This window comes from Schistocerca nitens, chromosome 11 (genome assembly GCF_023898315.1).
Source record: "Schistocerca nitens isolate TAMUIC-IGC-003100 chromosome 11, iqSchNite1.1, whole genome shotgun sequence".
In the NCBI taxonomy this organism is placed as follows: Eukaryota; Metazoa; Arthropoda; class Insecta; order Orthoptera; family Acrididae; genus Schistocerca; species Schistocerca nitens.
Genome location: NC_064624.1, coordinates 48,100,988 through 48,636,279, shown reverse-complemented (window position 1 = coordinate 48,636,279; position 535,292 = coordinate 48,100,988). Strand labels below are relative to the sequence as shown.

General features: G+C 41.1%; 2 protein-coding genes across 7 annotated transcripts; one reads left to right on the top strand and one right to left on the bottom strand.

Annotated features, from left to right (window-relative positions):
• Positions 1 to 190,264: 190,264 nt before the first annotated feature.
• Positions 190,265 to 331,884, bottom strand: LOC126213402 (zinc finger protein 99-like). Of its 6 annotated transcripts, none has more exons than XM_049941120.1 (8): positions 331,810 to 331,884; positions 330,079 to 330,167; positions 313,202 to 313,264; positions 272,937 to 273,029; positions 271,933 to 272,013; positions 224,639 to 224,676; positions 191,516 to 192,613; positions 190,265 to 191,011 (listed from the first exon to the last, which is right to left on the bottom strand). In XM_049941120.1, the coding sequence occupies exons 2-8, from the start codon at positions 330,148 to 330,150 to the stop codon at positions 190,624 to 190,626; spliced, it is 1,833 nt and encodes a 610-aa protein (XP_049797077.1). In that variant the 5' UTR covers positions 330,151 to 330,167; positions 331,810 to 331,884; the 3' UTR covers positions 190,265 to 190,623. The 6 variants fall into 6 exon arrangements, with proteins under 6 accessions (XP_049797077.1, XP_049797074.1, XP_049797073.1 ...); XM_049941117.1 differs by adding an exon at positions 331,337 to 331,527 and having other exon boundaries at positions 190,265 to 192,613; positions 331,810 to 331,867; XM_049941116.1 differs by having other exon boundaries at positions 190,265 to 192,613.
• Positions 331,885 to 331,946: 62 nt separating this feature from the next.
• Positions 331,947 to 510,730, top strand: LOC126212601 (uncharacterized). The gene is made up of 7 exons (XM_049940029.1): positions 331,947 to 331,975; positions 362,643 to 362,720; positions 365,627 to 365,691; positions 401,749 to 401,828; positions 459,247 to 459,353; positions 490,957 to 491,049; positions 510,516 to 510,730. Exons 5-7 carry the CDS (start codon positions 459,284 to 459,286, stop codon positions 510,728 to 510,730), a joined length of 378 nt encoding a protein of 125 aa, XP_049795986.1. The 5' UTR covers positions 331,947 to 331,975; positions 362,643 to 362,720; positions 365,627 to 365,691; positions 401,749 to 401,828; positions 459,247 to 459,283.
• Positions 510,731 to 535,292: the final 24,562 nt, after the last annotated feature.

Sequence of the window (535,292 nt, the reverse complement as noted above, 5' to 3'; positions counted from 1 at the left end):
ATCATAGACAAAGCCTTGCAGACAAACAAAGATTACATGAAGCGAAATGTCGTGTAAGGAGGGCTATGCGAGAGGCATTCAACGAATTCGAAAGTAAAGTTGTATGCACTGACTTGGCAGAAAGTCCTAAGAAATTTTGGTCTTATGTCAAAGTGGTAGGTGGATCAAAACAAAATGTCCAGACACACTGTGACCAAAATGGTACTGAAACAGAGGATGACAGACTAAAGGCCGATATACTAAATGTCTTTTTCCAAAGCTGTTTCACAGAGGAAGACCAGTTCCCTCTCTTGATTGTCGCACAGATGACAAAATGGTAGATATCGAAATAGACGACAGAGGGACAGAGAAACAATTAAAATCGCCCAAAAGAGGAAAGTCCACTGGACCTGATGGGATACCAGTTCGATTTTACACAGAGTACGCGAAGGAAGTTGCCCCCTTCTTGCAGCGGTGTACTGTAGGTCTCTAGAAAAGTGTAGCATTCCAAAAGATTGGAAAAGGGCACAGGTCATCCCTGTTTTCAAGAAGGGACGTCGAACAGATGTGCAGAACTATAGACATTATCTCTAACGTCGATCAGTTGTAGAATTTTGGAAAACTTATTATGTTCGAGCATAATGACTTTTCTGGAGCCTAGAAATCTACTCTGTAGGAATCGCCATGGGTTTCGAAAAAGACGATCGTGTGAAACGCAGCTCGCACTATTCGTCCACGAGACACAGAGGGCAATAGACACGGGTTCACAGGTAGATGCAGTGATTCATGACTTCCACAAGACGTTTGGTACAGTTCCCCACAGTCGTTTAATGACCAAAGTAAGAGCATATGGAGTATCAGATCAGTTGTGTGATTGGATTGAAGAGTTCCTAGATAACAGAAAGCAGTATGTCGTTCTCAATGGAGAGAAGTCTTCGAAAGTAAGAGTGATTTCAGATGTGCCACAGGGGAATGTCGTAGGACCATTGCTATTCACAATATACATAAATGACCTTGTGGATAACATCAGAAATTCACTGAGGCGTTTGGCGGATGATGCTGTAGAATATCTATAGGTTGTAACAATGGAAAATTGTGCTGAAATGCAGGAGGATCTGCAACAAATTGACGCATGGTGCAGGAAATGGCAATTGAATCTCAATGTAGACAAGTTTAATGTGCTGCAAATACATAGAAAGAAAGATCCTTTGTCATTTAGCTGCATTATAGCAGGTCAGCAACTGGAAGCAGTTAATTCCATAAATTGTCTGGGAGTAGGCACTAGCAAAGGAAGTAGGTTACTGTAAACTTGTTCGCCCCTGCTTGAATACTGCTCACCTGTATGAGATCTCTACCAGATAGGGTTGATAGAAGAGACAGAGAAGATCCAATGGAGAGCAGCGCACTTTGTTACAGGATAATTAAGTAATCGCAAAAGCGTCACAGAGATGATAGATAAACTCCAGTGGAAGACTCTGCAAGAGAGACGCCCAGTAGCTCGGTAAGGGTTTTTGTTGAAGTTTCAAGAACATACCTTCACCAAGGAGTCAGGCCGTATATTGCTCCCTCCTATGTATATCTCGTGAAGAGACCATGAGGATAAAATCAGAGAGATTAGAGCCCACACAGAAGCATACAGGCAATCTTTCTTTCCACAAACAATGCGAGACTGGAATAGAAGGGAGAACTGATAGAGGTACTCAAGGTACCCTCCTCCACACACTGTCAGGTGGTTTGCGGAGTATGGATGTAGATGTAGATGTAGAGTGACATGGCCCAGATGAGCTCAGACTAGTCCCTTCTTAACAGAAGAACAGAACAGATTGAGGAACATGGTAGTATGGACAGGAATAACATGGAAGGATGAAGAAACTAACTTCAATGATATGTGACTACAGAATTTCTCCAGCAGTACAGAATGACTGTTCGTTGTGCCTTAGCAGTAGTTAAGAAAACATGTCATTGAGAAGTTGTCCCTATTCCTCCTCGTTCACTGAGGATGAGAACCAATGTCTATACATACATTTTTTTAGCAGATAGCCAGATTAAAAGAGGACAGCATAATGTACAGTATCACGTGCCAGCACCATAGGATTGTCTAACAGCAAAATGGTACAACCATGGATCCATGCACACATTTATTCATGTCTGTGGGGTTCTATCAAAATTATGTCCACATGGACATTAACCATTTGTAATATAGGTAAATACCACAAGGTCTTGTGGGAACAACTCGTTTTAATTATGGCTACACATCCGAATAGTGAGAGATGCAGTAGAAGTGCATCTATTATATTACTTGGTCAGAGTACACGCAGTGTAGTTCATGATTCCAAAAGTAGATGAAGAGATAAAATGTGTCACTGTAGTGCACATAGTAAGTAGGTTTTCCCAGGAGGATATTAAATCACAAGCACTGGGTTACCCATAAACGAAAGAAATAAAATCACTGGCCGATCAGAGTATTTCAAATGAAATACTATGTTGAAGCTAAAAGGAAGGTAATCTACCACATACTAGTACAACAAACTAGTTCACTGGTTTTGGCTAGTGTCAGGGGAGAGTGACTCTCATGACATCATTTCTATTACACATGAAATACAGTAAACAAAATACAGAAAAAGTAACACAAAGCATAAAAAGAGGTACTCACGGAAATATTTAAAGTAAAATACTTTCAGAATAACTGTAGCAGTGATAAGAGCTGTTAGCCCATCACTGTGTAATTACAACAATCAACGCATCTACCCTTCTTTGCAGAACCATAAGTAATTCTAATTCATCCATATGACAGTGAAGGTGCTACTGTTGTTTACAAATTGTTTGTCTCTGAACTTCATATACAACTGGGCATAATAAAACATTACCTTTCTCAAACCATTGCTTGGAAACTACATTTGACACCTTCTATATCTTTAGTGGCTTTCCAGTATCATTGTTTGGTAATGAAGTTAAGTCATTCGTGATACAGAAGTAGTATATAATTTAAATTATCTATGCTCTCTTTCTCCTGACCTACCATTGATACCCTATATTTTTGTCATGCTGAATCTGTGGTCTCGACATGTAGCAGTGTCTTCTGACAGTGGACTTATCTGTGATGTTCAGGATTTCACATCTGAAGTCTATTGTAAATTAGGTGGAGAATCGAGAAAAGTGTAGTTGTTAAAGGCATAATACATTTCCTAGACTAGCATATGGCAAAATTCGTAACCATAACTAGCTTGTTTCACCAGACCAACCCACGTAAGGTATGATTCATTCCACCACAAATTACAGAGACCAGGACTTACTTTTGGTGTGTTATCCTTTACATACAAAGAATATAGATCATTTGACGTGCAACGGTTCTGACAAACAGTCACGTATACTACACTGTATGCATGCATTGGCCTGACTACTAGTGAAATGTTGCAGTGTGAGTTATTCTTTGTTTACAAAAGGCTAACACAACCCCCAGATAATATTGTTTTATACACTCCTGGAAATGGAAAAAAGAACACATTGACACCGGTGTGTCAGACCCACCATACTTGCTCCGGACACTGCGAGAGGGCTGTACAAGCAATGATCACACGCACGGCACAGCGGACACACCAGGAACCGCGGTGTTGGCCGTCGAATGGCGCTAGCTGCGCAGCATTTGTGCACCGCCGCCGTCAGTGTCAGCCAGTTTGCCGTGGCATACGGGGCTCCATCGCAGTCTTTAACACTGGTAGCATGCCGCGACAGCGTGGACGTGAACCGTATGTGCAGTTGACGGACTTTGAGCGAGGGCGTATAGTGGGCATGCGGGAGGCCGGGTGGACGTACCGCCGAATTGCTCAACACGTGGGACGTGACGTCTCCACAGTACATCGATGTTGTCGCCAGTGGTCGGCGGAAGGTGCACGTGCCCGTCGACCTGGGACCGGACCGCAGCGACGCACGGATGCACGCCAAGACCGTAGGATCCTACGCAGTGCCGTAGGGGACCGCACCGCCACTTCCCAGCAAATTAGGGACACTGTTGCTCCTGGGGTATCGGCGAGGACCATTCGCAACCGTCTCCATGAAGCTGGGCTACGGTCCCGCACACCGTTAGGCCGTCTTCCGCTCACGCCCCAACATCGTGCAGCCCGCCTCCAGTGGTGTCGCGACAGATGTGAATGGAGGGACGAATGGAGACGTGTCGTCTTCAGCGATGAGAGTCGCTTCTGCCTTGGTGCCACTGATGGTCGTATGCGTGTTTGGCGCCGTGCAGGTGAGCGCCACAATCAGGACTGCATACGACCGAGGCACACAGGGCCAACACCCGGCATCATGGTGTGGGGAGCGATCTCCTACACTGGCCGTACACCACTGGTGATCGTCGAGGGGACACTGAATAGTGCACGGTACATCCAAACCGTCATCGAACCCATCGTTCTACCATTCCTAGACCGGCAAGGGAACTTGCTGTTCCAACAGGACAATGGACGTCCGCATGTATCCCGTGCCACCCAACGTGCTCTAGAAGGTGTAAGTCAACTACCCTGGCCAGCAAGATCTCCGGATCTGTCCCCCATTGAGCATGTTTGGGACTGGATGAAGCGTCGTCTCACGCGGTCTGCACGTCCAGCACGAACGCTGGTCCAACTGAGGCGCCAGGTGGAAATGGCATGGCAAGCCGTTCCACAGGACTACATCCAGCATCTCTACGATCGTCTCCATGGGAGAATAGCAGCCTGCATTGCTGCGAAAGGTGGATATACACTGTACTAGTGCCGACATTGTGCATGCTCTGTTGCCTGTGTCTATGTGCCTGTGGTTCTGTCAGTGTGATCATGTGATGTATCTGACCCCAGGAATGTGTCAATAAAGTTTCCCCTTCCTGGGACAATGAATTCACGGTGTTCTTATTTCAATTTCCAGGAGTGTACATTATAACTTCCCACCTGTGTGTACTACCAGTGTTTTGGATAATTTCAAGTAGCTGTGGTTTGCATATATTAGGCGAGTATAGCAAGTACATGATTTCTGTAGGTTATTCATGGGAGGAGTTAGCCTTTAGTGTTAACTCCAAACACTTGACATAGAGGTCATCTGGTTGTTGCAAATTTGGTTCTTAACTATTATATAAATGAATGCACTTATCTCTTGTCTCTTCATGCATTTAATTAAGTAGTTTACTTGCGTATTGTGGACAAGAGAACTATGAATTCTAGCTCTGAGCACTATGGGACTTAACAGCTGAGGACATCAGTCCCCTAGAACTTAAGACTACTCAAACCTAACTAACCTAAGGAGGAGGAGGAGGTTAGTGTTTAACATCCCATCGACAACGAGGGCATTAGAGACGGAGCGCAAGCTCAGGTTAGGGAAAGATGGGGAAGGAAATCGGCCGTGCCCTTGCAAAGGAAACATCGCGGCATTTGCCTGAACCGATTTAGGGAAATCACAGAAAATCAGGATGGCTGGAGACGGGATTGAACCGTCGTCCTCCCGAATGCGAATCCAGTGCGCTAACCTAAGGACATCACACACATCCATGCCGAGGCAGGATTCGAACATGCGACCGTAGCGGTCGCGCAGTTCCAGACTGAAGCGCCCAGAACCGCTCGGCCACTCTGGCCGGCTTCTAAAGTATATTTTGACAGTAAAGTGGAAATAGCATGACATCTGATAATAAGTGAAAATATAACTATTTGGTGTGTGTGTTTTTCTTAAGAAACTCGGCGAAAGAAAAATATTTATTGCTGTAAAGAAACCATTCGATTATTAGCAGCTACTGGAAAGACAGTTTGTTACTTAACGTCTCCAGTTATCTATTTCACTTCAACACTGCTTATGATATGGTTAATTAAAACATTCTACCACCTCAAAACTGTAATTCTCATCCCATAACAATGTAATATTGATTAAACCTCGTTTGCAATAGTGTAAATGCCTTCGTAAAAAGTCTGTTTTACATTATGTAAAGCCTTTAGTGCACATAACGCAAAACTAACAGTTATTTCATGTATCACCACAGTGCGTTTATCACTTGAAGGAATGTCTAAAGCTTTACTGAGCAACATTGTAACCTACTGATGATGTTGAATAGTAGCCCCTCACATTCTCTTTGACTGGCACATCATTATTATAAAACACCTGATCTCTCTAAACTCTTGTCCACTGTATAAGCAATTAGTTCTGGTCACACTTTAATCATTTACATTATCACTGCTCTCGTTACTTTGCTGTTGATATATAGTAAGTTATAATACAGCAAGGCACACTTCTGTTTTAGAAAGCAATTCTTGCAGCTTCTTGCATAAAAAAAACTGCAAAAGGACAATGGAGACTGGTTCTACAGTATAGCACAATTTGTTTGTACTAGTCAGTCAAAATGACTGGCTGAACAACAGAATTATTATTCACAACTGCATCAATAAAAAACATCCCCCCCCCCCCCCATAGTGAAACCACTCCATGACAGAATAAAATATCACATGGAATTCGTTCAAACAAACAATACCTTAATACCATAACCTCGAGCATAAAGGTGCTTATTTCCCAAGGCACACTGAGGATAATCTGACAGCAACTTGTCCTTTTTTTCCTGATTTTCTGCCTGATAGTACATGCACCTTGTCATAAATTATTTTGAGCTGGACTAAGTGACACTGCTGAGGGTGGCAGAGCTTGACCATGGTACAGCTGTAAACAGTCAGAATGTACTGCCACTGTATGGTCAGCCAATCAATATCTGCATTAATAGAAGTCACTTGTATGATGGAATAAAGGGTTTCATATCGAGGCATGAATTTCGTAGTCTTCCCTTTCCCAATTGTGGGGTTACGAATCAAACGTAGTTCCGTAGGTTCGTACTGAGAAAGCACAGCTCCTTTGTTACTTTGTTCATCTTGTTTCTGGGTAGCTTTACATTTATTTTACTTTATCTGCTTCCAGATAGGCTTGATGTGACAACTTCTGCCAGATCCAGGACAGATGGGAGTTTATTATGTTCAAATGAAGAGTTATATGCCGTCCATATACTTCGTCGTAGGATGTATACCTAGTTGATTAATGTACATGACTATTTTACGCAGCAGTTACATAGGTGACCTACCTGTCCCAGTCATTGAGTGGTTTATGTAGTAAGACAACAGCCAAACTGATGTCTGATGAACGCGTTAGAGGTGGGTATTAGCTTTTGGATGAAAACAATTGTTTCTCTATTTTTTGGTTCATAGTAATTTGTACTCTTGTAAAATCATGGTGTGCATGAAATTAGTCCTCTGATCAGTGAAACTGTCATCAGGACTTCCAAATGATAAAACTTAACTATTGACAAAGGCACTTGTTACTATTCCTGTAGTCATATCTGGAACTTGTACTAGAATTAGATATCTAGAAAAAGATCAGTGATATATAAGATATATTTATTGTTTTGTGTACTCTGTGGGAAACGTCTGACAGTGTCTAAGGCAACATCCTGAAATGGGTTTGTAGTGTCTGTAAGTGTCTGCAAGGCAATTGAAGTTCATGGTGGGACTGACCACTAACCACAAGGCAAATAGTTTTGTATGTACTTCTGAAAACCAGTCTGTCTAACTTCCCATAAATACCGTGTGTCTATTCTGGCATTCATGGCTTTTTGTCCATTATGCAGACTGTCATGATACTGCGCTATTATACATGCTTGCAACTTTTTCTGCAATTACGACTCTAAAACTTTCATCGATTCTGGATTTGGAACACTGCGACTGTCTTGTTAAAGGTTTCTGGAATGACTGCAACCAATCACCATTTATTTCTTAAATTTTTATTTATCATGACCGGTTCCGAATCGCCTGGCGATGATTCATCATCAAATGATACAATTTAGTTCGGAGTATTACAGGGGTCCTGCACCTGTGGTAAATACAGAGACGAAAAAGTGAGCACTGTGGGTGGGAAGAATATTAAGATTCTAAGATTAATTTGATGGTATTACTCACTGTTATTGTGGCATGCACTGCTGTGGAAAACATAATGTATGCTTTCCAGTATCGTTAAATATCAAGAGAAACAGGCACTTCCGCACAGTTGGCGACTCGCACATACCTTACAAAGTATAAACAAACCAAAGAGTCTGGCTGTTGTTGTCTCCAAAGAGTTTTAGGGAAGCAGAGATTTTCTTTGCTCAGTGTTCGTTTTGTGTGCCATTCGTAATAAAATATATATTTATTAAAGAAATTCTTCCAATCCATATGTGGTATACAGCAAGCCAATCTTAACAATATTGGTTAAAAACAGTCTTGGTAGCAGTTTTAGTTTTTTGTTTTTCAACAACACATTTCGTTTTATTTAGGCATCTTCAGGTTATCTTTTCTAGACGGACACGAGAGACACCAAGATCTACATAACGCATTCGCATTCGCAGGAGTGAGTAACAGATAACCTGAAGATGCCTAAATAAGGCAAAACGCATCACTGGAAAATAAAAAACTAAAATTGCTACCAAGACTGTTTTTAACCAATACTATTTATTTATTACATTACCTTCTTCATAAAAATTAGTATTATGTTTTTACATTACAAAATTTTCTTATGCTATCTACAAAATCTATAACAAAGTGTCTAGGACAACATTTCTGGTAGTGAAGTTATGTTTGGCATGTTTCTCATTGCTCAATAAACAGGGTAGTATACATATGGGGAGGGAGAGAGAGAGAGATAGAGAGAGATAGAGAGAGAGAGAGGGGGGGGGGACACATTGTGTGTATGTATGTAAAAAGAGAGGTAGAGAGGATGGTGTTTATGTGTGGTATGAGCAAGGTGGGGAATGGGTATGGGAGTATGGGAGTGGATGAGTACAGTATTTACTAGTTTTTCAAATTTAATGACTCTTTAAAATTTTGGAAGAATGGGTTATTTACTAAATCAATTTGTTCATTTAAGATGGTGTGGGGTGTTTTGTTGTTATGCATGAAAATTTCTAATTGCTCCAAGAGGTCCATTTTTATTCCTTTGTATATAGTGTGTAGAATTTGGAGATTGGTTTTTATATCTGTGATTGAAAGACTGCTTTGGGCTAGATGGGCTGAAAGAGTGGATTTATTTAAATTTTTTAAACAGTGTGTGCCAGTATGCTCTTTGTATAAGATTTCAAAATTTCTTCCCGTCTGTCCTATGTAGTAGCAAGAACCGCTATCATAAGTTAATTTGTATATACCAGATTTGTGATATAGTGGGCTGGTTGTGTTAAAGTAGTGAATTACTTTGTTTTGTATTTTGTTGTTTGTGTGGTAACTGATTTTGACTTTGTGTGGTTTAAATAGTTTTGCAAGTTGATACGATACATTACCAAGGAAAGGCATACACACATATTTAGTTTCTTTTGGTGCTAAAGAAAGGTCTGTTGATGGTTTTTGTTTAGTTTTCATTTTTGCATCTAGTTTGTCAACTATGGTTGGGTCATAAGCATTGTTGTAGGCACTGTTTTCAAAATGTCTAGTTCCTTGGTTTTTACAAGAGGTTCACCATGAATTTTGTTTACATGGTTGAGTGCTGATCCGAAAAATGCTAGTTTATGCTGATTTGGGTGGCTTGATGAATTATTTATAAGAACATCTGTTGTGGTGGGTTTCCTGTAAATTTTGAATTTCTGTTTGGTGTTGTGACATGTTTCACTTAAGTCATGAAATTAATTCCCCGTTGTGTTTGGTGTTTAAATGTAAACCGTATTTCTGGAGGTATACCATTTTTTGATGCAATAAGTTGTCTTTGATGATTTGGAGTGTTTCTGTTATAGGAATGTTGGTGTTTACTATGTACAGGGATGTAAATTTTGCTATTGTGAGAACATAGATGTCTTTTATGCTGTGAATTAGTTGATAGCTGTTCTTTATGGAGTAGTTGTTTGTAGATGTGCTGATGATGAATCACCAGGAGATTCTAAACTGCTCGTGAATAAATAAAAATTGAAAGAAGAAACAGCAATTGGTTGCAGTAATTCCTGAAACCTTTAACAAGACAGTCGCAATGTTCCAAATCCAGAATGGATAAAAGTTTTATTTCGCTACACAGGAACTACACAGGAACAATGAATTCATACAGAAGCGTAAACTTAAGTTAATGAAAAATGTTCTTGCTATTAAATTCAGTAAGCAGTGCATATTAGAAAACGTTGCTCCTAATTATGTCAAAGTTGTAATCAATGACCAAAGTAAATCAGCTCAGGCAGCCAAAAGCAAATGTAAAGTCACACTGATCAATAACGAAATTAGGTCTCATTATAAATAAAAAGCCTTACTCAACAAAGACATCTACAGGCTGCACTTAGTGTTAAGCAGTCGCCTTATGCTGTCCCAAATGGTAACGTTCATTGAGTTAGCTCAACAATCTGTGGATAAAGAAATGTTGAAAAGTTCATTTAACAAAAAGAAAACGCTCTCAAACCTCATTGCCAAAAAATCAAACAACTCCTACTCCCACTTATCTGATGGAAAACATAATTCTTCTGAGAGGGTGGTAAACACAACAAACATTAATTTCAACAACACAGAACTAAATTTGCTAAATAAAGGGCTTAAACACAATATTTCCACCAAACTTGATGAAAACACTGTCAAAGACCCAATAACTAACACTAAAGTAGCCTGCCTATCAGCAAAACTAAATCAAAATGACCAAAATGCTCTAGCACTTGAATCCAATAAAATAATAAAGAAAAATGGGAAAACTCCACAAGATTATTCATAATGAGGCTACAACATTATAACAAATTAATAAAAATCTAGTTGATAATAATACTCTTGTTGTTATGCCTGACGAAAGCAATATAGCTGTAATAATGTATGGTTCAGAGTACATTAACAAAATATATGAATTTTCAAAATAACAACATAAATGAACTAGAATCTGATACTACCCCAAAATACCAAAACAAAATAAGATACCTGCTAAATAACTGCAACTTCCCCCCAACAACTGAAGCCAAACACTGCATAACAACGAACCCCACAACCCCAAAGCGCATATCACAAACCAAGGTCTATGAACAAGACCACTCACTACACCCAATAGTCAACTTAATAAACAGTCCTGGATACAAAATAACCACAAAGCTTCATGAAATTCTCAGTAAATCCTACACATTTGCAAACAAGTACTCCATAAAGAATAGCTATGAATTAATTGGCAGCATAAAAGGAATCACTATTCCTACAACAGCAAAATTTACATCTATCGACATAGTAAACCTGTACACCAACATACCTATAACAGAAACACTCCAAATAATCAAAGACAACTTATTGCATCATAAAAAGCTAAGTAACATAGAAATATATGAACTGATGGATTTGCTTGCGTTAGTGTTCTCTCACAATTACTTTTCTTTTAATAAGAAAATCTATATTCAGAAGGATAGATTAGCAATGGACAGTAGTTCAGCTGGCCTACTAGCTGACATCTATATTAATGATCTGGAAAACAAATTCTTTAAAGATAAGCCAATAGAAAAAGACAAAATCATTTATTAGAAACACCATGAAGGTGACCCATTGATACTATACAATGGAACAACAACTGAAATAGGAAACTTAACCACTAAACTAAATAATATACATCCCAAAATACGGTTTACAGTTGAACACTGAACACAGCAGGGAATTAATTTCTTGACTTAAATAAAACATGTCAGAACAGCAGACACAAATTCAAAATTTATAGGTAACACACCACAACAGATGTTCTTATAAATAAAACATCATGTCACCCAAAACAGTATAAACTAGCATTTTTCAGATCAGCACCCACCTGTGTAAACAAAATTCATGGTGAACGTGCTGTAACAACCAAGGAACTAAACATTTTAAAAACAACAGCCCACAACAATGCTTATGACCCAACCATAGTTGACAAACTAGGTGCAAAAATGAAAACTAAGCAAAAACCATCAACAAACCTTTCCTCAGCACCAGAAGAAACTAAATATGTGTGTATGCCTTTCCTTGGTAATGTATCGTATCAACTTGCAAAACTATTTAAACAACACAAAGTCAAAATCAGTTTCCACACAAACAACAAAATACAAAACAAAATAATTCACAATATTAAAACAACCAGCCCACTACATCACAAATCTGGTATATACAAATTAACTTATGATAGCGGTTCTTGCTACTACATAGGACAGACGGGAAGAAATTTTGAAAGCTTATTCAAAGAGCACACTGACGCACTCCATTTGAAAAATTTAAATAAATTATTTTGCAGCCTATTTAGCCCAAAATAGTCATTCAATCACAGATATAAAAACCAACCTCCACATACTACACACTGTAGACAAAGGAATGAAAATGGACTTCTTGGAACAATTAGAGATTTTCATGCATAACATGCAGACAAACAAAAACTACGCGAAACGAAATGTGGTGTGAGGAGGGCTATGCGAGAGGCGTTCAATGAATTCGAAAGTAAAGTTCTATGTACTGACTTGGCAGAAAATCCTAAGAAATTTTGGTCTTATGTCAAAGCGGTAGGTGGAACAAAACAAAATGTCCAGACACTCTGTGACCAAAATGGTACTGAAACAGAGGATGACAGACTAAAGGCCGATATACTAAATGTCTTTTTCCAAAGCTGTTTCACAGAGGAAGACTGAACTGTAGTTCCTTCTCTAGATTGTCGTACAGATGACAAAATAGTAGATATCGAAATAGACGACAGAGGGATAGAGATACAATTAAAATCGCTCAAAAGAGGAAAGGCCGCTGGATCTCGTGGGATACCAGTTCGATTTTACACAGAGTACGTGAAGAAACTTGCCCCCCTTCTTGCAGCGGTGTACCGTAGGTCTCTAGAAGAGCGTAGCGTTCCAAAGGATTGGAAAAGGGCACAGGTCATCCCCGTTTTCAAGAAGGGACGTCGAACAGATGTGCAGAACTATAGACATTATCTCTAACGTCGATCAGTTGTAGAATTTTGGAACATTATGTTCGAAAATAATGACTTTTCTGGAGACTATAAATCTACTCTGTAGGAATCAGCATGGGTTTCGAAAAAGACGGTCGTGTGAAACCCAGCTCGCGCTATTCGTCCACGAGACTCAGATGGCCATAGACACGGGTTCACAGGTAGATGCCGTGTTTCTTGACTTCCGCAAGGCGTTCGATACAGTTCCCCACAGTCGTTTAATCACCAAAGTAAGAGCATATGGACTATCAGACCAATTGTGTGATTGGATTGAAGAGTTCCTAGATAACAGAACGCAGCATGTCATTCTCAATGGAGAGAAGTCATCCGAAGTAAGAGTGATTTCAGGTGTGCCGCAAGGGAGTGTCATAGGACCGTTGCTATTCACAATATACATAAATGACCTTGTGGATGACATCGGAAGTTCACTGAGGCTTTTTGCAGATGATGCTGTGGTGTATCGAGAGGTTGTAACAATGGAAAATTGTATTGAAATGCTGGAGGATCTGCAGCGAATTGACGCATGGTGCAGGGATTGGCAATTCAATCTCAATGTAGACAAGTATAATGTGCTGCGAATACATAGAAAGATAGATCCCTTATCATTTAGCTACAAAATAGCAGGTCAGCAACTGGAAGCAGTTAATTTCATAAATTATCTGGGAGTACGCATTAGGAGTGATTTAAAATGGAATGATCGTATAAAGTTGATCGTTGGTAAAGCAGACGGCAGACTGAGATTCATTGGAAGAATCCTAAGGAAATGCAATCCGAAAACAATGGAAGTAGGTTACAGTACGCTTGTTCGCCCACTGCTTGAATACTGCTCAGCAGTGTGGGATCCGTACCAGATAGGGTTGATAGAAGAGATAGAGAAGATCCAACAGAGAGCAGCGCGCTTCGTTACAGGATCATTTAGCAAACGCGAAAGCGTTACGGAGATGATAGATAAACTGCAGTGGAAGACTCTGCAGGAGAGACGCTCACTAGCTCGGTACGGGCTTTTGTTAAAGTTTCGAGAACATACCTTCACCGAAGAGTCAAGCAGTATATTGCTCCCTCCTAAGTATATCTCGCGAAGAGACCATGAGGATAAAATCAGAGAGATTAGAGCCCACACAGAAGCATACCGACAATCCTTCTTTCCACGAACAATACGAGACTGGAATAGAAGTGTGAACCGATAGAGGTACTCAGGGTATCCTCCGCTACACACCGCAGGTGGCTTGCGGGGTATGGAAGTAGATGTACATGTAGAAAACACCCCACACCATCTTAAATGAACAAATTGATTTAGTAAATAACCCATTCTTCCAAAATTTTAAAGAGTCATTAAATTTGAAAAACTAGTAAATGCTGTACTCATCGACTCCCATACCCATTCCTCACCTTGCTCATACCACACCTAAGCACTGTCCTCTCTACCTCTCTTTTTACACACATGCACACAATCTCTCTCTCTCTCTCTCTCTCTCTCTCTCTCTCCCTCCCTCCCCCTCTCCCTCTCCCCCCTCCCTCCCCCCTCCAATGCCTCTCTCCCTCCTCCTCCCCCCCCCACTCCCCTCCCCATATGTATACTATCCTGTTTATTGAGCAATGAGAAACATGCCAAACATAACTTCACTACCAGAAATGTTGTCCTAGACACTTTGTTATAGATTTTGTAGATAGCATAAGAAAATTTTGTAATGTAAAAACATAATACTAATTTTTATAAATAAAGTTATGTAATTAATATATATTTTATTACAAATGGCACACAAAACGAAAAATTAGCAAAGAAAATCTCTGCCTCCACAAATCTCTTTGGAGACAATGGCCACTCTCTTTGGTATGTTTATATTTTTTGAAGTATGTGGGAGTCGCCATTTGTGGAGAAGTGCCTGTTCGCTTGATATTTAACGATACTGGAAAGTAAACATTATGTTTTCCAGAGCAATGCCTGCCACAAAAACAGTGAGTAATACCATCAAATTAATCTTATAATCTTAATATTCTTCCCACATATGGTACTCACATTTTCGTCTCTGTATTTGCGACAGATGTACGACCCTCACAATAGTCCAAACTAAATTGTGTCATATGATGATGAAGAGCCAGGTGATTCGGAACCAGTCATGAATAAACAAAATTTGAAGAAAAAAACGGCATTGCAGTAATTCCTGAAACCTTTCCTTATGACTCTTTTGCTCAGGGGGATTTATGTAGCATAGAATACAATCAACTGTCACAAAATGTGAAAGGGAATTGCACCAGTGACATTATACATCTCTCAGTTCTTCTATTAAAGCATTGTCAGTCTGGATTATTTTGAGCCTATGGCTCAGTTCATCAGCATTCAGGTGTGAACAGATTGGTTTGTGGCATACGTCATAATCCTACTTTGAAAGTCTTAATGCCCAACGAGATGAATGACTACTGGGGTCCTTTAAACTGAGCCTTTACAAAATAACAGTATAATCAGGGACCACAGTGAATTTTCTTCTGTGCAAATAACATCTGAAATAGTTGACCCCGAATATGATTGCTAGCAATTCCTTCTCACTGGTATTATAATTAGCCCTGCTTGGTTCTTCTGTGTAGAAACACAACCTGCGAGGCTTCCCCAACATTATATTTCTGACAAAGAACAGCACTGATAGCGTATTCGAGGTGTCTGTTCAAAGGATAAAAGGCTTTTCTGAATCGGTATATAAATAATGTGATCCTCTCAAATCATATTTATGTTTCCTCATGGCCAATTCAAATCTTTCTTTCCGCTCAAACATCGCACCTTTCTTTGACAACTTGGTTAATCGTTTGGTTGTCATAGCATAATCCTTTACCAAAGACGATAATAACTAGTGAGGCCAAGAAAAGTTGCATCTCCTTAATGTTAGTGTGCCTGGAAGAGTCTCAACTGGTTTGGTAAACTGTGGATCTGTCTTAATCCCATCTGAACTGATAATATATCACATGTACTTAGCCTGTGACTGTGCAGAAAAACACTTTAGGTTCAAATGTGTATGCTGTAACCTTGATAAAACGTATGTATAAGTACATGATGAAAGGCTCCATGGATTTTTTAAGATAAAGTAATGCGAATAGACATAAGTGATTCTTTTGATTTGTACACGTAGGCATAAAAATTAACAGCAACGAGAAGTGACATATCACTTCATGCCAAGCATAAGTATAAACAAATTTAGCTTATGGCTCAGCTGTCACGCGCTCAACAGGATGACGTAAAATTAAGATTTAGTAAGCAGGGGGTTGGCAGAGACGTTAATTATGAATGTGCGGTAAGGTGCAGACGAACGAAAACATTTTCTCATTCATTTTGTTGTACAGGTTTTTTTGTTTTATTTTAGGCAGACACAGACAGAGTCTTTCGTATGTAGAAAGACGATGGGGTGTGTGATTTTAGAGATGAATTATTGAGATCTCGATGTGTTCTATGTGTGGGTGAACAATATAATGTTACAGAACCGTATCAAGTATTTTATTTATTGAAGTAAGTCAAGAGGAAAATTACAGGAAGAGGATTTTCGTGATTACGACAAGCGCCAGTGTCCCTGGAATCCTCCGCTCCCTGCAGCTTCAACAAAAATGTGAGGAAGTCCGATGCCCAACAGATTACGAACAAGCACGGAATATTTTAACAACCATATTCATTATTATATATTGTTTTGTAAAAAATAATTATATAGAAATATTACACGTACCTCATTCTCACCAAATGTTCCGCAGTGCTCCTTAAAAATGTGGTACCATCCAAAAACACTAAAGACGTTGTAGGCTTTAATGATCTTAGTAACAAGTTAGTGAATCTCTGGAAAGTGACAGGCGCATTTCTAAGGCTAAAAGGCATGTGTGAAAACTCACACAAACCTCATGGAACCACAAATGTTGTTTTTTAGGTATTCTGGTGCAATCGGAATTTGGTGGTAATCTGTCCAGTGTTTCGTCGATGTGGGGTACAGGGTAAATATCAGTGGTAGTCACCTTGTTTATTGCTTGTACGTTAATGCATAGGCGATAGGCTTTCTCTCTACTGATTGTCTTTTTGTATACAACTACTATAGGGGGCCGGCCGCGGTGGCCGTGCGGTTCTAGGCGCTTCAGTCGGCATCCTGCCGTGCTAGTGAGAGGTTCGTGCTGCACTCCGTTGAGTTACTGTGACTGTCTGAAATGTCAGCGTTAATTGAAAATGCCGCGAAGTGTGAAGTGCATGCTGTAATAAGGTTTCTGACTGCAAAAAACTATACACCGATAGAAATCTATCGGCAGCTTTATGAAGTGTATGGGGACAACGTAAGCACTGAAGGTGGAGTGCGTCAATGGGTCATAAAATTTAAAAATGGCCGAACTAACGTTCACGATGAAGAGCGAAGTGGAAGGCCCAGCACAGTGACTGCCGAACTTGTCGAAAAAGTCTATGCCGCGGTCCGTGAAAACCGTAATTTCACAATAACGGAACTCTCTATGAGTTATCCACAAATTTCACGAAGTTTGTTGCACGAAATCATTGCCGAAAAGCTTGGTTACCACAAGTTTCGTGCAAGATGTATACCAAAAATCTTGACAGAGATTCATAAAAATCGGCGAATGGCTGCAACGTTAACGTTTTTGGACGCTTACGAGAAAGATGGTGACTCATTACTCGATCACATCGTTACTGGTGACGAAACGTGGGTTAAGCATGTGAACTGAGAGACGAAATTGCAGTCAATGCAGTAGGGGCACACAAATTTCCTCCACAAACCCAAGAAATACATGCAAACAATGTCGGCAAGGGAGGTATGGCGACTGTCTTTTGGGACAGAAAGGTGTGATTTTTGTGGATTTCCTGGAAAGAGGTACTACAATAAACTCTCAAAGGTATTGACAAACTCTGCAAAACCTCAGAAGAGCAATACAAAACAAGCGCAGCGGAAAGTTGGGCTCAAAGATGTTGCTGATTCACGACAACGCCCGGGCCCACACGGGAAATGAAGTTCTCGAATCTTTTAAGTGGGAGTTGTTTCCTCATCCGCCGTACAGTCCCGACCTGACACCGAGCGACTTCCACTTATTCCCAGAAATAAAGAAGTGGTAGGCTACGCAGCGTTTTGATGACGACGCACAGCTTCAAGAAGAGGTAACCACGTGGTTGAAGGCGCAGGCGGCCGAATTTTACGACGAAGGAATTTCCAAGCTCGTCCATCGCTGCAATAAGTGCCTTAATTTAAATGGCAACTATGTAGAAAAGTAGTATTTAAGTGTGACTTTCATCTGTATATAATAAAAAAAAATTCCAATACTTTATTTATTTTTAATTCCAAAACGTATTGTACTTTATGGATAGCCCTCGTATACTGCTGTTCATCGAACAACCAAGCATATTCCTTTAATACCGAGTACAAAAGATTTCACTGACACTGGGACGTGTGCTAACTTCACATAGGCCTGATTTTTAAGTAAGATCGCGACTGTGCAAATTTTCCTTCTGTCAGCTGCTTCTTGCTCTTACACTTTAACTTATTTTCACACTGAAATTCTTCCCCGACAACTTCCTGACCACTAGCAAGTATTGTTTACTTGTAATCTCTATATCTCCTTACCGAAAATCATCAATAAATAATGGAGCACAAAACTTCTTTCCCAGTGCCTCTATTTAATTTTTACTTCTTCTCACATGAATCAACGACCTGTCGAGAATGTTGTTTAGGCCGAGTGTATCAAACAGAAAGTCAAATGTAGTCAGCATTTGGATTGTGAAGTCTTTCCTGTGGCACCGTGGTTATTACCAGTTGTGTAAGTTTCAAATGCCCATGTGTGTGGTTCCGTTGGAGGTTCTGGAGGAGACCTCATTCCACAAATTCCTAGTGACTGAGGGTCGCGAGTTCCACCGAAATAGTTAGTTGCCTCACTGAATCGAACAATATGCGTCCCATAATACGCCACCACCCAGTACCGGTCTAGGACATCCTTCTCTAGAATGACACTGAAATCCCTTCTGTGTCTTCTCACAACTTACCCATCAAAACCATAATTCTTACCATCCATCTCCAAGTTACAAACCATATTCCTGCGGGCAGTATCACTTCTTCTCATAATCCACTAATGTTACAGCGCAACGATTAAGTGCACTCTTATCGTTAAGAAAAACAAATAATGCACTAATTTGAGCCGCTGTAACTGCTGATACTTTGGCAGCTCTTCCTCTGATATTGGCTTATAAAATTATATTAGCCACCTCATTTTCCCTTCTACCTTGGGCTTGATACATTACCCATGTTACGTGGAGGATGGGTGGTGGGGTCTGATCCCTGACAGTATCCCCACCGTGTACTCACATTTTAACTATTACCACGTGGTGCATTCCGTTATTGAAGAGTCTGTCTCTGATCTTTTGGGCAGGCAGTACTTGCATATCAGCGTTTGGAATTCGTGTCATTTACAGAAACGTGGCGCAGCTTATTGCTTTGCGACAGAGTAGAGACGAATCTTACAGCCTCATTCCAAAAACGTGTCTGTCTTACTGCCTAATGTAGTGAAGTAGGTGAGGCTACCTTTACTTCAGTACATATTTGCAGATTTATTCCACGTATGAAGATGTCAATTGTTCTGGCTCCAGCTGCCTCAATTAACACGTCATTACATGTGGCATCCCAAAACAAACGTGTGCCACCTGACACAGCTCGTATTTGACCAGCAAAATCTTCATTCAGCTTGTGCCTTAAAGTGGATAAATGGTCTCTGTGGTAGCTGACTTCTCATTTGTCAGAATAGTGCTCTGCTAAACCGTATGCCAGGGCTTTAGGGAAAGATATTTGAAAAGGTTACCAATGGCTGCCCACAAGGTTCTGTAACTAGTCCACTGGTTTGGGATATTAGTATTGAACTCTGTTACATCAGGGGCAGATGCTATTGTAGGTGTTGTAGCATACGCAGGTGACATCCCAGAAGGTGTGTCTGCAGACTCCAGGGCGAGACTTAAGGCAAAGGCGAGTGACTTGCTTGCTCTGATACAGTGTCGGTCCAAGAGCAACAAACTGACTACAGCTGTTCATACAGCCTTATACATACTTCTGAAGGGAAGGCTTTCTCTTAGTAGGAATCCTTCCCTGAGGCTTGACGGAATACCTACAAAATGCAGCACTGCTAGTAGATATTTAGGCTTTCTTCTAGTCGAGAAGAGATACTATCTAAAAAACTAAAAATCTGTTACTCTGAAAGCGGCCAAAATTATGCATAATATTGCCTGTGCTGGGACTGATGACTATAAATTACCATTTCATGTGGTGTGGTCATATCACGAAGCTAACTCCGACACCATTATGGACTTTACTGCCAGCGTCTTGACACATCATCTTAGACTAAGGAGCAACAAAACAATACTGCCACGAATTTAGTGGAGCATACTTCTGAAGCTCACTGTGCCTTTCTCACTACATCTGTAGAAGGTTTATTGGTGACAATTTGGATGGGTATCGTGGTTTGTTACAGGGCAGTGCTGTTTTGGTTAAGGTGTGAGCGATATGATCATGTGTATGAGATCACAGGGATGGATATTACTGATAAAAGATATTTATGAGCCTGGAAGTTAGATGAATAGCACTCTGATTGGGACGCTAGGAGCACTACAATGAGTGTTTAACGCATATTGCCAAGTGTGACAAGGTATGGTGCACGAGTTCGAGGTTGAGGTCGAGGGCATGGTCCATATCCCATCTGCACTATGTGGGATGTAGTAAACACACAAATCTGTGAATGTGGAGAGGAAGATTATGGTGACCATGTCGGTCTCAGATGTCCCCTTTTTCAGGTAGAGAGAGATTGCAGATAAATAGACTGCAATCTGCAAACAATTGCAAGTGACCAAAATTTTAAGTCTAAAGTCAGTATGATAGCACATCATATATCCAAAAGGCAAATGCTTACCTTTCAGTCTACAGACCTTGTAGACTCTGTGAGTATCAAAATAATGTCAACAGTTCACAAAAAGTATTTTCTCAGTTATAGATAATAATAGCTGCATACACATGTAATGCATTGGCTTGAGGATTGTCGAAGCATGCACACACCAATGTGGGTGATGTAGAATAGGGTATCAACAAAAGGTTTAGCAGTAGGAGTAGATGTAATTAGTTGGCAAACCTGAGGTTCTTGAGATTTTGAGTTATTCCTCTTATTTTAACTTTTTTTAAATTAATCCTTATTTTTTAAATTTTCTGCTTCAATTCTACGTTAATATTGCCAGTGGTTGATGTTAACATGATTTACTACTACATATATAATATGAAACATTGTATGTAACCATTATTAACGAATATGTACGACCTGTTTAGAGTTCCTAGAAAATTGATCTAAAATTCGTAGTAATAAACTGAATTCAATTGCTTCAGATTTTATTGCATCTTTCTTCACTCTATTCCTGTAACACTAACTTCTGACAGGTAAATATATTAATTTGTTCAGCTGACGTATCGAAAGGGTCCGTGTTGGCACTCCAAGCAGCGGCTACTTCCGTCTCTGTTTCACTCGAATCCCTCCATAATGATTATAATGGATGATTACAAAACACGGGAAAAACAGTTACTTGAAAACCACGTAACTTTGTCAAGAAATGTTCCACAATATTCGAATGGAAATTAGGTCCTAACTACAATGATTTACAACGACGGTAACTCGCAGAGAAGCGGCGACACCGCGCAACTGAACATGGATAACGGGACTTACTTTAATTTCTTGGCAGGGAAAGGTGCGCCAACGCGACGGCATCGGCGTCAATAACGGCACGTCGACGGCAGGGACGACGACTGAGACCCTCGAAAATGTGGCACCGGCCCACGGTGGTCACTGGAACTCTCGCTGAATGAAGGCATAGCGACGGAGGCGGTGGCTCGGGCGGGGCTGCCACCCACAACGATGTGGTGGCAGTGTGGCGTAGAGGATATGCCTCTGTGGCCGGAACGTTAGGGAGTAGCGCCCAACGCGAGTTTTCACGCACCGCGGCATATGTGGACGCATCCGAACGACAAGAAAAGTTGGGAAAACGATTTACAGCGTAGTCTGGCCGAGCTCATCACGTGTATTGGACAGTGTAGTGTTACTATGAGCTAAAGACTAGCAGCAAGCTGTCTAACAGAGATGTGGCATTCATCTGCAAAACAAAATATTCGTATGTCGAAATGGATAGTGTATTCGAATCCTGCAGATGACATCTGCGTACAGGAATTGGTGAGGGCAAGGCAATTTTAGGATGTGGGCGTCTGGGAGTGCATGAAAATCAAGGGAATTTTTCAAAAATGACAAGTGGATTGTGGTTCAAAACAACTGCCTGAGTTTGATTTCTAAAATCAACAAGTGGCGCTTGGGCGGCTTTTAACAGACTGAGGGGGGCATATTGCTCAAGACAGGGATGGATGATCCAGTCGAAGGCTAGCTGCCAAGAACGAGTCAGGTCAGACCTCATATTACCATTTGCAGCTCTCTGATTGGTTGCTGGCTGGTTTTCTACAAGAGTTCCCTTATCAGCAACGCTTCACCTAATGATCGTCTTGTCAGCATTCTCGCTGTCAGAATGATATGAATGTGGCCAAAGTGTAGGCTGGTGACCATATCCAGTGGTAACTGGTACCAAACCAGCAATCCCTGCCTAAGCATGGCTCTGCAGCGAAACACAGTTTGGCTGTATAAAGAAGGAAACTTTTGAATAATTAAAATATCACCACACCCCATTATGGAAGAGAGAACTAGTGTGAACTCCAAGGAAATGATAGATGGCAGAAGCAAGAGTAAAAATACAGCAATATTAATCTAAATATTGAATACTGACACCGCTTATTCTTTATAGAGAGTGTGGGTTTCTCTATTAGAAAGCAATACTCTGAAAACAGTTTATACAGTTATTAAACAGGCTATAACGCTTTAATTTAGATTGTTCCTTACGGGCACTCTTTGCATAGATAGTTTTGCATTTTATGGTTTCAATTTCTTTCAAGAACTGAAGCATCAGGCGTCTAGGTTGTATATACAAGTTTTCTTCCCTAACGTCATGTAAGCTATGGTTGTTAAATCATAGGTACAGAGAAAGGGCTGACGGGATTATTCACTACAGTGTGCTGTTTATATTGGTATGGAACCTTTTTCCCATTTGTCTACATATTTGCAATCACACTGTAGGCACTTAATCTGATAAACACGTATGTTACCATAGGTTGAACCGGTCAGTCTTCATGTATAAACTGTTGTAGATATTTCTTGGGGATAAAATATGCAGGTATGACGTTTAAGGCACTCATTCGCCTATCTGCCTTACCAAAGATTGATCTACAATACGTTAGACTACAATATCTTTCCTTATCATCAAACTAACGATAACCAACAGCTTGTTAAAATTACAAAGAAGAAGTTAGGTGAGAACGTAGCCCTCTGTATGCGGTCAGATAGGGATATAACCACTGTTGTACTATCTCAAGTTGAGTAAAAACAGAAAGCAGAGACGTTTATTGTGGGTAACGATGTATAACTGGTTAAATGTGGTCTTATTGGCAAATACGTGGATCAAATCACAAAAGAGTGTAAATGTATCAAACTGGTGTTCAATCAGTGCCACCACATTAACGGGTATATTCAAGAGACATAACCCCTTCAAGACCTATTATTAACACCACTGATAGTCTGGGATGTCAATTGGCTAGGTACCTCAATGATATCCTTAAACGAGGATTTTTTTTAATTTTTGGAATATATGTACTTGAAAAGCAGAAGGAAGTTACTGAGCATCTACAGGAGCTGAACATACCTAAACGAGCGATACTAGTGCCCTTTGATACAGAAAGTATGTATTGCAACATCTGAACTTCTGAAGTTCTTGAGATCGTAGGCAATAATCTGCAATAATCTCCAGGATTAGAGTAATTTCGTGTATCTCTAAAAGGGTGTGCTGAAGAATATTGTCTCAGAATTATTTATGTGAAAACTCTTAAAGCTTTTTAAATAAAACATACTTTGTTAATATTATGCATCTTTATCCTTCACGTTTCTCAACATAGTCACCCTGGTGACAAACACATTTATCCCACAAGAGACCGTTTTGTTGATGGTATCACAATAGAATGTTATACTTTGTTGACAGAGCCTCAGACCCACTTCTGCTTGCACCAATTCATCATTAACAAATTGGTGCCCCCGAAGGTGTGTTTTTATTTTTGGAAACAGATGAAAATCAGATGGAGCCAAGTCGGGATTGTGTGGAGGATGACTGATGACAGTGAGCTCAAGGCGTCGGATTATTCCATATGCCACAGCCCTCGTGTGTGGTCTGGCAGTGTCATGCTGAAGGTCATGATCCATGTCAGGACGCTCCATCTGTGGGCAAACTCTTAGAATTCGTGCTTCCTGTTTTTTTGGGATTTTCACGCATTGACATAGTTGTGTTACATGCTGTCATGATACACGCTACAATTAGGAATCCTCTAGTAGCAGAGGTTGCAGCTTGTGTCAGAAAAGCGGGAAGGTTGACTGAGTACTATGAATGACATGTAAAATCTCCACCGACATTGAGAACAGAATAAAAAATTTGGAGACACTACTTTTCAAGACGTCTGCGAACTATACTGATCTTATGAAACTATAATTGGTAGCTCTATTTCTAATTAGAGGAACAAGCTTATGAATGAAATATGGGGTTGGCCAAGGGTTCCTCCACAGCCACTGCCTCACATGGCACATTTTGACCAAAGATTCTCTAATGCACAGCCACAGTTTAACGACAAGACAATGGACTATAACGGGTATACTAACGATATAATTGCGATTTTTACAGTAATGAGGATCAGTTAGATGAAATGTGTAAGGCTTAATATATAACATTCTCATATTAAATTTACTGTCGAATTATCACAGGAAGATAAGATACCCCATTTGGATTTAATCATCTCTTTGAATGAAAGAAAAAATAATATTCAGTATTTATCATATGACCACCACAACAGATAATTTGACACAAAGTTTTTCTGCACATCCTACGTCACTTAAACATGGTGCCTTTAGAGAAATCCCCTATAGAGTGCAGGAAATGCCGTTAAGCAGTAGAGAGATAAAGATATGTGGCCCAGGTGAAAGATTACCCTTTGGAGATGGTTAACAAATAGAATAGAATATTGACACAGGGAGTACGAAAAAGGGATCAGAGGGTAGTATCCTCCTTAGGTAGGATGTGGACGACAAGAAGAAGAGATATTGCAGAGTATCTTGACGTCGACCAGTCTCAGATAAGGTGGGTCGGTGGCTGAGAGCCTTAAATGTCACAGCTGCTTATTTAATACCCAAGAAAAATGGTTAATTGTTTATACACAATGAAGAACGACAGGTTCACCTTATGGCAATATGGGTGTTCATGAGATTAAGAGACCTCAGTGTGACTGCAGATTCGCAAGCCAATTGAGTGAAGTTTACATATCACATATAAGTAGCATGGTGCAGTGAATAATCCTGCCAGTCGTTTCCTTCCACCTAGCGCTCAATAACCAAAACTTACAGGATGTTAGCGAAGATTCAGATATCTGGCACAAGTGGCCTATAGGCCCGACACTGACATCTTGGAAGAAATTGATATCATGAAATGTAAGATCAAGCGTCGAGAGAGTGATGTTAACGAACTACGTTAAGGCTTTATGGAATGCTTCGTATCTGCATATAAAATTTCTGAGAGTGTATCCCAGTAGACGAACCCTATTTTCTGTAAAAGGTAAAGAGTCTCAGTGTTTTGCGTTTAGATTTATATTATCATATACGTTTCATTTACTTTCGCCACGAATTTTTTCTCTGGAGCTTGCGCTAAAGCACTCATGTGTGTTGATGTGTAATTATGCGAACAAGAGAAAGCCACTGGCTTTTTAAACTAAGTAAATGGTGCATAGTTCAAGTGCTTTCCTCTGCGTGAATTAAACAAGTGTAGTAGGTATTAAGGAGGTTTTGGACTTGTTCACCTCAGCACAGTTGATTAGTTCTTATATTATGCATTTGTTGCTTACAGGCTTCCTTGCTGAAGGTTCTCCTTTCTTAATATGTTCTTCTTCATACATTTATTCCTAATATGTGGTTGTTAACTGAATTTTTATTCATGTTGCCATTGTAGCAGCGATCTTTATATGTTGGTGGTTTTAAAAAATTCATTTAAAGTTTGGGTCCAAGAGGTATTAGCTTTCTGAAAACTCAGACTGGGTATAACTCAGTGACAATCTTTTGTCTGTGTTGATAAATTGTGGTAGCTGAACGTATTAGAGGTGTTACATGGTGGTATCTGCCCTTACTAGTGGTGTTATGTGGTGGTATACTATTACTGGCATTGTAGGGGATATGTCCACTTACTTTTTATCACATCTGTTAGTGGTGTGACTGGTTTACTGCAGGTGTTACTATATATAATAATAGTGCATCTCTTGTTCATGGGCGGTTTTAGTGTGTTAGTGATAGTGCTTTTCTATGGCGTTTGAGATATGACGATAGCAGGGATTTTAGTTTACAGCTTTCCCATGAGATGCCAGCCATTGTGCACTTGGCCTAGTACATTGACCATCATATGACACTTTAATTTTGGTGTTTGGCTGGTATGGTGTTCTGTATGTGCATGAATGCAGTATTGGTAAGTCGGAATCTTTACTTAAAGGGGAGATATCATGTATGAACTGACATCTACATGTGCAGGCACTTTGTACTATCTCTTTTTATAATGTTAGTGTGTGGAACTCTGGTTAGCTCACTGTATGAGAATACATATTACTGACAAGCCTAGCCCATGAGTGTGTAAGTTTGTATTGGTTTTATGGGTTGTTTGGCCGTGATCAGTGTATGTTATGATATCAGTGGGCGTGATTACAATCTTTTATTTATGGGTCTCTGTTATGTATTATATAGACCTAGTTCTCTGAACGGTTTTCTGTACATCCACGAAATATATGTGATGTATTTTCTGCTTACATGGCGTGTACAAGAGAATCATTATATTTCCCCCTTTTAGATAACTTCTGTGTATATTCAGTATGTATTGAGGTATCCTTTTAAATATATTACTACAATTTTTTTTGTTTTTCTTAGAGTTTCATAGTACACTGACTTAAAAATAATTGCAACACCAAGAAGGAGTTGTACACCATAAACGAATGTTGGTAGCCGTGTTTCTATGCCTGAAAGATGGTGCCTATTCACCTTTTGCGCCAATCATGTAAGAGAGGAGTAAGTAGCGCCACTACAAGAATCCAAATCATATTTGTTTTTGATACACACTGTAATGGTCTTGAGTGTTACTTACTTTTGAAGCCGGATGTGGTGAGCCAATATTAGTCAAGAATGCTTTTAAGGCGACAAACACACCATTACCAAGATCTCACTGAGTTTAAGCAAGGTCATTTTTTATTTGTTTATTTATTGATTTATTTAACCTGGCAAGATTAGGGCCATCAGGCGCTCTCTTACATCTAACCAGGCATTCTACTTATTTTACATTCATATGTTTTAGTAGGCATGTTAAACTACATCTAGTACAAAAAGTGAAATAAACAATTTGAAAGGTACACCTGGAAAAATACATACATATAGAGTTTATATTCTTAGATCACAAGTACTGTTATAATTAGACATTATTGAACAGACAGATTTGAGGTAGGCGTGCTGGCAGCAGGGAGTATGAGGGAGACTCATGGTGAAGGGAGGAGAAGAATAAAGAGACATGATGAAACATAATTAAGGAAATATAAAGGAAAAGAATATTGCGTGGCTAATAGAGATAGATGAAGAGGAAGGCATCTCAGGAGCAAGGTAGGAGACGCTAGCTTTGCTGTTTGACAGATGAGGGGATTGCCCTTGTACATTAATTTTGTGGAGAACTTTATGAGGACGATAGTAGGAAATGCTTCAACTTCTTCTTAAAAGCAGCAGGAGATTGAATTTTGCGCAAGGTAAGGGGCAGTTTGTTCCAGAGGCGGACAGCGGCAGCTGAGAAGGAGTTTGCAAAAGTTTTTGTTTTGTGAGTGGGCACAGTTAGGATACCAAATAAGAGTGACCTCGTGTTTCGATTATGATGACATGACAGGTTTTTAATCTCTGAAGCAAGGTACTGGGGTGCTTGCGCGACGAGGAGTCGGTGGAGTAGACATAGAGTGTGGTAGTCACGCAATTTGTCCGGCCGCAGCCACCCTAGCTCGGAGTATGAAGCACTAACATGATCGTATCGGCGAATGTTGCAGGTGTAACGCACACAGGCATTCATGGTTAGCTCTAGCCGTCTTTTGTTTTCACTACTCATGCCTTGTTGAATCACATCACAATAGTGGAGGTTCGGTAGAACGAGTGCTTGCACGAGCTGGCGTTTCAAGTCCTGTGGAAATATGTTCCGAAACTTTTTGAGAGCATAGAGACAAGCAGACGTCTTTCGGCACACTGCGACTGTATTCTCCGCCCAGTTGAGATGCTCATCCAAAGTTACACCCAAATTCTTCACTGTTTTCTGATATGGTATTGGAGTACCGTCGAGCAGAATAGGAGGTAGCCGTTCGCGGAAATCTGAACTTATTAATTTCTGATGGGCTATTATGATTACTTGCGTCTTTTTTGCATTTAATTTAAGCCCCAGGTTTTTCGCCCATGTCACTACTGAAGTAAGATCATCATTCATCTGAGCGATTGCAGTGTTTACATCTTCAGGTCTGACGCTTAGGTAGAGCTGGAGGTCGTCGGCATAGAAATGATATTTACAGGAGGACAGAACCGACGAAATATCATTGACATATAACGAAAACAAAAGTGGTCCTAAGACTGATCCTTGTGGCACTCCCGAGGAAACATGTTTCCAGGAAGATTTTTCATTTACGCAGACAACACATTGCTGTCTGTCTTTTAAGTAGCTTTCAAACCATCTCATTGCACTATCAGAGAAATTAAGCTGTTGCATTTTTCTGAGCAATATGTCAAAGTTAACAGTGTCAAAAGCTTTGCTGAAGTCCAGTAGCGTCAATATTGTTGCCTTTCGATTGTCGATGGCATATTTCAGGTCATCAGTTACTTTAATTAGAGCAGTGTTTGTGCTGTGATGTTTACGGAAACCGGATTGAAATTTGTCATATAGGCTGAATTCATGCAAGTGTTCAGTGATTTGGTCATGAACAATATATTCAAGTGCTTTGGAAACGGCAGGCAGTATGCTAATTGGTCGGTAATCACTAGGCAGTTGCGGGTTTTCGATCTTAGGGATGGGTCGAATTAGGCTTCTTTTCCATGCAGTGGGATATATTCCGTTCACGAGGGAAAAATTAAATATGTCAGTTAAGACAGGCACTAAGATATCGGCAACATTCTTAATCATGGTTATACCGATACTGTCGTTGCCTATTGCATCAGAAGAGATTCTCATTATTGCTTTTCTTGCCGTATTTGTTGTTACATGTTTTAGATGGAAGGTATCGTTGTTAGTTATCCTGTTTAGGGATTCTTGTGGACGGTAATTATCAGCTGTGCTGGTATTCAGAGGTGCAGAGAAGAATTCATTTAATTCGTTAGCTGACACATGAAAAGTAGTTTCCGATTTTGCCTTTCCGACCCCCAAGCTACGGAGATTCTTCCATAGAGTCGTGGGCGTCAGATCGCTGCATACAAGGGAGCGAGCATGCCTGATTTTAGCATTGCGAATGCATTGTTTCACTCTGTTCCGTAGCTTTCTATATTCTTCGAAACGCTCGGGTTTCGGATCTGCCTTGAAACGCCTGTGGGCAGCATCCCTATTAGTCATCATTTGACGTAATTCAGCTGTCAGCCATGGAGCAGGAGATTTTCTTACACGGACTGTGCGCACAGGTGCATGTTTGTCATAGAGGGCAGTGAGTTTATCACCAAGTTCATTAAGTTTGCCGTCGATTGTGGGTTTTCTGATTATTTGATGCCATGAGATTTCTGAGCAATCGGCTGTTAGAGCGTCAAGGTCAATACGTTTCATGTTCCTACAAGTTATGTAACGCGATTTGATCCTTGGGGGCTGCACAGAGTAGGCCAGGAATATTACATCATGTGCTGAGAGGCCAGGGGCCGATGTTTGACCAACATCTCTTACTTTGTCAGTCTGTTTCGTTGCGATTACGTCTATAAGAGTATGACTGTGCGCCGTATGGTGTGTAGGTTGTAATGGAAGAATGTTCATGCTATTGCAACTAAACAGTCTTCTTAGGTTTATTGCGGAGGGAGTGTCTCTTAGCAGGTCTATGTTCAAGTCACCCATTACGATTACATGTTCGTATTGACACTGAAGTGAATGTAATTCCGACTGGAAGGAACTCATTGAGCTTATTTTTGGCGGCTTGTACACGACGCCAGTCAAGAATTTCCGACTTTGTATATTTATTTCAATGAACATGAATTCAGCCTCTTTTTCCTCAGCAGGATTTGACGTACATAAGACTTTCGCTTTGAGATCTGCTCGTATATATGCGCCGACCCCGCCACCTCGCTTTTTTGATCTGTCTGCCCTAAGAAATGTGTACCCTGGGAGATGAATAGATGCAGAGGATATGTGTGGTTTCAACCACGTTTCGGATAAGAGGATTACGTGGTAGTTTAGTTGGTTGAAGAGGAGGCTAAGTTCTTCATAATGTGCAGGTAAAGACTGGATGTTGCAGTGAGCTGCTAAAAGCTCTGACGCGTTCCGCTGAGCAGCCTGGAGTAGGGTGGCAGACTGGTTTGTCCCTTTGTTAGGCACTACCTGCCGCGAGGGGCACTGGCCGCTGCTTCCGCCAAGTGACATAACACAGGGGTGTCCGAGATTTTGCGCGCCCTGTGTGTGACACCGCGAGTGCCGAAAGAAAGGCGACTGCTAGAGATTTCCTGAGGTTGCAGGAGTATAGAAAATGGATTAGTGGTATTCGGTGCAAGGAGAATAACCAAAATAGTGACGGCTGTGTGTCACTGTGTATCCTCTGTCGTAAGAGGAGAAATGTAATTAGCGTATTTGAAACAGCTTAGGGTGGAAATAAGGGAAAAGGGAGTGATTTAAGAGGCCGATGCTGCCAGCAGAGAGAAGTAAGCTTAATAATTAATAGATTATCGTAGGAAGCTAGAATTAAATTGAAATTTACTAAAGTGATACTGGTAGTGATTATCGTAGGGAGCTACAATTAGATTGAGATTTGCTAAAGTGATACTGATAGTGATTTTTCTTATGAACAATTTAAACCGAAGAGATGGGTGATTAATGAACTAAAGGAGAGACTAATAATTGCAATAGAAGTAATTCAGAACGGAAGAGAATAAACTGAGAAAATGAAAAAAGTATTAGCAGTAACTAAAATTAAGTAATGGTTAGAGCTACAGACACAAAAAATATAGTGAAAAGTTAATACAGTTACAAAAACAATTAGTTGAAGGTACAAATATGGGTATTATTAAAACATTAATAAAATTACAAGACTATATCTGCGTATAGGGCTGTTACAATTTGCAAATGGTGTTAAGTTTGGACTTTTGGCTCGAGTAGCTTCACTTAATACTATTCAGTTCTGTCATGTTTGTGACTGTCTTCTTTCCAGCTGCCGTCTTAATGATTACTCTGCCATCCTGAGTCCACACATTCTGAAGACCGAAATGGGATATGGCACTGTTTAAAATCTTTAGCCGTTCGTGTGTCAGATCTTCCCTTATTGTAAGCCCTGTCCTTGCTAACTTCTTCTTCTGGGTAAAGATCTCTGCCCTTTTTCGGTACGAGATAAATTTAATTATTATTGGACGAGGTTTGGTGGCCCCTGGTAGTTTTCGTCCCACCCGATGGCTCCTGTCAATGTCTGCCTTGGTCACTTCAACGCCTAATTTTTCACGCGCAACCTGTATAAGCAGGTTGTCCGTGTCTTCTTCCTTATTTTCTACTACTCCAAACAGTCGTAGACTGTTTCGTCTTTGGTACTGTTCTAGTTCGTCTGTTGCGGCAGATAGTTTCATTTCCAACTCTCGTGCCTTTTTCTCGTATTCAGACACAGACTTTTTTAGTGCTGTAATTTCGGCAGTATTGGCCTCAACAGTTTCACGCATTTTGGCCAATACTGCTGCCGTTACAGTATCTGATATAGTGCCTGCTATCAGATCGATATTGTTTTTATCGCGAAGCGCAGCGTTTACCTCAGAGCGGACCAGCTCCGCTATACCGGGAGCCGCGGCCGCACCTTCCGCCAAGAGCGGGCCCGCCGCACCTGCTGCTCCCCCGCTGCTGGACGCGCTGCTGTTCACTCTTCTGTTTACCATTTTCTCGAAGATATTGGCGGAGCACAGAAAAAAAATAGCACTGCTGCACAGAACACTGTTGTTTACACGATTTCCACTTGTACTAGACAACACCACCTGCGAGAACACCTTCGAATTCAACTAAATTTCGCGAGCCGAACTTAACACGTGTTACACTGCAGCCGCCATTACACATGTGACAGGGCTATGAGAAGCTGGATGTTCCTTCTGTGATATTGCTGAAAGACTTGGCAGGGATTTTGCCACTGTACATGATTGGTGATATCGGTGGTTATGGGAATGTATGGTCGTAAGTAGACTGGGTTCCAGATTTTCATGTGGCACTAATGACAGAAAAGACGATCATGTTTGGCGTATGGCTCTGGGCCATTGTACTGCATCTGCAGTAGAAATACCATCACCATTTAGCACCACATTCACACAATGAACAGTTATAAATCGGTTACTTCATTGACAACTTCGAGCCAGCTGCCCTGTAGCATGCATTTCACTGACCCCAGACCACCGCCATTTGCGACTTCAGTGGTGTCAGTGGTAGCTCATCAGAGAGCAGGGTGCAGGTCTCTTGTGTTTACTGATGAGAGCTGGTTCTGTCTTGGTACCAGTGACAGCTTTGTGTTGGTTAGCAGGTGGCCAGTTGAGTGCCTGGAACCAACCAGTCTGCTTGTTACACACACTGGACCTACAGCTGGAGTTATGGCCAAGGGTTTGTTTTCGTATGACAGCAAGAGCCGTCTCATGGTTATCCCACACAACCTGACTGCAAATCTGTACGTCAGTCTGTTGATTCGATTTGTTGTGCTGCCATTCATCTATAGCGTTTCAAGGGGGGTCTTTCAACAGGATAACACTTGCTCACATACTGCGCTGTTGCAACCCAATGTGCCCTACTGTGTGTTGACATGTTGCCTTGGTCTGCACAATCACCAGATCTATCCCACAGTCGATCACATATGGGACATTATTGGACGATAACTCCAGTGTCACACACAACAGCATTAACCAACTCTGTATTGATCGACCACGTGCAACAGGCACCGAACTCCATCCCACAGACTGACATCTGATACCTGTACAACGCAATGCACACACATTTGCTTGCTTGTATTCAACATTCTGGCGGTTACAGCGGTTTTTAATGTACTAGCATTTCACATTTGCGATGGATTTTGTTGCACTTACATTAACCTGTGATCTTCCAGTATTAATAAATATGCTACTTACCTAAATGTATTCCTGAAATTTCAATAGCCTTCATTAATTATTTTTAGGTGTTTTATTTTCTTCCATCAGCTTATGTTTGATCATCACATTTATTAGTAATTTTTATTTAATTAAACATGAATAATATTTATATTTTATTGTTTTTGTTCTAGCAATTTAATACTGGCTGCTATCTCAAGTATTACAGTAAGTTTTCGCTATTAAAATAATGTTGATCCGCTTGCTATTTTTGTTGTCTTTCTTCGTTCACACATGATAATAAATTTTGGCAGTGACTGGGAGTTGAACTGCATAAATATTTGTAATTTTTCTTAATGTAATGTTGTTACATTATTGTGCACAGTTATTTATTCACACATTTTTTCTTGAGTCCTTGTTAATACAACACCTCTAATGGGTAGTGTACTTCAGTAATAAGACAAATATAAGTTGTTTTCTCAGTAATGTCATGTTGAAACAGTAAATATAACCATAATTTCTAAATTTAAAAAAATACACAACCCCTAATTTTCACACTTCTAATGCAACATCTTACTATGAAGTTTAAATTTTGCCCAATAACTCTTCAATTTTAGCAATATCTACACTGAAAATATTAGTACGAAGTTTCTCAGTGGAAATGAAATAAAGTAACCATCAATGCAGTTTTAAAATAGATACTTAAAATGACAAAATGGATTGGAGCTGTTAACAGTATTAATTTTCATAGTAAAATTACCACTAATAATGTACATTTTAAAGTGGTATTGAGAGAATAATGCTATTACAAATCTCATTATGAGTAACTGTATGAGGCAAAGGCCTGGCAAGCTCTTATATGTAGGAAGAGTATCCAGTAATCTGTGTGCGGCGATATGGCACTGTCTGGATAGATTAAAATGGTGTAATTGATCAGTGATTGGGACATGGTACTGAAACGTATCTTACGACTGGCAGCATACACGTAATTGTACTGTGGGTCGAGTTTCGGACATTAGTCCGCTGCCTTGAATAGGGAGAGACTCCAATGTTTCTCTTAATCAGATAAACGGATTTACGTCTGTTTTTCTCGTGGAAGATCGCATTTTGCATATAAATTATAAAGATATGTTGTGCACCTAATACTACTGAAGATGTACCCGGTAAAAGCGGCCCAAGTTTGAAAGGTACACGAAATTTACTTGACGCTTACTGATTGTACAATCAGGGAAGGTGGCAACTAACGAATAAGTACCCGCCCAAAATTGAATGTAAACTTGTTAATAATCATGCCGCTCGTAAAGAAGTATTTTACATAGCGTTTAAATTGATTATATTGATACCGGGAAAGTATACTGGTGTTCAAAGGTGAGAAAATATCGAAATGTTCGATAAAGAGTAATAAATGATTATATAGAGCGAAACACATCGCGCGTGGTATACGGAGACAGGGGTGCCATGTGACGTCACACGTCAGTGTGGACTGCTGCTAACTCTGTAAACGAGCCTCAGCCGCTGTGGTCACCACTGAGGTTTCACGAGCGACTTAGATGTCACTACAGCTCTATGACGGCAGACACCTGTAGCTGAGTCTTGGTATTTTGTGATTGTTCATCGTTGTTGCTGTCAAAATTGCAGCATTCATTCGCACTATGCAGTACGTAATTCGGTTCCCCTGTTTACTAAATTTCAGTTTACAAAGTTAAATATGAATTACGTGTAGAGGTAATTGTAAAATCATCCTTGTGTCGCAACAGGAAATGCTCTGGCCGGAGGAATTGTTTCCTGGGTGATTGCAAGATAGACGCAAGATTGCTACACCGTGTCAGCGTTTTGTTCATTCTTTACCAAAGAAAAATACGAGACTAGTAATATTAATAGCCAACTTCGTCATGAATTACAGGCTCAGTTATGCGTAGTTCATAAAAAATAGTCTTATTCAGTTGTGTGCAAAATGAAACGTGGCAAGGACGATAACTTTGGTGAGTTTGTCTGTGGATGGCGCAGCTTGAGACCTGGGTTTGTGCAATTGCTGTCAACTCAACCGCAGCACGAAAGTTATCATTCAAAATTATCATCTCATCAAACTACCAGATACGTACTGCTTGATTCCTGGTTGCCCCGTTCGTTACTGCTTTCTGTTTTCATTCCTCTAATAGTATCCCGATTACTGCGGAGAAAGTCTGAATCTAACTGCTTTCATTCCGTGGCGCCAACAGCAACAATCGACCGCTGACGCAGCGACAGAGCTCTGTGGTCTGCAGGAGACGGAGATTTAACGGAAAGATAAACTTAGCCTCCACATTACTACGATCTACATTTGCGATTAATGTCTGAATGTGCTTACAATCAGAACAGTGTCACTATGCCAATCTGGCGCTGGTTTCGTGATTTTGTGGATCGCGTGCTGGCTTTCCAATGACGTGGCGGAATGTAGCAGGATAACCTGACTGGCTGTCATTGAATGAGATATGTGTAACGAACGTAAAATGTGAGTAATTTAAACAGTGCTGTTTGAGTGGGGTTTGGCATCCAGCGCCGTTTCACGGGGCGTGGAAAAACAAGTTGACCAAAAATGCAAGGCGGAAGGACAGCTTGAAACATGGGAATTTGTCTAAGGCAACTAAGGGTCATAAATGCATATTTTCAGCGCTACTGGAACGTACTTGAAATCTGTCATACGGAGGTTCTTATCCAAAATGACAGATAATTTACAGAAAATCTATACGTAAACAAAATGTTTGGACTAACGAATCCTCACGATGAGCGCAAGATAAATTCAAATCATCACTAACACGTGTATCGTATTTAGCTAACAAACCCGATAGTACTTCTTCAGAAATGAAGATAATCACATTTCCATATTTCCTCTTTGGATGCATCTTCATAAGGTCTAAATGAGTGAAAAATAGTCACCACTTAATTGAAATGAGTATGTATAGAAAATATTGAAACTGACCACCGTTTTCATGCTGGCATAGCACCTAAAATATTCAACCCGACCTCTAGTTTCTACATTCAGACTCCTTCATTTGATACTGTCTTTCTTCCCTCCACTTTTGGTCAAATTGTTTTTCCGTACCCTGTAGATGCCAGACGATGCATTACAGAATGTTGTTCGAATTCTCATGAGTCCAGTACACTAAATCTTCGGTAGAAAATGCTAACAACGACAAAATGGCGGAATGCGTTGGTAGTGATTTGTAACTGTAAAATTCAGTAGACAATAACTACGTAAAACGAAATGTATAACGAAGCACTACGGAATTAGATGTGAAATACGTTTCTTGATTACAAAAAGTCTTCCAGTAGAGTGGTAAACTCATAAATGTCGTGACAAGAGTGTCTGTCACGCTATTATGGGGAAACATATGAGACCCCACAGAAAGCGTGCACCGTTGGTCAGTTGCCAAAGCGTTTAAAATTAAACAAAACATTTAACTGGGTCGATCACATTGCATCTATCATCGTGCATGAAGACAAAATACATCTATAGCGTCTGTGATGTGAAAGTAATGATTCAGGGACTGGTGAAAACTTTGAAATTAATTCCTCTTTGTTAGTTCGATATACACATACGACACAAGGACGATACTCTATACAACCAAGTAGCCCTTATTTCTTCTCCTGAGCAGAGGCGAACACTATTGTACTTATTAACTGTTTTGACTGTACTGAAATGTGGTGAATTTTGCTTCTCGCCCTCCATCAAGGTGGGCCATCAGAACCTGATACATGTTGCGAGTTTCCATGTTTGTACTGAGCAGTCAAGACAAACGGTGCGAAAGAGATGGCGACTACGCAGGACACGACATTAAGATGACCAAAATTTCGGAAACCAATTTTCTGCAGTCATGTTTACATGTTAACCCTTAATCGATTCTACTAGCCGGAACGAACGTCTGCGGTACGTTCCAAGCTTCATACGTTCGAACTTGGCGGTGTTTTCGTATTGTGAAAGGGAGACATCAACAGATAATGCAGAGCACGAATTCGTTACGGACGCCAGTGAAAATATGAGGTGGAGGAGTGGGATGAGGAGACCACACGTAAAGGGGTGTCCAAAAGTGTTATCCAGGCCCATTATAGCGTTCGCGGCTGCTCTATTAACCGGCCAGGATTACGCTCGTTGTGGAAAGAAGTGCGAGGTGGACACTGGTTGGAGCGTATTGCACCTGAAAAGATTAGGCGTTTAGGAACAGCCAGAAAACTTCTGACCGAGTAAAGACACATTCATACTCCTGTTCACGAGGTTTGTCACCAGCCGCTGTTGTGTGTGGGAGCCGTTGCCAATAAGCGAGAGGTTGTCTGTGGTTGTAAGCACTTTTCCAGGCTCGATATCACAGTGTTTACGTGATAAAACAGAACTCCTATTGGCAGATAGATTTGCAAAGACGGCCCTATGTGTAATGTATTAACAGTACTACTATTTTACTGTCAGAGAAACGATTTGAAGACCGCACACACCTAAGTATGTATATTACCGACAAATCAGATTCGAATGCTACATAATAGTTGTATCATAACAAATTTCCCGTAGATGTGTTTGTTCCATACTGGGCAATGATTTAGAAAGAGTGCGTAGGTACACAAATCTCACTCACTTGTGTGACGACTTTGCGATGTCGACTATTGAAACACGACAGATAGCACATTTAATAACAGGAAATCAAAATGATAACTTTTGTTTTACGTTATAATCAAAAAAATTGTCAGATTCTTTTAATGTATGGCAGGAATATGACGGACACTACGGCAGAATTTCGAGATTGGCCGAAGGTACAGCACATGATGTGTGTCCAAAGTTTTACACAGGTCGACGAGAAGCATATAACGCATTCAGGCACCGTAAAATAAAGCTTTGGTGGCATTCGTTGTCGCGACCGGCGCTGCCCAGCAACAGAACAAAAGAACATGGCTGACACAAGTTCTTTGTTTTAATTTTCTACCGTCTTATCAGTGTTGCTGTTTGACTTGAACGTGCTCTTTGTCCTCACAAGAGCAGTGTGTGAAGGTCCTGACTAGATCTTTTTTTTATCTGAAACCAGTTACGAATGGAACCTGTCGAAACAGAAAAGCAACTGCTGGACACATTGCCCCATGAAAGGAAACAGGTTCTCACACTGCATTTAAATTTCGCATCGGCACAAAACAGATGATGTTGTGGACTGTTTTTGTTACATCTTCACAATCGATGCCTGCTCACAAAATATATGCTGATAATGGGCATATGATTAAGATTCCTCCGCCTTGAATCAAGATAAAACTTTCTAGCCGTTGCAAGTCTTCATAACCTTGGAGCGCAAATACGTTACACCTCTTACCACGCAACGCGCGTGATCCAGGCGAATGTCATGGAACAGAATCACATGCATTAACTGGCGCGTATAAAAATGTTTTCACAGTATTTTTTTACGATTTCTGTACGTGTTTTCTGGAAGATTTCCTCACACAACCTCCTCCTCCTCCTCAGAAGTTTAGGACAGCCTCAGCTGCAGGCGGCTGTGACAGAAGGCCGGCCATGAATGTGCGGACTGCGAAACAGCTCTGTCCGCGTGCTTTAAAATGGTGCAACGCGCCAGCGACTAGGAGAGTGATTATGGCGTGTGGGAATGGACACGCATACCGCAAATGGCGGACGACGTGACTGTCTGGTGTGGGCAGATTTTAAAAAATTCTCCCGCTTTCAGTTACGTCAGAAGACCGCCATTACTCGCGCGGGAGTTGAACTGCCGACCTTTCGGAGCGCCAGCAGTCGCTGAGGCAGTGGCAAAGTTCTGTCGGCCGCAGGAGACGGAGAACCGACGGAGATATAATTTCGGCTTACCTATGTATAACAGTTCGCTCTTGTGTTTTAGAAAAACATTTACAGTATTGTTATCAACGCAAAACCGAAGGATACGGATTTTTTTTTATATCATAAAAAAGCTTTACATATTCTGTCATCAAAGAGGTCGCAAAGATCAGATTTCGCAACTGTAATTTCAACCTGGACGGGGGCTGTTGTCCAGAGAAATTCGTCGAATCATTTACGTCCCGACGTGGGGAAACAGCGTCGCAGACATTCACATGTTCCCTGACAGCACGTCGACAGTGATACGGTCCCGAAAAACAGGGCGATGCTCCTTTTTAAAATAATCCCGAACTACTACTAAAGAACCTAACCTAACCTTACCTTACCTTAACCTTAACCTAATTAACTCGGTAACAACACGGACAGCGTCTGACGCAAGAATGTCGTCGCGAGCAACTCCGTTGCCAGTTGTAACAGAAGTTTCAACCCACAGGAGGTTTCGCGGAAATTTAAAAGACCGCATCATTTTAATTGTTCGTTTATCTCATACTGACGAATCACAGAGGTGTGACGCGGAGAGAAATGCGATTACGATGACGAGCTGTAGGATTTTCTCAGCTGCAGCTTAATCGGAAGAGCGTAACATTTGTTATCGTGTTTTCCGTGGGTTAAGGCAGACAACACCACGCTCTTCCAGTCTATTCCCCTAAGCAATGAAATTAAAAACCAGAAGATATACCCAGAGTTGGTCAAATTGTTTCGTCGCCTCGCTAGTAAGGGCGACCTCACTTCATGGTGTCACTGGTTTGGAAACAGAGTTTCAACTGTGGGCAAAAGTTTGCAACCTTTACTAACTAGAGACGCGTCCTTACTTCACAAATAAAGCATTGCATACAGCGAGAGGTGAATACCATCCACAGAAATCAGTGAATGACAGGAACTTATAAGTAATGATTTCATAGTTTTTTTCCTTTCTGGTCTCAATATATACTTGCGGCACAAGACTAGCATGAGGTGTGTGAGGTTGTGATCCACGTGGAGGAACGGTTAAGCATAATCTGCCGGAACAAAGAGGTGCTGTTAGTTTCTCAAGACCAGAAGGCAACGTAGCTTCATCTTGATTAGACTGAACGCTGCTACATATTGCCTCGGGAGCCGTTTGTGGATAAATTCGAAAACAGTAACTGCAAGCTTTCATATTTACTTCGAAGCATCGGTCTGAACCAAATAAAAGTTTGCTCTGACTGAACCCCTTGTTTACTTTGAATGTTAATGGAATTAATTACTCCAATTTTAAATCGCGACTAATAACACAGAAATCATAATAAAATTTAAAAAAAATAGTATCGTCAAAAAGTTGAGGGAGCAAAAACGCAATGTTTTCAACAGTTTTTCGCGGAGCACATATTCACTCTTCGCGGGACACCAGAGTTCCGCGGAATACAGTTTGGAAACCCTGATCTAAGAAAATGTCCTGTGTTTAGTGCGGAGTGGAAGACCGCCGGTTGGTTTGAGAAAGAGTGCAAAGCTGGTTGTCATCCTCAGGCAACTAACAAAACACGGCTGCACAGATGTGTCTAATTTTTACTCACTGTAAACGATGCACCGTTCAAAATGCAGGGTGAAACTTCATTAACTGGATAAAATTGGAGTATCGTTTCTGTAAATACGGAGGACTAGTATCATCAACGTAGTTGTTTTAAAATCGACAGTTCACTTTGGTTTTTATTTAGATTGACAATAAACATTTAATGACGTTCGCTACGCGGCAGCACTGTAACAAATACTGTACGGAAAGGCCACGTGGATAATCGTGGCTTTTTTTTTGGGGGGGGGGGTGTTGTGGGAGTCATGGTGTTTGGTTCCCATCTCATCTAGCAACAAAGAGTTAAATGCTTTTGGTTTAGTTCGAACCAGTCACCGTTTGTGTAGCCATTCAATGCGTGTCTTAATGCAGCTATGTTACAGTATACTGGATTAAGCAAGCTTAGAACGACGAACCCGAGATGGCACCCGGACAAAATGAGCGATTCGATTAATTCGTTTTGCGGAAGATTTGAATTGGGTTGAAATTAATGCTCAGACAATGGCATCATTTGGACGTGCACCGTTAGGGTTTTGCATAACATTGGAGAAAACAACACGTTTTGCTTGGAAGTTTTAAAGCGTACATGCAGCTTCTGTACTTTAAACTTGTACGGATCGGTTCAAATTTTTGCACAAAGGCAGATAAATGGATAAAGTTAAAACGAAATTTTTTCATCCAATAATATTTATCCGTTGTAGACATATGGATTTAAAGTCGAGCTAAATGTAGCTCGTGAAAGTCGTTCTAACGTGAACTGAATGTGCACAAACGGTTTAAAGTGAACCAAATTTTAAAAAATGCATTCTTACGATGAAATTGAAAACTCGCTTTCTAACCTCTAACTTTATTCGGATTATATATGCAAAATACAAGATTTTAGTTAGTTTTCTGTGCATGCCAATTGTATGTTTCAGACTTGTGCGAATCAGTTGTAGTTTTGTAAGAAGGAAGACAAATACATGTAACTAAAGGTGCTATGATCGTACTGTTGTTTTGCGAACGCTCTATGCATTGTCACGATACGAGCAGCACGGTTCGGCAGATAATAAAAAAAGTCCGGTACAGATCAGTCGTCAGCCGAGTCAACAGAAACCCACATCGGCAGTCTAATGCTAAATTATGGCGGACTGGCAAGCGGAGTGGGAAGTGCTCCTGTCGTAGCACAGAAGGAAAAGGTGATAGAGTCCTGGGCAGAGTAGGGACGTAAAATAAGGGAACTAGTTTTTCGACTTATCTGGCAGCTTCGAAGACATTTAAATCAAAACATGTTGACACATTCAAATTTCCTTACGAGTTAATCCTACTTACCCGATGCAAAGAGGTCTGTTAGGTGCAAGGTATTGGCACAACCACATCTTGCAGTTTATAGGCTGAAGTCCTTGAACCTGTGCCCAAAATGTGGAAGATTCGCCAGCCGTAGTAAATGTGACATGATGGCGAGTGTCGTCTTGTAACACGACAGAACCTATTTGTATCACGTTACTTTACTTGACATGCTGCATTATACTGCATGACGTGGGTACCGACACTAAAGCCTAGTTTACACGACGACACTAGGTTACAGGCAACTGCGCTACCGATACGCGCTTGCGAAACTCGTCGGTGAAACTAAACACTTTCGTAACACTAGTTGCATGAATTTTGAGGTTATGTGTGTTCGTAGAGTGTAGACAAACTGAAATATGAAGTGGGGGACGGAAAATAATGTTCACTTTCTGGATAGCTATGCTTTTCGTAGATGTTTGTGGGATGTCAGTGACGCCGATTACAAAAATAAGGAAAATATTGCTGCTCCTGAGACCTTCACGTGCGATCAGAACATAGGAAGATTGAAAATATCTGAGCTCTAGGGCGAAATTTATTGAATTAGGAGCACATATACAACTGAATGAAGAAAAATACAAGCAAATGTAATTCTAGCTGTGGAAATGCTCTCATCTACAAGAGTAAAATCCCATCGTTACAGTTGGCCGACTCTTGTTTTTTTAAGGAGCATTGTTGACAGGAGGGAAGGCTACACAAATCAAGAAGCTGCAATCTTTATTCATTATTTATCTATTTAAAACGACGCAAAAGTGCTCCCCTTTCACATAAGTTTGAATTTTGAAATATTGCCACTACACAGGTATATCTTCAAGAGAGTAGTTTGCAAACCATTCTCTTCTTAATGCGGCCTGCTTCGAATAATTACTGCTGTTAATGTTAATAATCATTACTCATAATGTTAGTAATTATTGGTGTTAATGAAAAAGCGCCATGACCAACTAAAACCGCATCTTATAGCATGCCGAGTGTTCTCGATTGTAATGCACGAAATGTGATTTGTAATTTCAGTTTTGGCGACAGTGCTTCATGCATTACAATATTTTTATTCCGTATCGCATAATTAACTCTATTTAGAACAAACATGAACAGTTCAGTTGACATTCTAAGACGATTAAAAGAACTTCTTGGGTCTTTCAGTGTAAATTATTACACCAAGGATGCTAAGAAGCCGAGCTGACATCTTTCCTTCATCCAGTCACGAATCGAAACACGTTCCTTATTTTTTTCTTATGCAGCGATTCCACTCAACAAGCTTTAACTTCATCGCAACTAGTGAGACGTGCAGCTGCTAAAACTTTCATTTCACACACGGCTCAGGAACCCACAAAATGACGAAATTGAGGTATATACTGGTTTCACCGTGTCTACAATCAAATATGAAGTCATTTGCGTGCAACTCATTCCACGCAACGAGTGGCGCAATCCAATGTCGTCGTGTAAACTGGGCTTAACAAGTGAAAAAGCGCGAATATGTCAAGATATTTTGATTTAAATTGTAAGGTGGCAGAATAAATGAAGGTCAGAAATTTAGAAAATTTGTGTTACTAAATGTTTGTGATTGTGTAAAAGTAGCTTGTGCATGACCTTGCTAACGCGCGCGACGTTCTTCTCGGCGTTGTTGGTTTGAAATTCTACAAACAGTGAACTGTGTTGCTAATGATGTGTACATAGACTAAGAAACTTTCTATGATATTTTGGAGACGTGTAAAATCTGATAACTTGATGTTGACGAGAACGCAAGCTCGCGCAGTAGGAGAAAGACAGAGGTTAGGCAGACGATCAGAGTTGGCGGAAGAATGGAGAGTCATCGCAGATAGGTCAAACTGAAGATCTTGACAATATAGAGATTGATGTACAACAAAAGGTATTGAGTGCGAGTAATGGAACGGAACGTAGTGATAGTGCAGAGGGAATGGAAGCAGTTTCACGATTAGTATCTCAGTCTGAGAATGCACAACAACGAACAAATGACGGATCTAGTGGGTCAGAAATAGAATCACAGGACGAGGAACCTTGGTATGTTGAACCGAATATAGTAATTTTTAACCGAACAGGACAGTTTCCAACAGAAAGAGATCGGTGAGATGCCGCGTGGAAGACGCGAACGGCAAAATTTTCATCAAATGGGGACAGGTGACGATGGCGAAGAGTCAGATAGTGTGTTGACATTATTGAAGCAACGCACTATGGTCGTAAAGCAAACGAGTGAAACAACAAATGCAAGGTTAGCAGACTTGAAACTTGAAGCAAATTCAGGGTTAGCAGACTTAAGATTTGAAACAAATGCATGGTTAGCAGAATTAAAAACAAACAGCGAATATAAAGATAGCAACAGATGCGGCATTAGCAGACTTAAGAACTGAAACAAATGCAAGGCTAACGAATTTAAAAACAGAAACAAATGAAAGGTTAGAAGACTTAGAAACCGAAATGGCGAAGTTAAAAGCAGAGCTAAATACTACCTTGAATAGTCTCTAATTTGAAACCTATCCTGGATTCGAAAAAGTCAGCGAAGATCAGCAAAAACTACGAACGGAAGTTAATGAACAGTTTACTGAAATCCCGAGACTCACGTGAGCTTATACAGTCGTTAATCGCTGACCATAGAAAGATGCGTTCTGACGTTGACCAGGTGTAGGATGCAGTGTCTAATGTTAATCAAAGAGTGGATAAGTTAGCATGCAAGATGTTTGGTAAGGCGCAACAAATCGTGGAAGAGCTCAATGTCAAAAAACGTGTCACGCGAGCCGCATTAAAACGATTCGACACACGCAATGAAAACATAGTCTCGAAAAACCAAAAACAGTATGAACACCTTCGTACAGAATTGAAACGGTGTATCGAGAACCGTACATAAATCAATAGCGGAATCAGTGATATCATCCGACATAGTGATGGACAGAAATCCAAAATCAAAGAAGTCAGTTGTGGAATCTTCCGTAGCAGTTCGGTAGCGGAAACACCAAAACGTCATGAAATTCCAGTCGTATATCCACAAGAGGTTGCGTCAATAATTACCGAAACGAAACAAGACCAAATACGAAAAGAACAGTTAATACAGGTGAGCGAAGCAGGTAATGTGCGGTCACGGCAGTCAATGGAGCGAGAAATGGTAAATGCGTGGATTCCAACGTACGCGAGTGAAGCGAGAACAGGGCAAGTTACGGTGACACATGTACCGTTTCCCCTATTTCCAAGTTACAGTACAACAGGTAATAGACTGCAAGTGAATATGAATCAAATAGGGAGGCAAAACACTGAACCAGTAACGGGAAATGTAAACGAATCTTTCAGTCCGATACACGAGGAACGGTGCGGTTTAGGTACCTGCACGGCACTGCGTAGATACGATGCTAGATGGGACGTAAATATGTCATCTCAAGACCCGAAAGTGGTAGAACCAATACAAGAAAATATTACGCAGTTGAAGGGAACGGGTAACCTTGAGAAAACACAAACGCCGTATGGTGGAAGAGTAAAATTTGACAATAATCATTTTTTGACAGTCAGAAAATTTCAACATTACAAAGAAAGCGGGAACGGCTTACAACCACGCACGTTTATAAATCAGTTTCAGATCGTTTTACCAGAGCATTGGCCTCTTAGCCATAAACTGGACTTCATTTGTGGGCATTTGGAGGGAGAAATAGCATAAAACATGCAAAGAGTAGCTATAAACTGTCAGTCGTATGAGCAATTTAAATCCGCATTCTTGGAACGATACTGGTCCACAGAAACACAAAATATAATGAAGTATGGGTTGTTACAGAAAGAGTTGTTCGAGAATTCAGGAGAAAAGAAACCTGTTTGTCTTTTCTTCGAAAAATTTAAGAAAAATCAGTGTGTAGATAATCCTTACAGTGATGGGAAACTGATACGTATGTGCACAATGAAGTTACCGTTACGTTATCAGCAGTCATTGGTTGGTGGGACACGAGATAATATACAAGCATTCAAAGGAGTGGTAAGAGAAATGGAATTAATTTTCAGTGAAGGTGACGCGAAGAAACTACTCACAGTCAGACAAACAATAGCAGGGGGAATAACACCAACCGTTTAGGCTTTATTAATAATAATTACAGTGGCAATAGTAAGGTAGGAAAAGGCAATCGTTTCCATGGGATAACAATAATAACTATGAAACTTCCTGGCAGTTTAAAACTATGTGCTGGACCGAGACTCGAAGGTAGGAGACGAGGTACTGGCAGAATTGAAGCTGTGGGGACGGGGCGTGAGTCGTGCTTGGGTAGCTCAGTTGGTAGAGCACTTGCCTGCGATAGGCAAAGGTCCCGAGTTCGAGTCTCGGTCTGACATACAGTTTTAATCTGCCAGGAAGTTTCATATCAGCGCACACTCCGCTGCAGAATGAAAATCTCATTCTGGAATAATAACTATGATTTTGGAAACGCACAGATGGCAAAAAATAATTATAGTTTTGGCGGACCGCGGAATTGCAATAGTGGATTTGGTCCTAGAAACTACGGTGGTTACTATGATCCGAGATTTAATCCCCATGAAAACGAAGCTGGAAGGTTTAGAGTTTTTCAGCAGAAAAATCCAGGTTATTAAGGTGGAAATGGCTGGCCAGAACGCAGAAAGGTTGAGAAAATCAGGCTTCAGCGGACCAAAACACGCGAAATGAACCGGTACAGGAAGTCGAGTTGAGATCACCAAACCCAGGTAAAGACAGAATTGACGAGATGAACAGTACGAAGACCAGTCACAATTGATTCAATCGAATAATGAAGTAAACATAATGAAACATGTAAATAGACTTAGTTTTGAGCAGCAAGATTCTGAAGTAGGTTTAGGGGGTTATCAGATACAAATACCAGTATACTGGGATTCAATTGACTGGGAATCGACCGACGATGAGGAACAGGAGTTATTAACGGTGAATATAGACAGTAGTATAAAAATTGAGGATGTGGATCAAATTGTAAACGAAACGGAGAGAGAAAATAGTATGCCAAGAGGATAAAGCAACACCGATAACACCAATAGTGATACCCAAGTTAGAAGTGAAGCCCCACCAGTACCCAAAGAAAAACATCGACATCAAGTAAATTTAGCACCAAGCAACAGGAAGGCTACGGCGTTGAAATTAAATTCTTTTCTACATACAAAGGCCCCATGGAAGTGAGTAAAGTAGTCCATGATAATGCAGTCGATTTCTTTAATAGAAAAACGACAACATCATTGGATTTGCACTATGTGAGTCATTTAAAATATATAAAGCGTAGACAAAAGAAAAAAGAGTAACTCCGCAAGAGAATTTAGTTCTATTAAATGTTCAGAAATCAAAGAGTATGAAAGATAACAAAATGCACACAGATAAAATTTTTATTGAGTACTTATCTCAGTTAAATAAATAAAATAAATTTCATAAGAAGATAAAAAAAATGTTATGAAGAAAAGACAGGAAAGTAAGAACTAAAGATACCCTTCTGCAAACAAAATGTGATCTGGGGAAAGAGTTAAAAACGAGGAGGAAAATAGATATCAGCATGTGGATAGTTTGACTAAATAATAGTAGATTCTCTCTTAAAGACGTAGTGTGAAGGAGGAGGAAGTTGATTTTTTTAGAAGGAAGTAAGTAAAGAAGTAGGAAGGAAATAGATAATTAGGTAGGAAAGAGACAGGCATTTCTAATTTGTTCCGTGGAGGATGGTGAACAAATAACTGAGGAGATATTTTTGGGGAATCAGTGAAGCATATCATAGATGCTTTATGAAAGGTACCACAAACTGATGCTGAAAGAGAGATATGATGGAAATAAATATAAGAAGTCGTTAGGAGATAAAAATTAGGAAAGAGAATTGAATTATTAAGCAAAGCAAGATATGTGATATTTCGTGGAAGGAGGTAAACAGTGGGAAGTAAGATTAACCCAGAAAAAATTTCAATAAGGAAGAGTATGATGAGGGAAGAAAGGAATACAAAAATTTGCTATCGAGAAAAAGAAGAAAGGGATAAGTACAACTGAGAAAAAACATTTAAGCTTTAAAAAGAACTCAATAGTACAACAGAGAAAATTTTTAGAAGGGAAAATAACAATTGAAGAGATAAAGTATATTTTGAAGTTCTGTTACAGCTAATGCAAAAAAGAAGAGATTGCAGAGGAAAAGACGCTGGAGTCGGAGTCAAGATGCAAAGTATTCAAAATAACATAATATACTTGTAGTTAGAAAACTAAAAATAAGGGATATTGGGAAAAATTCACTAACTTACTGACATCACCATCAATCTCACTCTTACTATCCATCGTGATGAAGATGAGGAAACCACGACCTTTATCTTAAGGAAGAATTAAATAAAATGAGGAAAAGATAAATAAGAAAAAGTAGTGATAAGAAAAACATTTTTATAGAATTAATTATGCTTTTTGTAAAGTTATTAAAAAATTAACGTTTGTAAAGTTTGTAGCGTAGTTTAAAGCAGTAAGGGTTTTAAAACTAGGTAAGGATGTAAGGAAAGTAAAATTATCATCTCAAGGACAAACATTATATTAGATATTAAGTCAGCAGACAAGGTGCAGCATCAATGCAGCCAGATCGACGACAAGACTGAGGAGACAGGTTAGGCGTGAGAGGAAGGAACACTGAGTGTGGGTGCCTGGTACGTCAGCTTACGAGATAACAAAAGAAGAGGCCTTGGTGGAAGCGACGTTCCTAGAGTATAACTCCTCTGTGGAAAAGTCTGGAGAGCTACAACGTATCCTGGACACAACAACATGTACCATGACGTGAGCTTTATTCATACAAAAGCCACACAAAAGCGTGATAACAATGGTTTTGCGAAAGTTTTAGATACTTGGCACTTCTATCGCGAACTGTTTAAAGCGTCACATCGAGAGACTAAGGATGTCCACCGAACCGGAACAGGGGCGGACATATTACGGCGAGGATGATTAGATTCACCACAGGAAGAAGAAGAAGAAGTACATTTCTGTAACTTAATATACAGAATAGCGAAAACTGTTATCAGACCATACGAAATCCAACAACTACGAAACAATCCCTGAACACTCATGGGACGGAGCAAGAAAACGATGGAAGGCTGTCCAACCTATCTAGATGAACAACTGAGTACGATAAGGAATACGCAACAATTTCAAAGAAGACGCCTTAAGAACGGATTAACGATAGCGAGGTTAAACAGGTCTCCAATCCCAATACCTGGTCCAGAGAAGAACGAAGACACAAGTGAGAAGACAGCAAGATGTACCAAGAACAGAAGATGCAACACAGAAGATTTGGAAGTAAGAAGAACCAGGACCAGAAGAGATCAAGAAACCTTTTCAAATCCCTTCCCATACAAGAACGGTATAGCATTTAACTACCAACGAGAATCCAATTTAACTGTTGTAGCAGTTGTTGTTGTTGTGGTCTTCAGTCCTGAGACTGGTTTGATGCAGCTCTCCATGCTACTCTATCCTGTGCAAGCTTCTTCATCTCCCAATATGTACTGCAACCTACATCCTTCTGAATATGCTTAGTGTATTCATCCCTTGGTCTCCCTCTACGATTATTACCCTCCACTCTGCCCTCCAATACTAAATTGGTGATCCCTTGATGCCTCAGAACATGTTCTACCAACCGATCCCTTCTTCTAGTCCAGTTGTACCACAAACTCCTCTTCTCCCCAATCCTATTCAGTACCTCCTCATTAGTTATGTGATCTACCCTTCTAATCTTCAGCATTCTTCTGTAGCACCACATTTCCAAAGCTTCTATTCTCTTCTTGTCCAAACAATTTATCGTCCATGTTTCACTTCCATACATGGCTACACTCCATACAAATACTTTCAGGGACGACTTCCGGACACTTAAATCTATACTTGATGTTAACAAATTTCACTTCTTCAGAAACGCTTTCCTTGCCATTGCCAGTCTACATTTTATATCCTCTCTACTTCGACCATCATCAGTTATTTTGCTCCCCAAATAGCAAAACTCCTTTACTACTTTAAGTGTCTCATTTCCCAATCTAATTCCCACAGCATCACCCGACTTAGGTCGACTACATTCCATTATCCTCGTTTTGCTTTTGTTGATGTTCATCTTATATCCTCCTTTCAAGACACTGGCCATTCCATTCAACTGCTCTTCCAATTCCTTTGCTGTCTCTGGATGCGTATGCCCATGGTGACGTTGCATTGGAGATACTTTTTTTTTTTTTGCAGCATAAAACTTTTCTTCATTATTCGTCGACTCTTTATGCTAGTTCATCGTCAGTCAATTCGTCTTTAGGTTTCCATACGAGTAGCCATCTCCCATTTCTCGGTATGACGTCTGAAGATGTTGCAATTTGCCATAAGGACTTTTGAATATTTATAGCACACATTCACGACACGCTCAGACCTTCAGCAACGTTCCTCGCTGCCGACCGTCATTCCATGCTCAGCGGACACACGGCGAGGCGCGTACCGACCGTCATTCCATGCTCAACGCAAACGCAGCGAGGCGCAAGCCAACTCTCATTCCATGCTCAGCGGAAATGCGGGCGAGGCACATACGAAGCGTCATTCCAGGCTCAACAGAAACACAGCAACGCACACAGATGACTGTCATTCCATGTTCGATGGAGACACATCGAAACACATGAAGGAAAAAGCGACAATTTTAATGAATCATGTTAAAGATGTAGGAGAAAGAACTGTCTCTGACAGACTACTAACCGTACAAACTGAAAAAACAAACAATTAAAATTTTTGATTGTGTTTAAAAATATCTGAAATTGAAAACTTTTATGTGTTAGCAATAGATCTTTATTAACTATGTTCTTTGTTTATCTTGACATATCAATAACATTTCCCTGCATTCCATATTTTTCAACATGCTTAAGTTAAGAAAAACTAATATTAACCTTTTGAGAAGTTGAGATTCTAGTATAATGTGTTCGTTAAAAATATAGGATAGCTAAATATGGACGGGTTTAGCTATTCCAAGATGTCATGTAAATTTTATTAAGTAATTAGTAGGCTTAGAAATTTAATATGCTTGTAAAAGTCAAATTTAAAAATTTTTCTAAAGTTATAATGCATAGAGTTAAGATTTTTGGGGAATATAACCATGATTATATATAGGATTATGCCTTTAAAGTCATGGGAGTAGCTCTTAAAGCTTTATTGTAAGAGATTAAACTGTCATAATAATAATTGAAATGAAAGTTAGAGAAAAGCAAAATTTGTTATAAGAGGTGAGCATAATGTTAAATGAAAGTTTCCTCAACTTTAATACATATCCATCATCATTTAACATAAATTAGGTAAGCAAACAACCGATAAGTCCCAAAAAAGAAACGTGTTAGAGATGCCAAAAAGTTACATATATATACTCAAATTGCTTGAATTTAAATTAAAATTAAAAATGTACCTTCCATTAATTAAATAGAATTATATAAAAATCAGAAAATTAGAGTCAATGTTAAATTTTAAAAGAAAAAAGAAAATCACTTATGAGGTCTAATCCGTAATCATGAAATCGAGTACAATGTAAAATAAAAATGGTAAAGAGACTGATTCGAACCACTATTTAAGTTATGCAAAATATTAAAATAGGAAATTGGTCAGTAAATATGTCAGTTGCTACAGTCAGCAGTTGCAAACAATTTTGCACTGACTTCAATCAATTTCTCAATCATTGATCGACCCAGCACAAAATTGAACGTGGAAGGAGGAGTATATGTAAGGTGGCAGAATAAATAAAGGTCGGTTTCGCATCTTACATAAGAGCACTGGAAGGTGAATATGACACCTACCTTACTTTGGCAGTAATGACCAAATTTGCCCATAAATATGTAATGCAAAAGGGATGACACTCAACCGACGATAATTAACGCACCGATCATATATAATGCATGTCTATGAGCAGAAGGTGAAACAAGCATGGAGAAGAAACATTTTGGTTTGGAATTTCAGAGGACAAGAGCAGAGGCAAGGCCGCGCCATGGGAGGTACAACCGAAATCACTTAGGACGCGTCCCTAGGTGAGTCAATGACCGTCTAACCAGGTGACTCTGACGGGAGTGCAGATAATGGTCCACCTGAGGGATGACAGGAAAAAAAGCTTTAGAAAACTGCGTTTCGGAATTCCAAATGGACATGAACGAAACCATTGACTCATTTTGATCAAATCCCCAGTGAGTGGTAGACACATGAGAGACAATGTATGCATTTAGGCATCTGGAGAGGGCACAAAACGTCCAACTGGGGGAAACGCATTAGGAAGGAGTAAAGAGCCAAAGTTTCGACACAGTTTAATGGCAGGACGCTTGCAATTGGTAGACAGTTTCCATAAAATAAGAGGAACGGTCCTATTGGGCGAAAAAAGCCGTGACGTGGAGACCAAAAGAACCCAGGTGGGGAGACAGCTTGGCCTGAAAAACACAAGACGAAAATTTTCGAGGGCTCTACTTTGAACTGGCATCTAGTACAGAACGGGGCGCATAATTCTCTGTGCGATGCAGAGGAGAAATTTTGTGACCACTGCGTTGACAGTGACTGACATCCAGCTAGAAATTAGCTGTAGCGCCATTGAGCTCTAACTGTAGAGTAACGAACCAGCAAGTTAGTTAATTGTTATTGCGAGAACTGAGAGGGCATTATAACATGTACACGGCTCCAGCCATGTGCGTGCATATCGCCACATTCCAAGACTAGGGATGAGTACATGTTTTCTCATAAACGAGAAACATAGGGAGAGTTTCTGCTGGAAAAATCAGCAAAGATTTTAATTAGTTTAATAGGAATTCCAGAGGACGAGAGCAGCCATGCAGACGACGGCTCGTCGTAGCTGAGGTAAATACCGCATGCAGAGGTGTAACTTGTTCGTTCACCAGCTTGTGTCCACTGTAAACTCGAGCGACCTTGGGTAATCTTTTGCTCAACTTGTCACGAAACTAACCATCCTATGTAGACTTGATTGTCATCCTAAATAGTACCAAACGTTTAACCAGAATCGGATGATTTATCATAGTACTGGCCAACATCATAACGTAATTGTAAGAATAATTGTTGTAAAGATACTTCTAGTTAAATTTTAATATTGTTGTGTTTAGGATTATTTAACATTATTGTGTTTAAGATTAGTTCACTTTCAGATGTTGACGAGATGCGTTATTCTGACAACCGTCTTAACGTTGTCACATTGTAAACTGTGTAAAAGCGTGTATTTCTGTGCAAATATTGAGACATTGAACATGTCAATACAGCTTACACACTTGTGTCCTCAGTCGTAGAATCTAAAGCAACCCCTTTCACATTACAAAGTGTATTTGACAGTGCCAGGGAGTCGAAAAGGTAGTTTCCTTTTCTAGTACCCTAACTTCGGCTGGACATATTCGCCTTTTGATGTTCTGTGACAGCAGCATTTATCATTCTGGTTATTATCTGAGTGTTTACTTTCGACACAGTAACTCGACATTCTAACCAACATAAACTGCCCTGAGCGGGAAAAAGCGAGCCATAAGGTAAATAGTTGTTTTTAATATTTCTACTCAATTAAAGGAATAGTTACTATGTATTTGCGTTACAATCAGTGGCATATTATGAGGAGACATGAAGGATCGTGAAGTAAATGTAAAAACAGACGAATCTCACTGATTCAGTAACGTACCGTACAACAGATTCCAGAAGAAATAGGTTGGAACACAAAATACACTTGAGTGAAAACAGTCATTGGGGTACCTCCTAATATCGTGTCAGATCTCCTTTTCCCCGGCTTAGTGCTGCAACGCGCTTGAAATTTACAGAATGTTATATAAATCAAGTGCGAACAGTTGTGGCCCAGTGAGTAATGCATTGCCATCCACAAAAATTCCATCGTTGTATAGGAACACGACGTCCTGGAATGGCTGTAAGTGTTCTGCAAGCAGCCGAATAATCAGAGGACCCAGTGCATCCCGTGTAAACACAGTGCAAGCCATTATCGATCCACCACCTTGCCCTGTTGATTACTCGGGTCCCTGACTGTATGGGGTCTGTGCCACACTCGAACCCTAACACCAGCTCTTACCAGCTGAAATCGGAACTCACATGACTAGGCCAACATTTTCCAGGCGCCTAGGGTCCAACCGACGCGGTCACGAGTCCAGGAGAGCCGCTGCAGCCGACGTCGTGCTGTTAGCGAAGGCACTCCCGTCGTTCGTCTGCTGCCACAGCCCGCTGACGCCAAATTTCGATGCGTCGTCCTGACAGACACGTTCGTAGTTAAATCCCACACTGATTTTTGCGGTTATTTCACGCAGTGTTACTTGCCTATTAGCACTGACAACTCTACACAAACGCCCTTGCTATCGGTCGTTAAGTGAACGCCGTCGGCCACTTTGTCCTCCACGGTGAGAGGTAATGCCTGAAATGTGGTATACTCGGCGCACTCTTAGCACTGTGGATCTGGGCATATTGGATTCCCGAGCGGTTTCCAAAATCGAATGTCCCATATGTCGAGCTCCAACTTCCATTCCGCGTTCAAAGTCTGTTAACCCCGCCGTGTAGACATAATCACGTCGGAAACCTTTCCACATGATTCATCCGAGTATGAACGACAGCTCCGACAACGCAGTGCCCTTTTGTACCATCTGTACACCACACTGCCGCCTTCTGTATAAGTGCACGTCGCTATCGCATGAATTTCATCACCTCGGTGTAACTGCAGCTTCCTCTGCTGAAAACAACAGCACACATTTCTGCTGCTGTTTGTTCTGATTATGGTAGCCATTATTCTTGACGTGTATTCTAACAATTTGGCGTGGTGCCTAAGGATTACACCCCGACAGGTCTGTTAATAAGCGAATGTTGCCCGAATGGAATTACTTTTTCTCCAGAAGGTGACTCTGTTGAACAGTCTTGCTATCCGTGGCTCAGAGGAGGCAACAACTGTAGCTTTGGTTTCTTCCTTGACGAAAAACTGTTTTGTTCTTTAGAGGGTTTTTTTTGTCGCGTCTTTGTGATTTTCTCTTCAGCCAGAGTTATGGTGGCTTATTTAGTACGTTAAATAAAGTACATATTTCACACGTGTTTCCTATGTTCCACATTCACTGGACTGTCTGGAAGTTGAGACGTAGCGCTTCACATCGCACCTGTGTTAACTAAGGGACGATAGCGAACAGACAGCTTCACACAGCGAGTCGTGGTCCACTGACTGCTTGCAGGTAGTTACAGCTGCGATCGAAAGGTGTCAGCTTCTTATGGACTAGGAAACTATCAAGAGTTTAAAACATATTTAGCAAAAAAACTGAGGTTATTATGATTATTATGACTGTCATTAATTATTGGCTCTGAGCACTATGGGACATAACATCTATGGTCATCAGTCCATTAATTATTACTGGATTGTTTGTTAATATGAATGATCGAGTTAATGGAAAATGAGATAGTAAATGACTACTGTTATATCCATTAACTGAGTTAGCGTGAGAGCTGTGACTGCACAGAAAAAGTGGATTATACTCTCAGGAGAATTTTGTGATGTAGGACCAGTCAGTTTATGGGACCGGTGTAACTATACACATTTTTATGATAATTCTGTTGTTTAAAGCGGGAGTTATCTTGAAGATTGTGCAGTTCCTAAATTTATTCATTTAGTAAACTGTTCACAAAAGCTATTAAGTTGTGATTGGTCAAATGTGAAAAACGCTTACGCGGTTTGATACTAATATCGGATGGACTGTGATGCGTATCAGGCAATCAGAGGACAGTACGTTCGTGCCTATTTTGTTGGCTAAAGAATCGCCCTGTGAAGCCTAAGGAGTTCAGCTGGGAGCTCAGCCATCATCTTGTTCGGATGCGGATTTAAGGAGCTATGAATACGTGTGATAATGCTGCAGGATAAAGATTGAAAGTTGACCGTGGAGTGCCGCAAAGTGCATGCGAACATGTGAGAAACGAAAATGTCAAATTTCGATTTTAATATGCAAACAGTGACTTTTGTGTAACCAAGATGCGCCTGGGTACTTATAAGAGGTTCTTCTGTAAAAGGCCAAGTCTTCTGCTGATTACTAGCACGTTTTCGTCCTTAAACGAAAGCACCATTCATCGGTAAATATCTGTAATATACAACACAATGAAATGTGCGTGTAGCGTTAATGGCCGGCGGACCTCTTCCGGGAGGTTCGACCGCTTCGTGGAAGTCTTTTCAGCTGACGCGTCGCTGATACACACACCCTGTACCGGGAGGTGGAAATTCGCCACACTGGCGGAAATCGAACCCGGAGCCCCGTGATCGAGAGTCAGTAACGCCGCTATGAGATCACGAGCTGGTGACAGGACGTCGCGAGGGAGTCGTAAGCAAACTGTCCCATAAAGCGGCGTTTACTCGGGCATGTTTTCGTGCGCCTGTGACCTCGCACGCGAGTGTGAGAATTTTGAGTCCAAGCAAGTACAGCTTAGGTTTTCAACGTGGCGCCAACTGAATTAATAAAAGTGGAGTTATAGACCCCTCGTGCAGGGAAAGAGAAGATGCAGATGATGGGTCCGAAAGTGGATTGCGAGGAGATATGAGTTGGGAGTGTCTAGAAGCTAAAAGGAAGATGGAAAACTGAGGACGAAGCTTCCTTCGAAAACCATTGTCGAATGAGCAGATGTAGTTTTCTTCTATTGACACTCTCAGGAACTCCTATTCAGAGAAAAGATTCTCTAATGTGGTTCACAATTCCTGCTCGTCTAAAGTTTAATGCTGTCGTGACGTACCTTGCTTCAGGCGATTCATTTACCTCATTCCATTATACTTGCAGTATAGACTGTATGAGCAGAGAGAAGTGCAACTCCATGCATAGAATGGTCAAATCACTGTATTTTAGGTGTCTTGTTTAAAGCGAGGAATCTAAATTTGCAACAAACTGCGTCATATGGTACTGCATTATGCAATTAAAATTTGGAATGACTGCTGCAGTACATTAAAATGCTTCTTTGGTGTACCAGATCTGTTAAAGCATCTGTTAAAGCAGATTGTGGGGGACTGTTGTAACATGCAGCACTTAAATTTGCATAAATAGCATATAACTGCATTATTGTTTTAACAAAGAAGAGGCCACATGCCTAGTAAATATTACTGTTTAATATATGCTGCTTTCACATACCGAAATTATCAAAGAAAGTGGTTGAATGATATTTTTGTAACGTTTGAAGAAGTGACCCACGGTACACAAACAAACACCGTTCGAACAGGCTTTGAAGGCCCAATGGAACCGACCGGCCGCCGTGTCATTCTCACACATTAGGCGTCACCGGATACGGCAATGGAGGAGCATGTGGTCAGCACACCACTCTTCCAGTTGTTTTCAGTTTTCGTGACCGGAGCCACTACTTCTCAATCACATAGCTCCTCAACTGGCCTCACAAGGGCAGAGCGCACCCCGCTTGGCAGCAGCACCCAGCAGGCCTAGACGGTCACCAATCCAAGTGCTAGCCAAGCCCGACAGCGCTTAATTTTGGTGATCTGACAGGAACCGGTGTTACCACTGCGGCGAGGCCGTTGGCATGGTACACAGTACTATACAGTTTCATCACTGTGTGAGGCATTTTCCCTCATTCCGTTTACAGTGTCAGTTACTGCTTCTTCCTTCATGTTTCTGACTTTATAAGTACCGAGATTAATGTTCCACAAACGCGGATGTTCCCCGTAGAGTTCCAGAAATCGCACAACATTCTGTAACGGCCAAGTCCCAGTCACAGCCGTTGCATATCAGACCTCGGAAACGAAATTTGCACGATGTCAACTCTCAAAAGGTCAAAAACAGGCTGTGTGCAATACAGCAAGAAGCTCCATCACGTGAAGACGACGGGTTGGGGAGAGGGGAGAGAGGAGGGGGGAGGGAAGAACGAGCCAATGTGCGCAAGTAGGTACACCTGGTTTCAACTTTTATTTCGACGTGCATCACTTGCGACGACGTGCTGTTTTGGGCGTTCACACGCACATTTTTACGTGTGTAAGTCAACTTGCGCAACCGACATGTGCACTTGTAAACCCCGCTTAATGTACCACTCCGAACCTCCTAGGATCCTTAGCAAACTAAAGAGAGACAAATACCCCGTAATTTTGTAGTCAATGTTCCCTTTTACTGCACTAAATACGCTCGCTTTTGTGAAGACTATGTTGTCAGACAAACATATACGATAATGCCCGCACTCATCCCTTGTGGTATTCAGAAGTGCAGCGTCTGTTCGCTTAGAACCCTGCCGTCGCAGTGCATTACAAAAACGGACACCAGTGTGGTGAGTGTACCTGTTAGACTACACTGTGGTTAGACTGCACAGCGTCTCTTAGCCGCTGCGACGCGATGTACACAAATACACGTCAGTTGTGTCGTAAGATTTTGAATGCCTTCTGATCTCCCGGCAAACGGCTTTACCGCAGTGGTATCACCTGTTCCCATCAGATCACCTAAGTTAAGCGCTGTCGGGTTTGGCTAGCACTTGGATTGCTGACCGCCCAGGTCCGCCGAGTTCTGTTGGTCAGTGGGATGTACTCAGCCCTCGTGAGGTCAATTGAGGAGCTACTTGAGTGAGAAATAGCAGCTCCGGTCACCAAAACTGACAACAGCTCGGAGAGTGGTGTGCTCACCACATGCCCATTGTATCTACATCCAGTAATACCTGTGAGCTCAGGATGACACTGTGGCCGGTCGGAACCGTTGAGCCTTCGGGCGGAGTTTGTTTCGTTCCCATCTTCAGCAGATATCACATCTAGACCATACAAAACGTATCGCCAAATCTTTTCTTGGAATCGCCCAATTCGTAAGAAATCACCCATCGTTATACATTACTATACGCATTGTAATTAAAAAACGTATTTTATCAACATAATGTGTTCGCTTTTCTACGTCTGGGAAAAAAGGTCATATGCAATGGTGTCACGAAAGTTTGAAACGTAAGTTGGTGTGCCCCAGAGTCGAAAAGTTCGAGAAACGCGGCTCTAACACATAGCAAATCTGCTTTTCGTCACTTGCCATGGTTGTTCTGTTATCGACACCTGCAGAAAAAGAGAATTCGAAGTTTCCAGTTTTCGTTTAAACACATCGGTAACACGAGATTTGAATTTCAGTTCTCAGTGTGGGCAAGGAAGTCTTCTCGGCGCAAAGGTAAGAATAATCCAGCAGTCAGTGAGAGAGCTTAGATAGTTGTGATGCTGACCAGTCGCCGTTGTGAATTTTTGCGGTGTGAGTTACTTGCCCCCAGATCAGTTGGGAAATGTGCTGAAATGCTCGTAGGTAGTTCGTGACATTTGTATTGTGCCAGTGAACATGTATGATTGATATATGTTCTCGAAACGCAGATAGCTTTCAGCGTTCTGTCTCTCTCTCTCTCTCTCTTTTTCTCCTTCTTCCACAAGAGTTTTTATCGATTACAGTTACTCATAGGCAGAACCCATACTATAACCATTGATTGTGTTTCGCAACAAGTAGAAAAGTTTGATGTGTTGCCGTCAGTGCCAAAACAGCATGCCTTTCTAGTCGTTTCGAATATCTTTTGTGGCTTGGGTTTCTCTGATATGTGAATCAGAAAATTTGGTACAAATTTGATGACACCTACTTTGACACTGACGATAGTTTTATCTTCATCATATGCTGTGTGACACACGAATGACCTTGTTTCGAAAACGCTATACTGAACGAAACGATAGCTGCGATGCTGTGGTGTCGTGTTGGTGATAACCAGTTGGTGCGACAGAACCGCGAACTGCGAAATGTGACACACGGAAATGCACATGGTGTCTCAGGAGGAATGTTCGGTAGTCAGGGATATTCCGACAAAGATTACTGAAAACAAAAAAGGCTTAGCAAACGTGTACTTTAAAACGCATACCTTAAGAGCTGTGACCGCTTCTTCATCTTTGATACTGTGAACCAAATCGCTTTTACTACCAGCTCTTTGCTTTCCATATTTTCGAGGAGGTGTAAATGTTGTTGTTGTGGTCTTCAGTCCTCAGACTGGTTTGATACAGCTCTCCATGCTACTCTATCCTGTGGAAGATTCTTCATCTCCCAGTACTTACTGCAATCTACATCCTTCTGAATCTGCTTAGTGTATTCATCCCTTGGTCTCCATCTACGATTTTTACCCTCCACGCTGCCCTCCAATGCTAATTTTGTGATCCCTTGATGCCTCAGAACATGTCCTACCAACCGGTCCCTTCTTCTTTTCAAGTTGTGCCACAAACTCCTCTTCTCCCCAGTTCTATTCAATACCTCCTCATTAGTTATGTGATCTACCCATCTAATCTTCAACATTCTTCTGTAGCACCACATTTAGAAAGATTCTATTCTCTTCTTGTCCAAACTATGTATCGTCCATGTTTCACTTCCATACATGGCTACAATCCATACAAATATTTTCAGAAACGACGTCATGACACTTAAATCTATACTCGATGTTAACAAATTTCTCTTCTTCAGAAACGCTTTCCTTTCCATTGCCAGTCTACATTTTATATCCTATCTACTTCGACCATCATCAGTTATTTTGCTCCCCAAATAGCAAAACTCCTTTACTACTTTAAGTGTTTCATTTCCTAATCTAATTCCCTCAGCATCACCCGACTTGGTTCGACTACATTCCATTATCCTCGTTCTGCTTTTGTTGATGTTCACCTTATATCCTCCTTTCAAGACACTGTCCATTCTGTTTAACTGCTCTTCCAAGTCCTTTGCTGTCTCTGACAGAATTACAATATCATCGGCGAACCTCAAAGTTTTTATTTCTTTTCCATGGATTTTAATACCTACTCCGAACTTTTCTTTTGTTTCCTTCACTGCTTGCTCAATATCGAAATTGAATAAGATCGCGGAGAGGCTACAACCCTGTCTCACTCCCTTCCCAATCACTGCTTCCCTTTCATGTCCCTCGACTCTTATAACTGCCATCTGGATTCTGTACAAATTGTAAATAGCCTTTCGCTCCCTGTATTTTACCCCTGCCACCTTCAGAATTTGAAAGAGAGTATTTCAGGCAACATTGTCAAAAGGTTTCTCTAAGTCTACAAATGCTAGAAACGTAGGTTTGCCTTTCCTTAATCTAGCTTCTAAGATAAGTCGTAGGGTCAATATTGCCTCACGTGTTCCTATATTTGTACGGAATCCAAACTGATCTTCCCCGAGGTCGGCTTCTACTAGTTTTTCCATTCGTCTTTAAAGAGTTCGTGTTAGTTTTTTGCAGCCGTGACTTATTAAACTGATACTTCCGTAATTTTCACATCTGTCAACACCTGCTTTCTTTGGGATTGGAATTATTATATTCTTCTTGAAGTCTGAGGGTATTTCGCCTGTCTCGTACATCTTGCTCACCAGATGGTAGAGTTTTGTCAGGACTGGCTCGCCCAAGGCCGTCAGTACTTCTAATGGAATGATGTCTACTTTCGGGGCCTTGTTTCGATCAGGTCTTTCAGTGCTCTGTCAGACTCTTCACGCAGTATCATATCTCCCATTTCATCTTCATCTACATCCTCTTCAATTTCCATAACATTGTCCTCAAGTACATCGCCCTTGTATAGACCCTCTATATACTCCTTCCACCTTTCTGCTTTCCCTTATTTGCTTAGAACTGGGTTTCCATCTGAGCTCTTGATATTCATACAAGTGGTTCTCTTTTCTCCAAATGTCTCTTTAATTTTCCTGTAGGCAGTATCTATCTTACCCCTAGTGAGATAAGCCTCTACATCCTTACATTTGTCCTCTAGCCGTCCCTGCTTAGCCATTTTGCACTTCCTGTCGATCTCATTTTTGAGACGTTTCTATTCCTTTTTGCCTGCTTCATTTTTGTATTTCCTCCTTTCGTCAATTGAATTCAATATTTCTTCTGTTACCCAAGGATTTCTACTAGCCCTCGTCTTTTTACCCACTTGATCCTCTGCTGCCTTCACTACTTCATCCCTCAGAGCTACCAATTCTTCTTCTACTGTATTTCTTTCCCCCATTCCTGTCAATTATTCCCTTATGCACTCCCTGAAACTCTGTACAACCTCTGGTTTAGTCATTTCATCCGGGTCCCATCTCCTTAAATTCCCTCCTTTCTGCAGTTTCTTCAGTTTTAATCTATAGTTCATAACCAATAGATTGTGGTCAGAGTCCACATCTGCTCCTGGAAATGTCTTACAATTTAAAACCTGGTTCCTAAATCTTTGTCTTACCATTATAAAATCTATCTGATACCTTCTCGTATCTCCAGGATTCTTCCATATATCCAACCTTCTTTTATGATTCTTGAACCAAGTGTTAGCTATGATTAAGTTATGTTGTGTGCAAAATTCTACCAGACGGCTTCCTCTTTCATTTCTTCCCCCCAATCCATATTCACCTACTATGTTTCCTTCTCTCCCTTTTCCTACTGTCGAATTCCAGTCACCCATGACTATTAAGTTTTTGTCTCCATTCACTACCTGAATAATTACTTTGATCTCAACATACATTTCATCAATTTCATCATCTGCAGAGCTAGTTGGCATATAAGCTTGTACTACTGTGGTAGCCATGGGCTTCGTGTCTATCTTGGCCACAATAATGTGTTCACTATGCTGTTTATAGTAGTTTACCTGCACTCCAATTTTTTATTCATTATTAATCCTACTCCTGCATTACCCCTATTTGACTTTGTATTTATAACCCTGTATTCACATGACCAAAAGTCTTGTTCCTCCTGCCACCGAACTTCACTAATTCCCACTATATCTAACTTCAACCTATCCATGTCCCTTTTTAAATTTTCTAACCTACCTGCCCGCTTAAGGGATCTGACATTCCACGCTCCGATCCGTAGAACGCCAGTTTTCTTTCTCCTGATAACGGCGTCCTCTTGAGAAGTGCCCCCCCCTCCCCCCCCCCCCCCGCAGAGATCCGAATGGGGGACTATTTTACCTCCGGAATATTTTACTCAAGAGGACGCCATCATCATTTAACCATACAGTAAAGCAGTATGCCCTCGGGAAAAATTATGGCTTAAGCTGTTCGCAGTACCAGCACAGCAAAGCCATTTTGGTTAATGTTATAAGGCCAGATCCGTCAATCATCCAGACTGTTGCCCCTGCGACTACTGAAAAGGATGCTGCCCGTCTTCAGGAACCACACGTTTGTCTGGCCTCTCAACAGATACCCCTCCATTGTGGTTGCACCTACATTACGGCCATCTGGATCGCTGAGGTACGCAAGCCTCCCCACCAACGGCAAGGTCCATGGTTCATGGGGGAAACGAGGTGTAAATAGCGATCAAAAAGTTTCAGTATAAGGGTGTTGCTGCAGCGTATTTGCAACTCAGTGTGACTCCGATGCTCGTATATAATCACGTGTATGCAAGGATGTAGTGTGTTAATACAAAGCTGCAGTAGCCGACTGAGACAGACGCAGCAACAGGGAAGTAAACGGCTTTTGTCACTTACGAGTTACTAATCATAAACGAATTTTATTATATCATCTGTGTTGTAATAGTTCTGTTTTTTTGTGTTTCTGCGTGTAAATTTAATATCTAATAGAAACAGTTGTCACGTTTTTGTTTGGGTCGGAAATTAAACCGATTTTGTTGCATATTAAAAGTTCCTAATCGGGGACAAATTATTTAGTTTCACTTGAGTGCTTCGGTAGATAGGTTTTTGAATATCTGCGTATTACTAGATACAGTTCGTGCGTTTTCGTCGGGGTCTACAGTATAGTTGCACAGCACTTGCTGACAGTCCGTTTATCTGCATAGTTTAGTTTTCCATGGCCTTTAGTATGGACAGGGACTGCGATTGTTGTGTGCGGATGCGAGCCGAGTTCGCTCTCAGCTTCAGGCTGTGATGGCTTCAGTTACACAGCTTGAGGCTGCAGTGGATGGGCACCACTGTTGTGGGCCGCCTGTGGGGATCCAACGGACGTCCAGCACGTCAGAGTCCTCGGATCGGTCCTCACTGGTGGCCAACCCAGTTACTGCTCGAGCTGAGGCTGACCCCTCACCTGTAGTCGAGTGGGAGGTCGCCCTGGGGCTGTCGCAGAAACAACGAAACAAACATGCCAAATTTAAACAGACCCAAAATCCCCAAGATTGGCGATCCTTTACAGAAGCTCGAAATTTAGTGCGGACTTCTATGCGAGATGCCTATAACAGCATCCACAACGAAACTTTATCTCTAAACCTGGCAGAAAATCCAAAGAGACTCTGGTCGTATGTGAAGTATGTTAGTGGCAAGAAACAATTAGTGCCTTCTCCGCACGATAGCAATGGAGATACTATCGAAGACATTGCTGCCAACGTAGAGTTACTAAACACAGCCTTCCGGAATGCCTTCACAAAAGAAGACGAAGTAAATATTCCAGAATTCGAATCGAGAACGGCTGCCAACATGAGTAACGTAGAAGTAAATATCCTTGGAGTAGTGAAGCAACTTAAATCACTTAACAAAAGCAAGTCTTCTGGTCCAGTCTGTATACCAATTAGGTTCCTTTCGGAGTATGCTGATGCATTAGTTCCATACTTAACAAACATACACAACCGTTAGCTCGACGAAAGATCCGTACCCAAAGACTGGAAAATTGCGCAAGTCACACCAATATTCAAGAAAGGTAGTAGGAGTAATTCACTAAATTACAGGCCCATATCGTTATCGTCGATATGCAAGAGGATTTTAGAACATATATTCTGTTCGAACATTGTCAATAGACCGTTTTCATCAAGGTAATTCATAAACAGTCAACATTGGTTTAGAAAACATCGTTCCGGTGAAACACAACTATCTCTTCATTCACATGAAGTGTTGAGTGCTATTGACAAGGGATTTCAGATCGATTCCGTATTTCTGGATTTCCGGAAAGCTTTTGACACTGTACCACACAAGCGGCTCATAGTGAAATTGCATGCTTATGGAATATCGTCTCAGTTATGTGACTGGATTTGTGATTTCCTGTCAGTGAGGACACAGTTCGTAGTAATTGACGGGAAGTCGTAGAATAAAACAGAAGTGATTTATGGCGTTTCCGAAGGTAGTGTTATAGGCCCTTCGCTGTTCCTTATCTATTTTAACGATTTTGGAGACAATCTGAGCAGCCGTCTTCAGTTGTTTGCAGATGACGCTGTCGTTTATCGACAAATAAAGTCATCAGAAAACCAAAACAAACTGAAAAACGATATAGAAAAGATATATGAATGGAGCCAAAAGTGGCAGTTGACCCTAATTAACGAAAAGTGTGAGGTCATCCACATGAGTGCTAAAAGGAACTCGTTAAACTTCGCTTACACGATAAATCAGTCTAACCTAAAAGCCATAAATTCTAGTACCTAGGTATCACAATTACGAACAACTTAAATTGGAAGGAACACACAGAAGATGTTGTGGGGAAGGCTAACCAACGACTGCGTTTTATTGGCAGGACACTTAGAAAATGTAACAGACCTACTAAGGAGACGCTTGTCCGTCCTCTTTTAGAATACTGCTGCTCGGTGTGGGATCCTTACCAGATAGGACTGACGGAGTACACCGAAAAAGTTCAAAGAAAGGCAGCACGTTTTGTATTATCGCTAAATATGGGAGAGACTGACACAGAAATGATACAGGATTTGCGCTGGACATCATTAAAAGAAAGGCGTTCTTTGTTGCGACGGAAACGTCTCACGCAATTCCAATCACCAACTTTCTCCTCCGAATGCGAAAATATTTTGTTGACACCGACCTACATAGGGAGGAACGATCACCACGATAAAATAAGGGAAATGAAAGCTCGTACGGAAAGATATAGGTGTTCGTTCTTAACGCGCGCTATGCGAAATTGGAATAATAGACAATTGTGAAGGTGGTTCGATGAACCCTCTGCCAGGCACTTAAATGTGATTTGCTGAGTATCCATGTAGATGTAGAAATGTAGTTAACTGATTAAGTTGATATTTCCTTGTGCCTTCTTTCGAATCGTTATCTAATAGCTGGACTGCGTCACGCCGAATTCAATTCGTGAAGCAGGACTGGGTCAGTTAAACATCTGAATTCCTAACGTACGTTTCCAGACGTGGGTTCCTATTCAAAATATTATGTACTCACTCCCTTCTACAAGTCCCAGAAATTTGTAACGGGAATTTCCGTACATCCTGTAGCCCAGTGCAATTAATAAACCGCGATCGCAATTATTTCGGTAATTTCAGTTTTTCAGTACGTTATATGAACTTCCCCCCAGTTGTAAAATCTAAGGTCTTAACATTGGAGCGCACGTGTGCATATGGCCACATTCGAAAAACCAAACGAAATAACGACAAAAATCGTTTCCCCCAGCTGTCTACTTTCCAGTGGAAATTTCGGTTAAACAAATTTTGAAGAGCATAAAATTTTCTACAAACTTATATCTATAATTTTGTTCTCTCATTATGGGTTCCTAGATATTATGCCTTAAAAATGCGTGTCAGTTAGCAAACACACACACATTTTTCACGAATAGATTTCTCATGAGTAGTTCTTTCCCAGGACAATTTTGAGGAAAATGAACTGACAACAATGTTATACAGCATAAAATATACTATAAGACATATAAGTTGCAGTGGCGTAATACTGAGCCCTTCCTAGAAATGCCGAAACTGAACACCATTTTAGTTGATATGTTACAGTTTCCAGTCGGAAACGTACTAATACAACTGTAATACATTTCATCTCTGTTTTACTACGAGTTTTAATCGACATACAGAGTTATGCTAATCACTGCAGATAATTTTCGATAGATGTTCCAGACCTACTGCCGTACAAATTACCAATTAAAATTGCTATATAAATTGCTGATGTGTTTTGTGACCAATTGCAAGCAATAATTGCTCTCGTCATTACCAGCGATATACGATTCGTGTGTGGGCTGCTAGATGAATTCGTCGTCGATGAACCTATCAGATCATGGGATACACAACTGCGTAAGAGGTCACGTGTAACTGATCCTCACTGCTACAAGTTACGTATCACCAAAACAGAACCCAGCATTAAGCTATGACAAGCATAGCTTTTGAGTAATAATAACATAGAATAAGGAAGTTTGTACAGTCAGAAGGCATAAACCTCATGATTTTGGCCTTAAGTCATTATCAAGTTCAACAATGTTGGGTATAATTAGAGATTTGTAAGTGAAGTCATCGTCAAGTTCTATTGATATGGATGTCCCAGCGCGCAGGCAAGTACAAAATTGTCTCAACCTATGACAGACAGGTAGCAAACATGTTTTCCAGTCATTAAACAATCGAGCCATAGAATGAACGTCAGTGCAGTACTTAGATGTATAGTGAATTTGGTCTGAAAATAGATTATGGAAGATACTGGTTGACTGATGGTCAAAGATGAATAGCGTAGGTTGTAAGTCCACGTTCGATAATCCATGTTCACAGGAAGGTCATAGGTACATAAAACCATACATCTTTGGAAGAACTATGTTATCTGTGAATACATTTATAAATATATCTTTGGAAGAACAATGTTATTTGTGATCACAAGGTGTAAATAGTATGTTCTTAGTAGAAAAATATGACATCATGCCGAAAGGAATACCCACATCGTATGCAAGTTTAAATGACAAACATGTCCATTACTCATACATACAATGGTACAGAAAATTGCGAAAGTATGCCATTAAAATATTTTGCACTGTAACAAACATGTTGCAGACCACTATAGTGTCACGACTATGACCTGAATGCCAAAGTTGACAGCGAAATGAATCAACATATCAGCAGCTCAAATTCGCGCAGTATCTACCAATTCAGCCGTAGGAAGATGAGATGCCAAGATAATGCGACAGTACTGCCCTGATGTTAAGGATGAGAATTACATTGTCACAAGGACGATAAAGACGCCTTATTTAATGATCAAACAGAAAAAAAAACAGCGAATAAATTCTAGTGTCCACTTTCATCCTCGGCTTAGACCACACAGCGAGCATTCAGATACACAGAACTGATCCTCTGTTGTCGACACACACTACCACTGTGGTCATGTGATGTTGGAGTGCCACACGTTCGTCTGTAAAACGTCCTGTATGTTGTGAATGTCGCCATGTCGTTAGTTCAGATAGATGCCCTCCGTATGTGCTGTGTGTTTGGGAAAGGCGTTTTGTAGACACCGTAACAGTTTCCATTTGATACCTGGACTAAATTGTTCTCTTAGCTGTGATGAGCAAAATTAGCGGGCATCACGTCACGGCACCGCCACGTCAGCGTGTATTCACACTGTCCATCATGTCATGTCATGTCAGATAGCTTAGTCCGTGTCAGAGTGTATTTCAAAATGGTTCAAATGGCTCTGAGCACTATGGAACTTAACTTCTGAGGTCATCAGTCCCCTAGAACTTAGAACTACTTAAACCTAACTAACCTAAGGACATCACAAACATACATGCCAGAGGCAGGATTCGAACCTGCGACTGTAGCAGTTGTGTGGTTCCAGAGTGAAGTGCCTAGAACAGCTCGGTCACAGCGGCCGGCAGAACAGAGTATAGTATTGCAATTGAGGAACTAAGGTTATTTATGGCCAAAGAAAAACTCATAACGCATTTTCTCGATCATTTTTGTTTGAAGTGCTGAGACGTGAAACAACATCTCAAAACATCGACATTTCTTGGTATGGGAAAGTGGGCGCTGTCTGTTCTGTTGTTGTCAAACCTAAGTAATTTTCCGCTTTCCGATATCTCACATTGCTTGTGTAAGAAAATCCAATGAAAAAACATCCAAGCTGGCATGCAACATTTACAATTTGCCACAAAAAGAAAGAACAATAATTAAATAAAGATTAAGAAGGTACAAAACACAATATCCAGTACTATAACACGAGTGAGTACGGCAAAATAGGTTAACTTGCAATGTTAGCAGAAGATGATACTATCGACACTTCCTTCCCAGGAAAACCTGACCTGCCGTGACGTGATGTCATGGTATGCTGACGACTTGTCTGAATGCTGCCATTTCAGATACATTGTGAATTGTTATGACTTGACATGACGGGTCTTGACGGCCAAGGTGATTGGTCTTAAAAAGAGTCATCCCGAGATCACGTGAAAATTTCAGCTTACTGTTGACAACATATGCAGCACACAGTGCTCATTCTAGAGATGTTTCTACTCTATGGCTTTGACCGACGTCATATGTGAGTCACAGAAGCTACTTAGAGGCAACATCTGAAGAGAATGAGGTTTATTCCTAAACCAAAGAATGTATCAGAGAACAGAAAGATTCTACACATACATACGAGGGTGAGTCAAATGAAAGCCTTAAATATTTTTTAAAATATTACTTATTCTGCAGAAGTGATACAAAGCTGTACCACATTTCAACATAATCTTCTCCAATGCAAGTCCTCCTGCGATTACAAAGTGCATAAATTCCTTTAGAAAAAAATTCTTTTGGTAGTCTGCGCAACCACTCACGCACCGCATGGCGTACCTCTTCATCAGAACGGAACTTCTTTGGTCCCGTTGCGTCTCTGAGTGGTCCAAACATATGAAAATCACTTGGAGCAAGGCCTGGAGAGTATGGTGGTTGAGGAAGATACTCAAAATGCAGGTATCTGATTGTTGCAACTGTTGTACGGGCAGTGTGGGGCTTACATTGTCATGCTGCAAAGGGACACCTGCTGACAGCAATCCACGTCGCTTTGATTTGATTGCAGGCCGCAGATGATTTTTAGGAGATCTGTGTATGATGCACTGGTGACAGTGGTCCCTCTAGGCATGTAATGCTCCAAAATGACGCCTTTTTCGTCCCAAAAGACAGTCAGCATAACCTTCGCTGCTGATGGTCCTGTTCGAAACTTCTTTGGTTTTGGTGATGAGGAATGGCACCATTCCTTGCTCGCTCTCTTCGTTTTCGGTTGGTAGAAGTGAATCCAGGTTTTGTCCCCAGTAACGATTCTTGCAAGGAAGCGATCACCTTCTCGTTCAAAGCGCCGAAGAAGTTCTTCACAAGCATCAACACATCGTTCTCTCATTTCAGGAGTCAGCTGCCGTGGCACCCATCTTGCAGACACTTTGACAAACTGGGGCACATCATGCACAATGTGGTGTGCTGACCCATGACTAATCTGTAAACATGTTGCAATGTTATTCAGTGTCACTCGGCAGTTTTCCTTCACTATGGCTTCAACTGTTGCAATGTTCTGTGGAGTCACAACTCTTTGTGCCTGACCTGGACGAGGAGCATCTTCCACTGAAGTCACACCATTTGCGATCTTCCTACTGCATTCGCAGACTTGCTGCTGTGACAAACATGCATCAGCGTACTGAACCTTCATTAGTCGATGAATTTCAATAGGTTTCACACCTTCACTACGCAAAAGCCGAATAACACAACGCTGTTCTTCCCTGGTACAAGTCTCAAATGGGGTGGCCATCTTTATACTGATACTGCGACGGTATGTGTGCATCTGCACTATGCTGCCACCTACAGGCCATTCTGCACGTTGTTTGTAGCACGCTTTCCGACTTACAGTATAACAAATTTCGATTTGTTATTACAAATTTAAGGTTTTCAGTTGACTCGCCCTCGTACAATAAAATTCCATTGCAGCTCACGCTGTTAATTACATAGCCACAAGTTATATCCCAAAGAAATTGAGGTAACAGAAAAGAAAATAACAACACAAAAAACATACATGCACCAAATAAATTATTATCACAGTTTACGCAAGCAAGTGAAAGAGTCATAGACGGCCTTTAAAGCCCACTATAATATCACCCCTAGTAAACTTGTACTCTGCATGTACGTCTACATGGATACTTTGCAAATCGCACTTACGTGCTTGGCAAACGTTTCATCAAACCGCCTTGACAATAATCCTCTATTATTCCAGTCTCAAATACCTATATCTTTCCGAGCGAGCCCTGATTTCCTTATTTTATGATGATGATCGTTTCTCCCTGTGGATCGGCGTCAACAAAATATTTCCGCATTCGAAGCAGAATGTTTCCGTTGCAACGAAAAACGCCTTTGTGTCACTGATGACCACCCCAAATCCTGTAACACGTGACACTCTTTCACCTATTTCTCGACAATACAAAACGTGCTTCTCTTCTTTGAACATTCTCCATGTACTCCGTTAATTATAACTTGTAGGGATCCCACATTACGCAGAAATGCTCCAACGGAGGACAGACAAGCGTAGTGTAGGCAGTATCTTTAGTAGATCTGTTACATTTTATAAGTGTTCAGCCAACTCAGTCTTTGATTCGCCTTCCCCAAAGCGTTTCGTAAGTGTTCTCTCTAATTTATGTTGTTCAGAATAGTGATTATTAGGTATTTATTTCAATTTACGGCCCTTAGATTTGACTGATTTATCGTTTAGCCTAAGTTTAACCGACTCCTTATAGAACTCATATGGATGAACTCAAACTTTTTGTTATTTAGGGTCAACTGCCAATTTTCGCACCATTCATATATCTTTTCTAAATCGTTTCGCAATTTGTTTTCATCTTCTGACGACTTTACTGAACGGTAATTGACAGCATCATCTGCAAAAAACTAAGACGGCTGCTCAGATTGTCTCGGAAATCGTATACATAGATAAGGAACAGCATTACCTTGGGAAACGTTGGACATCACTTCCGTTTCACTCTATGAGTTTCCGCCAATTACTACGAATTGTTAACTCTGTGACAGGGAATCACGAATCCAGTCACAGTTCAGCCTGTGACGACATTCCGTAAGCACGCAATTTGACTACAAGCCACTTGTGAGGTACAGTGTCAAATGCCTTCTGAAAATCTAGAGAGACGAAATCAATTGGAAATCCCTTGTCAATAGCACTCAATGCTTCGTGTGAATAAAGAGCTAGTTGTGTTTCACAAGAACAATGTTTTCTAAATCCGTGTTGAATGTGTGTCAGTAGACCCTTCTCTTCGAGATAATTCATAATTGCCCCAAAACCTGCTGCAAATCAACGTTAGTAATATGGCCATGTAATTTTATTGATTACTCCTACTGCATTTCTTGAGTATTGGTGTGACCTGTGCAAGTTTCTAGTCTTTGGGTTACGGATCTTTCGCTACGACAATCCTGTGTTCACTAATCTCAGTATACGTTTTGGTGCTCGTTATTAGCTCAGGATTATTTGTTGCTAAGAGATCAAGTGTGTTTCCACAACCGTTTACTTTTCGAGTGGGCTCATGAACTTACTGCTCGAAATAATTTTGAGAGAATGTGTTCAGCACAATTTATTTCGAATGATAAGCTCCACATATACCTCTGGATTTAAACATGGATTTTCGCCAATATATCGAGGGTAAACTGAAGTCGCAACCAACTATGGTTGTGTGAGTCAGGTACGTGTTTGAAATAAGACACAAATTTTCTTTGAACGTTTCAGCAATTGTATCATCGGAGTTCGGAAGTCGATAAAAGGATCCAATTATTATTTTATTCCAGTTGCCAAGAATGACCTCTACCCATACTACCTCACGGGAACTACATACTTCAATTTTACTAAAAGCACTTTCTGTATTTCTCTGAAATCCTCTAACCTAAATAACTGACCAGTCCACGCCACACAGTCCCTGCTACCCGTGTAGCCGCTCCTGCGTGTAGTGGCTCTTCACCTATTTAGCGGAATTTTATGGAACACCGGCAATTTGTAATAATAGTAACTATCGAATCTAAGGTGATATCGCGGGAAAGTGGGGGTTTTGGAAGGGGACAAACTAAATCTGACAACAACGGCAAAATGACATACGAGGGCTATTCAGAAAGTAGGGAACGTTTTGGCATAAAAAAAAACTAAGTATAAGAAATATATTTTTTTATCTACATCTGAAAGAGCGACTGACATACTGCTTTTCCACATAGTCAACAAACACATTGAGGCACTTATCACAGCGGTGGACAAGCTTTGAAAGACCTGCGTCATAAAATTTTGCCGCCTGAGACTTCAGCTAGTGAGTGTTGCCTGATTGGAGTTCCGTGTCATCATCAAAGCATTGCGTTGCAAGCCAATTCTTCATCTTGGTAAACAAGTGGAAGTAGCTTGGTGCAAGATCGGGGCTCCAGAGCTGATGAGTGATTTTCCCCATTTGAATGAATTAAGGAGTTCTTTAGTGCGGTTTGCCGTGTGAGGTCGGGCATTGTCGTGCAAAAACACAACTTCAGCTTTCTTCAGCATTTATTTGACCTGCTCTTCTAAGGCTGTGGAAAAGTTTGACAGTACCGGGCAGAATTTATGGTTTTTCCACGTTCGAGAAAACCATTAAGAAGCACACTCTGCATATCTCAAAATACTGTCGCTATCAACTTCCTTGCTGACAAGATTTGTAAACATTGTCTGGGTTTTTTGGAAGACCTTGTGTGCTTCCACTCCGTGGACTGTAATTTTGTGTTTCACCGTAGTCTTGTCACTGGTTACGATTAGATCAAGTAATGAATCACCATGTTTGTGGTAGGCCTCCAGAAATGTCAACGTTGCCCCTATTCACTGTTCTTTGTGGTGCTCTGTAAGCATTTTGGGCACCCATCGTGCACAAAATTTGTGGTAGCCTAGCTTTTGAGTGACAATTGCAAGCAATAAAGTCCGTGAAACTTGCGGAAAAGAAAGCGAAAGCTACGTTATTGTGAAGCGACGGTTTTCACGAATCGTTTCATCAATTTTAGCGACCAGATCGCCAGTCACAGTGCTCGGGCTTCCACTCGTCTCTTCATCATGAGCGTTGATTCGGCCATTTTTAAACAGAATGCACCATTTCCGGACGGGACATTCACTCATTACGATCTTTCCGTACACTTTGCACAGTCCATGATTAGTTTCTGTACGTTTTAGGTTTTTTGCCAACAAAAACCGTATCACAGACCCCACCTCACAACTGGCGGGATTTTCGATTGCAGCGCACATTTCAAATTCGAATATCGAAAGAAACCAGACACGCAGAGACGTGCCCGCTGTCACGCATGGATGCCGACTGAGGTACCGAGCAAGCACATACCAAAATACACGCGATCGGCGCGAACCTAGCGGCGTCAGACGGACACGTTCCCTACTTTGTGGTTGGTTGGTTGGTTTTGGGGAAGACACCAAACAGCGAGGTCATCAGTCTCATCGGATTAGGGAAGGACGGGGAAGGAAGTCGGCCGTGCCCTTTCAGAGGAACCATCCCGGCATTTGCCTGGAGCGATTTAGGGAAATCACGGAAAACCTAAATCAGGATGGCCGGACGCGGGATTGAACCGTCATCCTCCCGAATGCGAGTCCAGTGTGCTAGCCACTGCGCCACCTCGCTCGGTCCTACTTTGTGGGCCGTGCGGTTAAAGGCGCTGCAGTCTGGAACCGCAGGACCGCTACGGTCGCAGGTTCGAATCCTGCCTCGGGCATGGATGTTTGTGATGTCCTTAGGTTAGTTAGGTTTAACTAGTTCTAAGTTCTAGGGGACTGATGACCTCAGAAGTTGAGTCCCATAGTGCTCAGAGCCAGCCTACTTTGTGAATAGCCCTTGTAAATAGTAACATATGGGAATTGTATAGATACAGACTTCATACAGAAAAACGCACGGGAATTCTGAACAGTTTTCAAAGAAGTAATAAAAGGCTACGAACAAGTGGACCTTCACTACAGAGATACAACAGGCAAGCTGATCACCAACAACAAACACGACTCTGTATTACAAGCAAAATGCTTCAAAAATCTTCTAAATTGCAGAGGAACCAGCCCAACGACTAATTTTTAGACAGCCTAAAAAAAAGAAACCCACCTTCAGAGCCATTGTACCGCATTAGACTGAACAACAAACTGGCCAGCCGAGAAAGAACAGAGCGCTAGAAGAGGACGGTATATTGGCTGAGATGTGAAAAGTAGGAGGCAGCTGAAACCGTTTACGAGGTTATGAAACATTGCTGGGAGGAAGGAGGAATATCGGACGACTGGAAGCAAGCCATAATCCATCCGCCATAGAAGAAAAGAGACAGGACAGACACCGACATTTATCCAACTCCATTCTAAGACCTCTGCTGGCGAATGCCAAGCGGGGTTGAGGAAAAATAGTTTTTGCCCAGAGCAACTTGAAAACAATCCTCAGGACCAGAACAGTGCAGAACTTCAACACAGTAGTTGCATTCACTGATTTCAAAAAAAGCCTACGATTCTGTAGACGGACAGACAGTATCCTTAACACTGGGAGAAGCAGCTGCTGACAAAATCAGCAGACAGTCAGTTACAGACACAACTTAAAAAGTTAAATTATTAGGAGAAGTTTTTGAAGCCTTCACAATTAACACAGGAGTCTGGCAGGACGATGGACTCTCGCCGGTTGTCTTCTGTGTGATCTCAGATAAGAGCATGAGAGAGAGGCATAAAGAGCTACAAGAGAAAAACATTGAAGGATTCCATCTGGAACAAGGAAGAGGAAGATCTGAGATCAAATATTTTGTTTTCGCTGACGACATTGCTATGATTTGTAAGGACGAAACAGGTGAACAGATAATGATAGAAACACAGTACAAAATTACAGATACAACCTGACTACAAATATCGAAAGCGAAAACGGAATACGTTGAACATAAACACAATAGAGATAATGGCTCTGAGCACTATGTGACATAAACATCTGAGGTCATCAGTCCCCTAGAATATAGCTACTTAAACCTAACTCACCCAAGGACATCACACACAACCATGCCCGAAGCAGGATTCGATCCTGCGACCGTAGCGGCCGCGTGGTTCCAGACTGAGGAGCCTAGAACCGCTCGGCCACACCGGCCGGCCAGAATAGAGAAAAATAGATACAAACACAAGACGGAAACGTCGAAAGAGTTGATAAGTTTAAGTATCTGGGAGAGTGGATACAATCAAATGGGTTAGATAATGCCACAAGTAAAGAAAGATCGAAGGAAATGAAATTAGAAAACAAACTGACCCAAAACCGATATAATAAAAAATCAGTATCATCCCAGGCAAAAATTAAACACTACGCTACAGTAATTAAACCGGATGCACTATGCAGATCTGAACGCCTAACACCTATTACAAGAGGTGAACAAGAAGAACTGGAAAAGCAGAAAACCTTCAGGGCCACAAAAAAATAAAGCTAATAGCTTGATGAAGAGAAGAAATGGGACCAATCGCTGACACAATAAGAAAGAGGAGATGAAAGTTTTACGGTCATATTTACAGAATGAATAACAACAGCTAACGAAGAAAACGTTTAATTTCATTTCCAAATTAAAAAACACCACGAGATGGCTGGAAGACACAAGAAAGGATACGAGAAAACTTAACGTCACAGAAGACACCAGATGGGACAGGGAAGATTTGAGACTACTGATCAATACTGCGATATTTGTTACCCGGCAACAAAACTCACGATCTAGGAAGGTGATGTCAAATGAACAAAGGCAGGCCGTCAGCCAATGCATAAAGAGATTCTGGGAAGAAAGAAATAACGTACCATTGTCTTAGTTTCTAAGCTATCTATAGTTGATAAAATTCTGTAATAAAAAAATAGGAAACTTAAGCAGGACGTAAGCAGGAAATAAGGGAAATCAACACAGAATTCCTAAAAGAAGAACTACAGAGGTAAGTAAAATTCACGTAAAAGTGACATATGTTGAAACTGGTCACTAGAATTGAACTATATACTTCAGTTCTAGACATAGAGTCCAAGTTTCATATCTTCAGTGTTTCTATAGCAGGTGAATGCAGTTCTTTGTTACAGGATTTCTGTTGTTGGCGTTGCATTCTGTACTACTGCGACAAATAATAAATTCTTGAATCGACAACTAAAGTTGATCTAGATAACTCAAGTACAGAGACAAGAATAAAAAAAAATCCTAAAAAATAATAGCAATACACACTTAATGAAATGTCAGGAAAAATAACGAACAATGGAATGGACAAGTTCTAATATATTTACCTATATGGGCCTAGCTGTCCACTTAGGTTCCCGCCTGACCTCACCCTCATAAATCGTGCCGTTTGTGGTAAAATACAAATATTTGTGAGAATCAAGGTTATAAATACGACTGCTAATCATTCTATTCACAGCAATTTAAGCTGTTTTCTTAGCTTCCTTCCCGACCCCACCTTCGGAGATCATGTCTTTTTGGAAAAGAAGTGGCCAAATACATATTTTACAAAAACCAAGATTACAAATACGTTGCTGCTTGATTCACCAGCAGCAGTTTAAGTTGTGCGCCTAGGTTGCTGGCTAAACACGCTCTCGGAAATGGCTACATATTTACAATAAATGGCACAGTTTACGTCAAGCATTAAGACAACAGCAGATAACATGTAACAACAGGACACTTTCATGTTGCGCATCGTAGACCGATGATGTCACGACGTCGCCGGTCAAAGCTGATGGGTGGAATAGGACACTAAAATCGAACCAACGTAGTACTTAATGCCTGAAATTCATCTGTAGGTCGGCGGAAAATCTTGTAAAACTAAATTATGTCTTACGATAGGGTCATGGAGGAGGTGTGTTTCAACAAACCTCAACCTTGTACTAACCTTGTCGAGCATTATCCAAACGAGCGTATGAAGAAAGCACGTGACATGGCAGCTTTGTAGGAGCATTTGTAATTTGCAGACGCCACATCTTCCTGTAATTAAAAGATACGTAAAATTAATGTTTCTCCTACACAGATTGCCTTAGACAGTTTCGTATGAATAATCCGCTCGTCTGGTTTGCAAAAATAAATTACTCTCAATATAAATGCTGTGACGAAGATCTCCATATTTATTAAACATACACGAACCGAGAATTAATGTCATACATCAGCAAAAGGTACAATCGATTTGATGCCCGTGCTTCGGCAGAAACCGGACGCTGGTTGATGACTTACCAGATGCCTCACTGCAGTCGCTGCTAAGTGCTGTGGCCGCATTTCTCTGTTTTTTAAGGCTTTGCTGGGAATGGCGACAGGAACAGTCGTCTTGCTCGCCTTTCGACTCAAACCGTTGCTAAGCTACGGCGTGGGACGTTGAGGAGAGGCGTGTATTGTTGACAAGAGCGTCACGTCACCACGATTTGTCGTCTTGTTTACTCTTAGAGGGTACAGTTTATTGATACAGTCATTTTCGAAAGGGCCTTACTCCAAATTTTGACAAAATGAAGTACGAAAGGTAACAGATCCTATACACATAGATACATATTTTTTCATGAAAAGGTCCTTATTCAAGATATTGTAAATGAGTTTTGGCGACTGAGTTACAGCGACGTCATTTATGAAAGGGCTTTACTCCTAGAATAGCGCCCTTTCATTGGTGATCATATTCGCATGCCATCTATCGAATACTTAATGCACTATATCTTACATTTCGCTTTTCATAGTTCAATTGTTATTTCTGAACACGTGTTGTGAAATGTAAAATGACTTCTGGTACTTAGTTGTAACGTAGTGAAAGTACTAAGAAAAGAAAGAAGTAAGAAAGAAAGACGTAATGTTGGAAATTATGGGTTGTTTGGGGGAAGAGACCAAACAGCGAGGTCATCAGTCTCATCGTATTAGGGAAGGACGCGGAAAGAAGTCGGCCGTGCCCTTTCGAAGGAACCATCCCGGCATTTGCCTGGAGCGATTTAGGGAAATCACGGAAAACCTAAATCAGAATGGCCGGACACTGTATTGAACCGTCGTCCTCCCGAATGCGAGTCCAGTGTGCTAACCACTGCGCCACCTCGCTCGGTTGGATATTACGAACAGAATGTTATAGAAACAGTAATAGTGAACTGTCATGAATGTACTACTCATAAAAACAATAAATAGGTCAGTCAAGGCGAGTCTTTCATTAGGTTAAAGTGATGGAAGTCATGTATCTATTTTTGTTTTGTTGCACACGTCTAGGTTGATTAGCAAGTCTCTACGGTGATGAAACGAATCGGTACATCAAACTAACATCTGAGACCTTAATAACAGATAAAATTTACACGAATAGTACCCAGATATCAAGCCTCTAAGTAATACTTAGTGTAATAAACAATAGAGCTCATGACTTTGCTTAGTTATTCTCCAAGGCTTCACGTCAGTGCAGAAGGAAAATCTTCAGATCAGGCTTGAAAGTGCGTGGATTCTTGTTAAGATTTTTTAATTCTTGTGATAATTTATTGAAAATGAAGAATACTGTAGGTCCAAGGTATGAGATGCGGTCGAAATGCAGGGTCTGATAAAAAGTCAGTTTTTACAGTTTCTGGCGAACAACTGAACTAAAACAGAGTCTTATTTTGATGTAGCATCAAATTATTTTCTTGAATCCATGAACTTACGCCCTGAACTGCCCTATTTGATACACTGCTTATGCTGCACTCAGTATCCTTCTCTACCAAAAAATCAGTCAGAAGACAGCTATATCTTAGAATTTGCTGTAATACCCACATCTACAGTAATACTCAACAAGCCACCAGATGGTGTGTGGCAGAGGGTACTTCTGGATCCACTCGTGAATGGCGCGTGTGAAGAGTGGCTGTCGGTAAGCCTCTGTGTTGACTCTAATTTCTAGAATTTTCTCGTCGTGCTCGTTTCGCGAGGTCTATGTGGAAAGAAGTAATATGTTATCCGGCGCTTTCTGAAAAGTGCTGTCCGAAAATAAACGATCCCGTGACGAAACGCGCCGTTCTTCGATGGATCTTCTGTATCTCTTCTGTCAGTCCTACCTGGTAAGGACCTCAGATGAAAGAATCGGTGGAACAAGCGTGGGTTCTTGTATCTGCGTCCACACTTCGCCGCTTCTCTGTATGAACAAAGCGTCCCGTGATCAGCTAATGTGGTTCCTCGCGACAGATACACAGCAGTCCTTTTCGGATCTGTTTTCATACAACAAAGTTAGAAGGTTACTCCCCCACTATTTTAACTGCGAGAGATAATTGTTTAAAAAAAAATGGTTCAAATGGCTCTGAGCACTATGGGACTCAACTGCTGTGGTTATTAGTCCCCTAGAACTTAGAACTATTTAAACCTAACTAACCTAAGGACATCACACACATCCATGCCCGAGGCAGGATTCGAACCTGCGACCGTAGCAGTCCCACGGTTCCGGACTGCGCGCCTAGAACCGCGAGACCACCGAGGCCGGCGATAATTGTTTCACCTACCGTTTAATTATTCCCTATTGACTTATGTGCCTTATGAACCGTCCAATTCCAACAAATTCCGATATGAAGAAAGTTACGTGTGCAAAAACATAAACTGCATTATCCGTGTAAGAATCGCTCACGGACCAGGTTTCTTGGTCACTCGCCTAGCGCCGCTTTTGCTGGAGCATGTTTACCTCCATGCGTGTCAAAGCGGCAGTCGTAAAGGTTTATTTTCTTGATTTCTCGAAAATAGACGTTTTCGGACAACATATACGATGATGAAAAATGCTCAATTTACAATTATCTCTCGACCCAGTTAATTTTGAGTAGATTTAGTGTTATGAACTTTAAGGTCGTTTTCTCAACTTCTGGAAGGTAATGAGCCAATATGTCTTATACTCTTTATTTTCCGCTCATACTTAATACCTACCATTTCGATGTTCGGACAATGACTGAAAGCTGGGATCGTATTCCGACCATCCACAGTGAAACACTTTGGGAAGAACGAATTCAGTATTTCGGTCTTCTCTCTGTTTTGTTCCGTTTCGGTGCCAGTTTGGTCTCTGAGTGACTGAATAGATAATTTAGAACCGCTTACTGATTGTACGTAAGACCAAAATTTGTAAGGGCTTTTAGTCAAATCGGTTGCCAAAATTTTACTGTCAAAGTCATTAAACACCTGTGTAATTTTCCTGTTTTTGCTCACTTTCGCTTCGTCCGGCTTTTGTTTGTCAGCTAGATTTTCACTTCTGTTAAATCTGTGACGGAGGTCTCTTTGCTTACACAGCAGTTGTCTAATACGGCTTCAGACCTCTGGCAGGATACTCGTACAGTGGAGCCAGTCTAAAAACGGTACTGGTTACGAAACACATGTGGGTCCCATCATAGAATGATACTCCAGTGTGTGGGACCCGTACCAGGTGGCACCGACAGGGGCTACTGAACCTATACAGAGAACAGCAGCACGAATCGTCACAGGTTTCTCTGACCCACGGGAGAGTGCCACGGAAGTGTTGAAAAAACTCAGTCGGCAGACGCCTGAAGAAAGACGCAAGCTATCCCACGAAACGCCGCTCACGAAATTCAGCAGATGACCGCTGAGCGAGGAGTCCAGAGGCGCTCTCCAGCCACCACGCGTCGCCGCCGTGAGCAGCCTGGAGGCAGAGCCAGGCCGGCCACAGCGCGGGGCCGCCTCAGCACTCGCCCTTGCCGCGCACTCCGTCCGCCACGGGAACGGAAATAAGTTTCGAGACTAGTTGCCGTGCAAAGTGCCCTCTGCAATGCGCTACACTGTGCTTTGCAGCCGACGTAAGGGGTGTAGCTGCAGACTTGAGGGTGAAATAAGTCGTGTGAGTGGACGATTTGACGTCACAATTGTGCACAATCGCGTGAGACATGCAGCCATCAGTGGAAATACGTGGCAGTTTTCTGAAGTACACCTTTTACGTCTCCGTATGCGTTTTAGAGGCTGGTACGAGTTCTCGGCACCGCATGTGACGTAACTGCTTGCCGATTCACAGAGACAAATGTGAAAACACTGATCAGTACTAAGAAACTGAACATATGTAACACAAATCAAGCGAAAGGAATAGGTAATTCTGGGAAGAGAGACGAATTTCTAACATTTCGCGTCGTTTTCTACTTAGCACGTATAACAATTCGCAAAACCGAGCAATATAGCTATTCGGTTAACTAACAAAACGGTTTTTCATTTCCGAGATCAGATCGCCCAGCCATAACTTCAACACGGACGGCCGCTGTTTATCTTAGTGTTGAGAGACTACAGAGGAATTCCGCCACTTATTTACGCACCAGCGTGGGAGGAACAGCTTCGCAGGCATCGACACCTTATCTGCCAACACAAGGGCGCTGAGATGGTCCCGAAAAAAAGGCGACGGAGATTTTCGTCCTTATCTCGATTTGCTGTTCGAATCTAACGCGGCGAGAATACAGAGAGCGTCTGTCACAAGAATGGCGTCGCGACAGACTCCGTAGCCGGCTGCAACGGAATTGGCCGGCCGAAGTGGCCGTGCGGTTAAAGGCGCTGCAGTCTGGAACCGCAAGACCGCTACGGTCGCAGGTTCGAATCCTGCCTCGGGCATGGATGTTTGTGATGTCCTTAGGTTAGTTAGGTTTAACTAGTTCTAAGTTCTAGGGGACTAATGACCTCAGCAGTTGAGTCCCATAGTGCTCAGAGCCATTTGAACCATTTTTTTGCAACGGAATTTTCGGCACAGAGTTGTTTAGCTAAGCTTTGCAAATTGCTCGTCAGTTAAAGTGTTTGTTTTCTCTGTGGCTGACGACATGAAAACTACTAAACTGAACAGAAATGTGATGATGATGATTTGGCTTTCCAAACACACCTGTTATCGGAAAAATTGCTACCGACGTGTTTGCTTGCATTTTACGTGTAGTACACGAACTGGAAACGCGATCGGTGCTAACCAAATAAGTGTTCCGATTACGGCCGATGCTGAAATGCAATCGACTCCCTTTTTGCGATGACGGTACTTCATTCTGTTATCAGACAAAGGGGAGGCGGCGGAAAAGAATCCCAACAAAGAAAAGCAGAATTCCGGAAACAGTTTTTATCATGTAAAACCTGAACCGCTTTCGCTAACAAAATGACGTATCTATTTTGTGGAGGTGTAGTTACTTTACGCTAATGCTGTCTGTGGAACAGCTGACCTATTTCGCTTGTGCGATGAGGGAAGTTTAGCAGCACTTCGCTAATAATTTAAATAAAGGGAGAGAAAAGTTTCTTTATGTATGTCAGTCGCGTCGTGATGAGGAGGACGAAGAGAATATTTGTTCGGAATCGATGTGTAAAAATCTCTTCTTTTCCTGTTAATTCTTCTAGGCGCGCAGTCCGGAACCGTGCGACTGCTACGGTCAAAGGTTCGAATCCTGCCTCGGGCATGGATGTGTGTGATGTCCTTAGGTTAGTTAGGTTCAACTAGTTCTACGTTCTAGGGGACTAATGACCTCAGCTGTTGAGTCCCATAGTGCTCAGAGCCATTTGAACCATTTGAACCTGTTAATTCTTTCGAAGCATTTTCATCCTCCGAACTCAGTTACGCACTTCGTACAAACAGTGGGAAGCAGTCGCTGGTGGAAGATTTTCTGTGGACGTCGGAACTGCTCTGTATGGATGGACTCAAATGTGATAAAGAGATCCTCTTGTCGTTAGATTTTTCAGGAATTAGTTCGTTGCGTTGTAGTGGTTAATAAAAAAAAGAAAAATAAGAAGAGAAGAAAAGGTTGAAAATGTGGAAGAAATCGTGAATATAAATGGTTTTTTCAAAATCGTTAATGACCGTGAAAAAAGGGAAAGAAAGAAAGAAATGCAGATCGGACTTCGTTATTCGGAAAAGCTATTGTTGGGGTGGTCCTTGTGGCGTTTTTGAGCAAAAGTTAAACCAATTTCCACGACAAAAATTACTGAAAAGAAACAGAGAATAACAGAATGTAACTGACAGGGGGAAGTGGCGTAGATGAGAGAGCATCCTTTACCAGGTTAACTTATCTTCTTTCGGGTGGCGTCCAGGTCTTCAAAAATCTCCTTCATTTCTGCGTGAAAAATCTGCTCCGAAATCTTGCAATAGTCCAGGAATCACTAATTTATACCAATTAAAATCATCTTGATACTGTATGCAATTTAATTCACTTTGCTACTTCCATCCTCCGAATTTCTTAACAACTTCCACAATGTCTACACATTATAATCAGATCAATATTAGCCATTAAGTTTTTTACGTCAGCATCAGATCACGTCTGCCTAAAACTTTGGCTAACAAGAGACAATTGAAACGGAATAAAAAACAAAAAAGTTACCATTTTAGTATTTTCTCTGCCGTCGAGCGCTCATACCGCTGCGACGGGATATTTTTTATCTGAATTTCGCCGCGCTACACTCGTTCCCTCAAAGTCCCGCTACAGCGTCAAGCAGGGACTCTCTCTCACTTGCATCATTAACGTTTGCATGTAAATGTATGAAGTGTGTACAAACTGATATCACTACAGATGTTCTGCTTGGTAAATGCGAGCTACATTTCAGAGATGCTGGTACGTCGCTTCTCACATCTTTCAGTGAAGCGAAATGACTCTGCATGTGGAGATAGCTAATCTGGAAATAAAACACTACGGCTGGCCCTCTCAGTCTCAACATTTAAGCGAGTTGGTCAGACTGCTGCCTCGCCTCGTTAGTGATGACGGACTCTTTTAACAGCGTTTCTGGTTGTCGAGTGGTGCTCCGACCGTTATTAAAGCTTTGCTACGTCACTGACTGGAGATGAGGTCTTGGTTCAAGAATAAACCAGAGCTGAGTATCATTCAAAAATATGAATCAGGCGTCATTAAATACATGGATGTAAAGCAATTTTTCTTTACGGTTTCAGTATATACTTACGTCACAATTTAACGTTATGTGTGTGACGCAGTGCTGATCATAATCTGTCGCAAATAACGGGTGCCATCAATTTATTCTCACTAGAACCAAACGTAGTTTCATGTGTTACCAATATTGCCTCAGCGTAAAGCCGTTAAATATTGCCTCCAGAACCGTACAAGGATAAGCTCTAAAACTTTAAACTTGGCTAGAAGTTTCGATGTTCACGTCAAAACACTGGTGTGAGCAAAACGAAAGAGTCGTTCCTTAGTATGTGTCATTCATAGAAATACTCGGAGTAACAGATGAGATTCCTTATAAAAATTTGGTGTATTTATTAGAAAGCGCACAGTACTTCTGCCGTAGCAGATGTGTTTGCGCTAGGTGGGACATAGTTTTGTGAGATTAAATACATTTACGATTCGGGCCAATTACTAACACAGTCTGGGACACCCTGCAGACCACGTTACTAAAGTGCTGTAACTCGACCTGCAATTAACTTAGAGAGAAAAACTGAAGTTTGTCTGACGAACCTATTGTTTCGTCGTTAAAATTTGTTTCTTACGGACTCGTCAGCGTAAGAGACATTTAAGTGAGGAACGGGTGCTGTAGCGTGTGGAAATGTTTCTGCTTCACAGAGGGACAGCGTGTCACAGGAACAGAAGCCAGGAGCTGACGTGGGGAGCTGACGTCAGGCTGCAGTCTCGGCTTCTTAGGCGGCACTGATATTGCGTAAGGTGACTCAAGTAAAGTTCAAACTTTGTTTATTTATGGAGCTGAAAATATGTGCGTTTATAAGTGCTTTTGAGGAGAGCAATTATTGTATAACAGGACCCTACAGGGATCCGATATAGCATACTATTCGGAAAGATGTTGATCACATTTACCTGCAAGATTTTGCATAAACCGACAGCTCTCGGAACAGGTGGGCAGAGCGACAAGAGCCCTACGTTACGCCCACTTCCTTCTGAAGTTTTTTATCAACGATCAATCGCAGTTTGGAAACGAGAGAAGATTTCTGACTGGCGACCTAGGATAGAAAGAATACTAACTGCCGAGATGGCGTCATTTTCCACAACAGTTACTAATGAGAACTGCACACCGCACTGGGTTTAAAAAAAACTGTGTCATTTTCACTTAATTTTATTTCGGTTTGTTACAGAAAATTACGAACTACTGACAACAAGTGAGGAGAGGTGTTCTGTGAGGAAAACCACAGGTCTGCGGCTCTACGTCTGCGTCTACAGTACGTTCCGCAAGCCACCTAACGGTGTATGGCAGAGCGTAGTTCGTGAACAGGTGTCACTCCCCCCTTTCCTGTTCCAGTCGCACATCGTTCGAGGGAGGAACGATTGCTGGTAAGCCTCTACAATTTTATCCTCGTGGCCTCTTCGGGAGATATAGCTTAGGAAGATGTAATGTCGTGGTCGACTCTTATAGCGATGTACGCTCTTCGAACTTTAACAGTAGACCATAACGTGATGCAGAACGCCTCTCTTGCAGCGTCTGCCATGGGAGTTGCTGAGCATCTCCGAGACGCTTTGGGGCTTTCTAGACGAACCTGTGACGAAACGCGCTGCTCTTCTCTGGATTTTCTCTGTCTCCTCTATCAGTCCTGTCTGATGAACAGTATTCAAGCGTAGGTCGAACGAGTGTTTTGTGAGCTGCTGCCTTTGTTGATGGACTACATTCTTCCAATGTATCTCAGTCTGGCATCTGCCTTGCCCCCTTTCTTCCAGCAGGTGGAGCGGGGGGTATATAGCGACTGGAGAAAAGTGCCACTCATTCCCGTTTGCAAGAAGGGTCGTGCGATAGATGCACACAATTATTTACTTATAGCCGGCCGGTTTGGCCGAGCGGTTCTAGGCGCTACAGTCTGGGACCGCGCTGCTGCTATGGTCGCAGGTTCGAATCCTGCCTCGGGCATGGATGTGTGTGATGTCCTTAGGTTGGTTAGGTTTAAGTAGTTCTAAGTTCTAGGCGACTGATGACCTAAGATGTTAAGCCCCATAGTGCTCAGAGCCATTTTTTTTATTTACTTATATTGTTGATGTCAATCTGTTGCATAATTTGGGGACATGTCTTGTGCTGAGGTATTATGAAATTCTTGGATAGTGAAAATCTTCACTATAAAAATGAAAGTGGATTCCGCAAACAGGGACCTTGCGAAACTCAGCCCGCTCTGTTCCTCCATGAGACACCGGCTCTCAGTTTCGCGCCGTGTTCGTTGACTGCGGGAAGGCGTTTGGCAGCGTCCCGCTGTGCCGTTCAGTGAAAAGATCCGAGCTTGGGCGAATATCGCACTAGATCTGCCACAGGGTAAGAGACTTCCTTGAAGACGGAACTCAACGCGTCGCATTTAACCGAATAAAATCGACAGGTGTAACGGTAATTGCCGGAGTACCGCCGGTAAGTGTCATAGGCTGTTTCTATTTACAAAGTATGTAAGTGATGTAGCAGAAAGCTTCGCCTGGGGTACATGTCACATCGCTGCCGACGTGTACGTATTACATTTTATTGCCATGTTTTAATCCACAGAATAGGAAGTTTTTATTACGGCAGTCTGGCGAGTAGGTGGGGTGACAAGGCAGACTCGTCGGACGACGCGCCAGATGGTCGCACAGCCTGAGAACGGCCGGGCGAGCGAGAGCCGTGTCGTGCTGCAGCAGTGGGGACTCACCCACCACGCTTTCATCATTTGCATTCACTGTTTAAGTACCACCATACAGCTCCAACTGTGCGTTACCTGCACTGAGAACTTGTTAATAATAATTGCAGTATCAATCAATTCTTCAAGACATGCTAATTCCAAATTTTAGTTACTGTCAGAGCTTATTGATGTAAAGGATGGACCAAAAGGTAGGCGCCAAACTGTTCATATACCTCGCGAGTAGTCTACGATCGGTTTTCGAAGTGGTAACAGGGTGAGCTACAGCTCCGCATAAATATAAAGTTAATTGTTACAGTTACCTCGGAAAATGTATTACCTCAGGTTGATTGTAAGAGCGTGTGAAGAATTTTTGTGACTTTCTCGTTGCTCGGGAACTACTGATTGATGACCGGGTATCTTCTTATAAATATTAACGATAGACTGACTCTAGGAATCGTCTTATTAACTTTGCGATTGGTGAAATAAAACAAAATTAGTTGGCACCCTTCCACGACTCTTATTATGTTTAGCATTTAAGGCTACGCACTTGTCACGTTATTATGCACTGTTTATGGCCCAAGCGTCAGAGCTCCCGACCGACGGAGGAGAAACCTTTTCGGGCAACTTCTATGAGACGCGAGGTAAGAAGCTTGGTTACCAACCAGTTGCGAGAAATGTGCGGTGGACACACTGGCCTTTCATGCGTAAATCACTCTTAGCATCACAGTGCGTGCCCGTGTACGTATTGAGGCAGACTAAATTGCGGAACATTCACTCCCCTGTCTGCTGTGATAGAGTTACTCTTGACATCCCTGTGCGTGGATGTGTGTCTAAAGCGGCGGACTACGTTTTGAACAAGTGCTTCTGTAGGCTTCATGTTATAGTGTTATAGGTAGAAGTTCTTTAAAACTGTTCGCTGACGATAAAGGTTGTATATAAGGAAATATCGACGGCAGAAAAATGGTTCAAATGACTCTGAGCACTATGGGACTTAACATCTGAGGTCATCAGTACCCTACAACTCAGAACTACGTAAACCTAACCAACCTAAGGACATCACACACACATCCATGCCCAAGGCAGGATTCGAACCTGCGACCGTAGCATTCGGGCGGTTCCGGACAGAAGCGCCTAGAACCGCTCGGTCACCGCGGCCGGCTACGACAGCAGAAGACAGTATCGATTTTCGATGTGCTCAATCACCTGGAGAGGGTTGATGAATGGTGCAGTCTACATCTACATCTACATGGTTACTCTGCAATTCACTCTTAAGTGCCTGGCAGAGGGTTCATCGAATCATTTTCATACTACTTCTGTACCATTCCACTCTCGAATGGCGCGTGGGAAAAAGGAACACCTAAATTTCTCCGTTCGAGCTCCGATTTCTCTTATTTTATTATGATGATCATTTCTCCCTACGTAAGTGGGTGTCAACAAAATATTTTCGCATTCGGAAGAGAAAGTTGGTGACTGAAAATTCGTAAATAGATCTCGCGGCAAAGAAAACCGCCTTTGTTTTAGTGACTGCCACCCCAACTCGCGTATCATATCAGTGACACTCTCACCCCTATTGCGCGATAGCACGAAACGAGCTGCCCTTCTTTGCACTTCTTCGATGTCCTCCGTCAATCCTACCTGGTAAGGTTTCCATACCGCGCAGCAATATTCCAGCACAGGACGGACAAGTGTAAAGTAGGCTGTCTCTTTAGTGGGTTTGTCGCATCTACATCTACATCTACATCTACATCTATACTCCGCGAGCCACCTTACGGTGTGTGGCGGAGGGTACTTATTGTACCACTATCTGATCCCCCCTTCCCTGTTCCATTCACGAATTGTGCGTGGGAAGAACGACTGCTTGTAAGTCTCCGTATTTGCTCTAATTTCTCGGATCTTTTCGTTGTGATCATTACGCGAGATATATGTGGGCGGTAGTAATATGTTGCCCATCTCTTCCCGGAATGTGCTCTCTCGTAATTTCGATAATAAACCTCTCCGTATTGCGTAACGCCTTTCTTGAAGTGTCCGCCACTGGAGCTTGTTCAGCATCTCCGTAACGCTCTCGCGCTGACTAAATGTCCCCATGACGAATCGCGCTGCTTTTCGCTGGATCATGTCTATCTCTTCTATTAATCCAACCTGGTAAGGGTCCCATACTGATGAGCAATACTCAAGAATCGGACGAACAAGCGTTTTGTAAGCTACTTCTTTCGTCGATGAGTCACATTTTCTTAGAATTCTTCCTATGAATCTCAACCTGGCGCCTGCTTTTCCCACTATTTGTTTTATGTGATCATTCCACTTCAGATCGCTCCGGATAGTAACTCCTAAGTATTTTACGGTCGTTACCGCTTCCAATGATTTACCACCTATGGCATAATCGTACTGGAATGGATTTCTGCCCCTATGTATGCGCATTATATTACATTTATCTACGTTTAGGGAAAGCTGCCAGCTGTCGCACCATTCATTAATCCTCTGCAGGTCTTCCTGGAGTACGTACGAGTCTTCTGATGTTGCTACTTTCTTGTAGACAACCGTGTCATCTGCAAATAGCCTCACGGAGCTACCGATGTTGTCAACTAAGTCATTTATGTATATTGTAAACAATAAAGGTCCTATCACGCTTCCTTGCGGTACTCCCGAAATTACCTCTACATCTGCAGATTTTGAACCGTTAAGAATGACATGTTGTGTTCTTTCTTCTAGGAAATCCTGAATCCAATCACAAACCTGGTCCGATATTCCGTAAGCTCGTATTTTTTTCACTAAACGTAAGTGCGGAACCGTATCAAATGCCTTCCTGAAGTCCAGGAATACGGCATCAATCTGCTCGCCAGTGTCTACGGCACTGTGAATTTCTTGGACAAATAGGGCGAGCTGAGTTTCACATGATCTCTGTTTGCGGAATCCATGTTGGTTATGATGAAGGAGATTTGTATTATCTAAGAACGTCATAATACGAGAACATAAAACATGTTCCATTATTCTACAACAGATTGACGTAAGCGAAATAGGCCTATAATTATTCGCATCTGATTTATGACCCTTCTTGAAAATGGGAACGACCTGCGCTTTCTTCCAGTCGCTAGGTACTTTACGTTCTTCCAGAGATCTACGATAAATTGCTGATAGAAAGGGGGCAAGTTCTTTAGCATAATCACTGTAGAATCTTACGGGTATCTCGTCTGGTCCGGATGCTTTTCCGCTACTAAGTGATAGCAGTTGTTTTTCAATTCCGATATCGTTTATTTCAATATTTTCCATTTTGGCGTCCGTGCGACGGCTGAAGTCAGGGACCGTGTTACGATTTTCCGCAGTGAAACAGTTTCGGAACACTGAATTCAGTATTTCTGCCTTTCTTCGGTCGTCCTCTGTTTCGGTGCCATCGTGGTCAACGAGTGACTGAATAGGGGATTTAGATCCGCTTACCGATTTTACATATGACCAAAACTTTTTAGGGTTCTTGTTTAGATTGTTTGCCAATGTTTTATGTTCGAATTCGTTGAATGCTTCTCTCATTGCTCTCTTTACGCTCTTTTTCGCTTCGTTCAGCTTTTCCTTATCAGCTATGATTCGACTACTCTTAAACCTATGATGAAGCTTTCTTTGTTTCCGTAGTACCTTTCGTACATGATTGTTATACCACGGTGGATCTTTCCCCTCGCTTTGGACCTTAGTCGGTACGAACTTATCTAAGGCGTACTGGACGATGTTTCTGAATTTTTTCCATTTTTGTTCCACATCCTCTTCCTCAGAAATGAACGTTTGATGGTGGTCACTCAGATATTCTGCGATTTGTGCCCTATCACTCTTGTTAAGCAAATATATTTTCCTTCCTTTCTTGGCATTTCTTATTACACTTGTAGTCATTGATGCAACCACTGACTTATGATCACTGATACCCTCTTCTACATTCACGGAGTCGAAAAGTTCCGGTCTATTTGTTGCTATGAGGTCTAAAACGTTAGCTTCACGAGTTGGTTCTCTAACTATCTGCTCGAAGTAATTCTCGGACAAGGCAGTCAGGATAATGTCACAAGAGTCTCTGTCCCTGGCTCCAGTTCTGATTGTGTGACTATCCCATTCTATACCTGGTAGATTGAAGTCTCCCCCTATTACAATAGTATGATCACGAAACTTCTTCACGACGTTCTGCAGGTTCTCTCTGAGGCGCTCAACTACTACGGTTGCTGATGCAGGTGGTCTATAGAAGCATCCGACTATCATATCTGACCCACCTTTGATACTTAACTTAACCCAGATTATTTCACATTCGCATTCGCTAATAACTTCACTGGATATTATTGAATTCTTTACTGCTATAAATACTCCTCCACCATTGGCGTTTATCCTATCCTTGCGGTATATATTCCATTCTGTGTCTAGGATTTCGTTACTGTTCACTTCCGGTTTTAACCAACTTTCCGTTCCTAATACTATATGCGCACTATTTCCTTCAATAAGCGATACTAATTCAGGAACCTTGCCCTGGATACTCCTGCAGTTTACCAATATTACGTTAACTTTTCCTGTTTTTGGTCTCTGAGGACGGACGTTCTTTATCAACGATGCTGATGTTCTCTCTGGTAAGCCGTCAGGTATTTTATCGTTTCGCCCAAGGGGGGGTCCCTCTAACCTAAAAAACCCCCGTGTGCACGCCACACGTACTCTGCTACCCTAGTAGCTGCTTCCGGTGTGTAGTGCACGCCTGACCTGTCTAGGGGGGCCCTACAGTTCTCCACCCAATAACGGAGGTCGATGAATTTGCAACCATTATAGTCGCAGAGTCGTCTGAGCCTCTGGTTTAGACCCTCCACACGGCTCCAAACCAGAGGACCGCGATCGACTCTGGGCACTATGCTGCAGATATTAAGCTCAGCTTGCACTCCGCGTGCGATGCTGGTTGTCTTCACCAAATCAGCCAGCCGCCGGAAGGAACCAAGGATGGCCTCAGAACCCAAGCGGCAGGCGTCATTCGTTCCGACATGTGCTACTATCTGCAGCCGGTCACACCCAGTGCGTTCAATAGCTGCCGGAAGGGCCTCCTCCACATTACGGACGAGACCCCCCGGCAAGCACACCGAGTGCACACTGGCATTCTTCCCCGACCTACCCGCTATTTTCCTGAGGGGCTCCATAACCCGCCTAACGTTGGAGCTCCCTATAACTAATAGGCCCGCCCTCTGTGACTGTCGGGACCTTGCCGGAGAATCGGCCACTGGCCCAACAGGCGAGGCATCCTGTGGTGGCTCGGAAACGATGTCATCACCACTAGGAAGCACCCCGTACCTGTTGGAAAGGGGTAAGGCAGCTGCCACGCGGCCAGATCCCACCTTCGCCTTTCGGCCAGGCACGCGCGAGCCCACCACTGTCCGCCATTCACCCTGGAGTGATGGCTGACCGGTAAGATGCTCACTGCCGGAAGACGCAGCGACATCAGGGGTTCCATGTGATTCCAAGGCCACCGAAGTAGGCATAGGTCTCACCACAGTTGCCCCAACGCCACTACGAGCCGACGCCTGCGCCTCGAGCTCGATGAGCCTAACAGACAAAGCCTCCACCTGCCCCCGAAGAGTGGCCAATTCTCCTTGCGTCCGCTCACAACAACCACAGTCCCTACACATGACTATGTTTACCCTACTCTATACGGTGACAAATTCCCAAGATAATCTTCTGATGAGCTACTCTGATAATCAAGAAACACTCACTGAAATACGAGACGCGAAAACTACGCTAGGTTTTCCCAGAAAAACTATTTAAAAGCTAAGCGCAGCAAATAAGTACAAAATAAATTTCTCTCCTAACGATCAAGAACTGTTAGTTTCTATGCAGAGCAGATAAACACTAATAGAATCCCTTCCTTAGTGGAAGGTCGTATACAAAATGCAAAATAAACGCTTTATACAAACAGTACTCGCTGCTGCTGGTGCTCTCGCTCTGGCTGTCACAAGTCTTCTGCCACCAAAGCGCAGTCTTTGTTTCGCCTTCCCCACAATATTACCTATGTGGTCATTCCAATTTAAGTTGCTCGTAATTGTAATTCCTAGGTATTTAGTGGAACTGACAGCTCTTAGATTTGTGCAATTTATCGTATACCCTAAATTTATCAGATTTCTATAGTACCCACGCGGATGACCTCACACTTTCCCTTGTTTAGTGCCAATTGCCACTTTTCCCACCATACAGAAATTCTCTCTAGATCATTTTGTAATTGGAATTGATAGTCTGATGATTTTACTAGACGGTAAATTACAGCGTTAGCTGCGAACAGTCTAAGGGGGCTGCTCAGATTGTCACCCAGATTATTTATGTAAATCAGGAACAGCAGAGGACCTATGACACTACGTTGCCGAATGCCGGCTATCACTTCTGTTCTACTCAATGATTTACCGTCTGTCACTACAAACTGTGACCTCTCTGAGAGGAAATCACGAATCCAGTCACACAACTGAGACGATACTCCATATGCACGCAATTTGATTAATAGTCGCTTGTGAGGAACGGTATCAAAAGCCTTCTGGAAATCTAGGAATATGGAATCGATCTGAGATCCTTTGTCGACAGCGCTCAATACTTCATGGGTATAAAGTTGTGTTGCACAAGAACGATATTTTCTGAATCCGTTTTGGTTCTGTATCAATAAGTCATTTGTTTCAAGGTGATTCATAATATTCGAGTACAGTATGTGCTCCAAAATCCTACTGCAAATTGATGTCAGTGATATGGGTCTGTAATTCAATGGGTAGCTCCTAATTCCTTTCTTGAATATTGGCGTGACCTGTGCTACTTTCCAGTCTTTAGGAACAGACCTTCCGTCAAGTGAGCAGTTGTATATGATTGCTAAGTAAGGCGCTATTGTGTCTGCATACTCTGAAAGGAACCTAATTGGTATACCATCTGGACCGCAGGACTTGCCTTTCTTAAGCGATTAATTTCGCAACACCTAAGATATCTACTTTTAGGTCACTCATGTTAATAGATGTTCTGGTTTCGAATTCTGGAACATTTACTTCGTCTTCTTACCTGAAGGAATTACGGAAAACTGCATTTTGTAACTCCGCTTTAATGGCACCATCATCGGTAACATTTCCATCACTATCGAGCAGTGACGGTATTAACTGTTTTTTGCCACTGGTGTACTTTACATACGACCAGAATCTCTTTGGGTTCTCTACCATATTTTGAGAAAATGTTTCATTGTGGAAACTATTAAAAGTATCTCGCATTGACGTCCACACTAAATTTCGAGCTTCCGTGAAATAGAGCAAAATCCCCAAGACTGGCTACGTCAGTTGACCTTGAACGTAAATAAATGTAACATACTGCGCATACATAGGAAAAGAAATCGACTACTGTAGAACTGCAGTACTGATGACAAATTAATGGCTCTGAGCACTATGGGACTCAACTTCTGAGGTGATCAGTCCCCTAGAACTTAGAACTACTTAAACGTAACTAACCTAAGGACATCACACACATCCATGCCCGAGGCAGGATTCGAACCTGCGACCGTAGCGGTCTCGCGGTTGCAGACTGTAGCGCCTAGAACCGCACGGCCACTCCGGCCGGTGATGACAAATTAATGGAAACAGTGTCTGCCGTAAAATATCTAGGAGAAACTATCCAGGGCGACCCTGTATAGAATGATCAAATAAAGCAGTTAGTAGGAAAAGCGAATGCCAGAGAGATTCATAGGGAGAATCTTAAGGAAATGTATCCCAACCACGAAACATGTTGCTTACAAAGAGCTTGTGCGTTCGGCTCTTCAACATTGTTCACCAATCTGGTACGCTTACCAAATAAAACGGACGGAGAAGATCCAACGGAGAGAGGCGCTTTGCGTCACGGAATCGCCTGGTCGACGCGAGAACGTCGCAGAGATGATCAACAAACCCGAGCGGCAGGCGCTGTGGAACACGGAGAGGTTTCCTATTGAAATTCCGAGAGAGCACTTTCCCGAATAATCGGACGACATGTTACTTCCTCCCCCATACGTCTGGCGAAATGACCACGGCGAGAAAATTCGGAAAGTTAGAGCTGATACTGCCGACAATCATTTTTCTGAAGCGCCGTTCGCGACAGGAAGGGGGGAGGGAGATTGTTTTGTCAGCGGTACCAGAGGTAGGCTCCTCTTGAGGAGTGTGACGTAGACGCAGGTTAATTTCGTGTGGTCGTTCCACTTCAACTCGCTGTATACGCCTACTCCTAGATATTTTAGGTGAGTAACTGTTTACAGTGACTGTTCTGTAATTTAGTAATCACACACTAAAGGGTCTCCCAGGGTATATACTGGCAGTACGTTGCGTTTGTTCGTGTTGAGGGTCCGTCGCGACTCCCTGGACAAAGCGTCGGTCCTCCGCACGCCTTCCTGCGCTTCGCTGCAGTTTTCTACAGTCGTGACTCGTCTGCATACAACACCACCGACCGCGGAGTGCCTCCTTCAACTTCCGACGTCGTATGTTAGGTTCTTGATATCTACTGTGGAAAAATAACGGTACTATAACGCTGCACTGGGGCACTCCCGAAGTTACTTGTACGTCTGAAGACTTCTCTCCCTGCAGAATGACACGTTGTGTTCCGTTTGCTAGACACTCTTCAGTCCAGTCAGACAGCTGATCTGATATTCCGCACGCTCCTATGTTGTTGATAAGGCGGGCGTACGAAACTGTACCGAAAACCTTTCGCAAGACAAGGAAGAATTTAGAATGAAAACCAGGTGCCTTTGTCCCATAGTGGTCAACGGTTTTGAAAGAAGAAGTAGACATACCAATCGCGCCGATATGTGAAACAATTTTGTGATGTCCACTATTTAAGGACGACGGATGGCACAGTTTATGTGAGTAGAATTCGTTACACAAAACTACGTAACTGTTTTAATGTACGTTCGGAATATGGAGCAGACTTGAGCAGAATTTCAAGATGGAAGATGCTACAGCAATGGTGACATGTAGCCAGCGCAGGTCACGTGGTCAGATTGTCGAAACAAGAATAAAGCAGTAAAAAGGTATACGTTCGGCGCTTTTAACCCGGTGCGTAAGAAACGGTCGGACAGATTTCCATCGTTTGTTTTCAATGTGTAGCAGAACTATATTATAACAGAACGTAGACACATTCAAGTCGAAAGACAACTTGATTTCGTCATGAAATTAGTAATCTTTCAGAGTGCTAACTGTGTTACCTTGGTGAGAGGAATAGAAAGCCAAGCTCACTACAGTATACGTCACACTGCAGAATTGCTCGTGGTAAATACTTCGTGGTAGTCCATATTATGACGTCATCGTAGGTCTATCACAGAGACAGGACTTTCGCGATCAGTAGCTTCTGATATACTGTCGCAAAACAAAGCTGCAGAAATACTCAATAAGGTCGTGAAAAGATTACGAAGCGGTACAAAGATTGTCACTTCACTTACAATGTACAGGAATGTGAAACTGCGCACTTAGCGAGCATCGTATGAATGCCAGATCTATGATCAACAGTTGGAATGGGCCAACTCGCGCAAATATCCGGGAGCAGCTGTTTGTAGGTACGTGGAATGTGACGACCACAGAGGGCCAGTAGCAGCCGAGACGCGAGCCACACTTGGGATCGTAGGCAGGACACTGGCGAGGCGCGGTCAGCCCAGGGAGAGCGACCGTTCTCAAGTCGCTCGCGCGTCCCGTCTTGGAATGTGGTCCAGGCGTGTGGGAGCCGCACCAAAGAGGACAAGCAAGGGGCTCTGGAAGGCCGCAAGGACCGTTTCTGTCACTCGTGGGAGATCGCGTCAGAAACGTCGAGAAACCCGAACTTGCAGACTCTTGAAGACATACGCAAACTGTCCCACGACAGCCCGCTTACAACGTTTCACAGACGACCGTCAAGTGATGATTACAGACACATTATTCGTCTGTGACGTGTCACTACCGACCTCATCCGTCATATGCGACTGGAACGGGAAAAAATTCTAACAGGTGTCACGGTGCCTTGTACCCCCTGCCATACACTTCGCAATGGTTTGCAGGGTTCCATCGTCGATATGGTGAATACTCTGTTTCTACATACGACCGGAATGTGCAAAAGACCACAGCACCATTTTGGCAAAGATGTCCCAGAAGTGTAAATATGTCGTCTACGTGATGCTTTTGCTGAGTCGCAACATAAAATGATTAATTATTATGTAGTTGGCAGCTGTATCCAGCTGAGTTAAAACCGATCGGAAAGCTGTCCGCCGTTTGCGTTTTCAAGGCGTATTAGGCGTATACTAGAGCAAAAAAGAGGCGCATTAAAATGGAAAATAATTGTTTCTTCAGATTAATCTTTTAAAGTACTCAATGCATCACTTTAGTAAGAAGATTGTCAGGCCAGACACATTCGATTGCAGGGGCAGCATAGGCGGCAGTGCAGGACCGTTCGTAATGAATGAGTCGCCCCAGTGCCGATGTAATGACGTCACCACAGTGTGTCAGCAACAGACGCCCCCCGAGACCTGAGTACATGTAACGCAACTGAAGCGAAGGGAACAGTTAATTCTGGTAAGCATGTCATATTTCTAACATTCTTCGTCATTTTCTACTTGACTTAACTAATTACAACAGTACACACCACTGTTTTAGACAGAATCACCTACAGTACTGTTATCAACGTAATATCGAGGGATGCAGATATTGTTTTACGTAATAAAAGGGCTTTGCATTTTCTGTCATCAGAGAGGCCTCAGAGAACAGATTTAGCAACAGTAGTTCCAACCTGGACAGCGCCTATTGTCTTAGCGTCTGAGCAACTGGCCGAATTTATTGTCTCATTGTGGGGAAACAGCGTCGCAGACATCGACACCTTCTCTAGCAGCACGGCGGCAGTGATACGGTCCCGAAAAGAAAAGACGACGGACGTTTTCAAAGAAATCTAGAATTGTTATTCACGTTTAACTCGCCAAGAATACGGACGGCGTCTGACGCAAGTATGCCGTCGCGAGCAGCTCCGTTCCCAGCTGTTCACTCGGAAACTGATACACGTCGCATCATTTTAATTGTTCGTTTATCTCATACTCACGAATTACAGAGCTGTGATGCGGAGAGAAATGTGATTACGACGATGAGAGATGAAGGACTTTAGTTAGCAGTAGATTAATCACAAGCACGTAACATTTCTTATTGTGTTTTCTGTCAGTTAAGGGAGACAGCACTATGTACTTTCAGTTGATTCCTCTAACCAATGGAAGTAAAAAGTAGAACATCTAACCGAGTTTGTCAAATTACATCTTCGCCTCATTATATACGGGGACCCGATTTGATAGCGTGTCTGGTTTGCAAACGGAGATTCAGCCGTGGGCAAAAGTTTGCTACCGTTGCTAACTAGAGACGCGTCCTTACTTCCCAAATAACGCAGTGCACACAGCGAGAGCTGAATAACATGCGCAACAATAAATAAGACGAAGTTACAATATCGATTTCGTCGGTTTTTTTCTGGCTTCAATATATGTCAGTGGCACAAGACTAACATAGCGTGTGTGACGTTATGGTGTACGCTGAGGAACGGTTAAGCATAATATGTCGGAACAAATGGGTGCTATCGGTTCCTTACAACCTGACAACGACGTAGCTTCATTTGTTACCAATACTGACTAAGCTGAAAGCTGCTAAATATTCAATCCAGAACCGTAAGTGGATAATCTCCAAAACAACAGCTGCAAGTTTCGATATTTACATCAAAGCATCGAAACAAAAGTAGTATGCGGCATTCACAGAAATGTTCTGTGTACGAGAGAAAATTTACTACATAAAGCCAGTGTATTAAAGAGAAATTAAAGACGCCAATAGTACATAGTAGTTTAAGCTTAGCAACTCTGCCCTAATTTGGATGTGGTTTCAAAGATCAGGTACACTTGACAGCAAAAAAAGTACAAAGGTCTTTATGGCAGTCAGTCTAAGCGTCAACTACTATCGTCATACAAAACATATTAGAAAACAGGTTCTTAGCGATGAGACACCCCATAACACTCGTAAACTAACCTTAATTACAACAAGTGACATTCCAAAAGTTCTGAGAAAACGGATTATTTTACACATATCGTACAGAAATCCTTAGTCAAAATTAAATACTTGAGACAATATATGGAGTTACAAAGCTGTACAGCAATTGGAAAAAAGTTTTTCGCTCTCGAAAAGGTTTTCCATACACGTGCCGAACGTTGCTCAACGGCGAGTGGCTCTAGAAACTGGGTATTGGACGAACAAGTAAAAAAATGCGATTAAAGGCAACACGCACTCTACGGAAATCTCAACATTAACAGCGAATCACCAGTAATATCATTGTTCTCGTAACACACCAACAGCTACGTGAACACATATTTGAACTTTAAATGACATGACCAACGTCGTAGTTCTGGACCTGGATTCAAACCCATCACCTATAGCCATTGCTAACTAAGCTAAGCTTTGTTTGGGCCTTTTTGAGACCTGATCACTAGGCATAAAGAGACGTGAAGTATAGACGTTTGCACCAGTATCAGTTATCAATTCAGATCCTGAAAATAAATGACGAAAATTTTCGTACTGTACTGGGAATCTTGTCATAACAGTTACCTTCAAGGGAACTACCCCCGATGACGATTAATATGGTGTCATTCACAAGGAACAAGGTATGCTCAGGTTTAAAATTGAAATGCCATCATGTAAAGCTTGTGAGAGGGATGTGAACCCAGCACCTAATCGGTTTGTTAACGAAGTACATAAAATCAGAAGTTAAATATCAAATGTTTTCACCAATACCGAGATGTTGGAACCTTAAATGGCGATAGAATTGTTTTTGCCTGACTGGGATTCGAACCCAGCATCTAGCGCCGTCTTTTTTTAGCCAGGAACAGACGATAGCTACTGTTGGTTCACCAGTAGCGAGATGTGCGCATGTTTAGCTAGACATCAGGCGACGAAAAGTTCTGTGCTGAATGGAATTCAAACCCCGCACACGTGGTCATGAAGGCATTTCAACTATCAAATTCTTTTCCACTAATAGCTAGGAGTGGTATGTTTGTACTTTCAATGATGTGATGGAAAATACTCTGCTGGCTAGAAGCTGAATCAACAACATATCGTCGTTGGTGATCACAACGAAGACAACGTTAAACCCAAATCCGTTTTCGCCAGTAGGATGGAGAGGAAAGTTTGAACTTGAAAAGATGTAAGGAAACGTTTGATCTTGTTATGTTGTAATAGAAAGCTCATCATGTGGCTGTGAGTTGAAACGAACACGCTACAGCTGACAACGCACGAAGAGACGTTGAAAATGCAACTATTTTTCACTAGTAGTTCGGAGTGCACATGCCAGGGCTTGAAATGAAATAATGAATATTTTGTGCTGATTAGGATTCGAAACCAGATAGGTGACTTTCGAGGAGGCCTAGAAGAGTTTGCAATCTTGGGGAACACAGTGAAATCGAATTCGAATCCCAGTCCAGCACCACAATTTTCAACGTCTCAGTTTCAAATAAAGTAAGAGCCTTGTGAACTTGCATGACCATTGGTTCATTAAATGAAATACGTTTTCTAGTTTACGACGGCTTGCGGGTGACAGAGTCTCTGCCTTCCGGGGTTTCTCCATCTGTCACAGCTCAAACGAATGCCGCTCTGCCCCAGTCGGCAGCGAAGGGATGTTATCTTTACTGCGGATATTGAACTACGGAGCTTAGTGGCGTTCTGAACTTGGCGTTGCTAGGGGTGAAGGAGAGTTACTTGTGTGCGTTAAAAATCTTCACCTGACGTGAGATGTGAACCTACACGTTTTACACATCAGTACAAGATTAATCCAACAGCCCACAGAACCCCCTGCCAAGCACATAATTATCAATTGCAGAGTATTCATTTAGATGTAGATGCAGACGTCAAGTGACGGGTAACAGGAAGGAGAGCGGGATCTGGGAATGGATAGAAGTGCAGAAGTGCAAAACATAAGCGTGAAATGCTTGCAGAGTTTTTGCTTACTTAGATGTGTGCCACAGTTCGTTTTATCTTAGGACCGAGAGATAAGGAGGGACTGTTTTCAGAACGAAGAATGGGTTACAGGTAAGGGGAGATCAAAGAATACGGTTTCATAGGTGTTGAGAGGAATGACAGAGAGTAAAGACAGCAGCAATTAGAAGAGAAAATGTAGCGTCAATGGAAACCCCCTAGATTTGTTTATAAAGTTTTGGGGGAATGAAATAGAAGGGCACTTGCGGCGGTAGTGTCAGAGAGAGAGAGAGAGAGAGAGAGAGAGAGAGAGAGAGAGAGAGAGTGTGTGTGTGTGTGTGTGTGTGTGTGTTTGAGAGAGAATAGAGGAGATATTAACAACGAGTAAACATAATATTAAATCATTTGCGTATTGTGTGGAGGATGGAGGGTGTATTCATGGATGGAAGGGAAGAGAGAGATGTATTTGAAATAATTAAACTACTGTGACTCAGTCCATCTACGCTGGTTAGTTTGTAAGTATCTAGACAGGGTATAAATGAAATCAAAGTAGAATATTTAATAAACTGTATATTCAAAAGAAACCCACTTGAATTAAAAAGGCAGCTCAAAGGAAAACTAACCCATATTGTATCTTTTCTGTTGCCACGCGATCTTCCACTAGCTACTAATGAGGAAAAATAACGAAAAAGAAGACATAAGAAAACATTTTAAGGACTCTAATATTTTATCCAGAATCCTTCATTATTTTGTACTTCTATCATGCGTCTTGGCATAGAACGTATAAGGCGTCGGATGTAACATCCTGAAGAAGCAACTTTCTCCCAGGCTTCCAGGACGCAGTCCCAAAGAGCGTCCGCAGTAGTTGGTTGGTTTCGTGGCCAGTTCTCTGTTAATGTTCTGGCGACCTCAGCCCACATGTTTTCCGTGGAGTTCATATCAGCCGACCGTGGCGGCCAGTCCATGACGTTGACGCCAATCCTGGAGAGCCGCTGCTGAACAAATGCAGACTTGTGAATGGGACAATGGTCCTCTTGCAATGTGACGTCCCCTTCTGCGTACAGCATTCGCACTGACGGAATCATCACATTTTCCAATATGTGGACATACTGCACGCTGTCCAGAGTTCCTTCTGTTGTGTGAAGAATTCCCGCCCCTCTCGCAGAAATCCAACCCCAGCAGGTAACAGATAGCCAGCCACTTCTTCTCGTCGTGGTTACATATTCGCGTCGATGGCGAGACCCTTGCATCCTGTAAACGATTCGTGGACCGTCGTTACTGGTGGAAAACACCTTCTCATCAGTGAAAATGACATTGTCCCACGACGCCCTCATATGGAGCTCCGCCAATGCTAGCCGGTATAAAACTTTGTCTTCACTGAGCTCTTGTTTCACGGCAGATCGTCGTGCATGCAGTCCAGCGTCTCTCAGCCTTCGGCGAATCGTCTCACTGGAGCCGGGGAAGTTGGTCTCCCGCCGCAACAGCTTCGCGTTCAGGAAGGGATTTTCTCTGCTCCTAGACACTAGGTCCCTGTCTTTCTGCTGTGAGCTCACTCTCTTCCTGCCTGAGCCAGGAGCCCTGTTGCTGGTGCCTCTTTCAAGGCAGATCCTCCACCATCTCGTTGCAGTGGTATGTGGTACGCCATACCGTCTGCCAGCTTCTCTGATGGAACATCGTCCTCCTTCAGTGAGAGCGACATCTCGACTAGACCTCTCCCAGTGAGCCATTATGGCAGACAGCCTGATGTGTATTTCTGCTTGCTGCTCTTATACTGATTCCAGGAGAGGAGGTAAACATATTTACGTCAAACGGAGCGGCAGAGGCTGAGGCATGCGGCGCAGCCGTGCTGGCTCGTTCCGGGCTGTTGGCCCACCAACGCCACCGCCAGCTCGCTCACTTGCGTCTCGCCTCGGCCAGCCTGGCTGGCCCGTAGCTCGCGAGCCGCGGCTAGTACAGACCCGGGCCGCAAGGCCACGATCACCCCTTGAAGGATCAAAAGTTACACCTAACCTACCCAAGTCTGTAGTGTAAACTGACGCAGCTGCAGCTGTTATGCTATAGCATGTGCAGGCACACCTACAGTTGACGATTCATACAAATATTTGACGAACAATACGTTCAAAAATACATTTATTTTAAACATAGTTACCACAAAATATTTCACCTAGCTAGCAGTAGCATGAAGCAGGAAACAATTCTTTCTTGTAAGCGCTCTGCATTAGATGTAGCCTTAAGAAAACGTGTATTCAACCACGACAGCTAAGCGGAATGTAAAAGTAAACAGGTTTGGCGGCAGCTTCTCCAAATAGTAGTATATACGTAGTATATAATAGACTTTTGTGCACTTATAACATGTACTCAGTTTCTCTGAAACAATACGTGCTTAGGTAAGTTAGGTTTAAGTAGTTCTAAGTTCTAGGGGACTGATGACCTCCGAAGTTAAGTCCCATAGTCCTCAGAGCCATTTGCACCTCTTTTTTTTTTTTTTAGAAAGGCCTTAAGATTTGCAACTAAGCATGCTACTCCTAGTTACTACTGAATACGAATTTGATTATTAACGTGTCTTCATAACCATGTGTGTGGCGTTCGACTCTGTCAGCATGGACGTTTTCGTCGCTTTATTTCTAGTTAAACGTGCGCACATCTCGCTGATGGTGGACCAACAGTGGACATGTCTCGTCTGTTCCTGGTTAGACAACGACGGCGGTAGGCGCCGGGTTCGAATCCCGGTCACGCCCGGGTTCCCGGGTTCGATTCCCGGCGGGGTCAGGGATTTTCTCTGCCTCGTGATGACTGGGTGTTGTGTGAAGTCCTTAGGTTAGTTAGGTTTAAGTAGTTCTAAGTTCTAGGCGACTGATGACCATAGATGTTAAGTCCCATAGTGCTCAGAGCCATTTTGAATCCCGGTCAGGAATACAACTTCAGTCGTCCTTTAAAGTTCCAACCTCACTACTGTGATATCAACATTCTGATTTTATGTACTTATTCAACAATCCGATTAGGTGCTGGGTTCGCATTCTTGTCACCAGCATTACATGATGTCATTTCAATTTTAAACATGTGCATCGTTTGTTCCTTGACTATGCAACACTGTACAGCCGGCCGCGGTGGTCTCGCGGTTCTAGGCGCGCAGTCCAGAACCGTGCGACTGCTACGGTCGCAGGTTCGAATCCTGCCTCGGGCATGGATGTGTGTGATGTCTTTAGGTTAGTTAGGTTTAAGTAGTTCTAAGTTCTAGGGGACTTATGACCACAGCAGTTGAGTCCCATAGTGCTCAGAGCCATTTGAACCAACACTGTACAACGTCTTTCGAGGTTAATTACCAAGAAGGTAATTGTCATGTTAGGGTTCCTGGTTTCGTACAAACATTATCCTCATTGACGTTCAAGTTGAGAATTGATAACTGATACTGGTGCAAACGTCAATATTTGAGGTCTCTTTCTGCCTAATGCTCGAGTCTCGATAAGGCACAAAGCTTTGCTTGGTTAACAATGGCTTTATGTTCTGGGTTTGCATTCCGGATCCAGAACGAAGACGTTGGTCATGTCATTCAAGGTACAACTTTGCGTACAAGTAACTGTTGACGAGTAATGTGAACAATGATATTACTTGTGATTCGCTGTTAATGTTGGGATTTCCGTAGAGTGATTGCCGCCGTTAATCACGTTTTCTTTTAACTGCTTAGTATTACATAAAGTTGATGCGAAACCACTCCCCATTAAACGTTGAACGACGTTCAGCATGTGTTGGGTAAACCTTTTGGACAGCAAAGAATTTGTTTCCAATTGCCATACAACTTTATAAATCCATATACTGTCTCAAATATTTAATTGTGCCTAAGGATTACTGAACGATTTATGTGACAAAATTAGTTTTCCCATAACGTTTGAAATGTCACTTATTGTAATTAAGTTTAGTTTACAAACGTTAAGGACTGTCTGCTCTCTTCTGTACTATCATGGTGTTGCTTTACATCTGGACGGGCTGTCATAAAGACCGGTGTTCTCCAGTAGTCTCTCGCGGTATCCATTGTGTATCTTACAATGACTGTACTGTGTAGGGTTGCGACGATGTGCAACACAGATATGCTATGTTCGTTGCATACAGTCAGGTGCAACCTACACGTTGGAATTCAGGGGAGACCCACTTTTTCTGCTGTCTAGTGTACATGTACTCTCAGATGCAGTGATAAGAGTGTAGTGATTCGACTTATGAGGACCAAAGTTAAGTTGTCCAGCCAATAACATAAAATAAAGCTCCACAAGCTCACGTCTCGACAACAGTGTTTCAATTATTTAGACGAGTCAGGAGACACGGACGAAGACTTTGACTTATTACCAACACATGAAGAATTATTGACGAAGGCTAATGAATCTGATGGATTAGGTGACCGACAAAGAAAGGAACTATACGACCTGTTGACACAGTTTATCAATGCCTTTTCTAAGAAACCGGGAATCATAGCCAACTATGTATTCGACATGAAAGTTTAGCCCCACAGCACCTCCTGTAAAACCACTTATGCAGTTCCGCAATCCCGCAAGGAAGCAGTACGACAGGAAAGCCCCAAAATGTTAAACTGGAGAATAGTTGGGCCGTCTGACTCTCTATATTCGAGCCCATTATTGTCTATATTTAAACAGGACGGAAGTGTTAGGCTTGTTCTAGACGCTAGGAACATCATCAGAATTATTGTTACTGTGTGTACCCGACCGGAAGCATTGGAGGAGCAACTAAAAAGGTTTTATGGTATCAAATTTCTAACCTCCATCGACCTTCGAAGTAGCTATTGGTAGGTGAAGTTATCGCCATCTTCAAGGAAGTACACAGCCTTTATCTTTGCGGGTCGGTCATATCAATTTTGTGTTGTACCCTTTGGCTTGAATATTAGTTCAGCTGTCTTTATTTCGGGATTTGACCATGTCTTAGGTCATGATTTACTGTCTATGTCGATAATCTCTTCGTACCCTCGACTTCATGGGAGGAACATTGTGGTGTCACCGCCAGACACCACACTTGCTAGGTGGTAGCTTAAATCGGCCGCGGTCCATTAATACATGTTGGGCCCGCGTGCCGCCACTGTCAGGATCGCAGACCGTGCGCCACCACACGGCAGGTCTCGAGAGCCTGACTAGCACTCGCCCCAGTTGTACGGACGACTTAGCTAGCGACTACATGGACGAAGCCTCGCTCATTTGCAGAGCAGATAGTTAGAATAGCCTTCAGCTAAGTCCATGTCTACGACCTAGCAAGGCGCCATTAGCCTTAGATAGCTTGTATCTAAAGAGTCTCACTTGTATCGCCACAATCTCCAGATGTCTCATCAAGAACGATGTATACAAAGGATGGATTAAAGTTAAGTAGTCCAGAAGCTACGTACTTTTCTTTATAGCATTCATTACGTATTCTGTTTCAGACCTCACTCCATCCTTCGTGAGTTAGCGCGTGCATCTTGGCCGCCTCTTTCAATTAGTGTGCGTAGTGTTGGCAAGTCTGCCGACACTACAAACATCTTGACTTGATTTGAAAAATCTTCGTGATGCTTGCTAACTTTGGCGTTACTGCCAATTTACAGAAATCAAAGTTTGTTAGGATTGGGAGAAATTCCCTCAGAAGAGATGATATGACCATGGAATTTTACTTCTTTTTTTACAAACTGTTTGCAATAAGGATCTTCCCTGTGCCCTCTACCAAAAGACAATGAAAAGGTTTTCTAGGGTTAACGTCTTTCTTTCGTCGCTTTATACCAAATAAATCCATGAACCATCCAGTGTTGCACAATCTACTAAAGACAAACGTTCATTGGTTATGGACCTCTGGATGTCAACCAGCCTTTGAAAAACTTAAACAAGCTCTTCTGAATAGCAATATCCTCACTCATCCAGATACGAACTCAGAATTCTGACGCCTCATTTCAAGGCTTGGGCGCTTGTTTGTTCCAGCTAAAGAAAACTGGCGATAAAGAAGAGATTAGGACAGATAATTTCGCCAGTCGTGTGCTGACGGAGTGCGAGAGATCTTACTCTGTTACGGAGTTAGAAGGATTGGCAGTTGTATGGGCGTTACGCCGTTTCAATTATTACATTTATGGTCATCCGATCAAAGTATATTGCGACCATCAAGCTCTTAGTTTTCTCCTCTCGTGTGAGCTCTATCATCCGAGTCTTACACGCTGGTGCCTATTTCTGCAAGGCTACAATTTCGAAATTGTTTACGTAAAAGCAAGAACAACATCGTTTCAGATGCATTGTCACGCATGCCGGAAGGTATGCCGGAGCCTACAGAACTTGTAGAACAGGTTTCCAATCACAAGATACTCCTTGATCCCTTGAATCGTAGTTATTTTCTATGTCTTTGCTGACAGATGGGTACTCTGCAAGAAAGTGACCGTAAATGGAAGAGTGTCAAACAGCTTCTACAAGACAACCCTAACAATCGTTTGTCGAAATTTTATAAATCACACAATGGTGTTTTATTTCATCGCACATCTATGTTGACGGAGCAATGGTGTGTTTGTATTCCTGAGGAGTGCGTTGAATATCTCATATGGTACACACACCTATCCTGGGGACATTATGGCCCTGAGAAGTGTAAAAGAAAGATTTCTGCCTATTGCTACGTTCCCAATCTGCATAAGAGAATTCATGAACTGCTAAGCACTTGTTTAACCTGTCAGAAGGCAAGGCCCTTCAATCTTTCGAATGCCATACCTTTGAATCCTATCTACACCGAGCGTCGTAAGCAAATAGTCAGTCTCGACTATGCAGGTCCACTTCCGAGAGGAAGAGGAGGTGCTAAGTACCTTGTTGTTTTGCTAGACCTCTTCACTAAGCGCGTGCGTTTATACGTGATGAAGTCTTCCAGTGCAAAATCTTTAATAAGACGAATGGAAAAGGATTATTTTCCTCGTTTTGGTAAGCCAGAAACCATGTTGTCTGATAATGCTTCAAACTTCGTTGGAAAAAAGTGGAGGCTGTTTCTTGCCAGTAATGGTATTTCAATTTCAAGATTTAGATCCCAAAGTAACCTGACAGAATGAATCTTCAAAGAATATAATCGATTTATTCGCACCTATGTACCGAATCAGCAAACACGGTGGGTCGATTTCGTTACTCCATTTGAAGAGAGTGTAAATAACCTTCCACACACTTCGACCGTTTTGACACCTTCAGGCAAAAGGAAAGCAATGAATGGACTGATCCTATCCACAAGATACAAGGTCCAGAAGTAAATCTAGATAATAAGTTAAGACAAGCCCTGATCTCTATCACAACTCATGCTAATTTAAGAAAAAAGGCATTTGACAAGCATGTCAAAAAAGTTCTGTCGTATCGCTTGAACGAGCGTGTTCTTCTGAAGCACATTTCAAACCATCTCTCAACTTACGTAAAAATCGTAATTGGCAACACCTATACGAAGGACCGTTTATTATAGTCAGGCAGCCACATATTGGTTGTTATTTGTTGGCGGATCCAGTTAGTGGACGAGTAAAAGGACTTTACCACCATGTAGACCTAAAGAATTACCATGAAAAACATTTAAAAAATCATTTGTTATGTTAAGCAGCAACTTGAAGCAAGAGTGTGATCTGCTTAGAAAGTATGTGAGTCAACAGCATGCACATGTATTCTGTAGGTGACGTAATCATTTGAGTGAGGTGGACGCAAAGTAATGATGGAGCTTGAAGGATATGAAGTGATTGAACAAGGTATTTCGAAAATAAGATTTCCCTTAATATTTTCTTAAGCCATAGATGGTTGCAGTCTTTGAACTGAGTAAGGGATGTGGCGAAGTGCCACCTCCTGCTTTAGTTTTAAGTTATGACAAATCTCCCTTCTACCAAGTAGTAAAGGTTTTCTTTAAATTCCTCATTTTATTTAATACTACGAGACATCCAGAAATGTGCATTTATGATGATAATTAGGTCCTGTATTGGAGAAACTTAGAGAGACTATTCCTATGCCACGAGTATCATATAGAAACCTTCGATACTAAGATACCTAGTTGAGGGCCGAGATAATCTGCTAATATTCTACTGCTATGTCAGCATGGCGTGATTTTGAGATACATTTGACGATGCTTTGGAAGTGGATTTGTGCGACATTTTAATACTGAAGTCAAGATATGCGGCGTGGATGACATTAAAAGCGGTGTAGCCAAAGAATTAATTTGCTAAACTGATTATTTCACCTATTATGCATCTTCGTATCTTTTATTTCTTTGCATTATCCTACTGTAGTTTTCTTCTTTAGCATTCTTACCTTTCTACCTTACCCGACAGGGGAAGAAATTTGGAAATTGGTTCAAAACACTTGACGTGTGTATATTGTGTGTACTGACGATCGTGGTTCATTGGTTAATGCGTATCTGCAGTTACTTATCGAAATATGATGTAAATCTGATTTGCTGTGAGCAAAAGCAGCCTAGGAAATATGAATAATTTTCCCGATTTCTATTAGATGAAGTTTTGAACGTGAACTGTTCGGCACACAAAAGAGGGTATATTTTACTGATTATTGATGTAACGGACTAAATTAACAAAGAAACTAAAAAAAGGCTGATAGAGAACAATAAGAAGAAAAGAATCAGATTTAAAATACATATAAAATCTAAAGTGCTTGAGAAGCACCATTCATAATAGCAAACACGACTTTCGTTAGGTCTTGGACAGTAGTTAAAAAAGCTATGTATATTTTGTAAATGATCCTTTTATGATAAGTAATTTTAACATTATCTGTGCTACTCTGTGGTATAAAGACACCTATATGGATACGTATGGACTGCTGCGTATGACTCACTTAATGACAAAATGATGGACACATATATAAATATGTGCGTGTAAAATCGTAATCTGACACATGTTGTTGTTGTTGTGGTCTTCAGTCCTGAGACTGGTTTGATGCAGCTCTCCATGCTACTCTATCCTGTGCAAGCTTCTTCATCTCCCAGTACCTACTGCAACCTACATCCTACTGAATCTGCTTAGTGTATTCATCTCTTGGTCTCCCTCTACGATTTTTACCCTCCACGCTGCCCTCCAATGCTAAATTTGTGATCCCTTGATGCCTCAAAACATGTCCTACCAACCGATCCCTTCTTCTAGTCAAGTTGTGCCACAAACTTCTCTTCTCCCGAATTCTATTCAATACCTCCTCATTAGTTACGTGATCTACCCACCTTATCTTCAGCATTCTTCTGTAGCACCACATTTCGAAAGCTTCTATTCTCTTCTTGTCCAAACTAGTTATCGTCCATGTTTCACTTCCATACATGGCTACACTCCATACAAATACTTTCAGAAACGACTTCCTGACACTTAAATCTATACTCGCTGTTAACAAATTTCTCTTCTTCATAAACGTTTTCCTTCCCATTGCCAGTCTACATTTTATATCCTCTCTACTTCGACCATCATCAGTTATTTTGCTCCCTAAATAGCAAAACTCCTTTACTACTTTAAGTGTCTCATTTCCTAGTCTAATTCCCTCTGCATCACCCGACTTAGTTCGACTACATTCCATTATCCTCGTTTTGCTTTCGTTGATGTTCATCTTATATCCTCCTTTCAAGACACTGTCCATTCCGTTCAACTGCTCTTCCAAGTCCTTTGCTGTCTCTGACAGAATTACAATGTCATCGGCGAACCTCAAAGTTTTTTCTTCTTCTCCATGAATTTTAATACCTACTCCAAATTTTTCTTTTGTTTCCTTTACTGCTTGCTCAATATACAGATTGAATAACATCGGGGATAGGCTACAACCCTGTCTCACTCCTTTCCCAACCACTGCTTCCCTTTCATGCCCCTCGACTCTTATAACTGCCATCTGGTTTCTGTACAAATTGTAAATAGCCTTTCGCTCCCTGTATTTTACCCCTGCCACCTTCAGAATTTCAAAGAGAGTATTCCAGTTAACATTGTCAAAAGCTTTCTCTAAGTCTACAAATGCTAGGAACGTAGGTTTGCCTTTTCTTAATCTTTCTTCTAAGATAAGTCGTAAGGTTAGTATTGCCTCACGTGTTCCAACATATCTACGGAATCCAAACTGATCTTCCCCGAGGTCCGCTTCTACCAGTTGTTCCATTCGTCTGTAAAGAATTCGCGTTAGTATTTTGCAGCTGTGACTTATTAAACTGATAGTTCGGTAATTTTCACATCTGTCAACACCTGCTTTCTTTGGGATTGGAATTATTATATTCTTCTTGAAGTCTGAGGGTATTTCGCCTGTCTCATACATCTTGCTCACCAGATGGGACACGAAAAACTAGTTATCTCTTGTATGAATCAAAACTGAGATAAACTTATGGACACGTCGGATATTCCGCGGGTGAAGTAGCATTATAAGTATTCTCACGTTGCAACGACTGTACAGTGGTTATCAGACAAAGGATAGACAAGCTATTGTGCACTTTGTTGAAACATGGGTACTGGAGCAGCTCGTCAAGGCGACATGGTCAACCTGGACGGTAAATTGACTGCACCAGCGACGAAGAACCGTCGTCGATGAAAATGACTACGTTTACCCATTGCAGTAAGTACAAGTTATAAAACGATTGGTAGCCACTGAACTATCTGCCTCGTGCAGGACGCGGACTGCCAACGCTGTTAAACCTCCAGTTCGTTACCACGTGACTGCGAAGCACTGTGGCAACATTCAATGACTGCTTGCCGGCCCGCGCTCAACAATAAGCACTCCTCTCCATAACAGGCGCGAGCATGCTCCAGATTTGAGATGAAAATGGAAATAAAAATAATAAAACGGTTAATAAACTACGCGCGATTTTACTATATTTACATGAAAAGTACACTAATGATGACTTTTCCCTAACTATGAAAATTGATACGGCAATATTGCTAAATACATTACTTAAAAAAGACCTGTACAAGACGAAATGTGTTTTGCTCAGGGTTGCTAATGAAAGAATATGAAACCTAGACATAAGCCATGAATAATATATAATACATATGTGCATAGTATGTATAGTAATTTTTATTCTCTTAAATTCTTACTCCATATTCCCTTAGATTAAAATACTAGTTAATGAGCAAGACCTAATACAGATTTTTTTTCTCTGTATTTTCATGTGCTGAAACATGAATTGGAATGAGATTAAGACAGCCCCCAAACTGACACATTCTTCATTGAACCAGTCATCAACTTTCCTGACTCCCGACACGACCCGATGGATCGTTGAGTCAAGAAATATCTCGTACCCCTTCACATAGTGAAATTCCCAGTGTTTTCCACCAGAATGTGAAAAGGCGATCCCCAGTTATAGTGCAGTGAAAATGAAAGGTGATGAAAGAACTCCGCTGTGAAAATCACCCGACTTCATAAGAAATACTCCCAACCACCAAGTGAAGAGTGACATCGCTACGAAAAAGACTGATGGAAGTTTTACTTTCTGTTCAAAATTTTCCTCTTGGTTCAGATTAATGTACTGGATCTTTTTAGAGAAAAAGATTTTGGGTAGCCTGCGATTCATTTGAAACTTGGTGCTTTTTAAATCTTATTTGGCGAAAGTTTTATTTATTTCGTTTATCTATAGTATTTTGTCTAGGTATTGGTAAAATCTTCTTCAATTAAGCCATAGACAAAGGTCAGATTTTTATCTGATTTAAGACCCATTCTAGCATCGTTACTTGTATTTCAAATTATATTACAGAAAAAGGTTCACCGTCTTTTACCAAGGGGGTTTTGTTTAAAAGGCTTTAATTGCTTATTCTATTTTAAGGCATGTTCTATCATACTTGCTCTTCTGTGTGTTTTAGATCACTGAAGAGTGTGATCCCCTCTGTTTTATAATTGATATCTGTTTGAGAAGGGAACATGTTTGGACTACCAGACACAGCAGTTCCTGTGTAAAAGCTGCTGAAAAATGTGGCAACAACAGAGGAATTATTATCTAATTTAATGTTTAAACTTTACAGGTTTTAGAGAAACATGACTGACTAATAACAATAAAAGCCACGAGAAATAAGCAAATTTCTAAAATGGCCGTCTTTCTATGAGTTACTTGGTAAAATGAAATTGTGAACAGGTATTGTAATATTATTGGGCTTCCCGTCGTATGAAAGGTGTGAGTACCCTTGGAAAGGCATTCACCTAGCTGTGTATTAAATGATCAACTTACGAGGTGAAACCTATCCTTTGAAAGACATTTGTTTTAAATAATTTACGTAACTATAAAGATTCACATCTAGCGCTAACGCTAATACATCGATTGCGCAGTCAAAGAAATACTTTAACAGAAGCAGAACTGAGCATTCTGCTTCGATATAAATAAATTTAAAAAATTGTAGTTCTTCAGATTTTATCGTACTTCTGCTTGTAATGTGAAAGCGTAAAGAAGGTCGTCTTTAAGCCATAAAAGTGAGCGGTCTTACCAGCATGCAGACAATAGTTATAAATTAATAAAATTCAAGTAATTTATGTTCGAGACTGTAAATCGGCAAGTTATTGTTATGAAAGTGTTGAACAGTGCAAGAATTGTCTTTAACGAAGGAGAAAAGTAATGACTGTAATTTGTGACAAAAACGTGAACCAAGAAGCTAGCATAGGACAGGCTGAAATCTGATCGCACTATACAGTCAGAAAATTACTTATGTAAAATATATTGTGTATAAATAAACCCAAATTGCTTGTGAGAATTATTTGAATATACACTCCTGGAAATTGAAATAACAACACCGTGAATTCATTGTCCCAGGAAGGGGAAACTTTATTGACACATTCCTGGGGTCAGATACATCACATGATCACACTGACAGAACCACAGGCACATAGACACAGGCAACAGAGCATGCACAATGTCGGCACTAGTACAGTGTATATCCACCTTTCGCAGCAATGCAGGCTGCTATTCTCCCATGGAGACGATCGTAGAGATGCTGGATGTAGTCCTGTGGAACGGCTTGCCATGCCATTTCCACCTGGCGCCTCAGTTGGACCAGCGTTCGTGCTGGACGTGCAGACCGCGTGAGACGACGCTTCATCCAGTCCCAAACATGCTCAATGGGGGACAGATCCGTAGATCTTACTGGCCAGGGTAGTTGACTTACACCTTCTAGAGCACGTTGGGTGGCACGGGATACATGCGGACGTGCATTGTCCTGTTGGAACAGCAAGTTCCCTTGCCGGTCTAGGAATGGTAGAACGATGGGTTCGATGACGGTTTGGATGTACCGTGCACTATTCAGTGTCCCCTGACGATCACCAGTGGTGTACGGCCAGTGTAGGAGATCGCTCCCCACACCATGATGCCGGGTGTTGGCCCTGTGTGCCTTGGTCGTATGCAGTCCTGATTGTGGCGCTCACCTGCACGGCGCCAAACACGCATACGACCATCATTGGCACCAAGGCAGAAGCGACTCTCATCGCTGAAGACGACACGTCTCCATTCGTCCCTCCATTCACGCCTGTCGCGACACCACTGGAGGCGGGCTGCACGGTGTTGGGGCGTGAGCGGAAGACGGCCTAACGGTGTGCGGGACCGTAGCCCAGCTTCATGGAGACGGTTGCGAATGGTCCTCGCCGATACCCCAGGAGCAACAGTGTCCCTAATTTGCTGGGAAGTGGCGGTGCGGTCCCCTACGGCACTGCGTAGGATCCTACGGTCTTGGCGTGCATCCGTGCGTCGCTGCGGTCCGGTCCCAGGTCGACGGGCACGTGCACCTTCCGCCGACCACTGGCGACAACATCGATGTACTGTGGATACCTCACGCCCCACGTGTTGAGCAATTCGGCGGTACGTCCACCCGGCCTCCCGCATGCCCACTATACGCCCTCGCTCAAAGTCCGTCAACTGCACATACGGTTCACGTCCACGCTGTCGCGGCATGCGACCAGTGTTAAAGACTGCGATGGAGCTCCGTATGCCACGGCAAACTGGCTGACACTGACGGCGGCGGTGCACAAATGCTGCGCAGCTAGCGCCATTCGACGGCCAACACCGCGGTTCCTGGTGTGTCCGCTGTGCCGTGCGTGTGATCATTGCTTGTACAGCCCTCTCGCAGTGTCCGGAGCAAGTATGGTGGGTCTGACACACCGGTGTCAATGTGTTCTTTTTTCCATTTCCAGGAGTGTATTTAGTGTTTACCAGACTTCTTATTCTGTTCTTTTCCTTTATTTTTTTACCTCTATGTCATATTATTTTTATAAATGTCAAAACAGCCTGTACTACAGCAGCGAATACTGCGGCATCCTGGTCGTAGACAGAAGGCCGCTCCTTGTCGTCTATACAACTCATAGCTGCCACATTTACTAATGATTTCATCTGCAAATGCAATTTATTATTGTTTCTTGTTAAAGGTCCCTTACGTAATTATAAAATTCATACTGATTACGTAAAGGAGTCCGGGTTGTTCTTTTCCAAATGATAGAAGCCTTTGCATAATCAAAAACTAACCTCCTTCTCAAAACGATCAGGAACCGACCAGAAGATGGACGTCTTCGGCCTCTTCCGTGTTTCCCGTGACAAAGCTGTGCCAAACTGGGAGCACAACAATCTAGTATGAAACACAATATATATATATATATATATATATATATATATATATATATATATATATATAACTATCAGGTTAAAATTGAATCAACTGAAATACATTTAATTAATTTTTTTCTTTTATCATACTAGAGTGTATGTGTTTTTTTCTGAGTACATGCACTTCATACCTTCTACTATGGAATGATGCATATTTTCTTGAGGTAATTTTATGATAGCTGAGATAGAATATTAAAAGACCTGTACTTCTTTCTAAAAATACGCTTGTTAGTGATTTTGTGAAGAAAATTGTTGATGATTGTGCTAATGTTAAAGAGAGGAGGGACTTACACATCTTAACTTAAAAAATACTGGAAATGTCGCTGTAATTACATTATAATCGATAAGAATGGAGGCCCCATGTTTTAAATTAAAAATGTTTAGGTCATGGGGTTGGGAGAACCTTTGTTTTTCTCTCTACTCCAAGTCCTATGCTGACAGAAATATAAGGGAGAAGCTCATACAGAACTAACTTGATCTAGAAGCTGCTAAAACAAGTGTGGTTTTAGGTGTGTGTTTGACAGGGGAAGGGGTGATAATTCGGGTAGTTGAGTAATGTCCAACACAGTATACAGCAAATCTATGATGAACCTCACAGATAAGAAAATGGAGGTTAAGGTTGTGGTGGTTAGTGTTCAACACATGGTGTTCCAAGTGGCTTATGCAAACAAAACAATATGTAATATATTACATCTCTTCACAAAGTGTATACTGCCGTACCTAAATTTCATTGTGCAAAACCAAGACACTTGTTGTTGCTTACACATCACTAGTGCATTTTATAAAGGAAATTATTCTGTGCTGGGTGGTTCCTGCAACAGATTACAGCCACAATTGTGCTCTTCTATAGCTATCTCGGTTGATCTGTGGAGTGAGAAGTTTTGAACAGGTTTGGATGTTAATGAAATGACATTTGTAGTGCGTTTAGATATTTGGAGCAGAGGGGGGAAGGTGTTGAAGGAGAAAAAGAAACACAGAGATAGATATTTGTTATATTTCATAGAATTCTGTTGGTAACAAATTTAATCCATTAAGCTGTAAGATGTGAATATTTATCTTTTACTGCGTGCATTTTTAAGTGTTAGGATATAGGAATTTTTTTTCTGTTACATTCATAATAATGGCGTTTCATCTCTCTTAAACAATAATATGTGAAATTTCTGGTGATAAGTGATCAACACATGATGGTCTAAGTAACTTGTGCAACAGTATAAGTATGTAATTCATTACAGCTCTTAGTAAAGCATTTGCTACCATATTAAATTTCATAGTTCAATGCCAACAGACTGATGCTGCTGATACATCACCAACACAGGAGGTAGTTAAGTCCGTTCTGGGTTACGTCTGCAACAGACTATGGACCTATCTGTGCACTTCTTCAGGTATCTTGGTTGATAAGTGAGGAGATTTAGTTCCTAATTAAGTGAAATTTATTGCAACTGTACACGTTTCATGGAGGGGATATATGGAAAGAGAAGGTGAGAAATAGAGACAGATTTTATTTCACAAAATTATTTTAGCTCATAAAGCTTCTCCTTCTTGCTGTAAGATGTGAATATTTATGATTAATAGCACACGTTTTCTTATAGGCTACGGGGTACAGCCTTTGTCTAAACAGATGAGTACTGCTTGACCTCTCCTTTTCTCTCAATTCTCTGTATTACTGTTTGTACGATATTACAATGCCTGTGTTGTTCAGAAATACGATACAGAGTTCCTCTGGACATGGACGCATGTCCTTAGGAACAGGCACTGCAGCGACTAAAGCAGTTATGAAATACATGAAATTCATTCACAGTTGCAAATGTAGGCAACCGTCAGCTGCATACCCGAATGACAACAGGGAAAATTTGTGGCAGACCTCGGCTCGAAGCAGGATTTCCCGCTTATCGCAAGCAGTCGCCTGACCATTAGGCTACGCAAGCACGAGTCACGGCCAAACCCAAACCTCCATATGTCGTCAACCATGTGTCTACAATCTGCACTCGAATATCCGTTATGTATATTCCCACAGAGAAGAGGCATTTTTAATTTAAAGTTGCTTGCCCTGTTTCAGCTTGTGTGGCTTACAAGTACGATAGAAAGTGGAGGCTTGTGGCCATCGTCTTCTTGAATCTCCTGCTCGCTCTGATTACGCGCATAAATTATGCCAGAATGTGCTTCGTCTCTGTCACGTACCACTGCAGATCGTTGTAACGTTACAAGTCATCGTTTGGCACAAATCTCTCCTGTACTTGGAATTTTGCGCTCAAGTAACTTATTTCTGCGCTGTAGGAAACCAGATTTTTTTTCTGTTTTCGTTATAGCCGTTTCAAGTTCATTTTTATTTCCCATAATTTTGTGATTAATATCCCGTAGGCCTTCGATCTTGAGAAAAAGTAAATATGAAAGAAAACATGAAACGCCTAAGCAATTCTGTAAGGTGAGCTTTGAATACAGAATAAGGTAATACGTTAGTTTCCTTTTTTTCATTTTTTTTGTCATACATGATAAACGAATGATAATGGTTTATTCTATGACTACTACTGTGGTCATCTATTTGTTGTATGCGTTATTGGATTACATTATTTGTTACTTATCTACCTAAATGTGACTATGTGATATATAATGGTTACGATCTTTGATAATGATGTTTGATGGTTTTTCATACTTGTTTACATTTATAATGATGTTTTCCTTTTACTTAAATGCTCTGTTCAACTGTGCTTGGTCTAGTTTCATTTGAGTATTAGGTTTTACCGCAACAGAGTTTGATAACATTTTCACAATGAGGTGCAACTTTCCTTTGTGTTACCATTGAACTGAAATAATTCTCGTTTTTCATTTCCAGGGATCTAATTATATAATGGTTATGTAGTGGCAGCTATTAAGGTCAAGACGTTTGGCGAGACATACTTGTTTCTCAGTTTCTGTGAACGCTCAGTGAGATTTTCTACTTTCATCTTAACGTATCATGGACTAAACACCGGCTAAAAAAATCTTAAAATTCGGCCAATTTTTAAAAGTACTGTACCTTCTGGACAGTGCAAAGTATTCTGAGCATTTTACGTCTGCTGTGTGGGTCCCTTATTAGTTTTGATTAATGTTAATTCCCACTCTTAAAATAGAAACTGCTTAATATTCTTATTCATTAGTGTTGACATAGTGTATTCATTTGCCTTTCTATTACGAACCTCATTATGATCATCCAAGTGTCTGAGATATTGTACCTTTTCAGCAGCTCACTTTAGAATATCATATCACCTAAACCAGATATTGTAAAGGCGAGCAAACCATTTTGTAACGCTCATACGTTTTTATATTTCTGTTATTGCAAAGTGAAGTGAACTGAGTCTGACCAAACTCAGTTACACTTTAAATAGAAGTTACTTACAGGATCCCTTCAGCTACGTCTCATATGTCTTTTCGAAAGTGTGAATGATGAGCAACTCTAGATGTCAGTCGTCGAAACAGTGATTCCTTAAAGTTAATTTTTATCTTTTCGTTTCTCATAAAGTTTCATCTTCTGTGGCCAATTGTTGTAGCGATGGAAATATGCCGCTACATGAGTTCTGTTGTGGGTGTATCAAAGTTCAAGGGCAGCACTGAGACATAGAAAAGTTACAGCATAGGTCAGTATTTATTCAATAACTAAACAGAATGGATAGGGAGAACGCCTCCCATACGTACCTGCGCATACTTGTGAGCTCTTCTTTTGTAATTTGATTCTGCTAAAGGGAAGATGTCTTACGCCAAGGGTTTTCAGCTTAGCTAGTAGCACAGGCCACAAACTCCTCACTGTGACTATGTAAGGATCGCAGCAAGTTAAGAAAAGTCGATGTCATTTGTTTCACAAAGATTCATTTTAATTATTTTTTATGCTTTTGTTATTATAATACATGTTTGGTGGGCTAATGACATAAAGTGAAGAATTTCACTGACGCAAAGCATGTACTCTATAATACCCAACCCACTACAACTAAACAACGCTGTTCCCCACAGGCCCACGTGCAGCTCTTGTTACAGGAACTGCTCTGTTGTGGAAGTGTGCCACTTCAGAAATAATTTTCAGTAAAATAAGTTATTATATCGAATGTGGATTCCTCTGCCGCAGTACCAGCTATATTGGCGTGACTCAAAAGTTGTACAAGGGCTGAGCCACTCCTTTCCAGGCAAGAGTGAAAGGTAGGTAATAAAGTTTACTAGAATCAACAGTGAGCGGTGTGCCACCATCATATCAATTGTGCGAGCTGCGGTTTGTCCATACATGGTTTAGGCCATCTGCAACAGTCGCTTTCGTGTTTTGTCTCTGTTACGGAGCAGAAGACAAAACCTTGATGTTCTTGAGATGGGGAACTCCACCTTATGAAGTGTCCCAATGTAACCTATGTTAGTGCTGTAATCACAGACTGTAGTGATAACTCCCAACTGCCTTTGACACAGAATTCTTTGACTGTAATTATGTCTCAGTGGACCTCGTGACAAACATTAGTTCTATTCTACCCTCAAGGCACATGGCAGGCTTTACATTGCAGAAACTCGTATAGTCCCACGAACACAGGTGACAGGATTTCGTACTGAGGTTTGATGAGTTTTTCCTAAGGATATAATGTTTCATTGTTAATATCACAATGCTGAAAGCCTTCTACCTTGGTGCCTCTTCCACAAATGATACAGATTTGTTCCCCAGAAGTTATTATTTTAGACGAAACTTTAATTTTGCCTGAAGAGAAAACGGTTAGTGGTAGTAACAGAAAAAGACAATGGATGTTTAACAATTTGAATTATAACAATATATGTTAAAATCAGGTGATCATACGCTACAAAAAGAAGCTTAACTTCAAGAACCACTGCAGTGGGATACTCATGTACCCCGGGCACATATTTTTACATGAAATGACTACATCAGATACCTCTCTCATGAGCCATGAACTGTAACCAAAGACATAAAACTACACAGATGTACAACTTTGCTGCTCCACCTTGCAGAAATTTATACGAATAATAGATGAGTGGCCTACGTAAGTAGCCTATGTAGTGCAAAGAATTATCTCACCCCTTACAAATGAAACACAATTAATTAATGAAATAATTAATTTAACCTTTTAAATTGACAACTACCTCATTAACATCAATAAAGGGAGAATTTTAATAACAGGAACAACAGTTATACACAAAACGTAAATGAGTAACATGCATCAGAAATTACTTTTCTACTTTTACATTTTAATGAGGGACCGTTTTTTTATCTTCGAGTGGCACTTGTATCATCTTCCAGTAAACTTAGTTCAATCAAGTAATTCCAAACGAAGCGAACTGCAGTTCTGCAAAGGACACAATGTACGACGGTAAGTCAAAATTATCCAAATCTTCCTAAAAATAACCTTTTTGCGGTAGTCTGTGAAATCATACTTACCGTTGGTACTACTATCGTGGCATGCAATTCACTTGAACTTTATCGCAACTGAAGTGAGCTGGCAGTGGCAGCGTAAAAATATCCCCTCCATTAGCAACATGCGCAAACGAAGAACAAGTACCAGTGATACGGTTAATTGGTCATAAGGAGTGAAAGGGGCTAAAATTCATGGTAGACTATTAGCACAGAACAGGGACATTACACTGCCAAGGTCAAGTTCTTTCAAGTGGGTCGAGAATTCAAATGTGGCTGGACAAAACTGACTCATAAACAGGAAGCAGGGCGCCTGTCAACGTCCAAAGCGGTCGACAAAATGGAGCAAGCTCAGTTGACGGTTTTGACGAATGGGCGGATTACTATCGACGGCATAGCGCCTACACTGAACATCAGTCAAGGTTCTGCTGATACCATCATCCGTTATGAACTTGGTTTCCATAAAATTTGTTTGTCATGGACGCCATGACAACTCACTGAAGAACACAAACTTCGGCGTCTTCAGGTCAGCCAGTAAGTACTCGACCATTACATTAGAGAAGGCGAGCAATTTTTGGGAATAATAGTGATGCGTGATGAAACGTGGGCTCATCAGTATGAGCCAGAATCAAAACACCAGAGTATGGAGTGGAAGCACCCAGAATCACCAGTGAAGAAAAAATTCTAGTCTGCAACATCAGCAAGAAAGGTTATGCAAACCGTGTTTTTCGATGCAAAAGGAATATTACATGGAGGAGGGGAAAACCATCAACATAGTCTATTGTTGTGCATTGTTGGCTAAGAAACTTAATCCAGCAATTCGCAATAAAGGATAAGGTCTTTTGTCATGGTACGTTTCACCGTTACGTATTAGGCCTAACGCCCATCCTCACATGACTCGCCTCATCCTTGACACAATCCAGAAACTGTTTTTCGAGCCACTGGAACATCCACCTAACAATCAAGATCATTTTCCATCAGACTTTTATTCGTTTGGGCCGCTGATAGACGCTTTGCGAGGTCACCGATTTTCCTGGGACACACAGGTGCCAGAAGTGTCGCATCAGTGGCTTCACAACCAACCGCAAACCAGTGGCTTCTCAACCATCACAAACCTTTTCGGCAGACATACACAAGCTTGTGGACGGCTGGACCAAGCGCATTTCACAGAAAGAAGACTATATTGAAAAATAATGTGTAAATCAAATTCTATTTTTCAAGTAAATGGAGTGTCTCATTAAAAGTCCGAATAATTTTTGACTTACCCTCATGAAACTGTATCCTCGTCATTTATGTTGCAATCTGGACTCCAGTGAGCAACTATGTTGGTCTAACCATGTATTGACTCATGCTTTAAAATTAAACAGGACCATTAAGACAGAACTGCCAGTCGCTCTGAACTCATTTATGGAACAGTTACGTCACCTATTATCGTCTGTTGGAAAATTTTTGTTAGTACTTCTAGGTTGGTTACATGACAAAAATGTTGGCTTTACTACAACGGTGTGTGTGTGTGTGTGTGTGTGTGTGTGTGTGTGTGTGTGTGTTTATGAAATAAACAAGTGTGAAATTAATGGTGTTTTTTTTTAATTAATAGCTTGACATTCAGTTACTGTATAATTCCCACACAGTGGACTATGTACTTCCTGTAGCGTATCGACTGTATTCGGTAAAAAAATACGTCAGAGCTGCAACAAAGACAGACGCAGGTGGGCGAGAGCATTATGCATTGCAAAGCAAAACTCGGCCAACTGGCGTTGTGAAGCAGAGCCATCTGGGCGCGGTATAGCAACCATCGGTTGTGAAAATATACTTGACCTCTTAGCAACAAATAATCCTGAGTTAATAACGAGGATAAAAACGGATACAGGGATCAGCAAACACAGGGTTGTCATAGCAACACTGAATATGGTTACCCCCAAGGGCAGCAATTAAGAGATATATACCAAATAAATTAACAAACAACGGAGCAGATCCTCCTTGGTATACAAATCGGGTCATAGCACTATTGCAGAAACAACGAAACAAAGATGCCAAATTTAAACAGACACAAAATCCCCATTATTGGCGATCTTTTACAGAAGCTCGGAAGTTAGCGCGGACTTCAATGCGAGATATTTATAACGGTTTCCACAACGAAACATTGTCTCGAAACCTGCCAGAAAATCCAAAGAGTTACTGGTCGTACGTGAAGTATGTTGGCGGAAAGAAACAATCAATGCCTTCTCTGCATGATAGCAATGGAGATACTATCGAAGACAGTGCTGCAAAAACAGCCTTCCGAAATGCGTTCACATAAGGAGAGGAAGTATATATTACAGAATTCGAATCAAGAACAGCTGCCAAAATGTGTAATGTAGAAGTAAATATCCTCGCAGTTGTGAAGCAACTTAAATCACTTAATAAAAGCAAGTCTTCTGGTCCAGACTGTATACCAATTAGGTTCCTTTCAGAGTATTCTGATGCATTAGCTCCATACTTATCAGTCATATACAACCATTTGCTCGACGGAAGATTCGTACCCCAAGACTGTAAAGTTGCACAGGTCACAGCAATATTTAAGAAATGCAGTAAGAGTAAGCCACTAAATTACATGCCCATATCATTAACATCGATATGCAGTAGCATTTTGGAACATACGATATCTGAATGGTGCGAAAATTGGCAGTTAACCCTAAATAATGGAACGTGTGAAGTCATCCACATTAGTGCTAAAAGGAATTCGTTAAACTTCAGTCACACGATAAATCAGTCAAATCTAAAGGAATACATAGAAAATGTTGTGGGGAAGGCGAACCAAAGGCTGCGCTTTATTGGCAGGACACTTAGAAAATGTAACAGATCTACTAAGGAGACTGCTTACACTACGCTTGTCCGTCCTCTTTTAGAAAATAACTGCGCCGTGTGGGATCCTTACCAGATAGGACTGACAGATTACATCGAAAAAGTTCAAAGAAGGGCAGCACGTTTTGTATTATCGCGAAATATGGGAGAGAGTGTCACTGAAATGATACAGGATTTGGCTTGGACACCATTAAAGAAAGGCGTTTTCCGTTGCGACAGAATCTTCTCACGAAATTCCAATCACCAACTTCCTCCTCTGAATGCGAAAATATTTTTTTGACACCGACCTACACAGGTAGAAACGATCACCAAGATAAAATAAGGGAAACCAGAGCTCGTATGGAAAGAAATAGATGTTCATTCTTTCCACGCGCTGTACGAGATTGGAATAATAGAAAATTGTGAAGGTGGTTCGATGAACCCTCGCCTAGGCACTTAAATGTGATTCGCACAGTATCCACGTAGATATGGATGTAGATGTAGAAGCCTTTCCTCACTTGCAACTAAGGAAGAGTCTAGAGCACGTGCCTTAAGCGTTCAATTTCTCAGTCATTCCCATTCACGTACTAAATGATTCTCGTCTCAGTATCAGCCTAAACCACGACCCTGTGACACCCATAGCGACATCCCAGAGTGCAGTATGGGGCCCGCTGTTATACCACGAGCCAGGGCAGCCTGCCATGAGTCACAAGGGAGGCGCTCGGGTCGCTGCCAGAGATGTGACTGACAGCAGCATTCGAGTGACGCCCTGCTAGGCCTCGCTCTCTGCGTATTCAGAAGTAATGGACGTCAATTTTTTACACGAGAGGCAACTGGAGGCCTCCACCAAGCTGCTCCTGATGTACTACGGCCGAGGGCCAGAAGAAAGAAATTAATTGAAAAAATCTACTGTCGTACTGATGTCTCATTTCAACTTGCACGGGAGACAATGTAAGGGTCTTTAAACACTGGTGTCAGAACACTGATGTCACTTTCTCAGATCAGAGTATGAACCTGCAATCTTTGGTACAGTGATTCAAAAAAAAATTATTTTATTTTGGTCACGGAGAAGAAGTTTGATGGTCATGCATTTTGTAAAGTAGATATTATTGCAAGTAGGGTTTAATTGCTGCTTTTTTCCCGCAAGGCACAAAGGATGTGCAGGCCTTTGTGGGAGACTTTCGAAATCTGGCTCAGATGGAAGTTTGGTCTGATAAGGAATTATTGAGTGTTGCAAAACTGAGACTAACAGGGGAAGCATAAACTTATGTAGGTATACAGAAGCACTTAATAGAGCCTCAACATTCGAAGGATTTAAAGAAAGGTCAATTCAAAGACATACGGAACGAAATAGTGCCAGATACTATAGGGAACAATTAGGGCTGATAACTAAGAAGAATATGGAAACCGTGGAACAATTTGCATATGGGCTAAGGAAAATTAATGGATGTACCTATGAATTGGGATAGAAAGTGAAATTATTTTCCAAGAAACTAAGCACAGAGTGCTCGATGCTTTTTTTAAGAAAGTTGCATGCAGAAATATCAAGACATGTGTGGGCTGGGGTCAGACGGATTTGCACACAGCAGTTCAGCTAGCTATAGAATGTGAAGAGAGCGACTTGTTGATTGGAATGTTCAGGAAACAGACAGTGTTGGCAGCTAATATAAAATGTTTCAGGTTTGGGCAAATGGGGCATGTAAGGAGGCAGTGTCACCAGCGTCCAGATGATGTGAATAAGAGAAAGTAATAGTTTTAGAAGTAGAGGACCAGGCAGGAATAGCCCCAGGCCCACCTACGATCCATCCCAGTAAGATTGGATGCTACGAAATCGTATGCAGAGGGGTAATAGTAGGAAAGACAGGTCGCAGGAAAATGATGGACACAGGGACGCATGTGTTGGTCGCCAGTAGTGATCTGGTGAAATGTAAGCAACACAGTACAGACTGAATGGAAAGGGGGGACAAGAAGTGACAGTATTAGAATCGGTGGACACAGACTTCTGCCTGGATACAGTACAGTTAAACAATGTGTAGAGATTGTGCTACACATGAGTAGGGGCTATGACAGGATCCTGGAATTTGATTTCTTATATCAGTATTGTGCCAGCTACATAGAGTGGAACTTGATCGAAACATTTTTAGTTAGGAGAAGCCATAGTCAGCGTAGCGATATCGCGACGGAATTCTGTCATCAAAGACAAACCGACTAAACCACAAACGACCAAACTAAAGCTTGTTTCAGACAATTGTTTACCTAAGGGTATTGCGAAACCGCTTTGGGTGAGTACTGAATCTAGCTTGCCAGTAGGACTTTTGTGAGTGGTGGAACCCTTAGAAAAATGAAGTATTAGGTCAAGTGTGCTGCTTAGTTAAAAGAGGTATTGTATACATTCAAAAAATAAGGCATGAAGAGAAGTATCTGTTTCTACAGATAATTTTAGCGCAGAGGACATAGGATTAACAAAGAGGTTGCTAATCGCTAGTATGGAGCAAGAAGAATGGGATATGAGGGGTGTCATTGAAACTGCATAATGGAAAAAGTGAAGCATATTACACACCACTGCATATCAATTGGAAATAAATCACCTTTCTAGCGCAAATCATTCAGAATACCAAGGTACTTGCAGCCAGTTTTGGAGGAATTTATCCATCAACAGCTGAAAGATGGAATAATTGAAGAAAGTAATAGTCCATGTGGGTCAGGAACAGTCGTCATGTCAAAAAAATCATTCAATGGGTCGCAGAAACATTCTCCTTTGATTACAGACACCTAAATGCGAAAACTATAATAGACGTCTACGCGTTACCAATTATTACAGAACCTTGGATCACTTAGCGTAATGCAAATTTTTTCAACAATGTATTTGAAGAGCGATTTTCACCAGATAGAAGCTTCACGCCTGGATCGACATAAATGAGCTTATTCAGCATAGTGCGGACAGTACCAATTCAGAAGAGTACCATACGGATTAAAAAATGCACCTGCAACATTTCAGAGGTTGTTGGACTGAGTACTCAGAGGTTTGAAACCATGGCAGTTGTTAGTGTATCTTGATGACACAATCGTCTATGGGAGTCATATGGGACAGCATATGCAGCAATTAAAGGAAGTTTTCCTAAGGTTAAATTTAGCATACTTAACACAGTACAGCAAAGCGCAACTTTGTGATAGAACAGATAGCATACTTACGTCACATCATAAGTAAAAATGATTTTCCGGCATATGTGAATTTCCTGTACCAGAATCTGTAAAGGAGCTGTAATCGTTCTTGGCACTAGCAAACTATTACCGGTGGTTCAGAAAAGGGTTTGTGGATACTACCATACCATTGACACAGTTCAGTTGTTAAAAACGGGTACTAAATTTTTGTGGTCAGAAGAGTGCCAGCGTGCTTTGGATGAGTTAAAAGAAGCTTTAACAACGAGTCCGATATTGGTATTTCCGGATTTTAATAGAGAATTTCTTTTATCATGTGATGCATGAAACCATACACTAGACTGTGTTGTAAAAGAGGTAGAAGTCGTTTAGACACTTGATTAGGTTAGAACTTGTTCCATAGATCATGAATACGACACTTCGTAATGATGTGAAACGTATCAGGTTAATAAAAGGTGTCTATCCAAGATATTAAATTACACAAAATATTACATGACACTTAATTTTTTTTTTGGGTAGGGGGTGGGAAAATTACTGACTTAGTATATCCAAAAATTCATCTAATGAGTAGAAGGAGTTACCATTAAGAAATTCTTTTAATTTCCTTTTAAATGCTATATGGCTATCTGTCAGAGTTTGATGCTATTAGGTAAGTGACCAAAGACTTTTGTGGCAGCATAATTTATCACCTTCTGAGCCAAAGTTAGATTTAACCTTGAGTAGTGAAGATGATCCTTTCTCCTAGTTTTGTAGCCATGTACACTGCTATTACTTTTGAATTCGTTCAGATTGTTAATAACAAATTTCGTAAGTAATGTATACATTGTGAGGCTACTGTGAGGATCCCTAACTCTTTAAATAAGTGTCTGCAGGATGATATTGGATGAGCTCCAGAACTTATTCTGATTACACGCTTTTGTGCAATGAACACTCTTTTACTCAATGATGAGTTACCCCAGAATATGATGCCATACGAAAGCAGAGAATGAAAATAGGCGTGGTAAGCTAATTTACTGAGATGCATATTGCCAAAATTTGCAGTGATCCTAATAGCATAAGTGGCTGAGCTCAAACGTCTCAGCAGAGCTTCAGTGTGTTTTTTCCAGTTCAACCGCTCATCAATGCATACACCTAGAAATTTTGAATATTCTACCTTAGCTACCGATTTCTGATCGAAGTCTATATTTATTAATGGTGTCTTTACATTTACTGGGTGGAACTATATATACCATGTTTTGTCAAATTTTAATGAGAGCCCATTTGCAGAGAACCACTTAATGATTTTCTGAAAATCATCGTTTACAATTTCATCAGTTAATTCCTGTCTGTTGGGTGTGATAGCTATACTTGTATCATCAGCAAGAAGTACCAGCTTTGCATCTTCGTGAATACAGAATGGCAAGTCATTAATATACACTCCTGGAAATGGAAAAAAGAACACATTGACACCGGTGTGTCAGACCCACCATACTTGCTCCGGACACTGCGAGAGGGCTGTACAAGCAATGATCACACGCACGGCACAGCGGACACACCAGGAACCGCGGTGTTGGCCGTCGAATGGCGCTAGCTGCGCAGCATTTGTGCACCGCCGCCGTCAGTGTCAGCCAGTTTTCCGTGGCATACGGAGCTCCATCGCAGTCTTTAACACTGGTAGCATGCCGCGACAGCGTGGACGTGAACCGTATGTGCAGTTGACGGACTTTGAGCGAGGGCGTATAGTGGGCATGCGGGAGGCCGGGTGGACGTACCGCCGAATTGCTCAACACGTGGGGCGTGAGGTCTCCACAGTACATCGATGTTGTCGCCAGTGATCGGCGGAAGGTGCACGTGCCCGTCGACCTGGGACCGGACCGCAGCGACGCACGGATGCACGCCAAGACCGTAGGATCCTACGCAGTGCCGTAGGGGACCGCACCGCCACTTCCCAGCAAATTAGGGACACTGTTGCTCCTGGGGTATCGGCGAGGACCATTCGCAACCGTCTCCATGAAGCTGGGCTACGGTCCCGCACACCGTTAGGCCGTCTTCCGCTCACGCCCCAACATCGTGCAGCCCGCCTCCAGTGGTGTCGCGACAGGCGTGAATGGAGGGACGAATGGAGACGTGTCGTCTTCAGCGATGAGAGTCGCTTCTGCCTTGGTGCCAATGATGGTCGTATGCGTGTTTGGCGCCGTGCAGGTGAGCGCCACAATCAGGACTGCATACGACCGAGGCACACAGGGCCAACACCCGGCATCATGGTGTGGGGAGCGATCTTCTACACTGGCCGTACACCACTGGTGATCGTCGAGGGGACACTGAATAGTGCACGGTACATCCAAACCGTCATCGAACCCAACGTTCTACCATTCCTAGACCGGCAAGGGAACTTGCTGTTCCAACAGGACAATGCACGTCCGCATGTATCCCGTGTCACCCAACGTGCTCTAGAAGGTGTAAGTCAACTACCCTGGCCAGCAAGATCTCCGGATCTGTCCCCCATTGAGCATGTTTGGGACTGGATGAAGCGTCGTCTCACGCGGTCTGCACGTCCAGCACGATCGCTGGTCCAACTGAGGCGCCAGGTGGAAATGGCATGGCAAGCCGTTCCACAGGACTACATCCAGCATCTCTACGATCGTCTCCATGGGAGAATAGCAGCCTGCATTGCTGCGAAAGGTGGATATACACTGTACTAGTGCCGACATTGTGCATGCTCTGTTGCCTGTGTCTATGTGCCTGTGGTTCTGTCAGTGTGATCATGTGATGTATCTGACCCCAGGAATGTGTCAATAAAGTTTCCCCTTCCTGGGACAATGAATTCACGGTGTTCTTATTTCAATTTCCAGGAGTGTATATTAAGAACAGCAGAGGACCCAAGCCCGAACCTTGTGCCACCCCATTCTTGATTGTTCCCCAGTTTGGGATATCGCAAGTTTTTTGCATATTATGTGAACTGCTTATTTCAACTTTCTGCACTCTTCCAGTTAGGTAAGATTTAAACCATTTGAGCGCTGTCCCATTCATACCACAGTACTTGAGCTCATCTAGGAGTATTCCATGATATACACAATCAAAAGCCTTTGAGAGATCACAAAAAATCCCAACGGGTGACTTCAGCATTTAATATTTCATTAGTGAAAGTATATATAGCATTTTCTGTCGAAAAACCTTTCTGGAAACCAAACTGACATTCTGTTAAAACTTTATTTTTACAAAGCTGTGAAGCTACTGTACAATACATTATTTTTCCAAGAATTTTGGATAAGGCAGTCACAAGGGAGAATGGGCGGTAGTTGTTGACATCAGACGTATCCCCTTTTTTATGCAGTGGTTTAACAATGCCATACTTCAGCCTATCTGGGAAAATACCCCGCTTCAGAGAGCTATTACATATGTGGCTAAGAATCCCACTTACCTCTTGGGAACAAGCTTTTATTATCCTGCTGGAAATGCCATCAATTCCATGTGAGCTTTTATTCTTGAGAGAGTTTATTATCTTATAAATTTCAGGAGAGGTGGGTAGAATTTCAGTTGTATCAAATTGTGTGGGTAAGGCCTCTTCCTTTAACTGTCTTGCTTCTTCTAATAAACATTTAGATCCTATTTTCTCTACAACATTTAAAAAATGATTATTCAAAAGGTTTTCGAATTCCGGTTTGTTGTTTGTCAAGTTTCCATTCGCTTTGATGGTAATGCCATAATCTTGTACTCTTGGTTGCCCTGTCTCTCTTGCAATAATATTCCAAATTGTTTTGATTTTGCTATCAGAGGTATTAATCTCAGATATGATGCACATACTTCTGGACTTTGTAATAGCCTTTCTTAATGTAGCACAGTAGTTTTTATAATTTTGGCTGTTTCTGTTTCATTACTCTTTCTTGTTGTTAGGTACAGTTCCCTTTTGTGGTTATGAGATATTTTTATTGCTTTAGTAAGCCAAGGTTTTTTGCTAGGTTTCTTATAATTAGATTTAACTATTTTCTTGGGGAAACGGTTTTCAAATTATCTTACAAGTGTATCATGAAAGTTATATTTTAAATTAGCATTGGGTTCCTTGTACACCTCATCCCTGTCTAACTGCTGAAGATCTTCCCTGAAATTTCTAATTGCTGAGTCATTAATTGTATGCACAACTTTGGAGGGTAGTTTTGAATTACTGAATGAAGCTACGTCATATACTGTAACTAGCTAGTAGCCTATGTATCAGGGCAACTAAATTCTCTGGAAAGAAATTATTCCACAACATAGAAAGACATGTTAAGAGTTATTTAAGGAACAACACATTTCAAACGTTATCTGTACCGTAAAAAGGTTAGAGTTGTAACAGATTATGCGGCATTAAAATGGTTGTTGGAATTAAAGAATACTTCCAATAGGTTGTCACGTTGGGCAGTAAGACTAAGTGAAATTGATTTTGAAGTTATTCATAAATCTGGGAAGAACCACAGAAATATGGGCAGGTTAAGTAGAAAAGTAGCAGTATTACATGTTGGGGGTAATAAGCATAAGAATGACAAGCTGCACAAAAAGTAGATGAAGCATTAAGCAGTATTTTAAGCAGTCATAGTTTTGTATGGAGGATGGGTCGGTATATAAAGAAACCAAGTTGGGGCCACAGGTGAAGCTAAGGAATAGCGTGATACAACAAGCTCAAAATCACATATTAGTGGGTCATGGAGGTTGCAGATCTACCAACAGAAGAGTAGTGAAAAGATATTGATAGAGGAACAGGCAGACAGACGTAAACCAGTATGCGTGGAACTGCATACAGTGCACACAGAGAGCGGATTTGTGTCCAATGAGAGTACCATTGCAGGGTTACCTGAAACATAAGGTTTTTCTGTAGATTGATGTTTAGGTCCATTAATAAAAAAACACCTGCAGGGAATAAGTACATACTCACAACCATAAATCATTTTTCATGATACTTAGAAATTGTCACAATGCCAAACTAACAGGCAGAAACAGTGGCACAAGCTCTTTTGAATAATTGGATACTGATTTTGTATTGCCTGAAACAATAACGATAGACCAGGGAACGAATTCCATGTCAGATCTATCCAAGAACTTGTGTACGTTACTGAATGTGAAGAAGTTAAGAATGAACTCTCTCCATCGACAAGCCAATGGAAGAAGTGAAAGAGTGCACAGGACGATCAGGGACATGCTTGGATACTGCAATGACTCACATCAAACCAACCAGGATGTCTATTTGAACTATATCATCTCCACCTTCGACTTAAAGCAGCATACAAATCCAGGAGTATGGCTATATGAAATAGCAAATACCTTATGAGACTCTCTAGTCCTCCCTTTCGTCACTTTCCATATGTCAAATGGTGATGTCGTTTTACGACCATATTGAAAGTGAAGAACGGGAAGACTAGAGAGCCTGTTAAGGAATTTTCCAGAGCGATTAGGGAAATTTGGAATACAGTACAGAATGCAAATACATGAGCACTGGAGAAACAGGAAGAAGCAGTGTACTATACAGTAAGAATGCCACAGTATAAGGTTGATCAGTGGCGATGCTGCCAACTTTGTGTACGCCTAAGAGAAAGATAAAAAAAAGTTTCTTGAGAAGTATCAGGGGCCATACCAAGTGGTAGACACTACGTTACCAGTAAATGTCAAGATTAAATTGTCGAGGAGACCGATAATTGTGCGTGTAGGGCGGTTGAAAGCTTTTCAATGGAGTACGGAAGTAATTCCAGGGATAGGAATGTGAATCAGAAAGGGAGAGTGAGGCGAAAGGTATTAGAAGAGGAAAAAAGAAGTTGTGAAAGAAACAGTAATGAGGAACCCATATGGATTAAGGCCTAGAAAACGTACATTAATATTTTTTTAGTTATGTTTACATTTAGTGCGTTTAGTGTAAGCAGCTGTGGGGCAGCAAAGAACTAAAGGGGGAGGGTAGTAATAGGTACTCCTGCTGATAGGTGAGGTTTAGAAAAGGACGTATTGAATAACATACGACTACTACAACTCACCTGAGAAGTAAAGCGGCGAGTTGCAGAAGAGGCACTTGATCACCAGGGAGCTACAAACTGAAGTGGAAGTCTTAGACAGGGAAGTAGTAATGACAAAGTGGTTGCAGTTCGTGTATGTTAGTGTTTGTGAAGCACAAGGGAAAGTGAGAGAACTATAGGAGGTTATGTAGCAGGCTGTAAGGGATCAGTTAGGTGCAAATTCGCTATCGGCAGAGCAGTATTTAAAGGGTCTAATTAAAGTACAGAAGGAATTACCACCGGAGTTTCTACTGCTTTTCTGACGACCGCAGACTGTGTGGTACTGGTGTGCAAGACTCGCACGTCTCTCGCGGTTGACTTACGTATTGTGCGCAGCTGATCTTCTTCTCAAGGCAGACGGATGCGTCGATCTCCACAATGCTTCTTCTCCGAAGATTTCGTACTGGTTGCGGGAATTATACTGAACTACTTCTCTACTTTGGAAATGATCTCTTACTCTCAGAATACTTTCATATTATCTTGTCTGTATTTTCCTCTTCGCTATATAACAAATACACAAGTTTCACATTCTTTTCCATTTCTCGCAAATTAACCCCGTCCGGAAAACATTAGTACTTATTATATAACACTACAGACTCTTTTGGTTTTAATAACCTCTTTTAAAACAGTTCTTGCTCCTAGTAAGTCAAACAACAGAGTATCTAGAGTTTCTAGATAAAAATATATTTCATTTGTTCCAAACAGTCATTACTATTTCACTGTCAAAGAATGTCCCTTGATCACTCCTTGGACCAGACATATGGCTTCCAAGGCGTACGTGGCCCCCACTAGTCAGGGCCGCTCGTCTGACGCCGCTCCAGGCTTCTGGTGACAGCTGTCCTACCTGCGCACACAAATACGTGTGGCGCAGTAAAAAGGCTCTCTCACCTTCGTCGTTAAAATACCGGGTGTTCGAAATGGTGGACAGCCAAGTGTTTCTAGAATTTACCCTGAAATTCTAGAAGCACTATATATCCCACCCTTTAGATTGAACGCGCAACATTTTACACATATGCATTCTATATATTAATATTACACAAGATGATACCACAATTACAAACTGTGAACCTTTCAATCCAGGTTGGAGTTATCTCTGTTTTTTGTTCCTCTTCCAATCGTAAATTCCAGGTGCACATGATTCATGAACATTCTTTTGCTTTGTTCTTACTTCTCGTACTATTTTTTCTAAGTGTGTACTTAATTATAACTTATTGTAATCTGGAGAAACTCTGGGTAGAATAAAAGTGTTCTCTTCCTGGATGTTTGTAAACCTGACAAGGCTAGTGGAATAGAGAATTCAAACTTACCACAATAATCTCTGTGAACGTGTGACTTCTGTCACGATACTGCCCCTTTTTCCCTTTTGGAACAGTACCGATATCTCACATGAGTTGATCCTAGGAGTACCCTTTCTACTTCCGTTTGGGTAGGTACACCCCTTTTTAATTCCTAATCTATGGCACACAGGTCATCCCCATCTTGGTGCCCCTGCTGCACAGTATAGGTCAGCCTCTCTTGGGTCTGCCTATCTGCACCTTACGATCCAATAAATGCTGGCTGCGCCCTCCTTCTCCTTCCTGATTAGGCCTCCTGGTTCATTGCCCTAGTATACATCTTTATGTATACTATTCTTAAATATTCTCTGGTCAGATTACCAATCTACTTTACACCCATATTCCATTTTCTAATGCATCATCTTACACCCTAGAGTCCTCTTTCACTCCTCACTTTTACTATATAAATAGAGATCATGCACACACCTAGTAGGTGCTATGTCTATGTGTATTTACTAACTTTCCTCCAATGGCAAATGTAAATATATGTTAGAGCTACAAAATTAACGATGCAGTACCATCACATATCAACAATATAATATGAGCATCGATTCAGATGGACATATATCTATATTCCTATACATCTCTTGGCGGGTCTGCCATCGCTTTTAGCTTTCTAATTCGTAATTTTCATGTTTGTGTCTAAGTTTAATTTTGTGTGTATGTCGATATGTTTTCATGCAGCCTGGTTCTTCGGCCTACTTATTTTAAATAAGTTGAAGGTTATAAGAAACCACAGAAACTAAGAAGGACTTCAGCAATAGAAGTGTATGCATATGGAAAGAGGGAAAGATGGACCGGTACTCAGAAGATAAGTAAGAAAGGGAGAAGTAGAAACGGTTGCTAAGATCGAAGAAGAGAAAGAAGATAGCCCTAAAGACAGGAAACCCTTCCCACCGCCCTTCCCCAGGATCCCCACTTCACCGATACTTAAGTGAGGAACCGGAGAGTGTATGATGTTAAACGTCACCTAAAGAATGGACATTCTCACCTTCACCTTTGAAGTCCCCGAAGAAAGATCTTAGCAACTCCTATGGAATAGCAAATGGTGAAGAATCAGTCACACTTGTCTGCGAGGGTTGTGTGAAAGGTGTGGTGTGTGTGTGTAGCGTTAATGTTGTGTACCTACACTAACAACCCCATTTCAAAATTGGTACAATCCCTCCCCATTCATGTGCTATCTCACCAAAAGGTATAAAATACTCTATAAAAATAGAAAATTATACACTAAAGTCAAATCGTTGTTTTACCAGTTAGTCACTTCACATTATATATTATACACACATAACATACCCTGTTCGCTTTATTCATCTAGGTATCATACAGTACCATCATATTATATCTTCTTCTAGAATGTTATTCTGTTAGTTTTACCTCATGCTTAGATGCTACTGTTTACTGTGACTCCTTAAAGTAGTCATAACGGTGCAGTCACAATCAGTCACTTAAATACTAAAATGATAGGATAGTTTATGAGGCTATAAATAGATTACAGAATTGTCGAAGATTTGAAGGGAATTCAGTGTAAGAAAACTAATTGTGGAAGTAACACTGCACCCAACTCAAGAATCGATGGTCATCACTCCCCCGTTAACACAGAATGTTAACGTTCGTGGGGAATACACCACTTTATATCTTTAACATTATATTTTCCTTTTTCTTCTCCAGTTGTATGATTCACTAAGTATAAGGTTTTTGGGTGGATTACCCATTGTACTCGATAAGGCTCCACACACTTTTGAAAAAAATTATGCGTTTCTCTCTTCAAAGCAGAGCTCTGAAGATGTTGTTTTACTAAGACTAGATCATCTAACTTATATTGAGGTTCTATACCATTCTCGTTCCTCCCCCCATGAATCATGGACCTTGCCATTGGTGGGGAGGCTTGCGTGCCTCAGCGATACAGATAGCCGTACCGTAGGTGCAACCACAAGAGGAGGGGTATCTGTTGAGCGGCCAGACAAACATGTGGTTCCTGAAGAGGGGCAGCAGCCTTTTCAGTAGTTGCAAGGACAACAGTGTGGATGATTGACTGATCTGGCCTTGTAACACTAACCAAAACGGCCTTGCTGTGCTGGTACTGCGAACGGCTGAAAGCAAGGGGAAACTACAGCCGTAATTTTTCCCGAGGGCATACAGCTTTACTGTATGGTTAAATGATGATGGCGTCCTCTTGGGTAAAATATAAGGGAGGTAAAATAGTCCCCCATTCGGATCTCCGGGCGGGGACTACTCAAGAGGATGTCGTTATCAGGAGAAAGAAAAATGGCGTTCTACGGATCGGAACGTGGAATGTCAGATCCCTTAATCGGGTAGGTAGGTTAGAACATTTAAAAAGGGAAATGGATAGGTTAAAGTTACATATAATGGGAATTAGTGAAGTTCGATGGCAGGAGGAACAAGACTTCTGGTCAGGTGACTACAGGGTTATAAACACAAAATCAAATAGGGGTAATGCAGGAGTAGGTTTAATAATGAATAGGAAAATAGGAAAGCGGATAAGCTACTACAAACAGCATAGTGAACGCAGCCCACATCTACTACAGTAGTACAAGTTTATATGTCAACTAGCTCCGCAGATGACGAAGAAATTGAAGTAATGTATGATGAAATAAAAGAAATTATTCAGATAGTGAAGGGTAACGAAAATTTAATAGTCATGGGTGACTGGAATTCGGTAGTAGGAAAAGGGAGAGAAGGGAACGTAATAGGTGAATATGGATTGGGGCTCAGGAATGAAAGAGGAAGCCACCTGGAAGAATTTTGCACAGAGCACAACATAATCATAGCTAACACTTAGTTCAAGAATCATAAAAGAAGGCTGTATACGTGGAAGAAGCCTGGAGATACTGACAGGTTCCAGATAGATTATATAATGGTAAGACAGAGATTTCGGAATCAAGTTTTAAATTGTAAGACTATTCCAGGGGCAGATGTGGATTCTGACCACAATCTATTGGTTATGACATGTAGATTAAAACTGAAGAAACTGCAAAAAGATGGGAATTTAAGGATATGGGACCTTGATAAACTGACTAAACCAGAGGTTGTATAGAGTTTCAGGGAGAGCATAAGGGAACAACTGACAGGAATGGGGGAAAGAAATACAGTAGAAGAAGAATGGGTAGCTTTGAGGGATGAAGTAGTGAAGGCAGCAGAGGACCAAGCAGGTAAAAAGACGAGGGCTAATAGAAATCCTTGGGCAACAGAAGAGATATTGAATTTAATTGATGAAAGGAGAAAATATAAAAATGCAGTAAATGAAGCAGGCAAAAAGGAATACAGACGTCTCAAAAATGAGAGCGACAGGAAGTGCAAAATAAGCAGGGATGGCTAGAGGACAAATGTAAGGATGTAGAGGCATATCTCACTAGGGGTAAGATAGATACTGCCTACAGGAAAATTAAAGAGACCTTTGGAGAAAAGAGAACCACTTGTATGAATATCAAGAGCTCAGATGGAAACCCAGTTCTAAGCATAGAAGGGAAAGCAGAAAGGTGGAAGGAGTATATAGAGGTTCTATACAAGGACAATGTACTTGAGGACAATATAATGGAAATGGAGGATGTAGATGAAGATGAAATGGGAGATATAATACTGCGTGAAGAGTTTGACAGAGCACTGAAAGACCTGAGTCGAAACAAGGCCCCCAGAGTAGACAACATTCCATTAGAACTATTGACGGCCTTGGAAGAACTCGTCCTGACAAAACTCTACCATCTGATGAGCAAGGTGTATGAAACAGGCGAAATACCCTCGGACTTCAAGAAGAATATAATAATTCCAATACCAAAGAAAGCAGGTTTTGACAGATGTGAAAATTACCGAACTATCAGTTTAATAAGTCACAGCTGCAAAATACTAACGCGAATTCTTTACAGACGAATGGAAAAACTAGTAGAAGCCGACCTCGGGGAAGATCAGTTTGGATTCCGTAGAAATGTGGGGACACGTGAGGCAATACTGACCCTGCGACTTATTTTAGAAGCTAGATTAAGGAAGGGCAAACCTACGTTTCTAGCATTTGTAGACTTAGAGAAAGCTTTTGACAGTGTTGACTGGAATACTCTATTTCAAATTCTGAAGCTGGCAGGGGTAAAGTACAGGGAGCGAAAGGCTATTTACAATTTGTACAGAAACCAGATGGCAGTTGTAAGAGCCGAGGGACATGAAAGGGAAGCAGTGGTTGGGAAGGGAGTGAGACAGAGTTGTAGTCTCTTCCCGATGGTATTCAATCTGTATATTGAGCAAGCAGTAAAGGAAACAAAAGAAATATTCGGAGTAGGTATTAAAATCCATGGAGAAGAAATAAAAACTTTGAGGTTCGCTGATGACATTGTAATTCTGTCAGAGACAGCAAAGGACTTGGAAGAGCAGTTGAACGGAATGGATAGTGTCTTGAAAGGAGGGTACAAGATGAACATCAACAAAAGAAAAACGAGGATAATGGAATGTAGTCGAATTAAGTCGGGTGATGCTGAGGGGAATTAGATTAGGAAATGAGACACTTAAAGTAGTAAAGCAGTTTTGCTATTTGGGGAGCAAAATAACTGATGATGGTCGAAATAGAGAGGATATAAAATGTAGACTGGAAATGGCAAGGAAAGTGTTTCTGAAGAAGAGAAATTTGTTAACATCGAGTATAGATTTAAGTGTCAGGAAGTCATTTCTGAAAGTATTTGTATGGAGTGTAGCCATGTATGGAAGTGAAACATGGACGATAAATAATTTGGACAAGAAGGGAATAGAAGCTTTTGAAATGTGGTGCTACAGAAGAATGCTGAAGATTATATGGGTAGATCACATAACTAATGAGGAACTATTGAATAGGATTGTGGAGAAGGGCACAACTTGACTAGAAGAAGGGATCGGTTGGTAGGACATGTTCTTAGGCATTAAGGGCTCACCAATTTAGTATTGGAGGGCAGCGTGGAGGGTGAAAATCGTAGAGGGAGACCAAGAGATGAATACGCCAAGCAGATTCAGAAAGATGTAGGTTGCAATAGGAAGATGAAGAAGCTTGCACGGGATAGAGTATCATGGAGAGCTGCATCAAACCAGTTTAGGACTGAAGACCACAACAACAGCCTTCTCGTTATGTTTGCTTACTAGTTGTTGGGTTCTCTTAATTAAGTTCTTAGCAACTGTCGTTTGGTCCAGTTCGTCATCAGTAGTATGTTGTTCAGACCACGTACACATTTAATAGGTGATTCACCTATAAAGGGTTTACCTATTACTTCTAATGGTGTTAGTCCAGTTGATAGATACGTCAGCTGAACAAATTAATATACTTACCTGTCAGAAGTTAGTGTTACAGGAATAGTGTGAAGAATTGGTGCAAAGGGATTAAACTGAGCACAAAGCTTGTCAGATAGCTGCAAGTTTTTCAGGAACCCCTCCAGCTAGTTCTGCAGCATCTGTAGCAATCATTCCAAACAACTCCTCTGCCGTCTCTTTTATACCTACATTTTTGGGAAAGCCGAATGGAGGTGTTACCAATTTCTTACAGAATGTTCGCGATCTGGGGCATTTTTGGACTTGGCCGAATGGAATATTACTGAACATAGTGAGGTCAAAGTTGCCAGATGACAGACGTAAGTACGTTTAATATGTTGATGCATTATAAAACGCAATAAAATCTGAAGCAGTTCAGTTCAATTCAATTTAGTTTATTACTACGAATTTTAGATCTGTTTTCTGGAAACTCCAAACAGGTCGTACATATTGGTTAATAATGGTGACACTTCCAGGCTCATAAATGTCTTTTATCACTAATATGCATTCTTGTGATCTCATACACATGATCATATGGCTCACACCCTAACCAAAACAGCGCTGCCCTGTAACATACCACGATATTCATCAGACATAGCCCGACTATCACCAATGAACCCTCTACAGGTGTAGTGCGAAAGTCACAGTGACCTGCAGAAGTATGCTCCACAGACTTCGTCGCAGTATTGTTTTGTTGCTGACCAGTCTAAGATGATGTGTCAAGATGCTGGCAGTGAAGTCCATAATGGTGTCGAAGTTAGCTTCGTGATATGACCACACCACATGAAATGGTAATTTATAGTCAGCACAGGCAATATTATGCATAATTTCTGAGTAACAGATTTTTAGCGTTCTAGACAGTTTCTTTTCTCGCCTAGAATAAAGCCTAAATATATACTAGCAGAGCTGCATTTTGCAGGTATTCTGTCAAGCCTCAGGGAAGGATTCCGACTAAGAGAAAACCTTCCCTTCAAAAGTATGTATGTGGTTTTATGAACAGATGTAGTCAGTTTGTTGCTCATGCACCAACGCTGCAACTGAGCAAGCCCATCGCTCGCCTTTGCCTTAAGTCTCGCCCTGGAGTCTGCAGACACACCTACTAGGATGTCACCTGCGTATGCGACAACACTTTCAATAGCATCTGCCCCAGATGTAACAGGGTCAATACTAAGATCCCAAACCAGTGGACCACTTACATAACTTTGACGACAGTCCTTGGTAATCTTTTTAATTACTTTTCTCTGAAGCCCTGGCACACGATTTAGCAGAGCACTATTCCGACAAATAAGAAGTCAGCTACTACAGAGACCATTTATCCACGTTAAGGCACAAGGTGAATGAAGATTTTGTTGATCAAATACGAGCCATGTCAGGCGGCACATATGTGTTAGGGTGGGATGCCACATGTAATGACATGTTAATTGAGCTAGCTAGAGCCAGAACAATTGACGTCTTCATACGTGGAATAGATCTGCAGATATGTAGTGAAGTAAAGGTGGCCTCACATACTTCACTGCACGAGGCAGTAAGACTGACACATTTTTGCAAGAAGGCTGCAAGGTTCATCTCTACTCTGTCACAAAGCAATAAGCTGCGCCACGTTTTTGTAAACGACACGAATTCCAAACGCTGATATACACGTAGGGGATCAGGCCCCACCACCCATCCTCAACGTAACGTGGGTAATGTATCCAGACCAAGACAGAAGTGTAAATGCGGTGACTTACATAATTTTAAAGGACAATATGAGAGGAAGAGTTGCCAAAGTGTCAGTAGATACAGGGGCTCAAATTAGAGCATTATTTGTTTCTCTTCATGATAAGAGTGCACTTAAATCGTTTCGCTGTAACATTAGTGGATTAAGAGAAGAAGTAATACTGCCCACAGGAAAATGTTTTGTAAACCTGCAGATGGATGATAAGAACTATGGTTTTGATAGGTAAGTTGGGAGAAGACGCAGAAGGGATTTCAGTGTCATTCTACAGAAGGATATCCTACATCAGTACTGGGTGGTGGTAGATTATTGGGTGCATATTGTTATATTCAGTGAGGCAACTATTTCGGCGAAATTCGCGACCCTCAATCACTAGGAACTTGTAGAATGAGGCCTCTTCCACAACCTCCAACAGAATCACATACATGGACATTTGAAACTTACACAACTGGTAACAATCAGCAGTGGCACAGGACCGACTTCACAATCCAAATGTTGCCTAGATTAGACTTTCTCGTTGATACACTCGGTCTAAACAAAGTTCTCTACAGGTTGTTGATTCCTGTGAGAAGAAGTACAAATAAAATAGAGACACTGGTACAGAAGTTTTGTGCTCCAGTATTTATTGATGATTTTCGGTAAGAAGATATAGAGATTACACCTGGAACAATACTTGATAGTGCTCAGGAAGTTGAAGAATTTCAGTGTGAAAATAAGTTAAAGTGTAAGAGCAAGAAGCAGCTGATAGAAGGAGAATTTGCACAGTAGCGACCTTACTTAAAAATCAGGCCTATGAGAAGTTAGCACAATTGCCAGTGTAAGTGAAATCTTTTGTACTCGGTAGTAAATGAATATGCTTGGTTGTTCGAGGAACAGCAGTATATGTGAGTCACTGACGTTGTACAACACGAAATTCAAACTTAAGACATTAGGCCAATTGCTTAGAAACTGGACAGGGTCGGAACTGGGCAGATTCCTATTTTATCTACAATCCATTGTTCAGGATGTTACACAACAACAGCTGGCTGCAGGGATAGATCATTCCTCTGCGAACCCCTGTTTGGTCCCTATCGTTGTGGGACCAGAAAAAGGCAATCAGCAGAGAGAAAGCCTGTCACCTATGCATTAACGTACAAGCAGTAAACAAGATAACTGCCACTGATACCTACCCTCTACCCCATATCGACGAAACATTGGAGAGATTGGGAAACTGTAGGTATTTTATTACATTTTACATGTATTCTAATTACCACCAAATTCTGATTGCACCAGAATACCTAAAATACCGCATTTGTGGTTCCATGAGGATTGTATGAGTTTTTACAGATGCCTTTCAGCCTTAGAAATGCGCCTGTCACTTTCCAAAGACTCGATGACTTGTTAATAAGATGATTGAAGCCTACAACATCTTTTGTGTATTTGGATGACATGATATTTTCAAGGAGTACTGAGGAACATTTGGTGAGATTGAGGTACGTTTTATCAAGATTACAACATACACATTTGAATTTAAAAGTTTTTTTTCTGCACAATCAAAGGTTAAGTACCTGAGACATATCATCAGTTAAGATGAAGTTAAGACAGATCCACAGCTAACCAAAGCAGTTGAGACTCTTCCGGGCCCACTAACGATAAGGAAATGCAACTTTTCTTGCCTCCATTAATTATTATCGTCTTTGGTAAAGGATTTTGCTATGACAGCCAAACGATTAACTAAGTTGTTAAACTTTGGTGCAGTGCTTGAGCGGACAGAAGGATATGAATAGGCTATGAGGAAACTTAAATATGATTTGACAGGTTCACATTATTAATACACTGATTCTGAAAACCTTTTTATCCTTTGAACAGACACCTCGAATATGCTATAAGTACCGTTCTTTTTCAGGAATAATTGCTAGCACTTAAATTCGGAGTCAACTATTGCAGATGTTATTTCTACAGAAGAAAATTCACTGTGGTCTCTGATTATACTGCTCTTTTGTAGAGGCGCAGTTTAAAGGACCCCAGTAGTCATTTGACTCGTTGGGCATTAAAACTATCAAAATAGGATTATGACACATGCCACAAACCAGGCTGTTCATACCTGAATGTTGATGCACTGGGCCATAAGGTCAAAATGATTCATACTGACAATGTTTTAATAGAAGAATTGAGAGATGTACAATGTAACTGGTACAATTCTCTTCAACATTTTGTCACAGTTGATTATATTGTATGCCACATAAATTCCCCTGAGCAACAGAGTCATAATTGCAGAAAGAGTTGCAAGAATGTATAATAGCTCAGTATCATGACAGTTTGCAGGCATGTCATAATGGACAAAAAGCCATGAATGCCAGAATAGACACACAGTATTGATGAGAAGCTAGACAGACTGATGTTCATAAGTATATACAAAACTACTTGCCTTGTGGTCAGAGTTCAGTCCCACAATGGACTTAAATTGCCTTGCAAAGACTTATAGACGCTACAAACCCATTTCAGAATGTTGCCTTAGACAGTGTCAGACCGTTCCCACAGACCACACAGAATTATTAATATATCCTATCTACCAGTGATCTACATATCTAAGTCTAGTACAAGTTCCAGGTATGACTATAGGAATAGTAATGAGTGCCTTTGTAAATACTTAACCTTTACCATTCGGAGGCCATGATGATATTTTGACTGAACAGAGGACTAATTTAATGTACACCCTGTTTCTACAAGTGTACAAATTACTATGAACCCAAAAATACAGAAACACTCCTTATCATCCAAAAGCTAATAGCCACCTTCAATGTGTTCATCAAACAGCAGTTCAGATTTGGTCTTACTACATAAACCACTCAATGACTGGGACAGGTAGGTTGCCTATGTAACTTCTGCATGAAATAGTCATATACATGAATCAACTAGGTATACATCCTATGAGGAAGTATATAGATGGCCTATGAGCTCCCCATTTGAACATGATAAACACCCATCTGCCGTGGATCTGGCAGAAGTTGTCACCTAAAGGCTATCTGGAAGCAGATAAAGCAAAATAAATATAAGCTACCCAGAAACAAGATGAACGAAGTAACAAAGGGACTGTGCTTTCTCAGTGTAAACTTGGGGACCTACTGTTGATTTGTAACCCCATGATTAAGAAAGGGAAGACTAAGAAATTCATGTCTCAATACGAAATGCCTTATGCCATCACACGAGTGACTTCTGTTTATGCAGATATTCATTTTCTGACCATACAGTGGTAGTATATTCTGACTGGTTACAGCTGTACCATGGTCAAGCTCTGCCACCCTCTGCAGTGTCACTTGCTTCAGTTCAAAATTATTTATGACAAGTCACAGGTACTATCATGCAGAAATGCAGGAAGAAAAGGACAAGTTGCTGTCAGCTCATCCTCTGTATGCCTTGAGAAATAAGCACCCTTATGCCTTGAGGTCATGGGATTGAGGTAACGTTTGTTCGAACGAGTTTTATGTGGTATTTTATTCTGTGTAAGAGTGATTTCACTATAGGAAGGAATTTATTTTATTGATGCTGTTTTGAGTAATAATTCTGCCATTCAGTCAGTCATTTTGACTGGCTAGTGCAAACGAATTGTGCTAGACTATAGAACCAGTCCCCAGTTGAGGCTAGTTGGCCATCTTTCTTTTGCAGTTTTTTATGCAAGATGTTGCCAAAATTGCTTTCTAAAGTAAGAGTGTGCCTTGCTGTATTATAAGTTACTGTATATTAACAGCAAAGTAACGAGAGAAGTGATAATGTAAATGATTAAAGTGTGACCAGAAGTAATTGCTTATACAGTGGACACGAGTTTAGAGAGATCAGTTGTTTTATAATAATCAAGTACCAGTAAAAGAGAATGTGAGGGGCTACAATTCAACATCATCAAGAGATTACTATGTTACTCGGTAAAGCTGTAAACTTTCCTATATGTGAGAACCGTACTGTGGTGATACATGAAATAACTGTTAGTTTTACATTATGTGCACTAGAGACTTTACATCATGTGAAATGGACTTTTTACGAACGCATTTACACTATTGAAAACGAGGTTTACTCAGTACTACATTGTTATAAGATGAGAATTACAGTTTTGAGGTAGAGCGATGTTTTACTTAACCAACTCATAAGCAGCATTGAAGTGAAATAGATAATTGGAGACGTTAAGTAACGAAGTCTCTTTCCAGTAGCTGATATTGATCGAATGGTTTCTTTACAGCAATACATATTTTTCTTTTGCCGAGTTTCGTACGACAAACACATACAACAAATTTTCACTTATTATCAGATGTCATGCTATTACCACTTTACTATCAAAATTTACTTTAAAATTCACAGTTATATTGTCCACAATAGGCAAGTAAACTCCTTAATTTAATACATGAAGAGACAAGAGATAAGTGCATTCACTTATATAACAGTTAAGAACCAAATCTGCAACAACCTGGCGACCTCTATATAAGTGCTTTGAGTTAATACTAAAGACTCATGCATGCAATGAGTACCCTACAGAGATCATGTACTTACACTCGCCTAAAATCTGCAAATCACAGCTATGAAATTACCCAAGACTCTCATAGTATACACTAGTGGGAAGTTATAATGTATAAGACAGTATTATCTCAAAGTTTTGTTAGCGTTTTGTAAACAAAGAATAACTCACACTGCAAGATATTACTAGCAGTCAGGCCAACACATGCACATAGAGCAGCATAAGTTACTGTTTGGCAGGACTTTTGCACGTCAGATGATCTATATTCTTTGTATGTGAAGGATAACACAACAAAAATAAGTCCTGGCCTTCGTAATTTGTGGTAGAATGTATAGTACCTTGTTGTAACGGCAGGAACAAGCCAAGTCTAATTGCAGTACCTTGAGAATAGTACGTAGGAAGAAGTTGTAGCGCTGGACGCCAGGCGTGGCCGAGGGGTCAGCCGAGGCGGCAGTCAAACTGCTGGGCAGCGGCGCTTGATAAGAAAGCAAACAGCCATCAGATACAAACGAAGGTCTGTGTAGGGACTCATGATAAGCAATCAATTAAGAAGTATCAACAGTAAGCATTCCTGGCTAGAGAGAGAGGTCTGGGAGTGGAGAGAGAAAGAAAGAGGGCCATTGGTTGGGACAGCGCTACGTCATAAGGAGCCAATGAAGGGCTCAGGACGCATTGCGTGACCATATAGGGAGAGGCGCCTCTATTCCTCCACTCAGCCTCTGAAGAACAATAGCAACAACAATGTTTTAACGATACCAAATAAGGACAAGTTGCCTTCGACGCTACGTCATGCCAAGCGCTGGCGGGGTCGAAGGGGAAACGCTAACAAAACCCGAGAGCACGCGGCTCTGGGGTCTTGTCGGGTCTTGTCTGGTCGGGTCGAGTAGTTAGAGAGTGATAGCAGCAGCCGACTTGGGCTGAGGGACGGGCTGTAGGCAGGCAGCCGGAGATGGTCGCTGGAGAGCGTTAGGGCGTAGCCGCGGGACTCTAACGTAGGGTGCTAGAAATATTGCACAACTTCTAGTAGGCAGTCGGAACGGTGGAGTCAGTCACCGTCTCTGTGTTAGACTTGGCCTTCCTGTGAATGCAACCACCGCGCAGTTAGGCTGAGCTGTATTCATTCAGAATAAACTGCAGTTTGTTAAAGTTATCAAGACTTTAATTCTACCCGCTTCACACCAGGGATTTCTACATCTTAGCCAGATCAAAAAGTCTCCCTCTCACTAAGGTCAACCGGCTAAATCCCATCCACGAACCGTGTCGCTCAATCCCTCGCAATACCCACGCTTGGGACGCGACATAAATAAAACTTTTTGGTGCCAGGTGTGGGGTTATCACAAAGGCGCATAGGCAAATAGGAGGTAGGAGCCATTAGATTTTGCTACAGCGACTGTGGCAATTGGCAGGAAGTTGTGGCGACTCGCAACTTTCAGCATTAGTAGCACCAGTACGTCAGAGTCCAGAAAGGTAGTCCTCGCGGGTGCAGGGCAACGCAGGACAGCGGCTGCGCGACGCGGAGCGACGAGGCACAGAGGTGCCTGAGCAGCCAGCGTTCGAGTCCGAGGGTCCGGGCCGAGCAGCAGCAGAAGCGGCAGCAGCCGTAGCAGCGGCAGCCGAGGAGAGCGACGGGGTCGGCACAGCCCAGCAGAGCGGCGGCCGGCGCATCGCAGCAGCGCGGGACAGCGCGGGCGCAGAGACAGCGCGGAGCAGCGCGGGCACAAAGAAAGCGCGGAGCAGCGCGGGACGACGCGGATCAACAGAGCAGACGACGCACCACAAGAGAAGCCGTACTTGTAAAATTGTCTTAAGAATATTGTATCTTTGTTGTGTAAAGTATTAACTTAGTTAAGATGCCCCAAAATAATGTAGTTGCGTCATCCTCCACTAATGGTAAGATGTCAGTGAAGGAGGCCCTATGTATTGTGTCGAAAGTGTTCGAAGGGAACAAGAAGGATTTAAGGGAATTTATCGAAAATGTAGATGCGGCTTTTGAATTAGTAAAGCCAGAGGAACACGAAACGTTATTGAAGTTCGTTAAAGCAAAGATAACCGGTGAGGCCAGGTCGAGATTGCAGGTGCGGGAACGCACAGGTACGTGGCAAGAGGTGAAACGCGTTTTAGAAGAAAACTATGCCAGTAAGCGTACCATAGACCACTATGCATGTAAGATTTTCCAAGCAAGACAGGGACAAGGGGAACCAATAGCAACGTGGGCAAGCCGAATTGATGAAATGCAGAGAGATTTTCGAGAAGCAGTAAACAGAGTTACGGCCAGAGAAAACTTGACGGGTGCGATAGAACTAGTTGATTCCTTAGAAAGAGCGTACTTTATACAGGGTTTAAGTAATGATAGAATACAAACAATAGTGAGAAGCAGAGGCGATGAAATTACGTTGGCAGCAGCAGTTGAGTTGGCATTGCAGGAAGAGAGTGTGATATTGTCCATGAAAGAGCGGGGACTAGCCCCGAGGCTAACGTACACTCGAAATAAGGAAGCGGTAAAAAAAGCGAGAGAAATTAAAGAGATGAGATGTTTCAATTGTGGGTTGAGAGGCCACATAGCAAGCAGGTGTAGAAAAAACAGGCCAGAGCATAGAGTACGGGCCATGACGGGCAAAGAGTTTACAAACTTTTGCTATGAGTGTGACAAGCCGGGACACACAGACATGGAATGCCGGGTGCGGTTAAGAAAAGTTCACCCGATAGATGTAAGGGAATTCAGAGGAAATCACAGAGAAACCGATGGAGGGTTACGAGAGTGGAGATGTCCACAGTGTAATTTACCAGGGAACTGCGGAGTTCCGTGCACGAGAGTAAAAGATGTTGCGTGTTTTAAGTGTAAGCGGCAGGGCCACTACGCGAAAGACTGCCACGAAGGGCCCTGGCACGCCTGGAGAAAAGGCAGGGTGCCAGTATCGAGTAAAACAGGAAAGGTGGTACAGGGAAACTAAGAGGCGGCAAGGCCGCGCAGTCGGGCCTTGTTGCGATAGGTAAACCCACAGTGAGGGTAATCGACTGTGCAACAGAAAACGACGTGGTAGTGTAGTACTGCGTAGAGTTATAGAAGTATTTGAAGCTACTAATAGACACAGGAGCACAATTGTGTTTGCTAAAGAGGACGAGTATTCCGGTAAACAATATGCTTGGAATCAGCGAAGGAGAAAGGCTTCGGTTAAAAGGTGTAACGAGTGAAGCCGTTAGCACAATAGGCACGGTACAAATAAACTTAAGTATAGACTGATCTGAAAAGGTGAGACAGAAATTTCACGTGTACGGTAGAGGTCTAGACATTCCGTACGATGGACTGATAGGAAGAAATTTCTTAACAGAGCATAGAGTCAAGCTTGACTATGCAGGTAAAGTAATACAGCTACAAGGGCGAGATATACCCTTAGTAGTAGAGGAAGAACCAAAGGGACAAGAGATAGAAGCAGATTCAGAAATAGGCGGGGAGATAGGGCCCCGGGAAGAAAGAATAATGTTGTTGAAAGTGGACGGAAAGGTACCACGGGGGATCGAAAGAGAAATGGTCATACCAAGGCAGGAGATTGCACAAGGGGTGCATGTACCTGAGTCCTTAGTAAAAGTGCGAAATGGGAAATGCATAGTAAGTGCACTGAACGTGTCAGAGGACAGAGTTCGACTAGGAAATGTCAGATTAATAACGGAAGAATTAGAAAGAATAGCGAAAGTACGCGAAGTAAAATGTAGCACTGATGCAGTAGGTAAGACGGAAAGCCGTGCTAGTGTGTTGCGAAGGCAACTCAGAATGGTTCATTTGAACGTCGAAGAAAAGAGCGCTCTAGCAGAGGTCTGCACGGAGTACGGAGATGTATTTCATCTACCAGGGGACAAACTGTCCTATACTTCTGCAGTGAAACATAGAATACCGATTGCGCCGGAACACGCGGGGAAGGTAGTGAACGCTAGACCGTACAGGATCCCTGAAGCGCAAAAGGAAGTGCTAAAAGAGCAAATAGAGCAGATGCTGAAGGATCACATAATTGTCGAAAGCAAGAGCGCATGGAACACACCGTTACTGTTAGTTCCAAAGAAGTTAGATACCAGTGGCAAGCAGAAATGGAGAATCGTAGTGGACTACCGACAATTAAATGACATCACGGTAGGCGACTCATTTCCACTGCCGAATATCTCCGATATCCTGGATCAATTAGGGCAAGCCAAGTACTTCTCGACGCTTGACCTCGCAAGCGGGTACCATCAAATATTGACGGACGAGAAGGACAGAGAGAAAACGGCATTCAGCTCAAACTATCAACATTACGAATACAAAAGAATGCCGATGGGACTGAAGGGAGCCCCAGGATGTTTCCAGAGACTGATGAACACAGTATTGGCAGGTTTACAAGGTGTTAAATGTTTTGTCTATTTGGACGACATAGTATGTTATGGGAAAAACCTGCAGGAGCATAACGAAAAACTCCGGGAAATATTTGACAGGTTGCGAGAGCACAATTTGAAGTTGCAACGAGACAAGTGTGAATTTCTGAGGAAGGAAGTAATCTTCTTAGGTCATTGTATCACGGACAAGGGAATATCACCGGATATGGCAAAGGTGGAGAAGGTGAAGTTCTTCCCACAGCCGAGAACAACAAAAGAACTAAAAGGGTTTCTACGATTGATAGGGTACTATCGACGTTTCATTGCAAATTTCAGCAAAGTTGCGAAACCTCTCCATGAGCTCTTAAAGAAAGGAGTAGAGTACCAATGGGGAGAACGACAGAAGAATGCGTTCGAGGAACTGAAAGAGAAATTAGTGAATCCTCCGTTACTTCAGTATCCTGACTTTACGAAACCGTTTATAATCACAACGGATGCGAGTAACGCAGCGTTGGGCGCCGTGTTATCGCAAGGGAAAAAGATTGGCGAAGACTTGCCGATTGCATATGCATCCAGAGCGCTTAACAAAGCAGAACTGAACTATAGTACAACGGAAAAAGAGTTGTTGGCTATAGTGTATGCAGTAAAGCAGTTTAGACCATACGTGTATGGGCGAAAATTCACAGTGGTGACAGACCATAAGCCACTAACATGAATATTTAGTGTGAAGGATCAGAGTTCGAGGCTCCTAAAGTGGAGACTGAAGCTCGAAGAGTACGACTACGAGGTAGTATATAAGCCAGGAAGGCTAAACAGTAATGCGGACGCATTAAGCCGGATAAGGCATGAAGGAAAGGAAGAGATAAGTTCAAAGCGAAATGCGGAGGCAGAAAGAACCTCCGTAGCACAAGCAAAGGCGGAACAGAGTTCCGTAAACGTGCGGCAAGCGCAAGTGTCAGGTGAGATAGACCAGGAAACAAATACACTCCTGGAAATGGAAAAAAGAACACATTGACACCGGTGTGTCAGACCCACCATACTTGCTCCGGACACTGCCAGAGGGCTGTACAAGCAATGATCACACGCACGGCACAGCGGACACACCAGGAACCGCGGGGTTGGCCGTCGAATGGCGCTAGCTGCGCAGCATTTGTGCACCGCCGCCGTCAGTGCCAGCCAGTTTGCCGTGGCATACGGAGCTCCATCGCAGTCTTTAACACTGGTAGCATGCCGCGACAGCTGGACGTGAACCGTATGTGCAGTTGACGGACTTTGAGCGAGGGCGTATAGTGGGCATGCGGGAGGCCGGGTGGACGTACCGCCGAATTGCTCAACACGTGGGGCGTGAGGTCTCCACACAGTACATCGATGTTGTCGCCAGTGGTCGGCGGAAGGTGCACGTGCCCGTCGACCTGGGACCGGACCGCAGCGACGCACGGATGCACGCCAAGACCGTAGGATCCTACGCAGTGCCGTAGGGGACCGCACCGCCACTTCCCAGCAAATTAGGGACACTGTTGCTCCTGGGGTATCGGCGAGGACCATTCGCAACCGTCTCCATGAAGCTGGGCTACGGTCCCGCACACCGTTAGGCCGTCTTCCGCTCACGCCCCAACATCGTGCAGCCCGCCTCCAGTGGTGTCGCGACAGGCGTGAATGGAGGGACGAATGGAGACGTGTCGTCTTCAGCGATGAGAGTCGCTTCTGCCTTGGTGCCAATGATGGCCGTATGCGTCTTTGGCGCCGTGCAGGTGAGCGCCACAATCAGGACTGCATACGACCGAGGCACACAGGGCCAACACCCGGCATCATGGTGTGGGGAGCGATCTCCTACACTGGCCGTACACCACTGGTGATCGTCGAGGGGACACTGGATAGTGCACGGTACATCCAAACCGTCATCGAACCCATCGTTCTACCATTCCTAGATCGGCAAGGGAACTTGCTGTTCCAACAGGACAATGCACGTCCGCATGTATCCCGTGCCACCCAACGTGCTCTAGAAGGTGTAAGTCAACTACCCTGGCCAGCAAGATCTCCGGATCTGTCCCCCATTGAGCATGTTTGGGACTGGATGAAGCGTCGTCTCACGCGGTCTGCACGTCCGGCACGAACGCTGGTCCAACTGAGGCGCCAGGTGGAAATGGCATGGCAAGCCGTTCCACAGGACTACATCCAGCATCTCTACGATCGTCTCCATGGGAGAATAGCAGCCTGCATTGCTGCGAAAGGTGGATATACACTGTACTAGTGCCGACATTGTGCATGCTCTGTTGCCTGTGTCTATGTGCCTGTGGTTCTGTCAGTGCGATCATGTGATGTATCTGACCCCAGGAATGTGTCAATAAAGTTTCCCCTTCCTGGGACAATGAATTCACGGTGTTCTTATTTCAATTTCCAGGAGTGTAGTAGTGAGGAAATTAGCCCCGAGAAAAAGGAGAGTATATTAAAAGAAATGCACGATAATCCCTTGGGAGGGCACCAAGGAATGCATAGAACATTCGAAAGGATAAAAGCGTACAAGCAGTAGCACGGAATGAAGCGGGACATTGAAAATTATATTAGGAAGTGTCCATCATGTCAAAAGAACAAAAACACACAAATGAAAACAAGGATGCCCTTAGAAATTACAGACACAGCTGAAACAGTATTTGCAAAATGTGCAATGGATATAGTGGGTCCACTAGATGTATCTAGTACAGGGAAAAGATACATGTTGACATTCCAAGACGATCTGAGCAAATTCACCGTAGCAGTCCCGGTTGACAAGCAAGACGCTGAAACTGTAGCGGAAGCATTTGTAGAAAATATAGTACTAAGATATGGGATTCCATCAGTTTTGTTAACAGACCAAGGATCGAATTTTCTGAGTGACGTGTTTAAAAGTGTATGTAAATTGTTGAAGGTAAAACGTATAAATACCGCAGCGTACAACCCTGAGTCAAATGGTGCTCTAGAAAGGAGTCATAGAACAATTGTAGAATATCTCAGACACTTTGTAACAGGAGATCAAAGTTCATGGGACAAATGGGTGCCGTATGCAATTTTTGTGTTCAACACTACACCACACAGCAGCACAGGTTATACGCCATTCGAGTTAATTTACGGAAGAAAGGTTAACATTCCAGGAGTACTGCAGCAAGAAACACCGCAGGTAAGTTACGATTATGATTCGTATGTCAATAAGTTAAGAGCAAGAATGCAGGAAGCCGACAGAGTGGCTAGGGATTCTATTATAAGGAGTAAGGTGATCAGTAAAGGACAGTATGATCTGAAGCAGAACCCAAAAGAATTCAATGTAGGGGACAAGGTGTTATTACACGACGAATCAGTGAGACGTGGTAGATCTCGGAAACTAGATTCGCAATGGAGAGGTCCATTTGAAGTGTTAAAAGTGGAAGGTCCTAACGTAGTTATAAGAGTTAAGAGAAATAAGGAAACAAAAGTACATGCCAACAGGCTGAAGCAGTTCTTTTAAATTTCAGGTATGGCACTCAAGTGGCAAGTTGTGCAACTCACCATAGTGATAACAACATACAGCTTTGTTGCATCAGGATACGAAACGAACGATTTCAAAGTGACCCCAATACCAAGTTCATCAGGACTTTATTACGATAACGTAGGACAAGTAGAAATATACAGTACCACATGGAGAATAGTCACATATGTTAACTTAGATGTAATAACAGAAAGATTTCAGAAAGCAGAGAGGTACGGTAAGGCAGCGGTACAGAGGTGCCGTGACACATTGAAACAATTAAATGTACGATTAATAGAATGTAGAGTACTAGATCAACAAGTTACACATCACGTGGAAAAGATTAAAGATCTGCAGCAACTCGTACAGCAACTCACAAAACACGAAAACAGAAGAAAGAGAGGAGTATTCAACTTCGTCGGACAGGTAAGAAAGATACTGTTCGGGACGTTGGACGAAGCGGACGCAGCGTACTATAAAGAAAGAATAGACGCTATGGAGAGGAACTCTGAAGGGTTGCTGAGGTTAACTAAGGAACGGGTGGCAGTGGTAAGGGCCACATTAGCGGGAGTAAACAGAACAGTATATGCACTAGAATCAAATGAACACATTCTAAGGACAGGCATGCAGAGACTAGAAAGGTTCATGAAAGAATACGTGAAGGAAACATATATGGGTTTCAAACGAGTAGCATCTTTCGCCACTGTAACGGAACAAGTATTACAATTAGCGGCAGTGTTTGGCCAAATCGAAGAGGAATACGAGCAGATGATAAATGCCATTGTAAATGCTCAAAAGGGAATACTGCAGCCTCACATCATTAATCCAGTGCAAATTGTGAAGTATCTAAGTTTAATACGAGACGAATTAAAGGACGTGAAGTTTCCTGTTCCTCTCGCGGAGTCATCAGGCTACCTCTTGTTAAGAATAATTGATTTAGATGTTTTCATTTCCGGTAGCATACTAGGTACGTAATTAATATTCCTTTAATAGATAATAATAATTATAATCTGTACAGAGTTCTTCCATTACCACAGGAGATCCCAGATATGAAAGGAAGGTACGTATACATAGAGCCAGAGAAAGAATTTCTACTGATAGATGAATCCAAAAGGCAGTACGCGAAACTTTCTGCGGATGATCTAAAATGTAAAGAACTGAGTAAGAACAGAAGACTGTGCAGACAGTCATTCGCATTGCTATCGACATTCGACCATGAGGAATGCGAAGCCAAATTATTACAACCGGTAAGAGAAATTCCGGAAGATTGTGTGCGAAAAATAGTCGCACTGAATCAGAGCCTTTGGACCGATCTAAACAGTAACGAATGGCTATATGTAGCTCCTAAGGAAGAAGGACTGACAGTATTATGTGGAAAGGAACCCCCGAAGGACTTATTAATGAAAGGGGTAGGAAAGATAAGTTTTTATAGTAAATGTAAAGGGTATGGAACGAGAGTGTTCATACAAACAGATAGAGTAATTCATAGTAACGTAACAAAGAAAGATATAATACCTCAAATTAATTTAGAATTTGACTGTTGTGTTGTAAACGAAGAAAAGAAAAATGTCTCAATGCTAACGTTAGATTTACCCTTGGAGCACATAGTAACACCATTAGACGACTTGAAAGTTGCGGGGAAAAGACTGGATGATGTCCAGCGAATGGCAGAAAGGCAGGAGGAAGAACTAAAATATTCCAGATATTTTACACATTACTCAATAACTGCATACGTAGCTATAGCGATAGTCATTTTTATTGTAATAACATGTTGTTGTAAAAATTGTAGATGCTGTAAAAAATGCTTCAAAAGGTTATGGAAGTACTTTGACGATAATAACTGTTGTGGTAAAGTATGTATAAGAAACACCATAGTAAATCAATACCTAGAGACTAGCTTAAGCAGAAGGCAAGCTAATAAAGAAACTGAAGATGTAGTAATATATGAAAGATGTGGGAATAACCAAGAAGAGTCAGTTCTGTTCAGAAACAGGCGTTAAGTAAAATCAAAAGATAAAAATATATTAAAAGTGTCTTATAAAAAGGTGTAATCAATTTTAGTGTTTTGTCCATTTTTTATGAAACTGTACATACTTGTAATTACCAATGTTGAATTAAAATGGTAGTTTGTAGCAATGCTTTTAAAAATGTACCTTGATAAACGTATGTTTGTTAATTGTAACTGTATCAATGATTTGAAAAAAAATGTGTACCTCGATAAACGTATTGTGTCTAACAAAGAAGTTAATGGAATTAAGTGTACCGAATGTATATGAAAGGAAAAGAAAACATATGAAGTGCTGATGTAACAAAAGAAAATGTAAGCAAATAAAATGAGAGAATCACAATTGACGCTACTCTGAGGAGTAACGCCAATTTCCCTGGCGGAGGAGGTGTTGTAACCGCAGGAACAAGCCAAGTCTAATTGCAGTACCTTGAGAATAGTACGTAGGAAGAAGTTAAAGTTGTAGCGCTGGACGCCAAGCGTGGCCGAGGGGTCAGCCGAGGCGGCAGTCAAACTGCTGGGCAGCGGCGCTTGATAAGAAAGCAAACAGCCATCAGATACAAACGAAGGTCTGTGTAGGGACTCATGGTAAGCAATCAATTAAGAAGTATCAACAGTAAGCCTTCCTGGCTAGAGAGAGAGGTCTGGGAGTGGAGAGAGAAAGAAAGAGGGCCATTGGTTGGGACAGCGCTACGCCATAAGGAGCCAATGAAGGGCTCAGGACGCATTGCGTGACCATATAGGGAGAGGCGCCTCTATTCCTCCACTCAGCCTCTGAAGAACAATAGCAACAACAATGTTTTAACGATACCAAATAAGGACAAGTTGCCTTCGACGCTACGTCATGCCATGCGCTGGCGGGGTCGAAGGGGAAACGCTAACAAAACCCGAGAGCACGCGGCTCTGGGGTCTTGTCGGGTCTTGTCTGGTCGGGTCGAGTAGTTAGAGAGTGATAGCAGCAGCCGACTTGGGCTGAGGGACGGGCTGTAGGCAGGCAGCCGGAGATGGTCGCTGGAGAGCGTTAGGGCGTAGCCGCGGGACTCTAACGTAGGGTGCTAGAAATATTGCACAACTTCTAGTAGGCAGTCGGAACGGTGGAGTCAGTCACCGTCTCTGTGTTAGACTTGGCCTTCCTGTGAATGCAACCACCGCGCAGTTAGGCTGAGCTGTATTCATTCAGAATAAACTGCAGTTTGTTAAAGTTATCAAGACTTTAATTCTACCCGCTTCCTAGCCTTGTACCTTCACACCAGGGATTTCTACATCTTAGCCAGATCAAAAAGTCTCCCTCTCACTAAGGTCAACCGGCTAAATCCCATCCACGAACCATGTCGCTCAATCCCTCGCAATACCCACGCTTGGTACATGACAACCTCATGTCGATTGATCTGGTGAAACAAGCGATTTATGGTTACGAATTTTGCCATATGCCATTATAGGAAATGTATTACGCCTTTAAAAACTATCCTTTCCTCCATGCTCCACCTAAGTTACAATAGACTTCAGACGTGAAATCCTGAACATCACAGTTATGTGCATTGTCAGAAGACACTGCTACATGTCGAGACCACAGATCCAGCATGACAAAAATATAGGATATCAAGGGTAGGTCAGGAGAACGAAAGCATAGATAAGTTGAATCATATACTACTTCTGTATCACAAATGACTTAACTTCATTACCAAACAATGATACCTGAAAGGCACTAAAGACACAGAAGGTGTCAAATGTAGTTTCACAGCAATGGTTTGTGAAAGGTAATGTGTAATTATGCCCCATTCTATATGAAGTTAAGAGACAAACAATTTTCAAACAGTAGCATCATCACTGTGATATGGACGAATAAGAATTACATACGGTTCTGCAAAGAAGGGTAAATGCATTGATTGTTGTAATTGCACAGTGATGGACTAACTGCTCTTGTCACTGTGACAGTTACTCCAAAAACAGGCATGCCATTCAAAATGTTTCAAATGGCTCTAAGCACTATGGGAGCATCTGAGGTCATCAGTCCCCTAGAACTGCTGTGGACATCAGTCCCCTGGAACTTAGAACTACTTAAACCTAACTAACCTAAGGACATCACACACAGCCATGCCCAAGGCAAGATTCGAGCCTGCGACCATAGCAGTCGCGCAGTTCCATACTGAAACGCCTAGAACCGCTCGCTCACGTCGGCCAGCTGTTCTACATTACTCGTCGCCATTGTGCAAAAGCGGACCTCAGATATTATCTACATCCTCCATTGAATAAAATGTGGCATTCATCAGTACAAAATCACATTTCTCAAGCAGTTCCTGGCTGATGCACCTAGCACCACACCAATTTCAGCCTTGCTCACTCCTTCAAGAAGAAATATGAATAATTAAGTCTTTTCCCAATGTGGCCGCCACCAATGTTATCAGTTACAATCATTAATTAAATACTCACTAAGCCACAATTTTGTGCATCTGTCCCTCTAGTGATGTGTTTTACCTGCCAGTTAGGCTCTGCTATTTTGATGACGTGAATGCGAACGCATCTGATGCCTACCATTCCGTTTATGGGAATATTTAGAATGCTTCATGCAATCTGTTCAAATTCTCTGTGCTTCCCCATCTCTCACTAACCAATAGAGCAGTGGATATGCATACATTACTGATACAGGTTTCTTTTGCGACCCTTTCATATCCACTGATACGTACCACATTATGCATTCACATGTAGTACACTATAAGTAACTATACAATTGGATACACCACAGCGCCTTACACACCTACAAAGTTAACGTACTACTTGTCAGCACTGCATCCCTGAGAAAAACTTTAAATGCTTCGACTCTTTTAACTCATTCACTTAACTCACGTATCTACAGGCGTTTCTGCTCATTTCACATTCCTTTACCATATTTAGCTTTGACATACTTTTATAGCAGCAGAATAAAATTCTATGGCTTCATGACACAAATCTTGTATGGAAGCAGCACACTCTTTTCGATTCCTACCACTTGTAAGTTCATTACACCTTGATATCTTGATGAGATGACGAAAAACGTCTGATTCATCTAGAAACGAGCTCCTGCCATTCCTTTAGCTTCCCTTTATGATTAAGTTGCAGTAACTGTAGTGCATGATGTCACCTCTTTTCCTGTTAATGTATTTCTGTTTTCCAGTTCATATTGTCATGTTCTGCGATCTGTTTTTATCACCTAATTTAACCAGTTAGGTCCCTCAACAGTCACAAGACTACAGTCCTAGCCATCATGAGTTTGGACAGTTAATCATGATTCCCTTCCTAGTTCACCTCTCACTCTCATTGCACCACCCATTATACACTCCTGGAAATTGAAATAAGAACACCGTGAATTCATTGTCCCAGGAAGGGGAAACTTTATTGACACATTCCTGGGGTCAGATACATCACATGATCACACTGACAGAACCACAGGCACATAGACACAGGCAACAGAGCATGCACAATGTCGGCACTAGTACAGTGTATATCCACCTTTCGCAGCAATGCAGGCTGCTATTCTCCCATGGAGACGATCGTAGAGATGCTGGATGTAGTCCTGTGGAACGGCTTGCCATGCCATTTCCACCTGGCGCCTCAGTTGGACCAGCGTTCGTGCTGGACGTGCAGACCGCGCGAGACGACGCTTCATCCAGTCCCAAACATGCTCAATGGGGGACAGATCCGGAGATCTTGCTGGCCAGGGTAGTTGACTTACACCTTCTAGAGCACGTTGGGTGGCACGGGATACATGGGGACGTGCATTGTCCTGTTGGAACAGCAAGTTCCCTTGCCGGTCTAGGAATGGTAGAACGATGGGTTCGATGACGGTTTGGATGTACCGTGCACTATTCAGTGTCCCCTCGACGATCACCAGTGGTGTACGGCCAGTGTAGGAGATCGCTCCCCACACCATGATGCCGGGTGTTGGCCCTGTGTGCCTCGGTGGTATGCAGTCCTGATTGTGGCGCTCACCTGCACGGCGCCAAACACGCATACGACCATCATTGGCACCAAGGCAGAAGCGACTCTCATCGCTGAAGACGACACGTCTCCATTCGTCCCTCCATTCACGCCTGTCGCGACACCACTGGAGGCGGGCTGCACGATGTTGGGGCGTGAGCGGAAGACGGCCTAACGGTGTGCGGGACCGTAGCCCAGCTTCATGGAGACGGTTGCGAATGGTCCTCGCCGATACCCCAGGAGCAACAGTGTCCCTAATTTGCTGGGAAGTGGCAGTGCGGTCCCCTACGGCACTGCGTAGGATCCTACGGTCTTGACGCGCATCCGTGCGTCGCTGCGGTCCGGTCCCAGGTCGACGGGCACGTGCACCTTCCGCCGACCACTGGCGACAACATCGATGTACTGTGGAGACCTCACGCCCCACGTGTTGAGCAATTCGGCGGTACGTCCACCCGGCCTCCCGCATGCCCACTATACGCCCTCGCTCAAAGTCCGTCAACTGCACATACGGTTCACGTCCACGCTGTCGCGGCATGCTACCAGTGTTAAAGACTGCGATGGAGCTCCGTATGCCACGGCAAACTGGCTGACACTGACGGCGGCGGTGTACAAATGCTGCGCAGCTAGCGCCATTCGACGGCCAACACCGCGGTTCCTGGTGTGTCCGCTGTGCCGTGCGTGTGATCATTGCTTGTACAGCCCTCTCACAGTGTCCGGAGCAAGTATGGTGGGTCTGACACACCGGTGTCAATGTGTTCTTTTTTCCATTTCCAGGAGTGTATTTTAATGCATTACAATTATAAATGTAACCAATACTCTCAATTTTAATTTCGTTACAGATAACTGAAGCTGGTTTGGCCATTTTCCTAACAGCTAAGCCCTCTATTCTTTCTCATAGCTCACCAAGGAAGTTATCACTACTGGGTATGTCTACTGGCTCCCATTTTGACATCCTTGTCCTAAATCTAACATTTCCATATTCATGCCAGTTTACATAATGGACGCTTCGAAAATGTGGTTTCATTCTCACCAATTTTCAGAAAAGTGGTGATAGAAACTCACATTTATTTTCTCAACAATGTATATAATTAGCACACTACAGTGAATCATTCACATTAGCCAACTGTTGACCTAATTCTGGAACATAGAAGGCTATAACGTCTTCTGTTCTTTCTAAAAAGCATGCCAAAAACAACTGGCTGTGAATTCAGTCCCCTCAAAATTCAGCCCTGCTCAACATACTTCATCAGTATTTTTTCAAAAGAATAATGATCTTTTAAACTTTTGCAAAGTTTCAAGACAACTAGCACCTGTGAACACTCTATAAATACTCCCGATCAATCATCTTGATTGCGAAGTCGTCGAACCTTGGTACCCTGTTGCTATTGCCTCTACACGAGTGCTATCTCTGGCAGCATGCAAGCAGAAACGACCAGACAATGTGTACTACCAACTCTGTCTTTTCACAGATTTAATTCTCCTTCACTGCATTACAAACACTGTTCATCCTGTCAACAAACAGTTACAGTACCACTCCGCATTGCTATGCAAGTTTGGTTTAATAGAAGTACAGCTGTGCTGAAAACAAATTTGGTACTCCTGATCAGACTGATGATGATCGCTGTGATAAAGCTCCCCAGCGAGCTTAGTTCTTTGTTACGCAGTATCATGAAATCCTAGTATCCTGGCATGCGCAGCTCAATCACATTGAAGACAACTTTTGGTTACCAACTGACAAATCCATAATATAGCCGCTGTGCTAATACTGAAAAACGAAGAACTTAAAAACGCGATCCAGCGTGACTTAATAACTGCACACATGGAACTGTGCAAACTGACTGCTACTTTGGAAGGGACCAAAGCCTTACAGATCTTGTTGTATAACACCCACGCAATACTTGCATGTTAACACTGTGCACACTACCATTCAGTCAAGACTGCAACAGAGCCTCAGCCCTACTCCATCTAGGAATCAACCTTGCTGTATTATTGCACTGCTGCTATTGTACAACTGTCATGGTCTACAGATGTTTTAAATGTGCAGATATCCCTACCCATAACTTGCACCAGTCGCAAATTTGAGTGTTACCACCTTCTCTTTCTCTGTCGCCTGTGTGGCTGCCTATGAACGCACTGTGTTGCAAACGGGCATCCTGATTGTTTCCAAGGGTTGTCCATCACACTATCATGTAGTTCGAGTTTCAACTGTGCATTCACACTAATTATTACAAGCCTCGTACCTTATTACTCTACATTAGTGCATTGTGAAATTGCATTGCTTTTAGGGAAAACTACAGAATTCCCTTGCTCTCACATTGTTGTTGCAATGCACAAACCTTTATTTATGCCCACTGGGAACAGATAACTGTATTTGGTAGCACAGTCGACTATAGTAGCAGTTCTCTGCTGTGACCATGCATTTACACTCCAGACTTCTCGAGTTTCTCTAACAGTAGACTTTTATTCAATGTTCTTATTATGATGTATCACACCCACCATTAGGTTATTTGCTCATTTATCTTATACACAGAATAGCATTTAAATTTTTCTTCTAATTTTCCTCAAACACCTTTTGTGCTGGCACCCAATCGACAGCCTGCCTACACTATCAAAAAAATCAAAGACTCACCTTCTGCAAACCTTTGATGAATACTAGCTTGGGAAAATTGCAAGTTACCATTGACCACGGCATTGCACACATCACTGAGTGGAGTGAGCTGGAATTCCTACATAGAGTGGTTGCCCCGGTGTCATGTATCTTCCAGCCACTGTAGTTATCCTCAGAATGGTTATATGGATCATATGTTATCCAGGATACTGTGAACTATTCAGATCACCAAACCAGTGGTGCACAAGCAGCAGCTGTTGGGTAATTTTATACGCAAGTGGATTTTGGATCCTGGCGCAATTCAGTCACGACTCTCGTTTATGACTAAGCATTAGGAGAAGGGATGCTAATATGTATTAGATCGTTTCCATTGTATAATTTTGTTATTTTTCGTATTTTGCAACATGGGCGAGCATTAAATTCCACTTAGTTAAGGACCAAACCAATGATATAGGATTTAATAACCAATATCAATTAAGTTAGTTAGTTATTGAGTTAGTTACGTGTTCCATTGATCAATAGCATGGAAAAACCATTATGATGTGGAACGTGTCAAATGCACAAGAAATGCGCACAGGACACAAGTTGCTTTTTTTGTTTACATTATAGTGTTTACATTACCTAAATATTTCTATTATCTACCCCATTCCCTTAAATGGCACAAAATGCATATATTATATCTCCAGATTTATTTACTCATATTCAAGAATTCATCTATGGTATAGAAGGAGTTGTCAAGGAGTTATGATTTCAATTTGTTTTTGAAACTATCACTGCTGTCTATCAGACATTTTATTTCATCTGGTAATTTATCGAAAACTTTTATAGCAGCACATTTTACCCCTTTCTGTGCCAAAAATAGGTTAAGTAAAGGATAGTGTAGGTCTTTCTTTTTTCTGGTATTGTAATCATGAATGTCACTGTTGATTTTAAACTGGTCCATGTTGTTGAGAAAAAATTTCATTGCTGAGTAAATGTACTGTGAAGCAGTTGTAAGAATTCCTAACCTTTTAAACAGATGCCTACAAGATGTGCGACTATGAACCCCACATATTATTTTAACTACTTTCCTTTGACCATTGAATACCTTTTGCCTAAGTGTTGAGTTGCCCCAGAATATTATTCTGTATGACATCAGAGTGGAAGTATGCAAAGTATGTTAGCTTACTAATTTCTACATCCTCAAAATTGGCAACTATTCTGATTGCAAAAGTTGCTGAACCTAGTCGCTTTCGGAGATCCAAAACACGAATTTTCCAATTAAGATTATCATCTATATGTACACCCAAAAACTTAGTATGCTCTACCCTGGCTACAGACTTCTTTTGATGTGTTATGTTTATTGAAGGAATTAAACTTTTTGCAGCAGAAAATTGGATTATATTTTCATAGTTCAGAGGAAACCCATTCACAGAATACCAATTAATAACTTTTCAAAAGACCTTATTTGTATCATTTTCTATTGGACTTTCCTTTACTGGATTAATAATTATGCTTGTATCACCAGCAAACAGTGTCAGTTCAACATCTTGTTTCACATAAGAAGGGAGGTCATTCACATATATCAAGAACAGGAGGAGACCCATGATCAAACCTTGTGGAACACCTAATGTAATTTCATTCCAGTTAGATGAAGTGGCAAACTCCTTCCAATCACTAGAAGCATACAGGGAGACTTTTTGCTTCCTGTTCTGTAGATATGACTTAAACCACTCATTTGCTTTTCCATTTATACCATAGAATTGTAATTTCTCTAACATAATGTCATGGTTCACACAATCAAATGCTTTGGATGAGTCACAGAATATTCCTACTGGTGACATTTTATTATTTAAACACTCTATTATGTAGACAATGAAATTGCATATTGCTGTCTCAGTGGAACAGCATTTCTGAAATCCCAACTGTGATTTACTAAGTATCCCATTACTGTTGACATAGCTAACCACTCTTGAGTACATTACTTTCTCAAACATTTTTGAAAATGCTGTAAGCTAGGATACTGGCCGATAATTATTGGCATCTGTGGTTTCCCCTTTATGTAGGGAGGCCTGACAATGGATATATTTTAACCTGTCTGGAAAAAATCCCTGAGTCAGTGATGCATTACATATGTGACTCAAAATATCAGCTGTAATCGCTCCAAATTGTTTTGATGTCGTCTACTCTTAAAGAACATTTATTTTTCAATGATTTAATAATTTTCCTTATTTCACAAGAGTTTGTTAGATGAAACCTAATCTGACTAAAATTTTTCAAAACTGACTCTTCCATGTGCTGCCTGGCTTTTTCTTTTGAACTATTCTCACCAATTTTTTCTCCTACGCTTAAGAAATGATTGTTAAATACATTGGCTACCTGTGTAATGTTGGTTAAGATGGTCTCATTCTCTTTATCAGTAATACTACCTACCCCACTGGTTACTTTTCCTGTCTCCCTTCTAACAACATTCCATATTGATTTGATTTTATTGCTGGAGTTGTTAATTTGTTCTCTAACATATATATTTCTTGATTTCCTTACAACTATTCTCAGTGTGTTACAATAATTGTTATAGTGTAAAACTACTTCTTGCTGTCTCATACAGTTTTCTTTTTCTTTCTGAAGACACATTAATACCTACAATAATCCAAGGTTTCTTTAAAAATATTGTGGTGTTACATTTAGTAATTTTCTTTGGAAAACAATGTTCAAAAAGGGATATAAATTTATTAGAAAATATGCTGCATTTATCATTAGCATTTGGATCATTATATATATCTTCCCAGTTTACATTTCCTAAACTCTCTCTGAAGTGATCTATAGATACCGGGTTGAGCACCCTCACACTTTTACTTAATGGTTTCTGAAGTGTACACCCCATTATGTTTTGTAAGTTAATCAGTTGTGCATCATGGTCAGATAATCCATTAACCACAGGGAAAGCATGTGTTTGTTCTACATACAAATACATTATCTATTAGAGTACTACTGTCTTGAGCTATACGTGTAGGGATACTGATTACTGATTCTAAGTTATATGTTGTTAACAACACTTCTAGTTCACTTTTCCTATCAGGATTGCTTAGAAAAGTTAACACTGAAATCACCCCAGATTAATAACTTCTTTTTGTCTGACAGACAGCATAATAGGGAGTCAAACTTTTTTATGAATAGCTCCCAATCTCCTAGTGGAAACCTGTACACTGTTGCTAATATCAACATTGTCTAGCTGAAGTTAACATGCACAAACCTCAAAGTGCTGATCAACACAAAATTTGCTCACTTCGACAGTTTTGTATTAATACCCTTGTTTTATGAAAATGGGAACTCCTTCTTTATCCATACTAGGTCTACAAGTGTAAGATGCTAACTGATACCCATTTATACTGACATTTTCCATCCCCACAGTTACATGGTGCTCAGACAGACAAAGTATATCAATCTCATTCTTATTTTCGAGATCATCTAAATACATTATCAGCTCACCTACTTTTTTCTATTCCTCTGATATTTTGGTGAAGTTGATATCATCCTTAGCTTTATCCTTGTTTGCTGTGCATGAAGTTTCTTTTCTTCTATTTTCCTTGGTTGTTGTCTGTCTGGAAATTGACTTTAACCTAAAAAAAACTGTCTGCCTTGGTCGCAATAACCACAGGGATCACCCCTTGTGTGACTGTGGCCCCCCTTACAGTATCTGCTAATAGAGAAGCTAATTTATCTTCCCCCTTCCTAATAAGGCACAGGCCATGTGTAGTGTAGCCCCACCTACCAATAGCATCAACTGGACCAACACTCATGTGAGACTTTGCCGGTGTCTGGAGCATCCTGTTCAGTTCTGTGTTAACACGCGATACCCAGGGCTGATCATAGCGCTGAAATACCTCCAAAAACCCAACATTCGTGTGCCCAGTTTCTGTTCCTATTTCATCCAGATCACTCCTAATACTATACCCTGGATTCATAGCCAGGCTGCTTACTGCTCCCCCAACTATAATTACCTGATTTTCCTTCTCAAAGTCCTTGCATAGCTGACATAAGTTTTCTGTCACCTGGCTAAGACTAGCACTTGGTTTCACAAAACTTGTGACCTGGTACTCTGTCCCTAATTTCTCCTGTAGCTGTTGGCCCACACCCCTCCCATGACTGCTACCTATAAGCAGAATTTTTCTTTTCCTATTCTGGTTTGATCCCGACCTGTCTTTTTTCTTTAAGCTAATATTCTGCTTCAATCTACATTCAACTAAATCTGGATATGGCCCTTCCTCCACTACTTCAGATAGCAAGCCAAACTGATTTCCTAACTGAATTTTATAAGTTTTATCAACTGTTTCCCTTCTTCGCCCTTTGCTTGCTACCTTTTACCAGCGCCCAGAGTCCTTTTCCTCCCTTAGCTTAAATAATTCCAAATTCGCGATTTCTAATTCAGCCTTAAGTGCACAAATCTTTGCCGCCAGTTCCGCGATTTTTCTATCCTTTCTATGTAACCTACACTGCAATGGAAGAGCCTCATTATCTATCCTTGTTTCCTCTCCGCTACACTCTCCCCAATGAAACCACAACCTACAGTCTATACAGAACACTCCCTCTTTCAAATTTCTACAGCAACCACCACACTTGTCACACATGGTTTGATAGTAAAACGTACCACAAAAGCAGAAAATAACTTCAACAGCAGAATAGTTTTTTAACCTGTCCTAGTATGTAACTAAACATTAATGTAAACAAACTTATAAACTTGGCTCACAAATTTTTAATCAACCACACAAATTCTGGATGAGAGACACGAATTAATTTATCTTTGAAGAGCTAAGTCTAGTCAAAAACAAATATTTACACTCATACGAAATTTACGCCAAAATATGTAAACAACAACGCAACTGCCGGCCTTTACAAAATATTTCCTTTTCGATGTAATTACGTTTAGAAAAGTAAAACCTTCAATACATAGATTAGATAAGAAGTAAATGCACTAGTCTAAAATGTAATATTAACTAAATTAGCTCTTATTCCAATATTAATCGCTTAACTTAGTGAGAGCTTCATACACGCACATCTGCCTGGCTACAGGGTTGTCAACCTAAGTACATGAAATAAGATTTAATAAAAAATGAAAGTGTTACAGTTGTCTTAATGAGATTAGTTTATTATGGATGTATAATCAGTTTGAATGTATCCTTCAATAACTTTGTAATTTTAACTTTTATACTACAAACTGCAGAGATTATAGGAAAAGTAATAAATCTTATTAATATTATTGAGCTAGGCCTCCTTTTGTATGGAAATAACCAATCAACCTTTGATGATGCACCCATCTGATGCAGTGTTACAGCCTTTCATGATCTGCGAGGCTAGACCTTCACAACTGGTAACAACATTTGCTGGCCCCAATGCTGTCATTCTGAACCACAATACTCCATCACTGTCCACTAGCATCACCATTGCACCAGCTTAGCCACTGCCCAGCTGATGTATCTTGGCAGCCCTCACGCTGTCCCTGCTGGCTCAGTACATGGTCAGCACAGCTGTTGCCTCGGCACCACCACACCACTGTATCAGTGCATCATTTCAGTTGGCTGCGTATATTCCTACAATAGTCAAAATTATTTCTACAATAGCCAAAATTGGCCAATTCGAACTCTAAATTATTGTACTATTATTTGTCACTTCTGCAATACTTTTAGTTTTCTATTCATGTCCACTTTTTTTACTGCATTTTGGAAATTATTTGTTTCCCCTATTAGAACGTTGCATCCTTTAGCAAGACCCACCGGTCCAAAGGAGCATTTTCAAACATCAAACTACTACTTTTGTAATTTTGAAATAATTAGCCTGCTGCTATGGAGGGGGAGTGAAGTGTGTGTGGTAGATTGATAGACCGAGTGGGGAACACTTTATAAAATACGTTTCACTTCAGAGCTGTGGCTAGTCAGGGGCTAGTTCTGTATCAGTTACCACTGTATATGCCTTGTTCACATTCATACAATTCTGACAGAGGATACTGATGAGGAGACACTTCCGAGAAGCATCCTTAGTGAGGAAAACCTAGAAAACCATCCAGCAACCAATGAGACCACTGTTAATGGTCACATGGGGCCATAGGCCATAGCCGGGATAAATTTGGCTCACTATTGGCAACCAGCTTTCAGTCTGATCAGAGGTGTGCTTCTATTCCATTCTCCAGCACTATGCCCCTCAGTCTGTTAGTGGCCTTAGAAGTAAAGTTCTGATGTAAATACCAGTTAGTTGTTTTAAAGTACTCCTCATTGTTGTTTATTTTAAACAATATGCTTGGTTACCCTTACTCCTGGATCCAAAACCTACAACTGACTTGTCCTTGACAATTCTTATACAACTGTTTATTCTGTAGTGATTAGCTTAGGTTATTATTTTAATAGGTGCAGTTACACTCTTTAATTTATGGCTATGTACAGTGTTTATGTAGACTCAGTTCTTTGGATGGTTTTCCACACAACCACTGAATATGTTTATTTTCTGCTTACATCTCATGTACCAGAGAAACACCATATGACCCATCCTTAGCTGACGCCTATAGATATTCATTCCATATTGTGTACCTTTTTTTAACATGTTACTACAAATTTTACTGTTTCTTAGAGATTCATATTATGTATAGTCGCCACACTTTGTAGTACATTTTCATATTCATTGGAATATAAGGCTATTGTCCAGAAACCCCGATTTTTCTTTCCTTTTATTGGAAAATAATATTCAATACAAATGTATGCGGATGTTGTCTATTATGAATAACCCACACAGCAGTTGTGGATGTACTATCATGGGAAAGATGAAATACAATGTAATCATATCACTACAAAGTGTCACAGCTGAAGTGTAGCAACACAGAACAGTGCCAATCACGTAATTATAACTATCTCCCATTGTTACACATATGATGAAACATACTAAACCACTTTCAACAATAACAAATAGGTAGGAAATCAAAATTAAAAACAATCGTTCTGAAATTGAAACTGAAGCATAAGTACAATTTTCCAAAAACCTCATGTATATTTACCACAAATTAAGAAAAATACCCACAATGGAAACATCTTTGAATATAACACAAGAAATATTTAGTGCTCACGTTCTGAGCTCTCCCAAGTGTTGTTCTTGTGTATAAAACAAAACTGGAATCAAATCATAACACCTAATGTTTGTTTACCTATTTCTTTTTTTTTATTATTTTTAGAACTTTCGCAGTATTAGATGCTGAACAAGTAATTAAGAGCTTTGTTGGATAACACTTACCTATATTATCTCTGAATTATGTACAGAGCTTTGTGAAACAAAAATATTTCACAAAAAATATAGCTATTGTGCACTAGTGTAAATGGCAACCAAGCATGATGAATTTCTTAGATTACACAATTCCACATCTGACCCATTTACATGAAGAAGCACTGATGGGCAAAAATGTCATGAACACTGTTCATGAGGAGAATGAATGCCACGTTGTATGCACATGATGCAGTAAGCAGATTACAAGTATATAAGCAGACCAGAGATTTACACTTTTTGTTCTATCAGTAAGATGAGCTGCAAACATGTACACTCTTTGACATAAAACTTGACCGGCGGCCGGCCGCTTCAGAGGCTAAGTCCGCGCCGATCGCGACATGGGACAAAAAAACTGGCCAACTCGCTAATTCTCTAAGTCCGGTTATCTGCACAATCTGGCAACACTGTAGACTGCGGCACTTCCTGGAGGAAAACTTGTCCCATGATAGAGAATCTGTAGGCTGATTACGCCTGTGGTCTAGCGGTAGCGTGCGTTGTTTCTGTTCATAATGTCAGTGGATCGAGAGCAGCTGGCACAAAATATTTTTATAGCCTCTTCTGTCTGAATGCTGAAGACGTGAATGTAATGGTAGCGCAGATTCAATCTATTTCGCTTTGTGACACACCGATATCAAAATTTTATCCAGTAACGATTTTGCGGCAGATTTCCTGCAGACTGTCCTCCTCTGGACGCCGTATGCGGCAAAGCTCCGGGATCCATTTGCTGGCTACTGGCAGCGGCCGTGGCGACAGCAGCGGCGCTGCACTCCCCCGTTCTTTATCGAAAGCGCCTGCTACCGCTCATCGCTTTTGATGATTTAAAACGCTTTATTATTAAATGTTGCTCCACAGAAAATTTCTACAATTTCCATTCACGCTCAAAAGCAACGGAGACAGACGCCCTGATTAGTAGGCGGGTATTATATTACATTAATCGGCAAGAGCTGAGTATGGCCCGAAATTAATTTTATAGACTGGGACGAAATTAAACCACCTCACTACATTCGATGAATTTATAAATGCTTCATACCTCGTTTCTTTTCCTTTCAAACTCAATTATTTGTGCAACTTTTGGTCAATGTTTGGATGTTTTCGTCAAGCCAGAGTGAGCGTCTGTGGTGTAAAGTGTATTACAGTTCTTGTTTCATTCCTTATGGTAAGTCTATGCGACAAACTGTGTGACTACCTTGCAATGCATGGTCTGTAGCAGTGCAGGAACACTGCACATTTGGAGTTCCATGTATGGGTTCATGAAGTATTTATTGTTGATCGGAAGTGATAGTTAAGGTCATCAGATTTAAACCAGAAAAATTTGTCGTTTTGAAGGTTTCAGAGAACGGAAAGGAATTGCTAACGCCGGTGTTAGAAAACGTCTACAGTTAAATGCTATTGCAAAAATTTAGAAGAAGGGAACTATATTAATGAACATGTGCACTTCATAAACAACCTTCTGACATGTTAGACCTATATGACGAACAAAGCTCAAATTTATATCGTTGACAGTCGGTTTGAATCTTTTCAGGGTCTATTTTACAGTGAAGCACCTTGGAATTTGCAAAGCAGAAATCTATGATATTAACTTAATTTACTAAGTCGAAATCGGACGAAGATTGATGTTTAAAGGCATTCTTCAGATTTCGCATAAGAAATTTTTACTAGCAGTTTGCAACTCCATTAGTTAAAATGGAAAATAAAAGGTTGTAGTCAGCGGCTTCTACCGTGATTCGAACTGCTATGTCTTATAGTACAAGCACTGCAACGCACAAGGGAACCTCTGAGCTAACGACACACTGGCGGCCAGAGGCGGAATATAGTCACTGCGATGTTGCCTGAGCCTCAAAACGCAACCTTAAACACACGAACAGAGGAGGTGGAGATTACTGTTTTAACGTCCCGTCGACAATGATGTCATTAGAGACGGAGCACAAGCTCGGATTAGGGAAGGATGGGGAAGGAAATCGGCCGTGCCCTTCCTAAGGAACCATCCCGCCATTTGCCTGAAGCGATTTAGGGAAATCATTGAAAACCTAAATCAGGATGGCCGGGCGCGGGATTGCACCGTCGTCCTCCCAAATGCACACACAAACAGGTGTTTCTTATGTGAAGAACGCCGTTCTTGGAGTCCAGAAATTAAATATACTTTCTAATTGTGTCATCTTGCAGTGGATTATATCGTACGAGTCTTCGATGTGGAAAACGAATGTCAAGTGAATTCAGCTAGGTAACGCCGACCTACACCCGGAAGTAAATGCACTATCAGAGTGTTGACAAATACTTGCTACGACGCTGCCATTTCTAGGCTCTCTGACGAGGCAGCTCTTCAGCGAAATGCTTGCCGTGATTCTCCGATACGGTTCTTCAGAGTGGAGACGCGCGCGCACGTTTGGTTTTTATGCGGCGTTCTCCCCTGATGCTTTCTGACGTCGCCTTGTGGGCTATGTATACATATGAGACATTCAATTATCATTAATCCAGAATCATACAAGTTTCAGCTTCCGGCGTGGAAGAAGGCTGTTGACGCCGACATTATATCATTTCAACGTAGGGAAAGCAAAACGGATCATTCAATGTTTCTCATTCAACATAAAGCATGTGAGATAATTTTCCGTAACGTTCATAATCATCTAAAAATACAAACGAAGTAAAAATACACCGGAAGCTTATTCGAATTGAATATAACGCTTTGCACCTCGATGTCGAATTTGTCCACTTGCAATCTTTTGCAGCATACACATAGAATGTCATGATTACCACGAGAATGAAGAAATATGTTGGTAAGGATGGAAGCAAGAAGAGACGCAGTCAACAAATATTCTATTCCTCATGGCATTCATTTCATTTGACACGTAAGAAGAGGTAAAGCGGGAATTTACTTTCGTTAACACGAAAGATATGCCGCACATATTGATAACGAGGAAGTCTGCGTCTTCATACGTTTCCTCCTTGAAATCTGTATGCTCTATTATATACTAAGTAGCCCGATCATTGTTTCAGTAATGTTACCCTCTTGTTCGACCCCGTAACGATGAACAGATTCCAAATGCATGTCTCCCTTCCTGGGTTGTTTTTTGTGTTTTATTGCTTGGAATTCCTGAAGCAGACCACTGTGCCTTCCCCCCTCGTGGGTTAGGTCTCAAAACTAAACCGCTTTGTATCCAATGGCATAATTTATTCAGACAGCATCAGCATAAGACTATCAAACAAAGCCTTCCATTTACAGTTGCAGCACTCTAACCAGCACTGACCAAAGTGTAATCCACGGTCATGGTCCTAAATTACCAGCTGTCTGCTACTGTGGCAAAGTCCGTACTACACTTTCGATTCCGCAGCACCATTTTATCTGGTAACACTGTGTAGTTGCACAGTTGTGCTACCAGGTCTGTCCTCACACTGTCAACTTTATGTATCTCACTTCTCCTGTAGCGTAGATCACGAGGAGCCGAAGTAAATGAGTGTATTCTGCATGACGTAACATTCAGTATTCCCTTCTTTCATAGCCACTCTTCATGTGCATCGATACCAAATAGGAATGCGAAAAGTCTTGCGAGTGAGAGAATGACAATAACAATCGTAACAAGAACAAGCAAATAATGAATGATGTTTATTCCAACGCAGAACGAGAATGGCTTTGAATATAAAAATCTGTATCTATATCTATATCCATATCTATTGATCTTTGAGTTGGCACAATGCAAATATATTCTTAGCATTTAGTTACTGAATTTAGTTATGGATGTTTGCAGAGAAAAGGAAAAGTCGGTACTTCTCGCTAGTGTAATATAATGTGAACCAGCAACTACCCTTTCCTTAGAACACGACTCAAGCAGGTCCTCAAGTAGGTAGCAAGGCACTGCTGCATTCTGTTCCCTGACATTGCTCTGATGACGGTTAATGCAGATAGTTCCGATTATGAAATACAAAACGTATTACAGGTCAGTTCCTAGGATAGTAACATTACATTTGCGTTGTAGACGGCACATGAACGTGACGACTATCCATATTACTCATCAATATAAAAAGACAATATTTTGGGAATTGAGCAGGATTACTCAAAATGAATTCTGAAATTGGGTGACTGACTGCACAGGTGCTAAGCGTCGTCAAGAGTATACGATGTCCTAATCGCATTAGGAATATGAAGATCGTCTTCGACAGCTCGCAACTTTCACATTGCTATCTCCACCCTACTCCAGACAGCCCTCGGTGGAGTTGCACTACGTTGCCGATGTTATGGAAGGCCTTCAAACCGACAACAGACCACATATTGAAAAATAGAAGCGAATTCCCTTGCAGCGTAAGCTTATTGTAACTAATCTAAAAATTATTGGAGAGGAACATTATCCTATTCAAAAAAAGTAAAATGTTACACACTGTTGACGTCAAACGGACATTATCTATGTCCTGTCTTGTGTCCTACTCATCTATAATATCAAGTGTACTATGAAAATGATTATATATAATGGATGACAGGGTAATGCATTGATACCAGATGGTGGGGGCCGGCCGGTGTGGCCGTGCGGTTCTAGGCGCTTCAGTCTGGAACCGCGTGACCGCTACGGTCGCAGGTTCGAATCCTGCCTCGGGCATGGATGTGAGTGATGTCCTTAGGTTAGTTAGGTTTAAGTAGTTCTAAGTTCTAGGGGACTGATGACCTTAGAAGTTAAGTCCCATAGTGCTCAGAGCCATTTGAACCATTTGAACTATTTAACACAAAATGACATTAAAAATTAAAGTTATTCACGAGCAGCTAGCTGAGAATATGTATGAACATTAAATGACACGACGAACTGAAATAATATGACGAAGAGTTCAGCGCTCACTGGGAATAGAGCCCCACACATATCGTTGTTGACTACACACAAAGAGACGTCAGCTACCGAATTTTTATCCACCAGCTGCTCAGAATTGCATCTTGAACTTACGGTCATCTCGCAAATAGTTCTGTGTCTCACTGGGAGTTAAAAACGTCAGATATCGTTAGTGTTGACAACGAATGAAAATACATTAAAAATCAAAATTATTATCCACCAGCAGATAGGTGTTCTCATGATAGAGCTTGATAATACATAATTAAATCTTTAGTGCCGGGCCAGGATTCGATCCCATTCACGCGTAATATGTGAAGGTGTTGGGGAATCTGCAGTTTTGAACAAACAACAAATTGTAGCCGAGCTGTATTGCCACGAAGGGATCAAATTCCGCGTTAAGGGCGGTCTGAGTTGCATTCCCAGTTTAGAACCAATTTTATCGACATACAGAAGCTCAAATAAAAGATGGAATAAGTGTCCTGTGACCATACATAGCGTTTGTGTCGTCACTTGAAATAAATAGCTAGTATAAGAAAGGTTACTGGTGATAGAGTTTCTACATGTCGCCACTCCAGACTTTATTGTGGTTCAACCTACCGTCTACTTGGTAAAGAAGGAATATCATCTTGAATGTGAATTTTCAGACCACGCAGCCATTATATCTCCTTCACTTGGTGTAGCCAGGAGAGAATGGAATCTGTCTCTCCCTATCTAAAATCATTGACGGAAGTGGGAATCGAACCCAGACCATAGGTATAACAACCTACCATTCGTCCAACAGACCACGAAATCCTCTTCTCTGCGAGTCATTTTTCTATCGTAACGCAGTTGCGCCACACTGGATGAGAATTCTGACACACAGGCTCCCTGTAGTAATTTGCAGCATGTTCAGTAAATTCATTTACTTGGTTGACCGAATCACCATGAACTAGCTGCCTCGGCTACCCAGTGCATACATTCGACTATTTTGTAATCACAGAAATAAAATCACGTAACTGCCACCTACACACAACTGCCAACAGTGTAGGATGCAGAAGTTTAAATAGGAAGTGTTCCTTTCCACTTGAGCTATTCTATTGCGCTATCTGTTACTAGAAAACGTCGTTCAGTCCAAAAGAAAAGCTGTAACTGTTTGTCTCTCAGAAGTCAAGACCTGGCCATATGCATAATCTCACAGTGCTGTGGAATCCAAAAGTTCTGGAGGAATAGTTGCCGAGCTCTGGAGCTGCTGTAGCTACGTGTCAGCTTGTAGCATAGATAAGATGTCGCGAGTTCGAATACATTCAGTGCTACATTGTTTAAAACGCAATTCTGCTCTCTGCTGAAGGTATCAATCTAATGGAACTTTGAACATAATTCCCTTCACTTCTCAACCCAAAGTAGTCGCATGTGGAAAAAGGGCTAACTACTGTGACATTTTGTTCTATTCAGGTTTAATAGACAGCAGGCAGCAGATGCATCTCGAAGATGTGCAGGGAGAGCGCATCGTACCATAATATGTCAGAAAAGTATTTTCTACATTAGCCGTCGTGTGGTAGTGATATTTTATTCTTCTTCAAACTTTGTTTGACAGCTTTAACTCAGAACAAGTTTTCTACATGCATGTAATCAATAAACCGCATGTGCATTGTCAGACTGTCATAGGTAACATCAGAGAATTCGCATATATCGTTGATGATTAATTTCTCTCTCATGTTTACTATTGTTTTAACAACACTAAAGGAAACCTTACGAAAATTGTGCACTGTATTATAAGAAATGAAATAAAACTAACCATGATAACCTTACGACGAAAGTATCTGTACACAAGCATGCCTCTATCGACACGAATTAGTAAAATACTACTCACTTAGATTTTGATTGGGTCTGTGTTTAATTGGTATGCTGTGTCATACTCAAGAGGTATGCAAATGTGGCATTTCATAAATATAGTTACGTATTCCTAGAAACCCAAAATTCGCTTGGCAGCAGCGGAAAGAGGCCTTACCTGTTGTGCAGCATTGTAAGTTTTTCAACATTGCACTATGAGCTGAAAGCATTTTCTTGCGATTTCCTTATTGATGTTTGATCTGACTGCTTGTAGCTCTTTCACAGAAGGGATAAAAACGTTACAGTCAGTGAGACTGGAACTGCGAACCGTAACAGACGCTTTTTCACAGGGCAGCACGTTACCACAGAGCTGGCGAGGAGGTATGGGTCTTAGCTTCCTATTACGAGGGCAATAGTAACTAGAACTCGTAAACCGCTATTTGAAGGTCGAGATTAGTTGCGGTTTCCACCTGCAACGACTTTCCTGGGCTGAAAACCGTAAATTTTCAATCTTTTGTTACCCTTCAAGCGATAATAACTCAGATTATTCAATGGAAATGACAGGTAAAATCAAGTGAACTTTGAGGCTTAATTCCGTGCACACCAGGAAGTAACTCGTCGATCACAGAGTTGCCAAACATACGTTGCCTTGTTGCCAAATCTCAGTTACAGTACCAGCAGGAAGAAGACGAACCGATGTGATCCTACAGCGGTCTGGGAAGTGACCATAGCTGGTGTCTCCAAGTCGCGGCTGCTACGGCCTGGAATACGTAATGCGTCTGATTCGCTTTCTGTAACTAGGTTTAGGGACTGGAGCGTAGTTACTAATAATACTCAGAACTGACTGAAAACTGAGCATCATAAATCAGTAACTCTCATTGTTATTTTTATATTTCTTTCGTAACTGTACTCAAAACTAAGAAAGTCATTCACAGGCGTTTTCGTGCCTCGCCGATAGTCGAGCACAACATACAAATAAAAATAAAAAAGAATGTGTGTGTGTGTGTGTTTGTGAGAGAGAGAGAGAGAGAGAGAGAGATAAATAAAAAGCAATGAGAGAGAGTGTAAAAAATTGTTGTAAAGAAATTGAATCATGGTATTTAAAGAAATCTTTCATTAAAATGACACGTTCCACATCATTACGAAATGTCGTATTCATGATCTATGGCACAAGAGTTAATCTAATGTAATCTAATCTAATCTAATCACATCATATTGATGATTAGCCATGAAGAGTCATGAATTACCGAAATTTTGGCCAATACCAGTAACCAAATCTGAACTTGAAAATAAAAGACGACAATTTTTGTAATAAACCGTGACTCCTATCAAGACCCTTTCGTCCCTGTTATCTAACCACGAAAGATGTCTGATATACCTCCATTCTGAAGTAACAAAGTGTGCATGCATTTAAAGATGAAGTGCATGATGTGAAGTTCTGTGATGGAGATATGAACCCAACACGTAATCCGATTGTTAACTAAGAAAAATCAAATGTTACGTATCGGTTTTTCTTACGAGCCGCTAGGTGTCTGAATCCAAAATAAGGATACACACTTTTGTGCCTAAGCGACAATCGAACTGCACACCTACCGTGCATCCACGAATATAGCTTAAGTATCAGTTGCTTACTCATGAACAGTAAGATGTGTGCGTGTTTGACCAGAAATAACGACACCTGTTGCGATTGTTGGAAACACATGAACAGACATTGAAATTGCGTGTTAATTTTCACTAGCAGGTGGGTGTGCACTTGATAAAGCTAGAAATGAGATTATGAATATTTTTGTACTGGATCAGGTTTCAGACCCACATACTTACCTTTGGAGGAGACCTAGAGAAGATTGCAGTCTTGGGAAAAGGAACGAAATGACTGAACTATACTGTTCCGAGAGATTCAGATCCTCGAAAGAGGAGATACGAATTCGAATCACAGTCCAGCACCAAATTTTTAAACTTCTCTAGTTCAATCAAGTACAAGTAAAATAAGAGCCCTGTCCCTTTAAATGGCTATCGGTTCATCAAATAAAATAAAATTTCCTAATGTAAGTAAGCTTACTGGCGACTGTATTTCTGTTTACCATGACTTCCGCTGTGTCATTTCCCAACGTAAACCGGCTCTGCCCAGTTGGTAATGAAGGAACGTGATGTTTAATGCGGATTCTGGATTATAACGTCTTTCTCTTGAGGTTACCAGAGGTAAAATAAATCTGTTTGTGCCTCTTAAAAGTAAATGCCTGAACCCACGCATTGCACCTGTGATAGCTCGTTCCACCATACCATTGTGGCCACATTACCCACCCCCAAGAGTGTGCTGTAACGGATGATGTGCTTAGCTTACAAAATTAGTCACGGTGGAAAAAATGCGAGTCTATTAAATGGTCAAGTAGAAGCAAGCTTGTGACGCAGAGATTATGCTGTTCTCATGTCAGCAGGATGTAAAGACTCTTCTACGCATCATAGGCTGGATGTGAAGCCATTTTGATTTTTCACAAATTCAGCAAATTTCTTAGTTCGAGAAAATCCACTGTGAAGTGTGAAGTTGCCGGATAATTCGATTATTACTGTTATTATTAATATCATTCTATTCATACCGCTGCTGGAACACGACCGTAGTCTTCAGGTAAAACGCGAGACCAGCTAATATGACGTCTGGCGACCGAAAGCACATGTCGACAAAATTTTTATCGCCCCTTTCCTCTCGGTGCTGAAGCTATGAGTGTAATTCAAGCGAATCTACAATATCATATTAGCTGGTCTCGCGTTTTACCTCAAGACTACGGTCGTAGTCAAGAGTAATGTACTAAGACTGGAGTCAAGACTTCCTTTGGGAAGTGCCGCAGTCTACATGTTGCTAGATCGAGCATATTGCCAGACATAGAATTCTGAGAGGAGCACGACTGTATGGTCCACCTTACGTGAACGACTCGGCGGTCAATTTTTTGGTCTGAGACTGTATCTACAACACATATTGCACGCTGAAGACCCAGAAGAATTTAAAAAAAAAAGTAGTTTATGAGAGCAACGTTAACCATAGCGTTCGAAGTATTCATAGTATTGTATACGTGTGTGTAAACGCCTTCCAATGACCACTCAAGAAAGACAAGGATACACAGTCTAGCTCCAATATTATAAATACGCCTCAGTTTGTGGATGAAAGACTTAGGTTGATAATAATTGTGAAAATTTATAAGCACTGTACCCATTGGTGTTAAACTCGTTTTCAACCAATGATTCCCACAGCTACAGGGATCCTACTTGTGATACCTCTTAGACAAAATACTTAAGCAGTGTTATCAGACGAAAAGATCAACCTGACACAAACTGTGGGAAGTTTGTTTTACAACCTTCGTACCTGGATATTCAGCTTTTTCCTATTTGAGCTATCTGTGAACGTTGCTGCTTATGACGATTTAAGCAGAAACTAAATTCCTTCAGCTTCGACAATGTTTAAAGAAATCGTCTTATTGGCACTAAATCGTGGTTTGTGAATTGTTTACCGGCCGTACTCTGCCATATTTTGCCGGTTGGAAGGCAAACGCTTACTGACAAATTTCACACACAATTACTGTTACAGTGTACTTATGGAGCCAAATGAGTGAATTCCGTATTTTCCGGTGAGAAAGAGCACTGGCAAACAGTCTTCGCTACATTAGGTTATTTAAACTGGTGTCACTCTGAGCTAGAATGTATGGTCAGCGACTAAGTGTAAGGTCAACGTTTCGGATGCGAGTTTTGCGACTGTGAAATACTTTCCTACATTATAGAAGCGAATATTAAATTTGAACTAATATTACGAAAATTTTGTACTTCGACAGCTTAGAATGAAAATACTTCTGTTTATTTCAAAGGGAAACAATAGATTGTCGAAAACACTGTCTGACATACACAACTTGAAACAGGTCATGTCGACCAAATCATGTGGAAGAACTAACAGCAACGTATATCGGAAGGCAGTAAGATCTCTTGCCTTTTGGTTTGTCAGTACTCGATAGCCATTTCTAGGCGAAAGTAAATGAAGAAAGGCAGTGCATTTTTGTTACCAAGTAACGTCTTCGTCAATTACTTTAGTTTTAAAGTAATCTACGAGTAATTGCTGGTGTTTGATTTTAACATGAAAAGGATTCCGTAGACAGGGAAAGAACCTGTTCTTGGGATACTACATCTATAGTGACCAAAAGGCATTAAATGATGTTCAAGCACTTGTGTTATAGCAGCGGTATGAATAGAATGATATTAATAATAACAGTAATAATCGAATTATCCGGCAACTTCACACTTCACAGTGGATTTTCTCGAACTAAGAAATTTGCTGAATTTGTGAAAAATCAAAATGGCTTCACATCCAGCCTATGATGCGTAGAAGAGTCTTTACATCCTGCTGACATGAGAACAGCATAATCTCTGCGTCACAAGCTTGCTTCTACTTGACCATTTAATAGACTCGCATTTTTTCCACCGTGACTAATTTTGTAAGCTAAGCACATCATCCGTTACAGCACACTCTTGGGGGTGGGTAATGTGGCCACAATGGTATGGTGGAACGAGCTATCACAGGTGCAATGCGTGGGTTCAGGCATTTACTTTTAAGAGGCACAAACAGATTTATTTTACCTCTGGTAACCTCAAGAGAAAGACGTTATAATCCAGAATCCGCATTAAACATCACGTTCCTTCATTACCAACTGGGCAGAGCCGGTTTACGTTGGGAAATGACACAGCGGAAGTCATGGTAAACAGAAATACAGTCGCCAGTAAGCTTACTTACATTAGGAAATTTTATTTTATTTGATGAACCGATAGCCATTTAAAGGGACAGGGCTCTTATTTTACTTGTACTTGATTGAACTAGAGAAGTTTAAAAATTTGGTGCTGGACTGTGATTCGAATTCGTATCTCCTCTTTCGAGGATCTGAATCTCTCGGAACAGTATAGTTCAGTCATTTCGTTCCTTTTCCCAAGACTGCAATCTTCTCTAGGTCTCCTCCAAAGGTAAGTATGTGGGTCTGAAACCTGATCCAGTACAAAAATATTCATAATCTCATTTCTAGCTTTATCAAGTGCACACCCACCTGCTAGTGAAAATTAACACGCAATTTCAATGTCTGTTCATGTGTTTCCAACAATCGCAACAGGTGTCGTTATTTCTGGTCAAACACGCACACATCTTACTGTTCATGAGTAAGCAACTGATACTTAAGCTATATTCGTGGATGCACGGTAGGTGTGCAGTTCGATTGTCGCTTAGGCACAAAAGTGTGTATCCTTATTTTGGATTCAGACACCTAGCGGCTCGTAAGAAAAACCGATACGTAACATTTGATTTTTCTTAGTTAACAATCGGATTACGTGTTGGGTTCATATCTCCATCACAGAACTTCACATCATGCACTTCATCTTTAAATGCATGCACACTTTGTTACTTCAGAATGGAGGTATATCAGACATCTTTCGTGGTTAGATAACAGGGACGAAAGGGTCTTGATAGGAGTCACGGTTTATTACAAAAATTGTCGTCTTTTATTTTCAAGTTCAGATTTGGTTACTGGTATTGGCCAAAATTTCGGTAATTCATGACTCTTCATGGCTAATCATCAATATGATGTGATTAGATTAGATTAGATTACATTAGATTAACTCTTGTGCCATAGATCATGAATACGACATTTCGTAATGATGTGGAACGTGTCATTTTAATGAAAGATTTCTTTAAATACCATGATTCAATTTCTTTACAACAATTTTTTACACTCTCTCTCATTGCTTTTTATTTATCTCTCTCTCTCTCTCTCTCTCTCTCTCTCTCACAAACACACACACACACACATTCTTTTTTATTTTTATTTGTATGTTGTGCTCGACTATCGGCGAGGCACGAAAACGCCTGTGAATGACTTTCTTAGTTTTGAGTACAGTTACGAAAGAAATATAAAAATAACAATGAGAGTTACTGATTTATGATGCTCAGTTTTCAGTCAGTTCTGAGTATTATTAGTAACTACGCTCCAGTCCCTAAACCTAGTTACAGAAAGCGAATCAGACGCATTACGTATTCCAGGCCGTAGCAGCCGCGACTTGGAGACACCAGCTATGGTCACTTCCCAGACCGCTGTAGGATCACATCGGTTCGTCTTCTTCCTGCTGGTACTGTAACTGAGATTTGGCAACAAGGCAACGTATGTTTGGCAACTCTGTGATCGACGAGTTACTTCCTGGTGTGCACGGAATTAAGCCTCAAAGTTCACTTGATTTTACCTGTCATTTCCATTGAATAATCTGAGTTATTATCGCTTGAAGGGTAACAAAAGATTGAAAATTTACGGTTTTCAGCCCAGGAAAGTCGTTGCAGGTGGAAACCGCAACTAATCTCGACCTTCAAATAGCGGTTTACGAGTTCTAGTTACTATTGCCCTCGTAATAGGAAGCTAAGACCCATACCTCCTCGCCAGCTCTGTGGTAACGTGCTGCCCTGTGAAAAAGCGTCTGTTACGGTTCGCAGTTCCAGTCTCACTGACTGTAACGTTTTTATCCCTTCTGTGAAAGAGCTACAAGCAGTCAGATCAAACATCAATAAGGAAATCGCAAGAAAATGCTTTCAGCTCATAGTGCAATGTTGAAAAACTTACAATGCTGCACAACAGGTAAGGCCTCTTTCCGCTGCTGCCAAGCGAATTTTGGGTTTCTAGGAATACGTAACTATATTTATGAAATGCCACATTTGCATACCTCTTGAGTATGACACAGCATACCAATTAAACACAGACCCAATCAAAATCTAAGTGAGTAGTATTTTACTAATTCGTGTCGATAGAGGCATGCTTGTGTACAGATACTTTCGTCGTAAGGTTATCATGGTTAGTTTTATTTCATTTCTTATAATACAGTGCACAATTTTCGTAAGGTTTCCTTTAGTGTTGTTAAAACAATAGTAAACATGAGAGAGAAATTAATCATCAACGATATATGCGAATTCTCTGATGTTACCTATGACAGTCTGACAATGCACATGCGGTTTATTGATTACATGCATGTAGAAAACTTGTTCTGAGTTAAAGCTGTCAAACAAAGTTTGAAGAAGAATAAAATATCACTACCACACGACGGCTAATGTAGAAAATACTTTTCTGACATATTATGGTACGATGCGCTCTCCCTGCACATCTTCGAGATGCATCTGCTGCCTGCTGTCTATTAAACCTGAATAGAACAAAATGTCACAGTAGTTAGCCCTTTTTCCACATGCGACTACTTTGGGTTGAGAAGTGAAGGGAATTATGTTCAAAGTTCCATTAGATTGATACCTTCAGCAGAGAGCAGAATTGCGTTTTAAACAATGTAGCACTGAATGTATTCGAACTCGCGACATCTTATCTATGCTACAAGCTGACACGTAGCTACAGCAGCTCCAGAGCTCGGCAACTATTCCTCCAGAACTTTTGGATTCCACAGCACTGTGAGATTATGCATATGGCCAGGTCTTGACTTCTGAGAGACAAACAGTTACAGCTTTTCTTTTGGACTGAACGACGTTTTCTAGTAACAGATAGCGCAATAGAATAGCTCAAGTGGAAAGGAACACTTCCTATTTAAACTTCTGCATCCTACACTGTTGGCAGTTGTGTGTAGGTGGCAGTTACGTGATTTTATTTCTGTGATTACAAAATAGTCGAATGTATGCACTGGGTAGCCGAGGCAGCTAGTTCATGGTGATTCGGTCAACCAAGTAAATGAATTTACTGAACATGCTGCAAATTACTACAGGGAGCCTGTGTGTCAGAATTCTCATCCAGTGTGGCGCAACTGCGTTACGATAGAAAAATGACTCGCAGAGAAGAGGATTTCGTGGTCTGTTGGACGAATGGTAGGTTGTTATACCTATGGTCTGGGTTCGATTCCCACTTCCGTCAATGATTTTAGATAGGGAGAGACAGATTCCATTCTCTCCTGGCTACACCAAGTGAAGGAGATATAATGGCTGCGTGGTCTGAAAATTCACATTCAAGATGATATTCCTTCTTTACCAAGTAGACGGTAGGTTGAACCACAATAAAGTCTGGAGTGGCGACATGTAGAAACTCTATCACCAGTAACCTTTCTTATACTAGCTATTTATTTCAAGTGACGACACAAACGCTATGTATGGTCACAGGACACTTATTCCATCTTTTATTTGAGCTTCTGTATGTCGATAAAATTGGTTCTAAACTGGGAATGCAACTCAGACCGCCCTTAACGCGGAATTTGATCCCTTCGTGGCAATACAGCTCGGCTACAATTTGTTGTTTGTTCAAAACTGCAGATTCCTCAACACCTTCACATATTACGCGTGAATGGGATCGAATCCTGGCCCGGCACTAAAGATTTAATTATGTATTATCAAGCTCTATCATGAGAACACCTATCTGCTGGTGGATAATAATTTTGATTTTTAATGTATTTTCATTCGTTGTCAACACTAACGATATCTGACGTTTTTAACTCCCAGTGAGACACAGAACTATTTGCGAGATGACCTTAAGTTCAAGATGCAATTCTGAGCAGCTGGTGGATAAAAATTCGGTAGCTGACGTCTCTTTGTATGTAGTCAACAACGATATGTGTGGGGCTCTATTCCCAGTGAGCGCTGAACTCTTCGTCATATTATTTCAGTTCGTCGTGTCATTTAATGTTCATACATATTCTCAGCTAGCTGCTCGTGAATAACTTTAATTTTTAATGTCATTTTGTGTTAAATAGTTCAAATGGTTCAAATGGCTCTGAGCACTATGGGACTTAACTTCTAAGGTCATCAGTCCCCTAGAACTTAGAACTACTTAAACCTAACTAACCTAAGGACATCACTCACATCCATGCCCGAGGCAGGATTCGAACCTGCGACCGTAGCGGTCACGCGGTTCCAGACCGAAGCGCCTAGAACCGCACGGCCACACCGGCCGGCCCCCACCATCTGGTATCAATGCACTACCCTGTCATCCATTATATATAATCATTTTCATAGTACACTTGATGTTATAGATGAGTAGGACACAAGACAGGACATAGATAATGTCCGTTTGACGTCAACAGTGTGTAACATTTTACTTTTTTTGAATAGGATAATGTTCCTCTCCAATAATTTTTAGATTAGTTACAATAAGCTTACGCTGCAAGGGAATTCGCTTGTATTTTTCAATATGTGGTCTGTTGTCGGTTTGAAGGCCTTCCATAACATCGGCAACGTAGTGCAACTCCACCGAGGGCTGTCTGGAGTAGGGTGGAGATAGCAATGTGAAAGTTGCGAGCTGTCGAAGACGATCTTCATATTCCTAATGCGATTAGGACATCGTATACTCTTGACGACGCTTAGCACCTGTGCAGTCAGTCACCCAATTTCAGAATTCATTTTGAGTAATCCTGCTCAATTCCCAAAATATTGTCTTTTTATATTGATGAGTAATATGGATAGTCGTCACGTTCATGTGCCGTCTACAACGCAAATGTAATGTTACTATCCTAGGAACTAACCTGTAATACGTTTTGTATTTCATAATCGGAACTATCTGCATTAACCGTCATCAGAGCAATGTCAGGGAACAGAATGCAACAGTGCCTTGCTACCTACATGAGGACCTGCTTGAGTCGTGTTCTAAGGAAAGGGTAGTTGCTGGTTCACATTATATTACACTAGCGAGAAGTACCGACTTTTCCTTTTCTCTGCAAACATCCATAACTAAATTCAGTAACTAAATGCTAAGAATATATTTGCATTGTGCCAACTCAAAGATCAATAGATATGGATATAGATATAGATACAGATTTTTATATTCAAAGCCATTCTCGTTCTGCGTTGGAATAAACATCATTCATTATTTGCTTGTTCTTGTTACGATTGTTATTGTCATTCTCTCACTCGCAAGACTTTTCGCATTCCTATTTGGTATCGATGCACATGAAGAGTGGCTATGAAAGAAGGGAATACTGAATGTTACGTCATGCAGAATACACTCATTTACTTCGGCTCCTCGTGATCTACGCTACAGGAGAAGTGAGATACATAAAGTTGACAGTGTGAGGACAGACCTGGTAGCACAACTGTGCAACTACACAGTGTTACCAGATAAAATGGTGCTGCGGAATCGAAAGTGTAGTACGGACTTTGCCACAGTAGCAGACAGCTGGTAATTTAGGACCATGACCGTGGATTACACTTTGGTCAGTGCTGGTTAGAGTGCTGCAACTGTAAATGGAAGGCTTTGTTTGATAGTCTTATGCTGATGCTGTCTGAATAAATTATGCCATTGGATACAAAGCGGTTTAGTTTTGAGACCTAACCCACGAGGGGGGAAGGCACAGTGGTCTGCTTCAGGAATTCCAAGCAATAAAACACAAAAAACAACCCAGGAAGGGAGACATGCATTTGGAATCTGTTCATCGTTACGGGGTCGAACAAGAGGGTAACATTACTGAAACAATGATCGGGCTACTTAGTATATAATAGAGCATACAGATTTCAAGGAGGAAACGTATGAAGACGCAGACTTCCTCGTTATCAATATGTGCGGCATATCTTTCGTGTTAACGAAAGTAAATTCCCGCTTTACCTCTTCTTACGTGTCAAATGAAATGAATGCCATGAGGAATAGAATATTTGTTGACTGCGTCTCTTCTTGCTTCCATCCTTACCAACATATTTCTTCATTCTCGTGGTAATCATGACATTCTATGTGTATGCTGCAAAAGATTGCAAGTGGACAAATTCGACATCGAGGTGCAAAGCGTTATATTCAATTCGAATAAGCTTCCGGTGTATTTTTACTTCGTTTGTATTTTTAGATGATTATGAACGTTACGGAAAATTATCTCACATGCTTTATGTTGAATGAGAAACATTGAATGATCCGTTTTGCTTTCCCTACGTTGAAATGATATAATGTCGGCGTCAACAGCTTTCTTCCACGCCGGAAGCTGAAACTTGTATGATTCTGGATTAATGATAATTGAATGTCTCATATGTATACATAGCCCACAAGGCGACGTCAGAAACCATCAGGGGAGAACGCCGCATAAAAACCAAACGTGCGCGCGCGTCTCCACTCTGAAGAACCGTATCGGAGAATCACGGCAAGCATTTCGCTGAAGAGCTGCCTCGTCAGAGAGCCTAGAAATGGCAGCGTCGTAGCAAGTATTTGTCAACACTCTGATAGTGCATTTACTTCCGGGTGTAGGTCGGCGTTACCTCGCTAAATTCACTTGACATTCGTTTTCCACATCGAAGACTCGTACGATATAATCCACTGCAAGATGACACAATTAGAAAGTATATTTAATTTCTGGACTCCAAGAACGGCGTTCTTCACATAAGAAACACCTGTTTGTGTGTGCATTTGGGAGGACGACGGTGCAATCCCGCGCCCGGCCATCCTGATTTAGGTTTTCAATGATTTCCCTAAATCGCTTCAGGCAAATGGCGGGATGGTTCCTTAGGAAGGGCACGGCCGATTTCCTTCCCCATCCTTCCCTAATCCGAGCTTGTGCTCCGTCTCTAATGACATCGTTGTCGACGGGACGTTAAAACAGTAATCTCCACCTCCTCTGTTCGTGTGTTTAAGGTTGCGTTTTGAGGCTCAGGCAACATCGCAGTGACTATATTCCGCCTCTGGCCGCCAGTGTGTCGTTAGCTCAGAGGTTCCCTTGTGCGTTGCAGTGCTTGTACTATAAGACATAGCAGTTCGAATTACGGTAGAAGCCGCTGACTACAACCTTTTATTTTCCATTTTAACTAATGGAGTTGCAAACTGCTAGTAAAAATTTCTTATGCGAAATCTGAAGAATGCCTTTAAACATCAATCTTCGTCCGATTTCGACTTAGTAAATTAAGTTAATATCATAGATTTCTGCTTTGCAAATTCCAAGGTGCTTCACTGTAAAATAGACCCTGAAAAGATTCAAACCGACTGTCAACGATATAAATTTGAGCTTTGTTCGTCATATAGGTCTAACATGTCAGAAGGTTGTTTATGAAGTGCACATGTTCATTAATATAGTTCCCTTCTTCTAAATTTTTGCAATAGCATTTAACTGTAGACGTTTTCTAACACCGGCGTTAGCAATTCCTTTCCGTTCTCTGAAACCTTCAAAACGACAAATTTTTCTGGTTTAAATCTGATGACCTTAACTATCACTTCCGATCAACAATAAATACTTCATGAACCCATACATGGAACTCCAAATGTGCAGTGTTCCTGCACTGCTACAGACCATGCATTGCAAGGTAGTCACACAGTTTATCGCATAGACTTACCATAAGGAATGAAACAAGAACTGTAATACACTTTACACCACAGACGCTCACTCTGGCTTGACGAAAACATCCAAACATTGACCAAAAGTTGCACAAATAATTGAGTTTGAAAGGAAAAGAAACGAGGTATGAAGCATTTATAAATTCATCGAATGTAGTGAGGTGGTTTAATTTCGTCCCAGTCTATAAAATTAATTTCGGGCCATACTCAGCTCTTGCCGATTAATGTAATATAATACCCGCCTACTAATCAGGGCGTCTGTCTCCGTTGCTTTTGAGCGTGAATGGAAATTGTAGAAATTTTCTGTGGAGCAACATTTAATAATAAAGCGTTTTAAATCATCAAAAGCGATGAGCGGTAGCAGGCGCTTTCGATAAAGAACGGGGGAGTGCAGCGCTGCTGCTGTCGCCACGGCCGCTGCCAGTAGCCAGCAAATGGATCCCGGAGCTTTGCCGCATACGGCGTCCAGAGGAGGACAGTCTGCAGGAAATCTGCCGCAAAATCGTTACTGGATAAAATTTTGATATCGGTGTGTCACAAAGCGAAATAGATTGAATCTGCGCTACCATTACATTCACGTCTTCAGCATTCAGACAGAAGAGGCTATAAAAATATTTTATGCCAGCTGCTCTCGATCCACTGACATTATGAACAGAAACAACGCACGCTACCGCTAGACCACAGGCGTAATCAGCCTACAGATTCTCTATCATGGGACAAGTTTTCCTCCAGGAAGTGCCGCAGTCTACAGTGTTGCCAGATTGTGCAGATAACCGGACTTAGAGAATTAGCGAGTTGGCCAGTTTTTTTGTCCCATGTCGCGATCGGCGCGGACTTAGCCTCTGAAGCGGCCGGCCGCCGGTCAAGTTTTATGTCAAAGAGTGTACATTTAATGATGTAAATGACTTTAGCAAAGGGCAAGTTAAAGTGACATTGCAGTTGGGAACTAGAACCTCAAAAGTGGTTAAGTTGCTACAATGGATCTATGCTACTGTTGTGAACATCTGAGGAAAGTGGCTGAAAGGTAATAAGTCCATCACATTATGATAAGATGTAATACATCTATACTTCTTCACAAAGTATGGAGGTCAGAAGCTTGCCTGCTCTGTAAAGCTGGAGATGTGGCAATATGTGGCATATCTAATGACAGAAAACAACGCTGGGGCAGCCATACACGTTTTGGAACCCACAGTTCAATGTACATTGTTGAATGTGTGGCTCTGGAACATATGGTCACTGTATGTTTCCATACCAATCCACCAAAATGTTCACTTGCAACTGCAGTGTGCAAGGGATCATTGAGGCTGGAGTGAAGGTCAATTCAAATGTTAACTGTCAGGATGGGTGACATTTCCTGTTACACCAGGTCAGTTGCACATCCAGATATGCTATCATCTAAATGAATGGCACCAAATAGAGGGGCCATTATGCTTTGGGGGCAGTCACTTTGGCTCCTGTGGGACACCTGTTAGCAACAGAAGGCATCATGACAGTTGCAGACTACGTGACATTCATTGCAACTGCATGCATTCCTTCATTCCTGGATGTGCTGTCCCATAGTGGAGGCATCTTTCAGCAGGATAATTGTCCATGTCACATGTGCATGGTCTGAGTAGCATGGTAACTAACACTGATGTCTTGACCATACCATTTAGCTAATCTGAACGTGTGGAATACAACTGGTGCAACATACACCCAGAAGCATGTAAATGATGTGTCAAGTCCATATCACATAGAATTGTCAAAGTACTGTATTCCAAAGGTGGACAAACATGCTATTAAGCAGGTTATTATATTTGTTGTTATGTTTGTTATGTTTACTAATGCAGGATTAGTACCAACAGAACATAAATATACACACTATTAATGACACACCAAGTCTCTTGAGAAAACATATCTGAGTAAAATAATTGTTATAATCATGTTTCTCCAGTATTGAGTTCACTAGCCTCAATGAAGCAAGTGCCATGAATATATTTTTACTGTCACTGTTTCTAAAATACAGTTACAAGTACTACATGATGACTTTGTTTGGAATATTAAGCAGCAAGTCATCACATTTCCTTGGCCTTATACTGAATATTGCAAGCTACTTATGATTACTGACAAATGTAAGGATTTATCACAATTCACAATCTTCTTGTCGCAAGATCAATAGGAAAAAGCAGCAGTGCTAATGACAAAAACACTTTTGATTCATGTTTCTTGAGTATTTGGTAATACCATTTCTTGACATCTGAAGCTACAGATATGAATTTTTTGTCACATCTGTTAGCACTCTATAGTACACATCATTACAAGTTTTTTCACAATTCTACCAGATTTTAAAGTTATTTCGCCGAAAGTACAATTTATTGTCCCCTGGTACATACATTATTTTATAGGCCTTGAGGGCACCAACCACGAAAACCTATTTGCATAAACTAACACATACTTACATTTTCTTTCTGACATGAAGTAATGCATGTGTCTTGAGAGTATTCAAGTAAGTGAAACTTTTGTCACAGATACCACATTTGTGAGGTCCACTTCCAGTGTGTTGAAATGCATGTGTCTTGAGATCACCTGATGTAGCAAAAGATTCCCCACAGATCTCACATTTGTGAGGTTTCTTTCCAGTGTGAATTAATAAATGTTTGTTAAGATTGCCTAATATAGTAAAATATTTCCCACAAATCTCACATTTGTGAGGTTTCTTTCCAGTGTAAATTAATGAATGTCTCTTGAGAGAGCCTGACGCAGCAAAAGATTTCCCACAAATCTCACATTTGTGAGGTTTCTTTCCAGTGTGAATTAATAAGTGTTGCTTGAGATCACCTAACCTAGTACAAGATTTCCCACAAATCTCACATTTGTGAGGTTTATTTCCAGTGTGAATTAATGATTGTTGCTTGAGATCACCTAACCTAGTAAAAGATTTCCCACAAATCTCACATTTGTGAGGTTTCTTTCCAGTGTGAATTAATAAATGTTTCTTGAGAGAACCTGACACAGCAAAAGATTTCCCACAAATCTCACATTTGTGAGGTTCCTTTCCAGTGTGAATTAAAACTTGATTCTTGAGATAGCTTGACGCAGCAAAAGATTTCCCACAAATCTCACATTTGTGAGGTTTATTTCCAGTGTGAATTAATGAGTGTTTCTCGAGATCACCTAACACAGTAAAAGATTTCCCACAACTCTCGCACATGTAAGGTTTCTTCACAGTGTGAATTAATGTGTGAGCCTTTAGATAACGTGACTGGGCAAACCATTTGTCACAAATCTCACATTTGTGAGGTTTGTTTCCAGTGTGAATTAATGAGTGTTGCTTGAGATTATCTAACTTAGTAAAAGATTTCCCACAAATCTCACATTTGTGAGGTTTATTTCCAGTGTGAATTAATGATTGTTTCTTGAGAGAGCCTGACACCGCAAAAGATATCCCACAAATCTCACATTTGTGAGGTTCCTTTCCAGTGTGAATTAAAACATGATTCTTGAGATAGCTTGATGCAGCGAAAGATTTCCCACAAATCTCACATTTGTGAGGTTTATTTCCAGTGTGAATTAATGAGTGTTTCTCGAGATCACCTAACATAGTAAAAGATTTCCCACAACTCTCGCACATGTAAGGTTTCTTCACAGTGTGAATTAATGTGTGAGTCTTTAGATAACGTGACTGGGCAAACCATTTGTCACAAATATCACATTTGTGAAGTCTTTTCCCAGTATGAATGGAAACATGTCTGTTGAGATCACCAACCCTAGCAAACAATTTGCCACAAATGCCACATCTGTGAGTTCTGTTTGCAGTAAGTAGATCAGCCTGGGCACTGACATTAACAGCTATAGACAAAGTTCCACAATTACTTGTTTTCTCTCTATCATTTGTCATATGTGTGTTACATATGTCATTAGAGGGCTTGTTTGAATCTTTCCAAGTTTCCTTACATGAAGACTGGTCATTGTGTTCTGTGACAGAAACTTCTGCCTCGCTATCCAACGAGGTAGTGGTTTGATGCTCATCACTATGTCCATATTTTTCATGACTGTCTGCAGTTAAAACTCGACAATTCTCACTCATTCTCATATGCTTTTTCAAGCCAACATTACTGTTAAATACCTCACCACACCACTTACAAATATACGAAGGTGGTTGCGTTCCACCAATGTGCATAAACACATGCATTATGAGTCTGTATTTTGAAGAAAAGCTCTGTTGGCAGAAATTACAGCTATATACATGGAATTCCTTTTCCCTCGTACTACAGACATATTGGGTGGCAACTGAGCATTCCTTATCAACAGTCATATCTTCTGTATTGGTACTGAACCCATGTGTTGACTTCTCCATGTCTATCACCAACTCATCCTGGACCAGTCTATGGTGACAAGGTTCTTCACATGATATGCTGCACCTCCCACCAGTAGTCTGAGTAAATCTGAAGAGTGAGGAGGATATTGTTAAATATTGAGATATACAACAAAGAAAAAATATTTGAGTGACCATAAATCCAGTACTATAAGCCACAAATCATAAAAGTGCATACGAATTGACATATTCAGTAACTGTTACTGATTTAAAATTATAATATTCCACCAGAAGTAAAGAACTGATGAGGTAAAAGTGGTTTAAAACGAAAATAACCAGAGGTAATTCAATAATGATTATTCTGAGTCACTGCCATTTGATCTGAAATTTTTAGATTAGAACAAAAATACTTCACTTTCACGTGTTACAATCTTTTTAAAATACAGTGCTACAAGTCAATAGTCTACAACAATTTATGAAATGTATCAAAAAATTAATCAGTTACATGTTTTAATTCAAAATTTTTAAGTTCAAGGTATTTCAGATTTATTTAAGAGAAATAATTTCTAAATGTTCCTCTTCGATTATGTTAGCTCTGTAAGTGCATTCTCCTTGTTTCGCCAACACTTTCACCTCTACGAATGGTAAATTTATTTCACCTGGTAAACAATTTTTTTGTTGGATTCCAAATAAATCAATTACTAGTGCAAGCATCAATATTTTCATTCGTTATCTTCAATGGTTGTTGATCAGCTGGACAATAACTGTTCATGAACAAGAATCAATGTGACATCAATCAAGGGAATTAATTTGCATACTGAAGAATGAATGTGAATGACACACGTGCAGATGGTTTTAATCTAAAACTGTTTTTGGCACTGCAACTTATATGAAGCCTTCCACAAATGGAAATGGTTGCAAATTTTCCAGTACACTTGGAGTGAGCCTTCTTGAAAATTTTTACATCTTCCCAACATCTGGTCTCCTGGCACTGCAGAACACCGTTGACTGAAGGACACACACACAAATGGTCACATCATCACCCATTAAGTACTGAAGGGTAACACTACAAACTGAGTGGCGGTGATAACAGCTGATGCATGAGCTACACCTGTAGTATCTGGGTTTCATTATTATACCTGCAGTTAAACCCTTTCCCACAGAAAAGAACTGTAATGCTTTTCAGGTCCCCAGTACGTACATAGGTGGATATGAAAGATTACAAACTACTGAAGGTGTGCAGGCTCCAGAGTTTTCTCTTGTTCTGACTGTATCTTTTGACTTTTTTCCATTTTGTTGAGTATATAGTTTTGTTAGGCATGGTATCTGGTAAATTTCGAGTGTTTTTGAACAATTAATTGGATCACATGACTTTTTTAAATGTAACTGGTATCATGGTGTGTCAGATTCTAGAAGTTGACAACTGAAACACTAAATATTGTAACTTTTATAACTCAATAATTTACAACTTGTATTTTCATACACATGAAAGTCAAGTAACTGAACACCAATAATGATAAAACACATCAGAAAAATATGCAAATAAGATTTCAAACAAATACCTTTCTGTCTGTCGAAGTACTAGAAACAAAACACAATTAAAATTTTACAATTGCCAGTCAACCATAAACCAACCAGAATAAGAAACAGAATTTCTGGAAAGCTTTAGCAATAAATAAATTTTGAGGTTTTTATTTATAAATTGTTTTAGAGACCACCACGTAAGCATTGTGTAGATACTGGGTGCTTCTGTCATATCCCTAACCTTCACTGCACAGCATTTCGTGTGGCAGGTACATTGATAAACTATTCATCTACATCTACACGATTACTCTGCTATTCACAATAAAGTGCCTCGCAGATGGTTCAATGAAGCACTTTCAAACTCACTGTCTACCATTCCAATGTCGAACGGCGCACAGGAAAAACGAGCACTTAAATTTTTCTGTGCGAGCCCTGATTTCTCTTATTTTATCGTGATGATCATTTCTCCAAATTTAAGTGGGTGCCAACAGAATGTTTTCCCAATCGGACGAGAAAACTGGTGATTGAAATTTCATGAGAATATCCTGTCACAACGAAAAACGCTTTTGTTTTCATGATTGCCACTCCAATTCAAATACCATGTCTGTGACACTATGTCCCCTATTTCGCGATAATACAGAACGAGCTGCCATTTGTTTTACTTTTTCAGTGTCATCCGTCAGTCCCACCTGACGCAGATCCCACACCACACAGCAATACTCCAGAAAAGGGCGGACAAGCGTGGTGTAAGCAGTCTCTTTAGTAGACCTGTTGCACCTTCTAAGTGTTTTGGCAATGAATTGCAGTCTTTGGTTTGCTCTGTTGTTGTTGTCATCTTCAGTCCTGAAACTGGTTTGATGCAGCTCTCCATGATACTCTATCCTGTGCAAGCTTCTTCATCTCCCAGTACCTACTGCAACCTACATCCTTCTGAATCAGCTAGTGTATTCATCTCTTGGTCTCCCTCTACGAATTTTACCCTCCACGCAGCACTCCAATGCTAAATTTGTGATCCCTTGATGCCTCAAAACATGTCCTACCAACCGGTCCTTCTCCTTGTCAAGTTGTGCCACAACTCTTCTTCTCCCCAATTCTAGTCAATACCTCCTCATTAGTTATGTGATCTACCCATCTAATCTTCAGCATTCTTCTGTAGCAGCACATTTCGAAAGCTTCTATTCTCTTTTTGTCCGAACTATTTATCCTTCATATTTCACTTCCATACATGGCTACATTCCATACAAATACTTTCAGAAACGACTTCCTGATAGTTAAATCTATACTCGATGTTAACAAATTTCTCTTCTTCAGAAACACTTTCCTTGCCATTGCCAGTCTACATTTTGTATCCTATTTACTTTGTCCATCGTTAGTTATTTTTCCCCCCAAATAGCAAAACTCACCTACTACTTTAAATGGCTCATTAGCTAATCTAATTCCCTCAGCATCACCCGATTACATTCCATTATCCTAGTTTTGCTTTTGTTGATGTTCATCTTATATCCTCCTTTCAAGACCCTGTCCATTCTGTTCAGCTGCTCTTCCCAGTCCTTTGCTGTCTCCGACAGAATTACAATGTCATCGGCGAACCTGAAAGTTTTTATTTCTTCTCCATGGATTTTAATACTTACTCCGAAGTTTTCTTTTGTTTCCTTTACTGCTCGCTCAATATACAGATTAAATAACATCGGGGAGAGGCTACAACCCTGTCTCAGTCCCTTCCCAACCACTGCTTACCTTTCATGCCCCTCTACTCTTAATTGCCATCTGATTTCTATACAAAATGTAAATAGCCTTCAACTCCCTGTATTTTACCCCTGCCACCTTTAGAATTTGAAAGAGAGTATTCCAGTCAACATTGTCAAAAGCTTTCTCTAAGTCTACAAATGCTAGAAACATAGGTTTGCCTTTTCTTAATCTTTCCTCTAAGATAAGTCGTAGAGTCAGTATTCCTCACGTGTTCCAATATTTCTACGGAATCCAAACTGATCTTCTCAGAGGCCGACCTGTACCAGTTTTTCCATTCATCTATAAAGAATTCGCGTTAGTACTTTGCAGCTGTGACTTATTAAACTGAAAGTTCGGTAATTTTCACATCTGTCAACACCTGCTTTCTTTGGGCTTGGAATTATTATATTCTTCTTGAAGTCTGAAGGTATTTCGCCTGTCTCATACATTTTGCTCACCAGATGGTAGAGTTTTGTCATGACTGGCTCTTCCAAGGCCATCAGTAGTTCTAATGGAATGTTGTCCACTCCCGGGGCCTTGTTTGAACTCAGATCTTTCAGTGCTCTGTCAAACTCTTTATGCAGTATCGTATCTCCCATTTCATCTTCATCTAAATCCTCTTCCATTTCCATAATATTGTCCTCAAGCACATCGCCCTTGTATAGACCCTCATATACAAGGTGTTACAAAAAGGTACGGCCAAACTTTCAGGAAACATTTCTCTCACACAAATAAAGGAAAGGGGTTATGTGGACATGTGTCCGAAAATGCTTAATTTCCATGTTAGAGCTCATTTTAGTTTGGTCAGTATGTACTGTACTTCCTCGATTCACCACCAGTCGGCCCAATTGAAGGAAGGTAATGTTGAATTTGGTGCTTGTGTTGACATGCGACTCATTGCTCTACAGTACTAGCATCGAGCACATCAGTACGTAGCATCAACAGGTTAGTGTTCATCACGAATGTGGTTTTGCAGTCAGTGCAATGTTTACAAATGTGGAGTTCGCAGATGCCCACTTGATGTATGGATTAGCATGGGGCAATGGCCGTGGCGTGGTACGTTTGTATCGATACAGATTTCCAGAATGAAGGTGTCCCGACAGGAAGACGTTCGAAGCAATGGATCGGCGTCTTAGGGAGCACGGAACATTCCAGCCTATGACTCGCGACTGGGGAAGACCTAGAATGACGAGGAGAATGGATGAGGCAATTCTTTGTGCGGTTAACGATAACTCTAATGTCAGCGTCAGAGACGTTGCTGCTGTACAAGGTAATGTTGACCATGTCACTGAATGGAGAGCGCTATGGTAGAACCAGTTGTTTCGGTACCACGTACAGCATGTGCAGGCACCATCAGCAGCTGATTGGCCTCCACAGGTACATTTCTGCGAATGGTTCCTCCAACAATGTGTGAATCCTCATTTCAGTGCAAATGTTCTCTTTACGGATGAGGCTTCATTTCAACGTGATCAAATTGTAAATTTTCACAATCAACATGTGTGGGCTGACGAGAATCCGCACGCAATTGTGAAATCACTTCATCAACACAAATTTTCTGTGAACATTTGGGCAGGCATTGTTGGTGATGTCTTTATTGGGCCCCATGTTCTTCCACCTACGCTCAATGGAGCACGTTATCATGATTTCATACAGGATACTCTACCTGTGCTGCTAGAACATGTGCCTTTACAAGTATGACACAACATGTGGTTCATGTACGATGGAGCTCTTGCACTTTTCAGTCGAAGTGTTTGTACACTTCTCAACAACAGATTTGGTGAGCGATGGATTGGTAGAGGCAGACCAATTCCATGGCTTCCACGCTCTCCTGACCTCAACCCTCATGACTTTCATTTATGGGGGCATTTGAAAGCTCTTGTCTATGCAACCCTGGTACCAAATGTAGAGACTCTTCATGCTCGTATTGTGGACAGCTGTGTTACAATATGCCATTCTCCAGGGATGCATCAGCGCATCAGGGATTCCATGCGACGGAGGGTGGATGCATGTATCCCCGCTAACTGAGGACATTTTGAACATTTCCTGTAACAAAGTGTTTGAAGTCACGCTTGGTATGTTCTGTTGCTGTGTGTTTCCATTCCATGATTAATGTGATTTGAAGAGAAGTAATAAAATGAGCTCTAACATGGCAAGTAAGCGTTTCCGGACATATGTCCACATAACATATTTTCTTTCTTTGTGTGTGAGGAATGTTTCCTGAAAGTTTGGCCGTACCTTTTTGTAACACCCTGTATACTCCTTCCACCTTTCTGCTTTCCCTTCTTTGCTTACGACTGGGTTTCCATCTGAGCTCTTTATATTCATGCAAGTGGCTCTCTTTTCTCCGAAGGTCTCTCTAATTTTCCTGTAGGCAGTATCTACCTTACCCCTCATGAGATGACCCTTTACAGCCTTACATTTGTCCCTGATTAGCTATTTTGCACTTCCTGTCAATCTCATTTTTGAGACGTTTGTATTCCTTTTTGCCTGCTTCATTTACTGCATTTTAATATTTTCTCCTTTCATCAATTACACTCAATATTTCTTCTGTTACCCTAGGATTTCTACTAGCCCTCGTCTTTTTACCTACTTGATCCTCAGCTGCCTTCACTATTTCATTCCTCAAAGCTACCTATTCTTCTTCTACTGTATTTCTTTCCCCCATTCGTGACAATTGTTCCCTTATCCTCTCCCTGAAACTGTACGACCTCCGATTTAGTCTGTTTATCCAGGTCCCATCTCCTTAAATTCCCATTGCAGTTTCTTCAGTTTTAATATACAGTTCATAACCAATAGATTGTGGTCAGAGTCCACGTCTGCCCCTGGAAATGTCTTACAATTTAAAACCTGGTTCATAAGTCTCTGTCTTACCATTATATAATCTATCTGATCCCTTCTAGTATCTCCAGGATTCTTCCATGTGTACAACCATCTTTTATGATTCTTTAACTAAGTGTTAGCTATGATTAAGTTATGTTCTGTGCAAAATTCTACCAGACGGCTTCCTCTTTCATTTCTTACCCCCTATCCATATTCACCTACTATGTTTCCTTCTCTCCCTTTTTCTCTATCCACAATATTATCTATGTGATCGTTCGAATTCAGGTTATTTGTAATCCGTAAGTATTTAGTTGAATTTACAGCCTTCAGTTTTGTGTGACTATCGTGTAATCGTAATTTAGCACACTTCTTATAGGACTCATGTGAATAACTTCATACTTTCCCTTATTCAGGGTCAGTTGCCACTTTTTGCACCATACAGATATCTTATCTAAATCATTTTGTAAGTCGTTTTTATCATGTGATGACTTTACAAGACGGTAAATGACAATCATCTGCAAACAATTTAAGACGGCTACCCAGATTGTCTCTTGTGTTGTTAATATAGATCAGGAACAATATGGTTCAAATGGCTCTGAGCACTACGGGACTCAACTGCTGTGGTCATAAGTCCCCTAGAACTTAGAACTACTTAAACCTAACTAACCTAAGGACATCACACACATCCATGCCCGAGGCAAGATTCGAACCTGCGACCGTAGCGGTCGCATGGTTCCGGACTGCGCGCCTAGAACCGCGAGACCACCGCGGCCGGCTCGAGGAACAATAGTGGGGAACGCCGGATAATACTTGTTTTACTCAATGACTTTCTGGCAATTAGTACGAACTGTGACCTTTATGACATGAAATCACGAATCCAGTCGCACAACTGAGGCGATACTCCATAGGCACACAGTTTGGTTGGAAGACGCCTGTGAGAAACAGTGTCGAAAGCCTTCTGTAAATCTAAAAATATGGAATCAATTTGACATTCCTTGTCAATAACACTTATTACTTCAGAGTATAAAGAGTCAGTTGTGTCTCACAAGAACGATATTTTTCTGAAAACATGCTGACTGTGTCAATAAATCGTTTTGTTCGAGGTACTTCATAATGTTTGAATACAGTAATGTTCCAAAACCCTACTGCAAATCGACGTTAGTGATATAGGCCTTAAATTTAGCGAATTACTCCTACTTCCCTTTTTGGGTATTTGTGTGACTTGAGCAATTTTCCAGTCTTTAGGTAAGGATCTTTCGGTGAGCGAGTTGTCGTATATTATTGCTAAATATGGAGCTATTTTATCAGCATACTCTGAGAGGAACCTGACTGGTATACAGTCCGGACCAGAGGCTTTGCCATTATTAAGTGATTTAAGCTGCTTTGTTACTCCGAGGATATCTACTTCTATGTTTCTCATCTTGGCAGTTGTTCTTGATTGGAATTCAGGAATATTTACTTCGTCTTCTTTGGTGAAGGAGTTTCGGAAAACCGTGTTTAATAAATCTGCTTTAGTGGCACTATCTTCAGTGACTTCACCGTTGTTATCGCACAGTGAAGGTATTGCGTGTTGCCACTGGTGTGCCTTATGTATGACCAGAATCTCTTTTGGTTTTCTGCCAGATTTCGAGAAAGAATTTCGTTGTGGAAATTATCGAAAGCATCTCGCATTGAAGTACGCGCCATATTTCGAACTTCTGTAAAACTTTGTCAATCTTGAGGATTTTGCGCTCTTTTAAATTTGGCATGCTTTTCTCGTTGCTTCTGCAACAACGATCTGACCCACCTAGTGTACCATGGCGGATGAGTCCCATCACTTATTACTTTATGTGGTATTTATATCTCAATTGCTGTCGATACTATCTCTTTGAAAACATACCACAACTTTTCTACACTTACATGATCAGATCGGAAGGAGTGAAGACTGTCTCTTAAGAGGGCGTTAAGAGCATTCTTATCAGCTTTTTAAAATAGATATACTTCGTGTTTCTTTTTGATGGTTGCAGTGATGATGGAAGTGCACATGTATTTTATCAACACACATACTACAGCCTGGACAGTAACACTGCTGATGGTTTACACCACATTTGTTAAAAATTTTGGGATGATAGCTGTTACCTCTATTTTATTCCTTCCTTTGTTCTCTCAGTTTTCCAACCAAAGGGCTGTCATTATGAACAAAAACAGTTTCTTACATTCGATTTATCTACGCCAGTACTCCTCTATCCAACAACTAGTTGGGTTGGCAGATCAATGGGACTTCGCAACCTTTACTCAGTCTTTTGGCTGAGGCTGATTGCAAAGTGCCATTACATATTATACAGGCTAGTATTACGATGGGGTCGCCATTCCCAAAGTCCCTCCCCCCGTTCCGGGACATAATTAGTGAATTAGTGTTCCCCAACCGTTTCCATCCAGTGTAATCCATGGGAAAATGCGAATGTCTGCAAGCTGTGTAACTGAAGTGGAATGTGGGGACCAGCCTGCTATTCACCTAGCAGGGTGAAGAAAACCACCTAAAAACCACATCCAGGATGGCTGGCACACTGGCCCTTCGTCGTTAATCTGCCATGTGGATTCGATCCGGGGTCAGCACGCCTACTAGAATACAGGAAGCAGTGTGTTAGTGCTCTCGGCTACCCTGGTGGGTCGTTTCTTACATCACCGTAAAACTATTACATCTGGTTCCACCTACTAAGGAGGGAGGGAGGGAGGGAGGGAGGGAGGGAGTGAGGGAGAGAGATCCTGTGAGAACGCTAGCGTTTACTGCAGAATTTGAGGCATCTGCTGCATGATTAGCTGTAGCTAAAATCAACTTCAACAACCGCTATGGCAATCTGCTGCACCACCCAATTCACTTATTTCTTCAAATTCCTTGATTGTATTCTTCAACACATTTATTGACATGGGGCCTCTTCACAGCCATTTATTTCAATGATATTCCTGCAATGCAGTGCTGCTGTTCTGATAAAACAGCTGTACCACCTGTGCATGGCATTTCTTCTCAATAGGCACTTCATTTCATACGAAAGAGATACCTTCTTAACTTGGTGTATATACAAACAAGAAAAAATTTCCAGATTTCCCAACTAGAAACGCGCTTCCTAAGGTGAAAAACTTTTTATTGGGTGGAAGTACATTTTTCCATGTTAAAAGATGGTATCGTTTCGATAGGAGCTATAAACCTTATCAATACATTGAACGGTTATGGATTTATAAGCCTGTATAGAATTTTCTGGCAGTTTAGGAATCTCAACCTACCTGGAGATACGGGCTGGGGAGATACATGGGAGACAGAGAGAGGAAGGGAGGGTGGGAGAGTTAGACAGAAAACAGGAAAGGAACTAGTGCCTGAGGTGCACAGGATGGAAAGGGGATATGGGAGGGGAGGGGAGAAGGGGAGGGATGAGAGGACCCTTGTGCCTCCTCCCTGTGCTTCTGCTACTTGTAGATATAGCAGCTCCTGTTCGAAGTGCCCTCGGCTCTGCATGAACAGGACCAAGATTTCAGTACAGTTCAAATGCATATTCACTGTTATGAGCATAAGCATCCAGCCATGAACACCTCCACTCCCATGGCAGGTGCTCCATCAACTATCATGCAGCACACTTTGCCCCGTGGACCATACACCTCTGAGCCCATTATGTCGTATGACGTTACTGCAATTAACATGTATGAAGTGTTGCATATGTTCGAATTGTATAAAATGCCTGTCCATACAAGAAACGTTTAAAAACTGGTCTACCTGTAACTTGTAAGGGGTCCGTAGGCCCTTACTATAAGTTTGCAATCGGCATAGGTCGATAGGGCGAACAATCGATTGTGTCATGTTGCGAGAGCGAGTGTGGAGTTGAGTCAGTCCCATGTTGCGCGGGCAGAGGTGTGTGGAGGCCAGTTGTTGTAATGCAAGGCTTTAACGACAAAGGGAGTTGCCATCGCCGCGGTTTAACCCCTTTGTGCTAGAATAATACCGGGGAAGTGAAGAAGTATTATTACGCAAGTGATTAGTGATATTCTAGTGCTGATATTTTGGTTTCGCGTCTACCGCGCCGGCATCTCTTTGGATTGCAGTGTTGGATTGCAGTGATGGATTAATGTGTGACGATAATGAGAAATGAAGAGGCCTGTGCTGAGATTAGCCGTATTTAGATATGTATGACGAAGGCAGTGGCTGTCTCCTCCTTTTGTGTTTTTGAGACGAATATAGGTTCGTGATTAGTGAAACTGTGTTGGTGTTTTTCTTGTTACCAGACATTTCACTATTACAGCATTTGAGAAGGACGAACTGGAAAGTAACAACTTCCGTAGCAGTCAATTCCGATTGCCAGCCCCATTAGGTACACGGTCACATTAATAATAATTATTGGGCTGCTATTCGATCAGATCAGGTCGGGTCGAAATAAATCGGAGGTGTTACAAACCCTCATTATGTTTTGTTACTATTGTATCAGTAGGAGGTTCTACTTTCTTTTTTAAACATCTATGCACAGCACTCTCTCAGCATTTGCATCTTGACAATGACTGATTAAGACGTCGACTGTACATATTAAAAACAAAAAAGAAATCTCACTGCTAAGCATCCGATTTTCTATATTCAGTTAATTAACTTTTTGTCCATGGTAAACTGTAACGTGAGTGCTGATGATGAAGATATTGACACAATTTGCTGTTGTTGCTAAGGTGTAATGAGAACAGTGTCAGTAAATATGTGTGGAGCAAGTGGCTCTGAGACAATTATCAGCCACATCACCTAAATGTCCGAAGCCCATAAGCATATATGTAAGATGACGATGATGCCTGATGATCTATATCTACATGGTAACTCTGCAATTCACGATTAAGGGCCTGGCAGATGGGCATCGAACCATAATTTTTTATTTACTTCTCTACCATTCCACTCTCATTGCGAGCAGGGTTACATATTTCCATGTGAGCTCTGATTTCTCGTAATTTACTATGATGATAATTTCTCCCTACATAGATGGGCGCCAACAAAATATTATCAAACTCTGACGACAAAATTCGTGTTTGAAATTTCACGTAAATCTCTGGCTCTAGCGAAAAACGCCTTTGTTCTAATTACCGCCATCCCAGTTCATGTATCGTATCCATAGCACTCTCTCCCTGATTTCGTGATAATAGAAAAACAGCTGCTATCCTTTAAATTTCTTTGATGTCCCACACCACACTGCAATACTCCACAAGAGGACAGACAAGCACAGTGTAAGCAGTTTCTTTAGTAGACTTGTTACATTTTCCAAGTTGTCTGCCAAAAAACCAATCTTTGGTTTGCTTCCTCCAGAGCATTATCTATATGAATCTTATGATTTAATTTACTCATAAGTGTAATCCCTATGTATTTAGTTGAGTTCACAGCTTTTAGGTTTGTATGATTTATCGTGGTAACGAAATTTAGCACATTTATTTCAATACTCATGTGGTTTACTTCATACTTTCCATTATTTACAGTCAAATGTCATTTTTTACATCTTAAAGACATCTTTATCACTTCACAATTCGTTTTGATCATCTGATGACTTTACAATAAGGTAAATGACAGCATAATCTGCAAACAATCAAAGAGAGCTTCTCAGATGCTCTCTTAAATCGTGTACATAGATCAGGTACAAGAAAGGGCCTATAACACTTACTTGGGAAACGTCAGATATTACTTCGATGACTTTGTCAGATATTACGAACTGTTACCTTCCTGGTACAAAATCACGAATAAGTGCAAACAACTAGGATGATACTCCAGGGGCACACAACGTAATCGGAAATCACTTGTGAGGAACAGAGTCAAAAGCTTTCTGTAAAACAAAAAATATGGAATCAATGTAATATCATCTGCCCAAATCAGTCATTATTTTGCGAGAATAAAGAGCTTGTTGTGTTTCACAAGAATTATGTTCTCTGAATATGTGTTGGTTATTTGTCCATAAATGATATCTTGAAGGTCATTCACTATGTTCAAACAGATTATATTTTCCAAAATCCTACTGCAAAGTGACGCTAGTGGTATGGGTGGGCATTTCATCGGATTACTCCCATTTCCTTTCTTGGGTTCCGGTCTAGTTTGTGCTACTTTCCTGTCTTTGGGTACTGATCTTTCTGCAATTGAAGAGTTGCATATGACTGCTAAGTATGGAGCTATTGTATCAGCAATTCTGAAAGGAACCTGGGTGGTGTATAGTCTGCCCCAGGGGCATTGCCTTTCTTAACGTGGGTGGTGTACAGTCTGCCCCAGAGGCGTTGCCTTTCTTAACATGGGTGGTGTACAGTCTGCCCCAGAGGCATTGCCTTTCTTAAGTGTTAAGCTACTCCAACACATTTAGGATACCCACTTCTAAGTTACTCATATAGGCAGTTATTCTTAATTAGAATTCTGGAATACTTTGCTTTTCCTGTGAAGGAATTGATAAAATCCGTCTTCAGTAACTCGCTTTAGTAGCACTGTCGTCAATAACTTTACCATTGTTATCGTGCAGTGAAGGTATTAATGCACCTTGTCAATTGTATACTTTACATACAACCAGAATTTCTTTGGGTTTTCTGCCAGATTTCGACACAGAGTGTTGTTCTGGAAACTATTAAAAGCCTCTCTCATTGAAGTTTGCACTAAATTTCGAGCTTCTGTAAAACTTCGCCAATCCTGTGGATTTTGGATTCTTTTAAATTTGGCATGTGTATTTCATTGCTTCTGAAACACTGGTCTGACCTGTTGTGTGTCAGTACCACTTATTAATTTATTTGATATGTATCTCTCAGTTATTACTTATTTTACTTTAAACCACATCTGGACTATGCTTAGAAAGACTTATCTGAAGGAGTCGAAACTCTCTCTTTGGGATGTGTCAAGTGAATTTTTATCTGCTTTTTCAAGGGCATGTATTATGCGTTTATTTTGGAGAGTTTTGATGTTACAGTATTCACTCTTGTGAACTTTTCATGGCTCAACAACATTGTGGTCACTAATTCCCGTACCTGTTACGCTCCCTGTTTGGCCATGGTTATTAAGAAGTCAAAGATGTTTTCTCAACCATTTACACTTTCAGTGCGTTTCTGAACTCACTGTGCAAAATAATTTTCAGACACACCATTCAGTTCGGTTTTCGAGGACGTTTTATGCCTACCACTGACATTGTATTTTCGCCAATATATCGAGGGTAGACGAAAGTCCCCACCAACTCTAATTCTACGAGTGGCATACCTATTTCAAATGACAAGTTTTCTTTGAACTGTTCAGCATGTTTCATCGAAGTCAGAGCATTGGTGAAGGGAACTTATTAATTTATTCCAGTTCGTAGGTGTAAGCTCCACCCGTACTTATCATACTGTATAGGCTTTCACAGTCAGCATCCCCATTAGTTAAAACTTATGGCCTGAGAGGCCATGGTCAATCTGTAAAACTACTACTTCCTGACGTTTCGTTACCAACTGCGGGTAGCAGTGAGTCAATGACTGGCTGCCAGGCTATGGAGGTCCCAACATTGCCTGTCAATGATTTATTTGGCTCTGAGCACTATGGGACTTAACATCTCAGTTCATCAGTCCGCTAGAACTTAGAACTACGTAAACCTAACTAACCTAAGGACATCATACACATCCATGCCCAAGGCAGGATTCGAACCTGCGACTGTAGCGGTCGCGCGGTTCCAGACTGAAGCGCCTTCCAGTATGATAATGAGTTTCACGAACAAACAGACGGCGTGGCCATGGGCAGCCCTCTCAGTCCAGCTGTTGCTAATCTTTTCACGGAATTTTTTGAACAGTAAGCACTGCAGTCAGGCAGAAAAAGTCCTTGAAAGTGGTGTCGGTACGTGGATGGGACTTTTGTGATATGGAATCACAGTAGAGATGAACTGTACGGTTTCTTGGTGTATCTGAATAGTATTAATCCAAAGATACAATTTACTATGGAGAAACAGAGAAATGGCAACTAAATTTTTTGGACGTATCAGCAATTAAACAGGCAATGGGATTCTAGGGCACAAGGTGTATACAAAAGAAACACACATCGACTAATACCTCCATAAGCATTCGAACCATCATCCCAGGAAGAAGAGAGGTGTCATTAAAACATTGGTGGACAGAGCTAGTAAGTTTATTTTCAAGTTGATCTAAATCATTTACGAATGGCTGTTAAGAAAAATGGATACGCCGACAACGACATCGTGCGAGCACTTCATCCTAGAAGAGAAGTGTGTGACAACATGCAGCAACAACTGTCAGCTGGAAAAGTTTTTCTTCCATTTATTCACAATATTACGGACCGTATTGGGAAAGTTTTGGCCAACTGAACACAAAAGCAACTGTAGACTGGGATATACCGACAATCAGCTGTACCGAAACATGTTTTTAAGGAAGGTGGTCATGAAATAAAATTTAGTGAGACAAGCGTGTTAGCCAGAACATCGATTATTATGCACGTATGTATAGGAAAGCTATAGAAATTCTGGAACACCACAATGATTTCATCACAAAAGAGGACGTCTTGAAGTTAGACAGGATATTGTGGTCGACTTTGTTCCAATGATGTGACGATCGATTACATTCATTCAAGAATAATGATGTTAGTCAGAGATAGACTTATAGTCTGCCCCACGTGACATATGTTGGTGCCCTCTATGCACACTATATAAATGGGGAATCCATGGCCTGGCAGTCATCGTTTACTCACCTCCGAAGATGTTGGCTGCAGTAGGCAACGAAACGTCAGGAAGAGGTAGTTTTACAGATAGACCATGACATCTGAGATCAGAACTTTTAATTGATCGCTACCCTTACTACCTCACAGGAGCTATCTACTTAAATTTCACTACAAGGTAAACTACTCCGAACAGCAATGAACACTACACCACCAAATGTATTTCATCTATTCTTTGTGAACATGCTTAGGTCTCTTCAAAAATTTCGGCTGAACTTATTTAAATACCTATAACGATTTGAGATTCAGTGCTTTCTGTTAGCACTTTGAGCCCTCGTTCTTTTCTAATGCAACTACGGCAATTTACAGCTACGATACTTACTGTGTTGTATCTACCCTCTTTCGGTGTTCTACTTGCAGCCTTTGAAACTGAAGCACTTTCTGCACTTACCAAATACCCTCTAATTTAAAAAAAGCCCAGTCCCCTCTACACATCTGCATACCCGTGGAACTGCTTCCTTTGTGTAGTTGACTCCTGAGCCATTTAGCTGAATCTGTAAATCCACCACCTTCTGACGCTAGTTGGGGAATCTGCAACCTACACAGCTGCAGAACTGTCTGGGACTCTGATTCAGACTTCACTCCACTCTGTATAGAAGAACCACCTTCAGTTCTGCCCATGATGCTTCAGATGGTGAGCTATGCCTTCATCTCGCACACAAGACTGGCAGTCTTTACTAGCCAGTCACCTGAAACCTGAGAGAACCTCTTCCAATCCAATGTGGCACATATTGTTAGCACCAACGTGAGCCACCACCTACTGCTGTCTATTCCATGTCTTTCATGGCATCCAGAAGCACCCATTTCTTATCTGTAAAGACTCCTCCCAGTATGCACATTGGATTCCTTCCCCTCCTATAGAGTCGTTTCTCTAAATGGTCCCATTACACACCTAACACCGGAGCTTCCAATCACCAGTAATACTACCCTCTGTCCTGCCTTGCACACTGAGAGGCTTTCTCTGGAACATGGCAAGCGACTTCATCTGGCTCATGGATTTCATCAGCCATAGACAGAAATCAAATTGTTCATCAGACGAACTGAGCAGGCTCTCCGATCAGCAAGATGGAAATTCTTTCACTGCCACCCACACACTGGAATGACTTCCCACTCGACCACAAATGAGAGGTTCAAATGGCTCTGAGCACTATGGGACTTACCATCTATGGTCATCAGTCCCCTAGAACTTAGAACTACTTAAACCTAACTAACCTAAGGACAGCACACAACACCCAGTCATTATGAGGCAGAGAAAATCCCTGACCCCGCCGGGAATCGAACCCGGGAATCAGGGCGCGGGAAGCGAGAACGCTACTGCACGACCACGAGCTGCGGACCAAGTGAGAGGTCAATCTCAGTATAGGCAGTACCCAAGGTGACCGCAGCAGTGGACCAATTGGTGGACAACACTACCTGGAGCTGTGAGCGAAGAATCACCAACGTCATTCACATCTGAACACAGCAATTACTATATCTGTCCATACCAGAGTTGGCATAAATAAACAGACATATACGAAGTATAGGAGTTGAAGGTAAGGAACACAGACAACATTTAAAATAAGTCGCTTCTTATGAAAACATGTCAGCTCTCAGTACTCTGATGTACTACTGCTGCTACTATGAGAGCTTCCACTGGATTGGGCGATCTAAGCGCTGCAAGTAACACAAAACAAAGGAGTGATGCAATTCAGCCAGTGGTTCTATGGACCACACAGTTTATAAGGCTTATAAATGTGCCTGATAAATACACACATGTGCACAAAATACGGGATTTGAAGCAAAATAACAATAATAACAATAACAATAATAATACCATTAAAACTATAATAGTAGTAGATGTCGCGAAAATATACTTACAGCAATTGATAAATAATTCGCTCACTTGTGACAAACATCGAAAGGATAAGGACGTCAAGTCATGCATCAAAAGTCCCCATTGTGACCCAATTTAGGTATTAATGCTGACGAGGAGAGAAAATGAGCAATTAAGCTTCTAACAAACACTATATGCTTTCCTTGGAGCAAAGGTGAAGTCGTTGCAGCAGCAGGCATCTGGTGTCAACATAATGCTGTTCAATCAAATCTACTGTTTGAATACCAGTGGGCGTAAGCATGTTACTGTCAGTGTAACATCGAATAGGGAGTTCTAGTATGTGGAATTTCTTGAAAACCATCGATTTTGTGATGAAAAAGTAATATTCGCTTTGCATCAATGACACTGACAATGCAATGTCTCAAAGCAGATGTCAGCCTTGTTCCACAGAAAAGTTTGTCCTCCCCTGATGTTACCAGGTGATCATACCATCTCTGTAGGGGATAGAGTTGGTACAGTTAAAATATTTAACAACAGAGGGAGCACAGATCTACAGGAGCTGATTTTTAACATTTTAATGAAATGCGGTACAGGATGAGCTAGAGTGTTGGCAAAGATGGCAGTCACATATACTACAAGTAATTTACTGTCGATAGCTTGCCAAAATCTCCACTCATTGGAAACTACCATAGCTCGACTCCATGATGCATTCCGTGCATTGATGGAAGTGGAAATGTATGAATCATCATTACCAGATGTGGGCACTGAATTACGATCTAATTTAAGTTTGTTTATATACCCAGCTGTAAGCAAGAGTTTATAAAAACCCTCCATTTCAAAGTACATAAACAGTTACCACTATAACCAAGTGGACGAAACAGTATCACCACAAGGGTTTTTAAATGACTGGTCCTGCAGTGATGAAGGTAGAAACCTGAAGAACGAGACGAATGGACCATTACTTCCTGATATTAGAGGTGCTTTGGTTATTGGGGTTTCATGCTGCGGAAAATAATTACTTTTTACACTGTTGACATATCCTGTGGGAGTCCACTTAGAGCATGTATATATTTTTCAAAAATTCTGTTTCAATCAAAATATCAGCTACTGCAGGAGATTTTGCATGGAGTTAAGGTACTAACATACTAAACTGCCAACAAAAGCAGTGATATTCCACCACCTGAAAACGTAAAACCAAACAGCATATTCATTTTTGGCAACATCTCTGTGGAAAATCAGGATATCCGCCGACATTTCTGCTTAGCTCGGCACATGGAAGTGAATATAATTTATTTGAGCGAGACATACTTAAGCATACCAAAGCTGTTGGTCTGGGATACACCAACCTTATAACAATCGAACAGGACAATCTGAATTTAAAGCATATTTTCCAAGTACACGTAGGAACTGACATGCCACTCAATGAATTCGTTATATGCGAGGATTGCTGGAGTAACTCTCAGTATAGCTTGCTGGTTACAGATCAAACTACTAAACTGAATGAGAGCCAAAACTTCAAAATGATTCTTCAAAAAGGCAATGCACCAAAACGCACCTGTCAGTATATTGTACACTATGTACAAATTTACACGTGTTGCACATTCATTCAGAGGATGCAAAGCACGTGCGTTCGACAAAAAATGGAGGTAATCAACACTAAAGTAATGGAACTGAATGTCTTGTCAAGGAAGGTGCTATGAATGGTGAGGTGTTGATTGCACAAATTCAACAATATGACCTGTGCGTCAACGAGAAAATTGAAGGAGTCAATGTAAAACCAACGCATATGTGGAACAAGAATGTGATAGCTAAGGCACTTCACGCCCATCACCACCACCGACTGTCTCAGAATATACGTAAGTTGTAAACTGTCTCAAAAATGGATGAGTATGCAGCAGCATGTTGTCAAAGGAGTGTAATGTTAAAAACTGGGGTGTGGAAGACAATTTGACAGAAGTTACTTTCGTGAAAGTTAGGTCAACTGCAACGAGACCAGTGTCCCTCAGCAACATTTCAGCCAGTAACTGACAGGCTGAAAGAGCTGTCATGGACTATGGATGAAACCAGGAGGAGGAGGAGGAGTGCCGAGTTAAGAAAGAACATATGAGGTCATCAGGGCAAAACCGTATTTGTTAGGTAAGCACTCAATATGTTTAAGCAAGAAGGCTATAAGAATTGGGAACAAGGAATCTGAAAGATTGCCTATGCTGTTACAGTTAATAATTTTGAAAATGTCGACTGTTAAAAATATACCCTGAAACTAGAAAAACACGTGGTCCAATATCACATATGACCAGTGTTGTTGTGGTCTGTTGTTGTGGTCTTCAGTCCTGAGACTGGTTTGATGCAGCTCTCCATGCTACTCTATCCTGTGCAAGCTTCTTCATCTCCCAGTACCTACTGCAACCTACATCCTTCTGAATCTGCTTAGTGTATTGATCTCTTGGTCTCCCTCTACGATTTTTACCCTCCACGCTGCCCTCCAATGCTAAATTTGTGATCCCTTGATGCCTCAAAACATGTCCTACCAACCGATCCCTTCTTCTAGTCAAGTTGTGCCACAAACTTCTCTTCTCCCCAATCCTATTCAATACCTCCTCACTAGTTACGTGATCTACCCACCTTATCTTCAGCATTCTTCTGTAGCACCACATTTCGAAAGCTTCTATTCTCTTCTTGTCCAAACTGGTTATCGTCCATGTTTCACTTCCATACATGGCTACACTCCATACGAATACTTTCAGAAACGACTTCCTGACACTTAAATCTATACTCGATGTTAACAAATTTCTCTTCTTCAGAAACGATTTCCTTGCCATTGCCAGTCTACATTTTATATCCTCTCTACTTCGACCATCATCAGTTATTTTACTCCCTAAATAGCAAAACTCCTTTACTACTTTAAGTGTCTCATTTCCTAATCTAATCCCCTCAGCATCACCCAATTTAATTTGACTACATTCCATTATCCTCGTTTTGCTTTTGTTGATGTTCATCTTATATCCTCCCTTCAAGACACCATCCATTCCGTTCAACTGCTCTTCCAAGTCCTTTGCTGTCTCTGACAGAATTACAATGTCATCGGCGAACCTCAAAGTTTTTACTTCTTCTCCATGAATTTTAATACCTACTCCGAATTTTTCTTTTGTTTCCTTTACTGCTTGCTCAATATACAGATTGAATAACATCGGGGAGAGGCTACAACCCTGTCTCACTCCTTTCCCAACCACTGCTTCCCTTTCATGCCCCTCGACTCTTATAACTGCCATCTGGTTTCTGTACAAATTGTAAATAGCCTTTCGCTCCCTGTATTTTACCCCTGCCACCTTCAGAATTTCAAAGAGAGTATTCCAGTTAACGTTGTCAAAAGCTTTCTCTAAGTCTACAAATGCTAGAAACGTAGGTTTGCCTTTTCTTAATCTTTCTTCTAAGATAAGTCGTAAGGTTAGTATTGCCTCACGTGTTCCAACATTTCTACAGAATCCAAACTGATCTTCCCCGAGGTCCGCTTCTACCAGTTTTTCCATTCGTCTGTAAAGAATTCGCGTTAGTATTTTGCAGCTGTGACTTATTAAACTGATAGTTCGGTAATTTTCACATCTGTCAACACCTGCTTTCTTTGGTATTGGAATTATTATATTCTTCTTGAAGTCTGTGGGTATTTCGCCAGTCTCATACATCTTGCTCACCAGACGGTAGAGTTTTGTCATGACTGGCTCTCCCAAGGCCATCAGTAGTTCTAATGGAATGTTGTCTACTCCCGGGGCCTTGTTTCGACTCAGGTCTTTCAGTGCTCTGTCAAACTCTTCAGATGACCAACGCATGTAAAACCCCAAAAGGATGAATGGAAGTCTCATAGAGCGACAAATACAGGATTTTAACTGAACCAGCATCAGCAGCTCCACCTAGTGCAGGTAAAATAGTCGAAGTTCAGCCTGAAACACTAAACAGTCTACATCTAGAATATATAAATTATGGTAACTAAATGGAATCATAGATCGATTACGACTGTTTACAGCTTTAGCTGGTGCAGAGATTGCAGATCACATGAACAAAATATTATCGATCTTACCTGGGCTACGAAAATTATGCATCGTCGAGTAAGTGTGGAGAGAGTTGTTCATGAGCTTTACAGACCTGCATGCAGAATATATCTGATAATACGAGGAATGGATTATGCATGGCAGACTGATCTCTTGGATATGCAAAACTACTTACAATCAAATAATGGCGTCAAGTACGTCTCGCAGTCACAGACATATTCCAATTTCGCTTGGGCCTTACCTTTGAGTGTAAAGACAGGGAAGGAGGTTTGAGAGGTTTCTGAACAGTTGTTGCAGACAGGACTAAATCGACTGTCCATCAACCTTGAAGACAGATGATGGAAGGGAATTTTACGATAGACATTTCAAAGCAGAATTCGAATTAAGTGGGATAAACCACTACTCAACATTCTCATATTTGGAAACTAGTATTGCCAAATGGTTGAACTGGACCATCAAAAATGGAATGTGGAAGCAATTTAATCTTCAATGTATGTGCAAATGGCTGAACATACAGCCAAAAATCATCGACGAGTATAATCGCATTATTCACCACAGAATTAAGAGCAAACCTATTGAAGTCACAAAGGAATTACAGGAAAGCTTTGAACCCGTTATGTTCCTCATTGAGCAGGTCATATGATGTCAAAGGAACAGGGCATTGATGAAATGGCTTAGTTTCTCATCAAAGCTCAACAGCTGAGTGAACACCCACAATTTGCTATGTAATTCGAAAAGCAAAGCTGAAACCATGCAGTAGTGTGACATGAGTGCCATGAAACGTATCAACAAAGTCGGAGGTGGTATTCCCGAGAATCTGCCATCAGAAGTGTATATCTCTGGATACAATTTCTGTGGAGCTGGAACAAAACTAAAATAGCACCTAGCTTATGGTGATAAGGGCTTTAATGCATTGGACAATGTATACAAAGTGCACATCATTGCCTACACTACAGACAAAGATCACCGTATTGCAGAGCAAATATTCATTGATAAGGCTACACAGGTATGTCAGGGAACAGATATTCATGCAGCACAAGCTATTTCTGAATAAGTGGTTGATACGGAAATGTTTGCTCGAACTTAAATGGGGTACTGGACAAACCTTCAAGCATTACTGAATTAAGTTCACTGTATACTAAAGAAGAGGAAAAGCCTATGGGATATTTAAAAGATTGGTGAAAGCTGCAAACGGTGCCTTTCGGCAGAAAGAAGGAAGGAAATGATGTGGTAAAACGCCCACATTCCTACAAAAATCAAAGACAGCTGGTGGAATAATTCTGTTTCTGATACCTGCATTTGCTGGGCTGTCAGCTACTGGTTTCATTAGCTAGGAGAGCTGATATAATTCAAGCAGTACAGAACGCCCGAAAAAGCGAAAAGTAATTACAAGCAGCTGAAAGGCATAATATGACCATGGAGGCCATTGCTATAGGTAAAGGCCTATATTTACATGGCTTTGGTTGTACATAAAGGCCCACAGCAATGATACTGGAAAAAAGGATTAATAACACAGATCTGGTTAAACTCGTCAGCAAACTTAAAATCACGAGATTTTACAGCGTGTTTATAAAGGATACATTGCCTAAGACAATGTGGAAACCCAAGAAACATGGAACTGTCAATTTAGATGTTGTTTGGGGTATGGAGCTCTTGGTGATTTAAGGCCACCTGAAGAACTGTGTTGTCACTTGACCAATAGGAACCAGCTGATGTACAATGTTCGACGCTACCATGACTTCAGTTCATACCTCTGAGGATATTTCTGCATGATATTTTTCCTGAAAATTGCATAAAAACAAGCAGTATGCAAGTCTCCACGTCATTTGAATCTGCGATGAAATTATGTTCACTCTAATCCTAATTGGTTTAAATTGAAAGCAAACTACTTTCCTCCAATATATGTGCAGGGGGTAGCAATGTACAGCATTGACTGGCTGGAAACATACGAAAGCATAGCTAACGTCACTGAATTAATAATAAATTGCATCTAGAGAATTGGGAAGTTGTGTCAATGCCTCTTGGCACTTGCAACACTGACAATTCACATGTATACTTGAAACGTTTTGTTAAGGGATTTGAGGTATGAGGTGAAGGCAAACGTTAATATGTTTAAATAAAAGATAGAAACAAAACACATTGCGGACTTCAGTCACAAATATTTAATAGGATGGCTACTAGGTTTCTCAGAGGGACAAGTGATGGTGCATAATACTGATAAAATTTCTGAGTTATCAACTGGTGAACCGACTGCCAGTCAGTACAATTCGTGTAGAGTGTAATATTGTAATGAATTTTGTACCTCGACGACAGATTAGTCCATATTATTTATGCGTTTTTTCCTATAGTGAGTCTTGCTTACAAAAGTGAAGAAAATGACGTCCACAATGAATATGGGCTGCTACATGAAGCCAAGGTGGCGAAGGGTTCACAACCATCAGGAATGTGGCAGGTACTGTGAAATTAAGCTGCAAAGCAGAAGCCAAAAGTGAACTCCACGAGGTAACTGAGATGAATGGCATGACCCATACTAGAAGATAAGGGAGTCATGGAATAAGAGGGAATAAGGTGAGTGGTCAGGCGTCAAAGAGAAACGGCATGCCTATCCACTGAGGACATCATGCCAGTATGACTAGTTGTTCAGCATATTCTGCATAGACTCTCAACCGGGCTCGCGTAAAAGCCACCAGTGGTGAAACATATTCCATGATGGTGGAGCGTGTTAAGACAGCAAATGATGAACAGAAGTGCAGAGGAATGAACTAAACACCCACAGTCTAGTTATGAATGGACATGGGATAAAAAAATGGAGGAGGGTGGTCTCATCCGCTCCCCTGGAAGTACCACTTATGAGATGTAGGACACTGAGGAACTGGGTACCATGTACAGCTAGGTAAGAATACATGGGAGGACCAAGTAAGTTTCCTATCAGATATTAGCTACAGGAATTTTCTAGTTTCAATGAATGGAAGAACGAAAGGTGCAAGATGTAAAGATGGTGTAAGAAACTCATTACGCAGCCAAATATTCATACAAAAGGTTTTGGCAGTGGAAAAGTGAAAGCCACTGTCCATGCTTCACGAGAAAAGAAGATAGGAACGACGCTGAAGACGCCACACATGGAGACACGTTTGTGTGGAACTGTAACAGAGTGTAAAATCCTTGGCGAAAAGGGAGCTGAGACGCCTGTTGGTGATTCCATAATATGGTTACTTGGGATAGCAAAGACAATGATACCCAGGACGAGCATTCAGGCAACCCGTTTTCGTGGATAAATGTGTGTGACAAGTCAAACCATATAAACCTTTAGACAACTTTGTCTTTCAAAACTTCCTCTAGTAAATGGGGCAGACAGCTTCTAAAGTCCCAAATGTACGGACTACAGAGGATACCAGCCCTCTAGCAGATGTATCAGGACGATGGTTCAAAATGTGGAGAGCATATCTCCCCAAGCGAATCATATCGCTGCATGCCTCAGTCCACCAGGGACCAAGACACACTACAGTAAACTTGAAGTAAACGGTATGGAACATTCTTCGGCGATAAGGATAACATTTGGAAGATACTTTACGTGGTCTTCACAGCTGTATAAAGGTCGTGAGGGAGGGGTATAGCCTCCAGTCGGCCTTAGGATGTCAAAGTTAGCGTAAGGAGGGCTATGCGTGAAGTGTTCAGTGAATTCGAAAGTAAAATTCTATGTACCGATTTGACAGAAAACCCTAGGAAGTTCTGGTCTTACGTTAAATCAGTAAGTGTATCGAAAAAGCATATCCTGACACTCTGGGATGATGATGGCCTTGAAACAGAGGATGACACACTTAAAGCTGAAATACTAAACACCTTTTTCCAAAGCTGTTTCACAGACGAAGACCGCACTGCAGTTCCTTCTCTAAATCCTCGCACGAACGAAAGTGTAGCTGACATCGAAATAAGTATCCAAGGAATAGAAAAGCAACTGAAATCACTCAACACAGGAAAGTCCACTGGACCTGACAAGATACCAATTCGATTCTACACAGAGTACATGAAAGAACTTGCCCCATTTCTAACAGCCCTGTACAGCAAGTCTCTAGAGGAATGGAAGGTTCCAAATGATTGGAAAAGAGCACAGGTAGCCCCAGTTTTCAAGAAGGGTCGTCGAGCAGAAGCGCAAAACTATAGGCCTATATCTCTGACATCGATCTCTTGTAGAATTTTAGAACATGTTTTTTGCTCGTGTATTATGTCATTTCTGGAAACCCAGAATCTACTCTGTAGGAATCAACATGGATTCCGGAAACAGCGATCGTGTGAGACCCAACTCGCTTTATTTGTTCATGAGACCCAGAAAACATTAGACACAGGCTCCCAGGTAGATGCCATTTTCCTTGACTTCCAGAAGGCGTTCGATACAGTTCTGCATTGTCGCCTGATAAAGTAAGAGCCTACGGAATATCAGACCAGCTGTGTGGCTGGATTGAAGAGTTTTTAGCAAACAGAACACAGCATGTTGTTCTCAATGGAGAGACGTCTACAGACAAAGTAGCCTCTGGCGTGCAACAGGGGAGTGTTATGGGACCATTGCATTTCACAATATGTATAAATGACCTAGTAGTGTCTGAAGTTCCATGCAGATGATGCTGTAGTATACAGAGAAGTTGCAGCATTAGAAAATTGCAGCGAAATGCAGGAAGATCTGCAGCAGATAGGCACATGGTGCAGGGAGTGGCAACTGACCTCTAACATAGACACACATAATGTATTGCGAATACATAGAAAGAAGGATCCTTTATTGTATGATTATATGATGGCGGAACAAACACTGGTAGCAGTTACTTCTGTACAATGTCTGGGAGTATGTGTACGGAACGATCTGAAGTGGAATGATCATATAAAATTAATTGTTGGTAAGGCGGGTGCCAGGTTGAGATTCATTGGGAGAGTCCTTAGAAAATGTAGTCCATCAACAAAGGAGGTGGCTTACAAAACACTCGTTCGACCTATACTCGAGTATTGCTCATCAGTGTGGGATCCGTACCAGGTCAGGTAGACAGAGGAGATAGAGAACATCCAAAGAAGAGCGGCGCGTTTCATCACAGGGTAATTTGATAAGCATGATAGCGTTATGGAGATGTTTAGCAAAATCAAGTGGCAGACTCTGCAAGAGAGGCGCTCTGCATCACGGTGTAGCTTGCTGTCCAGGTTTCGAGAGGGTGCGTTTCTGGATGAGGTATCGAATATATTATTGCTTCCCCCTACTTATACCTCCCAAGGAGATCACGAATGTAAAATTAGAGAGATTCGAGCGCGCACGGAGGCTTTCCGGCAGTCCTTCCTGCGAACCATACGTGACTGGAACAGAAAAGGGAGGTAATGACAGTGGCACGTAAAGTGCCCACCGCCACACACCATTGGGTGGCTTGCGGAGTATAATGTAGATGTAGAAATTTGCCAATTGGATTTGCACTCAGGTGGGGTAGGAGTCGGCGCATGGATGCACACAGGAAGTGATCACTTCAATATGTGTCAGAGGGAATGGGTCATTTCAGGTTGATACAGCGCGCGCCGCTATCATGTGATCTTGTTTTGAGCGCGCACTATAATCGATTATAGTTCGCTGTTCTAGTGCTGGTGGGGCTCCGGTGGTGATTTGCTATTACGTCGCTGGCGTGTGTTCGTGGTGGCTGGTGGAAAGTGAGAGGGTAGTCTGTTTCTGGATATTGCACGGAACGTGAAGTTCGCTCTGCCTGACCTGCTGGTGACTAGCGCTAAGGTGGTTGTACCTCGCAATATGAGCAGAGTGGTCTGGGGCGGATCAACTTGCTGCTGTGCTGGCCATGCGGTAGTGATTAATTGGCGTCGGGGTACTTGTTCTGCCTGCCTGTCCGATGTGGAGGTCCGGTGGGGTCCTGTGATACTCTGGCCTGGAGACAACCAGTTGCTAAATTTTGGAGTCGTATGCCAGGTTAGGGTGTGAGCACGGTTGGCTCGTCAGATTTTCCGCTGGAAGCTCCAGCTGCGGTTTCTGAACTTCATTCTGACGTGGGACGGCGTTATTGGAACTTTATGCTGTGTGTGTGTGTGTGTGTGTGTGTGTGTGTGTGTGTGTGTGGCACATTACGATATTCATTGGTACTAATTTATTTGCTCAACTGGAGTATCTTTTGTTTATACCACTGAGTGGGTCGTTACCCACGCGGTCTGCTCAGCGTAACCTTTGGTGGTGCCTGTATGTTCCTTTTTGAAGGAATTCATGTTGGTGGATCCTGTTAACTGCCCGGAGTTGCGTTCATGTATGGTATACACTCCTGGAAATGGAAAAAACAACACATTGTCACCGGTGTGTCAGACCCACCATACTTGCTCCGGACACTGCGAGAGGGCTGTACAAGCAATGATCACACGCACGGCACAGCGGACACACCAGGAACCGCGGTGTTGGCCGTCGAATGGCGCTAGATGCGCAGCATTTGTGCACCGCCGCCGTCAGTGTCAGCCAGTTTGCCGTGGCATACGGAGCTCCATCGCAGTCTTTAACACTGGTAGCATGCCACGACAGCATGGACGTGAACCGTATGTGCAGTTGACGGACTTTGAGCGAGGGCGTATAGTGGGCATACAGGAGGCCGGGTGGACGTACCGCCGAATTGCTCAACACGTGGGGCGTGAGGTCTCCACAGTACATCGATGTTGTCGCCAGTGGTCGGCGGAAGGTGCACGTGCCCGTCGACCTGGGACCGGACTGCAGCGACACACGAATGCATGCCAAGACCGTAGGATCCTACGCAGTGCCGTAGGGGACCGCACCGCCACTTCCCAGCAAATTAGGGACACTGTTGCTTCTGGGGTATCGGCGAGGACCATTCGCAACCGTCTCCATGAAGCTGGGCTACGGTCCCGCACACCGTTAGGCCGTCTTCCGCTCACGCCCCAACATCGTGCAGCCCGCCTCCAGTGGTGTCGCGACAGGCATGAATGGAGGGACGAATGGAGACGTGTCGTCTTCAGCGATGAGAGTCACTTCTGCCTTGGGGCCAATGATGGTCATATGCGTCTTTGGCGCCGTGCAGGTGAGCGCCACAATCAGGACTGCATACGACCGAGGCACACAGGGCCAACACCCGGCATCATGGTGTGGGGAGCAATCTCCTACACTGGCCGTACACCACTGGTGATCGTCGAGGGGACACTGAATAGTGCACGGTACATCCAAACCGTCATCGAACCCATCGTTCTACCATTCCTAGACTGGCAAGGGAACATGCTGTTCCAACAGGACAATGCACGTCCGCATGTATCCCGTGCCACCCAACGTGCTCTAGAAGGTGTAAGTCAACTACCCTGGCCAGCAAGATCTCCGGATCTGTCCCCCATTGAGCATGTTTGGGACTTGATGAAGCGATGTCTCATGCGGTCTGCACGTCCAGCACGAACGCTGGTCCAACTGAGGCGCCAGGTGGAAATGGCATGGCAAGTCGTTCCACAGGACTACATCCAGCATCTCTACGATCGTCTCCATGGGAGAATAGCAGCCTGCATTGCTGCGAAAGGTGGATATACACTGTACTAGTGCCGACATTGTGCATGCTCTGTTGCCTGTGTCTATGTGACTGTGGTTCTGTCAGTGAGATCATGTGATGTATCTGACCCCAGGAATGTGTCAATAAAGTTTCCCCTTCCTGGGACAATGAATTCACGGTGTTCTTATTTCAATTTCCAGGAGTGTATTTGGCATTTGACATGTTAGGTAAAGTCTGCCTAAGGAAGGCGGTTTTGGACAGTATACGCATAGTGAATTACTTCTGCTTAGTATATATGGTCTTCTGGGACCTGAACAACACGATCTCGTCAATTTTGTTTGTGTCACAGCATTTAGTGGTATGTTCCGTATTTTTATCTTACTGTGTTATTATTAACTTGGTGGAATAGTCGCGTTTGGTGTTGTTAAGGCACTTCTAAGACTGTGGTTTGGCTATTTATGTGTGCTTGGCTTTTATTGTTTTGTTTATTAAGATTTGTGTGTGTTGGCTTCTGGCACCTGTTAAGAGTGCCTGAGTTAACGGCGCTGTGGTTATCATGTGCTGTCGGGATGTTATATTGTTATTCCATTTTTTAATTTTATCTTGTGTTGATATTTTCTGTCGTGTGTTACAAAACATAACCAACATGCGTATGTGATGGGCAGTTGTGGGAGGCATGTTGGGGAGCTCTCAGCATTTATTTCGGGGACCGTTTCTAGTGGGAAGGCTCTGAAGTGTGAGAGCTCGGCCATCTGTGATTGTGTTGGGAGTTGCCCTTGCCCTTTGGTTGTATCAAATTATTATTTTGTTATTATATTTATTGGTTGTGTGTTGCGCTTCTTTTATTTTATGGTGCCAAGTGCCATTATCTTTCTCAAAGTTCTTTTATATAAATGATTTTAAATTGTAATGCCAAGTTAACTTATTATTGGATCTTGGTCTGTGTTGTAAAATCTTTTAAAGCACCATTGTAATTTGTTCTTGCAGAATAAATTTCTCTTATTTTATGGTGCCAAGTTGCCATTATTATTAATGTTTTTTAGTTTATTGCTGCTCTTAATGTTTTCCATATTTATGGTGCCAACTGTCATCATTCTTGAAGGTTTTCGTAAATGATCTTAAGTTGTATTGCCAAGTTAACTTATTATTGGATTTTGTCTCTCGGCTAAACTCTAAAAGCTGTTTGGGGATTATTGGGTGGAAATCCTTGGATAGTTGTCCTATAAGAACACACATTCCAAAGATGACAGGCGAGCTGGACAGTGCAGAACGAGAAGTCCAAATGGTAAGAAATGTGCATGGAATCTGAAAGGAACGTGGGTGCTCTAGTGGTAAGAGATGATTCAGAAGGTCAGCTAAGAGGGAACCTCTTGGACAGGTTCTCTAAGAGCCCCAAAGCAGATGGTGGGCAGTGAAGTTGCCAAGCAGCAAAAAGGAGTGAGGGAGCTGACCAAATGAGCTAGGGTAAGTCCGACTTGGTAACAGCAAATGATGGAGAGGTGTAGATGTTGCAAAGAGAAAAGGTGAAATGAGGAAGGGCAATGCTGACTGCAACAGCTAGCAGTCGCATGTTAAATGAGATGGATGGCCAGCATGGCTCCCACATGAGGTGGAATGCTGTCCTTGGAGGTAAAGGTCACAGAGGACCAGAAAGAAACATGAAACGTCAAATGGGTTGTGAGGATAATTTTTTTTCTTGGAAGCAGAAAACAAGCGGACACTGCAATTCCAAGAGCAGCTGTAATCCCTCCTGGGATTTAATGCCATGAATTTTCCATTGCAGAAGTCATAATGGGGATTGGGGAAGAGGGAACAAATGAAGATTAGTGACCTTGGTGGCTGCTGAGTGCAAGCCTTCAAAAATCCACTGTTACAGGGGGAAGAGGCTGAAGTATCCTGTTCCATGAGATCTACAAACATATTGGCACTCTCCCTGGGTCAGTCTGAATTCCACAGCAGAAAATCAGTAGGCAGTGGGCACCAGCAAAATGGAGGTCAGCCAGGTAAGGGTACATATGCCAACACCACTGAAGTGGATCTCCAAGTCAGGGAAGGAGAAGACCATTTGTTTTTGTTAGAGTTCTTAGAACTTTCTAGTTGACAGATGAAGAGTATGTTTTTAGCTGTAGAAAGTCTTTGCAGGAGTATTGCTTTTGTCCTTTCAGCCTGATAGTTGTGTAGCACGTGATTCTGCCACCAAATGTAAAGATCTGATTGCTTGTTGCGTAGCTGTAGTAGGAGACAGGGATGCTATTGTGACCTGTGTGATTTCACTACTGCAACACTGACTTGAAGTTGGAAGTCTTCGTGGGCATATCCTCCGTTATGCACGGCATAGCAAAAATGGCACTGTAAATGCCAGATGGAAAATGCACGGATTTCGACTAGCTAACAATTTCAAGTGACAGGGTGGGGTTTAATGGCCTTCAATCAGATCTCCTGGATGCTTGCTCATTAAGACACTTGGGACATTCACGGGATTACAATTAATACAGCAGAGAGGAGGCGAACAGCTGCCCTCGTGAGCATCTCTGCCAAAAGTAACACACTTGGCCATGTTTTGACTGGATACACGTTTTATCATAATGTTGACACTTGTATGAACGCATCTGGTTTGGAATGTATGGTTGGACTGTGATTACTTCACAGCCTCCCTTAATCTTTGAGGCAAAAACTACTCGAGCAAATGGTAGAAAATGAGTGCATGTGGGTCCACAGCTCATGGTCGTGCAGTAGCGTTCTCGCTTCCCGCGCCCGGGTTCCCGGGTTCGATTCCCGGCGGGGTCAGGGATTTTCTCTGCCTCGTGAAGACTGGGTGTTGTGTGCTGCCCTTAGGTTAGTTACGTTTAAGTAGTTCTAAGTTCTAGGGGACTGATGACCATAGATGTTAAGTCCCATAGTGCTCAGAGACATTTGAATTATTTTTTTTTTTAGTGCATGTGGGCATTAAGTTTGCATCCATCTTTATCATAAATGAGAAAAATTTCACAGAGTCTCCAACTGCAACACCTTCCAGAATAAGGCATGCATTAACTGTAGCAAAGAAATGACCCTCTTCAGTATGTGACACCATGAGGAACCAAGGTGCATTTGGGAGGGCCTTCAAATCTATAGCCTCATTTTGTTTATGTTTAGTAGACACACGCTAAGATGGTGATTGATACATTGCAAAAGAATCCCCCATGATTGCCAACATCTCCAATGGCATGCTCTTTCCAACTGGGAACCCCCTCAGAGGGGGATTCACCCACCGTAACTGATTGTTCGCACCTCAGGTCACACCCCCCAAACTCCTGACAGAGGGACCAATTGGCATTTGGGAAGGTAACAGCTCAGTCACTCACCCTTCTGGGCCTGATCTGTATCAGAGGGTACGAGAACCCTACCCGTTGACCTGGAGCTGCCAATTATGCATTACCTTGTCACCTGTAATGTGTCTGATGAATGGGACAGCCTTCAGGAACACACCAGGACGAAGGAGAAACAAAGAGAATGAGGATTCACCAGTTAAGTCTCCACAGCCTTACTGAAAGTGGCACCAGCTACTTATGTTTCTTCTTGATGGTGGTCTGTAAACCACTACAAGCTTGTGCATTACCTGAGCACCACTGTGGCACCGAATTGAGAGAGGTGTTCAACACTATATTCATTAATCTGAAAGGCTGGGAATCAGCTCCAATTTTTGGATATATAGCCATTCACCCTTTCGTCTAACTTGTTCTACTGCAGTATGATATTAGCTTGTGCCCATCAAGATGAATCTGTTGAATTTAAGTGATTTCATGTGACATTCTGCATTAAACACAATACAGCTGCTGATATGCCACCTGAAATTTTATTTTCCTGTATGGATATCAGACATTTGCTCTATTTATCTAGGAATAGTCACATAACGGTTGTTGCAAAGAATAGTATTAATGAATCATTACAGTAGTGCATTTTATAATTGAAGTACTCTCACAATTAATAAACAAAAATTTATATTTCTGAGAAAGTTCTGCAGTGAATTATGAAAACTTACCTTGCAATATCAGATGCACATCTTATTGAGGTTTCCACCTGAAATATTTGAAGAAATGGCCAGTGATTTACAACTGATGAGACAGTAAATACATAGAATTCTATTAACGCCCACCAACATGTGATTGGTCCACAAAATGCTGCAAGTTAGGCTCGAAAATATCATTTAAGAGGACATGATAAACTGTTGCAGTTAATGAAACAGAATGTTAGTAAGAATTCATTCTCCATTTTCTCACTGTCTTCAGTACTGTAAATAACTACACAAGCCAGTAATTTGGTTGTAGCCATACTTCCTACTAGACACTTCACAAAGGAAAGTGACCAATAACATCTTTAATCTGTTATGCACTTACACTTTGTGTAAAGTTTTCTTTCACTTTTTTTCTGTTATGAAAACTGCCATGCACTGACAGATGAATCCATCATCGTAAGTGACACATTTGGACCTTTGTGCTCTGGGCAGCCCAGACCAACTTGCAGAGGTGAGGAGTGACTCGTAAACCCAACCTTAAGTTAACACCCAGAACTACATACAGGCTTGGACCATTAAATATACAAACATTAATAAATATTGGCAAACTCAAAATAGTTTCACACATTGTAAATGGACAAGTTAAAATTGGCATTACAAAATATCACATTCACTGATGAAGAAATACCACAATCAGAGAACTGTAGATTCTTCACAGAGAACACAGGGAAGAAATTCGCGAAACTACTACAGAACTAGGCTCTGCATTCATAAATGGCAATTATGTTGCAAACGGTGCCAAATTTTTTGGGAGGACAACGGTTCAATCCCACACCCGACCATCCGGATTTAGGTTTTCCATGATTTCCCTAAATCACTCCAGGCAAATGCCGGGATGGTTCCATTGAAAGGGCATGGCCGACTTCCTTCCCCATCCTTTCCTAATCCGATTAGACCAATGACCTCGCTGTTTGGCCTCTTCCCCCAAACAATCCAAAATCCAAATTTTTCATTACCTCCAGAAGTCTCTCTCCCTGCAATAATTCAATATTTAGGTGAGAGGTACACAATAATTAATGCACATGCACCAATAGATCAGGATAACAATGCAGAAGGTAAAACAGTCCTCAGAACAATGTTGAGAAGCATCTGATGAAGTTCCAGAGGAAAACATACAGATTTTATTTAACTTTTATCCTCAGACTGGCACAGAATGGAGATGAGAACATTATCTGCCCAAACTGCTATTAAATGAATTTATTCACAACTGGAATTTTGACTGTTATGCCATTCTCAAGTGACAGCTTACTATGAACTAAGTCAGTGTTATTAAATGTCATGCCTAGTGCTTGGGGAGTGGATATTAAGATGTGCAGTACGACATGACTTTGATAGAAATTAGTACATGAAGTACTACCAATTTCTAGGCATACAGATTACAAAGACTCCCATCTTGTAAAGAAAATGGAATTTGTAAACATGGTTAACACAAAAGTATTACCTCAAAAGTATTACCTCAAAAGGAATTATAAAGGATTCAGACATCACACTGAGCTACCACTTGAGAATTGTACAACTGCCAAATTAATTTTAAATAAGTACATTCCATATCAGCCCTGGTAGAAAATGTTTTCATTTATGAATGTCTGCCTGACTAGATGTAAGAAAAAAGGAAAACTGCAAAGAAAAAGACATTTAGCATACACCACTAAAAAGATACGAGGACAACAATAATATGATTTGAGAATATCAGACAGCTTGTGTGCCAGTAACAAAGCACAATTCCGAAAAGATGATGAATTCCAGAGTCAGACATAGATATCTGTTGAAATTGACCATTACCACTGAATAATAAAAGTAAGATTCCTGGCCTAGAAAACTGATAACCATGTTCACATAAGATTCAATGAAATTCCATGAAAAGTTCAAGGAGACAACAGCAGAATTCTAAAATACAAGATATATCAGAGATGGCTTAGGACAGGATGGTCCTGTGAAGGCCAAATTGATAGAGGACTAAAGGAGCAAAATACTATTGGAATACATCTGTAACATTTTAGAAGGCTTATGACTATAAAGCAAGAATGCTTTATTTCAAAATTCTTAAAGAATCTGAAATACAGATGACAACACGGGTCTTCTTAAAAGAACTACAGCCTCATTTGAGATAAGAACAGACTTTAGCCAAGGCAATGTACTAACTCCATTCTTCTTTCAGACTATACTAGAAAAGTGAATATTGAACAGATGGAGCTGTTCTCAGAATCTACTATCAGAAGTTGAATACTACTTGGTTAGAAAATTGATAATTTCAAAATTGTTTGTTCAACTTTTGTAGATAATTTAGCAATGCTGACAATGTAGAGAAACCACAGAACAGAGAGAAAAAAAACAGTGGGAAAAGCATGACTAGTCGTCTCCTCTGATAAGCAGCAGTGAAGCAGTAATGGGTAACTACAGGACTGCAACATCCCTATCAAATACGAAGTGTGGGAGGGTCAGGGGAAGACAAATTTAAGGATCTATGAGAAGTCATGTAGCCAAATGGTGGGGAAAATGGAACCACAAGAGGAAGACTATAAAAGATGGACTCTGCATTTCAGTTAACAGAAGATGTTTATAGTAAAAATTCATTCTCCAAAATTGCAGAACCTCCAACTTGCAAGGTAGTCATTTGGCCAAAATACACATCTGTATCACACAGAATACACATCTGTATCACAAATACTAATTTTAGAATCAACAAAAGATAGTGAAAATTACGAAAAAGAAAAGATATTAGGAAACAGAATACCACCACAAACATTTAAATTCAGAAACAATACAAAAGTATAGATAAATATGTAGGAAAATAACTGGAGACAAAATTTGGCATACAAGGTTAATGAGTCTTAGCATACTGAAAAGAAAAACTCTGTAGCAGTACTAAAACCATTAAAAAATCTCAATGCCTTACAAGAATGCACAAAGACCTACAAGAAACTTGTATAAATTAGCAAGATATTTAAAACCAAACCAAATACAGAAACAGGATTGAGTTGGTAAATTCTCCACAGCATAACAGTTCCAAAAAGACAAGATAGAAACTGAACGTCAGGTGCGTGGAAAGAAAAATGTGTACAGAAGGAGGAGTAGCATAAATAAATGTAAAACCTTAGCTGGCCTGTAATTGATCAGGAAAAAAAATTGTTCCATATTTGTAGTACCTTCTCAGTAAAGCATAGCAATCGTATATGTACTGCAAACAAGTTGCAGCAAGCAGCTCAAAGAGTCTCTGCAAATATGCAGATAACAGTATTTGGGGTGTTTTGTTAGGCTACAGCAGTGTTCAGAAATATTTTGCAATGGTGTTGTTATGCTGTCAGTACTGCTTGCATGCAGTCAAAAAAGAGCAATGCATTCAAGTGTCACTCCATCAAGAGCTGCACACTGCTGTGGTTACATATCTAGTGAACAAATACGATCATACAACAACAATGTACGTATGTATTCCTTTAGCTCGAAAGTTTGTAACTTGCCTTGATGGTATGGTATCCAGTAACTACTATGACTGAGGTATTCACCCAGTGATTGTTTACTTGCAGAGAACTAGAAGTATAGCAAAACAGAACACTCGCTTGATGTGAGACAAGCTGTTTTGCATGTCTTCAAGATTGGGAGTACTTCTAGGGACTATGGCATATCACAACCACAAACCAGTGTGCACAGTCAATAGCAAAAACATGAAACAACAGTAACCAATAAGCCAAGGTCAGGTCATCCCTGAAGAGAGAGGAGGAAGGACAGAATGATTTGTACGCAATCAGCTGGTGTTCCAAGAGAAACATCTCAACAAAACTTGTGAATCCCTGTAACATGTTCATTGCACTGGTGCATGTCTTCTGCCAATTGAATCCAATGTTACTAGATAGAAATAGATTTCCTGCAGCATTGAATATATGGCCATTTTTAAGGCAACCGGGAATTTTGACTGGAACACTGGACTTGTTATATTAAATTTGAGTGTAACACACCTCAATTTTGGAGGCAGTTTTTTGAAGAAACAAATCAATTTTATAAACTGCAATGTATGGTATCAAGTCTTTGTAAGCACCACTGGAAATTAATTTGAACAAATAATGAAGGTAACTGAAAATCTGTCATGCATTCAAACTTTCAAATATTATATGTGAGATAGTAATGTGAATCTACCATCAAATGCACAGGATTGATTGACACTGAACATTTCCCATTTAACATTGAAACATGAAAATCTATACATTTAATATTTTGCTCTGGTGAACTACGTTCCTTCTAAGTCAAGAGAAATGCCCTTAACCTACTATCCATTGGGGTTACTTTCCTGTGAGAAAAGGCCGAGAACTGTGAGGCAGTATTTAAATTCACATTCATGTAACTTTTGCACTTGAATCTTTAAGCAATTTTAGGAATTTCCCAAGGTCAGTGCTATGATGGCAAGTAGCATTTTTGTCACACATTTAAACATAATCATAAACTCATTGACAAACAAAAGATGAATGCAGCCAAAATTAGTGAGGGACAGCAATAAACAAAGGATGCAACAAATCAAATATTCTAACTCTGCTGACTGATCTCTCAAAAAATCAGATGCATAGCCAACTGCTAATTTGCCACTTTCCTGCTATAAAATATTATTCACAAATATTATATAGAAAAACACTAAAATTGAATTCAACAGTACTATTTCAAACTGTGCAGCCCAACTTCAGGAGTTAAATAGAGCCCTGTATAGTTTTTCATTAATTAATTTTATAAACACTGATTACAATAATGCTAAATAGTACTACATGTAAGCCAAAACTGCCACAAGCATAAACAATACATCAAACTGTACAGTGAATACATAGTTTGACTGGAACTCAACTGGATCCAGGATATCTACAATTTGATTAGAACTACTCAATTAATTTGACCAGAGCTAAATGTACTCCACAATTCCATACACCAAAAGACAGCATATTTTACACTACACCCTTATCCTTATCAAATGTGTATTAGATATGTTTTTGACAAATTAACTATTATGCAGTGTGATCAAGATGTGTCAAGTTCAATTGGTTGTAATTCAAACTTGGTAAGTGCTACGTAGTAACCTAAAGCACCATGTAAATGAGCAGGAAATTACAATCTTACCTGATATGACACGTTTGTTTGTATAGAAATATTTCCTTGTATTTAATTACTGTAACAGTTGCATATGATGGCAATTTATCATGATTTCACTGATAATTAATGTAATATTTATCTCAGAATGTTTCTTAAGGTTCTAAAGTGACCAGCATGGGAAGATGCTTATCTCAAGCCAGGCTTCACAAAATCCTCACCAGAGTACCAACTAATCCAGGAGGTTAATTGAGGAAGGACGATGGGGAAAATACAGAGACAGCACATGAGACACTGGAACTGCTCCTCAAAACTCATTTTCCTCAATATGCTCTGGCAGATAACATAGAGCAGAATGCGACCCCTGAAAGACAATGATTCTCAGGCACTCAAAGAGAGGACTGGGAATCAGCCAAGGAGTGTGTCAATTTCAGTAAAATCCAATGGGTGGTGGCAACATTCTAATTGGTCAAGTCACCTGGTCCAGATGGAATCTTTCCAGCTCTCTTAAAACAAATAGGAGACAATCTTATGAGAGTCCTCTACACGTTATTCCGGGTTAGCCTAGCAGTGGGAGTCATTCCCAATGCCTGGAGGGCAGTGAAGGTTGTCTTTATTCCAAAGCCAGGGAGAATTGATCATACGAAGGCCAAGGATATGAGACCAATCAGTCGAGTTAATGTAAATGCTGGGGAGAGGAGGCTAACTAGGGCTCCTCTACATTCTAACTAACACACATAACCAGGTAAATCACCGAGCGGGGTGGCGCAGTGGTTAGACACTGGACTCGCATTCGGGAGGACGACGGTTCAATCCCGCGTCCGGCCATCCTGATTTAGGTTTTCCGTGATTTCCCTAAATCACTCCAGGCAAATGCCGGGATGGTTCCTCTGAAAGGGCACGGCCGACTTCTTTCCCAATCCTTCCCTAACCCGATGAGACCGATGACCACGCTGTCTGGTCTCCTTCCCCAAACCAACCAACCAACCAACCAACCAGGTAAATCAAGTGAGACAGCTCTCCAACTATTTGTTGGGAGGGTGGAGAAAGCACTTTCCTTTCAAGAAACAGCCCTCTGCTTCTTCCTGGGCGTCAAGGGGGCTTTTAGTAACACAACCTTTGATTCCATGGTTAGGTCAACAGAGGTGCATGACCTAGTGACCACTATATGTAGGTGGACTAGGGCCATGCTTAGTGGAAGGAGGATAGAGGCCACATGATGAATGAAAAAATAGTAATTAACACCACTAGAGGTTGTCCAGGAGTTTTGTCCACTTTATTGTGGAATCTACTGGAGAACGAACTCACTGAGGAACTAAATTACAGACAATGCTTTTGCCACGGATACGCAGATGACCTTGTCATAGTAATACCTGGCAAATTTGCTGACAAGGTTAGGAATATGGCACAAGGTGCACTGGACATTGTGCAAGACTGGTACATTACATAGGACCTAAACGTTAATCCTAACAAGACTGTTGTGGTACCAATCACGAAGAAGGACATCTAAAGCTTTTTGATGAAACTCTATCTGTGAAGGGGATAGTGAAATATCTAGAGATAATCTTAGATGAGAAACTAACATGGACCCTTCACATTAAGAGCATCTGCTCCACGGCGAATTGTACTCTAGTGAGTACCAGAAGGCCTTGTGGCAAAAACTGGGGCCTAAGATCCTGATGTATGCACTGGACACACACAACAGTGGTTAGACTTAGGATCTCCTATGGGGCCGTAGTGTCGTGGAAGAATGTACAACAGCAGGCTGCAGCTAAGGAGCTTGCTAAGGTGCACAAACTGGCCTGCTTTGCCACAACAGGCAGAATTAGTAGCACACCAACCACTGGGATGTAAGTCATGCTGGACATGCCTCCACTACATCTTTGGGTTAAGATGAAGGCAGCAGCTGGTGCATACACACTCAAAACTGGTAAAAACTGGATCACATTGGATATCCAGACACACACACTAAAATATAGGAATGGCTTGAGAAATGCCGCCTGACTATGTAACAACTCCCAACTGCTTCAACAAGCCTTACAATACAATAATTGGAAGCAGGGAGCAGTGGGAAAACAGTTTGACACCATGCAGAGCACACTGTCTGGTTCACTGATGGGTCAAAATCAGACCAAGGCGCTGGGGGCGGGGTGTACAGGGTTCAGCCGAAACTGGAGGGCATCATCTCTCTAGGAAAACTGGCCTTGGTATTCCAAGCTGAAATTACTGCAATCAAGGTGTGTGTGGAGGAGAATATATATAGGTGCTACAAGGATCATAGCATCTACATCTATTCAGACAGCAAGGTAGCCCTGAAATTATTGGGAGCTCCTGCAGCACAATATATTATTATTGCAGAATGTCACAGGGCTTTGGTGGAGTTAGCGGATTCAATAGCAAAAACTTAATATGGGTCCTTGGTCACTCAGGGATCAGTGGCAATAAAGAAGCTGACAGGTTGGCCAGGATGGGGGCAAAGACTCCATTCAGTGGACCAGTACCTGTTCTGATAATCACCAATGCTATGATCAAACGAACTATGGAACTGGCTTAGAAGAAGCACATAGAATACTAGACCAATGTCTATAAGCAAAAACATAGTAAGGTAACGATGCCAAAGTTGTGCTTTAAAAGATGCTCTGTAACCCTGGGCTCGAAGAGGAAAGAGATTAAACTCATGTTTGGACTGATGACCAGTCATGGGAATTTAAAAAAAAAAAACACCTACATACAAAGGGTATAATGGAAGAAGACCATAAATGTAGCATCTGTGATGAGAGTGAAGAAACTGCATCACACCTAATGTTCCAATGCATGACATTGGAGAGCAAAGAGACAGAATTTTCAGTGCAACTAGAAGTGAAGAAATTGTGTCTAACAAATAATGGGCAGAGAGACTCCTTGCACTATCTAAGGGCACTAGTTGGCTTTACTAGATATACAGCGAGCAATACTGCACAATAAACTGTTTCAGTGCCAGGTTAGACCAAAGCTGTCTTAGCTTCTCTGCCAAAATCAAATTAAATCCATCATCCTTAGTGGATTTGTGTTCAGGTATTTTTGACAAATTAACTATTAAGCAGTGTGATCAAGATGGGTCCAGTTCAACTGGTTGTACTTCGAATTTGGTATGTGCTACATAGTACCTTAAAGCACTATGTAAATGAGCAGGAAATTATGATCTCATCTGATATGACAAACTCGTTTCTATAGTAATATTTCCTTGTATTGACTTATTTTAACAGTTGCATATGATGGCTGTTTATCATGTTTTCACTGATATTTAATGTTAATATTTATCTTAGAATGTTTGGTAAGCTTCCAAAGTGACCAGTATGGGAAGGTGTTTATTTCAAGTTGATTAGTTTCAATAAGAACAATGTAATTTCAATCACTTATTTTAATTAAGTTTTGTAAGATGTTTTGAAAATGACTAGCATGGTATGGTTTCTTGAGGTTTTAAATAAACAGTGCTGTTGTGCCTCATAGTCTTTGGTAATGTATGTGTGTTTCTCACATAGTCTGGGCTGTTACTGTTAAGTCTGCATAGGTTTTGACAGTAGTTGAACCGAAGTCTCTGGGCAGCCAACCAGTTGTGTCATTTCAGCTCTCTAAAATTGTATGGATGATAAGATTTTGAGCAATACATGAGGGTTTTGGCATTTTCTCATTACATTAAATTGTTGTATGTTTTTGTGACTGACGAACTATCACTTTGCGCAACTGATAGATCTGTTTTGTACTAAACTTTGATTGACACTGACACAGCATCACTGATGATTACACCCAGCTGGACTTAGTTCCGATTTCACATTAGCTTATGTAACTGGGGAATCTGTCAAATATTCACAATTATTCACATAATTGAACTGCATTATCTTCAATCTGAAGTGTTCACCCTTGCTATGTGATCCTATATAATTCAATTTAATGATTTTAAGGATGGCCATTTCTATTTTTGTGTCTTACATTGACAGTACACCATTCAACTTAACTTTGTCACTGTGTTTACATTTCCTTATTTAGCTGTCACTGCATTTAAATTCGTTCAAACAACTTGTTTAAGTATACATTAACTATTACAATATATGCCTAACTTCATACTTTTAGATGTTGCTTGACTGACAGGCAGCTGGTGGTTTTAACAGGGTAGATACTCAGTGGTAGATGGCCTTGACCCATGCAAGGGACTGTAGAGAGACATTCTGAAATCAGCTCTGTTCACTACCCTGAAACTCAGTACATCATAGGACCAATTTCAAAGCATTAACATTACACATCTTGATTGAATTTTCACAGTAAGCAATCAGCACACAGTGTCAGTAGCTGGACTGAAATCACTATCAGTTGCCCTATTGGCATACAAACTGAAGATAACAGACACAAGGCCAAATATTCAATTTTCTCTTTCAAATATATTTCATTGTGGAATATCATAATGGAGTTCCTCCTTTCAGTACCGGCATAAACATCATAATGACAGATTCTGAGATGATCAATTTTTGTTGATTTTATACTGTGTACTCACTTAATAGAGAAAAGGCACCCAGGCAATATGGGATGGCAGTACAATACCACTCATATTACACTAAACTTGTTCCTTCTCTAACAGCAGCATATCAAACACCTCTGAGCCCATGGAAGTTTCCTAGTGGCTGGAAGAAGGTACCAATCAATCTTATTCTCAATTAGTGTCACCTGATAGATGCACATAATCATAGCAAAATGAAGCATGTGCATGAATAACGCTGTATGGTATATTTCCAAGTTTTTAGGAAATCGACAAAAACTGTTAATAAAATTGTAATAGCAGATATTTATTGTTTGCAGATGCAGACTGTTGAAAATCGTTGGTTGTGCTTTTTAAAATTGCACTAAGGATAGGTTTTAGAAAATACATAACTATTAAAATGGAAAAACAGTGTATAGCAACTGATATACAGCATTGCTGTATATCACACTCTACTAGAACTATAAGGTTGCCTAGAGTCTCAAAGTTTTAAATAAAAAAATTATATCACGATACAAACTAATATTTATAGTAAACTGATTGCTTTGGTCTTAAATAAGTAATAGAACATGAGTTTGTTATGAAGTTGAGCCCAAAGCTGGCACATTACACTCAGTTGGCACACTGAATGTTTTCATAAAATGCCTGGATTTTGATTCCCCGTATTTCGTCACATCCAATAGATTGCCTTTCTTCTCCTTACAAGTTTCAGTACCCATTGTAGAGCAACCAAAAACCAAAATGCAACAGAATTTCTTTTACTTCGTGTTCAAAAACATGTTTCACAATACAATGTCTTTCACATGGATGAAACTGCTTATGCCTTGAGGATCATCACTGCATCGCTTCAACCAGAGCACAGCAGTAATTTTCAAAGTAGGTGGCATTTTGAGAACCAGCTCAACAGATCCAATGCCCTTGTCTTCCATCATCTCCTGTATGGTCAACTTCGACGGTTCTACAGTGGCCTAAGCAATGGCATGCTTCCATTCTAAAGGAGCCATAACTTTTGACACTTTCTTTCCTCAATCACTGCAAAGTTCCTGTCACAAGGCAGGAAACTATCACTCTAACATAAAAACTTTTTATGTATTTCTACACAGTACTTGCAGTTGACCAGATAGAAATAAAGTGCTAAAATTCTCCAGTTATCGTTCTGCCCAACATGGTGGTCCGACCATATAATTAGTTTGTGTCCCATACCTTTTTCAAGCATCGCAAATTTAATCAGACAGAAAACTATTTTGGCTGAACCACACCTTGCACCAGATCCATCCCCTAAATTTACCATGTTAGTTAAGTACCAAAGTCATGAACCATGAAATTATATGACGACAACTGTCTCTGGCAGAATACCATGTAATGTGCCAATTTATGACAAAGTACCACGTGTTGTACGTCCATGCATGTAACATATATATTGTTCCTTTGTAGCCATTTCTGTGTTATTTTTTAGCAGTTTGTATGCTCAGTCTGCTTTTGCATAACAACTGACTAAGTTCTATGTTGTGCATTTGTATCTCATCTGAAGCTCTGATCATAAAGAATCATTAATTTCTGCACAGATTGAGATTGTGGTACAGACATTCTTTCAAAGATTTATTCTTACTTCGAGAAACTCAAACTGAGTTCTTGAATCAGGGACCTGTCATCATTTGATATGACATGTGGCCTACACAAATATTTTCCTCAACCATCTTCAGGAGTGGTCACTCCACTTTCCAGTTTATGTTGAAGAGAGAGTTTTCATTGCTGGGTGATGCAAAATATGTCAAGCAATGTTTTTTGACACACTTCTTTTGACTGGACTTCATATTTGAAAGCAGCTTGTTTCAATGAAGTACTGTCTGTCTTACCTTCCTTTCGTCTGCCTGGCACACCTATTTACGTAGAGTTTATCGAGTAAATTGCCTTTTCATTGTGCATCAAGGCATGGTATTCTCTGTACAGCCTTAACTTAATTTACATATTTATGTCCTAGAATCCTTCTTTTGAACACACTACTGTGTTGCACACACGGTCCTGAATCATGCTGTCAGTACTACTACCCAATATTCAACTGAATTATCATACTCCACATTCTCTTTCAATATAGCAGTGTGTTTTCTACCTTTTCATCACTGATAAAGACAGAACTGCAGTTAGTTTTATTCATGGTCTTAGAATTGTTGGGCAAATTTCAATGTTGGATCAACAACAATGGAAAATCCGGGAAGGAATGTAACAATATTATAAAGAGCAAACTTGATTGGTTGGTTGGTTTTGAGTATAAAGGCACCAAACTACAGGGTCATCAGACCCTTTTTTCCCTGACGGAAGCAAGGCTCAAGGTACAAAAACACTCAGCAGCACACCTAAAAAGAAAATGAATGGAATGAACAAAAAATGGGGAAAACACACACCACAAAGAAAAGCAGAAGAAGGTATTAAAACCATAGAGCATATAGTCTGGGCTGGCTGATCACAATAATAAATGAGGATGAGCCAGCCACTCTGCAACACATTAAAACGTCCACCCCAAAAAGACAAGGCGAGAAGAGCACATGTAGGGAAAAGATGACAATGAAGACAAACAAATGCAAAGAAAGTGCGACAGAGTTACAATGGAGGGAGGGTGGCGACCTCAGAGAGAACGCTAAATGCCCACCCTTGGATTGTATGACGAAACCCCCTAACAAATAAAACCTAAAATTAAATCTGCGGTTTGAAACATTGTTACCCAACACCGAAGGTGGGATTCTACGAAGGTTAAAAGTCTGCCGTAGAGTGGTTAAAAGTCAGCAGTCCAGCAAGATGTGGATGACACTCATATGTGAGCCACAGTGACACCGACGTGGGTCCTCACGACAGAGGAAGTAGCTATGTGTTAGCCATGTATGGCCGGCATTTGTTTGGTTTGGTTTGTTTTGGAGGAGGAGACCAGACAGCAAGGTCATCAGTCTCATAGGATTAGGGAAGGAAGTCTGCCGTGCCCTTTCAAAGGAACCATCCCGGCATTTGCCTGGAGCGATTTAGGGCATGTATGGCCAATGCGGAGTCAGCAGAGAACCACAGAGTCCCTGCGACAGGCTTGCATGGAGTCTTTTACACATTTGTAGTCTCCTTAAGGGCGCAGAGTTTGTTGTGCATACTGAGATTATGCCATTCGGTCTCCCAAACCTGAAAAACCTTGTGGTGTAATAATGATCACAGGTCAGTTACAGGGATGCCGACCTCCATAAGTGGTTTCCGTTTACCCCATTTGGCCAGCCTGTCAGAAAGTTCACTTCCTGGGGTTCCAATGTGGCCTGGGGTCCACACAAACAACACGGAATGACCGGACCATTCAAGGGCATAGATGGATTCTTGGATGGTCGCTACCAAACGATGGTGCAGGTAGCACTGGTCGATAGCTTGTAGGCTGCTCAAGGAGTCAGCACAGAGACGAAACGACTTGCTATGGCACATTGGATGTGCTCAAGAGCACGAGAAATGGCTGCTAGCCTTGCAGTCCAAACACTGCAGCCATTTGACAAGGAGTGCTGTTCAGTATGCTCTCCATGAACATATGCAAAGACAATGTGACCATCACCCATGGAGCAGTCCGAGTAAACCACTTCACGGTCCGGTACTTGTCAAGAATCGAGAGGAAGTGACAGCCGAGAGCTGCAGAGTTAACTCATCCATTAGCAACCTGTGAATGGTCCAGGCAAAGCTTCAGCTTCGGTGTACACCATGGAGGTGTACATGAATGGACCTTGAGCATAGGTGGTAAAAGCAAGGACTCCAGACAGACAAGATCAGTTGCGAACTGCAGTCATAAGCCCTGACCTGGGCCTCCGATGCAGGAGATGAAATACCGTGTATGGGATAAGGAGATGGTAATGTGGATGCTCTGGAGAACTATGAATGTGTGCAACATACCTGGCGAGCAGTTGTGCATGTCTAACCTTCAATGGAGGGACTCCAACCTGGTCACTGGACTCGTCCTGAAACCTCCTGTTACCAGTCAACCAGGTAGAGTAAACATATCGCTGAGGGCACCACCAAACAATAAACCAGTTTCCCATAGTCAAGACGAGATTGAACAAGGGCTCTATAGAGCTGCAGCAGCTTAGTGCGATCTGCACTCCAGTTGGTGTTGCTCAGGCACCAGAGGGCATTGAAGTGCTGCCAGCAGTTCCACTTCAGCTGACCAAGATGAGAAAGCCACGTCAATCACGTGTTGAAATCCTGTCTAAGAATCGATATGTCTCCATTACAGTGAGTGGATCATCCTTAATGTAAAGTTCTGGCTCCGGATGAATGGTACGACACCGACAGAAGGGCATGACACACAACTTCGCAGCTGAAAACCAGAACCTGTGGGCTAGACCCCATGACTGCACCTTGCGAATGGTTCCCTGTAGGCACTGCTCAGCAACACCAGTACTGGAGGAGCTGCATGAAATGCATAAGTCATCTGCGTACAGAGAAGGCGAGACCGATGGCCTGACAGTTGCTGCAAGGCAGTTAATGGTCACTAAAAATAGATATACACTCAATACAGAGTCCTGCAGGACCCCATTCTCCTGAATGTGGGGCAAACTACGGGAGGCAGCAACTTGGACACGGACAGTACAGATCGATAGGAGATTTTGCATAAAAATCTGGCATGGGCTCTGGAGACCCCACTCATATAATGTGGCAATGATATGATTTCGCCAGGTCGTGTCTTAAGCTTTTCATAAATCAAAAAAGACAGCAACCAGGTGTTAGCGTCTGGAAAAGGCTGTTCAGATGGGAGACTCAAGGGAAACTAGATTATCAAAGGTAATGACCCTGGCGGAAACTGCCCTGGCATGGAGCCAGTAGGCCACATGACTCCAGGACCCAACACAACTGTCGACTTACCATACATTCTAACAGCTTAAAAAGAACGTTGGTGAGGCTGATGGGCCAATAGCTATCCACATCAAGTGGGTTTTTACCGGTTTGAGCACTGGAATAATGGTGCTCTCCCACCATTGCGATGGAAAGATGCCATCGCACCAGATCCAGTTGAAGATGATAACGAGATGGCACTTTTAGTCAAACAATAGATGTTTCATCATCTGACTGTGGATCTGATCTGGCCCAGGAGCTGTGTCAGGGCAATGTGCAAGGGCGCTGAGGAACTCCCACTCTGTAAATCGAGCATTATAGGGTTCAATGTGACATTCAGTGAACTAGAGTGCTTTCCTTTCCATCTGCCATTTGAGGGTGCAGAGGCTCAACCGTAGTGCTCGGCAATTGCCTTTGTGTCGGTAGATAACAAACAACTGATGTTAGTGCCAGTAACACTTGTCGTGGTCTGGTACGCACATACAGAGTTAGGAAGGTGACATATGGCACCAATGGTCGAGACGTACCTCTCCCAACATGCCTGTTTCCGTCTTTTTATAAGTTGGAGAATGCGAGCATGAGCCCTTCCAAAGCTATTAACTGTGCTAGGGAAGAGTGTCACTTACGTCACTGTAGAGCTTGTCGATGCTCTTTAATGGCCTTAACGATTTCTGGCGACCACCAAGGTTTTCGCTGGAGCACTATAAAGAACAAGGGATCGTTAATTCTGTCAAAGAAACGACCGTTCTAGTGACCTGCTCAACTACCACATTGATGGTACCATGTGATGGAGTTTCGATGGTGACAGCAGAGGTGAAAGCTTCCAGTCTGCATTGTTTAAAGACCATCTTGGTAGACATCTGGGGGGAATGGTGCTGGGGGAGTGACAGGAAGATGGGGAAGTGGTCACTACCACACAAGGCATCACGGGCTCTCCAGTGGACAGATGGGAGAAGTCCTGGGATGCAGAGGGATAAAGCAATGGCCGAGTAAGTGCCATGAGCCACACTGAAACGTGTAGGGGCCCCTACTATTTAAGAGGCAGAGGTCGAGTTTCGACATCTCTAACTTGACCAGTAAGCATAGTGCCACCCCACAAGGGGTTATGGACGATAAAATCTCCCATAAGTAGGAAAGGTTTAGGGAGTTGATGAATCAGTGCAGCCAATGCTTTCAGGGGTACTGCACCATCTGGATGATGATATATGTTGCAGGCAGTTATTTCCTGCTTTGTCCTTATCCTGACAGCCACAGTTTCAAGAGTGGTTTGAAGGGGCACAGGTTAACTGCATACTGAGTTCAGGCCATAGACAAAAACTCCACCTGACGCACTATTATAGTTGCTACAGTTCTTGTAATATCCCTATAGTCATGAAGGGCAGGGGTCCGCATTGCCAGGAACCAGATTTCCTGGAGGGCAATGCAGAAAGCAGGTGTAAACCTAAACATTTGCTGTAGCTCAGTCGGGTGGTGGAAAAAGCCACTGCTGTTCCACTGGAGGATGAGGTTATTGTGAGGCTGGGAAGGCATGAAGCATGCAAGGAGGCAGGTTACACATCGGCATCATCTGCTACCACCGATTGAGTATTTGTATCCATTCCTATTGTGGATGAGGCATCAAGTGAGATCCAGGTCCTCAGTAGATGCTGAGATCTCCACCTCATCCGCAGGTATAGAACTGGTAGCTAGTAGTGGTGTTGAGGCCACCTGAGGGTTCTCTTTCTTAGCAGACTTCTTTTTTTTTTGTTTGCCCTGTCATTTCTCTTTAGGGGCTTGCTGAGAGGACTTCTCTGAAGTAGCTTCAGGCATGGAGGAAGACCGTGCAGCTCTTTGACCAGCAGCTTTTGGCTCCTTTAGCCACTGGCGAGTGTCTGCTGTAGCATTAGTGGAGACCTTGGGAGAGAGACTCCCAAGCGACCGCTTCCACACAAGATGAGCCAGAGGAGGCTGTTGCTTCTCTGGCTGGTGGGTGGGGACTGATGTCCACTGCATTTGGGGAGGAGGGGGGGGGGGCTTGCTCCTAAACTAGGTACTTGTGATGGCGATGGTAATGTAGCTGCAGCATATGTCGACGTCAACCATATGGGTTGTAATCGTTCAAATTTACATTCAGCTTCTTGGTAAGTCAATCTGTCCAGGGTCTTGTACTTCATGATTTTCCACTCCTTTTGGAGTACTGTGCAGTCTGGCGCGCCGGGGGAGTGCTGCTTTCCGTAGCTGATACAAGTGAGAAGGGGCACACAGGGCGTATCTGGATGCAGTGGACATCCGCAGTCTCGACATGTGGCATTGGAAGTGCAGCGGGAAGACATGTGCCCTAATTTCCAGCACATAAAGCACCGCATATGGGGAGGAACATTTGGTTTAACATCACAGTGGTAAATCATCATGTTGACCTTCTCAGGCAATGAATCATCCTCAAAGGCCAAGATGAAAGCACCAGTAGTGACCCTGTTGTCTTTGGGTCCCCTGTAAATGCGCCAGATGAAAAAAACACCCCACCATTCTACATTGGCAGAGAGCTTGTCAGACTGCAAGAGGAGGTCGCAATGCAAAATAATCCCCTCGACATGTTGAGGATTTTATGGGGAGTGACAGAAACAGGATTATCACCCAGAGGGTCACAAGTGAGTAATGCCCGGGATTGGGCTGGAGATGCTGTCTGAATCGAGACTGCACTGCTTCTCATCTTGGACAGTGCTGCCACTTCCTCAAACTTATCCTCAAGATATTAAAAATCTGAGGCTTCATGGCTAGAAAGAGTCCCTGTCCATTCTGCTACAGACTAAATACCGAGGCGAATATGGCTATCTTCTTTCTGTAGCCCTATGTTTCTCCCATGGTGTAGCAAGGGAGGGAAAAGATTTAGGATCATATCTGTCAGCTTTGTACTCGATCTTGCCTTCTTGGAGACAGCTGGTGTCTTAGTCACCAGCAAGGGATGACTTCATTCATTGTGGGTCATCTGCCCTGATGCCACCCATTCCGATCATGGGCTCTTCCCATGGGTGCCACCCAGCGACAGCAAAGGCCACATGGCATGCTGGCCATTGCCAGGAGTGCTGATGCCCCAGGAAGACAGGCATCTACTCCTTGGCATACATGGGTAGTTTACAGCTCAGGCATCAGCAGTGCGATCCCTGTGTTGTCAGGGGACTACCACCAAATGGGTACATGATTGCCCCACCACAACGTACTGGCTACCATGCTGGATATTGGGCGCAGAGAAATCCAAACTGCCATGAGGGTGAAAGAGTACAGGAGAAAATGGAAGAAGATGACATACCCCGCAAAGTGTGCTCATCCAAATAGTTGAATTGCAGGTGGAGATGCAAAGCCAAGACAATAGGCTCAGGACATCCAATCTAGGGGAACTACGGATAACTCATGCGCCACATAAGGCATCCTTCCCCATATGGCCCGCACTTCTGTAGAATTTGGAAAGTGGCAGGTCAAACCATAAAATGGGACCTGAAGTTATAGGGTCGAAGAGTGAGAGACTCCTTTTAGTCACGTCTTACGACAGGCAGGTATACCTTAAGCCTATTCTAACCCCCAGACCTGCAGGGGGAAGCAAAGTTGACATTTTCCATATTGCAGAGATGCTAAGTTGCAGATAGGAACAACAAAAAGAGTGTGACAAATAAAACTTTTGGCCCATAAGCCTTTCGTCAAAAATAGATGACCTACACACACACGACTGCAGTCTCGGCAACTTTACCCACACTGTGAGTAGCAGCACCACTGCATGATGAGAGTGGTGACTGGGCAGGGGTAACGAGGAGGCTGGAGTGGGGAGGGATAGTTGGGTAGGGGTGACTTACAGTGCAGTGCTGCTGGGGAGCATGCAAGGATGAGGTGGAAAGAGGGTAGGGCAGCTACGTGCTGTCAGGCAATTAGACAGTGGGCAGGGGAGAGGTGGGAAGGGGGGAACCAGCAAAGGAGACAAGTAAAAAGACTGGGTGCAATGGTGGAATGATGAGGGCTGCATGGTGCTGGAATGGAACAGGAGGCTGAATGGGTGAGGACAATGACTAATGAATGTTTAGGCCAAGAGGGTTACGTGAATGTAGGGGAAGTTCTCCCTGCACAATTCAGAAAAGCTGGTGTTGGTGTGAAGGATCCATATGGCACAGACTTTGAAGCAGTCACCGAAACAAAGGATGTCATGAATAGCAGCATTCTCAGCAACCAGGTGGTCCACTTTTTTCGCTGGCCATTCACGCAGACAGATGGCTTGTCAGGTGTCATGCCCACATAGAATGCAGCACAGTGGTTGCAGCTTAGCTTGTAGATAACATGACTAGTTTCACAGATAGCCCTGTCTTTGGTGGGATAGGTGATGTTTGTGATGGTGGTGGGAGTATGTATGGGACAAGTCTTACATCTACATCTATTACAGGGGTACGAGCCATGAGGTACGGGGTTGGAAGCAGGGGTTGTGTAGGGATGGGTGAGTAGATTGTGTAGGTTTGGTGGATGGTGGAATACCACTGTGGGGTGTGTGGGAAGGATAGTGGCCAGAACATTTCTCACTTCAGGGCAAGACAAGAGGTAGTCAAAACCCTATTGGGGAATGTAATTCAGTTGCTCCAGTCCTGGGTGGTACTGAGTTACATGGGGAATGATCCTCTGTGGCCATACAATGTGAGACTGGAAAGATAAAGCATGATATATTTAATTTTGTAGAAGGCTGGGAGGATAATTACGATCAGTGAGGGTCCTCAGTATATTTTACAAACTGTAAGATGCTGCAGGCTATAGGGTACACATTCATACTTAAGCACTTTTTAAAAAGTAACATTTTTACAATTTGGAATATTAGATTGCAAAGCCAGGCTAACAACAATTCTGTGTATAGAACTGCACTGACCAAAGGCCCCTGAATATCAAAATTGAACTTCTCCTTCATAACGACTGTCTTCTTCATATAAGAGATGGTCTTCACTGCCCACCAGAGCATTACCTATGCAGTACTTCTTGAAAGATTTGACCAAAATGTCTTCTCTTAAAGTAGACAACAACTTTTTTCCAGTGACACACTGGTGTGATTGTAGGCCCTTTCAATGCTCTCTCTGGTGTAAGTCCTTGTTGGGTTTCGTCTGTAGCATGTCAACTGAATTTGGTCAGAAAATACACCAGAGCAGAAGTGAGCTGCAACAGTGCCAGCTGCAGGTGGGTGGGAGTATTACATGCTGCAAAGCAATACACAACCAACTGGTGTTGCGAAGCTGAGTCAGTTGGGCGTGATACAGCAACAGTCAATGCTGGAGTGCATTAGCAGAAGGTCGGGAGCCTTTCCTCACCTGCCACCAGTCGTGTTTAAAATATTTGCCTGAAGCCCTATATGAACATAGTCTGGAACGAATAAACATTCAGCTATTTGTGTACTAAATGATTCTTGTCTCAATATCAGAGCGAACAACACCCACAAGCCTGTGACACCCAGAGTGACATCCTAGAATGCACTATGGGGTCTGCCGTTTGACCACTACACAGGGTAGCCTGCTGTGAGGCACAAGGGAGCTGGCTGCTCACTGGAGGAAGTTTACGGCCATCATCAGCTGCATCGCTGTCGCAGCCAGAGTGACTGCTGACAGCAACACTGAGTGACCCCATATTCAGCCTTGCTCCTTGACCTGTCAGCAATGACAGATGCCTACTATTTCACTTAAGAAGCAACTGGGAGCCTCTACCAAGCTGTTCCTGATTTACTACAGCTGAGGGCTGGAAAAAAGAAAGTAATTAAACATATCTACTGTCGCCCTGACACCTCATTTCACCCTCCACATGTGACAATCCAAGGGTCATGCAACATTGATGTCAGAACTTTGCCATCACTTCTTAGAGCAATGTTTGAACTTACACCCTATGTTACAGTGAATTAAAGAAAAAGAAAATCCTTATATTTTGGTCATAGAAAAGCCATCTGACAGTCGTGAATTTTATAACGTAGATTTTATTACGAATAGAGAACCAGTGGATTTTTCTACTCTTAGAGGTAATGGAAGGTAGGACTAGTTAGTGACTGTTAGATGTGCACAGTGTAACCTCAAGGGTCATAAGTGCAATGTATGAAATCACTTCTAGGAAAATGTTACACATGTAATCATTTGGGCCATATGGCTAGACAGTGCTGGGAGACAATATGGCTCATAATTACATGTAAGAATTAAGTTAATGTATTTTGTCTTCTTGTCTTGTGAATGTTAGTTCTCGAAGTGAGTGTTGTCAAGGACAAAGCTTGAATAGAACCAGAGACACAATATGTACCACAATCAGAAGTAGTATGCATATTGTTCAAGAAGGTAACAGAATTACCAGCAGAAAATAAGGAACTTTGTGGGTTGACAGGATCACGATCATTCAACACAGTGTAAATTTGTCAGACAAAAGTTTAATTGGTCCTTGTCCTGGTAAAACAACCAACAATGAGCATGTCTTCACCTTCAATATCTGGCTCAGATGCACGGTTGGTCTAATGAAGTATTATTGACTGTTACAATACTGATACTAACAAAGGAAGTAAAAACATATTTAGGGTATACAGGGGCTGTGAAGGGAGCCAAAATATTTGTAGAATTTAAAGAAGGGTTAATTCTAAGATATATCGATCAAAATAGTGCCAGACACTATAGGGAACAATTCACAGCAATAACTAAGAGAAATAAAGAAACTGTGGAAGAATTTGCAGATAGGATAAGGAAAATCAATGGACATACCTGTGCATTGGGGCAGTATGCTGAAGTTAATGACATTATTTTGCAAGAAGCATAGCAGAGGGTCTTCAAAGCTTTTTTAAGAGGGCTGCATGCAGAAATGTCAGAATGTGTGTAGACAGGGTGTCTGACAGATTTGCGCACAGCAGTGCGGTAACTACAGTGTGTGAGGAGATCAATTTGTCTACTGGAATACAGGGCAAATGGACACTGTTTGCAGCTAATATAAAACATTTCAAGTTTGGACAAACAGGCCATGTAAGGACGAAGTGTTGCCAGCCTCAGGGTGATGTGAATAAAGAAAGAAGAAGTAACAGTTTTAAAAGTAGAGGAGCAGGTAGAAATAAGGTATTGAACACTAGCTGGGACCCCTGGTCCACCTATGGTCTTCCCAGTAAGACTAGATACAAAATTGTATGCAGATGTGGATGCCATAAGGTCTGTATGGGATAAGAAGAATAGGAACAAAAATGATTCCATGATATCATTGGACACAGGGGAGAATGTTTCAGTCACCAGCAGTGATCTGGTGAAATGTATGCAATTGGACCCACCACAGTACAGACTGCATGGAGTGGGAATAAAGACATCATCACATCATTAGGACTGTGGACACAGGCATCCACCTGAATACGGCTTAATTTAAACAATGACTAGAGATTGTGTCACATTCAATTGAGGGGTACAACATGATACTGGATTAGATTTCCGTATCAGCATTGTGCCATACTCAACTTCCAGCTACATAGGGTGGAACATGGCAGAAAAATGCTTCAGTTAGGTTAAGTCATGATAGAGAAGTGGCAAGAAGAGTCTATTGCGAAATATGAACCAATTAAACCATGAAAACTATACTAAGACTCGATTCACATGATTATGTATCTAAGGGTACTAGGAAATTTCTTTGGGTCAGTGTCAAGTCCAGCTTGCCGGCAGGAATTTTGTGTGTGATGGAACCATTATAAGAGAATTAAGTATTAGATCAGGTGGGTTGTTTATTTAACAGACATATCATGTCCATACCTGTTTCTATGTACCATTTCAGCACAGAGGGCACATGATTAACACACCAGTTGTTAATCTCCAATATGAATATCTTGCAGGAAGAAGAATGGAACATACAGGGTGTCTGCCACAGAGAATTACCAGACATCACATAAACTGTATGAGGAGCAAAAGTGAAGCATCTAGAGGGAAGCAAGAGCAAACAGATGACAAAACTACTTTTGGAATTCAATGGTTCATTTTTTCCAAAAGAACCTTTATCAGGTACGCATATTGCACAACATTGCATACCAATATGAAATGAGTCATCAGTCTACCACAAACCATACAGAAGAGCTAGCAACTTTCACCCAATTTTGAAGTTTTAAATCGATCAACAGCTGAAAGATGGAATACTTGAAGAATGTGATGTCGACAGTGGACTCGAATATTTGTGCCAAAAATATAGGTTTGGTTTGATTACAGACACCTAAATGAGAAAACCATAATGGATGCCTACCGTTTCCCAAACATCACAGAAACTATGGATCATTTAGAGCTATCCTAATATTTTTCAACAATGGATTTGCAGAGTGAGTATCACCAGATAGAGCCTGTATCACAGGACTGACACAAAACAGCATTTCTGGAACCATGGGGACACTACCAAATCAGAAGGATGCCATCCTCATTAAAAATGCACCTGTATAACATTTCAGAGATTGTTGGACACAATTCTCAGAAGTCTGAAACCATGGAAATGCTGGGTATCTTGATGGAATAATCGTCTATGGAAGTGACAGCAGACAGTATATGCAGTGCTTAAGGGAAGTATTCCTAAGGTTAACAGCAGTGAAGTTAACAGTGAGTACAAAAAAGTGTGACTTTTTGATGGAATAGATAGTATACCTAGGACATATCAAAAGATGGATGTAACACAGACCAAAATTAGAGCTGTATGGGAATATCCCGTACCACAATCTGTAAAAGAGTTGCAGTCACTCTGGACTTGTGAACTATTACCACCAGTTCGTAAAAGGGTGTGTTGATACTGCTAAAATGTTGACAATTGTTAGAAGAAGGGTACTAAATTTGTGTGGTCAGAACAGTGCCACCATGCTTTTGAGGAGCTAAAAGAAGCTTAAACATTGAGTCCAATTGTAGCATTTCCAGATTTTAATACAGAATTTGTCTTATTATATGATGCGTAAACTCATGCACCAGCCTGTCTCTTATCAGAAGAGGTAGAATGTGTAGAACATCCAGTAGCTTACGCTCAAGGCAACTGAATTCTGAAGAATGAAATTATTCCACAATGGAGAATGGGAAGTTAACCTTATTTATGGACTTTCATACTTCAAATTTTATCTGTACAGTAAAACATTCAGAGTAATAACAGATCATATGGCATTAAAATAGTTGTTGGGGTTAAAGAATCCTTCCCAATAGGTTGACATGATGGGCAGCAAGGCTAAGCAAATTTGATTTTGAACTTATTCATAAAACTGAGAAGAAGCATGGGAATGTAGATAGCTGAAGTAGAAAACCAGCAGCATTACATATTACTCAGAATATCGAAGAACTACAAATCCAAGTAGAAGTCTTAGAGAGGGAAGTAGTTATTAAAATGGTTGCAGTCCATAGAAGATAGTGTTCCAGCTAGGGGTAAATTTGTTGCAAGAAGGGAAGTATTTAAAGGGTCTAAGGAAAGTACAGAAGGAACTATCGCTGAAGTTGAGGTTGGTTTCAGAACCTGAGCACAAAGGCATGCCCTTTAATTTGGAGTAGCCACAGCATCATTGAGAACTGATAGAAGAAAAGTTTCTATTTCCATTTCTGTAACAGTAGCAGGGAAACAAGAACATCATGAGTGCTACATAATTCATGCATAACTCGTCACGAGGGGAACACTGAAGAAATTTGTAAGAGTAAAAACTCGGCGACTGTCATTAACTGCAAAAGATGAAGGAAGATATGTAGAAATGGAGGAAGCAAAGTTACAAAAATGCCACCAAGAGAAAATCATAGTCAGTCTGCGTATGGGGGCAGGATTCCTGTGCAGTGAAATTGATAATGGGAGAAAGGAGGAAAGAGAATACAATTAAAAAGTGGTCCAGCCAGAATTGTACTTTCAGCATGTCGAGGCACATGGGCTTTGTCAAGATGGTAGTAGCATCTAGTTGTTACAAGAAGTGGAGGGGTACATCAGCAACGAGGGTAGAATGAAAGGTGAATGCTTTCTTATTAAATGGAACAGCGTCCAAAGTATTGGGGTTTACTTTCTGCCTGTCCATCATGATTGCAGGGATAACTCACTTGAGCATTTCCCAGCCACATTTGTACTGGCCAGAAGAGCCCATGGAAGTGCCACCTGCCGCAAACCACCCAGCTTAAATCAAACTCTAGGGCCAGAACTAATGTAATCTGTAAACACACTTCTGAACTGGCAGGAGGGACCAATCTCCCTGGAAACGTTATTGCAACATGTAAATTCATATTGTGAAAATCAGCATCAGAATGAGACAACACTCACCATTGTCATACCAACCACTGCAGCGGCACTTGTTCTGCTGAGCCTGGAGTTCTTCTGGTACACAAAAGACAAAGAACACGACCGAGTTCGGACCCAGCCATAGTTCAGGTTCCACTGCATTGGATAACCCACGCATAAAAGCAGCAGAATGCACAGTGATATAGTATGAAGAATAATCGATTTATTTTCGCTTTTAAGTGAGACGTATAGAGTTGGAAAAAATTGTGCAAGAAGCACAGTAATGAAATTAGTACCATGGTGTTTGAGTCAAGGTGCAGGGCAAGGGGCCCTATGGAAAGTTTTGAGATTCAGTGAAAGGGTTAAGGTAACTAATTGTTAGGGCAATACATAAGTGGCGAAATAAGGCCGGAAATACTTGTCGCCAGTAACTCTGGTTTAATGGGTAGTATAGTTTGGTCAATCTGAGAGACAGAGTCTTGATAAAAAGGTCAATGTAGCGTATTGACCATAATTGGTCAAAAAATATGCTAGAGCAGAAGAACAGCCAGCTGCACATGGGTGACAGTGTTATGCATTGAAAAGCAAAACATGGCCAACTTGCTTTGCAAAGCAGAGCCACCTGGGCATAGTATAGCAACAGCCAATGCTGCAATATGCTAGTGGAAAGACGGAAGTTTTTCATCACTTGCCACCAGATTAGTATTTACAATACATGCCTTAAACACTAAACAAACAATCTGAAGTGTAGAAGTACTTAGCAGTTCGTATGATACTTGTCCCACTATCACAGCCAACACCACACACCTGTGACACCCACAGTGACATCCTGGAATGCAGCATGGAGTCCACCATTCAAACACAAGACAGGGCAGGCTGCCCTTAGTCACAAGCAAGCTGCCTGCTCACTCTTGACATTGCCTTCTATGAAGATGTGTCAGAGGTAGACATACAGCAGGTCTCCAACAATAAAGGCCACTCTGCCAAAGCCATCTGCACACAGTTTACCTTGATACAACACATCCAGCGGATGCTGCAGGCTTATTTGCCAGCTACCGTGCAGTACAAAGGCAGTCTGTTGTGATCTTGCAGCAAAATAACAGTCCTGTCACATGTGGTCAACCCTGCCCTGGACTTTGGGATACAGTTTCAGTCTCTATGAACTGTCATTACATCCAAGAAACAACAGCACAATTCACACTAAGCCATCAGGCCACATCAATTTTTGACTGTCCTGCTTCCTTTCTTTCTATGGCCCTCCAATGCCAAGTCTAGTAGGCATTTTCTCTGTGTCAAACTGCACTGTCTGTAGCTGTGTACATGGTGATTGTGAATGTGAGGTTACCCAACAAACACTACCTCATTTCATACGTCCCCTGACATCATTGGCAAAGTTGTCAGTTGACCGGAATGCCATCTTCCATGCAGAACACGATCATACGGACTTCTGGTTACAGTTTGTAGGATTGTATTGTGAATGAAACACAGGATGGGGAAGTAGTAGTTTGTTGCTATAATTCTGGATATAAGATTAGTTTAGGCCATTTTGCATTCAGTCCTCAATTGGCACATATAGTCTTACTCATTTTTTCAGTTCTTCCTTACTGGCAAGCCAATCACGAATGGCTCTTTCTGTTAGAGGAGGACCAAAATGCCACTCAGCTGCTCTGTTTCCATATTGGTCTGCATATGTTATTATCTTCAATTTATAGCCCACATCATATGAAACCCCTATTTTTTTAAAATAAACTACTAAAGAAAATACTCTTCTGTTATCAATAATACAAATCACTTTCAGTTTAAGTTTACTGGCACTGTAGACTGCTGTGATACATCATAGGCCTGACAGTGTTCTAGGTTTGTGATGGCAGAGCAGGAGGGCGACAGTGTTAACAAGCTTGTTAAGCTCTACAGCTCACGTTCATTGCATCGGTGCACTGCTGCTGCCAGTTGAATCGTGTTGCCAGATAGTTATAGGTTTCCCACAGCATTGAATATATGGCCTTCTTTAAGCCTTGCAGGAATTTTAAATCAAACACAGGACATTTTAAAATTAATTTTGAGTATAAGACACACCTGAATGATGTAAGAATTTTTTTTAAGAAAGAAGTGTGTCGTAGTCCATAAAACATTGTATGCTTTTGTTCTGTATAAAATATAAAGTCAAATTGGTGATGTTTCCTTGTGAGTAACACACTTTAGGTCTCAGTGACCTGCCCTTCTTTCCTAACCTTCCTGTATCTGTTACTAACTCTTTCCAGAAGAAGGAAATAATAATTCCAAAAGCTAGGGAAGTTCCTTGTACCTTTGTGTGCATGTATTGTCAGTACTAGCTATTTCAACTCCTGAAGTTAAGTGAAGACCAGCCATTTTGTCTGACAAATTTGTAGTTTTGAGCCAATCCAAAATGTGAACACGAGAGTAAAATATAATTTTCTGAACCTTATCTGTGTTTTTGCATCAAGGTTTATCTGTAGTATCTATTTTCCTGTCTGAAGAGCAAAAATGTAAATAATTTCCCACATCTTTTTTTTTGAAAGTTACAAGTATTACAATGATATGAAGAATCTTTGTCTTCACATTACATACCTGATGTACTGATCAGTATGACAATTCCTGTGTGCTGATTTGAATTGCGTAGACCATGTTACAAAACACATTTTGTTTGGCTACAGTGTTAGAGGCATTTTAAGTTTAAATTCATCATGTTTGCTGCCAGATATGGAACTAAAAATACTGATTAAGTTGTGATATCCAAAGAAGAATTTAACATCAAGGATTCTTACAGAAGGTAGGTCAGGAAGAATGTTTAAATTTTTTGTTAGGTAACTTTAACCTAAACAATTTAAAAAAGATGTGCTGTAAAGCAAAGAATTTATGGCGGAATTATTTTGTGGATGAAACAATAAAAGTTTCATTTACTGAATAATTTACATAGTAATACATCTGTATATGAAGGCTGGTGCATTGTTACACATTATTATTACTAGCTTTCTGTTAAAGATAATGGATAGTAAATTTGAGAGAGAGAGAGAGAGAGAGAGAAATTTTGCAAAACTGTAAGCAAATCAATTACAATTGGTTCAGTGTAGAGAAAAAGACAAGTAAATATCACAAGACTCCAGAAGAAAGGGAAGAGAACAACTTCGCAAATGTCTAGATTTAAAATTAAGGTAAAGAGGAAAAGAGTTGTGAAGATTATGTACAAGTAATGTAAATGCACAACCACTCATGTCACTGGACTGTAACCATCAGAACCCTATTTACATTCATACTAATCCCCATAAACTTTAGGAAAAGCAGTGAAAAGATTGAAATAACTACATCCAGAGAGCCCAACATGGAAATATGCAGTAACAACCAAATTAATTGTTCCAGTGGAACAACTTCCATAATGTTTAAGCACACATTAACAACACAAACTGGATAACAAGGTTTCAGAAAAAAAAGAAGCAAACAGTTTATTTTTTTTTATAACAGAGATGACAATCTGTCAAGCACCTGACAGATTATTTAAAGGTCAGAAGACAAAGATGCACAGAGTTTTGCAAAAAGTACTACATGGTATTTTCAGCTCAGGGAGCTTATAAGCAATTTTAGGCAGATACAGAAATAGGACAAATAAAAAATACTTTCATTTATTACACATTTTGTTCGTTTTGAATACACCTCAATGTATGTATGAAGGTATCATGCCAACTCTTATTATCTGGTCAATGCACTGAAAAGAGCATTTTTTTAATGAGGTAAGGAGTTACTGGAACATGTAGTCTACTGATAATTCATGTGTACTACGAATTCATGTATAAAGTGTAAAAACTGTAACTCCTAAACTTCACTCCACATTAAAGAATGAAGTTGACTGACAAACAAGTGAAATGGAAAAAAATGGATTGATGTTGACAGGCAACAAAAATATGCAGAAGTTAATGGTAGCATCACTGACGTAGTGTCAGAAATTTATAAGGAAATTTTATATTTAATATTTCACTGCTTCATAGAAAACTCACAATCTGCTGAATTGGGGATATGTGCAAAATGGATTTCTCAAATCTGGAAATCTACAGACTGACTTTGTAGATAGTGTGTCTATGATTAACGAAGACCAAAGTCAAAGTGCTCATTCATAACATGAATAAGTACAGGCTTTGCAGGTTGTGCCTGGATGCTGCAGGAACATTTTATCATGCCATCATCACTAATGAGATCTAACACATGAAACAGTTTCTGTTGCTGTGTTCTCATATAAATAATACCTGATGTAAATAAGAAGATTTCACATGTAACAAAATTTGACAATTCGTTGAGATGGCTGTACTTCTTCTAAATTTGAAAAGAAAAAAAAAGTACACATTATACAGTTTGTGTTCAAAAGTATTTAAAGTGGAAATGGACTGTTATTCTTTGCTGCGTGACATGGTAAAGTTGTCATGGATGCTATTTGTGGTACAATGAGGAGAGGAGTGTGGAACCAGATGAAACACAGAAAATGGTATGCTGGCTGAGCTACAGATTTTTATAAATGGCACAAACTCAGATTCAAGTAAAAACCATATTTTATGGTACTGGCAGATGGTTTCTGGACAACTGAGTGAGTGTAACTCACATTCAAGGTCAAACGTTTTTGCTCATATTCAAAACTATTATTATTTTTTACCTTAAGGTATCATAATACTGTTGTCACAACAACCATGAAGCTTGAAAAAACCAAACATCTTCTTGTAACTAAGGATGCAACCCATCAAAGATGTGCTTGGTATTCAGAGGTGGAAAATGATTCTTGCGGGGATCAAATGCTGCAGACGAAGACACTATAGCAACAGATGCTGTCAAGAATGTGCATATTGATCTGATAAATCCTGGACTGTTTGTCACTGTAGAAATTTTAAATGAGAGAGGTATAAAACAATTTCTATGGCATCTCTGAAAATGCAGAACCTATGGTAATGTTTTTGAAACCCATTCCAAAGGCTACAATTTTTTCACAAAATGCAAAAGTGACAGCACTTTTTTTAGAACTGAACAAATTTGAACATTAATAAATTAACCAATGATCATTTAAAAAGCATCAGATATTACTTATGTCTTTATAATTGGGACCTATGACTGTGTTGCAAGATGAATTTTTTTTATCTTTTTTTTTTCTAAGAAGAAAATGTAATATAATGAAAAACCGAAAGACTCGTGTATTTAAATCGTATGATTTATGTATAGTTTTAGTTTTTTTGAGTATCAAAAATTGCATTATGACTAATGCTATTTGTGTGAGCTGTGTATAGAATCTATGGTGTCCCAAATGCAATTAGTTTTTGACTTTTATCTTCAAGATGCATGCCTAATTTAACATATTCCTTATGTATTTGGATTTTAAAGGAAGGGTGCAATTCAAATAATTTCTGATTTAAACATAATTTTAAGAAATTCTTTCAGAAGCTATCTTTAATTCCACACGGCCAATTGTGTGAACCCATTATCAATCATTTAGAAAAGGAACTGTTACTATAACAATGAATGAAACTCACTTTTCAAACATGTGATTGCCCAAGAGAAAACTTGGAATCGCTCTTTCCTCAGCTGAATTGTACTTTCGATTCAACTACCATTTAATGAGTAACTATACTGTTGTATTCCATTAAGAAATAATTGTATCTCTATCCACTGCAACTACCAGGCCTACTGATCATACAACAAAATCAAATTATTTCCAACATCAATTGGTGGATATTTAGTAGTTCAGTCATTTCTACAACGAAGTAAACACATTTAGTTGATAACCTACAAAATATTTCAATGCACCCTATGGGTTGTTCATTAAAATTATTTTAACCGATACTTCACAACAAGAGTAATTAACTTTTATGTTGGTTAACTGTCACAACACAGCTGACCCAAACACTACTCCTCAAATATTATGAGAATCAATAGTGGACAGATTACATTAACCTCTCAACAGAGCCACATCATTTTACAACAAGAAATTAAGAATGTTCGGCCATTTACTCAGCCATAACCTTACTTGTAGATCAGAATCGTTTTGAGAAAATATTAAATTCTTTATAAACTTGAAAACTAAAGACAATATGATTCATCATTGAAGACTTAGCATAAATCCATTGAGTTAACTGTGCTGCAAAAGATATGTACAATACCAATCCGTGTTTGCAACATCTGTATTCAGACACTGGGCTTAACAGACCACGTATTGTTTTGAACATTATACATACTGGTTAGACAGTGATGAAAGGAAACACAGTTTACCAATAAAATGAAAAAAGGTAAGGCATATGTACCCATTTCCAGCAATTATTTGGTTGGTATATGGTTCATGGCATATTTACCTAATTGTAATATATAACAGATACAAATAAGAGACTTAAATAATCAACAAAATGTTCTTCGTCACTATTTACAGCAGTCCCCCAATGCTGGGATGACTTTTTCATTCTGTAACTGTACAAGGCACATAGAAGTGGAGAAAACTTATTGGCATCACATTAAAGCCTTAATATTCCTTTACTCAGGGAAACTAGAAGTGTTGTCATGTTAAATGAATTACACTTACAAGAACTGAATCTTAGCTTAGCAACAATAAACTGGGTCATAGTGATAAATGATACCTTGGGAGGAAAACTGAATACAGAATCGGGAAACAATACATATGATGTCCCACAGGGTTGACCTACATAAATGTTGTGCTAAAGCCATTGGAGATGCCTTCAAAATCTGCAATGCTTGCCGATAATTAGTACACTGATAATGGCCAAACACATTCATACTAGAAACAGCCAGGAGAATAATGGAACATGCTTGCAACTGGTTTACAGGCAACAGCACAAAAATTCAACCTTTATACTTACAAAAACATACATCATGCAATTCCAAACAAATTCGAATGACTTACAGATACAAGGAGATATCAATGACAGACACTGGATGAGGTTCCAAGAGTTAAGTTCTTAGGCATTCAGATCGATAATAAATTAAGGAGGCACCAGCATGAGAATGAGATAACCAAAAAGCTCATCTCTCTCTGCCCTGCAATTAATGAAAGTTCCTCCAGAATGTCTACATGCAGAAATGCTTCCCAGCACGCTTTCTCTCAGTCCTAGCCTATAGGATAATCTTATAGGACATGTCAGCAATGAACAAATTAGTATTTATCCTATACAAGCTTGTAGTAGGAACGTGATGTGAACACTTTGCATCTACATGTCACTATGGAACTCCCTATTGCCTTTCACAAATAACATTAATATTTTATTTATTTCTATTTGGCTTTCCCAGAACATAATTCCAAAAACAAGTGAAAACTCCAAAAGATGCCATTGAAATTGCCTGTAAGTGAGTAATGCTGAGGGGATCAACTTGACAATTTTACCAATTTGTGGACCCCATTTCAATTGAAACCCAAGCAGACACCAAGGAATTGGATGCCGTATGTTTCATTTAGTGTGTGACCAGTAGTGTCTACTTCTAGTAGCAGGCCATTTCTGATTGCTTTTCCATCTTATAAAACGAGTCTTCAAGGGATGACTTCAACTGGTAGCTGCAACATTAATAAGGGTAAAGTGCTGTGCAATATGGGGCAGGAAGTTTGTTGTTGGTAGTGATCAGGAGTTATTACAAAATGTAAGTAATGTGATGAACAGTTTGATGAGATTATCACTGAACTGAATCTGAAGAGGAGCAAATTCTGTAACAAATTGAAGAAAGTTTACAATGTTAGAAAACACATAGATGGTCAAAAAACCGAAGAGATGGGAAATTATCAGACATATAATTTTTCATACAGATGGTATACCACTGCATTGGAACCAGCATTGATGAGCTAAAGGGTCTGCAGACCTGACCATGAAATTTGCTTCATCTCACAGTATGGTATCTTTTTTATTGGTGGGTGTTTGTGGCAGGCTCCACCTATGTGTACCAATACCACTGGATGAACTATGATGCTACATGGGAACAGCATGAGTTTCCTAAACTGACATGCTTGCAAATGCATGGATCAAGTCTATTGTCTGGATGCTTAAATGTGTAGAAAAGGATTTTGATATTTGTGATCAGTAAATGACGAATCTGGTCCTAAACATAGCTGTGAAAAGTACCTTAATGTTTTATGTGCACACACACACACAAAATGTGAGCAACATTAAAATCATATGGTTCCTTTGGAAAGAAAGGCTTTGCAGACATGTATAGAAATAAAAATTTGACCCCAATTCTGTACCTTTGTAATAAATAAAGTTATAGTCTTGTGAAATCTGATGATTTTAAGCATCCTTGAGGAATTGCTTATACAGGTATAACTTCTTTCGGTGAAATATGATTATCTTAATTTGTGTTGATGGGTTGCACCTATTATTGAATGTTTCACAATGTTTTTCAGAAAATTAAATTTGCTTTCAACACTGTAATCTCTGCCCTGGCTAGAGATATGGTGTGAATGTTATTCATTTATTCATTCTTTAATTTACACATTGTATTCCATAAATGAAGACGTGGATGGATGTGGGATGAGCCACACTGCAAATCTTAAGGCAGAAGCTCCCACAGGGATTTATCTCTGTGAAGTGTAGTGACAACCAGCTGTTTGTGACTAGTGCTAATCTACTCGCACGGCTAATTAAGGGAACTAGTAATAGATTATTTTGTATGTATGTATATGTACATTTACTACTATGAAAAATATCATTGTTGCTCCTACTACATTGGTCAGCTACTTATTTTACCTAGAATTTCCACATACATCTATACTCCGCTATCCACTTAATGGCACATCACAAAGGGTACCCCATAACCCTGCTGGTGATTTCCGTTCCCATTCCACTCACAAATATGAGTGAAAAAGACTGTATATGTGCCTCTCAATCAGCCCTGACTTCTCAAATTTCACCTTCATAGTCCTTATGTGCTGTGTATGTTGGAAACAACAAAATCGTTCACCAGTCAGCTTCAAATGGCAGTTTTCTAAATTTTCTCAATAGTGTTTCTAGAAAGAACATCATCTTCCCTCTGGGAATTCTCATTTGAGTTCCTGAAGGATCTCTGTTACACTTGTGTGTTGTTTCAATCTACCAGTAACAGATGTAGCAGCCTCGCACTGAACTGCTTCTCCAACAAAGTATTAATTTGCTATCTTGCTAGCTTGCTCTAGCTTCTCATGCAATTACCTAATAAAACTCCCAATTCCACAATTACTACAGACTCCTGCTGGCCATGTGCCAGTATCAAAATGGTCAGCCCTATTTTTCTGCATCATTATTAAGCTCTTGCATTTTATGCTACCGAGACCACAAAGGTTGCATGTCCACTCTAGCTGACAGAGCTAAGATATTTACTGCACAACTGCATGTACTACTCAGCATCACTGTTATGGTCACACATCTTATTCATAGACTTCTCAGGTGTCTACCACCGTTTACTCTAAGTTACGTATTTTCAAAGTTGGTTGGTTGGTTTGTGGGATTAAAGGGACCAGACTGCTACGGTCATCGGTCCCTTTTTCCAAATACTAAAAACACCCACAGAGAATAAAAACGAATAACAGAATAGATCACAGACGACACAGAACAAGAGAAACTTAGACAAAGACCATACAAAAAGGACTAAAATCACACAGAGTGTGACGGTGGATGGCCGACCATAGAAATAAAAAAGGAAAAGCCAACCACTTAGAAACACATTAAAAAATCAGTTTAAAATCATAGGCCAAAGACAAGAATCAACACAAAACAATAAAATAAAACAGAAACACTTAGATTAAATGGTAAAAACCCCCTGCCCGAATAAAACGTAAAACTAAGTCAGCCATAGCAGAGTCATCTGTTAAAAAGGCAGGGAGCGTGTCAGGCAGTGCGAACGACTGCCTGAGCACAGCTAAAAGTGGACAGTCCAATAAAATGTGGACCACTGTCAAAACGGAGCCGCAGCGACATAAAGGTGGGTCCTCACGTCGCAATAAGTGGCCGTGCGTCATCCATGTGTGCCCAATGCGCAGCCGGCAGAGGACAACAGACTCCTTGCGAGAGACCTGCAAGGAGGAGCTCCACACACCGGTAGCCTCCTTGATGGCCCGAAGTTTGTTTCGTGAAGGCAGGGCGCGCCATTCAGTGCCCAAAAGGTCCAGAATTTTGCTGCGTAGGAACGCTCGCAAATCTGTCTCCGGGAGGCCAATGTCCAGAAATGGTGTACTGGTGGCCTCTTTTGCCAGGCGGTCAACATTTTCATTTCCGGGTATCCCAACATGGCCCGGGGTCCAAACAAAGACCACAGAGCGGCCGCAACGCAAAAGAGTATGCAGGGACTCCTGGTTAGCCATCACCAGACGAGAATGAGGAAAACACTGGTCGAGAGTTCGTAAACTGCTCAGGGAATCGCTAGAGATCACGAAGGACTCACCCGAGCAGGAGCAGATATACTCTAGGGTACGAAAGATGGCGACCAGCTCAGCAGTGTAAACGCTGCAGCCAGCCAGCAATGAACATTGTTCGGAATGGTCGCCTAGAGTAAGCGCATAACCGACACGACCAGCAACCATCGAGCCGTCAGTGTACGCAATGCCAGAGCCCTGATACATTGCAAGGAGGGAAAGAAAGCAGCGGCGGAAGGCCTCCGGAGGACTGAGTCCTTCGGGCCCTGGGCCAAGTCGAGCCGAAGGCAAGGGCGAGGAACACACCATGGGGGTGTACGCAAAGTGGTCCGAAAAGGAGGTGGAACAGTGAAAACCCTAAGCCTGGAGAGAAGCTCTTTGACGCGGACCGCGATCGTACAACCTGATCGGGGCCGACATTCTGGCAGATGGACAACCGATTGCGGGAACAGGAGACGGTAGTGCGGATGCCCGGGCACACTAAAAACACGGGCAGCATAAGCGGCCAGCAAACGTTGGCGCCGTAACCGCAGTGGAGGGACACCAGTGGCAAGGCGTATCACGCTGTGTAGTATTGGGTCCAGCACCCCCAGCACAGATGGGGATGCTGAGCCGTAAGCCAGGCTCCCATAATCCAGACGAGACTGGATTAACGCTTGGTAGAGCCGTAACAGGATAGATCAGTCGGCGCCCCAGCTGGTGTGGCTCAAGCATCTCAGAGCATTTAGATGCCTCCAACACGCCTGTTTAAGCTGCCGAATATGAGACAGCCAAGTCAACTGAGCATCAAAAACTACCCCCAAAAACCTGTGGGTCTCCACCACAGCAAGGAGTTCGTCGGCAAGATAAAGCCTTGGCTCAGGATGGACTGTTCGGCGCCGGAAGAAATGCATAACATGGGTCTTGGCAGCCGAAAACTGAAAGCCATGTGCTACAGCCCAAGACTGCGCCTTGCGGATAGCGCCCTGTAGCTGACGTTCAACAGCTGCAATGCCAGTAGACCTGTAGTAAAGGCAGAAGTCGTCAGCATATAGGGAAGTGGAGACAGAATTTCCAACCGCTGCAGCAAGCCCATTTATTGCGATTAACAACAGGCAGACACTGAGGACAGATCCCTGTGGTACCCCATTCTCCTGGACTCGGGAGGAACTACGAGAGGCCGCGACTTGCACGCGGAAGGTACGATACGACAGAAAATTGCGGATAAAGATCGGCAGAGGGCCCCGAAGACCCCATCCATGAAGAGTAGATAGGATGTGACGGCGCCATGTCGTATCGTACGCCTTCCGCATGTCGAAAAAGACAGCGACCAGGTGCTGACGGTGGGCAAAGGCAGTACGGATGGCCAACTCCAGGCTCACCAGCTTGTCGGCGGCGGAGCGGCCTTTACGGAACCCATCCTGAGATGGAGCCAGAAGGCCCCGTGACTCCAGTACCCAGTTCAACCGCCGGCTCACCATCCGTTCAAGCAACTTGCAAAGAACATTGGTGAGGCTAATGGGATGGCAGCTGTCCACTTCCAAAGGGTTCTTCGCAGGTTTCAGAATGGGGATAACAATACTTTCCCGCCATTGCGACGGAAACTCACCCTCGACCCAAATGCGGTGGTAAAGGTCGAGGAGGCGTTGCGTGCAGTCCACTGAAAGGTGTTTCAGCTTCTGACAGTGGATGCGATCTGGCCCAGGAGCGGTATCAGGGCAAGCGGCAAGGGCGCTGCGAAATTCCCACTCACTGAATGGAGCACTGTAGGATTCAGAATGGTGGATACGAAAAGAAAGGCTCCGATGTTCCATCCACTCTTTAATGGAGCGGAAGGCCAGTGGGTAATTGGAAGAAGCGGAACTAAGAGCAAAATGCTCTGCCAAGCTGTTGGCAATTTCGTCGAAGTCTGTACAAACTGCTCCATTCAGTGAAAGGGCAGGGATTCTGACAGGGGTCCGATAGCCGTAGAGGCGGCGGATCTTGGCCCAGACCTGCGATGGAGAGACATGGAGGCAAATGGCGGACACATACCGCTCCCAGCACTCCTGCTTGCTTTGGCGGATAAGGCGGCGGGCCCGCGCACGCAGCTGTTTGAAGGTGATGAGTTGTTCAATGCAGGAATGTAGGGATGTCGCTTGTGACACTGTAGCGCCCGACGGCGATCTTTAATCGCCTCAGCGATCTCAGGCGACCACCAAGGCACAGTCTGCCGCCGAGGGGTCCCAGAAGAACTGGGAATGGCTGATTCGGCGGCAGTAACGATGCTGTTGGTGACTGAGTGAACCACCGCATCAATGTCGTCACTAGAGAGAGGCTCAATAGCGGCAGTGGAGGAGAACAAGTCCCAGTCAACCTTATTCATAGCCCACCTGCAAGGGCGCAGAGAAGACTGACGCTGTGGCAGTGACAGAAAGATCGGAAAGTGGCCACTACCACACAGGTCGTCATGCACTCTCCATTGGACAGACGGTAAGAGGCTAGGGCTGCAGATCGAAAGGTCGATGGCGGAGTATGTGCCATTCGCCACGCTAAAGTGTGTGGAGGAACCATCATTTAAAAGCGAAAGATCGAGCTGTGCTAATAAATGCTCAATGGTGGCGCCTCGACCTGTCGCCACTGACCCACCCCACAGAGGGTTATGGGCGTTGAAGTCGCCCAGTAACAAGAAAGGTGGCGGCAATTGGGCTATCAGAGCAGCCAGGACATGCTGCGCGACAGCACCATCTGGTGGAAGGTAAAGACTGCAGACGGTAACAACCTGTGGCGTCCACACCCGAACAGCGACAGCCTCTAAAGCTGTTTGTATAGGTACAAACTCGCTGTGAAGACAGTTAAGGACATATATGCAGACGCCACCAGACACCCTTTCATAAGCTGCCCGGTTCTTATAATAACCCCAATAGCCACGGAGGGTGGGGGTTCGCATTGCTGGAAACCAAGTTTCCTGAATAGCAATGCAGAAGAAAGGGTGAAGGCTGATAAGTTGTCTGAGCTCAGCTAGATGGTGGAAGAAACCGCTGCAGTTCCACTGGAGAATGATATTGTCCATAGCTGAGAAAGGCGTGAAGGGACTGGGGAGGCAGATTACGCCTCCTGGGCCCCTGCTGCTACTGAGTCACCACCTGTACAACAGCCGTCCATTGCGTCCGAGTGACTGGCGAGATCCAGGTCCTCAGTGGACACCAGAATCTCCACCTCATCTTCAGACGCAGAGTTAGAAGGTGGCGGTGGGACAGGTGCCACCGCAATGTCAGGATGCTTGGGAGCCTTTTTCTTGGACTGCTTTGCGCGCTGTGCCTTCAGTGGTTCTGGCTGGGAGGGCCTCACTGGGTCAGTCTCAGGGACTGAAGATGACCGTGACGCCCTATGACCAGCGACCGTTGGTTGTTTGAGATACTTGCTGGTGTCTGCTTTGGCACTGGGCAAAGCCTGGGATGGGAGGGCCCCAAGGGACCCCTTCTGGGCAAGAGGCGCTGAAAAAGGCTCACGCTTCTCCAGCTGGGAAGGGGAAACAGATGTCCCCGATGGTTGGGGTGGTGTTGCTCCTGAAGTAGATGGATCAGGAGCAACAGGGAGTGAAGTGCCCCCCACAACCAAGGGGCCGATGAATTCTGACAGAGCTGAGGTCGAACTGTAGGTGACGACATGGTAGAGGTTCGAACTGGTGTTGCAGCAGCGGCATAGGTGGATGTCATGGGCACAGGAGGGTTTTTTTTTTTTTTGGTGGGGTTTAAGGGCGCTCAACTACGGAGGTCATTAGCGCCCAGTCACAAGTGTTAGAGCACATGGAATCTAGTAAAACTCAAGGGGAGGGGGGACACTAGGAAGTCCGTACAAAGATGCAGATAAAATAAGTAAAAAAGTTAGATGTCTTTGGACAAGCCAGTCAAAGGTATAAAACGCAGAACACGAGCAGCTGCTCGAGTGTCATCAGCTAAAATATCCGGTAAAGTAGATGGCAGGGACAGGACAACACGAGATTGACTAAAGCGGGGACACGACAATAAAACATGGCGCACTGTTAATGCTTGACCACAAGGGCACTGCGGGGCTGGGTCACCGGGGAGCAGGTAGCGATGGCTAAACCGGCAATGCCCAATCCGCAACCTGGTCAGAAGGACCTCTTCTCGCCGAGACGGTCGGGAGGAGGTCGTCCAAGCAGTTGGGAGCGGTTTTACTGCCCGGAGCTTGTTTCCTTGGAGGGATGACCAAGCATCCCACCACAACGACAGAAGCCTCTTACAAACAACCCCACGAACGTCAGATGACGGGACACAATGAGAGGCTGGCTGAGGCAGGAGGACTGCAGCCTTGGCTGCAGCATCCGCAGCCTCATTCCCAGGCACTCCTACATGTCCGGGAACCCACAGAAAGCTGACAAGAGAACCATTATCAGCGAAAGAATGGAGGGACTGCTGGATCCGTTGTACCAAGGGATGGACCGGATAGGGAGCTCCAAGGCTCTGAAGAGCACTGAGTGAATCAGAGCAGAGTACATACGATGAATGGCGGTGGCGGCGGGCATAATGAACGGTCTGATGGAGAGCAAAAAGCTCGGCCGTAAAGCTGGAACATTGGTTGAGGAGCCGGTATTTAAAGGTGACGGCCCCGACGACAAAGGCACAGCCGACACCATCGTCAGTTTTGGAGCCATCGGTGTAAATAAAGGTGTGACCAGCAAGTTGAGCACGAAGTTCGACAAACTGTGAGCAATACACTGCAGCCGGAGAACCCTCCTTCGGGAGTGAGCTGAGGTCGAGATAAATATGAACCGGAGCCTGGAGCCAAGGTGGTGTCGGGCTCTCACCCTCTCTGAAAGTGGTAGGGAGGGCAAAATCCAATTGTCGAAGCAGGCGACGGAAGCGGACTCCAGGGCCAGCAGGTCAGACACATACAACCCGTACTGACGGTCGAGAGAATCGGCGAAGAAGGACTGATAAGAGGGGTGGTCGGGCATTGACAACAGCCAGCAGGCATACCGACACAGCAGTACGTCGCGTCGGGAGGTCAATGGTAATTCGGCAGCTTCAGCATAAAGACTCTCGACGGGACTAGTGTAGAAGGCTCCAGTCGCAAGACGTAACCCCGATGGTGGATGGAGTTGAGACGGCGTAAGAGGGATGGCCGAGCAGACGAGTAGACGAAGCTCCCATAATCAAGCTTCGATCGGACTATGGACCGATACAAGCGAAGCAGGACAGTGCGATCCGCTCCCCAAGATGAACCACTAAGAACTCGGAGGACATTAAGGGAACGTGTACAATGGGCCGCCAAATAAGACGTGCGGAGACCAACAAAGTTTCCTGTCCAATGTGAGCCCTAGAAACCTAGTTGTTTCCACGAATGGGAGAACAGCGGGACCGAGATGTAAGGATGACGGAAGGAACGCTTTATATCGCAAAAAGTTGATACAAACCGTCTTCTCTTCAGAGAACCGGAAGCCATTTGCCACGCTCCATGAGTATAGGCTGTCTAGACAACGCTGAAGGCAGCGCTCCAGGAGGCATGTTCTCCGGGCACTGCAGTAGGCGACCGCGTAGGCCCCACCTGTGCATAGTGCGGAGGATACCTCCTCTCCAACAGGTATCATAAGCCTTCTCCAAATCGAAGAACACGGATACCGTTTGGCGCCTTTGCAAAAAGTTGTTCATGATGAATGTCGAAAAGGTCACAAGGGGGTCAACAGCGGAGCAGCGGCGACGAAAGCCGCATCGAACATTGGTAAGTAGCCGTCGAGATTCAAGAATCCAAACTAACCGAGCATTAACCACCATCACCTTACAGACACAGCTTGTAAGAGAAATGGGGCGGTAACTAGAAGGAAGGTGTCTATCCTTCCCGGGTTTGGGTATAGGAACAACGACGGCATCACGCCAACGCATGGGGACCTGACCTTCGGTCCAGACGCGATTGTAGGTACGAAGAAGGAAGCTTTTGTCCGCCAGAGAAAGGTGTGCCAGCATCTGAACGTGAATGGCATCTGGCCCCGGAGCAGAGGACTTGGACAGTGCAAGCGCACGTTCGAGTTCCCGCATAGTAAAGGGGGCATTATAAGTTTCCAGATTCAGCGAGTGGAAGGAAGGTCGCCGAGCCTCTTCTGCCTCTTTCCTGGGAAGGAAGGCAGGGTGGTAATGGTCGGAGCTTGAAACCTCCGCGAAAAAGCGGCCGAAGGCATTGGAGACAGCCACAGGATCAACAAGGACCTCATTACCTGAGGTAGGATGGCGGCGAATGGTGCGTAAAGCATGTCATCGAGAACGGATAGCGTCTCTACAAGCCTCATTCCACCAGGGGACGGAAACGCGACGTGAAGAAGAGGTAGTATGAGGAATGGAACGTTCGGCAGCATTGATGATAACAGCCGTGAGGTATTCGACCTGACTGTCACAACTGAGAAAATCATGGTCCGGAAAGGTCGCCAGGGAGGAGTAAAGTCCCCAGTCAGCTTTCGGTATGTTCCAGCTCGAAGGATGTGGGGATGGGGTGTGGTGCAGGAGACGAACGACACAGGGGAAGTGGTCGCTCGAATAGGTGTCAGAAAGGACATACCACTCAAACCGACGGGCAAGAGTGGTACAACAGATCGAAAGGTCCAAGTGGGAGTAGGTATGAGTAGAGTCCGAGGGGAAAGTCGGGGCGCCAGTATTGAGGCAGACGAGACTGAGATGGTTGAAGACATCCGCCAAGAGGGAGCCTCGTTGACAGGATGCAGGAGAGCCCCAAAGGGGATGATGGGCATTGAAGTCGCCAAACAATAAAAACGGCGGAGGAAGCTGAATTATCAGGTGCATCATGTCAGCCAGACTAACTGCGGATGACGATGGAGTGTAGATGGTACAAACTGAAAAAGTAAAAGCAGAAAGAGTTAATACGGACAGCTATTGCTTGGAGTGGGGTGGTCAGTGGGATGGGATGGTGATACACATCATCCCGAACGAGCAACATGACCCCACCGTGAGCTGGGATACCGTCCACAGGGGTGAGGTCATACCGCTCCGAGGTATAGTGGGTAAAGGCAATACGGTCAGTTGGGCGCAACTTGGTTTCCTGGAGACCAAGGACAAGCGGACAGTGCAGGTGGAGGAGCAGTTGTAATTCCACCCGATTAGATCAAATACCTCTTATGTTCCAATGTAACAAGGCCATCGCTAGTCAAAAAAAAAAAAAAAAAAAAAAAAAAAGGGGAACGAGACGGGGGAAGAGCTGGTCACCTCGACGGCCGTGGAGGGCCAGGTTTCGAGGGAACAATGCTACAACTGGTGGGAGGCGGATCCTGTTCCATCGAGTCGTCGCCAACTGCGGCCGCTGTCCCGGGTTGCGAAGGAGGGGCAGCATCAGTTGCCGACGAGAGGCCAGCTGAGCGCCTGGTAGCAGAGCGTCCCGGCGAAACCGAGGACAGCCGGGAGCAGCGACTCACGGATGGAGCGTCTGACGAAACGCGCCAGGGTGGAGAGGGGGATAGAGACTTCTTCTTGGAAGTCCGAGGAGGCACAGGGATGGTGGGCTGGACCCGAAGGAGGTCCTCACGCGCGGGGTCCGTTTTGGAACGCCGGACCTCGGAAGCCGGGGTCCGGAACGTTTCGCCGATGGACGCCTGAGAAGAGGATCGCTTCTCAGGTGTAGGGGGGGAGGAGGAGGTAGGGTGGCCCCTGGGGCAGAGGGGGCGGGGGCCGCGGGGGAGGAGGATTTGGAAGGGAGGGATTTGGGAGGCGGAGGCATAGACCCTGGATTGGGGGAGGAGGTGGAGGGGGGACAGGATAGGGGTGAGGATACTGTGGAAGGAGTGGACACGACTGAGGCAAACGAAGTGGTCAACGTCATGGGATGGAGGCGGTCATACTTCTTCCTGGCCTCAGAATAAGAGAGACGATCCAAAGTTTTGAGTTCATGAATCTTCTTCTCCTTCTGATACGCGGGGCAGTCTAAGGATCTAGGCGAGTGGATGCCAGGACAATTAACGCACCGAGGCGGTGGGGTGCATGTATGTTCCTCATGAAGAGGATGTCCACAATCGCCACAAAGGGGCTCAGCCTCACACCGTGACGACATGTGCCCAAAGCGCAAACACCGAAAACAGTGCATAGGAGGCGGGACGTAAGGTCACACGTCGCACCGGTAGCACATCACCTTTACCTTCTCCGGGAGAACGTCCCCGTCGAAGGCAAGGATAAAGGCCCCGGTGTCGATGCGACGGTCTTTGGGGCCGCGCTGGACCCACCGGACGAAATGCACGCCTCGGCAGTCCAGGTTGGCCCTGAGCTCCTCATCAGATTGCAGCAGGAGGTCCCGATGAAAAATAACACCCTGCGTCCTATTCAGTGCCAGATGCGGGACAATGGACACTGGGATGTCCCCTAGTCGGTCGCACGTCTGGAGCGCCGCCGACTGTGTGGCGGAGGTGGTCTTTATAAGAACGGACCCCGAACGCATTTTGCTGAGAGCCTTGATTTCCCCGAAGATGTCCTCGATGTGCTGAAGAAAGAACATGGGCTTGGAGGTGGCGAACGTCCCCCCATCGGTCCGAAAACAGACCAAATAGCGGGGGAAGTACTTCGCCCCAAGCTGGCGGGCCTGTCCTTCCTCCCAGTGAGTGGCCAAGGGAGAAAGGGCAAGAGAACCAGAACCAGAGACAGTACTTTTCTTTTTGAAAGACTCAGCCGCAGAGCGACCTGATACATGTTGACGTTTCATCTGCGCCGCCCCGATACCACCCACTCCGACCAGGGGCTCTCCCCACGGGCACCACCCAGCCTCAGCAAGGGCCACCTGGCAGGATGACCGTTGCTGGGAGTCCTGATGCCCCAAGGAGACGGGCATCTACTCCTTGGCCGACGTGGGGAGGGTGCAGCTCAGGTATTGGCAGTACGATCCCTGTGTTGTCAGGGGGCTACAACCTATAGGGTACATGACGACACCATCACAACGGGCTGGCTACCGTGCTGGATTTCGGGTGCCATGGAAAGTCCATCATGATCGTAGGTGCAGATGGGGACGCACTATGGGCGTAACTTTTACAACCCATCAGGCGTTTAGGCCCAATTTGTTGAATTGTGGGTATGGTTACAACGCCGTTACAATGCTGAGTGCCAAGGTCTTAGTGCACGGAGGACCAGTGATACACCACATAAGGTGTCCTTCCCCAAAAGGCTAGTACTTCTGTAGCATTTAGAAAAATGGAGGTCAAACCCCAAGGGGGACCATTACATGGAAGGCCGAAACGGTTGAAACTCCTTTTAGTCGCCTCTTACGACAGGCAGGAATACCTCGGGCCTATTCTTACCCCGGACCCACAGGGGGAGGGCACAGGATGTAGCCACTCATATTTCCGCCTTGCCTCGGTGTAGGTCAGGCGGTCCAGGGTCTTATATTCCATTATCTTCCTTTCCTTCTGGAAGATCCTACAGTCCGGTGAGCAGGGGGAATGGTGTTCTCCGCAGTTAACACAGATGGGAGGCGGAGCACATGGAGTATTGGGATGCGAAGGACATCCACAATCTTGACATGTGATGCCGGAAGTACAGCGAGATGACATGTGCCCGAACTTCCAGCATTTAAAACACCGCATCGGAGGAGGGATATATGGCTAACACATCACAACGGTAAACCATCACCTTGACCTTTTCGGGTAAAACATCACCTTCGAAGGCCAAGATGAAGGCACCGGTGGCTACCTGATTATCCCTCGGACCCCAATGGATGCGCCGGACGAAGTGAACACCTCGTCGTTCTAGGTTGGCACGTAGTTCATCATCGGACTGCAGAAGAAGATCCCTGTGGAATATAATACCCTGGACCATGTTGAGACTCTTATGCGGCGTGATGCTAACAGAAACATCCCCCAACTTGTCACGATTGAGCAACCTCCGTGACTGGGCAGAGGATGCTGTTTTGATGAGTACTGAACCTGAGCGCATTTTGGACAAGCCCTCCACCTCCCCGAACTTGTCCTCTAAATGCTCCACAAAAAACTGGGACTTGGTTGACATAAACGATTCCCCATCAACTCGCGTACACACGAGGTACCGGGCTGACTATTCTCCACTGCCTTCTTTAGCCACACGTTCCTCCCATGGAGTGGCCAGGGAGGGAAATGATCTTGGTTCGTATTCCTTACCGTTGAGGTTAGACCTCGATCACTTAGAGACTGCTGGTGGAGGCCCACCAGCGAGAGATGATGTACCACACTTCATTGTGGGTCATCCGACCTGATGCCACCCACTCCAACCAGGGGCTCTCCCCACGGGCACCACCCAGCCACAGCAAAGACCACCTGGCAGGATGGCCTTTGCCGGGAGTCCCGATGCCCCAGAGGGATAGGCATCTACTCCTCGGCATACGTGGGGAGGTAGCAGCTCTGGCATCAGCAGTGCGATCCCTGTGTAGTCAGGGGGCTACCACCAAGAGGGTACATGACGACCCCACCACAACGGACTGGCTACCGTGCTGGATGTCGGGTGTCGAAATATCCATGCACATCACGAGGGCAAAGATGGAAGTGCACAATGGAGGGAATGTATGCTATCCGGAACACACTCCAGCGGATGTGGCCGGAAGCTCAATTGAAATCCAACTCCATCACAATATCGGGTGTGCCACATCTTAGGGCAAGATGAATTGAAGATGCATCACGTAAGGTGTCCTTCCCCAAATGGTACGCACTAACGGAAAAATTTGGAAAGGAAGTGGTCAAACCCCTTAGGGGACCATCATATTAAAGGCCGAAACAGATGAGACTCCTTTTAGTCGCCTCTTACGACAGGCAGGAATACCGCGGGCCTATTCTAACCCCCGAACCCGCAGGGGGAATTTTCAAAGTAACAAGTGGGGTACATCAGTGATTTCAGTGCCAACCACATGACATGGTATTCCAGACCACACAATCAGCAACACACTGTTCTTCACACTTGCTATGGGAGCAGCACTCCATGCAGTGGACACTATCCCTGAACCTCTGGCCCTGGTGCCATGGAGACATCTTGTTTGACCTGTGATCTCTTGGGCTGCATATGAAGGCCAGTATGGCCTTTTGTATTTTCATGGTAAGTGGTCACCAACTACAATCCAGCCACTTTGACAACTACAGCTATGCCCTAGGACACCCTACAGATCACTGTTTTAACCAAACTCCTCATATGCAGATCCCTGACTACTATGTGCAGCATTCTCATTTCTGTAAAACCCTTCTTGTGGAACAACACTACTACTGTTTCACTTACTGTCCTGTCTACTTGTGATGCCAAGGCATCCCTTTCATTTGTTTAAAATGGCATAACATGAGTCCCTGTGACATTTAAGTCTTGGCCTGTTAGCTGTGAATCAGCTACACTCCTTTATATACTCTCTGAGCTGTCTCTAGCATGATAGTTTGGATCCTAGACCTGTATGCTTGTATAATCACCACACATTCCAGTGTCTGAAGAAGCTAACATTTCAGTGCCTGAAAAATCCTTTAAAACTTCAGGAAGTTTGTTTATGAACAATCAGATCAAGAGTGAGCCAGTACCTAACCTTCGCAAATGTGTGTTGAATGTTCCCCAATATTTGTCTAATTTCATTCTTGTGACGTGTTTATCAATGTGAGCTTCTCCTTCCCTTAGCAAGGTCATAAAGCATATTTAAAAAAATAATCTTTCTTCTTCAGATCTGCCAGGACTCGCATGGTGAGGCCATACATGGCTTCAGCTATGTACAATCATTCACTAAAAGCTATAAGAGTTTTTCTATTAATGAAAATTTTATAAGTAATAGAACAGGTACCACAGAAGCTGCCACAATATGTACAGGTTGTGGCCAACACATCGGGGCTGATCTAGAACCCACAAATTTCATCTCTGTTTTTCAAATCCCAAAAAAAAAAATTTAGGGCAAACTCAAGAATAACTATGATTCATACAAAAGATAAGAACAGCCAGTGTTATTTTGAATTCTATTATCAGAAGTTGTTGAAAGTAGGAATATTTCTCAAATTATCTACACTATTAGAACTTACACTTCATCTAAATGTGAATTTCGCGACCATCACAGACAACCATTATACAATGTAGTTGATAACAACAAGGGCTACTGAGAACAGGATTATACCAGCCACTAGTCCCCTTCCACTACTATTTAAAACAGTCAGAATGTAAGAGGTGATATGAAAGTCAAGTGCAGGAGTACAAGAATACTCTAAAATTACGAACAGCAACAAATTCCAGAGAACTGACAATCTGTGACAATTCCACTGCAATGCATCTTTTACTCTACACACTTAACAAAATACTTGAATACATGCAATACATCAGAGATGTAAATACTTACAGTATTCTCAGTTATATTTAATTCAGGATCCTCCTTGATAAAATCAGTGGACAAAGATATTCCCAATGGATCTTCAACAGACTGAAAGAAGAACACAATCTGTGAATTATAACTGCTTGCTATCTTCTGTGTGTATATGACAACTCTCAATATTCTTTTCTCATTAGTATCATCCAACTTTGAAGAGATTCTTATCAATTGGGAAGAGAGTGTGTCAGAATGCATTCAAATCAGTTCTATTGCCCCTGATTTTGCTATCAGCCATTGTGCAGTACTTATATGGCATACTTTCACTTTCTATTCCTGTCACATAATCCACTCTGATTTCAGAGGCACTATGGCCTACTCTATCGGATGGTTGTACTCCCATATACAAATTTGATATACGTGTGTGGCAACATTTCAAAATTAAACTCAGATAATATAAAGATGCAAATAATCTTCCAACAGTAAACCCATAAACAAGAGGAATTTTTGGTCATTAATCAAATGAATGTGGCATTCCACACATTACCATCAAAATTACCCAAATTTAATGTTATTTACACAGCTTCTTGCCATATCACCATGTATTTTCAGTGCCTGCTCTTTAGGGAACAATGCAAATTTATGTCATGTGTACTGGAGGAAAATCATAAGGAACTCCACAGCAGGATTTCAGTAATGATGTAAATACTACAGTGAATAGTGACTGGGAACTCTAGAATATACACCCATCACATGTCATAGTTCCACATATGTTACAGCACTGACACAGAGGTGTAACAAGATTAACAATTAGTTCCAAGAGGAAGTCTTCCTTGCTCCGTTTACACCAAATATGTACTTAAGGCATTCATTACATAGAATCACAATAAAAAATTAATGCAACAGTAATGGTTCATAAAGATATGCTTGTTACAAGTGCTGTTAAAATACTATTGGTAATACCCTACAAATAACACATCTAACTAGAGTTTCTTACTTCACTTCCTGCACAATACAGTGCTTGTGTGAAAACTTACATTATGCTCAGATCCAGAAGCATGGTGTTTCAGTTCGGGGTCTTGCTTTACGCAAACACTAGGGTCGCCAGCCTTTAATGGGTCTTCAAGAAACTGAAAAACAAATAAAGTGACGTATCAGGGCATCTGTCTCTTGTTCCTACATGGCACTGTCATACAGGGGGAGAGAGGAGGACGAGACCGGGCGGTGGTGGTGGGGAGGGCGGAATGGGAGACAGGGCGTGAGGGCGGGAAACAGGGTGTGGAGGGGGTGGGAGACAGGGCGTGGGGGTGGGGGAGGGGTAGTGAGGGGGGGTAGTGAGGGGGTGTAGAGAGGGGGGGTAGTGGGGGGGGTAGTGGGAGACAGGGCGTGAGGGGGGTAGTGGGAGACGGGGCGTGGGACGGTGGGGGCTTATGTGAAACGGGGCGTGGGACGGGGGGGGCTTATGTGAGACGGGACGGGGGGCAGGGGGGGGTAGTGGTAGACCGGACGGGGAGACGGGGCGTGTAGGGGAGTGCGAGACGGGGCGTGTAGGGGAGGGCGAGACGGGGCGTGGTGGCGGGTGCGGGGAGGCGGGGCGTGGTGGCGGGTGCGGGGAGGCGGGGCGTGGTGGCGTGGGCGGCGGGCGGGGAAACGGGGCGTGGTGGCGGGGGCGGGGAGGCGGGGCGTGGTGGCGGGGGCGGGGAGGCGGGTCATGGGGGTGGGAGGCGGGGCGGGGGGGCAGGGAGGGGGGAGCGAGACAGGGCGGGGGGGTGCGGGGGCAGCGAGACAGGGCGCGAGGGCCCCTAGACAGGGAGGGGGCATGGAGACGGGGCGGGGGGGGCATGGAGACGGGGCGGGGGGGCAGGGAGACGGGGGGGGCAGGGAGACGGGGCGAGGGGGGGGGCAGGGAGACGGGGCGGGGGGGCAGGGTGACCGGGCGGGGGGGCAGGGTGACGGGGCGGGGGGGGCAGGGAGACGGGGCGGGGGGGCAGGGAGAGGGGGCGGGGGGGCAGGGAGAGGGGGCGGGGGGGCAGGGAGACGGGGCGGGGGGCAGGGAGAAGGGGCGGGGGGCAGGGAGACGGGGCGGGGGGGCAGGGAGACGGGGCGGGGGGGCAGGGAGACGGGGCGGGGGGGGCAGGGAGACGGGGCGGGGGGGCAGGGAGACGGGGCGGGGGGGCAGGGAGACGGGGCGGGGGGGCAGGGAGACGGGGCGGGGGGGCAGGGAGACGGGGCGGGGGGGCAGGGAGACGGGGCGGGGGGCAGGGAGACGGGGCGGGGGGCAGGGAGACGGGGCGGGGGGCAGGGAGACGGGGCGGGGCGGCAGGGAGACGGGGCGGGGCGGCAGGGAGACGGGGCGGGGCGGCAGGGAGACGGGGCGGGGGGCGGGGCAGGGAGACGGAGCGGGGGGCGGGGCAGGGAGACGGGGCGGGGGGGGGGGCAGTGAGACGGGGCGGGGGGGGGGGGCATGGAGACGGGGCGGGGGGGGGCATGGAGACGGGGCGGGGGGGGCATGGAGACGGGGGGGCTTGGAGACAGGGGGGGCTTGGAGACGGGGCGGGGGGGGCGCATGGAGACGGGGCGGGGGGGGGCATGGAGACGGGGCGGGGGGGCATGGAGACGGAGCGGGGGGGGCATGGAGACGGGGCGGGGGGGGCATGGAGACGGGGCGGGGGGGGGCATGGAGACGGGGCGGGGGGGCATGGAGACGGGGCGCGGGGGGCATGGAGACGGGGCGCGGGGGGCATGGAGACGGGGCGCGGGGGGCATGGAGACGGGGCGCGGGGGGCATGGAGACGGGGCGCGGGGGGCATGGAGACGGGGCGCGGGGGGCATGGAGACGGGGCGCGGGGGGCATGGAGACGGGGCCGGGGGGCATGGAGACGGGGCCGGGGGGCATGGAGACGGGGCCGGGGGGCATGGAGACGGGGCCGGGGGGCATGGAGACGGGGCCGGGGGGCATGGAGACGGGGCCGGGGGGCACGGAGACGGGGCCGGGGGGGCACGGAGACGGGGCCGGGGGGGCACGGAGACGGGGCCGGGGGGCACGGAGACGGGGCCGGGGGGGCACGGAGACGGGGCCGGGGGGGCACGGAGACGGGGCGGAGGTGGGGCACGGAGACGGGGCGGAGGTGGGGCACGGAGACGGGGCGGAGGTGGGGCACGGAGGTGGGGCACGGAGACGGGGCGGGGGGGGCACGGAGACGGGGCGGGGGGGCACGGAGACGGGGCGGGGGGGCACGGAGACGGGGCGGGGGGGCACGGAGACGGGGCGGGGGGGCACGGAGACGGGGCGGGTGGGGCACGGAGACGGGGCGGGGGGGGCACGGAGACGGGGCGGGGGGGGCACGGAGACGGGGCGGGGGGGGCACGCAACGGGGCGGGGGGGCACGGAGACGGGGCGGGGGGGCACGGAGACGGGGCGGGGGGGCACGGAGACGGGGCGGGGGGGCACGGAGACGGGGCGGGGGGGCACGGAGACGGGGGGGCACGGAGACGGGGCGGGGGGCACGGAGACGGGGCGGGGGGCACGGAGACGGGGCGGGGGGCAGGCAGACGGGGCGGGGGGGCAGGGAGACGGGGCGGGGGGGCAGGGAGACGGGGCGGGGGGGCAGGGAGACGGGGCGGGGGGGCAGGGAGACGGGGCGGGGGGGCAGGGAGACGGGGCGGGGGGGCAGGGAGACGGGGCGGGGGGGCAGGGAGACGGGGCGGGGGGGCAGGGAGACGGGGCGGGGGGGCAGGGAGACGGGGCGGGGGGGCAGGGAGACGGGGCGGGGGGGCAGGGAGACGGGGCGGGGGGGCAGGGAGACGGGGCGGGGGGGCAGGGAGACGGGGCGGGGGGGCAGGGAGACGGGGCGGGGGGCAGGGAGACGGGGCGGGGCGGCAGGGAGACGGGGCGGGGCGGCAGGGAGACGGGGCGGGGCGGCAGGGAGACGGGGCGGGGCGGCAGGGAGACGGGGCGGGGGGGCAGGGAGACGGGGCGGGGGGGGCAGGGAGACGGGGCGGGGGGGGCATGGAGACGGGGCGGGGGGGGGCATGGAGACGGGGCGGGGGGGGGCATGGAGACGGGGCGGTGGGGGCATGGAGACGGGGGGGCTTGGAGACAGGGGGGCTTGGAGACGGGGCGGGGGGTCGCATGGAGACGGGGCGGGGGGGGCATGGAGACGGGGCGGGGGGGGCATGGAGACGGGGCGGGGGGGGCATGGAGACGGGGGGGCTTGGAGACAGGGGGGCTTGGAGACGGGGCGGGGGGGGGGGCGCATGGAGACGGGGCGGGGGGGGCATGGAGACGGGGCGGGGGGGGCATGGAGACGGGGCGGGGGGGGCATGGAGACGGGGCGGGGGGGGCATGGAGACGGGGCGGGGGGGGCATGGAGACGGGGCGGGGGGGGGCATGGAGACGGGGCGGGGGGCATGGAGACGGGGCGCGGGGGGCATGGAGACGGGGCGCGGGGGGCATGGAGACGGGGCGCGGGGGGCATGGAGACGGGGCGCGGGGGGCATGGAGACGGGGCCGGGGGGCATGGAGACGGGGCCGGGGGGCATGGAGACGGGGCCGGGGGGCAAGGAGACGGGGCCGGGGGGGCACGGAGACGGGGCCGGGGGGGCACGGAGACGGGGCCGGGGGGCACGGAGACGGGGCCGGGGGGGCACGGAGACGGGGCGGAGGTGGGGCACGGAGACGGGGCGGAGGTGGGGCACGGAGACGGGGCGGAGGTGGGGCACGGAGACGGGGCGGAGGTGGGGCACGGAGACGGGGCGGAGGTGGGGCACGGAGACGGGGCGGAGGTGGGGCACGGAGACGGGGCGGAGGTGGGGCACGGAGACGGGGCGGGGGGGGGCACGGAGACGGGGCGGGGGGGCACGGAGACGGGGCGGGGGGGCACGGAGACGGGGCGGGGGGGCACGGAGACGGGGCGGGGGGGGCACGGAGACGGGGCGGCGGGGCACGGAGACGGGGCGGGGGGGCACGGAGACGGGGCGGGGGGGCACGGAGACGGGGCGGGGGGGCACGGAGACGGGGCGGGGGGGCACGGAGACGGGGCGGGGGGGCACGGAGACGGGGCGGGGGGCACGGAGACGGGGCGGGGGGCACGGAGACGGGGCGGGGGGGCACGGAGACGGGGCGGGGGGGCAGGGAGACAGGGCGGGGGGGCAGGGAGACAGGGCGGGGGGGCAGGGAGACAGGGCGGGGGGGCAGGGAGACAGGGCGGAGGGGCAGGGAGACAGGGCGGGGGGGCAGGGGGGCAGGGCGGGGGGGCAGGTAGACAGGGCGGGGGGGCAGGGAGACAGAGCGGGGGGGGGCAGGGAGACAGGGCGGGGGGCAGTGAGACAGGGCGGGGGGGCAGGGAGACAGGGCGGGGGGCAGGGAGACAGGGCGGGGGGCAGGGAGACAGGGCGGGGGGGCAGGGAGACAGGGCGGGGGGGCAGGGAGACAGGGCGGGGGGGCAGGGAGACAGGGCGGGGGGGCAGGGAGACAGGGTGGGGGGGCAGGGAGACAGGGCGGGGGGCAGGGAGACAGGGCGGGGGGGCAGGGAGACAGGGCGGGGGGCAGGGAGACAGGGCGGGGGGCAGGGAGACAGGGCGGGGGGGCAGGGAGACAGGGCGGGGGGGGCAGGGAGACAGGGCGGGGGGCAGGGAGACAGGGCGGGGGGCAGGGAGACAGGGCGGGGGGGCAGGGAGACAGGGCGGGGGGCAGGGAGACAGGGCGGGGGGCAGGGAGACAGGGCGGGGGGCAGGGAGACAGGGCGGGGGGCAGGGAGACAGGGCGGGGGGCAGGCAGACAGGGCGGGGGGCAGGGAGACAGGGCGGGGGCAGGGAGACAGGGCGGGGGCAGGGAGACAGGGCGGGGGGGCAGGGAGACAGGGCGGGGGGGGCAGGGAGACAGGGCAGGGGGGGCAGGGAGACAGGGCAGGGGGGCAGGTAGAAAGGGCGGGGGGGCAGGGAGACAGGGCAGGGGGGGCAGGGAGACAGGGCGGGGGGCAGGGGTCAGGGCAGGGGGCAGGGGTCAGGGCAGGGGGCAGGGGTCAGGGCAGGGGGCAGGGGTCAGGGCGGGGGGCAGGGAGGGTGGGGGTAGAGAAGGGGGAGAAAAGGGTAGTTTCTTATTAATCTATTTACACTAGGTGACATGCACATAACATATCCAGTCAGCAAAATCTTACAAGACCATATCTTGGGCGTTGGGCAATGGCAAAAGCAAAATTAGATTCGACGTTCATCATAATGCGATCATAATAATGATGCTATGACATATTAGAAAGTAACTTTTTATTCCAACACTGGACCATGTTACGACTGGTATGAGAGAGCGTTTTGCTGAAGATGATATTTATCATTTTAAATTCAACATCCTTTTTCCATCACAATTACTGAAACATGATGCTAATGATCTTGTGCACAAACTAAATCATTGCTTACCCGAACTACTGTATTTTGAATGCGACTCACACTTTGTGGTTAAAAAGAGACTAATGGGACAGTCTCTTCAATACAAGCAACGAGCATAAATGCTCTTAATGATTGTTTTTTTGTTATGCAAGCATTGTCTCTCTATCCTATATCTGACTATCCTACTTTGCACACGCTGTACAAAATATTTGTCTACCTGCATCTATTGCTGCAGTAGAAAGAAGTTTTTCAACACTGCAGTGTACAAAGACATGGCTGAGGTCAACAGTGAAGGAGGATCGACTTAATGGCTTAGCTCTCTTGGACACTCACCCTGAAATTGCGTCATGCTGACAATGTAATTAACCAATTTGTCAGGAAGAGTAGGTGCATAGAATTCATCATTTAAAGTACAGAACCACAACTATAACTTTTTTATATCATGTATATGTGTATAATCAGTTTAAATAAAACTTTCTTACACTTTCCATATGACTTGATTAGCTTTTATTACAGTAAAAGTAAAGGTAGCTCAAGGTATCTTTAGTGAGCCCTCCTTGAGGTTTTTCTGTATCTGCCACTGTCTCATATGAGATATGGTGTAAGTTCTATTGGCCAGCTGTGAACTGAGGCTCGTGTGCAACAACAAAATCTGTTGGTTGGGCTCAGAGGACATCCTAGGCACACTTTTTGGCTGTTGGCTGAAGAGGCAATGAACATTTGTAAGTGAGGCAAGAGAACATCTTTGTAGAGTCAAGCTGTGGATGAACTACTATCACCTAATTTTGAGCAGAGTTTAAGACTCAGATCAGACCTTTCATTAGTTTTGTGACCTTCACTACATATTCTCTGGAAAATGGTAGGGTCCCTATGTAGCAACAATGAGTAAGTTTCAGAGATGTAATCTCACATTTACAAAACTGTAATGCATAGATTCGTGCAGTCTATTACAGAGTTGTCTTTTGTTTGTTTTGAATGGCCAGCAACTGCTTGTCTCAGGGGCTCAAACTGCAGTATGTGACACCAGCATAGCACAGTAGGGGATGCATAATTACCTACTGAAAGGTAAGCATATTTTATTCAAACCAGTAGAAAATACAATGTATCGGTAGTCAATCACTTAATGCTCCCAGTATGCACTGTTGCCCCTTTCAGATGCATTGATGAAGCTGCACAATGAGTGAGTGTTGACCATAATGGCACAGTGAGAGGAGGAATACCACACTGGCTGAATGTTTGTCCCCATTGTTGTGGGTTGATCCCAGCAAGCACAATTATACCATATTGTGACAATTGTTTTTACCAAGAAATGATCACAAACAGGGAATGCTGATATTACACATTCATGTCCACAACGCTGAACAAATGATTGCAGTAAGGAAAACATGTTCAGATTGTTTGAACAGGATGTGACGATACATCGACATATCCGAAAGAATGGACACCACATATATAATTAAGGTGATGTCAGCCAATGATCCTTTCAGTGTAGATGCACACCACACTACCTCTTACAGGAACCAGTGAGACACCATGTGTAAGGAGGATCATGAGCACTGCATCAGTGGTGAGTAAGTTCAGAATTTGGGTATGACAGGAAGCATGCTAGAGTAGACCATGCAGATGTGATGACCACTGTGTCCAGATGGCATAGTCATCACTGCAAGTGCCCAGTCCACATGAGACTTGGGTTCAATTCCTGGTCCAGCACAAATTTTCAACCATCCCCATTGATGTAAATTAATGCCCACAGACAACTAATGTCTCTACCTCCTTTGTCCCTGAGTCAGTGTGGCTGCAGGATCAAAATGCTGTCTGTCCCCTTGGACATGTCCAAAAGAACAGACAACACATGCATATTTGACATTCTGAGATTAGATATGAATAAAAATTCATTTTGCAGCGATAGTGATTCCTTCCATTTATGTTTAACCAAAAATATGTAACTTTACCTCGGGCTAACTTTCATGACCTCCTTTAGTCAACAATCCCTGCTCCTTGAATATAGCATTATTGAGCAGCCAAATTCTGCCTGAAATAACACCCATAGCACTCAAAATCAATTAGCATGTATGCATTAGGTTACCGTTACTTGAAACAAAGGTGAAGCCCGTACATTATTTGACTGCTAACAATACCCTGATTTAATCAGGGTTGTTTCAGAACCAAGTTACATATGAAGGGCTTATTTCAATAGTGGTAAAAGTCCATTTTTGTTCATCTTGAGATACAGAGTCCTAAAGTTAAATGAGTGCTGCAAAATCTGCAGTTGAGATACCACTAATATATTCAAGCATATGGGTTCTTGCTAGACACGAACCTTTCTTTCTCTTTGTTTGGATCATTAATTTCAGAAGCATTATAGGCAGATAAGTGGAGGTAATGGACTTGTACCACTATTGAAATAAGCCCTTCATATGTATCTCTCTCTCTCTCTCTCTTTTTATGATTACATTCCTTCCATGCTTTTGTAGTGAAGAGGTGCAATCCCATATTTTAGTAACTTTAAAGTGTATTCATGGTCTGTTGCACAGATCTTAATTCTTTTGAATGAAAAGCTACACAGTGCAATAATGCATTAGCCTCCACTGGTGAAACATCAGAACAATAGCAAGCTACATATATAGCTTTCTCTGTGTGTTTTACTGTTAATTCTTGAATAGTAGTACTGGAATGGATATAATGTGTGCACACTGTGTGCAGATGGAGGAGCTGGCCTCAGTTCACCAACAGCTGAAGATGCGTTTTGCCATATTCAGCAGCATTCAGGCTGCTGCCTATTGTAGTAGTGGGGGCCGAGAATCTGGCTCATCACATAGGATGCCTAAGGTGTCACCTATTTTGCCCACTGGCTCTGTTGCCAAGACACCTTGTGGTGTACCCAATGTGGCTGAGTTGTCCTCACCAAATGGTTAGGGATGGGTCGTAACAGCGCTGTTTGAGGCAGAGAGTGATGTGGAGGCTGCCTCACCCATTGACCCTGTGAGTGGACTGGCAGGTGTTCATTCATCAGGGTCCAGACAGGCCCAAGTGGAGAGAAGTTTTCTAGTTTATCAGGACCTCCAACGTCAAACGCATTATGGAGCTCCTTAGGGAAATGGCATCCAGACTGGAAATGAATCCTATGTGTACTGAATATGTCTGCCATGGAGCCTCATCTGAGATGTGGAAAATGTCCTGCCTGTGGCTACGAAACACACAGGGTGTGGCTGTCTACAAGTTGTGGCTGATGTTGGTGCCAATGATACCCATCATTTGGGTTCTGAGGCCACCTTCAGTTTATATTGAGAGATAGCACAAATGGCGAAGAGCACTTGTGTTACACCTGAGTGCATGCAGCGCACACAGTTTGTATCAGCATTCCCAGAATTGATTCAAGTCCTTTGGTTTGGCGTGAGTGGAGGGTCTCAACCAAAGGCTTCATCGATTCTCTGACTGCCCAAACTGCAGACTGCTGGAAATGCATTATGAGGTGAAGATTTGTAGAAATACTTGATGGGTCAGTGGTGCACTACACAAAGCAAGCGTTTTTTGGGCTAGGCAGTTGTTTGAGGTCCTCTGATGAATGCACGCTAGTCAGACTGCATACAAAGTAAAGACTATACTACCATCAACATGTTAACAGTAAATTCTTGATGTATTTGTAGTTCCAGAATGTAATGCCCTCCAAGAAAGCTGTTATGTTCAAAATACGTTTGGACCAAAGCTGGCTGAAACATTGAGCAGAAACCCCTGAACTATTTAGCAAGCCATGGTATGTACAGTCTTAGACAATAAAACTGACCGCCGGCCGGCCGCCACCGAGACTAAGTCCGAGTCATTCACTTAAGGTGGCCAATAAAACTGACCGCCCCTGACAACTCTAAGTCCGGCCATATGCACAATCTGGCAACACTGTAAGATGCGGAAGTGTTAGGAGGAAGTATTATCTACTTCCGAGACGTTGTCGGACTATGTGAGCCCGTGGTCTAGTGGCAAGCGTCGTGCGTTCTAAGCTTACAGTCGCCTGTTCGCGTCCAACTGTTTTTTTTTTTTTTTTTTTTTTTTTCCACAGTCGGTCTAAAGTTATGAGTCTGACTGAACATCAAAGATAATTCGCTTAACATTCTACCCACCAGCAATAACAAGTATTCCAGAAACAATTCCGCAGGACAGCTCGTGGCTGCGTCGCGATCATAACAGCTTACGCTCGAGCGTTTCCTCGCGCTGCAGCGGCTACCGGCCACCGGCCAGGCGCCACCCGTCGCCTGAAATCCGGCACCGCTCAGGTGAACGCGGCGCGACGCTGTCAGTGTATGTATCAACTGTCATTTTCGAATTTGAAGTTCTAGTTATCATCTTGCAGTTAAGCATTGGATTTTGCATACTTGAGAATCATGAACTACAGTTAAGCATTGTAAAATTGAATCGTAAGTGGAAATAGGTGTAACATCTGCAACACAACGTTTACTTTTGGTATAACAGAGGGGTGAATGCAGAGGAGGCAGCTAGAAAGATTTGAATTGTGTGTGGAGCGAGTGCTTTTGGGAAAAATACGCCAGAAAAAGATATTCTTGTTTCAACAAAGATCGTTCTGGCATCAATGATTTTCCACATTAAGCAAGTCTCGACTACTGATGTATGTGATAGATTACCATTTTACCATCATGCGACATTTGCATTCAACAGGCAAAATTCAGAAGTCTGGTGTACGAGTACTACATGCTCTAATTCGAAACAACAAAAATCAACGGAGTGACTATTATTGAACGTCATCAGGTCGCTCATTGAGCATTCGTATGCAGTACTGTAACTGGTGACGTGTTATGATGCCTTTATCATTAACTTCCTAAGAAGAAATGAAAGGCTGAGCCCCTCCAAAAGACATAAACTCGAGCAAAGAGTAGTGTGAACATAATATTTTACATCTGATAGCTCCAAAAGTGAGTTTTGGGCTACGAATTCTACCAAAACACAGCTGGAATTTGTTGCCAACAACTGAGACACCTTTCGGTCTCAGCGTAAGAAAATCGAGCAACACAACTACATCACATGTTCTACTGCATGATAACGCACTTCTTGATTTGAGAAACAAAACTATCCAGGAGATTGAAATTAAAGTCGTCTCTCAGGAACTTGTATTGATAGAGAAGTCCTCTCTCAAGCACTTGTCCCTCTCGTCATATATTCGTTAAGCTTTACCTTTCCCGCTCTTGATCGATCAACCGTCGACGCAATTCATTTCTAGACGAAAATACTCTTAAAACTACTCTGGTATAATTATATCGTTGAAACCAGTAGGTTTCTACTGGCGTAGAATTTGTAAACAACTTTAGCATTGTCAGATCGTTTTAGATATCGTGAAAGAAAATTCTTTTGCTGATTAATTTCTGATTGATGATTACTGTTGCGTTTAGTAAACTATCGGAAAATCCAATTAAAATATTCACTGTACTAATACAAAATAAATTCAGCTTACTACAGAAACATCACGACGGCAGACTATCTTAATAAAGCATTAAGTATCTGTGAGACGATTGAGCGTATTTTAACACGAATTAGTAGGACATTACCGACTTTTGACTTCGAAAAGATCCGTATTTACTTCATTTCCTGTATCATCCGCTATTATTATGAAAAGTGGCATTTCATAGATATAATTATGTATTCACAACAACAAAAAATATGTCGTCATTATGAATTTGGCAGTACCGTAAGGTTTTCGCTCTGACACTAAGGGTTACTGAAAGTAGCAAGGCGCGTTGTCTTACGATTCCCTTATTGCGTTTGTATCTGCCTGCTTGTAGCCCTGCTACAAAAGAATTAAAAATCTGGCTTTCAGCGAGTCTCGAAAGGCGAACGAAAGCAGCTTGCACCTGGTAGCCAAACATGTTTCTTGGGAACAGGCTACTTCCTAAGTGGGAAGACATTCTTTTGTGGTTGAATTGTTGGCAAATGTCAGTCAGACGTGTGCTGTTGGTCTAAGCGTTTCGGTGTGTTGAATTTGTACCAATGATTTTTCTACAGGTTTTTTCTGTCCCAAATAGAGAGTTGAAGCCTCCCATTAGTATTTTCACGTCATCTTGGTAAATTTTGCTCATAGTATTTTCGAGTGTGTTCCACAATTTTTCGACATTTTCGGTGTTTTCCTTATTTTCGATGTTGGTGGGGGCATGTGCATTTATGAGTGTATATTTTTTATAGGGGCTCTGAATGAGCATAGTCATAACTCGATTGTTGATGAGTGTGATTTCTTCGACAGAGTTGTTGATAGATCTGTGTTCGAGAAATGCAATGCCGAGGATTGGTGCGAGTTTCGCTACCTTTTGTTGTATTTTGAAGATGCCATGGTTTGCGTAATGCAAGTTTTAATTGTCAATTAATCGTGGTTCTTGAAGAGCAAGGATGAGAATTTTTTGGCGGACGATTTCTTTTGTGAGATTATTTAGGTTTCTTGTTTGGATCAATGTATCGATGTTTAGTTTTCAAATGAATGTTTTCTGCTTGTAGGGAAATTTACCAGAGATCTTCTATATTCTCTGCCGTGCTAACCTGGACTCCCCAGAGTGCGAAAATCCAACTGCCGCCTATCGGTGGCCAGGTTGTGTACCACCTGGGATAAAGTTACCTTTGCTTGCATAGTTCATGTTTTCTTGTGTTTCATTGGTTTGGCCTGGGTGATACCAGGACCGGACAGGACCAGAGGGTGTTGAAGCCTTTGGAAGCAAATATTTTCAGCCAAGCTCATTGAGCTAACAGACGGTGACCAGAGTAGCGGTGATTTTCACTCAGATGTGTCTGGATTTTGGGTTCAACGGATTGAGTAGCCGTTCAGGATTGTGTTAGTATTTGGTTCACCACAAGTATTTGATTTCCACGGTACCATCCATATGGGGGAGGGTTTCCCCTATCGGCCACACGGGATTTTTATTATTATTGTCATTATGTCATCAGCAAATCCGATATGGTGTATCTTCCCTCCACTGAAATAGATGTGTGTTGTTCGATTCAGTATTTCCATCACATAAACATGGTTTATAATTACGTTACATTGCTGCTAGTAGACATATTTCTCACTTTTTCTTAGACAGTTGCTAGCTGTTACCCCATCATAGGAATTTATGTGCGCAGCATTGTTGCAATACAGACGTTCAAATTATCCGATTTCTGTAATTTCATTTCGATACAAGATCGTCCTAATCGGATTCAGCCAGTCAGTCTTAATGTGGCTATCCGACTACGACGCTCATCATATGATAGACTGGGTGAACCACATGCTTAATCGGACTGTTGAATCCAGGTCACTTATCTATGACAGGGAATGAATTCTTAAACACTGTGCTTATTACAAATACGTTATTTAAATATAAATATATGAACTAACGACATAACAATGTATTTACAGGAGCAGAGACCCATCCATCATAGTAGAGCAGTGCGAGATTGATTTCAGGGCCAAGAGAGGATGAAGCTGTAGCCGTTTGTTCCACGATCACCGAACATCAACCAGATAGAGAATATGTGGGCAGAGGTAACAAGGTCATTGCCATGTGTCCCTACAAATGCAAGCGACCTTTGGACGAATATAGAAAACGTATGGTGGGAAGTAAACCATCACGCTACACTGTCGACGACTTAATGAAATCAATTTCCCTACGCCCTCGAGAAATCTTACGTAATGATCGTGGGTGGGTTGGTTACTAAAAGTATACTCGTCCACAAAGCCCATGTGGACAGTTATCTGATAATCGGTCAAGCTTTGCTTTGTCGCAGCCCTTTAGCATACATCAAGTCCATTTACTTTCAGTCCCCTCCTTACAATTCTTGCAGTGCAAGGTAATTGAAAAATCTCATCCACTCGACGCCAACTGAGGAACTGACTGGTGCATGTGTTGTTCAACACACAGTAGTTGTCACCCTCACAGGAATCAAATGGTTCAAATGGCTCTGAGCACTATGGGACTCAACTGCTGTGGTCATAAGTCCCCTAGAACTTAGAACTACTTAAACCTAACTAACCTAAGGACAGCACACAACACCCAGCCATCACGAGGCAGAGAAAATCCCTGACCCCGCCGGGAATCGAACCCGGGAACCCGGGCGTGGGAAGCGAGAACGCTACCGCACGACCACGAGATGCGGGCTCACAGGAATCAATGACTGTTTGTGTGTGTGTGTGTGTGTGTGTGTGTGTGTGTGTGTGTGTGTGTGTGTGTGTGTTTTCGTGTTAACGTACGATGTGAATCAATACTATTAACATTAGAGAGACAACCAACAATAAATATTGCATCAAATATGACTGTAAAGTATTTTAATGCGATGGGAAGCTACAAACTGAATTTTTACCCATCCCACGTCCTGCGTATTCCGTTAAGTAAGATCTATTAACTCCATAGTATCGTTAGCAGAGACAGTGCGCTCTTGTTGTCGAGGCTCGCGACAAGTGCAGCGATTAGCAGTGCCCAATGCCGCCGCGATTTGTTTATGTTGGCTGAGCGTGGACACTGCAGCAGACGCTTCGCCCTAAACAGAAAGAAATCACCTTGGCTCTGACTCCAGTGAGCGGATATCACTGCCTGCGTGTTCTTATAGTAACCAACGTGAGACTCTACTCACAGGTGCCATGGAGCAATTGCAACGGGTATCATGTCATTAGTCATCAGAATATTAACCAGTGATGAAACGTCCACTCTATTTGAATCCCAAGACAATAGGAACCTTGTCACAAAGGAATGTGAGGTGATATCAAAACTTATCCAACATACAAAAATTAACTGCAGGGCTTTCATGTTTTCAGTAATAGCACACAAGGAAATATTATGTCTTGGAAGCGTATATTTCATTTCCTCTTCTCATATTAACGCCCTTGTTTTAATATGAAGTGAGAAAATAAACACGAAAAACTAAAGTTCCTGAGAAGCATATAAGTCATTTCCTCGTCTCATATCACAACTTTTGTTTTAGTATGAAGTAAAAAAATAAACAGTTTAGAGTTCTGAAGCATAATATGACACCAGATTCTTATCGTAGGCGCTATCGGAAACGCCAAAAGCAGGGAGCTGTCCATTCTTTCGTCCAACAGTCTGTTTCCTTTCATGTATTTATTCCTCCCGCTAGGAGATTATTATTTAAGGACTTGTGGGCATCAAGTTCTTCAGCAGAACAAGCCTTATGTTATTGTGCTAATTACCGTATGGAAAAAATGCAACAAAGACGAGTTCCGCTGGAGCAGTGAGGTTATTTGCACATGTGTGTATTCAGCAATGACTGCCAGCTGCCACAACACTTCACAGAATCTTTGCGGCAGGCAACACAACTGTGCGTGCACTTCAGACTTCATTCAGTGAGACGTCAGGAGATGGATGAAAACGTCAAATTAACGTCGCTTTCCGAGTCGTATTCAATGCAGAATGAGGTGTTATTAAGGTAGTTGGGTGATCTAGCAATTCCACTTTTATGATTCCCATATGAGTATTTCGATAGCCAAAAGAACCCGTTAGTGTGAAACTATCGGGAACTGCATTATATCAAACTGCAAGAACTTCAGACAATACGTGGACTCTACTCTTCGCTGGGTGACCTATTACTGTTATTTAGCATTCTCTCCGTCCTAGTCAAATGGTTCAAATGGTTCTGAGCACTATTGGACTTAACATCTGTGGTCATCAATCCCCTAGAACTTAGAACTACTTAAACCTAAGTAACCTAAGGACATCACACACATCCATGCCCGAGTCAGGATTCGAACCTGCGACCGTAGCAGTCGCGCGGTTCCGGACTGAGCGCCTAGAACCGCTAGACCACCGCGGCCGGCCACGTGCTAGTCGTAATGCAAATGGAACTTCAGAGGCGCTTTCCGCTATTCTTGACAAACATCAGTAACCTGTAATCACTGAAAGTCACAACTGCGTTCTAGGCGCTCAGTCAGGAACCGCGCGACTGCTACGGTCGCAGGTTCGAATCCTGCCTCGGGCATGGATGTGTGTGATGTCCTTAGGTTAGTTAGGTTTAAGTAGTTCTAAGTTCTAGGGGACTTATGACCACAGATGTTGAGTCCCATAGTGCTCAGAGCCATTTGAACCATTTGTCACAACTGCGTGATGATAATGGTTCAGGTTGTCAGTAGTTGTGGTGGTGTTACGTTGTCAAACTGCTTACAGTAACGTTAATGGTGGCGCACATACTTTAGCGCTGACTACCTACTTAAGTAAAGATAGTGTTGTGGCGTCGTCGCTTGTCTTTATTTGGCCTCAGCTTGAGTAATCCCATTTAACGAACATGGTACTCCAATCGCGGGCTCCTAATAAAGTATGACTGCAGAGATTATCGTGCGGATATTACATTAATTCTGCAATGAAATGCTTAACAAATCTTACCCTCAGATATGCAGCTGGAATGACTAATTACACAGGTACTCCATGTTGCACTAAGTGATCAGTTCGCTGCAATCCTGCTTGTACTGTTCGTAAATACTCTTATACTTCAGAAATGGTTCTAATGGCTCTGAGCACTATGGGACTTAACTTCTGAGGTTATCAGTCCGCTAGAACTTAGAACTACTTAAACCTAACTAGCCTAAGGACCTCAGACACACCATGTCCGAGACAGGACTCGAACCTGCGACCGTAGCGGTCGCGCGGTTCCAGACTGTAGCGCCCAGAACCGCACGGCCACTCCGGCCGGCTTGCCATATGAACCATTTGAACTATGTAACACAAAATGACATTAAAAATTTAAGTTATTCACGAGCAGCTAGTTGAGAATATGTATGAACATTAAATGACACGACGAACCGTCTTGTTCTGCATATGGATTCAAACCCAGCTCATGCAGACTAAGCAAAGATTTCGTGACTGACGGAAACTAACAGTCATTCCTGATTAGGCATACAGAGAGTGATATACCTCGATTTTAGACAGTATCAGTTAGCAAATATCAACTTTAAATTGCATAACGCAAACATTTTTAACAGACGCGAATTCCTACCCAGCATCTATTGTCCCTGTTAACGAACTACGAGAGATGTTAAATATTGCTTCTTCACAAGTAACTTACTTGAAATGCCGTGAGGTAAAGCTGTGTGTTGGACACGGATTCGAACCCGGAACCTAATCGGATTGCTATCGAAGCACAGTCAAATGTGACATATCGGAATTTCGCGGCAGTAGCTAGATGTTTTAACTGAAATGACGAGACGAAACATTAATTTTTTCCTTCCCAGGACTCCAACCCGGCACCTATCGCTGTTATATTCTAGAGAAAACGAACGTTAAATATGGGTTTGTTGCACCAGCAGTGACATGTGAGCATGTTTGAACTGAAATAATATGACGAAGAGTTCAGCGGTCACTGGGAATAGAGCCCCACACATATCGTTGTTGACTACACACAAAGAGACGTCAGCTACCGAATTTTTCTCCACCAGCTGCTCAGAATAGCATCTTGAACTTACAGTCATCTCGCAAATAGTTCTGTGTCTCACTGGGAGTTAAAAACGTCAGATATCGTTAGTGTTGACAGCGAATGAAAATACATTAAAAATCGAAATTATTATCCACCAACTGATATGTGTTCTCATGCTAGAGCTTGATAATACATAATTAAATCTTTAGTACCTGGCCAGGATTCGATCCCATTCACGCGTAATATGTGAAGGTGTTGATGAATCTGCAGTTTTGAACAAACAACAAATTGTAGCCGAGCTGTACTGCCACGAAGGGACCAAATTCCGCGTTAAGGGCGGTCTGAGTTGCATTCCCAGTTCAGAACCAATTTTATCGACATACAGAAGCTCAAATAAAAGATGGAATAAGTGTCGTCACTTGAAACAAATAACTAGTATAAGAAAGGTTACTGGTGATAGAGTTTCTACATGTCGCCACCAGACTTTATTGTGGTTCAACCTACCGTCTACTTGGTAAAGAAGGAATATCATCTTTAATGTGAATTTCCAGACCACGCAGCCATTATATCTCCTTCACTTGGTGTAGCCAGGAGAGAATGGAATCTGTCTCTCCCTATCTAAAATCATTGACAGAAGTGGGAATCGAACCCAGACCATAGGTATAACAACCTACCATCCGTCCAACAGACCACGAAATCCTCGTCTCTGCGAGTCATTTTTCTATCGTAACGCATTTGCGCCACACTGGATGAAAATTCTGACACACAGGCTCCCTGTAGTAATTTGCAGCATGTTCAGTAAATTCATTTACTTGGTTGACCGAATCACCATGAACTAGCTACCTCGCCTACCCGGTGCATACATTCGACTATTTTGTAATCACAGAAATAAAATCACGTAACTGCCACCTACACACAACTGCCAACAGTGTAGGATGCAGAAGTTTAGCTCAAGTGGAAAGGAACACTTCCTATTTATTCTATTGCGCTATCTGTTACTAGAAAACGTCGTTCAGTCCAAAAGAAAAGCTGTAACTGTTTGTCTCTCAGAAGTCAAGACCTGGCCATATGCATAATCTCACAGTGCTGTGGAATCCAAAAGTTCTGGAGGAATAGTTGCCGAGCTCTGGAGCTGTTGTAGCTACGTGTCAGCTTGTAGCATAGATAAGATGTCGCGAGTTCGAATACATTCAGTGCTACATTTTTTAAAACGCAATTCTGCTCTCTGCTGAAGTTATCAATCTAATGGAACTTTGAACATAATTCCCTTCACTTCTCAACCCAAAGTAGTCGCATGTGGAGAAAGGACTATTAAACCTGAATAGAGCAAAATGTCACAGTAGTTAGACAGCAGGCAGCAGATGCATCTCGAAGATGTGCAGGGAGAGCGCATCGTGCCATAATATGTCAGAAAAGTATTTTCTACATTAGCCGTCGTGTGGTAGTGATATTTTAGTCTTCTTCAAACTTTGTTTGACAGCTTTAACTCAGTCTGACAATGCACATGCAGTTTATTGATTACATGCATGTAGAAAACTTGTTCTGTTATAGGTAACATCAGAGAATTCGCATATATCGTTGATGGTTAATGTCTCTCTCATGTTTACTATTGTTTTAACAACACTAAAGGAAACCTTACGAAAATTGTGCACTGTATTATAAGAAATGAAATAAAACTAACCATGATAACCTTACGACGAAAGTATCTGTACACAAGCATGCCTCTATCGACACGAATTAGTAAAATACTACTCACTTAGATTTTGATTGGGTCTGTGTTTAATTGGTATGCTGTGTCATACTCAAGAGGGATGCAAATGTGGCATTTCATAAATATAGTTACGTATTCCTAGAAACCCAAAATTCGCTTGTCAGCAGTGGAAAGAGGCGTTACCTGTTGTGCAGCATTGTAAGGTTTTCAACATTGCACTATGAGCTGAAAGCATTTTCTTGCGATTTCCTTATTGATGTTTGATCTGACTGCTTGTAGCTCTTTCACAGAAGGGATAAAAACGTTACCAGTCAGTGAGACTGGAACTGCGAACCGTAAAAGACGCTGTTTCACAGGTCAGCACGTTACCACAGAGCTGGCGAGGAGGTATGGGTCTCAGCTTCCTATTACGAGGGCAATAGTAACTAGAACTCGTAAACCGCTATTTAAAGGTCGAGATTAGTTGCGATTTCCACTTGCAACGACTTTCCTGGGCTGAAAACCGTAAATTTTCAATCTTTTGTTACCCTTCAAGCGATAATAACTCAGATTATTCAATGGAAATGACAGGTAAAAATCAAGTGAACTTTGAGGCTTAATTCCGTGCACACCAGGAAGTAACTCGTCGATCACAGAGTTGCCAAACATACGTTGCCTTGTTGCCAAATTTCAGTTACAGTACCAGCAGGAAGAAGACGAACCGATGTGATCCTACAGCGGTCTGGGAAGTGACCATAGCTGGTGTCTCCAAGTCGCGGCTGCTACGGCCTGGAATACGTAATGCGTCTGATTCGCTTTCTGTAACTAGGTTTAGGGACTGGAGCGTAGTTACTAATAATACTCAGAACTGACTGCAAACTGAGCATCATAAATCAGCAACTCTCATTGTTGTTTTTATATTTCTTTCGTAAGTGTACTCAAAACTAAGAAAGTCATTCACAGGCGTTTTCGTGCCTCGCCGATAGTCGAGCACAACATACAAATAAAAATAAAAAAGAATGTGTGTTTGTGTGTGTGTGTGTGTGAGAGAGAGAGAGGGAGAGAGAGAGGGGGAGAGAGAGAGAGAGAGATAGAGAGAAAAAGCAATGAGAGAGAGTGTAAAAAATTGTTGTAAAGAAATTGAATCATGGTATTTAAAGAAATCTTTCATTAAAATGACACGTTCCACATCATTACGAAATGTCGTATTCATGATCTATGGAACAAGAGTTAATCTAATGTAATCTAATGTAATCTTCTCACATCATATTGATGATTAGCCATGAAGAGTCATGAATTACCGAAATTTTTGCCAATACCAGTAACCAAATCTAAACTTGACAATAAAAGACGACAATTTTTGTAGTAAACCGTGACTCCTATCAAGACCCTTTCGTCCCTGTTATCTAACCACGAAAGATGTCTGATATACCTCCATTCTGAAGTAACAAAGTGTGCATGCATTTAAAGATGAAGTGCATGATGTGAAGTTCTGTGACGGAGATACGAACCCAACACGTAATCCGATTGTTAACTAAGAAAAATCAAATGTTACGTATCGGTTTTTCTTACGAGCCGCTAGGTGTCTGAATCTAAAATAAGGATACAAACTTTTGTGCCTAAGCGACAATCGAACTGCACACCTACCGTGCATCCACGAATATAGCTTAAGTATCAGTTGCCTACTCATGAACAGTAAGATGTGTGCGTGTTTGACCAGAAATAACGACACCTGTTGCGATTGTTGGCAACACATGAACAGACATTGAAATTGCGCGTTAATTTTCACTAGCAGGTGGGTGTGCACTTGATAAAGCTAGAAATGAAATTATGAATATTTTTGTACTGGATCAGGTTTCAGACCCACATACTTACCTTTGGAGGAGACCTAGAGAAGATTGCAGTCTTGGGAAAAGGAACGAAATGACTGAACTACTGTTCCGAGAGAGTCAGATCCTCGAAAGAGGAGATACGAATTCGAATCACAGTCCAGCACCAAATGTTTAAACGTCTCTAGTTCAATCAAGTACAAGTAAAATAACAGCCCTGTCCCTTTAAATGGCTATCGGTTCATCAAATAAAATAAAATTTTCTAATGTAAGTCAGCTTACTGGCGACTGTATTTCTGGTTACCATGACTTCCGCTGTGTCATTTCCCAACGTAAACCGGCTCTGCCTAGTTGGTAATGAAGGAACGTGATGTTTAATGCGGATTCTGGATTATAACGTCTTTCTCTTGTGGTTACCAGAGGTAAAATAAATCTGTTTGTGCCTCTTAAAAGTAAATGTCTGAACCCACGCATTGCACCTGTGATAGTTCGTTCCACCAGACCATTGTGACCACATTACCCAGCCCCAGGAGTGTGCTGTAACGGATGATGTGCTTAGCTTACAAAATTAGTCACCGGTGGAAAAAATGCGAGTCTATTAAATGGTCAAGTAGAAGCAAGCTTCTGACGCAGAGATTATGCTATTCTCATGTCAGCAGGATGTAAAGACTCTTCTAGGCATCATAGGCTGGATGTGAAGCCATTTTGATTTTTCACAAATTCAACAAATTTCTTAGTTCGAGAAAATCCACTGTGAAGCGTGAAGTTGCCGGATAATTCGATTATTACTGTTATTATTAATATCATTTTATTCATACCGCCGCTGGAACACGACCGTAGTCTTGAGGTAAAACGCGAGACCAGCTAATATGACGTCTGGCGATCGAAAGCACATATCGACAAAATTTTTATCACCTCTTTCCTCTCTGTGCTGAAGCTATGAGTGTAATTCAAGCGAATCTACAATATCATATTAGCTGGTCTCGCGTTTTACCTCAAGACTACGGTCGTAGTCAAGAGTAATGTACTAAGACCGGAGTCAAGACCTCCTCTGGGAAGTGCCGCAGTCTATATGTTGCCAGATCGAGCATATTGCCGGACATAGATTTCTGAGAGGAGCACGACTGTATTGTCCACCTTACGTGAACGACTCGGCGGTCAATTTTTTGGTCTGAGACTGTATCTACAACACATATTGCACACTGAAGACCCAGAAGAATTTTAAAAAAAAGTAGTTTATGAGAGCAACGTTAACCATAGCGTTCGAAGTATCCATAGTATTGTATACGTGTGTGTAAACGCCTTCCAATGACCACTCAAGGAAGACAAGGATACACAGTCTAGCTTCAATATTACAAATACGCCTCAGTTTGTGGATGAACTCAGACTTAGGTTGATAATAATTTTGAAAATTTAGCAGCACTGTACCCATTGGTGTTAAACTCGTTTTCAACCAATGATTCCCATAGCTACAGGGATACTACTTGTGATACCTCTTAGACAAAATACTTAAGCAGTTTTATTAGACGAAAAGATCAACCTGACACAAACTGTGGGACGTTTGTTTTACAACCTTCGTACCTGGATATTCAGCTTTTTCCTATTTGAGATATCTGTGAACGTTGCTGCTTAAGACGATTTAAGCAGAAACTAAATTCCCTCAGCTTCGACAATGTTTAAAGAAATCGTCTTATCGGCACTAAATCGTGGTTTGTGAATTGTTTACCGGCCGTACTCTTCCGTATTTTGCCGGTTGGAAGGCGAAAGCATACTGAAAAATGTCACACAGAAATTACTGTTACAGTGTACTTATGGAGCCAAATGAGTGAATTGCGTATTTTCCGGGGAGTAAGAGCACTGGCAAACAGTCTTCGCTACATTAGGTTATTTAAACTGGCGTCACTCTGAGCTAGAATTTATGGTCAGCGACTAAGTGTAAGGTCAACGTTTCGGATGCGAGTTTTGCGACTGTGAAATACTTTCCTACATTATAGAAGCGAATATTAAATTTGAACTAATATTGCGAAAATTTTGTACTTGGACAGCTTAGAATGAAAATACTTCTGTTTATTGCAAAGGGAAACAATAGATTTTCTAAAACACTGTCTGTCATACACAACTTGAAACAGGTCATGTCGACCAAATCATGTGGCAGAACTGACAGCAACGTATATCGGAAGGCAGTAAGATCTCTTGCCTTTTGGTTTGTCAGTACTCGATAGCCATTTCTAGGCGAAAGTAAATGAAGAAAGGCAGTGCGTTTGTGTTACCAAGTAACGTCTTCGTCAATTACTTTAGTTTTATTGTAATCTACGAGTAATTGCTGGTGTTTGATATTAACATGAAAAGGATTCCGTAGACAGGGAAAGAACCTGTTCTTGGGAAACTACTTCTATAGTGACCAAAAGGCATTAAATGATGTTCAAGCACTTGTGTTACAGCAGCGGTATGAATAAAATGATATTAATAATAACAGTAATAATCGAATTATCCGGCAACTTCACGCTTCACAGTGGATTTTCTCGAACTAAGAAATTTGTTGAATTTGTGAAAAATCAAAATGGCTTCACATCCAGCCTATGATGCCTAGAAGAGTCTTTACATCCTGCTGACATGAGAATAGCATAATCTCTGCGTCAGAAGCTTGCTTCTACTTGACCATTTAATATCCTCGCATTTTTTCCACCGGTGACTAATTTTGTAAGCTAAGCACATCATCCGTTACAGCACACTCCTGGGGCTGGGTAATGTGGTCACAATGGTCTGGTGGAACGAACTATCACAGGTGCAATGCGTGGGTTCAGGCATTTACTTTTAAGAGGCACAAACAGATTTATTTTACCTCTGGTAACCTCAAGAGAAAGACGTTATAATCCAGAATCCGCATTAAACATCACGTTCCTTCATTACCAACTAGGCAGAGCCGGTTTACGTTGGGAAATGACACAGCGGAAGTCATGGTAACCAGAAATACAGTCGCCAGTAAGCTTACTTACATTAGAAAATTTTATTTTATTTGATGAACCGATAGCCATTTAAAGGGACAGGGCTGTTATTTTACTTATACTTGATTGAACTAGAGACGTTTAAACATTTGGTGCTGGACTGTGATTCGAATTCGTATCTCCTCTTTCGAGGATCTGACTCTCTCGGAACAGTAGTTCAGTCATTTCGTTCCTTTTCCCAAGACTGCAATCTTCTCTAGGTCTCCTCCAAAGGTAAGTATGTGGGTCTGAAACCTGATCCAGTACAAAAATATTCATAATTTCATTTCTAGCTTTATCAAGTGCACACCCACCTGCTAGTGAAAATTAACGCGCAATTTCAATGTCTGTTCATGTGTTGCCAACAATCGCAACAGGTGTCATTATTTCTGGTCAAACACGCACACATCTTATTGTTCATGGGTAGGCAACTGATACTTAAGCTATATTCGTGGATGCACGGTAGGTGTGCAGTTCGATTGTCGCTTAGGCACAAAAGTTTGTATCCTTATTTTAGATTCAGACACCTAGCGGCTCGTAAGAAAAACCGATACGTAACATTTGATTTTTCTTAGTTAACAATCGGATTACGTGTTGGGTTCGTATCTCCGTCACAGAACTTCACATCATGCACTTCATCTTTAAATGCATGCACACTTTGTTACTTCAGAATGGAGGTTTATCAGACATCTTTCGTGGTTAGATAACAGGGACGAAAGGGTCTTGATAGGAGTCACGGTTTATTACAAAAATTGTCGTCTTTTATTGTCAAGTTTAGATTTGGTTACTGGTATTGGCAAAAATTTCGGTAATTCATGACTCTTCATGGCTAATCATCAATATGATGTGAGAAGATTACATTAGATTAACTCTTGTTCCATAGATCATGAATACGACATTTCGTAATGATGTGGAACGTGTCATTTTAATGAAAGATTTCTTTAAATACCATGATTCAATTTCTTTACAACAATTTTTTACACTCTCTCTCATTGCTTTTTATTTCTCTCTCTCTCTTTCTCTCTCTCTCTCTCTCTCTCTCTCCCTCTCTCTCTCTCCCTCTCTCTCTCTCACACACACACACACACACACAAACACACACACACACACACACACACACACACACACACACACACACACACACATTCTTTTTTATTTTTATTTGTATGTTGTGCTCGACTATCGGCGAGGCACGAAAACGCCTGTGAATGACTTTCTTAGTTTTGAGTACACTTACGAAAGAAATATAAAAACAACAATGAGAGTTGCTGATTTATGATGCTCAGTTTGCAGTCAGTTCTGAGTATTATTAGTAACTACGCTCCAGTCCCTAAACCTAGTTACAGAAAGCGAATCAGACGCATTACGTATTCCAGGCCGTAGCAGCCGCGACTTGGAGACACCAGCTATGGTCACTTCCCAGACCGCTGTAGGATCACATCGGTTCGTCTTCTTCCTGCTGGTACTGTAACTGAAATTTGGCAACAAGGCAACGTATGTTTGGCAACTCTGTGATCGACGAGTTACTTCCTGGTGTGCACGGAATTAAGCCTCAAAGTTCACTTGATTTTTACCTGTCATTTCCATTGAATAATCTGAGTTATTATCGCTTGAAGGGTAACAAAAGATTGAAAATTTACGGTTTTCAGCCCAGGAAAGTCGTTGCAAGTGGAAATCGCAACTAATCTCGACCTTTAAATAGCGGTTTACGAGTTCTAGTTACTATTGCCCTCGTAATAGGAAGCTGAGACCCATACCTCCTCGCCAGCTCTGTGGTAACGTGCTGACCTGTGAAACAGCGTCTTTTACGGTTCGCAGTTCCAGTCTCACTGACTGGTAACGTTTTTATCCCTTCTGTGAAAGAGCTACAAGCAGTCAGATCAAACATCAATAAGGAAATCGCAAGAAAATGCTTTCAGCTCATAGTGCAATGTTGAAAACCTTACAATGCTGCACAACAGGTAACGCCTCTTTCCACTGCTGACAAGCGAATTTTGGGTTTCTAGGAATACGTAACTATATTTATGAAATGCCACATTTGCATCCCTCTTGAGTATGACGCAGCATACCAATTAAACACAGACCCAATCAAAATCTAAGTGAGTAGTATTTTACTAATTCGTGTCGATAGAGGCATGCTTGTGTACAGATACTTTCGTCGTAAGGTTATCATGGTTAGTTTTATTTCATTTCTTATAATACAGTGCACAATTTTCGTAAGGTTTCCTTTAGTGTTGTTAAAACAATAGTAAACATGAGAGAGACATTAACCATCAACGATATATGCGAATTCTCTGATGTTACCTATAACAGAACAAGTTTTCTACATGCATGTAATCAATAAACTGCATGTGCATTGTCAGACTGAGTTAAAGCTGCCAAACAAAGTTTGAAGAAGACTAAAATATCACTACCACACGACGGCTAATGTAGAAAATACTTTTCTGACATATTATGGCACGATGCGCTCTCCCTGCACATCTTCGAGATGCATCTGCTGCCTGCTGTCTAACTACTGTGACATTTTGCTCTATTCAGGTTTAATAGTCCTTTTTCCACATGCGACTACTTTGGGTTGAGAGGTGAAGGGAATTATGTTCAAAGTTCCATTAGATTGATAACTTCAGCAGAGAGCAGAATTGCGTTTTAAAAAATGTAGCACTGAATGTATTCGAACTCGCGACATCTTATCTATGCTACAAGCTGACACGTAGCTACAACAGCTCCAGAGCTCGGCAACTATTCCTCCAGAACTTTTGGATTCCACAGCACTGTGAGATTATGCATATGGCCAGGTCTTGACTTCTGAGAGACAAACAGTTACAGCTTTTCTTTTGGACTGAACGACGTTTTCTAGTAACAGATAGCGCAATAGAATAAATAGGAAGTGTTCCTTTCCACTTGAGCTAAACTTCTGCATCCTACACTGTTGGCAGTTGTGTGTAGGTGGCAGTTACGTGATTTTATTTCTGTGATTACAAAATAGTCGAATGTATGCACTGGGTAGGCGAGGTAGCTAGTTCATGGTGATTCGGTCAACCAAGTAAATGAATTTACTGAACATGCTGCAAATTACTACAGGGAGCCTGTGTGTCAGAATTTTCATCCAGTGTGGCGCAAATGCGTTACGATAGAAAAATGACTCGCAGAGACGAGGATTTCGTGGTCTGTTGGACGGATGGTAGGTTGTTATACCTATGGTCTGGGTTCGATTCCCACTTCTGTCAATGATTTTAGATAGGGAGAGACAGATTCCATTCTCTCCTGGCTACACCAAGTGAAGGAGATATAATGGCTGCGTGGTCTGGAAATTCACATTAAAGATGATATTCCTTCTTTACCAAGTAGACGGTAGGTTGAACCACAATAAAGTCTGGTGGCGACATGTAGAAACTCTATCACCAGTAACCTTTCTTATACTAGTTATTTATTTCAAGTGACGACACTTATTCCATCTTTTATTTGAGCTTCTGTATGTCGATAAAATTGGTTCTGAACTGGGAATGCAACTCAGACCGCCCTTAACGCGGAATTTGGTCCCTTCGTGGCAATACAGCTCGGCTACAATTTGTTGTTTGTGCAAAACTGCAGATTCATCAACACCTTCACATATTACGCGTGAATGGGATCGAATCCTGGCCCGGCACTAAAGATTTAATTATGTATTATCAAGCTCTAGCATGAGAACACATATCTGTTGGTGGATAATAATTTCGATTTTTAATGTATTTTCATTCGCTGTCAACACTAACGATATCTGACGTTTTTAACTCCCAGTGAGACACAGAACTACACTCCTGGAAATTGAAATAAGAACACCGTGAATTCATTGTCCCAGGAAGGGGAAACTTTATTGACACATTCCTGGGGTCAGATACATCACATGATCACACTGACAGAACCACAGGCACATAGATACAGGCAACAGAGCATGCACAATGTCGGCACTAGTACAGTGTATATCCACCTTTCGCAGCAATGCAGGCTGCTATTCTCCCATGGAGACGATCGTAGAGATGCTGGATGTAGTCCTGTGGAACGGCTTGCCATGCCATTTCCACCTGGCGCCTCAGTTGGACCAGCGTTCGTGCCGGACGTGCAGACCGCGTGAGACGACGCTTCATCCAGTCCCAAACATGCTCAATGGAGGACAGATCCGGAGATCTTGCTGGCCAGGGTAGTTGACTTACAACTTCTAGAGCACGTTGGGTGGCACGGGATACATGCGGACGTGCACTGTCCTGTTGGAACAGCAAGTTCCCTGCCAGTCTAGGAATGGTAGAACGATGGGTTTGATGACGGTTTGGATGTACCGTGCACTATTCAGTGTCCCCTCGACGATCACCAGTGGTGTACGGCCAGTGTAGGAGATCGCTCCCCACACCGTGATGCCGGGTGTTGGCCCTGTGTGCCTCGGTCGTATGCAGTCCTGATTGTGGCGCTCACCTGCACGGCGCCAAACACGCATACGACCGTCATTGGCACCAAGGCAGAAGCGACTCTCATCGCTGAAGGCGACACGTCTCCATTCGTCCCTCCATTCACGCCTGTCGCGACACCACTGGAGGCGGGCTGCACGATGTTGGGGCGTGAGCGGAAGACGGCCTAACGGTGTGCGGGACCGTAGCCCAGCTTCATGGAGACGGTTGCGAATGGTCCTCGCCGATACCCCAGGAGCAACAGTGTCACTAATTTGCTGGGAAGTGGCGGTGCGGTCCCCTACGGCACTGCGTAGGATCCTACGGTCTTGGCGTGCATCCGTGCGTCGCTGCGGTCCGGTCCCAGGTCGACGGGCACGTGCACCTTCCGCCGACCACTGGCGACAACATCGATGTACTGTGGAGACCTCACGCCCCACGTGTTGAGCAATTCGGCGGTACGTCCACCCGGCCTCCCGCATGCCCACTATACGCCCTCGCTCAAAGTCCGTCAACTGCACATACGGTTCACTTCCACGCTGTCGCGGCATGCTACCAGTGTTAAAGACTGCGATGGAGCTCCGTATGCCACGGCAAACTGGCTGACACTGACGGCGGCGGTGCACAAATGCTGCGCAGCTAGCGCCATTCGACGGCCAACACCGCGGTTCCTGGTATGTCCGCTGTGCCGTGCGTGTGATCATTGCTTGTACAGCCCTCTCGCAGTGTCCGGAGCAAGTATGGTGGGTCTGACACACCGGTGTCAATGTGTTCTTTTTTCCATTTCCTGGAGTGTATTTGCGAGATGACTGTAAGTTCAAGATGCTATTCTGAGCAGCTGGTGGAGAAAAATTCGGTAGCTGACGTCTCTTTGTGTGTAGTCAACAACGATATGTGTGGGGCTCTATTCCCAGTGACCGCTGAACTCTTCGTCATATTATTTCAGTTCAAACATGCTCACATGTCACTGCTGGTGCAACAAACCCATATTTAACGTTCGTTTTCTCTAGAATATAACAGCGATAGGTGCCGGGTTGGAGTCCTGGGAAGGAAAAAATTAATGTTTCGTCTCGTCATTTCAGTTAAAACATCTAGCTACTGCCGCGAAATTCCGATATGTCACATTTGACTGTGCTTCGATAGCAATCCGATTAGGTTCCGGGTTCGAATCCGTGTCCAACACACAGCTTTACCTCACGGCATTTCAAGTAAGTTACTTGTGAAGAAGCAATATTTAACATCTCTCGTAGTTCGTTAACAGGGACAATAGATGCTGGGTAGGAATTCGCGTCTGTTAAAAATGTTTGCGTTATGCAATTTAAAGTTGATATTTGCTAACTGATACTGTCTAAAATCGAGGTATATCACTCTCTGTATGCCTAATCAGGAATGACTGTTAGTTTCCGTCAGTCACGAAATCTTTGCTTAGTCTGCATGAGCTGGGTTTGAATCCATATGCAGAACAAGACGGTTCGTCGTGTCATTTAATGTTCATACATATTCTCAACTAGCTGCTCGTGAATAACTTAAATTTTTAATGTCATTTTGTGTTAAATAGTTCAAATGGTTCATATGGCAAGCCGGCCGGAGTGGCCGTGCGGTTCTGGGCGCTACAGTCTGGAACCGCGCGACCGCTACGGTCGCAGGTTCGAGTCCTGTCTCGGACATGGTGTGTCTGAGGTCCTTAGGCTAGTTAGGTTTAAGTAGTTCTAAGTTCTAGCGGACTGATAACCTCAGAAGTTAAGTCCCATAGTGCTCAGAGCCATTAGAACCATTTCTGAAGTATAAGAGTATTTACGAACAGTACAAGCAGGATTGCAGCGAACTGATCACTTAGTGCAACATGGAGTACCTGTGTAATTAGTCATTCCAGCTGCATATCTGAGGGTAAGATTTGTTAAGCATTTCATTGCAGAATTAATGTAATATCCGCACGATAATCTCTGCAGTCATACTTTATTAGGAGCCCGCGATTGGAGTACCATGTTCGTTAAATGGGATTACTCAAGCTGAGGCCAAATAAAGACAAGCGACGACGCCACAACACTATCTTTACTTAAGTAGGTAGTCAGCGCTAAAGTATGTGCGCCACCATTAACGTTACTGTAAGCAGTTTGACAACGTAACACCACCACAACTACTGACAACCTGAACCATTATCATCACGCAGTTGTGACAAATGGTTCAAATGGCTCTGAGCACTATGGGACTCAACATCTGTGGTCATAAGTCCCCTAGAACTTAGAACTACTTAAACCTAACTAACCTAAGGACATCACACACATCCATGCCCGAGGCAGGATTCGAACCTGCGACCGTAGCAGTCGCGCGGTTCCTGACTGAGCGCCTAGAACGCAGTTGTGACTTTCAGTGATTACAGGTTACTGATGTTTGTCAAGAATAGCGGAAAGCGCCTCTGAAGTTCCATTTGCATTACGACTAGCACGTGGCCGGCCGCGGTGGTCTAGCGGTTCTAGGCGCTCAGTCCGGAACCGCGCGACTGCTACGGTCGCAGGTTCGAATCCTGACTCGGGCATGGATGTGTGTGATGTCCTTAGGTTACTTAGGTTTAAGTAGTTCTAAGTTCTAGGGGATTGATGACCACAGATGTTAAGTCCAATAGTGCTCAGAACCATTTGAACCATTTGACTAGGACGGAGAGAATGCTAAATAACAGTAATAGGTCACCCAGCGAAGAGTAGAGTCCACGTATTGTCTGAAGTTCTTGCAGTTTGATATAATGCAGTTCCCGATAGTTTCACACTAACGGGTTCTTTTGGCTATCGAAATACTCATATGGGAATCATAAAAGTGGAATTGCTAGATCACCCAACTACCTTAATAACACCTCATTCTGCATTGAATACGACTCGGAAAGCGACGTTAATTTGACGTTTTCATCCATCTCCTGACGTCTCACTGAATGAAGTCTGAAGTGCACGCACAGTTGTGTTGCCTGCCGCAAAGATTCTGTGAAGTGTTGTGGCAGCTGGCAGTCATTGCTGAATACACACATGTGCAAATAACCTCACTGCTCTAGCGGAACTCGTCTTTGTTGCATTTTTTCCATACGGTAATTAGCACAATAACATAAGGCTTGTTCTGCTGAAGAACTTGATGCCCACAAGTCCTTAAATAATAATCTCCTAGCGGGAGGAATAAATACATGAAAGGAAACAGACTGTTGGACGAAAGAATGGACAGCTCCCTGCTTTTGGCGTTTCCGATAGCGCCTACGATAAGAATCTGGTGTCATATTATGCTTCAGAACTCTAAACTGTTTATTTTTTTACTTCATACTAAAACAAAAGTTGTGATATGAGACGAGGAAATGACTTATATGCTTCTCAGGAACTTTAGTTTTTCGTGTTTATTTTCTCACTTCATATTAAAACAAGGGCGTTAATATGAGAAGAGGAAATGAAATATACGCTTCCAAGACATAATATTTCCTTGTGTGCTATTACTGAAAACATGAAAGCCCTGCAGTTAATTTTTGTATGTTGGATAAGTTTTGATATCACCTCACATTCCTTTGTGACAAGGTTCCTATTGTCTTGGGATTCAAATAGAGTGGACGTTTCATCACTGGTTAATATTCTGATGACTAATGACATGATACCCGTTGCAATTGCTCCATGGCACCTGTGAGTAGAGTCTCACGTTGGTTACTATAAGAACACGCAGGCAGTGATATCCGCTCACTGGAGTCAGAGCCAAGGTGATTTCTTTCTGTTTAGGGCGAAGCGTCTGCTGCAGTGTCCACGCTCAGCCAACATAAACAAATCGCGGCGGCATTGGGCACTGCTAATCGCTGCACTTGTCGCGAGCCTCGACAACAAGAGCGCACTGTCTCTGCTAACGATACTATGGAGTTAATAGATCTTACTTAACGGAATACGTAGGACGTGGGATGGGTAAAAATTCAGTTTGTAGCTTCCCATCGCATTAAAATACTTTACAGTCATATTTGATGCAATATTTATTGTTGGTTGTCTCTCTAATGTTAATAGTATTGATTCACATCGTACGTTAACACGAAAACACACACACACACACACACACACACACACACACACACACACACACACAAACAGTCATTGATTCCTGTGAGGGTGACAACTACTGTGTGTTGAACAACACATGCACCAGTCAGTTCCTCAGTTGGCGTCGAGTGGATGAGATTTTTCAATTACCTTGCACTGCAAGAATTGTAAGGAGGGGACTGAAAGTAAATGGACTTGATGTATGCTAAAGGGCTGCGACAAAGCAAAGCTTGACCGATTATCAGATAACTGTCCACATGGGCTTTGTGGACGAGTATACTTTTAGTAACCAACCCACCCACGATCATTACGTAAGATTTCTCGAGGGCGTAGGGAAATTGATTTCATTAAGTCGTCGACAGTGTAGCGTGATGGTTTACTTCCCACCATACGTTTTCTATATTCGTCCAAAGGTCGCTTGCATTTGTAGGGACACATGGCAATGACCTTGTTACCTCTGCCCACATATTCTCTATCTGGTTGATGTTCGGTGATCGTGGAACAAACGGCTACAGCTTCATCCTCTCTTGGCCCTGAAATCAATCTCGCACTGCTCTACTATGATGGATGGGTCTCTGCTCCTGTAAATACATTGTTATGTCGTTAGTTCATATATTTATATTTAAATAACGTATTTGTAATAAGCACAGTGTTTAAGAATTCATTCCCTGTCATAGATAAGTGACCTGGATTCAACAGTCCGATTAAGCATGTGGTTCACCCAGTCTATCATATGATGAGCGTCGTAGTCGGATAGCCACATTAAGACTGACTGGCTGAATCCGATTAGGACGATCTTGTATCGAAATGAAATTACAGAAATCGGATAATTTGAACGTCTGTATTGCAACAATGCTGCGCACATAAATTCCTATGATGGGGTAACAGCTAGCAACTGTCTAAGAAAAAGTGAGAAATATGTCTACTAGCAGCAATGTAACGTAATTATAAACCATGTTTATGTGATGGAAATACTGAATCGAACAACACACATCTATTTCAGTGGAGGGAAGATACACCATATCGGATTTGCTGATGACATAATGACAATAATAATAAAAATCCCGTGTGGCCGATAGGGGAAACCCTCCCCCATATGGATGGTACCGTGGAAATCAAATACTTGTGGTGAACCAAATACTAACACAATCCTGAACGGCTACTCAATCCGTTGAACCCAAAATCCAGACACATCTGAGTGAAAATCACCGCTACTCTGGTCACCGTCTGTTAGCTCAATGAGCTTGGCTGAAAATATTTGCTTCCAAAGGCTTCAACACCCTCTGGTCCTGTCCGGTCCTGGTATCACCCAGGCCAAACCAATGAAACACAAGAAAACATGAACTATGCAAGCAAAGGTAACTTTATCCCAGGTGGTACACAACCTGGCCACCGATAGGCGGCAGTTGGATTTTCGCACTCTGGGGAGTCCAGGTTAGCACGGCAGAGAATATAGAAGATCTCTGGTAAATTTCCCTACAAGCAGAAAACATTCATTTGAAAACTAAACATCGATACATTGATCCAAACAAGAAACCTAAATAATCTCACAAAAGAAATCGTCCGCCAAAAAATTCTCATCCTTGCTCTTCAAGAACCACGATTAATTGACAATTAAAACTTGCATTACGCAAACCATGGCATCTTCAAAATACAACAAAAGGTAGCGAAACTCGCACCAATCCTCGGCATTGCATTTCTCGAACACAGATCTATCAACAACTCTGTCGAAGAAATCACACCCATCAACAATCGAGTTATGACTATGCTCATTCAGAGCCCCTATAAAAAATATACACTCATAAATGCACATGCCCCCACCAACATCGAAAATAAGGAAAACACCGAAAATGTCGAAAAATTGTGGAACACACTCGAAAATACTATGAGCAAAATTTACCAAGATGACGTGAAAATACTAATGGGAGGCTTCAACTCTCTATTTGGGACAGAAAAAACCTGTAGAAAAATCATTGGTACAAATTCAACACACCGAAACGCTTAGACCAACAGCACACGTCTGACTGACATTTGCCAACAATTCAACCACAAAAGAATGTCTTCCCACTTAGGAAGTAGCCTGTTCCCAAGAAACATGTTTGGCTACCAGGTGCAAGCTGCTTTCGTTCGCCTTTCGAGACTCGCTGAAAGCCAGATTTTTAATTCTTTTGTAGCAGGGCTACAAGCAGGCAGATACAAACGCAATAAGGGAATCGTAAGACAACGCGCCTTGCTACTTTCAGTAACCCTTAGTGTCAGAGCGAAAACCTTACGGTACTGCCAAATTCATAATGACGACATATTTTTTGTTGTTGTGAATACATAATTATATCTATGAAATGCCACTTTTCATAATAATAGCGGATGATACAGGAAATGAAGTAAATACGGATCTTTTCGAAGTCAAAAGTCGGTAATGTCCTACTAATTCGTGTTAAAATACGCTCAATCGTCTCACAGATACTTAATGCTTTATTAAGATAGTCTGCCGTCGTGATGTTTCTGTAGTAAGCTGAATTTATTTTGTATTAGTACAGTGAATATTTTAATTGGATTTTCCGATAGTTTACTAAACGCAACAGTAATCATCAATCAGAAATTAATCAGCAAAAGAATTTTCTTTCACGATATCTAAAACGATCTGACAATGCTAAAGTTGTTTACAAATTCTACGCCAGTAGAAACCTACTGGTTTCAACGATATAATTATACCAGAGTAGTTTTAAGAGTATTTTCGTCTAGAAATGAATTGCGTCGACGGTTGATCGATCAAGAGCGGGAAAGGTAAAGCTTAACGAATATATGACGAGAGGGACAAGTGCTTGAGAGAGGACTTCTCTATCAATACAAGTTCCTGAGAGACGACTTTAATTTCAATCTCCTGGATAGTTTTGTTTCTCAAATCAAGAAGTGCGTTATCATGCAGTAGAACATGTGATGTAGTTGTGTTGCTCGATTTTCTTACGCTGAGACCGAAAGGTGTCTCAGTTGTTGGCAACAAATTCCAGCTGTGTTTTGGTAGAATTCGTAGCCCAAAACTCACTTTTGGAGCTATCAGATGTAAAATATTATGTTCACACTACTCTTTGCTCGAGTTTATGTCTTTTGGAGGGGCTCAGCCTTTCATTTCTTCTTAGGAAGTTAATGATAAAGGCATCATAACACGTCACCAGTTACAGTACTGCATACGAATGCTCAATGAGCGACCTGATGACGTTCAATAATAGTCACTCCGTTGATTTTTGTTGTTTCGAATTAGAGCATGTAGTACTCGTACACCAGACTTCTGAATTTTGCCTGTTGAATGCAAATGTCGCATGATGGTAAAATGGTAATCTATCACATACATCAGTAGTCGAGACTTGCTTAATGTGGAAAATCATTGATGCCAGAACGATCTTTGTTGAAACAAGAATATCTTTTTCTGGCGTATTTTTCCCAAAAGCACTCGCTCCACACACAATTCAAATCTTTCTAGCTGCCTCCTCTGCATTCACCCCTCTGTTATACCAAAAGTAAACGTTGTGTTGCAGATGTTACACCTATTTCCACTTACGACTCAATTTTACAATGCTTAACTGTAGTTCATGATTCTCAAGTATGCAAAATCCAATGCTTAACTGCAAGATGATAACTAGAACTTCAAATTCGAAAATGACAGTTGATACATACACTGACAGCGTCGCGCCGCGTTCACCTGAGCGGTGCCGGATTTCAGGCGGCGGGTGGCGCCTGGCCGGTGGCCGGTAGCCGCTGCAGCGCGAGGAAACGCTCGAGCGTAAGCTGTTATGATCGCGACGCAGCCACGAGCTGTCCTGCGGAATTGTTTCTGGAATACTTGTTATTGCTGGTGGGTAGAATGTTAAGCGAATTATCTTTGATGTTCAGTCAGACTCATAACTTTAGACCGACTGTGGAAAAAAAAAAAAAAAGACAGTTGGACGCGAACAGGCGACTGTAAGCTTAGAACGCACGACGCTTGCCACTAGACCACGGGCTCACATAGTCCGACAACGTCTCGGAAGTAGATAATACTTCCTCCTAACACTTCCGCATCTTACAGTGTTGCCAGATTGTGCATATGGCCGGACTTAGAGTTGTCAGGGGCGGTCAGTTTTATTGGCCACCTTAAGTGAATGACTCGGACTTAGTCTCGGTGGCGGCCGGCCGGCGGTCAGTTTTATTGTCTAAGACTGTACACTGAAGAGACAGATGACACACCTGTGGGATGGTAGCATCAGAAGAGTGGAGGGGAGACGAAGGGCAAGAATGAATATGGGTGAAATTTGTGCAATTAATGAAAGCGCATGCTATTGGTGGTAACCCCCAAACAGTAGTGAAAGTAGGATTCTCAGACTCAATAATATTCTTATATTGCCAACATATATAACTATACTTAAAATACTTTTTGCCACAAATAAGTAGGCAGTTATGCAAACATTCATTTTCATTCCATATGTATTGTGGATTAGCTATGACTGTTGGACACCATCACAAGAGAAGGTACTTGTATAGTTTACAATGTGGTAATGGCAGGTACATCACACCTATCCATTTGTACCATTCAGTTCTAATGTATCTTACTGTTTTCACGTAATTTAAGGCATAAAGTAATGACTAACTGCATAGCAGAAGTACTAAGTCATTGAAAGGCACATCAACTTTGCTAACTTTCCCACAGATACTGCTTCAGAACTATGGTCTCATTTTACAGGCTGACTACATTGTGGCAGCACTGTGGAGAAGCAGACTAAACAGTTTCACATGACCAGAAATAATGGGATCCATTTCCATTCTTGCAGATGAATTGATTTTTTTTTTCAAGAGCCGTCATACAGGATCACAAAATCATTCAAGAAGATTTTTGCACCAACTAGGTATGTCTGTAGTTTTGCACGTATTTCCTGTGACTTTTCTTACAAGCTGGAATGACCTTTGCCTGTTTGTATACATGTGCAAACCACTGTTCCATAAATGAACAATTCGGATGGCAGAAAGGTGTCAGTTCAGCACCGTTTTTTGTGTAACTGAATCTGCTAACTACACTTTATGGTCATGTGACCTCTGGTGTGTTCATCATCTACTTTTGGAGTGCATTCCATAAGGAGTTATAAGGATTATAGCTCTGGACTTTACTGCAAAGTGCTTATGCCTTTTTCTAGTACTTGGTGGCTCAATGGGTAATTGTGACACTGCAAATCCAAAGGTCCTTGATCATTGAACAGCAGGTACTTTGTAACTAGTTGGGTAAATCAGTTCAGATGTGGAAAGAGGGTAACAGCACATGGTAGTCAGTAGGACTGTGTGTAGTAGAGAACTCCGGTGTTTAAAACCTCCAGGCTGATGACAGCTTTACCTCTAGTTTATATTTATGTTTAGCTTTCTGTCATGTATTCTCTTCATGACACAAGCAGATGACTGATCCTTGGCTCTGTCACATACGCCAGTTAACAACTTATTAGCCTTACAAACGGGCTTACCAAACTTATAAAGCTTGAGAATGCATTTCACATGGAATCTGCAGCTTGATTATCTTCTTTCTGGCTGCTGTGCATGTACATTTGCATTAAAACTGTGCAAGCCACCAAGCGGTGCATCGTGGATGGCATCTATTACCACAGCAACAACAATTACTACTACTAGGCACTTCTATGGTGTTCTATACGTAGTGTCCCTTACAAATGAACCACAGTTTTCAAAATACAAAAAAAGTTGATTATTCCCCATCCTACTACCATCCTTACGTGCTTGTTCCACTTTATATCACTTCGCAATGTTATGGTTGAAATGGCTCTGAGCACTATGGGACTTAACTTCTGAGGTCATCAGTCCCCTAGAACTTAGAACTACTTAAACCTAACTAACCCAAGGACATCACACACATCCATGCCCAAGGCAGTATTCGAACCTACAACTGTAGCTGTCACACGGCTCCAGACTGTAGCGCCTAGAACTGCTCGGCCATTCCGGCCGGCCCCTGCAATGTTATACCTAAACATTTTATTGACCAGACTGTCAAGCTGTAGAGTACTGATGTTGTATACAACATTATGGGATTGTTTTTCCTACTCATCTGCAGTTACTTGAATATTTCTGCATCTGCCATTCATCACACCACATAAAAAGTTTGTCCAAGTCATTTTGTATCCTCGTAGTCACTTAGTGATGATCCTTCCCCACACACAATGCCATTAGCAAACAGGCACAGAATGCTGCTCATCGGATCATTTCATATACAGATACGGCACCATTCTCTGTGGCACTATTGATGATACTCTTGTCTCAGAAAAAACAGTTGCTGTTGAGATCAAAGTACTGGCCTCTGTTACTTGAGAGGTCTTTGCACCATTCATATATCGGGGAACCTATTCCATATGCTCATACCTCTATTTACAGTATGCAGTGGTGCACTGTTCAAATGCTTTCTGGAAATATAGGAATGTGGAATCTAGACTGTTGCCCATCATCCATGGTTCACAGTATGTAATTTGATAGAAGACCAAGATGAGTATTGCACAAAATCAATGCTGATTTGTGGATAAAAACTTTTCTGTCTTAAAGAAATTAATTATATTTGAACTGAGGATATGTTCAGGAACTCGGGAGCAAATAATCATTATGATATTGTTCTGTAATTTTGCAGGTACATTCTTTTACCATTCTTATATACAGAAGCCACCTGAACTTTTTCCCAGCTGCCCGAGTCTTTGCACTAGGCGAGAGATTTCAAATAAATGCAAGCTAAGTATGAGGAAAATGCTGTAGAGTACTCTCTGGACAAATTATTTGTGATTCTGTTTGGACATGGCAACTATTATGTTTTCAACTCTTCCAGTTGCTTCTCTACTCCAGGGATCCTATTACTATGTTCCTAATACAGGAGTCTGTGTGACAGTGAAACAACAATATGTTGGTATGATCCTCCTGCACAAACTTGATAACTAAATACAGAGAGGGGTTAGTGACCACCTTCTGCTTTCCTCCAAAGCCACACCAGACTGGTCAATGACTGCCTGGATAGAAATATTTGACCAGAAATGTCTCGTGTTCTCTGTAAAATCTGTTGCTCATGTATGATGGTGGTAGTTGTATGCTTCACGCATAGATCTTTTTACGGACAGAAGAATTACCATTAGCACTTGGCTGTCACCACTGTGCATACTTTTTTGAACTGAGAGTACAACAGTCTGCTTCCTCAGTGTTTTCCCAATTCTGACATTAAACCACAGTGGGTCTTTCCTGTCTGTAATCCAGTTACTCACCACATACTTATTCAGCGTGTGATTTACAGTCCCTTTAGTGTTTGTCCATCTTCCTCTATGTAGATCATATTGAAAGTAAATGACATTCTCATTGTTTAAATGGGATGTTAACAACTACTTACCTGCTCTTTCTAGCAAATCTATTCACCTAGCCCTCTTAAAGGATTCATTAACTTCATTTACCATCCAGAAAGAGATTTTCACTCTGCAGCGGAGTGTGCGCTGATATAAAACTTCCTGGCAGATTAAAACTGTGTGTCGGACTGAGACTCGAACTCAGGACCTTTGCCTTTCGCGGGCAAGTGCTCTACCATCTGAACTACCCAAGCACCACTCACGCCCCGTCCTCACAGCTTTACTTCTGCCAGTACTTCGTCTCCTACCTTCCAAGCTTTACAGAAGCTCTCCTGCGAACCTTGCAGAAGTAAAGCTGTGAGGACGGGGCGTGAGTCGTGCTTGGGTAGCTCAGATGGTAGAGTACTTGTCCGTGAAAGGCAAAGTCCCGAGTTCAAGCCTCAGTCCGGCACACAGCTTTAATCTGCCAGGAAGTTTCATTTACCACTGTCGCTGTGCTGGCATCATGATCACTAGCCCCTTTCTGTACTAATACTATCTGTAAGGACAAGCCTGTTTATAGTTGCAGTATTTCAACTATTTCAATTTTGTGTGGGCTGTTAAACTAGCAGCTTACGACAGCTTTCAGAAAACTGTTCTAAAGTACTTCACAAGACTGCCTGTCCATACCACTTGCAATGTATGCTCAGACATCTTAGTCTCTACTCAGTAGGTTAGGATCACCTACTTTTTCTGCACTACTTTGTGTAGATATTCCTTCAATGATTCCGTAACTGTCACAGCAGTATCACATGGCGAATAAAAACATCCAATGCTGGAGTTCACATACACGGAACCATTAAGGGAACTACTCATTAAAACAGGAAATCATAGCTTGAATCTTGGGACTTGGTACCAATTTTCATATAACTTCATCAATGCTATCTCATTTAATTTTTATTTGCACTTATAATGTAAAGAAGCAATTCTACAAACTCACAAACTAAACTACTTCACCTGCTCAAAGATAATGTTTAAATCCATATGGGTAAGGTGTAACAAAATATTCTATTTTACCGGTTTCATCGTTTCCAACCTGGAGCATACTGTTATACTGTAACCCTTGTTATCTTTACCCTAAAGTAAAAACAGGACTGCTAAAGTGAATACACACACAATTGATTACCATCTCATTATTTTCACCACAACTAAACAAGATTACTTCCACGTAGTCATATAAATTCTAAAATTACCTCTTTATTCACACCCTCCTCCAACTCTTCTTTTACATTCATGCTGCATGGATAATCTCGGCCCTGTGGCAAAAATAACAAACTGTAATAAGTACTTTTAAGCAGTCACAGTCCTCCCATATTATATAAAATATATCACACAGATAAACCCCAACCATCACACTACTTTATAACTAAATAGTAGTTATTGTTAAGTGTTCTCTTTTGAGTTCAAAATTCTGAGTGGCGATTTCACTATGGTATACTTCAATGGGAGGCAGCAAAAAATTGTAAGACTGTTTAATGACAACACCTTCGAAAATTCATTATGATCTTTCATTTCAGCCTTCTCCCTATGCTATTGTTTTCAATCATATTTTCTAGCTTCATCATCTACATATGCATATAATGGTAGTGTAATGAAGTAAAATAACACAGCTACTACCTGAAACAATGACTTCAATGTTGTTCATAAAATCAATGTTGTTCATATCAAATTACAATACTGTTTACACCAACCGTGTGGGGGAGCAGAAACTGGACTGTCAAGTGCCATATCACTCATACTACTTTTATGATCAGAATAATAAAATGTCTAGAACAGTTACATCAAAACCTTGTTGCACTGAATGCTTATTTATGATAAAATTATTAAACGCACACACCCTACGTTGGCACACTACTTAATACTATTCTAACTTCATGAATTCCTTTTGGTGGGACAAGCACGTTTCTAACAGAACAAAAAGAGAGAGTAGGCTACAGGCTACACCAGTCCTATTCTGTGGATCTGAACTATGGGTTTTACTTGCTAATCTCAAAAGAAGACAAAGTTCTGGAAAGATTATTTATGGAACAGCACCAGCATATCAAGACTGAAAAACCCATGTCAAAGGAAGTGCTGGAATGAGAACAAATGAAACAGTGATAGCATAGGAAGAAAATCATTAAACTGATATTGGGATCTGTTGAGGATGTTAGATAATTAGCAGCCAAAGAATAATTTTTTATTGGAAATCGTCTTACTGATAGAAACAAAGTAGACCACTTAACTTTCAGAAAGAGTATATCGACAAAATAATGAAGCAAAATGGTGTATGCAAAGAAGATGCCTTGAAGAGAGATGCTGGGCAAAAGATAGAAAGACATCTTATTAATTGATTTTTGTATTAATTAACTGCCTACAATAATACTAATATACTAGTACAAATAATGATCATTATGATTTTATTATTATTACTATCTGAGGCATGGTGGGGTACCTCTTTGAATTCCCATTCTGCACCTGGTGATGCCACTTCTTTGGCTTGGAGCTCGGGGCGCCATGGGGCACGATAAGAGCCACGCAGGGTACGTCAACAGTATTTGCCATTCAGCCACAATTGACAGAATGGGTGACTAATAGCCCTTCAAAAGTTCTGTCAAGTTAATAATTGCAGGCACATGTGTTAATGAAAGACAGTACATTGGTGTGGTCTTGGCTATCTGTATTTGCTATTTGTTCTTCTTGGATTCGATGATTTGGTAATCCTGAATACTGTTTTAAGCGTGACCATGTTTAGCCTTAGACCAAGTTTATGATGAGAATCATCTGACGAGTCCATTGATCTACCCAACTATCGTGGCCGTGCAGTTGTATTAAGTGAGAATGACAGTGGAATTTAGATGCTCCTTAGCCTGCTCCAGTTTTCTACTGTTGTGGCACACTTTGATTGTTTTGGACTTGGACTCAGGGCATGCTTATCATGCTGTGGCTGTTAACATTGCCTCTGTATATCAGCCTCAGGGAATTCACCACTGCCAGCTACCGATAGGCTGCCTTCACTAAGTTGCGTAAATCACTATTCGAAATTTGTACTAAAATTTTGTACATTTTGATTTTTGGGGGTTTGTTGGGTCGACTGCCTTTGCTGTACATACTGTCGAGCACTGTTAGAATGGTCACATGCTGATCATCTCTATGTGAATCACACGTCACTTCAGATGTCATCCAGACTTGTGAAAATATAGCCTGTTGGTAAGTAACAGGCACATTTGACGCTCAGAGACTGGAACAAGCAAAAGTGTGTAAAACCATCAAGTGTTACTGAGCTCTGAATGTTTTTCGTGTTCGTTCACTGGCCATTTGTGAGGTGGAGAGTGAAAGAAATTTATTCCATCCCTGGGTGAGTTACTGCTTACCAGATTTAATTGTTCAAGTGTTTGTTATTTTAAAGTTGTCATGAAGTGAGCTTTTCTCACCTGTTATTTATTTACTGCTACAAGTAGGTTCTGACTACTAATTACTAGTTCTCCTTTTTAAAGGGTGTTCTTGAGCTGCTATGCATGCACATTCACATACTGAATCACTTAGGAATTTTCTACAGTATGTCTTAATAGAATTTTCACTGTGTCTGAAGCCAGTTATATCAATCGGTGCACGCTCATTCTCTTTTTAATTACTTAACTGCTCACTGGTGCAAGATTTAGAAACTTGCTCTGTCTGCCTGCCTGAAGGTAGCTCTAGCAATCAGTGCACCTGTTTACTTTATTAAATTATCTAGATGCAATTGGAGGTGTATTTTAAGAATTTCCTTTTTCTAGGGGTCCCGAGGCAGCTATAAATTGCTCTGTCTTCCAGTATAGCTATTCAGTTTTAACCTTTGAGATGAGTTATGCTTCTGTGTTGTCTTAAAGAGCCATCTGTTTCCATATAATTATTTGTTGAAGCATTTTCTCATTTGTGGTTTGTGAAGATGGAAATTTTGAATCTAAAATCTAAGAACTGGTGTCAGACACAGCTTTAGTCGTTAACTATTGCTTTATTTAAATTGTCACTAAACTAAGGTGTGTAATGTCTTAAATTTGAAAGTTCGGAGTGGTGTTTGTAATCCTGCTAATGTATCTGACTTTAGTTATTATTCTTAAATAAAAACATTTTAATAAACAATGGAGACTCATGTGAACCCCAATCCATCTAGTCGTTCCACTTAATTTCCCCTTTTCCTGCTGGATGTTTGGTTGGTAACAGAGTATGGTTATTTTCCTGGAAGTAAAGGGGGAAGGTGTCATACTGTCATTCACCACGAGGTGTGTGTTTGCAGGTATCCACTGCGGAACATGGGGTCCCACAACTGTCCCAGTTTGTCCTCATTGAAAAATCAACAGTTTATCTACGAATTAAAAGTTTGTCAGCTTCCATGTAAGGGCGGTGTGCCCAACTTGTGGACGACCCCTTGGTGATTAGTACCAACTGCACCATGGAGGTACATGTTGCACTAGCTGCCTGAGCTCTGGCCATGAAAATCTTGTGTCAGAATGTAGTGTGTTTAGAAAGTAGTCAGCCCCATCATAAGCAAATACATATAATTCAGGCACAATTGAGCCATTGGGATAATCACTTGTGCGGTATTGCACAATGTAATCTCTATTCTGAGCATATTACATTAGCTCTGCAGTTACAGGGACAGCTGCCTTTATTTAGACAAATTAGGAGCAATAGGTGGTGAACAAGATTCTCCCACCGAGATATAACTGCTGGAAGTAGTAGGAATGCTACGGACACCTATAAGGACCTCAGGAGAATTAATTTGGGAAATTACCATACCAAATAATGTTACTGCTGCAAGCTATAATGGAACTTTCAATGTAGAATTTAAAGACAGGTAAAATCCATCATATGGATAATGGTCAAATTTATGTTTCATGCTGACACTTTGGCCATCACTGACAATGTTGTTGTTCAGATGCTGTACCCCCTGTGTTAAGCCATGTTTTCAATCGAATTTTACATGAAAGTGCAACATCAAGGGAGTTGTAAAAATCAATTATTGGCCTGAAATTGTCACCTCATATTACGGGGCTACTCAGGCATAAACATTTTTGGCTATTGCAGTTTCCTCATGAACCTTTTCCTAGGTTCATAGATGAATGCATATGACCATTCCATACCTGGAATTGCAAGTCACAGAGATACAAATACTCAATAATATATTACAGAAAATGTGGCCACAGGACTGTTCATGGATTACCTTTGCTAATAAATGCACATCTTTTACTGAATTAGAGGCTTTGGTGTCTGCTATTGAAGTCTGAGTTTTGCAGACCAGCAGTGTTGGGGGTTTAAGTGCCATTATCAGGATGGGGATTGAGATTCCAAGTAATTTAAAAGGGGACCACCCATAAGGAAAAAGTGTAGGATGTGTTTCCAGTGTAACAAAGAGTGGCATTTTGTATGGCGATGTCTGGTGACATGGAAGGAGAATCAAACAGCCGACATCACACAGAATGGAAGAGGCACGGTAGTGTTCTACTGCTTAAGGGCTGGATCTGTGCCAAGTCCGAGGTACGGGAACCCCTGCCTTATTTTTGGGTACAACTTAACCAGGAACGAATGTGCACCCCCCCCCCCTCAACTCTGGTAGTTCAGTTTCTCGTTTAGATTATCTGTGGCATTTGAAGTTCCGCCATACCTGTCAATTGCCTTGTTTGCATCCGTCCTCCCAATGTTGAGCTCTCACTGGGCACACGTTGCCTCTGGTTGGCAAAACTGAGTATTGGAAAATTTTCTTGGCCTGTGAAGTGGATAGTAAGTAAAAATCTTTCAGTGAACTTAATTTTGCAGTGTGTTTTTGTAAGTGGTAGTGGGTTTGTGCTAGTTTGTCAAGGCAGGGTTGTTTATTTTAAATTTAACCCAGCTGAAACATTCACATTGTGCTCCTGTCAAGTTGCCACAGGAATTCATAGTGTGTTACTGCAATGTTTGTCATTTCAGCTCAGTCACCTTCATCCAGTAGAGGTGATGCTGGTACTGGAAGTTTTTGATCGGTTACCACAGATGTTAACTAACAGATTGGACATCACTGATAAAATCCAGTACAAGATTTGCCTTACAAATGACATTCCAGAGAGGTTTTCTCCATCCCTCAACTTCAGCCTATGCTTCTACCATATTCTCAGTATCTATGGGCAGCAGTGGGGTGTTTCATCCTGTTGTGGGTTATTGTGCAGTTAATGAGAATGCAATTTTGGAATCTGTGCCACTTCCCAATCTGCATAATCGTTCACTTGGTTCAGTCAGGCTCAGTATTTTGCTGTCCTGGATCTCAATCTCGCATATTATCAGATCATGTTAACAGAGGATTTCAAGTATATTACTGCCTGCTGTACAGATTGGAACCTCCACAATTTTAACAGGGTGCCCTTTGGTTTTCCAACGGGAGTTACCATTATGTCTTGCCTTCTAGATTGTGTTTTTGGTGATTTCACATTCAAGTGTGTCTCTAATTACCTAGATGGCATGGTTGTTTACAGTTCTAGTCTGTCTGAAAACCTGCAACATCTTGAGGCAGTTCTGGTTTACCAGAGGGAGGTGGGACTTACTGTGAAGCCATCTAAAATGACACTGGCACATAGGTTTCATCCTTGGAACATCTTAGTTTCACTGATTGGATTGAAATTGACCAGGAGCATACTAGTGATTTGCGAAAATTTCCAGCTCCTAGAAATAAGAAAGCTGTGGCACGGTTCATAGGCATGACAAATTTTTTCGAAAGTCTGTGCCGAATTTTATTAAATTAGTGGGGTGCCTTAACGATTTAAGAAATTTCACATGGGATGAAAGTCATCCAGAATCTTCTGAAGCCATTAAGGTGGTGCTTAGTAACCCACTAGTATTAGACATACCAAATTTTGAGGTCATGTTCTTCTTGCAGACAGACACCTAATTCTTCTGGAGTAGAAAGTGGTAGCCGTCCTCCTACAGGAGCAGAATGGCAGGGGAGGTGTTGCATGTTGATGCCCTATAGCAATGCACCTTGGGAACTTTCACCTGCGGAGATGAAATATTCTATGTATGAATGGGAAGCCTTGGTGGTTATGTTTGCCCTTAAGAAATTCAGATTTTATTTTGAACACCAGGAATTTTGTTTAGAGACTGACAATCAAGCTCTTAGTTAGGTTTTGGCTCATTATTTCCATAATACCCTCTTAGGCATTTATAAAACTGTTGTCAAGATCAGACGACACATCACCTGGTCCTCCCTGTATAAGCAAGCCTGGAGGTTGGTGGGGTCAAAATCACTCAACATGTCACCTGGTCCTCCCTGAATAAGGCTGTCCAGAGGTTGGTGGAGTAGTGTGAGAGCCGTAAGGGAGCTGAGCCGAACTTGAATTCCCTCAAGTGGCTTTTAGAGCCTACCTGTTAGGAATGCCTGATGGATTAACTTTGTATGGATTATATAGGTCCACTTCATCAAGTGTGTGTGTGTATTAGGCACCTACTAGTTATCATGGATGACTTTTCTCGTTTTTTTGACACATTCCGAGCAGAGAAATGACATTCCTGGCAGCTGGCCAGCATTTGTTATGAATTTTTTCTGTTTCCAGGCCACCGAGGATGCTTGATAGCTTCTGTTTCCCAGCTATTTGTGAGGTTCTGCTTTGACAATGGAATTAAAGATGTGACCACAAATCCTTTTACCAGCATACTTTGCTGACCAGGTGAACTGCAAGTTGAAGGCTGTGCTTATCTTTCACAACAAGGCTCAGACAAAGTGGCTCAATTTTATGTTTAACACTGCACAACCCAAGTCCCTGGAGGCTGCTCCAGTATCCCTTATGTTAGCACATCCAGTCAATTTTCCTCTTGTCAACCTGTAGTCAATCAATGATTTGCTTCAAGAACAAGTCACCCTAGCAGTAACACAGCACAACTGGAGCCAGGCTAGACATAATACCAAAATTGCCTGTCCCAGGTTATCCATCTGTTAGTCAGGGGCTAAACGGTTCATTGGAAAGGCTGGGGACACAGTGTTAGTCCGAAACCCTAATATTGCTGAAAAGGGGGAGTTAGGGTTCGATAGCAAGCTAGCTCCTCAGTTGTTGGGACCCTGTTAGATTGTCAGGGTGGTGAGTTCGGCAAACCTCCTGGTTCTGAATTTATGGACGAGTAAAGCCTCACACATGCACATTACTCATATCAAGGAGAGGCATATGTAAAGGGCTCCTTAATGGTGTGGACGGGGGATTTTGGTTTGGTGGAGGAGGCTGAACCACGGTGGGCTCCCTCTTCGAATTCGAGCCCATGTGCCTGGCAGGTGTCACTTCTCACAGCTCAGAGCTCGTGGCACCAATGGGCATTGTGGAGCAACAATGGGTGTAGAGGAACAGCAGTGGATCTCACGGGCAGTCGGTGTCTTAAAGCTGGACTGGAGGGTGAGTCATGCAGGGCTCGTGGGCATGTACTGTTTAGCCGAACTTTATGTGGCAGTATCATTATACCATCACAATCATTACAATAATACAACCTTCTTTCAATAATGGTAACTGCCATAGGCTGATCAGCCCAAGATTATCATCACTCATCTAAAAGCTGGTATGTACACCTCTGGCACAGACAACAGTAGGGAGACATAGTGGCACAGAAGCAACGAGGCCTTCATATATCACTGGAGGAAGTTGGAACCATATTTATACAATCAGGCCACTTCATTCCCATAAATTCTGGAAGGGGGGATGATCTCTGACGTTATGTTAAATCACATTCCAGATCTGTTCAACCAGGTTCAGGGCTGGCGAGTTGGGTGGCCAACACATCAATTGGAACTCACCACTGTGTTCCTGAAACCACTCAATCACACTCCTGGCCTTGTGAAATGGTGCATTGTTTTCATGAAAAATGCCACACTCAATGCAAATACTTTCAGAAAAGACTTCCTGACACTTAAACGTTTACTCAATGGGAAACATGATCATCACGAAGGAGTGGACCTAACATGAACCATGGACCGTGGCACTGGTAGCGAGGCTTGCGTGCCTCAGCAATACAGATAGTCGTTCCGTAGGTGCAACCCCAACGGAGGGGTATCTGTTGTGGGGCCAGACAAACATGTGGTCCCTTAAGAGGGGCAGCAGTCTTTTCAGTAGTTGCAGGGGCGACAGTCAGGATGAATGACTGATCTGGTCTTGTAACATTAACCAAAACAGCCTTGCTGTGCTGGTACTGTAAACTGATGAAAGCAAGGGGAAACTATAGCCGTAATTTTTCACAAGGGGATGCAACTTTACTGTCCATTAAATGATGATGGTGTCCTCTTGGGTAAAATATTCTGGAAGTCAAATAGTCCCCCATTCAGATCTCCAGGATGACATCGTTATCAGGAGACAGAAAACTTATGTTCTACAAATTGGAACATGGAATGTCAGACCCTTTAATCAGGCAGGCAGGTTAGAAAATTTAAAAAGGGAAATGGATAGGGTAAAGGTAATTATGGTGGGAATTGGTTAAGTTTGATGGCATGAGGAATAAGACTTCTGGTCAGATGAATACAGGATTATAAATAGAAAATCATATAGGGGTAATGGAGGAGTAGGTTTAAAAATGAATAAAAAACAGGAGTGTGGGTAAGCTACTATGAACAGCATAGTGAATGCAGTATTGTAGCCAAGATAGACACAAAGCCCACACTTACCACAGTAGTACAAGTTCATATGCCAACTAGGTCCCCAGATGATGAAGAGATTAAAGAAATGTATGTGAGATAAAAGAAATTATTCAGATAACGAAGGGAGACGAAAATTTAATAGACATAGGGGATTGGAATTCAATAGTAGGAAAAGGAAGAGAAGGAAAAGGAGGAGGTGAATATGGAATGTGGGTAAGGAATGAAAGAGGAAGCCGTCTGGTAGAATTTTGCATAGAGCACAACTTCATCATACACTATGTGCTGAAAAGCTTCGGGCCACTCCCAAAAACTTACTTTTTCGTATTTGGTGCATTGTGCTGCCACCTACTCCATATCAGAGACCTCAGTAGTCATTATACATCGTGAGAGAGCAAAATGGGGCGCTCCGCGGAGCTCATTGACTTTGAATGTGGTCAGGTGATAGGGTGTCATTGGTGTCACATGTCTGTATGCGAGCTTTCCACACTCCTGAACATTCCTACGTCCACTGTTTCTGACGAGATAGTGAAGTGGAAGCATGAAGGGACACATGCAGCATAAAAGCATACAGGCCAATCTTGTCTGCTGACTGAAAGATACCGCCGACATTTGGAGAAGGTTGTAATGTGTAATAAGCAGATATCTATCCAGACCTGAAAGAACTGCAAAAAGGTAGGAATTGTAAGAGATGGGATCTGGATAAAGTGAAAGGATCAGAGATTGTAGAGTGTTTCAGAAAGCACTAGGGAACCATTGACAAGGACATGGGTAAGAGATACAGCAGAAGAGGAAGGGTAGCTTTGAGAGATTACTAGTGAAAGTAGCAGAGGATCAAGTAGGTAAAAAGATGAGGCTAGTAGAAATCCTTGGGTAACAGAGGAGATACTGAATTTAATAGATGAATGGTGAAAATATAAAAATGCAGTAAATGAAGCAGGCTGAAAGGAATACAAACGTCTCAAAAATGAGATCGACAGGAAGTGCAGAATGGCTCAGCAGGGATGGTAACAGGACAAATTTAAGGATGTAGAGGCATATATGACTAGGGGTAAGACAAACACTGCCTACTGGAATACTGAAGAGACCTATAGAGGGTCTATACAAGGGCGATGCACTTGCGGGCAATATTTTGAAAATGGAAGAGAACATAGATGAGGATGAAATGGGAGATACGATACTGCATGAAGAATTTGACAGTACTGAAAGACATAAGTTGAAACAAGGCCCTGGGAGGAGACAACATCCACTAAAACTACTGATAGCCTTGGGACAGCCAGCCTTGAAAAAAACTCTGCCATCTGGTCAGAAAAATGTATGAGACAGGCAAAATACCCCCAAACTTCAAGAAGAATATAATAATTGCAATTCCAAAGAAAGCAAATGTTGACAGGCATGAAAATTACCGATCTATCGGTTTAATAAGTCATGGCTGTAGAATACTAACATGAATTCTGTACAGTCGAATGGAAAAACTGGTAGGTGCTGACCTCAGGGAAGATTAGTTTCGATTCCGTAGAAACGTTGGAACACGTGAGGCAATACCGACCCTATGATTTATCTTAGATGATAGATGAAGGAAAGGCAAACCTACATTTCTAGTATTTGTAAACTTAAAGAAGCTTTCGACAATGTTGACTGGCATACTCTCTTTCAATTCTGAAGGTGGCAGTCGTCAAATGCAGGGAATGAAAGGCTGTTTACAATTTGTACAGAAACCAGATGGCAGTTATAAAAGGGGAGGAGCGAAAGGGAAGCAGTGGTTGGGAAGGGAGTGAGACAGGGTTTTAGCCTATCCCTGGTGTCGCTCAGTCTGCATATTGAGCAAGCAATAAAGGGAACAAATGAAAAATTTTGAGTAGGAATTAAAATCCAGGGAGGAGAAATAAAAACTTTGAGATTAGTCAATGACATTGTAATTCTGTCAGAGACAGTAAAGGGCCTGGAAGATCAGTTTAACAGAATGGACAGCACATTCAAAGAGGGATATAAGACGAACATCAACAAAAGCAAAACAAGAATAATGGAATGTAGTCGAATTAAATTGGGTGATGATGACAGAATTACATTATGAAATAAGACAATTAAGGTAATAGATAAGTTTTGCTATTTGGGGAGCAAAATAACTGACGAAGGTTGAAGTAGAGAGAATATAAAATGTAGTCTGGCAGTGCCAAGGACAGCATTTCTGAAGAAGAGAAATTTGTTCACATTGAGTATACATTTAAGTGTCAGGAAGTCTTTTCAGAAAGTATTTGCATTGAGTGTATCCATGTATGGAAGGGAAACATGGACGATAAATAGTTTAGACAAGAAGAGAACAAAAGCTTTCGAAATGTGGTGCTACAGAAGAATGCTGAAGATTAGATGGGTAGATTGTGAGACTAATGAGGAGATACTGAATAGAATTGGGGAGAAGAGGAATTTGTGGCACAACTTAACTATAGGGTGGCGTACAAAATGTGTTACCAATTGTTTCTTTTACAATTTACACCACACATTAGATACTCCGCTGGGATCTCTACAGCAGTACCAGCAGAGCTTGGAAAAACAAATGAGTTATGAAATGACATGTAATTCACGATATTGCCACTAGGAGACTAGTAACCAGCAATGGCTGACAATGGAAGACTGACAACACAGCAACGATCGGCAACTGTGTTACTTTTTCATGAAACGAAAAGCCTTGTTGTGACTCAGAGGCGTTTTCGACAACAGTTTAACACACGATGGGTCCCTTGCAAGAAGACCATTCACGGGTTGTACGATAAATTTGTACAGGAAGGAACAGTATTGGAATCGAAGCGACCTCGGCCTAAGCCTGTTTGTTCGCCAGAGAATATTTAAGCAGTACGAGTTGCTGTACAGAGAAGTCCCGGGAAATTGTGTAGAAAGGCAGCAGTGCAACTGGGAATACCCAGTCGCTCCATTCAATGCATTCTTAAAAGTGGCCTCAACATGTACCCATACAAGATGACCTGTGCACAGAAGCTCACTGAAGAACACAAGCAGCAGAGACTACTGTTTGCTCAGTGGGTGGAGGATAGGGAAGAAACTCTCAACAACGTTTGGTTTTCAGATGAGGCGCATTTTCATTTAGATGGTGTGGTTAACAAACAAAATGTACACTTTTGGGCCACTGAAAACCCACAAGCGCTTCATGAATGACATTAAGCTCCGAGGATTACAGCGTGGGCAGCAATTTCCAGTCACGGACTTACTGGACCCTTTTTCTTTGAAGAAACTGAACAGTGAATGTTATTTGAGCATGCTTCGCAATAGATTCATTCCACAGCTTCTTGCTACTCCCTTGCCCTTCAACACACAGTGATTCATGCAAGATGGAGCAAGGCCACATACTGCAAACACTGTGTTGGAGTTTTTACACAAGCATTTCGACATGCGGATCATTTCACTCAGGTTTCCAGGTTGCTTCAATGATGGACAAAATTGGCCCCCCAATAGTCCAGACCTCAATCCATGTGACTCTTTTCTTTGGGGGTACCTAAAGGGAAAAAAATTCCTGAAATGTCCACGTGATTTAATGGAGCTCACAAGACTTATTCTTTAAGCTTTCAGTGAAATTAGGGAAGACATGTGCTGTAGGGTACTCACTAACTTCAGCGTTCCTTTGAAGAAAGTTGGGAAACAAAATGGCGGACATAGTGAGCATGTACTGAGTTAGAACAAATCTCCATGGGTGGCTCTTCATTATAGCATATGTTCCTTTCGGATTGTATTGACAATAAAGTTTATATTCAAAAACAAAATGGTAACACATTTCGTGCGACACCCTATAGAAGAAGGGACTGGTTGGTAGGACAGGTTCTGAGCCATCAAGGGATCATCGATTTAGTATTGGAGGGAAGGGTGGAGGGTGAAAATCAGAGGGAGACCAAGACATGAATACACTAAACAGATTCAGGAGGATGTGGGTTGCAGTAGTTACTCGGGGATGAAGAAGCTTCCACAGGATAGAGTGGCATGGAGAGCTGCATCAATCCAGTCTTGCCACTGAAGAGCACAACAACAATAGAAGGGGTGGATGTGCTTTGCAACCACTTTACAATACTTCTTTTGTGACACAGTGCCTCACACAAGCTCCACTGGACCCATGGGTGCCCACATGGTTGTTTCCCAGAGTATAATGGAGGCCCCTACAGTACAGGAGTCAAGAGGCTCTTCCCCTTGTGGGTGACGGAAATGCACCCTCCCAAAGGCACGATGAAGGTATCAGGATTCATCAGACTACGCAGTGCTCGGCCATTGTGCCAACATCCAGCGCCAATAGTTACATACCTATTTCAGTTGTTGTCGATGTCATGGCGTGGGTCATCAGCGGCACAGACTCATCATTAGGAGTGTTTGGAGCATTGTGCTTTCAGACACAATTGTACTCTGCCCAGCATTAATGTCTGATGTTAGTTACACCACAGTTTGTTGCCTGTCTTGTTTTACCAGTCTGCCTAGCCTATCATGTCTACCATCTGTGATGAGGAGTACTTGCCCAACCCCATAACGTCTGGCCATGGTCTCACCTTTGTTTTGCCATGTGTTGAAGACAACTGCCATAGTACTACTTCAACACCCGGCAAGCTGTGCAGCTTCCATAACGTTCATACCAAGCCTTCAGGCCATCAAAATCTGCTCTTGGTCAAACTCAGATTGTGCGCATTTCCTATTTTACAACAAGACAAGATGCTCACTGATACTCCATGCAACGTGTGTGTGTCTGACTAGAAGACAAGGTGAGATGCTATTGCCTGGATGAGTTTATACTGACAGTAGATCAGTGATCATAATGTTTTGGCTGCTGTGTATATGGATTTAGTATTATGACTTCCAAGTGGATGCTGGGCAATGCCAAGGGAACCATTCTGCAACATTTGAGGCAACTGTAAAATGCATCAATTTATTACAAGGGTGTGCCAGAAAATAATGCCTCCAAAATTTTGATTCTGTTCTTAATATCAGTTGTCATGCATATGACACTGTTGATGTTACCACTTTGCTGACAGAGTATGCAGCACCCTCCTGATGAACAGTTCTGAACTGCAGGGTGTGTGTGTGTGTGTTATTTAACTGTGTCAGCATGTGAGAAAACCCTCAGATAACAGAGCACCAATTCAAATAGTTCATACACATGTGGAACACCCTCTCCTTCAGCATGACAATGCCAGACCATACACAACTTTTTTTTTTTTTTTTTTTTTTGCACCTGCAACAGTCTGACGCCTTTCATTCATTATTATTGATCATCCTCCATACTGACCCGGTTTGAGCCAATGAATTTTCAACTGTTTGCAAAACTTAAAGAACACCTTCAGGGACTCAACTTTGATAGTGATGAATTAGTGTAAGCGTAGGTGAGGCTGTGGGTCTGCCAACGAAGTCAAGCATTCTACAGTGACGACACCAACAACCTGGTGTCTCACTGGGAGAAAGGTGTTCAGTGCCAAGGTGACTATGTTTGAAATAAATATACAAGCACGAAGAATAAATATGTTAAATATTAAGTTTGTTTTAATTAAAATGCTTCAATAATTTCCGAATAGAAATTTTGTGTCATTACTTTCCAGCATGTGCTCATGCCCAAAATATACACCAATTAAAAATTAACATTTAATTAATTTGGCAAATAAGGTGGCTTTCAACTGATACAATGTTAAGGTCATAGGGAAGTTCAGTTCATCGACTAACACAGCACACAGAGTATGAGAAGACTTCTTGTAGGTAAAAAGTTACGTTATGGGCACCATTTCGATGTTTTGGTTAACATTAGGCTGTGTTACTGATCAATTTGTTACCATATCCTTTCCTTGGCTTTCACATTTCTAGACTTTGTCAGCTCACTGCCACACTGCCACTTTTGAACATAGGCTAAGCCTTGAGATGCACTATGAATCAGACTCCCACTACAACCAATGTTACAAGGGGGGAGTGGGTCTAGAACCACATTTTAACCTTGTAGCCTTTGAATAGTTCTCCAGTTTAGGTCCAAAGTCAATGGATCTTCAAACTGCTTTTCATTTACATGATGTGTGTTGTGCATACATATCATCCTGAATGCCAAACCATCATTACATCAGGGTTCAAAGCCAAAGCCTGAACTGTGTTGGGTCTAACCACTCTTTTACTGTATTTAATAAAATTTAGTATATTTATTTTCCTATCATTTCCTCACAGTGATTGTTTAGGATTACTGTTGTGATAATGCTTGTCAAATGAATTGCAAGCTGTTCACATAGTTTGTATAATATATATTGAAGTACTCACATATATTCAAATGCAAATGCTGCATTAATGCTATCCCAGTACTTCTGCAGTTGCACTCAAGATGTATGTTGAAACAGATTTTTTCAGCACAGATAGTTCACAAGTACGAGGGCCGTTCGGAAAGTAACCTCCGGTTGATTTAAAAAAATACACCAAGTTAAATAAAAATATTTTAATATATACATCTTACAACTACATCTTTGCACTATTTTTCTACATAGTCTCCATAGCGATTGAGGCACTTATCGTATCTCTTCACAAGCTTTGAAATTCCTTCTGCATAAAAATCACCCGCTTGTGCCTGGAGCCAGCCTGTGACCGCATCTTTGAGCTCTTCGTCGTCATCAAACCACTGTGACCCGAGCCATTTCTTCAAATGCATGAAGAGGTGATAATCACTTGGTGCCAGGTCTGGGCTGTAAGGTGGATGGTTGATAACGTCCCACTTGAAGGACTCAAGAAGGGCCGTTGTTCTGCGAGCAGAGTGAGGACGGGCGTTATCGTGCAAAAAAACGATACCGGAAGTCAGCATACCACGGCGTTTGTTCTGTATAGCCCGTCGTAACTTTTTTATTGTTTCACAGTACACGTCTTGATTAATGGTCGTACCACGTTCCATGAATTCAACCAACAACACCCCTTTGGCATCCCAAAACACCGTTGCCATCAGTTTTCTGGCAGAAAAATCTTGCGAGGCTTTTCTTGGTTTGGTAGGCGAATTTGAATGTTCTTTTGTCTCAGGGTTCACGTACTTAATCCAGGTTTCGTCACCGGTCACGATTCTGTTTGATAATGGTTCTCCTTCATCCTCATAACGTGACAGAAAGTCTAATGCAGAGGCCATTCTTTGAGTTTTGTGGTGGTCGGTAAGAATTTTGGGCACCCATCGTGCACAGAACTTACGGTAACCCAATCTTGCTGTCACTATCTCGTACAAGAGTGTCTTAGAAATCTGTGGAAAACCAGTAGACAACTCCGACATTGAGAAACGTCGATTTTCACGAACTTTTGCATCAACTGTCTGAACGAGTTCGTCAGTCACCAATGATGCTCTACCACTCCTCTCTTCATCATGAAAGTTTTCTCGTCCACTTTTAAATAAACGTACCCATTCACGGACAACTCCTTCACTCATAACTCTTGGTCCGTACACGGCACAAAGCTCACGATGAATAGCTGCTGCAGAATATCCTTTGGCTGTAAAAAAACCTTATGACAGCACGCACTTCACATCTGGCGGGGTTTTCTATTGCAGCACACATTTCAAACTGCCACAAAAACTAAACTAGCGCAGGTACGACGTTCACTCGACCACGGCTTGATGCCGACTGACCTGTTGAGTGCGTGAACGCACAGATGGCGTCGCTACTCCCCCCACAACCCGCACTGTGACCAATAGGAGGTTACTTTCTGAACCGCCCTTGTAGTTTGCGTGATTGTGTCAGTGCGCTCAATTCTCATTTGCAGGATAAAAATACTAGTGGCACCAAGTGAATTTGTTTGCTGCTGATAGGTGAATACCCTACAACTGGTTGCACTACATCAGATTTCAAGTGACATGTATATGTAAGATTATTTACACCAGTAACTGTAACATTGTGACAGTTTCACAAACATGAGTAACAATGTGCAGCAAATGCAGAAAGTGGTTATGAACAAACCTGTCAATATTTGATGTGTAGCCCCATGGCTTCATCAAAACTTTGCTGCCAACATACAAATTCATTCTGCTGTGTAACAATTTATGCTTCCATATAATATTTGTCTGAAATTTAACTTTACTGCTGACAGTTCTACTTACATATGGTTCACATATTCAAAGTAAACAAAATGTACTTCTCAGATCAGTGACCATCCGAATGTCACTTCAAAATTTTGTCATTCAAAAGAAGTGTATCAGAGCAGAATATACCCACTTTATGGCAACCAGTTTATCAGTATAATTGGGTTGTGCATTAAAAAAGTTTTGCATGTTTACTAAACATTAAATTGAAACTCTTGCTCAATTCTATGTGAGGTTTAATACTAGGCTTATTTCAATGCACTGTGCAAAATGTCATATTTAAGACAGTAAGTTCATCAGTTTAGTAAACCGAATTATTCATGTTTCCAGCTGTATGACATCAATTGTATGTATTCACGCATCACACTGCACACAGACATTAATGAAACCCTGTTAAGAAATACAAGTAAGCCACTTACTATGAAGTGTAACTCAGTTTGTACTTCATCAGTTTCATCTTTTTTTATCCACTTAGTTGGCTCCTGGTTCATCGCTTCAGTTCTACAATCTGAAAAGAAAAAGCAATCAGATAAGAAAAGTTTTTGGCCCACTCAGTTTCTGTTTTTACCATGAGGTATAGCTCAAAGGCAGTATTGTCACTCATATATTGCGTGCAGTAAATGGGTGATTACACAGGAAACAGATGCAAAGTGGCTGAGGAAAAGTGTGTTCATCGATATAAACTCATTCACATTTTGCAGGTCATGAAGAGTGAGAACAATCATAAAATAACACGCAATGTAAACTGAGCATTTAAATTTGCTACTGCTTCTTTGTAACACTGGCTCATGGATACCATCCTGTTGTGACAATTATGGAAGATGTGTAATTTTGTGTGCATGCATTAACTTCAGCATTACAAACAATCACAGCAGTCAATAGATTGCAGCGATATTACTTAATAACATCAAATATTTCATTATATACTTGGTTCATTGTGTTAATTTCAGTGTGATAGGGACATGAAGAAAATACGGATATAGGCTACGGATTGTTTATCAGTGAATATGCATTTTCAACGTAGGCATTACCTTGAAACTTACTTCATCTGTATTCATTCACGGATGTATGCTCAATTTACAGGAAGCGTCATCATTTTAGAATCTTTACCTGCTATTAAAGGAAACCAATACCTGCACTGTAGACTGCACATTGCAATGCGGAAGTTCTCATTCTTGATTACCATCAAGATTAAACATTGGTTAGCATTTTCTAACAAAACTGATTTACTGAAACGACTTCATACTAACTGTAAATATGATGAATGATCTATTGAGTTCTGATGACATGTAATGCTTTACGTTCGGCAGATTATAGTTAATCTGTACCTTGTATCTTGCGAGTTCGTAAATGATGTTGCAGTACTCTTATACAGAACTCCATTAAAACCCTCACACTACAACAAACTGGTATTTACATATGATTACACGAATACTAACGACACGAATAATCAAAGCACAGTGAAAACTAGCAAAATGCAACAGAATTGCAGCATTTCCTTTCATGCGAACATACTCAAACCATGAAATGATGTAGTAACTGTGGGCACTTTAAAAAATGCTTACGATAGCCCTAAGATCTGGAGCCGCTTTATGTCTACATCACATCACAGAAAATTATCATCACAATCATTATTACTGCTAAGTAAGTCAAAATAACCGTACTAACATGGACAACCTTTGAATTTCACTGTCCGCCTTTTCTCGTTAGCCACGAAGTATATGAGGAGACTACTTCGTAGACAAACTGTTCCTGACAGCACGTCACACACTCAGCCGTTTCTTTTACGAAGATACACGTAGCGATTTTAACGGTCAGGCCAAAAACAAGCACTAACAACTCAGGTATTTAGTTGTTACGAACATAACCTGAAAAATTACAACATTCACACACCGTCACCAAGCACACTATAGGTGATGTGATCACAATTAAATACAGAATAAAATCTCATCCTTATGTACCCATTAAATATTAAAACATAAAAAAGACAGCAGCCTCAAACAGCAGAATCATCACAAGATATTCGCGAACTAGTACACTCATCAAACTCAACTGTTACTGTGATAGAAATTAAGTAACATGTTAATTTACTTCCGAAACACATTTCTTCAATTATTCTTGTTTGCAGTTTATAAACGCTTATAAATTACCTGGAGAATATCACACACAAATTTCCACAACACCACGAGGTTGCTGCTGACTACACAGTACTGAGTACACGAAGGGTGACAGTATCGCAGAACCAGCAGATGCATTCAAAACCAGTGTGAATGTTGTCGCTCGTGTGGCCAACAGCAGAATTTTACGTCTCTTTCAGTGAGTGTTACGAGATATGTAATTAACAGTTTTTTCTGTATTTTCTACAGTATTTGCGTGCATTAGTGTGAAATAGACTTGATAAATTGAAGGTTTCAGTTTTTATTTGCGTTTGAATAGGAAAAGCGAAGGACAGCTTCGCGTGTATGCAAACTTTTGTTTACATTCTTAAATTACATTGTTAAATGCGCGGGAACATCAATTAAGTAGTGCACAATACTCAGTATTTACGTTTATTAGTGTCATTTAGTCTCGATACATTGAACATAGCAGTTTTTATACATTTTATTAGGTCATTTTTCGCGTTTACGTGAACGTTTGTTTACATTATAAATACGAGGGTTAATCAGTTTAAGTTAGTGTTGGATGCTTAGTATTCACGCTTATTAGTGTCATTTAGGCTCGTTACATTGAAGGTAGCAGTTTTTATACGTTTTATTAGGAAAAGTGATACTGACGGTGAACTCTTAACGCCACTTGCATACGTTTGACTAGCGCAACCTGTGAGCGTTAACAGTTAAGTAGACGTAAAATACGTGGTAAATTAGTGTTACACTAAAATGTCTGAGTAAATCAATGTTACAATAAAACTTCTGAGCCATTCTTACATACGGTTTAGTTAGCAGAAATCTAATACTCTCCTCGCGTCTGCTTATTTTCCTTAGCTTGTTGTGGGCATTAGTGATCGTGTACTGTGAGCCTATGGGTTCCTATAAAGTAGAACTCGTGTACGTAAACGTTTGTTTACACTGTAAATGCGAGGGATAACCAGTAGGTGTAGTTTACCGCTAGTTACTGTTTAACATTTATAAATAACATTCACTATATAGCCCCTAGCAGTATACTGTAGGTCACTGTTTTTTCCTGTAGTATCCACTTGATAGCCCTAGCAGCAAAATAAGCACCAGATCTAGCTTCTACCATAAATATTTATTGTTTTTCATTGTTGAGTGTCCTTTCTGCCACCTAGAGTGTAGTTATTAACCTAGTGTGGCAGTAGGTTTCCTTAAGTTTCTTATAGTAAATCACATATTAGCTAGATGGATAGGGACTGTGTCTGTTGTGTGCGGATGCAGGAGGAGTTAGCCACAGTCCAAATGCAGCTGGAAGCTTTGTTGGCCACAGTCAACTGGCTCCAGAGTGCCACCTTGAGGTGCGGTGAGGATGGGGTACCTGGGGCAGCCTTTTATGTACTAGATGTGCGGGCAGGGGGGCGGGGGAGAGATGTCACAGCTCTCTGTCACTGAGCCGACCTACAATAGTAACATAAAACTGTTTATTTGCTGCCATTAATCGTCACTGAGGAAAGAAGTCAACAAACCTAACTCAAAAACTTCATAAAAAGACTGAAAGCATTACAAAAACACACACATGGAAAAATATCCTAAATGTAAAACCAAAATGAACTCCCAACACTGAAAAGATAGTCAACAAAAATGTAATAAAGGAGAACTTTTTAAAAAGAAAATCTGAAACTAAATATAATGTGTCATTTCTTATTAATGTGCTCTATTTGTATGTATACAGTCAATTGAATAAAGTTGAAAAAAGGTTCAAGTCATGGCTGTGATACAAATTTTAATTAATTTCTTCAGCTTCTACAATTATTAAAGATAAAGCTGAGACTCATACACCTCAAAGAAACTTTAAAACCATCAGTTCATGAAATGAAAGAAAATGATCTGTTTTATGCCCAATTGTGCAATAAAATCTTCAAAGAAATGTAAATCCAAGTGTATGAAATATCTTTATTGATTTATGAATATTTCAATACCATAAACAAAGGATCATTTATAATTTTTGTCTGTCTGATGCAGTGTATGCGGTACTTTCACTCCTGTGCACTTCACACGTGTAAAAGAGACATCAAGGGACTCCAAACCTCCTGTTTGTGTATTAGTCAGTACAGTATCTTCTCTGAAAAATAACATGAAGAATGACAGAGAGCTTGGATCATTCCCTGGCTGATTGCTGTGTCCTAAGGACAAGTCTTCAAATGCGTGATTAAGTGGACTAAAATGATTTTTTTTTCTAGTCAAATTTGTCACCACCCTTTCTTCCTCGGACAGACTATCAATTACATCTTGTTGACACAAGACTACATGTTACACTTGTTGAGGTACATGACTTCAAGACTGTCATGGTCAGAATCTGTGGAGGAGTTACCACTTGTATCAACATCGAATAATTCATCCCCACTGTCATGCTTCATATCTTCATAATTTCTTCCTCAATAGAAGGGAACAACAACAACATATTCAATAGAAGGGCTGAAGATAAAAACATTTGGATCAACAGAGGCGTCCAATCCCACCCGTCGGCTTTGATCCGTGACATAAGCATGTTGTGGTGTGTGACGTCATGACGGTGCGGAGTTTAGTTTATGAGTGTGTTGTGTTTGTAGCTGTCGTCTTGTTGCAGTTGGAGGTGTCCTCAAGTGGTGTGTATATGGTCCGTGTATTATGTGGTGTATTGGGTTCATTTGGTTATCACTGCTTGAAGTGTGCATTTATCGGTCATGACTGTTATAGAAGAACAGAAATTGGTTTCACTGAGTTAAGAATCAAGTTTGTGTTGTGTTTATGTTATTGTGCTGTTATTTGCTGTTTGTTGAGTGGTAAGTCATTTAATTTAATTTGTGGCTTCTTTTGTTTGGTATGGATATGTCTTTTAAGTTTAATTGGGTTAAGGTTGAGGGAGGGGGGGCTGGTTTGTTTTGGATGTGTTTTTGTTTGTTTGTTTGGTGGAGGTGGGGGGATTGGGGTTGCTGACCTAGTATGTAGTGCTGGAACTTTTTTGTGGTAAGTAGCCATTTTTTTGGATCTATTGTTTGCATGTTATGATGATTGGTGGGGTATTTGTGTGTTGTTGGGTCAGTGTTATTTACTGCATGTGTTGGTGGTTGGTGTTTTGTTATCAGCACTTGTGGTTGATTTATGTATCTTAGGGGAAGTACTTTATTTCAATTTTTTTGGTATTGTCAGTTGTATTTGAGTTATATAGGTCAAGGGAAGTGTCCAATTCCAATGACTCGTCGTAGCTACGTGTTTTGGTATTGTGAGCTGCTGTTGACCTATATAGGTAAAGTGAAGTGTCCGATTCCCATTTTTGATGGTATGTGTAGTCGCAGTGTTGCAATTTTTCTAGATGTCAATTTTTCTTTTGTGGTATCGGTAATTGTGGTTGAGCTATGTAGATGAAGGGAAGTGACAGATTCCTGTGAATATTGTGAATGTAGTGGAATTGGGGAAATTTTGATTGGTTTTATGTTGTCGTGTGTGTGTGTGTGTGTGTGTGTGTGTGTGTGTGTTTAGTTTGTCCCCTTCCCGCACTGGTCCCGTGAGTTTGATTATATTTATGGATTTTGTAATCGTGTTTACATAATGACCTCATAGGCGCCATATTGGAGACATTGTGAATGGTTGTGTCCGCCATATTGGTGACGTCATTTGTCAAAGCATACGGGTGGAATGGGACATTTCCGTAATCCCAAACATTTTTATTCTAATCTTGATGAACAGTAAGATGATGTAAAATTGAATGCAGTGAAATAATATCGTAGTAGACACAGTACTACTACTAATACCAACTTAGTAGCCAGAACTGTGAGAAACTGCTAAAAAATAGGTTCAAAGCTCTATTGTGCACTTAAATTCATGAACAGTACACAGCTGCCTGTGAAGTTGCACATTTATACTTGTCATTAGTGGTCAGGGGGCAGCAGGATGGCTTAAGTTAACTCATCAATAGCGCTCAAGGAAAACCCACAAGCTGTGCTTAAACTCGTCAAAAGTACCTGGTGACCGGCAGAACATGAAGACAGTACTCAACAACAATAGTTAAAGGACTAAGGACAGATGAGACAGTGGTTGGCCAAGAAATTTATTTGGAGGGTAGGCCCTGAAATTGTCATTTTGTATATAGCTCAGTTGGTCAGTTTCATACTGCATCATGCCCAAAAACAAGTGTGTCCATTCATAGTAGTGAATCATATTAAAAAAAACTGTGTTATTAAAAACCAAGTTAAGGAAAAACTGTAGTGTCCTACGATTTCGAACCGAGCATCACAAGAAGTGAACCAAGTATGGCATATCCCTGGACAATAAGAATAACAATAAAGATGATGATGATGATGATGATGATGATGATGTAGTATTCCACATTAATATTAAAGGAAATAATTTTCAACAGACAAAACATCATGCTGCATTAACTGAAGCCTGTGTCATTCGAAGGAATTAATTAATGCATTGTATATGTGCTATGCCAATCAACGATATCAATTCATTTTGAAATGTGAATTGACCACCTAGTATCTGTTAATGAGCAACTTAGGTGGCAACCACTGATCAATGCAACTAGCTGATAGTAATAATTTGAATCTAAGCTTGCTTGCTAAAGAGACTTGATTTTGTAACCCCAAATACAGACTCACATAAGTGCCAAGAGCAGACATTATCAACAAATATTGACTGCAATATTGGACAGTTCTGTGTCGCCTCGCTTTCACGCTAATGGAGGACATTTTGAACATTTCCTGTAACACACTAATCTAAACAGTGTTTGAAGTCACGCTGGTACATTCTGTTGCTGTGTGACTCCATTCCATGATTAATGTGATTTGAAGAGAAGTAATAAAATGAGCTCTAACATGGAAATTAAGCGTTTCCGGACACATGTCCACATAACATATTTTCTTCCTTTGTGTGTGAGGAATATTTCCTGAAAGTTTGGCCGTACCTTTTTGTAACACCCTGTATAATAACCATTTTGATTTTTCCAGCATAATTATTCATAGTTTTCTTATCAGGTTGCCTACTAGACTGAAAAACCATCATGACAATGTATCTAATTGACTGCCATTTCATATGAGATGCTATTTCTCAATAATGACATGCCTCACTACTTCATTTTCATCACTGGCACCACAGCACGCACACAATGCATTAGGGGCAGCATTGATGTGCCTGGTACATATGTCACTCCATATTTTGATCTACATAATATTGCTATCTCCAAAAACAGTATCAATCAATAGCTCACAGAGTAAATTTTATACATGAGATATTTCATCTACCTTTTTTCAATTACTCTAGAAGTAACATGGGTTAAAATTTCTGACACTACTCTGTTTGTTTTAGTGTAACTCAAACCATGTACACAAAATATGAATCATTCTGTATAGAAAGTGAACATTTCAGAAGTAATTTTCTGTTAATCAGTAATGTAACAAAACAAATCTGTAAGCATGTAAGACTCTGAAACCCTTAACATGGGATTATAAAAGAAAGAAGTTATTTTGAAATAACAAATGAATGGAGAGGTGAAACAATTAGTAATAGGGTAAAAGGAACTACTACTATCAATAAGTAAGATATTGTAACAGACTACTGCACACAATGAAGTAGAGGAGCATATATGTAAAATAAGTTACAAATGTAAGACAGGACACAAGATAAGATAAAAAATACAACATTATAACAAGGTTTATGGTACATTAATAAATAATCTAGAGAAAATCTACAACTGGTAGAAAATAAACTTTTTCTCGCTTGCATTGAAATCTCAACACAAAACTTTCCAAGAAGAGACTTAACTCTGTCAAAATTTTAGGTCTGGTACTAATTTTATATTAACCACAACAGAGCAGAAAGTAAAAAAGAAGTCCATAAATGGAAAAAAAGTCGTTAAGATTTGAGCGTGATGCTATGTCATCGCTAAAAGCATGCACAGTATAAGTGCTATCTTATGTCAATTTCGCCTCAACTTTCCAAAGTATCTAAAGAATCAAGAGTTGTACTCTTATACAGAATGGGTAATGCTGAATATATAAAATTGTACTTAGGAAACTTGGGCAATAGCCTCAGACCACAGGGCACATACAGCTACTTCTGCATTTGATCACTTGGGCCTTAGAAACACAAGTGTTTCTACAACTTCTTAAACAGTGACAATAAACTGCAGAACTCTGGGATCACGATCTAGGTTAGTGGAGTTGCAAGAGGAGTTAATTAAGACCAAATAATATGTAGAAAGGTTATCAGAAGCGTTGAAAAAAATCCAGACCAAATGGAATTAAAATCAGGCCGTATGTTTTATTACAGATGAAAAGAGTGGAAGTAAATACAAGTGTAGCCTTTGTAGCAAATAAGAAAATTAAAAATACTACAGGTATTAAAGGAAACTCAAATATTATATTAAAACTGGTTTTAAAAATAAAAAAGAGATATACTGTGGCAATCACTTGAACCTATGGACCAACATTCAGATGCTGTTGAGGTATAACACCTCTACAAGTATTTACAGTTATTTCAAGCAGAATGACCTCCTCCAAACCAACAAGCACGAATTCTGAAAACCTCCATCACACAACACCCCCCCCCCCCCCCCGACACTTTTTTGTATTTATTTATTTGTTTTACTCCACATACCATCCTCAAAGACAAAGATTGAGGGAATAAGGTAGATGGAATATTTCCTGATTTATAAAAACAATTCGACTTAATACTGCACCAATGTTTATTATCAAAAGTATGGTGATATGGGTATCAGACAACATATGTGACTGGGTTGATGTTTTCTATGTAAACAGGGTACAGCATAATCCCTAGACTGTAAATTGATGGGGTAACAGAATGTAAATTATACCAAAATCTGTTTTAAACATTTCTGAGATTTGCTGGATCCACTACAGTAGATGCTATATATCTTTATACTTGGTCAAGCGATCAAACTGAGCTATAATCTTCTGATTTGTAATTCAACGTTGACAGGCAATGTGAAATACAGCATCTATAATGGTCTAGTGCAGGGTCATGTAAATTTCTTAGTTCTGCCCAATTTCATGGCAGTTTGTCATAACATCCCATGATCTCCTAATGGGTATATCAGCATCTTAGCATCCTTTCAACTATGGAGCTGTCTCCATGTTCAGCTGCATTGTTCTGCTGAACAATCTGTAATGGTCTAGTGCATGGTCATGTAAATTTCTTAGTTCTGCCCAATTTCATGGCAGTTTGTCATAACATCCCATGATCTCCAAATGGGTATATCAGCATCCTAGCATCCTTTCAACTATGGAGCTGTCTCCATGTTCAGCTGCATTGTTCTGCTGAATTCTCTTCAAAATAAATGTTAATCTTTTAGCCATGTACTTCACTTTGCTGGAATTCATTTCAGGTGACAGCTTATAAGTCTTGAAACATGAATGGATTTTTTGGTGATAAAGAACCTCAAAGGGAATCGACACTGTGGTTTCATGTATCCTGGTGTTGTATGACGAAATCACATATGGTAATAGACAATCCCAGTCTGAGGGGAAGCTAATCATGTTATAAGATAAGATTCTAGGTACTGTTTTATGAATGTGTTCAACCCTGCCATTACTCTTAGAATGAAATGACGTAGCTCTGAACTTCTTTATTTTAAACAGTCAAGATAACTGTATGATAAGATTGGCCATAACGTTTGTCCCTCAGTCTGCTATAATGGCCTCTGGACTTCTAGATTGTAGTGCAAAATAAGTTACCAGTGCTCTCACAACCATCTCAGCGGCCATGTCTGCAGTGGGTCACACAATAAGATGATGAGAGAAACGGTCAGCGACAGATAAAATGTATGTTACTTTTTACTGTTAAGGCAAATGGTCCTGCGATATAGAGTGCTAAGACTTTGAAAGGTCCAGCTACCTCAGATATAGTTTGAAGAGGTACATTTGGTTTTTGTTCTTGCACTCTCTGCAAAAAGGCAATTTTGAGCATAATATCCTAATTTATTTGTGGCACTTTCCCCATTACGATGTGTCTGTATACACTCATGACTTTGTCGCAGTATATACTTGCCAGTAGTCTCGGGATTCTTGTGCCTTCTTTAATTCTTCAGTAAGCACATCATCTACTTGCAGGATCTTAATTTTTGTACTCAAGGCACCTGGATTCTGATTTAACTTTCCAGGCTTAAGTCTGGTTATAGTAGTCATATTCACAGAGTTTTAAGGCCAATCTAACAAGTCCACTGCTGGGATCCTTTAAACTCAAAAGGCACTGTAAAGCAACACGATCTGCAATTACTGTGAACCGTCATGCCTATAGGTAACACTGACAGTAATGGGTGCCAAAAACAAGAATCAGAAGTTCATTTTGTTTGGTGGTGTAATTTTGCACAGCTGCTACACCTGACGTGAAGCATAACCAATTGGTTTTTCTTCACCATTTTGTATCTGACTCAAAATACAACCAGCTGAGACATTGCTAGCATCACACAACAAGATTAAAGGTAGAGCAAAATGCCGATAACCCAAGACAGGTGCACTTGTTAAGAATGTCTTTCAGTTTTAACATGGCCCTCCTGCTATCCATTGTCCAGACAGGAGCAACTCCCTTCGTTAGTAATTTTGCAAGCCATTTTGTGGTGACCGGATAGTTCTCCACAAAATGGCGATAGTAATTTATTAACCTGAGAAATCAGTTGCAATTCTTTAATGTTCCTCGATGCTGGAAAATCATTCACTGCATTTTTTAATCGTGGTTCTGGTCTTAACCATATGCTAAAATTATATGGCCTGAATAGTGCAATCATGATAGTGCAAAATCGCAGTTTTTGAATTTCAAATTTAGATTAGCATCACTAAAATGGGTTAGTATGTTTTTTAGTTACTTTGCATGTTCTCTCACTGAATTTGAAAAGACAACTGTGTTATCCAGGTATACTAGTCACATGGTTGGCTTTAAACCTCCTAAAAGAAAATCAGCAAAATGTTAAAATGTTGTGGAGGGGGAGGGGCGGGTGTTTGGGGGGGAGGGGGGGGAAGGGCTTTCTTTGATATTCATAATGCCCACAGGGTACAACAAAAGCTGTCTTTTTCTCCATCTTTAATAGCTACATGAATCTGATAGTAGCTGGAGCATGGTGAAGAATTTGCATTTGACAAGATGATTGAAAATATCATCAATCCTTGCAAAAAATGCTGCAAGCTTTTCCTCTGTAACTGGTTTTGTTGGGGATTACCACTGTAACGAGCGTACATAAACAAGGTGTATACGACCCGGGACAACCGTTTTTTTTTTTAGAATTCTAGGTATTTTTGATTGTTTTCAGTTAATTTTTTGTAATTTTGACTGGTAAGAACCGATACTCTAACAAAGGATATTACTGTACCCCACTACTGCAGAATAATACTTCGACAATAAAAGGTAAACGAGAGAAAATGAACGAAAATTACTTAAATTGCAAAGGAAATGCGCCATATACAACGACGACACACAGTGCTCGTGCAAGTGTCTGCCAAATGCAAAATGTGTCAAAGGCTTTAGGAAGACTATGCAATGCTTCATAACAACAAATTGCCTCCGATGAGCGTGAAGTCACAACTGTTTACATTAGATTTGTTTTAGCAGTTACGAGCGGGCTCATGCGCATGCGCAGTTGAGTTGCTTTTGAGTAGTAGATTCTCTTAATTCTGGCTACAGGAATGTGGATGTTGGCTGTGCAAGCAGTCGCATCAAGCAGCTAGATGCTACCGGGAAAAGGGGGCGCCAAATTCATATTCTTGAGGAAAAAAACTTGTATCACAAAGTGCCTAGCATGCAGCGCATGTTGGTCTATTGATTATTCATATGATTTTGAAACGCATCCCTATTGGATTTTGAACATTTTTGAACACATTTTAAGTTGATTTCTGACTGAATCATAAGTAGATTTTTGAATGCATGCATAGTGTATGTGATGTCTCATCGCGTAGATGGGACAGGGCTATACGATCTGAGCGGACTAAAGCCAAACGGATGAATGCCAATTGCTGTCTGATTATGTGGTTGATTGGATTTGTGAAAGATCAGTGTTGTTATAATTACTAGCGAAATCCATAGATTCAGACTACCAGAGTGAAAATAAACAACTCAGGAATAACAGGTGAGAAAGATTATGTATTATCTTCTCTGTGTATCAAAGGAAATGAAATTTTGACAGAAAATTTTTGGCCATATCGCTACACTAGTAAGGACCAGTAGCACACTTCTCGTCTAGCAGCCACTTAAGTTCCATTCTGGAAGTAACATGGAAAGCGTGTTGCACAAAAACGTAAAACGCCTAACCGGAAAATAATTGCGGGATAACCTAACGTGTGATTCTGGCAGGGTTAGTGAAGTTAATCAGCGAACAAATTTTGACAATGGCACGAATAGCTACAGAATTGGTGGTGACAAGATTGTTTGTGGAACGAGGAAGGAGAAGAAACGGGGACAAATTATGGGAGAATAAGACAATCCCAAATTTATATAAAAATTTCGTAATACTACTTTTCGGTCTCATGCTTGAGAAACTGGTGCATATGAATGAAAGTGAAACTATTTCCTAACATTAAGTTTTTTTGTTTGTAGTAGGCCTAATAGGCATTTGATATTGGTACTTTGTGAATTATATTCTGTAGTGTTATAAAAATGGCCATTGGTGCCAAAACAGTCTTGTTTATTTGGTGTGTGTTACAAAACTGCTGACATATTAGAAAGGCCTATTATGTTTTATCTAGCAGACAGCGACAAAATAGATGTAATCAGATCGAGAAACCATACCAGTCTTGGGTATTATTTCTGTTAACCGCCTTTTCAGTTGTAGATAATGACATTTTGATTTTTCATGTAGCAAAACGTTTCACGAACTTTGATGAGGTAGTACCGTAGATCCTTTCCCAGAAAGGAAAGCACACCATGTAAAGCTGTAGTGAGATTAGAGAGAAAAAAATGCTAGGAGCTAAGGATTGAAGAAATGCATAATTTCTTGATTATCTCTTGTCTTTATTGGTTTTATGTATCCTATATTTAATTTTATGTCACACAAAACAGCAAGTTATTAGCCAATAGGCAATAAAGAGTTCAGATTTTCTGAAGAGTTCTTGTTCTCCTGATTACAAAAAATCCCATGTGAGATTTTGTTTTTTGAAAAGGGGCAGGCTGTCAAACTGGTTGACTGGGAACAGGTGAGGCCCCACAGGACATTTCAATTTCCACTGTCCTGAATATAGTTGATGGCATCCATTACAAAATATACACGTTTCAATTCCACAGAGCGAAATACAGTGATATGCGTTAGAAGAATGATTTGTCAAGAGGCATGGCACTGCACTTTGGCGTACTTAAGACCAAATAATATGTCTTACATTTCCTCGAACACACATGTTTTATGCTTCAGACTTTTCAGAAAGATGTGCGCTACAAGATGAACATATTTTTGAAAATTCGATTTTTTTAGTATTGATCCGGTGCACAAATATCGTAGATCTGGGACTGATGCGCAGAGCAGTCAGAGTAGAGTTGTAGTGGGTAGTCTCCACGTGATCCGTGTCTACATTTAGTGATTTTGCTGTTTCGCCTTCATGTACTCTCACGTCAAATCAAAAGAAAACGGATGTCTGTGGCCGGGAGCTATCAAGTGAATTAAAATACATTCACATAATTATGGAAGGCTAAAATATGGCATTAGTTTCAGATTTTATTTTATTTCTACCTTTCTAACAGTCAAGAATTAATTGCCTTGTGGAACAATGAAGTTATTTTTGTCTGTTTGCTAAAGAAATTTGGCTTTTATTAATCTTTTCTGCAGTGGCAGTCAATGTATTTGAAATTAAATGTTTAATTCCACAGTGCTGGCTAGTTTCAACTGTTCGCTGCATTTCACGTGCATGGTTTTTTTTTTTTTCCCCCCTAGCACATATGACATTATGCCATAATTAAGAACCAAATATGATATAATACAATACTGGTGCTCCAAGAAAATTTACATCGCGAAAGCCACACTGAAAAGCTTAATATCAAGTTGAGGTCTACTTCATTGGAAATCTGGACATACGAGTGTGCACTTTAAATGTGCACATTTTAATATGCTTCACGAAATTCTGATGCTCATGGAGTATCTTCTAATGTCTTGTTTCTTTTATGACATAATGTATGATCTTTCAGTGTTTAACACGTACGCACATACGGGCTTCCTATGTTATGATAGCTGTGTCGCCTGTTATTTGCGCTGTCTGGCAACTGGTGAAACAAACCTATTTCTGACAGGTCACGGGAAAATATTGTGACTAGTGGTTTCAAAAGCATTACTTTCAAAGTAAATATCCTTATACGTAAGTTGAACTATGTGCAAGAATGTGCCATGAATTTATTAAATTAAAGAGCGTTTGACTCATTTAAAAATCAACTCTTTGATGATGAGTCATTTAGAAGAATTTTGAACCCTGAAGATCAGACATTTATCTCATTATTGTAAATTTTACTGGCACATTTGTGTGATGTATCTCAAAGCGCAACACACACAAAAAAGATCAACATTATATGCGAAAGCTTAACTTCTCTTGCAGCATATTAACCTTAGAGACCAATATTATATGTGACAGCTTTGCTTTTCTTGTAGCAACACCATATATATTAATTTAAACTATTAACTTTCCCTGTTTGTGTGTTCGTGCTACTTAGCAGTGATGTTGCTGCTGGCTGACTACATCACGTGTCCTATGCTCTGAATATCGGCTGGCGAGATCACGTGACATGAGCTATGACTGGCTTACAAAAGCGCATCGCAATCTTGATTTCAGTGATTTGGAAAGTAACATGTGGCGTTTGGTGGAATTCAAATGTATACTTTTGTAATACGAAAATACGCAGCATGCATGTTGCTGCACATGAAAGATATTTCCAAATCTTGTCTTTTTCCCTGAGTTTCGTTTTCTATTGTGCCAGGAAATTCTATGCCCATGTATAAAACCATAACCATTCAAAGGATTGATAAGGGAAAATATACTGTCACTTAACATGGAGAAAGCTTGTTTTCACCTGGGAGAAAGTGTATTTTTATCCGTGAAAAATCCGGGAATTTTTTTTCCTTGTCCGCGTATACACCCTGCACAAGAACAAAACATTGTACAGATATCATACGTATGTCATTTTGAAGAGAAACCCTGAAAGTTCTTTTTTCATGTGTACCGTGCAACGGTTCTTTCGCGTTCTCGTCAATACGGTACCAGAACGTTTAAGTTCTACCACTGTAAAGATGGAAGATCCACGATTCGGAGTGTCAGAACTGTGTAGTAAGTAGTGACAGGCACACTCCAAACCATTGACTCTCGGAGACTGATTTTAACCGTGTTCAACCTAATGGTAAATTATTGAACTATTTTTCTCTGAATCATACAGTTTGTGGGGAAAGCAGTGAGAATAATTACTTTTGGAAATCTTTTATCAGACAAAGCCTGTTATAACAATAAACTGTTTCGCTTAATAAAACGGCCGCCAGCCCAAATTGGGCACAGTGTCCGCACAAAAAGAAGAAGTCAATTTTCGACACTGAATAAATAACTGCTTTCATTTACTATGTAACTGAAACACAACCACTTAATTTCCATTTACTTGGGTCATTTGGCAGTAAGTACTATTAATCCCACTTTCTGTTACTTATGGAATTTACCACTATACTTCAGTAATTATTTAAAGAAAACACACACATGTTTCAACAAGGATACAAAAAAATATTAAACTTATAGCCATTATTCATATGACCAAAACTATTATTTAACACGACTAGATTTCATTTCTTTAGGACTTTTATTTGTTAACATTTAACTAACACCAATATTTGTCTGGCTTTCTTTGACATGGAGAAGTAACACGAACAAATACTGTTAAGATTGTTGCAGTTAAACATTATGTTATCTTACTTTTAAAAATGCTATTGAAAACTTATCCTCATGGTCACGCAAAGCGGTGGTTCTTAAACCGATATGTGCAAACTTTGGTATTTAACAATGATTTTCAGAATTTACTACCAAAACAATACTATTGCCAGTAATTTACTATTATTCAAGCTTCAATAAAAATCAGAATACTCGGAATAAATTTGTTTAGGTAAGGACCCTACTGAGGTAAATGAAATTGGAAAATTATGGTTAAACACAAAGGTACATTTAACACTTATATTCCACTGATTGAAGAAGGATGGTTCAGACTGTGATACACTTCTAAGTAAAGTACTTTGCCTGTTACTGATGTCGAAGGTGGCGTGAGGCGGTGCTGCGTAGTAACATTGCACAGGTACGGCTCTTGATGTACATAGCTCTATCTTCCTCTTGTTGGCGACGATAAAATGGCAAATTTCTGAGCTATTAATTTATTGCTGTACTGCGCCAATCATGTAGAACACGTCTGAGCACGTTCACCACTTGCAGGGCAGCTACCGACTGTGTGTGTCACTTGCGCACCAATTCTCACTCGCATGCCCCACCACCTTTCCCATTCCACCACAGAACGGAGTTCCGTTCTACCTATGATCCCTACACATTTTCATTTTACACTTCTGCTTACAAAAACCCTAAGTATGAACCATCTACAATTGCACGACAGCACATACATACAAAATTGACATAATTAATTACAGTTGTACTTGAAATATTACATAATTATTTACAAAATATGTTTTAATACATTTATTCCACCTACATCAAAGAGGTTATTTTTAACAGATAAACTACACTTAACAAAAGCTTACTCTCGTTATAGTATTTACTTAATTTTTCAAAATTATTATGGAACAAAAAAGTAAAAATATACAGATTAATGGCCGTATTATATTTACAGCATTACAACTGCCACAGCGTATTTTGGTAATTTGCCGATAGTTGGTGCTAGTCACAAGCATGGTGAGTTGAGGTATGTTGTAGTTTGACAAATGGGAAAGTGAACAGGCATAAATGTCGAATATGGGATACAAAGCATCCACACAAATGCATTGAATTTGAGCGTGATTCCCCAAAGGTAAATATTTTTTGTGCCTTGTCACGTCGAAAACTGTACAGGCCATTCTTCTTCATCGAAAGCACTGTCACTGGGTATTCCTACTTGGACATGTTTCAGCAGAATGGGGCTCCACCCCATTTCCATCTTGAAGTTTGTGGGTACCTGAACACGGAGCTACTGCATTGGTGGATTGGCCGTGCTACAAAAGGGGACAGCTGTTTCATGAAATGGCCTTCCTGATCACCAGACCTCACTCCATGTGAGTCTTTTCTGTGGGAACACATTAAAGATCTGATGTATGTACCACCTCTACCATGTGATACAGCAGAGGTCCGGGAGAGAATACAGGAAGCGACTGCCACAGTCGACGATGCCATGCTAGGATGGGTATGGCAAGGTATCAATTACCATACTGACATGTGCTGGGTCTCTCATGGTTCGCATATCAAATGTTTGTAAAAAACAAAAACTTTCACAGTCTCTCTTCAAAGTGCAATATGTATGAGACCTGTACAATGTTTAGTTCTTTTGCAATAAATAATGATTGAAAGTGTTCCCAGACTTTATGTGCACCCTGTATGTGACAACCAGGAACTGAAAGAAGGTTTAATTACTCCAGCTTTTAGTAAATCTGAGGCATTTTTGTCTACTGCAGGCTGCAAGTGATAGGATATGCAATATGGTTTCCAGGCTATTGGCTTGGTATCATATGTAGGAATCTTGTGGTACATTAAGAAGTTTGACAGAAGTTGTTTCTTTTCTTCAGATGAAGCTGCAAAGTCAGCTAGAATGGGGTACAGTTGACAGTGAGTATATCTAACAAACGAAACATTTGTATGCCTGTATTGATGAGGAAGGTAGAAGTTCTGCTGTTCATTTATCTTGCAAACTTACGTTTACCACTTGAGCAATTCCTATCTCTCTTACCGGATTGGCTTGGCAGAAGGGGAGCAAGGAGCAATGGCAGAACTGCTCCCATTCACATTTAGCGTATTCACATTCCTTCGAGCACCTCGTTGACCTACTTGGTTAGCTGACCAGTGCTGTAGAGATGTACAGTTTTCTCTCTCGTGTCTGATTTTTCTAAAACAAGCACATGCTGGTGCCAAACACTAAGGAGCCGTGTAACTTTTTGTCATTTGCAACAAGTGTAGCACACTTCACAACGAATGCACATCAAGTGGGCTTTATCCTGGTGGATGATTAGACGAATTGTTGCACCTCCTTTGTGAGTTGTGTAGCCTATCTTAGTGTACTCGGTGTACTTCACCTTGTCACGTACCTGTGGGGTCAATCCTGCGAATGAGTGAATCTGCAAGCAAGTTTCTGATTTCCTGAGTGGTATCTCATTCCTTTCATTACTTTCTGTTAGTACATATGTACGACAACACACAACTCTTATTCGGTCAGAAAATCACTCGAAATCCTCTCCAGAATTTTGATATTTGATGGAAAGATTGTCCTTATAGTAGCTGACTGTATTTATCTCTGTACATATCCTCAACGCATTCTGCAAGGGTGTCAAATGCCATGGTATTTCTCAGCCCTTCCTTGAATCTACATAAGCATGAGCCACTCCTTGCAATTTCGTGCTGGTGCTCCTATAAACTTTTCGTCAGTCGATGGGGACAGTTTACCTGTATCCATTACATTTTGTACTACTGTGTCAACGTTTACACCTAGTTTAGAACCGCCTATGGGAACACAGAAATAGGGAAGTTAGGCTAGCTCCAGGCACAGTGCTGTTTTGCAGCATCACATTTACTAATGCCTCACTAAGGTGCCTTTGCAGATCATCATTTTTCACACGGAGTGGCTCCACCCGTGTTTCAATATGTTGGATCTATCTCTAGTTGGCTGTGTGACATGGTTGAGGGAATTGCTTTAAACTAGACACACACACGCACACACACAAAATTTGATGACAGACCTCGATGATGTCAGTGGCAGCATTGGTCCAGAGGCATTTCCCCCTACAAGTGAAGCTTGCACATTTAATATGTAGTAATTGGATAGATAAAAAAATCCAGTCACCAAGTGATGGCAGGAGAAAGGTTTTACATATGCAAGCTTTTGAAGCCAGTGGCCCCTCCTTCCAGCATAAAGATTGAACGGGTAGGGAGAGGGGTGAAGGGAAGGGAACTTGAGACGTCTAGGGAAAGGGGTGGGGTTCTGAAAAGTCACCCAGAATGCAAGGTCAGGGGAGACTTAACAGATGGGATGATAAAGGAAAACACCAACCGTTGCTTGGTGAATGGATTTTTTAGCTATACAATTACAGTATATTGTCAGAAATCGATTATTTTGATTGTTACAATTAAATTGTTCATTGACAATTGATTGGGCAGCAATGCAGTGGCGATGCCCAGTGTCGAGGTGGCATCGGGACATCATAATCATGATGTGGCCTTGTGCGACCACGATAGAGGAGGCAGACGAGGTTGAATTTCCTTGCCTAATGGCAGTGATGGCAGCGTGGCATTAGGCCTGGGTAGACTGTGGTGGGCAGCTTGGGCTGACTGTGCTAAGAACTTGTCTGTTGCACCGCAGCATGGAGCCGGACTGTCCTGCATGATGGATTCTTACATCTGTTCATGGCTTAGTACTTTGTATGGGGCACCTCAAAGCTGAAAGTGGGTCAAATTTGGCATCTCACTTCAGATGCCAGTTCTTACACCCACTTGGGGGTGTCGTCAGGATTGGATAGTGATGTGGACTTGTAATTAATATACGTAGTCATGTTGGGAAAAGGAAACTGTATCAGTTTATTTGCTCATAGGGATTACATTGTGAGAATTGTCAGGAAGACAACAGAAGGTAGTTCCAGAACCATCTTGGAGCAGAAGGGAAAATGCCAAGGTACAGAAACTGAGCCATTTAGTGTTTGCTATAGGTGGCGGTTTGGAACATAAGAGAGAGATGTTCTTCAGCTCTGATAGCAGTCAGTGTCTAAAGTCAAGTGATCCTGTGGCAATATTTGGTTGGTAGGTAGGTCTTTACAGTGATGATTTATCCTAGTCCATCATGAACTGGCCCATTGTTGTATCAGCAGAAAGGCGACAGACTGAATGGGAGCCCATTTGTAAAATGAAGTAATAGTAATTTCTTGCTTACGGAGACTGGAGTAGCACCTTGCAAACAAACTACTTTCCAATAACAGTTTTAGCCACGGATGTGACATTTCCTGAGCCTTTTACAGAACTATTGTGTAAAAATGGGTGTTTGCGAGACTTTAATATGGTGCATCATTTAAACTATATATTTTCAGAATGAGATATTCACTCTGCAGCGGAGTGTACGCAGATATGAAACTTCCTGACAGATTAAAACTGTGTGCCCGACTGAGACTCGAACTCGGGACCTTTGCCTTTCGCGGGCAAGTGCTCTACCATCTGAGCTACTGAAGCATGACTCACGCCCAGTACTCATAGCTTTACTTCTGCCAGTATCTCGTCTCCTACCTTCCAAACTTTACAGAAGCTCTCATGCGAACCTTGCAGAACTAGCACTCCTGAAAGAAAGGATATTGCAGAGACATGGCTTAGCCACAGCCTGGGGGAGGTTTCCAGACTGAGATATTCACTCTGCAGCGGAGTGTGCGCTGATATGAAACTTCCTGGCAGATTAAAACTGTGTGCCCGACCGAGACTCGAACTCGGGACCTTTGCCTTTCGCGGACAAGTGCTCTACCATCTGAGCTACCGAAGCATGACTCACGCCCGGTACTCACAGCTTTACTTCTGCCAGTATCTCGTGGTTCGGTAGCTCAGATGGTAGAGCACTTGCCTGCGAAAGGCAAAGGTCCTGAGTTCGAGTCTCGGTTGGGCACACAGTTTTAATCTGCCAGGAAGTTTCATATCAGTGCACACGCCGCTGCAGAGTGAATATCTCATTCTGGAAACCTTCGCCAGGTTGTGGCTAAGCCATGTCTCCGCAATATCCTTTCCTTCAGGAGTGCTAGTTCTGCAAGGTTCGCATGAGAGCTTCTGTAAAGTTTGGAAGGTAGGAGACGAGATACTGGCAGAAGTAAAGCTGTGAGTACCGGGCGTGAGTCGTGTTTCGGTAGCTCAGATGGTAGAGCACTTGCCCGCGAAAGGCAAAGGTCCCGAGTTCGAGTCTCAGTCGGGCACACAGTTTTAATCTGCCAGAAAGTTTTATATATTTTCAAATTACAAAAGTATAAATATGAAAAACACTGAATGTGATGCTTAAGTTTTGTAAACATGTAAATTAACATGGCATCTGGTATCTTTTAACATAACATCGATCCCAGCCTACTTCAGCAAGACATGTTATTTGTCCATAAAAACATGTCAAATCTCTTCCTCATGATCAGATAAAGATGTTCATTTAAAAATATTATTTAGCTAGTTAATATATAAAGAACTCCCCACTGTGTAATATTTGCAGAAATGACGAAAGAATTGTCGGCTTAGGACATCATCAAAGTGTGAGAGATATGGAACATCTTCTCCTGCTACGAAGGGGTTATTTATTTATTGGGGTTGTGGCTTGGCAGTGTTTTGGAAGGCAGAGAGGAAGAGGCACCGTCTGCAATATCAGCACCCAGAATAAGCTTAACAAGGCTAAGGAGCAATGTCACTCTCTTCTGTGGTGTTATGAGATTCAATTTGAAAATGTTGTTCTCGTTAATGAGATCTGTTTACTCAATGTATATGAATGTCACATAAGAGTAACAAAATACAAAAGAGTGTTTAAAAGGCAGTTATGTTATTTTGTGGCTTGAAGACTAGAGAGCTGTCTTACAGCCCTTAATCCTCTGCAAATGGAAACAAAGTCACATGACAAGACATGGTGGCAGTGCATAGCAGGTCCTTAACATGGAGAAACTACATAAGGTAACTGACTTGAGGTAAATGTTTATGAGTAGCATCAGGGTGACAGATCATTGAAATGTAATGTGTCTTCTCAGCTCAGTACAGCCATCCCTCTCTTTTTCACTGTTAAATTTCACTACCAACAATTCGTGCTTTGACCACAAGCTTCATTCACAAAGTAGTAAAAATAATATGGAATAACTATTAAAATAAATGTGAGGGTTACCCAAAAAGTGAGGCACTACATTTGTTTTCCTTCAGTAATTATTTATTGAACACAACAATAAATATACAAAAGAAAGAATGTTGTTTATTCTACATTCCCTATACTTCCACACAATTGCTGCCCTGTTCTATGGCCTTCCTCCATCGAGACACAAGGGTGTGTGTACCCTGTCAGTGCCACTCCTTGTTCTGGTATTGAAGCCATTTCTCCACTGTAAGAATCACATCTTTGTCATCCTCAAAATGTCATCTACAAATGTGATGCTTTAATGAGAAGAGCAAATGGAAGTTGGAGGTGCGCTAGGTCAGGGCTTTAGGATGGATGAGATGATACTGTCCAACCCTGTTTAATGATGGTTCTGAAGTCCTCAAACTTATGTGAGGCCGAGCGTTATCATATAGAATCAGTCAATCACCTGGGTTATTATGGTGACAAAATCATTGGAAGCCCCTTTTGGGTTTGCTTAATGTGTTCACATCTGCTTCAGAAATATTGGTACTGTGCCTTGGCATCACATCAAAGAGTGAGAAGATTTAGTTTCCTCGTGAGATAGTGCGTAACCCATTGTGCACAAACTTCTGAGTAATTAAGACTATGGACAATTGCATCCACACTTTCCTTCCTGAGTGACAGCTTCATTGCCAAGTGCCAAGTTGTTCTGCATTGGTCTTTGTGAATGAACACATCAGCAAGCTGTGCCTGGTCAAGTTTGAAAGCCACGAATGGGCTCCCTGAATGAAGCAAATCTTGGAGCTCTGCCGAACCAATGTCTCGTAATGGCCTCACTCTCTTTGCCCAGTGACTAACAGAACTTTTGTCTATTGCAGATGCTCCATAAACAGGATGCAAACAATTGGGAATATTCTTGAAGGTTCTATTCTTTGCTGTGAGAAGTTCAATGACGACACGCTGCTTGTAGCTTACATCATATAGAGACACCATTTCAAAACATTGCTATAGGTATGATACCTGTCAGAATAAATGGGATATTTGTGTGTGCAATTTGGAAACTTCAAATAATGTATATCTTAACTGTCACATTCATACAATTTTTGCTGATTGAGAAAATATGTGGTACATTATTTTCCAGGCAATCTTCGTACTTTCAGTTAGCATGACACCCTCTGTTCGCTGCTGTGTACGGTGGCGAGAACCTGACCAATTGGGTGCAAATTTGATTTACGTGCTAGCTAAAGTGCTATGTGCTATATTTCATGTTGTGTTTGTGTCCTGCAAAAAAATCCTATTTAACTGATGCTCCACTTTACAGATCTCACCAAACTGTCTCATTGTTGGTACAGTTTGTTACGCAAAAATATTGAGAACTCTGATGTCAGTGGATGAAACAGTACCTATATTCCGAGTTACAATTGAAGACTGCTTCATTATTATGAGAAATACAAATTTTTGATGCTAAAACCAGCCAGCTTTTGTTAAATATGAATGGAACGAATGCTTCAGGGCAAGGTGAAGAAAACCGAGAAAGGCACTATGTTGCACCTTCATATTAGGCTAACAACTCTTATGGTGACAGATCTGTATATTTAGTCTTATTCACAGTCCTGGGCTCTTATTTATAGTCTGATGATGATGAATTATGTTCATGCTGACACAGCAAATAATTTATGTGTGCATAGGATGGCAGGTCTCAGTTGTGAAATATTCTGAAGGGGTAGCAATACCTTTATAATTTGATGGGAAGCAACTTCCCATGCAAGCAGGATATGTGGACATTGTCAGATGTCTGGTGTTGTGCTGAAGACATTTGGTCCTCACAAGGGGAAGGTCTCGGAATGTCCAACCAATTTGAGTCATATTTGGCAGGGTGCTTGTATAAACCTAAAACAGAGGACTGAGATATTTTGGCTCAAAAAGCTCCCCCATCCTTATATTTGAGGAAACCACTCCTAAAGTTCATGACATGCAATTGATTCAAATTTGACAAAATCAATAGGTAATTGAAAATTGGGTGTTTTCATCATGTGGGGGGGGGGGGGTGCATATGCCCATTTCGTAGAATCGAAGAAAGAAACTGAGTATGCCTATGGTAAACACTGTTCAAAAGAACTGCCACTGACGTAGCGATCAAGGCATGTGGCTGAGGAGAAGAGAACATATGTTTAATTTCCAAATGCATTCTGCAGTTTTTTCATTAGTATTTTTGCTGTATTGAATCTAGTAGGAATAGGAAAGTCAAAAGGTAATAAGTGAAAAATAATAACAAGGTAGGGAAATAAATTTCTTTAATGACTTGGATTAGAAAGAATTATAATTTTAATCCTGGTTGCCCTACAAAGGCTCTTTCACTCACTGTTACATGTCTTCACTTACCTTTGAACATCTACATGGGTGGTACTTGTCATATAAACATTTGAAGCAAATATGCTTGTGGCACCAAGAACATGTAATGAAAGCAGCTTTCACACAACTACATCATTCATTCTGAAGATTTGGCAGAAAACTGACTTGGGTTACATTTAAAAATATTTCGTTTTTGGGAATTACACTGAAGTGCCAAGGAAACTGGTATAGGGATGTGTATTAAAATACAGAGAGATGTAAACAGACAGAATATGGCACTGCGGTCATCAATGCCTGTATAAGATAACAAGTGTCTGCCACAGTTGTTAGCTCGGTTACTGCTGCTGCAATGGCAGATTATCAAGATTTAAATGAGTTGGAACGTGTTGCTATAGTCGGTGCATGAGCGATGGGACACAGTATCTCTGAGGTAGTGATGAAGTGAGGTTTTTCCATTTGACCATTCCACAAGTGTACCTTGAATATCAGGAATCTGGTAAAACATCAGATCTCTGACATCGCTGTGGCTGGAAAAAGATTCTGCAAGAAAATGACCAATGACGACTGAAGAGAATTGTTCAATGTGACAGAAGTGCAACCTTTCCTCAGATTGCCATACATTTCAGTACTGGGCTATCAGCAAGTATCAGCATGCAAATCATTCAATGATACATCATCAATATGGACTTTTGAGCTGAGGCCCACTCGTGTACCCTTGATGACTGCATGACACAAAGCTTTATGCCTCGTCTGGATCCATCAACACCGACATTGGACTGTTGATGACTGGAAACATGTTGCCTGGTCGGATGAGTCTCATTTCAAATTGTATCAAGTGTATAGATGTGTATGGGTATGGAACTGGCCTCATGAGTCCATGGACACTGCTTGTCAGCAGGGGACTTGTTCAAGCTGGTGGGGGCTCTGTAATGGTGTGGGATGTGTGCAGTTGGACTGATACAGGACCCATGATATGTCTATATACGACTCTGATAGGTAACTCTTATGTAACCATCCTTTCTAGATTACCTGTATCCATTCATGGCCATTGTGCATTCTGAAGAACTTGGGCAATTCCAGTAGGACAATGTGACACCCCACACATCCAGAATTTCTACAGAGTGGCTCCAGAAACACTCTTCAGAGTTTAAACACTTCACTGGTCACCAAACTCACCAGACATGAACATTATTGAGTGTATCTGGGATGCCTTGCAATGTGCTGTTCAGATGATGTCTCCCCACCCTTGTGTTCTTACTGATTTATGGACAGCCCTGCAGGATTCATGGTGTCAGTTCCCTCTAGCACTATTTCAGACATCAGTCAAGTCCATGCCATGTCATGTTGCAGCACTTCTGCGTGCTTGTGGGCCCCTACATGATATTAAGCAGGTGTACCAGTTTCTTTGGATCTCCAGTGTAATTCTAATGCATACCACGCATGCAACATCACCTAAAAAATTGGTGCTGAAAATTGATCATGAATTATGCAATGAATTGTTGTGGAATGTGGATAGGTGTGAAATTCCTGCTGGATTTCCAGATGTACATTGCAGTTTTGAAACCTCCAAATAAAGTTCTGTACCATGGCTCATTGTAAACTAGCATAGCATATTCAGCTGTCTGTGGTCCCTCGTGACATTTGTTTTCATATGAGGCTTCAAATTTTAATTTTTCACCAATCCAAGTTGTTTGAGAAATTTATTTACCTCCTTGTTATTATTCCTTAATAACTGCCATATTAACCCTCCAATTGTTACTAATTTCAATAAGGAAAAGAAAGATGACAAAAAATCCAGCAGAATGCATTTCAGAATTGAACACAGGTTCTCTGCTCCCCAGCCAGATGCCTTGATTGTTGCATCAGCAGTACTTTCACTGAATAGCATTTACTTTACAGGTACATAAGTGGCAGTTGTAATAGTTTCTTTCGCAAATCCCTAGGAAAAAAGTTTGCTTCTGGACACAACCTATGATGATTAAAAGTGTTCCATTTTCAATTGTATATCGATCTGGTCAGTTTTGAATCAAATTCACATCATGAACTGTAGGGATGGTGTTCTCAAAACTGATCTTCATTTTATGTTTTATAGAAGCAGGCTGCCAAATATGAGCTGAATTTATTAACTGCATTTGTGGCCTTCTCCTCGTCCATGTTAAAAATTTACACATTACGCTGCTATTTTTGCATTGTTGTGAAGTACTGATCAATTGGTGGTAAAAGGTTTCAAAGAAACCATTGAAGCTATAATAGTACTTTAATTTGAAAACCTTTTGACAGTGTATGGTTTCTTTAATTGATTACATTTAATGGGTTTCATATAAATGATTTCCTTTTTCTTCTGTGATGCCATATGTAATGTAGTTAAGAGGTATATTTTCGTTTTCATAGTGCTGGAACAGTGATATAAGCCATTTGATACTTCAAAAATAAGCTACTGGAAAGTGATACCAAACTCCTCAAAAATACCATCAAAATTGGCAGTAAGTAACACCAGAGTTGACAGAAAACAGCAACAAATAGGCAAAAATAACTCTGAAATTGACCATAAAATAAAATGGATTTTTCCTGTCTCTGCTTACTGTTTGTTAGACAGACAGACAGACATTATTTCCACGACATAATACTTATTTCTTTGAGATTGTGTTCTTCGCAGTTGTATACCATTATTTACACCTGATTCTCTTATCTTGAATGTGCTGCCATACAGTGTATGTTCAAGTACAGCGTGTACATAAAATCAAGGAACACATTCAATTATTTATTTAAACATTGTACAGATGCCATACATACTGCATTTCGAAGAGAAACTTTTTGAAAGTTTTTTTTTTTTTCTATTAACATTTGATATGCGAACCATGAGTGATCAGGTAGATGACAATACGGTAATCGAATTCTTGCTTTACCCATCCCAGCATGGCATCGTCGACTGTGGCAGTCACTTCCTGTATTCACTCCCGGAGCTCTGCTACATAATATGGTAGAGGTAGTACATACACAAAAGAGTCACACAGAGTGAGATCTGGTGATCAGGAGGGCCATTTCATGAAACAGATTTCCCCTTCTATAGCATGGCCAAGCCATCAATGTGACTGCTCCGTTTTCAGTTTCCCAGGAACTTCACGATGAAAATGGAGTGGAGCCCCATCCTGCTGAAAGATGAACAGAGAGTCCAATCTCATTTGAGGCATCAGCCATTGCTGCAACATGTACAAGTAGGAATTTCCAGTGACAGTGCTCTTGGCGAAGAAGAATGGCCCATACAATTTTTGACGTGACAAGACACAAAAAACATTTACCTTTGCAGTACAGATTCAGATTCTTTGTTCACCATTGACCACCTGAGGTGGAATAGGCAATTTAAATGGATATCATATAACATTTTCCTTGAATAGTACCTTAAAGCTAAATGAGCTTTGCAAATAGTGCCCATAGATGATAACATACACCATAACATAAGATAAATACATTCAGTGACATCACATAATGAAATCCTTAAAAATTAATGTTGATTGATTTTATATTCATAAATTCTGTTACATTGTAAAAAGGATTGATTAGTAACCAATTTAGTAGCTTGCTCTTGAAGCTACTTATGTGATCCGACCGAGAAGAAAATGGAAGTTTATTAAATATCTTTAGACTATTGATTCGATGGGAATTCCCTGTTCTTGTCAGCCTCCTAGGTATGTCTAATTTTATTTTGCCTCTGGTATTATGGTGGTGCATGTTTTCCCCCATTTCAAAATCTGCTATATTTTTTTTTGCATACAATTCTGCGGCGTATGTATAAAAATTAATAATGGTTAATATTTTCAGCTGAATGAACAGTGGTCGGCAGTGCTCTGATCTACCAGAATTGCTCATTGGCCTTATCACTTTCTTCTGAATTTTTAGAACTTCAGTGATGTGAAGAGAGAGTCCCTATATCAGCAGTCCATACTCTATCTGTGACTGAAAGAGTCCAAAATAAATAACTCTTAAATATTCTTTTGTGACCAGGCTCCTCAGTTTCCACATTAAATACGTAACTCGAGACAATTTTGCGCAGGTATGGTTGATGTGTGTTTCCCACATAAACTTAGTCTACATGAATTCCTAGAATTTTAACTGCTTTCACCTATACCTCTTTTGACAATCCCAGTGTAATCTGTTGGTTTTTATAAGGATTGCAAAGCAGTGTATTTGGTGAGAACCAATTTAGTGCTGCTTCCATGTCATCTCGCATCATATCTTGCAGAACTGATATGTTCTCATGCTGAGCAAGCAAAGTTGTGGCGTCAGCATAACCAAATAACAAAAGTGAGGATACAATGAGGTAAATCATTGACTGCAGTTATAAAAAAGAAGGGCCTAAGGACAGAACCTTGTGGGACTCCTGTCTTAACTTCTAGCAACTGTGAGTCTCTGTTTCTGACATAGGCAAACTGCTTCCAATTTTTAGGTATGATTCAATTACTGCCAATGCAGAATCTTGTATGCCATAGAATTTGAGTTTAGCACTTAAGATATCATGAGAAATCCAGTCTAATGCCTTACTTAAATCACATAAAAGAAGTGAGGCTTTATTTTTATTCTCAAAGGTTGTTATTACTTCATTCACAATTGAAAGAACAGCAGTGGTGGTATTTTGTCCCTTGCGGAAGCCAAATTGACTATTAGAGAGTAAGTTATGCGACTCAAAGTAGTGGTTCAGTTGGTTATAAATAAGAGATTCAAGTATTTTCAAAAAAATGGGAACTATTGAAACTGGTCGGTAATTTTTGAGATCATTTTTGTCCCCTTTTTTATACACTGGGATAACTTTCGATATTTTTAGAGTTGTAGGATGGACTCCAAACTTTCGACACCTATTAAACAGAAAGGCCAATGGTTCACTAATTATATGCACTGTTTTTTTAATTATGTAATTGGACAACCAAGAGCAGTCCATGCTCTTGGAGTTTGAGAACTTTGCCACTACCTTTGTAATCTCAGTGGGTGCGATTGTCCTCCATGTAAATGTATTGTTTGCAGGTTGTTGCTTAAGTATATCACTTGCATTGGTGGTTGTTGTTTCAATTTTGTTCCTAATATAACTTACAGAGTCCATGAAAAAATGATTAAGTTTATCCGGGTCAAGAGCTATGCGATGTTCATCATTCCTGCAATGCTCTTGTGCAACAGCATTCCATGCAGCTTTGCACTTATTAGGAGCCCCTTCAATGTATCTTTTGTATGGTGTTCTTTTTGCCATTCTAAGCTTAGTTCTGTAGGTTCTCTTACATTCAAGATATGCTTTGTACAAATCCTCTTTCTGCTCCGTTCCATCTTTATGAGAATTTTTATACAAGTGGTACAATGATATTTTCCCTCATATTGGTAAGTTTATCTGTGTACCACTTAATGTTTTTCTTTATAGGTTGGCTTTTAAGATTGATTTTTATAAGAGGAGAACAAGAATACCACAAATCTAAATAATTTTTAATGAAGCTCTTAAAAGCAGTTTCAGTTTTATTTATTCCCACTTGACAGTTATATGTACAGTCCCACTTAATATATCCGAGTTTCTGAATGAACTGGTTTACTACTTCTGCCTTCTGCCCTCTAACCCACATTACCTTTTCCTTAGCATTGGCACCTGTGTTTGGGGAATACGCTCAAATTCACTGCATTTGTGTTGATGCTTCGTACCGTAGATTCGACAGTTGTGCCTGTTCACTTTCACAGTACTGTGAAAAGTTACTTGGTTGCTAAAAATGAAGTGTTCAATAATGCCATACCCACCCCATTCACTTGTTACAACTGTGAATAAATCTCAGAATGCTTGTCTTTGTCGTTGCCATTGAGGTTCTGCACTAGCTCCAATTTTAATGGTTTCATAGACAGCTTTTGTAGCAGGACTTTCCACACTGTCATTGGAGTCATTTCCAGTTCACAGGGTGCACGATGCACTGATTTCTAGGATTCCTTATGAATATCTCTTGTAAGTGCTCCACATTCACTGCACTCACACTAGGATGTCCGCTTCTCTTCGTCAGGCACAAGTTACCTGTCATAACGAATTTGTTGTGCCAGTGGTACATGGCCTTTCTTGTTGTTGGCTTCTTACCGTACTTGGTTCTAAACGTAGGGGAAAAAAAACTTTCAGTGTTTCTCTTCGAAATGACATATGTGTGATATCTGTACAGTGTTTGGTTTCTGTGCAATAAATAATTGAAACTGTTCCTAGACTTTATGTACACCCTGTATTTTGAAATCTCCTATGTTGGCAAACATATAAGTGTTATATCAAATATTGATAGAAACTGCTTACCAAGCATCAAGGAAGACATTACACAGACGAGGAAAACCTAGTCAAGGAAAACATAATTTTTTTTTGAAACTGGAGTTATATTAATCTGCCAAAAGAGAAGAAAGTAGCAATATTATGAAAAGGAAAGTTACCACTCACTATAAAACAGAGGTGCTAAGTCATAGATAGGCACAACTAAAAGCCTGTCACAAACAAGAAGGTTTGGCCAGTAAGGCCTTACTGGCCGGAAGCTTCTTATTTGTGACAGTCTTTCTGTTGTGCCTATCTGTGACTCAGCATCTCTACCATACGGCGAGTGGTGACTTTTATTTCCATAATATTGTTATATTCCATCCTGGATTTTCCTTATTTGAAAAGAGAAGACAGTTTGGATGAAACAATGCATACTGAGATTAAATAGAAAAAGTTCTCAAGAGTTCCTGGAGCAAGGAGGAGGTGAACAACTCAGTAAGAGCACTTGTTTTTCCTTTCATTCATTCCATTTAATTTCAGTTACTATTCCTGCTTCTGTACTTTCTTCATTGGAAAGAACCTGAAAAATGGCGCTGTTATACTTCACTGTGTATGCCTGTATCTACAGCTGCTTGGTAAATAAAAATTATACCTAATGTTATTTGACTGCAATTCTGTGTGGGGTGTAATTTTTGTTAGCAGAAAAATATATAATTCCAGTGATACACTATGGCCGACCACTACTTATATTTAGGAGGTGAAATTGCCAGTGCTGCTGATTGTCACACACAAAATGAGGGGAATGAGGAAGGGAGATATCTCATAACTTTGATGTTCCCCAAGGAGGAAAGATTGATAGCTTGGGGATGATTGGAAGAGGTCCCTCAGACATCAGGAAACTAATGAATTCGAATATATATATATATATTTTTTTTTCACCCCATACACTTACAAGTGTCCATCAGCAGTACTTGAAATTCCACCTTCTAAAGGTAAGTACTGCCCACCCCATCTGTCTCTTTGTAATTTTATACACAGTTCAGTCACATTAATGTGAGCGCTGCCTATGTTTTATATCAACATGCAGTAACCGCTCACAGACGGCAGATGCCAGCATTAGCATTGGAGTATATATAAAGTGGGTCGAAGGGTGATGCAGAAAAGAGTGCAGATGTTATCATAATGCTGAAACAGAGCTATTTATCGGACATCATTGGTTTTTGGGCCAAGTGTAGAAGCATTTCCAAAAAGGCTAAGATTGTAAACTGTTTACATGCCACCGTGGTGAAAGTATACTGTGCATGGCGAATTAGTGCCATCCAAAACCGTCATGCAGGCAACTGTGGTGCAAAGATATGTGTGGGTGAATGAATATGCAACTGTTGAGCAACTGACCGGCCAGATGAACCAAGGGGCTACCAACCGTGTCTCCTCAATGACCGTTCAACAAATGTTGATGCATATGGGCCTCTGCAACAATGGTTTGGTTCATGCATGTATTCTGGCTGCTGTCCATCATCGAGAAAGGCAGGAATTTGCATGCCACTGAGTGGCAAAAGATGGCCTTTTCAAATGAATCGTGTTTTATGCTCCATCAGACAGACGGCTTTTGGCATGTATGGCACTGCAACAATTGTTGAAGGGTTCAGGCCGGTGGAAGGGGTTTATGGTGTTGCGAATATTTTTGTGGTCTCCCCTGGGTGATTCCATCATTCTGGAAGGCACAGTCGTTCAACACAAGTAAGCATCAATCCTTGGGGACCACATCCACTCATACGTGCAATTTATTTTCCCTTGGCAAGATAGCGTCTACCAGCAGAACAATGGAGTATGTCACACACTTCGTAGTGTAAGTGTGTGGTACCACGAGCACTGAGGGAGTTCACTGTGCTCATGCTCCCCTGCCTCCCCCTACCCCCTCCCTGCCCCCTCCTCTACCCTAAGGCTGAATTCAAAACCCGGTTGAGAATATGTGGTGACTACTTTGATACTGTTTTTGCCACAAATCTTTGGCCCTCGGCTGTGAAACATAGCACACTTGGCCACGATAGTGGATCTGGAGTGGGTCCACATCCCTGTTGGTACCTTCTGGAACCTCACTGACACTCTCCATGCATGTCCTCACTGTGAAAGATGGCTATTTGGGCTTTTGACAGGTGGTTACAAGTAGTTTTGGACCAAGCAGCTTCCTCAAGTTAATTTTACTATAGATAGAATACTTGGGCAAATTCCTGTGGTTTTGTTCACAACAATTTTCTTTCTTGTTTTGTTCTAGTGGCAGATTGAAGGATTTGTTGAGAAGTACAAGAAAATGAAAGACAGGGCAGCTCTTTTGAAAGGCAGTTTACATAAGGTAAGGTGGCATAAACCATCTTTTTAAACACAGGAACATGATAATGAAAACCTATCACCATTATGCATTACAGTGTGCTATTATACTCCGAAAAATACAAGGTACATCCAAAAAGTTCGATGAATGGTCTCAGAAAATAAAGAAAATGAGAGTTACAAAGTAATCACCATTAGCTACAACACATTTGTGACACTAATTGTAAAGCTATTGAAAACTGTTCATAAACACTTCTTGTGGAATAGTTTTAAGTAACGTGTTCATGCGTTGTTGGATTTATCGCATCATTACAGGAGGTGAGACCGAGTGCTACCAGTACGATCCAGAGACTGAGCAACAGACATTTCCCTCACCTCCCTCAGATAGAAATTCATGATAGATCAAGACTTTGCTTTTGAAAAAAGCAATCGACATCCTTTAATCTTGGATTTTGACGGAAGACTCTTTTTGGGAGGTGGGAAAGACAACAAACATTGTGCCACGGACTGTCACTCGGTCTCAGGATCTTATTGGTAGCACCAGGCCTCATCACCTGCTATGCCACAGATATGCAACGGTGTGTGACCACAGTGCTTTGAGCGATTGCACAAGAAAATTTGTTGACAGTTTCCAACAGCTCTACAACTGATGTCAGAAGTGTGTTGTAGCTAACAGTGGTTACTTTGAAGGCCAAGACTTATTTGGTGCACCTCTTCTTGTTTGTCTTTTCTGTACAGATCTTTTTGTTTTCGTATAACTGCTGCAATCTACATCCATTTGGCTCTGCATGCTGTTGTCAAAAATTGTTCTTCCTTTATAATGTTACCCCTGCCCCCTCCCCTCCAACTTCCCTCCATTACAAAATTGAAATGTTTTTTTGGTGACCTCCTCCTCAGTATTCACCAACTGGGAAATCCAAAAGGGAAAGAATTTCTCCTCCAGAATATTATCCCCAAGGGGATGCCATTATCAAGCTGTATAGTATAGGTGGATAATAGTGATGTGTTGTGTTGATTGTAGCAAAATTGGGAGTTGCACATGCTCATAATTTAGAAAATTAAAAGTATGTGCTCTGAAACACTTGCCATCAGAATAATTCCTAATATGAATGAAATATTTTCATTTACTTGTGGATTTGTGAATGTTTTCTAAGGCAGTTAATGGGCAATGAAAAATGTCTACACCCAAATGAGATTATTAAAGAGTTACATGTGTCTCGTCACCCGAGAAATCTCCTGTCTTACCCTTTTTAAGAAAGTGGGGACATTGACCACAACCAAACATTCTCTCTCTTCAATCATAACTTTCTCACAATCAAATGTACCACAACCATAATATAAGAAGAAAATGTGACCCACATTATGATCTGATGAATTTTTCTGTAGTACAGAAATGTGTGAAATAGAACTAGCACTGAAATCTTTTAACTTGCTTGGAAGTAATAAAGATTCCTAAGAGATAATAACATGTTATTTGAAAGTAAGAAGAAGAAAATTTTGTGTAATAATCGTATTATTGTCTTACTTAATTTTTAAGGCAGAAAAATTTGGAATGTAGTCTGATTTGTTCAAGTTATGTCTTCCTGGTTTTGTTTGTACATGAGTAATAATGCATTCTATGTTATACAATTCATAGAAAAGTTCTTTAAATTTGAGAAATCCAATGCAATGTTTATGTAATCAGCGAACAGTGTTAAATGATTTGTAATAAAGTCTAATTTTATATTTATTTTTGATTGACGTTTATGTAATACTAAATTAAATTTTTTGAGAGAGTCCACCTCCGGATACACAAAAGAGATATGTGACGGTGCACGCGCGCGCGTGCACCCCCCCCCCCCCCCCACACACACGCCACAAAAGCAACTATCATCTCTGCATGCTAAGACTGATATATTTATTTCTGGATCTTCAAACTAATCTCACCACTTCTCTTCACCATCATTGTATTTTCCTGCTCCTGCCTGCACCAGACATATAGTCTCACATATTCAGTGGCATAAGTTGCAAGATCCCTTGCCTTTTGATATGCTGAACTGTAAAGTGTCACACAGCATAACAGGAAAGGAGAGACGTACTATATGTTTACAACTATATGTCTACACCATAAAACAAGGAAGGAAAAGAGCAATTCACAAGAATCACAGCCAGTAAAAACATTGCTCCTGATGTGCACATTTTTGTATGACATGATGTGGAGTTGTAAATGGATTTAGTAACTGATCTGCAATTTTATTTGTCCCTCCTACAGCATTTTAAGCTTTTCACAACTGACACTTGCATTTCTACACGCATGTCAAAGTAGTATTAGTGAATGGAGATAATACAAACAAGAGTTGAGATGCCACAGTTCGAATGTATTAGACTTTTCTGAGGGATGTTCAGTGAGTCACTAAGGAGCTGAAAATTGCATCTCCAGACAGGGATAAGACAAAAACTGAAAGCATATTTGTTTCTCAGTATTAACATGATTTTCTGTCTATATGAGAAATAAGTTGTGTATTAAGGTAGTCTTTCTAGCGGCGCTAAGATCCATATAATTTTTCCTATTGTTTCCAACTGTCAAACATTTAAGTAAAACAAAAACCACTAACCATTTGGTCTAGTAATAACAGCGTTTCTGTGTTGATGGGCTGGACTAGTGTGATCCTGTTTTACACCCTTTATTACGAAGTACTAGATGCCACTGAGGCCAACCATTCTCGTACCGGCTGTGTGACAGAGTTCACCCATCGGCCCTGCCAGGTGCCAGGAAAGTGACTACTGTTTGGTGGGCGTAACACTGATCGTTTTCTTGAGAGGTGAAGATTTCATTCTTTTTGTCACCTCATCTAGTTTCAAAACTGTGGTAGACATAACAATTAAAATGTTATTTTAAATGTAAGATGAATATAAGCTAGCTGTCACGTCATTCCTGCTTTCTGTTTATAGTCCCCGTACATTAATACCAACAACTAAAAATGTTGACAGTGAATAGTGAACCTTTACTGCTGTAGGTAAGTGATAAAAAAATTAAAGTTTTTATCAAAATAATTAATGATAATTATATGATAGAATGTTCAGATGTAATACAAACACGTATCATGATCTGAAGCAACAACTCAGAGCACAGTTTGTGAACAGTTAACAATATAGATCAACAAAGGCAAAAGTCAGTTGTTCATGTCCTGTCCTTATCATTCTTATGTTACATTTCCACATATTGCTCACTGTGTGTATGCTACTACAAAGAAAAATGCATTTATGACCTTAATGTGCTGAATTGAAAGCAAATACTACAAAGATATTATTGTGATCATGTATTATTTATAATCTTGAAAAAATCTGATTAGAAAGAAAAGAAACAGAACTGTGTAGCACAAAAAGAATTGCTTGAAGCCATCTACTCACAAATGGCTAAAGACTTTCATTTCCTATTTTTTGATAATGACACAGAAACTAAATTTTGTTTGTGACACAGTTTCCAGTTGCTGTGACAACCATCTGTGGACATTGCTTAGCTGCAACTTTGTATTCTGCATTTGCTCTCTCATTGACAGAAGATCGCACTATTAGTGAACACCAATTCTGTGGAAAGTTGTCCTGTAATGTATGCCAAAATAAATACTATAATTGATTTTGAGTATCTATTCTTTGAAGTCAAATTGATGACCACTCTCGATCTTTGATAAATGTTTATTACCGGTAAAAATAACCCACAATCCGAAACGGTAGTGTGACAGTGTTGATGTAAACACAGAGCCTTTCATCAGATGAAGAGTGACATATTAACATAACCACAGTATTCCTGGTGCTTACAGTTTGATACATCCAGTTTCCAGGAATGTAACCCATGTACACTGTCTTTCATAATGTTGACACAATTACACAACCCATATGCTGCCTACGGAATGTTTCCAAAAAGTTAAAGATAATGTATGTCACTGCAAAGACTGTAGAAAAAGAAAAGAAAGATGTTAATGAAGATGTTAGGTGGACTGACTTTTGATAATATGAATGCAGATAGGTTAATCATGTGAGAGATTGCCACTGACTGACTACTTTGGATAGGATTGGTCTTATAAAGGGTGGTGTAAGGATTTTTGCTGCTTTCGGAATCTTGTAATTATTTGAAAATGACTAGGTTAAGTTTTACTACTTTGGATGGGCTTTATACTCAGACCAAAAGTGGGTTTATGAAATATGTTGTGGATTATTACATTAGAAAAATGCATGCAACCACTTTATTCATCCATGTTAGGAACACCCCAGCTAAAAGTTTGACAGTCATATTTAAATGTATAATGCCTTATGTTAATTTCATTAAGTTTTTAATTAATTACTTTACATATTAATAAAGGATGCCATTCAGTCCACAAAAATAATGTCTATGATAATGCACAGGTGAACTTCAGAAGTAAACAGATATTATGACACAACAGATATTAGTGTGCCTGGTTCCAAACTTTAAGTATGTATATATTTTAATTGAATTATTTTCCAGTGAATCAAAATATCTTCTCACAGATAATGGAATGAGTGCTTTCCGGTGAGTGGTGTCACTGCTTCAGATTATTCCGCTCAGCTCATTCTAAATTTCCTATCTCGTATAATAGTGAAGTTTTCAGTTGATAACTTTTAATTAGTACAGTACCATGCACCACAGCATCATCAGCAAACAACCCCAGATTTCTGCCCATCCTGTCCTCTAAATCATTTATCTGTATATAGAGAACAACAGTGATCTTATCACACGTACCTGGAGCACTCCTGATGATACCATTGTCCCTGATACTGGGTTCTATTACTTAAGAAGTCTTCGAGCGATTCACATATCTGTGACCTTATTCCATATGCTTGTACCTTCATTCAGAGCCTGCAGTGGGGCACCGTGTCAAATGTGTTCTAGAAATCTATGGACTCTGCCTGTTGCCCTTCATATGTAGTTCACAGTATATCATGTGAGAAAAGGTTGATCTGAGTTTCACACGAGCAATGCTCTCTCAAGCTGATTTGTGGACATAATCTTCTCAGTCTCAAGAAAATTTATTATATTCAGACTGGGAATATGTTCAAGGATTCTGCAACAAACTGAAGTTACTGATATTCGTCTGTAATTTTGCAGGCGTGTTCCTTTACCCTTCTGCCACTTGGGACTTTGTGCTGGACGAGAGATTCGCAATAAATGCAAGCTAAATAAGGGATAATGCTGTGGAGTATTCTTTGTAAAACCAAATTGGGAGTACATCCGGACCTAGTGCCTTATTTGCTTTTAAATCTTTCAGTTGCTTCTCTGTGCCAGGAGCCTGTCCGATGGTCATATGACTGTATATGTGTATGATTTTGCTGCGTGAATGATTTCTTGGATATGAAATTTATAACTTCAGCTTTCATTTTGCTGTCTTCAACTGCCACACCTGACTGTTCAACAAGGGACTGAGCAGAAGCGTAAGACGCACTTAGGGATTTTACATACGACCAGAATTTTCTCAGGTTCTCTGCAAGATCTTTTGCTAAGGTATCACGGTGGTAGTTGTTGTATGCTTTGCGCATAGATCTTTTCGCAAACATACGAATTTCTATTAACCTTTTGTTGTTGTCATTTTTGCGGTCTCTTTCGAACTGAGGGTGCAATAACCTCTGCTTCCACAGCATCTTCCAAATTTCATTATTAAACCATGGAGAGGCTTTTCCATCCTTTATCCACTTACAAGGTGCATATCTCTCCAGACCATGATTTACAATCTGTTTAAACTTTACCTGTAACTCCTCTACTTGCATCTTACTGGAACTAAGTGACGTTAATTCACTGGCTAAGTGAGATGCTAACAACTGCTTATCTACTCTTATCTACAAGAAACACTCTTCTAGCCTTCTTACTTGATGTAATATCTTTCATAACTATGGTTAATTGCTAGTTATGATTGCTAATCCCCATTTCTATACTGATATTGTCAGTAAGATCTGGCATGTTTTTAGCTACAAGATCTAAGATATTTCCATTGCGTATGGGCTGCCAAGCTAACTGCTCAAAAGAGTTTTCAGAAAATGTTTTCAAAATTATTTTGGCCATCTGTCTGTCAGTATCCTCAGCAATGAATCCATAGATATACCAGTCTATACTCAATAGGTGAAAGTCACCTCCAACTAGTGTTGCATGGTCTGGGAATTTATGCGCAACTGACTGTGGTCTTTCTTTGAAGTTTTAAGAACTGTCACAGTGGAATCGGGTCGCCACTAAAAACATCTGTCTGTTATACGGGACCAGATAACTTCACTGTCGCATTCCACTTCAACCTCAATAGAGGTAATATTTTTGTCAGCTGCAGTGAACACTCCCCCTGCCTTGGAGTCTAATCTGTCTTTATGACATATGTTCCCTGACTTTCTAAATCTCTCAGATCTTTCCACTTTAGGTTGCAGTGAGCTGTTGGTCTCAAGAATACTTTGAGCATGATATCTTTCCTGTAGGGCAGGAAATTCAAGAAATTTTGTTATGAATTCTTTGACGGTTTACTGATAAAATTTTGACAGTCGAAGTTTCTTTAGACCTAAAGTGGTCTGTCATCCTTTGCTGCGTATTGACTGGGGAGTGTTCTTCAGAGTACTTCAAACTACTGTCTAGTCAAAAAAAACCTCATGTGCACTTCATAAGCACTCTGCTACCTGAGTAGCTACTTCCTTCATGTAGACCACCCCCTGACCTGACAAAGGGAGTCTTACAAATCCCCACCAGATAATACAAGTCTAGAAATCTGCAGTCAAGACAATCACAGAATCAACGAAGCCTTTGGTTGAGACCCTCCACTCGGCTCCAAACCAAAGGACCCAATCACCCCTGGGAACAATGCTGCAAATTGCGAGCTCTGCCTGCACCCCACACCAAGGCTAGCAGTCTTCACCACCACCACTTCTTCCTCCTCCCCCCCCCCCCCCCCCCCCGTTCAGCTGTATGAACTGAGTATGGCGACAGAAATCATTGGTGCCAATGTGAGCCACAACTTGCAGACTACTGCACCCTGCATGCTCGATAGCTGCAGGCAGAGCTGCCTCCACATCTTGGATGAGGCTCACCGAGACACTACCGAATGCACATTGTCTTTCTTTCCAGCCCTGAACAGTGTCTGTCTAAGGGGCTCCACAACACACCTAATTTTGGAGTTCCCAATAACTAGTAAACCCCTCCTCCTGTGGGCCTGCCCATATCCTACTGAAACAGCAGCCACATATTTACTTAAAGGGCAAATGGGTGAGGCCAAGCGACCGGTCTCCTCATTGGCTCTCCGCCTTGATTGATGCAAATGCATTACCTCCCTATACTCACCCTGTGGTGAGGGTGAATCCACCGCATCATGTACACTATGAGGTGCCTGGTTAGCAGAGCCCATGGGCAGAACAAGTGACACCTGAGGTGTCCCATACAACACGCCAGATTCTCCACTACCACTGTACCCTAAGGCAGCAGTCTGAAGGTGACCGATTGTAGCCAGAAGCGCCTCAAGCTGTTCACAGACCACAGCCAACTCCTCGTGCATATCCACATACAGGATGCACACACCCTAATCATCCTAGTAAGACCAACTGAGAAGCAAACTATAAAAGCAGATAGAATCCCAGGTACACAACTTGTTACCCTCCTGATGTGTCACAAATGGGTATTGATGCATTAAATAGCTAGCTGTTCAGTGAGCAATTCTGCGCTACAGGCTGAAGGATTTTTTTTCTTACGAAAATGTGAAATTAAACCTTTTAAATAGAGCAGTATATGCTAAATTTAGTAAATGTACTACAAGGAAAAGAAGGAAATTCATGAAGACTTAACTTATTGCTCTGTACGATGACTGGTATGTTATTGTATTAATAATAAATGAAAAAAGGGAATGACATGACAACTGGCTTTTATTAATCTTATATTGAAATTAAGATTTTAATTGTTAAAAATCAGATAGTGTTGAAACTAGTGAGGGCAAAAATAAGAATGAAACCTTCACTTTCAAGGAAATGTCAGTGTTCTGCCACAGCAACAGTTGTGACCTTCATAGCACCCAACAGACCTGGTGGGCAGAGACTGGTATGCAACCAGTCCAAAAATTATTGGCATCAGTGGCCTCCAGTGCATTAAAATGCTCTGGGAAAAATAAAACTTCAAATCAGTTACTAAATGAGTTTGTGAATTCCACATTATGTCACACATAAATACATCCATACTGAGGAATATTTTTACTGCCATGATGCTTGTAGATGACTATTTTCATTCTTTGTTTTATGGTAGAAGAAAATGAACCTTTCTGTTAAGCCACTGATTTTAATTGAAATTAGTCTTATGTTAACTCCTAATTCAGGTCAATTGGTATCTCACTTTTTGTGTGCTGTAGGGTACAGTATGGACCCGTGTGAATTGGTAGTACATTGGCAGCACTGTCTCTTCTTACCTTTTAAGCTGTGTGACAGGCTTTACAGTGCATCATAACAAAAAGGCAAGATACTGACCATGCCCAACCCATTTACAACTGCTGCCTGCTTCACTCATACCTACATACCAACATGCATTTCACACTGTTATTGTATTATTATTTATTTCTATTCCTGTCTTCATTTTAATCTCATCCAGTTTTCTTATTGGTCTTATTTACATCTTGATGTCTTATTACTGTGCTTCATGTAGCTTTATCCTTCCTTCGCTATACTTAATCTGGTTTTGTCTTTTTCCAGTTTTCAGAATATTCCCATATGTTTTAATGCTCTGTTACTATTTTATTTTTCTCCACAATCGATTTTAGTTCCTTCCATCTGTGTAAATACAGAAAAGTTTCCCTACCCCTATACCGAACCCACTCCCACATAACTTGTTTCTGTGTTGCTGCTTAGGAATTGCTCCCAAACAGCTTTCCACAGTGATTCTATGTTATAATTCTGTCATTCCACAGCCCTCACCAACTCAGCCGTACACAATATATAACTGAGTCCTAAACATTTTGCCACTACCTCATCACTGCCTGTAAAATATTTCCATTCTGCTGTACCAATTACCACATCACATTGCCAAATTTGAAACCCACGTACTGCAGGAACAAGAGCAGCATGCACAGTGCCACCTTAAAAACTGTAAAGTCTATTTACTTTGTACACTTATATTGGACTACCACAATCCAGCACCACTACAAAAACCTCTGTCAAACCTCCTTTACATCAGTTAATAGATGCCTGACCCCATCTTGCAGAACTACATATGCTACAATCTCACAAGCTCCCGCCCACCATCCTACCGAACCCAGCACCGAAACAGTTCTGTAACATAGTAGTGAACCTCTCCTCCAAAAGCCTCATTTCAAAGGGGCTTATCTTTTGCCACATTCACAAATTCAGTCATTCTGAGCTTGTTAAAGACCTACTCTCCTTCCTAAAGTGGAAACACTTTTTTGCTACCAACTCAAAACTAGTACTGAACCCAGCCTTACTTGGTATACTCTTCCATCTAACTGTGATCCTACAATACATCCCTCCCCTCCACCTTCACTCCCCCCACCCCACTTCCTGGATCATCCTGTAACCTCAATTCTTGTCTCACCATCATTCCTCCGAACTCACATACGCAGAGAGAAGCACAGTCTGGTGCTTAAAAACTGATTTCCACCTTAAAATCACTTCTAATGGAATACATTTCTGAATAAATAAAGAATATTGTTTGTGACTGCAGTGCACTTTCTGCTCCACCTGTACAGTCCTTGTTAGGGTGTGGAGTACATGGACAGTTTGAAAATTGGCTCATTCCATTTCAAGTGTAATGGGAGTCTCTGCTGGACCATTTGTGAATGTAATGAAATTTTATCAGAAGGTTCCACAATGTCTTGAATGGATATGTACTAATATTCAGCTCCATATCTCCTTTGGTTCAGTTCTACAGCCTCTCGTGAATAGGGTTCCCAAGTTTGCACCACCTACACACGTGCCAAAGTGTGAACTTTGGATAACTTTTGTGAAAGGTACTTTCAGTTTACAAGCCCTTGCTTATGTGCACTTAAACAACTTTTTGTGCTGAATTAGAAGATATTATCATTGACATTTTTAAATGCAAACTGTAAGAGCCGTAAGACTACAAAAATGACAGAAAATTCATTGTGTGACTTTGAGAGCCCGTCTTTAACCAGTCACAATTCACAATTTAATCAACAGATTTGGCCGACAATTGTGGTGTCTTCTTGTGCTTTTTGTTTGATAGCCTTGGGCCTTTTCTTTCAAATTATATGCTCCTACCAATTTGGTGTAAATGTTTTGGGTGCCAAATTGGTGTGGTTTTTGGAGTCCGTATCTCAATTGTATGTTCTTTAATCTTTATAATCTTTCTGTATCTAAAAAGAGAAGCCTTTCAACTTCAGAGGCACTGTAGTTTAATTTTTGACTCTTGCCTGCTTATGACTGAAAAAAAAAATTGCTCACAGTTACTACTTTTCATACACATTTTTATGCTCAAACGTGATATTAATGAATAAACAGAAAGAAAAATCAGTGAAACCTTTTTTCTGTCCATAAAAATACTAGTGTAGTTATGTACGAATCAACTTCAAGCAATAAGCAGCAATAAAACAAATGAAAATTCAGAATGTTAGAACTCTAAACACAGCTGGAATAATTCTTTTTCACATCAGAATGAATAAATTGCTATTACTGTCTTGTTCATATTCTGAGTAAATATATTGGATTCCTGATGTTTTGGTGTTTTTATGACTTTTAGACATGTATTGTTCCAGAATTGGTCTTCTCAAAATTTTGTGAACTCAGGCCAAAGTAGTGCTGCTGGTACCAGAGTTGTTGTAATTTAACCTTACCCAAAAAGATTGCGTTTTTAAACCCATTGTAAAAAAATCAATAAAACCCAACCATATCTAATACGAAAATTCAATTAACATACAAAATGTTACATAGTTACCCTTACACGAACTAAAGAGAGCCATCATATTTACTGAAGGCAAATATGTAGTGTCACAAGAATTTATTTTATTAATATTGTGTTTTAACTTTTCTTGCAATTTAAGAAATGCAACTAAAATAACATTTACACTCCCAGCAAAAAGAAACTAACTTGATGTAGAATTGTCATGAGAGTAAAGTACTATTAACTACTTTCTGGAAGCATGCAGAAATTTGTAGATCTTCACTAATTTCTCAGTTCTTTTGTCTCCTAAATTTTTTTATTAATTTTGCTCAAATGAACTGGCAGATGGACAAGATTCTTTCAGGTGCATTGCTGGCAGGGCATGAAAAGAGGCACTAATAAAATAGTTGTAAGAATGGGTTATTGTTTTCAATAGAGTAATAATAGGAATTTATATTGAATTGTTTAATCATCAATCTGAAAAGAAAGCAATAAAATCCAATTTCAACTACTTTTCTTTCATTTTTTAAACCCATTTTTATTTTCTCCCTAATCCTGGCTGGTACACTCAGTTCATGTATGTGTAATACATCAAAATGGCCAACTGGTGTTGGCTGCAGCAGCTATCAAGGATGGTAACTATGAGGAATTAATCAAGAAAACTGTGTGCCATTTGGAATCAAAGAATGCATGCTGCAATATTGTGAACCATGTCCTGTATAACCCGACCTAGAATCTTATTCAGTACATGTTTTTAAAAGAATATGACCCAGAAGAAATTATACAGTACAAACAGGGGTTTATACTAATAAGAATGTTGTAGAGATGCATCAATCAACTGTAGAAGAGTTAATAGAGAAACTGGTTCTTTAAAAAAGAAAATAAATAAAAAAAAGTCATGGTCTGACAAGCTACCATTCTCTCTCTCTCTCTCTCTCTCTCTCTCTCTCTCTCTCTCTCTCTCTCTCTCTACCACTCCCCCTGCTGTCCCCCTCCCCCCCCCCCTCTCTCTCTCTCTCTCTCTCTCTCTCTCTCTCTCTCTACCGCTCCCCCTGCTGTCCCCCTCCCCCCCCTCTCCCAAATTGACATCTGGGTATACCGTGTATGCTTCATATCACTGCCTTTTCATTTTTGCTGAGTGCTGGAAACTCTACAGCAGGCTGCTTCTGTGCACCCTACTAAATGAGAGAAATTTCTTCTTTTGTAAACGAGAAACATTGTAATGCTTTTTACACACAAGAAAGACTTCAAATAATTCTGTCTGCTTGATAAGCACATTTTGACAACATTTGCAATGAACAAAGTTACAGATTAGAACACACCCTACTATCATGTTTCTTTTGTTCCATGACTTTTTTAAGCACTGTCAAGAATGTCTTCTTCCAAGGAGCCTGTCACAACTCTGAGGTGGGAATCTGCTGCACAGGGAAAACATAAAGTACAGCAAGTGGCCTAATGATCTTCATACCAGTTAGTAATCTATTTGAGACCAATAAATGCTACTCGAGCTACTGTTTGTACGAAATCTGAAGATACTTGCAATATCTGTAGGGTATATAAGAATCCCAGAATGTGACAAGCAGTTGTTCGTCTAGCCTAGTACTTCGTTTTTATGTAATATTCTTCTTTACAGTGTCGATATTGTAGAGGCTCCTTTTCCGTTCAAGAGGGTCTTGATTATTATTGGTGCAATCTCTTCCTTGCATAGTTTGTTAATCTGTCTCCAATATTCTGAGTTCCACTTTTCTTGTCACCTGGTATTTTTAAATAACAGATAAATAAATAAGTAGTGTGGCTATAATTAATACCAGTGTAAATAAAATCCTTGTATACTCTTATTAACTAAATAATACTACACCAGGCCATGTGAGAGACATTGTGTCAGTAGTGTTTTATGATGCCCTCCAGATGAAATACTAGCACCACCTCCTAGGTTGAGAGTGTAAATAAATCTTAAATCTTCTCCATCTAAATTTAATTCTTCTGATAGTTCTGGTGAAAGGCGATTGCTTTCATAAAATTTCCATTTACTTAATTTATCTCTGGTTTTATTAAGTCCATCCCAGAGCTTACCTAGTTCCTCTTCTGTTTTTCCTAAATCAACTGTGAACCATAGTGTACTGACTGATAAATCTGTTATTTCTTGTACCTTTTGAGTAATTAATTCACTTACTCATGCCTCCAATGTTCGGAAAGTGGAGCCTGGTAAAGCTATGTCCAAATTTTTACCCTGCTCTAACACATGTAACCACATATGCGTGTCTTAAGAATTGTTCTTTTACTTTTGTAAACATTTGTTTAGTTAATTCTTTCATATATGTTTTACATTCTGACCTACCTCCTTTAATTGTTCAAAACCAACATTTCTTACAAGATCACATAGTTCGTTTATCTTAGTACTTAACTACTCTTGTAAAGTGGGTAAAATGTTAGCAAGTTAGTTATTTTTGTATTTATCTCCTTTTTTTTTCCTCTTCGTGAGATTTCTGAATATGCTGTAGGAGGCTACCATTTGTGATATTTGTGATATCTACTTTTGCACTTAAATCCTCAGTCGTCTTCCACCATTTGTTGCCTAAAATTTATTAATGTAAAAACGCTAAAGAGTTGTCTGTTGACTCAGTATTCTAAGCCCAATAACACTCAACTTTTTGGCCAGCCACTGACTTCAAATTTCTCACAACACATAGTACCACTTGAAGGCACGTTATTTTGATTCAAATACAGCTCACTTACGACTTTCAGTGGCTCTAGGCACGGCGAACTGCCAGTGCGAAGTGGGACTGTCATGGTGGGAAGGCTACAATAGAAATTGCTGCAGCAGTGGCCAACTCTGGTGTTTGATATGCCACCAATGTAACTGCAGTTAACTGGCGTGTGATGACAAGGAACTGAAGACTAGAAAACAGCCACCGGCTCGAATTCTCGATCTTCTGGATTGTAGACATGTATTTTATTCTGTGTTATAATTATTGTTGAGTAACTTAATATTCTTGTATTGACAACTAAATTCCTTCTGTTCTTTCTGTATCACTGAGAAGTCTATAAAGTTTTCTCATCAACAGCTCCATTCTTCATAAACTTTTCTTGAATAAAGTATTATTAATGATTGCTGCATTGAGTAACCTTCACAGTTGACCACATTTTCATGGACAGTGTCCTTTTCTACTGGAACTCATTATGACAAAAATACTAATTTCTTTCAAGTATCTTAACAAATTTTTGCAGATTCGCCATTCTGTGAGGCATTCACCACAAATGAAATTTTTCCTGGGTACCTACATGACAATTTTCTCTGATGAGGGCAGTACATTAGCTACTGTTGTCAAAACACCTTTTGCTCATTACCTGCATAAACGCCCCCCCCCCCCCCCATCTCCCCCCCATCTCACCACCCATGTCCAAATCAGTGTCCAGCTGTACCCTGTATGCCTTGTATTGCTGACTGTGTCTCCTTTTTGGCATGCTGCTGAGCACTGAAGACTCAACAACAGACTACTACTGTGCACACTACTACATGAGAGAATTTTCTTCTTCTGTAAACCACATTTATTATTATAGCTTTTTACACACAGGAAAGATATCAAGCTGTTCTGTTTGCTTGGCTAGTATATTTCAACATCATTTGCAACAAACCAAGTTACAGTCCATAGCATTTCTTGGTTCTGTGTATGTCTGATGCATTGTCACATGTGTCTTCATCCTAGGAGCCTGGCACATATCTGAAGCAGGGATCTGCTGCACAGAGAAAACATTAAGAACAGCAAGTGTGGCCAAATGGAAGCCACTTCCAGTGTTGCTCTGTCCAGTAGCAACATAGTCTACCTCACCATTCAGTCAATATACACATGCAGAAAAACCCAGTGGTCAACATGAATGTCCCACTATCCAAACTACTTTAAATAAATGTGCTCCAGTAGTTGATGGTCATCATTCATCAGTCCTAAATACCCTGTACAATACATTACTTTAACAAAGTGATAGATTACACTGTAGTCTTGATCTATTTAAATTCAAGGAAAACATTTCAAGCATCATCTTGTCTTACGTTACAGAGAAAGAAATTAAAGAAATTGAATTTGATCAAGAAAGGTTTGCTGAAGTCCACAGAGTTGCTAGGATAAGAGAAAATCAACAGTTCAAGCCCATTGTTGTAAACAATATTAGGGGAAACAGAGGTTAGAATGATTTTGTAGTATTCAAAGTCAAAGTGTTTAAAGTCAGTGAAGAAATTCCAGCACTTATCAGCTTTTTTCATCCCAGTGGCTACGTCCATTCCTTCCATTGTCCATCTACCTAAGGTACTTAATGGATTCCGGATCATCACATATTCAAAAGATCCATCAATAGCATCAGGAAGGCAATATACTTGTTCAGAATCTAAATGAGACGGCATTTGCAATTTATTTAGTCTGAAGTGCAAAGACATTATTCCAGTCATACAGTGTGTTTAAAGTTCTGTCTCTCTCTGGATTTTCATTTGTTTTATTGCTGCTTATTGCTTGAAGTTGATTGTACATAACTACAGTTGTATTTTTGTGGCTTAAAAGCTGTTTTCTCTCATTTTACTTTCTATTTACTCATTAATGCTGCATTTGAGCATATACACTCTTTATGAAAACCTACAACTTTGAACAAGGTTTTACAGCTGTAAGCAGACAAGGGTCAGCTGCTGAAGCTGAAAGACTGCTGAACAGGTCCAGAAAAACAGGGACACTTCATTGAAAATATATTTATTGAAATATAAGTTTCAAAACTGGGCAAATTAAAGCTGAAAGTACATATTTTATACTGTAATTAGCCCTTTACAAAACATTCATTGTAGAACACACAAATTTGACCATCCGTTATTTCCTTTTCTCTGCTGAACAAAACACTAGAACAGTGTATTATTGCAACCCCGTTTGTAGTCCAGTGGGCCATTCTTGAGAGCACAAGACAGATTCTTAAAAACCAAGTCAAAAAGAAGTATATTTGTGCATTAGAAGTTCATTTGATATGAGTATTGTTTCAAAATTAATTAATTTTAATTTCAATATGAATTGTCCCACCCGTAACACCGAACATCATTAATTTGTACAAGAGAACACTGTGTAAGCAAGCTAGTTTGCGTGTAGGATTCAGCTGGTAAAATTAAAGTATGTTAAGAATAACATTTGCATTTTATGGGTGGGACTTTACGCACTGTATTCTCTCCAATGTTTGAAGCTTTGTCAGAAAATGGGTTAAGAAGAATATTGTTTTAGAATGAAGGTACATGTTTTGGGCACTTATTTTGCCAAATAAAATAATAATAGATATTTTTAACTAAATTTCAAATTACAATACATAGCAGTAATGGCGTCAAAGACTAGAGTCCAAAAGTTCAGAGAAAAGTTGAAGAACAATGAGGACGCATGTCAGCTACATCTAGCAAACAAAAAGAAGCACGATAAGAAAAGAAACCAAATGATAAGAAAAACAGTGAATGACAATCTAGCACTTCATAAATTAAAGAAAGCAAAAGAGAGAACAAAAACAAAGCTTTAGAATGAGGAAGAAAGAACAGTCCGGTAACTCATTGGTTCAACCGTACAAGCCAGCAAGTTCACTAGGAAAGGCAGTCAGTGGACAAAGAAGCATTGCCTAAGAGCCCCAATAAAAGAAGTGCTGTGGTGAAGAAGCTGTTATCACAGTAACCAGAAACTGAAGGTGCTTCTTCTTCTTCCAGAACGGAAATACCACTGCATGGGCGTAAAATTTATACTAAAGGACTTATTTCAAAAGTCCAAACTTTTTTCTCAAGAAATCTTTCAGGAAAGAGAGATTGTTTGGTTCATAGAGATATAATTACCAAAAAAAGTATAAGGTGCAGCAATGAATAATGTTGACAACAGTAATGGAAGCATATGAACTTTTTAAATCTGAATTTCCACATTTAACAGCTGTGGTGAAAAAACATAATTTTTGTATCCTATACCCACTAATGGTTTACTGACATCTAAAATGCCACATAATATCTGTACCTGAAGGTACCATGCAAATATGGAGTTTTTTGTTAAATGTTTAAGTGATGAATTTCCAAATTTCCCAAATACTATCAAAGCATTGGTTTGTAGTACAGGCAAAGAAAAGAGAGTGGCACAAAATTCTATTAATTGTAAGTTAAAGCCAGTGATCCCAGTCTAATTAATCTTATAGATTACAGTGACATGTATGAGGAAGTATGTTGGAAGCAATAGAAAGAACGAGAGGTGTGTGTTTTGGTTGTTAGTGAAAGTGGTAGCGTACGAGATGTGCTGCAGGAAGAGTTTCAGTGTACAAACTACAGGGAACCTTGCTCATTATGCCAGACACTGCATGAAGTCAACTGGAATGATTTATGTTCCCAAGGAAAGAATTGCAGAAAATGTTGAAATGCATTAGTTTTATTTATTATTTTGCAGACAATTTAGTATGTATATCTGAAAACTGTATTTGTTAGAATTAAAAGAGTTATTTTATTGTTTAAAACAGTAACGTGACTTCAAAAACTTAAGATTCCTAAATGTAAAACACAAAAATGCTAGTACAAACTAGGACAAATGTCCAACTTGAAATGTTGGAATTGTTCTGCACTTTGCAGGGACAGCAAGACAAAAAAGATCAAAGAAAGCTGAGATATAGACCTCCATAATTATCCAAAATTTGGCACCCAAAATATTTTCATTAAACTGTCAAGTGCATATATTTTCTTTGAGAGGAACTGAGGCTATTGCAGAAAGGCACAAGAAGACAGTATGGTTGTGCATCATATTACCAATTCTTGGCTGAATCCGCCCATTAAATTTTGAATTATGGCTGATTAAAGAGGGACTCTCATAGACGCAAAGTGAATTTTCTACTATTTTTGAAGTTTTACAGCTGTCAACACATTTACAGAGTCTGCCAGAAAAATCTATACACTCTTTTGTCAGGCTCTATCGCGATATCAATATTGTTGTTCCATTTGAGTTATGAGTGTGTTGTAGTATGTTCTTTGGCTCAACAGATGTTAGCACATTCATCTCAGTATTGATAAAACACACGACATTCGAGCAATGAAGATTTATTGTGAAATTGTTTTTCAAGTTTGAAGTGCGACATCAGTGGAGGCGGTAGTTGGAAACAGAACCACCAACCCACCTAGCAATTAAAAGCATCATTGTCAAGTTTTAATTGCATGAAACAAATTGTGATATTCACAAAGGAAGATCAGGAAGACAGCATACAGCTACAAGTCCTGCTTTGTTGGCGTTTGTTAATTCTCCACAGAAGTCTGCTACACAATGTGCACGTGAAGTGGGGGTTAGCAGTACAAGTGTACATTGAATTCTGAAAGTTGCAAAATGGAAAGTTGACACTCCACAATTACTGCACATGATTAATGATGATCCTGATCACTGAATGCAATTTTTTGAAACCTATCAGCAATTGGTAACTGATGACGAGCAATTTGTGATGAAGGTAGTGTGGAGTGATGTGGCACAATTTAAACTTAAGGGAACCATGAATCGGCATAACAGTGTGTACTGGGCACCAGAAAGTCTGCATGTTTAAGTGGATAAAGCAGTCAATCTACTAGGGGTTCATGTGCGGTGTGGACTATCATCTAGGATCTTTGTAGGACCCTTTTTCTTTGATGCTACTGTCACTGGTGAAGTGTACCTGGAAATGTTATGCACATCAGTTTTGCCAGATATACCTGCATTTTATAGAGCTGATGAAGAGGTCTTCTACCAACAGGATGGTGCACCACCTAGCCGCATGAGCTTTCCTGGATGACAATTTTCCGGGGCATTGTATTGGATGAAGAGGCCCATGAAGTTCCCTCCACGGTCGTCAGATCTAACATCTATGGACTTTTACTTGTGGGGAAGTGTGAAAGATAACGTCTATCAAAGGAAGCCACACATGCTGAAGGTACTTTTACAGGAGATTACAGCAACATGTGCAGCGATCTCCACTGCAACATTGGCTGATGTAGTTGCGGCGACTGCTCGTCATTCTGTTATGTGCATAGCCGCCAACGGTGAACATTTTGAACATGTACAGTAACCATAGTTCCTTAAAGTGTGTATACATTTTTCTGGCCAACTCTGTATTTAAAGATGTAATTAGTTGTTGTTGTTGTGGTCTTCAGTCCTGAGACTGGTTTGGTGCAGCTCTCCATGTAATTAGTAATGTATTCTTATTGAGCACAAAATATTGTTTAGTATAAAAGAGCAGGATCTTATAAGCTAAGAGCACCTTTCATGAATGATATCCAGTTAACGTTCTGGCATGCATGTAGGTTGTGGAAACTGAGACCCCTGTCTATGAGAAGCTGAAGAACTGGAACGAAAAGAAATATCAAGCTGAAACTTTGTACATGTTCATCCAAGACATCGTTGAACCTACTCCAAAAAAGCCATTGGATTCAGAAATGGTCAAGTGAGGACCATCTTTAAATCTGATACATTTGAAATGGAATGACCCTAGTTCTTGATTAATGTCCTGTCACAGGATCCAACACCATCTCTTCAAATTCTACTCTGTAAACAAATCTTTGTTGAGAATATTTGCTGACTATCTGTGGCATGAATAATCCAATTTCTTGTAATTTTCTGTCTGTGATGATAATTTTTTTCCAGTTGACAAGATATGTACTATGAATCTTTTCTCACTACATTTGTATGTCTTTCTGGGCACTGCATGCTGCAACATCATACATTAAATGCACGTCTTTAGTTTGTTGTAATGAGAAATGTTATACCTTTTACAATCAGTCAACTCCTCTGTGAAGAGAGTGTAGGCAATAGTGTATTATTTTTCAAGATAGTGTTACGGTTGTCAGTTTGAAGGCAGTTGCTTTACCACTACGCATAAGCAGTTTACACACATTTACTTCAAAAATGTTGTACATTCAAGACCTTATACTACCTGAAATACACACTTCCAACCATTTGTTTCTTTTCTCAAAATACTCATTTTAGTGTCCTTTACTGTTGGTATTATTTTGACCTGAAGGGATTATGACATCCTGTATTAAAGAACCACATATTATACCAAATACATGACAAAATAGTAAAACCAAATAAATGTCATTGATGCCAACATATATATGTAAAACATCGTCATCTTTCATGTGTGTTGAACTAATATAAAGTTCTCGGGTTTCCAGATGCAACAGTTCGATGAGTGTCGCTACAATCGTCTTATGGTAAAGTGTTGAAATGTCATCTTGCTTGATCTTATACAGGTACTGCAGCGAGTTGAGTTGTCCTTGCCTTTGACCCAGCACAGATTGGAGCAGATGAGGGAGTGTACTTGAATCCCAGCATGTTCAGTCAGATACCAACTAGCGCATTGTACAGATATCTCTCAGCTCTGAGTGCTCACAGTGTGTTATGGCCAGTAACAGGTCCAAAGCATAACTTTGTTAATAGCCACCATCTCTGTTTCTGAGGCCGTTATTAGCCCTAAATTTAATGGATTCCTTTATCATGCTGTCCCAAACTACAATGCATTACAAAGCACTCTTGCTCATTCAGAATACAACATGCAGCTTTCTTCCAAACTGTGCTCAGTGACTGCCAATTTGTCTATCTGCCCCAGAGCTGATGTGCTCCAGGCAGTACTGCTGAATATGACATTGTGTCTGCTCCGTGTAACATGGCCTACGCTCACACTGAATGCTTTAGATGTCATATGGGCACATCCCCAGATGAAGAAGATGGTGATTATCTTTGAAAACTTGAGTTTTAACTCTTGTTTGTCCTGCTCTGGAAACCTAGAAGATTTTGTTAGTATATCCCAGTTGTTCTGGAACACATTTCACACACATATATATAACTAGTACTGATAATAACAAACAGCTGGTACATAAAGGGCAGGCTCTATTAAAGGGATCCAGTAGGCTACAAAGCGTGGTGGTACTTTTGGAGTGGTATTCTAAGTGAATTTCTAATCAATCATGGGCTGGTTTGAAAATTGTTTTTCCTTGTTTCTTTGTGTTCTGACATACTTTACATCCATTAGGACCTCTTCACTATTGATCTATACATTGAACAGTGTATCTAAGGCAATCTAATCTAGTGAAGTGAAGAACAAGCATATTTTTTTGAATGGCTTTGTACCAGCAGGAAATGAATGTGTCAGCTTGCGACGTTTGCCTACTGTATTTCTTCACTGATGGTCCTCAGTGTTGACGTACTGTGTTGTGATACTGGCTGAAAAATGGGCGGTAGAATTTCAACACTGACTACTGTAAATAATGTAGCCGACAGGTGCACAGTTGCGTTCCCAGTTCTTTACTTTCACTGTTCACAACCCCACAATATACACAGTTAATATGGCCAGTGCGCTATTGTTTAACTTTCGATAAGCCTCGTTAATAGTTCTCAGGCAAACATCAGCATACTGCTACCATAGTTTACTGTCGAACATCTATTATCATTTGGTTTCTTTTCTTATCATGCTTCTTTTTGTTTGCTAGATGTAGCTGACATACGTCCTCATTGTTCTTCAACTTTTCTCTGAACTTTTGGAGTCTAGTCTTTGACGCCATTACTGCTATGTATTGTAATTTGAAATTTAGTTAAAAATATCTATTATTATTTTATTTGGCAAAATAAGTGCCCAAAACATGTACCTTCATTCTAAAACAATATTCTTCTTAACCCATTTTCTGACAAAGCTTCAAACATTGGAGAGAATACAGTGCGTAAAGTCCCACCCATAAAATGCAAATGTTATTCTTAACATACTTTAATTTTACCAGCTGAATCCTACACGCAAACTAGCTTGCTTACACAGTGTTCTCTTGTACAAATTAATGATGTTCGGTGTTACGGGTGGGACAATTCATATTGAAATTAAAATTAATTAATTTTGAAACAATACTCATATCAAATGAACTTCTAATGCACAAATATACTTCTTTTTGACTTGGTTTTTAAGAATCTGTCTTGTGCTCTCAAGAATGGCCCACTGGACTACAAACGGGGTTGCAATAATACACTGTTCTAGTGTTTTGTTCAGCAGAGAAAAGGAAATAACGGATGGTCAAATTTGTGTGTTCTACAATGAATGTTTTGTAAAGGGCTAATTACAGTATAAAATATGTACTTTCAGCTTTAATTTGCCCAGTTTTGAAACTTATATTTCAATAAATATATTTTCAATGAAGTGTCCCTGTTTTTCTGGACCTGTTCAGCAGTCTTTCAGCTTCAGCAGCTGACCCTTGTCTGCTTACAGCTGTAAAACCTTGTTCAAAGTTGTAGGTTTTCATAAAGAGTGTATATGCTCAAATGCAGCATTAATGAGTAAATAGAAAGTAAAATGAGAGAAAACAGCTTTTAAGCCACAAAAATACAACTGTAGTTATGTACAATCAACTTCAAGCAATAAGCAGCAATAAAACAAATGAAAATCCAGAGAGAGACAGAACTTTAAACACACTGTATGACTGGAATAATGTCTTTGCACTTCAGACTAAATAAATTGCAAATGCCGTCTCATTTAGATTCTGAACAAGTATATTGCCTTCCTGATGCTATTGATGGATCTTTTGAATATGTGATGATCCGGAATCCATTAAGTACCTTAGGTAGATGGACAATGGAAGGAATGGACGTAGCCACTGGGATGAAAAAAGCTGATAAGTGCTGGAATTTCTTCACTGACTTTAAACACTTTGACTTTGAATACTACAAAATCATTCTAACCTCTGTTTCCCCTAATATTGTTTACAACAATGGGCTTGAACTGTTGATTTTCTCTTATCCTAGCAACTCTGTGGACTTCAGCAAACCTTTCTTGATCAAATTCAATTTCTTTAATTTCTTTCTCTGTAACGTAAGACAAGATGATGCTTGAAATGTTTTCCTTGAATTTAAATAGATCAAGACTACAGTGTAATCTATCACTTTGTTAAAGTAATGTATTGTACAGGGTATTTAGGACTGATGAATGATGACCATCAACTACTGGAGCACATTTATTTAAAGTAGTTTGGATAGTGGGACATTCATGTTGACCACTGGGTTTTTCTGCATGTGTATATTGACTGAATGGTGAGGTAGACTATGTTGCTACTGGACAGAGCAACACTGGAAGTGGCTTCCATTTGGCCACACTTGCTGTTCTTAATGTTTTCTCTGTGCAGCAGATCCCTGCTTCAGATATGTGCCAGGCTCCTAGGATGAAGACACATGTGACAATGCATCAGACATACACAGAACCAAGAAATGCTATGGACTGTAACTTGGTTTGTTGCAAATGATGTTGAAATATACTAGCCAAGCAAACAGAACAGCTTGATATCTTTCCTGTGTGTAAAAAGCTATAATAATAAATGTGGTTTACAGAAGAAGAAAATTCTCTCATGTAGTAGTGTGCACAGTAGTAGTCTGTTGTTGAGTCTTCAGTGCTCAGCAGCATGCCAAAAAGGAGACACAGTCAGCAATACAAGGCATACAGGGTACAGCTGGACACTGACTTGGACATGGGTGGTGAGATGGGGGGGAGATGGGGGGGGGGGGGGCGTTTATGCAGGTAATGAGCAAAAGGTGTTTTGACAACAGTAGCTAATGTACTGCCCTCATCAGAGAAAATTGTCATGTAGGTACCCAGGAAAAATTTCATTTGTGGTGAATGCCTCACAGAATGGCGAATCTGCAAAAATTTGTTAAGATACTTGAAAGAAATTAGTATTTTTGTCATAATGAGTTCCAGTAGAAAAGGACACTGTCCATGAAAATGTGGTCAACTGTGAAGGTTACTCAATGCAGCAATCATTAATAATACTTTATTCAAGAAAAGTTTATGAAGAATGGAGCTGTTGATGAGAAAACTTTATAGACTTCTCAGTGATACAGAAAGAACAGAAGGAATTTAGTTGTCAATACAAGAATATTAAGTTACTCAACAATAATTATAACACAGAATAAAATACATGTCTACAATCCAGAAGATCGAGAATTCGAGCCGGTGGCTGTTTTCTAGTCTTCAGTTCCTTGTCATCACACGCCAGTTAACTGCAGTTACATTGGTGGCATATCAAACACCAGAGTTGGCCACTGCTGCAGCAATTTCTATTGTAGCCTTCCCACCATGACAGTCCCACTTCGCACTGGCAGTTCGCCGTGCCTAGAGCCACTGAAAGTCGTAAGTGAGCTGTATTTGAATCAAAATAACGTGCCTTCAAGTGGTACTATGTGTTGTGAGAAATTTGAAGTCAGTGGCTGGCCAAAAAGTTGAGTGTTATTGGGCTTAGAATACTGAGTCAACAGACAACTCTTTAGCGTTTTTACATTAATAAATTTTAGGCAACAAATGGTGGAAGACGACTGAGGATTTAAGTGCAAAAGTAGATATCACAAATATCACAAATGGTAGCCTCCTACAGCATATTCAGAAATCTCACGAAGAGGAAAAAAAAAGGAGATAAATACAAAAATAACTAACATCTAATATGCTACATATTGAATAACCACTGTCATTGTTTTAACATATGACCTATTACACATATTTCACGGTTAATAATACCTCTTGTTTAGCACACTTCGGTAGCTTACCAGTAGCACCAATAATTCTTATTCCAGAAACATGCATCACCACTATACCCTCTGTGTTCTTAATAGCTTCAAAAAATGCCTGTGAGATGCCTTTCAAATCGCTACCAGTGTCCAGTAAACACTTACCATCACTTGCTTTTGTTACTGGGTGCCACACTTCCTTTTTACTTACCATTTGATCTTCTTCATACAACAAATCCTCTTTAATCCTTTGTCTGGAAAGACTATAATCCAGATTACCAAATTAATTACCAGACACAGTCAAATGACAAATAGCATGGTTCTCTTCCTCATTACCACTCTCAAACTCCAACTCTTCATTACACCTAACATTATCTTCCTTTATTCTTTCTTTATGTAACACATTGTCATCATTATCAATTATAAATTTAAGTACCTCATCCTTGTCACTACTGAATTCGTCACTGCTATCATCATTACAGCTGCTGTCAGAATCAGACCCACTGTCACTTTGATTGTCATCAAATACTTGGCTTATTAGTTGATTATTGTTTCCAGTATTAGACCATAAAGCAATACACCTGAATTCCTTATGTTCTCTTAAAAATTTACCATCTGTCTGGACACTTTGGACATCCTGGGCAATAGCAACACACTGTGTTTCATCACTTGATTTTATTATAGTACATTCCTCCTCCACTTTTATGGGATCAACATTGCTACCCACACCATCATTCAACATCTCACTAGAATTAGAAATTACTCTCATCTTACTACTATCATTTACATTACCCTTACCTGTGATTACAGCACATTTATATACACATGGTTCTTCATCACTACCTGCTCTAGTGCGAGCCAAAACTGGAGCATTATCTAGTTTAAATGGTTTGATCCAGAATTAAAATAATCTGCTCCATTTCTTTTACTTGAATTTCTCCTACTATTTCTGTGTCCATTCTGGCTATCTTCCACCCAACCATTCCTTAAATTTCTACTGTAATTAGGCCTGTTCATCCAATTTACCTGAAATTCTCTCCCTAATTGATTATTGTCATCAAAATTCCTCCTACGATCTTCCACTGAGGGCTTCACCCTCTCCACTTTATCAATATGACTCAGATATCACTAATATTACCTGTAGGGGCAGGTACGAGCAATTCTCTAACTTTCTGAGGCAACTTAGTTTCTAAACCCAACATTTCAGTTTTTTTTTTTTATCCAAAGCTGACAGAATCCTTTCATAGTACCCTTCCTAGAGGCAAATCTCTCTCCTCCACAAAATTCACTCAAAATTCTCTGCTGCTTCTCTTTGGACCAATATTCATCTAGAATTGGTTTTTCAAAGCTGTGCCATGAAGGCATGATCTGTATCGCTTCATAGGCTCAGATGTTATTGAATTTAGCATCTGTTAAAATTCAGCAGTAAGTAAAAAACCCATAATTTTTTGTTTTCTCCAAAAAAAAATTCCTGCCCCGAGATACAGGCCTCCAAAGATGAGACTGCGAACACCATTTTGAAGATGCGAATTTAGGAAAAATTTTTGAAACGCTTTATCTCTGTAACTGTTCTAGATATTTTAAGAGTTTTTTTTAATTTAAAAGATAATTGCTTTATGATTACAATGATGTCCTCCATTTGGACATATCTGCCAAAGTTCTTTTACTGTCGCCTTTTGAATTTTATTTTTTTAATAATTTTCGGATTTTTTTTTTTTCAAAAATGCTAATCCAGAAAAGTTAGATTTTTTTGGTTGATTAGTACTATGTAGTACTCTCTGTAAAGGATAGCTTCCACTCTTAAGTTGGACAGGTTTTATTTAAAAAAAATTTTTTTTTCAACTTTCATGGGTAATATATGACTCCACTGAAGTTGTTTCTTACTAATTTCTTTGTTACAATGTTTATTTTTATTGTCTTTGTTGCAGTTATTTTTTATCACTTTCTTTTTTGCATTTACTTCTTTTCACTTTCATTGTTGAAGATATTTCTTACACTTGGTGGTAGTTTTTTGTCAGTTTCTTTGTTGTGGGTGTTCATTGCAGGTTTCTGTATTGTAGTTGCTCAGTGCTAATTTGTGTACTGAAGAGGCTTCTAAGAAATCTGAGGCCATCCAGTGCATTCTGTGTTTTCATGAGGAATTTGCCAGTCGACACAGTTGCAGCGTGTTTTTTGAAATTGACTGTTTGAAATGTCTTCTGACTGGGGCCACAGGAGAGTGAAGTGTGCTGACTATTTGGATATTCATAAAAGAGTTAAATATAAGACAAACAGAAAAAGTAGACTTTGTTCAGGTTGGGAATAAGTGTTCTCATTTGAAGACTCTGTTTCAAAGTAAAGATGTTTCCAGCGATGACTTTTTGTGTTATAAATGTTTTGACAGAGTAACAACAATGATAGTATCAGAACAATGTGAAGCCTCCCATGGTGCAGATGATGCAAATTTTGCATCAGTAAAGGAGGAATTAAATACCCTGAATCAGTCAACTACAGAGGTAGATGTTTGTCCTGTTAAGAAACCGTGGTCAGTGAAGTCGAATCAGCAGCTCTATGCATCAAGAAAGTGCAGAAGCTATGGATGAATACACTACAGCAAAACTGACCATACTCTCGAAAGTAGAAATTCAGAAGAAAATGAATCAAAGCCCTCTTGCACCTCTAGCCAGGAATTTTTCACAAATATCAATTCAGCTGTTGTATACTGTGCATCCTACAGTGAAAAAGTGCAAGTTTTAACTATTATTCCAGAGACATTTTTAAAGAAAACAAATTTGAACCACTTTCCATCAGTATCAAAGTACATGGTAGACAAATCAAGAAATGTGAAGTCTGTAAAAGGAATCTTAGGAAGACCAGATCCCTATTATTGTCATCCTGTAGAAGCAGCTCAGGTTCGTATAGTGCAGTCATTTTATCTGGAAGATAAATGGGACTCTTCTTGTCAGAGTGCCAACAAAAAAGACACTATAACACTAACAGGTGAAGGTCAAAAAGTTGTGAAAGTGTAGTGGTACATGACTTACAGTATTAAAGAAACTTTTGCAATTTATAAGATCAATAATACAACTTCACATATCGGAAGATCAAAATTTTATGCACTACGACTTAAGTGGGTAGTTCCAACCCACCTAGAGATGTCTATTTATGTGTGTACGGCATGAATTTTGAACTTTGTGTGGTAACTTTGAAGAACTTACTGGAGCACATGACATATGACACCTCTGTTAGGCGTGTGAACTCATTAGTAGTCTGTAACAAAACAAGGGTACCATTGGTTTAATGACCAGATTTCAATTTTTACAGGAGGGACATATTTTCAAAACAAGACCACAAGTGTTGCAGCTATAAGTGATGACACAGGACATGACTCAGCACATGCTTTGCTAGCAGTGCAGAAAATTCTTCAACTGCAAACAGGGGCAGACAAGATCGTTATTATTTCTGATGGTACTCCTAATCATTTTAAAAATTGTTACCAGCTGTTTGAATTGAGTAAGTCACTATTGCCAACTGATTGGGTACACAGTGCTACTGGTCATGGGAAGGGGCCTTGTGATGTTGTAGGAGGCCTGACGAAGCACCATGCTCCAAAACATAATCTTTACATTCCAAACATAGCTGCGATACAGAATGCTTAGGATTTTATGAGAGTTGTGAAATCTTACACATCCGCAGCCCTCATTCTTTTGTCCAAAGAGGAAATCAAAGAATTCTGTGAGCAGAAAAAAGAAGAATGGTCCAAAAAAATTACTCCTGTGAAAGAAATTCAGAAGAGACGTTTTTGGACTCACTTTAAAGAGCAAGAAAGAAGACATTTCATTCATTCAGCCAACACCTCAGAAAAGAGTAGGATAATATTCAGGTTCACAACCTGAGAAGGGGGATGTTTGTGGCATGTGTGTGTGACTGGGATTGCAGAGATTTATAGACACTAGTTATGAGTTAAACGAAATTGTAGTGAAATTTATGCTACCACATGGACCAGTTGCTGGATGTAAGTGTCCAGCTGAAGGACAGCAACAATGCCATCAGTGCTCACCTTCTGTTCACAATGTTCTCAAGTGCTCCAGTTCCTATTGGTTCAACAGGAAGGCATCACTCTATATTAAAGGAAGATACTGAAGCACTGGAACACATTTTTAGTTCATTAACTGGCTAATTTTGGTACAAAACAGAGTACACATAAGTTATATAAATTGAAACTTTTTAGTCTTTGGACCTTTCACATACATTTTGGAATCATTTAAAATGCTTGAAAAATGTGTCTCTTACTCATCTTTCAAACTACTAAAATTTTGTTAAATAAGGGTAGTTTTTGATTTTTATGAGCCTGTTATGTGATAATAAAACATGCTTTATGTATGGCAAAAATTTCAATTGTTTGTGAAACCTGTTCAACTGAAAAGTGGAGGCTCCCGTTTTCAGGGAATGTAAAATAATATGGTACTAATCAACAGAAAAAAAAATCAAAATTTTACAGATTGGAATTTCTGAAAAAAAAATTCCATAAATTAAATAAAAAAGTTCAGAATGCTATAGTAAAATTACTTTGTCAGATAAGTCCAAATGGAGGATTTCTTTGTAATCATAAAGCAATTAGCTTTCAATTTAAAAAATCAATAAAATATCTAGAGATGTTCCAGCGACACAGCATTTTAAAATTTTATCAAAAAGTCACATCTTCAAAATGGTATGCACAGTGTCATTTTTGGAGGGCTGTATCTTGGAGCAGAAATATAAACTAAATTCAATAACATCTGAGACTATGAAGGTAACATTTTTTCCTACCCTGCCTGTATTGTTATGGACTATTCCTGAAGTACAACTATCAGCTACCTGAGCTGCCCACCCATGAGCTACCCCTTTTAAAAAATCTTTCACAAATGACATTTTCTCCTTGTGATTGCATGCTTCAAGCAAATTATTAAATTTTCTAATGAGATCCTATGGATGCACTTGAACATATGGTTCAAAACTATTAAATTTGTTACAACTAACAAATGAAGTTCTGTTTGGGACACTACATATTCTATACTTTAGATTTTGTATTTCTTCCATCTTTTTTTCCATATCAGCCAATTTGGAATCTACATTATTATTTACTTTTACCAGTTTTTCCTCTACCTCTACTGCACACTTGGTTTCCACTTCTGTTTCTAAATCATTTTTAATCTGATTGATTTGGTTCAAGTTTAACCCTGTTTTCAGCACAAAATTTCCTGGCTGCTTTGATTTCATCTTTAAGCTGTTTTTTGGAAACCTGCACCCTCCTACTATAGTCATCACAAAGCTTCTTTCTTTCTACACATTTACTACTCATTAATGTTAATTTATCATTAGTGTTATGTGCTACTTTCTTTATCTTTTCATCACAATCGTTAGCTACTGCCTCAACCTTCTTATTTAATTCTGAAAGATTAGAGTTGACTACCTTAATCTCCTTTTTAATTTATTTTTCCAATTCATCCTTGAAGCTAACCATGTCAGTTCTAATGCTATGAGTTTTCTTTTCCACCTTAATAATGTCTTCTTTCGTACACATACTACTCATAATTTCTTTTAACATTCATTCCAATTTTTCGTCTGCCCTAACCTGTTGCCCTCGTTGACTTTCACTACTCTCCCTTAACCTTAATGATTTCATCCACTTCAGTACTGTTTTCATCCATTTCACTTCCATCATCATACAGTGTACATGACGCTTTTATCGTTTCATCTACAATAGGGCTTTCGTTCCCATCATTCAAAGTTACGTGCATGTCATTTACAGAACCAGTTCCCCATTGTCTCTTCTCTCTCATCACACTGTCTTGTTCGTTAAGGCCACTCATTATGCATAATTTAATATAAAATGACTTTTTTATGAAATTACCTTATTCTTATTCACTCGTCTTCAGCGGCTGCTGCTGCTGCAGTTGCAGCAGCAGTAATAATCATCTTGATTCATCGTCTGCACAGCTGCATCTATGTGCGTGCTGATTTGCTGCTCCTGTACTCAATGGCTGCTTCCATAGAACCCACTAGCTGATTGGCTGCTCTCATACTGTGGCCATGAAACCCATTCGCTGATTTGCTGTTGCACTTCCTTTGCTATAATCACTGTATTGTAAACTGTTCTTGAGATAGTGTTCATAGTTCGTGAGTCCTAGTTTATTGTGCCCAATTACAATAATCATCACCCAGAAGGGAACCATACATGATGTTCACCTGCTTTATTTGTTTGTTGATGGTCCTTGGTGTCAACATATTGCGTTGTGTTACTGACTGAAAAGTGGGGAGTGGAATTTCAACACTGACTACTGTAAATAATGTAGCCAACAGGTGCACAGTTGCATTCCTAGTTATTTACTTTCACTGTTCACGACCTGCCAATAAACACAGTTAATATGGCCAGTGCACTATTGTTTAACTTTCGATGAACCTTATTAATAGTATTCAGGCAAACATCAGCATACTGCTACCGTAGTTTACTGTTGAACACCTATGAGCAGTAAAAACCTGATCACACAGTTATTGCAGAATAATATGCTACATATTGAATAAACACTGTCATTGTTTTAACACATGACCTATTACACGTATTTCACAGTTACGTTGATGCATTGTTGTTGACCTAACCAGCACAGGTTTCTCGTCTGAAAATCGCCCGTGGACTGATTGTCTCGGGACCAAAAATTGGCCCTTTATACATCATCTCAGTAATAGGCACTGAAACTACACATTGTTCAGTGTTTAAGTTGCAGAAGTTACAATTAAAACATAAATCATTAAATTAACTGAATACATTGAAAAAGTGGTTCTTTTTAACAGTTTGTTCTACACAGGGGTTAAGCCGAATTATTTGTTTAAATGATGAAATATATAGATATAGAAACAATACTTTTTACAAACCTGTTAATTACTTTGGAATTAATGAAGAGCTGGATTTGTTAATATATTTTCAAATAGAGCCAAATAAATACTTCAAGAATCCTAGTGATTCTTTTTCCAAATGTGTATAATTAGTACAGAATTTATATTTGTTTGTAAGTCAGCAATAGAATCTAAGCCACAAAACAATTACTGATTTCATCCTATAACAAAAGATATTAACAATAAATTGTCAAAATAAATTAGAAAATCAATTACATACATAAAACGGAGCACAAATTTAGGTCTGGTGCTATATTCTTTAAAACTGAGGGCCAACCTTTCTCTTTTATGAAATTGCAGATTATACTTACATATTTTGATGGTAATTAGTCAAAAATTAAAAAACAAAAATGAATTTAAGGAGGCAGCTAACAAAACAAGAGGAAGTAAGAAGATCCCAGCTTGCTTTGTCATATGCTTACATTTTGACAGTGTAAGAAGACTACTGCATCTCACAGGATGATTAAATAAATTTCAGACATTGTTTGTAATACCTTAAAGCTGTTTGTATACTTTTCATTTGATACACAGCAATTAATGTTCCTTTGAATACTCCTCATTGAAGCATTGAGCCTAGATTGAAATGCTTATTTCTTATATGTGTATATGCTGAAGCTTATGTATGATTTATATCCTCAACAGATAGTTTGTTCAAATATTTACACTATGTGATCAAATCACATGTTGAAAACTGCATTCTTCCCTTAGGTGAGAATGGTCTCTTCTACATTTCACAATGATCTTGGTACTTCCTTAAGCAGGAAAGTGTATGAAATTGGTCCATAATTTGAAGAGTCTCCCTTATGGTGGTTTTGAAGGTACTGAAGGTTCATTGGGTAAACAAGTCAGTCACCTTTGTTCTAATAGCTTACAATACTTCCTCAAGTCTTGCTCAGTGCACACAAAATAACCTAGACCATAGCTGCTGTGCAGATGGCGTGGTTGGGGACGACAACAATAGTTATGGAGACTTTGTTGTGGACAACCACAGCATGTTGGGGGAGGTGCAGATCAACAGCTGAAGCATCTGCACAAATGTATTTCTTCCATAGCTTGTCAGCTACAACTACTAAGCCTGTGAATGGTAATATCAACTGGTTATGCAAGTATGACCAATGGTTTGACAAATGTAGATGTTAAGATTAAGTACTGTCTCACTAGAATACTGAAGAACAACAAACCACATAAACAGAAGATCATTCAAAGTGAAACCAGGTGGACTGTGTGCCGCCAGAAGGAAATCTCCTAAAACAAAAAATATGTCATAATGGCCAACACCACTTAATATGGTACTGTCAGTGTAAAATAAAGAAAATGTCACACATGGGGATTGTGTGTGTCATCCCCCTGATAACCATTTCAGCAGGCATTACCTAAAAATATAACGTTCATTTTCTTCTTCTGGTTTTTCCGAAGTAGTGAAGCCTGAGGAAGTACTTTCAGTTATTATATGAGTATGGTGTCTATTGTTTTGGACATTTCTGGAAGAACACACACCACACTGAATCTGCAGCTATGACAGCAATTGTAGTTGGAGGGAGAGGAAGGCAGAGAAAGGGAAGGGGCTAATGATATTAGCTGCATCGAGACTTTACACAGAGTCAGCAGCGATGAGTGAAAATGCGTGCTGTAGAGGGACTCAAACCCGTGATCTTCTGGTTACTAGGCAGTCACATTAACCACAATGCCACCTGGAGACAGTGTTTATTGCAAAAACGCAGACTATCTCATCGTGCTCCCCAGCAGACTCTCACAGCCACCCAGTGGCACCTATCAGCAGTCCCTGTCCATGTCGTACTTTCTCGCTGATTTTATATTCACACTGGAGGTTGAATGTAAGTGTACATCCACACTGAAGGTAGGGAATTAATTACCTATTGAGGTGAATCAATAGTATGAATGCATGGTAAAACTTGCTCACAATTAACTCACCATGTAAAAAGGAATTGGTCAAATCTAGAAATAGAACTATTCACACAAATTTAATTCAGCATAACTAAAACAAACTTTTCTTCATATCATTGTCAACTCTCTGCCAGGACAAGAACTTTCTTTCTTTCCTTCATTATGGGATACTTAACCAACCACAGTTTGTATTTCAAGATGGCTTTCATACTGAGGTAGTTTTCAGTCAGCAGTTGGTTCCCACTCCTTGTTGCACATATCCTGCAGATGCGTGCTGTTTCATTTAGTTTCAACACAATAGACAACTAAATTTTTACCCAGTGAACTCAGTTGTGTAACAGTCCATCCCACAGAAATCAGCTGAAGACAGCAACATTCTCTGTTGCCAAAATAACTGGTGATCTGAGGCATCTCAACACCTTGGAAAATTACTAACATTATCAGACATATTGGGTTTTTAAAATGTTGTCTATATCTTGCTTACGTCTTTCATTCTTGCAGTCTGTAAATATGATACTGAATACTTTTTCTGTAATACTGTATTGTATAAGTTGGGCAAGCCCAGATAAACCTATTGTTTACATTTGACTGCACAAAAATTAGTTGTCCTCTAAGAATTGTAAGTCTGGCTGTCTACACAATTTGGCAACACTATAGTATGTGTATGTGTCTGGAGGAAATGTTGTCTTCCACTCGAGCTGTTACAGTGTTGTGTCTGGTAGTAAATGTCGTGCAATGTAGATGCATAGTTGAGAGTTTAAGTTCTCTCATTCTTTTATTTTTTAACACCATTTCGGCTGTGTACTTAATGTACAGTCTGATAGAAACTCAGGGATAATTTGCTTCACTTTCTAATCTTCTGTGCAAGAGCTCATGGCTGCATCAAGATCGGAATAGATTATAGTCGAGAGTTTTCTTTCCATAGAGCAGCAACCAGCCATCTCTTGATGCCAGCCACCATCTGACCAGTTGAGCTCATTGCGACGTATTTTTGGCACCTTGCTGCTCTCGCATTTAAATTGTTTCTTTGTGTAGTTTGATTCTCCGCATGAAATAACTTTGATAAATGGGGTGGGCACCATGCAGTTACACATGTGTAGGTTATTGTGAATATATTTATCAGTTGCCATTTTCTTATTTGAACTTCCAGTATTTGATGTGTAATTTTGAACTGGATTGTGTGTAGTTGAATCTTATGAATATTGTTTAAGTGTTATGAAATAGATGCAAGAGGAAAGGGTCTAACACTTCAGACATATTTTTCATTTTGGGGTTAACTGACAGGTGAATGAGCCTCCATATTTGCCATGTCTTTTATAACAGCATCTTCTCAATGTTGATAGCTGTGGCATAGGGAAGCTCTATGAGTGAACTGATGACACTGAAACCAAAATGCGGTAATAGACACCAATTTGATTTTTGTTGCTGTTAATTGTGGCATGTTGTACTTCTGCTATTGACTTCTTAACTTTGGCAGTTCAATGCAAATGTTGCACAAAAGTTAAATGGTAATAGTTCATCACATATGTCAATTATTGAAACTTCATGAATGTGGAAATTCATTCATGACAGAATGAAAGAAACAAGAAAATGCTTTTCTGATGTGGTTTTCCTAATATCATTCCACACTTCACACAAATGCTTCAAGGTGCATTCACCCCTCTGTTAAACCCACAGCAAACAGTACGTCACATATATTAGATATCTTCCTCGTGCTACTTAGTTTATAATGCATAAACAATGTTAAAAAGATCAAATTATGAAAAATCCAATTCATAACTGCAAGTCAAATACTAGAATTTTAAATTAGAAAATGACAGTTGATAAATACACTCATACCTTTTGTGTAGCTCCATGTTCACTTGGTTTACTAAAGTTATTTACTGCAGAAAATCCAACTGTGCTAATAAATAATTTCATGCTTATCAGTGTGAGAGCATAAATGTACTCCAAACGCAGATGCACCACATTCATCAGTTCGGACTACAACCATTGTCAGATGCCTGGTGGTCAGCAGCTGGGTTGCAGTGGTTATGTAGGGTGAGGAAACGTTTAAGCATAAACTGTTGTGATCTTGATGCAGCCAAAGGCTCTTTTGTTATTACTGTGTGGTTAGAAAGTGAAGCAGATTACCTTTGAGGTTTCATCAGGTTCACACTTTTAGCAGGCAGTCAAACTGCAGTTAAAAAATAAAGGAATGAATAGACTGGAGCGTACAACTTTGCATCTACATTGCATGACATTTACCACTAGACCACGAGTGGTACAACACTCTAACAACTCAAGTCAAAGACAATGTCTACATCTTACAGTGTCTGCATCCTGTGTTGTCAAATCATGCATATGACAAGGCTTAGAATTCTGAGGGGTGGGGAACTTTCTGTGCTGTCAAGTGTATGTGTTCAGTTGTTTCATTTAATGTGGTCTGGTAGTTGCTTCACATACTCATTTGATATAACTTTTTGTTAATGGTAACTACATTACCCGAGAGCTTGTATAGTTACAAATATTATTGATTGATCAATGGAAGGTCCAGGATGTAAGAACAATAATATAGAGGATAGATTTCTACTTGTAACGTAGAAGAGTCATCGAGTTGTGGGCCGGCACAATGAAAAGGACACTGGAAGTATGCACAATCTCCGACAAAGTCCTTCCTCAGAAGTAGAACTCTCTCTCACAACTGCTGAAGTGAGTGACAGGTAAAAGGAGGCGGCACAGGTTGAGGAGTGGGAGGGATAGTAGGGGAGGGGTTGGGGAAGAAGTGAACCAACTGTGAGCTACTACCTGTATTCTGGTCTAACTTCTGTATCAATATTTTGTGATCAACACAACTGAACACCTTAGTTGATTAAAAAAAGATGGCTAGTGCTCGAAACCATTTGTTTAATCCATCCAGTACCTCACAGAGAAAAGAGAATATAGCATTTTCAGTTGTTAAACCGCTTCTAAAACTGATCTGGACATTTGATAGCAAATTATGTGAAATAAAATGATCAATTATCCTTACATACACAGCCTTTTCAGTAACTTAAGCAAACACTGTTGGCATAGAAATAGGTCTAAAATTGGTCACATTATCCCTTTCTCCCCTTTTACAAAGTAGCTTTTTCACGCAAACAGATAGCTTGTTAGTGGTCGTGCCCACATAGAATGTGCCACAGATGTTACCGCTTATTTGGTAGATCGTATGGTTGTTTTCACAGGTGGCACTGTCTTTGATCAAATAGGGAATGCCAGTGATAGGACTGGAGTAGATATGGCTTCTGGGTCTGTTGCAGGGATATAAGCCTTGAGGCAAGGGGCTAGGAGCAAGAGAGGAGTAGTGATGGATAAGAGTATTGTCTAGGACTGGTGGGCAACAAGATATCATTATGGGAGGGTTGGGGAAGACAGTAGTGAGGATATTTTAGGAGAGGTTGGGAGACAGTCAAAACTGAAATGACAAATATCCTCCCCATCCCTCCCACAGTCATATTCCACCATCCACCCAACATATGAAATATACTTGTCCATCCCTAGCCTGCCACAGTTCCCAACTCCTTGGTACATGCCTCATATCTATGCAATAGACTCAGATGCAAGACCTGTCCCATACATCCTTCTGTTACCACCTACTTCAATCATATCACTGGCCTCTCTTACCCCATCCAAGGCAGGACCACCTGTGTAAGCAGCTGTGAGATCTACAAACTTAGTTACAACCACTGTGCCGCATTCTACATGGGCATGACTACTAACAGGCTAACAAGCAGAGAAATCTTCCTACAATATATCCATTGTTCATAAATCCCCCCTCGCCTCCACCTTCCATTCTTCCACCTGCCTACCCCCTTCCCAGCTCCCACTGCAATACTTATCTTGCCAATGCACCTAGAAGTTCTTTCCCTCTTCTGTACCCTCCCTTTCCTCCTCCCCATTTCCACACTCTTCCAGCACAGACTCTTGATGCTGCTCCTAGCAACCCACTTGGATAGTCTCACAGGCAGCACCAGCACCACCCCACCCGTAACCTGATACTCACCCTCTCCCTTCCACAACCTACGTCTTCATACACCGCCCCATCCGAGCAGATTGCTGTTTCATCAGACGCAGATGCAGTCACAGTCGCAGTTGAACTCTAGTGCTCTGAGGCAGTGGTCATGTGTGTGCGAGCTATGCTAGGGTGAATACGTGTGTGTGTGTGTGTGTGTGTGTGTGTGTGTGTGTGTGTGTGTGTGTTTTAATGCAGAAGGACTTTGTCTGGAAGCTTTAATATTTTAGCAGGCTTCTCATTTTGCCTCTCTGTGGCTCAACACAGCCTCTATGTGATGAATAGAAATATATTCTTCCCATATTAATGTTATTCATTGTTTGTAAAAAATGTAACTCAATGCTGCCTCTATATGATGAATAGAAATATAGCCCTCCCATGTTATTCATTGTTCATTTAAAATGTAACTAAGTCTGACACATTATCCTGAAGCATTTGGAAGTTATATCTTAGGCCCTAGATGTTATTTTCTTCCATTTTATCAAGCAGTTTCCTGCCTCTTGACCCACTCCCGAATCTTGTAAGATGGCACCAAGACAAAATTTACCCCATTGCTTTTGTGGTTGCAATTGTGGTGTTTTCAGTAAAAAGAGGTACACAGTTTCTGTAGGAGCTGATGTTCCACATACCAAATTGTTTGATCACAAATACCAGATTATTTTATCACTACTTTCAAAAACCATCCTATGCTGATTGCCACAAGGAAAATCGCTTTTATTGAGATAGCGCGTTGTTAATGGTTTCCAAAACAGGACAGCTGCTAGGATAGTAATTTTGTTGCTTTATGTGGCTATTCATACATCAATGTGTGTGCCATTGTGATTGATTTAGACTAAGTTTGCTTAAAAGGCAAACAATTTGCTATAAAAGAGACTTACTTATTTTGCAGTTTAATTGTAGCTATGTTTTTTTTTTTTTTGACATTCCCCACAGTTGTAGCAGAAAGCCTTCATGCTTCATACTATCACCTGCTCAGCAGTTTCGTAACTGGTGGGAACTTGGAAGAACACCATCTGTTTTTTATGAAGCTTTCAGTCCTATGCAGGTTACAGTCAATATATGAGGGATGTCATAGTTAAAAAAAAAAGAGTTCTGTAAATAGCATGTTTATGTAGCCACCCTGAGTGTACAAGATAAAAGTAAAGGAGTGTGTTAGTAAATAGACCATTTTTTTGTTTGAATGTTTTAAGAAGAAGAAATAACACTTTTTTTTCAATTTTTTGTATTCCGGTAAGAAAATTCATTTATACAAAATATTGTGTGTTAGTGAAAAAGTGTGTGTGTGTGTGGGGGGGGGTGCTAGTGAAAAGTGTGTGTGTGGGGGGGGGGGAGCACTGCACTGAAAACATTGTAAAATAATGATCCAATTTTGTTTATTCATATGTGTTATCTACAGTGCTATTTCAAAAACATTTTCCCACGCAAGTGGCATAACATTTAGCACCCCCCTCCCCTCCTCACCTTGTATCACCCCTCTTCCTTTCACTCCTTGCCTCGTACATTACTTACCATAGCTTGGTAAGACCTTTAAAAATAAATCTAAATCTAGTGAGCATAGAAACTGATTATTTTTGCTACTTATTATGAGACACCTTGTTTACAAATTTTGCATGACCAGGACCAACAGCGCTGCAAATGGTCACTTGAGTCACTTTGGCCTTAAACCAACTCTGATTATCTCAGTACAATTATTCCATCCATTTAGTGCAGCAAAGAAAAGAGACCTGGTTGTGCAACTAATTGCACAAGTAAGAAATGATCACTGTATAAATAAAACTTAGATCAATGATACACTTTATGCAATAATTAAGACTTATCTTTCCTCTATTTCCAGAAAGTGATGACCTTTGAAAGATGGTGGTGTGTTTTAACAGATGAACTTGATCTCTGCATTCAGAGATCTGTGCAGAACAAGTAAGCATGTTTGAAATTTCACTTGTTTCTGACATGTTGCTTACAATGACTGCCTTTTGTCACGTTCAAAATGTAGATTACATTGATATTTAACTGATTTCATATTTCTCTTTTTTGTGATTAAGTAGTATATGACTTGTCATCAGGTCCTTTGAAGCTGAAAACTCACCTTAGAACATATAGGCCGCCCGATGTGGCCGAGCGGTTCTAGGCGCTTCAGTCCGGAACCATGCAGCTGCTATGGTCGCAGGTTCGAATCCTGCCTCAGGCGTGGATGTGTGTGATGTCCTTAGGTTAGTTAGGCTTAAGTAGTTCTAAGTCTAGGGGTCTGATGACCTCAGATGTCAAGTCCCATAATGCTTAGAGCCATTTGAACCATTTTTGAACATGCAGTTAGCAATTCATTGTGAAGTAAATTTGCAGATTTGTTCCACAAACTTGAACCATTTAGTTACGTAAAAGGCTTCAGTAAGGTCACAAAATATACCAGCAGGATTATTTTGGTTGTTTTTAGTTCTGCTAGGTTTTCATTCATAAGGGTATATGATGGCTGCTACATGTGAAACTCAAAAGTATTTAGCAAATTTTGTTTGAGTTAAGGACTGATTATGAATACGGCTCAAGGTTAATTGTATCAACCTTTCACAAGATTTTACTAATCTGCTAGAAACACTGTCATGGAAAAATATTGCTGCTTTTAGCAACGTGATGGTATTTTTAATTCCCTTTGGTCTTGCATATTTGATATTAACGATGTTTGGTGATGTAAAAAGTATTGAATTATCAATTTCACGGCTGAAATGCCACAATTATTAAAATATTTCTGGCTATTATTCTGTGGTTTTTCCTGATTTCTTTGATGACTTGTGGCATATAAGTTCTTGTATTCCATTTGGAACTAATTAAAGAATGGAAACTCCAGGTAGGAATATCAACAATTCAGGAAAAGGTAGATTGCTACTCACTGTAAAGGAGACACGTTAAGTTGCAGACAGGCATAATTAATATGCAAGTTAATGTGTCTTCTTTATGGTAAGTAGCAATTTGTTTTTTTCTGCAGCATTAATTGTTTGTAGAATGCAAAGGTTACAATATTTACACTGTAACCAAAGGAGTAAGCAACCGTTTTCTTCAAAGTGAAAGTGCTTTGCAAACAAACAACTTCTGTTTCTTCGGGTTCTTCTTGGAACACTCAAACAGCTTATAGTTGTTCAGTTTTCAACACTTGTACCAAAGTAATAATAAAGTTTTAAAATGATGACACTGCCACCATCTGCCTGTGTGTTTTTTTCATTATTTCCCAAATTTAGGCTTTTGAGCCATTACCAAATGCAACTGGCAAAAATATTAGTACACGTTAGCCATTTCGTGCTGCCTGGTTTATCTTTACAGGTCTCAATGAAATATTTTGTTAGTGATATGTTTGTCAGACATGCTTGACATGTACTGATCTCTTTCCCAGTGGCAATTAATAATGGCACGAAAAAAGAAATAATAAAAAAGAACATGTAGGCAAATGGAGATAGTGCTACTGTTAGTGTTACGTGTCATTTAGAATGGAAAATGCCAATGTACATCTCTTAGGCTCTGCAAGAGATGAAAATATCCATGTGAATAAAGAGAAAAGTTTTAAATTAAGGGAGAATGATTGAGAGCTGTAGACTGCCGCTAGGCTTTCTGTTTGTGCAGAGCTGCCCGTCTGGTGGAACTGGATTGCTGTAGTGGGCGTATGTTGTTCTGTGCAGCCACAAGTGGAAAGTGTCATGATAAATGTTCATGGAGAAGACATAAGACTTGAATTAAAAACGTAAAAATGTATCTTTGATATCTTCTCCAGTTGTTCTTGTTCTTCTTGCTGTTGATCTTGCTATGGAACAAGTACTTGAGGTGGAGGCAAATATTTAAATTGAGGTCTGCAAGACTGGATGATGTAATATGACCAAGTTGTGTTCTTAACAGATGAGAGAATATAAGTTTTAAGTGGAAAGAGGTGTTTGAGGTGCTAGATCAGAATTGACCTCTGTTTCATTGTATTTCTTAAATTGTCGAAGTAGGGGTCCCCATCAAGGCACAAAGAAGAAGAGAAGCTGGAAGTGAATAGCAGGACCAGCTGTGAATCCTGTAATAAATAATATAGGTGACTGTATATTCAGAGAAATTTTGTTGTGTGAGCATATATGGAATTCAAGGAGTAAAGAAACTTCTATAGCCCTTGTGTGTGAACCTCCCTGTGTGTCAACATGATACTCACACATCCAGTCTGAGGACAAACTGAGACCCAAACCAAGTTGCATATGTTGACAATATAGGCCAGGAGAAAGGAAATATGGTAGTAGGAGAGTGGAAAATCAAAAAAGAACATCAATTTAAAAAGATTTTCCTTTTATATTCAAGGAGAAGTACAGTTGCCAAGGGCAACTGCCATCAACAATGGAACATCTAGCTGTAGACACGTAGTATAAACAGATAAGAAGAATTGGTAAAGAAATAGGGGAGAACAAATTGACAAGAATTTGGGAAGTAAAAGAAGGGTGCTAATAAAGGTTAAACAGAAGAGCACAGTTGATCATAATAACAAAAGTCCATCGCTAAGGATTATAAATGTGTGACAGAAGAAAAAGGTCTACAATCCTTATACAGTTTGTGTTACGATAAGGAAGATGTTGTGGTGAGTTCCGTGAAGAAGAATGGTGACAGGATGGCAGTCTACAAACATTGTGTCCGCCTCTCGACTCGGCATGCAGCCTACGGCACCACACAGTTTTTGGTTGCCAGCCACGCTACAACAGCAGCCTGTGACAGCTGCTTGATGTGATGTGTCTGCAGCACACCAGCACGCAACTCATCACCAGCACACAGTTCTTATCTTAGGGTGGGCTGTGGTTAATATATTTTAAGGTAAATTTGTTTGTTTTGGTAAATAGAGTAAAGAAATTAAATGTTGGTGTTTGCTACACATTAAATGAAGTGACTTTGTGCAGGGAGTACTATAATGGAAAAGTGATATTAAATTTGGTAAATAGAAGATACAGTGTGTCTGTAAAGTCAGAGTGCAGTTTTAATTGGTCACAGAAATGTAGTGAAATGAGGTAGAAGTGTAATACGAGATGAAAGTGAAAGACGAACTTTCCAAGTGTGGATACATGTTTGGTGCAGTTCTATGTGGCTTCCATTTGTTGCACCACATACATCTAAATGATATATACTAGCTCTTACCACACGTGTATGGACATCTGGTGTAACAGAGCGAATAGCATCTGCGATTCTGTGATTAATGTTGTTGATACATTCACTGTACACACGTTGCTTCACATAACCCCAAAAGTAAAATTCTAATGATATTAGCTCCAGGATCATGGTGGTCATGAGTTACAACCACCCCTTCCTATTCATTGTGGGGGAAAATTCTGTATCCAAAAATTTGCGAATATTGTTGATGTAGTGTGGAGGAGCGCCATTATGTTCAAACACGATACCTTCTGGAAATTGTGGCACTGCCACTGCATTCAATGCAACATGTCAAGGTACTTGTTGACATCATAGTCTGCTCCACGTAGAAAAATTGGCCTAAAACTTACCCATCAGGGCACACCGTGTGTTGACCTTGTGTTCAGCGTAGGAACAAGGATTTTCTGAAGCCCATATTCTGAAGAACAGTGATGAATATGACAGACATGGAATGTGCCTCATTGCTGTACACAATTTCCTTCATAAATTGTTCATCATAACCGATCTCATCAAGCATTCTGTAATTAACTTCAATCATTTGGACCTATCAGTCAGTTTGATCCTGTGCAACAACCACAATTTGTAACCCTAAAAAGTTGATCTTTTTTTTTCAGACCTTATGAACTGATCTTTTTTTTTAGGTCTAATTATCAATGCTAGACACACCAGATTTTTGGTTCTCAATAGTTAGCTAACTTGTACAGCTTCTACGGACTCGGGGCGTAGTGAATGCCTACCAGAACATGGTTCATCAACAAACTGCCAGTCTCCTTTAACTGGGTATCCCACCAATTAATGGTTTTTTATAAGTGGTTGCTCTTTGTTGTACATGTGGTGATATTCAAGTTGAACATCGTTCACGGATTCGGGTTAAGCAAGCTACGAAGTACACTAAACTTTTCTTTGTATCATCAACATCTCGACTGACATGGCCTGATCAGCTGCTGCTGGTAACCAGTTTGTTGGGTTGCTTCATGACTTACATACACACACTTCATTGAACATCATACTACAGAAACTCTTTGCTATACTGTCCAGTGTAGTGCAAGTTCCTATCTTTCATTTGGCTTCTGTTAGCCACAACAAGCGTTCATAACTGCACCATGACTTTACAGACCCACAGGAAGTGAAAGACTAGAAAAATAACCTCTGATGGACAGGGAATGAAGATAGCAGTTTTTCTTGTGAAGTTGTAATAGTAAAACATAGTATTATGGCTCAAGGCAATCACCTTAATAGTGAAATGCTTCAAAAACAAGAGAGTACAACTAAGCCAAAAAATAGTAATGCAAAATTAGTAGAAGAGCTAAAGAAATAGATTCGGGAAACTTGTGAGGTTCTGAAATCATACCTTGAGATGAGGCTAGGAAATAAATTAGATGAAAAACTGTCAGCATTAAAAGAGGAGATACACACTGAAATTTTATGGCAGTGTGATTTGGTGAGGTGTGAAATACATGGTCATATTAAAGAATTACACATCATTGGAGAGCATTTATGTGATTTTACTGAGAAGGTTTGCAAATATGTAAAGGATCCAATCTCAGAGGCACAAGGCCACATCGAATTATTAGAACAGTGGTGTGAAAATGGTGAACCAATTTGTTCACGAGATACACTTACCAGTTTGGAGGAAAAAGTTGAAGAATTACTAGAACAGAAATTTTGAGAAAAGGAAAAGAACTTGGATAATATCAAACTTTCTGGGGAATGAGGCTACTCAACACAACATGGAATTCAAATGATTGTGGGATGAGTTAGCAAAAACCACAATAGAAAGAAAATCAGTGCCTGAGAAAATCCTGTGCCACTAGCACATTATTGGAAGTATTTCAATTAGGTAGTATTTTATCCACTTTTGGCTAGAGAACACCACATCTGGTTTCATAAATTACACTTTGGGAGAAATACTTCAACCAGCCACAAGATTTTTTTAAAATTGTGCCAGCACTGATTTCAGGCCTTAGCCCATCATCAGGTGTGTAGCATTGACTTCTTTAGAAGTTTTACATTTGTGTCCTAAAATAGAACATAGTTTTAGTGATTGCTTAATTTATGAAAGGTTGTACATTTGTGTTCTAAAATATTTCAAAGTTTTTATGATTGCATAAATTTACATGTATATATGTTCTATATATTGTGTTTACTTCATGAAGAGCTCTCTGTTACATATTATAAGGCAGAGGTTTGATTTTCTTTTACATTTCATGTTGGTCAATGAACTAAATACAAGATGGTGGATACATTTGTTTACATTAGCATTGTTCAACGTGGATTGTAAAAGAGTGATCAGACCTTCATCTTATAATATGTAAAGTACAATTAATAAAACTATAAACAGCCGACCAGTTGCAATGGATAAAGAATTCTTTACCTAGGTTTCGACAAGTATAAATTTGTCTTCTTCAGAAGGTGGCCTAAGGACAATGAACATCATAGCTTACATTAGAAAAGTATGAAACTTAAGTCAAGTATAGATTTTAACATAAATTAGAGAGCTCTTGGATTACAGAAATATGAGAACGACAACTGGTACTTACAATTTTACATTAGTAAGGACTAATGTACCATCACCGTTTTTACAAATGTCGGCATAGATTCATTTGGCAAAATTGAAATATGGCCCTATAATTAGGGTTTGTCACGTAAATATAAATTAGTATATGGATCTTGCAGAGCTCCCAACCGAGTGTAATAGGCGAGCGTAGTTGCTCTGCAACCAGGGCAGGTGGCGCTCATGGCGCAAACCATGTGCCAATTGACGTACAAAGGCAACTTGTTAATTATCAGTATTAATAACGTCCTTAGATAAAATAACAATGAAAAGAAGGAAGGCATTTAACACTCCTGTTATAACAGTATGGGAGCATTGGTACAATTAATGTAGTTATACATCAAAAAGGCATGTGGTGCTTATGCCAAGAGAATTACGCACAGTGGCATATACAGCCAAAATATAAAAATTACATTACTATATTAGTGAAGCCCACAAACGGTATATGTGTCAGAACTTTAAAATTGACAATAATGGCTCTTAAGACAGAATTAGGAATCCTGGTATACAATACAGTTAATACACATTTGCAGGGAACCAACATTTTAAAGCCAGACAAAATCACATAAGGGCCGATGTAGTGGCAACCATACATTGTGAGAAAACCACATTACATAAAGGGTAGTGAGCTTAAAGCATTGAAGGTGCATCATAGCTTCCTGAGGAGATAGACCACTAAGGTGACCAGCATTAATGTTATACCATAAACAGTACAGGTTTAAAGCCTTCAAAAAATTGTCTACAAGCAAGGTTCAACTGGTCGTTCAGTATATTACCGTCCTTGAGCTCTAGATGTTCTTCCCGCAGATCTAATCTACGCCCTTTGACTTCTCTGTGTAGGATAACAGTGTCTTCTAACTGTTTAGGCGTATGACCGGCTATCAAGAGGTGTTCAGCAAAAGTAGAGCTATGTATATTCGCTCCTTTCTCACCTAATAGGTGTTCTTTATATCTTGTTTTCACAGTTATGCCTGTTTGACCAATATAATATGAAGGACAGTTATTACAGGTTAGTTTGTAAACACATGAATTGGAAAACCAATCGCTGGCAATCTCTACTGAATGTACAAGATTTCTTTTTAAACTGTTATCTGTAGAGGAGGAGACGTTACAGTTATATTTTTTCCTTAGAAGATGTTTTATCCTATACAGTATATTACCCAAGAAAAGAATGGAAATAAAGTTTTTAGCTTCTTTGCTATCAGTGGGAAGGTCGAACAGTTTTGGAAAGTTTTCTTACTGAACAAGTAATCGATCATATTCTGATTGTACCCATTATTAGCCACAATCACTTTGTTTAAAATACTAAAGTACAATTTATGGAACATTTCTAAGTAATCACAATAATCACAATAACTAGGTTATCTTTAAGATGCATATGTAAAACCTTTTGTAAAGTATGCAATCACAGAAACATTGTTATACTTCAGGTCACAAATGTAAAACTTCCAAAAAAGTCAATGCTACTCCCACAGTATAATTTACGAAAACAGCTGCGGTGTTCTCTCACCAAGGTGGATAAAATAATTTTGTTACTATGCCACCAGGTAAGGAGAACTGTGCATGATTTGTGAAAAGTGCAAGCTTCAGCTAATGAAAGTAATACTTACTGTAGCACTTAACAAAAAGTGTCTTGCTGAAAGAGTAATTCCAAAATATATCAAAGTGAACATCAAGAACGTCAGTAAAACTGCGTATCTAGCAAATGTAAAGTGTGAACTGTGTTGGCTACATAGTGAAATGAGAGCTCAGTACAAACAGAAAGAGCTTCTGAACAGACAGATATATGTGCTTCGTTTAGAAAGAAATAACTTGCTGTTTCCTGTGCATTTCATATGCATTGTAGATGAAACTGATGTTTTCGTTAGGACAAAACATCATATCATACCGCAAAGACATAAGAGAAAATTAAAAGCCCTAATTTCAAGCAAGAAGTCATACAAAAACCCATCATCTGATGAAGATTGTTTCTTTGATAGAGTTATCAACTTCAGAACTATTAGTTTCATTAATTTTGAAAAAAATGTGCTAAGCAAGGCCCCAAAACATAACATTACAACTAAAACAAGTAAAAATTAGCATTAAAGAAGCAATTGTTGAAACCAAAATTGCATGTGAGATAGCTAAGGTAAATAATTGCAGTAAAAATGCAGTAGGTAATGAAATAAACAAGTTAATCCAGGAACACACAGACACAAACAAGACGCAATGCAAATTTTCACAAGACTCAACTGATCTCAGAAAAATAAATAAAAAAACTCAGTGAGAACAAAGCTCTGCAATGATAACGTATGAAGACGATTACCTAAACAAACACTAGATTTTTTCAGGAACGTAACATAAAAGAAATTAATACTGAGCAAAACCTAAAATTATTGAAAAATCTGAATGCACAATAATGTACCCTCCAGCCTCATGACTTTGATCACAATCATAGATTCACAAAGAACATTGTCCTATATGTCTGATTGTGACCTCAAGAGCCCTTACTACAAAAAAAAAAACTTAATGAGATCACCAAGGCCTCTACATTTGAAGATAATTTTTAGTGAAAACGATAGCCATGAGATTTCAGGAAACGTCAAAGACATCCCCATACCACACATAGCCACATTCACATTCTTTGATATAGTTAACTTGTTTACAAAAGTACCGGCAAAAGAAACAATCTCAGTAATTAAAAATAACATGATTAAACATAAAAAAGATCAGTATACCAGAAATTTATGATCTAGTCAAACTTATAATCTTAGTGCTGTCTCAAAACTAGTTCAGCTTTAATAACAATTTCTATGAACAAGAAAATGGCCTTGCAATAGGCAGGTGCCTAGCTAGTCTGCTAGCCAATATTTGCATAAATCATTTAGAAACATCTTTTTCAATGCCAATATGACAATAAAGAAAAAAGTCATATATTACAGACACTATGTGGATGACACACTTATCTTATTTGATAGAATGGTAGATGAAATAAATCAGTTTTCAAAAGAGGTTAACAAATCCCACCGAAACCTAAAATTTACTGTTGAGCATGAAACTGATAATGGCATAAATTTCTTGGATAAAAAAAAATATTAAATACAATGGTAAATATAAGTTTAAAATATATAGAAAACCCACTACATTGGATACCACAACAGCAGCTAATCATGTCACCCTGAGCAACATAAAATGGTGTATTATAGGGTAACACTTAACAGAATGGAAAAAAAATCCATTTGGACACTGAAGATAAACTACAAGAACTAAAACCGATCAAACTAATCACCCATAATGATGGTTACAGCTCTGACACTATCACTAAACTTCACAACAGAATTAAAAAGAAATACAGGGACAAAAATAGCTCTAAGTCCAAATAAAACAGCAATTTAGCTCAAATACCTCCTGAGAATTCTGTGAAATATATCTGCTTTCCATTCATTGGTAAAGCATCATATCATATTGCGAACTTATTCCATGCAATAAAATATCAAAATTAGTTTTTCCACAAACAATAAAATGAAAGACAAAATTGTTCACAACTTAAATTTAAAAACTGAAGTACAGCATAGGTCTGGCATTTATAAACTAAATTATTCTCTGTGCCCCAACTTTAACATTAGCCAAACTGGTAAGAGGTTTAATGTATAATAATGTGAACACATATATGCTCTTAGGCTCAACAACGTAAATAAGTCAACTTTTGCTAGTCACATGGCCCAATGTGGAAACAGAAAAAAAAGCATAAAAGACAACTTAGTGATATTTCCTTTACTAGAACGGAATAGAAAGAAATCCAGTATATCTCTAAAATTTCATACAGCTCCTATAATTTGAAATGATAGCAATAATAATTAATTGGCAGAGAGAAAATTCTTCATTGGCCATTACCAGCATCTTTGAAACCTTAATAATTAAATGTATTACTGTATGGAATTATCTGTACCATTAAAAGTACCTTTGCAGTAGCTCTAAAAGTGTGCCATATCTGTTCACATATCTCAGTATTTTGCACACTATATCAGCTGCCGATGTAAACAAATGTGTTTGCCATCATGTATTTAGCTCACTTCATTGGTCAACATTGACTGTAAAAGAAAATCAAACCACTGTCTTATAGTATGTAAAGGAGGGCTTTTTGTGAAGTAAGTGCTATGTATAGAGCATATATGAGCATAAAACTGTTTAATCATAAAAACTTTGATATATTTCAGGAAACAAATGTAAAGCCTTTTGTAAACAGTGCAACACAAATACCTTGTTATAATTTAGGACACAAATGTAAAACTTGCAAAGAAGTCAGTGCTGCCATCTGATGATAGGCTTAGCTCTGTAACTAGTAATGGTTTAATAAAATCATTTAAAAATATTTGAGGCGGCTGCAGTATTTCCTACAGTGTAATTAGGAAGTAACTTGAATATGTAGAAACATTTTGCGAAATTTAATCCTGGTGGCAGTGTAAACTCGTGTTCAGAAAAAAAACAGAACACCTTGAATGACTAGAGATAGGACATTCATATTCACAGGACATGTATATTAGTATGTTCTGCAGACATGATTAGCATTTGTATCATGTCAGCCCGCAGGTTGAAGGTCAACATCAATATCATGGCACACCACCACCTGCCGATAAAATGTGCATGCGGCTTAAACATGCTAGACCTCAGTGGTGTATGGAATGATGTCGCTGGGTACAGGAATAGCATCAGATAGTGTTTTCGGATGAATCCAAGTTCTGTTTGTTTGAAAATGATGGCCACATTTTGGTTCACTGCAGATAGGGAGCGGCATCACAGTGACTACATTTGCAAAAGACACACAGCACCAAATTTAGGCAAGCATCAAATGATGGAAAAGCACAATGTGGGGTGCTATTGGGTACAACTACAAATCACATTTGCTCCTAGTCCACGGCACTGTGACCAGTGTGACCCATGCAAATGGCTTCCTGTCACTCATAGCTTTCCCCTTTCTGAATAACACCCCAGATTCCATTTTTCAGCAAGATCTTGCTGCAAGAACTTGTACCTTCTTGCTGTCAGCCTTTTGCCGTGGCCCACAAGATCTCGAGACTTTGCCACCAATCGAAAATGTGTGGGATGTGGTGAAATGACGGGTGCAGTGCTGTGACCCAGTGTCGACCACCACAGATGAACTTTGGAACTGTGTCAATGGAGCATGGATGGCTATACAATAAGACTCCATTCACAGTGTATATGCATCGATGCCATCATGCGTGGAATGCATTGTCAGTGCCCATGGCAGACCCTGTGCCTGCTAGGCAACAGGAGACATGCTGAAACGAGCTGACAAAAATGCTAATCATTTCTGCAGAACATACTAATGTACATGCCTGTGAATATCAATGTCCTCTCTCTAGTCGTTCAAGCTGTTCTGCTTTTTTCTGACACGAGTGTACATTCTACTTATTTCTTGATAGTGTTTTCTAGGACCTTACAACAAAAGTAGGAGGATTGTAAGAACATTGATTCTGCATTGACTTATTTGGTAGGGGATGCAACAGAGTGAGGAAATGGGCACTCAGAGGAGTTTACATCTCAGATTTTTTTTTTCAGGAAATGTTGAAACAAAAATATACAGGAAAAACTAACATTAGAATTACTGGACCTAAAATATTATAACAGTTCATCGGGCAATTTTAAAAAGTATGCAGTGTGTCACCTTATCCGATCGAAGTCTGTAGACTACCCACTTGAGAATGTAGTGAAGATACTACTTACATGTTTAATTTACTATGTACCTAAAGAAATTTTGTGTACAGGTGGTTAACGGTAAATGAATTACTCTCTTTTATAGGACGTTTAGATACCATGAACAATGAAAAAAGAAACCAAAATCCAGAAGAGACAAATCACGGCAATAGTAGACCTAATTCAGAATTTCAGGTAAAGAAAAAGGCAAACTTTTGTCAGGTTACAAATTATCTTGGGGTAAACATTAACAACTGAATAACAGGCTGAGAAATGCAAATACAAAAACACATAGTAAAACTAAAAGGGATGATGATAAAACAATATTTCGATGATATACACAGTCACGAGCTGCATTATTTGAGGAAGATGGGCAGTGTCCTGGTCAAAAAGCCAAAACCCAGGATGTACGAGGATTGGAACTTTAATAATGGCAACTATTTATTTACAGCTTATACAAAATAGATATGTGTTTCAAAGTTTTACTGACCTTCAAAGTAGTCACCAGCATTGTGTATAACCCGTTGCCAGTGATGTGGAAGTTGTAGAATACTCTTAGCAGTGCCAGTTGTGATGGCAGTTTGAGCAGAGTGGTCTGCTGCCCAACGAATTTGTGGCAGTTCTGAAGCGAATTTCGTGAAGTGTTTCTTTCAGTTTAGAAATCGAGTTGAACTCACGAGGGCTTAAGTCAGAGGAGTGCAGTAGGTGGTATAGTCCTTACCAGCCCCAATAGTCAAACAAATCAGTAACAGCTTGCACTGTACATGCTTGACCATTGTCCTACAAAATGATGGTCAGGTCCTGCAGAAAGTGTCATCACTTCTATCTCTAAGCTGGTTGTAGGTTGTGTTCAAAAAATGAACAGCATAGAGACAGAAGTGATGACACTTTCTGCAGGACGAGACCATCATTTTGTAGGACAATGCTCAAAGACTTTCATTGTAACCTGTTACTGATTTGTTTGACTGATGGGTCTGCTATGGGCTATACCACCTCTGACCTAAGCCCTCGTGAATTCAACTCAATTTCTAAACTGAAGGAAACACTTCACGATATTCGCTTCAGAACTGCTACAAATTTGTTGGGCAATAGACCATGGTGCTCAAACTGTCATCACAACTGGCACTGCTAAGAGTATGCTACAACTTCCACATCGCTGGCAGTGGGTTATACACAATGCTGGTGACTACTTTGAAGGTCAGTAAAACTTTGAAACACATATCTGTTTTGTACGAGCTGTAAATAAATAGTTGCCACTATTAAAGTTCCAACCCACATATCTATGTAAGATCAGGCACGTACATAGAAAAATTAGTTGTGTTTACCAAAACTTACTAGTAAAGAAATGGTTACTGGAGGAGGAACAGAAAGATCATGGCGAAATTAATAAACCCTTGTTGAAGGATTATTCATTAATAATTTGAGCTATTGAAACATAGAATAGTATATCCTATACTTGCAGTAACTGGAGTATATGTTATTGGTGTTACAGGGGCTAAAGCCAAACAAACCAAACAAGAAGTAGGACTGCCTCTAAGAATACTGGTAAACAAGTTTCCATTTATGCAAACATGTTTAGTAGCACTTTCACGTCCCTCTTAAAAAAACTACTATAGCTGTTGCCGACTGCCCTTTCGTTAATTGTTGCTTTTATAAAAATTGTTTTTGCTCCTTCTGGTTTATTTAATTATTTTTAATTATTATTGGCGTAACAACGCATATATGGAAAGAGTGACGTGAAATTCTTTTAACAATGCTGTGCTTTTAATTGCTTTATCATCGTTACCTTTTTTTTAGCAAAATAAAATGATGGAAGTATTATTGTTCTGAATCTGGCCTACAATTTAAAGAACGATTTTTAGTAACTGCAACTCATGCTAAGTATCAATATATCTTTCCTACTTCATAATTATTCAAAGTTGAAATTAATGTCCTATGATCACTGATGTTACAGTTCGTACGATCGTTCACAAATACAAGTTTGCAGTGGATTTTATTTCTTACTAAATGCTATTTCATACCACGGCTAGCCCAAGAACATGAGACTCTCATTAAAGAAAATTACGTATTCACTATAAAATTTAGCCAGATCAGAACGGAGCACAGCAAGTTTCCTATCAGATTCTTTAGGTACATAAAATTATTTGCACTGAAAATTATATCCTATCAGCAGCCCGCGTCAACCTGCAACACATCATAAAATCTGCTGATCTTCACTGCCAGCCTGGGAGCTAAAAGAAATAATATTATTTTTTACTATTATTTTACCGCTTCCTTGCGGTATACTCGACTATATTGTAAGTCGTTTAAATACGCCGCGGCAGCGGCTCTTCTTTCTCCACACAGCTCAGCTCCACAGATAATATTTTTATATGGCTGAAAAATATCTTAACAGGATGGGATAATAGGCAGGCACACTTTAACATTTAAGTAATACAAGTTTTCATTTAAACAACTCTATTTAAACATTTAAATATCTTAATAATTACAGACCTGTGTACATTCACGCGCAATGGCGTCCAATTCACAATCTCGACAAAAGAATGCTACCTTCGCGCTCTCGACAATAACAGGAGATCTTTCTCTCACAGCTTTCAGATTAAGAAGACAAAGACATTGCTTTACATCATGCCTTATATACAAATTCATTTGGTGATCTTTGTACAACATTTATCTTCTGTGTCGGTCTTATTATTCGCCGACACAGACGTTCTCAAAAATAAAAAATAAAGAAAATAATACATAATTTTACATAATGACACAATATGACACATCTAATATTTTAATTATTACATAATATATTGTCTTTGTTTATTACAAGACGTTACACTGCCCCCTGGCAGCATTTGACTAACGATGAAAATGTTCGGCAATATGCTGCCACTAACGTCTGTCTTGTTTATGGTTTATTACTTTGGTTGGAACATTCACTTTACACTACTCAGTTCTTTTACACGGTAGGTTTAATTACACTTCGTATACTGTTCTTACACTTTGCGAGGTGACCGTCAACCTAGTCCCAGGGTCATTACATTTATTTGGCTCCCCCATTCGGGCTACGTGCGATCAGAAAACCTGGGAAAACTGCGCCGGAGCCATGGTCATCTCACGAAAAGTTTAGACTCTATTCAATGTCCACATATAACAAAGGCTATTTGTGATAGCATGCTACACTTTTAGTCTCTTTGTTATCAATATACTACTTGTATTTTGGATTGTTATGAAAGTCACTTATTACGCATTTTTACAATAGTATAATGAACCGTCTTTGCACTTACTCGCGACAGTTGGTTTAAAATGTCTAGCATTCGTGCGAGTACCTTTCATTAACATGACGCAAACATATTAGATCGATACATCACTAAATCCATGAATATTGTGAGTTCGTGTTGGATAACAACAAAAAAAATGTTTATCACGTCATTGCGTGTCCATTAAACACCATTCATGTTAGCACATTATACATATAGTTAATAGTTCATTTGAATGACAACAATGTGGTATGGAGCTGGCGGCGCGAAGCAATTGTTGAGTAGCGTCGTCTGGAACGCCGCGTACCGACGGCCGCTGGGTTCGACGACCGGCTCTCAATAACAGTGAGGTCGTGCTAGCGTGGCGTCCAAGCAGTCGCGAACCGCGCTGAACCATTCGCTGTTGTCGGCGAGTGGCAGTGGTTTACCGCAACCGGCTGGATGGCGGCACGGCACTCGTCTCTGCTTCTCCGCATGGCTCCCCGTCGTGGCGCATGAAACAAACATTCCACACGGTGTACTGTCTTTAAGGACACAGATTACTAGCTGTGGAAGAAGAGGCAATTTGTTAAAAGCGTTTATTGTTCAGTAAGCCGTCGCTTCACTGGTATGCACAGGATGTTTTGGCGTGATAACAGGTTTTTTGTGGCATCGTGACACTGGTATTCAGAGTTCGTCACACGCACATTGTACTACACGTTTTCACTCACTTCCACGGTTGATGCACTGCCAGAGCGTCTTTCAACACGCGAAAATGGTTCGTTACACTCATACCACATGTCTCCGTTGAGCGATGTTTGTGTAAATCGTCTCCGAACGGATCAATAACTACTGTTTTTATACACTGTCTATTGTTCGTTGAGCGCTGCACTAGGACAGTCTATCACTCAACACTAGATTTATCGACGTATATATTGGTGCAGATACAACAGTCATTTTCTGTCCCTACTACACACAATATTCCGTCCTGTCCTTAAGTGTTTATGCACACAGTTTATTTTTTAACACCTTTTAACTGTTCTTTGCATAGTCACTCTGATTTACATAGCATTTATTTGTTTTCACTTTATCACACCATACTCTTCATATTGTTGCTAGGCGTATTTGGCCCTTTTGTAAATTTTTTTTTTTTAACGGTGTGTGAATTTTTTTTTTTTTTTTTTTTTTTTTTTTTTACATATTTCTTTTTTTTCTTAGTGTAGCTTGCCTGATTATCACCCATCTATCAAACAGATTTTACCATGTGCATGACAGCTTGACTCGGGCATATTGTTCAATAAATACTTCGTTCAGCAATAACATTTTTTTTAATGATTTTTCCTATATGACTACAGTGTAGGTTCTGCATTGTCTGACTTAACTCGCGTATCGCGTAATGAATATTCAAGGTCGTGTACCAAGTACACAGGCTTCAATTGAAGCATTGCTACATACAGAACGGAGTTTCCACGGAACGGGCTCGTTTTTAATTAGGTTCTGCTCCAGTGTCGTTCTCAAATCACTACTGGCAGCCAACATCACATTACATCATTGTTGCCTATTGCAAAGTCAATGTCTGGCTAGTAAAGACTCTCTCTCTCAGGGTTTCTTATCCTAATACAATTACAGCAATTCCCTTACTCTATAAGATTGCATCATTGATTGCACTTACACACTACACATAGAAAATGGTTCAAGAAATTAATCCTTTATACAACAAGAAAATTGTTCATTTTTTAATAAGCACATAATATCTTAATGACTAATTGTCTGTAAACAAAATCTGTCCTGTGTAAGCTATTGCTCACTTTCTGATTCCACTTCCTCCCAACTTCATTACACACAAATTTCTTTCTAAATACTAACACACTTATATTCTAAAACACAATTAAAATCTTTTTACACCTATTACTCTTTATATATTATGTGTCACTGAATAAATAACTTCACGTCTTCTGAATCTCTTTAGCTACGAATTCCCTCCTCGACCAAGGGATGGAGTAGGTTGCGCGACAGTATGTATTATGGGGTATCACCTCTATGTGATAGTGGTACCCTTTGACTATTCCTGGACGGTCGGTAAATACCATGGTATATTCCGATAGCAGCTGCGTCAACTGTTGCTTTTGCGTATCATTTAAACCTTCCGATTCGTGCACTTTAGTCTGAAATGCCTCAACATTTGTTTTGAAATTTTGATCCTCTAAATTCGGGTAATAGAGGTCTGTTGCATGTGAAAAATCATCGATGTGTAGTACCCAAGGGTTCCTACCTTTGATATCGATTCGATTACAGTACGGCACAAGTACCTCCTTCGATTTCATCATAGATAATTCAATCCTTCTACCCCTATTAATTATGCTTAGTTTCCCCACGGAGAGGTCGATCAATGCGTCCCTCTCACGGAGAAAATCTACTCCCAGAATGCAGGCCACCTTCAATCCTTTAACCACGAGGAACGAGCTCACTATGGCTTCGCCCTCCTTATAAATCTCCACCTGCACCTGGTACTTAACTGATTGGCTCTGTGCACTAATGGCTCCAGACACCTTACAATTATTAACCGGGAAGGTCGGAATACTATGTCCCTTTCCCAGTGCTTTAAATAGCTCCATACTCATCACACTTACTGAGGCACCTGTGTCGATAATTATGTTTACTGCAACATCATTGATTCTAGCTTCAATAATAGCTTGCACATTTTCGTTATTATCCTTCTTACATTCGTGCGGTTCGTTCAGCAGATCTTTATCCATACTGACACCTTCGTTGTATCGCAGCATGCGTATCCCAGGTCTATTACTGTTATTACTCGAGTTGCTCTCACTCCATCCCTCGGCCGTCGATGGAGAGCATATCGAGGCCGATTCTAGTTTGTTGGATTAGTTACTTGGGAGGTACTTGGACGGCTATTGTCCGCGACCTCCACTATATGTACGTTCTGATCTGTAGGCCGCCACGGCTGCGCAATAGGCGCGTTTTGCGGTGGTGGTCTATTGTTGTCATACCGGTCACTAGCCTGTCGCTCTGGGCTTCTACACTGATTCTGTTGCCAATTTCGATTACTATCATTATAGTTACTCTGCCACTGACCTCGCGCATTTTTCCAGCGGTTGGTCCCTGATATTCCGGATTCGTATCTGTCGTCAAATCGACGCTTTTTGTTATAATTTGGTTGTCCATACCCGTTTTGGCCTCTACCGTTACTACCATTTTGCGATTGTTCTTGTCGCTTGCTACCACCCCCACCATTTCTATGGTTGTGGTTCTGTGCACTACTGTTTCTGTCGTGATTACATCCCGACCCATTATTCCGCAAATGGTCGCACGCCGATTTTACATCTTCCTGTATCAAATCTATGGAATCTAGGACCGACAGGAAGTTTTCCATGTCGCTTTCTGGTACATGTATTAACTTCTCCTTGATCTGAATTGGTAAATGGGATTTGAGTAGTCTTATTATGTCTCTCGGTGATATAGGCTCGTCCCAGTAGCGTGTTTTGTTTATATATTTTTCAAAGTACCGCCTCAAATTCCCAAGACGGGGTGAGTACGGTTCGGGATTATATACCTCTTTTCTTAGTCGCTCTTGTATACACGGCGACCAATATTTCGATAAAAATGCCCTTTCAAACTGTTCGTATGTCTTGCAGCTGTCTGCTACTTCTGTAGCCCACAGTGCTGCGTCACCTTGAATGTACGACATTACGTATTGGATTTTCTGTGTTTCGTTCCATACACTGGGTAAGATATTTTTAAAGCTTTTTATAAATACTACTGGGTGTACTGATTTCCTTTCAGTAGTAAATGTTTGAAATTGTCTATTTTTAATTAAACTTTCTTCCACTAATATTTTTGAACTACAGGGGTTTGCTGCTGGGACATATGCTGTGTGCTCCGAACCGGAGCTACAGCTCTTCGCATTATCGACTACAGATTCCCCATTGTTGTATCGCATATAAGCTTGTGCGTTGCCAAAACCATGGGCTGTTGGCGACAGAGGTTCCTGTTCCACTTGTTTCCTGCTTTGTGCTAAACCCTTCTCCAGATCGGATATCCGTTTGTTAACATTCACTTGCCACTGCGGAATATCCTCACTGAGTATTTGTTTAATGGTTTGCACATCGTTCTGTACCTGACTATTTACGGCGGTACTGAACGATTCTGAATCTCTATTTGCTATTGCTGCTTCTACTTTAGAATTAATATTCGTGTCAATCTCAGTCTCCTTCACTTCTATCCATGATTTAAATTCTGTTTCAATTTTATTTGCCTGTTCATTCCACTTCTGCTCTACAAGCTGTGTGGAATCTATTTCTAGCTTTTCTACTCTGTTGGCTAAGACACCTATTTCATCTACCATGTTAGTGTTTGCTACTTGCAGGTGGGTGACCTGTTCAGTCAGCTCCTGCACGGCCTTAGGTATCGACTCGTAATTCTTTTTCATATCTGCTATCTCTTTTTTCATATTTTCTAACGATTGCACAAGTTGCTGGTCCCGCTCGGCTTGCTGGCGATCTCGCTCGGCTTGCTGGCGATCTCGCTCGGCTTGCTGGGCAAGTAAATTTTCTTCTAGCCTGCGATCTCGCTCAGCTTGCTGACGATCTCGTTCAGCTTGCTGGCGATCTCGCTCGGCTTGCTGTTGCGCAAATTTTGCCTGGTAATTTAGCACACGCTCTAATATAGCCTGAATTGCATACCCACCAGGCAGATTACCACTCTCTGGTTCCTGCTTTTCTGGTGGTGGTACAATTTCTTTATCAACATCGACTTGATGACTAGTGGGCGGTGGCACTACTTCCTGTGGCCCTGCCCCCACATTTTCGCCAGTTATATCTTCAAAGAGAGTACTAGTACTACTTGAGGCACCCGGTTCCACATTTCCTTCACTAGCTAATTGTTGTTCTTCCGTATCCATATTGCTTGGACGTTGACTACGCAACTTAACCATATTCCTAAATTGCTTACTAAAATACAAAATCTAACAGTTTTTCCCCTTGCACACAAAATACATCACTTTATATACACTACACTGCACACTAAAAATTACTATCTACATCAACTTTGTCCTGTCACAAATACTAACATCAAACTACGTACAGTATGCACACCACTAGCGATATGAGATTACTTCACTGGAGCTCAACTTCTACAAACAGGACAACTACACTGTAGTCTTACCTTTAGTTTCTATTATCTCGGGGTTCGGCTGCCCCCGGATTACGTAGTCGTTAGAGCTTCTCAGTACAATCAGGATCGTCTTCTCAAACTCGCTTGCAGTAGTACGTTTTGTCATGAAAGAGTGTTTGAACATTCATTAATACATAGCATAGATCATGATATACATACATTTAACACTAAATACATATACATATACACCTACATAACAATAGACACTGAAAGAAAATACATAAAATTTTATAATTGTGGCCACTGCAAATTCGGGCCCCGCGTTTTTGGGCGACAGTTTCACGTCCCTCTTAAAAAAACTACTATAGCTGTTGCCGACTGCCCTTTCGTTAATTGTTGCTTTTATAAAAATTGTTTTTGCTCCTTCTGGTTTATTTAATTATTTTTAATTATTATTGGCGTAACAACGCATATATGGAAAGAGTGACGTGAAATTCTTTTAACAATGCTGTGCTTTTAATTGCTTTATCATCGTTACCTTTTTTTTAGCAAAATAAAATGATGGAAGTATTATTGTTCTGAATCTGGCCTACAATTTAAAGAACGATTTTTAGTAACTGCAACTCATGCTAAGTATCAATATATCTTTCCTACTTCATAATTATTCAAAGTTGAAATTAATGTCCTATGATCACTGATGTTACAGTTCGTACGATCGTTCACAAATACAAGTTTGCAGTGGATTTTATTTCTTACTAAATGCTATTTCATACCACGGCTAGCCCAAGAACATGAGACTCTCATTAAAGAAAATTACGTATTCACTATAAAATTTAGCCAGATCAGAACGGAGCACAGCAAGTTTCCTATCAGATTCTTTAGGTACATAAAATTATTTGCACTGAAAATTATATCCTATCAGCAGCCCGCGTCAACCTGCAACACATCATAAAATCTGCTGATCTTCACTGCCAGCCTGGGAGCTAAAAGAAATAATATTATTTTTTACTATTATTTTACCGCTTCCTTGCGGTATACTCGACTATATTGTAAGTCGTTTAAATACGCCGCGGCAGCGGCTCTTCTTTCTCCACACAGCTCAGCTCCACAGATAATATTTTTATATGGCTGAAAAATATCTTAACAGGATGGGATAATAGGCAGGCACACTTTAACATTTAAGTAATACAAGTTTTCATTTAAACAACTCTATTTAAACATTTAAATATCTTAATAATTACAGACCTGTGTACATTCACGCGCAATGGCGTCCAATTCACAATCTCGACAAAAGAATGCTACCTTCGCGCTCTCGACAATAACAGGAGATCTTTCTCTCACAGCTTTCAGATTAAGAAGACAAAGACATTGCTTTACATCATGCCTTATATACAAATTCATTTGGTGATCTTTGTACAACATTTATCTTCTGTGTCGGTCTTATTATTCGCCGACACAGACGTTCTCAAAAATAAAAAATAAAGAAAATAATACATAATTTTACATAATGACACAATATGACACATCTAATATTTTAATTATTACATAATATATTGTCTTTGTTTATTACAAGACGTTACAGCACCTAATGTTATTAACATGCAAATGTTGTTTGGGATCAACTGGGTAGTTACATATAATGTAAGCTTAGAATCTGCAACTAAGAAATTGACATGTAGCTATAAGAACATGGTTTATGAAATACCGTTTAAAAATAGGAACATAGTAGACATGGGAGATAATGCAATATGCTTCATTTCTACAAGAAAAACAGTAAATTTGGAGGATCCAATCAGTCCTAAAGGTGTGATAAAGGCACAGATTAAGATTAAAGCTTGTGAGTGATGTATTGAACCAGTCACAATAGGAAGATCTGTTCAATATATTATTAAAATATGAGAAGATATTTTGAGATAAACCAGGCGTACTTGGAGATTACATTTGTAGTTTCAAGATAAAGGATTAAACACCTTCTTCTTCAACTGTGTCCAATACCTTTAAGCATACGTCCCACTGTACAAGAGGAGATTGACAAAAGGATTAATGATGGTATTATAGAACCACTACTTTTGGTTCACAAGGCCACTGGTGGAGTACGTTTGTGGCTCTGTGCTTGCATTTTAAATATGCATATATAAACCAAGAGAGAGAGACCTATTAGTATAAATGAAATCTTAGCTAAGTTTGAGCAAGCCAAAGACTTTAGCTCAATGAATCTGACTGCTGGATTGTGGCAGGTGAAATTGGATGAGGAATCTAAGAAATTGCAGCTTTTTTATGTGGATGTAAGTCATTTCAGTTTAAAGTACTGCCATTTGGATTGAACATCTCAGTATTTGAGCTTTAGCTGCTGACTTGGGAAAGGAGTAACTACATCACTTAATCATTTATGTAAATGATGTGCTTTTAGTATCCGAAATGTGAGAAGATATTGTGATTTATTAACAAAAACTTTGGAAATATTTTTTGTGAAAGGTATTACATTCAAGCTTTCAGAATCGTACTTTGATAGGGAAGAGCTAAAATTTTTAGGACATGAGCAATTAAAGATTGGTCAGAATGTAAGAACGCAAAGCAACTGAAGTCCTTTTTTGGGTTAGCAGGGTTCTACTTTTATTTTTTTATTTTCTATTTGTTGTATTTTTTTGCATAGAGACACCAACTGGTGTCTTTTGCAAACGTCATAGCATTTTTTTTACATGTTTAGTACAGTCATATATACATACGTGATTTCATATATATGATACAAATGGACCATTGTAATTGTACCTAATAAGGCACAATATTTGGTGTTAAATTGTACCTATTACAAATATTCAGATTTTACACAACTATATAATATTCACTTAAAGAATATAAACACTTGTCAATCAAGAAATATTTCAGTTTCACTTTGAATAAGTTCCCTTTGTGGCACCTTATAGAGCTCGGTAATCTGTTGTACCATATTTGACCACTAATGCATGGACTATGGTCTGTTGTTTTTAATTTTGTTCTTTGTCTATAGTAGCAGTCTTTATTTCTTCTATTATAGGCATGCATATCAGAGCACTTTGTTGCTCTGTTTTCATGTGTCACAAAAAATATAATTAATTTGTAAAGATATAGTGAGTAGACTGTGAGGTATTTATGATGAACAAAGATTTCCCTGCATGAATCTCTATACCCTAATCCATGGATAATTCTGATTGCTCTTTTCTGTTGGGTTAATATCCTGTTGATATGTATGTCGGCAGCACAACCCCATATCTGTATGCCGTAATTAATCTGTGCAAAAATGGTTCCATAATAAATTGTTTTTAATGTCTGATGTGGGACTACTTTTGATAACTGGCTGATTAGGTGTAATGAACTGCTGATTTTATTGCATAAAAATTTGATATGGTTTACCCATCTTAGATTTTCATCTAGGTGAATACCTAGAAATCTGCAGCCTTCTGTGTCCACTACTTCAATTCCACCTATGTTACTGATAGAGGTTTGGTGTGAGTTTGTAAGTTTAAATGGCAATAACTGAGATTTACTGATATTAACTTTCAAATCTTGATCTTGGAAATAAGTAGTTATTTGACATAGTCCCTCAGTTTCTACCAACGTTAACTCATCATTTTGTTTACCAAGAAATAACAGTGAGGTGTATCGTCTCCATAGGTTACCAATTGGGAGTTGCTCTATATCATTTATGTACACTAGGAAAAGGAAAGGGCCCAAAATTGAGCCCTGGGGTACACCTTGTGTGACTGTCTCATACTTGAACTGGAAATTAATGATCTGATTATTGATTTTGTAAGCCAGGTTTGTACACTGTTGTTGTTGTTGTTGTTGTTGTCTTCAGTCCTGAGACTGGTTTGATGCAGCTCTCCATGCTACTCTATCCTGTGCAAGCTTCTTCATCTCCCAGTACTTACTGCAACCTGCATCCTTCTGAATCTGCTTAGTGTAGTCATCTGTTGGTCTCCCTCTACGATTTTTACCCTCCACACTGCCCTCCAATGCTAAATTTGTGATCCCTTGATGCCTCAGAACATGTCCTACCAACCGGTCCCTTCTTCTTGTCAAGTTGTGCCACAAACTCCTCTTCTCCCCAATTCTATTCAATACCTCCTCATTAGTTATGTGATCTACCCATCTAATCTTCAGCATTCTTCTGTAGCACCACATTTCAAAAGCTTCTATTCTCTTCTTGTCCAAACTATTTATTGTCCATGTTTCACTTCCATACATGGCTACACTCCATGCAAATACTTTCAGAAATGACTTCCTGACACTTAAATCTATACTCGATGTTAACAAATTTCTCTTCTTCAGAAACGCTTTCCTTGCCATTGCCAGTCTACATTTTATATCCTCTCTACTTCGACCATCATCAGTTATTTTGCTCCCCAAATAGCAAAACTCCTTTATTACTTTAAGTGTCTCATTTCCCAATCTAATTCCCTCAGCATCACCCGACTTAATTCAACTACATTCCATTATCGTCATTTTGCTTTTGTTGATGTTCATCTTATATCCTCCTTTCAAGACACTGTCCATTCCGTTCAACAGCTCTTCCAACTCCTTTGCTGTCTCTGACAGAATTACAGTGTCATCGGCAAACCTCAACGTTTTTATTGCTTCTCCATTGACTTTAATACCTACTCCGAATTTTGCTGCTTGCGGTTAAATAAATATGTAGCCAGCAATTGCATGGATGCAGCATTTACATTGTATGACTCAAGTTTACTTAAATGTAACTCATGGTTTACCGAGTCAAAGGCTTTAGTAAGGTCTAGAAATATGCCAGCTGTTTGCATTCCTTGATCAAGGGCACCATACCTTTTGTGAAGAAATTTCGTAATTGCTGTGATAGTACTATGATCTTTTCAGAATCCATGTTGTCTCTGTTAGGAACTTATTTTTCAAGAAATAGTCACTAAGTTGTGTCAGCAGCACAACTTCAAATACTTTGCTGAAGACAGGTTATTAATGAAATGGGCCTGAAATTTGAAACCTCTTCCTTTGATCCTTTTTTATGCACTGGTTTAACTGTGCTCCATTTCAGTACATTTGGAAATGTATGTTCTCTAATACTGTAGTTCACCAGGTGGATGATTATTTTAACTAATTCCTTATTACATTTTTTAATCACGATACTACTCAAACCATCCCATCCAGATAAGAACTTATTCTTTAGCTTATTTATTATCCTGCCTATTTCTTTTTCACTGACTTGTTTGAATTCAAAAGGTGGCTCTTCAAAGGGGCAGAGCTTTACGTCACTACTCACAATTGTGTTATTAACTGGACTAACAGCTGCAGATATAAAGTACTTATTGAAAACATTGCAGACTTCATTAGGATCTTTAATTGTGTTTCCTTCATGTCTTATATTTACAATTTCAGTTTCTGGCTTCGGTGTGGCTTTGTGAAATTGATTTACAATTCTCCATGAGGTCTTGGCTATATTGTCTGATTGAGCTATTTCACTGCTGTATATCTGTTTTCTTAGATTTGAAAGCTCATTCTTAAAGATTTTCTTGGCTTCATTGTACTTGGCCTTAAAAACCTGTAGGTTTGTTGACTTGTGTAACACATCCAGGTCCTGGATGTTTTGCCTGAGTTTTATCATATTTGCTGGAAGTATCAGTCTGTTGGTTTTTGCACTTTGGTTATGGGTGAACACACTTTGTATTTTCGTAACAGGGCAGCATCTGTCAAAGTGTCTTAGCATAGTATCATAGAATTTGGCCCATTTGTTTTCAGATCCTTCAGTCTGGTAAACCAGATGCCTGTCCTCTATAGCTAATTTATTTCTTAGGGCAAGGATGTTACCCTCTTTTAGGATTCTTTTATTTTCGATAACTTTAGTCATTTTTGGGATACTTGTGTTTACATACTCTACAAGCTGGCATTTGTGGTCAGAGTAGTGAAAATCCATATTCCAGCACCTAACACTGTCTTTAATATGTTTACATAGTACAACGTAATCAATTCTGCTAGATGTGGACTTTGTTACCCTGGTATCACTATTTACTACATTTATGAGATTATATGGGTTAAGAGTATCTATTAACCTCATATTACACAAACTGGAAGATTGTGCCTCAATATTCAGATCACCAAGTATAGTTACGTCACTGGGACCACAACATCCCACTACTCTACTAAATATGTCTAAGAAGCTAACTACATCAGCCTTTGGTGGATGATAAATCCCAATAACTTCATGTTTTCTCATAATCTCTCTACACTCTTTAGTGTGGACTTCAATGCCTGTCACCTCAATCAAGCCTTCTTTGTGTACTGGTCTAGATAGTTTATTTTCTTGTACTCGAGATTCTCACTAATGTAAACTGCCACACCACCACCCTTATGTTGCTGTCTACAATATCTATTTGCTAAGGAGTAGCCCTCTAGTTTACAGTAAATAATTTCATCAGATTTTAATCCATGCTCAGTTAGCACTACTATATGAGGTGACTGTTCATTTACAAAAACCTGTAATATATTAAGCTTATTTCTAAGGTACTGTATGTTTAGGTGCATGAGCCTTAGTGGTATTTTTAACTGGTCGTGTTCGTGATTGATCTAAGAATGATCCATGCCTATTGAAACTTGAAAAATAAAAATTAAAATGGATTTGGGGAGAGGCAGAATCAGATGTTTTTAACAACATTAAGTTAGCGTTGGTGAGAGTACCCATTATTTTAAAACATCTATGTATGGATAAACCATTTAAACCAAGTTCTGAAACTTCGGAGCATGGGATGGCTTGTAAACTATTTCAGGGCAAATAGGACCCTAGTATAGGAGAGCATATCACATTAGTGCGTGCCAGTAGAGCTTTAAGCAAACACAAATTAAACCATACAGCCACAGGAAAAGAATTATTACCTACAGAATGGAGTGTACAGAAGTTTCAGGCTTCGATCTACGGTTTTAAAGTATTTATTCACACAGATAATCAGGCACTAGCATACCTGATGGAAAATAATTGTTACACAGTAGATAGATTCATTGAGTAGTATTCTAGCAGGAGTATCATATTCATATTAATTACATGTAAGGTCCTCAAAAAATGTGGTTCCTGATGCACTATCATGTCTTCTGTGAGGAATGAATGATATGGTATGTACAGAAGGTCCTAGAGTTACTTTTAGTGTAAATTTCTTAGCACTAAGCTACACCAATAACAAATTATGGAACCTTGCCCACGTCCTAGACAAGACCTAATAGATAAGCTGTAGTAACACTGTTCACGTTTTACGTCGCACTTCACTTAGCATAGACCGGGACTGTGTCCTAGGCATGCCCGATCTTAAATGACTGGGCACGGCCCGTACTGCCTCAGTTGTTGTTGTTGTTCCACTGGCAGAGGTCGCATCCGAATTCTCGCGTGCCCTCTGGTGGACGGGACTCTACTTGCGGCAACTACCGTCGGTGACGCGCCGTGCCGATGTGCGCCTCCCACGATCTTTCTGGTGGCTACTGCACTCCTCCTCCTTCGGGGGGTGAAGCCACTGTGAACCACTGCGTCGGAAGGTGGAGCATCGGGCAGGAGTGATGACCTCCACATCCATTGGAAGGCTGGAGTCGAGGGGATCTGCCAGCCCTCGAACCGGAACCTTCGAATACGGCTGGAAGTGACTCACACGAAGAGGCCCTTGTCGTCCCACCACCGGAGCCCGGGACAGAACGGGCGACAAGCTGTCGAACTCTGGATCCTGTTCCACCTTGGGAGGGGCAAGACCCAGTGGCGGGGACGATGGGGAAGGGACGACCACAGGTGAACCAGCCTCCTGAGAAACCGGGCCTGCGAGGGGGGCTGGCTCTCGCTGGGGCATCTCTAACAATTGCGATGCTGGTGCTGGAGCTACTGGAGGCTGCCAAGGCTGAGGATCATCGCAGTGCGGCGGAGTCACAGCAGGGAGAGGCGGTAACGTCCCCTGAGAAACCAACACGGGTGCCGGCAATGGGGAAGCTGGTGTCTGAGAGGTTGGAGGGTGGGTGCCCAAATGTGGATGTTGCTGATTTTAGTGATGACGTACCACTCGGTGCCCCGCCTGCAAGGTATAGAGCCGGCATTTCGGCGCAGGACCACCGCTGTTATCCAATGTGGATTGCGGCCAACCCACGTGCCCAGACCGACATACCCAGTGGAAAGCCAGGTACTTCGTTTTGCAAAGACTGGCGAGGACCAGGCCGGAGGAGGTGCAGCAGAGTCCTGGGTGGGCGCCCGTGGAGGAGCTCTGTGGGGCTGCATTCTCCCATTGGTGTGGTCCGGTATGCCGTCAGGAGAAACGTCAATGCCTCCTCCGCAGGAAATTTGTGCACATACTTTTTCATCTGCATCTTAAATGTGCGCACCATGCGCTCAGCTTCCCCATTCGATTGTGGATGAAAGGGGGCAGAGCAAACGTGACGAATACCGAAGCGCCTACAAAAATCCTGGAAGGTCTGTGAAATAAACTGCGGTCCATTGTCCGAGACCAGGGTGACTGGCAGACCTTCCACAGAAAAGGCTTTTGCTAGTGTCTGGATTGCAACTTCTGAAACGGTTTAGGAGCAGCGAACCACATATGGGAATCGGGAATAAGCATCAATGACAATGAGCCAAAAGCCATTGAGAAACGGGCCCACAAAATCGATGTGAACACTTTCCCATGCTTGGGTTGCCGGCGGCCATGAAGAGAACGCTGCCCTGGGAGGTGCCTGTTGGCTCACACACTGGGAACAGGCAGCCACCAAGTACTCAATTTCTCTGTCAATACTGGGCCAGTACACATGTCTGCGAGCCAAGGTTTTAGTACGGGAAACACCCCAGTGCCCCTCATGTAATAACGTGAGGACCTCCCTCCGCAAACTTGCAGGAACAACCACGTGAGGAGCTGTATCATCGGTAGCCAGAAGGAGAACTCTGTCCAAGGCTGAGAGTCGGTCTCGTAGAATAAAATAATTACGAAGATGGTCCGAGGCCTGGCCTGGAGGGTGGGATGACCACCCCTGCTGAATGAGGCGAACTACTTGCTGGAGAACTGGGTCAGCTGCCGTTTCCCTGGCGACTCGATAACTAGTGGTCGGGAAGCCATCAACTGCTTGGCAGGACGCCCCATCCAAATGAAAACACATAATCTCCTCTTGATCGAACTTAGGATCCGGGCCCACCGGAAGACAGGAAAGAGCGTCGGCATTGGCATGCTGTTTGGTAGGGCGAAAATGAATGTCGTAATGGTACTTAGAGAGGAACAAGGCCCAGTGCTGTAGTCTGTGGGCCGCCCTATCCGGAATCTGAGAGGCGGGGCCAAATAACGATATTAACAGCTTATGGTCAGTGATTAACTGAAACTTCGTGCCATACAAGAAAGGGTGAAACTTGCTAACAATGGCCAAAGCCTCTTTTTCCACCTGGGAGTAATGGGCCTGCGCGGGACTAAAAGTTTTAGACGCAAACGCAAGTGGTTGCTCAGAACCATCTGCACTGTGATGGGCCAGGACCACCCCCACCCCTTACTGCGAAGCATCTGTAGCCAGGACCAACGGCTTATGGGGGTCAAAAGTAGCCAAACAAGGCGTTGACGTGAGGAGGCCCTTCAACGAGGTGAACGCTCGCTCGCATGCAGGCGACCAATCAAAAGGAACACCCTTGCACAGAAGGCAGTACAGGGGGCGGGCTATGATGGAAGCCCTGGGAATGAACCAGTGGTAACAGGCTATCTTGCCTAAAAAAGCTTGTGACTTTCAGCGAAGCGGGCTGAGGAAGGTCGACGATAGCTTGGACCAAACTTCCTAGTGGCTGTACGCCATGCCGAGAGATGGTGTAGCCCACATAGTCAATGGACGGTTGGAAGAAGTTTGACTTACGCAGGTTGCAATGGAAGCCCACAGACCTGAATTTGAGAAAGAGGGTGCGAAGGTTGTGCAAGTGTTCCTTAGTGCTGCGGCCTGTGACAATTATGTCATCCAGGTAATTAATACAATGAGGCAATGAGGGATTGTCGACGTGATGTGCTCAAGATAACCCTGGAATATCTCTGGGGCACTGGATATTCTGAAGGCCAACTGCTGGTATTGGTAAAGGCCAAACGGGGTGTTGACTACCGCCAGTCGTTTGAAGTCCTCATCAAGTGGTATCTGATGATAAGCCTTCGAAAGATCGATTTTCGAAAAATATTGGCCTCCTGCCATGGCGGAGAACAATTCATCAGCACGAGGCAAAGGATAGGTGTCCACCACCAATTGGGAATTAATGGTGGCCTTGAAATCGCCACAAAGACATTATTTTCCCGAGGGCTTCCTGACAATAACGAGGGGCGAATCCCACTCACTAGAAGAAATGGGAAGAACGACCCTTAGGGCTGTCAGCCGGTCTAGCTCTTCCTTTACGTGAGGGTGGAGAGCCAAGGGGATCTCCCTTGCGCGTAGAAAACGCGGGCGAGCCGACGCCTTCAACGTTAAGTGAGCTTCAAAATCTGAAACACGCCCCAGGCCCTCCTCAAAGATATCTGGAAAGTCTGAGATCAGAGATTCCAATGATTGATAGGGAACGTCTTCGGAGACCAACTGTATGGTGTCAGCGATAAAAAAACCGAAAGCTTGAAAGGCATCCGGGCCAAAAAGGTTAGCGGAGCTCGCATCACTGACGACAATAAAAGTAATAGGCCGAGTGACTGATTTGTAAGTCACGTCGGTAGTGAATTGACCCAGCAGGGGAATGAACTGTTTACCATAACCGGGGGCGATCCAAGGTCGGAATAAGTTTGTGCATTCAAACTGCCGCGCCCGTATCTACTTGCAGTTGTAACCGGCGTGACCGAACCGACACCTCGATAAAGAGTTTGCGTGCCGATGCGTCGGGAGCCTGGCCCGATGAAACTTCATGAATGTCAACGTCCATGTCCTCTGTACCTGCTTCCTTCGATTCTTTCGAGGCTGAGCGGCAAACTTTAGCAATGTGACCTTTTTTATTACATTTGCGACAAACGGCCCAACGCTGGGGGCACTCTGACCGATCATGATGTATATAGCACGACGCACAGGACGGCAAAAGGGGCCGGCGGCCGGAATTCTGTTTACGCGCCGTGTGGGAGCGGCCGTAACAGGCGGATTGTACCACTCGCACGTCGTCCACAGTGGACGCGGACGCGCCTCCCTGAACCGCCGCAACGTCATACCACGCTTCCAACTGTTGACCGGCGGCGTGAGAGACTTAATATGATTGAGCAATGGACAGGACGTCCTCAAGGGAAGGGTCTTCTAACTGCAGGGCCCGTTGCCGGACCTCCCTATCAGGGGCCGAACGAACAATGACGTCGCGTACCATAACGTGGGCATACGACTCTCGCGACAGCTTCGTGACAAAATGACACTTGCGACTCGGCGATAAAATGAAGACAGCAGTGAACACAATGCGTCAAAAGACAAGGACGAGGGTTCCTGCAACGGCGCTAGCTGCCGCAAAAGTTGATACAGCGAGGGAGATATCCAAGACAAGAGGAAAGTACGACATACCTCCGCATCGGCAACATGAAACGCCTGGAAATGCTGCCGAAGGCGATGTTCATATGCGTCCCAATCCTCCGCTGTCTCGTCATACGGGGGAAAGGGAGGAGGGAACGGCGCTGGAGCAGACTGCGTAGAGAGCAACGCCGGAAGCACTTGTTTCATGGTGGCCATGAGCTCCGTCTGTTGCTCAACCAAAACCCGCACTAAACCCTCCATGACGTGGATAAGCTGCGAAACCGGAACGACGACGCAACACGCGAAAGAACGACCCTACTCGTCGCCAATTGTGTAGTAACACTGTTCACGTTTTACGTCGCACTTCACTTAGCGTAGACCGGGACTGTGTCCTAGGCATGCCCGATCTTAAATGACTGGGCACGGCCCGTACTGCCTCAGTTGTTGTTGTTGTTCCGCCGGCAGAGGTCGCGTCCGAATTCTCGCGTGCCCTCTGGTGGACGGGACTCTACTTGCGGCAACTACCGTCCGTGACGCGCCGTGCCGATGTGCGCCTCCCGTGATCTTTCTGGTGGCTACTGCATAAGCCAACTTAAAAGATACATGCTTAATGCTCAAACAGGGATTAGCCCTGGATGATAATATATCTGAACAGACTAATCACAAACATGCACTGTTCGGAAAGTGGAGATTGTGTATATCTCGCACAGTTGAATTAGTTCTTATGAAGTTTGTTCACCATAGTTATGGACATTTTGGCGTGAGGAAGTGTATAAAGTATATTCTCAAATTTTGTTACTTTAAAGGGACATGCACATGAACGTACTGCATTATCTTCACCCTCATAGTGCACTTATACACAATTAGGGTCATTAGTCAAAACATTTCCCAAAACATCATTGCGATATTTATTATATTTTATTACTGACAACAGTATTAATAATAGTATAAAACATGGAGCACTATTTCACTGTGGCACAGTTTTCTTTGGAATCACTGATTGGCACAGCTTGGAAAAAAGAGTCGGAGTTCAAGACAACATTCACATAATTGTTTTATGCCGTCAATTTCCTTCCCTGTTGCTGATCTGTGAAAAAGACAATTTATTCTACTACAGCAAAAATATTTAAAAATGTAGCTCAAATATCACCATCATCATCATCATCATCATCATGTCAAAATTTTTTCAGGAAATAGTGGGCAAGGGAGGTAGAGGAGGTCATTCTAAATAGCTGTACCAATTTTTGTGATTTTAACTTAAGTCATTTAGGAGAAAAGTGTACCTGAATGATGAAAATTCAAGTTTTCGGTAAAATGCAAGAGAAGATTTACAGATTTATTAACTTACCACTATGCTCATTTAGAACATTTCAGCTGCATACTCCAGTTGTTCTCCTTTTCCTTATCCTCCATACTCTTTCTCTTCATTCTTTTCTTTATCCTTGACTCCTTGGTCTCAGTTTCTGCAGCTGTTCTGCTTCAGTTACAGACATGAAGAGGAACAAATAGCATTAAGAGTAAATGATACATTGGTGACAGATGTGTATAATGTTGCAGAACTTTTTAACAAACATTTTATAACTGTTACTGAAAAGATGGGGTTGTCAGGTTCGGTAGATGCTGCTATGGAATACCTCAGACCAGACATTTCAAGTAACTTCCATAATATGAATTTGACCCTCACTACCCCAGCAGAAATAATGTCCTTCATAAAATCTTTAAAATCAAAAACATCTAGTGGGCATGATGAAATATCAACATAGTTAATTAAAGAATTTGATTCTGAGCTCAGTAACATATTAAGCTATCTGTGTAACCAGTCGTTTATCAGTGGAATATTTTCTGAATGGTTGAGATATGCTCAAGTTAAGCCACTGTTTAAGAAGGGAGATAAAGAAATAGCATCAAATTTCCGTCCAATTTCATTGTTGCCAGCATTCTCAAAAATTTTAGAAAAAGTAGTGTACAATCAGCTTTATAACCATCTTATCTCAAATAATATACTGTCAAAGTCACAGTTTGGATTTCTAAAGGGTTCTGATATTGAGAAGGCTATCTACACTTACAGTGAAAATGTGCTTAATTCATTAGACAAAAAATTGCAGGCAACTGGTATATTTTGTGATCTGTGAAAGGCATTTGACTGTGTAAATCACAATATCCTTTTAAGTAAATTAGAATATTGCAGTGTAACAGGAAATGCTGCAAAATGGTTCAAATCTTATATCTCTGGCATGAAACAAAGGGTGTTATTAGGAAAGAGACATGTATCAAGCTATCAGGCATCATCCAGCTGGGAACTAATTACATGTGGGGTCCCACAATGTTCCATTTTGCCAAGTTCATTTTGTTTGCCGATGATACAAACATTGCAATGAATAGCAAGTCAAGTGTAGTCTTAGAAAGATCACCTAATAAAATATTTGTGGACATTAATCACTGGTTCCTAGCCAATTCTTTGTCACTAAACATTGAAAAAACACACTACATACAGTTGAGAACCTGTAAGGGGTGTCCCACAAGTATATGCCTAACATACGATGACAAGCAGATAGAAGAAGTGGACAGTGTTAAATTCTTGGGATTACAGCTTGATAAATTCAACTGGGAGGAGCACACCACAGAACTACTGAAGCGTCTTAACAAATCTCTATTTGCTGCATGCGAATTGTGTCAGACATAGGGGATATAAAAATGAAAAATCTGGCATACTATGCTTACTTTCATTCCATAATGTCATATGGGATTATTTTTTGGGGTAATTCATCAAGCCAAGCTAAAGTTTTCCAGGCACAAAATCATGCAGTAAGAGTTATATGTGGTGTGAACTCAAGAACATCCTGCAGAAGCCTGTTTAGGAAATTAGGGATACTAACTACTGTTTCCCAATATATTTATTCATTAATGAAATTTGTCATTAAAAATATATCACTTTTTCAAACCAACACCTCAATTCATGGAATCAATACGAAAAATAAGAATAATCTTCACAAGTCACTTAGTCCTGTACAAAAAGGCGTGCATTATTCAGGAACACACATTTTCAATAACTTGCCAGCAGCCATAAAAAGCTTAACAACCAATGAAATTCAGTTTGAGAGAAGCCTAAAGGATTTATTAGTGGCCAAATCCTTCTACTCCATTGATTAATTTCTCAGAACTAACTGATTTGTGTATGTCATACTATAATTTCTACACAATTCCAGTGCAGTAATGTGTTCATTGTATATATATATATATATATATATATATATATATATATATATATATATATATATATATATATACTGTGACTTACCAAACGGGAAAGCGCAGATTAGTCTGTTCAGATATATTATCATCCAAGGCTAATCCCTGTTTGAGCATTAAGCATGCATCTTTTAAGTATGGCTTATGCAGTAGCCACCAGAAAGATCGCGGGAGGCGCACATCGGCATGGCGCATCACGGATGGTAGTTGCCGCAAGTAGAGTACCGTCTACCAGAGGGCACGCGAGAATTCGGACGCGACCTCTGCCGGCGTAACAAAACACACAAACACATACACACAAATATCAAGCTTACGCAACCCACGGTTGCTTCATCAGGAAAGAGAGAAGGAGAGGGAAAGACGGAAGGATGTGGATTTTAAGGGAGAGGGTAGGGAGTCATTCCAATCAGGGGAGCGTAAAGACTTACCTTAGGGGGGAAAAAGGGAACTTGCCACTGTTGCATTTCGAAATCTTTTCTGTCATCTTACTTTCTCTTTTTGTTTGTGCAAGTAGTTTCACTTTGTATTCACCTTTCCTTTTCCCGTAATCCACCATACAATTTATCCTGCCTATGTATACTCAATAATACGTAATTTACTTCCAAACCATAACCAAAAAAATTTTAACGCTTTCAACACTACCGTTGCTACAAAATCCACCATCCCCAGTTTACAAACATTTCTTGTGTAACCTCGGGAATATTATTTCACAGCTTCAGTTCCTTTCACCTATTAAACAACCATTTCAGCTAGTTATAATAACTGTCGTTTTATTTCCATTCCTGTTTTTCCCTCATAACCGACATTTTTTAACAGCTTCCCACAGGTTTTGATGTTGTTATTTCTTCATAAGACAATTGTTAGCCTCATTTTCATAATCTGCCACCACATAACCAGTCCTTTTAATACATTTACACGCAGTTTTTTCGAAATTTTCCCGTATTTCTCCACCCTTTAACGTGTTTTGGAGGCAACACAACTACCTAACCTTTGTACACATCGTTGTTTACCAATCTAAGTTCACCACAGGATCAACATAGCTCAGCTTAAATGAACACTTTTTCGACTTTTTTCACACCAGAACTCCAGTTGCTTTCTACTTCACCTTTATCTCTCCACATATATTTTTATTTTCACTTTAGCCTCATGTTACACTCTCCACCTTCTAATATCATGTCACCCTTACAACATCCCCAAACGACCCCATTAAGTTTTATTTACATTCCCTCCACAAACATGCCTTCGCCCTAGCCAGATTACGCTCCCATATTTTATTCACTCAGGCTTGTCTGACATTTGGCATTACCCCCAAAGGCCTCACACTTAAAGTTTCCATCTCTGGCTGTAACCCTTCTTTCCATCAGTCCCTATACCAGTTCCAAACTGAACAATCCATAGCCCTTACCCACCCAATCCTTCACCTACACATCAACTCAGCCAATGAAAACACCCGTCAACTCCTATCCCTAATCAAAGTCCTCACTCTTTCCTCTCCCACATCCACACCGGCTGTTCAGAGCATCCTCCTACAGGCCAACCGCAAATTAAAACAGCATTCCACCATCCACCTCAAAAAACTATCCAATCCCATGGTTTCTCACCTCCGGAAAGGCAACTCACTCACCCTCCACAACCTTTCCAACAAACCTCAACCTCCTCTCATTGCACACAGACCCAGTCTCTCCCATCTACTCAATCTCCCACTTCCAGCTCCACTCCCCCCAAAACCTCTAAATTCTAGTCGACACAATCTGGAGCCACAACACCCCAATTCAGTAGTTAACCTTTCCTCCAAACCTCTCTCCCAATCCGAAACCTCTGTCCTATCCAAAGGCCTCACCTTCAGCCCCACTCCCAGATTCAACCAAACAGCCCTCGTCACAGATTTACTGTCCTACACTCAGTCTCTTCTGGAAATATCACTTTGCCACGATGAAAAATAATCCTAATCCTACTCACAATGATCCAACTCCCCAAGACACTATCCAAATTGAACTCTGCCTGGAACAGTTCTGTCCTCCATCACAGTGGGACCCACCTCCTCTTCCTCAAAATCTCCCTCTCCAAACCTTCCAGGAATTTCTGACTTCCAGCCTTGCCTCTCAATCTTTCTTGAAAAACCTTAATCCTACTCCCAACATCACCACAGCTGAAGCCCAGGCTATCCGTGATCTGAAAGCTGACTGATCCATCATCATTCTTCCGGCTGACAAGGGTTCCATGACTGTGGTACTTGATCATTGGGAGTATATGGCTGAGGGACTGCGTCAGCTTTCAGACAACACCACATACAAAGTTTGCGAAGGTAATCCCATTCCTGATGTCAAGGCGGAACCCTCAGAACCTTAGGCCCCCTACAAAACCTTTCACCTGTCTCCATCAACCTCCTGACCCCAACAACACCCCGCACCCCTACCTTCTACCTTCTTCCTAAAATTCACAAACCCAATCATTCCGGCCGTCCCATTGTAGCTGGCTACCAAGCCCCCACAGAACGTATCTCTGCCTATGTAGATCAACACCTTCAACCCATTACATGCAGTCTCCCATCCTACATCAAAGACTTTAACCACTTTCTCGAACGCCTGGAATCCCTACCCAGTCTGTTACCCCCAAGAACCATCCTTGTAACCATTTATGCCACTTCCTTATACACAAATATTCCGCACGTCCAGGGCCTCACTGCGATGGAGCACTTCCTTTCATGCTGATCACCTGCCACCCTACCAAAAACTTCTTTCCTCATTACCTTAGCCAGCTTCATCCTGACCCACAACTTCTTCACTTTCGAAGGCCAGACATACCAACAATTAAAGGGAACAGCCATGGGTACCAGGAGGGCCCCCTCGTACGCCAACCTATTCCTGGGTCGCGTAGAGGAAGCCTTCTTGGTTACCCAGGCCTGCCAACCCAAAGTTTGCTACAGATTTATTGATGACATCTTCATGATCTGGACTCACAGTGAAGAAGAACTCCAGAATTTCCTCTCCAACCTCAACTCCTTTGGTTCCATCAGATTCACCTGGTCCTACTCCAAATCCCATGCCACTTTCCTTGACGTTGACCTCCACCTGTCCAATGGCCAGCTTCACATGTCCGTCCACATCAAACCCACCAACAAGCAACAGTACCTCCATTATGACAGCTGCCACCCATTCCACATCAAATGATCCCTTCCCTACAGCCTAGGTCTTCGTGGCAAACGAATCTGCTCCAGTCCAGAATCCCTGAACCATTACACCAACAACCTGAAAACAGCTTTCGCATCCCGCAACTACCCTCCCGACCTGGTACAGAAGCAAATAACCAGAGCCACTTCCTCATCCCCTCAAACCCAGAACCTCCCACAGAAGAACCACAAAAGTGCCCCACTTGTGACAGGATACTTTCCGGGACTGGATCAGACTCTGAATGTGGCTCTCCAGCAGGGATACAACTTCCTCAAATCCTGTCCTGAAATGAGATCCATCCTTCATGAAATCCTCCCCACTCCACCAAGAGTGTCTTTCCGCCGTCCACCTAACCTTCGTAACCTGTTAGTTCATCCCTATGAAATCCCCAAACCACCTTCACTACCCTCTGGCTCCTACCCTTGTAACCGCCCCCGGTGCTAAACTTGTCCCACGCACCCTCCAACCGGCACCTACTCCAGTCCTGTAACCCGGAAGGTGTACACGATCAAAGGCAGAGCCACGTGTGAAAGCACCCACGTGATTTACTAACTGACCTGCCTACACTGTGAAGCTTTCTATGTGGGAATGACCAGCAACAAACTGTCTATTCGCATGAATGGACACAGGCAGACATGTTTGTTGGTAATGAGGATCACCCTGTGGCTAAACATGCCTTGGTGCACGGCCAGCACATCTTGGCACAGTGTTACACCGTCCGGGTTATCTGGATACTTCCCACTAACACCAACGTGTCAGAACTCTGGAGATGGGAACTTGCCCTTCAGTATATCCTCTCTTCTCGTTATCCACCAGGGCTCAATCTCCGCTAATTTCAATTTGCCGCCGCTCATACCTCACCTGTCTTTCAACAACATCTTTGTCTCTCTCTCTCTCTCTCTCTCTCTCTCTATATATATATATATATATATATATATATATATATATATATATAAGGCCTAATTGCCTCAATTACAGCAAGTTCTAAGGAATGCTTGTGGTTCTAATGTATGCCTGTAGCATTGCTCAACGAGTATTTGCACCACGAATCTTCCCCTTTTGGACACAAACCATGCTGTTTCATCTGTTGATACTCTGTGAAACCATGTTGCCCAGACAGCTCATCTCATGTTCTCCAAATCTCCTGCATTATTGCTAGTCTATAATATTGAGTCAAAGAATCAGTTTCACTTTGTGTAAGATGACCTGGACCACCAATGTGTTTTCTGTCTGACAGTTTCTTTCCACTGAAGTCTTTACATAATTTTCTCAGCCGAGCTCCCACTCTTTTTTGTACATGCCCAACACATGCAAGCTTTTCTATCATAGTGTTCCCATCTGGTATGTCATTAACAACAGTAGTGTGTGCTTCACAGTTGCCATTCCCAAGATAGCCAACATACCTCACAACATGACTGACCTCTGATCTTTTAAAAATGTTTAGAACTCCTTTGGTTTTACTTGTTTCCACTAGTGTCATCAAAGTTCTTTACACAAATTTGTGTGCCAATAAATTTACTTGAACAACCCTGGCAGTGCTCTGTTAGACATTCATAATCTAATATCTTACCAGTTTCAATAAATGTGCCAGTTACAACCCCATTCGAAGAAGTATTACCTCTCTTTTGCCAAGTTCCATTAAATGCTGCTACAATGTCTGTATTTTCAGACAAGGCTACTGCTTCTTCTGTTGCTCTTTTCATTGAATAGCTTAAATCGGCCGCGGTCCATTAGTACATGTCGGACCCGCGTGACGCCACTGTGTGATCGTAGACCGAGCGCCACCACACGGCGGGTCTCGAGAGACGTACGAGAACTCGCCCCAGTTGTACGACGACGTTGCTAGCGACTATAAGGACGAAGCCTCTGCTCTCATTTGCCGAGAGACAGTTAGAATAGCCTTCAGCTAAGTTAATGGCTACGACTTAGCAAGGCGCCAATTGTATCAGTGCATGTATCTTACGAGTCTCATTTGTATAGTCAAGAGAGATGTACCACAAGGAGTGATTAAAAGTTAAGTATATTCCACAGACGTATTTTCTTTATAGCAGTCATAATGTATCCTGTTCCAGACTTGACGCCAGTCGGCGTGTGTGTACGCGTGCCTTTCGGCTTCCTCCTCAGTGTGGCGTGACTAGCTTGTTACGCTACAACATCAAGCATTATGTATTAATTTATTGTATCTGTCAAGCCTCAGTGGAGGTGGAGGCAAATCCGTCACTGTACAAAAAGTATGGGCAGCTCTCTTTCTCCTTCCAATACATGGCATTGCATAAGCAAGCTGAATATTTCCAGAATGAGATTTTCACTCTGCAGCGGAGTGTGCGCTGATATGAAACTTCCTGACAGATTAAAACTGTGTGCCTGACCGAGACTCGAACTCGGGACCTTTGGCTTTCGTGGGCAAGTGCTCTACCATCTGAGCTACCGAAGCACGACTCACACCCGGTCATCACAGTTTTACTCTGCCAGTATCTCGTTTCCTACCTTCCAAACTTTACAGAAGCTCTCCTGCGAACCTTGCAGAACTAGCACTCCTGAAAGAAAGGATACTGCGGAGACATGGCTTAGCCATAGCCGGAGGCTCCGCAGTATCCTTTCTTTCAGGCGTGCTAGTTCTGCAAGGTTCGCAGGAGAGCTTCTGTAAGGTTTGGAAGGTAGGAGACGAGATACTGGCAGAAGTAAAGCTGTGATGACTGGGCGTGAGTCGTGCTTTGGTAGCTCAGATGGTGGAGCACTTGCCCGCGAAAGGCAAAGGTCCCGAGTTTGAGTCTCGGTCGGGCACACAGTTTTAATCTGCCAGGAAGTTTCAAGTTGAATATTTACTCTGTAATGTTGACTATCAGTTACTGGCAATGCCATTGTATCACTGTGCATCTTATACGAGTTACTGGCAATCACTAACAATTTGAAAGACCCTTCCTTGCTGAAATGTCCTCAGAAACATCAGTACTCTCTTCACAATTGCAGTACTTACATTTCACAGCACTCTTCAAAAGTCTTGGCAGGTTATTTGGGTTCACAATAGCATTTCCGTCGTTATTGCTGCTTACAATACTACTAGGCTTGTTCTTATTACTTTCAGAAAGCGAAAGTTTACGTCTAGAAGCACTGCCTGTAGACACAGCTTCCGTGGGTGACTTTTGAAGCAACTGATGTGTATTTTGGTTGTGTTTGGAACAGGTTGCCGCAAAAATTTCATTTGAGGCTGAATTTCTTTACTCTCGCCATTTGTAGCACACACGCGCGCACACACACACACACACACACACACACACACACACACACACACACACACACACACAGAGAGAGAGAGAGAGAGAGAGAGAGAGAGAGAGAGAAACAAAACTACACACAATAACTATAAAACCACTAATGCCTCCCTGCGGGTCCGGGGATTAGAATAGGCCCGAGGTATTCCTGCCTGTCGTAAGAGGCGACTAAAAGGAGTCCCTCCCCCTCAAGGGGGTAGTTAGCGCCTGCGTCCGGAGACGGACGGTTCCTCGACCTCTATTTGCGGTCATTTTGCTTTTTCACTTCTCGTTTCTTCCTTCCTTTGGTTGGTTCCTTTCTTTGCTCTTCTCCACCTCACTGTCTTCCTTACTCTTTCCCCTGCAAAATCTCCTTGCCTTCTCATTGCCTTCTTCTCCTTGCCTTCTCATTGCCTTCTTCTCCTTGCCTTCTCATTGCCTTCTTCTCCTTGCCTTCTCATTGCCTTCTTCTCCTTACCTTCTCTGGTCTCCGCCTCGGCGTTTGAGACAGTCTGTCCTCTCTCTCTCTCTCTCTCTCTCTCTCTCTCTCTCTCTCTCTCTCTCCCTCTCTCTCTCTCCCTCTCTCTCTCTCCCTCTCTCTCTCTCTCTCCCTCTCTCCTTTTTCCTCTTCTTCCTTCCTCCCTGTGTGCGCCTGAAGGCCGACCCACGCGTTCGCACGCATAGCCGGTGATGGGGTAACGCGTAATTCCCCGCCCTGGGTAGACATGTAAGGCACGCGCGTACCCCCTGGTAAAGGCCAGGCCCAGGGAGGGGTGATTGCCTGAGCTGATACCTTCTGACCATGCCGATTGGTCCCTCCATCTGTTTCTCGGGAGGTGTGACCTGAGGTGTAAACATTCACCTAAGGCGGGAGTGCCCTCTGAGAGGGTCCCCACAAGGCAGGAGCGCGCCATCGGAGACGCTGGCAATCATGGGGGATTCCTCCGCAATGGATTTCACTCCATCTCTCTCGACTTCTGCCCAAAAACGGAAACTTGACCAGCTACCAGTGACAAAAGTACTACCGCCTGCCCCGCAGTTCCTCGTCGTTTCTCGATCTGAGGACGGAAAGGATTTTTCGTCTGTCAACCCTTTCATTATCCAGAAGGGCGTAGATGCCATAGCCGGATCTGTCAAATCTTGTACCAGGTTGCGTAACGGTACCTTATTACTAGAAACTGAGAGCGCTTTTCAGGCACAAAAACTGCTTCGGGCCACACTCCTGTACACGTTCCCTGTCCGGGTGGAGGCTCACTGAACTTTGAATTCATCTCGTGGTGTGGTCTATACTAGATCCCTCGACGGCTTGACTGACGAGGAGATTCAATCTTTCCTCGCTGAGCAGGGCGTGACAGCTGTCCATAGGGTCCTGAAAAAGGTCAACAATGACCTTGTACCGACCCGGACACTTTTCTTGACCTTTGATAGTGTTAAGCTGCCATCGCGCATCAAGGCGGGCTACGAGGTTATTTCTGTTTGCCCCTATGTCCCGACACCTACGTGCTGCTACCAGTGTCAGCGTTTCAATCACACTCGACAGTCTTGTTCCAATGTGGCTAAATGTGTCACTTGTGGCAGGGATGCCCATGAGGGTGACTGTCCACCTCCGTCTCCTCGTTGTGTGAACTGTCAGGGTGACCATGCCGCATCCTCCCGCGACTGTCCTGTCTATAAGGAAGAACGCTGTATCCAAGAAATTCGGGTCAAAGAGAAAGTGTCCACCTCGGCTGTTCGCAAGCTATTGGCTAGTAGGAAGCCCACGCTGCCCCCAGCGGGGAAATACAGTAGTGTCCTCGCCTCTCCTCGGACTACCAGGGAGGTGGCAACCCAGACATGCGATCTGACCTTCAGCACCATGGACGTCCGTTCGGCCAGTGCTAAGATCGCGCGGTCGACGTCTCCTCTTCCTCCCATCACCCCACAGACACCAGCCCCTTCATCAGCTTCTGCTAAGACGAAGACCCAGAAGTCAGATGCACGGGCCTTCAAGAAGGAACCGTCCCGTGCAGACTTCCTACGTATCTCGACCTCCCAGACTTCGACCGGTACTTCCACCAAACGACCTTCCAAGAAGGCTCATAGGAAGCTCAGTTCTCCTTCTCCGCCACGGCGCATTTCTTCTCCTGCGCCACCCAGTGGTTGCCGCCCCAGGCCGTCATCCGTTTCGCCTGGCCGCACCACTGGTAGCCGAACATCTGGCCGTTCACCGGCGGAGGAAGCTCCCCCTCCCGGCCATCTTCCCAAGATTGCCGATGAACCTATAGACCCAATGGACGATGACTGTCCGCCTACTGATAGCGGCGGCAGTGCTCGCTCGAAGCCAGGCCCTCAGCGGCCTTCGAGGTGACCCCTTCTTTCATCTTCCCATTTTTTCTTACGATGGCACTTATTCACTGGAATATTCGCAGCATTCGCTCCAACAGAGAGGACTTGAAGTTGCTGCTCCACTTGCACCGTCCGCTCGTCATAGTCCTCCACGAAACGAAGCTACGCCCATGCGATCAAATTGCCTTGGCACACTACACCTCTGTGCGTTTTGACCTACCCCCTGTGGTAGGTATCCCAGCTCATGGAGGGGTTATGTTGCTGGTCCGGGATGATATTTACTACGATCCCATCACGTTGCACACCGGCCTGCAGGCAGTTGCCATCCGCATTACTCTCCCCACTTTTACATTTTCCATTTGTACCGTTTACACTCCATCGTCGTCTGCCGTTACCAGGGCAGACATGATGCAACTTATTGCTCAGCTACCTGCACCATTTTTGTTAACTGGAGACTTCAATGCCCACCATCCCCTTTGGGGCTCTCCAGCGTCCTGCCCGAGGGGCTCCCTGTTAGCAGACCTTTTCAACCAGCTCAATCTTGTCTGCCTCAATACTGGCGCCCCTACTTTTCTTTCAGACACATCTCACACCTATTCCCATTTAGACCTCTCTATATGTACTCCCCAACTTGCACGCCGGTTCGAGTGGTATGCACTCTCTGATACATATTCGAGCGACCACTTCCCGTGTGTTATCTGTCTCCTGCAGCATACCCCCTCTCCGTGCTCATCTAGTTGGAACATCTCCAAAGCAGACTGGGGGCCCTTCTCTTCCAGGGCGACCTTTCAGGATCAAACATTCACAAGCTGCGATAGTCAGGTCGCACACCTCACGGAAGTCATTCTCACTGCTGCTGAATATTCCATCCCTCACCCTACTTCTTCTCCACGTCGCGTACCGGTCCCCTGGTGGACCGCAGCATGTAGAGACGCTTTACGTGCTCGTCAACGTTCTTTAGGCACCTTTAAACGCCACCCTACAGTGGCGAATTGTATCAATTATAAACGATTACGTGCACAGTGTCGTCGTATTATTAAAGAAAGCAAGAAAGCCAGCTGGGCTGCTTTCACAAGCACCTTCAACAGTTTTACTCCTTCTTCTGTTGTCTGGGGTAGCCTGCGCCGGCTATCTGGCACTAAGGTCCACTCACCGGTTTCTGGCTTGACGGTCGCGAATGACGTCCTTGTGGCCCCTGAGGCTGTCTCCAATGCCTTCGGCTGCTTTTTCGCAGAGGTTTCGAGCTCCGCTCATTACCACCCTGCCTTCCTCCCCCGCAAACAGGCAGAGGAGGCTAGGCCACCTATCTTCCGCTCCTCGAATCATGAAAGTTATAATGCCCCATTCACCATGCGGGAACTCGAAAACGCACTTGGCCGATCATGGTCCTCCGCTCCAGGGCCTGATTCTATTCATATTCAGATGCTGAAGAACCTTTCTCCTGCGGGTAAAGGTTTTCTTCTTCGTACTTATAATCGCATCTGGATTAAGGGACATGTTCCCGCATGCTGGGGCGAGTCTATTGTTGTCCCGATTCCTAAGCCGGGGAAGGACAAGCACTTGCCTTCCAGTTATCGACCCATCTCGCTTACCAGCTGTGTCTGTAAAGTGATGGAGCGAATGGTTAACTCACGTTTGGTTTGGCTGCTCGAGTCTCAACGCCTACTTACCAATGTACAATGTGGATTTCGTAGGTGCCGCTCTGCTGTTGACCATCTGGTTACCTTGTCGACCCTCATTATGAATAACTTCTTGCGGAAGCGCCCGACCGCGGCTGTGTTCTTTGATTTGGAGAAGGCTTACGACACCTGTTGGAGGGCGGGCATTCTCCGCACCATGCATACATGGGGCCTTCGCGGTCGCCTCCCTCTTTTTATTCGTTCCTTTTTAATGGATCGACAGTTCAGGGTACGTGTGGGTTCTGTCCTGTCAGACACCTTTCGCCAGGAGAATGGGGTGCCACAGGGCTCAGTTTTGAGCGTCGCTCTCTTCGCCATAGCGATCAATCCAATAATGGATTGCCTCCCAGCTGATGTATCAGGCTCCCTTTTCGTGGACGATTTTACCATCTATTGCAGCACGCAGCGTACGTGTTTCCTGGAGCGCTGTCTTCAGCGTTCTCTTGACCGTCTTTACTCCTGGAGTGTCGCCAATGGCTTCCGTTTTTCTGCCGAGAAGACGGTCTGTATTAACTTCTGGCGCTACAAAGAGTTTCTCCCACCGTCCTTACGACTCGGTCCCGTTGCTCTCCCATTCGTGGAGACAACAAAATTTTTAGGTCTTACATTTGACAGGAAACTTAGTTGGTCTCCACATGTGTCTTATTTGGCTGCCCATTGTACCCGTTCTCTCAATGTCCTCCGTGTTCTCAGTGGTATGTCGTGGGGAGCGGATCGAACCGTCCTACTTCGCCTATATCGGTCGATCGTCCGCTCCAAGCTGGATTATGGGAGCTTCGTATACTCCTCTGCACGGCCATCCATCTTACGCTGCCTCAACTCCATACAACATCGGGGTTTACGACTTGCGATCGGAGCGTTTTATACTAGTCCCGTCGAGAGTCTTCATGCTGACGCTGGTGAGTTGCCACTCACCTACCGGCGCGATATACTGCTTTGTCGGTATGCCTGTCGGCTACTGGCAATGCCCAACCACCCGTCTTATCGTTCCTTTTTTGATGACTCTCTCGACAGTCAATACGGGTTGTATGTCTCTGCCCTGCTACCCCCTGGAGTTCGCTTTCGTCGCCTCCTTCAACACCTTAATTTTTCACTACCTGCAACCTTTCGAGTCGGCAAGAGCCACACGCCACCTTGGCTCCAGGCTCAGGTTCGCGTCCACCTTGACCTCTGCTCACTCCCGAAGGAGGTTACCCCCGGTTCAGTCTACCACTCCCGTTTTGTCGAACTTCGTTCGAAGTTCATTAATATGACCTTCATTTATACAGATGGCTCTAAGACCAATTACGGGGTCGGGTGTTCTTTTATTGTCGGTGCACAAAGTTTCAAATACCGGCTCCACGGCCATTGTTCGATCTTCACAGCTGAGCTCTTTGCCCTCTACCAGGCTGTTCTGTACATCTGCCGCCACCGACATTCTGCATATGTCATCTGCTCCGATTCCCTGAGCGCTATCCAGAGCCTCAGTGATCCGTACCCGGTTCACCCTTTCGTGCACCGGATCCAACGCTCTCTTCAGCAGCTGGTGGACGTCGGTTCTCCGGTTAGCTTTATGTGGGTTCCTGGCCATGTCGGTATCCCTGGGAACAAAGCTGCAGATGCCGCGGCCAAGGCTGCGGTCCTCCAGCCTCGGACAGCTTCTTGTTGTGTCCCTTCGTCAGATTGTAGCAGGGTAATTTGTCGGCGCATTTTATCGCTGTGGCATGCCGATTGGGCTGCACTTACAGACAACAAGCTTCGGGCCTTGAAACCTCTTCCCGTGGCTTGGACGTCCTCCTCACGCCCTTCTCGGCGGGAGGAGGTAGTTTTGGCCCGGTTACGAATTGGACACTGCCGGTTCAGCCATCGCCATCTGCTGACGGCTGCGCCGGCGCCGTTCTGCCCATGTGGGCAATTGCTGACGGTCCGCCACATTTTAACGTCCTGTCCGGATTTTAACACCCTGCGTCTTGATCTTGGCCTGCCATGTACTGTAGAAGCCATTTTAGCGGATGACCCACGAGCAGCTGCTCGCGTTCTTCATTTTATCAATTTGACAACCCTCTCAAAGGACATTTGATTATGCTGTTTTCTTTTTTTTAATCCTATGCCTGTCAGTCTGTCTTTTATCGTGTTTTCCGTTTTGTTGCTGTTTTAAACTTGTGACTCGCGGTGCATTCCTAACGTAATCTGGGCGCTAATAACCATTGAAGTTGTGCGCCCTAAAATCACAAAAAAAAAAAAAACTAATGTAAACATTCGAACCATAGCCTTCTAGACATGTCTGTACTTTGGTTCTGGGAGTCAGTGCCTTCTAGAATACATGTGTGTTAACGATTCCTAACTAATGATGCAAAAAATGGAACAAAATAATGCATCACGTATTCTGATACACTTCAAACTGGCAGATGGGGATGACCACTGTGCAGCATTACGTTCAACCGCAATTTAAGAACGAACATAAAATGATAATGCCCATAAACTACGCATTTTTGGAACCAGCATGAAATGCTCTTTCCTATGGACCACGAATTATTTTTTTAATTTTTGGTCATTTTCATGAGCACGTCCCCTTAAGAACATCAGTAAGAAAGTCTTAACAGTTATCAGAACTTGTGAACTGTGCCAGATAATGAAGGATGACAATCAACTGGTGAAGTGTAACTTGTATCTTAGGTGGGGAGGCTTGCATGCCTCAGTGATACATATAGTCGTACCGTAGGTGCAACCACAATGGAGGGGTATCTGTTGAGAGGCTAGACAAGCATGTGGTTCCTGAAGAGGGACAGCGGCCTTTTCAGTAGTTGCAGGGGCAACAGTCTGGATGATTGACTGATCTGGCTTTGTGATATTAACCAAAACGGCCTTGCTGTGCTGGTATTGCAAAAGGCTGAAAGCAAGGGGAAACTACAGCCGTAATTTTTTCCGAGGGTATGCAGCTTTATTGTATGGTTAAATGATGATGGCGTCCTCTTGGGTAAAATATTCTGGAGGTGAAATAGTCTCCCATTTGGATCTCCGGGCTGGGACTACTCAGGAGGACGTCGTTATCAGGTGAAACAAAACTGGTGTTCTATGGATCAGAGTGTGGAAAGTCAGATCCCTTAATCGGATAGGTAGGTTATAAAATTTAAAAAGGAAAATGGATAAGTTAAAGTTAGAAATAAAGGGTATTCATGAAGTACAGTGGCAGGAGGAACAAGACTTCTGGTCAAGTGAATACACTGTTATAAATACAAAATCAAATAGGGATAATGCAGGAGCCGGTTAAATAATGAGTAAAAAAATAGGAGCATGGGTAAGCTACTACAAACAGCATAGTGAACGCATTATTGTAACCAAGACAGACACGAAGCCAACACCTACCACACTAGTACAAGTTTATATGCCCACTAGCTCCGCAGATGACGATGAAATTGAAGAAATGTATGACGAGAAAAAAGAGATTATTCAGATAGTGAAGGGAGATAAAAATTTAATAGTCATGAGGGACTGGAATTCGATAGTTGCTAAAGAAAGAAAAGGAAAAGTAGTAGGTGAATATGGAATGGAGCTAAGGAATGGAATGAAAGAGGAAACTGCCTGGTAGAGTTTTGCACAGAGCGTAACTTAATCATAGCTAACACTTGGTTTAAGAATCATAAAAGAAGGTTATATACATGGAAGAGGCGTGGAGACACTGGAAGGTTTCAGATTGTAAGACATTTCCAGGTGCAGATGTGGACTCTGACCACAATCTATTTGTTATGAACTGTAGATTAAAACTGAAGAAACTGCAAAAGGCCGGAATTTAAGGAGATGGAACCTGGATAAATTGAAAGAACCAGGAGTTGTTGAGAGTTTTGGAGAGAGTATTAGGGAATGAATGACAAGAACGGGGGAAATAAATACAGTGGAAGAAGAATGGGTAGCTCTGAGGGATGAAGTAGTGAAGGCAGCAGAGGATCAAGTAGGTAAAAATATGAGGGCTAATAGAAATCCTATTGTAACAGAAGAGATATTGAATTTAGTTGATGAAAGGAGAAAACAAAAATGCAGTAAATGAAGGAAGCAAAAAGGAATAAAAATATCTCCAAAATGAGATTGACAGGAAGTTCAAAATCGCTAAGCAGGGATGGCTAAAGGACAGATGTAAGGATGTAGAGGCATACATCACTAGGAGTAACATAGATAATGCCTACAAGGAAATTAAAGAGACCTTTGGAGAAAAGAGTACCACCTGTATGAATATCAAGAGCTCAGATGGAAAATCAGTTCTAAGCAAAGGAGGGAAACAGAAAGGTGCAAGGAGTATATAGAGGGTCTATACAAGGGCGATTTACTTGATGACAATATTATGGAAATGGAAGAGGATGTAAATGAAGATGAAATGGGAGATATGACACTGCGTGAATAGTTTGATAGAGCACTGAAAGACCTAAGTCGAAACAAGGCCCCGGGGGTAGACAACATTCGATCAGAACTACTGATGGCCTTGGGAGAGCCAGCCCTGACAAAACTGTACCAGCTGGAGAGCAAGATGTATGAGATAGGTGAAATAACCTCAGACTTCAAGAAGAATATAATAATTCAAATCCCAAAGAAAGCAGGTGTTTGCAGGTCTGAAAATTACTGAACTATCAGTTTAATAATTCACAGCTGCAAAATAATAACACGAATTCCTTACAGACAAATGTAAAAACTGGTAGAAGCAGATCTTGGGGAAGATCAATTTGGATTCTGTAGAAATGTTGGAACACGTGAGGAAATATTGACCCTACCAGTTACCCTAGAGACGGTTGTAGCCTATCCCCAATGTTATTCAATCTGTATATTGAGCAAGCAGTAAAGGAAACAAAAGAAAATTTTGTCGTAGGAATTAAAATCCATGGAGAAGAAATAAAAACTTTGAGGTTAGCCGATGACATTATAATTCTGCCCAGAGACAGCAAAGGACCTGGAAGAGCAGTTGAACGCAACAGACATTGTCTTGAAAGGAGGATATAAAGATTAACATCAACAAAAGCAAAATGACAATAATGGAATGTAGTAGAATTAAATCAGGTAATGCTGAGGGAATTAGATTGGGAAATGATTAGCTTAAAGTAGTAAATGAGTTTTGCTATTTGGGGAGAAAAATAACTGACGATGCTCGAAGTAGATAGGATATAAAATGTAGACAGGCAATGGCAAGCAAAACGTTTCTGAAGAAGAGAAATTTCTTAACATCTAGTATCGATTTAAGTGTCCGGTAGTCTTTTTTGAATGTATGTGCATGGAGGGTAGCCATGTATGCAAGTGAAATCTGGATGATAAATAGTTTAGACAAAAAGAGAATAGAAGCTTCTAAATGTGGTGCTACAGAAGAATACTGAAGATTAGATTGGTAGATCATGTAACTAATGAGGAGGCTTTGAATAGAACATCTACATCTACATTTATACTCCGCAAGCCACCCAACAGTGTGTGGCGGAGGGCACTTTACGTGCCACTGTCATTACCTCCCTTTCCTGTTCCAGTCGCATATGGTTCACGGGAAGAATGACTGTCTGAAAGCCTCTGTGTGCGCTCTAATCTCTCTAATTTTACATTCGTGATCTCCTCGGGAGGTATAAATAGGGGGAAGCAATATATTCGATACCTCATCCAGAAACGCACCCTCTCGAAACCTGGCGAGCAAGCTACACCACGATGCAGAGCGCCTCTCTTGCAGAATCTGCCACTTGAGTTTGTTAAACATCTCCGTAACGCTATCATGCTTACCAAATAACCCTGTGACGAAATGCGCTGCTCTTCTTTGGATCTTCTCTATCTCCTCCGTCAACCCGATCTGGTACAGATCCCACACTGATGAGCAATACTCAAGTATAGGTCGAACGAGTGTTTTGTAAGCCACCTCCTTTGTTGATGGACTACATTTTCTAAGGACTCTCCCAATGAATCTCAACCTGGTACCCGCCTTACCAACAATTAATTTTATATGATCATTCCACTTCAAATCGTTCCGCACGCATACTCCCAGATATTTTACAGAAGTAACTGCTACCAGTGTTTGTTCCGCTATCATATAATCATACAATAAAGGATCCTTCTTTCTATGTATTTGCAATACATTACATTTGTCTATGTTAAGGGTCAGTTGCCACTCCCTGCACCAAGTGACCAAGTGCCTATCCGCTGCAGATCTTCCTGCATTTCGCTACAATTTTCTAATGCTGCAACTTCTCTGTACACTACAGCATCATCCGCGAAAAGCCGCATGGAACTTCCGACACTATCTACTAGGTCATTTATATATATTGTGAAAAGCAATGGTCCCATAACACTCCCCTGTGGCACGCCAGAGGTTACTTTAACGTCTGTAGACGTCTCTCCGTTGATAACAACATGCTGTGTTCTGTTTGCTAAAAACTCTTCAATCGAGCCACACAGCTGGTCTGATATTCCGTAGGCTCTTACTTTGTTTATCAGGCGACAGTGCGGAACTGTATCGAACGCCTTCCAGAAGTCAAGAAAAATAGCATCTACCTGGGAGCCTGTATCTAATATTTTCTGGGTCTCATGAACAAATAAAGCGAGTTGGGTCTCACACGATCGCTGTTTCCGGAATCCATGTTGATTCCTACATAGTAGATTCTGAGTTTCCAAAAACGACATGATACTCGAGCAAAAACCATGTTCTAAAATTCTACAACAGATCGACGTCAGAGATATAGGTCTATAGTTTTGCGCATCTGCTCGACGACCCTTCTTGAAGACTGGGACTACCTGTGCTCTTTTCCAATCATTTGGAACCTTCCGTTCCTCTAGAGACTTGCGGTACACGGCTGTTAGAAGGGGATAAAAAGAATTTGTGGCGTAAGTTGACTAGAAGGAGGGATCAGTTGGTAGGGCATGTTCTGAGCCATCAAGGGATCACCAATTTAATTTAGTACTGGGGTGCAATGTGGAGGGTAAAAATTGTAGAGGGAGACCACAAGATTAATACATTAAACAGATTCAGAAGGATGTAGGTTGCATTAGATACTTAGAGATGAAGCAGCTTGCATAGGATAGAGTAGCATGGAAAGCTGCAGTCTCTGGACTGAAGACCACAAAACAACAACAACAAATACAGATTCTCCAGATCTCTTAGGTCTTCATTATGTGTAGGAAACTTAAGAGTCCATCTGTGTAAGCCATGTTAGCAAAACCTCTGCTACTGCAGTTTGCAACCACGAGAAATGTGAAGGTGTGACTTCATTGAGCTATACGTGACACCACATATACACCTAGTGGAAATGACATATAAATTGTATTTCCACCCATGACAGTGCTGCCATCCCATGTGGTGCTGGAGGATTATCAGCTGTTTCTGTAATTCTGTCCATTCCCACTTCTGTTTAAATATCTTTATTCTGCATCTTTTTTGGAAAGACACTTCCTTAGAAATTTTTAATTACTAATATAAAACTGTTGTAATTGTAATCTCATTTTAAAGATGTTAGGGGCAATAAGAGTAAAATCGTTTTCTTGCTAACTAAAATGTTTCCCACACCATATTAGTACTACTTGCAGATTATAACTTGGTATCTGTCGACCATTTTGTGCAAATGTGACTTAGACATTAGTACCAGTGGCATTTCAAATGTAAAAACACATGCAAGAGGAAAGAGACATTCAACATTGGTTGATTCATTATTTTCAAGGCAACAAAACAGGTTGTCTTGAGGTATAGTACAAACAGTGCCAGCTCAGTCACAAGTTTCTTCTGAAAGGAATTTAAATGGTAGTGACAAATTACAATCACTTGCTCTTACTACAATATCTAGAACTTCAGTTGAAGAGGATTCCAAAACAAACTCATTGAAACATTTTTTAGTTATTGATGAGATAGTAAAATCTGAGATTATATGGCCTATGAATAAAGTCATGTCTCATTCTTCAGTGAGAAGTTCTGGAAATACAACAGACATATTCCAAATTATGTTTTCTGGCAGCATGATTACAAAAAAATTACAGTTACGCAACTGTAGGTTGTCACATATAATTACTTGTGTACTTGGCCCTCATTTCCTGAAACTCCTACCTAACAAAGTCAGGGTAGTTTGATTCTTTTGTGTGTCAAATGACGAGAGTTTAAGCGAAGTTGTGCAAAAGGCACAGACGGATTTGGTGGTTTGTTTCAGCGATGAACAATATTGGTCTATATCCACAAGATATGTAACATCTGTGTTTTTAAATTTTGCCACATCTTCTGATTTACAGTCAGGTTTCCTGGAGGATCTGAATGGTTTGAATTTATCACCTAAGAATATAATCCAAATTTCTGTAGATGGACCAGATGTGAACTTAATTATGTTGAATGATTTTCAAGCATTTCTGTTAAATGAAGAAGATAATCGAACACAAATGTTTCAGTGTTGCAACTGATTACCTCATGTAGTGAATGAAGCTTTGAAAACTGCTCATAATGAAAGTGGCTGGAATGTTCTTGAATTTCTTAGGCTGGTTCTGTACTTTATGAAGTATTTTCCTTCAAGGAGGACAACCTTCTCAAATATTACATGGTTTTCCAAGCTCCCTTTCAAATTTTGTTCTATAAGATGGGTTGGAAATGTTGTAAGTCATGAAGAGAGCACTTAAACAACATATTCCACATTTGAAGAAGTAAGTTGCTGAGCTACATAAAAGACCACCTGAAAGGGGAAAGTATAGCATTGCTTCTTGGTTCATAAAGAAAACTATTATGGAAATGGCGATATTGACAAAAGTCTTATATCCTCTTTTCGCATGCGCATTCTTTGTGCAAAGAGGACCTAAAAAATTAGAAGAAATGTGAATAAGAAAAGAAAGAATGATTACTGAACAAGTGAAAGCAAGATGAAATCAAAGAATTAGAAACGAAAGGAGCAATTATGTTGAGCAAAGCACCAGAGATTTTGGCAGAAATACAAAATGTAATGAAGTGTTGTATTCATTTTATTATGATGTATTTTTAGAGTTTGTTCCCTTTAATCAGTTTTAATCAGTAACTAATAATGTACCTGTATTTGTAAAAACAGAATTTGTAATTTTTATTTGATATTTTCTGTTGCCTTTAAATCAAAATACAATATTTAATATTTTAAAAATGTTTTATTTCTAATCTGTTAATTTTTGATGTGATCTGTCCCCAATTCCTCTCTGATTTATGCTTCTAAAAATAATTAATTATAGATATTCTAAGAAATGTCAATATATACCTCTGTAAAAAAAGGACACTCTGGAGCCAAATGTACTGAAAAAGTAAACTTGAGAAAGATTTGACTTGAAAAATCTGGAAAATACCTTAATTTTGAAAATGACTAATTATTAGTTTTGGTTTCACAGATAATGTTTACTAATTTTGCTATCACTTCAAATTCTGTGATATTTTTATCCTGTGTTACTCTATCTACAGGGTCAGATGTTTTGTAAGTCAACAAATTAAGGTATATAGTTTTGTGCATAAAATGCTGTGAGAAATTATTGATCTTATATCTAGAGTAGATTTCTGATTTAATCTTCCCTTTCTGAAGTCACCCTTATATTCTGGGAATTGTTTAGATAAATGTTCTCTTAATTTTGTTTCAAAAGTTTATTTACAGTTTCATAATAGAATAGATGAAATCAATATTTCTCTGTAGTTATCAACACCTTGTTTATTTATATTTTTTTTTAAATGAAGGATTTGGATTAGAGCTATTTGCCATTTTTCTACATGTTTGCCAGTTTCCAGATCTTCTCAGAGAACAACTGTTAAAATTTTATAATATTTGATTTTGATAATTTCAGTGTTTCTGCTGTTATTGAGTATTCAGAACATACTTTGTTTTAATATGTTTAAGGATTTCTTGAATCCACTTCTGTTGATATGCAATTTTCAACCTTCTTTTGTGTTGTTGAAATTTCTAATTCAGGTACAACAACTGAACAGTTCAAAAGTTAATCAACTAAATTTGCTAAGATCACAGAAATGGCCTGAATTTTTGCATAAAGTGTCATGCTCTCCTTTTCTGTCCTTAAATGGTCCATCTTGCAATGAATTACATTTTTTCGTGCATCAGTAATGAATCGAAATGCTGTTAGTGTCTGGGTGATGAGGTTAAGATACAGTGTAGTTCTGTCTTTGATTGTTACTTCAAAAGAAGTGTTATTCTGTACCTCAAATGCACTAAGTTGCAGTAAGTGATAACTTTTGAGTGATACTTAACGACTGTGTGGATACAAGCTAGACATACAGTATCTGGCCAGAAGTACCAGAACACTTGTATGTAACGTGGAATTGACCACTAGATATCACAAGAGGCGGAACAACGAGTATAAAAGGAGGCAAGGAGTATCTCGTTGTCAGTAGAGAAGGATTAACAGTCAGGAGAGCTTAAAGTCGCAACTTTGACATGCACTACTGATTGGTTGTCACTTGAGTAACATATCCATCAGCAGCATTTCAACCCTTCTAAAGCTCTGCCCAAGTCAGCTGTTGGTGATGTGATTGTGAAATGTAAATGTAAAGGAACAATCACAGTAAACCGATCCAGGTAGACCTCATGTTGAGATAGATAGGGACAATTGACCATTGCGGGAGGGAGACTGTAAAAAATTACATGAAGTCTGTGAAGGGAATCACTTGGGGATTTCAAATTGTTAGCAGGGGAGCTATCACAGTGACTGTTTGTATGGAGCTCAAAAGAAATGGTGTGCCATGGTTGAACAGCTCCTCACAAGCATCAAATTTCTATGGTCAGTGTTAAGCGACACCTGAGGTGGTGTGAAGGCCAAAATCACTGGACACTGGATGATTGGGAGTAAGTGATTTGGAATGATGAATCACATGATACCCTGTGGCAGTTTGATGGAAAGGTTTGGGTTTGGTATTTGGTGAATTCCGGAGAACTTTAGGTGCCATCCTGTGTAGTCCCGACAGTGAGGTACGAAGGCAGTGGTGTTACATTATGGAGGTATTTCTTGTGGTTTGGGTATGGTTACCTTATTGTGCTTACAAAATGCTAATTGTCGATGGTTATAAACACATTCTACTGCACTGTATACTGCGTACAGTAGAGGAACAGTTTGCAGATAATGATCCCCCCTCCTCTCCCCCCCCCTCTCTCTCTCTCTTTTTAAATCCATATTTTATTCTACATGTTTGAAAGTTTTACAGTGTGTAGATACATCCTTTAGGAACAATATTTTCATTTCTCCGCATAATTTCCATCCCTCTTGACTGCCTTACGCTGTTTTGGAACCAGTGCCTGTATACCCGCACAGTAAAATTATGGACCAACCTATTGGAGCTACTGTTTGGCAGCATGCACAAGGCAGTCATCATCTTCAAACCTTGTTCCATGAAGAGAGTCTTTCAGTTTCCCAAAGAGATGATAGTCACATGGAGCCAAGTCAGGACTGTAAGGCAGGTGTTTCAGTGTTGTCCGTCCGAGTTTTGTGATCATGGAGTGTGTGCAGTACGAGGCCTGCCGCTGCGAGGACAATCCTCAATATTGCCGTGCCCGCTTTCATCATGTAACCTGCTTGCCCACCGACTAACTGTGATCAACAGCAGAATCTCCATACACCTTTTTCAACCTCTTGTGGATGTTTCCCACTGTCTCGTTTTCACAGTGCAGGAATTCTATGACAGCATGTTGCTTCTGACAAACGTCAAGTGTAGCAGCCACCTTGAAGACGTGCTGTGAGGGCGCCACTCACGGGAACAGGTTGAACTAACTTTGAAAACAAGTGGGAAGGATGTATCTACACACTGTAAAACTTTCACACATGCAGAATGAAAACTATTTTTACAAAAATAGTGTACATTTATTTTGGAGTGACCCTCATAGAATGAGGAGGGATGGTTTTGTTGACTCTGGGAAAAATACTTGGGCAAACATGACAATGTCTAACAGCACATCCCATGTTAAATGTTGTGATGAAAACAGATGCAGAAAGCTACATTTCATTGCTGACACCAATTTAATCTCTGGTCCTAGTGGGCACCACTAAACTTGTTATATTTGTGCAATCCTGTTACTTCTTTGACAGTCAGTTGCTTTCTTGATGAAGATAATGATGATTATTGTCTAAAGCTTTGATGTTCAGAGAATTACAGTGATAAGAACAGTTTGCGCAACAAATCTTATGGCAGAAATACATACTGTTTGCCACTTTTATAGGCCCCACATATAGTGTGAGGTCCTGCAGATATGTTTGGAAATATGTTTTGTGAAATAATGAAAGTGGAGTACCTTTTGACTAGTAAAATTACTATTCATTAATGCAACATCCCTGCTCTTGTGACTTTTAACAAGCAGAAAATACGGTTAACTTTGTTTGGATAAAATACCGCTGCTAAACTAGATCAGTGATTAGCAAAATATGAGGAATTTTAAAAATAACTTTCATGTAGTGGTGCATTAATTGTTGGTTTAGTAATCGATATCTATACACAGTTAATTTTATACTTGTTGCAATATGCATGCAACCATTTTGTTGTTTATCTTCTTTATCTTTATAGGAGTGGTATTGTTCAGACTGAACCAATAATAAAATGAATGGATTCCCATACTGTGGCCAGTCGAAGTTCTTTATGCAAATTGAAAAATTTCATTGATGAAGACTGTGGTATGTCCTACCATATTTTTATTACACTGTTATGGAGAAAATAGTTTATTTTCTAAATATTTGGTACAAACTGAATCTGTTTGAATTGTTCCAAGGGGCACATTTTCTACTATTTAGAATGTGAATGGCTTATAAATGCAGTTGGTACATTTTATCTCAATCTGTATGTATAAAAGGCAACGTCATTACTGACTCCTCATTGCCCCAAACCGCTAAGGATAATTATCTGAAATTTGAAAAAAGTATGGATCTTATCCTGTAGGAATTGTTTAAGAATGGATTTTTCGATATTCCAACTGTAAAAGGGGTGAAATGGGGGATGAAGAGTTTTCTTTTTGAAATGTCACTATAAGTCACTTTTGAAGCTAGGCCTACAAAAATTGGTATTTCGTTTCATGGTCAGAAACAAAGAAATGTTTCATCGTATTTGGAAAATTAACCCTGTGGGGGTGAAATAGTATGTGAAACTTTTTTTGAAAGTGTATCATTACTAAGAAACTATTGAAGTATTTTTAAAGCTACATCTATGAACATTGGCATTTTGACTTCTCGGGTACAAATAAAAGAAATATTTGTTTCAGTGTTTTTGGAAATTGAACCTCTATGGGGTGAAAAAGCAGATGATATTTTTTATGGACATATTTTATTATGAAAGAATTTTCAAAGCTAAATCTGTGAATATCTAAATTTGGCTTCTTAGTTGGAAATTTAAAAAAAAGTGTTTCGCTGTATTTGGAAATTCAACCCCAATAGGGTGAAACAGGGGATGAAAGTTTTTCTGGAAATATTTCACTGTGCAAATGTTTTTGAAGCTAAATGCACGAAAATTTTTTTTTAAGTTTCTCTGTTAGAAATAAAAGATATGCAAATCACTGTGTTTGGAAATTCAGCCCCTTAGTCGGTGAAATACGGGGGGGGGGGGGGGATGGACATTTATGAAAGTATTTCATTGCAATAGCATTTTTAAAGGTAAATCTTTGAAATTTTGTGTTTCGTTTTTTGGTTAGAGATTAAAAATACATGTTGCACGTTTTTGGAAATTAAGCCCATAAGGGAGTCAAATAAGGTCAGACAGATTCACTGATTTATCATTGCCTACCCAAACTGCTAAGGACAGAAACTTGAAGTTTGGAGAGGGTGTGGATTTTACACTGTAGGCATCATTTAAGAAAGGATTGTTTGAAATTCCTCTCCTAAGGGGGTGAAACTGGGGATAAAAGGCTTTTTGAAAATAAGTTGCTGTGAAGGTAATTTTGAAGCTAGAACTGCGAAAAGTGGTATTTGGTTTCTTTCAGGAAATAAAAATATGTGTTCCAGCATTTTTGTAAATTCAACAACTAAGGGGGTATAATAGTGGGTGAAAAGTTTTTGAAAATTAAATAATTACTAAAGAACTGCTAAAGGATTTTTAAGGCTTTATCTGTAACAATTGGTATTTGACTTCTCAGTTAGAAATAATAATAATAGTAATAATAATAATAATAATAATAATAATTCCCGTGGAGGCCCGGGAAAAGAATAGGCCTCCGGTATGTTCTGCCAGTCGTAAAAGGCGACGAAAAGAACAAACCACTAATAGGGCTAACCCCCCTTTTAGTGTGATTAGTTGGTTCAGGACAGAACTAAAGAAGCCTCGGACAAGCGCCGTCATGGTCGGGGACGACGCTTGAACCCTATGCCCGCCCACAATGGTAATGACACTGCTAGCCAACTGGAAAATGATTTAAATCCAAATAGAGGTGTTTTGCAGGATATGCTTCCTGCAACCACCCTAGAAGGGAAACAAAGACAGAGGATGAGATGGTCAGATGAAGTTAATCGACACCTCATGTTCTGTTATTACCAAGCAACAAACCTAGGAACCAACACAACTGGATACAAATCACAAGTATACACAACATTTATTACCAGATACCCAGAATTAAAATTTTTAACAGAACAACGACTAGCTGATCAGATCCGTGTAATAATCAAAAATAACAGGATACGCCAGTCAGAATTAGAAAACATCAAACAACAAGTACAACAAATACTAGAACAAAATAATGTGCAATCAGAAGAAGAAGAAAATACAGTAATGGACTCGACATCCCAGAGCAAACAAACAAAGAACAACACACATCAATTAAGCAATCAGAGGAAAACGACATCTTAAGACAGCCACCAGAACAAGCACAAATAGAACATGAAGTGACACAGATGTTAGATATAGAAGAGAAATTTCAGCTGACATATATAGAATACAAAGACACAAATACAGACATTAGACCATTCTTGCATGGACCACCAAATAACCCACAAGTCGAAACAACAACAACAACTATCAACACAATCATACACAACAAAATAAATGAAAATACAACAATGGAAGAGTTACAACTACTGGTTTATGTAGGAGCACTCACTACACTAAATATACACACTAGGCAGAGATCAGAACCAACCAACACACAGAAGAAACCCACAAAACCAGCATGGCAACACAGGCTACAGATCAGAATAGAAAAACTGAGAAAAGACATCGGACAGCTAACACAATTTATAAGAAATGAAATATCAGACAAAAAACGAAAAAGGTTAGGTAAAATCTCACAACAAGAAGCAATATAGCAATTAGATGAAAAGTGGCAGAAATTACAAGCATTGGCCAAACGACTTAGAAGATACAAAAAAAGTGAAAATAGAAGGAAACAAAACCAAACATTCAACACAAACCCAAAGAAATTTTACCAGACAATAGATAACACACACATTAAAATAGGCAATCCACCAAACATAACAGACATGGAACACTTCTGGAGCAACATATGGTCAAACCCGGTACAACATAACAGGCATGCACGGTGGATACAAGCAGAAACAGACTCATACAAGATGATACCACAAATGCCTGAAGTGATAATTTTACAACATGAAGTCACCCGAGCAATTAATTCTACTCACAATTGGAAAGCCCCTGGAAATGATAAAATAGCAAATTTCTGGCCAAACAAGTTCACCTCAACACATTCACATCTAACTAAATTATTTAACAGTTACATTGCAGACCCATACACATTCCCTGATACACTTACACATGGAATAACCTATCTGAAACCTAAAGATCAAGCAGACACAGCGAACCCAGCTAAATATCGCCCCATAACATGCCTACCAACAATCTACAAAATATTAAACTCAGTCATTACACAGAAATTAATGACACATACAACACAGAACCAAATTATAAATGAAGAACAAAAAGGCTGTTGCAAAGGAGCACGAGGGTGTAAAGAGCAACTGATAATAGATACAGAGGTGACATATCAAGCTAAAACTAAACAAAGATCACTACACTACGCATACATTGATTACCAAAAAGCTTTTGATAGTGTACCCCACTCATGGTTACTACAGATATTGGAAATATACAAAGTAGATCCTAAATTGATACAGTTCCTAAACATAGTTATGAAAAACTGGAAAACCACACTTAATATCCAAACAAACTCTAATAATATCACATCACAGCCAATACAGATTAAGCGTGGAATATACCAACGAGACTCATTAAGTCCTTTCTGGTCCTGTCTTGCTCTGAACCCACTATCCAACATGCTAAATAATACAAATTATGGATATAATATTACTGGAACATACCCACACAAAATCACACATTTCTATACATGGATGATCTAAAACTACTGGCAGCAACCAATCAGCAACTCAACCAATTACTAAAGATAACAGAAGTATTCATCAATGATATAAATATGGCTTTTGGAACACACAAATGTAAGAAAAACAGCATAGTCAAGGGAAAACACACTAAACAAGAAGATTACATATTGAATAACCACAGTGACTGCATAGAAGCGATGGAAAAAACAGATGCCTATAAATATCTAGGATACAGACAAAAAATAGGAATAGATAATACAAATATTAAAGAAGAACTAAAAGAAAAATATAGACAAAGACTAACAAAAATACTGAAAACAGAATTGACAGCAAGAAACAAGACAAAAGCTATAAATACTTATGCTACACCAATATTGACCTACTCATTTGTAGTAGTGAAATGGAGTAACACAGACCTAGATGCACTCAATACACTTACACTTTCACAATACCACAAATATAGAATACATCACATACATTCAGCAACAGAAAGATTCACATTAAGCAGAAAGGAAGGAGGAAGGGGATTCATCGACATAAAAAACCTACATTATGGACAGGTAGACAATTTAAGAAAATTCTTTCTAGAACGAGCAGAAACTAGCAAAATACACAAAGCAATCACTTATATAAATACATCGGCTACACCACTGCAATTTCATAACCACTTCTACAACCCTTTAGATCACATAACATCAACAGATACGAAGAAAGTAAATTGGAAAATGAAAATACTACATGGCAAGCACCCGTATCATCTAACACAACCACACATCGATCAAGACGCATCCAACACATGGCTAAGAAAATGCAATATATACAGTGAGACGGAAGGATTCATGATTGCAATACAGGATCGAACAATAAACACCAGATATTACAGCAAGCATATTATTAAAGATCCCAATACCACAACAGATAAATGCAGACTTTGCAAACAACAAATAGAAACGGTAGATCACATCACAAGTGGATGTACAATACTAGCAAATACAGAATACCCCAGAAGACATGACAATGTAGCAAAAATAATACATCAACAGCTTGCCTTACAACATAAACTTATAAAACAACACGTTCCCACATACAAGTATGCACCACAAAATGTACTGGAGAATGATGAATACAAATTATACTGGAACAGAACCATTATAACAGATAAAACAACACCACATAACAAACCTGACATCATACTCACCAATAAAAAGAAGAAATTAACACAACTAATCGAAATATCCATACCCAATACAACAAATATACAAAAGAAAACCGGAGAAAAAATTGAAAAATACATCCAACTGGCTGAGGAAGTCAAGGACATGTGGCATCAGGATAAAGTTGACATTATACCAATTATACTATCAACTACAGGAGTCATACCACACAATATCCACCAGTACATCAATGCAATACAGCTACATCCAAACTTATATATACAGTTACAGAAATCCGTAATTATTGATACATGTTCAATTACCCGAAAGTTCCTAAATGCACTATAACATATACCGTACAGTTAAAAGGAAGTGACGCTTGATCAAGGTCCGCGTCACTTTCCATTTTTAACCAGACTTAATGTCTGAGAAAGTAAAGAAATAATAATAATAATAATAATAATAATCCCTGTGGAGGCCCGGGAAAAGAATAGGCCTCCGGTATGTTCTGCCAGTCGTAAAAGGCGACGAAAAGAACAAACCACTAATAGGGCTAACCCCCCTTTTAGTGTGATTAGTTGGTTCAGGACAGAACTAAAGAAGCCTTGGACAAGTGCCGTCATGGTCGGGGACGACGCTTGAACCCTATGCCTGCCCACAATGGTAACGACACTGCTAGCCAACTGGAAAATGATTTAAATCCAAATAGAGGTGTTTTGCAGGATATGCTTCCTGCAACCACCCTAGAAGGAAAACAAAGACAGAGGATGAGATGGTCAGATGAAGTTAATCGACACCTCATGTTCTGTTATTACCAAGCAACAAACCTAGCAACCAACACAACTGGATACAGATCACAAGTATACACACCATTTATTACCACATACCCAGAATTAAATTTTTTAACAGAACAACGGCTAGCTGATCAGATTCGTGTAATAATCAAAAATAACAGGACACCCCAGTCAGAATTAGAAAACATCAAACAACAAGTACAACAAATACTGGAACAAAATAATGTGCAATCAGAAGAAGAAGAAAATACAGTAATGGACTCACATCCCAGAGCAAACAAACAAAGAACAACACACATCAATTAAACACTCAGAGGAAAACAAAATCTTAAGACAGCCACCAGAACAAGCACAAATAGAACACGAAGTGACACAGATGTTAGATATAGAAGAAAAATTTCAGCTGACATATATAGAGTACAAAGACACAAATACAGACATTAGACCATTCTTGCATAGACCGCCAAATAACCCACAATTCGAAACAACAATAAAAACTATCAACGCAATCATACGCAACAAAATAAATGAAAACACAACTATGGAAGAGTTACAACTACTGGTTTATATAGGAGCACTCACTACACTAAATATACACACTAGGCAGAGATCAGAACCAACCAACACACAGAAGAAACCCACAAAACCAGCATGGCAACACAGCCTACAGATCAAAATATAAAAACTGAGAAAAGACATCGGACAGCTAACACAATTTATAAGAAATGAAATCTCAGAAAAAAAACGAAAAGGTTAGGTAAAATCTCACAAGAAGCGACAGAGCAATTACATGAAAAGAAGCAGAAATTACAAGCATTCGCCAAACGACTCAGAAGATACAAAAAAAGTGAAAATAGGAGGAAACAAAACCAAACATTCAACACAAACCCAAAGAAATTTTACCAGACAATAGATAACACACACATTAAAATAAACATTCCACCAAACATAACAGACATGGAACACTTCTGGAGCAACATATGGTCAAACCCGGTACAACATAACAGGCATGCACGGTGGATACAGGCAGAAACAGACACATACAAGATGATACCACAAATGCCTGAAGTGATAATTTTGCAACATGAAGTCACCCAAGCAATTAATTCTACTCACAATTGGAAAGCCCCTGGAAATGATAAAATAGCAAATTTCTGGCTAAAGAAGTTCACCTCAACACATTCACATCTAACTAAATTATTTAACAGTTACATTGCAGACCCATACACATTCCCTGATACACTTACACAAGGAATAACTTATCTGAAACCTAAAGATCAAGCAGACACAGCAAACCCAGCTAAATATCGCCCCATAACATGCCTACCAACAATATACAAAATATTAACTTCAGTCATTAAACAGAAATTAATGACACATACAACACAGAACAAAATTATAAATGAAGAACAAAAAGGCTGTTGCAAAGGAGCACGAGGGTGTAAAGAGCAACTGATAATAGATGCAGAGGTGACATATCAAGCTAAAACTAAACAAAGGCCGCTACACTACGCATACATTGATTACCAAAAAGCTTTTGATAGTGTACCCCACTCATGGTTACTACAAATATTGGAAATATACAAAGTAGATCCTAAATTGATACAGTTCCTAAACATAGTAATGAAAAATTGGAAAACCACACTTAATATCCAAACAAATTCAAATAATATCACATCACAGCCAATACAGATTAAACGTGGAATATACCAAGGAGACTCATTAAGTCCTTTCTGGTTCTGCCTTGCTCTGAACCCACTATCCAACATGCTAAATAATACAAATTATGGATACAATATTACTGGAACTTACCCACACAAAATCACACATTTGCTATACATGGATGATCTAAAACTACTGGCAGCAACAAATCAACAACTCAACCAATTACTAAAGATAACAGAAGTATTCAGCAATGATTTAAGTATGGCTCTTGGAACAGACAAATATAAGAAAAATAGCATAGTCAAGGGAAAACAAACTAAACAAGAAGATTACATATTGGATAACCACAGTGACTGCATAGAAGCGATGGAAAAAACAGATGCCTATAAATATCTAGGATACAGACAAAAAATAGGAATAGATAATACAAATATTAAAGAAGAACTAAAAGAAAAATATAGACAAAGACTAACAAAAATACTGAAAACAGAATTGACAGCAAGAAACAAGACAAAAGCTATAAATACTTATGCTATACCAATATTGACCTACTCATTTGGAGTAGTGAAATGGAGTAACACAGACCTAGATGCACTCAATACACTTACACTTTCACAATACCACAAATATAGAATACATCACATACATTCAGCAACAGAAAGATTCACATTAAGCAGAAAGGAAGGAGGAAGGGGATTCATCGACATAAAAAACCTACATTATGGACAGGTAGACAATTTAAGAAAATTCTTTCTAGAACGAGCAGAAACTAGCAAAATACACAAGGCAATCACTCATATAAATACATCGGCTACACCACTGCAATTTCATAACCACTTCTACAACCCTTTAGATCACATAACATCAACAGATACGAAGAAAGTAAATTGGAAAAAGAAAACACTTCATGGCAAGTACCCACATCATCTAACACAACCACACATCGATCAAGACGCATCCAACACATGGCTAAGAAAAGGCAATATATACAGTGAGCCGGAAGGATTCATGATTGCAATACAGGATCGAACAATAAACACCAGATATTACAGCAAGCATATTATTAAAGATCCCAATACCACAACAGATAAATGCAGACTTTGCAAACAACAAATAGAAACGGTAGATCACATCACAAGTGGATGTACAATACTAGCAAATACAGAATACCCCAGAAGACATGACAATGTAGCAAAAATAATACATCAACAGCTTGCCTTACAACATAAACTTATAAAACAACACGTTCCCACATACAAGTATGCACCACAAAATGTACTGGAGAATGATGAATACAAATTATACTGGAACAGAACCATTATAACAGATAAAACAACACCACATAACAAACCTGACATCATACTCACCAATAAAAAGAAGAAATTAACACAACTAATCGAAATATCCATACCCAATACAACAAATATACAAAAGAAAACCGGAGAAAAAATTGAAAAATACATCCAACTGGCTGAGGAAGTCAAGGACATGTGGCATCAGGATAAAGTTGACATTATACCAATTATACTATCAACTACAGGAGTCATACCACACAATATCCACCAGTACATCAATGCAATACAGCTACATCCAAACTTATATATACAGTTACAGAAATCCGTAATTATTGATACATGTTCAATTACCCGAAAGTTCCTAAATGCACTATAACATATACCGTACAGTTAAAAGGAAGTGACGCTTGATCAAGGTCCGCGTCACTTTCCATTTTTAACCAGACTTAATGTCTGAGAAAGTAAAGAAATAATAATAATAATAATAATAATAATCCCTGTGGAGGCCCGGGAAAAGAATAGGCCTCCGGTATGTTCTGCCAGTCGTAAAAGGCGACGAAAAGAACAAACCACTAATAGGGCTAACCCCCCTTTTAGTGTGATTAGTTGGTTCAGGACAGAACTAAAGAAGCCTTGGACAAGTGCCGTCATGGTCGGGGACGACGCTTGAACCCTATGCCTGCCCACAATGGTAACGACACTGCTAGCCAACTGGAAAATGATTTAAATCCAAATAGAGGTGTTTTGCAGAATATGCTTCCTGCAACCACCCTAGAAGGAAAACAAAGACAGAGGATGAGATGGTCAGATGAAGTTAATCGACACCTCATGTTCTGTTATTACCAAGCAACAAACCTAGCAACCAACACAACTGGATACAGATCACAAGTATACACACCATTTATTACCACATACCCAGAATTAAATTTTTTAACAGAACAACGGCTAGCTGATCAGATTCGTGTAATAATCAAAAATAACAGGACACCCCAGTCAGAATTAGAAAACATCAAACAACAAGTACAACAAATACTGGAACAAAATAATGTGCAATCAGAAGAAGAAGAAAATACAGTAATGGACTCACATCCCAGAGCAAACAAACAAAGAACAACACACATCAATTAAACACTCAGAGGAAAACAAAATCTTAAGACAGCCACCAGAACAAGCACAAATAGAACACGAAGTGACACAGATGTTAGATATAGAAGAAAAATTTCAGCTGACATATATAGAGTACAAAGACACAAATACAGACATTAGACCATTCTTGCATAGACCGCCAAATAACCCACAATTCGAAACAACAATAAAAACTATCAACGCAATCATACGCAACAAAATAAATGAAAACACAACTATGGAAGAGTTACAACTACTGGTTTATATAGGAGCACTCACTACACTAAATATACACACTAGGCAGAGATCAGAACCAACCAACACACAGAAGAAACCCACAAAACCAGCATGGCAACACAGCCTACAGATCAAAATATAAAAACTGAGAAAAGACATCGGACAGCTAACACAATTTATAAGAAATGAAATCTCAGAAAAAAAACGAAAAGGTTAGGTAAAATCTCACAAGAAGCGACAGAGCAATTACATGAAAAGAAGCAGAAATTACAAGCATTCGCCAAACGACTCAGAAGATACAAAAAAAAGTGAAAATAGGAGGAAACAAAACCAAACATTCAACACAAACCCAAAGAAATTTTACCAGACAATAGATAACACACACATTAAAATAAACATTCCACCAAACATAACAGACATGGAACACTTCTGGAGCAACATATGGTCAAACCCGGTACAACATAACAGGCATGCACGGTGGATACAGGCAGAAACAGACACATACAAGATGATACCACAAATGCCTGAAGTGATAATTTTGCAACATGAAGTCACCCAAGCAATTAATTCTACTCACAATTGGAAAGCCCCTGGAAATGATAAAATAGCAAATTTCTGGCTAAAGAAGTTCACCTCAACACATTCACATCTAACTAAATTATTTAACAGTTACATTGCAGACCCATACACATTCCCTGATACACTTACACAAGGAATAACTTATCTGAAACCTAAAGATCAAGCAGACACAGCAAACCCAGCTAAATATCGCCCCATAACATGCCTACCAACAATATACAAAATATTAACTTCAGTCATTAAACAGAAATTAATGACACATACAACACAGAACAAAATTATAAATGAAGAACAAAAAGGCTGTTGCAAAGGAGCACGAGGGTGTAAAGAGCAACTGATAATAGATGCAGAGGTGACATATCAAGCTAAAACTAAACAAAGGCCGCTACACTACGCATACATTGATTACCAAAAAGCTTTTGATAGTGTACCCCACTCATGGTTACTACAAATATTGGAAATATACAAAGTAGATCCTAAATTGATACAGTTCCTAAACATAGTAATGAAAAATTGGAAAACCACACTTAATATCCAAACAAATTCAAATAATATCACATCACAGCCAATACAGATTAAACGTGGAATATACCAAGGAGACTCATTAAGTCCTTTCTGGTTCTGCCTTGCTCTGAACCCACTATCCAACATGCTAAATAATACAAATTATGGATACAATATTACTGGAACTTACCCACACAAAATCACACATTTGCTATACATGGATGATCTAAAACTACTGGCAGCAACAAATCAACAACTCAACCAATTACTAAAGATAACAGAAGTATTCAGCAATGATTTAAGTATGGCTCTTGGAACAGACAAATATAAGAAAAATAGCATAGTCAAGGGAAAACAAACTAAACAAGAAGATTACATATTGGATAACCACAGTGACTGCATAGAAGCGATGGAAAAAACAGATGCCTATAAATATCTAGGATACAGACAAAAAATAGGAATAGATAATACAAATATTAAAGAAGAACTAAAAGAAAAATATAGACAAAGACTAACAAAAATACTGAAAACAGAATTGACAGCAAGAAACAAGACAAAAGCTATAAATACTTATGCTATACCAATATTGACCTACTCATTTGGAGTAGTGAAATGGAGTAACACAGACCTAGATGCACTCAATACACTTACACTTTCACAATACCACAAATATAGAATACATCACATACATTCAGCAACAGAAAGATTCACATTAAGCAGAAATGAAGGAGGAAGGGGATTCATCGACATAAAAAACCTACATTATGGACAGGTAGACAATTTAAGAAAATTCTTTCTAGAACGAGCAGAAACTAGCAAAATACACAAGGCAATCACTCATATAAATACATCGGCTACACCACTGCAATTTCATAACCACTTCTACAACCCTTTAGATCACATAACATCAACAGACACGAAGAAAGTAAATTGGAAAAAGAAAACACTTCATGGCAAGTACCCACATCATCTAACACAGCCACACATCGATCAAGACGCATCCAACACATGGCTAAGAAAAGGCAATATATACAGTGAGACAGAAGGATTCATGATTGCAATACAGGATCAAACAATAAACACCAGGTATTACAGCAAGCATATTATTAAAGATCCCAATACCACAACAGATAAATGCAGACTTTGTAAACTACAAATAGAAACAGCAGATCACATCACAAGCGGATGTACAATACTAGCAAATACAGAATACCCCAGAAGACATGACAATGTCACAAAAATAATACATCAACAGCTTGCCTTACAACATAAACTTATAAAACAACATGTTCCTACATACAAGTATGCACCACAAAATGTACTGGAGAATGATGAATACAAATTATACTCGAACAGAACCATTATAACAGATAAAACAACGCCACATAACAAACCTGACATCATACTCACCAATAAAAAGAAGAAATTAACACAACTAATCGAAATATCCATACCCAATACAACAAATATACAAAAGAAAACAGGAGAAAAAATTGAAAAATACATCCAACTGGCTGAGGAAGTCAAAGACATGTGGCATCAGGATAAAGTTGACATCATACCAATTATACTATCAACTACAGGAGTCATACCACACAATATCCACCAGTACATCAAGGCAATACAGCTACATCCAAACATATATATACAACTACTGAAATTCGTAATTATTGATACATGTTCAATTACCCGAAAGTTCCTAAATGCAATATAACATATACCGTACAGTTAAAAGGAAGTGACGCTTGATCAAGGTGTGCGTCACTCCATTTTCAACCAGACTTAACGTCTGAGAAAGTAAAGATAATAATAGTAATAATAATAATATAGGTTTCAGTGTTTCTGGAAATTCAGCGTCTAAGAGAGTACAATGGGGGCAACAATTTTTAAGAAAATATTTCATTACATTAAAAAAAATATTAAAGCCAAATTTACGAAAAGTGGTATTTCACTTTTTGGTTAGATATAAAGAAATATTTGTTAGGGAATGAAAGTTGCTATAGAAATATCTCCTGAAGAATGCCAAATTCATGGTTAATGAAAACTTTGGACTCTAGCTACCAGAATTGCTTTTTGGGCAGAAGTACATTCAGAAAAGGCCACGCTTATGAGGCCTTAATTAGTGTGAAAAGTGTAAAAGCTTTTGCAATTTGTGAACAACATAAAAATTTGATCTCTGCAGGCCATACAGTCTACACGAGTGAAGCAGTGGGCACTAAGCTAGTTAATATCATATAGCACAGCATTATTGTGCACTTACAAAATGAAAGTAATGTGGTAGAGGTGTTGTACCATATTTATACTGAGGATTTATTCTTCTCTGAATTTGTTGATTTCATGGGATTTCTGAACTGTGAGGGTGGCCTTGAAAATAGTTCGACATATACAGCATTTTATCTTGCCTGTGGGCATCCTTTGTTTCCATGAAAAAATTGGAAGTGTGGAGTCATTATGAGGTTACACCAAATCATTTGACATAGAAGCAATCAGTTTTTTCACAAACTAGTTTTTATTATACCCTTTTTGTTGTATAGTCTATAATTTAATTCAAAATATTGTCAAAATTTAATATTAACACCACTTCAGGGAGAAGATGGGTTCAACAAATTTTGAATCCAGAATGAGTGGTGTGTATCTGACACACATTAATGGAAAAGGAAATGTTGAAAATTTAGGTTTTGGTGTTTTTAGTTGTTTCTACACCAGGAGGAGAAGGCAGGCTGGGACTGGGGAAAGGAACAGGAAAGGAATGATGTACAGATGCAGGAGTTAGCACAAAGTTTCACAATTTTCGACAGAACAGCCATTGGAGGATGTACATTTCATGAAACTGAAAAAAGGAGAGTCCAAGTTGCGATATCAGCAGTTATGAGAAGGACAGATTGCTACTCAATGTGTTATCTTTATGGTGAGTAGCACTCTTATCCTTTTCATTAAATTGAGTGTTTCATTTGTAAAACTGAATTACCATTTGCTATGGATGTGATGATGTGAGTGTGATGATCTTGGTATGTTGCCATGCTACTATATACCGAGTCCTACATGTATTGTATAATGCACTGTTCTATAAAGGATATTATGGGTGGCAAGTTCTGTGTTACATTTATTTTCTTAGAAAACTTTTGTCATGAATGAACAATCTTTCTGTAGATGTTCCCTGACCAACTAAATAACCAGTAGATTTCTGTTGTTGGTGATGTGTGATATTGCTTGTAATCCTGTTTAGTCATAGTACAAGTTGATAGTGTAGCATCACAGTCCATGGGGGCATGGGGTTTAAACAAATAGTTGTAATGTTTGCATTTACGATGTTAGTGTTTGCCTACATATGTGGAAAGAAATGATATGTAATAATAAATGTGAGCAGTATTTCTGCAGTCACTCTCTTAACTTTTGGCAGCCGTGTAATGTGAATTTTAAGTTCAATGACAACAAGGAATTTCTTGTAATGGTGATAAATGGGTATTTGCTCACAAAATCAATGGAGCATGTTTTAAATCTTGAAATGGTCACCACCAGAGTGCAAGTAATTTACTAGTATGTGGAAAAGATGTGGAGAGAAAATTTTGCTTTATAATTGCAGTGAAAGCCATTTGTCCTTTCCTTTTTTGTGCATGTTAAGTAGGATTTCATGAATTGTTATTCATGAAATCCTACTTAGAATATCAATGGCTGGTATTGCAACAGTGACAGCAATATTTCATTTTTATTTCCGCATTTTTTCCACCTACTAGTAATTTACTCGCATTATGTTTGTGACTATTTCAAGATTTGAAACACACTCTATTAGTCTTATAAGCAAATACCTATTGATGACCATTATCAGAAATTTCTTACTGTAGTCACTGAACTAAAAATTCACATTACAGTGGCTGCCAAAAGTTAATAGAGTGTTTGCTGAAACATGGCTTGGGTTTATTATTATGTCTCATTTCTTTTTTCATGTGTAGGCCAAGTCTTAACATTGTAAATGCAAACATTACAACTGTTTGTTTATCCCCTCCACCCATCTGGACTGTGATGCCGCACTATCAGCTTGTACTACGACTTGACAGGACTACAAGCAGTATTATACATTGGCAACAATAGAGATATATTGGCTATGTAATGAGTCAGGAAACATCTGCAGGAAGATTATTTCCTCCACGACAAAAGTTTTCTAAGAGAATGATTGCAACACAAAACTTGCCGGCTGTCATATACATTACAGAACACTACACTGTACAATACATGCTGGACTCAGTATATAGTAGTATGCCAACAAAGCATCCACAGTAAATGGTAATTCTCTTTTACAACTTAAACACTGATTTTAATGAAAGGTGTATGAGTGTTACTCACCATAAAGATGACACATTGAGTAGCAATGTATCCTTTTCATTGTTGTTGGTATTCTCACCTGGACTCGCCATTGTTAAATTTAATGAAAATCACACCCTCGAATGTTCTTTTCAGTGAAAAATGTGAATTTCTTCTACTAAGCAGTCCTGAAAGATTTAAAATACAAAAAATTCTGGATAAATTGGAATTTTTAATGTGTGACAAAGAAAGAGCACCACCCATATTTCTCAAAATGAAGAGCACCAATGGATGCACCCAACAGTTAGCCACACTCAAGGAATTTGCATCACTTTGATTTGATGAAGTGTTTAAGTTGTCAAATTATCACCATTAAATAAATGTACATGTTTCATTGCGTGTAGAGTTCTGACATTGCCCCCCAGTCCTACAGGGCTGAGGTGGCAGAACTCCACACCACGGTCTAATTCACAAATGTCAGTTTGTTACCAATTCTCATCACGATTCCTATGCCGGTTCTATGGATAATGGCACAATCATTTGGTTGCCTCATGCACTACAACCTGAAATCCCATCTGTGAGTGAAGTATTAAATATTGTTCAATCTTTCAAGGTACAAGGGTTGGAACTTAAATGGTGGCAACGATTTATTCACAACCGATACAAAAGAGTTACATGTTAGCACCTGTTACTGTCCTTCAAACAGTCACCAGCAGTGTAGAACACGTTGCCAGGGATGTGGAAGGCATAGTATACCATTAGCAGAGCATGTTCTGCTGATGGTGTGAATGGTGTGGTCTACTGCCTGACATACTCTGGAACAGTTCTGATGTGAATGCCACAAAGTGGTTCCCTCATCTTTGGAATCAAATCAAAGTCACAAGTTTTGTGTCAGCTCCCAAACCCAAGGTCCTCAGCGGTACTTTTGGGGCAGCCACCACAAATTGTACACTCCTGGAAATGGAAAAAAGAACACATTGACACCGGTGTGTCAGACCCACCATACTTGTTCCGGACACTGCGAGAGGGCTGTACAAGCAATGATCACACGCACGGCACAGCAGACACACCAGGAACCGCGGTGTTGGCCGTCGAATGGCGCTAGCTGCGCAGCATTTGTGCACCGCCGCCGTCAGTGTCAGCCAGTTTGCCATGGCATACGGAGCTCCATCGCAGTCTTTAACACTGGTAGCATGCCACGACAGCGTGGACATGAACCGTATGTGCAGTTGACGGACTTTGAGCGAGGCCGTATAGTGGGCATGCGGGAGGCCGGGTGGACGTACCGCCGAATTGCTCAACACGTGGGGCGTGAGGTCTCCACAGTACATCGATGTTGTCGCCAGTGGTCGGCGGAAGGTGCACGTGCCCGTCGACCTGGGACCGGACCGCAGCGACGCACGGATGCACGCCAAGACCGTAGGATCCTACGCAGTGCCGTAGGGGACCGCACCGCCACTTCCCAGCAAATTAGGGACACTGTTGCTCCTGGGGTATCGGCGAGGACCATTCGCAACCGTCTCCATGAAGCTGGGCTACGGTCCCGCACACCGTTAGGCCATCTTCCGCTCACGCCCCAACATCGTGCAGCCCGCCTCCAGTGGTGTCGCGACAGGCGTGAATGGAGGGACGAATGGAGACGTGTCGTCTTCAGCGATGAGAGTCGCTTCTGCCTTGGTGCCAATGATGGTCGTATGCGTGTTTGGCACCGTGCAGGTGAGCGCCACAATCAGGACTGCATACGACCGAGGCACACAGGGTCAACACCCAGCATCATGGTGTGGGGAGCGATCTCCTACACTGGCCGTACACCACTGGTGATCGTCGAGGGGACACTGAATAGTGCACGGTACATCCAAACCGTCATCGAACCCATCGTTCTACCATTCCTAGACCGGCAAGGGAACTTGCTGTTCCAACAGGACAATGCACATCCGCATGTATCCCGTGCCACCCAACGTGCTCTAGAAGGTGTAAGTCAACTACCCTGGCCAGCAAGATCTCTGGTTCTGTCCCCCATTGAGCATGTTTGGGACTGGATGAAGCGTCGTCTCACGCGGTCTGCACGTCCAGCACGAACGCTGGTCCAACTGAGGCGCCAGGTGGAAATGGCATGGCAAGCCATTCCACAGGACTACATCCAGCATCTCTACGATCGTCTCCATGGGAGAATAGCAACCTGCATTGCTGCGAAAGTTGGATATACACTGTACTAGTGCCAACATTGTGCATGCTCTGTTGCCTGTGTCTATGTGCCTGTGGTTCTGTCAGTGTGATCATGTGATGTATCTGACCCCAGGAATGTGTCAATAAAGTTTCCCCTTCCTGGGACAATGAATTCACGGTGTTCTTATTTCAATTTCCAGGAGTGTATAAAGTGTGACTAGTGACCAGGATGTAGCTATGTCTGGTGGCCAAAAAATAATTAACGACAAGAATAGCGCCAGCTAGAATGAAGAGATAACTTATCTTTATTTCTGACAGAATGTGCACCAGCAATACAAGTCCAAGTAATATTCAAGAGTAATCCGTGTACTGAGCCTAGTCGAATACAATAGCAAATATCACACTGCAATGGCTCCGCTATAAACTCCACGAAAGGCTATCAATAGACAATTGACACTATACTGTCCGTCTCGGGGCCAGTGCTCCTCATATGCAAAAGGCAGAGGGCGCTTGGACCCGAGCTCAGCCATGGCGCGACCTCTTCCGCCGGCGGTAACGCCATGAGACGTTGACGGCTGAGACAGGAAATGTGGCCAGTGATGTCACGGTCAGGACGCGCGTGCACGAGTTGGTTGGTTGGGTCCGTGGATACAACAACAAGGACTTAAGTCCAGGAAGTATGGTGGATCGTACAGTACTTCCCAGTCCCATCGACCAAACAGAGCAGCCACAGCTTTTGCCGTATGTTCCCATACATTGTCTTGCAAAATGATGGGTGGGTTGCCCAGAAAGTGTCGCCGCTTCTTCCACAAAGCTAGTCACAGGAGATGCTTCAAAAACGAACAGTAATGCTGTGCATTGACGGTCTGCCATGGAATAACATAATGCATTATGCTAACACCATCACAGTTGTACACAAGAATCACTATAACTTTCACCATACTGGGCTCTGATGCACTTTCAACTTTCGCTGTGACCTATAAGATACCATTCGCTGGATTGTTGTTTCATTTTTGGCTCATACGATGTGGCCCATGTCTCATCCAGTGTTATGATATGGTGTAATAAAGCCTCTCCTTCACACTCATAGTGCTCCAAGTGCATCTGAGCTGTGTCTTAATGCATCCATTTCTGCATTTCCATCAAGTCATGTTGAACCCATCATGCTGCAATTTTTCACATGCAAAGGCGTTCCTTCAGGATGCAAAGCACAGTCGTATGTGCTAATCCGGTTTCATGGGCGAGCTCATGAATCGTATGGCACCAATCACTGTCCACTAACATTGCAACAGCATGCACTTCTTCTTCAGAGATGCTAGGACGACCTGCCCGATGCATGTCTGCCACAGTTTACCGACCTGCATTGAAGGCTTTTACCCAATGTGCCACTGTTCTGTATGGAAATGCCAATTCCCCACATGCCTCTTGAGGACCTTGATGACACTTTCGTACTGTACAACCTCTGGCACATTCAATCTTGATCCAACTCCATTTTTCCTGTTTCAAAAACATAGTGGCACCGTTATATTAGACTGCTCACTCAGAAGTGACTGTGTTTCTCTTGATTGTGCGCATGCCGGTGACGTGGTACAGGCGAGTCCGTTTGGTTGGTGGTAAGGTAGGTATGCCAACAACGTGTGCTATCGGTGACAATAGTAGATTCCATTGCATAGTGATTCCACAGCAGTGTTGCCACTGTTTAAGTTCCAACCTACGTATCTTGTGCTGCTGGTTATCAGATTGATACTCGGTGTGACATCACTGTGGTGGCTCCTGTTCCTGGTTGTTGGGTGCTGGTCAGTTCTCAGGGAGGATGATGTGACAGCTCTACAAATGCAGCCTCCATGCCACACTGGACAGTGACATGCCAAACAACCACCACAGTAATGGCAGCACGTCGTGCTCCTATCTTGCACTTTTTTTTTTTTTTTTTTTTTTTTTTGTGCAACATGGTAAGGCCATTTTCCTTAAGCACTTGCTGACTTGACAACAAGTGAAGGAAAAAAGGGCATCTAGTGTCTGTGTACGATTCCTAGCCCCCTCCTGTGGAGATGAAGGTGGACGTTAATTGTGTCTCCAGTTACTTGACATTTGGCAACCTAAAATGAGCAGTACATTCCACTTTTGGGTTATTTATGGCTCCCACTATGTATTGTCTGTGATTTGTTCCTCGATTTTTGGTAGTGGATGCTGGTACTGCACATTTGTTTGGTCTAGATGCTTTCAGTACCTTTGATTTTTCCATTTCACATAAGGTGTACCTTGTTCCCGAACATGTTCCGTACTGGCAGTTAGACTCTGTGTGTTCTGAATTCTTGTCTCTCTTCACAAGAACCTTTGTTATCAGTGGACACCGATGTGGGAGCGTGTGTTCAAGCTTTTGAAATCTACATTACATTTGGAATCTCTGTTTCGAGAGCCAATTGAATGATGGTGCCGAGGACCATACAATTGACAAAGGAATTGTGATGATAATTGGTAACAAACTGACATTTGTGACCTAGACCGTGGCATGGAGTTGAGGTGCAGTGGCAGAACACAACATGCGCTACGATGACATTTTGGCTATGGACACCTCCATCACAGACTTCTTACACTTCAAGGTGAGGATGGTTCCAAATGTCCGATAGCTAATTTGCCATAAATATTCAACTTCTCTCAGCAGTGCAACTCCTGAGTTGAGAAGGAAGCACTTGCACTCTATGCACTCAAAAAGTTTCATATTGTGTTGTATGGGTCTAAGTTCTTCCTCTTCACTGACAACAAGTCCTCAGTTTGATTGTTTAACCCTTCTGCTTTGTTGCCCAACAAAGCAGCACATTGCCTCCAGTGGTGGGTCTCGTTTCTGAGTCACTAAGAGTATGAAATTCATTTTTGGCCTACTGTGCAACAAACTGACACCGATGCGCTGTTTTGCCTTCTACGGGGTCTAGATCCTATTTTTTACTAGGGTGAACTCCTTTGTTTTCACTTTCATGTTGAGGGGCAATGTACAGTGAAAGGATGTCCTATTACAGGCTCCTGGATTGCAGCTGTTGGCACTCCTGGTACGGTTTTGCATCAAGTTGTTCACCTCATTCAGCACAGCTGGCCGGACAGGCCTCTGGGTACGACTTCTGATTCTTTACGTAACTCTTTTGCCTTATGTCACAACCTTTCAGTGTTTGATGATTGTGTCTTAGTTACAGATGAGTTATTGTCTACGGTTGTGATTCTGGCTGGCATACAGCAGAATGTGCTTCAGCTCCTACATCGGGGACATTGAGGGTTCTTGGGTACCAGGTTATTGTGTTTTGACGGGGAATCGATGCTGACATTGTACATCTTGATGCTACACAATAGTCAGTACTGTGAGTGACACTCTCTTTGTTGTCTGTGCTGCAGAGTATGTGAGAATGTGTCCATATTGATTTCATGAGACCCATCCTAAATTTTTCCAGGTTTTTGATTGTCCATGCTTTTTATAAATTTCCATACGTTATTCACTGCCCTCAGACATCAGCCGCAGCTATGATTCAGGCTGTCTCGAAAGTGCTTGACAGGTGATAGTCCACAGTGTGGTGTAATGGTGAGATGGGATGTCTTGTCCACACATTTCAATGTACATTTGAAAAAGTACCTCATGGTGGCCTCCTACATAGACAAGACCTTGAGATGCTTGTCAAGTTCCTACAGGGATTGGATTCCAACCGAGATGGTCCATGGTTGCCAGGAATGCACCCTATTGCATCTGCTCATGCCACTCAGCCAAAGCCCGAAGGCACAGCTCTCTCTGTGCTATATTACTGGCTCCACAGACTGGGCTTTGGTGTTTGGCCACAGACCAAAAAGGATTCTGGCCACAGTCCACAGCTGCCGAAGCCACTGCCACTATATTGTGCACACCAGTGGCAGGCTGACGGTGTGGCACCACTACCAGTACTGCTTAACGGTACCTGCTGCCTCTGCCATCAGCATCTGTCCTAGCCTCATAGAGCATCCGTGGTGTAGGGGTGAACCCACCCTCCATGTGGAGGTTGATGCCTCCTGCTTTTTCTCCAGGGTCCAGCTGCCCTGATGCCTGCTGCGGGGCCTTTCCACAGTGCTTTACTGTCATTGGTGCCAGCAGGACCAGTGCCTTCAGGCCCTTTGACACTGGTGCCCCCAAATGAGATGCCAGCACCTTCACCGTAGGCACAGTTCCATTGTGTCGAGAACTGGACATTGAGATGCTACCGATACCTGTGTTACCGTTCCTCTCTTATGGGACTTCACAGGGGAGCAGACGCCACATGTGTCCGCAGCCGTACCATTTCGGCACCTGTACTCACTGATTCCAGCCCTTAATCTCCTTCCATGCCACACTCATTGTTTATGGTGTCTGTCACAGAGGCCGTGGATATTTTGAGAGTTGCCCTCATGTCCACATCATTGGAATGCTCTCTCCCCATGGAGGAGGGCTGCTAGAACTCTGGATATGGTACTTGGGCACATGCTGTGGCACCAGGCCCCTGGCACGCTATACTTTGTATATTCCATCAATGGCATCTGCGCGGACTGACCACCAGAGGCCATCTGCAGTGGACCGTGTGACTTGCGCACATGCTGTGGCATCTGCCGCATAATATACTGGAGCCTTTCTCTTTATAAGCAAATTGCAGCAGACACTTGTTTTCATATTGTGTTCATACTTGCCGTCAGCAGCTGCTTATATCAGTATGTTGCTTGTTTCTATGTTTGTGTCTATGTTATAAGCTGTTGTTCACTTCTAGGCAGAAGGATAATGAACTTTGGTTAATGATGTTGTTTGCCTCTTCCAGTATGATACAAGAATAGTAGTAGTAGTAGTAGTAGTAGTAGTAGTAGTAGTAGTAGCAGCAGCAGCAGCGGGCTATGGAATGTCTGTTACACTTTGAGGAAGGCTGTTGCATGGTGTTACTTGTATTGGATATTTGGATGCAAGTCATAATACTGATAAGCAGGTCTGTGTTACTATATCACCAGTTTAAATGTACACCTGTTCTTACACCTGCAAAGACTGGTCTAAAAGTAGTGTCTTTCATGGCATTTTGTGTGTGTGTAAGGTGATCACTGCAAGCAAGTGCCATAAACAGTAGCCACCTGTCCCACACAAACTGACTGCCGCTGCGAAACTTGGTTACCACTGTTTGTAGAGACTACTCTGTTTGCGGGGCACATGCATGGCCATTGTGCAATACCTCCACTGGTGACGGACTGGCCATCACTTGGTAATAGTATGCCCTTAAGCAATATCATCACATTACACCTTGTAAGAGCAATAACTAAAATACAGGGAAAATGACTCTGGGATTTTCATTACTGTAATGGGCATATTATTGTTTCCTTATTTGAATTGTAGTGATGGAAATATGTTGTTTTGTAATAGTGTTTCATAAATGACTAGTACAGTTAGTAAACTGTGGGCCATAATGAAACATTTTACAAAAACGAAAGAGTGTAATATACTCTGTTTACATTTCCACAGCTGATGCAGCAAATCTCTTAATTTATTATTAGGTACAAATGCTTTGACAAAGTTTCATCATTTTATAATTAATAACTGTGATCAGCTTTAATCAACTTCAGATGTGGAATGTTGATAAAAATTTAACATTATATTGTTTAACACTTTCTGGGTGACAGCTGGACATGATTTGAGCAGTTTGTGTGCCTGCATTTCTGCTTTGCAGAATTTTACGACAACACCCCATATGTATGTAAAAAAATATCGAAAACCCAGTCAGCTGGAATTTTATCTCCAATTTATTTTATAGGCTACTGGTTTCAGCGATATGACATGATTGTCAGGCCCCTCTGTACTAGATATTGGGTGGGATTTGCCAATGACAAACATGTATGTGACACCTGAAAATAACCAGTCTTCAAACCAGATTATGCACACGTGACATTAGCATATGATTATGTGTCAAACACAAATTGTTTGTGTAATTCTGATGGAGATTGGCTTTCTGTGGTTTCTCCAACCTATGCAACGCATTCTTAGGTTTATGGATAAAACTGCAACACAAAGCTCTTTTATTGAAATCAAATCACAGATTCCACTTTACAAATGTGTAAATTCTCTGTGTGTCTCTCGTTCCTCCTCCCCCCACCCTCTCTATCCTCCTGACTGACAAAAGATGTAAACTGGGACTCAACAATAACATTTGAATTAATAGCTCTGTTGATGGTGGGACCAGTACTTCATGATAGGAGTCTCTGAATATCATAAGAATAAACCTGATGTAAACATTACATTATATATACTTCCATACGTGCTAGAATCTCGTGGGATTGCATTTCACATGCAGTGGAAGCCAAGCTGTCTCGAGTACAGTGAAGTACAATAAGAAGTATATGTTTTATGCTCATTCATTCATTGCCATGTCCGGTCAGCATTTCCAAAAAAACCACAGCTGTGATAGCTTTGCCATTTCCTTCCTAAATATCCTGTACTGTGCACAGGTTGCCCAGGAGGAGGCTTGGATCTTCTTCAGCACCGCAGTTTCAAGAGGTGTCTGCGCTCACTGGAAGGGTTCCCCATTTCTTCAGGTTGGTCTTGCATCAGAGGAGGCCCACTCTTAGTTGGTTGAGGGACCTCCATACAGGATATTGTAGGTTTGCACCAGGAGCTAGTTCTTCTTTTGATGATACCACTACAGGCAGTGAGCTCTTCCATGTTGCAAGATGAATTGCCTCTGGTGCTTCCTCCAGTGGCACAGTCCTAGGAATGAAACTCTTGCAAAATTTAAAGCATGATCTTGCTGCCTGATGACCGTACATAGGATGTCGGTGGTCATTTCCTGCTGTGTTCTCATTGTCTGCAGCAGTGGCCCTCCAGATGTTGGGTGGGGCTATTCCAACAATCGGATACAATTTAAGCACTGTTGTTGGCTTCAAGCATCCTGAGATGATCCTTGCAGTATCATTGACCGCAATATCGACTTGCTCAGCATGAGCTGAAGCCTTCCTCACAGGAGCAGCATACTCGACAGCTGATACACAGAGCACAAGTGCAGAAGCCCTTAGGAGGTGCAGGCAGGTTGGTTCACCAGCTGCTGCCAATCAGCTTCTTAAGTATCCCATTGCGAGCAAAGACTTCTTGTTGCACATTTAGACACTGCTGCCTGTACGTTAGAGCCCTTTCCAGTGTGACAGCTAGATAGACTGGTGTTGGGCAATGTTTCAGTTGCTCCTCATAATGTGATGTTTACCTTTTGCTGCGCTTTGCTGTTTCATAAGTGGAAGATACTCACTTGAGTTTTACTGGGATTGGGCTTCAGGTGGTTGTCATCATAGTACTTGGAGAGTTCATCCATTGTTAGAGACAGTTTTCCCTCTACTTATTTTAAGGTTATCCACTGAACAGCTACTGCTGGTTTATAATCATAGATGAAGAGCCTAGTACTCGCTGGTAGTGGCTGAGCATTTGTGTAGATATTGTACAGTGCTGGAGCATGCACACTGCCTTGGGGGAGACCTTTAACAGTTTCCTATGGTTCACAGTGTGATATGCAGCTGTTAGATCAACAAAAGCGACTTCAATGATCTCACAACTCTCAAAACCATCCTCGATGTGCTGGGTTAGATTCGAGATTTGACTGCTGCATGATTTGCCAGCATGAAAGCCTGCTTGTTGTGAGATAGACTTCACTTTGAGGGTGGCACTGATTTGGTTAAGTACCAGCCATTCTAATACCTTGAAGGTGTGTTTTATGATGTATCACTCGCACACTGACTCAACGATAATACAGGACAACAGTTTTACCAGCACATTAAACTTGGACAGCACTGGCCAGTTAGCTGGCCCAACTAAACAGTAGTGATGTGAACATTGGCAGTTATGATGTAAAAACAGATGAGCAGACAAAAAATATGGCTTTGAGTGTCATTTAATTTTTGAATAGAATGAAATAATACACAGCAAAACTCTGACAGTATGCTTCTTACAAGACAATATGGAAAACATAACATAATGTTGACAGTAGCTAACATAGTGATGTACAACTTAAACACAGGGCAATTTTTCTGCACCAGCTATGTGTAATGTAATAGTGTATTGCAGGGATTTCACCATATAGTTAAAATAGTGTACAGTTTTGGAACTGTTATTAGCTATGTTGATAACAAGGCATTCAACAAGAGAAACCATGAAGCCATTCAAGCATCACTATTTTCCTCCATTTTTTGTGCATGCTTTTCTGCATCCTGCCAGCATTCAACATTTACATATGACAAAGCTTCGTACATTTATTCCAGTACATCTGGGAGCTTAAATTTCATGTTATTTCTCACAAAATAAGCTTTAACTCAATTCTGTTTAGATTGCAGTGGTATGGTGGCAACTATAATAATGCAGCAGTTGTATGATATGCACAGTGTCATGGAAACTATTGTTTTCCATATTTCTAACAAAGCTTATCACTCTGGCTTGTTGAGATCACATGTGTAATGTAAAATGGTGGATTTAGTCCCAATAAAGAGAATTTGATTTTTCATTTTTGTCCCAAAAATTTATTTTTAGTGTGTTCTTAATTTAAACACTCTTTAATAGCAAGTTTTATGCAAAATATCGATAATTACAGTTTTATATTTGCAATGAAAACTGGAATATGTGTGGTTAGAAACAAGAAGAAAAGAAGGGAAATGATGATTAGATGAGTGTTAAATAGCATACATTTGATGAATTTTATATTTAAATGATCTAGGAGAATTCTATATTTAATTAATCTATGTAATCAAATTGAATTGGGGGGGGGGGGGGCGGGGTCAGTGAAAAGAGAAAGACTAGAGCAAACTTCAAACCAGTGATCAATACAACATCCAGCCACAATTATTTAAGGCTAGCGATTCAGCCATGCAGTTCATTCACAAATATGCCTTAACTTCTGTAAATAAAATCCCTCAGAAAACTTCAAAGCCAATTTCCTCTCTGAACTTGTGAAAAGTGTTAAGAACGACCAGTTTTTGGCCACTTTTTAAAGTTTGTCTAGTTTAGTATGGAGTAGGAAATTGCATGAGCAATTTTCACTGTATATACAAACATCAAAAAAAGTTTTGCATCACCCCGGTTGCCAGAACTCCTGAAGATAGATGTTGACTGTGGATGTTGTACTACAGACACAGTCCCTTCACTATTCAGAGATGTCACTAAATCTGCTCAAAGATGTAAACAACTGTGCATGAGCAGTGCCTATTAAATGGAGGGGGTCCGACAGCCCATCAGTTCCAATCATTCCACCAGGAATGACGTACACGACTTGTGTTGTTTGTAGTTCAGCCATACCTAGACAGTCAATAACACGGTTCGATCACATCCAAATTGTTACTGTGTGGCAAGAAGGGCTCTCAACAAGGGAAGTGTCCAGGCATCTTGGAATGAACCACAGTGATGTTGATCGTACGTGGAGAAGATACAGAGATAATTGTCAATGACATGCCTCGCTCAGGCCACCCAGGGGCTACTCCTGCAGTGGATGACCGCTACCTACGGTTTATGGCTTGGAGGAACCCTGACAGCAACACCACCATGTCGAATAATGCCTTTCTTGCACCCACAGGATGTCATGTTACGACTAAAACTGTACACCATAGGCTGCATGATGCGCAACTTCAGTCTCAACGTCCATGGCAAGGTCCATTTTTGCAACCATGACACCACGCATCGCGGTACAGCATGCCGAATGGACCGCTCAGGATTGTCATTACATTCTTTTCACCATTGAGTGTTGCATATGCTTTCAGCGAGACAACTATTGAAGGCCTGTTTTGAGGCTATCCGATTAGGTTGAATGCCTTAGACATACTGTCCAGCGAGGTGGAGGTCCCTGAACTTTTGGGGTGGCATTATGTGTGGCCGACGTACTCCTCTGGTGGTCATGGAAGACGCCATAATGACTGTATGATACGTGAATGCCATCCTCCGACCCACAGTGCAACAATATTAGCAGCTTATTGGCAAGGAATTAATCTTCATGGATGACAATTTACGCCCCTATTGTGCACATCTTGTGAATGACTTCCTTCAGGATAATGACACTGCTTGACTAGAGTGGTCAGCATGTTCTTCAGACATGAACCCTATTGAACAAGACACGGGATTTATGGACAACATGACCCACCAACTACTCTGAGGGATCTATGCCGAATTGCTGTTGAGGAGAGGTACAATATGGACCAACAGTGCCTTGATGAACCTGTGGATAGTATGCAATGACGAATACAGGCATGCATCAATGCAAGAGGACGTGCTACTGGGTGTTAGAGGTACCAATGTGTACAGCAGTCAGGACCACCACCTCTGAAGGTCTCGCTGTATGATGATACAATGAGCAACGTGTGGTTTTCATGAGCAATAAAAAGGGCGGAAATGATGTTTATGTTGATCTCTATTCCAATTTTCTGTGCTGGTTCCATAACTCTCAGAACCAAGGTGATGCAAAACTTTTTTTGATGTGTGTATTAACAGAACAACAATTAGAGTACAACTAGTGTGTACAGAGACTGTGGTGGTACACAATTTTTGCAATAAAAACTACAGAGCTGAGTTGTATTTAAGAAATATGAGGGTGGCGTGCATGCAAATTTCTCAGAATCATTACGAGAGGTCACCGCTAGCCCAACGAGTTGTTTACATGATATTCATTGTACTGTTGCATGTAAACACATGCCACATCAGTGCTTTTGGAAGAGAGCTGTGGCAGTGATGTGGCTTTGTTGTTGTTTCCACGTAGTGATTTGTGAAGATAGAAAAAAATCAAGATTTAAGTAGTGATTAAGTATTTCATAAAGAAAGGTATGAAAGGAAACAACATTCATGCTGATTTCCAGAATACATGGTGGGGGGCAGGAAGGTGGGTGGGGGGGCAGCCTCTGCTCCTTTATATTAAACTGTGGACAAATGAATTTAAATTTTGTCAGGAGAGCTTAGATGATGATCTGCGCAGTGGTCATCCAAGATGTGTCACTACTCCAGAAATCATTCCAAAAGTGCACAAAATGGTCATCGAGGATCGCCGATTGAAAGTGTGTGAAATTGCTTGTCCTTGCCAAATGTCATCTGAAAGGGTGTATCACATAATAATTGAATAATTAGAAATGAAAAAATTATCTGCAAGATGGGTGCTGCGACTCTTGATGGTGGTTCAAAAATGCATGAGAATGGACATATTGGAAGAATGTTTGGCCTGTTTTAGCAGAAATGAAAAAGATTTCTTGCACCGGTTTGTGACCACAGATGGAACTCTGGTGCACTACTATACCCCAGAGACAAAACAGCAGTCAAAGCAGTGAAAACACGTTGATTCTCCACCAGCAAAGAAAGCAAAGACTATCGCTTCACCGGGAAGGGGAATTCTGTTTGTAGATTATCTACCCACTGGGCAAACAATTACTGGAGAATACTATGCTAACCTCCTGGGCAAATTGCAATAAAAGTTTTGCAAAAAAGGCTAGGTTCAGTAAGGGAAAGTCATCTTCCATCAATACAATGCGCGCCCGCACACGTGCCGTTGCCAGGGCAAAATCACATGAACTGAGGTATGAATTGTTGCCACACCTGCCTTATTCACCTGATATTGCTTCATCAGACTTCCATCTCTTCCCAAAAGTGAAAATTTTTCTTGGAGCACGAAGTTTTACTTCAAATGAAGAACTGATAGCCAGAGTTGACATCTATTTTGCAGGCCTGAGGAAACTCATTTTTGAGAGGTGATCCAGGCACTGGAACATTTTTGGACCAAGTGCATTAATCTACAAGGAGAGTACATTGAAAAATAAAAATAGTTTTGGTGATATAAGTACTTTTTTCTGTTCCGTTCCAAGAACTTTTCAAGCCATCCTTGTGTGTTGATGGCAGTTAATACAACAGAAGATTTTGAAGTTTCATTTACAGTAACCTAGCAATAGGATATCTAATACGTAAGTAGGACCTGCTTCCAAGAGAGTAAGAAAACCAGTGTACATGTTCTATGGCTGCAGACTAATCATCGCGTTTGTATTTGTTTGCATCAAGTTTGGTCGTATGATGAACAAAGTGTAGCACAAAGTAAATATGTACGCTGTGGTCCATGTTTTCTTTGCCTTCTCCTATTTTATCTTCATAATTGAGCAAACACTGTAGATACATCATCTATTTGTGTGAATTTGTCAATCCGATTGTTCCTGTTTCAGCAGTTGGCAAAGGAAAAGAAATTGAAATAGTCTGCTGTGTATACTTTTCTAGAATAGAGTATACAGTAGTAAGTCACCACTATCAGTGCAGTATCAGCTGAAGAGTTTCAGAAAAGTACTTTTGTCTTGTATTTTCAAATTCCTGCACAAACGTGGAATTTCTCATACTATGACCATTGAAAATTCGAGCTGAACATTTATGTCAGAGCCTCAAATGTAGGCACTGAGCATAGCCCCCCACCCAACATTCTTTTCATAACAGCTAGAAATAATCATGTATACATTAAACAGTGTTGTATGGAGTTTATAAAATGGGAATGTATAGAGATAACTCTGTCCTCATGAACCTATCAGAATAGAAACTTGATGGCTTGTAGGGTCATACCTTTTGCAGATCTCTGGAAGATTTACTTAAGATATTATTGAAAATGAAGCAGGTATGTATTTCTCTGGTAACAACATCAACGACTTAACATTCAGTTAATTTTGTCTGCCATTAGTTCTGGATTGAGCAGTTACAGAAACTTAAGGGGCCACTCCGAAGATAATAACAATGGGGAGGTCATTATTCAGTGGATTGAAACAAACCACTTACAACTGATTGACAGTGTCAAACTCCCTGTGTCATTTAAAAATCCGAGATGTTGAAGAGATTACAACTTGGAGCATAAAATATGTTGCACATCTATATCAAACAACCAAAACAGGAAAAATATTTTTCAAGTAATGTACATGTTCATCTGCAAATGTCAGATTTTCACGCAGGTATAAAATCCAGAAAGCAAACCAGAAGATGTTCCATAGCATAATAGATAAAATAGTACTGAAATAACACCAGCAACAAAGTTCTAAGACAGTCCATTCCAAGAGGCTGTAGGTGCAATTAGCTCAAGGGTTTATCATGAGAAATGGAACACAAGCTACAAAGATATGTATAACTATTTAAAGCTAACCACTTTGTGCATACAGGTAGTACTAGCTAACTGTTAATCAACTCAGTACAGATTGCCAAAACAGCAAGTTGTATTAGAAAGGCAATGGAAGAACTGTAAATGGGAAGAGCAATTGAATCTTTGAGATATCTCAACTGCAACACTTCATACGCTGCAGGAGGATGTTCCTACCACTGCCAGCCAAATAGCCAGGCTCTCCTGGAAAACAGCACACCTAGACTGAAATCCTCCAAATTATACTTCAAAATATATAGGAACAATGAAGAAGAAGAAGAAGAAATACTAATACTTGGAACTCCTTCAGTACAGAAGAGCCAAACAGGGCACTTAACAGGAGCAAAGTGAAGAAGGCTCAAAGACTTATATGATATTCTAGTACAACAAATTAAGTGTTTTGGAGCTAAAATATAACAATGGGTGCTTGAACTCGTTGTAAATTGCTTCATCTTCAACCAACACATTAACATCTGGAAGCAGACATGGGTAATAGCAATCTTAAAACAAGGAAAGCCAGTTAATAATCCTGGAAGCTCCTGACTCCCCCTCACCCCCCCCCCCCTTCAGCCCCACTCCCTCTGCTGCCTCACATCTGTAAAATCTATGAGAGAATTCTTCAGGCACAAAAGCACCATGTAACCCTTGAAATTGTGATGAAATCCAACCAACCAACTAATGTGAGTATTCCTGCCCCAAGCCTCAAGAGCCCCTTGTTAGCAACTTTTAATCAAACTGATGGTACCTAGCTCTGAACTAAACTAGTCTAACTGGTAAGCTCTTTTTGTGATATTCTTATTTGCCTTTTTTCTGTTTGCTTTAAGCTTTTCATGCAGAAGTGTTGTATTCCCACAACTTATACTGTTTTTAATTTGTAATAACCCGATATGTTTGATTTCAGTGAAAGAAATTGTCAGAATTTTTGCCATTAGTACATTAATCAGGTTTTTTATATAAAAATATCTGAAAAACAATCATTGACATTTCCATTTTGGCTTCTGTTCTAGATTTACCACACTTCATTAAAAACAGATTTGCTTGTGGATTCCCTAAAGACTGGGAACTGTTAAGAAGAAAGTGGATCATGTTTTTAAAAGCAGGTATGTTAAGCCTCTTTGTGAATCAAGTACTAACCTGTGCTTGAAAGAAACATGATCTCTTTTTGTAATTATTTGATGAAGAAAAGAGAGGTGCTATCTCCAGTAAAGACAGATAACATGTACAGACTTATCATAGCAAAGAAACATGCTTCATCTGTTTCTACCCATATTTTACAAATACAGTGTATGGTTAAAAGGCTCTGACAGTGGGAGGAGGATGGGGGGGGGGAGGAGAAGACTTTGTAGTTTCATCTTCTTTTTTCTTTGAAAACTAGTTGTATCTTGTAACTAATACAGTCACTTATTCAAACTGAAATTTTATCCTGCATTAGTCTAGGATTCTTTTTTTTTTCTTTGTTGTCCTGTATTATTTGTGTTTATGCCTTGCATTATCATGGATGAGTCTGAAAATGAAGGAAGATGGTGAAATCTGGTAATGGCACATTGCCTATTCCTCTCAAATAACACTAAGGAGACTACTATATTTTGTATTTTGGGGGTGGGTGGATGGGTGAGGGGGATATCAACATAAGCTATATCAAAGGACCTCACAATGTTAATCTATTAATTGTAAAATGTAAATATGTTTAAACAGTTCATTTATATACATAAAATTAATGATTAATGATGTACATCCAACCCAAGATACTTCAAACCTCATTGAAAGTAGTGTTCCATCACACACCCAACCTCCTCAGCATTATAGTCCATTCCTGTACCACTCTCAATCCCAATCACATCCCTGTGGGAGGCTCAGGTGCAAGAGCTGCCCAGTCCCTCACCCAGCACTTCCTATTGTAGTCCTGTCACAGGCTTATCATATCCCTTCAGAGGCTGCCTTGCTGTGACAGCAGCCACCATCATATACGAGCTCTGCTGTGATTGTTGCAGAGCTTTTTATATTGTTGTAGTTGCCAACCAGCTGGCCACCAGGATGAATGGCCACCGCCAAATTGTGGCCGAGAGCAAAGTAGAGCTCTCTGTGGCGCAACACGCAGCTGAACATAACGTGCTTGAGTTTCATGGCTGCTTCACAACCCAAGCTATCTGGATCCTCCCCTCCACCACCAGCTTTTCTGAAGAGCACAGATGGGAGTATCCTTACAACACATTCTCTGCACCTGAAGTTATTCCGACCTAACCCTGTGGCAACATACCGTTCCCACACCCTCCATCTAACAGTTTTCACCTACTCAATTCTGTCACCTCATCCCTATTCTTGTCTCCCAACCTCTTTGTTTGGCACCCTCTGCCAACACACCCACCCATCTTTCCCATTCCCCACTTCTCTCCCTTTTTGCTCCATGTTTCCACCCAACTCCCTGCCTCACAGCCTCCCAAAGCAACACTTGCCACTAGCCTAGTCCTCTGCATGGCCTGCCAGACAGGCTTATCTCTCCTCCCACATGTACACTGCTATCTCTTTCACTTCCCTTTCCCTGCCCCCTCCAGACTGCTGCTTCTCTCTTCTACGTGACAGTTGCATTCTGGCAGGAGCTGCCACGGATGGCAGTCAAGATGTGGGCATCAGGTGTGCCTACTTGTGTGAATGAATGTGTGTGTGTGTGTGTGTGTTTACTTTTCAGACAAGGACTGTTGTTGAAAGCTAATGTGTAAATGTCATGTAGTTATGCCTGTTTGCAACTTAATGCATCATCTTTACAGTAAATAGCATTCTGTCCTTTCGTTATATTGTTGATATTCCAGCCTGGAGTTTTCATTGTTTAAAATTAATGCTTTAAATGTAACAGTATACTTTCACCTATACCCTTCATCTTTTTCTGATGAAGATGGTGTCTGAAAGCTTATGTGTAAGTGTCTTTTAATTGTACCTGTCTGCAACACAATGTTTCACCTTTACAATAAGTAGCAATCTATCTTTTCCTACATTGTTGATATTCTGACCTGAAGTTTCCTTGTTTGATATATTAAATTTAGTTATGATTACTTTAATTAATTAATATATTTAAAGAATAATTATTTTAAATGATACATTTCTGATGGTTTGTGATTTCAACTGTCCTTCAGTAGCAATATTCTGTTGTCATATCCTCACTTTACCCTTCCTGTTTGTTTCTTTTCTATGGGTCACAGCACATGGCTCTGGCAGCTGTTTCAAATCCCGTACAGTTTGTCGTTGCTGTATCTGTTGCCTGACATTTTTGTAATGGTCTCTACAGTTATGAATGCTGTCTTGCGTTGTGTTTGCAGTGATTTTCATAAAAAGTTATTATTTTAATGGAAAATGGAAACCCAACAAGAATCTTCTACCAGTGATGTTATGGGTGGAAACATCAAAACTACAACTTTTCATGACACTTTCTCAATTTATGAAGAAAAAGGTGTGATCACCAACAATCTTTCTGTCTATGTGAGTCCTGTAGAAATAGCTAGGGGTCAAGCAATTGCAGAGCAGGTTACTGAAATTATGAATGATAATTTCATAGTAAATAACGGAGATATGACATTATACACTGAACCTAACAAACAAGATCATTATGAAGAGGTATGTGGTTGGTCTCTCTCTCTCTCTCTCTCTCTCTCTCTCTCTCTCTCTCTCTCTCTCTGGTTTGATTCCCACTGTTAAATTTTTTCCCTCTCCTTGCATTGCTATTGCCCATTGTTGTAATGTTCTCTTCATCAGCTGTTCATAGCAGCCCATTGCACCCTGAAACCCTTCGTATGTTTCATAGCTGTTGAATGCAACTATGTTATTTTTAATAACAGGAATTTCCATTTTGGACGAGCATCAGCAAAATCATTGACTTTCTTCATATTGGTCAAGGGCATGACAGTATGAGAGGAATATCCTTTGATATTTTAGGCACCTGTAAGGGACATCCACATGCTACTACTCAAAAAACTTCAGCCAAATCAGTGAACCCTATCCTGCACCTTCTCCTTTGCAAGATTGAGTACAGACACTAGATTCCCTCTGTTGATCAAGAACTGTTCAGTCACTTCTCCTCACCTTGTATGCCAAATATTATTGCTGAAAAGTTCTTTCACAATCAACATTCACATTTCATGTATGAGAACGGTCTACTGCAGTTAGGGTAAGTTAGCAAAGATACAGAACAAACCTTTTAAAAATGATCTGTATCAGAGTTAACACAAGCACATTTTCAAGACCAGTGATCATTTCTAGAATGCAGTATTTGTTATAGTCTACATTTGACCACCATAATAGCTTTACTTCATCTTCTCTCTGCTTTTCAAGTTGTCTGTTTTCCACTGCAATGTTCTCTTTGTCTGCAGGATTGTAGTGCCACATCCATTGAAGCATTGCAGACTAGTTTGTAACTAAAAAAATAGACACAAGATAGTACAGAATCACTGTTAATGTGTAGTGCAGGTAGAGTTCAATAACTAATGAAAAAACTTAATACAGTAAGTTTAGAAGTAGACCTACAAAACATGTAATAGAAAACGGTGCAAGTTGACAGCTGAGCCGTAGAACAGTTTAGTTTTCCTATTCAGATCACTTCTTGACTACAGCTGGATGGGCTGAAGACAAACAGAAAAGACTGAGTCCCTGTTTTGTATTTTGCTCCTAAATACATTAAAAATTGTGACATGTTTGAAATTAAAGTTTACAGTCAGTGTTTGTTACCAGTTTTGTCATAAAGCAGTGGCACATGGCCATTGAATTAAAAAACCTTTCAAACGCTCGAGGGTGGTCCATCGAGCAATAAGGAGATACACATTGGGAATTACTATAAGATAAGAAAAAACATACCAATGGCTCAGGGAACAGACTTCAGTGGAAGATTAATTTGATAATGCTAACAAAAATGAAATTGAGTTGGACAGGACTTGTAGCCACACAATTTGATTGCAGGTGGACTGAGCAAGCTACTTGCCGGACTCTGCTAGACTAAGAACAGAGATGCTGAACTTGTAGATAATGGATAGGTAACGTTAAAAGACTTGCAACAACACCATGGAAGCATATGGCAGAAATGGTGGTGTGTTAAGTCATAAATATCTTAGGATTTTTCACCAAATTGATATTTGGAATTTTATTTTTGAATTCATTTTCTCTCTTTACTCTTGTTTTGGTTGTGTTCAACTTTTATTGTCAACAAGGCTTCGATATTTGTTTAAATCTAGTGATTTCATGACAATTGACCAAACATCAATAGTGAAACACATTGGGTCTGTGCCACTTCTCACTACTTTGTCACCTCTCAGCACAGTGTTTGGCACATAAATCACTAAAATGATTTCTAACACTCTCCAATACTGGAAAATAGTGCAATAATGGAAGGAGTAAAGAAACTACACTGCTGAGGTAAGAATATGGAGCTGCCAAGGACAGTGTAGCTGTGCATGTATACGTGTTGCTTTGGGTTGCTTGAACATACTGTATGAGGTGTTGGCTTTGACTTGCGATGTAATGATGTTATGAAGTGCAATGTCATACAAGCATGAACAGAGAGAGAGAACAGAACAGTGGATATATTTATTTAGGAATTCGTTCAGTTTTATTTTTTATAATTTAATTTAGGAATTACAAACATCAAAAAAAGTTTTGCATCACTTCGGTTCCGAGAATTCTGGAACCTGTACAGAAAATTGGAATAGAGATCAAGATAAACATCATTTCTGCCCTTTTTATTGCTTATGAAAACTACACATTGCATGTTATACCACCATACAGCAATTTGTTGTCCTGGAAGATGAATGCCTTACCAATATAGCTAAGTCTCAGGATAAAATTAAAACCATATGGTCAGTCGTAAAGGAAGTTGCTGGTCTGCAGAGACAGGTCGAGGATATAGAATCAGTGCGTAGTGGGAATGTCCGTGTTACTGATAAGTCGCATATATGTACAGTATTTAATAATCACTTTCTGAATATAGCAGGTGAACTAAATAGAAACCTAATTCCAACAGGGAATCATATAGCGCTCTTAGAAAAAAGTGTTCCGAGACTGTTACCTGAAATGCTCCTCCATGATACTGACAAGAGGGAGATTGAGTTAATAATTAAATCACTAAAGACCAAGAACTCTCATGGATATGACGGGGTATCTAGCAGAATACTGAAGTATTGTTCTATGTATGTTAGCCCAGTACTTAGCCATATCTGTAACTTTTCCTTTAGGAGTGGTCGGTTTCCTGATCGATTAAAATACTTGGTAGTGAAGCCACTTTATAAAAAGGGAGACATTGATAATGTTGACAATTTTAGACCTATTTCTATGCCATCGGTGTTTGCTAAAGTTATCGAGAAGGTTGTATATACAAGGTTACTGGAGCATTTAAATTCACATAATTTGCTGTCAAATGTTCAGTTTGGTTTTAGAAATGGTTTAACAACTGAAAATGCTATATTCTCTTTTCTCTGTGAGGTTTTCGACGGATTAAATAAAAGGTTGCGAACGCTAGGTGTTTTCTCTGATTTAACAAAGGCTTTTGACTGTGTTGACCACAAAATATTACTGCAGAAGTTGGACCATTATGGAGTAAGGGGAGTAGCTTACAATTGGTTCGCCTCTTACTTTAAGAACAGAAAGCAGAGGGTAATTATCCGCAATATTGAGAGTGGTAGTGATGTTCAGTCCCAATGGGGCACTGTTAAGTGGGGCGTTCCCCAAGGGTCGGTGCTGGGGCCACTGCTGTTTCTTATTTATATAAATGATATGCCTTCTAGTATTACAGGTGATTCAAAAATATTTCTGTTTGCTGATGACACCAGCTTGATAGTGAAGGATCTTGTGTGTAATATTGAAACAGTAACAAATAATTTAGTTCATGAAATAAGTTCGTGGCTTGTGGAAAATAATTTGATGCTAAATCACAGTAAGACTCAGTTTTTATAGTTTCTAACTCACAATTCAACAAGAACTGACATTTTAATCAGACAGAATGGGCATGTTATAAGCGAGACGGAACAGTTCAAGTTCCTAGGCGTACGGATAGATAGTAAGCTGTTGTGGAAAGCCCATGTTCAGGATCTTGTTCAGAAACTAAATGCTGCTTTATTTACCATTAGAACAGTATCTGAAATAAGTGACACTTCAACACGAAAAGTAGTCTACTTCGCATGTTTTCATACGCTTATGTCGTATGGTATTATTTTTTGGGGTAATTCTTCTGATTCAAAAAGGGTATTTTTGGCTCAAAAACGGGCTGTTCGAGCTATATGTGGTGTAAGTTCGAGAACCTCTTGTCGACCCCTATTCAAAAATCTGGGAATTCTGACATTGCCCTCACAGTATATATTTTCTTTAATGTCGTTTGTTGTTAGCAATATTAGCCTATTCCCAAGAGTTAGCAGCTTTCACTCAGTTAATACTAGGCAGAAATCAAATCTGCATGTAGAATGCAGTTCCTTGACTCTTGTGCAGAAAGGAGTGCAGTATTCTGCTGCATCCATTTTCAATAAGCTACCACAAGAACTCAAAAATCTTAGCAGTAGCCCAAACTCTTTTAAGTCTAAACTGAAGAGTTTCCTCATGGCTCACTCCTTCTATTCTGTCGAGGAGCTCCTGGAAGAGCTAAAAAATTAAGCAAATTCCAGTGTTACATTGTTGATTGTCTTCATTTAAACTTGTCACCTGAATATGTTTTTTTTTTCTATATTTCATTTTATCTGTTTCTAATATCGTGTTATAATTTCATGTATTGACTCGTTCCATGACCATGGAGATTTCTCCTTAATTTGGTCCCACGGAACAATAAATAAATAAATAAATAAATAAATAAATAAATAAATATGCTGCCAATATGGTTGCGCTATCAGTCAGAGGATGCCATTCATGTATCGTACAGTCATTACAGCACCTTCCATGACCACCAGCAGCGTTCACCAGCCCCACATAATGCCACCCAAACTCAGCAGGGAACCTCCACCTTGCTGCACTTGCTGGACAGTGTGTCTAAGGTGTTCAGACTGACTGGGCTGCCTCCAAACACGTCTCCGGTGATTGACTGGTTAAAGGCATATGCAACACTCGTCGGTGAAGAGAAGGTGATGCCAATCCTGAGCGGTCCATTCAGCATGTTGTTGGGCCCATCTGTACTGTTCTGCATGGTGTCGTGGTTGCAATGATGGACTTCGCCATAGATGTTGGGAGTGAATGCTGCACATCATGCAGCCTATTGCACAGTGTTTGAGTCGTAACATGACGTCCTGTGGCTGCCTGAAAAGCATTATTCAACATGGTGGCATTGCTGTCAGGGCTCCTCAGAGCCATAATCATTTGGTAGCAGTCATCCACTGCAGTAATAGCCCTTGGGCAGCCTGAGCGAGGAATGTCATCCACAGTTCCTGTCTCTCTGTATCTCCTCCATGTCCGAACAACATCACTTTGGTTCACTCCAAGACCCTTGGACATTTCCCTTGTTGAGAGCCCTTCCTGGCCAAAGTAACAATGCATACATGATCAAACTGTGGTATTGACTGTCTAGGCATTGTTGAACTACAGACAGCACGAGCCATGTACCTCCTTCCTGGTGGAATGTCTGGAACTGATCGGCTGTCGGGCCTCCTCCATCTAATAGGCACTGCTCATGCATGGTTGTTTACATCTTTGGGTGGGTTTAGTGACATCTCTGAACAGTCAAAGGGACTGTGTCTATGCTACAATATCAACAGTCAACGTCAATGTTCATGAGTTTAAGGAACTGGGATGATGGCTGTATTTTAACTTATTGAATTTTGTCCAAGTGTTAGCCCCAGAACTATTTATGGTGACCATACAGATAATAATTCCATAGTGTCCCTCATTCTCTTTTACCTCTTTGCTGGAATTAGTTTTATTATCTTTGCGTTAGATACAAAAGAAACAACTGATCAGTTTGCCACATAAATCTGTAATATTCTGTGTGATGCGAGCATGTAGTGTTGTTCACATGAACAAATGGTTGTTGAAAGAAAATAAATACTTAATGCCCTCAACTTACTACTTAATCAGTCACACACACACACACACACACACACACACACACACACACACACACACACACACACACTTCATGAAGCCAAGTGATCAGTTACGTGCACTGAGACGTGTTACTCCATTTTTAATGATATTGCATTATCCCTTCAAACATTTATGAAATCATTCTCCCCCCCCCCTCCGCCCTCCGTAACAAACATTCTAATGTCCAGTAAATGATAACACCTGAATCATATTGCACATAGGACCTGGAGATGATAGTGCTGGCCAGGATCGACTAGGAAAACTCTGCTGCAAGATACGACATAATTTATTTAACCATGAGCTGCAATGTCAAAGTGCTGTGATGCTCCCAGATTTACCCTCTTCAGGTGTGTGGTCTACTGGCATTTCCATTGATGTCGGAGGGTTGCGGGGGTAAGATGGCTGTTTGATATCCTTGTCTCATGTTGCAGACACTGTTTACCTCACTTGGCAGTGCATGGCTAAGTTAGTATTATGTGACCCTTAGTGAGCAGTGCCAGTGTTGCATAAACCACTGAATTCTCATAGGCAGCCACTGCTACTGGTTTAGAAACTCACCCTAATGTGTAATGATCGCTGCTATACCTCCGTGGTTGTGAACTGCTGCCCTCCAAGGCAGAAGTCTGGTGATGCATTGGAGCTCAGAGCCTAGGGGTGGCTCATCTGTTGTGTCATTCCGAGTCTACAGGTGCAGACATAAAACTGTGAGTTGGTCTGGTGGAGGTGGCTGCCCAGATTGGTATCGGCTGCTGGCTGGCCTGTAATATGATGGATAATTGCACCGAACTGATGTCGTTGAAGGTGCTGCCAGGCTGTGCATAATTGTGTTAGAAAGATAGAGTATTTATGGCAATTAATAACACTCTCATTGTGCTGTTGCTTTGTTCCCAGGCACATACATATCGACATCTCAGTGTCTCAGTGCTGTGAAAATACTATGCAGGCTGGTTTGTTGTTGTGTGGCCTTACACCACAGTGTACAGACAGGCTCACTTGTGAAATTACATGTCACCCCCTCTGTGCTTGACTGCTTGCCTTGCATACGGCTATAGTGGAGCTGCTTTTAATTCAGTGATGCACAAAATTTACTGAGGGCATTACAGTATTGTTGTGTTATGTACTGATACTTATAATTATACATAATATAAATGGATAGATAAAAAATCTTGTTACTGCAGGCAGCAGGGGAACACACGTAAGAAAGGTATTATGTATGCAAGCTTTAGGCAGAGGGCTGAAGGAAAAAGACCTGGTGAGGTTTAGGAAAAGAGATAGAGTTCAGAAAAATCAGCCAGAACCCCAGGTCAGGGAAGACTTACTGGCCGGGATGAGAAGGAAAGACTACAATATATTGTCAAAAAATTATTATTTTCATTATTATAGTTTTACATCCCCCCCATGAACAATAGACCTTGCCGTTGGTGGGGAGGCTTGCGTGCCTCAGCGATACAGATGGCCGTACCGTAGGTGCAACCACAACAGAGGGTTATCTGTTGAGAGGCCAGACAAACGTGTGGTTCCTGAAGAGGGGCAGCAGCCTTTTCAGTAGTTGCAGGGGCAACAGTATGGATGATTGACTGATCTGGCCTTGTAACAATAACCAAAACGGCCTTGCTGTGCTGGTACTGCGAACGGCTGAAAGCAAGGGCAAACTACTGCCATAATTTTTCCCGAGGGCATGCAGCTTTACTGTATGGTTAAATGATGATGGCATCCTCTTGTGTAAAATATTCCGGAGGTAAAATAGTCCCCCATTCGGATCACCGGGCGGGGACTACTCAAGAGGACGTTGTTATCAGGAGAAAGAAAACTGGCATTCTACAGATCGAAGCTTGGAATGTCAGATCCCTTAATCGAGCAGGTAGGTTAGAAATTTTAAGAAGGGAAATGGATAGGTTAAGGTTAGATATAGTAGGAATTAGTGAAGTTCGCTGGCAGGAGGAACAAGACTTTTGGTCAAGTGAATACAGGGTTATAAATACAAAATCGAATAGAGGTAATGCAGGAGTAGGTTTAATAATGAATAAAAAAATAGGCGTGTGGGTAAGCTGCTACAGACAGCATAGAGAATGCATTATTGTGGCCAAGATAAACACAAAGCCCATACCTACTACAGTAGTACAAGTTTATATGCCAACTAGCTCTGCAGATGATGTAGAAATTTATGAAATGTATGATGAGATAAAAGAAATTATACAGGTAGTGAAGGGAGACGAAAATTTAATAGTCATGGGTGACTGGAATTCGAGAGTAGGAAAAGGGAGAGAAGGAAACATAGTAGGTGAATATGGATTGGGGGGAAGAAATGAAAGAGGAAGCCGCCTGATAGAATTTTGCACAGAGCATAACATAATCATAGCTAACACTTGGTTCAAGAATCATAAAAGGAGATTGTATACATGGAAGAATCCCGGAGATACTGAAAGGTATCAGATAGATTATATAATGGTAAGACAGAGATTTAGGAACAAGGTTTTAAATTGTAAGACATTTCCAGGCATAGATGTGGACTCTGACCACAATCTGTTGCTTATGAACTGTAGATTAAAACTGAAGAAACTGCTAAAATGTGGGAATTTAAGGAGATGGGACCTGGATAAACTGAAAGAACCAGAGGTTGTACAGAGTTTCAGGGAGAGCGTAAGAGAACAATTGACAGGAATGGGGGGAAGAAATACAGTAGAAGAAGAATGGGTAGCTGTGAGGGATGAAATAGTGAAGGCAGCAGAGGATCAAATAGGTAAAAAGACGAGGGCTAGCAGAAACCCTTGGGTAACAAAAGAAATATTGAATTTAATTGATGAAAGGAGAAAATATAAAAATGCAGTAAATGAAGCAGGCAAAAAGGAATACAAACGTCTCAAAAATGAGATCGACAGGAAGTGCAAAATGGCTAAGCAGGGATGGCCAGAGGATAAATGTAAGGATGTAGAGGCTTATCTCACTAGGGGTAAGATAGATACTGCCTACAGGAAAATTAAAGGGACCTTTGGAGAAAAGAGAACCACTTGTCTGAATATCAAGAGCTCAGATGGAAACCCAGTTCTAACCAAAGAAGGGGAAGCAGAAAGATGGAAGGAGTATATAGAGGGTCTATACAAGGGCGATGTACTTGAGGGCAATATTATAGAAATGGAAGAGAATGTAGATGAAGATGAAATGGGAGATACCACACTGCATGAAGAGTTTGTCAGAGCACTGAAAGACCTGAGACAAAACAAGGCCCCGGGAGTAGACAACATTCCATTAGATCTACTGACGGTCTTGGGAGAGCCAGTGCTGACAAAACTCTATCATCTGGTGAGGAAGATGTATGAGACAGGCGAAGTACCCTCAGACTTCAAGAAGAATATAATAATTCCAATCCCAAAGAAAGCAGGTGTTGACAGATGTGAAAATTACCGAACTATCAGTTTAATAAGTCACAGCTGCAAAATACTAACACGAATTCTTTACAGACGAATGGAAAAACTGGTAGAAGCCGACATTGGGGAAGATCAGTATGGATTCTGTAGAAATATTGGAACACGTGAGGCAATACTGACCTTACGACGTATCTTAGAAGAAAGATTAAGGAAAGGAAAACCTACGTTTCTAGCATTTTTAGACTTAGAGAAAGCTTTTGACAATGTTGACTGGAATACTCTCTTTCAAATTCTAAAGGTGGCAGGGGTAAAATACAGGAAGCAAAAGGCTATATACAATTTGCACAGAAACCAGATGGCAGTTATAAGAGTCGAGGGGCATGAAAGGGAAGCAGTGGTTTGGAAGGGAGTGAGACAGGGTTGTAGCCTCTCCCCAATGTTATTCAATCTGTATATTGAGCAAGCAGTAAAGGAAACAAAAGAAAAGTCTGGAGTAGGTATTAAAATCCATGGAGAAGTAATAAAAACTTTGAGGTTCGCCGATGACAGAGACAGCAAAGGACTTGGAAGAGCAGTTGAATGTAATGGACAATGTCTTGAAAGGAGGATACAAGATGAATATCAACAAAAGCAAAACGAGGATAATGGAATGTAGTCGAATTAAGTCGGGTGATGCTGAGGGAATCAGATTAGGAAATGAGACACTTAAAGTAGTAAAGGAGTTTTGCTATTTGGGGAGCAAAATAACTGATGATGGTCGAAGTAGAGAAAATATAAAATGTAGACTGGCAATGGCAAGGAAAGCATTTCTGAAGAAGAGAAATTTGTTAACATCGAGTATAGATTTAAGTGTCGGGAAGTCGTTTCTGAAAGTATTCGTATGGAGTGTAGCCATGTATGGAAGTGAAACATGGACGATAAATAGTTTGGACAGGAAGAGAATAGAAGCTTTCGAAATGTGGTGCTACAGAAGAATGCTGAAGATTAGATGGTTAGATCACATAACTAATGAGGAGGTATTGAATAGAATTGGGGAGAAGAGGAGTTTGTGGCACAACTTGACGAGAAGAAGGGACCGGTTGGTAGGACATGTTCTGAGGCACCAAGGGATCACAAATTTAGCAGTGGAGGGTAGCGTGGATGGTAAAAATCATAGAGGGAGACCAAGAGATGAATACACTAAGCAGATTCAGAAGGATGTAGGTTGCAGTAGGTACTGGGAGATGAAGAAACTTGGCGCAGGATAGGGTAGTTTGGAGAGCTGCATCAAACCAGTCTCAGGACTGAAGACCACAACAACAACATAGTTTTACATGATATTTTGTTGTATGTATGAGTCTTTACTTGTTTCAATAATTGATTCAGTTTCCTCTGTTTGTTTCTTTGGTTGTTGTTGCTGCATGTGATGCAACTGACTTAGAAAACAATATTTCAAAAGTTCTACATGTTTGTCAGTAAAAGCTTGATTTTACTTGCAAAGTAATGAAAAATAGTGGTTATGAAATGTTTTCTGGATTGCGTAAATTTTCAATTTCCCCATAGTAATACCCTGAATGCCCTATTTCTGTTGTAATAGTTGTTTCTTGACATACGTTAAAGTTGTAATTTTATTCAGTGAGTTTGCTGTTCTCTCATGTGATGCATAGTTTTATCTTGTTTGATAGCATTATTCACCATTTCACAGTATTTTGTGCACTGGAATTGCTGAATGAGGTGGTGCAAATCACTGTCCAGCCACCCAGATTTTTCTGTTCTGTGTTTTCTGGAGATTGGCTGGTTTTCCCCCAATCGACTCTGTCCTGTATCTCAAATACCCTCATTAATTGAACATTAAACAATTGGTTGATTGAGTGAAATTCTGCATCTTGCCCTTGACTGTTCTTTGTATAAAACTGTGTTACAACTCACATTTCCTTTTATATTATATACTGATTATATTAATGAAACAGGTTGTCTGTTAATACTACAATTTTACTTATAAATATTTTTAAGTCTATGAATATTGTAAGGGCAGCTATAGGAAAATGAATATTTCTAGAAAAGCTTTCCACCTTTCAGTCATATGACTCGAGTTACAAACTACTCAGCAAGTGTTCTTCCAAGATATTTAACAAGTGTCCAGACTGCAATTGGACCTGTATCTCTAGGTATTTTGTTTGTTACCTAAGGATGTGGTTTTACCTTGACTCTTCATTGTCTTAGTATTTTTGCATATTGGTATGACAAAACATTTCTCATTTTTCTCACAGTGTGCCCAACAGATATAAAAAAATCTTTGAAGATGTTTTCGTGTGATAGCATTACCATAAATATGATGGAAAGTATTCTGTTTGAATCAGATTGAAAGATTAACATAATCAAAGCATGGCTAAAAGTGTTGTCTCATTCATTGCCCCCTAGTCACTTCAGAGTCCTTTACTCAGCTGTCCAAAGATCAGTTATGAGAAAGGATGGTAATTCTTTCAACTCTTCTTCCTTAATGTTTTAGGATGATTGTTAAACAGGCATACCAAATTGTGGATGAATATTGCTGATCATATTATGTAGAATTATGGAACACCATAGGGACTGATGACCTAAGCAATTTGGTCGCATAAGATAAAAATGGAACACCATTTAAATGCTTCCCCATATGAAGAAATCAGACAAAGATTAATTAAAGTCTATTTAGAGCACAGCATGTATGATGGAAAATCAGAAAAAAATATTACAGCCTGTAAATTTTGGTGTTACAAGGGAGTTTATTGAAAATCAGGAGACTAATTGAATAAGGAACTAAGTCCAGCAGTGAGTCAGCAAGAAATATGACTAGTGAAGAACTTTATAACTAGAAAAGAGAAAATGGTTGGGTGCTTATTACTTTATGCCTTGTTTATGAAACTTGTTGTTGAAGGGATTGTGTAAATAAAGAGTTGTAGGATGGAAGATTAGGGTGAACAGAAACTGCACAATAACCAAAATACACTGAGGTGACAAAAGACTTAGGAGACCTTCTAATATTGTGCCAGACCTCCTTTTGCCTGGTGTAATGCAGTAGTTCAATGTGGCACAGACTTGAGAAGTCATTGGAAGTCCTCTGCAGAAATATTGAAGTATTCTGCTGCTATAGCCATCCATAATTGTGAACATTTTGCCGGTGCAGGATTTTGTGCATGAACTGACCTCTCCATTATGTCCCATAAATGTTCAATGGGATTCTTGTTGGGTGCCCTGTGTGGCCAGATTGTTTACTCGAATTGTACAGAATGATTGTGGCCCATTGACATGGTGAATTGTCATCCATAAAAATTCCATTGTTGTTTGAGAACATGAAGTCCATTAATGGCTGCAAATGTTCTCCAAATAGCCGAACATAACCGTTTCCAGCCAATGATCAATTCAGTTGGGCCAGAGGGCCCAGTCCATTCCATGTAAACACAGCCCACACCATTATGGAGCCACTACCAGCTTGCACAGTGCCTCGTTGCTGACTCAGGTCCACAACTTCATGGGGTCTGCACCACACTTGAATCCTGCCACCAGTTTGTACCAACTGAAATTGGGCCTCGTCTGATTATGCCACAGTTTTCCAGTCATTTAGGGTCTAACCAGTGTCTTCACAAGCCACATTTTGTGGCATTAGCAAAGGCACTCATGTTGGTCATCTGCTGTGAGAGTCCATTAATGCCAAATTTTGCTATACCGCCCTAATGCGTATGTTTATCGTACATCCCACATTCATTTCTGTGGTAATTTCTCGTAGTGTCACTAGTCTGTGGGCACTGACAGCTCTGTTCAAACATCACTGCTCTCAATTGTTAAGTGAAGGCAGTTGGCCAGTGCATTGTGCTCATTGAGAGGTAATGCCTGAAATTCTGTATTCTCAGCACAGTCTCGACACTGTGGATTTCAGAAAATTGAATTATGTAATTATTTCCAAAATGGAGTATCCAACTACCACTCCACATCTAAAGTCTGTTAATTCATCTCCTGTAGCCCTGATCTCATTGGACACCTTTTGACATAAATCATCTGAGTTCAAGTGGCAGCTTCACCAGTGCACTGTCCATTTATACCTTTTGTACACAACACTACTGCCATCTGTATTTGTGCATATTGCTATCCCATTACTTTTGTCACTTCAGTGTAAAGCCCCTTTGTTCAAAAGCACATACCTGTGAAATCAAAATCTGCCACTCGGTAACACTCGATACTGTGTTACTTATAAAACGCTCAGATCATCGTTGACATGCTTTGACATGCAGTACTTTTGGTAGTTGAGAAGTTGCCGCTGAAGCATGTACCACTCTGACAGCACCCCTTAATGTGGTCAGTCAGTGTAATTTAAGGAAACCACAGAAAAGATAAAATGCTACCAGTCTAAAACATACCAGTCTGTTTATGGGTCATTAAAGGAAGCCTTACTAGCCATCCAAAAATCCTATGCCCTTGTCATGTCTGTCTTTGTTGATGATATCATTATGATCTGATCTGATCTGATCTGATCTGATCTGGGCAAGACACTATATCCTCATTCTTCCACAGGATCCAGACTTTCTCTCCTCTTCTGTTCACACGGTCCTCTTTAACTTGGCATGCCACTGTACTGGACAACAATCTCCATCTCTCCGATGGCTCTATGAGAACCTCTGTCATTGAGACTACAAACCATCAACAGTACTTTATTCTGTTAGCAGCCATCCTTTACCATAGAACATGACCACATGTTGATATCATACCTGGAGTGACAGGCAATGCGCCCCTATGGTATGCTGGCAGAACCTTCACAGTCACTCCATTGCAAACCTAGTCTACAAGTATATCTCCTGTTGCATATCCACATATGGCCCTAATCCTTGAACCACTCCACTGAACCAGTTGCTGTGGAATGCTCCCATTGTTACTCTAGACTAAAACAACTTAACCACATTTTTAGCTCAGCATCTGCCTTCGTTTAATAGTGCTCTGAAATGATGAATATCACCGCTGATTCTGCTTAATGTTTCACTGCAGCTAACAGCAGTGATACCCCTTTAATTTACATATCTTTTAATTGTGACTGTCTGCAACTTAACATGTCATTTTTACGATACGTAGCAATCTATCTTTTCCTATATGTTCAGTAGACAGAGAGGCAGTAGTATCATATCTCAGTGAGGAACTGGAACCTTTAAGCATAGTACAGGGACATGTAGAGGAATTATGGCTCAAGTTTAAAAGAATAGTTGACTGTACATTGGAAAGTTATATACCCAGTATAACAGTTCATGATGTAAGAGATCCTCTATGGTATACAGTCACTGTAAAGAATCTTTTAAAGAAACAGACTACTGGATAATATGTGTAAAAGAAGCCATAGGGCTGCAGATAGAAATGCTAAATGAAATATGGAATATACTCATAGGTAAGGGCTTTTAGTATCAGAAAAGTTAGCATCCAGTCACTTGCAGACTAGATGAGAACTGAAATCGAGAGTAGTAATGCAAAAGCAAAAATTCTTAACTCTTGTTTTCAAATGTTCATTTACAAAAGCAAATTCAGGAGTATTGCACCAATTAAATCTTTATACCACAGAAGAGATGAGTGAAATGGTATTAGTTTCAGTGACATTGAGAAACAGCTGAAATCATTAAATTTGAACAAAGCTCCAGGGCTCGGTTGAGTACCTTTCAAATTCTGCCCAATTTTCATCTGAGGTAGTCCCTCTGTTACTACAACCTATAGTAGTTCTCTCAGACAAAAAACCATACCCAGTAGCTGGAAGAAAGCATAGGTTACACTTGTCTATAAGAAAGTTAGCAGAAGTGATCCACAAAATTACTGTCCAGTATCCTGAACATTGATTTGTAGCAGAAACTTACAACATATTCTGAACCCACGTATAAGAGCTGTTGAACAGAACAACCTCCTCCATGCTAATTAGAATGAATTTGGAAAACATAATCATGTGAAAATCATCACATGCTTTTCTCATGCAACGTTCTAAAAGCCATCAAAGGTACAGTATTTCTTGATTTCCAAAAAGCATTTGATTCAATATCACACGTACATTTCTCGACAAAAGTACTATCGAGTGGTGTACCAGGCAAAATTTGTGACTGGATTGAAGATTTCTTAGTAAGAAGGATGCAGCATGTTATCTTGGATAGAGAACTATTGACATATATAGAACTTAAGTAACTTTGGATGTACCCCAGGGAAGTGTGTTGGGTCCCTTGCTGTCCGTGTTGCATATTTATGACCTTGCAGACAATATTAATAGAAACTTAACTTTTTTCAATGATGCAGTTATCTACAATGAAATACAGTTTGAAGGAAACTGCAAAAATATTCACTGAGGCCATGATAAGATTTCAGAGTGGTGCAATGATTGACAACTTTCTTCAAATGTTCGGAAATGTAAAATTGTGCACTTCACAAAATAAAAAATAAAAAAGTAATATAGTATAAGATGAAAATAATATCAGTGAATCATAGTTGAAATTGGTAAACTCACACAAATACCCAAGTGTAACACTTCGTAGGACATGAAAGGGAAAATGACATAAGGTCGGTCGTAGGTAAAGCAGGTAGCAAACTTCAGTTTTTTGATAGAATAGTAGGAAAATGCAATTAGTTTACAAAGGAGGTAGATTAAAAATCAATCGTGTGACCCATCTTAGAATATTGCTTGTGTGGGACCCTTACCAATTAGGACTAGTAGGGGATATTGAATGCATACAGAGAAGGGCAGCATGAATGGTCACATGCTTGTTTTATGAATGGTCACAGGTTTGTTTGATCCACAGAAGAAAGTTATGGATTTTGAAAGAAGTGAACTGGCAGCCGTAGAGTCCTGAGAGTCTTCTAACAAAGTTTCTAGAATTGCTATCAATTTTGACTCTTTCAAATATGCTACAAACTCCTACAGATTGCTCCCATAGGTATTGTGATGACAAGATTAAATTTATTGCTGCACACACAGAGGCTTGTGAACAATCATTCTTCCTGTGCTCCATGTGGGAATGGAATAGGAAAAAGCTTATATAGTTCAGTGCTCTTCACAGTGGTCCGCAGAGTGTAGCTGTAGAATATGCTACCCTATCAGAGACAGGGTCATCTGTGAAAGCAGTCATATTGTATACAAAAGGGCGCTGATGACCTCGATGTTGAGCGCCCATAAACCCCAACACACACACACTTGTATACCAACTCAGCTGTGACTTTGGTACAGATTTTTATGTAAACTTGACACTTGAATAATAACCAATCTAAAATTATAACAAACAGCAAAATTGACTATCCAGTAGCAGAACATGTTGCTGAGCGCAACAGGCTTGACTTCTTGGTTATTGCACAAACTGTGGTGTCTGCTCATGGGTGGGTCTTCTGTTTCTGCATACCTATCTCTTTCCATTGTTGCCTTTTCCTCTCACTGCCTTTCACCCTCACTGCTCCTCTCACCCTCTCCATCCAACAGAACTCCTCACACCATTGGGCTGCTGCCCTAGGGCTATGTAATCAATTGGGTCAACGTAGCTGTGCATGTTTGAGTCAGTTGGTCTGTGTTTTTCATCAGCTTAGAAGGAGAACATTGAAAGCTAAGAAGAACATTGTCCAAAAACACAACAACATTTCCAGTCTCGTTGTATGTGCATGTTGTCTATTCAGTACCTTACCTATATGGTTAGTGGTTATCTTTATGTAGATTCTGAGAAAGCTTGCTTTCTTTTTCTGCCAGATTTTGTGTTGTGTTAGTTCATTTTAAACTCATTTAACTGACTTAGTTACCAGTTAAGAGCTTTAGTTTCACAGATTTGCTTGTTTATCATTTAATTCTTGTACAGCCGGCCGGAGTGGACGAGCGGTTAAAGGCGCTACAGTCTGGAACCGCACGACCACTACGGTCGCAGGTTCGAATCCTGCCTCGGGCATGGATGTGTGTGATGTCCTTAGGTTAGTTAGGTTTAAGTAGTTCTAAGTTCTAGGGGACTTATGACCACAGCAGTTGAGTCCCATAGTGCTCAGAGCCATTTGAACCAATTCTTGTACATAAATATTTATATCACATTGTAAATGATATGATAATTCCAATAATTAATTATTTTATTTCTTTTTGATTGTTTTACATTCATGCCTTAAGTTGACTACTTCATTATAATCACTTCAGTTTTAATCTTTTTTTTTTTTGTTTTCTGTCTGATAATCAGGAGAACCACAAGATTTTCAGTGGAAGGGAAATGACAATGCAGCTATTTTAGACAGCTGTTCCTCCTCCCAAAAGCCCCTGGACAATCATCACAAGAAAGTAGTTGTGAGGAATTCAGAAACAAAACTCAAAAGAGGAATTCTGCATTTTCACCTTTACCTGCCAACAATAAGTTCACAGATACGGTTCATGGACTTGGTTCTAACAATGCTATAAATGAAAAATGTTACACTAAAAGTACTGGAAATCAGCCACGTTTAGAAGAAGAAAGAACTAATTGTAATTGTGTAATCCCCAAAAGAAATAAACCAGAATGTAGCAACACAGCTACAACTACAAAGAATCATTTTCTGGCAGCTGAAAGAAGTTTCGATGTCATTAGTGATAGTGAAGACTCAAGTGATGAAGATAATGGCATTGTTGACTTGGACACAAATTGACAAAAGGCAAAAATGAATGATAATCAGTATGGAAATAAGAAGCAATCAGTTGTCATGAGAAGAACTAATATGCCTCAGACATTGGTGGGAAGTTTAAGCGGTGGTGGTGGTGGAGGAGGAGGTGGAGGAGCATTGATATTGATATTACATCTGAAAAATTTGATTTTTTAGCATATAATCTTCTTAAAATATTAACCTGGTTTTCAAAATGATTCTGCACACACATTTCAGGTTAGTCTTCTCATCTCTGGGATATCTTGAGTTTAATGTACGTCATTTAGTAGTTCACTAAAAAACCTTTGTTTTCTTCAGCATATATTTCACAGTGCCATGTAAAAGTAACTATGCAGCTATTCTCACTGTTTGGCACACTCTCCCAGAAGATTGTCCATATGATGATCCCTCGGATCTTGTTTTGACTTCTTTGCCATGATCATGACTCAGGCAAAATAAGTCCATTGTCTAGTAAGCAGTTTCTTGATAATTTCAGCAGGATGGAGAAAAATTGTGTCACAAAATTTTAACCCTAGATAGCTGATGCCAATAGGAACCAAAATTACTAATGTTGTGTAGGTCGACAATGCATCCTTTTTAAACTATGGAAACTTGGCACCACATTCTCCAATTGGCTGTGGGATTGCCCTGTTGCTGTTCATCGGTTGACGGGCAGTGCTATGGTTGTCGGTTCACACATACAAACAACCCTCGCCCCGTCACTGCCACCATGTGATACACACATGTCGAATTGATCTTGTTGTTTGTCTCCACCTCACATCAGAGGCATTCACACGTAAGCTTCGCTTCAGAGCACACAAACATCACCTGTGATTTAGTCATGCAGTAAGAATGGCAGCACAGTATTGATTTGAGGAAGAATGAGATATGAGTTTTGTCTATGGACTAGCCAGTGGTAATGCGCATGAAGCTCGACAGTTGTGTGAGGAACGGTATGCAGCAAGACGCCACCCACATCCCCGGGCGTTTACAGCAATTAACCAGCAACTTAGTGAAACATACTCATTAGTGGTATATCGTGATGATGCTGGAAGACCTCGAACATGATAGGATGCTGCATTTGAAGAGACTGTTCTCAAGCACTTCAAGGAAGCACCTACGACAAGTCTGCGAGTGGTTGGACACAACTTGGTGGACACTCATCAGTTAGTCTGGGAGGTTCTGAGTAAGTATGGCCAGCATCCATTTAGTTTCCACCCTGTCAAAGACCTAAATCCTGTGGCAGACTATGATCACAGCCTAGGGTTTTTCCGGTGGTTTCTGTGAAGTGTTGCACGAGGTCCTGACTTCCCCGCCATTGTGTTGTTTACCGACGAGTGCACCTTCTGTCAAGATGGCCTTTACAACACTCAAAATGTTCATTACTGGGCAAGGGGAAATCCTCATGTCACATGCGCCCAGGGAAACCAGGAACGATTTTCATTTAACATTTAGGTAGTCATTGTGGGCAACCATCTGATTTGGCCGGTCCATCTACCTCCTCAACTTACTGGGGCCAATTGCATTGATTTTTAGTAAGAAACTCTACCCAGCCTGCTGGAAGACGTTCCCCTGGACATCTGACTACGCATGTGGTTGCAGCATGATGGGGCATCTGCACATAACAGTCGTGCTGTGTGCATATATTTAAATGAACTCTTCGACGGCCAGTTCAATGGCAGAGGTGCTTGTAGGACATGGCCCTGACGACCAGATCTCACGCCATCAGACTTTTTCCTATGGGGATCCTTCAAGGTTCTAGTTCACCCACCTGGACGTGAACCACCTACAAATGAAGATGAATTAATATATCACATTCAGCTTGCCACCAATCACATCAGGGCAATGCCAGGAATCTTTGAAAGAGTTCGGCAAAACACCGTTCGACGTTACCAAGCTTGTGCCACTTCAGAGGGTCGCCAGTTTGAGCACCTGCTTTGGTAAACAGTATCCTAGCTACAAAAAAGGCTCTTTTCAGTGCCGACACAATTTGTAAAAGGCTTTCTGTACATGAACTAACAGCTGTTGATGGGTTTGTTCCCAGAACGTCTTATCATGAAACTGCAATGGATGTGTTGGGACCTTGGTGGATTTGTCCTGAGGCCCCCAGAGTGGAAAGCTGGCACAGTACCATCGAGTGTGTGGGATGCCTTGGATACGTTGTGATCTCTGGCAGGCAAAGCATTCACAGTTATGCATTCTCCAGACCACCAGCAACAGGGCAATCCCGCAGTCAATCGAAGTGCATGGCAGCAAGTTTCCATAGTTTATAAATGGTGCGCTGTTGACCTACACAACATTAGTTCTTTTGGGTTAAAATTTTGTGACACCTTTTTTTCGAAGTGCGTATTACTCCCTAAGAGCTTACTAGTTATTGTAATATACTGGGTGCTATTCTGTCCCACTTAAGCTGAGGGCAATCATAAAGTAAAATATTTTGTAAGTAAATGTAGCTTATTTGACTATAAAAATTCAATTTATTGATAGTAAGAACAGATACCCCAGTGAAGGTTTGAAATGAATCTGCTCCAGTTCTAATGAAGATCATTTCATTCACTACACTCATGTTGCCTCATCCTTCGTTGAATACTGATGGACAGAGCCAAGGATACTTCTGTCTCCTCAAATGATTGTGTACATGGGAGAAACTGCCCTTAATGTAAGTTTCTTAGCAGAAAGTCCAAAGCAGAATACAAATATTTTACTTCAGGTTATGTGTAAAACTAGGCAGCAATTAATCAGTAATAATTGCAAAAGTAGGAGCGATGAGAACTATGCCCTTAATATTGATTTCAATGGTTCATCATGTCTCAGTGAAGATGTGGCACACAGTACCTGGCCTTGCCTTCAAATGCAAGAAGGTTGACAGTTCAGTGGGTGGTAAAAGAGTAAATTGTTTGTCTCCTGCAAATAAATCTCAAATGAAGAATGAATTACTGTGATTTCTAATGGTTCCACATATTTATCAACTGAATGGCTGACTACATTGCTAGTGTTTGAGCATAATTTCACAACTCGCCATAGGGAAAGGATATCAGAGTGCAAAAAGGTGATGGAAGTACTCATAGAGTCTCAGTTTGATAAAACTGACAGAAACAGTCATTCCTTGTAATTGACGATGAGGACTAGTTTCAGCTAAACAAGAGGCAAGACAAGCTAAAGCTAAAGGTAAAGAAATAATGATAAACCAACAATAAAGTTGGTTTAGTTTGACATATTTCATTTGAGCAATTGTTGTGGTATAGATAAATTGAACTAATATACCACAAAGAAATGGGATGATACAAATAAGTCTAAAGCGGTCAAACAATAGAAAAATTAATTACACAACTTGATCATTGCCCACCCAATACTAGAGTTAAAATTCATTTCAGCAAAGATACCCTAGCGGTCACAAATTTTATCCCAACCGTCACTCCCTTATTTAACACAGTCACAATTATCACTGCGTCAGTGGCTGTCTCTCAGAAAAGCTGTTTGGTCAATTTTTGGTACCAAATTAGTGTTTGAATTTAATCAGTTGAAGGGAATTGACGATATTGTGTAAGAAAAAGTGAGAATAAATCTCACATACTACAAGTGACAGTCTCCCGCTTCTTTGGGAAGTGTCATCAGAAACTTGTGGCGTGGTGGCTAGAACTGATTGCTGCAGCCATCAAAGCATGGAGACGGGCACTTCAATGGTTCAAATGTCATTCTTCCACAGAAAACCTTACTAAGTGTGGGATTGATTTTTAATAAGAAAGGAAAAAAGAAATGTTAGGAACAGCTTAGCGAGAGTTCACACTTCATCTTCACTAGTATGGGCCGAACTTTGCCACATTAACAGTATTCAGCTCTGTAAAATAGTTTTGGGTTTTCTTACCAATGATAAAATTATCACTGGCTCTTGTGTCAGAGATGAATACCTTGATTCCTCGCCATTGTCTGAATCCTGTAAACTTATGATGGGGTCAGTCACAGCACTTGGGGCTGTGTGAGTGAACTACAAACACAACACCCCCCCCTCCCCAACACAGACGCACACTCACACACACACACACACACACACACACACACACACACACACACTTTCTGCCTCTCCTCACCAGTTAAGGCTGATCATTACTTATTTTAGGGAATTTTATGCTTTGGCTGCTGCAATTTTACTAAAGATGATGTCAACATAGTTTCCAAGGTAATTTTGTTTTAAAATAATAAATCATATGCTGTGTGTAATACTGTGGTGTATTGTTTCGCCTGTGTACATCACAATTTTGACATTAGAGCATATTAAGATTTTGTCTTACTGAGCAAGTTGTTACCTTTTTGAAGATTTATTCATGAATAGGTATTCCACAAAATTATTCAATATAGTTCTGTCTCACTCATAGACTGTGCTTAATTATGACACATGACAAGAATGAATGTGAAGTTCCTCAAAACCAGTGACATATGGTCTGCATAGAAAGCGTCTGTTCAAACTAGAACAAGCCAGATTGGGGATTCAGCATCCAGTATGTATGGTCACTACCAGTTGTCATGGATATCTCAGAAGTACAAGCAATTTTCTCAAAGATGAGACATGGAAGTATAATGGATTCTCACAGAGTTAAAAACTTCAGTGCATAAATACATGTCCATCAACTCTGTTTATTAAATTTTATTCTAGCAGACACAAGACTTTCCATTGATTATCTATCAACAGTAGAAGAATTTTTCAGAAGCACCGTGGGGCTCTTGTCTTACTATGTGTTTCATTCAGTTGTAATATAATGTGGCGAAAATGTTTTTGTGCTGAAGTTTGGAATGTGTATCATTGCTTAACACAAGAAAAACAATGGTCAATATGGCACATCTTATTAAGGATATCCTCCACAAAAAAAAAAAAAAAAAAAAAAAAAAAAAAATACATATCTTGTGTAATCCAGAGTGCTTTTTCTTGATGCTGCCCTAGGTTCAACTTGATGTTACTGCATTGCCACATGGGAATCGTGTAATGAAGTAAGTAAGTAAGTTCAGTACTTCTTGTACACAAAGAATTTTATTTTGTATGCTAGATGTTGGACGGCGAACATACAAAGTCTGACTACATGCTGTTAATACAAAAATTCTGTCCAAGGCAAACTTAAGACTGACGTAGGACTAACCTCTGGCGGCATACAAATCGCCTCTATTTATATGATTTTAAACAATTACTGTTATTGTTACACATTGAAATTTGCATATTTAACAATTAAAATTTTTACATACATCTTCCCAAATCACGTAGAAAATTACACAGAATAACGGTGAATAATTTTGTACAAAGACAGGAAGGAATTAAATTTTGTACGAGTAAAATTTTACATTTCTATATAGTCGTTATTACAGTTATAGTAACTTACACCAATTGAAACATGAACATGTTTGATTCTGTCTGAAAGAGCATTGTGTCATGTTTCTGTTTGGAGAATGAACAATTTCTGACTTAAAAAACATAAAAATGGCTGTCTCTCAATGACTTGAAATATCATAACTTTAATTGCTAGTTACTGCATAACTACAATAACAATTTTATTCCTTCCATGTGCCTGTAGTTTGTATTGTGTGCAAATTATGATGGTACCTTAGTTTTTAATCCAACATGTTTCCTTCATTCGATATACTGGTGAGGCCCAACATAAACAATGTCACCACAATAGTTTAAAGTAGTGTAAATTTCAAAGTTGCTTTGGTGAATTCGAATACAGATAACCAGAAATATGCTAGTTCATTCTATGTATTGGTGAGACACAATGTTGTCAAAGTCAAAGCAACATTTTAAATTGGTGCAAATTACTAATATTACAAACGTAATTGTTGGGTTCATATTAATGATATGAATATAATAGAGGGAAACATTCCACATGGGAAAAATATATCCAAAAACAAAGATGATGTAACTTACCAAACAAAAGTGCTGGCAGGTCGATAGACACACAAACAAACAAAAACATACACACAAAATTCAAGCTTTCACAACCAACAGTTACTTCATCAGGAAAGAGGGAAGGAGAGGGAAAGACTAAAGGATGTGGGTTTTAAGGGAGAGGGTAAGGAGTCATTCCTGTCCCGGGAGCGGAAAGACTTACCTTAGGGGGAAAAAGGACAGGTATACACTTGCACACACACACACATATCCATCCGCACATACACAGACATAAGCAGACATTTGTAAAGGCAAAGAGTTTGGGCAGAGATGTCAGTCGAGGCGGAAGTACAGAGGCAAAGATGTTGATGAGTGACAAGTGATGTACGAGGGGCGGCAACTTGAAATTAGCGGAGGTTGAGGCCAGGTGGGTAATGGGAAGAGAGGATATATTGAAGGGCAAGTTCCCATCTCCGGAGTTCTGATTGGTTGGTGTTAGTGGGAAGTATCCAGATAACTCGGACGGTGTAACACTGTGCCAAGATGTGCTAGCCGTCCACCAAGGCATGTTTAGCCACAGGGTGATCCTCATTACCAACAAACACTGTCTGCCTGTGTCCATTCATACGAATGGACAGTTTGTTGCTGGTCATTCCCACATAGAAAGCTTCACAGTGTAGGCAGGTCAGTTGGTAAATCACGTGGGTGCTTTCACACGTGGCTCTGCCTTTGATCGTGTACACCTTCCGGGTTACAGGACTGGATCAGGTGGTGGTGGGAGGGTGCATGGGACAGCTTTTACCCCGGGGGCGATTACAAGGGTAGGAGCCAGAGGGTAGGGAAGGTGGTTTGGGGATTTCATAGGGATGAACTAAGAGGTTACGAAGGTTAGGTGGACGGTGGAAAGACTCTCTTGGTGGAGTGGGGAGGATTTCATGAAGGATGGATCTCATTTCAGGGCAGGATTTGAGGAAGTTGTATCCCTGCTGGAGAGCCACATTCAGAGTCTGATCCAGTCCCGGAAAGTATCCTGTCACAAGTGGGGCACTTTTGTGGTTCTTCTGTAGGAGGTTCTGGGTTTGAGGGGATGAAGAAGTGGCTCTGGTTATTTGCTTCTGTAGCAGGTCGGGAGGGTAGTTGCGGGATGCGATAGCTGTTTTCAGGTTGTTGGTGTAATGGTTCAGGGATTCCGGACTGGAGCAGATTCGTTTGCCACGAAGACCTAGGCTGTAGGGAAGGGACCGTTTGATGTAGAATGGGTGGCAGCTGTCATAATGGAGGTACTGTTGCTTGTTGGTGGGTTTGATGTGGACGGACGTGTGAAGCTGGCCATTGGACAGATGAAGGTCAACGTCAAGGAAAGTGGCATGGGTTTTTGAGTAGGACCAGGTGAATCTGATGGAACCAAAGGAGTTGAGGTTGGAGAGGAAATTCTGGAGTTCTTCTTCACTGTGAGTTCAGATCATGAAGATGTCATCAATAAATCTGTACTAAACTTTGGGTTGGCAGGCCTGGGTAACCAAGAAGGCTTCCTCTAAGCGACCCATGAATAGGTTGGCATACGAGGGGGCTATCCTGGTACCCATGGCTGTTCCCTTTAATTGTTGGTATGTCTGGCCTTCAAAAGTGAAGAAGTTGTGGGTCAGGATGAAGCTGGCTAAGGTAATGAGGAAAGAGGTTTTAGGTAGGGTGGCAGGTGATCGGCGTGAAAGGAAGTGCTCCATCGCAGCAAGGCCCTGGACGTATGGAATATTTGTGTGTAAGGAAGTGGCATCAATGGTAACAAGGATGGTTTCCGGGGTAACAGATTGGGTAGGGATTCCAGGCGTTCAAGAAAGTGGTTGGTGTCTTTGATGAAGGATGGGAGACTGCATCTAATGGGTTGAAGGTGTTGATCTACGTAGGCAGAGATACATTCTGTGGGGGTTTGGTAACCAGCTACAATGGGGCGGCCGGGATGATTGGGTTTGTGAATTTTAGGAAGAAGGTAGAAGGTAGGGATGCGAGGTGTCGGTGGGGTCAGGAGGTTGATGGAGTCAGGTGAAAGGTTTTGTAGGGGGCCTAAGGTTCTGAGGATTCCTTGAAGCTGCGCCTGGACATCAGGAATGGGATTACCTTGGCAAACTTTGTAAGTGGTGTTGTCTGAAAGCTGACACAGTCCCTCAGCCACATACTCTCGACGATCAAGTACCACGGTCGTGGAACACTTGTCCACCGGAAGAATGACGATGGATCGGTCAGCCTTCAGATTACGGATAGCTTGGGCTTCAGCAGTGGTGATGTTGGGAGTAGGATTAAGGTTTTTTAAAGAAGGATTGAGAGGCAAGGCTGGAAGCCAGAAATTCCTGGACGGTTTGGTGAGGGTGATTTTGAGGAAGAGGAGGTGGGTCCCACTGTGACGGAGGACGGAATTGTTCCAGGCAGGGTTCAATTTGGATAGTGTCTTGGGGAGTTGGATCATTAGGAGTAGGATTAGACAGACAATTGTTAGCCTCATTTTCACAATCTGCCACCACTAAACCACTCCTGTTTCACACCTGAGGCATTTTTGACGAGAAACTAAAATGGTTATCACATGGGTGCCAAATAAAATTACTATCTATAAAAATTCAACACTCTAAGATCACTCTAATATTCCGTAATGGAACCTTGTGGTAAGGTGACTGTATCGTTACAGTTCTGTCAAAATTCTAGAAATCCTTCATCTTATCCCATTTAGGTTAAGGATGTATAACATACGGATTTGCAACACCATTGGTTTTTCACTAGATTCTGTCCACAGTAGTGGTACGAGGCTGGCAACGAGCCTTTTGCACAGGTCCCATTGAAGGCCTTCTGGCAGAAGCATGCTACTGCTATTGCAAGTTAAGCATCAGGAACCTCTATTTAATTATGTAATAATGATTGGGTAGGCACCTGGTGATCCATGCCATCTGCCTCTGGCAATCAGAAGTCTAGACTTTAAGTGAAATGTCTCTGGGGTAGTAGAACAACTGGGAAATATTGAGGAATTGTCTTTAGATACCTCCAATCAACTGCATGCACAGATCCTTTCCTCGAACTACTCCATAGTGCATAGCTAGCTCAAACATACACCTCGACTGCTCTGTGGACCTGAAGGGAACACACACCTTAATGTCTGTAGGTGACTGTTTCTTTTAATCCTTCATGGGCATATTAATTCAGAAACCATGTACACAGATGGCTATAGAACTATTGTAGAGTTGAGTGTGTGTTTGTGTACAGTAGTAATAACAAACTCTGGTCTCTGCCAAGTGCGTTCACTGCTGAGGAGGCAATTGTCACCAAAGCCCTATAACACATTGTAGCCAAAAAGTCCCTGTTTCTCTGTGACTCATAGAGCTGTCTTCAATCTGTTAGCTATCACTATGCAAGGCAATGCCTGTCAGTGTTCAGGATCTACTATTGACCTCCTCCATTGGGTGCTGCCACCACTTTCATGTGCTCACCGTGGCACACTCCTATGCTCGTAAGCAGCTCACAGCTCATCTTGGTGAGGAAGCAACTGTGAGTGAATTACTAGGCATTAGGATACCTGGTACTGACCTAATATGCCAAGAAATGCATCTAATCATAACAGGAAGAGAGTTTGATTGGTAAAATTTTACTACCCCCAGTAAAATCAGAATGAAGAAAGAAAACCACTACTGAACCTTGAGGAAAGAATTTTGCCACTTTATGCAGTCTGTCGATCACACATACAAGGCTCGGTAATGATTTTCTCTTATGGCAAGAGGATCGATCTGGGTACCCCTCCTCACATTGGCCCATATATTGATGAAATACTGACATGGTGAAGCGAGTATTGGATGAATTCTAAGATTCATTAGAGAAAGCGGATTTTACCCCAGTCTGAAGTTCTGTTAATCTTTATGTTAGTGTTTATCGCAAATGTGGAGGGAAAGACTCTCACTGTAGTAAGAGCCCTGGAGGACTGCCATCTGCTTTGCACTCTGCGTTGATATATTCAGTAATTCCTTACAGCCTTTTAGCCAATCCAGCTCCTTTAGCATCAACAGGCCTTGCCTGCTTTCTTTGTTTTTTTTTTCCTACAGTCCTTTTAGTTTCGAGTCAGTGAGTGGAATGGAGGGGAGAGAGTGAGCTTTATCCCCCAGTAGATAACCAGCTTGCACTCCCCTCTCCCAACACACACACACACACACACACACACACACACACACACACACACTATCATTATTGTTTTTAAAGAAGATATCTTAAACCACCAAAAATCAAGAGGGCATTTTAAATATCTGCGCATTCCTATGTACATGATGTTACTTTAGTCAAGTAAAGGATTGCAGCAATGCTGTGACATGCTGCTGCCATAGACCTATTCAAAAACTTTTACCGAGAAAGATTGCCAAATAGCCGTACATATTTGAGAAGTTATTTTATTTTATTTTGAGTTCCAGTGTTAGCATTTCAGTATGCTGTCTTCATGCCCAAAATGCACTTCATATGCTGGGTTAGAAGTTCAGAGGTATCGATATTGTACTGGAGGCGGCAGTGTCTGGATATCTTGAATTCATTATTAGAGTTCTTCCTTCGAGTGCATAGGACACAGCTGTGTCTGTACGCACTGTCCAGTGTTACATTATTATCTAAAGGGCTGAGACATAAATGTTGGGTGGTTTTTATCCAGCATGAGTGCGGTGATGAAGAAAAAAGTGAACTTTAAGTATGAGGTGTGCACCTCAGTTTGTGCAATAAATACATGGAATTTTGCATTCAGAATGGGTTGGATAGTGTGTCGGAAAGAGGCAGCAGGAGACTGTTGCTGATTCCAAAGACATGTAGAAGCCACATCTAAAACTCTACTATTTTTGATGGGAAACCTAAATGTTTCTGGATGAAAATAAATACTTACTGTGAATAATTCCCTGTCTACACACATGTTGAAACCTGTTGGTGGAGGAGGATTTAGAAGGATATTGAACTGATTAAATACGAAGCTTATTTGAAAAAGAAAATATCGTTTGTTGGTCACTCAAATTCATACACCTGTTTGACAGATGGATGCTATTCCCAGTTGCTAACTGAAGCATTCTTATAATTACATATCCACAACACCTTTTCATTAACTTTACGTAAATGACATTGTCTTTGTGTACAAAGATTTGGACGGATGTCATTATATCATTGTAAGCAATTCCTGGGATGTTCCAGTATTTCCTGTGGTGATAATGTGCTGACCACGATGTGATTTTTTGTCTTGGCACGCATTACTTTTCTGAACAATTGGATGGTGTCACACTTGCAGAGAATGTCATTATTACATGTCCAACATTTGTGAATACAGTGAAGATGATATCTTTAAATACAAATTTTCCTCGTTCCTTGTAGAAACCCTTTGTGTCAGCAACGACGTTCACACTTGAAGGTGTCATTGTGAAATGCTGTGGATCTGCGGTACCTGGGGAAATTATCTGATGATTAAATTCAACACATATGTCTCTTAGTCCTGATTTCACTTTCATTTTGCTTTGAACGATGTATCTAATTGGAGTGAACCTTGTTCACATGTCAGAGAGTAGGCCATGAGTGTTAGTACCACAGTCAAATTGTAAATTATCATATAGGTAGAATTCAGAATTAAGTACACTTTGGCTTTGGTTAGTTTACAATTGTTGAACACACTCGAATGCTTTTTCGGACATCCCATCCCGTCTGGAGAGCCAGTATAATGAATCATTGCAGTTCTAGTTGAACTGCTGTAGAACTGATTATTCAAACAGTTCCTATGAACATAAACTTCTTGGTATTTAAACTTCTGATTTCAATACCCATAAAAAATTCAAGTGTTCTTTATCTGTCACAGGAATATGAGGCATTTCCCCTGTCACAGGAATATGAGGCATTTCCTATACCAGTTTACCTGATGAGCTTTTATTCTCTTTAGGCTTAGGCTGTTATATTGAGTTATCTGTTGTACTTCAAACCAGAATTAGTTCTTGCTTAGCGTTCATGATGTGTCTTGTATCCTAAACACTCCCCATAAACATTTTTGGTGGGATACATACTCTAAAGCAGAGACTTATTCATCTGTGTTTTTACCATCCTGCTCAAGTCCAAAGTTGACACACAAACATATGTTTTGATGGTCGACCTCAATGCCATCCAGTTAGTATCTTATTTCTTGACGTATAAAGGCAAAAATATTACATGTAAGCTGGAAGCTGGTATAGGGCCTCCATATTTCTTCTCAAATTTCCCTTCCAAGTATAGGAAACTGTTGCTCGCAATTGTTAAACCATCGTGTGTGTAGAATGAGAATTCTTATCCCATCATTATTATTAAATGTTGCTGAAGCAAAAGGCTTATGAGAGAAATATTCCTAGCAAATGATTCACAAACTGGAGCCATTATATTGAGTGACATCACTATGTGGTTTCTATTCTATCAGTTTAAGGAACTTGTAATTCTCCCATGTTACAACATTGAGCTTCTGAAATGATGTGATGTACTGAAGGTTGTGTGCATCCCTTTTGTACCATGCTGTTTAAATTGAAGTAGTATGGCAGTTGTCTCTTGTAAAAAATCAACTGTATTCTTGTCCCGGTCAACAGTATTCAAATTGAGATGGTCTGGTGCCTGCCAAGTCACTGGCAGGTGTATCAGTTTGCTTGGCACATCTCGACATTTTTGTATCCTGGGCCTTTGTAGTGAAGATACAGATTCATTGTGATGGTATGCTCGACACTAATCATGCTAACTGCTTGTACATCCACAGGTTGTTCTGATCCTTAAAATTTATCTGAATTCTTGTCCAAAATGTGAATCCTTGAGAAAGCTTATAGTGGCCTTATGGAACCCTCATGGCTAAAGTCTGTTGTCTGTTTTGCCATTTTTATTTTCATTTTACACATATTAACATTTGCATGTAACTTGCACTCTTTTACAGATGAATTTTTCATACATCCATTTAAATCATCAATATCATATGAGCCGGGCATATTTACACAACTTTACCAACTCCTAGATGTAGTTTATTGTTTGCCTTTTGGATAGTAGGAAATCGGTTGTATGTCTCAAGATTGATCAGTGCAATACTCCAGGACCCTTGCCTAGATCTGTTGGTGGAAAGTAATTTCTACATCTACATCGGTACTCTGCAAATCACATTTAAGTGCCTGCAGAGGGTTTATCAAACCACATTCACAATTCTCTATTATTCCAATCTTGTATAGCACGTTAAAAGAATGAACACCTATATCTTTACATACAAGCTCTGATTTCCCTTATTTTATTGTGGTGATCATTCCTCCCTATGTAGGTCAGTGTTAACAAAATATTTTCACATTTGGAGGAGAAAGTTGGTGATTGGAATTTCATGAGAAGATTCTATCAAAATGAAAAATGCCTTTCTTTTAATGATGTCCAGCCCAAATCCTGTATCATTTCTGTGACACTCTCTCCCATATTTCATGATAATACGAAACGTACTGCCTTTCTTTGAACTTTTTCGATGTACTCCATCAGTCATATATGGTAAGGATTCCACACTGTGCAGCAGTATTCTAAAAGAGTATGGACAATTGTAGTGTAGGCAGTCTCCTTAGTAGGTCTGTTACATTTTCTAAGTGTCCTGCCAATAAAATGCAGCCTTTGGTTAACCTTCCCCACAACATTTTCTATGTGTTCCTTCAAATTTAAGTTGTTCATAATTGTAATACCTAGGTATTGAGTTGAATTTGTGGCTATTATATTAGACTGATTTATCGTGTAACCGAAATTTAATGAGTTCCTTTTAGCATTCATGTGGATGTGCTCACACATTTTGTTATTTACGGTCAATTGCCACTTTTCGCTCCATTCAGATATCTTTTCTAAATTGTTTTGCAGTTGGATTTGATCTTCTGATGACTTTATTATTAGTTGATAAACGACAGTGTCATCTGCAAACAACTGAAGATGGCTACTCAGATTGTCTCCCAAATCCTTTATATAGATAAGGAACAGCAAAGGGCCTGTAACACTACCTTGGGGACTGCCAGAAATCACTTCTGTTTTACTCAATGTTTTTCTGTCAGTTACTACAAACTGTGACCTCTCTGACAGAAAATCACAAATCCAGTCACATTTCTGAGACAATATTCTATAAGCACGCATTTTCACTATGAGCCACTTGTGTGGTACAGTGTCAAAAGCCTTCCAGAAATACGGAATCGATCTGAAATCCCTTGTCAATAACATTCAACACTTCATGCGAATAAAGAGCTAGTTGTGTTTCACAGGAACAATGTTTTCTAAACCCATGTTGACTGTGTGTCAATAGCCCATTTTATTCGAGGTAATTCATGATGTTCAAACACAATATATGTTCCAAAATCCCGCTGCATATCAATGCTAACAATATGGGCCTGTAATTTAGTTGATTACTCCTACTACCTTTCTTGAATATTGATGTGACCTGTGCGACTTTCCAGTCCTTGGGTACGGATCTCCCATCAAGCAAATGGTTGTATATGACTGTTAAGTATGGAGCTAATGCATCAACATACTCGGAAAAGAACCTAATTGGTATACAGTCTGGACCAGAAGACTAGCTTTTATTAGGTGATTTAAGTTGCTTCACTACTCAGAGGATATTTACTTCTATGTTACTCTTGTTGGCAGCTTTTCTTGATTAGAATTCTGGAATATTTACTTCATCTTCTTTTGTGAAGGCATTTAGGAAGGCTGTGTTTAGTAACTCTACTTTGGCAGCACTGTCTTTGATAGTATCTCCATTGCTATTGCACAGAGAAGGCATTGATTGTTTCTTGCCACTAGCATACTTCACATACGACCAGAATCTCTTTAGATTTTCTGCCAGGTTTTGAGACAAAGTTTCATTGTGGAAACTGTTATAAGCATCTCGCATTGAAGTCGGCACTAAAATTTGAGCATCTATAAAATATCGCCAATCTTGGGGATTTCACATCTGTTTAAATTTGGCATGTTTGTTTCTGCAACAGTGTTCTAACCCATTTTGTGTACCAAGGAGGATCAGCTCCATTGTTAATTTATTTGTTATAACAATGTTTTCACAGGAACTCTGTCTAATAATACGCAGATATTCGAAAACCTAACTACCGAAGCACTCAGGTGAAACTAAATAATTCGCCCCAACTAGAAACTAGTAATATGTCACAAAATCGGTTTACTTTCCGACGTAAATGAAAATGCAAGAACAGAGGCTATTAGATATTAAATTTACGCGCAGAAACTCAGGGAACTAAACTATTAAAGCACACAGATGATGTAATAAAATTTGCTAATAAAATATGTGCTTAGTAATTATGACCATTCTTTTAAAGTCAGAAGGTATGACATCACATCTAAACGTCAAATGACACATGTATGGTTATCAAGAGGGCCGTAGGCAGGAATATCAAATGAGATATGTATCAGAGTCTTGATGGCATCAAACACTGTAGAACATGTGGTTGTTGTTAAAATTGTGGCACAATTCTTTTGATGGATTTAAATCACTGAATGAGTAGATTTTATTCCATTTTTTACATATGCAGCACATTGAATACGAAATGCCCCTGCAACATGTAGGTTTACAGTCCAGCATTCTTTAGATTTCCACTTTGCCCTTGGTATCATATTCTGCATGAAAACCCTATGAAATTTTTTAATGAATTTTAGAAGCCAACACATGTAACTGAAGCCCTGTTCCCCTGATGTCCTGTGACATGTTCTATGAGAACCACATCTGGTTTAGAGCTTCTCTGTAATTCTTCTGTGTAAAAACCTAACAGAAATATCTTCACTTTCACTGTCCTTTAAGATGTAAGTTCTTGTGTTTGTTCGTTGCACTTTGGAAACTTTAAATATCTCTGTTGACCAGTTCAGTTGATAAGATTTCTCAAACACCATCTTATATTTTGAAATATGTTCCGAATCAGGGGCATTAAATTTTTGCTTGCATTGATCCACCATTTTAACACATTTGTGTACCATACTAGGGAACCCATCAGTGCTTTACAGTTGCTAAATATGTATGGGAATTGGATTACATCATGATCTCCTCCCCCCTCTCTTTGCCCATCTCCTCCTCATCCTCTTCCTCTCTGTCGATCACCTCCTTCTCCTCCCTCTATCCATCATGTCCTCCCCTCTCTCACTCTGTATCCTCTTCCCCTCTCTCTGTCCATCCCCACCTTGCCCCTGTCTACAACAATCCCCCCTCTGTCTGTCTAATCTTCCTTGACTTTGACCTTGAGCCTTGTTAATTGTTATTGTAAATGAAACCTTGATTGGAAACTGAAGTCACTTAAAATGAATGAGTAAATCAGTTGGGTTTGTTGGTATGCGGGGTATGAGAGAGACTTCTCCAGCTGCTGGATCTGTGAAGATCGTAGCTTCAGTGACAGTAATTCCTATGGTTTTAATCTGTGAATTACAAAGTTTCAGACAATTCAGTTGCATAGTAGTATTCTAATCGTAAGCTGATAGGCCATAAATACAACTTACCTGTGTCCTGCACAAACCAACTGCAAGGAAAGAGAAGAAAAAAAAAGCACATTACTGTGTATACAATTTTTGTTTAAAGTTATATATAAGGGAAAAGAATACATATATATATGAGAGAAAAAGTTTGTCTAATGGTTTAAATACTTTGCTATCATAGATCTGTCCGAACCTTTACTAGAGTTTCGTGTGAATGTTTGAAGGAAATCGTTCAAGAACATTTTGAGATTTTTGTAAACAGTGTTTCCCCTTTATATATACATGTAGCATATGTCTGTCAGAATTTTTATTAGAGTATATATTATGTCCATTCAAACTTTGTACTATCATGCAGAAATCGGTCTAAAACTTTTCAAGATGTTTTATAACAATATTAGACAATGACTTGTCTTCATAGAGTAATATAGATTTAGAAGCCCATTATCCTAAACATCCTTAATTTTGTTTTTATCAGTGCTATTTAGTACGCTTATACTGTCGAATTATTTGTGGGAGAATATCTAGAACCACAAAGATTAAAACACATACACATGTGGTTTTTATCGTTCTGTACAAATGTTCCATGGTACTCAGTTTCAGATGGGAGAATGTTGAGTAGTAGTGTATTCCAGTCCTTGAAATACATACTGTAAGATTCACCTTATAATATAATAAAAAATATATGATACAATAATATAAATGTTTAGATGTATGGAAATAATGAGATTAATTCTTAGGCGCTTTGACAAGCACAATAAGCTGGGCTCTGCCTATAAATGGGTTCATATTAGTTGTGCATTGGCGAAGTAGTCTTTCTCTTGTTGTAGATTTATGCTTACCAATTAATAATACTATGTCTGATTGCCGTATCCACCTACAAAATCTTGACCGTATCTACAACATTGTAATCGGATCTTCATTGTAACTCCGAAGTACACAGGTGGGCTTCTTGGATTTTTATATATTACAGTACCACTTGGAATAATAACTCATATAATGTTTCAGTTAGTAAAATAATGTTGTATTTGTCCTTTGATGCACATAAAAAATACAGACTTTTTACTTATTCTCACAACCAAAATGGCAGATTACACTCCAAAATAACATGCGTCTACCTTCATTTATTAACAGAGAGTGAGTCCTTCCTCTTACCGAGAAACAGGAAAAACATCTTTTGTTTTTTTACACTTAGCAATCAAAAATACATGATGGTAGTCACAGGCTCTATGCTGGGCTACCGATTCCCCGCTTCTCTTTGCCTCTGAAGAAATCAAAAAAATGAAAACAAGAAATGGGAAAGGTATATCACAACCTGCATGGTTGATTTGATTGTTGCCTGGGCAACAATTGATCCCTCTCCACAGCAATTATTCAAACACCCATGCAGCATCCGTTCCACTCTTTACTTTCCCAGGTAGGGCCAGGGAAATTTGGAATATGTATCTATAACCATTAAAATATATTTAAATCCTTTATTTGCACATGCTTATCATGTGACATCTATTATTACCGCCAATATTTATAAAAATATTGGGAATCCAATATACTGATATTTAGAAGATTATTGTTATCAATAAAATTATTGATATATCGATGAAAAAAACATTGGCCCATAAAAATATCAGCCGTACATTGCAAATGTACGGCCGCGTTTAGAGCTGTATGTTTATGTATGGTATTGATTTATTGTTAGATATTCTGTTCATCAAGAAGCTAGCAGCCTGCTTATCTCTTAGAGTAAGAATTGAGAGGAAAATTACATTCGTGCTTGGCGATAATGACTTTGCTAACAATGGTAACTGCATGTAAGTGGCATGTAAAAGGTGTCCGGTGGGTATATCATTCAGTTTCATCACATATCAGATCTGTCCAAAACACTTCATGTTGACTTCCTTGTTTCTTTTTATTTTTTATTTCTGTGCCCTGTTTTTTTTTCGTTTCTGCAAATGTCGGCGACCTAGCAGTAGTAATGTCAAAATTGTGTAGTGAAATTAAACGTTGCAGTTTCTGTTGTTAGCCAATCACAGCAGCATTCACCCTCACAGCTCTTGGCTTACTGCATAGACCAATCTTGTTGTTTAGATTTTTGTTCATCTTTTTCAGCAACTGTCAATAAAATTCTTTAGAGCTGTTACAGCATTGTAAATATGTAAAATTGCCCAAAGTTTCGACCACTGTTGTAAGTGGTCTTCCTCAGGGCTTGCGCTGAGCTGACACCTGTTTTATTTTAACAACGCTGTCTCCTATTTTATTTTAACAGTGCCTGAGCTCTTTTATTGACAGTGATAATGGCCATGGAAGTCTACGCCTACATTTTCAGCAACTGTTTTTGAATAATGCTGATGTGAAGAAATAGCACACCAGTTGCATTAAAAATTGTTTCTTAACCCAACTGGTGTGCTAGTTCTTCACATTGGAAATCTTGTTATTCCATTCACACTGTCATCCCTGAATGGAACCGGACTACTTTGTGCCACCAAATTGCTTCGCACAGTCAAAGAGAAAGACTGGACGTGATGAAAGCTTAAAAAGTAGTAAGACTGCTTCACACAGTGAAAGTAATATTATGTTGTACTACAATTACAAAAGAAAAGTTTCAAATATTTACTAAAAATACAAAAAAAGTAATATAAATTAAAAATATCGACACTTGATATTATTGCCATTTTAATATTTGGTGAAAAAGATTTTGCTGATATTTTATCAACAGCTGTAATATCTTTGAGATCTGCCTGCCATAAATCAGCAAGGCCTAATATCTATGAGATCTGCCTGCCATACATCAGCACGTCCACACGAGAATGTTTCACACGCTTGTTTGTGGAGTTACTGTTGTCTCCATAACAATTGTTCAACAATGCATCTTTCTTGAGGATCTGAAATGACTGATACGATTTCATTCATGTGATCTGTATTCCCTGCAGTGGTTGATATTGTGAGCAATCATTTCCATAATATTATTTTGTTGGAATCGTCATAATACATACAGGGTGAGTCACATACGACCCTTTTATAATCTTGGCCATCACATGACATTGGGATCCACTACATGGGTCTACTAATAACTCAGTGCCCAACCATCTGATAACCGAGATGTTGTTGCTGCTGCTGCTACTCATATGTACACCATCAAAGACACCATCCTGATAAAAATGTTTTTTGGCACCTGGAGCAACACTGTTCAGGAAACTGGTAATCTTCTTCTCCAAGTAATGGACACAGACGTAATCCACAGAGGTCATGATTCTTGAAACTGTTCACCAGTCACCTCGGCAAATTACTCATAATATTGCAAGGCAGTTCCAGATATCTCAAAGACTGCTTGTTGAATTTGCATGATGAAGAATGGCATCAGTGTAATTACACATTAACCCAACACCAGCATAAGACCATATTCAAAAAATACAGTTTTGTGAATGGCTTTTGCACCATGTGAAAGATAATGAACATTTTGTAAATAACATGGTATGGACAGATGAATGTAGCTGCACTCGTGAAGGTGTGTTGAAGATCTACAACAGCCATTATTGGTCAGAACACAACCATATGTCTTCATAGAACATGGCTTTGGCATGTTTTGACATAAACCCATGGGTTGGAAGTATGGGAAGAGTGCTTTTGGGCTCTTACCTATTGCCAAATAAGTTTAATATGCTTCTGTATCATATGTTTCTTTGCAATACTTCGCCTAATGCGTTAGAAAACGTTCCACATGGTGTTCGGCAACAGCTATGGCTTTAGCATGATGGTGCACTACCACACTTTGGAATGAATGTGTGTAACTGTGTAAATGAAGCATTTGTACGGCAGTGGATTGGCCATGGAGGTCCAGTGTTCTGGCCTCAATGTTCCCCGCTCCTTAATCCACTAGATTTTTATTTGTGAGGATACTTAAAGGAACAAGTTTATAGCACTGCACATAGCTCATGTGGATGCTGCTTTGGCAATAGTTGATGCCGGTGTCCTGCATAGGTTTGAGCAAAGTATGATCCAGGAAGTGGCAAAGTATTAGCAAATGCGAGGTGATGGGTTTGATCATCTTATCTAAAGTGGATATAGCTTGTATGTGTATGTACTGGCTGACTGATGTCAAACATACAGAATAGAATTATTGTGCATAGCACAATGTGCAATCTGTCTATTGTGTTTTTTGCACATCATTGGATACAGACACAGTTAATGTATCAACTATTATTTTCTGTCAGCTTTACTTGTGTTGTGGACGAAACACAGTGGTCATTTGTGTCTGTAGGAAGTTCATCTTATGTCTTAATGTTTAAATAAAGGTAACAGTAACAGAAAGAAGATACCACATTGTGGAGCTGTTAATTTGGTACAGTTTGATGCTTTAACTTGAAAAGAAAAAAGTTTGTCGTGAACGCAACTTCAACTTTGGTGAGTCTGCCTATCTGTTCTCCATGGCTTTGCTCATCTCACTGAACTAATGGGACAGCTCTGGCACTGCACGTGAGTGAAAGGGAATGGGAAAGTGAAAAGAAAAGTGAAGGTGGAAATGAAGAAATTAAAGGGATTGTGTGGGGATTTTCATAAGTACGTGGGCAAAAAAACTTACCTTTGGCTGGACCCATGTTGCAGAGAGGGGCTCTGAAAGTCTGTAAAGAGCATGGGCATACAGAGTTTAAGGCATCCACGACATGCCTGGATGATTTAAAAGCTAGATACAACATTGTATGGGGAAGCTAAGGATGTGCAGTAAATGTAGCAACAGAATGGAATACAATACTGCACAAACTAATGATAAATTATGACCAAAAAGATTTGTCCACTGCCAATGAAAAGGGTTTATTTTATCATGTGCTACCTACAAAATCTGAAGTAATTTGAGAAAAGTACATCAGTGAAAAATGTCCAAGGAATGACTTGCTATACTGCTGTATGGAAACATGTTGGGTGAAATGGAGAAGCCACTGGTGATTGAGAAAGTGGCAAAACCCCCATGTTTCAAAAACACAGGCATCAGTAAGTTTCCAGTCAAATGGCTAAACAATGAAAAGGCATAGGTGGTGTTTGTGTCTTATGGAACAGTGGCTGAGCTTTTTCAGTGCCAAAATTAAAAAAGGAAATTGCCAAGTTCTCCTTTTCCTAGACAATGCATCCAGAAAACTGAACGTCAAGTTATCAAATGTGTAATTGACTGGTTCCTGCCTGGTTCAACTATCCTCACATGACGAATGGAGTAGAAGGTTAAGTACACATTCAAGTCCCAGTACAGATGATTATTGATGTAGTCGTATTCTTAGTGATGAAGATGCCAAAAGTGCATATCCTCTAGTACAGTCAGTTTCTATACTGGATGCAGTAAATTGGATTTGTTTGGCAGTAAGGAAAATAAAGTCCAAAACTGTCATTAAATGCTTCAACAAAATGAGGCATGGAAGAGATGAACAAGATGCTTCTGTACTCTTCAAAGCTCAAGAAATTTCTGCAGCAAGTGCTGAATTAATTCAAATGCAAAACATGATATGTAGTCTCGATGACTGAATTTGAAGTGATGAGTTTCTGTCAACTCGCTCCACTCCTACTTTGGCAATAGGAGTAATAGAAATCCAGAACACAGAAGACAATGAGAAGGGAAGAAAGAAGAAGAATAGGAGCAAAGTAAAGTCCATAGAAAAATTAATGCACCTGAAGAAGCTGTTGCAAGCATAAACAATGTTATGCAATTTTCAGCACATACAAATTCTCTCAAGCTGTTGGGATATCCTGTGGTGTAAAATATTGCTTAAAAAACAATTTTTAACAGGAAAATGTTTATCAAATAAACAAGGGAATGAGATGTGTATGCAGATTGAAAGTTACAGTAAAAATACAGATATGCTGTACCACATGTCAGTATTGTAATGGTGTGGTGTTCTGAGGCACATCAACTGTGTGGAAGTAAAGATATCTAAATAGGTGCATAGTTACAGATTTGTGTGTTTTGTGTGATCTGGAAACTTGTCCAATTTGGAAAATTTTTTTTAGTCCCATGTGATTCCATTTTGAGCAAGTTTTATTGTATTATTATTATTTTCATTTTAATTGTCATTTTCTGTGGCATTTTTTAAAACCAGTTAATAGAACATAAAATTTGGGGAAGTGTAAATAATGTTTTGATATTTAAGAAGAAAATAATAGAAGATAGGACACATTATAGATGACTGGGGATGAGGTGATGACTGCCAGTCACAATTCTTAACATTAATAGTTAGGAGTAGAAGAGGCACTGTGCATTGGCTATATGGTTGATACTCAAGCAGTGTATCGGTTTAGTCTATTATTATTATTATTATTATTATTATTATTTCTCTTTCCTGTCTCAGATGTTATCTCTGGTTAAAAATGGAAAGTGACGCAGACCTTGATCAAGCGTGACTTCCTTTTAACTGTACGGTATATGTTACATTGCATTCAGCAACATTCGGGTAATTGAACATGTATCAATAATTACAGATTTCTGTAGTTGTATATATATGTTTGGATGTAGCTGTATTGCATTGATGTACTGGTGGATAATGTGTAGTATGACTCCTGTAGTTGATAGTATAATTGGTATGATGTCAACTTTATCCTGATGCCACATGTCTTTGACTTCCTCAGCCAGTTGGATGTATTTTTCAATTTTTTCTCCTGTTTTCTTCTGTATATTTGTTGTATTGGGTATGGATATTTCTATTAGTTATGTTAATTTCTTCTTTATATTGGTGAGTATGATGTCAGGTTTGTTATGTGGTGTTGTTTTATCTGTTATAATTTATTTATTTATTTATTTATTTAGCATCCAGTAGATCACACATGTGATATAGGATTTGTCATTTGATTACACGTAACACATAACAACACATACACATAATAAATTGACAAACATATACAAACAGCAAACAAATTACATACACATAGTACAATAGTAGTGTACAACAACATATTACCCAAAAAACAAAAGTACATGCTCACAATGAAAATTTTTAGATAATGAACTATGCCTTATACACAAAACTTGTTACGGATATACACAAAAATGTATTACGGATAGTTAACAGATTTTTCCTAAATTTCATAATTACAAAGTTGAAAACATCATTTAATTAGTCTGAATTTTTTTTTTAAAAAAAAAAATAAGTAGGCTACAGGTTTCAATTCACAGTCTGAGACAGGTATTCATTTACACTGTAGAAGCATTTTTCCATCAAGTATTTTTTTACTTCATGCTTGAAATTATTTTTGCCTTTCAATTCTTTAATTTGAGATGGAAGTGCATTTAAAAGCTTTATTCCTAAGTGGCTAACATGTTTCTGACTTCTAGTTTTTGCTACATAGGGAATGTGGAAGTCTTTACAATGCCTTGTATTGTGATCATGGTAGCTTGAGTTGGTTTGGAGATCGCAGTTATTTTTACTTATCGTTTCCAGGCATTTAAAAATATATATTGATGGTATTGTAAGTATCTTTAGTTGTCTGAATAAGGGTCTACAGTGAGTTTGTGGTGGGCTGTGTGTCATGATACGAATAGCTCTTTTTTGCATAATAAAAATGTCATTTAGTCTTGACCTGGTTTTTCCCCAAAAACTTATGCCATAGCTTGCAACTGATTGGAAATAACTGAAATACACTGCTCTAATACATTCTTTGCTGCATACCTTGGATATTATTCTTAAGGCAAAACATGCTGAGCTAAGTTTCTGGGTAAGATACACACTGTGTTCATTCCAGTTTAAATCTTGGTCAATTCGCATTCCCAGAAACTTTGTAGTGCACACTTTTTCTATTTGTTTGCTATCCAGCATAAGGCACATATTTTCCCTTTGACACTTGCTTCCATACTGTATAAAGTTTGTTTTCTTTGTATTTAATGTCAGCTTATTTGAATAAAACCATGACTGGATGTATGAGAGCGTTTTCTCTGCTGTAGTACACAATGATTCTTTTATATCACTAATTATGATACTCGTGTCATCTGCAAATAGTAGAATTTTGGCTGAGCTGTCTGGAGCCTGTATATCATTTATATAAA

What these genes read in the sequence shown, in the direction of transcription:
- LOC126213402 (XM_049941116.1), bottom strand. Translation starts at nt 330,150, where the DNA reads ATGAACCAGGAGCCAACTAAGTGGATAAAAAAAGATGAAACTGATGAA. An exon ending in AGGAGGGTGTGAATAAAGAG is followed by an intron (nt 273,030 to 313,201) that starts GTAATTTTAGAA and finishes TTTGTTTTTCAG; the next exon opens with TTTCTTGAAGACCCATTAAA. An exon ending in TGTGCATCTGATATTGCAAG is followed by an intron (nt 192,614 to 224,638) that starts GTAAGTTTTCAT and finishes CTCACTCTTCAG; the next exon opens with ATTTACTCAGACTACTGGTG.
- LOC126212601 (XM_049940029.1), top strand. Translation starts at nt 459,284, where the DNA reads ATGGATTCCCATACTGTGGCCAGTCGAAGTTCTTTATGCAAATTGAAA. An exon ending in TTTCATTGATGAAGACTGTG is followed by an intron (nt 459,354 to 490,956) that starts GTATGTCCTACC and finishes CTTCTGTTCTAG; the next exon opens with ATTTACCACACTTCATTAAA. An exon ending in GATCATGTTTTTAAAAGCAG is followed by an intron (nt 491,050 to 510,515) that starts GTATGTTAAGCC and finishes TCTGATAATCAG; the next exon opens with GAGAACCACAAGATTTTCAG.